This window comes from Ambystoma mexicanum, chromosome 14 (genome assembly GCF_040938575.1).
Source record: "Ambystoma mexicanum isolate Mex_15411 chromosome 14, UKY_AmexF1_1, whole genome shotgun sequence".
NCBI classification, from domain to species: Eukaryota; Metazoa; Chordata; class Amphibia; order Caudata; family Ambystomatidae; genus Ambystoma; species Ambystoma mexicanum.
The window spans coordinates 293172209-293748924 of NC_090940.1; positions in this window are offsets into that span (position 1 = coordinate 293172209).

A 576716-nucleotide genomic window follows, 5' to 3' on the forward strand; every position below is an offset into this window, starting at 1 on the left:
GTGTTCCTTTCTGCAAAGTTGCTTTTTGGTAAGGCATTCTTTAGTGTCTGTTGAAAAAAAGAAGGCATGCTTTGGTCTGTTGTTCAATGTATGTGTACTGTGTGCATGCGTAAATGAGTCTCATGGGGAAGCTCTTTGTCATGGTGTGTAAATGTGCATTGGCCTCTTACAATTATTTGGGAAGGCTATTTTACTGTTTGTATACTATTACAATGTGCTTCAGATGAGAGTACAAAGTGGCCCAGTGGTGACGAGAAGCGTTATTAGTAAACGAAATGCCATAAACTTTAAACAGCAACTTCTTTTCTAGAACTAACATTCTAATGATTCTGTATGTTATTTGAGTTCCAAACACAGGGATTTGTGCGCCATTCTGCCTGTTATTCTCTGTTTAATAAATGGGTATTTGTAGGTAGAATGGTTCAGAAATCAATGTTTGCTTTGGTGTACAAATTAAATAAATAACCCATGCAGCCTCTTTGATGAATAGTTACAATATAAAGTTAGTACTGTGCTTACTTTTTTTGCGAAATGACCAGGTTTCTTCGGATATGTCGTTTGCAGTGTAGATGCTGTTGATTCTCAGGAGAGTAGTCTTCACTGCGATTGAAAAAAAAAACATTAATTACTTTGTGTGTTTACAGCAGTGATGATACTGCACACATTAATTGTGCATCTTTCGTCAGAGCATTCTCCTTTCATATTTCAACCCAGTGCACGTGTGCACTTCACTCTGTGCAGCTTTTGTATGTTACTTGCAATATGTTACTTGCAAGTCCTTCTGAATTGAGAACAATTTTAAGGTTATGGTAATGCCTTGTTTTTTAAAAGGTATACTATCTATAGGAGAGAGGTTTGTATGTGATAGGACATAATAGTAGATGTGAAAAAATGTTCTATTTCCAAATTATAAGCATGATGCTGGCACATCGGAAGACACTCAGATGGAGATGTCACCACAGCAATCGAGAGCGCTTATTTTTCTCATACCATCACATTGCAAGTACCATTACTGTAGGCCGTACACAGTACACAACTCCGACATTTTCGAATGCAAAATCCAGTTTCGCCCTAAATAGGCATGCTTGTAACGTATGGATCGGTTATGCGGAAGACAGTAAGAAGTTGTGCGGTTTGTCAATGATAAATCGGACATCATGTACTGAAAAGGGGGAGCGTTGGTATGTATTGCATAAGAACATTTAGCGGCATTAATTATTTAAATTACATCATAAGGGTTCCACATGTTCTCTGATTAAAATATATGTACCTGTACTCTATACTCATGCATGTGGGCATGCATGGAGCTGCACGTAGAAATTTGCAACACTTGTACAGTAGTTTGTGAAGTAGGTGCTTTGCAATGATATGCGACTTCCAGTCAGAGTCATCGACAGTACATTTGAAGTGCGCAATGTTGATGACGGAGTTAGATTTTGCGATGTTGAATGTGATTGGTGGATGGTTGTGTAACTGCTTAGTTGTGTCCAATGAGGGACTCTATTTGCTACCGATGTGGAAAGGGTAGAAGGACTGGGTAAGAGCTACGTGCCACACGTAGGCAACGCTTGACCGCGGGTAGGGCATGTCACATGCGGGTTTCTACAGCAAATCCTGCATGTAAAGGGGACTGTAGGCATCAGCCAATCAGATGTTCACATAACTCTTTTGTGTCGAAAGACGGTGCATATACTGAAGATGGCAGAGGTGGAGAGGGTCAGGTTTTTGGTGCTTGGAGACATTTTTGTCCATGGCTTACAACACTATGCCGAGAGTAGGCATGTGGCACACCATTTCCATGTGAGAGGAGTGGAGGTGGTGTGGAGCGCTGACACTGATGCAAATGCTGCGGCAATTCTGCAAGTTTGCAGAGGCATGCGTACGATGACCACTCCTCATGTGGTGATTTTGCACTACGGTGCTTGCCATTTGGGCTACGTGAGTTCATGTACTTTGTTGGCAGATTTGGGGCAGTTGGTTGAAGCACTCATGAACATCTTCCCAACAACAAAATTATTTTTTTCTGGCTTACTCCCTCGAGTAAAGTGGGACAACAATTCTGTTTTCTGTCCAGATCAAAGTATTTGGTGGTGTATCATCAATCGCAGCATGAGTGCTTTCATGTTACGAGCTGGTATGTTTTTCTGCAGCCTTGATAACATTGTTCCAAGTAATGCAGATTATTTTGAGGCAGATGGTGTTGCGCCATCTTCTTTGGGAAATGCCATGTTCTTTTGGAATGTAAGGCTTGCTTTAGAGAAGGTTCTGTAATATGATATGATATGGTATTTGTAACGCGCCTATACACAGGTGTTTCAAGGCGCGACAAGGTTGTCGGAGTGCAGTAAGCACAAAAAATACAAAAAAATAAACAAAATAACAGATGTCTGTAAGGCATCTGCCCAAAAACAAAAAAGAAACGGCTCTTTTCAGAGCCCGCCTTAAAGGGGAAAAAGGGGAATAATACTTTAATGTACCGTCATCACGCTCTGATCCCATACATGTCCGCAGATATGGAGGTAGTTTGCAGGCTGCGCATATCACCAATGGGGATTCTGGGGTGGAGACGCATGCAAATGAGAATGAGCGGAGCTAGGGATTGGTCAATGAAGTTCAGTAGGTGTGTTCTGAACGGCGAGATTCAGTAAGACTGTCTTCTCCCTGACAGGAGACCACACAGCCATGGCTCTGCATACTCGAAAACAAATTATCTGGATTTTGGGAGACTCATGGATACATTGGTTGAAGGTGCATGCAGAAAGCTGCCGTCTATCTGCAGATCTCGGATTTCCTCATGTGGAAGTTCACTGACATGGCGTGCGTGGAATGAGGTGGCTGGACTTGGTACCTCTGTGTTACTTTACTGACAGAGCGTCCTCCAGATATACTTATCATTCTTTGCGGAGGCAACAGTTTAGGCCATGTCTCTGGAATTTCTTTGCAATTTGCAATGAAGGAAGGACTTGCGAAGGTCATGGACATGTTTCCAAATTGTCAAATACTTTTTTCTTGTATTGCACAAAGACAAATATGGCTGCGTTCTTCTGCATTTGATCCAGAAATGGAGAAAGCGAGACGCAATGTGAATAAGGCTGTTTGTGCCTGTCTAAGAGATGTTGGCATGTCCTCATTCCACAATGAAAACATTTTGTTTCGCAGCTCTTTCATTTTCCGCAGAGATGGAGTCCATCTCACATATGCTGGCAATCAGATTTTTCTTCGCAATGTACAAAATGCATTGCGACCTCTTTTGCATTCACAATAACCTATGTGACAATCCGTCTTCTCCAATCCACAATTTTTGACCCACACAACACACCACCGAAAGGCTCTTTTCAGAGCCACCACTTACTCCCAGCGTCCACTTCATTGGGTTTGCTTTGCTTGCACCCTCCTTTTGTGTGTGTCCTACGACTGTGCGCAAATTTTTTCACGAATGCACGGAGGCCTACATCGGTCACTTGATAGTTCTATTGTTAAACTGAGAAAGGCGGCTCTGAAAAGAGCAATTTTTTTATTTTTGTTGTTTTCCACTTTCCTGCTTTTGGCCACACGACACACTAGAAGAGGAGGACAAAGGAGGGTAAGGAAGGGACAACCACGGGGATAAGAAATTGCAAGTGCACAGAGAAAGATATAGAGTGAGCTTCACTTAGGTAAGGAGCAGATCTTCTGGTGCTCCGTGACCGTAGCCTCAAAAGCACTTCGAAAACTCTCCCCCCTGCAGAGTACTGCATCACAATACATACACATTATTGTCACCTTTGAAAGGTAAGGGTCAACAACATTGCGAATGGCTTGTGAGGCAGCTGGAGGGAGCCGCTCCCCCACAGGAGTGTCTCTTGTGGTGAGAGGATCAGACACGAAGGATGCTGTGGAGGAATTCAATCAACTACGCTCTTCACATGGCACCACCTTGCGAATGTCCGCACTGTGGAACAAAGTGAGGTGTCGCTTCATGGTTGTTGTACCAAAGCTGTACGCACCAGGTCTCCCCCGACTCAGCACCACCTGGCACTGGTTACAGCTCACCAGGTTCGCTCTTGCTTTTGGTGCGTTCCCATAAACGGAAAACAACCGCCACACCCACGACTCCCGGGGAGTGCTTGTAGTGCGGAGTTCCTCCACCTCATTCTCTTCCTCCTCTTCTTCCTCGATCTCTACATCCTCACCCGTATATCTCTCTGCGGGCCCTTGGGGAGGTGGTGGTGGTGGCAGGTTTGGGGGTGGTGCAGAGGCTAATGAAGCAACGGCAGCCATGTATGCCATACCGATTACTTTCCTTTTGGTCACTACAGCAGTAAAGGCAGTACACCTCAATCTGCTATAGCTAGAAGGACAATAAAGATGCGCTCGGGGTGTGGCCACTTATAGGGGTGGAGGGGTGCGCCTCATGACCTTCTTCATCATTGAAAAGCGTTCCGAAAATTTTGCACAGCATGTCCACAGGTAAGCTATTGTCTCGGATATGTGAAATGTTATTTTTAGACTGTACAATAATTTGCCTTGTGTGCATAAGTTCCTTTTGTACTGTTGCGGGAGCACACAAACTGTGCAAATTAGTCCTCACGCTCAGCGTGGGTGCGGTCACATGATGACGTCCTGAACACATCCACGCCAGAAATGGGTGTCCGCTGGACATCAAATGCAGACTAACAAACTTGCGCATGCGGGCAAGTGTCCTAAGGACAGTGTTCGGGTTCTCAAACTAATTCAAAGTACGACAGTGAGACGGACACTTAAGGTCAGGTACGATGTTCGCTGTACTTATGGTTGCACTGCGCATGTGCGTACATGATATGCTCACTGTACAGACAGGTCCATTGTCCTTAGGACACCTCCATTTTGTTTGACTACGAACTTGCCGGCCAACGCACCTGTCCTACAGACGCCACCATCTTGCCTGCAGAGCATACGGACAGGTATACTGTCATTAACACACTCCCATTTTGCTCATTCACTTCCATCCCGGACACCTGGTGTGTTCTACGAACATGTTTTATCTCGTTTGTCAGCAGTACAGCGAGGTATAACGTCCTTAGGACACCCCTTTCTGTTTATGTATGCACAACTTGCACAGATTGTGCCGTCAAACATCAACTCCATCGCACTTGACATTAGTAAGGGTAGGTGTACTGCCTTCACAACATCCACATTCCATTCCTTACGGATAGGTCGAACAGGCGTGCTGTTCACGAACATTTTAAGTCTTTTTTTAAAAAAAATGTATTACTCACCCTCTTTAACTACTACTACTATACAAAAACATTCCAAACACACACACACCTTTCATTCCAAAGAAATACCGGGGGAAGCAGATACTGACACAAATATAGGTGAATGAGGATTCAACACGGGCTAGTTATGAGGGGGAGATTTGTGAGGGGAAGAAGGGATGGATGTTTCGTCGAAACGTCTATTTTCTTCTTGAAGGTTTGGCGATGGTTCATTAGGGAATGGAGAAGGGGGGGCAGGTACAGGTGGGACAGTGGTAACATACTTTCCCTCTCACACAGTCCTCCACAAACTCCCTTAAACTTTTAAAATTCTCATTCAGCGTGTCCATTTTCCACTAAATCCTTTTCATCCTGTCTTCTTCTGTCTCGTTTGTTGGCCTTTCTTCTTTTCTTTCCTGGTCTGTAAAAAATAAATATATATCTCTTAAATGCCCATAAAATACTGCCCCTTACTTTGCATACGCAGAGTGCTTTGTACCATTGCTATCGCTCTCTTCTGACATTTCCCCATGCGGAAAGTACTGTTCCAAACACTCAAAAGTACTCGTCATTTCTGTGTCAAAACAGCAGAAAGGCATTATTATTTCTGCACCACATACCAAAAGAAATACACACACATATCAAAATAGTAATTTTTGATGTTATTTCCCTTCGTCCTACTGCGTCCATCCACTGTCGGTCCAGGCTGCAGAGTTTCTGTGAAGTAATTACGATGGAGGCATCCTTTTTTTTATTGTACCAGCCATTTCATTCTACATGGCTATTAAATGCATCTTTTTCATTTCACACGTTCAGGTTTCCTTATTTATTTACTTATACTTATAATGTCTTCCAGTCCTTTTTTTAAGTTCAACATTTTTTGTGTAGGAAAATAGTACATTTTCAGATACTCCCGCCTGTTTGGGTATTGTTGACCTCGTCCGCCCCTGTCCGCAAACAGGCGCTCAGTCCGTCCCTTTCTAATATCAATAGGGAGGGGGTTCTGTATGTTCTATGATACATGTACATCAGGTACGTGCATTATACTACATTTCTCCGTAAATCACATGACAACAGTGTATATTCAGCACACCAACTTCATCATCACAATCTTACCATTAAGTTCCCTTCCAAAAACCTGTAAAATTCACTATCTAATATGAATATATATATGAATATATAATATTGGAAAGTTAATTATTGGGGGTTAGTGTTTTTCAGGTGGCCTCTGAGATTGTTGATGGTCCTCAATGCAGAACAAAAGAGGTGATGGCTGGAAGGTTTAGAATAAATCTTAACCTCTGGCATTGCTCTAGGCAACCCTCCAGACCATCGTTCCTCGCCTGCCAAGCCATTACAAAAGGGAAAAGACCATATGCAAATCAGGCTTGGTCCCACCCCCAAAGGGGTAGTCCAGCCTGAACTGCTAGGTCACATCCCTTCTGCACGAGACCACAAGCATCCCCAGACATGTTTCAGCCTTGTTGGGCATCATCAGTGAGGAGTAGCTTGGGTCTCTAGGCCCAGCAAGCATGGGACCCACGTCTGGGCATACCCGTCCCACTCGGGGTGACAAAAGCAAAACAAAAGAGGTGATGGCTGGAAGGTTTGGAATAAATCTTGACCTCTGGCATTGCTCTGGGCAACCCTCCAGACCATCGTTCTTCGCCTGCCAAGCCATTACAAAAGGGAAAAGACCATATGCAAATCAGGCTTGGTCCCACCCCCAAAGGGGTAATCCAGCCCGAACTGCTAGGTCAGATCCCTTCTGCACGAGACCACAAGCATCCCCAGACATGTTTCAGCCTTGTTGGGCATCATCAGTGAGGAGTAGCTTGGGTCTCTAGGCCCAGCAGGCACGGGACCCACGTCTGGGCATACCCGTCCCACTCGGGGTGACAAAAGCAAAACAAAAGAGGTGATGGCTGGAAGGTTTAGAATAAATCTTAACCTCTGGCATTGCTCTGGGCAACCCTCCTGGGCGCCACAGGGAACCAGGCTGCACCTCACTGAGGAGGTCCAACAAGGCCGAAACATGTCTGGGGTTGCTTGGTTATCACCTTGCCTAGCAGTTCGGGCTGGGCTGCTACCTTCGGTGGCGGCAGCTGCTGACTGATTTGCACATGGCTGGTCCCCTTTTGCAAAGGCGCAGACGGGCTAAAAAATGGTGGTGTGGAAGGTTGCCCAGAGCAATTGCCAGTGGTTCAGATTCATTTGAAACCTTCCACCCATCACTTTTGTGGTCAGTTTGTTTCTCCTTGTGTGTCAAGAATGGCACTCTGTCAAGAGTGGCACAGGGTACCCAGGTAGGTTTTGGGTGGCTCTGCTGAAGTAAGGTAGCAGATAAGCACACACAGCAGGGAGTTCAACAAGAAAGAAGAGTATGAAACTGTAGCTGTGAGCCAAAAGGGGCAAAAGATACAAAGGTACAAACAAACTGGATTCCCTCTTGGGGTGTATGCTGAAATGGGAAAGAGTGTTCCACGAACCTTAGGAAACTCCAGCCTTCTGCACAGATTGCTATCACAGAGGCCCACGCTGTATGCTTATGGCTGGGAACAACAGCAGTGGGTGTCTGTAACACTGAAACGGGATAAGGGAAGGGGCAGAGGTTGCCTGCCAGAAACCAACAGGCAAGCTCTGTACAAAGGGATTACATAAGACACATGAGAAGACAAGAACAGATATATCCAGCGACAAGGAAGTCAATGAGCAATCTAGCAGAAGGAAATGAAGGAAAGGCAGTTAGACTGAAGTAGATAACCTAAGGTGGAGTACAGAGGACTCTAGGAAGAGAACAAGGGAGCAGCAGTCAGGAAAACAGAAGGGCTACAAAGTAGGAAGCAGGTCTGCAGTCAAGAGTGGCACTAGGTGCAGGCAAACTGTAGTGGACTGCGGAGGTCTGTAGTAGGCTGCAAGGCAGGGAGTCCAGAAGAACAGGACAGAGAGAGATTAGTAGTAGGCGACAGACAGAGAGCCCAAAAGAATAGGGCAGCGAGGTAGGGAGCCCAGAGGAGCAGGGCTGTAGGCAGCGGAGGGAGACAGGCTGCCAGGAAGGAGCCCAGAGGACACGGGCTGTAGGCAGCAGAGGGAGCTGGCAGCAAGAAAGGGCTGCCAGGAAGGAGCCCAGAGGACACGGGCTGTAGGCAGCAGAGGGAGCTGGCAGCAAGAAAGGAGCCCAGAGGACAAGGGCTGTAGGCAGCGAAGAGGTGCAGGCTGCAAGGTAGGGAGCCCAGAGGACAAGGGCTTGGAGACAGCAGAAGGTTGCAAGGTAGGGAGCCCAGTGGACAAGGGCTGTAGGCATCCAGAGTAAGGCAGGCTGTAGGCAGGGAGCCCAGAGGACAAGGACTGTAGGCAGCCGGAGTGAGGCAGGCTGCAGGGCAGGGAGCCCAGAGGACAAGGACCGTAGGCAGCCGGAGTGAGGCAGGCTGCAGGGCAGAGAGCCCGGAAAGGGCACTGGATCAAAACAGGATAATGCAGCAACAGGAACAGCATACAAAGAAGCGAGTCTAGGCAAACAGGAGCGGGGAGATCTCAAGATGCAAGACACTGTGCTCCTGCAGGCAGCTGCTTATATACAGCCCTGCCCTGTTCTGAGGCAGGCTAATTGACAGCACCTGTAGCATCACACCTGAAGACAATCTGCCTCCTGCCTCTCTGGTCCTGAGCAGGTGGAAGCAGCACTGGCCGCTAGGGCTTCTGGGGATTGTGGTCCCAATAACGATGAATGAGAATAGCCAGGAATTGAGGACTGCAGCCAGATGCATTATGGTAAATGTAGTTAATAGAATAAAATAAGAAAGAACCAAAGTTGAGCAAATGGAAATAAAAGACCAAGGCGTAAAAAGGAGTTGTGCAAGGAGTATTAGGAGGATAAATGAGTACCAAGTAGTCCATGATGGTTGCCAATGCGTGCGCCAGCGGCGCGGGCATGACAGTATGCCCCTCTCCATGCCCCTCTCCAGGCCCCCTGAAGACTGACCAACAAGAAGAGCACGTCCAAGGCCTGTCACACCGCGAGAGAGTCTTATACCAAAAAGGCACATCATGAAGCACCAAAAACTGTTTAATGCTGCAAGGTGAGAGTCTTGAAGGGAGGAAACATTACCAATGTTTCGAACCTTTGAGGTATAATTCAGAAAAGACAACTTCTTAGGGACCAAAAACCCAACAGTGCGTTCATGAACTGAGGAACTGTGGAGATGTGCTGCAGACTCCATGGCATATATTGCTTTGAAAGAAGTGGTCTTCCTTAGGACTGGCAATGGTACAGTGCTGAAAGGTGGAACCAGAGATTCAGCTGAATTGGTTGCTCTAGGACGTTCGTCCAAATAGTCAGAAGCAGCAATGGCAACATGAAGATTTGCAACAGAGACTTCAGGAATAACAAATGTTGCAGGAACACCATGAGTTGCAGGAAGATCAGGAATGGCAGTAGGAAGTTCAGATGCTGTAACAGCTGGAAGTATAGGTGTCACAGGAGCACCAGCCGACAGGGACGCAACTGAGACTAATGACGTTGTGACTGGTAGTTTAGGTGCTGCAGAGGCACCAACAGGATCTACCGGAGCTGTAGCCTTAATAGGAGAACTTTTAACTGGCTTTGCAACAGGTACTGTCCTTTCAGGAAGAGAGGAAGGGGGTGCTTCGAATGCAGTAGGAGTGATCTGAGATGAGGCATCAGTAGCAGATTCAGGAGTACTAGCAGGGGGAGCAGCAGAGATAGGGCTAGCAGATCTTGTAACAAGTAGCATGGTGGATGTAGGACCAGGAAAGGGTAAGCCTTCCGAAGGCTGGCCTGCAAAGTCTTGTGTGCCCAAGTTGATACATGGATCTGGGGTATTGACAGTAGGCAAAGTTGGATTCCAGACAGGTACTGGGTATGTTTCAGAATCTGACTCCTGGTCAGGCGTGCCAATGTTCATAGAAGCAGAATACATCTCAGATCTGGTCACTTCAGTAGAGGCTGTAAGTGGGAGTAAAGGACTGACATCAAGGGCAAGAATGGAACAATCCTTTGACTCAGCAGAATGTCCAGTCAGATGATTACACTTGATATTTGGTGTAATGGCCGTGTGAGCAATCTGGCCCACTGGAGGAGTCCATTCTTCACTATCTGAACGACAGCCTGTGTTACTGTGGCTAGTAAGTGAATGAGCGGTGTCAAGCTTTAACTGGTATGTATATGCCAAGTTCAGGTCTTCCAACTGCTCTGTATAAGTCTGTATCCTCTTCTGTGTTACCAGTACAGGACTTAATCTGTTAAACTCTAAAGACAGAATGTCGGGTGTTGGACATAGTGTCAGATGGTCTGGTAAATTGAGTCCCTTAGCTAGATTCTTATAATGCAGATAGACAAATTCATCATAGAGGTCTTCGGTTTGTCTTTTAAGGCTTAAGAGTTGTTCTTGTAACAGGTATGTTCCATTAGCCTGTTCTACAGCTTCAGAATCTGGTGCAGCAGAAAATTTGGGTGTTGCAATAGGAAGACTGACCTTAGAGTTATCATGGTTAGTAGTTACTGGGGAAGCATTAAGACAACCGATGGTCAGTATTGGTCTTTTGTACCCAGGACCAGCTGCACTAACCTCAGGATACTGAATGCCTTGTCCGGTTAAATCAGTGTTTGCAGCAGTCAGGGGAGGTTGTGTAGCTTGCCAAGCTGATCTTGAGCATGTCACTTTGGCAACAGCGTACTCTGGTTGAGAGTCTGCCACAATGAGTGCAATATCCTTGGCTGTAGCAGTGTTCCGACATTGGTCCTGAGACAGGGTAGCCTGGGATAAAGGAATACAAGGTTCGTGTACCGGCTGAATGTCGAATGTAGTGTCAGAAGAAATGCCAGAAACCGCATGAGTGTTTTCCACTGGTTGGGCTAACAAAATCTGCAGGAATTCATTTTCTTGCTGTAGCTCTTCTATAGATAGAGACTGCGGATCATAGTTGCAAATGCCATAGTAGTTACACATGGAATGGTCAGCGAGCCAGTGGGTGTAGTACTGTGCTTGTAAACCTTTGTTTACTAGGGCGAGTCTGTCTTTTAAACTATGGTTTTTGTTTGCAGTCCTTAAGAAAACTTTAGATTTTTGCAGAGGTTTCTTGAACCGAAAAGAAAGCATCTTTGGTCTGTGTGCGCCCTTCCTGCCTATGGAACAAGAATCTTTTTGGTCTTGCATTCTGTCAAGAATGGCACTCTGTCAAGAGTGGCACAGGGTACCCAGGTAGGTTTTGGGTGGCTCTGCTGAAGTAAGGTGGCAGATAAGCACACACAGCAGGAAGTTCAACAAGAAAGAAGAGTAGGAAACGGTAGCTGTGAGCCAAAAGGGGCAAAAGATACAAAGGTACAAACAAACTGGATTCCCTCTTGGGGTGTATGCTGAAATGGGAAAGAGTGTTCCACGAACCTTAGGAAACTCCAGCCTTCTGCACAGATTGCTATTACAGAGGCCCACGCTGTATGCTCATGGCTGGGAACAACAGCAGTGGGTGTATGTAACACTGAAAACTCGACAAGGGAAGGGGCAGAGGTTGCCTGCCGGAAACCAACAGGCAAGCTCTGTACAAAGGGATTACATAAGACACATGAGAAGACAAGAACAGATATATCCAGCGAAAAGGAAGTCAATGAGCAATCTAGCAGAAGGAAATGAAGGAAAGGCAGTTAGACTGAAGTAGATAACCTAAGGTGGAGTACAGAGGACTCTAGGAAGAGAACAAGGGAGCAGCAGTCAAGAAAACAGAAGGGCTACAAAGTAGGAAGCAGGTCTGCAGTCAAGAGTGGCACTAGGTGCAGGCAAACTGTAGTGGACTGCGGAGGTCTGTAGTAGGCTGCAAGGCAGGGAGTCCAGAAGAACAGGACAGAGAGAGATTAGTAGTAGGCGACAGACAGAGAGCCCAAAAGAATAGGGCCGCGAGGTAGGGAGCCCAGAGGAGCAGGGCTGTAGGCAGCGGAGGGAGACAGGCTGCCAGGAAGGAGCCCAGAGGACACGGGCTGTAGGCAGCAGAGGGAGCTGGCAGCAAGAAAGGGCTGCCAGGAAGGAGCCCAGAGGACACGGGCTGTAGGCAGCAGAGGGAGCTGGCAGCAAGAAAGGAGCCCAGAGGACAAGGGCTGTAGGCAGCGAAGAGGTGCAGGCTGCAAGGTAGGAAGCCCAGTGGACAAGGGTTGTAGGCAGCCAGAGTAAGGCAGGCTGTAGGCAGGGAGCCCAGATGACAAGGAATGTAGGCAGCCGGAGTGAGGCAGGCTGCAGGGCAGGGAACCCAGAGGACAAGGACCGTAGGCAGCCGGAGTGAGGCAGGCAGCAGGGCAGAGAGCCCAGAGGACAAGGACTGTAGGCAGCTGGAGTGAGGCAGGCTGCAGGGCAGGGAGCCCAGAGGACAAGGACCGTAGGCAGCCGGAGTGAGGCAGCCTGCAGGGCAGAGAGCCCGGAAAGGGCACTGGATCAAAACAGGATAATGCAGCAACAGGAACAGCATACAAAGAAGCGGGTCTAGGCAAACAGGAGCGGGGAGATCTCAAGATGCAAGACACTGTGCTCCTGCAGGCAGCTGCTTATATACAGCCCTGCCCTGTTCTGAGGCAGGCTAATTGACAGCACCTGTAGCAGCACACCTGAAGACAATCTGCCTCCTGCCTCTCTGGTCCTGAGCAGGTGGAAGCAGCACTGGCCGCTAGGGCTTCTGGGGATTGTGGTCCCAATAACGATGAATGAGAATAGCCAGGAATTGAGGACTGCAGCCAGGTGCATTATGGTAAATGTAGTTAATAGAATAAAATAAGAAAGAACCAAAGTTGAGCAAATGGAAATAAAAGACCAAGGCGTGAAAAGGAGTTGTGCAAGGAGTATTAGGAGGATAAATGAGTACCAAGTAGTCCATGATGGTTGGCAATGCGTATGTGGAGGGTATGCCCAGATGTGGGTCCCTTGCTCGCTGCGCCACAGGGAACCAGGCTGCACCTCACTGAGGAGGTCCAACAAGGCCGAAACATGTCTGGGGTTGCTTGGTTTTCTGTGCAGAGGGGACCTGGCCTAGCAGTTCGGGCTGGGCTGCTACCTTCGGTGGCGGCAGCTGCTGACTGATTTGCACATGGCTGGTCCCCTTTTGCAACGGCGCAGACGGGCTAAAAACGGTGGTGTGGAAGGTTGCCCAGAGCAATTGCCAGTGGTTTAGATTCATTCGAAAACTTCCACCCATCACTTTTGTGGTCAGTTTGTTTCTCCTTGTGAGAGAGGGTATGCCCAGACGTGGGTCCCTTGCTCGCTGCACCACAGGGAACCAGGCTGCACCTCACTGAGGAGGTCCAACAAGGCCGAAACATGTCTGGGGTTGCTTGGTTTTCTATGTAGGGGACCTGGCCTAGCAGTTTGGGCTGGGCTGCTACCTTCGGTGGTGGCAGCTGTTGACTGATTTGCACATGGCTGGTCCCCTTTTGCAACGGCGCAGACGGGCTAAAAAACGGTGGTGTGGAAGGTTACCCAGAGCAATTGCCAGTGGTTTAGATTCATTCGAAACCTTCCACCCATTACTTTTGTGGTCAGTTTGTTTCTCCTTGTGAGAGAGGGTATGCCCAGACGTGGGTCCCTTGCTCGCTGCGCCACAGGGAACCAGGCTGCACCTCACTGAGGAGGTCCAACAAGGCCGAAACATGTCTGGGGTTGCTTGGTTTTCTATGTAGGGGGGACCTGGCCTAGCAGTTTGGGCTGGGCTGCTACCTTCGGTGGTGGCAGCTGTTGACTGATTTGCACATGGCTGGTCCCCTTTTGCAACGGCGCAGACGGGCTAAAAAACGGTGGTGTGGAAGGTTGCTCAGAGCAATTGCCAGTGGTTTAGATTCATTCGAAACCTTCCACCCATCACTTTTGTGGTCAAGTCCTCAATGCAGGCCATCATTGGGGAATGTATATATAATATTGGAAAGTTACTTATTGGGGATCAGTGTTTTTTCAGGTGGCCTCTGAGATTGTTGATGGTCCTCAATGCAGGCCATCACTGGGGAATGTATATATAATATTGAAAAGTTACTTATTGGGGATCAGTGTTTTTCAGATGGCCTTTAAGATTGTTGATGGTCCTCAATGCAGGCCATCATTGGGGAATGTATATATACGATTGGAAAGTTACTTATTAGGGTCAGTGTTTTTCAGGTGGCCTCTGCGATTGTTTTGTTATCAAGGAAGAGATAGGCATGTTTGTAACATCTCTCGCTAGGAGACTTTCAGATATTGGGCAGTCTTGATGGATGCTTTAGAAGAGCACTCTGGCTGGTTGTTTGCACTGTGGATCTCTTGGTGAATGCAGTTTTCTTTTGCCATTTTCTATTTTCATTTTGTATACTTTTTTTCTCTTGTTGTACTTCCAGGTAGTGTCTCTGTGATGTCTGTGTTACCGTTTGGTATCCATTTGTATGCATACATTTTCAGGATGTGCTCCAGAATTGCCAGTGGTAGTGCAGAAATTAGTAGTTCTAAAAGGGATCATAAGTCATTTGGAGGGCCCCGTTGTTGTGCTATGTTAACAGTTTTTATACTACACCAGGCAACACCGTAGTGGCCTAACAGTGCCAAAGCCTATCGGGGAGTGCTGTATGGCAACAGACGAGAAGAAGGAAAAGGGCGGAGAAAGGTTAAATGCACAGGAAGGTACAAAGTTGTTATATCGCCCTTTTTTTTCGCAGAGTGTTTACCCAACCATTTTTTACTGAAAACAGTCGTCGAAAAAATGGGGGTGGGTGGGTAAGGTGATATAAGGCATAGGGGGTGGGGTATATGTAGTAAATAGTAGGGTAGGGCGGCTGAGGGGCAACCACCCCAAAAATTTAACAAATACATTTTCAATTTATTTTTTCAGCAAAAAACTGCCGGAAACAAACATATCGGAAAATAATTTGCTGTTGTAAGAACATAGAACTGCACAAGAAAGATTTGTATGGGTAAGAAAGCAGTAGGGTTGGAGTTTGTGTTTGTTTGCATGCCTGAAGAGTCTATATACCAGCAACGAAAGCATACCGCTGATTGGAAAATGGCATATGCGTAATACTCGGGGGACCAGACGTTCTGGTTTTGCCAGGACTGTCCCAGTATTTTGCCCTTGGTCCCGGCGTCCCAAAAGTTTTTCGGGTTTTAAAACCCTGTCCCTGGATTGTAGGGACGGCTGGCTAGGGTCCCAGTTTTTGCCGGGAACTGATTAAGAAATTCCAATCTCTGGACCCGGAACTGCTTTTCCTGCTTGTTTAGATCCTTCAACCTTTTTTTGGCTTATAGTCCTTTCAAGGGCGATTCTAATGTGCCAATGATGTTCTTTTGTGCTCGGATCTGCACTCCAAATGACTCTACTGTGGCTGAAACAATAATGACTAGATATTTTTCTTCATATGTTGTCACTTGTAATTTGTGCGACTCCTGCACCAGATATGATACGATAGACTCTTAGTTATTTAAATTATGAATGATTTTATTTTTCATGTATTATTTTCATACATTCCAGTCATCTAAGTTTACATGAAAAACACTTGTATTCTCCCAACACATGTTTCTCCACAGCTTTTAGCTGTGGTTCCTCAGGAGAGATTCTGTACACAGAAGAATAATAGTTATTTAGAATACTTTTAACAAAATTATTGAAAATTGAGCTCAACATAACATTGGTTAATGATAATTTCACCTTTAACACTTTATAAATGCACTCTCTTGGACTTTTGTGTCATCTCTGTATAGAAAACAATACTAAAGAAGAGGAACACTATTGTATTGAATTAAATATTCTGGTTAACTCACCCTTTCTTTTTTTACTTTTTTCCGAAATATAATTGTAGTTTTTTTGATTTCAAGACTTGAAAAGTGGGTTTCTTTTATGCCAAAATTGATAAATCTGAAAAGAATTTCAGAAGGACCAGTTATTTTACTTATAAAGGTGTTGTATTACTCCTTTCTACAAACGTGGCTGAGTTTGGGTGATCCAAAATAATTTTTAAAGAATGAAAGAGGAAAAGCTTTACCTTATTCTTATTGTTATTTGCCAGGACCGATTGCCTTAAGCATACTCGCCAGGATCCGCGGTTGTTGTGAAACTAATTTTGTTCCATTTTTATAAATGAATTTGGCGCGTGATGATGTCATTGCGTGCGCTTGCCGCGATGACGTCAAGACGCTCCAAAAGCCTGCCGCGGCCATCTTGGTGTATATATTGTTTACTGCGAGACCTACTTTTACTGATACTTTATGATGCTTTTGACAGAGCGCTGTAAGAACATGTCGCCGCCATCTTGGTGGATATTTTACTTGATTAAGTGGCTTACTTTACTAGTGATTTCGTTCATGATTTATGGATACATGGTTACATTCAGATTAAAAATTATACAATTCAATATTTGCACAGACTGAACAATATTATAAGCAATTTGGACATAATAGTTTTTGATGACATATAGTGTTGACAACATCTTCTTATTACAGCCAATATGCCATCTCATGATCGGTGTTCAAACCTGTGGAACATGTGTCCAAAATGTAGATCCATTTTGATTCTCTTTTTCGTAGTAGAAGTTCTCTATCACCACCTCTTTCGGGTAGGGCAATTTTTTCTGCTTGTGTGAATGCTTTTCTTTCATGCCCCTATTTCTTCCCCTTCCCCTCCAATTAGCGGAGTGTGCCTGTGAACACACCCCAGTAACAGGCCAGTGACATAGAAGTAGGAGTGCAGTTTCATCAGAGTCCTGTTTTATCAGAGTCCTGTTTGCGTTTACTGTAGTCCTACTTCTATGTCTATTTCCTGTCCCGTTTTTGTTTTGTTTAATCTGGTCACCCTAGTAATACTAATGTGAAACTTGCATACAAATGTGGGAAGTTTTTAATTACTTAGAGGGAAGTGCTGAAATTAGATAATGGGAAAATTGAGCACAAAATGAGAAGGATGTGTTCTTTTCCAGAATAGCTTTTTAGTGCCAACAATCCTGCGAGATAAGGCTGCCCTGTAGTGTGTCTTGTGGGCAGGCATGGATGCTGCTGTGACTGTTAAATCGTATGCTGGTGAGAGTATGAATGTGCAGTGTGTGTTTGTATGTCTGTATGTGACTTCTAATTTTGCGCATGCCTTTAACTAAGAAGATTAAAGAAGATTCCTTCTGTACTTCGTGATCATGGAGTCTTCCTGAAAGTGAAACTGGGCAACTTGGACTACCGAGGTGGCTAATTTGGTCAAGTGAGTGTCTTTGGTTGTGAGTGGAGCTGGTGAAATGCTGTCGGTGGAGTGAAGGGGCCGGTCGGCAAGCTCAGGGGACAGTTTACTTGGTGTGTTACAAGTGGATGCTGAAATGGATAAACGGTATGTTAGAATGTCCATGCACATAAAACACAAAATAGGTGGTGGGTGGAAACGTTTGAATTAACCATAACCACCCACGGTGCTTATGACTCATAATCGCTTAGGATAAAAACGCAAAGCTTTTGGTCATCACCTGTTAGTGTTACAGAAGCGCCCTTAATGTCACAGATATGACTAGATATGGCTAGGCGGTGTCCCTGGGGCCCCGACTTAAGCCCCAGTGATGCCACCCAATGAGGTTAAAATACGTGTGATCTGTAAGATCGGGGTGGGATTCCGTGGGGCCAAGTTTGATAGCGTATATTTTTTTTGTCCCTTCTGTAATGCCACAACGAAATAAAAAACATTGAAATGGAAACCTTCCCAGAGCAAGTGCCAGTGCTAATGATAAATTCAAAGCGTGCCATCCATCCCTTTCTAGGGTTACAAGGTAGGCCAGATTTTGTAAAATGTTTGAGTTTGGTGTGGATACCCTTTAAACTTGGTCAACAAATATGCATATGGCTATAAAAGGAGAAAAAGGCAATTGTTCACAATAATGTCAGATAGAAGACTTTGAATGTGAGTTCCCATGTCTCCTCTAACAACAACCTTTTTTCCGACTAGATTTCCCCAGCCTCAAATTCTCCACAGGAAAGACCTCGCGCCCCCACGTCCTGTTGTAGAGCTCAGGTGTCAGCCCTGGTAATATGTTTTTAATAGATGTCAGCACTTGTGTGAGTTGTGCAGGTCCTTTGCGCAGTTTCAGATCCAGAGTGAAAGTTTCACTGCAGGTTAGTCGATTCATCCACCAGAACCTTTTTTCTGCCATCCATTTCCCTGACGTTTTGTGCAAGCCGTTGCCAGCTCCAGAGCATGTGGCTGTGTTCAGAACCCTTGGCCCCGGGGTCTGCCTCGGACGCTGCGCCTTTGATCAGGGTGATTGTAAGGAAGCCACGGCCCTTCATCACGGCAGCCTGTCTGAAAAGGCCCGGGGGCGGTGGCCGGCAACCTGTGCCTAAGATGCTGTTCAGAAATTCTACTGAGTAATAAATGAAGTGTTCTTAGTCTATGGAGGAGTCCAAATACAGGCTATTTTCTCGCGTTGCATGAAGTAACACACTTGCAATTTTAAAATGGATAACCTCGTTTTTCAGAGCACCTGAACATTTTAGGAATACAGTCCTGGAGGCGTTGCAGGATGCGGTGCTTTATATGTCGGAACTAATTAGATACATGCAATTATTTGTCTACATAATGTTTGTTTTTAACAATACACCTTAATAAAGATCATAATGAAAAATACACATGTATGCAGTCAAGTCTATAATTCTCACCTTAGTAAAAAATGTGCATTGCAAAACCCGACTGAAAAAAAGCTCTATAACTTAAACGGGATCCGTTTAATAGAACATCAAAAAAGACATCTTTTTGCCGGAAATGGTGTATAAACTCCTAAATTGCAACACGGCTTCACGTTTCAGCATAGTTTTAAATGCCATCTTTCATCCCAGAAGAGCACATGGCCATGCTCCTGCCATATGGGATGGGTCTGCGATTTGTGGAATCTGAGTCGTTTCTCCAGGGCCACAGGTTCAAATCCCTCATCCGCCTCATCGTGACCTCTCTTAACCTCCCTGTGCGCCTTTAGCTCGAGCTTGCTTTCTTTCAGTCGCATCGGCACACTCTCTCGTTCACTTCAATTCATTTCAATCATTTTTGACTGACAAAGACAGAATAGTGCGCACGCCTTACACGTTTACGTTTGAGGAAAAACATGTGAGCTGGGGCTCCCCCGTACGCTCAGACCGTGTCACTGTTTCACTACTGGAAGTGTGCTATTTCGCGGGTTTATTTTCGGTGCCTTTTTGGACGCATCTACATTTCCCACCAAAATCATTCTCTAGTTTTTCTTCCACATCTGACTAAGAGATGTCGTTGACCCTTCTGGAAGAGTCTGAAGTACAGCGATGCCATCTTTGTTTATATAGTGTCTCGAGCAGTGCATGAGGGAACAAGCAAGGGACCTCTTACAATTGCTTCCAGACCCTCATTCGCTTTCCAGCACTTTCCGGGATCATCTTGTTCCGATCTCCCTCCTTTGGTCGCTGACCCCTTGCTTTATAAATTGTTTGGTTATATTTGGGGTTATTGACTGCTGCCAACACAGTGTCAAGAAGTGATGGGGGGGGGGGGGAGGGGAATGGCAGTTTTTGTACAGACGGTTCCAAGAGAAAATTAAGGTGTGTGAGTTACTTAGTGACTGCATTTGTATAGCGCACAGTACCCAAAAGATCTCTTGGCATGGGTGACCGACCCCAGAAGAGGGCTGATTTCAGCTGCCTTATCAAGACCACAGATGGGGAAAATGACTTAATACCTCTCAGACGGCGAGCATTGAGGTTACAGCCACTGGATAGACAAAACGTCCTCTTTTAGTGGAGAGCCTGACTTTGGCACAAGCTAGCAGTAAATAGTTGCTTCTCTTCAGGTCATGGGGGGGTGGTATTCCCTGAGAACACGGGAGCAGGTATACTCTGTGTTTCTGAAGGAGAGAAAGTCTGGGGTTAGAAAGGTTGCATTTGCAGCGCAGCCAGGCAATCTTGCCCAAATGTTTGTGTTTTTTTTACTGGTAGCCAAAGAAAGAAGTGTCTGGCCTCAGAGCTATAAGTGTTGAACACTGGGACACAGCACATTAAATCGTTACTGTTCCCAGGTAGGTAAAGATGGATGAGGCTGTGTCATGTGTGCTTGGGGACAGAGCCAGTGCAGAGGAAAAAAGCCTGGCAGCAGAAAAAACTCTGATGACTTATGCGGATAGCAGGAGATGGCATCCTAGTGGAGAGATGATTCAGAATACAGCAGCTGGACGTCAGGACCAAGGCAAGCAGCATACCAACAGAGGCGCAGCAGTCCCACAGTGACGCAGGAAGAGGACAAGATATAAAAACAGGAAGGGGGGATTCCCAGGAAGACAGGTGATCCGAGGTAATCTCCGAGAAAGGGAAGAGGAACAGACTCGAGACAAAGATACGAAAGACACATAGAACTCACAGCAGGAAGAAGGAAACGGTCCATCAGAGTAGACAGAGTGTTGTGACACGTTGAGCCTTGGTGAAAGTACCTTGAAAGCCATAGAGCACCGTGGGTGCATGCCGGAAGTGGTTATGACAGGACTGCCACAACCTCCGTTAGAAACAATGCAAGTTGGTGGGTGAACACTTCCTAAAATGGCCGCCCCTGTGAAACACACTGCTGTGTCCTAAATCTGGACACACATGGGAGGTGCATAACAATCCTGTCCTTTCAGCACAAAACATATGAGATACTTGGTGCTATATCACGGATATTGCTGACCCTCTGACCCTCACTTTTCCACTCTCCGATATACTTTACTTGTATATGATGACGCTTTTATTCTTCTTTGTACATATCTCTTGTATTTAGATAATTTTATCTGCTTGTGAACTTCTTATATTATCATGCCTGCACTTTTTAGTGCAACCTTTTGTATATCTTTTCTCGCCTGTACTTGCTTTATTGCACATTATATTGTACCTAAACATGTCATACTGTAGCTCTACCCGCAGGATGTCTGTGAACTGGTAGAGCCACTTATTTTTCCTGTATGTAATTTGCAACTTTGTTTCCCAAGATATGCGCCCAGATGCCTTTGGGCCCGGCACGCTTTATAAATAAATAAAATAAATAATAAAAGCCGAAGAATCAACTTGAAAATAACACCTTGCAAATTCTGGATCAACTGTTTTCTTGACAAGGTAAGTGAGGAGAAAGACCACAGGCTATGCACAACCGGGACATAGCATATGGGGCCCAATTCATATAAAGTTTTGCGTAGTGCAATGGGAAAAAGTACACTTTGCTCCGCGTAAAACGCATGTTGCCGATTCATGGGTCAGACTTTTCACTGGTCTTTACCTACTTTGCGCTGTGCTGAGCACTTTGCGGGACACACAGAGCAAAGTGTGGGAATGGCCAGCTCAAAGAAATAAATAGGGGCGGAACATGCATATTGCCCTTTCTTTGCGCACAATGAAGACAAACTAGGAGTAACGTTGGCGTGATAAGGGAGGCACCGCGCAAGTACCAAACCCGCCTTATCAAGCGCAATGAAAACCCATCGCTGGCGATTGGACCGGCTCTTGCTGGATCTGCGATCTGGCACCAGATGTGTAGCTGGATCTCGGCATCCGGCTAGAGAAAGGAGCTGCCGGGAGCAAACTGTACCTTCCTCTGTTGACCCCGTACAAGGGGTCACAAGAGGAAGTTACAGGCCTCAGCCACAACCCGGTTTATTTATATATTTATGCAATGTTTGTAGGATACATGGACCCAGATTATTTATTCATTCATGCAATGTTTGTCGGATACCTGTATCCGACAAACATTGCATAAATAAATAAATATACAGGTATCCGACAAACATTGCATGAATAAATAAATACCCCTGTTGACATTGAAACTATCACACATGATGCAGCCACCCAACCCAACTGCTTTCAGAGTGGAGCTGCAGGAGCTGTGCCAGGTGTGGTTCAAGTAAAAGAAAACGTTGCTTATGGCGAACAGAAATCACCCTGTTTGAACAGTGCCCAAGGGGGAGTTTTTTTAAAATAAAAAGGGATGCAAGAATATTTACTCAGCAACACTGGTCAAAACTATTATCCGCATAGTGAAGTGACTCATCACCAATGCCATGGAAGTGGTTTAAAGTGGAATTGATATATAGTTTGGAAAAGAAGCAGCGTGAAAGAAATAGCTCTGTTTTAAACTATTATTTTGGACATTTCCTTTGATCAGAGGTGAACTGCCAGCTCTGCCCCCAAACCCCAACTCCTCGGGCACAGCCCCCCAACTGCGCCCCAGCCCTTGTGGGAACCCCACCAATTCTTTTCCATTTCCACCACCGCAAAAACCCTAGTGATGGATTTCATGCTCAGTTGCCCGAGGTCCAAAGGAGAACGTACATCTTGCGATATTACCATCACATAATACGTGTCACATAATACAAAGCACAAAGTAATCTTTAGTATAAAAGCATCCAATGCAACCCCATTCAAAATAGGAATACCACTCATGTCACACCCTGCGTTAGTGTCACTGATCACACATCATGGAAGTAGGAGAAAGATGAGGGCCCACATCTTTCACCGTAGAACATCATTATTTAGAATGCCAGACGAGGAGGTGTGTGCAAGATACAGATTTCCTCCCCATGTCATACTTAACCTGGTCAGGGAGTGGGTGTATGATCTTGATTCAACCACCATCTTCTCTCATGCACTTACCCCCCCTGGAGAAAGTGCTTAGATCCCTACTGTTTCTGGCAGCAGGCTCATTTCAGCACACCACTGACGTTGTTGCTGGCATATGACAGCCCACGCAAACCTGGGTGCCTACACCAGGTATTGCGCTGCATAATAGGGTCTACACAGATAAAACCACATCATCCTGGCCCTCATTGACCTTCACTGGCTCCCACTGTATGAATGAATCACCTTCAAGTCTTGCTGCATCATCTATAAGGCAGTCACCCATCTACCTCACAGAGAAACCCAACCTCTCCGGCGGACAGCGTACAACCAGAAGCCAGGACACGTGCATACTTGAAATCCACCGCTGCAATAAGGAAAGGACCAGAAGACAAGCCTTCTCTGACTTAAGCCCAAGACTATGGAACCTTCTCCCAATTAGTTTCAAACTCACCCCCACGCTCCTTCAATTCAGAAAAGAACTAACAAAAAACAAAAGTATACTCGATTCTTTATTTTGTTGTCAGATTCTATAATAATAATAAAGTTTAGCATTTATATAGCGCTACGAACCCTCGGGTATTGGAGCGCTGCTTATTATTACCAATGGTGCGTGGTGCTCATTTATCGACCTCGGAAGGATAAAAGGCTGAGTCTTGCTGGGATTCGAACCTGCATCAGCAGGCTCTGTACAGATGTCAAAGCGAGCACTCTCCTCGCTGTGCTATCAGACCAGCTAAGGTCTATAGATCCTCTTCTTAACCACTCTTCTCAGTGTGTCACGCTCATCTCTTGTGTGACGTCCCCTTTCTCTCATCTTCATATTCCTTCAGGGATCTCTTCCAGGAGATTATCATCTCTCTGGGGATACATCGGATAAGGTTATCTCAGAGGATACCTTTTCTCAAAGTATCTCCTCGGAATGGTCACAGTCACTCGTCTCAAACATGGCAAGGTCTGTGGCCTCCAGTATATAGGTGCGAAGGGGGCGAGACTGCCTGCAGGGGAAATCGGCTGCTCCTCTACACTCTCCCCTCTAATTATTCATCAACCACTCCTTCACCAGTCTCCACATCTTGAATTCTTCTCTTGAAGAAATGCTTCTTCGGGGTCCATAACTTTACTATTCCCTTCAGGGATCCTGCTGACTTTACATGTTCATCTACACTCCAGGTCATGTGTCTGCACTGTCCACTCAGATTACAGTAGATCCACCGTCCTACATATTTCTTGTGATCTCTTTGATGCAAGAACTTTGTTCCCTCAGGTGCTAAGATGCTGTGCTGGCCTCTATATATTTTCTGATATCTTCATCTGTCAACTCCTTGGTTAAAAACCCTGATTCGACATCGATCATGATCTTCGTTTCTACTGCCTTCTTTGCTGTCTTCTTGTACCATGTAATTATTATCCTGATTACACAGAATCCAAACATTATTGTTTGTTTGTTTATTTTATTTATATAGTGCTCCAGAACCGGAGGTAGAAGGGTGCTTAAGGAAGCAGTTACAAAGTAGGATATATTCATTTCCATAGTACAACAATTTATACATCACTAACACTGCTCCAAGAAACTTGAAGATGTTCGCCATTCATTGTGGAACCCATGAAAAGATAGATACAAACCAACTGTCATCTGCAATGTCCTCTGTGTCGTCTTCCGTCTGATCATGCAGTTTCATCAGCAACATTATGGCTTCTGTCAAGGTTCCATTTTCGTCATCATGAGAAGGTATGAACATGCAACATGATGGTCCGATTTTGGTGCAAACTCCTCCATCAATCGCCGTGATCATATCAAGGACATACCTATTCTGTAGGGTCATCAGTCGTATGGCCTTCAATTCTTCCTTGATAGCATTGTATCCCTTTATGGTAGTATTGATTGTCTGCAGGAGCTCCCAGAGAGTGATGTGCAACACTTTGCATTTGCCATCGTCTGGATCCCTGGTATAAAGATAGTAGTGAATGTTGTTGAAGTCTGGCTAAACAATCTGTGCTCATATGGAATACCATCAACAGCTTCTATTGATTTTGCTGAGAAATAGTTATTTCTCCTTGTTCGATTGAGAAATTCAAGTGATCTTCTCCTTCTCAAATGTGCATCAGCTTTCTGAAATTCAACAATGTTCAGGTCACTCTGTGGAATTACTAACACTGGAACATGGATAAGCACTAAGCAACACATCCCTCCCCAGTCCTTGGGCAGCTTCATGTAGGCTCTGGACCCACAAGCCCAATAATGATCCATCAGGATTGATGTTCCTTTCTTCATGCATGGTACATCAAAAATTCGGCCACACTGGTGATTCTCTCCAACTTTCCCCATGCCATTATTTCTGAAACATAAGGATGCACTCTTTAGATGTATTATTTGTAATGGTCCTCCTTTATCGCTGACCCATGTCAAAATTTTGCAATCTTTGTCCATTTATCTGTGCATTGTCTTTCTGCATTTTCCACAATCACTTCAAATCATCTGATTAATGCTGCTGCTTTGCACACAACTAATCCATCAGCCCATCCTCCATTAGTGAGCACTGTTCCTTTGATTTGTAGTTGATCTCTCTCCCAACCATCACATATTTCCTTCCTATCTTTATCTTTGCACTGCAGAATCTTGTTTTCTTCCATCTTGATTCCTGCTCTATTAATTCCGGGCTGTTTGTATCTTCTTACTAGATGCCTTGTTTCTGGCTTCTCTCTTGTCAGTAAGTCTTGCACATCATTATCTTCTCTCTGATTTGTTGCTTTATTCATCCACACTATGGATGCTGTTCGGCCCTGGAACTGTCCTGTTGTCAGACAAAGAACGAGATGCATCAGGCAATGGACTTTTTTCACTGGTACTTCTGTAGCTATGAATATTTTAGAGGTACCCATGGCATATGGTATGAGAATGCAGACATTGCAACTCTCCTTCGATGTTCTCTCTCCCACCTTTTTCTTGTGCTGGTACCACATGTAATTACCCAGGTATGCTGTACTATCTAGATAAGTGTTTATCCCGTCATTATCTTCCTCTGAATTTCTGTTGTGTCTCCCTAACAGAATGCTTGCAGCCCATGGAAACAACTCTAAAACAGCTTTACTATGGGAACACAACACAAGGGGTTTTGGCTCATCAGTAATGGGCAAATCTACAATAGTGCCTGTAGTAGGGAGGATCAAAGGGACATCCGTTTTATCTGGACCTATGAAATAGACAGTGTGAACCAGGAGAAACAGGAAGACAAAGATAGAAACTGAGCATGCATTTATTATACACAAGAATATCAACCCACGCCACTTGTGGCATTCTGGAATTGGTTGGGCTTGCTCATTCCCCAAAATCGTGCCAGATTCAACATTCCTCATCTTTCTTGCAATTTGTTTTAGGAGAAAAAACACTTTTAATCAGTCAACTGCAATAAATCTGGTAACTGCAGTATTTCTTCTGATTAGAGGGCCATTCTTAGGAGCCTGTAAAAAAAATGCTAACATCAGCCTGTCTTCTGACAAGATCAGGATAAGCTCGAAGGATAAATACTAAAACAACATGTAAAAGTCTATGGGCATCTCCGTCTATCAGGATCATAGATTTGAAGATTCAACCAAATAAAAACTCAGTGAGAAACAAGTCTGGAAATTGTTTGTGTTTCCAGTCGTCAAATTCGGACTCCAGATTAGGCCTATTTGCGATACATCACCATTTTCCAAAGTTCAATTTCAAAAGATTCCTGCGACTCTCGGCACGGGTTGCATGCCTGCTATCATATCTATAGGGAGTGTCCAAGGTGAGTCACAGTCCAAATGCAAATTTGCATTTATCAGCTATTATCCTTATCGTCCTTCTTCTTTGTCATCGATCGAGTCTGCACACGCTGACATTCTTCTTCTTGTCTTGCTTCTGAATCGACAGCTCGGTTACTGCAGTCTCGTCGGCGTATATCTTGACGTCATTTAGGTGGATCCAAGCTTGTCTGCCTTGGACCTTTACTGCTGAGGGAGTGACATTTTCAACACAAAAGGGACAGTTAAATCTTGGATCGTGCCACTTCCTAGTGAAGTTTCTAATTATTACGGTGTCACCAACAAATAGTTTAGGTGCTGATAATAGTTCAATAGATCCAGTTGCTGAATGGTCTTCATCTGTGTTCTGAGACTGACCCCCCTTGGCGCTTGAGTTGATCGGAAGCGAGAGAGATGCTAGAGGTCATACGTGCCAAATAAGTTTGCATTTCATTACCTAGCAATTTTGCAGTGCTCTGGGCATCACTTCTACTCCTGGATGGAGGTGTAAGAGGCATTCTCATTCACCTCCCTGTTACTAGTTCATGGGGTGTGAGGTGGTGGTCCGACCCTGGCTGATTCCGAAGGGCATATAAAGCTAAGGCCAAGCAATATAGGCACCCCTTTTTCAATGTTAACTTGAGTTTGGCTATACTTTCTTTAAAGAGGCCGTTGAATCTCTCGCATATTCCGTTCACTTGCAGGTGATAATCAGAGGAAAACTTGCGCTTAATGCTCAGTAGCAGTCCTATCTGTTAAAATATTTCATTGGCAAAATGTGGCCCATTATCGGATTTCAGCACTTCACATGCACCCCATTGTGGAAATACTTCACATATTAAAAATGTCACTGTGCAAGTGGCTTCAGAGTTTGTACACATAGCTGTTTCGATCCACCTGGAGAAGGGACACACCACCACTATCAAATATCTGTATTCATTACACACCTGCAGCATATCAACATAGTCAATATGTAAATGCTGAAAGGGACCATTCGGTCTAGGAATAACTCCTCTAATGGTTCACAGTGCATGCCGATCAGTAAACCTCTGACATACGATGCAATTTACTACATAGAATGCAACGTGATTGAACAGATTTGGAACAAACCAGTCTTCTGCAATCGTTGCAGCAAGACTCTCCCTAGTCACTTGCGCGGGGTAATGCAGCTGTTCTAGCGCGATATTTAATTTATTTATTTATTTTTATTTTGTACATTTATAAAGCACACAAAGCAGCCTGAGGGCATTGTGGCACGGTTACAGCAAGCTTAGTTAGTTACATGAGAACAACAGTATCACCTGTCTGTGGTTATTTTTTACAGTGATCCAAATAAGAGACAGATGGTGGTTACATTGACATTGAAATAGCGGTGAAAGTAAGAGGCAAAGATAGACACAAGTGTCTACACTGTTCCGTAGTTACGGGAGAACACAGTGATCACACCAAGTTCCTAGAACCGCTGTATGCGTAGGACTTGTGATGTAGTGTGAGCTAGTTGAAGTGCTTTGCAGAAAGAAAAATGAGATATCTCATTCCTGATGGTCATAGGGAGGGCATTCCATTGTTTGGGAGCTAAGAATAGGAGGCTTGCCCCTGCGGCTTTGACCCTTTTGAAGGTAGGGATGTTAAGCTGATTAGAGTGGAGGGAGCGTTCTGGTCTGAAAGAGGTGGCTCAGACTATCTTTTCTGAAAGATATGAGGGGGTTGAGAGTGAGTGGCACTTATGTGTTATCTCTAGGGTCTTGAATATAATACGTTCTTTGACCGGGAGCCAGTGCGCCTCGCGCCTTGAGTGGGAAATGTGCTCCCTTTTGGGAATGTTCAACGCTGCACTGAGAGAACTATTTGGAATGAACTGCAGTCTGTAGAGATGTTTGACTGAGGTAACAGCAAAGAGGATGTTACAGTAGTCCGGTTTTGTCCCAATGGTGGCTCTGGCTATGGAGAGGCAGTTTTGCTTAGATAGGTATGTTTGACTGCATTGATCAATTTGTTTGTGAAAGCAGCTGAGCATGCAATGGCGCTAACTTTGCTTTTCATGGAGAGGGTAGAATCAATGTATACACCCAAGGTTTTTACTGCTGATGAGACAGCGATTTGGGTGTTATCGATGCCAAAGGTGCTGTATTGTTTGTCCAGTTTGTTGAGTGCTTCCTTGGGGCCTACAATGGGGATTTCGGTCTTGTCCCCGTTGAGGAAACAAAAACAAAGATGTGATGACTGGAAGATTTAGACTGAATCTTAACCACTGGCGTTGCTCTGGGCAACCCTCCAGACCATCGTTCTTCGCCTGCCAAGCCATTAAAGAAGGGGAAACGCCATATTCAAAACAGGCTTGGTCCCACCCCAAAAGGGGCAGTCCAGCCCGAACTGCTAGGTCACATCCCTTCTGCACGAGACCACAAGCATCCCCAAACATGTTTTGGCCTTGTTGGGCCTCATCAGTGAGGAGTAGCTTGGGTCTCTAGGCCCAGCAGGCACGGGACCCACATCTGGGCATACCCGTCCCACTCGGGGTGACAAAGCAAAAACAAAGATGTGATGACTGGAAGATTTAGACTGAATCTTAACCATGGGCGTTACTCTGGGCAACCCTCCAGACCATCATTCTTTGCCTGCCAAGCCATTACAGAAGGGGAATAACCATATGCAAATCAGGCTTGGTCCCACCCCAAAGGGGGCAGTCCAGCCCGAACTGCTAGGTCACATCCCTTCTGCACGAGACCACAAGCATCCCCAAACATGTTTCGGCTTTGTTGGGCCTCATCAGTGAAGAGTAGCTTGGGTCTCTAGCCCCAGCAGGCACGGGACCCACGTCTGGGCATACCCGTCCCACTCAGGGTGACAAAGCAAAAATAAAGATGTGATGGCTGGAAGATTTAGACTGAATCTTAACCACTGGCGTTGCTCTGGGCAACCCTACAGACCATCGTTCTTCGCCTGCCAAGCCATTACATAAGGGGAAAAACCATATGCAAATCAGGCTTGGTCCCACTCCAAAAGGGGCAGTCCAGCCCGAACTGCTAGGTCACACCCCTTCTGCATGAGACCACAAGCATCCCCAAACATGTTTTGCCTTGTTGGGCCTCATCAGTGAGGAGTAGCTTGGGTCTCTAGGCCCAGCAGGCACGGGACCCACGTCTGGGCATACCCGTCCCACTCGGGGTGACAAAGCAAAAACAAAGATGTGATGGCTGGAAGATTTAGACTGACCTAGCAGTTCAGGTTGGACTGCCCCTTTTGGGGTGGGGCCAAGCCTGATTTGCATATGGTCTTTCTCCTTCTGTAATGGCTTGGCAGGCAAGAAACGGTGGTCTGAAGGGTTGCCCAGAGCAATGCCAGTGGTTAAGATTCATTCTAAACCTTCCAGCATCACCTCTTTGTTTTTGCTTTGTCACCCTGAGTGGGACGGCTTCAGGAGTGAATTGGGCAGAGTTTATACGTTGTCTGCAGAGTGTCTTGCGGTCCACAAGACCAAAAGATGCAGATAAGTCGAGGAGGAGTAGCAAAGCTGGCTTGCCCTGGTCCATTATTCCCCTAGTTGGTTTTTTAGATCTAATAGGGCAGATTACGTCCCGTGACCGGGGAGAAAGCCCAATTGCGTCTTACCTAGGATACTGTTATCTTCCAGGAATTGTTGGATTTGGATGTATGCCGCTTTGTCTAGAATGTTTAGCATGAATGGTACGGTGGTGATGGGTCTGTAGTTGTTAGGTGAGGCAGTGTCCAAGGATGTTTCTTTAGGAGTGTTATGTTATTTGGCATTTACATAGTGCTCTATATATCATTGGTATGATCTCAAACCGCTGGTAGGTTGAATGCCCTCAGGAACCGCAGTCCAGGTCAGTAGAGAGAAAAAGTGTTGTAGGGTGTGTGGGAGCACCAGTTATGTGTGCAGCTGATGTAATTGCCTGATGGTAGCTGCATCCTAGCATTAGGTGTGGTGGTGGAGATATTAGTTGAATGTGTGCAGTCTGGTGGGTGGACACCCACACTGCGTTTTGGCTGCATTAGGCCTGTAGAACGCTTATGTGAGCAGCTAGGCTGGTTTGTCATGGGATATAGCTGCGTTTTATCAGAGTGATAAGGTGTTCATGGGGTAGTGTTCGTATGTGAACAGCTAGGCCGAATTTATCGAGGGGTATAGCTGTACTCTAGTTGAGTGATGGTGTATAGTAGAGAGTAAGCGTAGTGATATGATATGATGGCTCATGCTTAAAGCGCCTGAGACCAGGCAGGTTAACAGGAGGGCAGGGGTACACAACACACAGGGGATACAGTGACAGAGGGCTGGGCTTACAGTGACAGGACGGGGTGGCAGAGGGATAAATAGCAACATCAATTGGGAACAAGAAGGCAGGGTACATAGTGACACACGGGCACGGTGGGCACACAGCGACATCACAGGGATTAAAGGGTAGGGCAGTACAGAGGGATACATAGCGACATCACGGGAACACATGGGCACACAGCGACATCACAGGGACTAGAGGGTAGGGCAGCATAGAGGGATACATAGCGACCTCACAGGAACAGGAGGGCAGGGTACACAGCGACAAACGGGCACACAGGGGCACACAGCGACAGAGGGCTGGGCTTACAGCGACAAGGCGGGGGCGGCAGTGGGATACATAGCTGCATCATGGGGAACAAAAGGCAGGGTACACAACACACGAGCACAGTGGGGCATGCAGCAACATCACAGGGGCTATAAGGGAGGGCATTATAGAGGGATACATAGCAACATCGCAGGAATAGGAGGGCAGATGTACACAGTGACACACGGGGCAATAATGGGCCAGAGCGTCTTTACAGGGCCGCTATATGGGCTAAGGGCACAGCGGCCTCATGGGAATTGGCGATTGCCACAGAGTTATGATCCAAGGAGATCATTATTCAGTGTTCGGTATACAAGTGTCTATAGTCAGATCAATGGGCGTATTCATTGATGACATGGTTGGGAGTTCCATTGTGGATTTAGTCGTTGGGTTGTTGGAAGTTCAGTCACATCATTAAGGTTGCGGTTGGTGTTATGGAAAGAGCCACGCTTTTAGTACTTTGCGGAATGACATATAGTCTTGGGTGTGTCGAATGTGTCGTGGAAGCGAGTGGGCGAACCCAAGCCTCTGAGACATGTTGGGACAGGGCCGGATGAGAATGACACATTTATAGATGCTGTCAAGAATGGTCCTAGGGTGCCTGCGCAGTCCTGGATGAGGCTGGCCGGGAAGATATCACCCTTGCAGTGGAAGGCTTTATGTGAAGGCTTTATGTGTTTAAGGAGGGCTAATACTTCAGCTTATGAAACATCTTTGAAGGAGAAGAAAGTATTTTCCTTAGTGTGGCAGTGTTTCGTTGGTGAGATGCGCAGGTCAGATTTGGGCAGAGCATTATAGTGAGCCTTAAGTTTTTTCTGTAGCAGGTCTATTTTGTTGGCTGTTTGGATACTCTGGCACCATGATTCATCTTTCAGTCATAGGTGCAGGGGCCTGGGGTAGCCAATTCCTTGACTATGTCGAACATTTCTTTAGGCTCAGATTTAGCATTAGTGAGTCTTGTGTTATAAGATGTGGATTTGGCTAGAGTAATGGCTTTTTTTATTGGTTGGCAAGTTTTTTGTAGGCTTCTAATGTGGAATTCTGTGGATCCGATTGTTAAGCGTGCCGCGCTTTAGAGTGTATAATTCTTTGAGTTCTTCAGTGTACCAAGAATTGGCATGTTTCTTTCCTTTTGTTTTCTTCCTCTCTAGGGTCGCAATGGTATTGACTGCTTTTTTAAGTGTTAGATTGTATAGCTTTTACTAGAACCAAGGGGTCATTGGAGAATGGCGGCTTGAGGGCCCAAACCTCTAGAAATGGTAGGAGCTTCTTTTTAGTTAGGTTACGTGCGCTCCTGGCTAATGCTGGCGGAGATGGAGTTTTATGTTGAACAGTTTTGGTGGCGTTGGGGTTGGAGAAGTGAATGAGACGGTGGTCAGTCCAGGGGCAGGGGGTGTTAGTGCTGATGTCGGCTGTGCAGTTGTGGTCGGCTACCCAGTCTAGGATTCGTCCTTTGGAGTGAGTGGGGTTAGTGACTTGTTGCAGGAATCCCAGATCCTGAAGTGCTTTGGCAAGGGATTTGGCTTGTTTGTCTTTTGGATTATTGAGAGCAAGGTTTAGGTTACCTAGTAGGATGAATTTTGTGTTGGTTTTGAGGTTTTCACATAGGAGATGGAGGAAATTTTCCTAAAAGTCAAGCAATGGACCGGCCGGCCGGTAGATAATATAGATGGCAATTGTGCATTTGGGCGAGAAGGAGAGTTTGACAGTCAGGGAGTATGCATTCTCTCTAGAGTCATTTGGGTTGTTGTAGATTGAGGTAGAGGAGGATGCCATTGTAACCCAGCCCACAGGGTGAGGTGGGGATATCGGAGAGGGTGTTCAGGCTGCACCCCATGGACCAGAAACATGAGGATGTCCAGTCTACTGTGGACGGTTCTGCACAACCTCCTGTCCCTGGACCTTCTGCGGCAGTAGTGACCACTTTCTGCGAAGCCTCTACCAAGACCACTGCCCCACTTCCAGCCAATGTGGCCATCCAAGATGTGGTGCAGCCCCTGCTGGTGGGTATCGTGAGGCAGAAGGCATCTATTAGTGATGCCATACATGCATCTCACAAGCACCTTGTACAGCATCACGAGCAGATGCGTGTCTTCCTGGCACATTTGGCAACTTCACTACCTTCGGGTAGTCTCTGGACTGGCCAATGCAATGGCCCCCTCCTCCACTTCCTCCTCTGTGCCCCAGTCATCCTCCAGTAAGGGTTCCATGCCACCTTGCCACCACGGCCCCTTGCGCACCAGTCCACGACCACCGCCCACAGTCTGTTCATGCCTTTGTCACTGCCTGAGGTGGAAGTTCCTACGACAGCACATGAGGTGGTCACTGAGCCTGCCCAGGCACTAACACACGAAGAGGCAGTGGAGGACAACAGGCACTTCTGCACAGTGCAGGTACCATTCACCCCCAACAACTGCCATCCAAGTGGAGGGGGTTCCTACGCAGCTTGCACAATACCCAGCAGCAGCGGTTGGTGATAGTGAGTAGGCAGTTGCTGCAGGGCATTACCACCCAGAGGAGGCAAACAGGCACCCACTTGGCCAATGTGAGGCAGCAGGCCCGCAGACACCTACAGGCCATGGTGTCCGTCTATGTTTGGTACACAAAGCAGCAGGTGGTGGAGAGGCAGTGGGCTAGGGAGGCAGCCATTGTGAGGGCCAGGGCCAACGTGCCGTAGAGGTGGGCAAGGAGGTGGGCTGCCATCTTGGAGGAATCTTGCAGGGCAACGGAGGAGGCAGTGAGGCGGATATTGGACAACCTGCAAGCCCTGCAAGCAACAACAGAGGCCTGCCTGCAGGCAGAGGATGTGGTGAATGAGTCGGCACTGGTTGAAGCCTTGTCAGACATTGGTACAGAGTAGCCCGCTGCCACTGTAAATAATTTTATAGTATTAGGTTTTATTTGAAAGTTTTAGTTGTTTTTCTCCATGGACATTTTTACCTTTCCCCTCATTTTTGTATAGAGAGTTATTTTAAATACAAGTTTTCATACTGTTCATACCACACTTCTTGCGGTGTCTTTGTCCATGTCCACATTTACATTTTCCATGTTCACCCTGTGCATATGTTCTATGGCAGGCATGTGGGTAGGGGTCTCAGTTTGTGTGTATCATGTTGTTACTGTGATGTTTGCCGGGGGGACGTGTGTGCATGATCTATGTGTGTGATAGTTATTGCATCCATGCTCGATAACAAATGGGTGGTCTCTTGTAGATGTGAGGAGGTGACGTGCTTTGGGATTCATGTTATTGACAGATTTGTCGTGTACATTTGTTGCTTGCCTACATGCGTGCTTTGCAATACAGGCATGTTGTTGAATTGTGTAGATGGTGTGGATGTGTGTGTGACAGTTGTAGGCTGTGGTTGAGTTTGTACTCCATTGGTGAATGTGTTCATGTATGTTTGGTGATTTTGTGTGTTGTTAGTGCTTGACATGGTGGCTTTATTTTGATTGCCTTGGACATGTGCACATGTTTTTCACATGTAGGAGTGAGACCATCAGAGGGCTGGAGGTGGCAATGACTGTTTATCTAATTCCATTCCTTGTTCAAGGGCACTGCATGTTTTGTGTCATTGTGTTAGTATTGTTTGTCCTTTTTGGTGGGTGTGTAATGGTGTGCATACAGGGATGGTTGTGGTGATGTGTGAGATGTATCATGATGGTGTTTGGGGTCTCTCATTGTTCATGTGTATTTTCACATGAGCCACATGTTTTAATTGTTTGTTGTATCTGGTGACAGCTCATTCACCTCTGCTCATTCGCTACTGGGGGTTGAATTTATTGTATGTTGAGTTCCTTTCTGGTCCAGTGATGTTTCGGTTTTCCTTTGACACTTGCTTGCTAATGTGGATGTGACCATACTTGAGTCCCTGGTATGGGTATTTAGCCTTGTCGGTGTTGAGGTGAGATGTAGCCTCACTGTGGATGAGTGGGCTACACTCATCACTTGGTCATTCTATGGTACATTGCTGTATCCCTCTCAGGTTACTGCTACCCACCAGCACACATCTGCACCTCTGCCACTGGAATGCAGCTGAGTGCCATGACTGATTGCTCAGTCTAGATAGACATATTGTCAGTCTCCTTGAGTCCCACACTAGATTGCAATAAAGGGACCTAGACACCCTTACCTACCTATGTACAGGCTAAAATGCACACCTGCATTTTACATCACTTGGACCATTCTCTGATTCCTCGGTCGTAGGTCCTCCAAGAGCATTCAACTACAGCACTTTGAGGCCATTGCAATGGCACAAAGTCACTCTAGAAATGCCAAATTGCATTACATTGCATTACTATGTCGCATGTACATGGAGTGGTCAAAGCGTCACTGGTGCAACAGTATACTGTGCTGTTAATGTGCAGCTGTGTGCGGTCTACCAGGGAGTCATGAAAGAAGCTACAATACCGGATTCAACGATAGTGCTCCCAGTTAACCATGTTGGAGGAGGATATGTGCAGGTGTACTTTATGGTAGAGGCAGGCCAGAGGAGTCGAGTTAGGTGGTTGCTCCACATTTGACTGGTAGGGGTGCAGACTAGCGTGGGGTTGGGGGCACAAGTCAGTGGGGGTAGTGGGAGGAGGGCATACTAGCAGGGGGCTTGAGGGGGTTCAGACAGAATTCAGTTGGGGTAGTGGGAGGAGGGCGGACTAGCAGGGGAGTTGAGGGGGTTTGGACAGAGGTCAGTTGGGGTAGTGGGAGGAGGGCAGTCTAGCAGGGGGGCTATCGGGGGGTGGGGCAGAGGTCAATGGGTGAGGTGGAAGGACTTGAAGGGGCTGCCTGGGGTTGGGGCGGAGGTCATTGGGGGTGGTGGAATGAGGCAGGACTTCAGGGGGCCACCTGTGTTTGGGGCAGGGGTCAGTGGGGGTAGTGAGTTGAGCGTGTACTTGAGGGTGCTGCTTTTAGTTATGGGGGAAGGCTCGCAGTTTCACTGTAGTGCTGCTTTGACATGGGGGACACGATGCACAGTTTCGCCAGGATGCTCCTTTGAGTTAGGGGGTATATGCTGCAGTTTCACTAGGAGTTCTGGGTGATATGCAGATTCATGGGGGTGTTGCTTTGAGCTATGGGGGACAGGCCACAGGTTTGCCGGGGTGCTGCTTTGAGTTGTGGGGGATGATACACAGTTTGGCCAGGTGCTGCTTTGAGTTAAGGGGTATGGGCCTCAGTTTCCCAGGGGTGCTGCTTTGGTTTAGGGGGGACGATGCGAAGTTTAGCCGGGGTGCTGCTTTGAAATAGGGGGTATGGGCTGCAGTGTCGCCAGGGTGCTGCTTGGAGTTAGGGGTGGGGGGCGGGTTGCAGTTTCGCCAGGGGGCTGTATGGTGGTGCAGTGGTGTAATGTTGATAACTTCCTTGATTTCTTTTTGACATTTACTTGGCACAAAGGCTGTTTGATAGCGCTAGTTTTTGTTTGCATGGTGGCGTGCTGTGGGCGTTCCTGGCGCAACAGGTTATTCTTTGCGCCGCACGTTACATTGCACTTTAGAATCCATGAATCAGCACCCAGTGGTAAACATGTTGTATGCGCAATGTTATTTATAGTGCAAACATATCAGTCATGGGATTACAAGTGGGGCGGTTCCTATCATAAGAATCGGGTAGAGTGCCGACTAGGGCTCGAAGGTACTAGTTTGTTGTGCGGTCACCCTCTCTACACAATCGAACCTTGTAATATGGGCGGATTAATTCTGATTCCAATTTGCAATCCTTCCGGAGGAAGCGGACAGTCTTAAAGCTATTGAAACAAAATGAAACCAATTCACACCCATTTACGTTGGTAATTGTTCTAATGTTGGAAAGACACCACAATTCACTTATAGCATGGACATGCAAACTGTTGGACCCAACTCAGACCGACATGACATGTTTTAATCCCATACAAAGGGTGGGGATCTTCCTCAGGGGCATGTGTAAAGATGGTGGTAAGATACCTAAAAAAACAATAAAAAGGAATGTTTGACATATTATAATATCAGAAAACCCACAAAATGGTTGTTAAATGTGTAGCAGAGACAACTATTGTCACAAACCAACCTCCATGTTAGAGGGGATTCGATGAAATAGTACAGGTTAGGTTCTATCCAAAAATTAAGATTGTTATTCCAATTCATCAGAAAATGAAGGATGCCATGTTTAAATGCAGATAACACAAGAAGTACCAACCGGCATAAATAGGGTACCCCTCCAAGGATGAGGTCCTGCCACCTCTTTATCATGGCAGAGGTATGTCTTGTGAGGCCACAGAGCATGTGTGTTACAGTGGTGTAAGCAAAGTAAAAAGGTAAGCAGAAGCTAGCTGGCCATCTAATGTTGTGCAGTAGGAGCACTTGATCCAACACAAGTGAGAAAACATGAATTTATAAGAAATAAGGAAGATCTTAAAATGTTTTGTAGAGTTTGGATGGATAATGGTTTTTTGTTCCAGCCATGGGGCCAGACCTGACAACATCTAGTACCATTAAGGAAGAATTACTGCTTGCCACGGTTGCTGGTGAGTTTTCTCACCGGGGAGGTAAAGCCTTGGCGGATGTGATTGCATAAAGTAATGAAATCTACCTGAGCAGTCAGGAAAAAGGGCAGAGTGTCTAGTTTTAGTGCCCCACCCCCAGCCTTGGTGAAGCACCGGTCATTGGGATCACCTCGGCAGAGATACCTCTGCCGGTAGATGGAAGTGAGTTGTACCTTCTCCTTAAGGGTGGGGGCCTTCGTGGCTGTGGCCTCAGGGGCGGTAGGGGTCCCTTGGACCAACCCTGTCACACTCTATGGGTCTCAGCAAAATATGTGCGCGCCCCTGCAAAGTCTTCAACTAATTTAGAGCCGGTCTACAGTTGTGCACCTTATCTCCATGAACTGTAACTCCATAGCATTCATTTGGAATTTGGAGCTGGTGCACTTTAGTATGTGAGATGCCTCATGATAATGCAGATACACCTGCTTGCTTCTGCCCACAGTACCAATCGGAGGCTCCCTTCAGCAGGATTTTCCCCACCAGCTGAAGACTTTATCAAGTTCCACTGAGCATCTGTATTGGGGAGCCCCTTTACCACCAGGCAGACCATGTCTGTCCCTTATGTGTTTAGGTCCCCAATAACTGCACCCCAAACATTTAGAGTTTGTTTCTGCCAATAGGGCTTGATCTTCTCGTAGCTCTATAAAAAGAATCCTACCAATCACAAACCCACAATCCTAGTTTCCAATGCCCTTGAAATTCGAGTGCATGGTTTTTAATGTTATCCTTACCTTACTGGAGACAAACGAAGGCTCCTTGTGCATCTCATGGCATTCTTGACTCTATGCACACTCCATAGCTGGTTCTCTGGCAAATGGGCATTCAGATCAAAGACCGATTTGGTTGACCGTGCACCATTAAGAATGGTGATGATGAACTCGATAGGGCTTAAGGCCATGCGATAATTACCATTCTGATATTTATCCATTTTACCTCAGCCCAAACGTGTAATTCATTCTCAGATCACTGTTCAGTAGAAAACACAAATTACTATCAAGTGACAGCAAGGGGTGCTCTGAGGCACAGCATCTCCATCTCACTACCCTCTAACTAGGCACCCCAGCTGCGCCAACAAAGACTCCAGTGTGGAATCTTTATGAACCAATGAGCCATAAGAGCTACCAATAATTCCACATTAGGGTGGGCTGAGCCCTTCTCCACCAGCCCCAATATTCAGCCACATGCATCACCACAAGTGTAGTAGACATAGAGGAAATACTTCCTTCTCCTGTCTATGCAATAGACATAGAAAAAGGAAGTTATAGAATTTCTACTCCATGTTCTAATTTGGGCAGAAGTTTAAAAAAATATATTTTAGAAAGGCAGCACAAGCTTGCAGGGAAATGCCCTCCCTGTATAGGGATTTAAATAAAAACAAATATACCTCCTTTCAAAGTGGAATCCTGTATTTCGGTGCAGGACTTTAAAACATTATTTGTAAAAGTAGTTAAAAAGCCTGCCCAGCCTGACCATCCTGCCATATTCCTAAAACAATACATTGCCATGGCCCATGGGCAAACTTGCTGAACAAAATGATTAGGAGGTTTGGCAAATTCCTACTATCAGTAACATATGGGGGATCCAATATTTGGCCAAACTAAAGGTCCTGCACCTATCCCAAAACTATAACTATTATAATCAAACCTGTTCCCATCTGAATCATAAACCAGAGGAAATCCTCAAGTCTGTCCTCTCAAAAACACACTCAGAGTCAGAACCCTTTAATAGAAGATTTATAGAACAAAAATCCTTATTCTTTAGCTTCTTCTTCTGAAAAAAACAAGATGATTGAAGAATAAAAAGCAGTAAAGGCATCGAAAAGAGACATTCAGAATATATGCACAAATCCTGGAAATACATATACACAAGCATGTGGCTCTTAGCCCATTCCTTCTCGCTGAGTTCTACGCCCAGTGGTCAAAGGGTATGAAAAAAAGTAGTGGAATTATTGTCCCTGCTGGCCTGCCCCACTCCCCACAAATCCGCACTGAAGTGCAAGTTTCAACGGCGTCCTGCACTTTTATTTTGTTTTATTTATTAGTGTATTTGGTTATATTATATTGCAAAGCCTTTTACACAAAAACAATAATTGCATTATAAAATATCAATATGAAACGTAAATACAAATACAGTAAATTTAAAATATATTTTTGACAATAAAATCAGAGAATCTAGCATAAAAAGGATCATGAATCCATCTCTAAAAACTCTAGAAATCTCAATGTGTCCAATATTAAACTTGTATGGGCTCCTCTACAAATCATCGGCCAGACTGTGTGCATTGAGGGGTTAGCAAAGTCTTTAAAATGTTTTCTTACAAAAGTATTTCTCACTGTGATTAAATTAATGCATCCTTTTACCAAGCATCTTAGGGATTCACTTTCCGCATTACAGAAGTGGTAAAGGTTAGAGGAAGAATTTGTGTTGTTCCTCCTGCTGTAACTTCTCTAGTTTTCCATCGGTTCATGCAACATCTCAAAAAGTTCATTTGTCTGTAACAACATGGGAAATACTGTGAATAACGTGGTACCACTTTCAGGACTTTTGCTTCGAAGCGGAAACTTTTGAAGGTTTTATACCTATCGCATTCCTTGATTGTTTTACACCAATCCAGTCTCCACTCTTTTAACTTCACTGAGTCAGGGCTGTTAAGTAGAGTTTCCCAAGATGCTCCAATTTTATTCAACCAGGTTTCACATCATAGGCATGATATGTGTATTAATTGTAAGGTTATTATTTTGGCAATAGTTGTGTAGTGCATTCAATTGTCTCTGTAAACCAATTGGTGTTTGGTCCATAAGGACGGGATCATCTGCATAAAGTAACCATTGGATGGGAAAAAGTGCTACTTTTGGAGGGAATGCTTGTGCTTTCGCTAAGTGAAAGCCAATATCTCTTATAAATAAATTAAGAAGGGTTTGCCGACAGTATCCAGCTTTGCTTCAGTCCTCGGATGGTTTTGATGGATCGCGTTAAAAGGCCTTGTTGATTCAGCCGGATTCGCATTGTTGTTTCTGAATACAGGCCTTTTATTATTTCCAATAAGAACTCTGGATAGCCCCATGCAGTCATTTTTGCCCACAACATGCCATGATCAACTGCATCAAATGCTAATATAAAATTGATGAAGGCTAAAAAAATTGGTTCAGCAGAAGACATTGCAGTTTCTTTAATTACAGATAATGTTACTAGGTTAGGAATAGTTCCTAAATCTTTTCTAAAACCAGATTGGAGAACATCATAAAGCTTATTAATCTTGCAAACACTTTCCCCATGACATTAAGTAAAGCTATAGGTTGGTAATTCATGGGGTCTTGACAATCTCTTTTTTTGAAAATTGCAACAATTATTGATTCTTTCTACGATTTAGGAAATCTTTTAACTGCTAAGGAGTGATTAAATATTGTAGACAAAATGTTACTCCATTCCGTCACATGAGTCTTTAGCATTTTATTAGTTATACAGTCTGGTCCAAGGGCCGCTGAGTTTGAAAGCCAGCAGATTATTCTTTTAAGGTCTTGTAAGTCAAATTGTAGGTTCCAAATAAAATGGGAAATGTTGTGGACACAATGTTGCTCTATGTTAGAGATGGAGAATACGGTTTCAAAATGAGAAATCCATAATTCTTCTGAAAAAGGCTTGGCCTGATATTCTGTTTGTGAGAAATTATTGGAGTTTCTTTTAATTATTTTTTTTATCCTTATTTAACTTAGCAGCAGACATGTTACCTTGATGACAAACCATGTGGACAGAGAGATTACAACATAATAAAGTGCAAACATTGAATTACTACTATTTATCAGAGTGTTAGATGACATAGTATTGGTTGGAGTATGTTTTACCATACTTATAGACACAAGAGGGCCGGTCCAGCCGTTCCCTCTTCTTCATTTATTTGTAACAAGTACTCTTGAAATGGTCCTCTAATGTCCTCTGGTCTACATCTGAACACAGACAGTACAATGTAGCCCTCTTTCCTTTCGTTAGCATTAGTTAGCTCCTTGAGCCATTAATCTGCAAAATATTTCAGAATACATTTTTTAGCAATCCTACAACTCAAATTGAAGAGCATGCACATTTTTACAGTGACCTTCCCGATGTCTCCCAGCGCGTATTTAGGGGGACAGTACCAGAGATAGTTTGGTAATATCAAATAGGATGTCTGCAACCTCCCACCAGAATTGAGAAATCAGCGGGCAGTTCCAATACATATGGAGAGAATCTGCAGCAGCCATGCCACATTTCACACTCTCATTACTAACATTTGGTGCAAATTCCAAAATGCGTGCAGGAGTGGAGTGCAATTGGTTCAGTATTTTAAACTGTATTAACCTGATCTTTACGTTAAGGGAAACCTCTTTTGTCAGGCAACACTGGTGCAACCATTGTTGGCCAATGTATTGCACATAAATCTTTCTCCCATTTCCCCTTGGACTTATTGACAGATATCTGACTGGCCAGGCATGCCTTGTACAGTCTATACACAAGCCTCCTGAGGTTTCCGCTGAGCGATATCATTTCTACAGATTCACAAATATTCGGTTCTTGAGGAAATGAGGGCCATCAGCGACGAGCTGACGTGCTCATTCTGAAGTATTGAAATGACCTAATCGGATTGTCACCCAGCTTAGTCACAAATTCCTCGAGTGTAACAAACATCCAGTCAGGGAACAAGTCATATAAGGTCATCACTTCCCCCACATCCCACGTATTCTTAATGTCTTTGTCATATGTTGGAGGGAGTCCTGTGCAATTCCACATAGGGGCAGATGCACAGTATGGGGCAGTCACACCTAGCCTCCTAAACAATCTTGACCAAATGTTTACTGTTGCGCGCACTGGGTCAAAAGAGCACAAATCCTTGTGTTGGTCAGCCAAAATAATCGACTTCAAATGTGTTGGGATAGCGCTATATGACTCCAGGGCCTGGTGTATTGGGTTATTATCGATGGAATACCAATGGCCAGCATACTGGGCTTGTAGGCTTGTGAAACAATATAATAAAGCTCAAAGTCGGGCGCTGCTAGGCCACCTTGTTCAAATGGTTTGGCCAGTCCTTCCCATTTCAATTTTGGCACTCCCACCCCACATACATATTCAGTTGTCAATGCTCAAATGCTCAGCCAGCCGGATATATAACAGTGTATCATCAGCATGCAAGGATATAACCTGCAGCGGCCCTGCTATGCAAATCCCCCTATGTCCGTGTTTATGATGCATCATTCGTGCAAGAGGCTCTATTGTTAATGCAAAAAGTAGTGGGGACAGTGGACAGCCCTGCCTCGTCCCACATTCCATATAAAAGGTGGATTATAGCATGCCGTTAGTGTGGACTTTAGCAGACGATTTAACATATAATAGCCGTGCAAACTCTATAAAGTGACCCGCCAACCGTATTTGGTGTAGGACTGCAAAAAGGAACTTTCACAAAAGCCTTTTCTGCGTCTAGTGAGGTAGCAACTGCCTTGGCATTGGGATTTATTTGAAAGATAATACAGAAAAGTCTACGTAGATTGAGCGCTGTGGATCGTTCCGGGATAAATCCAGATTGATCCAGATGAACCAATGCTGACATATACGGTAGGAGGTGGGTAGACAACATTTTTACAAAGATTTTGGTATCAGTATTAATCAGCGATAATGGTCTATACTAGGCCATTTCAGACGCCGGTCTATTTGTTTTTAGTAGCACTGTAATCACGGCCTCAGAGAGCATAGGTGGTAAATGGCAAACCCGTAGGGATTCTTCCCAGACTTTCAACAGTTTGGGTGCCAACAATTGTCGAAGTTCCTTGTATAGTTCAATTCCTATCCTATCTGCACCCAGAGCCATCCCAGATGAAAGAGCCATAATTGCAGCCGTGATTTCTTCTAGTCTAAGTGGTTGATTGAGTATTGTTTGTGCCTCATCAGAGAGACACAGAAGAGAAACACCATCCAAATATTGGACTAAATCAGCATCAGTACACTCATCCGTATTAGCGAATAAGACTTTGTAATATTGGTGGAATTCACCGTTAATCTCCTCATGTGTAGTTGACATGGTACATGTCTGCCTCTTACACCCGGTAATATATTGTGTCCCTTTTTCCACCCGGATTACACTTGCCAACAAACGGCTTGGCCTATCTGCTTCCCCATATCGCTGTGTCTGGGTAAACTGGCTCATCAGATGAACCTCTCTATCAGCCAGTTCTCTGCATTTCAATACATTCCCTTTGATGAGTCCCAGTGATGCTCTGTCATGTAAAGTGCCGTAATCATTTTCAAGTTGCCTCAAATCTGTTCCTACCATCTTCAACTCTCTTGTAATCTCTTTCCAGCTACTGGCTGTCATAGAGATCATTTCTCCCCTCAACCACACCTTGAAGGTCTCCCAGACAATAGAGTAATGGGTACAGATACCTCGTTTCTCTGGAAAAAATCCTCAATCATATCCCACAGTAGCTCTAACAGATTTGCATCAAGTAAACATGAAGGTGGCATTCTAGTTTGCCTAGAGCGCGACTCTAGGGCATCGCACTTATTGCAAATTTTGTTCACCTCCAGCTTCAGATTTGTTATGTCGCTGTCATGTCTGTTGAACCTATCCTCTGTCTCCCCAATTCTGGTCTTTCTCCAGCTTGGATTTTAATGTGCAAGTGAACACGATATCATCTAGCTTCATGTTCACTGCCATGAAGCCATTTTCCATTGCTGCCAGTAGATGATCCTCGTGGGCATCTCCGGAGTTCGGGCCATGGTCGTCATTGGCAACAGGATTTGCAGATCTAGAGGCCTTTGGCAGAGTGTTAATGAATCAGTTAATGGGCCCCTTCTTTTTCCACCTGACCCCTTTTGTCATGATTTCTCTCTTATAGCAGGTGTTGATGATGCCCTAGAGTCTTACACGCCAAGCAATTCAAGTATCTGAGCTTCAGGACCTCCCAGTGCAGGCAAGGTCGATTGCAAGGAGTCTGTCACTGGGGCAATCCCTCAATTAACTAGTAAAGCACTTCCACTCTAGGTTGTGGTCACAGATAAGAATGATGGAGGTTCGGCCTAATGCCGGCCATGGTCAAAAGGGTCAAACACGGCAGAGTATAGGGTCTGCGCCCACAGCCAGAGAGTCAATCACTACACCACAGACTCTATACGAGTGCGCTGAGCAGTTTCTGGTTATTGGTTTAATTTGAAAGGTAACTGGCTGCTGAAGGATGTTTAAATCATGCATTTACTTTCAAGAGACATTGAGAGCGGGGTCGTTGAATTGGCTATGACATCAGTATCAATACAGTCCAAGCTATGTGCAGTCCAGCGGGTCCATATATAGGTAGCACTGAGGTATTAAATTGCAGAAAAAATGTATTAAGTGATCTACAGGTATCAGGATATAATCTGGTCCTCCCCTCAAAGCAGTTGGTCAGGCCACAGGGTGTCAGCGTAGCAATGGATCAGCAGTGGTAACTGCGTACACCCTGGAAGAGCTCAAGACAATGGCCATTAGGGGCAAGCAGGGTGTCGCAAGTCAAATGCAGTAAAGTAGGCCCACCCTACACCCACAGATGGCAATGTGATTCAGCTCTATGCTCAATGATGCATTTTAATGCCGTACAGCACCGGCCCATGTATCACACGAGCCTGCTAGACCCCAGCCGGTGTATCGTTGGAGGAGCAAGCGTTCCCGTAGTGTCGACAGCACAGGCTCTCAAAGCGGGCAATCACAGGCAGGAGGTGTCATGAGAGGGCTCCTTGATTGCATCACACTGCACAAAGCCAATTTTGTGCAGCCAGCAGCACGTATCAAAGTGGGCTGTGATGGGCTATTAGTGACATGCAGGGGCTCTTCAAGTGTGGTACACCACGTGTAGGTGATGTCGCACAGTTGATAGTGTGGGTCCTGCCCCATGCCCAACTCACCGTCAGTTCCGCTGGGTATTGCTGGTCAAATCCCCTCTGCGAACGTGTTACAATGCCCAGCACACCAACACACCCCCACTTCGTCTCGCTCAACCACGGCTCCCGGCTCAGCCCTCCGTGCAAATCTTGGACCGCAGATTCGCCAATCCGGTTGCTGCACTTTAGGACCAGCGGCAATCGTATCAGTGGTGTGTGTCAGGATCTATGGTGAATCAGGATTTTAATGGGACATGAGCTCCGACTCATGCCCCCAAATTTCTAGCTGCTCAGCAGCACCCCCATTTATGGTGTTTTTTTTAAGATAACCTAGATATCAGCGCTGTTTTTTTTATATCCGCACAGATAGCATCTGTTCTGCCTGTTTTTGTAGCATAAGAGTCTTGACTCTTTAACCAATTCTTCCTACACTTTTATTTGAAAACGAAACCATTCCAGAATGGTTTATTTTAAAAATAAAAGTATAGGAACAGTAAAACTTAAAGATAAAACAATAGGAGCGCCGCTCCCAACCGTTCCCGACCGTTCCCGCCCACTATGACCACTGCCTACACCAGGAAACTGATTTGTGACAACCGTGCGCTGAAAAAATGGCAATAAATAGAAAATAGAACACAAATGTGCAAGCAACCTTGATCAGTGGTAAACTGACATGAATAATTGAAGAAAGTCACTTCAGTGCAATAATTTTCATGGGAACCTGGGACGCGCGCTCTCATCGGGTTATGACCCTTCCTTATAACTTTCCATCAATACTAACAATACATTAATCAACAATTCAAACCATTCTTTGCTTTCGACTATCATCTTAGTTGGAAAAAAAGAATGCTGTGAATTATTGAATTATTTGTTTTTAGTATTGATAAACGTATAAGGTAGGAAAGGTCATAACTCGAGGGGAGCGCGTCCCAGGTTCCCGTAAAGGTCATGGGACTGATGTGATAGTATTAGTTCTTGAGTCCGCCTCAGCCAGCGGTATATACTGTGACACACCAGAAATGTAAGTTAAAGGAAGGAATTGTGATTGTAATAAGAGAAATTATATTGAACTGTGTGTTGAATGAAGAGTGCACCCTAAACCGACATTGTATTTCATGAATAATTGCATACACAAAAACTAGGTGGGAAAAACAATTGACAGGTCCTTGATACGATCCACCTGTAAAATGGGAAAACAAATTCACAAGGAGGAAAACATTATGGTGAAAAACCCCACAAAGGGCGGTCAAGCTAGCATGTTATCCAAATGGAAGCCATCTAATAACTGTCAGATCCTCACACATCAAAATCCAAGTTATAAAGGCCACACTTGCTCCAAAACCACTTGAAGTATTAAAATATGCATCACACCAAATTTTCCCAAAAATAAGGAAAATCTCGCTCTTTAAATTATTGCACCAGTTAAATAAAGACCTTAGCCGTGTGGACTGACTTCACATAATCCAACAGCAAGAACCTGACCCAGAACACATTGGAGTCCCTTTCAATATACACATAAACAGCAGGAAGGAGGCCGGTGCGATTGCTTTGAAGTGCCAGCCACCCCAACCATGCATGATATGTGTGTAATTCTAATATTAAACTCCTGGAGTGCCCGGGTTTCCCTGCTAGTTTATATCTAGTAGCAACATGGGTCGCTAATGTCTCATGCCATGCCTGGGCATGGACAATGCCATTTTCATGAACGCCTACCTGCTCTGCCATCACTCTGCAGGTGCCAAGACCATGCAGATTCCACAGAAATCCTCATCATCTCTGCCCGCATCAAAATCAAATGTGGGGGGTGACGCTCTTTTTTGAGCTAAAGCAGATGAGGGTGGCCGATTCGGTAATTATGATCCTTGCCCGTCACCCCTTCTCAAAAATAGATAAATAATTACAAAAAATGCACGAAACATTTCACTCATGATTCTTACTCAGCATGTCAGATTTTGGACTCACCAGTATCGCACAGGAGCTGATGTCAGCTTACATCTCCCTTAACACCTATCAAGCGCTCCCCAAGACATAACGAGGTGCATCATCAGAAAGGTGATTGTGGGCTGAGACCATTTGGGCCAGACAGGAGGGGGGTCTTTGATCAAGCACACAGCATAGAGATAGGAAGGGATGGGACTGAGATCTCTAAAGTGGGACACAACTGGGGCTGAAAGAGAGGTAACAAGTAATCAGTGCCCAGATTTACCCAGATCCCTCCCCACTGGGAGGTGCTCAGGAACTCTGGCAGACCGCAACCTTACCAAGGTGGATGGTCCAAAGAGTGGCCAACCTAAGCAAAGTAAATCTGACAACAACCATGGAGTAGTAGATGGGTGATGTGCGGGCTTGGTTATAGATAATGATAATGATGTGTTATTTATATAGCGCCTTAATCCAAAGCGCTTTACAGAGCACATATTTACATAAAATATCACCCAACCGAAATTGGTACTCATAGATATCAGCAGGAACGAGATACAAAGTCCAGCATGGTGGACTAGGTCTTTCCCACAAATTACTGAAGCCGATGAGGCATCAGTGATGGCTGAGGGCATGAAGACAGCTTTTGCAAAGAGTGGCTTTCACAGGTGGGCTGCGTCTTGTGATAAGATCCCGACATGTGCAGAGAGGCTTAAGACAAGGTTAACTCTTGCGGGGCCTCTAATGCGCAGCAAAGCCCCTGGAGCTGTGATAAGATCCTGAGGTGTTTCCTGACACTTTGTGCACACCCAACACCACCATGAAAATGATCCACATTGTCTTTTCCAAACCATCAAATTACTTTGCTGATCGCCTCTTAGCTTTGCAAGTGAGCCTTCAGTATTATTAGACTATTCTGCTCTGCCTCAACATATTATTGTGTCCTTTGCACATGGTGAATTCCCTTTGAGCCCCAGGTTTTGACATGTAGCATGTGTCTAGGGCTTGTTCTAAATCTAGATGCAGTGCATTTCAGACTTTGAGAGCACAAGATGATCAAATCTGATTCAGGGTCTATGAAGCACTCCTTTTTCTTATGACCTTGTGAGAGCTCCACAACATAGGGCAGAGCAGTATCCTCTTCTAAAACTCTATCCACCCTTCTAGGGCATAGCTCTTTTGTTCAATTTGTTTCAGAAGTAATAGGTTTTGCAAAACACTAAGGGGTTATTCTGACAATATATAAACAACCAAAATAGTTACAGCTAGAAAGAAGTGTCAAGGGTTGGCCAACATAGACTATGGATCTTAGAGTGGTACACTTCCAGTGGTGTAATCCAAATTAATTTTTATTGCATAGAGTCCGGTCAGAAACCTGAGGGTATCCTCACTCCTACTCCCCATGGATCCTCTTCTCAGGTGGCCTGGGAAAGGCCATCACTTTTGGATACAGACCCTCGGGGTGGATACGTGAGGGAGAATCACCTGGGGGGAGGCTTCTTGGGATTTGGAAGAGGGTACCCACAGGTGAGACATGGTATCCCCCTTTCCCATATGAGAACCAACCTAACCCTCCCCTGCCCTTTATGGGCTATTGTAAAACAACTCCCATCATTTCCCCTCATTCAACCTACTACAGTACTGAGACAAGGAAGAGGCGACTAGGAGTAGTGAACACCGGTAAGTTGTTTCACCACACTAGTACTGAGATGAGGAAGATGCCTGCAGAGTACTGTAAAGTTCAGGCATGTCTCAGGTTCTACTCTAATAGCAGTCAGCTAATACCAATTGGGAACTCACACCTGCAATCTGTCAAGTGGTTGCAGGTGTATAAGAAAGGAGCAAACCAGCAACACTCAGATCAGCAGGGAGTCCTGTTTGAGAGGAGGCAGTTGTGGTGGGTCCTGCAGGGAGGCCAGGACAACAGCAGACAATCCCAAGGAACTGTGGAGCCCAGGAGTAGGCGGGTCGTAAGACAACCACAAGTCTGGGAACCTCCTTGGTCAGAGAAACACAGCTTGAGCTGCAGATGAAGAAAAGAAAATGAAGCAGCCACCAGCATCTATGGAAGCGAAGCAGAGATGCTGGCAAGGACAGAAAAGCATCAGAGGTGCTTGCACGGCTCATGGTTACAGGAAAGGCAGCGAGCGGAGCCGAAACTGAAGAGCACAGCTGTCAGGGGGGAACGCAAGGGACCGGTGAATGAAGGGAGAAATTCACTCGAACCGGGGCACTCCTGGGGGTTGTGGGAAAGCTAGGCGTATGCCGAACAAACGAAACAGCTTGTTGATAATGAAATGAACCCGAGGCCGTGGGTTGGGTGAAAATTAAGCGGCAAAGCAAATGATTAGAAATATTGAATACCAAAGTGAATAAAACCTTTATCGGCAATATTACGACCAGATGACAAATGAATATAAAGTGCAAGTATTGCCTGTTTGAAAGCAAAGTAAGATGCAAGAATGCAAGAGTGGAAGATTGCGAGAGAGCATGGCCGCAAGGTGGTGAAGGAGTAAAATTACCACAAAGTGAATGTTTTGCATGATTACAGTGTGGCAAGACCAAAGACTGGTCAAGGATTTGTAATACATTGTGGAAAAGCCAAGGGGCTGATAAGAAGAAACCAAGTGAGGGTGGAACCTTCCCATAAAGCCAAGGGGCTGATAAGAAGAAACCAAGTGAGGGTGGAACCTTCCCATAAAGCCAAGGGGCTGATAAGAAGAAACCAAGTGAGGGTGGAACCTTCACACAAAGCCAAGAGGCTCACATGGAGAAGCCAAGTGAGTGTGAACCTCCACACAGGGGCAGATACAGAAGGACCTGTGTGGGCCAAAGAGCCCAGGGTTCCTGGTTGCCTGACCTGTAATGGGTGGACTGTGTTCTCTGAAAACTGCACCTAGAAAAGGGAACCCTCAAGTGTGAAAGCCAAAGACTTTGTTTGAAGAAACCAAGAAGGAGTAAGCTGATTGAGTTGTTAAGGCTATCCAAAAGGATTGGTAAGTTGATTTGGAGTTGTTTTGAACATTGAAAGACTGAAACCAAGTATAATTTGATAAGTTGAAGTCTTGGGGAAGGGAACCCTGAGACTTGATAAACGTTATCGCTGTCTTGAGGACGGAGCCCTCAAGACCATTTTCTTTGGAACATTGTTGCCTTGAACTTGGGGAAGGGAACTCTGGGGATTTGTGGAACTGTTTTGAACTTGAGGACAGTAATTCCGAGACTTTTCTGGAACTTTCTTGAACTTGACGAAGGGAAGCTGAAAAGGAAGCTACGAGCTGGAAAAAGCTCAGAACTTTGTTTTGATCACCATTTCTTTTATTGTTAATATCCCTACACATTGTTTAGCTTTAGTTGTGATGGCAAGGATAGGTTTTGGACACAGACAGACTTTTAAATTTAACTTTATGGCTCAGGCTTGCCTTAGTTTCTGTCAGGTAGGGAAATCCTACCTTAGCATACGGCAAGTTAGGCCTTCAAACATCCTGTCATTTCAGTTAATAAACATTTTATTTTGAACTTTGAATCTGGTGTCTGCATCTTACTTCATGGTGCCCTCACAGTCCACAGCTACTTATTTATTAAAAATCCTTTTAATGTGCTTACTTTTGTATCACACATGTGCATTCAAGCTTTTTCTATTCCCGCAGGCACGTCCTGTTTCATTGTACTCATCATGGCTCATAATACAAACACTGCTTATCTCTAGGCAAGCATTGTCCTCTATAGCAATAGGAGTGTCACCGAGTATGTTGTCCTTCCATGCGTGTGCTGCATTTGTCACTGTCTCTCCGTGTATCATCCAGCTTGTATGCATGATTCTTATTCAGGAACCAACTAGACTAATTTAACATGGGACAGCACACATTAAACCACACACTTTTAAATGTAGCACTTATATTTACTTTAATTCCCCAGTCAATATAGCTTGTTAAAATAGGATCAAGATACTTTTACACACACCTAGTCACTGGAGATTTCCCTAAAATCTGGAAGAGGCTCCTAACAACTAATCTCCTCACAATATTGTAAAGCATATGTCTGCAACCTGTTGCTCCCCAGACGTGTTGGGCTATGACTCCCATGCCCCCTCACCACTGACTATGATGGTTAGGAAAGATGGGAGTTGAAGTGCAAAGCATCTGGGGAGCTAAAGATGCAGGTAACACACCTGCTCTGATAGAATAACATGTATATTTCCGAGAATGATCTCCTCAGAGGTGTGCAAGCTTTAATGCCTTCAAGGCTAGACTATGGAAACTCAATGAAGAAGCTCCTCCCAAAAAGCAGAGAGAAGCCTGTCAAAGTGATACAATGCACACAACGGCCTGACTAACAATGAGCAACTGACCGTACAATTACATATCCCCTCTCCAGATCCCCCATCATCTACGCCACCTATATATTCTAGAAAGCTGCCCACTCCAACAATCTGACATATTTCTCAAAAAGTGAATCATTTCAGATTGTTCCCATGATAAGCACAGCACAAAATTGTTCTCCCTAGAAATCCCAAGGCATTCTAAAGCTGACAACAGGGCTGCACTAGATCTTCAAAGCAAAGGAGGAAGAGTGATTTTGTACATTGGTCCTAAATTGTGGAATGCACTCCCTGTGAATTTAAGACATAAAAGGAACCTCTGACAATTCCAAGTCGATAGTGGCATTCCTGTTGCAGCAAGCCTTCTCCCTGTGAATCAGAAGCACAAGCAAAGCTTGAATTGACCGTGGATCACCAGAATCACACACCACACAACTTCTTTTTGTGAGAGAGGTTTTTCCAGAGATGCCTCTCCTCGCTTTCAGACAACCAGCCAATCTGAAGGGAATGAGCGTCAGAAGCAAACTACTCACAAATAGCACAGAGTATAGAACTGTACCTTGCAGAAACAAAAGATGCCTAATCTGCCCGCATATCAATATTTCAGACACAATGAAGATACCCCACACGGGGCAAGACTACAAAATTCTGGGACGGTTTACATGTGCATCCAGCAATATTGTTTACTTGATTATGTGCATGAAATGTCTGGGATGTGGCTACTATTTGGTGGAAACTCGTCAAGCCCTACATAAATACATTAACCTCCATCGTTAAAGCGTGAAGCAATGTACTAACGAGAGTCCAGTGGGTGAGCATTTTTCAGAAGCTAATCATACCCTTGATGATCTCAAGATTGCGGTACTCCAGGGTAATTTCAGGACTGACAAAGCCAGACAGACCTAGGAATTCAAATGCGTGCACATTTTCAATACACAGGCAGGGGGCTTGAACAGACATCGCGGTTTCATGAGTCAATATTCCAACAAACAGACTTTTACCTTTTTCACTCATAGAGATACAGGGATCACAACATCCAGACCTGACACTTTCCATCATTTATTAACAAAGCCACTCACAGAGATTCCACTGGCACTGCACCAACCCCACCAGCCTCTTTAGGGCAATGCATTGTTGTCAAAACCCCTCCAAGCCAGCCGCATCTGTTTGTTAATATATATTTTGTCCTTGCTTTCAACAAAGAGATGCTGGCAGTCTCAGCACGTACGACTGACACAAGCTGGATTGCAGACAGGGCGGGTCCTAGGATTTGTGGGGTTAGATAAAAAGGAAGAGTTGAAGCTCTCCTACAATCTTTACAATTTGGGCAGGTGTGAAGGCATAAGTCTTATGCCTGTTTGTTTACCAGAATGTACAGAAGAGTGCATATTATGAAATAAAAGGTGCATGTCTTTTATTCCCTGCACATTAAGTCTTTACAAATGCCCCCTCAGGAAATGTGAGGTTTCAGGGATTCAGGTGAGGGAGGAAAGCAAATTATCTTCAGCGGCTTCACTGGAGGTTATTTGTAAGTAGCGCCTCAGAGGTAGCGGGTCAGTTGGGAAATGAAGTGAGCGGAGATATGTGCAGGGACTTGTGTGAGGTTTATCTGTAGGCATGGCCTTTGCAGAGGGGTGTAAGAGGATTTGTATGCAGGGCCATGCAAGTGGGACCTGCAGCAGGTTGTGTTTGACGAGAGGAGGCAAGGTTTTGACTGAAGATGTTTAAGTAAGGCTGGTGGGAGTTTCAGGAGCTTCATGGAGGTGGCTAGGGACCTGCTGGGGTTGGTGGGAGATGGAAGGTCCTCCTCGTGGAGTACAAACTGCCTCATGTCAGAAATAGTCGCTACAGAAGCCTCTCTCTTGGGTCAGCTGCTGCCTGTTTAGCCCCACTTATCTTGGGAGACCTCACTGACTGCTCATGGGTAGGGCTGGCTCTTTGCACCAATGTTCTAATCTAAGGGCCTGATTCATGGAAATATGTGCACAGGAAATAGGGAACTTGCCTGCCAAACTGCGTGCAAAATCCTGTTTATCAATTCACAGAATCGAATGCGCTGGAATTTTCCAGGACTTGCATGGAGTACACGCAGACTCAGCACATCTCTGCGAGCCGTCGAGCGCCTTGCGCGACACACCACACAGAGCGTGGGCGTGGCTTGCGCATACGGCTGGGAAGGGGGCGAAACACAGAAAATGGGGAAGAACATGTGAAAAAGTGAGCATTATGCGGGACGGCCCGCAGGCAGTCCCTCGCACGCCCACAATTGCGCCAAACAACATGTATTCATGGAACCACACATGCAGCCTCTCGGTAGAGAAATGGCCACACAAATCCCTCGATCTCTATGCCACCCGAAGGCAGGCATTCAGACACTTGTGCATAGAAATTGCAGCGTGGAGGTGGTTTGCATGTCAGATTTAGGAGTGCGTGTGCTCAACCGGAGTTCTGATCTAACTTAGGGGTGGGCGTACGCAGTGAAGCCGGGTATAGGAATGGTTTCTGTGAGTTCGAAAGTAGATTTTACGAGTTTCCCCTGAGTTACGAAGTATCATATGCATGTTGTCGGGGTGCCGGTAACAGTTACGGCGGACCTTGCGCAGGGTCCCTGAGATGCAGGCCTGTTTGCGGCAGACCCCACACGCTATTTGAATGGTGCATGTATTTGCGCCCGGGGAGCACACAAAGGTAGCTGTTCTGGCTGTTTGTGTTTGCGTGGGAGCGTTTAGGGGGCGTTCCGGGAGCGACATGCGAATACGGTTACTTTGCGCAGTGAATTCCATGAATACGTGCAGTGTTCATTATTTATTCTGCACGCAAGCTTGCACAGTGTCCTTATCGTGTGAAGCAATTGCAGGAGAAATGCACACTTTTCCATGAATCGGCCCCAGAGTATTTGAATGTTAGATTGTTTGGGCAAGCATTATTTTGCCACATAAGAAGGCTACCTCTTTTTCCTTTCCTCTTGTGTCCCTTATACCGCCTGTACGTTCCCATGCCCTCTGGTGCTTAGAAGAGGTACGCTCTGCAAGCATGCGTGATACAAAACACCAATGAAGGAATAAATAGTTTGTTCTCTTTCTGACACAATGTTTAGATAACGTTTCTGAATATTGCACATTCTACTGTCCTCACTTACCCACCCACATTTGGGACTCATAACAAGTTGGCCGGTGGGGTAATAGCATACCAGTATTAACGTATAGTGGCAGATTACTGCACCGGCCAACTACGAGTTTGCCGGTAAGGTGGCGGAGTGACCTCCAGCTAAGAGCTGGAGAGCATTCCACCAATTTACCTGCAACAATCGCCGGTATTACCAGCACCTGTAATACTGGCAACATCCCCAATGGAGTCCAATGGGGGTCCATGAAATGGGGACTTAAACTGTCTACCACCAGTCGTAATCCAATGGAAATGCTACCAGACCGAGTGGCGATATCGGTAAATCATTTTGGCGGTATTCTGGCAGATTTACTGCCAGAATTCCGTCAAACGTCTTGTCCTGTTCCAATAACTTCACTCGCCTTTCATCATTCTGTATTCATTAGACTTGCAAACTTTAACACTTTAACCTTCCTTGCTTTTCTCTTCTCTTTTGATGTATGGTAACCACCAGAGGGGAAAGCTGATTGCTGTGCTTTGATAGGAACAACATTTTTTATTTGTTATTTGTTTTAATGAAGCAGCCCCAGAAATCTTGTACTTCAGGAACGAGTACACAATATTCCTCTTCAGGAAATGTCTCACCAATGAAGGTTGACCCTCTGATGACCCATCCAGGAATTATGCTCGAACATTCTAAACTGTTGCCTGGGGTTACCAAAACATTGCACGTAATGGTTTGCCTCGTTTGTGGAGTGAGACAGACATATTTCATACTCGGCGACTCTGGCCTCTCGAAACACAAGTGTGCATCTAATTTAGCACCATTGCAAGCACATGTGCACTTAATGGTCTCCTGGGATTTGCTGCTCGCATTCTATGAACATAATTGATGAATCTTAATGGATGCTTAGTTGACAAGGGCCGTAGAATGACGCCAGGAGGAATTCTCTTTCCCATACTAACTGGGATATTAGCCCAATTTCCATTTTCTTTTTTGTATAATCAAGATTTCAAAGAATGTCCTGCGAGGACTATGACAGATGTAGTGTCCACGAATTCAATTACATTCGATACCTTATAATGTCGTCATCTTTGCATCTTTATTTTCTAACATTTTATGCAAAATATTTCGACTAATTAATTTAAATAATATTTTTTGGTCGAAAAAGAAGATTGATACAAACCAATAGCAATGCCTTTTAATGAGGGATTGGTACTGGATGATATGTAGCTACAGTATGTTTTTTTTATCAGACATATAGATTTGGGCTAGTTTCTGCGTCCATTTTCAACATCATGACGCAAACACCCCAGGCCCAGCCAACGGACCCACCGGGCTGAGGCCGCCAACAGCACATCACTGCTCTCTTGCACTTTTCCTGCCTCCTCCCACTAACTCAACCTCCCCTCCTCTTTCAGAGCCGCCAGAGCACCAGGGGACCACTCCGGTGGTGATAGTGCGCGGTACAAATGTCCTTTAACATTAACATCATATATAATATGGCACTCCATAGTTAAGGAGGCAATGGTGGTAGATTACGAAATCTTCAAACTAAAGATCTACTTTCTGAATTGATAAACAGACACCGGGCCTCATTACGACTATGGAGGTAGCCATGCCACTATTTTCGGCATGGCTACCCCCATACCGGGTACCGGGTACGGGTTCCCTGAATGGGAAAATACCAGGCCATTTTGACTTTGGAGGGCCTGGTATTTCCCCAATCAGGGAACCCGGACCCGGTACATCCCCATTCCCATTTGAGCCCCCATACGGCTCAATGGAAACGGGGAGGATGCAAACAACGGGCCTGTTGTTTGCATCCTGGTCTGCTCGCGAGAACCGCTAAGGACGCTTCGTAATGAGGCGGTAGGGGATTAAGTGGGCTGGCAGCTCTACCGGCCCCGTTAACTCCCTACCGCCCGGGTCGTAATGACCCCCACAGTCTTGATCCTTCTCTTGATTTCTGTGCCTGTGTAATCTCACATGGCCAGCATGTTCCTGGGACACATTCCGCAGTCTTCCCCTGTCCTCTTGCATAATGCTGTCCTTGCCAACATAATGAAATTTGGTCCAATGGCAAAGTTTCCACTACTCATGGTCTGGGATTGACTATGTAGGGTAGCGTATGGCCTATCATGGCCATTGATATACTACATGAATTGATACAGACTTGTGTCTGATACATAAACAAAGATCTGTATGTTTGTACTGGGGTATATTTGCACTATTATGCTGTATGCATTTTGCAGAAAAAATTATGTTTACATAGGAGATTGTTTAATTTTTGCATATGAATTGGGATTTCTATGTATAGCCTGCCTGTTTTCCTGTATTACCATACTGCCATTTGCACAAAAGCACGGTTTACTAAGGCGAGGTGCTATGATTATTCCTAATATGTCACTAGTATTAGAATATTGTTGTTCCCATAGTGACCTGTTATTTCATGTTTCGTATGATGTGCTGTTTAATGAAATACATTTAGGAAATGTGATTTGAGGATTTGTTGTAAACCTGCTGTGCCATAATCCTCCTTGTTCGTTTTTCAATATGGTTTAATAAGCCCCATTTTGTTTCACTTAATTGTGAAGCTTTTGTATCTCTGTGAGACACCCTCTTTCTTTTGTTTTCTACAATGGCAAAGCCAGGGGATGGAAGATGGTGTGGCTGCTTCCCTTGTCATCCCTCACCTCCTCTGCCCCCCCCCCTCACACACTGTCCCCCACTGCTGAAATATAAATATACACTTCTATTGGTCCGGGCGTCCCGTCCATGAGCTAAGAGGCACCACCCAGTCTCCTCTCTCCGCAACTCACTGGTTGCTAAGCGAACGTTCACATCCTATCGGGACCCATACATATGTTATTATTTCCACTACCAGGGTGCCTGTGACAGCCTTCCTGAATCCTGCTGCCCCTGGCAGGAGGGAAGACCAATTACCTTATGGGAGGGTATGCTTTTTTAACGGGTTTGTATGCATGTGTGAGTGACTGTTTTACATTTTATGCAAAACGTGTGTGTGTGTGCAATATTTGAAATGAGTGTGCGTGTGTGTAGGAGTGTGGGGGGCACATTACCTATATACTATGAGGACCATTTTGGTACTGAAATTGTTGGTTTCTATTACAGGACCAGGCAAACGCTATCTTTGTGAGGAGAGAGATGCTATTAGGACTAGTCTACATAGTGCTTAAACATATTTTTTAAACAAATGAGTGAGTGCATTCAAAATGGAAAAGTCCAGAAATATTTAGTTTGATCTGAATCAACAACTTTCCATACTATCCAAATATGTGTGCCATTAGATACCTATGTCTGGGTGTGTGTGTGTGTGTGTGTGTGTGTGTGTGTGGGTGTGCGCACGCGCGCACACATTTTATAATAGGAATGCTAGCATGTATTTTGTGAGTGCTACCTCAAGAAGGTATTTGTATATATTTGAAGAACAGGGATGTAATTTCAGAAATGACTTACACAGAACATTTACAGTTGGTGTACACATTCGCCAGAAGGGTGCCTGTACAACAGCACAAAGATGAGAACAAGTAGTGAGCCCCTTTATGACGGTGTGAATAAATAGGGACATTGACAAGGGACAAAACAAGACAACAGTTGACTTTCCAGGGTAACATTACCCTAAGTGACAGGGTTAGGGGGGCAGGGGCAGCAAACATACGAGGAGTACTGTACAAATGCACATAATTACATTATTATGCAGTACTGTGCGGTTAAGTAGGGAGCCTTGAAGAGATTCACAGTTGGGCTGGCTTCAATTGTGATTGTGTAGAGAGTCAGGGACCTGACCTGGACAAGAGTGGATGGGGACTCCTCTAAACCTGGGGGCGGAGTCCTACTGGGGTGTTTTCCAGAGTCAGTCCTGCCCCAGAGACATGGTGTGGGAGTTGTGGGGGCAGTCTCTTCCCTTCTACCTGTGCCTGGCTTTACAACTTCTTCTTGCTCATACCTGTTGTGCACAATGCTTGCCTGTGCTTGTCTCTTTCTTCTATAGGATTGCAACCGCCAGAAGACCCTGCAGTGGTTACCAGGCATCTGTGCTGATGAGGGAGAAAGGAGTAGTGAGCAGAGAAACAGAGGAAAGCTACACAAGTCAAACTGGCAATTCGAAAACTCAGTGTAACTGAGCTATAAACTCGAACATGGACTTTGCCCATAGTGGGCGGCCATTACAAAAAGCCATGGGACCAGCACATAAAAAGCGGGTGGGGCTTAAAGCTTGTTTTATGCTTGCTGACATTTGTAACCTAGTCCTATGGGGATAAGAAGGCAGCGGTTGGTCGATGGAACCTGTTGATGTGGAGTGCCAATGAGGACTGATGCAGGAAGATAAAGGAGCGTAGATGGGACCGGTCAATGTGGATTATACAACTCAGGTCAAGGATGGAGAAGGCAGACCAAGAGACCAGGTGGAGGAATAGACGGTTCAGCGGAGCATGGAGGAGAAATAGAAAAAGCGCCCGTTAAATCAAGGTCGTTCTTTTTTATAATCGTCTTTGTGTTAAAAGCACTTAAACCCAGCTCGACCTGCTTTATATTCATTGCTGGTAGATTCTCAGTTGCTTCAGCCAGTCTGCCGCAAGGTGTATTAGGCGTTGTTGGGGATTTTTTCCCTTTCAAGGCTTTGACTAGACCCGTGCATTCCAGTCCCACCGTTGAATCTTTAGTCCAGGTTTTTGCATCTTTCAGACTTGGTTGAAAAGTGTCTTTTCGGGAAGCACACTTTAACGGCAAAGGTGCCATTGATGACACCCTAAGCAGTTTTGGGGGTTTAATAGTTGTCCCGCTCACCTGACATCTTGACTGTTGATGAGTCTGTGGGTGGGAAGGCTCAGCTTCAATAGTTCAATAGTAGAATTCAGCATGATCGTTTCAAGTCCTCAGAGGCTTTTGCCCCTGTCTCTCCCGGGAACACAAGAAACACTCTGCCCTACACAGTGACACTCTGCATCCAGAGTAAGGCTTTTCACTGTAAAGCAAATCTCCAGCAGCAATGACAAGGAAAGCAGACATAGCTCATAGCTTCTCTCCCACACAGGAAACACTCTGCCGCTCTGTGCGACGCTCGGCATCCGGAATAAGGCTTTTCACTGTAAGGCAAACCTGCAGCAGAAATGACAAGGAAAGCAGTCTGCACATAGCTCGTAGCTTCTCCCCCATACAGTAAACACTCCACTGCACTCCCTCCTGTCAGTATTGTGAGGGGTCAGCAATGTGAGCTGGACAACTTTTTGATGATTGTTAAGAATATGCCTTTTTATTTTATTATAAATGTTATTAAACACCTCACTATCCCTACTCTAACAAGGATTTCCCTGTCTATCAAACCTAAAGGGAAACACTTTAACACAGGATGTCTGACATTAACATTTAAAAATCAAATACACATAGGAACATTTATGGCAATTAACATAACGTCAACAAAGATATTCAGAGACTCTTGATGAGAACCTCTTAGTTACATATGTGAGCTCCCCTTGAAAGGATTCAGGGTAAACTCAGCTCCAATGTTCAACGAAAATAAACCAGGAAATCCATATATGTAATACAGTCTCGATTCATTTCTTGATGTCGCCAATGCCAAAGTAAAGTTTTGTTAACCAAAGTTCCAATAACATAAAAGCGTCTCCTCGTGGTGATAAGCTTTTCCATTTCACCAAAATAGCATCAGTCATTTCCAGCCCAGATGCTTTCCACAACTTCCAGTTGTCCAAGAAGAATTACCACAGTTCAAAGGAAATACAACTTTTGTAAAGGTTAATGAAACACAGTTCTTGGTTAAGGCTTAGTATGTTTCACTTTACAAGATAAGGAGTCACAGAAGGTATCTTTGTCAGGATGACTTCACAGCACTTCCACAACTTCAACTTCTACAAGAGTTTACCAGAAGGGCCTATTCCCTTTGCCTCCTAGTATTCCACGTTCATTTGTGCTACCGAAGACTCAAATCTTCTGACAACCAAATACACAACCCCAACACCAGTACTTTGTGACTTCAAACAGGTTTTGGTTATGACAAGATTCACTTTTGGGTACTTCAACACCTTCATGCAGACAAGGCACTTTTACTTTGAACAGAGGGGCAGCCTGTTCGTCTTTTCTTATCTGCCTGCAACAATGCGCCACCACTTTGGCTACATCATTTTGTAAGATAGTTTTCAGATAGAACAAGATTCACTTTCGGGTACTTCAACACATTCAAGTAAATAAGACACTCTTCTTCTGAACCTTCCTTTTCAGAGGGGCAGCCTCTTTGCCTTTCTTGTCTGTCTGCAAACAACAACCTATAATTGCCTTTGGGACACACTTCTCTCTTTCTCCTGCGGTCTTTGGCAATGTAGGTAGCATCAACTTTAAAGAATGTTTATAAGTAGCAAGTTTCCCTTCCCCAGCTTTGCCTTTATCCCTCTGCCAACTGTTAGCCAGAATAATTACCCAGAAGCTTTGTTTCCACACTCTTGGCTTCAGGTAATGCTTGCACACTTGTATCTTAGGCAATGCTGAGATTCTATTTGGCCCACAGTACTGTTTAGACTGTTCTCCACCTTTGGGAAAGGCTAGTTTCTGTCTCAATTGGGAAATACCTTGTTCACTTTTAGCTTGGGCAATGCTTGCTCTCTCCAACTGCAAATAACAATGGTTAAACACTTGACATTCTCTTGCTTAGCAATTGTTGACTGCGTTAATAAAGTATCAGAGGTCATTCTCCCTATAATCATAATTAGGCACACGCACCACTTCTTCATGCATTTGACAAGGTTTTAAGTTTAACAATTGCTTTTCATAGCATTTGCTTCTCACAACAATGAAAGAGAATATCTCACCACACGCGAGTGCTACAATTCAAGTGTTTCTTTGTTAAAGATTCAATTATCAACTGTGCATCACTTGTACTCATATGCAAGTGATTATTTAGCTGGATATTCCGTTCCCGGCAGTGATCGCGTAAGGAATCAGAACGCCTAGTTCAACTCACCGGCTTCTGTGTTCCTTTATCCACGTGCTGCACAACGTCTACAACTTCTGGCTTCACTTGGGTCCATCACCCTGAAGGTGTCTCTGGTCCAGCCACTCAATTAAGGAGCCCCTCTCGCTCCTGAGGCCCAGGGCTTCACAGCAGCTTCTTGCCACTGTCTCTGACACGCTTCCTGCTGTGCAATTTCTGCAATTAGGCTCACATGGGGACAGGCAGTCTTCCTGCATGCCTTCGCTGGGCAGCTTCTGCACCTCAGAGCTTGGGGGAACAAGACCCTCACAGGACAAGCAGGTGAAATCTGCTGCATCAGTGTCCAGGCGTCCCTTTGGTTCTCCCTCTTCTGCCTATATTGCCAACACTGTGCTTTCTTCCTTCTGCTTCTGCTACTGTTGCATCAACTCCAGCCACAGTTCCAGCTCCTTCTAATGTCCTGCAAGTGAGGGAGCCTTGAAAGCCTCTCAGCTTCCCTCAGGTGTGGGCTATCAGGCTTAATTGTCTGTCTGACTACTACTACTACATGACTCTTCAGCCTTCTTCCTCGTTGCAGTACTTATGGGATTATAGGACTTGTAGTCCCCAACAACAAAATCAGTTCTTTTTAGTAACTTCTTGGTTTTAAGAGTAGATTCATTTCCCTTAGGGTTATTTAAGGATGAACCATTAGAATGTGTTGTTACAGAGGAAGACAATTTACTTGAGGCAATATTTCTAAATTCTTTTCCATTATACCTTTGGGAGTAAGGAGGATTTCTTTCCTGAAGTACCTTGAATGGTCTTTCTGTTGTTAAGTCTTGTTTTGGTTTCATGGCATTTGTGCCCAGAGTCATGGATCGTATATGTGGTTCAGGTATACCATAATGACAATAAGCCATTACCTGTCGTGGCAACTCTAAAAGGTTCTCCCTTTTAAAGGGGAACTATTGTGTCTCATCCCATGGAATCTCCTCAACACCCTGGGCCCTGTTTCCTCCTAGGTGGTCCTCCCGCAGTACACAACCTGCAAGGTCTGGATCAGGAAGTGTCTGCTGTTCCGTCCATATTAGAAAAATTGGACATGAAGGTTTATAATTTGCTTGTTATTCCAATCTGTTCAGATCCCTTCTGGTGTACTAGAGGTGTGGAGCTGATTGATGGTTTAGAAACCGATATTCATCCCTGGACCACTGGTGCTACATAAGTTGAATCATCACAATAGCACATGAGCATCAGACGCTGCGGTGAGCCCAGGCCACTACATGCAGCAGCAGGGTGACCTTTCTGTACCCTACAATGCTCCCCTCTATGTCTTACCGGGATGCCAAGGTGGAAAGAGTGATACACTTTTTGATTTCCTCACCTGAACTGTGTAATTCATGGGGCGCAAGGGACCGCTAGGCTCGGCTGCTTGCTGATGGTGCTCCCCTTGGCTCATGGGGACAGGCCACCAATAACAGGTGGCATGTTCAACTTTTCTCCTTCTGTTGGGTCCCTGAAGGTCATCCAGCTTGTTACGCGGAGTTAAGGTCCTCCGCACCTCTACGCCAGGCCAGCCTACATCTCCTCTAAGGAGGCTGCCAGTGCTCCAACCCCTAGAGGGCTCCAACTCGCAGCAGACCTCGCTATTCAAATTGGCCCTCCTTCTATATAGGTACGCTGCAGGGCAGCTCCAAGAGTCCACTTTTGCCAGGGATGTCACACTTGGCCTAAGGTCCAAGGGACCCCTTGCCTTGGACTCTACCAAAGGTAGACATTTCAGGATCCTTGGCCTGGTGAGTGTCAATTTCAGAAGATACCTTTTCTTTACAACATTTCTTCCCACAGAGTTGCCTTACATTACATAATAACAGGATACGTATGAACAATAAAATACAATTGACCTTTAATCACATAACAGTAAAGCATACAAAACATTTTACCCATTTCCTCCACTTCAATAAAATATTTTGACGACATATTTTTGTGCTTGTGTCTTTATTTCCTGTTATAATTGCATAATCCTTGAAGAATACTATTGACTCCTGAAACACCTATATGTGATGTTAGCCATTGTGCAATTTTTGCACCTTCACAATCTTCATACAAAGGGAAAGAAAATCTGTAACAAGACTGATTTTTGATTCTCCAAAAAAAAAACAGTGTCAAGTTCCCCACAGAAAGTGACCATTGAATGCCTTGCCAAGGTTATTGAACTGAAAGTGATGTCCAAAGCCAATAAGGTCACAGCATTCCCGAAATGTTCTCCACTTGGAGCCATTCCAAATCCAGTGAATGTCCCTCATTACAAGTGTGCCGGTCGGGGGAAAATGCTGGTAAAATGGCCGGTTATACCAGATACGGCCTTTTTCCTGGACATGCACACTCTGAATATGCCGGTAGGGGCAGTGAACTACCAGCAGGTCAGACCTGCCAGGAGTTCAGGCCCCTACCGGCAAAGAAATGCCCCTATCACTAGCACCATTGCTACCGGTGTCGGTGAGAGGGGCAAGCCCATTCCATGAGACTCCATGGAATGGGAATTTACCTCCATTTGCCGGCACTCGTAATTTCCCAGTAACACCAGGAAATCGTGCACCAGTAACGTTAAGGCGAGTTTGCCGGTAACCCGCCGCAGCTACCGGCGGGTTACCGGCAAACTCGTAATGTGGGCCAATGTGTGTGACACATATGCCAACAAAGTTACAAGAGTGACATATTCTGCAATGGGGAAACAGTAGGACGTTGATCCACAAAGCCATATAGGGCACATAAGTAATGGGTACAGTGACCTCCCAGCCTATTAATTGCTCCAAGCATGAAAAGTTGTGAATGAAAGTGAAGGGAAGATGCCTCCATTGCGCCATTTTCATAATGAATGGGCTATTGTGATCCTTTGATTGGCATTATCGAAATAGTGATGTGAAAACCTGACAACGTCACATATGCTGACATCTCAGACGGGGCCTCACCTGAATTGCTTTAATGAGATAGCCTAAAACTCATAGGTATTGTGAGGGTGAAAAAGAAGCATTTACACGTCTGCCCATTCATTTTCTACACAAAGCACATTTCACCACAGACTTAAGATTGCATCTTTTTAAAGATGGCAGGGCACTCGAAATTTCCACTGACTGGTGAAATTAACAACATATTGTAGAAACCACTTATTTGTTTCAGAGACTATCCTGAAACATTTGGAAAATCAGATCTAACCAAGTTGTTAGACGCTGTTTACCTCACACGGTAAATAGCTGGCATGCACCACATCAGTGGTAGCTGCCAGAAAACAGTGCAGTGAAAAAACAGGCGGCCCACATGAAAAGTGTCTAAAAACAGAAGCACCTGCAGGATCAAAAGCAGAAAAGAAACACAGAAGCAATGAGAATGAAAGTCTCTCTATCAAAGACAGAACTGGGGCCAGATTACAGAAACGTTGCACCAGTGCAAGTGCAAAGTGTGTACGATATTAGCACTAGGGCAAAGTTTGCCCTATTTTTAAAAAACACTAGGACACATTAAAAAACCATTGCACGCCGACAAGTGCAGTTTGGCATATTAAAAGCACCAGGGCTAAAATTGTCGTACTGCTAAAAGGATACATTTTTGATGCATTTTTGCATCAGGGCAAAGATTGCCCTAGTGCAAACTTTTCCATGGTGCACAAATGCAGTGACAATGCATCTTTTTTGCACTATGGCAATTTTAGCCTTGGTGCTTTTAATATGCCAAACTGCACTTGTCGAGGTGCAATGTTTTTTAATGTGTCCCAGTGTTTTTAAAAATAGGGCAAACATTGCCCTCCTGCTAATACCGTGCAAACTTTGCACTTGACCTAGTGGAACATTTCTGTAATATGGCCCCTGAAGACAATTAATAGAAGGACCAACTGTTTGAGTTGCTGTCCTTGAGGAAGAGGGGCTTGCTAGAATTAAGAGGAACAGACCTCTCAGCCAACCACAGAAGAGAGAGAGTGGCTGTGTCCTTGAACTCTTGACCTTGAAGGCTGCTCACCCTGCCAGTAATCCGCTTGTGGATTAAGTTGCAGAATCAAGACTCCTCCTTTACAGGGTTACTTCGGCATGCAAGAAGCAGTCATGAAAAAAGAAACTCTACAGAAAGAGAATGCACAGGGGTCGGTTACACCGGGCCAAGGAAAGTGAAATCCCACTCAGACACACACTGCCAAACAACTGTGAATGTCCTGAGAAGACTAAGAGACCAGGCCTAAGGCAAAGCCCCAAAGGGACCAAGATCGGCTGAACATGGAATACCAACATCTGAGGACATGCAAAAGCTGTAGAGCCTGAATTAGTAAAACAGTAACTAAGAGACAGAGAGTCGCAGCAAGTAGGACCCAGTAACATGGTCTGGAATCTGATCGAATTATCAAGTGGTTCCAGGATCTCCCATTGAGTAAGAGAGTGACTGCCAAAGTAGCAAGTAAAGTGTTTCAAGTTCTAAGGGCACCAACATTTTTATTGTTGATCCAACAACCATCACTACCATTCGTACGTTTCACTATTCTGACTCTTAGTCCCATTTTTTCTTCAAGACTTAAGACCCCTTTATCACAGACTGCCGCTGTGTGCGACGATCTTGTTCTTACCGCATTCAGTCCATTCAATACACTTTATCAACCCTTTGCCCACATCTCTTGGTTCCGAGTCATAATCTATCTGTATTTGAGAAAACCGTGTGAGTGATGTGAGGTGCAGCTTTTCCAGAGTGTTTGGGAAGTGGCAGGGAGAAGCAAGCAGTGTGTATTTCTACAGTTCAGGATTGCATTTGATTTTCATTCATTTAGCCACATTAAATTCATTTAAAGTGACTCCTTCATTTGCTTATTTCATGTCTCATCAAATACTTTTGGCTAAACATTATAGACAACGTGAAGGGTCATTATCATGGGATAATGCCCCGCTTCCAAGTTACTGCCCGAGGCAAGGCCAAGGGCTCCAAGTTGGGGAAGTGTCATTATCTCAAGTGGCAATTAACCCTCCCGAGGTCCATAAGGATTTTAGAAAATTAGTTTTACTAGTAAAAAGAAAAACGTATATATTTTTGGGGAAACAACACCCCAAACAAGTAACTTGTAAAGTTACTTTAATTAACACAGACTTAGTAATAATAAAATGTACGTGTTTTGTGTTTCAGTGCTGTTTGTTATTTTGTGCATTTGAAGTGTACGTGCACTTCTCTGCCCTTACAGAGGTGACACATTTGTTTTCTGTGCTCTTTTTGCTGGCTGCTGCTCAAGTCAGAATTTTTGGAATGTGTTTGATAATTAACCAATAGAACCCGAGGAAGGGAGCATTACCAGTCTGGCCATCAGTTACAAGACTGAGTGAAGCGAGGGCTTTAACATAAGCCCCGGGGTATTACCGGACCTGTAATGTCCCCCCTCTGAGTTTTAGTTGCTATTAGCACCCCAAGGCCTTGTACCGGGATAATAAGAGTATTTTTCTCGAGTTCAGAAGCGGTGTATAAAGCATTTCAGAACTTGAGAAAAGAAAAAAAAGAAAATGGCTGCCATGAACCGGGTAGACGGCACTACTCATAGTCCCTTCTCCCTTTCCATGATGGCTATTAAAAAGTGTTAAAAAAAGTTAAGAAAGAAATTGGGCACCAGTGAACGGGGAGAAGGAACTACATGTAGTCCCTTCTCCCTTTCCATGGCATCTATGCACAAGGCAGCTATGCACGAGGCAGAGATGTGCCGGGAGCACTACTGTTCCCGGTGCCAGCAAGTGACAATGCAGCACAAGGTAACTGGGGAGGGAGCCTGAATATGAGGAGAAATGGGGTGGAGGTTGAGGGAAGGGAGGGAATGCAGGGGGCGTGCACTTACCTGATTCCCGGGTGAGGGAAGATGGCGGCTTCCCACTCTGAGGACGCTCAGAGCTGGGTCTTTCACACTGTGGTAAAGACCCTGTTCGAAGCCTCCGTGTTGGCTGGGAGGCCGCCACCCCCCCCTCATCGGGTACTGACAGATATTATGGACTGCATTTCGAGCATTCTGATTGGCTAAGAGGAGGTCTATAATGGAATCCAAATGCTAATTGTATTTATTGCATTCAGTAATATATAGCAATTATGTTAATTTAGGAGTTTTTCCTGTTCATGGGATAAGCTGGGGGCACATCACTAAACTCAATTTTCTTAGTACACAAGAACTGAGGTGCTTTAACATTTGTGGATTATTGCTGCCTGTCTCTTGTCCCACTACTGAGTAATCGCCATACATTATGTTATGTTATGTTATGATGATTTATACTGTGCACTGCTGCCATTTGCATGGTCTCCATGTGCTCACGCGGCTTTGAAAGAAAAGTGAGTGGGGTTGGTTAGTGAGAGAAGAGGGATCTTCTGTTGATGCTTGCAGAACTAGGAGAAACTGGCGTCTGTGTGTGTCAGGTTTCTGGGTGTGCTTTGTTGTGTGCACTGTGCTTGTTTCCGGAGGGGTCGCGACCAGGGGTTGGGTTATTGGTTGTTTGAAACTGTTTGGTCTTGTGGCATGTTTAGCGGTCGGTGTCTGGTTTTTGTGTTATTGTGTGTAGTTTTGCTGGCACTTTTGGCTGTGTGTAGTAGGTGAGAGGTATGCAGGTGTGGAAAAGAGGAGGGGTCGATTAGTTGGTTTCTATTTGGCTCTGGGTGTGTGTTTTTTTTATTGTTGGTTATTCGATCCATATTGTCCCATGTTTGCTTTGGTCCCAGAGTATGGTTTGTGGGGGTGCACGTTTTTATGCTTGGCTCAGTGAGTTGAATAGCCAGTTTTTCAGTCGTTTTCTGAAAGTTTTTTTTTTTTTTTTTAAATCTGTTTTATTATTTTCATTGTGTCATCAACGTGAACATACACAAAAAACAAAGTGCAATCACACCCAACCCACCCTCCCCCCTCCCTATCCCAACTTGTCCGGGCCCAAACGTGTTACACCACCAGTTCATCCACGTGATTGTTGTGAGTCATCTGTGTCATCGCCAGAGGAGCTTCCCATGTTGGGGCTGAACAGCGTAACCGTTAGCTCCACCCATTGTAGTAGGTCGTCTGAGGTGTCCTGCCTTTGTTGGCACTGCGCCATCTCCCAGACCGCTGTCTCTGCGTTCGTCCATTTGCGGAGGTCTTGCCACCAAGTCAACAAGCAGGGGGCCCGCGGGCGCTTCCAATTCATTGCAATGCGTCTCTTCGCCAGTATATACATTAGGTCTTTTAGTTTATTGAGTGGTCTGTTCTTCTTGCTTCTGGGGTATATGCCGAGGATGCATGCTTTTGGCGTATGAACTTCGTTTTCTGAAAGTTAGGCGGTATTCTGTTGTTCTTATTTCTTTTGATACCGTGTTCCATAGTTTGGCTATCAGATAGGAGAATGCGGTTCTTCCGAATTTCCTTTTCTCGTAGTGTTTCGTTTCTATTTGGACATTGTTGCTCAATCTTAGGTTTGTTCCTGGTTAGACATTAGACCCTTCCCTTACACCATGTGGTGGAGGACAATGGGACATGGCACTTAAGTACCGGGGACAGAGGCCCATTCTTACATAGGCTAACAGAGTGAGGTGCTATAACATCAACATGCTCATAAGGATAGATTTCCTCTGCCACAGGGGGAAACCCTTAGATCATTTTGTGTACACCCCTCTTTGTAATACGCTTCTCCATTCACTGCCTAGCTAGTTTCTTATTTGGTCATATTGTTTTCCCTCCCCTGTGCCTGCAGGGCTTTACTTTTCTCGGTTTCTTGCTTGCTGTGTTCTCTCTGCCTTTGAAGTCGCTCCTTCTTGAGCCTTGCCTGTGTCTTGTGGCAGCCCAGCAGACATAGCAGTTGAATTCAGTTAAGTTGATTATTGAGGAGTCGATGTAATCACATTCTTGCTCTAAAGTGCTGCTCGTATATAATAACAATAATATCTTCATGCGATACATTCATAATATATTCAATTACAACATGATTTAAATATAGAATTGATCAAAATATACAATGCGACACAGAGAGCATACATGCAAAACAATTAACAATATTCCCATATATGTTTATTACAATATTAATATATCAGGCAACGGACCTGATTCATGGAATTATTTGTGTGTAAAATGGGGATTTGAGTGCCATTCTGCCCGCAAATTCCCATTCGTCAAACAGGGATTTGCGGGCAGAATGGCACGCAAATCCCCGGTTTACATGCAAATAATTCCATGAATCGGGGCCAACAAGTTCAAATAACACAGCAATACTTAAGGTTCACTCATAACAAAGTGCTTGTTGGTTGACATGCAAAATCATAGAGCAGTGCAAATGTTCAACAATAAAAACAAATATATATTATGGACGGCTGTCATACACATGAAATGTGTCATAGCCTGGCACGCGTGGAATGTTGTTCTACTTCGTAGATCAACATTCCAGGCATGCCGGTTGAATACTTGTTGCGGTCCTGCTGGCTGTTTCTGCTTGGGGTCCAGAATAAAACGTTTTAAACTTACCGTGCCTCAGATTACTTCACTGGCGACGCAGTAATCTGGACCCCATCCCACGCGTGTGTGCAGAGAGCTTCACCCGTTCATCCGCAGCTTTTGGCTTGCACTGCGGGGAGCAAAGCGGGTGATGAGAGTGGCCGCTGGATGGAGGAGGAGCCCGAGGTACCATCAGGGTAAGTGTCGCTGTTGCTGTGCGGCGGATTTGGGCTGTCAGAGCTGCAGAGGAGTGGCAGGAGTTGCGGAGACATTTCGAATCATAGATGCGACGTGAGAAGACGCGTCCAGCAGTTGGCAAAGGCACCGTGGTGGGCAACCAGATGTGGCGATGAGCTCACCTAGTGGGCGTACTACACTCCATTGCCGGCCCCCCCGAGTGCCGCTGTGGGTCCTCAGAGGAGCTTGTAGTGTGGGCATTGTAGGGTATTTTGTGGAGATTTGGGGCCTGACGGTATTTTATTACCGCCGAAAAATAACTTAGCAATAATTATTCCTTGTATTCAGATTTGGCCATGTGCAACAATAATACAGTGGACATGCATTATTTCAGCACCTAAACATGCATATTTGGTATACGTGGTTGGTATGCGTGGTTGGTATGCGTGGTTGGTGAGCATTATTCCCTTGTTTTATTGGTGGCCCCAATGTCCAGAATCCCTTATCTTTGCTTAGATTTTTCGTGTAATCACTAGAGAGACCTCAGGCCTACATTTCAGGAATACCACATTTTCAGTGTTAGTGTTAGTGTTAGTGTGCCACCATGGGCAATCTCACTGACTTATTTACGACAGAGAGCTATATGCGGTAATTTTGTGGTAATTTCCACTACCTTATATACGGTAGGGAACTATGTCCAGAGAGTCTCTCCTCCCGTTGGCTCATGTACCTCCAACGAGCTATGCTACAGTCACTCACAACTGTTCATACTGAATCTGACATGCACACATCTGTCTTAAAATGACCATTGCATTGTTTAAAAATCTCCCCACATCATCAGCATTGTAATGGTAAATAGTAAACACACCACCCGTCTGCTTTCAAATATCTTTCTGTATTATAAAAGTTGCATTTAAACACAATCTCATTCTTTACAGAAATAAATACAATAGCACAGTAACAGCTTTGTCTATGACACACTGCAAAGAGAGTGGCGGAGAACAGAACTCAAATTGCAACATTAGCATTTGATTAAGGCACGCACAGGAATCCTACACTGACTGCATATTCTCGTACACACTCAGCTCCCACACTTCTGTAATTACCTTATCTCTTTAGTTGTTCTCTTTCTGAATGTGGCTCCCTTGAAGATTAACCCCAGTAAAAAGGAACGCCTGCCTTCTCAAACCGGGGTCATTGCCTCGAATTCTCAGCTTTTGCAGATAGGAATGCTCCAACCAGGAAAAGGTCTTTCTCCCAGCTCTGCCAAATCTTGACTCCTCTTCCCTCTTCTCAAACTCCCCCCAGCAAAACTCTGATCACTCCCTCTAGCATGATACTTGCTATGATGCTGCTCCAATCAGAATCAATCATGCCATCTCCTCCTTCTCTACACAATGGCTCATTTTTATAGTAATACTTTGTAACCGACTGATTTCCTGTTCTTTCAAGCTCTTTTGCTTTCTGTAATTATGTGGACAGGGCAGCAGAGAGGAGAAAAAAAAATGGATGTGCGTTTAAAAGTTCACTTTCAGAATAGGCCTAATTCTGCAGTGGAGACACATTTTTATTAGTGGATTATGTTTCATTAGTCAGGTTAGTTATCAGTAAGGTTAGTTATTATTTTCAAATGTGTCTCTCGCATCATAGGCATTTCAGGTGAAAAATAGTGTGCATTTTTGAATGTGCACGTGTGCTTTTAACTGTAAAAATAGATTTGCATCTTATATGTTAAAATCGTTTTTGACTGAATGGCCTGTCTTTCCTTGTTAATCTGGTAACACATATAGCAATGCACCGCACCCTTGTGGTGGTGCTGCAAAGACAAATTGCTACCTGTGCAGTAGTGCTGTACTCTGTGCTGTTTGCTACCGGTGCAGTAGTGCTGTACTCTGTGCTGTAACACGCCAAATATCCTTACAGCATGCCTGTCGCTTCATTGCCCGCACTCGTGAGTGCCGTTGTGGGCTCTCGAAGGAGCGTGCAGTGTGGCCGTTCCTGTGCTCCATTTCCGCCCACACAAGGCCATGTGGGCTCGGGCTCTCAGTGGAGCTTGTAGAGTGAGCGTTTCCTCGTTGTCCTGATTGCTGCCCCCTCAAGGCCCTCACAGGCTCATGGAAGTGTCGTCATAGGCGTGTTCACGCTGAACTCATAGTGATGTTCCTGCTACCCCCGAGTGATTATGAGAATCAGCTGTTTTGGCTGTAAAGCTGTTCGTATCCCTGGGATACAAACTGTGTTACGTGGCGTGTTCTGCTGGCAGCAGCACTTAAATAAGTGTGAGTTTTCCTATTATTAAGAACAAACTGGCAGTCTCCAAGGTCATATACACAGGTACATATTTTCACGTTAATGACATCTCCTTGGCAGTTGCTAAGTATATAGACAGAGTGTGGGGCAGCTTTGCACAAATACTTTAAACGTTGTGTGAAGGGGTTGCAGGAAAGGTCGTGTTGGTGCCTCAGACAATTTGCTTCAGACAATTTGCCATTTACTTTGGGTGTTATATATATCATGCTTCACACAGCTGCCAGACCTCCCCCCTGCATTTCTGCCATCACCAGGGGAAACGACATCTCCATGGGATCAATGGATTGATGCATTTCAGGTGTACTTGAAGTCAGCTGGGGGCGCAAATTTCAGTGATGATGAGAGAGAGGCTTCATTATAAAATTATATTGGCAGGGAGGGTCTGCACATATTTCGCCATTTACCAGGTGAAGATGTATACATTCCTGGTCGTGGAGAAGGCGAAAGAGTTGTAAGTGCTTATGAGACTGCTTTAAAAAAGCTGGATGGGTGATTTGGCAGGAGGATCAATGTGGTTTTGGAACGCTCTCAGTTCTTTTCCAGAGCACAAGGTGTGGGGGAGTCCATTGATTCATAGTTACAGCTTTACAAACATTGATGGCCACATGCAACTTTTCTGGGATTTTGGAGGAATACATAAGGGACCAAATAATGATGAAAACCAGCAGTCAGAAAATTAGGGAGAGGCTATGGATTGAGTGTGACCCGTCTTTGGAGAAGGTGGTGGAGATTGCCAGGGCCATCGAGGCATCCAGGGCCAGTATGCAAATTGTTGCTGAGAAGGAAAGTCCCAAGGACACCGAACAAGCTATTCTACCTCAGTATAAGAGGAGTGGTTTGGATAATAAAAAGAGATTGGAGAAAGTGGACAACCAGAATTGGAGGGTGTCCTAGGGGAGGGAGCCATGCAAGAGATGTGGTTGGTGAAGTCATCAAACCGGCTCAAAAGAATGCCCGGCTATTAGCATTGAGTGCAGACGATGTAAATGCAAGGGACACTATGCATGCATGTGCAAGGTCAATGGTGAAATGCTATCTAAAAGTGTGATTGGTATGGTGGCGCCAGAATGTGGTGGAGTAAGTCAGGATGTTGGCATAAATGATAAAACCAATCAAGGTGTCATACTCCATGTGGGAGATGCAGTGCGGAAGGGTCCGTGGGTGACTGTCTTGGTCAATGATTAGCCTTTGGAGATGCTGGTGGATTCAGGTTCACCGTATACTATTGTGTCACCTGAAACATATAAGGTGAAATTAGGGAAGGAGGTATCAAGCTTATGTGTTTCTGACATAAGTCACAGTGCCTATGGTCAAAATCCCATCAGTGTGTTAGGTTATGAGCAAGCTCACATTGAATTCAATGGTCGGCACACTAAGGTAAACTCTATATTGCACTCAAGACTACCAGTGTGTTGGGTTGGGATGAGCAGGTTGCTTTAAATATTGAAATTCACCCAGGAAAGGAGGTACCGGTGTTGAGTATTCAGAACGGTTCTAGCTGAGATGAGAGCGAGTTGACATCTGAGTTATTGAGAGATAAATACCCAGAAGTGTTTGCTGATAAATTGGGGAAACTTAAAGGTTTTTCTCACCGCATTGTTCTCAAGAAGGGAGCTGTACCCAAGGTATATAAGTTGAGGAGTGTACCGGTGGTGGCGAAAGAAGGTTTGAGGTGTGAGTTAGACAAGCTAAAGTCTGAGGGTGTCATTGAAGAAAAAGAGTTTTCCGAGTGGTTGTTCCCAGTGGTACTTGTTAAAAAGAGTGATGGGGGTTTGAGGAGGTGTGTGGAACTTCGAGAGTTAAATGCCAGTATTTGGGTGGATCGCCATCCGTTACCTAATATTAATGAGTTATTGTTGACCCTGGGCAAAGCAACATGTTTTTCAACCTTTGACCTGGCAGCATACCACCAGATCGACTTACATACGGATTCTAGACCTCTTACTGCTTTTAAAACTCCGTTTGGCGCTTACCGATTTTGCCACAACCCATTTGGGTTAGCATCGGCATCTGCGGTATTTCAATGACTCATGCAAGAATTGTTTGGTGGTATGGCTGGCGTGAATTATTTCCAGGATGATATATTGGTCTGGGGTAGTTGCCGTTCTGAAAATGATGACAGGGTGCATGCGGTCATGAAAGTGCTAAGTCATAAGGGTTTGACCGTGAAGTTGTCAAAATGTCAAGTGGTTGTGTCCAGAGTAACATATTTAGGGCATACTCTCAGTGCCAGTGGTGTTAGTCTGAAATTGGATTTGGTTCAGGTTATGAAGTAGATGCCTGCGCCCATAAATAAGGATCAGTTGAGGTCATTTTTAGTATTAACAGAGTATTATGTGAAGTTCATTCCTAACTATGTTGAAAAGACAGTGTCCATGAGAGCCTTACTTAAAAAGTGTGTTAGGTTTGAGTGGTCTGATAAATGTCAGGAGGAGTTTGATGTGGTAAAAGATGAGGTGGACCATGCCCCGTGTTTGAGATCATTTGTCCCTAAATGCAAGACAATTCTTACGGTGGATGCTAGCGAGGTGGGGCTCAGAGCCGTCTTAGAGCAGTGGCGTGATGGTGAATGTGGTCCGGTGGCATTTGCTTCCAGGGCTTTGAGGGATGCTGCAAGTAGATATTCAGTGATTCAGCAGGAGGCTCTAACGGTGACATGGGCATCCAAGCATTTTAGAATATTTGTATGGGGCATTCCTTACGTGGTCAGGACTGATCATAAGCCACTGGTGCATGTGTTTTCCACTCGGGGCATCGGTTTCTCTAAGAATAACCAGGTGGGTATTGGAATTACAAGAGTACAATTTTACCATGGAATATTTGCCTGGAAAAACATTTTTTGTAGCTGTTTGCTTATCCCGATTGCCGGTGTTTGGTCCAGAGAATGCACAAGGTGAAGTGGAAGGGGAGGGAGATACGCAAGTTGCCATTATTCTTCCCACTGTTGACAAGGACGATTGGGTGGTGGAGAGTGATAAGGATGTTGGGTTACGTTGGATCAAGGAAGGTTTGCTCAATGGTTGGGATGCTGTTAGAGGCAGATCAGAGGGCAAAGGTTAAGCTCAGGTGTTGGATGAGTTGACTGTGGGGCCGTGGGGTGTGTCAAGAGGGGAGAGATTGGTTCCTCCTGTCAGTGTGAGAAGTAGGTTGGTGGCATTGGCGCAAGAGGGTCATTTAGGTCGATCTTTAACCAAGAGGAGGTTGTGTGATGAGTATTGGTGGCCATCTATGGATTGAGAGGTGGAAATTGTGGTGAAAAATTGTAATGCGTGTGCACTCAGCGACAAGAGCAAGGTGGTTCATCCCCAGCCTTTTCATTGTGTGGAGATCCCGAAGGAAGTTTGGTCGAAGGTGGCATTGGACATTATGGGCCCGTTTGAATGTTTACAACCGGAGTGTAGATTCCTGCTGGTGTTAGTGGATTATACCTCCAAGTGGGTGGAAGTGGCGGCTTTTGGCAGTGTGACGACAGAGTGTGTCATTGCTTTTCTAAAAAGAAATAGTTGACAGAGAGGGCGTTCCGGCCATTTTGGTGACAGACAATAACAATGGCGTTCAATTTGTATTCAATTTGATGAAGGCAGTTTGGCATTGAGCATCATCACACCGCCTTGTACAACCCGAGTGCCAATGGATTGGTGGAAAGGGTGAATGGTGTAATCAAGAGTGCCATACAACTTGCTCTTGCTAATGGTCTGGATTGGGAAGATGTGGTTACGCGGTATTTGTCTGCGTATCGTAGGACCCCGTTGGTGATCACTGGAAAGACACCTTTTGAATTGATGAGCGGGAGGAAGCCGGGTTCTAGACTAAGGACCATGGCATTGGGTGGTGGTGGTTCAGATAACATAGATTTAAGGGGTGTGCAACAGAGAGTGTTGGCGCGTCAGGAGGTGGTACGGATGAGTCAATGTGGAAGGAAGGAGTTACAAGTGAAGGTAGGGGATGTGGTGTGTGTTAAAAATCCCACATTTGTGCAAAAAGGAAGGAGTGTATTTTTACCTTCCATGAGAGTTGTGAAATGTGGAGTGGGATATGTACAGTTGGAGGATGGTTCAAAGTGGAGTAAAAACGCATTGTGGGTCTGGATGGTAGTAAAGGTGCAGTACCTAGGATTAACAAGTCCATTCCTACTGAGGATGGCGAGATTTTGGATTATTATCCAATATATCAAGAAGGTCGTGGGAAGGCATTCGGGGAGAATGTGGTCTGGCCAAGAGAGGTGACTGCCCATGGAGTTGTAGGTGGGGGCGAGAGTTGTGAGTCGGGTAGTGATGAAATGCAGCGGAAAAAGGATAATGGTGATGGTTTGTCTGAGGAGGCGTTGTCACACTGCTGAGACCGTGGAAGTTATGGGCAAGATGGAGGCGCTACTAGGTCCCAACAGTCTGTCTGTGAGCGGTCCAGTCTTTTTGTTGCTGCTGCATTTAAGGAAGCCACGCCCCCTGCGAGTCGCGTTGCAACTCGCTATGCTGACTTTCGATTTTGTGCCTACTACCGTTCCTGACATACCGAGCTCCTCTTTTGTTTTCTCGGTTAATCTCCGCGGCCCTTCACCTTCTCGTTAGGCGACGGCCGTTCTCTCTTGCCTTTCCTTTCCTTTCCCCTTATCTGGTCATCGGTTCCAGCCTAGCTTCGCCCCCCGTAGTACCCTCTACCTCGCTCGGCTGGTACCTGTCTTCTCCGTCGGCGAGGTTCCGGTTTTCCGGTTCCCTGTTGTTCGGGGTCTTTTCCGGCTTCCCTCGGTCTTGCCATCCCTCTCTTTCACCCCCTCTTTCTTTCGCACTCTCACATTCACTCGCTCTCTCATTCATACTCTCTTGCATTCACTCTCTCTCTCATTCGCGCACTCCAGCATTCACTCGCACTCTCATTCATACTCTCTCGCATTCACTCTCTCTTACTCTCACGGACTCACTACTGCTCTCTATTGCTCACGAGTTTTCTCTCTCTCTCTCCCCATAACTTTACCTGTCTATCGAAACAACTTACCTCCATTTGCAGTCTTCTGTGCCTATGTTTGATCCTTCGGAAGCATAGAAGTTCTCCTTTGTGGCTCCACACTCCATCGCCTCTCCCAGGGCTCCTTCATCCAAGCCAAGGAATCACAGCCCGGTAGCTGTCATCCATTGGAGTATCAACTGGACATTGACCTCAAGACTTTTGAAGCCTCTGGATCCGCAATCCCTCCAATCTATCCTCGCCTGCAGCCTCACAGGGTTTTTTCTGCCTTACTGGCTTTTTCCCTGTTTTGGGAGGGGCGGACTCCCCAGGGTTCACCTGACGGTTTATTCCAATAACGGTCGAGGTGGCCTCCGGAGGAGACCGTCCCTATCTCTTCGAACACAAGAAGGGGAAAGGACTCCTTAAGAAGGATACTGAAGAGGAGAGAACCCCGAAAGACCGGAGGAGAAGACAGAAAGTCGCCAGTCACAGTGAAGACCAAGGTGAGGAGACTCCTGGGGAAGGAACTGTGGGAAGTGGCTTTGACAGGCGTCTGGAGGGGGTGCAGGGCGCCAAGTAAGAAAGTGTGGGTCCCCCATCAAGTTTAGAGATTATGTACGATGAATATTTAGTTTGGTGCCCTTCTTTTAAGGGCTTTTGTGATTATATGTGCAAATTGCAAATGTTTAATTCACTGTTATTTTGTATATTTTCAATATAGAAATGCACTGCTGTGTCATTTATAGGGTTATGTTGGATTTGTAGCATTTTTTGTTGGGTGTTACGGGGGGCAGATATAGCCTGGCACGCATGAATGTTGTTTTACTTCATAGATCAACATTCCAGGTTTGTCGGTTGAATACTTGTTGCGGTCCTCCTGGCTGTTTCTGCTTGGGGTCCAGAATAAAACATATTAAACTTACCGTGCCTCAGATGACTTCAAAATGCTCCAGTATAATTAATTAGTTAATCTTTTAAACACTCTTAATACCGGAGACCAGTCTCTAAGAGCGGGACAAGTATTTGAACCTGTGTTGCTCTGCATCGACTTGCTTCCAAGACAAACGCGTTGCCCCTGAGATATCCTCCCTGGGAGTTGATTATCAGTCTCTACGAAGAAACAATCGGTGTCTTCTTTTCTACATCACCCAACTGTTAACGTCATGATGCGGACTAGTAAACACTACTTTTGATAAATAGCCATATTATAAGCAAAATGCCTCATCTTCTTTGGGACTATATTGCAGATCGATCACTCATTCTCAGACAAAAGAAGCAAGTCCAGCAATACTTGTGTATGTTCTTTGGATACAAATAATTCAAGCTCCCTGGAAAGGAGGTGGGATTGCTTCTAATTGCGGGTATTAACAGTGATTGTTTGCACAGGACTTTGGTTCCTTGCCTTTAAAGATGTAGTGTAGTGGACAACCAATGCAGAAGTTACTTCATTGGCATTTACTACACTCAAAGGTTTCTACCACCGTTTTTTGAATTCCAACTGAATCCGTTGAACTTGCACTAGCTTCTCACCTAGAAATGTTCCATGTGCACAGAGGGAAGAGGGCGCATTTGTTTAAACTTCCGACTGGTCAGAGAGACAGTGCCCCTTTTAAACAGACTTCAATTAAGTGAGCAGATAAAGCATGATGGTCCGACTACTAGAAATCTCAGACCAAGAAAGAAGTCTGCCCTCGTTACTACACCCTCAAGAAATAGTCCAGACTCTCTCATTACAGTCTGTGGTCATCCGTTCCCACCCTTTCAGCGGGTGGAGCCCACGCCGCTTACAAGGATTTCATGTGGATATGGCACACAGCTGGATCTTCATATCACCCATGAGGAGGCCATTTAGATTTAGTGGTAAAATCATTTAGAAATTGTTGAAGCAAGGTGTCTTCCAACTTAATAAAAGAAAAGAGGGGGATAATTCTCTTTTGAAAGAAAATAACAACCGTTTCTGCTTTCTGGACCCTCCTGGACAGGGATAGCCTACTTTTGGCTCACAAAGATAAACAACTCCAGTCCTTCAGCAAAGCCAAAATGACATTAGAGTAAGTGTCCCCACTATTAAACATAGAGTAGGCGAGGCAGGTGCCAAATCCCAATTATAATACCACAAGTAATTCCTGCTCATCTATAAGCTAGACGGATAGCCCCGCCAAATGACCTGAGACATTTAAACAGCTTAATGACATTTTGAGCTAGGCTCCAAATCGTCTTGTTCCAGCACTCCATGAAATAGGGAATCAAGCTGCACCCAAAATCACTACAGAAGTGCCTAGAAGCAATTGAGTTTGGAACTTGTGTTATGCAAATCAAACATACTACTACAATAGGACGATTAGAAACAGCACAGCACTTCAGTAAAACATGTCAGTAAACTGAAGAAATAGATATAATCTGTCATGCCAGAAGAGTTCTGCATTGACTGTGGAGGGTGGTTAGAGCCACTTTAAAATGACTTGTGTAACATATACCTACACCTGAGGGTCTATGATGTTAATGTAAACAGCCTAATACTCGAAGTGAGTGTTAAGTTTGTATATGTCGTGCTATGGAGTGTGTGTTTATACCTCGAGTTTCATGGTTGAATTTGAAATAGTATACAATGACTGTTTGTACCTCAATGTTGTTATTCATTCTCTTTGTTAGATTAACTTAAACTCTTTAAAGAGGTTTCTTTACTTTTAATGTCATATTGTTTTTGTGGATAGTGCGGCATATAGCATATGAGTGAGTGTCATATTAGTGTATGCAATATGAGTGTACCAGCATATGAGCGTTCAGCATGTAAGCCATACGGTTCACATGTCATGCATATATGCTATTTACATCTCATAAATGTCTTATATGCATATGAAAATTGACATTAGTAAGTCCTGATTTTGATGTGAGTTTAAATACAACTATTGATGTACATGTATAATATATAGTGATGATCTAAAAGTAATCATATATTAAAAAAAACACGCTGATCAGGGCGATTTTAGATAGACATCAAACCTTTGAAAGTGAAAACGTATTTTATTTTTTTATTTTGTAAACTTCTCAATTCATATATTCGAGAGACATTCATAAATATTCACATAACACTATGCAATACAATATTTTGGTATTCACATAAACTCAGGAATAAAGTGCAAAACATTACATTTCTTGTTGAACATATTTCATTGTTCCTCATCTAACATTGAAACCCTTCTTATTCTATTACGGGCTATCTTGTTTATTTATGCCTACTCACTCAATTTAGTGAACAGGGTGCCTATATCACACTATTATGTTCAAATTATGTCACCACAGATGTGTTTCGGCCTCATGAACTAATGTGAGTTGCTCTTGCTCTCATGGCCTTAATCAGGACAAAACTCATTATTTTCATCTGCCCTGTGTGGATTCCTGTTCTCCAACAATCTATTACACAAATAACACACATTTTAAAAACTAGGTTTATCCAAATTTATTTTATTTGTATTTAATATACCCAATTTCTTTGAGTGTTCTTAATGGCAGAAAACGTGGATTCTCAGCTATTCTGTTGCACGACTTCCTATGAGTCTCATAGGGCATTATTAAACGCTGCACTGCGTTGTATCTAGAAAGGAAATGGTACATAGACTCAATGTTCCTATCCCATAGAGCATTGCATGGGTCTCTTAGTGTACCCAATGAAATAGAGTCTTACTGGGTACCAGGCTGTTTCTTGATCAGTCACCCTTGCACTGCCTCATGCCTACCACACACTTAGGGGTTAAATGTAACCCTACAGTCCCTTGTTCTCCTTGCACTACCCGGAGTCGCTCTGCCCTGGCTGCACTTATTCAGAGCATTGCTGCCCTGTTTTCCCCTCCCTTTTCCCTTGCACTTCCCCCCTCCCTTTCCCCTTCCACCTCTTGTTCTTGCACTTGCGCAATTTGAATGACACAACGCCTAGTAAGATTGTTTCTCTTGTCCTCCCTCTGTCTTCCTTCTCTCCCTTGTCTTGTCACACCTAGAAATACCTGTGTACAGGCACGTTATAAATGACTTATCATATCATATCATATAATATAACATTGTATTGGATTACTGAGAAAGAGTATCTCTTCTTTCCCTGTTTTCAGGGCCCTTTAATCTGTTAAGCCTCAGGTCTGCATTTCCAGGGTGGATTCTAGCTGAGTAATGACTTCAGCAAAAGTGTCTTTTTAACTATCTTTTCGTATATTTAAATATATACTAGATGGGACATTTAAGGTTTTAGTACTTGTAAATATTGCTTACCATGTTAGTACAGGGTCAGAGTTTGTTGAATAGAAAATGAAAAATGTGTGAATACATTGCTTCTAATGTTCAATACACGATAATCAATTATGTCAACAAATAACAGACCATTGGTAACAACGAAGTAGATCAAATAGTGCAGTATTGTTAAATAAACACATAGCCAATCAGACGCAGAATGACTTGAAAATCGATTATTGCTTATGTATTATTAATGAGATGTTGAACTGTCCCTGAAAAAGCTGTTAGAAAAATGTAAGACAACTCTGTGGCTACATTCACCCATGTTGTGATATTGGTTACATCTCCATGGTTTATCCTGAGACATATTGTACAACAAGAATCATGTAAAACGTTGTCTAAAATGGAGAGGAAGAATGAGATGGACCTTTATTGCTGTCAGGTTCTCTGTAAGTGAAAACTATATTGTGCCGTGATCAATATCAGGGCTGAAGGTTTGTGACACTTTGACGTATTGGGAAACGTTTAGTACTGGACGATTAACTGTGTTCAGTTAGAGTACACCCACATCATCTAAGCAACTGAATATGTTATATAATCCTTGAGGTGGGCCTATATAATGTGATGTACGGTGATTGTCGCTTGATGACTAAACATGTTGGGACGTTTATAATACTGAATAGCTAGTATTTGCACACGGCCAGTATTATCTACTATAATTGTTGGCTATAGTAAATAGACATTAAACTGTATGTTACAACAGCACCCCAGGCACGTCTGCAAATGAGCAACCAGAAACTCATAAAGCCGTGAGCAGCAATAGATGAACAGCTCAAGGATGGCTGCCACCGCATTGTATTGATTGATTTATTTATATTGATTAATTTATATAGCGCCAACAGCCCGCAGGCATCGTGGCGCTGGACGGTGGAAACATTAAGACAATATGATGAACAAGAAGACAGGACAGGTCAGCAAGAAATACCAAAGGAAGAGGCAAGTTACTCAAATACATACATTTTCAGTTTCTAATGGAAGTTGGCCAAGTTAGTTTCGAGTCTCAGGGTCAAAGTTAGTGAATTTAAAAAGTTTGGCTGAGGTAACTGGGAAGAATTTCCCAAAGCCATTTACTCACTTGAAAATTGGTTGAGTCACTAAGGCCTGGTTAGAAGAGCAAAGAGCTTTTAGAGGAAGGTGAGGAACCACCATGTCTTTAAGGTATACCTGGGCGTTAGATACATCAGAGCCTGATTGAATGGACGGGCGCCCATGAATATCAAGAGGTTAAATTTAGCAGTAGCAAGCACAGTGTGTGTATGTTTAATCCTCGGTCCCCAGCCCGGTATGTTTGAAAGTGAACCATAATAGGGTACGATTGAGTTATGTAGAAAAGCAATTTAGTGGGAGAGCTATATGGCGCTCATTTGTTCCAATTGCAGTTTTGAGGCCTCTGGGTCTTGCCATCACGTTCGGGTTGAATTATTCAATTCTGTATGAGTCCCCGTTTTGTGTGAGCCCAAACAACATTTAACAGCAAAATACTGGTGGGAGGGGCATACTGTGGTTCTCGAGATGACTAGTGAATATTGACATATTGGGAAATAACAGCATTAAACATGCATGGTGGACACTAATACATGCTTCCATGTTTGCAGAAAACGAGAGGTCCAGTACCGGTAGACCAACCATTAAGTGGCTTACACCCGGAAGCTCAGCTCAGTGGTAAGCAATATTCAAAAGCACTTTATCATTATATATGCCATCTAGTATATATTTATATATACGAAAAGATAGTTAAAAATACACTTTTGCTGGAATCGTTACACAAAAAGAAGCTGCCCTGGAAAGGCAGAGCTGAGGCCTAACACATGAAATGGCTGTGAAAACAGGGAAAGAAGAGGTACTCTTTCTCAATAATCCAATAAGATGCTATTGTCAGAATGCACCAAAGTATCGACCGAAAAGGATACAATATTCAAAAGGATACAGGAGGTAGGGTCTTCCGGATCCCTGTTCACCCGACTTGATAGTCGTGAAGTCAACAAAGACCTTCCAAATGATACAACCCTCTGGCTGATAAAACAGGCAGAGCGATGGATCACTGGAAAGGGCGTGGGTAAGGTATAGTAATCCAGCCTAGGACAAATTAAAGTATCATGAATAACTGCTCCAACCTGAGTATGATGAGTTAGATAATGGCAGGAATGATCACACTGACCTGTATCTCTGGGTAGAACAATCCAGAAGTCTCTTGATGGATTTGAAATGAAGAACAAAACGACAGGGAAGGGAAAATTAGTAAGGGAGACTTATCCCGGACGGAACGAGGCTCACGCTAGATACGGGTTGAATTCACCACAGGATAGCGTCCAAAGTTCAGTTCAAAGTCACTTCCAATAATCCTTGAAAGGCTTCCTTCCCACTTAGGGATCAATCCTTCTGTTAGTTCCACAGATGCAGGAGTTAGAAGAAAATAGTGTTTGAAGACAACGTGAGCGTGTGGATTTACACGCGGGCAGGAATCGCGCAGCCTGGGCCAGCCGCGTGTGAAGACAACGTGCGCGTGTGGATTTACACGCGGGCAGGGTTCGCGCAGCCTTGGCCAGCCGCACTTGAAGACGAAGAGCGCGTGTGGATTTTACACGCGGGCAGGATTCACGCAGCCTGGGCCAGCCGCACTTGAAGACGAAGAGCGCGTGTGGATGTTACACGCGGGCAGGATTTACGCAGCCTTGGCCAGCCGCGTATGAAGACAAAGAGCGCGTGTGGACTTTACACGCGGGCAGGATTCACGCAGCCTGGGCCGGCCGCACTTGAAGACGAAGAGCGCGTGTGGATGTTACACGCGGCCAGGATTTACGCAGCCTTGGCCAGCCGCGTATGAAGACAAAGAGCGCGTGTGGATTTTACACGCGGGCAGGATTCACGCAGCCTGGGCCGGCCGCACTTGAAGACGAAGAGCGCGTGTGGATTTTACACGCGGGCAGGATTCACACAGCCTTGGCCAGCCGCGTATGAAGACAAAGAGCGCGTGTGGATTTTACACGCGGGCAGGATTCACGCAGCCTTGGCCAGCCGCGTATGAAGACAAAGAGCGCGTGTGGATTATCACGCGAAGGGATAGCTCCAGGAATCAGCGTGTGGCGGAACACACGCTATCGAAGGCCCAAAAGTAGCTGTAGGAATATACCAGGATGTAGATCAGAGGTTCAGCTACACGACGCCAATAGAGACGATCAGAAGCAGCGAGTGAAGTTTCTACGCTGCTTAAATACGTGATACCGTAGTTCACGTGACGAAGCAAAAGTCACGTGAAGTTAGCGACGTGAAAAGTGTAAACGTCGTTTTCCCGGTAACGTATCGAATAGCCTCCATTTGGAGTAGAACGGTCTAGCTGTTCTACGAGCGTAGCGTCCAGCATGCATGACAGTGCCATCCCCCAAAGGGACAACCTCTCCCCTTCTTGTGTGGAAGCGCTTCAATAAAGCAGGAGCATGAATGTTGGAAAGAGGTTCCCAGGACCTATCTTCGGGTCCATAGCCCTTCCAGTCCACCAGATAATACGGTCTACCAGAACGGAGTTTCATATCCAGTATGTCTTGTACCTCGTATTCATCAGACCCCCGCACAGAAATAGCAACAGGCCGTACCGGCAGTCTAGTAGTGTCAGAGAAAGGCTTGATGAGCGAGACGTGGAATACAGGATGCACCCGCCATCGTTGTGGCAAAGCCAGACGTACAGCAGCAGGATTAAGAACATGGAGCACAACATACGGACCGATGAATCTAGGCAACAATTTCTTTTTGCCCGGAATTCTTAAGTTCTTAGTGGATAGCCAGACTTTCATCCCAGCCTTATAGACAGGTGCGGACACCCTATGAGCGTCGGCATAGAACTTGTCACGTCGTTTGGCCTGCTCCAATTGCTGCTTCACCTTTCTTTGTAATCTCTTCAGATCACGAAGCGTACGGCCTGCGGCAGGCGTGTCCAGGGATAGACCGGAATCTAGAGGTATTGATCGGGGGTGTTGTCCATAGAGAGCATAGAACGGCGAAGTGCCTATGGCACTATGATAAGAGTTGTTATAGGCGAATTCAGCCGCCGGCAGTACCGTGAGCCAATCCGATTGGTATTGCAAACACAGACACCGCAGATATTGTTCCATAGTACAATTGACCCTTTCAGTCTGTCCGTCGGTTTGAGGATGATAAGCGCTGGACATTCTATCATCAATTAGTAATGCAGATGTTAAGGCTCTCCAGAAGCGTGATGCAAACTGCGAGCCCCTGTCAGTAATGATTACTGATGGTAGACCAAAGAAACGGAATATATGTTGGATGAATAGATCAGCCAGAACAGTAGCAGTTGGTAAACCAATACAAGGAATAAATAGGGCCAATTTAGTGAAATAATCCACTACGACCCATAGGGTATCGTATCCTTGATTTGGGGGGAGTTCCACCACAAAGTCCATAGATATCATGTCCCATGGTTTGGTAGGGACAGGCAGGGATTGGAGTAAGCCCACTGGTTTACCAGGAGTATTTTTACATTGGATACATACGGAACAAGAAGATACGTAGTTTATAACGTCTTTTGCCATGGATGGCCACCAGCACCACCTTTTGAGCAGGTCCAGTGTTTTCTTCTGTCCAGGATGGGCTGCAATCAAGGAATCATGATTCCATTTGAGGGCTTTATCCCGCATTGAAGGAGTTGATAGATAAAGCACCCCCTGTGTGAATGGTAAACCGTTATGCACGTCTAGATTCATATCCTGGACTACTTGTGGATTATTTTTTACCCACTCTTGTATTTCGGTTTTTAAGGATGGTTGAACCGAACAACCACAAATCACATGATCTGCCAACAGCTGGATCTGTACTTGTTTTTCTTCCTGCGCCTCTTTACTCATACGGGACAAAGCGTCCGACTTAACATGTTCTCGGGCAGGACGATAGGTGACCTGGAAATCGTATTGGGCAAAAAAGACATGCCATCTGGCCTGACGGGCCGTAAGGCATTTCATGGATTTGAATGCTTGGAGATTTCTATGGTCAGAGTACACCAACACCTGTTGTTTGGCCCCAAGAAGATGATGACGCCATTCTCGGAAGGCATCTTTGATAGCCAGTAGTTCCCGCTCAGTAACGGTGTAGTTCCGTTCATATGAGGTGAGTTTACGAGAGAAGAAAGCCACTGGGTGTTCCTCCTTGGTTTCTGTGCAGACTTGTGAGAGCACTGCGCCAATAGCGACACTGGATGCATCCGCTTCAACGACAAACTGGCGATCAGGATCCGGATGTTGAAGCACGGGTGCAGTGGTAAATGCTTCCTTCAGTTTTTCGAATGCTGCTTGGGCATGTTGGTTCCAACAGAAAGGTACTTTGGAACTAGTTAAAGCCGTCAAAGGAGCTACTGTTTTGGAAAAGGAATGGATGAATCTGCGATAGAAATTCGCAAAGCCCAAGAAAGACTGTAGCGACTTGACGTTATGTGGAATTGGCCAATTCAAGACTGCCTTTACCTTGGAACGACTCATTCGAGCACCTAGATTGGTAATGTCGTAACCAAGGAACTCCACTTCCTGCGAATGAAAGACACATTTTTCGGCTTTCACATAAAGGTGGTTCTCCCTAAGTCTTTGTAGGACTGTAGAAACATGTCTGACGTGTTCCGATAGAGATGAGGAGTAAATCAAAATGTCGTCCAGATAGACAACCACAAATCGGTCCATGATGTCTCTGAATATATCATTCATGAAGAATTGAAATGTGGCGGGAGCATTGCACAGACCAAAAGGCATCACCAAATATTCGTAAAGACCATACCGTGTCTTAAAAGCGGTCTTCCATTCGTCGCCTTCACGAATGCGAACCAAATTGTATGCACCTCGCAAGTCCAGTTTGGTGAAGTAGCTGGAAGTGCCTAACTGATCCAACAGCACGTTTATTAGCGGTAAGGGGTATTGGTTTTTGATGGTGATATCATTAAGTGCCCTGTAATCAATGCAGGGTCTGAGGTCTCCCTCTTTCTTAGGAACAAAGAATAGAGGAGATGCAGCAGGAGATTGCGAGGTTCGTATAAAGCCCATGGCTAGCGCCTTGTCAATGTATTCCTTTAACACGACATCTTCTTTAGGTGTTAAAGAATAAACACGGCCTGTAGGAATTTTGGCACCCGGAATCAGTTCAATAGGACAGTCGTACTGTCGATGAGGAGGTAATTGTTCTGCCTGGCCTTTATCAAAGACATCAGCATAATCAGCGTATTCGCATGGTATGATATTGTCGCATTGATGTACAACGCTGATAGCAGAATCCTCCACCACAGAGGCCAATAAGTGTTGTTTATTTGACACCTCCTGACTGGTAAAGCAATGTTCGTTGCAATGAGTCGAAGGATATTGGAGCGATCCCGAAACCCAGTCAACAGTAGGATTGTGAAGGGTTAACCATGCAAGACCAAGTATGATCTCGTACTGCGGAGCAGCAATAACATCGAAGACGATTTCTTCTGAATGGTTATTTGATAGCGTCATCCGAACAGGTACCGTCTCCTGGGTTACCATACCAGAAGTTAACACAGATCCGTCCACGGTATTCACCGTTTCGGGTTTTTTTTTGTTTACTAGGGGTAAGGAGCGGTTCTTAGCATAGGTGATGTCTATATAATTGCTGGTGGCGCCAGAATCAACCATGGCCTTGGAAACCACTTCTCGCTCATCACAATGTAACGTCACCTGAACTATTACAGGTGCATGTTTAGGAATGGTACTGGAGTCCGATGAAACACTCGACATAGGGACTCCTGCTAATGTCGAGTTTTGGCGTTTCCCGCACGCTTGACGGGTTTTTTAGGGCATGTTGCCAATAAATGCTCGGAAGAACCACAATACATACATAAGTGGTTTTTTCTTCGGTTCTCCCGTTCTGTATTGGACAATCGGCCTCTCACGGCGCCTATTTGCATGGGTTCAGGGTCGTTAGAGATGACTGCTGGTGTCTCTGACCGCCCCGAGACTGGCATGAAGGGCTTTTTCTCTCCCTTTCGAGCATTCCTTCGGGCGTCGATTTGTAGAACCAAATCAAGCAGCTCTGGGAAACCCGTAGGAACCACAGGAACAGTAGATAAGGCGTCTTTCAGTTCTTCAGAAAGACCCTTGTAAAAAACAGCCGTTTTCTTGCTGTCAGGCCATTGGGTTTCCGCCGTCAGTTGATTGAACCGGGCGACGTAAGACATAAGGGGTTGGCTGCCTTGTTGTAGGTTAAGCAACTCCAAATCTGTGGCTTGAGTAGAGTAACGCATGTCAAAGACTTTACTCATAGCAGTCAAGAGATCGTCACAATCGTACAACAAAGGGCTATTAGTTTCCAACAAAGGGTTAGCCCAAGCAGCAGCCGTGCCCCCTAAATGGGAAAGCACGAAGGCTGCTTTTGTGGTTAGGTCAGGAAAAGATGTAGGACGGCAAAGGAAATGGAGTCGGCACTGGTTTACAAAGGTTCTGTAGGTTTTGGGATCACCCGTGAACTTTCTGGAGGGGCCAAGGGAAACTGAGTGGGCATAACCACGTTAATAGTCTCCTGTGGGGGTGCCGTAGTCCCAGATCCGGATGCGGTAGCCATCGGCGCTTGTGTTCCCTGAGGACTACCATGTAGGGCGTCTTGCATAACGTCCATACGGTGCCGTAACATGTCCTGTGCAGTAACCATTTCGTTTCTCAAATCGTGGATCAACTGTGTCAAAACAGTTAAAGGATCCGTACCCTCCATGGCTTCTGATTCTGTCAGAATGCACCAAAGTATCGACCGAAAAGGATACAATATTCAAAAGGATACAGGAGGTAGGGTCTTCCGGATCCCTGTTCACCCGACTTGATAGTCGTGAAGTCAACAAAGACCTTCCAAATGATACAACCCTCTGGCTGATAAAACAGGCAGAGCGATGGATCACTGGAAAGGGCGTGGGTAAGGTATAGTAATCCAGCCTAGGACAAATTAAAGTATCATGAATAACTGCTCCAACCTGAGTATGATGAGTTAGATAATGGCAGGAATGATCACACTGACCTGTATCTCTGGGTAGAACAATCCAGAAGTCTCTTGATGGATTTGAAATGAAGAACAAAACGACAGGGAAGGGAAAATTAGTAAGGGAGACTTATCCCGGACGGAACGAGGCTCACGCTAGATACGGGTTGAATTCACCACAGGATAGCGTCCAAAGTTCAGTTCAAAGTCACTTCCAATAATCCTTGAAAGGCTTCCTTCCCACTTAGGGATCAATCCTTCTGTTAGTTCCACAGATGCAGGAGTTAGAAGAAAATAGTGTTTGAAGACAACGTGAGCGTGTGGATTTACACGCGGGCAGGAATCGCGCAGCCTGGGCCAGCCGCGTGTGAAGACAACGTGCGCGTGTGGATTTACACGCGGGCAGGGTTCGCGCAGCCTTGGCCAGCCGCACTTGAAGACGAAGAGCGCGTGTGGATTTTACACGCGGGCAGGATTCACGCAGCCTGGGCCAGCCGCACTTGAAGACGAAGAGCGCGTGTGGATGTTACACGCGGGCAGGATTTACGCAGCCTTGGCCAGCCGCGTATGAAGACAAAGAGCGCGTGTGGACTTTACACGCGGGCAGGATTCACGCAGCCTGGGCCGGCCGCACTTGAAGACGAAGAGCGCGTGTGGATGTTACACGCGGCCAGGATTTACGCAGCCTTGGCCAGCCGCGTATGAAGACAAAGAGCGCGTGTGGATTTTACACGCGGGCAGGATTCACGCAGCCTGGGCCGGCCGCACTTGAAGACGAAGAGCGCGTGTGGATTTTACACGCGGGCAGGATTCACACAGCCTTGGCCAGCCGCGTATGAAGACAAAGAGCGCGTGTGGATTTTACACGCGGGCAGGATTCACGCAGCCTTGGCCAGCCGCGTATGAAGACAAAGAGCGCGTGTGGATTATCACGCGAAGGGATAGCTCCAGGAATCAGCGTGTGGCGGAACACACGCTATCGAAGGCCCAAAAGTAGCTGTAGGAATATACCAGGATGTAGATCAGAGGTTCAGCTACACGACGCCAATAGAGACGATCAGAAGCAGCGAGTGAAGTTTCTACGCTGCTTAAATACGTGATACCGTAGTTCACGTGACGAAGCAAAAGTCACGTGAAGTTAGCGACGTGAAAAGTGTAAACGTCGTTTTCCCGGTAACGTATCGAATAGCCTCCATTTGGAGTAGAACGGTCTAGCTGTTCTACGAGCGTAGCGTCCAGCATGCATGACAGCTATATATTAAGAGATATATGCATTGCTCTATGGGACAGTCACATTGAGTTTATGTACTATTTCCTTTCTAGATGCGATGCAGTGCAGCGTTTAATAATGCCCTATGAGACTCATAGGAAGTTGTGCAACAGAATAGGTGAGAATGAAAATTTTCGGCCATTAAGAGCACTCAAAGAAATTGGTTATATTAAATAAAAGGAAATAAGTTTGGATAGACCTTATTTTGCAATTTGTTTGTTCATTTGAGTTATAGATTGTTGGAGCACAGGAATCCTCATGGGGAGACAAAAATAATTAGATGTGTCCTGATGAAGGCTGTGAGAACCAAAGCTACTCACATTTGCCCATGAGGCCGAAACACATCTGTGTTGACATAATTTGACTGTAACAGTGTGATATATACACCCTATTCACTAAGTTGAGTGAGAAAGCATACACGAACAAGATAACCCCTAATAGAATAGGAAAGGTTTCAATGTTAGATGAAGAACGATGGGAATTGTTCAACAGGAAAGACATGTCATGTTTGACACTTTAGTCTAGCGTTTATGGGAATTCCAAAATATAGTTTTGGATAGTGTCTTATGTGAATTGTTTTGATTGTCTCTCAAATATATGAATTGAGAAGTTTGTAAAATAAAAAATAACATTATTTTAAAGTTCAATGGTTGAGTTCTAGCTAAAATCGACCTGGTCAACGTGTTTTTTGATAAATGTTGGTACCTGGGAAGATCTGGGAAGAAGCCCAGTGTCCCTGAATTATAACTCCAAAAGAAAGCAGCAGGTTGATAACTAGAAGGTCATTTATTTGGTTATTTGCGAGCCTTCATGATATTTCACCACTTCCTAAAGCAGGGGTTTAAAGAAGCCTTTCGAAAACATTGCTCTCAGGCAAGCAGTAGGGGATCAGATAGTGTCAGTCATGGTAGGTGCAGTCCAATTGAAACTCAGTAAGGCCTGTCCCTTTGCGAGATCAGTATTGGCATAATCATCTGCATACAGGTCTGTGCCTCTAGAAGGACAAAAAAGAGGCACAACAGGTAATGCGTTAGACCATTAAATCATGGATCCCAGTGTGGTAAGTGTATGTCAAATACCATATTGGGATTGTGTAACATCACAATCATGAGGAACGGGTGGGGTTTGACTTCAGACAGGGGTCCTCGCAAGTCTCTGGGAAGCTTTTGGTCTGGGACACTTTGATTTTCAGAGTCTGGTAAGACATCATTGCTTTAGAGAGGCTGGTGGGGCTGGTGCAGTGGCAGTAGACTGTCTGTGAACCCCTTTGGAAAAAATGACCCAAAGTGTCAGGTCTAAATGTTGTGATCCCTGCATCATGTCTGTTCAAGCCCCGTGTTTGGTTATTGTAAATGTGCATTCATTTGAATTCTTTCTGGCTTTCTCAGTCTTGAAATTACTTTAGAGTATTGATATTTATTGTTCATCAAGGGGATGATTAGCGTTGGAAAAATGCTCACCAACTTGGTTCTCCTTTGTGCATCACTTGACGGTGGGAGTTCATGTGTTTAGAAAGAGATTGACCATTTTCCCTGTAAGAGGATTCAATTCAACACTACAGCTAAGTCAATGCCTAGTCTGGGATACTGAATGGAAACCCTTATTGATGTATCTTTATGTCCAGTTCATGAGTTCTGGATGACTACCCCTATATAACACCACTCTCTTAGAATCCCCCTGACCCCACTGAGCCAAGAAGTAGTTCTGTTTTGCAAGTTTAAAAGGTTTATTTGAGAAATAAAACAAAATATAGATACCACGCTTTTATAATAAATTAATAATCGATATCACCCGTATAAATATAATGTTAATCAACAATGGGTAATCTGACACTAGCACACTTCTTTATAATCAAGGAGGAGTTGGTGTAGGATGGATAAGGCAGCGCAAATACTTTTATGGTTTCAAATGGATGCAATGTTGAATGAAAATGCAGTACAGAAACTAACTAATATGGTTTCAAAAGATATCATATGTTCACTTTTCCCCTGGTGGCAATTCACCCCCCCCTATATGCAATGCAAGGAGATGGAAGTAACACACACAGTTCTCAGGAATGCAATCAAATACAATATGAAATTAAATTCCCACCCAAGCAAGCTTAGAGAAAACAGGTATGAGTTTTAAAACACAGGCCCAAGTGCTTTGAATGTGGTGGCAATGAAGTGAGAAATATGCTGAAAATGCTTTTAATTCCCTTTAGGAGGTTCAGGGTGAGTGAGAGATACTTGGGATGAGCTCAGGCTCACTTTAGCAATGATTCAGGGATGGTTATTAAGAGGCAAACGAATTTTTAGCAAAGGAAAGCAAAAAGCTGCTATCTTTTTACAGGTAAAGAAATCAGGCCAATCGCAAATCGCGGCAAAATTCGCGAGTGCGTGAATCGCGATTACAGCAAAAGTATAAAGAGTAGCAAGTCGGTTCTAGGTTCGTTGGAAAGCTTTCAGAGGAAAGTTAAACCAAGTTCCTAGGACAAACGGTTCCAGAGATATGAACGATTTTGTAAAGGTCGTTTTTCGGATTTAAAGTAACTCAAATTGACAGGTGACAGCTTTGAAAATGACAGGTGACACGATTTCTAGGAGACAGTTCTAATCAGATTAAAATAGTTGGATTAAATTAGTTTAACTAAGAGCTTATTTCTGTCACAATCTGATCTAAGTACTCACTCCTAGCTTTGAAAGGACTGGACCTCGCCATGGATCGGGTCAGGATTGGCTGCGGTTCCCTCGCCACGGACATTCTCTGCGCGCAGCGCCTGGGTCAGCTCCGCTCTGCTGGGTCTGTCATGCACCGGTTCTGCTCACAGCGTCTGGGTCAGCTCCCCGGATACAGCAGCCTGTGGTTCTTTGGATCTCTGGTCTGCTTTCTGGGTGTCTCTGCTTTCTCTGGTACAGCACTGCTTCTGGATCTTTCTGGCGCAGGGTTTCAGGCCAGAATCAACAGCTCAGCCCGGCTGTGAATAGTCTGCAAATGATTTTGAGGCCTGCTGAAGAGAACTCAGCTTGTGGGTTAGGCCTGTTCTTTACAAATTCCGAAGTAAAGTCTTGGTCTCTGAAGATTGATGGATTGAAGTCTGAAGTCTCCCGGCAGAGTGTCCCGTGGAAAGTGAAAAAGGGCTCTCCACTTGTCCTGCACGTCCGCTTTTATGTGTTTAGAAAGTGGGTGTGTGCGCAGCATCACTAAGCCAGCCCCTCTCTCAATTTATCATTGGCCAAGCTTTCCTTTCTCCCTTGATTGGGGGAACTGAGTTGTGAGTCAGAGTGAGGAGGTAGATTTTATGGCCAGAGAGCCCTCCCCTGTCATCTTTACACACAAATCTATATTTGATCCAAATACATCTTTCCCAACTACACAGTTGCTTTTACATCACTTACACACATCATATATCACATGAGGTAGGCACTGTTCTGGGAGCTTGGGTAAAGAAATGGCAACTTATTTTCGATTTTAGTGGGTTATGCAACATTGGTTTTTCATTAAAAATTATACACATATACACGGCCTGTCCATACATACTCCAGTAAATTCCCATGTCTCTAGCTTAAACACAGAGTCTGTAGTATCAATAAATAGCGGGGTTTTGCCCCAGAACATACACAAATTGGAGTTTGGGCTTGAATTGTGGGCAAAGTTTTCATTTTAAGGATCCCCAAATTTCACATTTCTGTCATTTGGTTACCAAGAGTTATCAGTATTTCTGTAAAATATATATTTGCTTTCAATTCAAAGTACTGCAGTGTTTGAGTCCGCCCCCAAAGTTTGGGGATGACAGTGATCACATGTCTCTCCTGGCTGGCAGATCTTTGTTGACAGGAAACAGTCAAAATCACCATATCCTATTCAAGGGAAAAGGTCTTTTGTGTGGGCTCCAGCAAGCTGAGGTCAACAGACAGGGGTCCACTTTGCATTTGGTTAGCATGACCATGTGATATCCTGGGCTTTCTGAGATGAGAAGGTTTCCCAGCCTTTTGGCCTGTTAATCAAATCAGATTGTCTCTGGGAACAGCAAGTGGTTAGATCTTCCATTACCTAACAAGCTTTGAAGTCCCAATTGTCACAGAAGGCTGATTAGCTTCTTAAGTAGCAGTTCTCCTGTCAGAGTTTAAACCGCTAGCGCCGCCTTTATTCCAAAGCGGGTACTGCATGCATTTTTTTTTGATCAGTCTTGAATTAATGCATTTCAAACAAGAGATTTTACATGGAAGTATATTATCCAGGTTCAGCACATGGCACTGGTGTGGTTCTGCAGTAAAATAATTTTGTGCCCATAATTCAGCCATATTTGACCTGAAGAAAATGAATTCCCAATAGTTATGGGTTGCTTTTGGCAATCAGCATTGCCCCTTTTGCAATGGTTTCAGGCTACTGTGTGTAGCCCAATGGTGGTTTTAGGCAGTGCCCTTCTGTTCCCACAACATAGGCAAAAATGGGTGGCAGCCTATTCTTCATGTTTTCCCTGTGCACTCTCTGGGAAGTTCTGGCCATCATGATGTTTTCCATGCCAGTAAGGCACAGTTTTTGTGGTAGGGCTCGGATGCATGGGTAAAAACATGCCACAAGCCCCCCATTCTTGCGATGGCCATTCTGATCCTTCACAGATGGAACTCGCAAGATCTGGGATGTTTTCCTCATCTTCTTCCGGTAGATGGCACAGTTCAGCATCTTTTCCCCCATCCGGTTAGATCGATCGGTTCTCCTCGCCGGTCCTGATGGGAATATTGGGCGGTACCCTGGGCCCCTCGGATCTTTGCTCCCGGTCCTTGGATCGTTCTCCTTGGCCAGTCTCCAGGTTTTCTTTCTCCTAGGACGACAAATTCGTAGACATTTTTCCATCACTACTAATGGTATGGCAGACATATACATTTTATACTTTAACATACCTAACATTTTACTTTTGAGATACAAGTTATCATTCAAAGACAGTGGCTTACAAGAGTATAATATTTTAGAGACTATATTTGGGATATTTTAGGGTTGGAACTGAATTAATCTGGAGCGGTCCCCTCTGGTATTGCAGAGGACTCCTCCAGTTGCTGCAAAGTGTGCCTGGGATGGCAACACTTTAGCTGGTTAATATGGACCCACTTGTCTTCCCCTTCCGCCAGACTGCCTTTGGGGATGCAGATCTTATAGGCAACAGGGGAGATCTTGTCTATAATTTCAAACAGTCCCTTCCATGTAGGCAAGAATTTTCGCTGTTTGGCCTGGTTCCTTTGGAAATTGTATAGATAGACCCGATCACCCACCTTATATTCCTTTCGGGTAGTTTTTAAATCATAGTGGGTCTTCATGCTCTCGGCTGATCTTTCTAGGTTCCGCTGAGCATAGGCAAAGCATGCTGAAGGTCTTTCCTTAAATTCTCCACATACTCATGAGTTGTGGAGGCATTTATCAACGTTTGCTCTTGGGTTCTCTAGAGCAAATGCTGGGGAAGCACCATCTTGCGTCCAGTCATCAACTCAAATGGTGACATTTTGGTTGCAGATGAAGGGGTAGATCTGATGGCCATTAGGACCAGAGGTAATCGGATATCCCAACTTGGCCCAGAATCTGCCACAAACTTTTTTAAGATGCTCACAATGGTTCGGTTATATCTCTCCACTGCTCCAGAAGAAGCTGGCCGGTAAGCAATATGTAGCTTTCTTTTGACCCCCAGTATCTCCCACATCTTTGTCATTACTTCACTGGTGAAGTGGCTACCTCTGTCTGACTCAATCCTTTGAGGTAGACCAAAACGGGAAAAGATGTGGTTAATCATCAGGGCAGCTGCTGTTTCTGCCTTGCAATTTGGGGCCGGGAGACATTCCACCCACTTGGTAAACAAGCATGTAACAGTCAACATGTACTTGTTTCCTCTAGACGAGCGGATTACAGGGCCTGCAAAGTCGATTTGCAAATCTGACCATGGCAGTGTCATCCCCCTCTTTTGGAGAGGCGCACGGTGTGTGAGGGATGATGGCTGAAATTGTGCACACACAAGACACCCCTTCAAGTATTGGTCGAGGTCCTGCCCCATGTGTGGCCAGTATGCAACCTCTCTTAAGATTTCCAGTGTTGTGTGAAACCCCCTATGACCGGCGGTGGCCGCATCATGGGCGTGACTTAACATCAGGCTTCGGAATGAGGTAGGAACCACCCACTGATCATGGCCAGCTTGAGATTTCCTTACCAACAAACCGTCTTGGATTCGGAACATTTTTGGACATTTCATCAACACTCTTAGGTCCTCTTTCCCAATGTAATCTGTGTCCGTCAGGGGAAAGTTCTCAGGGTCCTCAAGGTGTTGGTAAAACTTACTAATGATTGGATCCCCCTTCTGAGCTGTAATCAAATCAGCATGAGGGGTCTCCTTGCTCCATTGGGCAGTTGAAAGATCATTGTGAGCATTTGTCTGGGACCTAGTGATAGCAGTGACCTGGATTTCCCCCAACAGGGACTCTATTTCTATTAGATCCCCTTGGATGGCCCCGGTTTTGGCCAGCTGATCAGCTAAGTCATTTCCAGTTTTGTCTGGTCCCTCTACTTTGGAATGACCCTTGATCTTTTTCCAGTAGATGGTCATCCCATTCGATGTGACCAGATCATCAATATTTTGGATTAACTTCCCATGTTTCAGGGGTTTGTTATTAGCGCATAACATGCCTCTGGTTTTCCAGTTGACCAGGTGCTCCACGAACCCGTTCCGTACATAATCCGAATCGGTGATTATGACCAGTTCGTGGAGTTGAAGTTGGGCAGCAGTGAGGATGGCCTGATGCACAGCCATCAACTCTGCCACCTGACTACTTCGGGGACCAATTTTGTATCCAGCAGAGGGTTCTGGAAACTCCTTCACCCAGGCATTCCCTACGCCGGCCACCAGTTCTTTCTCCCCGTTGTTGTCAACATGGTACGAGCATCCATCCACATAGACAGTGGGCATTCCCTCACACTTGTCTTCTTCAAAGACTTTGTGTGGGGAATGAAGGTATGCCTCCATGTTGTCCTTGATTTTTAGACTTTCGTCCTCGAGACACTTTTCTCTGGCACAATCATGCAAGTCAGCCAGACCTTGCGCGAGGGGACTCTTCTTGTTTTGGCCATATCTGACCTCCACAGGAAAGCCTTGCATTGACAGAATCCAGGAAGTAATTTGGGAATTACTCACATTTCCGGCCCGGATTCTGTCCCTTTGGAGATATTGCAGAGGCTGGTGTGGAGTCTCCACTATGATGTGTTCCCCCTGGATAAACGGGCGGTAATTCTTCAATGCCCACACCATTGCCAGGAGTGCCTTCTCACAATCGTTGAATTTTTCCTCCAAAGAGGATAAAGTTTTGCTCGCATAGGAGATTACTTTATTGACCTTGTCATGCTTTTGGTATAATACCGCCGTCAAGCACGTATTAGAGAACCCTGTCTCCAGGAAGAACTCCTTGTTTCTGACAGGGTAAGCTAGGCAAGGTGCTTGTGAGAGGCTTCTTTTGAGTTGTCTTACTGCCTCGGATTGTTCTGGACCCCATTCCCACTTGACCCCCCCTTCAAGAGATGAATCAGGGGTCTAGTGATCTCTGCGTAGCCTTCAATGAACTTTCTGCTGTAATTAGTCAGTCCAAGGAGGCTCCTTAGCTCCCGCAGAGTTGTGGGGTCTTTCAGTTTCTGAAGTGCTTCCACTTTCTTTTCCTGGGGACAGAGACCCTGAGGAGTAATCTCATGCCCTAAGAAATTAACACGGGTTCTACAGCACTGTGCTTTCTGAAAGGAAAGTTTTGCTCCGGCGGCCGTCAACTGTGTCAGAACATAACGGATCTCCGCTATGTGTTCCTCCACAGATGAACTTTTGATGAGGACATGATCTACATAAGCCAGGTTACCCCTCGCACCCAGGTCGGGCATGGCCTTATGTAAGAAAATGTTGAATTCATTGCCGGAGTTGAGGTATCCGAAGGGAGTCCGGGTCCATGTGTACTGCTGGCCCCCAAAGGTAAAAGCCAGTTTGTATTGGTCCTCCCTACTGACAGGCACGGTCCAGTATCCATTGGTCAGGTCTATTGCTGTGAATACCTGTGACCCCTGAATCTGGGCCAGCCCTTGTTCAATGTAGGGCAGAGGCCATCGGGAAGTATGGACCCGTTTGTTGAGCTCCCTAAGGTCGGCGCAGAGTCTCCACTGGCCGTTTGGCTTCAATATTCCCAGCACCAGATTATTGAAGTTGCTGTGTACTGGACAAATTATTCCCCGGGACTCAAGGTTCTTAATTATTTCAGTAAGGGATTCCATGGATGCGAGAGGCAAGCGATATTGCTTCACAAACACTGGAGTCATGCCAGGGTCCGTGGGAATTGTTGTGGTGTGGATGTCGGTGCGACCACAGTCATATGTGTCTACCGCAAAGAGATCTTGGAAATCCAAGAAAACTTGTTTCAACTGTTGCTTCTGTTCCAGAGTCACACAGGCATCAGCTAAGTTGACTCTCTCTTCCACCATCTGCCTGAAGCCTGGAAAGATTTCTGGTTTGGCTATCTCAGCGGCCTCCTCCAGCTGGGTGGAGAAGTCCCTGGTCAGAGTGCTGATTTGGACTGGAGGCTTCAGGTGGGAAAGGCAGCCCTCATGGACCTGGAAAATCACCTCATCCCTCCTGAAGTCACAAGCACATCTTCCTTACCATAAGGGCAAGAAGTGTACACCAGGAAGTTCCCCCCATGCCGGGTGAAAATCCTGTCTGGTGTTGTATTGTCCTCACTGTCACTGTCAAAACAGTCCTCGGGGATTGGTCCTAACAGTTCATTTCCTAAATCAATGGAGAAATGTCGGTCATCAATCGCCATTCCAATAATGGTGCCTGCGGCTAGAGTAATACTCTTTAAGTCGCTGTTATCCACCTCTACTGGAATGGTGTCATGTTCTATGTTGACTAATGGTGTTGGGTTTACCCCTAACCCTTGCTGTTGGAGAGAAGCATTTAGATCTATATAAGCATCAGGGTTTTTCAATTTTTGTCCTCTTTTAACTTTCACTTCCAGGGAGAATTGTCGGGTCCTTTCTGGGATGGTGACTTCCTCTTTAATCTGAATTTCAACTGCATAAGGTAGCAATTGAGCTGACCTAAATGCTTTTTCTGGATCATCAAAGCCCATGGAATTATCCGCCAATTGGGACCAAGCTTTGAAGTTTATTAGGTCCAAACTAATGGCAAAGCGATTGAGAATGTCACTGCCTAAGTAAAAGGCGGCAGTGACGTCTCGCACGACCCAACAATTATAGACTATGCTCTTGTTGCCAATGGAGATTTTGTGCATACACCTGCTTGGCAGGAGATGTTTGGAATTAGGTGCTTCCAGGTCCATTTCCCATTTGTCTATCAGTTTGAATGTGGGAATGGCTGGATCTTTTGGGAGTTGGCGGAACATGGCTTCGCTGATGAAGCTCTTACCGTTGTTCCCACACACTCGAGCGAGAACAGAGTCCTTCCCATCATTTAACTGAACAGGGATGAACAACTGCTCTCCAATTTGCTGAATATCAGCCAGGGTCAGAGCTGACTTCACATCTTTCTGGACTATAGGAGTGAGAGTTTCTGATTGTGGATTAGTAAAGAATTCAAGGGTGTTTCCTTCCAGTGTGGAATACCACCTTAAACTGGAAGGAAGGTTGATTTTCAGAAATAGAGAGGACCCCTAATCACAAGTCTGTTGTCCTACTACTATTACTGTCACGTCTGGAGTTTGGTTGTTCTGGAAGTGAAATTCTACTTGGCCAGATTTTTGTTCAACCATGTGGCAGGTGCCGTTTAAACTAACATGGTTGACACTCTGTTTTAATTTTATTGGTCGGCTAGTCTGGGTCCAGAGGACCTTGTTTACACAATTTATTAGGGGTGACAACCTTCTCAGGAGGTCATTCCCTAGTAATCAAGGGGTGCCCTCTGGAGTCACTACTATGACCGGGTGTTTCACCTTGTGTCGCCCAATTTTAATGTCCAAGTCTGCAGTCCCCTCAACGGGAATTTCCTTCCCGTCAAAGTTCTGCAGTTGTCCAGGAAGAGAGGTGAGAGGAATTCAGTAATTCTCCCCCCTTCCTGCATTTAGTTTCTCAAAGGCCCTTTTGGACAGAAGGGTAGCTTGGGATCCAGTGTCCACCAGTGCCAAAATTGTACCCTGCCCCTGTACTTGTACCGGGGCATAGTATCTTCCCTCCTTCTCCTCAAGTGGGCACAGATAATGCACATTTTTGGACAACTGGTGGGCTAACTTTCTGGTTTTGGACATTGCTAGCGAAGACATTTGGGCAGAATTCTGTGGAAAGCCTTGGGAATCTGAAAGAAAAAGTTGGCAACTGGAGATCAGAGCCATTGTGGGCTCCACTGGTTCTGGTTCTGGGCCACCCCCCCCCTTTTTGGAGGCAGTCACCAGGATGGGTTTGAACCAGGGGATTTCGGTATTGTCTGTTCTGGGATGAGATGATGGGCGGCGGTAGCTCAGTCTCCACATCTCCCCAGTCTGAATTGACATCCCTTGGGACCCATTTTTCCTTGGGAGGAGTTCCCCCATCTCTGAAGGAGAAGATCCTTTTCCCAGGATATTCTGAGGATCCCTCTCCCTCAAATTGGAAGACCTGTACCTCCTCCACAAAGTGGGTCTGTTTGGGTCCTTTGTTTCTCTTACCCCCCCTCTGCTCCTTGGGAGGCAGGATTTCAGTGGCAGGAGATTTTGTTTCCGGTTCCTGGTTTTCCAGGGGCTGTTTACAAGTTGGGAAGGAAGCTTCCTCCAAGGCTTTACACCCCCCTTCCCCTTGTGCCTCCTCCCTGGGAACCGGTGGGTTATCGGGGTGCTGCCCCCGTCATTGTTCTGGAGCACCAGGTCCAAAGTTTGGGGCATTCTGCGGTGGCATGCTCATCTGAGGGTTCTGTTGAGCCCTCAGTATGTGACCCAGATCTCGTGCCATATTTTGGACCTGGCGCTCAAGTTGGTAAACCCGCTCAGGCTGATACGGGGCTCTATTTTCTCCCCTGGGCTGATCCCGGGAAGGGTAGCTATCCCTTCTCTGGTAATACCCCGGATTGGGAAGATTTGGGTACCCCTCCACCCTTGACCTCCCCTCTCCCGGATTAGGTTGTCTGGGCTCAGGGAATTGGGGAAAGAAGGATGGATGGTTTTGGGGTTGGAAATTGGGTGGATACCTGGGAAAAAAGTTCTGCCCAGGATTTGGAGAATTTCTGCCCTCCTGTGGGAAGTTGGGAGGGAAGTTCCCTGGGCTAGGTTCTTGGCTGGATCCCCCCCTTGGGCTGGAGGAGTCCACACATAACCCAGGATTGGTCGGTTTCCCTTGTAGCGGGGACTTACATAGTCAGGGGGGCGGGGGACCCCATTTGTGGGACTACCTCCTCGACTCCCTGTCTGTGACTGGCCCGAGGGCCTTCTGGGCTGTGAATTATTTGGTGCAGGCAGGTTTTTAGGCCCCCCCATCTCCAAATCTAAAACGGGGGCAACCTTTACCTCTGCCACCTTGGCAGCAGCAGGTATGCTGTTGGTTTTGGGGTTTTTCGGCACATTATTTTTATTTTCGATGGGCTTCTGCACCTCATAGAACCGGGTAGCCTGTTCAATGACCCAGTCTAAAGATCTTTTCTCATGAAAATCGCTCACGAGCTGGGTCATTATGTATTTGGGTAAGGCATGGAAAAACGTATTGATAAATTCTCTGCTATCCGTGGGCACCCTTCTGGTGGTCTGCGCAAAAGCACGCTTTAATTCTTGCACAAACTCTTGTGGGGCCTGATCCTCCCCACATTGCAAATCATAGGCTGCCTTGCGAGCCTCTTGAGGATTTCTGTGCACAGAAAAATGTTTCAAGATGGCCGCCCTGTAGGTGGACCATCTTAAATGATTTTGGTCCTCCAGCCCCGCAAAGAAACTGGAGTATTCTGGGGAGAATGTCCATTTGACGTACTGGATGCAGCTACTGCTGTCCTTCAAATGGAAAGTCTCCATTATTTGCTCATAGAGCTCCAAGTGTTCCCAAACGGAATACTTGGCGTTCTTATGATAAGGAGTGATGACACTCCTGATTGCCTTTATTTGTTTCAATGGGTCCTTAAGCAAGGCCCTTTTTGCCTTATTGGCCTTTTTGGTTCGGGTAACCCTGGTCCATTCATCCTCTGACTCAGAAGCACTGCTCCCAGAGGTGCCCGTCTGATCTTCCAGGTTTTCCCGGATTCTGCGAGCCTGGGAATGACTGGCAGAATGTGGGGACCTGGTCTCCTGTGTCCTGTAATGCTCAGAGGAGTCTTCAGATCCCTCCTTGCTGCCAGGATTTGATGGGTACCCCCCCCACTGACCTAACTGGGCAGAGGTTTTCAGGATGCCCTTAATGGGCCTACTCTCCTGGGGTTCCCCACTAAATTGCACTGTGCTTGGGTGCCCATACTCGGATGCCCGCCCCTCCATTCCTGGGTGGTACTGGCCTATGAGCCCCATACTTTTAGCTGGATAGTAATCTGCCATCCCTGTGGCCCCGTGCTCATGTGCGCCAGGGAACATGGGGGTGGCAGAGTCCAGGGACTGGTAGAGGTGAAGGCCTCTGGCATTAGGGCTCCTGAGGTTATGCTCAGGAGTTTCTCTTTCCAAGCGAACCTCATCTCTATCCGCCCCTGTTCCCTGTTGCAATGCAAGAGCCTGCGCTTTCAGTTCCTCAGTTAAGGCCTTACTAGACTCTATCAGTCTCTCCTGCATCGCTACCTGTTTCTGGAGCCTATCATTGTGCTGACAGAGAGCCTCATTTTCTCTCTGTGCCTCCTGGTTGGTCCTGGAGTACTGGGCCAGTCTTTGCTGCAGGAGGGTTACCTCCTGAGTCCCTTCCCTACTGGCCTGCTCCATTCTTGCCAGAGCCTCCTCCACCCTCCTGGTGTGCTCTAACAAGTTCTGGTTTTCTTTTTGGAGGTCACCCAGTCCCTGGAGGGCCAGGTGATTTTCTTCCATTTTTCTTTTTAAATGGCAGACTTCCTGGCCTAAGGTGTCCCTTTCCTGACCAAGAGCCTGAATTTGTGACGCCAGGTCGTCCCTCTGCCTTTGAAAGGCACCAGCTTTCTGGCGCTCATCAAACTCTGCCTGGGTATCCAGGTCTTTCAGAATCAGTTTGTTGCTCTCTGCCTTCACTCTATCTAGATGACTTTGCAGGGTGGCTACCTGCTCTGTGCATGCCCTGTTAAAGTCTAGTTGTTGCTCCAGCTTTTTCTGGCTCTGCAGGAGGGAGTCCAAACCTTCTTGGTGCTCCTTCTGCAAGGCCAGAAATCTGGTATCCTGGTCAGACTTTTCCTGTTGCAGGATACACATGTCCTCTTTGATTTTAATGAGATACTGTCTGCTCTCATTTTCTGATTCCTGGCTCCTCTGCTCAGAAGAGACCAGGTCAGATTGGGCCTTCTCTAACGCCATCTGTTGCCTATTTGCCAGATCATGGCCTTCAGCACATTTATTCTGTATGACTCCCATATACAGGTACAGGTATGCAGCTATCCTGGCAATCTTGTTATGTTCCTCTTTGGCTTTAGGGGCCATATATAGTTCACTCAGGGCCACATGTAGGGGACCCTGATCTCTCCATATAGCTGACCCTGTTTCAGTGGCCTGTTGCGCGATTGCCTGCAACCAGACCGTTTGGTCCTGATGAGTCCACTCACCTCTCACAAATAGCTTATGTAAGAGGTGCTCCCTCGCTATTTTCATGTCTACCAAGGTCGTCATTCTAGAAATTGATTTCCGTCCTGACCTACAGAAATTAGTATTTTATTTTTGCAAAACAGACCTTTCCCTTAGAGCGTCCTTTTGAGGAGTGCTTTACAGCGTAACACAGCGTGGTGATCCGACCGGATGTATGTATCTTGTCAGTTAGCACACTGTATTAATCTGCACAAGTGATAGATCTAATCCAGAATCCCCGGCTACGAGCCCCCAATTTGCAAGAGGATTCAATTCAACACTACAGCTAAGTCAATGCCTAGTCTGGGATACTGAATGGAAACCCTTATTGATATACCTTTATGTCCAGTTCATGAGTTCTGGATGACTACCCCTATATAACACCCCTCTCTTAGAATCCCCCTGACCCCACTGAGCCAAGAAGTAGTTCTGTTTTGCAAGTTTAAAAGGTTTATTTGAGAAATAAAACAAAATATAGATACCACGCTTTTATAATAAATTAATAATCGATATCGCCCTTATAAATATAATGTTAATCAAAAATGGGTAATCTGACACTAGCACACTTCTTTATAATCAAGGAGGAGTTGGTGTAGGATGGATAAGGCAGCACAAATACTTTTATGGTTTCAAATGGATGCAATGTTGAATGAAAATGCAGTACAGAAACTAACTAATATGGTTTCAAAAGATATCATATGTTCACTTTCCCCCTGGTGGCAATTCACCCCCCCACCCCATTATGCAATGCAAGGAGATGGAAGTAACACACACAGTTCTCAGGAATGCAATCAAATACAATACGAAATTAAATTCCCACCCCAGCAAGCTTAGAGAAAACAGGTATGACTTTTAAAACACAGGCCCAAGTGCTTTGAATGTGGTGGCAATGAAGTGAGAAATATGCTGAAAATGCTTTTAATTCCCTTTAGGAGGTTCAGGGTGAGTGAGAGATACTTGGGATGAGCTCAGGCTCACTTTAGGAATGATTCAGGGATGGCTATTAAGAGGCAAACAAATTTTTAGCAAAGGAAAGCAAAAAGCTGCTATCTTTTTACAGGTAAAGAAATCAGGCCAATCGCAAATCGTGGCAAAATTCGCAAGTGCGTGAATCGCGATTACGGCAAATGTATAAGGTCGGTTCTAGGTTCTTTGGAAAGCTGAGATTCTAAGCTTTCAGAGGAAAGTTAAACCAAGTTCCTAGGACAAACGGTTCCAGAGATATGAACGATTTTGTAAAGGTCGTTTTTCGGATTTAAATTAACTCAAATTGACAGGTGACAGCTTTGAAAATGACAGGTGACACGATTTCCAGGAGACAGTTCTAATCAGATTAAAATAGTTGGATTAAATTAGTTTAACTAAGAGCTTATTTCTGACACAATCTGATCTAAGTACTCACTCCTAGCTTTGAAAGGACTGGACCTCGCCACGGATCGGGTCAGGATTGGCTGCGGTTCCCTCGCCACGGACGGTCTCTGCGCGCAGCGCCTGGGTCAGCTCCGCTCTGCTGGGTCTGTCATGCACCGGTTCTGCTCACAGCGTCTGGGTCAGCTCCCCGGATACAGCGGCCTGTGGTTCTCTGGATCTCTGGTCTGCTTTCTGGGTGTCTCTGCTTTCTCTGGGTACAGCACTGCTTCTGGATCTTTCTGGCGCAGGGTTTCAGGCCAGAATCAACAGCTAAGCCCAGCTGTGAATAGTCTGCAAATGATTTTGAGGCCTGCTGAAGAGAACTCAGCTTGTGGGTTAGGCCTGTTCTTTACAAATTCTGAAGTAAAGTCTTGGTCTCTGAAGATTGATGGATTGAAGTCTGAAGTCTCCCGGCAGAGCGTCCCGTGGAAAGTGAAAAAGGGCTCTCCACTTGTCCTGCACCGTCTGCTTTTATGTGTTTAGAAAGTGGGTGTGTGCGCAGCATCACTAAGCCAGCCCCTTTCTCAATTTATCATTGGCCAAGCTTTCCTTTCTCCCTTGATTGGGGGAACTGAGTTGTGAGTCAGAGTGATGAGGTAGATTTTATGGCCAGATGGCCCTCCCCTGTCATCTTTACACACAAATCTATATTTGATCCAAATACATCTTTCCCAAATACACAGTTGCTTTTACATCACCTGCACACATCATATATCACATGAGGTAGGCACTGTTCCGACTCTGGTGTTTTTAGGAGCTTGGGTAAAGAAATGGCAACTTATTTTCGATTTTAGTGGGTTATGCAACATTGGTTTTTCATTAAAAATTATACACATATACACGGCCTGTCCATACATACTCCAGTAAATTCCCATGTCTCTAGCTTAAACACAGAGTCTGTAGTATCAATAAATAGTGGGGTTTTGCCCGAGAACATCACACAAATTGGAGTTTGGGCTTGAATTGTGGGCAAAGTTTTCATTTTAAGGATCCCCAAATTTCACATTTCTGTCATCTGGTTACCAAGAGTTATCAGTATTTCTGTAAAATATATATTTGCTTTCAATTCAAAGTACTGCAGTGTTTGAGTCCGCCCCCAAAGTTTGGGGATGACAGTGATCACATGTCTCTCCTGGCTGGTAGATCTTTGTTGACAGGAAACAGTCAAAGGGCCTCATCACGACCCAGGCGGTAAGTTACCGCCTGGGCCGTGACTTTACCACCATGGCGTAAACTACGTTTACGCCATGGTGGTTGGCGGACTTACCGCCCCATTCGGACCTTGGCGGGGCAGTAAGTCCCCAATCCCCATTTACCCTTCCCCATTCCCATTTTTGCCCCATAGGGCATAATGGGAGTGGGGAAGGCGTTAATTACGCCACCGTAAATTACGGTGGCGTAATTAACTCAATGGTCCCTTAGCGCCATGGATTTTAACACCTGCTAAAAGCAGGTGTTAAAGTCGCCATGGCGCTAAGGGACCTCGTACTAAGGCGGTAAGGGTCGGCGCTGTTTACGGCGCCGTAAACCCCTTACCGCCTGGGTCGTAATGAGGCCCAAAATCACCATATCCTATTCAATGGAAAAGGTCTTTTGTGTGGGCTCCAGCAAGCTGAGGTCAACAGACCAGGGGGCCACTTTGCATTTGGTTAGCATGACCATGTGATATCCTGGGCTTTCTGAGGTGAGAAGGTTTCCCAGCCTTTTGGCCTGTTAATCAAATCAGATTGTCTCTGGGAACAGCAGGTGGTTAGATCTTCCATTACCTAACAAGCTTTGAAGTCCCAATTGTCACAGAAGGCTGATTAGCTTCTGAAGTAGCAGTTCTCCTGTCAGAGTTTAAACCGCAAGTGCCGCCTTGAGTCCAAAGCGGGTACTGCATGCATTTTTTTTTGGATCAGTCTTGAATTAATGCATTTCAAACAAGAGATTTTACATGGAAGTATATTATCCAGGTTCAGCACATGGCACTGGTGTGGTTCTGCAGTAAAATAATTTTGTGCCCATAATTCAGCCATATTTGACCTGAAGAAAATGAATTCCCAATAGTTATGGGTTGCTTTTGGCAATCAGCATTGCCCCTTTTGCAATGGTTTCAGGCTACTGTGTGTAGACCAATGGTGGTTTTAGGCAGTGCCCTTCTGTGCCCACAACATAGGCAAAAATGGGTGGCAGCCTATTCTTCATGTTTTCCCTGTGCACTCTCTGGGGAGTTCTGGCCATCATGATGTTTTCCATGCAAGTAAGGCACAGTTTTTGTGGTAGGGCTCGGATGCATGGGTAAAAACATCCCACATCCCCTACATAGTAGCCCTGCCATGGCCATTATATGCATATAATCAAGTAAACAATATTGCTGGATATACATATAATACGCCATATCCGTTTGTAGTCCTGCCCTATGTGGGGCATCTTGATTGTGTCTGAAATTATATGTGGGCAGGTTAAACATCCTTTGTTTCTGCAAGGCACGGTTCCATAATCTGTGCTATTTGTGATAGTTTGCTTCTTACCATCATTCTCATTAGATTGGCTGGTTGTGTGAAAGCAAGGTAGGGCATCTCTGGTAAAAAAGTCTCTCAGATGTTCATCTTGTTGTAGAATGGGTTGTAGTTCCTTAGCAATCAGCGGAGGGCTTCCAACTCTGGATTGTATGTGACCACCAGTAGCACCCGGGATTGTGCCTCTTTTGTTCTGTATTCTAAGAGGTTTCTCTGGGTGATCTGTGATGCTCTTTGAAGGAGACTCTCCACAGTTCTGTGGTTGTATCCACGGTTTATGAAGTATGATGTCAAAGTTTGAGACTCAGCACCGACCGAGTTGCGAGAACAAGAAAAAACATTCTCCGAAACCTGACAAGGAACCCAGTGGAAAAGTTACATAAGTGACTCTATGCTAACTGGGTGGCCAGGACGAGAGAGTTGAAACCTGGGAGGCCAACGAGGAGCTGGGCAGAAGAGATACATAAGCAGCTCCCCGACGACTGGAGAACTGGCAAGGCTCAACAGCACTCCCAAAGAACACCGTTAGAGACATTCAGGTAAACACTTGTCTCCAGTGGAACGAGAGGCCGCGTAAAGGAGGGACACAAAGAGAAAAAATACCAGATTCAGAAAAGACGAAGAACACCCCAGAGGAGGGGAGTGAGAAGAAGAGCATCAGAGTGGAGAGGGAGAAGAAATCCCCTACCGCCTCCAGAGTGGGGAGAGCCTGAAAGAACCCCAAAGTGGAGAGAGAGAAGGAAGAGAGCCCCAGAGCGGCGAGTGAGACAGAGAAAAGCCCCAGAGCGGGGAGTGATAGAGACCGTCCAAGAGTGGGGCGTGAGAAGGAGATGAATCCCAGACTTTGGCAAGATTGAAGAAACCCCAGAGTGGAGAGTGAGAAGGAGAAGAACTCTAGAGTGGGGAAGGACTGAGAAAACCCCATAGTGGGGAGTAGAGACTAAGAGAACCCCAGAGTGGGGGAGGGTGAAAGATTTAAAGACTAAGAGTGGAGAAAGACTGAAAGCATCCCAGAGTGGGAAGAGACATAGATAGATCTCGACAGGGACACCTGGATAATCTTCCAGCATGCTAAGAAATTGCAATTTGTATCTTGAACTCTGGGCAAAGGCCTTTAGTAAAAATGTCAACCTAAAGCACATAGAAGAACAGTTACCCCAAATCTCAAGACCACAACTTGTAGTAGGTCAATGTAACTTTAAAGCCTCACATAAAGCCTCAATCAAATTTTAGGCATAGAATAATTATCTCAAGTAACCATACCACATCAAAACATAACATATTTGAAATACATATTTTATTACGAAATCTTATTTAAAAAAGGACTCCTCTAAGGGAGAATCCAAATTACTGACATCACACATAAAAAAGACACTTATTGTGAAAGTTGGGTAAGTAAGTGCAAGGAAAATATTTTTGGTCTTAGTTTCTACAAAATGTATACTGTTGGACAAACCATTCCTTAGGGGTTTCTATGCATGAAACTGCTATATAATCACAAAATGGGTAATGACAGAGATATCATGTTTCAGAAAAGCTCTGTTGTGCAGGTCAAGATGTTTATGGCCTTTTTAGTTGGTCGACATATGTTTCGGCGTGTTGCATTAGATGAGACACTATCTCTAGCGACTCTCTTTGCTGTTATAGCCGTCTTCAGGACAATGATAATAATTTTACGATGTTATAGTGGATAACCAATTCCCCTCCTTTCATGCATATCGTTGTTCAGGCCCATTGTAAGACACAATATCAAACAAACTTGTCAAAACACTATAACTAATACTATTATACATAAACATTCTGTGGTAGAGAAACATCTTAATGTGATGGCAATGGTGGACACTGACCTTTCTGTTAATAACAAGTCAGGTTGGAAAGAATATATATCCGGATGGTATTCAATGTTTGACAATTTTTTTATTTTCTTTAGAAGAACACTTCCAGGCAGTCTATTATGTCTACAAGAGTAAATGATAACTTTTGAAATAATAGTCATTTGCGTATTATCGCTTTGCAATTTATACATTCTTGTCAAACATAACTTTAAAAAGACTGACCTGTTTCTTGAATCAGTTGTTTAAAATATCTTTTATTTTTATTTCATTTTTGTTTTTAATTCATAGAAGGATCCCCACTCTACATCATTTGTAGGTAGGACAAACCATAAAGGAACCTATACAAAAGAAGACCAGAAAAAGTCTGTGTGTAAATTTCAAATTGATAGGTTCGCTTACTCAAAATTCCGAAACTATTGTGTTGTTTGTACCTGCTTTGGTATCTTTCAAATGAAAGCAGGAGGTTCAATTCACTCGAGTTAAGGTAAGCGCTTCGTCTTTCAGATGAAGCGCCTAGAGCCTATATCAGCAGCCAGGAGGAGTCTCCACTGGTTGCCAGTCTCAGCAAAAATAGAGTTCAAGCTTCTGACAATTTGTCGCAAATGTGTCTATGGTGACGCACCTATATACCTCAAGAACAGGCTGAGACTATATACGCCTAGTAGATCTCTTCGACTAAGGCCTGCTTCCTACAAGTAGACCGAGTTAAAAGAGCTTGTGGAAATGGTCGCGCTTTTCATGTGCAGGCCGCACAGGCCTGGAATCCCCTGCCGGTTCTCTTACGCAACACAGCCAATCTTCTGATCTTCTGGAAACAGTCTAAGACCTTTTTATTCTCATAATTTCCTGATCCAGCTACCTGGTTCTATTAGTAAGGGCTCTATATTCCTTCTTCATGGCACCTGGACGCCCTCAGGCTTTGGCGCCTTATAAATAAAATAACATAACATAACGAAGCTCCAATTATCTTGACATATATTTGTGTTTCACATGTATGTCTGGTTTTTATTTCCTGATGCTGAATTAATTATTTGTTTGGGTTTACACTCTGTATAAAAAGAATAGTAGAGTATTAGATACCGTCAGGTATCAGTGTTTGGTCAGAATCATGTAAGTATTTTAAATAACGGCATTGATGGCATTATAATATGTGTTTATCGATCTATTCACTGCATATTAAATAGCTTTTACCTGTTTCGTATTTTTAATGGGGCAGACGGTTCCTTTCGTTCAAGTACAGCCAATGTTATTAAGTTTTCTCAATATGTAGTCGAATTTCTAATCTTGTCAACTCTTCATTCACTTGCATCCAGTTTGTTCATTCGAGTTAATGCGCTGTATGAAAGAGATGGTTTATTATTAAAATAGTGCTATGGGGAACTATCTGCTATGTTGATATTTCGAAAGCATTCATATAGCTCTCTTCTCTGAGATAGAAAGGAGAATAAATGCGATATATAACCGTGCTTACCGATGCTGTTCAGAGACGATTTCTTGAATTCCATCGGTGAACGCGACCGGTCCTGTCTTTTGACTTCCACTTCGTTTAAATTCCGTGATGCATCACAGTGTTTAGAGCCACGTGATCCGTACTGCTAATAGGACGTTCGAAACAAACGTGCACAGTGTACTGATAAAGGCGCCATTTTAGGAGAGTGGCCAGAGTGTAATATTTATGAAGAAAGATACGGCTCAAACAGCAATAAATGGTTTTTGAAACTAGATTACCTAATCTTAGTTACTCAGATTTACATAATTGTGCAATTCATCAAGATGACATTCACCGGATATTTAGTATGACACCTCGTCGTCGGGGTTTTTCATTTCGATGACTATACATTGAATGAGATCTTTTATATTAATATAGATAATAATAAACGCCACACATTATTCTGTCTAAAAATGCCCAACGATTGTCATTATTTTTTGAGATTACTTTTTTGAATTTACTTTTTTGAAAAAATATATTTCTAATGATGTTTCACAGGAAAGTTTTGATGTTATCTTGCATTTTAGGTAATCATTGTTGACATTTTCCATACTGTGTAATATATTTTGATTTTGGGCTTATGTGAACAGACTCCATTCAACTGCTGAATTCAGTCAATTTTTTACTGTGTTCAGATTAAAAATCTATTTCTGTACAGTTTTTTTAAGAGCGAGATCACGATCACCACATCTTGGGGTCTGCTGGATAGTCTGAATAACGAACCAAAAAATGTTGCAGGGTAAATGTTGTTTTTTCAAGAAGTGAGCTACCAAGGGTTTATTTTCGACTATATTTTTTATACAAGACCTGCCCTCGCATATTCTTTGTTTGATCTAACGTTTTGTTTTACCTATATATAAGAGGTTGCAAGGGCATTTAATGCCATATATGGCCCATTGTGTATTACAGTTGGTGAATGTTTTAAGTTTCCACTCACAGCCTTGCAGATCAATTGTTTTTATATTTTTAGTCAATGAGCAGACTGAGCACTTACAACATTTAAAGTGTCCATCTATAGGTGGAAGATCCCAGAGAGTGCTTTGTTTAGTCTTCCTCTGCGTTGTAAGTGGATAAGTATGTACTCATTTATCCTTTAAATTAGGTTGTTTCTTAAAGGCAAATATAGGGCATTCTGGTTCAAAGTCCATAGTTTTGACAATATGCTAGTTTTTCAGTACAATTCTTCTCAGATTGTTACTGATTGGTGTAAAGCTCGATACACATGTGATTTTATGAATGTGCGTCTTTTATGTGGATTGAGGCAAATGTCTCTGTTTGTATTTTTTGCTCTTTGGTATGTTCGTTGTACAACTTTTGTTGGATAAACTCGATCTTTCAAGCAAGCCTTAAGGATCTTTCCATGGTGTTTATATTCATTAATTTCAGTGCAATTGTGTCTAATCCTCAGTAATTGGCCCACTGGAGGACTTTCTTTTAGGTTCAAAGGATGGAAACTCTGATACTGCAGTAACATATTTTTATCTGTCTCTTTTCTGAATAAAGTAGTTTCAAGTTACCGTCAGTTGTTTTTCTAATTTCAAGGTCTAGGAAGGGCATTTTCAGCAGATCGTGGTTGCTTGCAAATTGTGTGTGAACATTTTGTTGGTTTAGCCATATAATGAACAAATTAAGTTCAGTTGTTGAGCCCCTCCAGACCATAAGGATGTCATCAATATAACAATGCCAGCTAACAATCTTGGTTTTATACGGGTTAGCTGGATCGTAGATTGATTGAATTTCTAGGCTATCCATAAAGAGATTAGCCAAGTCTGGGGCAAACGTTGCACCCATACTTGTTCCGTGCCTTTGATTGAAAAACGAGCCATCATAAAGAAAAAAGTTTTCAGTTAGAGCTATTCTTGTGCACTCTAAACTTAATGCTGTTGGTACTGTATGTAAAGTCATGGTACATTTATTCAAATATTTCTCAATCACAAGTATACATTCTTGTGGTATACTTGTGTATAACGAGGTTACATGAAGGGTGACTAAGAAGCCGCTCGTTTCAATCTGTAAGTCTGCCAGAGCTAGAATCATACTAGTGGTATCTTTTATGTAAGATTGCATCTCTTTTACAAAAGGACACGAGAAATGGTCCACATATATTGATAACGGCTCTAGGATGGAATTTATTTTATGGCTGAAACTATTGGTCTCCCTAGTGGTACAGTGGGGTGTTTATGTATTTTGGGGAGAATATAGAAGGCGGGTATAGTTGGATTTTTCACTATAAGAAATCACTGTTCGACCTCATCAATCCAGCCTTCTAACGCTGAGTGATGCATTAAGCTTTGAATCTCTTCCGTGAGTCTTTTAGTTGGATCATGGTTTAGAATACGATAAATGGATTTGTTACCTAACTGTTTATGAACTTCAATGTCGTATGCTAATTTGTCCCATAGAACAATCCCCCCACCTTTGTCAACCGGTTTAATTACTAACATGTTGTTATTTTGTAGCCCCTTAAGGGCTTCTCTTTCTTGCCATGACAGATTATCGGTGTGATCGTTTTTCTGTTGCAGTAATTGTTCAACTTCATGGGTGGTCTTATTCTCAAAAGCTAGAATTGCTGCACTTATAATACTATGGGCCTCATTACGACCCAGGCGCTAATGGGTTAACGGCGCCGTAAAAGGCTGCGGCGCCGTTAACCTATTAGCACCTAATTACGAGGTCCCTTTGCGGGACACGACCTTAACGGCTGGTTTTACCAGCCGTTAAAGTAGGGTGCCGCAAAGGGACCTTGGCAATAATTACGGTACCGCTAATAGCGGTACCGTAATTAGCGCCTTCCCCATTCCCATTGAGCTCTATGGGGCAAAAATGGGAATGGGGAAGGGCCATGGCAGTATGGGGAATTACCGCCCCGCCAACCTCGGAATGGGGTGGTAATTCCCCATTCCGCCATGGCGGACACCGGCATGGACCATGGTGCTAATAGCACCATGGTCCTCCGCCTGGGTCGTAATGAGGCCCTATCTGTTGGGCAGAGGGTAGATTGAGGTTTTAAGCATATAACATTATCTGTTCTGATCTCAGAGGTAGAATTACAAAAGAAGTACTTAAGCCGGACTAGTCTAAACAATTTTTGTAGTTCTAGAGCCTTTTGAAAATTATTGGCTTTCATAGTTGGAACAAAACTTAAGCCTCTATTAGTACATTCTTTTCTGATTCTGACAGATTATGGGTGGTGAGGTTGAAAGTTGGGACTACCAATTGGGAGGAGGTCCTTGCCAGTTGCGAGTTTGCATCCCTTGTGGGCCCTGTTGTCGGTTGCGTCCTTCTTTTCCCCGCCCTTGAAAAAACTGTTGTTTCTGAGGGCCACCTCCTGTAGCTGTTCCTGAGGTTGTGGCACTATCAGAGCCACTACTAGTAGTGCTATTACTTGTGTTAGAAAAGGTAACAAAATGTTTTCTAGGGTAACCAATGTTTCTTTGTCGACTTTGGTTTAATTTGTTTTGGTCTTCATAGTATGATTCCACTAGGTAGGGATATGTTCTTGTCTCTTTTTATGATTCTATACCTTTTTCAGCTTCCAGATTTTTTATCCAGAGTACATTTTTTGAATTTTATAATCTCTTCTTCTATTTTCTCGGGTTTAGTTTTTATCTCTGCATAGATTATTTTTATTTTACTTTCCAAAGCTTTTATTTCAGGTTTTTGTTGTGCTGCTTCTTCTTCTGCTCTTTGGATAACCAAAATCAACCAATCTCTTGAGCACTTATTGCCTACACCACTGAAGTTACCTTTAAATTTAGCATTATCAGTAAAAACTCTTGGAACATATTTTATCTGGAGACCTTCTGGGATGATTCCAGCTTTCAAATAGGCCAACATAAGTTGGCCGTGTGATTCTGTCCTTACTAGTTTTTTCCTCTTCTGTGTTAGAATGTCTAAATCTATTTCAATTTTGGTATTTGGGAGGTTTTCTTCAGTGGTGAGCTCAGACACTTGGCTGATGAGTTTTTTAAAAATGTCATCCGAAAACAAACCTGTATTTACATTTTCCATTTTTTGGGAAATGCACCGGGGAACTTTCCACGAGGGATGAGTCCCACTGGTTATTATTACTTCTTGATAGAAACACAGTTTTTTGTGTATGTACCCAACAACCAAAGGGTTGTCCTACGTTAGTAGAAAAGATGGGTGACCCCTTTTGTTACCGAGGTACTGTCTTCTGTCAGGGATATCAGATCAACATAAAGCACATAGAAGAACATTTACCCCAAATATCAAGACCACAACCTCTAGTAGGTCAATGTGCCTTTAAAGCCTCACATAAAGCCTCAATCAAATTTTAGGCATAGAATAATTATTTCAAGTAACCATACCACATCAAAACATAACATATTTGAAATACACATTTTATTACAGATTCTTATTTATAAAGGACTCCTCTGAAGGAGAATCCAAATGACTGATGTCACACATAAAAGAGACACTTATTGTGAAAGTGGGGTTAGTAAGTGCAAGGAAAAATGTTTTGGTCTTAGTTTCTACAAAATGTATACTGTTGGACAAATCATATCTTAGAAGTTTCTATCCATGAAACTGCTACATAATCACGAAATGGGTAATGACAGAGATATCATGTTTCAAAAAAGTTCTGTTTTGCAGGTCAAGATGTTTATGTCCTTTTTAGATGCTCGACATATGTTTCGGCATGTTGCATTAGATGAGACACTGGGCATCATTCCGAGTATGGCGGTAGGGGGTTAACGGCACCAGTAAGGATGCCGGTGCCGTTAACCCCCTACCGCCACATTCCGTGGTCCCTTAGCGGGTCCCACCAGGAACGGCTAGTCTGACCAGCCGTTCTTAGCGGGATCCGTTAAGGGACCTTGGAGCTAATAACGGGCCCGCAACTTGCAGGCCCGTTAATAGCTCCTTCCCCATTCCCATTGAGCCCTATGGGGGCTCAAATGGGAATGGGGAATGGTTTTCTGAATGGGGACTTACCGGGTCCTCCAAGGTTGGAATGACCCGGTAAGTCCCCATTCAGAGACACCAGACCCGGACCCAGGTTTGGAGGCAGCCATGGTGCTAATAGCACCATGGCTACCTCCAAACTCAGAATGACCCCCACTATCTCTAGCGACTGTCTTTGCTGTTAGAGCCGTCTTCAGGACAATGATAATAATTTTACGATGTTATAGTGGATAACCAATTCCCCTCCTTTCGTGCATATCGTTGTTCAGGCCCACTGTAAGACACAATGGGGATAATTCATAGAATCCAGCGCAGAAGTAGCACATGCGGCTGGCACAGAGAGAGAGCATGCGCCAGCCGCTTGCGCTAAATACCATTTCCATGCACCACGTATTCATGGATTTCCCAAGCCATTTGCAGCCGAGGCGCAGCGAACTTCCAACAGCGCCAGTTGCACCCCCAAGAACGCCCCTTGCGCCAGGAAAAGCCATAGAAATCCCCAATACGGCGCAAAGGGCCGCGCTAACCCTGGACCAGTTTACAGGCCACCTACACTGTTATCACGTGAAAAACTATGCGTACCCCGCTTGCGGCAGCCAAAACGCATGAAAATCCACTCGCGCATTCCCCTGGAATACGCGTACCCCGCTTGCGGCAGCCAAAACGCATGCAAATCTCCCAGCGCACCACCTTCAATACGCGTACCCCACTCGCGGCAGGCTAAACGCGTGATAATCTACTTGCGCACCCCCTTGAATACGCATACCCTGCTTGCGCTTACAAAATGATGTGGAAAAGGGCCCCGTGAATACGCGTACCATGCACGGGCAGCCAAATCGTGTGAAAATCGCCTCACGCACCCCCTGCAATATGCGTACCCCACCTGCGCCAGGCAAATCATGTGGAAAAAGTCCCCCCTGTGGTGTGGGCTGCCTGCAGGGCATGGTGTGGGTTGTAGGCGATCCCGTGTGGTGTGGGCTCCCTGCAGGGCATGGCCCGGGCTGATGGGCTGCCTGAAGGGCAGGGTCAGGGTTGTAGAGGGGTCCCCTGTGGTGTGGTCTGCTGGTGGGGCAGGGTCAGTTTTGTAGGGGGGTCCCCTGTGATGTAGGCTGCCTGTGGGATATGGTCATGGTTGTAGGGGGGTCCCCTGTGGTGTCTGCTGCCTGCAGGGCATGGACAGGGTTGATGGGCTGCCTGCGGGCAGGGTCAGGGTTGTAGGTAGGTCCCCTGTGGTTTGGGCTGCCTGCGAGGCATGGGCAGGGGTGATGGGCTGCCTGCGGGGCAGGGTCAGGGTCGTAGGGGGTCCCCTGTGGTGTGGGCTGCCTGCGGATTAAGGTCAGGGTTGTAAGGGGTCCCCTGTGGTGTGGGCTGCCTGCGGGGTATGGTCCAGGTTGTAGGGAGATCCCCTGAGGTGTGGGCTGCCTGCGGGGCAGGGTCAGGGATGTAGGGGGTCCCCTGTGGTGTGGGCTGACTGCGGGGCATGGCCAAGGGTGATGGGCTGCCTGCAGGGCAGGGTCAGGGTTGTAGAGGGGTCCCCTGTGGTGTGGGCTGCCTGTGGGGCATGTGCAGGGGTGATGGGCTGCCTGCTGGGCAGGGTCAGGGTTGTAGGGGGGTCCTCTGTGGTGTGGGCTGCCAGCGGGGCATGATCAGGGTTGTAGGGGGTCCCCTGTGGTGTGGGCTGCCTGCGGGGCATGGGCTGGGGTGATGGGCTGCCTGCGGGCAGGGGCTGTGTTGTAGGGGGGTCCCCTGTGGTGTGGGCTGCCTGTGGGGCATGGTCAGGGTGGATGGGCTGCCTGCGGGGCATACCCAGGGGTATGCACCCACTCCCTAGTAAATTACCCATGCAATGAGAGTCTGAAAAGAACCAGCATGCCCATGAATAAATGTCCTACAGAGCCACACAGTGGCAACACATGACTGAGCCAATGCTCATAGAGACATGCACGAAACCAATGAGAGAAGACCACACAAATAATATAGATCCAATAAATGTATTAAATGTAACATGTAAACTCAAAATCAAAAGCCCACATGAAAATGGAAATTATTCAGTCAGTATGATAAACTAAATCAAATCCAAGAAAAAAGTGAGATCCATGAAAAGCCAAATGAAAAGTGCTCCATCGCCAATGTCCAAGAAACGAAATCCAAAGGTCAAAATAAAAAAAACATTACTCCATGGGTCGAAAAAAAGAAAGAATGTACATGTCTGCAACTATTGACAAAGAAAGTCACAAGGGTCCATGATCCCCAGAAAAAAGAAAACCTATACAAAAACCAATAAAACATTACTATGTACAAAAAGGTGGAGCAAAGTCCAGGCAGTCCAAATAATACAAAAATAAAAGGAAACCTATGTCTAAAGAACTATGTACAAAGGCGGCTGGCCAATCCCACGGCTCACTTGGTGATGTTCCGGGCCAGGGCATCATCGAACTCCACGTCGATCATCCGGAGGCGGGCCTGTTCCCTGGCCTCAAGGTCTTGCAGGGATGCAGCTATGGTATCCACAAACTCCCTGTGAGTTTCCTCGAGGCACTCAGCCTGCCTCAAAGCCCGGTTCCTGTAGTTCTCCGCCATGGCCATCCTGAGCCTTGCCCTCTCCGCCCACCGCTGCTCCGCATCTATCTGCTGGCCCAACCGCTGCCACACATAAGACACTCCCAGTCCTGGGTCCTCCTGCCCCTCGGCCGATGCCTGCCCCCGGGATGTTGATGGCCCCGAGCCATGATGCCTCCCACACTGAGCCTGCTGCTGCCTCCAGTGCAACTGCCTCTGCCACCACGACGGCCTCCGGACTGATGGAATCCCTCGGCGTCGTCGTGCACGTGCCCTGCTTGTTGATGCCTGCACGTCCTCCATTTGCTGGGGTCCAGTTGGACCTCCAACTCCCGACTGCGGCAGGGATGTGTTCTCTACCAGCCTGGCCGCTTGCTCAGGGGCAGCTCCACAGGGGGCCCAGGTGATACTTGGGCGGGAAGACGGCACAGTGGATGACTGGCGCATAGGGGGTTCAGTTGAGGAGGGGGTCGCAAGACCCTCCAGCACACGCAGGAACCCAGTGCCGACGAACTGTCCTAGTAGGTCAACGCACCCAAACAGGTATTCAAAATGACGTGCATTGTCCTGACGAGAACCCTACACGTCATTCCGAATACCACGTGCGCGCAACTCCAACCCAGCTCAGACAGGCTCAACCCGGTCACAGATTCCCACGTCCGCAGGGAGAGGAAAGCCAGTTGTTGTTCGCCCATCCCCTCCCTGTAAACTGGTCTGGACGAAGGCATCCCTGCTGGTGACGGATGATGCAGTCACAGGATCGGGGACAGGATTACACACAGGCACCTCTCCGGTGGCCTGTGCTGCCTACTGTCCCTGCCCCTGGACTGCACCACTAGCACCAGTGGAATCCCCCCTTCCAGGCCCCGTGCGTGGGTCTGTCACGGCCTCCTCCTCAACGAAACCCCCCACCAACCTGGATGACTCTGTGCCGTCTTCCTCAATAGGCCTCTGTGGGGGCTCAGCTGCCCCTTCTGCTGCCAAGGAGTCCACCTCCAACCGCCGCCTCTTGGACCTTCCCTCGGCCAAGAAAAAAGTGAGATCCATGAAAAGCCAAATGAAAAGTGCTCCATCGCCAATGCTCCAAAAGTGCTCCATCGGCAGCTGCGGCCATGGAGGCGGCACCAGACTCCTCACTCCCGGAAGATATGATTAGCTGGGAGGGTAGCTGGGCCTTGCGTCTCCGGCTGGCGGTGGCATCCCTGCCGCTGTGCTCCACAGCACCGTCCCCGTCCTCTTCATCAGTCGACGCTGCAGACAGGGAGAGATAGAACACAGGCATCAGGGCACTGTACAATGGTCTGATACACATATGACAGTTGCACATGAGTGGCAGTGTCAGACATCACAGACGGCATCACACTCCCCAACACTCATATGATTTGAACCCACACACATGCACAAATAAACTGGTATCATGCAACAGGCATCAACATCCATACACACGTAACTGCATGAACAACCAAAGGTTGGCATGACGTCACAAGCAACATGGGGAGTGCCGATCACATGCACACACGCCAAAAGACAGACATGCATCTGTACATCTCCACCACCTGTCACGGTGCAATCATCGGCAAGTAAGTCACATCTGCCAATCAGGTACCCACATGTCCGGGTCACATGGATCCATGGCGCCTCACAGTCACACACATACCAAACACACACACGCACATGTACACCGTGCGCGTACATGAAGGGGGGACCAACATCCATGTGTCACACCCCAACCATGGCATAGTACATACACAGAAATCCAAACATGTGTGCATCTCCACATGCAATTGGGCATCATGCATTGGAACACATACACCATTGATGTGCATCACACATGACTGGACTCACATGCAGCATGGGCATGTCCTTGCACACACACATCCATGCATGGGCCATGTCAGACATATGTCCAAGCTGCACACTCCTGCCACACCTCAACATGCACTGTGTGGAATGGGATAGCCCAGACACTCACTGCTCGACTCCAGACGGGTCTGCTTCCCAAGGACCTGGTGGTGAAGCACTGGGTTGATGCGTTCCAGGACCCTCATCTGGTCGATGGTAAGTTGGACCTGGTGCCCCCCTGCATCCACTGCACGCAAGAGGCGCCAGGCCTTTATGAGGGGCCTGGACCTGAAGTCTTCCCAGCGGTTCTGAATGTGTTTCAAGTCGTGGGTTGCCACCCCCTTCGCGTTGATGGCAACCATGTCTAATCAGGTCCTCTTCCGTCTATCCTTGTCGGCGCACGGTCGTCTGAAGAGGGCATCATAATGCCCCAAGACTTGCTCCACCAGGATGCCAACTTCTGTGGCTGAGAAGCTGACAGCCCTCTGCCTCTCTGGCTGGGGGTTGCCAGTGGTCTCAGATGGTGTTTGCCCCAACATGGCAACCCCTGAGGCAGGTGTGGGTGGGCAACTGGGTGCTGGGGCTGGGCTGTGGAGCGATGGAACAGCAGTCAGGAGTCTTCTGTTCCAGCAGGGGTAGTCGCAGCAACTGGACCCCTGCAGATGGATGATGTGCACCAAATAGCAGGGCATGTGGGCAGCAGGCAGGCAGGCAGCAGCAGATGACTCGTGGGAGACTGCTAGGGGCTCTGGGGGGCAGGAAAATGGCCTTCTGGGCAGGAGCATGGTCTTCCGTGTGTTGTTGCATGGCCAGCTTGATGCAGAGTGAATCCGCATGTGAAAATCAGTACGTTTGTGTGAAAAGGCCCTTAGCGCATAAGCGCGTAAGTGACATGGCATGTGTAGGTGTTGCTGTGCGTAGGGGTTAAATGTCCATGTTGGACGCCATTTTCTTGTACGTTCTTTTTGTGGAGAGCGAGCGTGTGATTCTTGTACTTCTTGTGGGTTGACACACGATTACTTCAGAACGGTTGCAGTGCGTACTCCTTGTTTACTGCGGCAGAGCTCAATTCTTCAATTCCCGACAGGGGTGTTGACAACGAAAACATGCGCATCTTTTTTCCGTTCATTTTCCAGGCAGACGGTGAATCGCGCACGTATTTTTCCACTGTGGTTGCCCTCGTGTGTCGCGTACCCATTCAGAGGTCATTGTAGCCTGCATGTACCACACATACACATTGTTTGTGTTTCTGGGTGCCGCAGCGTACTGCAGGTCCTTCATTCCACGCACGTGAGCTACCGAGGGGTCACATGCACGTTTATTTTTGTTTTTGGGGTGCCTGAGCATTGCGTGATGCGTCATTTCTCCCCAGGGGTCGCAGACAGCCTTGCAAGAGCACAGTGGTACCTATTCCATCTAGTACCCTGCCCCCTTCACCCCAATTGCCCAGGACAATTGTTTTCTGCACCTCCCATTTGCACAAGTACATCAGTGCCATGGTTGGGAGGTGACCGAGTGGTAAGGGAGGCAACGGTGGCCGACCTCCAAGAGGTGTCCACGGTAGAGTACGTTGCCAGGATGAGCAGGGTGAGCAGGGTGGCCAAGGTGGCAGTGGTGCACAACGTGGGCAGGGTGGCCCAAAAGGCAGTGTGTCCAGGACCATTCAGGGACACCTATGCCCCCCCCCCCCATTTGGTCAGGGAGATGCAGCTGACACCATCCCAGCTCAGGCCCTGCTAGCCCAGCCCGGAATGGTCACCGAATAGGCATGGGATGACTCACAGACCGACTTCCGTATCACGAAGTCCAAGCCACGTGTGGCGGTGAAAGTTGTTGTCACCAGGCCACGTGGATCTGGGGCAGCAATGTCATCTGCTGCCCGAGTAGCCAGGTTGAGGAGGCTGCAGGGGCAGCTCCAGCTCACTCCACCCCGGCTCCGAGTCACCCAGCCGGGACAGTGTTTGTCCCGGACCCTCACACCAAGGCAGTTGTGCCGCCTGGTCCTAGCAACAGCACCCAACAGCCAATGCCTGCAGTGAGACATTTGGTTATCGTGCCATTGCCTGCTTCCAGTGGCCAGTTCACCTGCGCTTCAGCCCCTACAGACCGGAGCGGCTTAAGCCACTCAGGGTCCGCACCACCTCTCAAGAGGAAGAAGCGTGCTCTTGCAGAACAGGCTGGGACTCCAGACACGGCTCGCCCCTCTGGCACATCAAGGAAGCAGAGTTTCAATAATGTGGAACTAGATGCACTTGTGGGCTACGTGTCGGAACATGGCCGCGACATGCTGGTGACGGCAGGTTGCAGGACTACATCTGATCAGCGTAGGGCCCACTGGCAGTGCATCGTGGACCACATTAGTTCCTTTGGATTTGTGACCTACCAGATCTTGAGACAATGTCCGGGGAGTGCCCATGCGTGTGTGTCCAGACCATGTGTATGTTACTTGGCTGATGTGTTGTGATTGAGGGCTAGGTCAGGCTGTGTAGTCATAACTGCTATATGTGACCCATGTAGTGCCTCCAGGCCATCCCCCACCCTTGGGTTTGGGGGTCACTGTATCCCTACTGACCACTGCAAACACTTTGCACATGATGACTGCACTTGCCCTTCAACTGCCATCATGCCACGACTTTGTTATTACAGTTTTTTCTCTTTATTCTGCCTGATTGATGGAATCATTTGCATGAAAAACACAGATTTGTGTGCCTTTCTGCCCCAAAATCACCATACTTCATACATGGATGTTCACCCAGAAAGGCCCATAAATGTGCACTTTTTACACAAATGATTACCTCAATCAAGCTGATTGACTGCTGCGCACCAACACATGCACTGCACCCACTCACTTCTGAGACCTGTTTGGACCTTCAACATGACAATTGACTTGTGTCATGTCCAAGTGACCTATCATCGATGTATCCATGTGCCTCCCATCACTGCATTTGAACACACTGGCGTTGTTGCACGTGTGACACATTTGTGCTTTGTCCCACCCTTTTACATGTTCTGTTTGATTATATGCTTTTTACATGGATGGGGAACAGTAGTGATTAACTCCCATCTGGGTGTCCTTGTCAGGTCTGCCATGGCTATGCTATGTGCCATCTGTGTGCTGGCATGTGTCATGTTTGTGGATGGTCCATGCCACTCACAGGTTTATGTGTGGTGCAGGTGCTATGCACCATGCAGTACATGTGTTGCTTTTCCATTTTGGAGACATCAGTGTCTGCTTTCAGGGTCTCCTTCCACTTCATTGCCACTGCATGCATGGCTGAGTTTGTGTCATGTGTGACATGTCTGATTAATGTAGTGAATGTGTACATTGTGATGGCTATGTGTGTCGGCTATGCTGTTCATGCATATCTTCATGACTTCTCTTTTAATTGTGTGCAGGTGATCAGGCACTAGATGCTGTGGAGGAGGAGGAGATGGCACTCAGAGCCCCAACCAAGCACAAGTGGAGGACGTGGGGTTGTGCCGCACGGGAACCCATTGCTGCTACAGGACAATGTGTCCACAGGTGTCTCTGGGTACACCTCCGAGGATCTCTATGGCTCAGGTGCTGAATCAGACATTGACACAAATGTGCCATCGTAGGTGAGTGTTTCTGGCAGGGATGCTGTTCTGTCCAACGCACCTGCACTGGGGGTAGACCCCTCAATGGCCCATTCAGTGTTGGAATGTCTGCCTGTGGCGGTTACGGATGCAGGGTCACACTCCCCAATATTTGCTCCTGTTGCTGTGGCAGAAGATCAAAGGAAGAATGCAGTCATGCATCCTCAGGCAGAGCCAGCACAGCAAGGTGCACATCATCTTGGGGCCGACATGTGTTGTATCCAGCAACGCAGTGGCCGTGCACCACCGGCAATACTGTGTGGGAGAACTCCATGTATGCAATTGCACTACAACAGGGGGCATCATGTGAGATGATGGCTCAGGCCATGGATAAGGTGGCCACTTCCATTCTCCCCCCGAAAGACAGGTGGAGCTCCAGCAGCAGGCAATGTGGTCCATGTGCCGCTCACACAGGCAGGACATGTTGGCCACCAACAGGGACCGACGGGCTGAACTGGGGGCTCTGCGCACAGCCCTATCGGCAGAGGCACAGGCCCACAGGGATGCCCTGAGGGAAGATGACACCTCCCTTAGAGCTACTCTGGATGCACTTGAGGTGTCCCGGAGTACACAGTCAGAACAGCAGCTGGACCAGCTAACACGCACAATCTCAGCTGAGCTCCAGGCAACCCGTTAGGAGATCTGTGCATCATGTGAGGCCTTGCAGGCAGAACTCCGTGCTAACCGTGACATGCTGCATGGGGACCTCCGGACCATCATCCTGCAGAACCAAACCTTTCCAACCCGCATGCTTGCTGCCATGGAGGAGCATGCCAGAGCTTTGCATATTCTGCCTCCCATACCATGCACATCTTCTCATGTAACACCAGAGGGTGATGACAGCGATGGCAGTTCTCCCACTATCGGGTAGCCGTGCAGGCCATGAGCCCATGGAGGGTATTCTTTTTTTCTCAACATCCACGCATGTGGGTGTTGGGGTGCATCCTGCACCTCATCCCTCAGGGGTGCCCCCCGGTCGACCCATGGCCATTTTTGATATTTGTTTTAATACTTTTTGTTTTTCCTCTTTTTTTTGTCTATTGTGCATTCATGTTACAGTGTGTTGCTTTGTGTGGCACCCGTAGGCATCACTGTGTGTTCCAGCTGGGCCCATGCAGGCTTGTCTTGTGTTTGTGATTGAGGCTTGGGGTCCAGACACATATACCACTCCTGCTTCCCCTTTCCATGGGCTTGCAAGGGTGGCACTGTGTGACAGTAACTTACACAGAGGCATTGGGCTTCCATCTGTTGTGTGGCCAGTCTGTAGTCCAAACTGTGTATACACCCCTAGTGGGGATTACTGATGAATTCTCCACTGCATGGTTGATTTGTATATTGTAGTCAATATTGCTCATTATGCATATTTGCATGTAGCTTCTTCATGTCTTACCTTGCCTGTCTCCATTGCAGATGCAGTTCATGTTGTATGCAGTACCCTGCCACATTTACCTACCAGCAACACACTGGAGATGGGAGGGGTCGATGTGCTGACTTTGTCAGGTTGTCACACTTGGACTATTGTGATTGGTCACTGTCAGACGTTGCCACTGTTGGGTCCTGTGTTCATGTTTTGGCATGCTGGTAAGTACATGTTCATGTGTGCAGTTTCTTTTTCATAGGTGAGAGGGAATTGTCTGTGGCCGGTTTCCATTTGTGACGGTGCACTTTGTGACAGTTGTGTCATGTGTTGTGCATTTATTTGGTTTCTTTCACATTGCATGCCATGCCATGGTGTCTTGGGTGGGTGACATGGGGTTAGGGAGGGGTTGGGTGACATACCAGTATTTGGGTGTGCGGTTTTGCAATGGAGTAATCCTTTATGCAGCATGAATGTGTGCCTTTTACTGACAGAGCATTGGGTCTGTTTAAGTAGCTTGTGATGCACACAATGTAGCACTTCCAGGGAAACAATCTCAGGGTGGTATGGTTGTGACAGTTGGCTGTCCCTTTGTCATCATCGATTGTCACCTGGTATGTGCCAGGCCTGTGTGCACTCCACAGGGGTGGGAATTTAGGTGAAAAATGTTGCCACAAGCTGGGTAAGGACTGCCTCGCCACTTGCCCTTTCCCCTCCCAAGCAGGGCGGCCATGCATGTGGTTGGGGATGTGGGGGCACCACCATGTTCACCGGCATGCTCCGCCGGGTTGCAACATTGTGTAGGACACATGCTGCCACAATGATCCTTCACACTACTGGGGGTGCATATAGCAGCTGGCCGCCAGAGCGATCAAGAGAGCGGAAACGTGACTTCAGCACTCCTAACGTGTGCTCCACTATGCCCCGGGTTTCAATACGGCTGCGTTGTATCTTACCTCGGGTGGTGTGGTGGGGTTCCGTATTGACGTCATCATGTAGGTGCTCAGAGGGTAGGCACTGTCCCCTGGGGAGGTGATAATGGTTGTGATTAGTTGGGTTTTGCCATTTCTCTGTGTGTGACATGCATGCATGTGCAGAGGCATTTGTACTCACAAATGAGCCATGTGTCCCCATGCCTCCCAGCTTCCAGGTCCTGGTTTAGGGGTGACATTCTGAATATGACATTATCATGGGTGGACCCCGGATAGTTGTCATATAAAGAGGTGATGATTCCCTTGGAATCACATACAACCTGCACGTTGATGGAATGCCAGTGCTTGAGGTTGCGATAGATGTGCTCAGTGGCCCTAGGAGGACATAGAGCCACATGGGTGCAGCCAATGGCACCTAGCACTTTGGGGAAGTGTGCCACCCTGTAAACGTTCTGGACCATGGCCTGCATTTCTGTGGGTGTTCTGGGCATGTATATGTGCCTGCCGACTGAGGGGCGTGCAGTCATGATTGCCAACACCTGGTGTAGGCAGCGTGACTGCGTGGGCTGTGAGACGCCCCCAACTATGGCACTTGCCCGCTGAAATGACCCAGTGGCCAAGAAATGCAGTACATTGAGCACCTTTTCCAAGGGGCTCAGTGCTTGGGAGCACAGGGTGGGTGATGTGAGATCATCCTCCCACTCAGCGACCAGGTCTAGGATGATATTGGGTGGAAACCTGTAACTGCCATAGACCTGGTCATCAGGCATCCCAAAAAGGCTGGTCCTGGGTAAAAGAATGTGGGGCCTGGCTATCCTCCTCCTCCTGCGGTGTCCCACGACCACTGCTGCGAGGAACGGTATATTAATCGTAGCGGTATGAGCTTGTTTGTTGTTTGCGCGCACTTTTATGCTGCGCGGGGGCGCTTACGCCAGCTTCCGCGAGCTTCCGCCTGGCGTACGTGTTTATGGATTAACGCGTCTTTTGTGGCACGCAGGTTTCGCCTGTTCAATTCCATGAATATGTGTTGTTAACACGCGTGTGGCCGTTGTGAGGATTTGGCAGCGGTACTTCCCCCGTAACGCCCACATTTTCACATGTTGTTCCCCATTCCGCGTGTTCCACCCCCTTTTTAGGTGTGTGCGCTGGCCTGTGTGCGCCTTCACTGGCCGTCTCGCACACAACCTTCGGGATGTCGCAATGACGTGTGCGCCACATGGGGATTCAGCGCAGATCATAGGTAAGCCACAGACAGTGCCTTCCATGAATAGACAAACGGGTGTTTGCGTGCCTTTCGCACACGTGCACTGCGATTTTCACGCTAGCGCCCCCATTTTCATCGTACATTAATTCCATGAATTACCCTGAATATCGAACAAACTTGTCAAAACATTATAACTAATACTATTATACATAAACATTCTGTTGTAGAGAAACATCTCAATGTGATGGCAATGGTGGACACTGACCTTTCTGTTAATAAGAAGTCGAGATGGAAAGAATATATATCCGGATGGTATTGTATGGTTGACAATTTTTTTATTTTCTTTAGAAGAACACTTCCTGGCAAAAAAAATGTCCTTGCACTTATTGACCCCACTGTTACAATAAATGTATTTTTTTATGTGTGACATCAGTAATTTGGATTCTCCCTTAGAGGAGTCCTTTTTAAATAAGATTTTGTAATAAAATATGTATTTCAAATATGTTATGTTTTGATGTGGTATGGTTACTTGAAATAATTATTTTATGCCTAAAATTTGATTGAGGCTTTATGTGAGGCTTTAAAGGCACATTGACCTACTAGAAGTTGTGGTCTTGAGATTTGGGGTAACTTCTTCTATGTGCTTTAAGTTGATCTGATATCCCTGACAGAAGGCAGTCGCTTGGCAACAAAAAATAGGGGTCACCCATCTATTCTATTGACTTTAGTAAAAAGGGACAGGGTTGGGGTTAGAAACCAGCAGCCATCCCTTCCAGTCAGTGGTTCTACAAAGTAATGATTTGTTTATTTTGTTGTTTTGTTTGTCAGATAGGGTAAGTGGTTAGGTTAGGGTACGATTCTCAACAGAGGACATTCATTTACAGACATCCTGACAAGCACCCTTTGGACTGTTTTTTACTAGAATAGGGATGCAGTTTGTAGATTTAAGGAAAGATTGGGGGAACTGGATAAAAATAAAAACCTTAAAACAAAGCCTCTGTGGCTGAGTTCTGATTATGATTTAACACATCAATCCTACTTTACGATTTCAGGTCGAAGGATTATTTAAAGTCTTTTAAAACCTCTGTAACTTTAATGGTGTTTGTTCAAAATGCTATAAAAGTTACAACTGAAAGGGTGTCAGATTTGATTGTACTGATGATATTTATTAAGGGTCAACCCTGTACACCATTGTATGCATCATTGAGAGCTATCTGTCTTGGATTGAAAACTGCTATGTATAAAATAGCACTGCCCTATAAGGCATTGCCCAGCAGGCTCTGAACTGTAGGCGAACTTCCAGTGATGGCTACTGAATGACACTGTGCTGTGTGTGATTTGGCTAAAATTGCTAGGTCCACTTTCATATCACAAGTTGAAGGGTTTATTCAAGACTTTTAAACCAACCACAACATTTCTGTTGTTTGCTCAACATGCTGCATTGCTCCATTAACAAGGTTGCCAGTTGATAGTGGTCTGATGATTCTCTGGATGACCCAAAGCCACCTCCTGTTAAACCCCTCCAAAACGGAAATCATGGTATGTGGAACTCCGAACTTCTTCCGCACCCACTACCCTGGTCACCCGCCATGGGCAACTCACCGACCCCCTGCAACTCAGTGAAAAATCTTGGATGCACCCTTCACTCTGACCTAACACTCTCACACCAAGTCAACAACGTCTCAAAGTCCTGCCACTACCACCTTAAGACCCTTAAGCGCATCTTTCCATATCTCTCCTTTCCCAACAGACTCTCTGTGGTCCAATCAATCGTTATATCAAGACTGGACTACGCAAACCCCCTATACCTCGGAGTCCACGCATACCAACTGAATAAACTCTAAGGGCACAAAACGCAGCAGCCAAAATGCTACTTTCGCTCGGCCCGAGAGACCACATCTCCTCAGCACTTAAGACTCTGCACTGGCTTCCAGTAGCCCGAAGGGTGACTTTCAAAACCTTATGCATTGCCCATCGAGCACTGCATAAAACCGGACCCCAATATCTTCAAGACAAGCTAAAACCCTATCACCCTCCACGCACCCTAAGATCAAGCTCAGCCGGCCTCCTAGTCATACCTAAGACAAACTCAGTCAGGTTGGGCGGATCATCATTCTCAGCCTTGGCCCCCACCCTGTGGAACTCGCTCCCACCCCACATCCGCCTAACTGAGGATTTAACGTCTTTCCGCAAACTGCTGAAAACCTGGCTCTTCCCCTAAAACCAACTGGTACCAAACTAACCCAAACAGGCTATCAGCATCTCATTGACACCAATCCAACAAACTACCTGATGCGAGAAATTGACAGCTAATAACCCTGAATATAAAATAGAAGGACAAACAGAATTAAAAGAGTAAAGAATAAATCATAGGGAAACAGTAAAGAGATTTAAACTGCCGAAATGGGTATAATGCATGAGGAGCGAACAAAGTGAATGGCGTGGATGAAATAGTTAGAATGGATGAAGCGTGTGGAACAAATGAATGCGATGAGTGGAAGAATGCATGAGTGGAAGAACGGATGACTATATAGATCGAATGAGTATGTAATTCGAATGAGTATGTAGATCGAATGAAGGTTTAAAATAGATGAACATGTTAAGCGGATGAGTGTGCAGAGCGGACGAGTGTGTAGAGTGGATGAGTGTGTAAATACAGAGAAGCGAGTAGATCGCATGAGTACGTAGAACAGATGAATGTACAGAACGGATGAGCACAAACCTGATTAGTGTGTAGAGCGGACGAGTATGTGAAGCGGATGATTATGTAGAGCGGATGAGTATGTAGAGCGGATGAGTACGTAAAGCGGATGAGTATGCAGAGCGGATGAGTATGTAGAGTGGATGAGTATGTAGAGCAGATGAGTGTCGATAGCAGATGAGTATGGAAGTGCGGAGAGTGTGTAGATCGCTGGAGCAGATGAATGTGCAGACCTGGCGAATGTATAGAACGGATGAGTGTATAAAGCGGATGAGTGTATACAACGGATGAGTGTACTGAGCGGATGAGTGTGCAGAGCAGATGAGTGTACAGAGCGGATGAGTGTAGAGAGCAGATGAATATATAGAACAGGATTACTGCGTATTAGCGAATGACTTTATAGGGCTGACGAGCGCATATTGCTGTTGAATTTGTGGAAAACACGAGTGCTAAGAGCAGATGAGTGCATAGAGCGGATGAGTGCATAGAGCGGATGAGTGCATAGAGCAGATGAGTGCCAGGACCAGATGAGTGCGGGAAGCAGATGAGTTGAATGCGTGGAAAGCAGGAGCGCATAGAGCGGATGCGTACATAGAGCAGATGAGTGAGGGGAGCGGATGAGTGCGGGGAGAAGATGAATACGGGGAGTGGATGAGTGAGGCGAGCTGATGAGTGAGGCAAGCGGATGAGTGAGGAGAGCGGATGAGTGCTGGCAGCGGATGAGTGCAGGGAGCGGACGAGCACGGGGAACGGAAGAGTGCGGGGAGTGGATGAGTGCAGGGAGCGGACGAGTGCGGGGAGCGGACGAGTGCGGGAAGCGGACGGGTGCGGGAGCGGATGAGTGCATAGAGCAAATGTGTGCAGGGAGCGGATAAGCGCAGGGAGCGGATGAGCGTGGGGAGCGGACGAGGGTGGGAAGCGGACGAGCGTGGGGAGCGGACGAGTGCGGGGAGCGGAACAGTGCGTAGAGGGGACGAGTGCGTAAAGGGGATGAGTGCGTAGAGGGGATGAGTGCGTGGAGGGGATGAGAGCATAGAGGGGATGAGTGCGTACAGGGGATGAGTGCGTAGAGGGGATGAGTGCGTAGAGGAGATGAGTGCGTAGAGGGGATGAGTGCCTAGAGGGGAAGAGTGCGTATAAGGGATGAGTGCATAGAGGGGATGAGTGCGTAGAGGGGATGAGTGTATAAAGGGGATGAGTGCGTGGAGGGGATGAGTGCATAGAGGGGATGAGTGCGTAGAGGGGAAGAGGCCGACAGGAATACATGCATGAGGCCAACAGGAATACATGCATGAGGCCGACAGGAGTGCATGCATGAAGCAGACAGGAGTGCATGCGCGGGACAGACACGAGTGCATGCATGGGGCAGACTGGAAAATGTGGGATGGACTGGAGCACGCGGGGCAGACTGGAGTGCATGAGTGCGTCAAGCAGACCAGAGTGTGTGGAGCAGACTGGGGTGCATGGAATGAATAAGAGTGCATGGAATGGACTAGAGCGCATAGAATTGCGTGACGTACATAGTATGGTTGGAATGCAGGGAACGTTTGAAAGAGCATATAACCCATCATATCACACCACCACGCTTACTCTCCTCTTTACACCACCACTCAACTAGAACACAGAGATACTGTGACACCATTCGGTATAACTGTTCTCATACCAACATCCGCCTCTCACTCCCCATCATTCTAAGTAAGCACTGCTGGTTACACACCCACCAGCCAGGCGTTCTCCTCAGGCCTAACGCAGCCACATTCGGTCTGGATAAATCCTGCCAGAACGAACACATACTCCTGATCTCTCAACCACCACACCTACCACTCAGAAGCAGCTATTACACGAATACCGCACCAGCTGCACACATACCCGGTGCTCACAAGCACCTTTGGCTCTCTCTACTCTCTCTACTGACCTTAACTTCAGTTCCCAAGGGCGTTCAACCTACCAGCGCCTTCAGACCATACCAATGGTATATAAGGCGCTATATAAATGCAAAATAACATAACATAACATAATAAGGGTGACATATGTTTGCAGTTGTCTGTACATAGCTCTTTTATCGAAAGCCCTTTACATAGAACATATTTACATATATTATTACCCAATCAAGATTGGTAAAAGTGGCAGGGGCTTCACGTTTTAAGATGACACTATAGAAAATGCTCTTTTGTAAGATATATGGAAAGTAATTAGACATTTCTGTGTTTACTAACACCAGTTTCTTTCACTAATGAATACTAACAGATGTTTAAATAGTTTTATTTAAAATACATCATGAAATATAGTTGTCAAGCTATATATATATATATATATATATATATATATGTTCAACAATAAACTGTTATTCAATATATTGGTCAGAGTAAATCATAATTCTTTTAAGATTTGAAAAGTACACTGGCAAAACCAATCATCAGTTTTCGATAGAAAAGTTGTAAGACATACTGGTTTGTGAAAGATCTTTCCTGACTTGTCATCATCCATCGCTAGTCTGCCAACACATGCTTTGACTCACCGATCTTTTTCAAGGCTTGAATTATAATAATGTGTTATATATAAAATCGTCTTGATTTATTACAAGAACCAAGCATTTGTTGTCTCTTTAAAATCCAGTATTTGCTGTGACGTAAAATCAACCCAATTATAAAAACAAATTTTGTTTAAATGCAACCGATAGAAGAAAAGAGAGAGGGGAGAGAGAAAGAAATGTATTAGTCTAAATATAATTCCTTCAACATTAGTAATCAGAAGTCATCATAAGTATTTATGTCTGCTGTACCTTAGCTGAAAAACGCTCTTGCTCATGAAACAATCATCTCATAGATTTCACTGCTGATAGTATTAGTGAAAACCTGTCTGTGTGGAAAATAAAACATATAGCTTTAAAGATTTGTTTTCTACTTCTTATATCAATATTTCAATTGTATAGTAAGAATAACTTCCTTATCACTCCTCCATCATTTGCTCTTGTTATTAGTTGTAGTAATTTAGGATCATCACCATTCATTCTCTATATTCCTTAGTTTCTGTTGAAGACAAAAGAATCTTTTTTTTCAAAAATAGTCCAAATTGTGTTGTTCCAATTATATTACGTATGATATTGGACTCATGTTCATGATTTGGCATATTGCTGACCGCCGCCTCATATAACATCCGCTCAAGTTAACATTCTCATGTGGTTAAGTTCCCGAATTATTGTTTTTGCTGTAATGCTCTATAGTGTTTTTAGTTCACTTTAAAATAAAAATTGAAAAATAGAGTAGTGTCTGTAATATTTCAGATCTAGCAACAGCCGAGTATCTAACATTTCCAAAGGATACTACTTAATTTTTAAATTGTGATGATTTTCATCCACGCTGTGTTAGGCTATGCATTGATCGGTGTACTGTGTGTTTTGCAGTCGCAAGCTGATGGGGTGTTAGCCAAGAAGAGAGCAGAAATGAAGAAGGTAATAGGCATCACGCATGGTGGCAGATCGCCAAACATTATGCAAATGAAACTTACTGGTCGGCGGGTGAGGGTCAGGCCGAGCAAGAGGAGCAGTGGCAGAACACCCAGGTTAAACAGAAGTATATTGTCTGGGAAGCATTGTACCAGTCGGCCGAGAGTGGGCCCTATGGAGGGACAGAGTTTGGGTCATGGTGGCATGACCTGTAGTGGGTGGACCGGGTGGTCCAACAACTGCACTGAACCCGCTAGCCCTACCCATTATCACAGCCACCTACACAGACCTGGACTGTATCCAGAGAGGAGAGGTGGCGGCTGGATGATATATACAGGGAAGGAAGGTCGAGTCCCTGGTCCACTTTGGACAGCCAGCTGTGCAGGGCCCAAGAAGCAAACCGCAACAAGAGTGGAAAAGGGTGATTGACCATCAAGACAACCCAGGCAGAATTGGTGAAGACTCCCGACCCCAAGTACCAGGTAGTTGGAATAATTAAAGGTCCAGGAAAGGGACAATGGAAATTTAAGAAAGCCTCAGATAACATCAATAATATCAGGAAGGTGCAAAGAACTGTTAGATGATCACACACAAAGATTAAGGGCAGTAAAGCAACCAAGCTAACCCTCACCTTGGACGTTGGGAACAAAGTCTGTCAGTGTGGCCCTGGAAACCATACACCCCTTGAAACGTACTCAAGGGGTTACCTTCTCAAGTAAAATCCAAAGAAACCGAAACCCAATCAACAGGTCTACCGGAGAATCATCAACGAGAACAGAGTTCTCAGGAGGGCAATCTTTGATAGAGACGTAGTGGTCCTCCTGGGCAAACCCCAGAACCATAATGCTGGTCCATCAAGCCAAACCCCAATCATCTTCTATCATCAGTCTGTTACACATTGCTGATTGGTCAACACCAGACCATGCCAAAAGTCTCATCTTTTCAGTTTATGATCTTAACTTTGCCTTCCTCAAGAAAAGAAGAAGAATCCTTGTTGTTATGATTTCTTTCACCTGAAAAACCAAGAGAATCGAGAATCCTTTGAGACTGTAAAGCCTTAAAGAAATAGAGAAAGCAATAAACAATTTTTGTGATACAACTTGCAGTCCAGTTCCACAAAAGGGTGGTGCTGGAAAGTCGAGAGGGACTCCAGGAACAGCTTCATCATCCACGTGCGGAGGAGCAAGAGATGTGCAAAACCCAAGATTTTGAAAACCTCCATAAGGGAAATAAAAACCTTATAAAGAACTGTGAAAGACATTGGGGCACTAGCTAGGAGAAGGAAAGTCTTCTCCTAGCCCCACAAGAACTTAATATGATTATTTGATTTTCTGTTGGGTTACGAAGAATCCAGAACATTTATGGAAGCTTTGCTTTGAACAACCTGAGAGGCATCAGGACACTTTGCATCCACGAGAAGTGAATCATTCTCCTGGATTACAAACAGTAGCTGCACTTTACAGTGTTTTAGATAGAATATAAGCTTTTGTGACCAGGAGGGTGCCTTTTTGTTTTGACTCACACAGACTTTCTGACGAGCCCTGAGTTTCTTTAGTTTAGGTAGGAAAATTCCTTAGAATTAGGGATAGATGGGTTTGGTTTTTCATTTAATAAAAGTATATAGCAACCACTGTTGCACAACTTGGTCAATCTCTTCATTCCTTGTCGCCACAGTTATGGCATCATACATTGACGTATTGCATCATATTTTGTTGCCTGCATTTGTTTTAGTTATAGACTAAATAGAAAGGAAGATTTAAAATCATTATTTGCTCCAATAGGCAGCACAGGTAAGGCATTCAGGAGTACATTTAATGTACCAGAAATATTAGGACAAAAATGTGTTATATTAAAAAGATATCAAATAGAAATGGTGGGAGAATCTAAATAACAGTTCTAAAAAAATGTAGAGCTGCATATAGAGCATGTGGATCGAGAACATGCCAGAAAAGAGGGACAACTAAACCTATTCAATAAAGTAATTGAATGAATGAATTTGTCAGATGCAACTAAGGAACATCATTTAAATCATTTGGATGTAATCCTCAAACAGCTTTAGATGAAGTCAACTTAGAAAATCAAGAACATTCGTCAGAGATGACAAAGACTACAGGGAGGATAGCGTTCACACTTTCCAAATCACATTTAATGAGACCAAAAAGATAGAATCACAGGTTAGAACCTCTGCTTTGAGGCCAACTAGCTTTCATTTGGACAGTGACCGTGATTAATCCAGTGAGACCTCACACTCAGTCACCTCAATTAAAGATGGAAGTACAAGCAAGAGAACTAGGAAACACAATTATGTAGATCAGATAAAAATATGATTTCAAGAACTAAAAAAAAAGATATGACCATATATTTCCCAGAGCAAGAGGTAAGAGATGAGGTAGAGTTAGACATAGAAGAAATAGAAGAAGTAACAAGAATAAGAACAAGAACAACACAATCTGGGGGAACCACAAACCTAGTGTTTAATCCTTCCACTATATCTCTCCAATAAAGTACTCAGTACAACAGAAATTGTAAAAGATTACCCTTTGCACTTCATTAAGGAACAACTATATGTATATACAAATAGCCATTTTTAAATTTGTAAGAAAACTTACATTAAAATATTTCCATCATAAAGCTGAACTACCAAAAACGGATTTGTAGCACGTTCCTATGACTAACTTGAATTTTAAGTATAAAAGAATACACAGCTTCTGGCATCGGAAATTTCAGATTACCAAATGCTACAAGGTTTTAACATCTCTTCAGATATATTTACCATGTGAGAAGTGAAGAATGGGCCCAAATGCATCCTTGTTTTAGCACAAGATAAATTGATTAACACATTTCACAAAACATCAGTTACTACACACATAAAAAAGGCAAGAAATTGAGGATTGGATAACAAAGATTTATAATCTTACTAAATGTGAAAGAGATGCACTACTTGGCCTAACCTACGACCGAGAGAGTAATCATTAAAGAGGCAGACAAGGGTGGCAATATAGTCATCCTAAACAGTATAAACAGTGGTGACTATATAAAAATGGTTACAACTCACAAACACCAAGGTGTTGTCCTAAACAGATATATCTGCCAATGATCTCATCTGTCGCAAAATCATTGATGATTATGCGCAAGGATGCAGTTCTTTTAGGAAGCACCTTGCGCAAGATGCACAAACACTCACAACAAGACATTTGGTGTCATGGCCAAGTAAAAAGAGATCCAGGCACATGGAAGCCATTTTGAATGCAACCTGTGGTCTGACAATCTGATGCTTCACCTCACAAACTACCGATGCCCACACCTGGAGGATCTTAGCGTCTGACACAAGAAAAACCAGCGGGTAGCAAAGAGGTTGGTCAGTGACCCATGCAGGAGGTTAGGTCTGGTCGGTATATGATACGATATGTCATTTATAACGCGCCTGTACACAATTGTTTCTTGGCGCAACACAGTTGTGAATGCTGCACTTATAGGTCAACTCAGGACATTTCTGCTACCCTTGGCTCTGTAATCAGCATAACCATACTGGAAGTGTTAATTGACTCAATTTACTAACTGCCTGATTGCCACAAAACAAACAGGTCCAGCAGCTAATCAACCCAATGGGCCTGAGATTCACGTGTTGTTCCTGACATTGCCTAACTCATGAACGAAAATTAAAATGGCACTGCTGTAACAGTATTTCATAAACTCTTAAAGGATAGTTCCGGGACTTTTTTTTTATTGTCCCTACGGTTCGGCCATGTGTTTTTAAGCATAAATCGGTAGATCGTAGAAAACTTTCCTATGGACCTTACCCGACTTTTCGTCCAATAACGCACTCTAAATCAGCCGCCATTTTCTGATAATCCTATCATTTCCCCCCATCGCCCTGGCTCACCTGCTTTTGCGGCACTAAATCAAATCCCCCGCCCCTGAGCCTGACATCAGCAGACGCGTACCGCCCATTTCCCAACGCCAAAGCACGTTTCGTGTCAACAATCGCTGCGCCTCAGCTAATGAAGTGTCGCCATGGAAATGGCAGGACACCTCTTTCCTCAATAAGTATAAACACACCGTATCCCAACACACAGCAGCAGATTTTCGATTCCATTATTCTCTCTGTGTTACTTTGAGTATTCTGTGACTCGTTTCTGTGCTCTGGTCAGCTACCTTCGCCGCTTCTAGGCCTTGTGAACACCTGTACCATCTCTGTAAATTATTTTACTTTCTTTACCACACAATGGCTACAATAATGGCGAATATGTACGAGCCCGAGTACACTGAGGAAGAACTACTGGAAAGGCAAGCACGCGAAAACGATGGGGATTCGGACGGCAGTTGGGAGGACCAGTCAACGGATGAAGAGCCTGGACCATGTCGCATGGACGGCGTCTCCACCTGGTGCACATGCAATCGGTGCGAGCTAATGCCAACTGAGGAGGAGAACTGCTGCTGCCGTGAAAATTCCGGGTGCTTGGCCTACATTTCGGAAGGCGAGCCAAGTCCGCAATGCATCACCGAGCTGCCACAGTTCAGGGAAGCCTGCCTCTCACGGACCGTGTTGAGGATGATGATGGTGCTTATGCACGAACTTCGCGGCACTGTTCGTCCGCGTAATCCGAGTAACGAGTAAGTATACTCTGGTTGTGATGTCAGTGATGCCACTACTATTTCATGGTCGTCTCCCACATATAAAATTACATCTACATATCATTCGAATGCATGTAAATTGGTTCCATATTGTGCATTTTCTAGATAGAATTTTTTTCAAAGCAGAATGACATTTTTTACCTGAATCGACAGTGATAAGAAAGTTTTGTCATTTTAATACAGTTTGCATCTTTCATTTTCACAGGTGGTACAGGCTGGTGGCCTATCGTTGCTTCACTTGGTGGCTTCACGGGAGGCTCGGACACCGCGTTCGGAGAGTAATACCTGCCTGTGCAGTACTTGCCATTAGACAACATTTCCCCAGCGATAGAGGACAATACCGCGGATTTTCCCTGGATGTGCTGCAACCGGAACTTTACAATGTGTAATGTTTATTATTTATGTTCAATTGAAATTAAGATCTAAAATAAAACCCAACATATATTTTAACAATGGTTGTTTTGATTTTTTAAATGAATCTAGTGTGTCTCCATTGAATAGTCTTCCTGTGCCTTGTCTTGTCACACCACATGTCTCCGGCCAGCATCCTCCCTCACGCTGGCCACCCACCTTCAATCCACATAACCGTTGAACCCATATGCAGCAGACATACATATGTTATTTTGCGGGTTGGCATCAAGCCTCCCGGCCTTGCCTCCTCCCCCAAAAATACTTACCACACCACTTTGTTCAAGCGTTGGCAATAAAAGGCCGTTGGATTTTATTGATACAAAACATGGTTATAGGTAAATAATCAATATGGTTGATCATAATAAATCATCCTTTTGGGCACCGGGTACAGAGATGACCCCCTCTGGCCCGTGCCGCCTTGCCACCACAGGCCAGCCTGCTGCTGACTAACTGCCTAGGCATCCAGGGTCTCCAGGGTGAACTGCACCCATATATTCTCCTGGGAGGGTGAGGTATTTATAAACTCACCCCCCTGCCTTCCATGTACTAGATCCTGCAGCCTGCCTCTTACATGCAGTTAGATGGCCTCTCCTTGGTGAGGCCCTGCGGCAAACGAGTCTTGTCTGCACGACCACCGCCCCAATCCACCCCCCCGCCCTATCAAAGGCAGTTCGCACCGGGGTACTTGTGCTGGCAAGTGGAGCTGTCAGGGAGCGATAAAGGCCAAGAGGTGCCAAAGACCATGTACACTTCAAAGTGGTCTATAGAGCATGGGTTGTTGTTCCCATGTCTACCTCCAGACCCCGTGTCTCCTGCCAAGCATCCCCCCTCACGCTGGACGCCCCCCTGCAATCCACATAAGTGTGTCTCCATTCACGAGTCTTCCTGTGTCTTGTCTGCACGACCACCGCCCCAATCCACCCCCCGCCCTATCAAAGGCAGTTCGCACCGGGGTACTTGTGCTGGCAAGTGGAGCTGTCAGGGAGCGATAAAGGCCAAGAGGTGCCAAAGACCATGTACACTTCAAAGTGGTCTATAGAGCATGGGTTGTTGTTCCCATGTCTACCTCCAGACCCCGTGTCTCCTGCCAAGCATCCCGCCTCACGCTGGACGCCCCCCTGCAATCCACATAAGTGTGTCTCCATTCATGAGTCTTCCTGTGTCTTGTCTGCACGACCACCGCCCCAATCCACCCCCCGCCCTATCAAAGGCAGTTTGCACCGGGGTACTTGTGCTGGCAAGTGGAGCTGTCAGGGAGCGATAAAGGCCAAGAGGTGCCAAAGACCATGTACACTTCAAAGTGGTCTATAGAGCATGGGTTGTTGTTCCCATGTCTACCTCCAGACCCCGTGTCTCCTGCCAAGCATCCCCCCTCACGCTGGAGGCCCCCCTGCAAACCGCATAATGCCACGACATATACACGTCATTCATTCACAAACACACCCCTGTTTCGAATTCTTTATAACCCACTTCATATTTCTAATGAGAACTTCTTTGCGCTTTGCTAGTCAACCCGTGAAGGTGCTGGTTATCTGCTCTTCGTCTCTGTGAACTTCCGTGACCACTTCGAGGAAACTCGTCAGTTTGCAACCTGTGAACTGCTCCCTGTTCTACGACAAGAAACTACTCTGATCCCTGCATCTAACTGTTTGTTTGTCAAGGTAAGGCCATGTACCATAATCATTTTGCGTCCAATTTCTTTTCGTTCAAGGCAGTACATGCAAGGAACTAGTCACATGTTCTGAGTTTAGTGAAATTATTTTTCTATTTTTTTAATGTTATTCAAATACTTATCCGCATGTGAATAACGTGTATAGTTCCAAGAACCAAAACGAACCTTGCATTGAACCTTTTATGTGTAATTTTATTTTTTAACACATTGGTATTCATAGAGAATTGTTGATCTTTACTTTTCAGAACTTTCCACAATGCCTGCCTGTTCCATTGGCGGTTGCCCTTCGAAGACTCATAGTAAATCTGAAGGTACTATAATGCATGTTTTCCCTAAGACAATAGATCAGATAAGAGAATGGGTCCGATATTGCGGATATACACCGTCTGAGCTTGAAAGTAGAGTCCTAGAAGTCTTTGCGGACAAGAGGGGTGATCGATACCGCATCTGCAGCAGGCACTTTACCTCTGACATGTACTCCACATCATTGCTAATAAAGAAGAACACACCGCGAGCGAAGCGAAAATTGCTCTCAACCGCTATTCCCACTCTATTCGTCCACATCCCTCCACTGGTGAGTCAAGTTTACGTATTTATCTCTCGGCCTTGCGGTAGTGTGTAGCATTAGCTAACAATAATTTCCCCATTTATGTATCCACTCAATATGAAGGCGGAAGATTCTCCATCCGTGTCGTTATTGCAGTCATCAGCCACTTCAAGCGCCTATCGGGTAATCTTACTTAGCTATTCTGCCACTGACTTGTTTTAGGCATGTAAATCAATAGTTTTAATTTATCGTGTGATTATTTTACCTAATGGTACACCCTTGTACTCGTCCTCTAGTCTTTGTTTTCAGTTATAATTATTGTTATCCAAAATAATGCAAGTACTGTCTTTCAGGGAGATGCTGAGGAGTCCAACGCATTGACGACAACCGTTGATGTCACTCAGATGCTCGAGGTACGTTTCCGGACAGTACCATCGAAGGAGATCATCAGATCTTGCATTCTTGTAGCGTGATTGTTACACACAATGTTTCTTTCGTTTTTAGCCATTGATATGTCCTTCTGTCGTCACCCTCCTATGTGTCTTCTTTTTTCAATATTGTGTTCATTACTAATGAAAGTCCTATGTTTCAGGGAGTCGATGGAGCATTAGTCCAAGAAGAAGGGGGAGCATGCAGTTACGGGTCGGCGCAACAGCTTGCAGAAGTGTGCACCGCAGTTACATCGTCCCTTGATGTTCTTATGCATTTCGAGGTATGGATACTGACAGTTCGATCAAGCGAAATCATATGACGTGATTACATCCGCTATACTTCCTTCTTTATTAACGCAAGTACTATGTTTCAGGGAGATGACGGAGCTTCTTCTACAAGAACATCACCCCTAGTAGTTGATGCAGATCTCTGGGTGGTGACACTTCCAACGATCGAGCAAATCGAATCATATTTAGATATCCATTATTTATTTTAGACAACTGATCATTTGTGCAGGTTTATTTAGATGAGCCGTTGACGCCTGCACAAAGTGTATGTTCTTTTTAACAAAATAGAAAACCATACTAATGCAATTACTGTGTTTCAGGGAGTTACTGAAGCATCATCTTCAATAATATCATCAATGGAAGTCTATGAGGAGCCCGAGGTATGGATCTTGACAGTTCCATCTAACTAGATCAACAATGCGTGAATAATTGTCGTTTGAATGTTCTACACAAAGCGTTCATTCGTGTTTTGCTATTGAGATGTACGTGGGTATTGGTCCCCAAGTACATTTTGTGTTTTCAATATTATTATACATACTAATGAAAGTTCTATGTTTCAGGGAGTCGATGGAGCGTCAGTGCGTGATGGATGTGCTTATCATGAAAATATAGTCGTTGCAGCGCAAGAGGAAGTGGAGACATGCACACACGAGTCGGAGCAACAGCGTCCCGATGTTGAAGTTCGAGGCAAGAAAGTTTCAAAGAAAAGAAAGCAAAAGAAGGTTAGTGTCCTGGTCACTATATTATGTTGTTTTTCACTGTTAATAGTTCAATACTGTAAGTTGTGTTTAAACTGAACATCCCTTTTCCAATCTGTCCTCTAGTTGCGAGTGGGTGTACGAACTAGATCTACACAGACAGTGAAGCGAACGAGAGATGTTGCTTGTCAAACCTTTTGGCAGGGACTTGAGACTGGAGATGCATCGTGCCAATGGGAAGAATATGAAGTGATTGACAACGGAGCTAAACCACATCCAGCCATTGATAGTGAATGTCCTTCTGGTAGTTCGGATGCAGTCGGAGATCAATTCACAGAATCCACACCCGCAAAAACTAAGACCGCGAGAAAGTTGAAGAAATTGTTTTATTCACCCATCGCCGGAGAAGGAACAGATGTTGCAATGGAAGAGAATGAAGTGGACGACAATGAAACACCATCAATATCACTGAACATAGCGGAAGACGATATCAGAGATTCTACCTTTCATGTGAGTGACATGTCCTCAACGTTACAGGCCGAACCAGCTGGGATGCAGAGTGACAGTATAAGGAAAGAGGCCAAATTCATTGTATTCGATAGTTGTTTGATTGATATTATTATTCGGATGAAATGTGGGCATTCGGTTGGTGGGGAAGTATGTGGGGAGCCATTGATTAATGTGACTCGTGCAATTCGAGGCACTAACCTTAAAATACATGCCACCTGTACAAAATATCATCCTTTCTCATGGTCTGCACAACCCATGCTGGGGCAACTGCCAGCAGGCAATCTACTTTGTGCAGCGGCTGCACTTTTTAGTGGTTCAAGTTTTAAAAAGTTAGAGTCTTTCTTTCAGTTTGTGGGAATCCATTTCATTGCGAAAACTCAGTTCTACAAATACCAAACCGATTATCTATTTCCAGCCATTAGCGAAGCTTGGAGAATGGATAAAATGTCTATTGATAGTACATTTGCGGGCAAACGGTTCAGGCTAGCCGGTGATGGACAGTGCGACAGCCCAGGATTTTCAGCCAAGTACTGCACCTACCACTTTCAGGACATGGAAAGTAAGAAAATTGTGAGTTCGGTGGTCGTGCAGGTGTCACAAAGTACATCCTCAGTGGCCATGGAGAAAGTTGGCTTTGTAGCATCATTGCAAGAACTACAATCGCGGGGAATGGTGATCGACCTGATAGCCACGGACAGACACGTTTCAATTGCCAAGACAATGAGAGAAGAGTACAAAAATATAAATCACCAATTTGACGTTTGGCATCTTGCAAAAACAATCAATAAAAAAATGTCGGCTGCATGTAAAAAAAAAGATATGCAAGGTATTTCACAGTGGTCCAAGTCAATCAGCAACCATCTTTGGTGGAGCTCAAAAACATGTGGAGGGTCGTTGGAAATTCTACTGGAAAAATGGCGGTCAGTAATGCTACACTGTAGCAACGTTCACCGCTGGACCACAAACCAACATTTCCACAATTGTGAACATGGCCATTTGTCCACAGAGGAGGCACGGAAGAAGAAGTGGTTGATTCCTTCATCACCCACTCACAAAGCCATTGAAAAGATTGTATTTGATAAAACTATAACAAGAGATTTGAGGGGACTCACGGAATTCTGCCACACAGGAGATTTGGAGGTGTTCCACAATATGTGCCTACAGGCCAAAACGATTGCATTTTGGCATGGAGGGCATGATAAATCGGACTCTTCTAGCGGTCTTGGCACATAACCATAATTTTGGCCGTCAACAAAGTAGGACGACCGGAACTTTAGGGACGCTTCGCTACAATAAGGCCTTCACTAAAAGAAGTAAACAATGGGTTATCAAACCAGTGTTTGAGGATATGCAATATGACTTTATTGAGAGACTTATTGTTGATGTCCTAGATAGGCACATACATGGAGTTGTGAACGAACCTGTGCAGGGGACAACTGCATTGCCACCCAACATTGCCTCTGTTCCATGTCCACCTAAAGAAGAGCTCATTGAGAAATACACATCACGGTTTAAATGATTGTAATTTGATTGTCTGTTCTCTCGAGTCTCCTCATGTCACAGGCCCATTGAATATGTGTAGATATGTATTGTGTAAATAAAAGTGATTGCTCTGTGAGTCCTCTGAGATGGCCTTACACTGAATGTAGCTAACTAGGAATGTGTGCTCGTTCAAAGTGAAGGTCAGCTGCTTTGATTTTTTTCTCGGGTGCCGGAATGGCCCACGACTCAGTATAAGGTTCTATTGTTATTTGACCTTGACAGGCCGGGACCATCCCGAAAGACTTCTTTTTGGGGGTGTGGGGCAATAACGTAAGAAACGATAATGAATATAATTTCAGAAACGAAAGCCATTTAATGTTCGTTCATTAGAAGAAATAACGTCGGCATAGAAGGAAAATGCAAATATAATGTAAGTAACTCTTTAGATGAGTTTATACCGCAATTTAATTACTATACAGTAGCTTTAAAGACGGGTTAAGTTGTACTTGTTCGTTCTATGTGGCATATTGTTTTGTACCGCGCACTATCTTGAGGAGAACCATCTCCTTTTACGGAAGCACCTCAAAACCTTCCTCTTTGCTTCTGCTTTCTCTCTCCCTCTCCCCTGCTACAACTGGTCCACTGTCTGCGACCTCGGTCCTGGGCCCTTCCACTCTCCACCTGCACTGCCTCCCTGTCAACCCCTGCACTGGGGGACTGTCTCAGTATCCTACAGCCCCCCCTTGACGTATAATACCCAGTTGCACTGTCCTAGCTATGAAATAATTTCCCGACCTAATATATAAAATGAATAATTTTAATAAAGATCTGATGGTGAGACTAATTTCATTTTTTATGTTTTTAAAACAGGTACATCCTTCATTATTGTATGTGTCACGAGTACCAGACACCGGCGGATGGCTTTTATAACCGCCAGTTGCTTCTCCGCGTGAACAACGTTACCACCCTGACCATTTTATGGGACGATCGCCAAGTACAAGTATGCCCTTACGCGGTACTAACGGCTAGATGCAACATACAGACCGTTGTGGTGGCCTAGTGCCTCGTTGTTAGAACAGCCATGCGATTATCAGTGCGACCAAAGAGCCTATTTTATCGTAAACCAACACCCTGTGTACTGCACACGAACATCGCTTGCCTCAAGACGAACTATTTTGGATCGAGAGCAAAGAAAAATGCAAATCGCAGAATATTCTCTAAACATTTGATGTCTAATAAATGTACTTTGCCAAATGGACAATCTTGCCGTTTGCTTTTAAACCACAGTTTCATATTCCGAATTGTGGCGCTGTATTGTGAGATGATCTAAGACCCTGTGTACAGCAAAGGAACATCGCGTGCCTCAAAACGAACTTTTTGGAACGTGAGCAAATAAAAATGCAAATCGCTGAATATTCTCTAAACATTTGATGTCAAATAAATGTACTTTACCAAATTTACAATCTTGCGGTTTGATTTAAAAGTACAGTTTCATATTCCGAATTGTGGCGCGCTGTGTTGTGAGCTAATCTGTGTTGGTTTCCGGGTTCTGTGTGTAGTCGCGTAGAAGACGCCTGGGCGCGTTTGCCTACGCAGCACAGTCACGTCACGGATAGAGGCGGGGAATATAAATGTTTTGATAAAGTCTGTTTCAGGGGCGGGGGATTTGATTTAGTGCCGCAAAAGCAGGTGAGCCAGGGCGATGGGGGGAAATGATAGGATTATCAGAAAATGGCGGCTGATTTCGAGTGCGTTAATGGACGAAAAGTCGGGTAAGGTCCATAGGAAAGTTTTCTACGATCTACCGATTTATGCTTAAAAACACATGGCCGAACCGTAGGGACAATAAAAAAAAGTCCCGGAACTATCCTTTAAGCCTACAGGTGAAAGCAGACAACAAGCAGTTTGTGATATGCCCGGGAAGGCAGGATTAGAGTAAATCCAGAGGTGCATTTCATTCACATCTGGTCAAGCTGGGAAGCAAATGCACCCCCACAAATCCCAATGAGGAGATCTAAGTGCAGCTCATAAGGAGTGGCAAGTCTGCAAACAGGTGGCACTTGATCCTGAGGGAACCTGGCATACTCCCAGCCAGCATATTAATGTTGGGTTGATCCCAGGAACTATCCCATCTGTGGGTGGCTCACATGGAAGCCGTGTTACAGTGTCTTTTTCAAGCATGAGAGGACACGCAAGCCAAATCCGAACACATAACTTACTTCCGAGGCAGAGAGCAAAGGAAGGTCTAAGAAAGAAGGAAGACTGGATAACATGATGGTACATATTCGATTGAAATGCTGCATATCTCCAAACACTTTCCAAAGCAGCTGATGCACACTTGCGAAGCCATCCTTAGTGCGGGATGCACTTTCCCAGCAGGATCGCAATGGCTGAGCCCTGCCAGCTGGACCCTGAAGACACCACCACAATCATTCTGGAACAGTGGTTCCCTTCCCAGATGGCATCCACCGCTTCATTAATTGCGGGTAAGGGGTTCTGCATGGCCCCGATCACGCCCTTGACACCGGCTGATTAGCCTTCTCCTGCACAAGTGGAGCCTATCCAGGGGAGTCGGCAGGCAAAGACGGCCCTTTGCAAAGGCCCACGTTTAAGGCCCAGGACTCCTGTGTGGGCTTGTCCAGGCCAGGAAGGCCACTGGCATGATTGCCCACTAAGGTAGGTGTCTAATGCCGCAGCCGATCGTTCTGTGAACTTAATCATCCCCAACCGACCACCTGGACATGCTCACTGCTACTTAAGCAATCACCTGGCTTTCCGTCATAGCATTTGCATTATGATATCTTGTTGAGCCTATACCCTTTTTGGCTCACACTACCGAAGAAGGTCCTAGCTTTCCGGGAGCGGCTTTCCCGGTGTGTGCTTAGCAATCTACTGCATCTTTATTCCCTTTTAGCCTGCTGTGTCGGTTTTCCCACCACACTTGAACTTGGACATAGTAGGCAAGGCATGTCGTATACTCTGTCCTACAGACTCAAACTCACAATGGGCCTCATTACGAGTATGGCGGTAAGGGAACAGCGGTGCCTGTATCGCTACCGGCACCGTTGTTACCATACCACCATACTACGAGTTCTGCTCGAGGGTGCCCTTGCAGCCACCTGGTCTGACCAGGTGGCCGTACTGGCACCCGCGAGCAGAACTTGATGATAATACCGGTACCTTTATTAATGGTACCGGTGCTACCACCCTGCCCATTCCCATTGAGCCCCATGGGGCCGAATGGGGATGGGGAGTCCCTTATTACCGGCACCCGCGAATGGGCAATTACCGGGTCCACCAAACTCGGCATGAACCGGTAATCGCCCATTCGCAGGAGCCGTATTTTTTTGCAAGTTCAGAGGTAGCCTGCCTGTATTACAGGCATGGCTACCTCCAAACTTGTAATGAGGCCTAATGTCATTTAATTCATTTTCTTATGGTTTTGTGTGACTCTGATTTACCAACCTCTTTCCGATGTGTAACTATGTACCTTGAAACTACTTGTATGCACAAGGCAAGGCATGTTGTATACTCTGGCCTACAGACTCAAACTCACTATGTCATTTAATTCATTGGGCCTCATTACGACCCTGGCGGTACGGAGTGAACGGCGCCGTAAAAGGTGCCGGCGACGTTCACTCCGTACCGCCCCATTACGAGTTCCCCTCGCGGGACACGGTAAGCACGCCTGGGAAAACCAGGCATGCTTACCGGGTCCCGCGAGGGGAAGAGGGAGCAAACAACGGGCCATCTCGTAATAGCCTGTTGTTTGCTCCCTCTCCCATTCCCATTCAGCCCTATGGGGGCTGAAATGGGAATGGGGAAGGACCGTGTCCGGGTCCTCGGAGGGAGGAATTACCGGGCCTTCCGAACTCAGAATGGCCCGGTAAGTTCTCATTCCGAGGACCCGGACCCCGATGCGATTTCGGCGGCAGCCATGCCGCCAACAGCGGCATGGTTACCGCCGAACTCGTAATGAGGGCCATTGTTTCTTTGATTTTGTGTGATTCTAAATTATCCTCTGCATTTGGCAAACTAAGCCATACAAGATATGCTGAGTGCTGAGATTCTCTAAGAAAAATATATTGGATCGAGGCAAGGGTACAATGTAACAATTAGACGAAGGCTCCGTCACCAGACACAGAAGAGTGCAACGAAGGTTAAGTCTATGGGCCTCATTACATGGTAGGCGGTGGACCAAGGTGCTATTAGCACCTTGGTCCATGCTGGTAAAATACCGGCACCGCCTTGGAGGAAAGGGGAATTACCGCCCTATTCCAAGGTTGGCGGGGCGGTGATTCCCCCTTCCCCCATTGCCCTTTCCCATTCCCATTTTTGCCCCATAGGGCATAATGGAAATGGGGAAGGTGATAATTACGGTACCGCAAATTGCGGTACCGTAATTAGCACCCTGGTCCCTTTGCGGGTTGGTTTTTAATGCCTGCTAAAAAGCAGGCGTTAAAGTACCAACCCGCAAAGGGACCTCGTAGTAAGGCGGTAAGGGTTAACGGTCACCGGTACCATTACCGGTGACCGTTAACCCTTACCGCCTTCCGTGTAATGAGGCCCTATGTCATGCCTCCATTTGAAAGAGGTCCAAGATCAAGCCAATTACAGCACAGGTTCAGAGTCACAATCCAAGGTCTGGATAATAAGGCACTAAATAATAATGGAGCATTAGTCCTTGCAGACTGTGTACCGAGACCAAGCATAGACAAAACCTCACCCATAACGGAAGTAGTGGATGCCTTTTGGAGGTACATCTCCCACCTTGATAAGAGGCCTGTTTACTGCCAGAATGAGTATGGCTAAAGTGAAGTAACACAAATATGATTGAGCTAAAGCTGCAGCACTGCTGGATCCTTGCAGATCATTCTCTCCACAATAAAATAACCCAAGTGCAATATGGATGGCATCTTGAACGGGTTCCAATCCACTCACATGATGCCTCACTAATAAGCGGCTATGTCTACACATCAACAACAGCAGCATACCGATTGGAAATCACTCTATTCCATTCCGCGTACCACACATATAAAAGTGGGGAAGGAGCTGGACAAGCCACAGGTCTAACTCCCCAGGCTGCCACCATTGTCATAAGAATAAAGCAGCCAGAGGAAGTATGGATATGTGTGGACATGAGGGTCGTCATAAGGCTGGATCAACACCTTACCCAGACTATTGGTGATATCATGCCAGACATAAATTCTGGCAAATGGTTCTGAGTGCTGCATGACCTGTATACCTGCTACCAGGAGCTCAAATTGAACATGGACTCCTGGTGTATCACAAAGTTCTGAAAAGACGTTGGGCTGAGATTATACAAGTGCCTGTGCTTCTCAGCATCACGTGGCAGAGGTCTTCAGAAAGCCATCTGAAAAATGATAGCTGATTTCCTTGGTGCCACATATAATACTGTAATAGAATGTTCCAAGTGGATAAATATTACTGCAATACTCATTATCATAACGTTTATTTTGTATGATAGTGAATGATTGCATTATGTAGTAAGAAATGTTGTTAATTTATTTTTTTAGTTTTAAGTTAATTTTCAACATCGTCTAATAATGTTGGGACTTAGGGAGTCTATTGATTAATAACAGAGTGTTTGATGCATCGTGAAAGGTTTACATTTTAAAACCACAATACAAATGAAAACAATTACAAAATAATCACAATTGAAGGGTTAAGTTGACATCTGTTGAACACTGTCGGTTTCATATAAAACTACAGGCAACATCAATTGAATACTATATTTCCCAGCTGTCCTGTGCATTGCATCCTCCGCTTTTGTTGTTTGCTGCATTATATTACACATCTGGGGCCAGATTACAGAAATGTTGCACCAGTGCAGGTGCAAAGTTTGCACGGTTTAGCACTAGGGCAAACTTTGCCCTATTTTCAAAAATACTGGAACACATTAACAAACCATTGCACCTCGACAAGTACAGTTTGTCACATTAAAAGCTCCAGGGCTAAAATTGCGCTAGTGCTAAAAAGATAAATTGTTGATGCATTTTTGCATCAAGGCAAAGTTTCCCTAGTGCTAATATCATTCCGTATTAACACTAGGGCAAACCTTGCCCTGGTGCATAAATGTAGTACAAATTCATCTTTTTAGCACTAGGGCAATTTTAGCCCTGTTTTTTATATGCCAAACTGCACTTGTCGAGGATCAATAATGTTTTATTAATGTGTCCCAGTGTTTTTAGAAATAGGGCAAACTTTGCCCTAGTGCTAATACCGTGCTAACTTTGCACATTTTCTGTAATCTGGCTCCTGGTATATTGCCCTCTGTTGCCAAGCTGCGATATATGTTTAGCCAGTTTCTGTAATTTGCTGAATTAAAAATACTCTGTGTTGCAGGTAATGGTTGCTTGGTCCTTTGTAATGAAAGTTGTGTAATGCAAGATGGTCTTTTTTGGAGCCACGCCTGCCATTTTGGCGGCCTTTTGGCTCATAAATGGCTGTTTGTCTTCCTCTGACATCCTGGCACAATATATGTGTTTGCCTTGCTCGCATTTTTTCGGCATTGCTAAAGACGTTGCCTGTGACACGGGATTCGCCTATTTTTCACGTGGCTGTCCCTCAGGCTCCCTTTGGCAAGCGTGCCCACCAAGAGGGCAGGAGTAATCTGCTGTATTTTAGGAAGTCGGTCTCACATCAGGTGGCGTAATGGCATTCTGTGACCTCTTTTAGGATTTGACCTTTACTGGGGAGAGGGTGAGTGGAGGAGCTTTGCCCCTGGTGTGAAACTGACAGATGACCCCTTTGTGGCCTGATAACGTTGTGCCTTCCCGCAGGCCTTAGGCTCTTATATCCACGTGTGGCAACCGATTTCTGCCTTCAGGTAAATGGATTCTGTGGATATGTTGTTACCTTACAAGCCTTTGTTGTCGAAGAGCTGTTTGACAGCTCAGCAGGTTCAAGCGCCAGTTGTGGGATGCGTGTGATCTCGCAGGGTCGACTCCAGCATTCACTATTCTCTTCTTGATACTGGAGTGGCGAATGCTGGTAAAATACCGTGGCCTATTGTAATGCACGTAGAGGCCCTTCAGGAGTTAAGAACTATGTATTGAGGAGGGCATTATTAGCGTGGAATGCTCTGTTTGCGCTGTTAAAATGGGGATGGTGTCAGGACAATCTACAGTTAGTCGCTATTGGGTCCTTCTTTTCAAGTAATTGGCCTGCAGCATTGGGTGGGCAAAAGAGAAGTACGTTACCGTTTGCTTCTTTTCAATAGGAAAGGACATTATAAAATTAAAAGCTTTTAGATTATTCCAACAACTATAGGCAAATCAATGAATACACAAACATTACTGGCCGGAAAGAGGTACATTAATGGGTGCAACAATGAAGAGGCTGGGAAGGTGTGCCACGGGCGTTATTAGAAGCAAGGGTGATACAAATTAACCAACAACATGAGTGTTGGTCCATAGAATGCACAATCGCATACACTACAGCCAGGGCACTGACATTTATTTTTAAATTGACCATAAAGGACTTCCAAATAGCATACCACCAGAGAAGGCTTCTTTTTGGGCAAACATTCTGCATATTGGTTTTGGAAGAGCTTTTTCCCAGCATTTTTTTTCCGAGGCGTCATTGGAAACAAATTGTATGATTTGCAGTTTCACAGAGTGAAAACCTATGAGTTTCCTACAACTATGTCATCGGAATTTAAATTTCACATCCCCTATTCCGTGTGCTGTCAGTAGCAGCACAAAGATGCACATAGCATATATTTGGATTCTCCAAACAAAGAGAGCATCACAAATACATCAGGCAAACTCAAAAACACGTTTGTATTTTTTTTGTTTGTATCTGTCATTCATAGAGCGCTTTACTCCAAAGTGCTGTACAGAAAATAAGTCACAGTAGAATAAAATGCAGATTGATTCACTTTACAAGATTTTCAGAGGAGAGATTTTAAGACTGAAGGAGATCAGTTCCTTAGGGAGGTATGGAAGGAAGAATAGGAAGTAATCGAATGGAGAGGGTATGGTAGGGTGACCAGACGTCCCGGCCTTTCCGGGACTGTCCCGGTTTTTGCTGCTCTGTCCCGCTTTCTCAAGATTATGCTTCCATTGGAAACTGCAGTGGTCCCGCTTTTTGGTAGTCGGTTTTCATAGTTAACAGGCATGAATGCACAATTTCACACAGAAGAAATGCTGCATTTTACAATTTAAGATAGAGTTAGTTTGTGATAAAGTAATTATAATATGTGTTTATTTGAACAGTAACACATAAACCCCCTTCTCCTCCAACTGCTACTGAAGTGTAGTGCCTTGACAGCCACTTTCATGATTTAGTCCTACTTTTATGTTAGTTGCTCTGTCCCGTTTTTTTACTTTTAAAATCTGGTCATCCTAGGGCATGGGTGGAGAATTCCAGTGCAGTAGGGCAAGACGAGAGATCAAACAGAATCGCAAATGGGCACAGGTAGGACAAGGGATGGATAATAGGAATTGAGATTGAGAACGAAGGGAGCGAGTAGGAGCATAAAAAGATACCAAAGATTACAAATAACTGGGAGCAAAACCATAGAGGGATTTGAACACAATACAATGAAAATTAAATTTGAGCTGAGAGGAAAAGGAAAGCCAACCATGCAAGGAAAGAGATTGAGAAATGGAATCATGAGGGGATAGCTGATACAGAAGGACGAATGGAAACGTTGAAGACAGACTTAAGTGGGATCAGATGAGAGCGAGGAAGACCAAAGACAATAGTGGAACAGTAAAAGAGGTGAGAAAAAATAAAAGGTTAGATAAGGAATTCGGCAGCACCAAAAGTCAGAAAGGAACGAGCTTTGCGAATATTAAAAAGATGAAAATGACAAGAGTGGGAGGTAATGGAAATGTGATGAGAAAAGCATAGATCAGTGTCAAGGTAAAGACTGAGATTAAAAGCACTGCTAGAAAGACATAAGGAAGAAGGAGGGGAAAAGACAGAAGAGGAAGGGGAAGCTGGGGGGATAGTGGTGGCAGGGAAGAATAGAACTTTGATTTTGGATGAGTTCAGGACAACGAAATGATCAGACATCCAGGACTTGATTGCAAGCAGACAGGAAGTTAAATTATCGCGAATAGCCGATGTGAACGAAGAAAAGGAGAGAAAATGTTATGTGTCATCAGCATATAAGTGGTGCGAAATCCCAGAGGACGAGATCATCTCAGCAAGAGGAGAAGTGTAAAGAGAAAAGAGAAAGGGGCCAAGAACAGAACCTAGAGGAACACCATGAAGAAGAGGTACAGGATCGGAGGAGGAACCAGCCCAGGAAACAGAGTAAGTGCGGTTAGAGCGATAAGAGCAAAACCATGCAAGGATAGAGTCAGCAAAACCAAATGAAGAAAGACAAGATAAAAGTAAAGTATGATCGACAGTATCAAATGCAGGAGACAGATCCAAAAGTATAAGAAGAGAAGAATGTTTAATGTAGCGGGCGGAGAGCAAGGACCACATACAGATAGAAGAGCAGTTTCAGTTGAGTTGGAAGGAGGAAAGCCAGACTGCAGAGAAGGAAGAATGGAATTATCTGGAAAAAAAGGTAGAAACCTGATTTGCACCCGTTGAAAGACGTTCAGCCACTCAGGTGGCTGGAACAGCAGCCAAGAATAGACAATCCCCACCCGCTGTTCCAGCCACTCGAGGCCCTTCCCCGGGTGGTGCTTTTTTCATTTATTTATTTTTTTGTAACGTGGGGAGTCAACAGGGAGCTTCTCTGCAAGAACGCCCACATCCACTGCACCGCCAAAGTCATCACTCCTGCCACTGACTTCCCAGGAGGAACACCTCTGCTGGACTTTCCCCCCCACCGACCTGTTGCTGCGCCACCCAGCCACACAAAAGTCCTCACACGGAGATGACAATGGCCCCCTTGGCCATGACATCAATAGCCCTCCAATCATCTTTCCTTCGCATGCACCGCCCTGACCAGGCGAATAATCCGACTTGGAAACCGTCAGTAGACACTGCAGCAACTTTGCTCTCCTCCACGCCGCCCTGCAATAATTTGACTCTCCTCAGCGCTCTCCCAATCACCTCCAGCCTGGATATGTCCTCCACTGACCTGCGGTCCCACACGGACCAGGACACTACTCAGGCTACCACCTCCCAGCCGACATTGACCATTTGCTGTGCCTACCGCCCCATAACTGCTCCACCAAGGCTACTACCTCTGCCAGGACTCCACACTCTGAGGCTACCTCCGCCTCCCTGACTACCTCTGCCAGGACTCCACACTCCGAGGCTACCTCCGCCTCCCTGCAGGCTGCTCCGGCGCCACTAGCTGCTCCGGCACCACTCGACCACCAGCACTCCCCGGACTCGGACTCTTCTGAGGCTACATCTGCCAGGACTCCTTGCTCCGAGGCTACCTCCGAAACCCCTGCAGTCTGCTCCGGAACCACTCGCTGCTCCAGTACCACTCGGCCACCAGCACTCCCCGGATCTGGACTGCTCCAGCACCAGCCCGTGCCCCCAAGCACTGGACTCCTCAGGACTCACCATCCAGGCATTAGGTCCGCTGTGATGTCTGTCTGATGACACCCCGGAGACTGTGCCAAACACTGTTACCATTCCAGCAAAGGACTGCCGTGCCCCCTGAACCACTGACACTCTCCACGTGTGTTCTCCTCTACCCAATTGTCCACATGAAAACACCTCCCTGCACCGCCCGGCCTGCGAGGTACCCCGAGCTGGTGAATTAGAACCTTTGGGAGACAGTGCCTGTCTTCCGCCTGCTGCTCCCTCAAAACAGCTCCTGGTGTTGACAAAAGATCCTTGTCGCCAGTAATATAAGGTAATGGGGTCCTTCCAACACACAACACGCAGGAGCCAGGTAAGGTATTTGTAGTTTATTGTACATGTAGTTCCTCAGTACAATTAGGACAGACACCGGCCATCCACCCAGCTTGCTCTCCATCTCCAACTGACACTTCGGAACCTCCTCACTCAAGACTCCACACACACATTCTATCCATTAGACATTCCACAGCGCCAGCACATTGTGACGCATGCTTAAAGCAAGAAGGAAAAGTTGAGGCAAGAAGAGAGATATTAAGAAGTGTGGTAAGGTAAGCGACAAGAGAAGGGTTAATTTTAGGTATTAATGAAGAGTGAATAGTATCGAAGGGGAACCAGTGGGATGGGAGCAAGTTAGGACAGAAGAGGTCTCCAAATTAGTAATGGTGGAAAAGGAAGCGATAACCAAAGTGGGGGAAGAAAGAGTTGAGGAAAAGAAAGACGGAACAATAATAGCATCAAGTGAAGCAACTTTAGAAGCAAAATAGATTGCAAAATCAGCAGCAGTAAGAGTAGAGTGAAGTGAAGGATCAAGAGTGGGAGGTGTTAGTAAACGAGAAAGAGATTGGAGCAAATGCCTGGGATGGGCAGACTGAGCAAGCAGAAGGTCGGAGTAAAAAGCATGTTTGACTGAAACAAGAACCTCATCATAAAGAGACTGGTAGGATGAGAAAGACAAAGAATCAGACTCAGAGAGGGATTTGCACCAAGGATGCTCGAGACGACAAAGAACATTTATCCGGTTCTGAAGCATTTAATGTCCTTGCCCTGACTGCTGTCCCCATGCCCCCTGAATGATCATCTTTGGAAAAAGCCCTGCCAAAGGGAAATGAAGTGCAATGCAAGTAAGTGCCAGAACATTCAAAACTTCAGAAACCACCTTTCGACCTGAGAAGGCCATGGACCTCATTACAAATTGGACGGTATTCTGGTGGTAAATCTGCTGAAATACCACCAAACAGATTTACTGTTACCACCACCTGGTCCCATGGGTTTACCAGAGTATTACAAGTGGCACTAATGCAGTGTTAGTCCCCCTTTATGGCGTTCCTAGGACTCCATTCGTAAATTTTGGCAGGATTACCAAGTGGAGCAGTACGCGCGTTCTAGTGTTCCTAGAACTAACGTGTACTGCGACGCAACCTTTTCAAATGGCAAAAGAAATGCTGCTTGAAAAGATTTTGCCCGCCATTAGTGTTCTGGGGCTGCAAACTCGGGAAAACTAGTTTCCCGAGCCTGCAGACCCCGCAATACTAACGGCAATAAGCCCCTCGACGGCAGGCCAATACCACCCACGGTAATGCCCTCGCTACTCTCGGCCCTGTAGCTACGGGCCCTGGGGGCATTACCTGGGGCGGTATTGGCCCTCTGTCTCGGGGCTTATTGCCACAATATATTCTGGACTTCTCAAAACTCAATTTCATAGGCTTCACATTTTGTAGAACAACAGGACCAGAATTGTCATGAACCTTCCCTATCATGCGCACATTACTCCGTCCCTGAGACATCTTTACTAGCTGATGGTTTCAGCTAGAATCTTATATAAAATGTTGCCTCTACGGTAAAGCTACAGGATATCTTGTAAATAGAGGCAAAGATGGCGTACTACCACTCGACCCTGGGGATATGCCATGCCTAATTTTCTATCGTGCTCCAGGTTTCGGCTTAACTTGGCTTGTGGGAGAACTTTCGTTGTGCTCGATCATAAAATCTGGAACAAACGTCCTTCTTCCCTAAGGTCCGAACATCATTTAGGTCAAATTTAGCAAAACCCTGAGGACCCACTTGTTTTGGATGCATCTGTCCTGCTAAACCGGGTAAATACGGATTATTTTTCCATCCTGCAGTGCTCTCCTGCCCATGGGTGTGTGCACTTTAAAAATAAACATCAAAATAAACACGAATCTTAGTTGAAAATGCACATCCCTGCTAACCGGTCACCACAATGCCCAGGAGCTGGTAAGTGGCCACTGACTACCTTGGGTCCTGTTATTTTTCCACTTTACACTTCCAGCACTTTATGGCCTTAGTCACTTAGAGATATTTTGCCATGGCTCGGGAAGCCTTATAGTTGGGTAAAAATCTCATATGAGCAAGATCTGCTCTATAACCGGTGTATACATCCTCAACGGTACATATTGTGGGGAGATCATGCTGATTGCAATAAGAAGTTAAATTGGTCACCACAAATAACATGTTCATAGGCACTTTTTTTCGTGGTAGAAGGGGAAGTAACAATTGGATAACATAGATTAGGTCCCCAAGCTTCCACAAATGCCCTAGAAAGGAATCATCCTTCCACCTGCCAGGGGGCAAAAAATGACGCGGCTGCATCTATAGACAATATAAGGCACGAGATGCATTAATAAAGAGCCCGATTCTTGTTTGTCCCTGCCCAACATTCTGCAATGCAAACACTGCAACACCAGACACCATCCTGCATAACCCTCTGGTTGTTTCCATGCTTGCCAAATATCACACCAAACAGTGGCACTCTTCTGTACCAGCTCATCCTTTTACACGTGCAATATGAAAATAATAGGAAACAGCTCAAATAAATGTATATTCCTGACTACATTGTGAACAAACCATTCCTTTCGCCTTCGCTCTAATCAACCATGATTGTGGAAAATGGCCCCACTCCCAGTCGCACCTGGCCAAACTAACACTCCCAGTCGCACCTGGCTGCGAGCCCATTTCCTGACTCGAAACTCATGGGATGACCAAATTATAGTGTCATCGAAGGTGTGCAAAACATTTCCCTGACCACCCCATTCCTCCCTAACTTCGGGAGGCAAGTGTGCATGGTGGTGTTTCACTACCTTGATAGGTATTGGGAGCAGGAAAACATTGAGTTGGCCCACCAAAAACTTGCAACTGTTTCAATGTGACTTTTTCCTTCCCAAGTAAGATCAAAGGCAAATATATTAGACATTGGTTAACATTTCCTCCCCTGGACTGTGTTGCATTCAACCTTAGGAATTCTTAACAAGCAGTAGAGCATAATGTCTTGTATGGCAAAACAGTGGACGTCTATGTCAACCATGGATACAATTACTGCATCTATCGACACTTGAAGCTCCCCACACCCGTAAGGAGTCACAAGCATTGCAGATCATCCAGGAGATGTATTAACAATAGAGATTTCAAATTTGAGCGGAAGATGCAATAAACACTGTACAAAACCGGTGACCATAAGGATGTTGCCATCTTTCATATTAGCTGCAGGTGCATTACCACTGAGCAGAAAATGCTACCCTGAATAGGGCTGCTCATGAGAGCTAGGGTGCTCACATCAGTTATATTAGCTGCATGTAATTATTGGGTGCAATAACACTGAGAAGAAAATGCTTACCTGAATAAAATGCTAACCTGAATAAAATGCTACCCTGAATAGGGCTGCTCATGAGAGCTAGGGTGCTCACATCAGTTATATTAGCTGCATGTAATTATTAGGTGCATTAACACTGAGAACAAAATGCTAACCTGAATAAAATGCTAACCTGAATAGGGCTGCTCATGACAGCTAGGGTGCTAACATCAGTTATATTAGCTGCATGTACTTATTAGGTGCATTAACACTGAGCAGAAAATGCTAACCTGAATAGGGCTGCTCATGAGAGCTAGGGTGCTAACATCAGTTATATTAGCTGCATGTAATTATTGGGTGCATTAACACTGAGAAGAAAATGCTACCCTGAATAGGGCTGCTCATGACAGCTAGGGTGCTCACATCAGTTATATTAGCTGCATGTAATTATTGGGTGCATTAACACTGAGAAGAAAATGCTACCCTGAATAGGGCTGCTCATGACAGCTAGGGTGCTCACATCAGTTATATTAGCTGCATGTAATTATTGGGTGCAATAACACTGAGAAGAAAATGCTTACCTGAATAAAATGCTAACCTGAATAAAATGCTACCCTGAATAGGGCTGCTCATGAGAGCTAGGGTGCTCACATCATATTAGCCGCAGGTTCATTAACATTGAGCAAAACATGCTAACCTGAACAGAGCTGCTCATGACAGCTAGGGTGCTAACAACAGTTATATTGACTGCAGGTGCATTAACACTGAAAAGAACATGCTAACCTGAATAAAATGCTACCCTGAATAGGGCTGCTCATGAGAGCTAGGGTGCTCACATCATATTAGCCGCAGGTTCATTAACATTGAGCAAAACATGCTAACCTGAACAGAGCTGCTCATGACAGCTAGGGTGCTAACATCAGTTATATTAGCTGCATGTAATTATTGGGTGCAATAACACTGAGAAGAAAATGCTTACCTGAATAAAATGCTAACCTGAATAAAATGCTACCCTGAATAAAATGCTACCCTGAATAGGGCTGCTCATGAGAGCTAGGGTGCTCACATCATATTAGCCGCAGGTTCATTAACATTGAGCAAAACATGCTAACCTGAACAGAGCTGCTCATGACAGCTAGGGTGCTAACAACAGTTATATTGACTGCAGGTGCATTAACACTGAAAAGAACATGCTAACCTGAATAAAATGCTACCCTGAATAGGGCTGCTCATGAGAGCTAGGGTGCTCACATCATATTAGCCGCAGGTTCATTAACATTGAGCAAAACATGCTAACCTGAACAGAGCTGCTCATGACAGCTAGGGTGCTAACAACAGTTATATTGACTGCAGGTGCATTAACACTGAAAAGAACATGCTAACCTGAATTGCTGCCCGTGACAGTTAGGGTGCCAACATCATTCATATTAGCTGCAGGTGTGTTAACCCTGATCTGAAGGTGCTCAGCTGAATGGAATTACACATGAGCGTTAGGGTACCAATACAGTTCGTGGTTTATGAGATCACAGGTCTATGCGAATGCTTCAGGAATATTAACAAAGCCTCAAACATTGGAAAATTGCGGCTGCATGCACGAGGATTATAAATTAGCCCAGGCACATGCAGGGTTAAATCTTTGGGAGAGAAAAAGCTCTGGAATGGAGGTATTTTCATGTCATTTAAACGGCTGCCCTGCACTACATAACACATAACAGAAGCACCACGGATGCATTAAGTTAATTAAATGTAACTTGGCTTTTCTGTGCTCACCAAGGGCAGGGAGCATTGGCAACGTGTCTATGTATTTCCATTCACTGCTCTGAACAAATGTGAGTGAGTGTCAAACTAAAACACTGAAAAGTCACTTGAGTAGGGGAGGGGAGGTGATTTGATGCGGAGAACAGGTGACTAAGGGGGCTTGTCACTGTATGCTCCAAGGGGAATGTTTTCCATGTAACTGCATGCAGGAAACGGGGCTGTTTGGCCTAGGGAGCTAATGGACAATGGCCTACCTCCCTGGGGATGGTGACTTGGCGAGAGGCTGCTGCTGGGAACCCGCTTCTTGATGAGGCAAGTCCTATATGTGTATATATATATATATATATATATATATATATATAAAAGACGCCCAGATTCTTTTGCATCTGGATGGTCATGCCAGTGTTTTCTGTGGGTACGTCGTCTTTAATGGCTGGACGGAGAGTAACTGATTGAAATGTAGTGCTAGAAAAACCAAGATCCTACCCTGAGGACCCACTGGAATTACACAGAAGCAGAGGGAATATTCCCCAAAATTAAGTACATTATTCCTTCGCACAAATGTGGGAGCCCCTCTACTGGGAACGAGCTTAGCTCGTCTAATCTGTTCTATGGGATGTTTTCCGTTCAGGAGGATCTGCAACAACAACAATATCTATTTTCAAGTCAGTCTGGTCCCACCCACAAGGGCGGGCGCTCTAAAATGCAAGGCAATGCTCTTCAGAAGTACCATCAGCAACCCCAGACACACGTTTCAGCCTCGCTAGGCCTCATCAGGGAGGTGAAGCTGAATCCTTCTCCACACACTGAGCAAGGGGTCCAGGTCTGGATTACCCTTAGTAAGCTCAAGTTTCACCACAAGCTTCAGAAAATGTACAAGAATGTGAGAGCCACTCTACTAAGAACAAAGATGGGTCAACACCTATACTATAAGATGTGTTCCCAATCAAGGGGGTCTACAACCACCTTTGAGCTCGCTATACGTTTCACAGAGGAGAAATATCCATTTGCATATCCGTCTGATCCCATCCACATGGGCAGTCCAGCACTAAAATGCTAGGCAATTCTTTTCTGAACGTGTGTACCATCGGTAACCCATAGCCCCGTGTTTCAGCATTGTTGTGCATCATTGGTGAAGTGAAACTGAGCCTTTCTAAGCACGGTAAGCACCGGGTCGGGGTTTGGATTATCCTTTGTAATTTGGGGCAAAGTCCACATTTGACAAAAATGTTGTATACCCTCTACTGAGAACAAATATGACTTAAATAACCTGTCATATGGGATGTTTCCCATTCAGGATGATCTACAACCACTCCTTAGCTCACTGTATCTTTGAGTGATGAGAAATATTCATTTGCATGTCAGTCTGGTCCCACCCTCCTGGGCAGTACAGCACCCAAATGCTACGCAATTTTCTTCTGGCACAAATACCATCAGCAACCCCAGACACATGTTTCAGCCTTGTTGAGCGTCATCAGTCAGGTGATGTGGAGGCTCTCTAAGCACAGTTAGCAACGGGGCCTCATTACGAGTGTGGCGGCCAGGAAATAAGGGTGCCGGTAAACTATTTCTAGGTCACCACACTACAAGTCTGACTGCAGGGGTCGTCGTGCCTGGCAGGTCTGACCCTGCCGGGCGCAACGGCTCAGTAGGCAACGTTGTCATGGAAGCACCGTGCTTCCGAGTCTCAATTCCCATCGAGTCGGGAATGGGGACTTACCAAATCCGACGTCTGACTTCCCGCGCCACCGGGACTTGTAATTTCCCAGTGGCACCGAGAAGTCAAGCACCAGAAACAGTGTTTCGGGGTCGGCGGCAGGTTACCGCCAACCTCGTAATGAGGCCCAACGTCTGGGTTAAACCCGAGGTTTTACAAAATGTACAAACATTTGGGAGCCCCACGACTAAGAGAAACATGGCTGAAATAACCTTGTCTAGGGCTGTTTCCGACTCAGAAGGGTGTACAACCATGTTTTAGCTCTCTGTATCTTTGCATCCAGAGCACAGACTAGGTGATCTCATGGAACAATACACCAATTGCCTTTGTGATACCTGCTGATTCCATAGCATAAGCTCATCCGTTGCTATTGTTACCTGTTGATCCATAGTATACCTGCATCACTTACACCGAGATTTCAATTTAAATGATTGCAATTTAAGACCGGCTCAATCAACGAGATAGAGCATCCATTGTGAAAGCTGCTGAACCCATAGCAATTGCTCTGTGATACAAATGGAATCCATAGCATAGCTGAATCAACTATTTTGGTTGCCTGTTGATCCACTACATCATCACATGAACTATGTTTTATACTACACCTATTGTTTCCATAGCACATCTACATCAATTGTGGCGTGAGACCAGGTAATCTCACAGCATAATACAACAATTGCTTTTGTGATACACAAGGATTCCGTTCATCCATCGCCACTGTTTTTTGTGGAATCCATAGCATAGCTATATCAACTGCACTGTGATACCATTTTAATCCACGATATAGCATATCTTTTATTTTGCATTATCTATTTAATCCATAGAACAACTACATCAATGCATTGGGTAACCAGTTAATCTCATAGCATAATACACCACTTGCCTTTGTGATACCCGCTGACCACATAGCTCTTGCTTCATCAGTTGCTAGTGCCAAAATGCATAGCATAGCTACATCAAATGCAGTGTGATGCCAATTCAATCCGTAGCCTAGCTGCGCCTATTATTTTGTGCTACCTGTTCAATCCATAGCAGTGGAGTAACTTTGTTGAAAATGTCGAGGGGGATATGACATTTAAAGGAAAGGGTCCCCTACCAAATGATGGGGACACAATGGTGTGCCATGAAAGTTGGTGGGCAACAAACACCTTGTACCCCCATAAAATGTTGTCCATGATCCATAGCATAGCTACATCTTTTTCTGCTGTACCTGCTGAATCTAAAGGATAGCTACACAAATTGCACTGAATCCATAGCATCTGCCATTTATTGTTACCTGCTGAAGCCATCGCATTCCTTTGTCTATATGTACTCTACCGGTTTGAATCCATATCATAACTATATACATTGTTTTCTGTTACCAGCTGAGCCCATAGCATAGCTAAAGCAATTGGACTCTGATACCACTTGAATTCATAGCTTACCTACATTAATTATTGTTTGTGCTACTGCTTCCATCCACTGTGATACCTTTGGATTCCAGAGCATAGGCTTGTACACAATGGGGGGAACCTGGCTATTCCCTGATCCTCCAGGTAATGTACACTTCAATTAACAAATAATCAGGGTGAACCCGTAACCACAATGACCTTCGAAAATGGTTTCATAAGGATTTCCCAATGACAAAACTATACATGATTTAGACAATTTGGTCAGAGCCAACACATTCCCAACATTTAACATACACTGTACTGAATAGTAATCGTGACACTTGGTACATAAACAAGTTTATCATAGACAGTTCATCTACCCCGAAAGGTAAATACGGGAAAAGATTTCATACAGGTTTAACACCAAAACAGTGAGTGCCCACTCTAGATAATGGGCACTGTGCAGTTTAAAAGTCGACACATAAGTGTTTCGGCCTAGAGTCTATTCTGTGTGCTACGTATTCAGTAGGCCTTCATCAAGACGGGGAATTGATGTCTTGTCTCAGGTTGGCTGTCCGTGCCTTTATGCGTAAGCACATAGGTTCAATGATTGAGATATGCCATGGGCATAACGTTCCCTCTATGGTCAATATGGGAGTTCCAACTGGTAAGCGATCTAAGGCTTGCGAGGTTCTGTGTCGGTACCATCTGGTAAGCCATGATGGGGTCCGTGCATGATCACAGTGTCACACCGTGGGTTGTCTCAATACTGGAGATTTTAGTCCTCCATGCTCGTCCGCCTCAGATCACTTACCAGTTGGAACTCCCATACACAGAGTTTTACTTGAATGATAATAGCAGAACAAAATTGTGTTGGTCTATAAAAGTAATATTCAACATGGACCTTTTTAAATGTGCACCTTGCCTAGTCTGGCGGTCAATATAGTTGCTGTAAGGAGGACCTGGGACAAAGAGTAGCACATTATGGACACAGCTACCGTGCAATGTAGCGCAGCTGCCCCCACACAATGTATGCCATAAAAAGCCATTAGCATGGGACCTTCATAATCAAGCTCAACTCACCATGCACACTGGGTAGATCAAAATTGCCCATTGAGAAAGAGCAAATCCATACCTTTGCAAGAGACAATAGGCCAGGGACAACCAGACCTCCAGAACTAGGCACTTTTCAGGAGGTTAACACATGACACATGACTCCATATCAGCCGGGCCGACAAAGTCAATATTAATATACAGTTGAATGAGAGAAGGGCATCACAGGCTGCGACAACACACTGTTAGGGTAAATTCTGGGGTCGGCAGAGCCGTACCTAGGGTCCGCGGACCTCCAGCTCACAGAAAGCCCTAACTCCTTCCAATATCCCAAAGAAGTCGAGGTACACACAAGGAGCAAAGGGTAACTGCCGTTTTATAATGTCAAACGAGCAGGGACAACATACGAGGCGCCAAATTCAGTCCAAGTACATCTCATCGATTTCGGAGTCACAGGCCTTTTATGTACACTCGTGACATCACAATCAGTGTCACTTACCAAAATCCTTCCCTGAACCTAGTGCCACTCTGGGTTGGCTCCCAGAGTGGTAGGTCCAGTATGGGGATATTGGTGGTCATGATATCAAGTGGTGCACTTGGTTCATCCCTAAAAATTGCTACCTGAGAAATGTTACATTAGAACCCCTGATGATTGGCTGGAGATTCTGGCCGGCAAGCCCCTCTACCCCAGTGTCTTGATTGGTCAGGCTGTGGGCCCCCAAGCTTGGGACCACCGCTGTGCCCAGCCCGCAAGACACCTGCTCTCGTACAATGTGTATCAACAAGGTGTGACTGTTGACAGTGTGTAACAATGAGGTCTTTGCTAATGCCATGAGAACAGTTCAATCCCAGCGCATATTGTAGATGAATTGTTGCAATTATGTTGCTAGGTTCAGTCCCAGACATGAGACGGCTGCATCTTCCCAGCTTCCAGGCCTTGGCATCATGTCAGGTCGGCCGGATCACGTGTGAGGAGACCGCTGGTGAAGCCGAATTATTTCGATTTGATTTGTATTTTAGCTTGTGGTGTTCTGCTTTGGTAGTTGTGCTCATCTTGGCGCAGTGAATGAGGAAACATTGTGGCCTTGGCGGTGGCAGTCCCTGCCAGGGCGATTCTGCTCACTCAGCAGCTTGCAGCTTCGAGATCTCTGTGAAATGATTTTAGTGTGCTGGATTGGTCTGAGGCCTACTTAAGTTCTGGTTATTCTTTCAATATGATTGTTCAAAGGTTAGAAGCGTGCAATGAGTCGTCAGGTCCCTTGAGTGCCCCTGTCCATCTATAGGGTTAATAGCGAGTAGCATATATAAGCATATACACAAGCTCTTCTGGCATCTTGTGTTTCTGTGGTGCGGTAGAGAGCCTACATTGAAAATAACAAACGTGCAGACGGAATGTGTGTCACTGTCCCCTAGCTCATACAACTGTATGCGTATGTTCTTCATGTGGATTGGTGTGTGAGTGTCCCGATTGTGCCGACTGCATGTGTGCTTCCTGTCTAATGCTGCTATGTCGTCATGAAGTCTCTAACAACCTGCAGCATGGCTTGCGAGGACGTCAATCGATTTGGTCCATGTAGTCGTCTCCAGCTCGGTCTTTGTTGTCGTTGGTTGTGTTGGCTAAGGCTCGTGCCATCGCTGGATTGAGTGGACGGATGGCTGGATATCTGTCGTGATGTGAGCTTGTGTTGGGAGTGGTGGGACTGGGTGCAATCTCGGATGGTCGATAGTTGTTCTGTCGGGATCCTTCTTCCTGTTAGAGGCCCCGTTAGGAGGGACGGGACATTGAGATTTTCCCTCTTCAGTTCCCCCACTGGTCGACTTGTCGACCACAAAATTATTGCTTCTCTTGTCATCTCTCAGGCCCCATACTTTCGTAATCCCTGCTAGATGTCTGTAATGGTTCACATGGTCTTGGAACGACCAGTACATATGCACGCTTCCTCCTCCGGGCTTGCAGTAGACCCATTTTCTGACATACGTTTTGGGATTCCTTGGGTTTTCTAATTTCATTGATGGCGGGTACATGTCTGATTCCATTAGCTGTTGTCGTAGTCTTTCTCATTCCATATGTATTATGTCTCTGTGTTGGTCGTCCTCGGGAGGTAGAAGTAGCTTCATCCCAATCATGTCTTCTGCAGTCATCTTGGATTTTGCCATGCACGCTTTTATCTCAGGTAGAGAAGCCTATCCCAGGATCAGGCCTTCTGCTAGTATTTTTGCCATCAGCTAGCCAGGACGGCATCCATGACCAGACATAGGAGAAGTATCTTCCATCCTTTTTCATGCCTTTTGATTCTTCTTCCATTTTAGCATGCTTTTTTGCCAATTGCGACACTGCTTCTGATAATATTCTGTTGTCTTCATCATTTGCTGGTATGAATGTGCAACAGGAGCTCTCTATTTTCACGCATACTCCTCCTTCCATAGCTGTGAGTAGGTCCAGAACGTACCTGTTCTGTATGGCCACTAATCGTACAGCTCAGAGCTCTTCTTTTATTGCGTTGAATCCGTTGACTGTTGAGTTTATTGTCATCATTAGCTCCCACCGCGTTATCTGGTGCCACTTTGCATTTGCGTATGTCTGGAACCCTGGGTGTATTATTGCCAAGAAGAACACGGCAGTCTTGCTGAACAGCCGATGTGATGGTGGTACTTCGTCTAGTGCAGTTTCTGACTTGCCCCATAAGTAATTTCCCTGTCGCTTTTCTCTCCGTAATGGGGCATCTTTGGTGATGTCATGGCCAGATGGTAGTGGGGTAGGTAATAGCGATCGTTTCCTCCGCTTATTGCCTTCATCCATTTTTGGGAAGTCGTCCATTTTGACATGTTTTCGAGGCACTACTAGCGAGGGTACAGTGACATATGCCAGGGGGCAGATTCCTCCCAAGTTAGGTGGTAGTTTATCGTATGCTTTTGTCCCACATGCCCAATAATGGTCCATCAGTACCGCTGTGCCTGATTCCATGTCTTCTATCTTCTCTATCCTCCTGCATCCCTCGTTTGTCCCCACTTCGATATCCCTGCCATGCTGGTAACATAGAGTTGGTGTTGTAAGATGAATGATTGTCAGTGGTCCATCTTCCTTATCCAGCCATGTCAGCAAGCTTGCACTCTTAGCCCATTCCTTGAGACACTTGTGGTTTTCTTCCTGGACCTTGTTCACTGCAGCCTTTGTTAATGTTAATGGCTTACTTCCCACCACTCCATCCACCCATCCTTCCTTGGTGTATACTTTCCAAACACCAACATCTGGGGGCGTTCACAGCAACCGGGTTCTGCGCCTGTTTCTCTGGTGCTCCATTTGCATGGCAGATAGCCTAACATCACCTCCTTCATTTCTCCTTTCTCTGGCCCGTCAGTTATATAACTGTAACGCTCACCTGATTCTCGCAGAGGCACCGGTCTTGACTGGGCGACTACCGTATCTTCAAAGGTGATGTGTAGCACCCGGTTGGCTCTTTGGGCTGGACCTCTGTGCACTGTATGCCTGACGTGTAGAGTAAGATGTCTGCAGATAGAAAATATGGGGTTAATGAACTGGGGTTATTGGGGTGTCCCTATCTCTTTCCTCTTCTCCTCTCCTGTAGACCCCCAAAGGTTAACGCTCTCACCTTAGGTAAGTGAATGCCGAGCTCTCCATCTGCCTCGGGGCAGGGTGCTGTAACCAGTTTCTTCACTGGATAGGTAGCGCAGGCCTCTTGACTTCAGAGGACTGCTGTCCGTCGTTTACTGCACGAACGGTAAGTTTCGAGTCATTCAAATGTCTTTAAAGTCTTTAGTAATGATGTCTCTTGTTTTGCAGGGTTCCGGCGATGGCGGATGACGGGCTGAAGTGAGTTGAAGATGGAGCCCGTGTGATGAATAGAAGCGCCTGGAAGCACGTAAGTAAGCGCTTGTTGCCTGCTTCACTATGCGCTCTAACTGTCTTTTTATTTTGCAGGTACGAGTTCGGAGCGGCTGCAGGGTGCCGAAATACCCACTGGATTAGATGTGGAAAGGAGTGATGGCACGTGAGTATTAAAGTTCCCCAATGTCTTTAAACGCACCTTGTTTTGTCTTTCAGATGCGGGATGCAGCGCCGAAGAGTTGGTAAACTTTTGTCTTTCAGATGCCGGAATGCTAACCTGTTCTTTCTTGTCTTTATAGGTGTTGCTGAAGACTGGATTCAGGATGGTAAGCCTTTTTCCTTAGGCCCAGGACCGGATGCAGAAGACACGATGAGCGTTCTGCTGCAGAGGTTGCAGAATAACGCAAAGCAAGATTCATCCACCGGGTGTGGTTTAAATAGCCTCCTGTAGTGCTTAGGTGTCTCCTTCCACAGCCACGCCTAAGTAAGAAAAGAGTTCCTGGTAAGAAAAGAGTTCCTGCCTTCCAGAAGAGTTCCAGTGTTCTGAATCTAGGGAGTGGCTCCAGCCCCACCCAACAGGAAAAGTAGTTCCAAACAGAAGAGGATCAGAGGCTCAACTGGCAGGCAAGTAAGCAGCATGGTCTGCTGAAGGTAAGTCCACCCAAGCATTATGAGCCCGGCGCTTCCAGCGCTGGGACTGGGCATATTTATGAGCCTGGTGCCACTGGCGCCAGGACTGGGTCCAAAAGGTCCCAATTGGGACTGGTTGGCACTCGGAACCTGGGTTATGGATCTGCTTCCAAGGGAGTTGGGAAAACCCTGACCTTTTGGAAGCAGAGATCATGACAGTACCCCCCCTCAAGGCCCCTCCCAAACCGGGCTTCTCCGGGGGTTTTGGCTTGTCAGGAAATGTTCGGTGAAATCTTTTGATTAGGCGAGGAGCGTGGACATATTCAGCAGGTTCCCAAGATCTCTCTTGGGGGCCGTAGCCTTTCCAGTCAATTAGGTAGAATAGTTTAGATTTGGAGATCTTGGAGTCCAGAATGCTTTTGACTTCAAACTCGAGTTCTCCATCCACTAGGATAGGTTTTGGAAATTTGGTTAGTCGGGTTTGAGGTTGCACGGGTTTTAATAGAGAGACGTGGAAGACCGGATGTATCTTCATGTGCGGGGGCAAGTCCAACTTGACCGCTACTGGGTTTACTATGGTAGTGATGGAATAGGGACCAAGGTATCTTGGGTTGAATGTGCGTGGCCCCTTTAGAGATAGATATTTGGTGGATAACCAGACTTGATCCCCTACTTGATAGTGAGGGGCTTCCTTCCGATGTTGATCTGCTCCTTTCTTGCATTGTTCTTTAGCCCTTTGAAGGTGAGAAACAGCTTCCTTAAAGGCTTGGGTGATTGTAGAATGCAGGTAGTCTACTGCTGGTGTTTCAAGATCTTGGAGGGGATCCAACTCCGAGGTTCGAGGGTGACTGCCGTACAAAAGAAAAAACGGGGTTTTCCCAGTTCCCGAATGGACAGAGTTATTGTAGGCATACTCGGCTATCCAAAGGATATCTTTCCAAGTTTTTTCAGTTTGTTGCAGCATGCAGCGTAAATACTGTTCCAGAGTTTGATTGGTCCTCTCGGTTTGTCCGTCGGTCTGAGGGTGGTGACTGGTCGATAGTCTCACATCAATTTGAGCCGACCGACAGCAACTTCGCCAAAAATGAGAAATAAATTGACTACCTCGATCCGAAATTAGAACCGAAGGAAAACCGTGCAGTCGGACGATGTTTTCGAGAAATTCTCGGGCCAGAGTTGCTGCTGTTGGCAAGCCTTTGAGCGGAATGAAATGCTCCATCTTGGAGAATAAGTCCACGATTACTAGAATCGTATTGTATGCGGAGCATGGAGGTAGATCGGTGATGAAGTCCATAGAAAGCGTATGCCAAGGGCGAGGTGGGATGTCAATAGGGCGTAGGAGGCCTGCTGGTCTTTCCTTTTGACTCTTGTTTTGGGTGCATACTCCACAGGACATTATAAAGTCTCTGATATCTTTTTTCCAAGACGGCCACCAGAAGTAGCGCTTGATCTTTTCTGAGGTCTTGGCTATACCGGGATGACCTTCCATTAAAGAGTCGTGATAACAAGAGATTACTTTTTTCTGTAAATCTGTGCTGGGTAGGTATAATCGTTCTTGGAAATACAATAAGTTGTCCTTTACTGCAAAGTCCTTTCCCTGCAGATGCCAATTCTGTATGTCTGCTGGAGTTACAAGTTGCCTGGCTTTATCCTTAACTTCCTCTATGGATTCTGTGGCGATTACACCCAGAATTCTTTGTTCGGGAATGATTGGTACAGGTTTAGGGTTGACCAAGTGTTCTTCCACTCCCATCCGAGAAAGGGCATCGGCTTTACCGTTCTTTGTACCAGGTCGATAGGTAATTATGAAGTCAAACTCGGCAAAGAATAATGCCCAACGGAGTTGTCTAGAGGATTGGGCTTTTGCGGTCTTCAAATGTTGCAGGTTTCGGTGATCCGTAATCACAGTAACGGTGTGTCGGGCCCCCAGCAGATAATGCCGCCAAGCCTTAAAGGCAGACTTGATAGCCAGAAGTTCCTTGTCAGTAATCGTGTAATTGATTTCAGGAGGCGAGAATTTGCGGGACCAAAATGCCACGGGATGCAACTGATTGGTTACCGGGTCCTTTTGTGATAGAACTGCCCCCATGGCAAGGCTTGAAGCATCAGTTTCCACGATGTAGGGGAGTTCGGGGCGAGGGTGTTTTAAGATTGGTGCAGAGATAAATTTAGTCTTCAAATCCTGGAAAGCTTGTTCCGCCTCGGTAGACCATTCAAAACGTTTGTTTTTCTTTAACAAGGCAGTGATGGGCTGGACTATTCGAGAGAATTCGGGGATAAACCTGCGGTAAAAGTTAGCGAAGCCTAACATGCTTTGCACACCTTTTACGGAGGATGGTGATGGCCATTTGAGAACTGCATCGACCTTCTTTGAATCCATACGCACTCCGCCAGGTGATAATATGAATCCCAAGAATTCAACTTCAGTCACGTTGAAAACACATTTTTCCAACTTAGCGAAAAGTTTGTGTTGACGCAATCTTTCGAGGACCATTTTCACGTGTTTCCGATGTTCAGATTCCGATGAAGAATAAACGAGGATGTCGTCAATGTAAACAACAACACATACATCTATGAGCTCTCTGAGGACATCGTTCATAAAATATTGAAAGGCGGCCGGGGCATTGCAAAGTCCGAAGGGCATGACCTGATATTCAAATAGCCCATACTTGGTGCGGAAGGCCGTCTTCCATTCATCGCCCTCTTTTACTCGTACCAAGTGGTAAGCTCCTCTAAGATCCAGCTTTGTATATATGCATGCTTTTCTGACTTGGTCCAGGAGTTCAGGGATCAAAGGTAACGGATATCTATTCTTAACGGTGATCTGGTTCAGGGAGCGATAATCGATACAAGTTCTAAGGTCTCCTTCCTTTTTTGGAACGAAGAACAAAGCTGAAGAAGCAGGGGACTTGGAAGGACGAATAAACCCATTTGCCAGGTATTGATCCAGGTATTGTCGAAGGTGAAGATTCTCAGGCTCGGTGAGGGCATAAATTCTACTACAAGGAGGAGTAGATCCAGGTATCAGGTCTATCTGGCAGTCATAAGACCTATGAGGAGGTAGAGAGTTAGCCTGATCTTTCCGGAAAACATCTTGGTATTCTAGGTATTCGGGAGGTAACTGGGGAGTCTCTGAAGAAATTGCGGCCAGTGCAACACCAGGTGGAGGGTGGCAAGTAGAGACACATTCTGGAAACTGGACCGTTCTTGCTCGCCAATCGATCAGAGGATTGTGTTTCTCTAACCAAGGTATTCCTAGAATAATCTGAAACTGAGGGGCCTTGATCACATCGAACACGATCTTCTCATGGTGTCCATCTTGACTTACTAGCGTCACCTCTTGAGTGGTATGCGTTACTGGCCCGGAGGCTATCTCCGTACCATCCACCGTAGTAATGACGTCCTTTACAGCCTTGGGACAAAGAGTTAGATTCATCCTCAAAACCATTTCATGATCCACATAATTGCCGATGGCACCGCTGTCGACGTAAGCTTCAATTGCATGTAATCGATCCGGATTATCAGGGCTAATGAGGACCATAGGTATCACGAAATGCGAGGTCACGGAACTGGTTTTCACGCTCGGCAAGAGGACCTCTATTCTTGTCGGGCGAGGTCGTTTCCCTGCTCAGAGTTTGTAACTTTGGTAACTGCAGCTCCTACTGCCTTCTTGGCAGGTTTCACCGGACAGTCTCGAAGAAAGTGCCCTGAGTTTCCGCAATATAGGCATAATTGCAACTGTTTCCTCCTTTCCCGCTCCCTTTGTGTTAGAGGACCTTTCAGAGCCCCTATTTGCATGGGTTCCCCGGAGTCTACTCCTTTGGAAGGAGTTGGCGGTTTGGAAAATACTCGAGCATCAAACTTGGAACGATCGGCCTTCCTGTTCTGCAGCCTGTGATCTATTTGAACGACCAAGTCTATATAATCCGAACAGTCTTGTGGGGGATTCACTACTTGGGCTAAAACGTCTTTGAGCTCTCCACGTAGACCTCTATAAAACAGCGTAATCCTTTTGTCCTCAGGCCATTGAGTTTCCACTATTAGTCTATTGAAAGATGCAATATAAGCCAAAAGGTCTTGATTACCCTGTCGCAACGAAAGAAGCTCATTGTCCAAGGCCTGCCCCTGTGAATGTCTTGCGAACAGTTTTTCCATACTAAGCTGAAAGGCTTGAAAATCATGGAGAACCGGATCATCTTGATTAACTAGAGGGATCGACCAGTCTGCCGCATTGCCACTAAGGTACGAAAGTACAAAAGCTACTTTTGCTTGATCAGTTGGAAAGGCTGCTGGCCGGCATAAGAAGTGCAACCGGCACTGATTGATAAATACTGCAAACCTCTTTGGGTCACCAGAAAATCGTTCGGGCGGAGCCAGAGGTACATTCCCAGGTAGGTTGATCTGCACTGGATTCATAGAGGATGTTGAAGGAAGATTTGCCCCTGATGCGGGTAACGGGGTCTGTCCGGCTTGTGACTGTAGCACTTGTCTAGCAAGATTGTCTGTTCTCTCCTTGGAAATAATTAGTTCCCTTCTTAGAGCATTCGTTTCCTGACGAGCTGCATGCACTTCTGCCCTTAGTTCCCCAAGTAACCGGGCTAGGGGGTCAGTATCCGAGGTTTCCATAGCGCCTGGGCGAGAGTTTTGCGGTAGGCTTTGCGTTCTGTAACGCTCACCTGATTCTCGCAGAGGCACCGGTCTTGACTGGGCGACTACCGTATCTTCAAAGGTGATGTGTAGCACCCGGTTGGCTCTTTGGGCTGGACCTCTGTGCACTGTATGCCTGACGTGTAGAGTAAGATGTCTGCAGATAGAAAATATGGGGTTAATGAACTGGGGTTATTGGGGTGTCCCTATCTCTTTCCTCTTCTCCTCTCCTGTAGACCCCCAAAGGTTAACGCTCTCACCTTAGGTAAGTGAATGCCGAGCTCTCCATCTGCCTCGGGGCAGGGTGCTGTAACCAGTTTCTTCACTGGATAGGTAGCGCAGGCCTCTTGACTTCAGAGGACTGCTGTCCGTCGTTTACTGCACGAACGGTAAGTTTCGAGTCATTCAAATGTCTTTAAAGTCTTTAGTAATGATGTCTCTTGTTTTGCAGGGTTCCGGCGATGGCGGATGACGGGCTGAAGTGAGTTGAAGATGGAGCCCGTGTGATGAATAGAAGCGCCTGGAAGCACGTAAGTAAGCGCTTGTTGCCTGCTTCACTATGCGCTCTAACTGTCTTTTTATTTTGCAGGTACGAGTTCGGAGCGGCTGCAGGGTGCCGGAATACCCACTGGATTAGATGTGGAAAGGAGTAATGGCACGTGAGTATTAAAGTTCCCCAATGTCTTTAAACGCACCTTGTTTTGTCTTTCAGATGCGGGATGCAGCGCCGAAGAGTTGGTAAACTTTTGTCTTTCAGATGCCGGAATGCTAACCTGTTCTTTCTTGTCTTTATAGGTGTTGCTGAAGACTGGATTCAGGATGGTAAGCCTTTTTCCTTAGGCCCAGGACCGGATGCAGAAGACACGATGAGCGTTCTGCTGCAGAGGTTGCAGAATAACGCAAAGCAAGATTCATCCACCGGGTGTGGTTTAAATAGCCTCCTGTAGTGCTTAGGTGTCTCCTTCCACAGCCACGCCTAAGTAAGAAAAGAGTTCCTGGTAAGAAAAGAGTTCCTGCCTTCCAGAAGAGTTCCAGTGTTCTGAATCTAGGGAGTGGCTCCAGCCCCACCCAACAGGAAAAGTAGTTCCAAACAGAAGAGGATCAGAGGCTCAACTGGCAGGCAAGTAAGCAGCATGGTCTGCTGAAGGTAAGTCCACCCAAGCATTATGAGCCCGGCGCTTCCAGCGCTGGGACTGGGCATATTTATGAGCCTGGTGCCACTGGCGCCAGGACTGGGTCCAAAAGGTCCCAATTGGGACTGGTTGGCACTCGGAACCTGGGTTATGGATCTGCTTCCAAGGGAGTTGGGAAAACCCTGACCTTTTGGAAGCAGAGATCATGACAGTACCCCCCTCAAGGCCCCTCCCAAACCGGGCTTCTCCGGGGGTTTTGGCTTGTCAGGAAATGTTCGGTGAAATCTTTTGATTAGGCGAGGAGCGTGGACATATTCAGCAGGTTCCCAAGATCTCTCTTGGGGGCCGTAGCCTTTCCAGTCAATTAGGTAGAATAGTTTAGATTTGGAGATCTTGGAGTCCAGAATGCTTTTGACTTCAAACTCGAGTTCTCCATCCACTAGGATAGGTTTTGGAAATTTGGTTAGTCGGGTTTGAGGTTGCACGGGTTTTAATAGAGAGATGTGGAAGACCGGATGTATCTTCATGTGCGGGGGCAAGTCCAACTTGACCGCTACTGGGTTTACTATGGTAGTGATGGAATAGGGACCAAGGTATCTTGGGTTGAATGTGCGTGGCCCCTTTAGAGATAGATATTTGGTGGATAACCAGACTTGATCCCCTACTTGATAGTGAGGGGCTTCCTTCCGATGTTGATCTGCTCCTTTCTTGCATTGTTCTTTAGCCCTTTGAAGGTGAGAAACAGCTTCCTTAAAGGCTTGGGTGATTGTAGAATGCAGGTAGTCTACTGCTGGTGTTTCAAGATCTTGGAGGGGATCCAACTCCGAGGTTCGAGGGTGACTGCCGTACAAAAGAAAAAACGGGGTTTTCCCAGTTCCCGAATGGACAGAGTTATTGTAGGCATACTCGGCTATCCAAAGGATATCTTTCCAAGTTTTTTCAGTTTGTTGCAGCATGCAGCGTAAATACTGTTCCAGAGTTTGATTGGTCCTCTCGGTTTGTCCGTCGGTCTGAGGGTGGTGACTGGTCGATAGTCTCGCATCAATTTGAGCCGACCGACAGCAACTTCGCCAAAAATGAGAAATAAATTGACTACCTCGATCCGAAATTAGAACCGAAGGAAAACCGTGCAGTCGGACGATGTTTTCGAGAAATTCTCGGGCCAGAGTTGCTGCTGTTGGCAAGCCTTTGAGCGGAATGAAATGCGCCATCTTGGAGAATAAGTCCACGATTACTAGAATCGTATTGTATGCGGAGCATGGAGGTAGATCGGTGATGAAGTCCATAGAAAGCGTATGCCAAGGGCGAGGTGGGATGTCAATAGGGCATAGGAGGCCTGCTGGTCTTTCCTTTTGACTCTTGTTTTGGGTGCATACTCCACAGGACATTATAAAGTCTCTGATATCTTTTTTCCAAGACGGCCACCAGAAGTAGCGCTTCATCTTTTCTGAGGTCTTGGCTATACCGGGATGACCTTCCATTAAAGAGTCGTGATAACAAGAGATTACTTTTTTCTGTAAATCTGTGCTGGGTAGGTATAATCGTTCTTGGAAATACAATAAGTTGTCCTTTACTGCAAAGTCCTTTCCCTGCAGATGCCAATTCTGTATGTCTGCTGGAGTTACAAGTTGCCTGGCTTTATCCTTAACTTCCTCTATGGATTCTGTGGCGATTACACCCAGAATTCTTTGTTCGGGAATGATTGGTACAGGTTTAGGGTTGACCAAGTGTTCTTCCACTCCCATCCGAGAAAGGGCATCGGCTTTACCGTTCTTTGTACCAGGTCGATAGGTAATTATGAAGTCAAACTCGGCAAAGAATAATGCCCAACGGAGTTGTCTAGAGGATTGGGCTTTTGCGGTCTTCAAATGTTGCAGGTTTCGGTGATCCGTAATCACAGTAACGGTGTGTCGGGCCCCCAGCAGATAATGCCGCCAAGCCTTAAAGGCAGACTTGATAGCCAGAAGTTCCTTGTCAGTAATCGTGTAATTGATTTCAGGAGGCGAGAATTTGCGGGACCAAAATGCCACGGGATGCAACTGATTGGTTACCGGGTCCTTTTGTGATAGAACTGCCCCCATGGCAAGGCTTGAAGCATCAGTTTCCACGATGTAGGGGAGTTCGGGGCGAGGGTGTTTTAAGATTGGTGCAGAGATAAATTTAGTCTTCAAATCCTGGAAAGCTTGTTCCGCCTCGGTAGACCATTCAAAACGTTTGTTTTTCTTTAACAAGGCAGTGATGGGCTGGACTATTCGAGAGAATTCGGGGATAAACCTGCGGTAAAAGTTAGCGAAGCCTAACATGCTTTGCACACCTTTTACGGAGGATGGTGATGGCCATTTGAGAACTGCATCGACCTTCTTTGAATCCATACGCACTCCGCCAGGTGATAATATGAATCCCAAGAATTCAACTTCAGTCACGTTGAAAACACATTTTTCCAACTTAGCGAAAAGTTTGTGTTGACGCAATCTTTCGAGGACCATTTTCACGTGTTTCCGATGTTCAGATTCCGATGAAGAATAAACGAGGATGTCGTCAATGTAAACAACAACACATACATCTATGAGCTCTCTGAGGACATCGTTCATAAAATATTGAAAGGCGGCCGGGGCATTGCAAAGTCCGAAGGGCATGACCTGATATTCAAATAGCCCATACTTGGTGCGGAAGGCCGTCTTCCATTCATCGCCCTCTTTTACTCGTACCAAGTGATAAGCTCCTCTAAGATCCAGCTTTGTATATATGCATGCTTTTCTGACTTGGTCCAGGAGTTCAGGGATCAAAGGTAACGGATATCTATTCTTACCGGTGATCTGGTTCAGGGAGCGATAATCGATACAAGTTCTAAGGTCTCCTTCCTTTTTTGGAACGAAGAACAAAGCTGAAGAAGCAGGGGACTTGGAAGGACGAGTAAACCCATTTGCCAGGTATTGATCCAGGTATTGTCGAAGGTGAAGATTCTCAGGCTCGGTGAGGGCATAAATTCTACTACAAGGAGGAGTAGATCCAGGTATCAGGTCTATCTGGCAGTCATAAGACCTATGAGGAGGTAGAGAGTTAGCCTGATCCTTCCGGAAAACATCTTGGTATTCTAGGTATTCGGGAGGTAACTGGGGAGTCTCTGAAGAAATTGCGGCCAGTGCAACACCAGGTGGAGGGTGGCAAGTAGAGACACATTCTGGAAACTGGACCGTTCTTGCTCGCCAATCGATCAGAGGATTGTGTTTCTCTAACCAAGGTATTCCTAGAATAATCTGAAACTGAGGGGCCTTGATCACATCGAACACGATCTTCTCATGGTGTCCATCTTGACTTACTAGCGTCACCTCTTGAGTGGTATGCGTTACTGGCCCGGAGGCTATCTCCGTACCATCCACCGTAGTAATGACGTCCTTTACAGCCTTGGGACAAAGAGTTAGATTCATCCTCAAAACCATTTCATGATCCACATAATTGCCGATGGCACCGCTGTCGACGTAAGCTTCAATTGCATGTAATCGATCCGGATTATCAGGGCTAATGAGGACCATAGGTATCACGAAATGCGAGGTCACGGAACTGGTTTTCACGCTCGGCAAGAGGACCTCTATTCTTGTCGGGCGAGGTCGTTTCCCTGCTCAGAGTTTGTAACTTTGGTAACTGCAGCTCCTACTGCCTTCTTGGCAGGTTTCACCGGACAGTCTCGAAGAAAGTGCCCTGAGTTTCCGCAATATAGGCATAATTGCAACTGTTTCCTCCTTTCCCGCTCCCTTTGTGTTAGAGGACCTTTCAGACCCCCTATTTGCATGGGTTCCCCGGAGTCTACTCCTTTGGAAGGAGTTGGCGGTTTGGAAAATACTCGAGCATCAAACTTGGAACGATCGGCCTTCCTGTTCTGCAGCCTGTGATCTATTTGAACGACCAAGTCTATATAATCCGAACAGTCTTGTGGGGGATTCACTACTTGGGCTAAAACGTCTTTGAGCTCTCCACGTAGACCTCTATAAAACAGCGTAATCCTTTTGTCCTCAGGCCATTGAGTTTCCACTATTAGTCTATTGAAAGATGCAATATAAGCCAAAAGGTCTTGATTACCCTGTCGCAACGAAAGAAGCTCATTGTCCAAGGCCTGCCCCTGTGAATGTCTTGCGAACAGTTTTTCCATACTAAGCTGAAAGGCTTGAAAATCATGGAGAACCGGATCATCTTGATTAACTAGAGGGATCGACCAGTCTGCCGCATTGCCACTAAGGTACGAAAGTACAAAAGCTACTTTTGCTTGATCAGTTGGAAAGGCTGCTGGCCGGCATAAGAAGTGCAACCGGCACTGATTGATAAATACTGCAAACCTCTTTGGGTCACCAGAAAATCGTTCGGGCGGAGCCAGAGGTACATTCCCAGGTAGGTTGATCTGCACTGGATTCATAGAGGATGTTGAAGGAAGATTTGCCCCTGATGCGGGTAACGGGGTCTGTCCGGCTTGTGACTGTAGCACTTGTCTAGCAAGATTGTCTGTTCTCTCCTTGGAAATAATTAGTTCCCTTCTTAGAGCATTCGTTTCCTGACGAGCTGCATGCACTTCTGCCCTTAGTTCCCCAAGTAACCGGGCTAGGGGGTCAGTATCCGAGGTTTCCATAGCGCCTGGGCGAGAGTTTTGCGGTAGGCTTTGCGTTCTGTAACGCTCACCTGATTCTCGCAGAGGCACCGGTCTTGACTGGGCGACTACCGTATCTTCAAAGGTGATGTGTAGCACCCGGTTGGCTCTTTGGGCTGGACCTCTGTGCACTGTATGCCTGACGTGTAGAGTAAGATGTCTGCAGATAGAAAATATGGGGTTAATGAACTGGGGTTATTGGGGTGTCCCTATCTCTTTCCTCTTCTCCTCTCCTGTAGACCCCCAAAGGTTAACGCTCTCACCTTAGGTAAGTGAATGCCGAGCTCTCCATCTGCCTCGGGGCAGGGTGCTGTAACCAGTTTCTTCACTGGATAGGTAGCGCAGGCCTCTTGACTTCAGAGGACTGCTGTCCGTCGTTTACTGCACGAACGGTAAGTTTCGAGTCATTCAAATGTCTTTAAAGTCTTTAGTAATGATGTCTCTTGTTTTGCAGGGTTCCGGCGATGGCGGATGACGGGCTGAAGTGAGTTGAAGATGGAGCCCGTGTGATGAATAGAAGCGCCTGGAAGCACGTAAGTAAGCGCTTGTTGCCTGCTTCACTATGCGCTCTAACTGTCTTTTTATTTTGCAGGTACGAGTTCGGAGCGGCTGCAGGGTGCCGGAATACCCACTGGATTAGATGTGGAAAGGAGTAATGGCACGTGAGTATTAAAGTTCCCCAATGTCTTTAAACGCACCTTGTTTTGTCTTTCAGATGCGGGATGCAGCGCCGAAGAGTTGGTAAACTTTTGTCTTTCAGATGCCGGAATGCTAACCTGTTCTTTCTTGTCTTTATAGGTGTTGCTGAAGACTGGATTCAGGATGGTAAGCCTTTTTCCTTAGGCCCAGGACCGGATGCAGAAGACACGATGAGCGTTCTGCTGCAGAGGTTGCAGAATAACGCAAAGCAAGATTCATCCACCGGGTGTGGTTTAAATAGCCTCCTGTAGTGCTTAGGTGTCTCCTTCCACAGCCACGCCTAAGTAAGAAAAGAGTTCCTGGTAAGAAAAGAGTTCCTGCCTTCCAGAAGAGTTCCAGTGTTCTGAATCTAGGGAGTGGCTCCAGCCCCACCCAACAGGAAAAGTAGTTCCAAACAGAAGAGGATCAGAGGCTCAACTGGCAGGCAAGTAAGCAGCATGGTCTGCTGAAGGTAAGTCCACCCAAGCATTATGAGCCCGGCGCTTCCAGCGCTGGGACTGGGCATATTTATGAGCCTGGTGCCACTGGCGCCAGGACTGGGTCCAAAAGGTCCCAATTGGGACTGGTTGGCACTCGGAACCTGGGTTATGGATCTGCTTCCAAGGGAGTTGGGAAAACCCTGACCTTTTGGAAGCAGAGATCATGACAATAACGGAGTGCTTGTGTGTGTTGCCAGTACTTGTCAAACATAGGTAATGTCTTTATGAAGCTATCCTCGTACGGGTATGTTGCTTTTGATCTCCATCGGAGGGTTCTGTTTTCCCTTGGTATCTCCCCCATGTTTGGAACAATGCGAGGTATAGGAGGCATTGTGCCGTTGTTGCTGGTACTTCTGTAGCTACAGAGGTTCTGGAAGCGCTCATGGCATATGGGATCAATGAGCAGACATAGCAGCTGTCCCGTGTTGTGTCTTTACCAATTTTTGACATGTGCTTGTACCACATGTTGTTTGTGACGTGTGCCGTACCAGTGAGATATGTGTCAACGCCATTAACATCAGTACCAATGCTACGCTTAACTCTCCTTACCTTCTCGTTCATGCTGGTCGCACCATCTGACACTGTGCTCCTTGCAGCTTGGGTGGGAGGAATGTTAGTATGGGGTGTTGCAAATACATGCAAAGTTGCATACATTTGCCAAACAACAGCAGCTACCAATCCGGTAGACACAGTTACCCACATTAGTTTAATTACGATCTTTATTAAGGTAGGCATTATTAGTACTTACACTGCAGTCCGGCAGTCATTGAGATTATAAAGTTGCCCGCCTGAAAATCGCAGTGAACCAGCGTTAATGTGTTAGTGCTCGTAAGGATTTTAATCCCAATGAACTAAGTAGTCATTTAATGCCCAGGCAAAAAGCTCCTCCCAGATCCTCCTTATTGCTCTGTTTCTAGTTATGGGTAGGGTGTGGCGGAGTTGTGGGTCTGATTGTACTATATATTCGATAAACGTGTTGTAAAATAAGCGTGGTGGTCTGGAATGGGTGGGTCTTCGTAGAGCGTGAATATATTGGTGGGAGAGTGCTAAAGGGTGTTCAATGGGAGGCAACATCTAAACCAAATTCATTTTTCAATCTATCTTCAACATTCATTCACATACATTTGTCAGACGCAGAACTCTGCATGTGTGAGACAAAAAGGAAATGAGAGCCTGCAAAGACAGTGTAACACAGGGTATTCCTAATGGGTGGGTGTATGCTGAATAGCCCTATCTATATTGTAACATTCTTTATTTGTACAACCAACACTTTATAATTCTGTGTATTTCAGTGGTGATGCCCAGTTCATTCTAAAGCTCTCCAAGCATTGCTGTGGGGACGTCAGATGTCTGTGAGTGCCTGATCATTGAGTGACCTGTGCGCTCTTGTTCACTTGTGTCCTTGGAAGTATCTACACTGGTAGTTAATGGTTGTGGGATGATGCTGTTGTCTGATGTATCCGCTGCTGAAGCGTTGGCCCTGTAGATGCTGAGATGGGGCGAGGTTGATGCTTTGTAGGGCTTGATTTCTTGTAGGTGCAACCAGACAGTTTTGTCTTGTAACTTAACTGCCCTATCTGCAACTGCACTATTTGAGGTGCCATAAATCTGGGCGAGTTCCACTTCCGGCTGAAGTTTCATAGGAGAACCTGGTCTCCTTCTTTGATTGTTGAGTATTTTTCTTGTTCTTGGGGGTCGCTGGCTTCTTGTAGATCATTCTGTGAACTCCCCTGTGTCCATTGGATCTGTTGAGAAATAAATGAGGCACTAGTAACCAGTGAAGTAACATATTCACGCATTTCACTTCCAAGTATTTCAGCAACCCCTTTTCAATCATTGATGACCCTTGTAGGTGGGGCTAATGGGAGGTGCTTTTGGTGACCGGTCACCACCTTGTGGGGTGTAAGGTGGTGGGCCGACCCGGGTTTATTCCGCAGCTCAAACAGAGCAGCGGCAGGCAATAGAGCCAGTTCTTTTTAGTTGTCTGTTGTGTTTTCGCAATTGTTTCTTTCAGGAGGCTGTTGAGGCTTTCGCAAACACCATTGGCCTGTGGGTGATATGCACAAGCAAACTTGTGCTTGATACCTAACATTGTGGTTATATGCTGGAACAGTTAATTGGCAAAGTGGGGTCTGTCTGATCGTAGGACTTCACAGACACCCCACCGTGGGAATACCTTTCTGACCACGAACTTGGCGGCCCATAATGCATTGGAATGGGAGCATGGGCCTGCTCCTATCCACCTTGAAAAGGGACATACTACCAATATCATGTAGCGGTAGCCTTGGCATACATTTATCATATCGACATAGTCGATGTGAAGGTGTAGAAAAGGGCCTTTGGGTCAGGGTATCACTCCTTTGATCACTTTGAGCGTATGGCCTGCTATAAACTGTTGACATGTGAGGCAATTTCTGATATAATTTGAGACATGAGCATTTAGTTAGGGGCAAAACCATGATTCCTTTATGCGTTCCGTAATTACCTCTTTCGCTGTGTGTGCAGGATAGTGTAGTTGTGTTAATGCTATTTCTAATAATGCAAGAGGCATGACTACTTTCCCCATATTGTTTTGTTTCCACAGGGCATCCATGGGGGACATTGAGCACCCTATATTTACCCACAGTTCCTAATTCACTCATCGGGGCTGCTGCCTGTAGCTCCATTACCTGTGTCTGTGGTAAATGACTGTACCCTTCTTTCATTAGCATCTGTCTTGCCCCTCCCCTATCTTTTTGTTTTTCTTGGAGGTACCATAATTCCCTAAAATATGAGATATTCTTTGCATAGAAGTCTGCTGCTTCATTTCCTTTTGATATCGGGTCTTCCCCCTTTCTATGCACTTGGCATTTTACTAATGCAAGTTCTGTTGGGTCTGTTACAGCCTCTATTAGTTCCCCTAGGAGGAGAGTGTGCTGTACCGGTGTGCCATCTGCACGTCTAAACCCTCTTCTCAATGATCTTGCTAGACCAGAATGTACTGCTGATGTCATGTAGGCGCTATCTGAATAGATAGTGACCCGTTTTCCTGCACGCTCTCTAAGGGCTAGTATCAGGGCCACTAATTCTGCTGCTTGGGCCGAATATTGGGAGGCAGTTTAGCGCATTTTGCTGCCTCGCTTGTCCAGTCCTCTCTTAACCTTACCACTGCTGCCCCCGTTCTTCTTACCCTATTACTTTGGTCAATTGCGGATGACTCTCAATGTATAGTACGTCTCCCCCCTCAAGTGCATCTTCCTCTATTTTACGCATTTCTGAGTAATATTCGATAGCTTTTGTACAATCATGGACATATTCCCCTTCCTCAACTTTTTCTGCCAGGAATTGTGCTGGGTTAACATTTTTGCACCTCACCATTTTTAGCTCTGGTCGGGAGAGGATAATTTCATAGCCTGTTGCTCTTTGTGTAATCAGGGTGCTTTTTGGTTTGTGCAAAATCGTGAAAAAGGGCATGCTCCACATAAAGCGTTGTGGAACATCCCATTGTTATTGATGATGCTTTTTCCACAGCGAAAGCTGCAGCAGCCAAGTGTTGTTTGTACGGGAAATGCCCTGTCATCACTGGGTCTAACTGGCCACTGTAATATGCAATTGGTTTGTGGCCCATGCTTGTCTGATGTGTTAGTACCGCTTTCATTACCACCCCATCAGAGTGTGAGAATATAAAAAACTCCTTCTTATAATTGGGGGTACCCAGGACCGGTGCTGCTGATATCGCCCCCTTTAATTCATGAAACGCATCTGTCATTTCCCGTGTCCACCTCAGCATCTTCTCTCCCCTTTGTGCTTCCCTGAGGGCTGTAAGTAAGGGACCTATGTATGTACTGTAATCAAATACCCATACCCTGCAATAGTTGCATAGACCGAGGAATTGTAACTCTCTTACTGTCTGTGGTTGTGCAGTGTTTAGTATTGTTTGTGCCCTCTGTGGAGCTATATGTCTGCCTTTTTGAGATATCATCTGCCCTATATATATAACCTGTTCCTGACAATATTGCAATTTTGCCTTGTCTACCTTGTATCCTTTTTCTGCTAATACAGTGAGCATTTTAACCGAGTCCTTCCTGAATTAATCTTCTGTTGTACTGCAGATGAGGATGTCATCCACATATTGTAAGATCGTACTCTCTGTCTCTATATTCCCTAGATTCATCTGGATCACCCTGTTGAAAATTGATGGCAACTCGCAGTATCCTTGGGGCAGTCTTGTTTGCTTCCACTTCGTATTGCGATACATGAAGCTCCTTAGGTCTTGGGAATCTGGGTGTAGTGGTATCGAGAAAAAGGTGTTTTTGAGGTCAATCACAGTGAACCGTGTAGCCTCTGCTGGAATGCCACAAAGCATTGTAGCTGGGTTAGCTGCTATGGGGTATTCTGCTTCCACAATGTGGTTTAGGGGTCTCAAATCTTTTATGAAATGCCATGAACCCCTGTTTGCCTTGTGGACGGGGTACACAGCAGTGTTGCAAGGTGATTCTGATGGGACAGGATGCCTCATTCAATGAGGGCACTTATCATCTCATAAATGCCCTCATCTGCTTCTTTTGACAGTGGGTATTGTCTAACTCTGGGCAGAATTGTTCCTTTCTTCAGTTTTAGTTTTATTCCCCCTATGCTTTTGATGCACCCCACATCGTAGGGCCTCGTTGTCCCTAATGAGGCTGGTACTTTTGCTAAGTCCTCCTCGCAGAATGGGGGTGGTGCTGGGAGTGGTGCTTCTAGTGCCATTGTAATTTTCTGGGCCACCTCTCTGTGTGTTAACCGTATCCAAACATAGACACTCATTCCCTGCATCATATCACTCGTTCCCTTTTCTTTTGAGAAGAGTTCTTCATCAGAAACTTGAGTCAATCTACACCCTTCAGGCCTTCCCTTCATCATCTAGGGCATGTACTGCAACCCAATCTTCCCATGCCACTATCCCTTCAATGTCTATTGACACAAACATTCCTTATCTCTCATCTGTGGGCGTTTCTAGCCTGAAAAGACACTCACCTGGTCAACTCCATACTTTCCTGGTAGCCATGCCAGTGCCATGTCTGTCCCGTATTGAAAATACTTCCGGGTCTACCGACTCCCCCCTCTGCACGCTCTTACCACAATATGCCTGAAGTATTTGCCTTGCTGTGAGCTTGTGTATGCCTTGTGTGGAGCACACTATACCCTTGACTGTGAAAGAGATAGTCATGTTCAGTGGATTCATTATGTCACGTCCCAAAATATTTACGGGCTCATGTTTAGAGAGGGGTAGTGATAAGTCATGATCCCCAATAGATGTTATCAGTAAAAGGAACCACTTCTCAAGCCCCAGAAAATCCTTGAGTGTTCATGGCATTGCCTGACAATGTGTATTTCCCCTTCTGTACAGATGACCTTGTGGCCCCCATATCAACCAGAAAGGAGAAGGTCTTGTCACCTATCACCACCTTTATGCAAGGTTCCTCCGCAGGGTTAGGTTTTACTGATAGGATGGGACACATTAAGGTAGTTTGTGGGCTGTCCTATTGTCGGTACAGGGATTATCCGTTGCCAGTGTAAGAGTTGTGCCCCATCATAGTCACCTCTCCCATCTGTGTTACCGGCACTACCGCCGTTGTGTCCATTGGCTGTTGTATATCATCCTGTAATTGTGTCAGTTATTGTACTGTCTGTATGTGTTGTTGTTGTTGCAATGTCCCTTGTACTGGTTGATGTTGTGCCTGTGGCTGGGGTATGCCTTGCTGTTGCACCGTGAGTGGTTGTCCTGCCTGCTGATAATACCCATTCTGACCCCCTTGGTAGCTTTGTTGCCCTTGCTTACCCCACCCTTGTAGTGCTGCTCTGTATCTGCACATGCGGGAGATGTGACCTACTCATCCGCATGTCCAACATTGGGACGGTTCTCGCGCCTGCCATGCAAATACTCCTCCTCCCTCTCCTTGGCCTTGCCATCCCTGTAGTGTGTAACCCTGGAACCCTCCTCCTGGGTAGTGTGCCTGTGGCCCAAAGCCCCGCCCCCCTTTGTCCCCCTCCCCTTCCTCTAAGGTTCTGTTGGTAACCGCCCAAACCCATGTATCCCCCCATTGGTGGTTGGTACTGCTGGGCTGTGTTGTATTGTGGCAGCTGCTGTGGCAGTTGTTTTTGTTGTAGTTGTGGTTGGGACACTGCTGTCTGAGTTGGTGGTGCAGGGCTTGTTATTAATGCTCCCTCTAGGGCACATTTTGACAATTTCTTTGCACTAATATTGGCCTTGTCTGCTTTTCTGTCCCCCGCCTTCTGTTTCATCTTTTCCTGCCATAACCTACAATGGTGTACTATCGTTAGTTGTATTTCTGACCATGGCTTGGCCTCCATTCCCACTAATTTCTTCAGTTGTCTCTGCACAGATACTGGCAACCCTTGTATCAAGATGTGATAGAAGATAGCCAGTGTTTTGTCCCTTCGGCTCTCGAGTTTCAAGGTGCCAAAGCACTTGAATCTCTTGAATGTAACTGATGGGATCTTCATCGTAACGCATCTTGCGTGAAGTAATTGCCCCTATGTCTGATGTATCAGGGTATTATATCTTCAGTGCTTGCCATACTGCGTGCCTGCAATTCTCAAATGGGGACCCGTCATGTGTGGTGTTTTGTGTTGTTACCCATGGGTACCCTGCCCTCTTCGAGATGTCATCTGCTGCATCACCCAATATGGATATTAGCAGCCCTTTCACGTCCCCCACTGCTAGCCTGTGCACCACTGTCTGTTTTTCCATTTTGTATATCCATTTCCCTGCCCCTCTACTAATTGATGGTAATCTATTCTTAACGTTCTCCCTGTCTGCATGCTTCCAGGGTATATGTTGCAGCCTACTTCCCGCCCTCTCTAATAATGGCATCTGTGAATATTCAGTCCTTTCCTCCGGTGTTCGTCTATACTGTCGTATCTAGATTGGACCTCTCACATCTTCCATTTCTGCCGCGATGTCTGTGATGTCTATATTGGGTGTCTGTCAAGGAGTTTCCCCCTTCTCACCTGAGTTCGATCTTTGCTGGATTTCTTGATCGATGCCTTCTTGCGTACTGCTTGAGTCTTGAATAAGGCTGCACAAGTCTCTTCCGACTCCAGCGTGCGTTCAAGTACCGGGAAGCAAGGGTCCAGGAATCTAGGAAAGAACCGGGTGCACAACTAGCACACAAGTCCAGGAATCAAGATAGGGAGGAAGGGACTAGAATTGGGTTAGGGTGGAAGAAGCAAGGGAATAATACCGCGAGCTATGGAGCACTCGTCTTGGCGCTACTTCACAATAGCATTGAGACGCACGGGCCCGTGGGGGCGTGGCATATTTATGGAACGTACTACATGTGCCGTGAAGGCTGGTGCGAGGCGTGTCACGTGATACGGCCATGTTGAGAGAAACAATGAATGCAAACCCCGCCATGACAAGTACCAGGAAGTCCAGAAGGGGCACGTTCTGTGGGTCATGACAGTGTCCTGCGTGACGCTTCCCGGGGTCCTGTGTGCCCACCTCGCTGACACGTGTGTCCCCTGTTGTGTGTTACCGCTGCCCCATCTCTTCTGTGCCCGGGGAGGTCTTGGAGCCTATTCGTGTAGGGTGTGTGTGGTGCTCCCGTTGCCGCTGCGTCCTCTGTAGTCGTGCCAGTGTGCTGTCCCCCATTCTTTTCATCTTGAGTCCTACATTCCCATGGCATTCCTGTGCCTGTTTGTGTAATGTACAACTTACTTAGCCCTTCTTTTCCTACACCATTGCTATCTTTGTCTTCCTCACTACAGAATCCATCTGAAAATGTCAATTTACGTGGTATTGGGTACCGCACTGTTACGCTTTCGAGATCAATGTTTGTAGAATATGCCACATCCGCGTCTTCTCTTCCTGTTGTGCTCTGTTGTACGGACTCTGTCTGATGCACGCCGGCCGCTCCCACGCTACTCCCTGTGTGTCCCGCCGGTATCCGTTGGGGCTGGGGCTCTTCTCGTTCTGCTTCGTCTGCCTCTGTCCTATCTATTTCTTCCATTACTTCTTCGTGTACCTTCCGTAGCGCTTCTTCATCCTCGTCTCTCTGACTCCGCGCTCCCCCTGTTAATGGTAACCTTAACTCCTTCAGCCTGCTTTCCTCGTACTTTCGTGTGCTTTCCAGCAATATCTTCGGTCTCCAAAATCCCATTTCTTGTTCAGCTTCAACCCTTTCCTTCTCTTGTGTTCTATGCCCCTTCGCTTCCGCACTCACCTTGCTTGTACCTCCCATTGTTATCCTCCCCATCACCTCTCTCTGTTCCTTCTCCAGCAATTCCTCCCGTTCCCTGCATTCCTGTGTTGCCTTTTCCTGCCTTTCTAATTCTAGCTGCATCTCCCTTTCTCGTTTCTTCTGTTCTAATTGTTTCACTAAAGCGTTCCTCCTCTCCTTCAGCTCTGCGATCCTCGCTTCTAGCTTTGCCTCTTCCTCCTCCCGTAACTGCTCCCCTTTTTGTGCCGTGCCTAGGCTTGCCCCTGCATCCTTTCCCCAACTCTAATTCCTCTATTGCTTTTGCTGCCCCTTCTGTTTCTCCCGTGGTGGTCAATAGCACTTGCGCCGCTATCTACTCATCTGGGCCTAGCCCTGTAAATTCGTTCTTTGCCTGTCTCAGCCCTCCTTCTCCAGCATCTGGGCTACCTACTTCGGCCCGTGTTGTGTACACCTTCGGGGCGTACGGGGGTGGTTTGTACATGGGGTTTGAGTAGCCCTCGGCTGCAGTTAATTCCCGGGGCTCCACAGTTTCTTTTAGTTTCTAATCGGGTATAATCCCTGTTCCTTCTCCTCATCCGCATCATCCGAGGCAATGCTGGGAGGTGCAGGGGGTGGAGCGGATGGGTCCCCTCCTTCTTCCTTTACCTCCCATAGGCTCTAACAACCTACGGTAATACCCCTGAAACATTCGCCACAGCTCAAATATTTCAATTCGGTTTGCTAATTTCTTTCCCTTGTATGTATTGTGCAAGTAAGTGAGTAGTGACTGTAATGTATCCTTCGAGAAACTGCTGTTAGGCGGCCATGGTACTGTTATTTTCCCATCCGTACCCTTAGTCCATTCTACACTGTATTTCACTATTTTGTCTCGATAAGTAGGCAGTGTTTTACAGATGTGTTGGTTTGGGGTCAGTACCGTCCGGTGTACCCCGTATGATGCTCCTCCACCACCCCGTGGTACATCATTGTTTTCACTCATAGATTTTACCTGACCTCAAATTGAGGGTTCGACTTTCCGCTGTTAGGACACGGGTAGAACATTGTTTGTTATGCAGTTCAATGTTCACTTAGTGCTATGTGCGGCCTTTAAAAACCACACCTCTTGCGAGGCCTACTCTCATACCGCCCACCTTTGAGGAGCTGCCATAGTCCGGCACACTCCCCCAAAGTCTATGGCCCCCTGCACCCTTATACCTTATGCGGTATATCCCGCTTCCGTGGGCGTTGCCGCCTCCCGGCAAGCCCCTTCAGTGTGTCCGTCCCCCTGCGACTTTACACCAGTGCGGCGTACTCTGGTACCGCCCCGCCTTTACCTTAATCAGTCAACTACCTTCTGCAATTTTAAGATAGCCACAGGTAACTTATACGGGAATCCGACATCTATTTACTGCGCTAAAACACTCAATTAATAGGAAAACCACATAGATTCACCGAACTACAACGTCGATTCAAATGAAAGCCATGCCCCTCACACATGTGTTCACTGTCCAGATCTCTCGGTGCAACAACCTATCCGTCACCTGGGGACCCACTGTCCTGCCCCCAAAACACTAACCAGCATAAGAAGGTACTACCTCTGCTTCGTTCCTTCTACTGATACAGGTGCCGACCACCACCTTTGTACCGAACATTATGACAATGTGATACCACCCTCCCCCTACGTACACATCCTCCCCCCACCTACACAATATATTGTTGCTCGTTGTGCGGACCACACTTACTTTAAGGTGCACATCTGCAGGCGCCGCTCGGCTGCTGGCTCCCCTCTCACTTGGCTTGCCTTGCCTCTCCTGGACCGCGTGTGGACACTCGCCAACCGCGGGCGGGATAGATTTTTTAAGTCAGCTCCTGACGGCCAATCTCCGTTTGCGCTGTCCGGTGGTGTTGCAATTTGACAAGGGTCCTGCAGTCCTCTGAGGTTCGACGGCAGATGGGGGCCGCACCTTGCCAAGCTGACGTCGCAAGCGGTCTTGCTGGGTCTGAGGAGCTCATCTCAGCAGTGCCTCCAACTTGTTAGGGTACATTCTGGGGTCGGCAGAGCCGTACCTAAGGTCCGCGGACCTCCAGCTCACGGAAGGCCCTAACTCCTTTCAATGTCTCAAAAAAGTCGAGGTACACTCGTGACATCACAATCAGTGTCACTTACCAAAATCCTTCCCCGAACCTAGTGCCATTCTGGGTTGGCTCCCAGAGTGGTAGGTCCAGTATGGGGACATATATGGTTCTTGGTTATTGGTGGTCACGATGTCAGGTGGTGCATTGGCTGGAGATTCCGGCCACCAGCCCTATCCCTCAGTGTCCTGGTTGGTCAGGTTGCGGGCCCCCACGCCTGGGACCACTGTTGTTCCCAGCACGCAAGACACCTGCTCTCGTACAATGTGTATCAACAAGGTGTGACTATGTGACAGTGTGTAACAATGAGGTCTTTGCTAATGTCATGAGAGCAGTCCAATCGCTTCCTCGTGATTGCATCGAATGCAAAAGTTTTGAATGCAAAAGTATCGAAAAAAAATGCATTGAAAAAAATCATTTTTTTGTTTAATGGGGGGTCCCCCCCAAACCCTGTTTTTTTACCCCTTAAAACCCATTATAATAAAAAAGAATTACCTACAAAAAATATGCATTTGCTCGATGCTTTTTTTTTCCGATACTTTTGCATTCGAAACTATGTATTCGAAGCAATGCCTGGATACCGTCCAATCCCAGCACATATTGTAGATGAATTGTTGCAATTATGTTGCAAGGTTCAGTCCCAGACATGAGACAGCTGCATCTTCTCAGCTTCCAGGCCTTGGCATCATGTCAGGTCGGCCGGATCACGTGTGAGCAGACCGCTGGTGAAGCCGAATTACTTAGATTTCATTTGTATTTTAGCTTGGGGTGTGAATGGGGAATGTCACTTGCAACATCGTGGCCTTGATGGTGGCAGTCCCTGCGATTCTGCTCGCTCAGCTTTGAGATCTCTGGGAAATGAGTTCAGTGTGCTGGATTGGTCTGAGGCCTACTTAAGTTCTGGTTATTCTTCCAATATGATTGTTCAAAGGTTAAACGCGTGCAATGAGTGGTCAGGTCCCTTGAGTGCTCCTGTACATCCATAGGCTTAATAGCGAATTGCATCTGCAAGCATATACACAAGCTTTTCTGGCATCTTACGTTTCTGCGGTGCGGTAGCAAGCCTATATGGAAAATAACAAACGTGCAGACGGAATGTTTGTCACTCCCCCCTAGCTCATAGGACTGTACGCGTATGTTCTTCATGTGGATTGGTGTGTAGTGTCCCGATTTTGCCGACTGCACGTGTGCTTCCTATCTAACGCGGCTATGATGTCAGGACGTCTCTAACGACCTGCTGCATTGCTTGCAGGGACATCAATCGATTTGGTCAATATAGTCGTCTCCAGCTCATTCTCGGATGTCGTTGGTTGTGTTGGCTAAAGCTTGTGCCATCGCGGGATTGAGTGGACGGATGGCTGATGTCTATTGTGATGTTGGGAGCGGTGGGACCGGGTGCAATCTCGGATAGTCGATAGTTGTTCTGTCTGGAGTGCTTCTTCCGGTTAAGGGCTCCGTCAGGAGGGAAGGGATATGCGGATTTTCCCTCTTCAACACACTTACCCATCAGACACGACTGGGTGCCTGCAGGACGCAGGCTAAAAGAGTTGAGTACAGGCCACATAGTTAGTCTTGTATACTGTTAGTGGTCCCTGGATTGGTCATGCCCCATTTCCCTCTGCTAAAGGCATTGGATGTGTAGCCTCAAAAGGGTCAAATACATTTTTTTTTAACTTTCAGCACTCTTGGCGCAATTGCTTCCAAGGAAAAGTGCTCTGAACTGCGACTGATGTGATTTGGTGAAGTATAAAAGCCTATTTACAAAATAGAACCTAAAAAACAATCACATATGCAATACTGTTAACTATCAGCATTTTGTTTGTTTAAAAAAAGCACCATTGGTTGTGAAGGAGTTCCGAACCCGCGCTCTCTGACCCTTGGACGGACTACCTCATATTATACAGGGTTGTTGTACTGGAGGTCACACATCTATTTGGCTACCAAGCTGTGAGCTAAAGGCTGCCTCGAGCGCACATAAGATTGAACCAAATATTGTCTACGTTTTTGCAATATTTGTCTATGAAAAAACAAAAGCAACAAATTAAACTGCAAAAAATAAAAGCCAATTAAAAAAGAAGACATTCAAGGTGAGTATTGAATTTAGTGCCCTTGGCAGCTCCCTTTTTCGAAAGCAGCAGAGGTATAAATAAGCTTAAACATAGCACATTATGCCCCCAGGTCCAACGCTTGCGCGTGAGCGCTGTGGTTTGTGTAAAGCGCCACAGCACTGTAGAGTCGTGAAGTGCCATTCGTTTATCTTTAGGCCTATCGGCAATGAGATACAAATGAATAAATTCCCCAGAGGCTGCTGGCCTAGGAAAAGTGTCTTGTATCTGGGCAAAGGGTGTGAGTGTCAGTCTCTATGAAAAATGTCGGTGACAAGTACTGTACGAGAGGGGAAAAGACCAAAATCAGAAAGGGTCAAAGGTACTCCGAGATCCATGGTTTTCTTTTCAAATTAAGAGTTGAAATTGCATTTCTGCTAGATCACCTATCAAAATTCCCCACAACTCTGGGGTAATGATGCTGAACATTGCATATGTAAGCACTGAATCTTGTCAGGGATCACACTCCTTCCTGGTGTCCCTGGAAATTGCATACCTGCTCTCCGTCGTGGTTCATGTGGCATGTCCATGTAATGAAAGAAGCAGCCCAGACTCTAACATAGCCATCCGACCATTTTCATGAATTATATTGTATTCGGAAATAATACCGCCTCTTCAATAAATATTTGATATCATCATCGTGTGAACTCTTAATACATCACAGTAATGCCCTTGCTGTTTTGAAATTGCTTTTTAACATTCAAAGGCATTGGGCCTCATTACACGGTAGGCGGTAACCATGGCGCTAATAGCGCCATGGTTGCCGCCGGTATTTTACCGTGTCCGCATTGGTGGATGGCGGAATTTCCGCCCTACTCCAAGGTGAGCGGGGGCGGTAATTCCCCATTCACCAAGGCTCTTCCCCATTCCCATTTTTGCCCCATAGGGCATAATGGGAATGGGGAAGGTGCAAATTACGGTACCGCAAATTGCGGTACCGTAATTAGCTCCGAGGTCCCTTTGCGGCACCCTACTTTAACGGCCTGTAAAACCAGCCGTTAAAGTCGAGTCCCGCAAAGGGAACTCGTAGTAAGGCGGTCGGGGTTTACCGGTACCGGTGCCCTTACCGGTACCGGTAAACCCCTACCGCCTACCGTGTAATGAGGCCCATTGTAATTTCTGAAGTAACCCACATCCTTAACGTTTTGACACTGCCTAATGGCCACAATGTGATTTGCAAAGATTAAGGGGGTAATTCATAGAATCCAGCGCACAAGTGGTGCACGCGGCTGGCGCACAGTGTATTCATGGATTTAAACATCCAAAACCAGCCGTGGCGCAGAGTGGCGCAGCGACCCTGCAGCAGCGCCAGTTACGCCCCCAACCCCTCCGTGTGCGCCATGCACAGCGCACAAATCCCATACATGGTGCACAGGCCCCCAACCACAAAAACGCCTGTCAAACTCCCTGTGCACCCCTCCGAATACATGTACACCCCGGTGCGGGGAGTTACACACGCAATTGGCTCTGTGCGAGCGGGGTACGTGTATTACTGGGGTTCGCAGGAAGTTTTACACGCGATTGGCCCTGTGCAAGCAGGTTACATGTATTACTGGGGTTCGCGGGAAGTGTCACACGCGATTGGCCCTGTGTGAGCGGGGTACGTGTATTACTGGGGTGCGCGGGAAGTTTCACACGCGATTGGCCCTGTGCGAGCAGGGTACGTGTATTACTGGGGTTCGCGGGGAGTTTCACATGCGATTGGCCCTGTGCGAGCGGGGTACGTGTATTTCTGGGGTGCGTGTGAAGTTTTACACGCGATTTTGCTGTCTGAGCGGATTACGTGTATTTCGGGGGTGCGCGTGAAGTTTCACATGCGATTTCGCTGTCAGAGTGGGGTACGTGTATTTCGGGGATGGGCGTGAAGTTTCACATATGATTTCGCTGTCAGAGTGGGGTACGTGTATCCAGTGGGGTGCGTGGGGAGTCCCACACGTGAATTGGCAGTGTGGGTCCTCCCAGGTGTCCTCTCAACCCCCTCCATGGCCCCTGCAGGCAGCCCACACCACAGGGGACTACCCTGCATCCCTGGTCATGTCCCGCAGGCAGCCCATCCACCATGGGCATGCCCCCCAGCCAAGCCACATGTCACGTTGCAATATGATCACCAACTCATGTCCCCCAGCACCCCCACCCCCCAGCAGTGAGGGGCACCTGCCGGCAGGCCCCCACTCATGTCCCCTAGCTACCCCACCCCCCAGCAGTGAGGGGCACCTGCCAGCAGGCCCCCACTCATGTCCCACTCATGTCCCCCTGCACCTCCAACCCCCAGAAGTGAGGGGCACCTGCTAGCAGGCCCCCACTCATGTCCCCCAGCACCCCCACCACCCAGCAGTGAGGCACACCTGCCAGCAGGCCCCCACTCATGTCCCACTCATGTCCCCCAGGACCCCCACCCCCCAGCAGTGAGGGGCACCTGCCCGCAGGCCCCCACTCATGTCCCCCAGCATCCCCACCCCCCCAGCAGTGAGGGGCACCTGCCAGCAGGCCCCCACTCATTTCCCACTCATGTCCCCCTGCACCCCTACCCCACAGCAGTGAGGGGTACCTGCCAGCAGGCCCCCACTCATGTCCCCCTGCACCCCCACCCCCAGCAGTGAGAGGCACCTGCCAGCAGGCCCCCACTCATGTCCCCCTGCACTGCCACCCCCCAGCAGTGAGGGGCACACGCCAGCAGGCCCCCACTCATGTCCCACTCATGTCCCCCAGCACCCCCACCCCCCAGCAGTGAGGGGCACCTGCCAGCAGCCCCCACTCATGTCCCACTTATGTCCCCCTGTACCCCCATTCCCCAGCAGTGAGGGGCACCTGCCAGCAGGCCCCCACTCATGTCCCCCAGCACCCCCACCCCCCAGCAGTGAGGGGCACCTGCCAGCAGGCCCCCACTCATGTCCCACTCATGTCCTCCTGCACCCCCAACCCCCAGAAGTGAGGGGCACCTGCCAGCAGGCCCCCACTCATGTCCCCCAGCACCCCCACCCCCAGCAGTGATGGGCACCTGCCAGCAGCCCCCACTCATGTCCCACTTATGTCCCCCTGTACCCCCATCCCCCAGCAGTGAGGGGCACCTGCCAGCAGGCCCCCACTCATGTCCCCCAGCATCCCCAGCCCCCCAGCAGTGAGGGGCACCTGCCAGCAGGCCCCCACTCATGTCCCACTCATGTCCCCCTGCACCCCCACCCCACAGCAGTGAGGGGTACCTGCCAGCAGGCCCCCACTCATGTCCCCCTGCACCCCCACCCCCCAGCAGTGAGGGGCACCTGCCAGCAGGCCCCCACTCATGTCTCCCTGCACCGCCACCCCCCAGCAGTGAGGGGTACACGCCAGCAGGCCCCCACTCATGTCCCACTCATGTCCCCCAGCACCCCCACCCCCCAGCAGTGAGGGGCACCTGCCAGCAGCCCCCACTCATGTCCCACTTATGTCCCCCTGTACCCCCATCCCCCAGCAGTGAGGGGCACCTGCCAGCAGGCCCCCACTCATGTCCCCCAGCACCCCCACCCCCCAGCAGTGAGGGGCACCTGCCAGCAGGCCACCACTCATGTCCCACTCATGTCCCCCGGCACCCCCACCCCCCAGCAGTGAGGGGCACCTGCCAGCAGCCCCCACTCATGTCCCACTTATGTCCCCCTGTACCCCCACCCCCCAGCAGTGAGGGGCACCTGCCAGCAGGCCCCCACTCATGTCTCCCTGCATCACCACCCCCCAGCAGTGAGGGGCACACGCCAGCAGGCCCCCACTCATGTCCCACTCATGTCCCCCAGCACCCCCACCCCCCAGCAGTGATGGGCACCGGCCAGCAGCCCCCACTCATGTCCCACTTATGTCCCCCTGTACCCCCATCCCCCAGCAGTGAGGGGCACCTGCCAGCAGGCCCCCACTCATGTCCCCCAGCACCCCCACCCCCCAGCAGTGAGGGGCACCTGCCAGCAGGCCACCACTCATGTCCCACTCATGTCCCCCAGCACCCCCACCCCCCAGCAGTGAGGGGCACCTGCCAGCAGGCCCCCACTCATGTCCCACTCATGTCCCCCAGCACCCCCACCCCCCCGCAGTGAGGGGCACCTGCCAGCAGGCCCCCACTCATGTCCCCCTGTACCCCCAACCCCCAGCAGTGAGGGGCACCTGCCAGCAGGCCCCCACTCATGTCCCACTCATGTCCCCCAGCACCCCCACCCCCTAGCAGTGAGGGGCACCTGCTGGCAGGCCCCCACTCATGTCCCACTCATGTCCCCCTGCACCCCCACCCCCCAGCAGTGAGGGGCACCTGCCAGCAGGCCGCCACTCATGTCCCACTCATGTCCCCCAGCATCCCTACCCTCCAGCAGTGAGGGGCAGCTGCCAGCAGGCCCCCACTCATGTCCCACTCATGTCCCCCTGCACCCCCACCCCCAGCAGTGAGGGGAACCTGCCAGCAGGCCCCCACTCATGTCCCCCAGCACCCCCACCCCCCAGCAGTGAGGGGCACCTGCCAGCAGGCCCCCACTCATGTCCCACTCATGTCGCCCAGCACCCCCACCCCCCAGCAGTGAGGGGCACCTGCCAGCAGGCCCCCACTCATGTCCCACTCATGTCTCCCCCCAACATGTCAACATGACCCACAATCATGGCCCTCATGGCCACCAAAATCCCACGGCATGCCACCCCTGCCCAAATAACCAACCAAGCATAACATACACCCCACATTGAAATGCCCATTACATGAAACACTCCAAATGGCATATATGTACATCAACACATGTTCATCACACACACAAACACAATGGGTGCCAGTGAATGTGAAAACCCACATCGTGACATGCATTAAACCAATGAGAGAATACCACACATTGAAGTACGGGAACAAATGTATTGAACAAAAAATGTGGTGAAAGAAATTCAAATACCAAACAATGGACATAAGGAAAACAATGCAGAATGTCACATAATGATAAAAAAAGGAAATCAGAATCCAAAATATATTAAATCAAAAATGTCTTCAAAGACTCCTTCCAACAAAGCAAATCCAAACAGAAATGAAAAGTAAAATCCATTGCTCCATGGAAAAATCAAAAAAGAAAATGCCGACAAATCCACACTCCAACTATTTACAAGGATGAAATCCTGGGTCCATGAGCCCAACTGTCCAAATGAAACCTACAAAAATACACTAACTAATGAAGAACTATATACATAAATGTGGGGTATTGTCCAAGCGCCCCAAAAAAAATGAAAACCAAAATGAAACCTAACACTAACTAACTAACTATTTTCAATGGCAGCGGGCTAGTCCGACGGCTCACTTTTGGATGTCCCGGGCCAGGGCATCATCGAACTCCCGCTCAATGTCCTGGAGGCGGTCCTCTTCCATGGCCCCGAGGGTTCGCAGGGACGATGACATGTTGGCCTCCAACTCCCTGCAAATTGCCTCGAAGCACTTCGCCCGCCTCAGTGCCCTCCGCATGGAGTTCTCCGCCCTGACCATTGTGAGCCGTGCCTCTTCCGCCCGCTGCCGCTCCGCATCTATGGCGTGGCCCAACCGCTGTCACACGGAAGACACTTGCAATCCTGGGTCCTCCTGCCCTCTGGCCGATGCCTGCCCCTCCGATGTTGAAGGCCCCGAGCCATCATTGCTCCCACCATGTTGCTGCTGCTGCTGTGCCTGCGCCCTGGCTCTTGCTGCCTGCACATCCGTCTCCGGCTGGGGTGTAGTTGTCGTGGTGGCCACCCCTGCTGGACGTCCGACTCCCGACTGTGGCAGGGATGTGTCCTCCACCAGCCTAGCCGCTGGGTCAGAGGCAGCTCCACAGGGTACCCAGGTGATACATGGGTGGGAAGATGGCATGGAGGACGACTGGCGTGTAGGGGGTTCAGGTGAGGAGGGGGTCACAAGAAGGTCCAGCACACGGAGGAATCCAGCACTGGTGACCTGTCCCAGTAGGTCAATGCGGTCAAAGAGGCATCCGAGATGACGTGCAGTGTCTTCACGAAAACACTGCAGGTCACATCGCATGCCCCGTTGACGCAACGCTATTCCAGCCAGGACAGGCTCAACACGGTCCCGGATAGCCACGTCCGCCCGGAGAGGAAGGCCAGTTGTTGTGCGCCCATCCCCTCCCTGAAAACGGGTCTGGACGTAGGCATCCCTGCTGGTGCCGGATGATGCAGTCACAGGATCAGGGACAGGATTACACACAGGAACCTCCGCGGCAGCCTGTGCTGCCTCCTGTCCCTGCCCCTGCACTGCACCACTGGCACCAGTGGAATCCCCACCTCCAGACCCCATGTGTGTCCCTTCCATGGCCTTCTCCTCCTCCAAACCCCCCACCAACCTGTGACTCCATGCGTTCTTCCTCCGTCGGACCCTGTGGGGTCTCAGCTGCCCCTTCTGCTGCTGAGGAGTCCATCTCCAACCTCCGCCTCTTGGACCTACCTTCGGTAGCTGCGGCCTAGTACGCGGCACCAGACTCCTCACTCCCCGAAGAGATGACAATCTGGGAGGGGAGCCGGGCCTTGCGTCTCCGGCTGGTGGTGCGATCCCTGCCGCTTTGCTCCACAGCACCCTCTCCGCCCTCTTCATCAGTTGATGCTGCAGACAGGGAGAGATAGAACACAGGCATCAGGGCACTGTACAATGGACTGATACACAAATGACAGTTGTACATGAGTGGCAGTGTCAAACTTCAGACATGGCATCACACTCCCTAACACACATGTCATTTCTACTCACACACATGAGCAATTCCACAGCAATATAGCACCAGGCAGCACCATCCATACACATACAACAGCATCAGCATCCGAAGGTGAGCCTGACGTCACATGAAACACGGGGAGTACACAACACATGCACACACACCAACACACTTACATGCATGTGTGCATGTCCACCAACTGTCAGAGTGATGAGATCGCCATCCATGTCATATCTGGCATTCAGCCTTTTACATGTCAGTGCCACATGCATCCAAGTTGCTTCACAGTTGCACACTTGTCAAATACACACACATGTACATGTACACAGTGCAGATACATGCACCACAACCATGCCAATGTACATACACAGTAATTCAAACATGTGTGCTCCCACATCTGCATTTGGCCTGCATGCTTATCCACACATACACCATCCATGTGTCTCACACATGAGTGGACTCGCATGTGTCAGCCTCATGCCCCTGTACATACACATCCATACATGGCCCTACAGAAACACATGACTCCAGACCGGTCTACCTCTCAAGGACCTGGACATGGAGCGCTGGGCTTATGCATTCCAGGACCCTCATTTGGTGGTCGGACAGGTGGCCCCGGCACCCCTTGGCATCTGCTGACTTCAAGAGGTGCCGGGCCTTGTCGAGGGTTCTGGACCTGAAGTCCTCCCAGCGCTTCTTGACATGTTTGATGTCGCGGACTGCCACCCCCTCCTCATTGATGGGAGTCACAATGTCCATCCAGATCCTGGTCCGTCCTTCATAGTCGGCGCGCGAACTTCCAAAGAGGGCATCATACTGCCCCAGGACTTGCTCCACCAGGACACCAACTCCCCTGGCACTGAAGCTGGTGGCCCTCTGCCTCTCTGGCTGGGAGTTGCCAGTGGTGACAGATGGTGTTGTGCCTGACATGGCAACCCCAGAGGCAGGTGTGGGTGGGCAACTGGGTCCTGGGGATGGGCTGTGGAGCGATGGTATCCAGTCGGGAGACTTCAGTTCCAGCAGGGGTGGTCACAGCAACTTCACCCCTGGCTGACATGCAGGCAGCAAATAGCAGGGCACGTGTGCAGCAGGCAGGCAGGCAGGCAGGCAGCAGCAGATGACAGGTGGGAGCGTGCTTGGGCTCTTGGGGGCAGTAATTCGGCCTTCTGGGCAGGAGCGTGGTCTTCCGTGTGTTGTTGCATGGCCAGCTTGATACGGAGTGATTTGGCATGTGAAAAAATGCACGTCAGCGTGTAATTCGAGGAAAGGGCCTTAGCGCGTAAGCGCGTCTGTGACGTTACGCGCGCGGGTGTTTCCCTCGTGACGGGTGCATAGTGAATCAGCACATGAATACGCCGCATGTACGCGAATTCATTGGACCAAAGGCCCTTTAGCGCGTAAGCGCATCTGTGACATGACGCGCAAGAGAGTTTCCCTCAACATGGGTGCATGTTCATCGTACACATGTAAAAACGGCACGTCCGAGTGTCAGCTCGTGTAATTGGAGGAAATGGCCTTAGCGCATACACGTGTAAGTGACGTTGTACATGTGGGCCGGTTTAAAAGGTACGTGTAGGACACCATTTACTTGTACGTGCTTTTCGTGGAGAGCACGTCTTTTTCACGTTCTTTTTCCAGGTATATGGTGAGTCGCGCACTTATTTACCAACTGTGCTTGCCCCGTGTGTCGCGTACCCCTTCATAGGTCATTGTAGGCTGCATGTATTATGCATACGCTTATTTTTGTGTTTCTGGGTGCCACAGCGTAGTGCGGGTTCATTTTTTCACGCACGTGGTCTACAAGGGGTTGCGTGCACGTTCATTTTTGTTTTCGGGGTGCCTGCGCGTTGCGTGACCCGTCATCTTCCCCCAGGGGTCACAGACAGCCTTGCTAGAGCACTAGGGTACGAATTCCATCTAGTACCCTACCACTTTCACCCCAAATTGCCCAGGACAATAGTTTACTGCTACTCCCATACGCACAACAACATCAGTGCCATGGTTGGGAGGAGACCAAGTGGTAAGGGAGGCAAAGGTGGCCGACCTTCAAAAGGTGGGCGTGGTGGGCCCGGTAGGGGACATGGCCAGGATTTGCAGGGTGCCCCTAGACCCCCATGTGTGGAGGACCAATCAGGGACACCCATGCCCCACACCCCCATGGTTGTGGGAAACGTAGCTGACACCATCCCAGCTCAGCCCTTGTTGGACCGGCCCATTGTGGCACCTGAACCGGCACAGGAAGACTCCCAGGCTGACTTCCAGGTCAGCAAGTCTAAGCCACGTGTGGCGGTGCAAGTTGTAGTCACCAGGCCACGTGGATCTGGGGCAGCAATGTCATCTGCTGCCCCAGGTAGGCATGGTGGGGAGGCTGCAGGGGCAGCTGCAGCTCTATCCACCCCAGCTCTGAGTCTTCCAGCCGGGACAGTGTCGGTCCAGGTCCATCAGACCGACGTGGCCCCTGCCAACATCACCCTGCAGCCAATGCCTGCACCAAGACCTATGGTCAATGTTCCTTCGCACACTCCTAGAACACAGTCCACCGGCACTTCTGCCCCTACTGACAGAGCGGCGTAAGCCACTCAGGATCCGCACCACCTTTGAAAAAGAAGAAGAAGGGTGCTCTGGCACTACAGGCTGAGACCCCAGACACGGCTACACACTCTGGCACGTCAAGGAAGCCTAGCTTTAATGACGCCGAACTTGATGCACTTGTGGCCTATGTGTCGGAACATAGCCGCGAAATGGTGGTGACTGCAGGGTGCAAGACCACACCTAGTCAACGTAGGGCACACTGGCAGACCATCGCGGACCACATTAGTGCCCTTGGATTTGTGAGGCGCACAGCTGATGATTGCTACAAGCAGTGGAATGACCTGAAAGGCAGAGCAAAGAACAAGCTGGCCTCAAATAATGCGTCTACTCTGGTGACTGGCGGTGGGTCTCCACCAGAGAACAACCATCTCACTGAACATGAGTCTGTTGCTGGAACCTTCGTCATAGAGGAACAGATCCAAGGCATGGGAGACCTACCTGATTACGACGCATTGTCCGGTGAGTGCCCATGCATGTGTGTGTAATCCATGTGTATGTTGTTTGGGTGACGGGTTCTGATTGAGTGCCAGGTGAGGGTGTGTACTCCAGAGTGGTATGGGTCGCCCATGTGCTTCCTCCAATACATTCACGTGCCTTGGATTTGGGTATGACAGTATCCCTTCTGCCCACAGTAGCCAATTAGCGCCACATTACTGCAGTTGCCCTTGACCTGTCATCTTGCAACAACATTGTTCAGATTTTTTCAGTGTTCATTCTGGCTGATTGTTTCAATTCTCCCATTTTTGCTACGCATTGTTCAGCCCTAATGCCACATATGAACATGCTTCTTTCATTGATTACACCCCACAATGGCCCATATTTGTTGCATTGTTATGTGAATGATTAGACCATTCAGGCTGATTGAATATTGGCCTGCTCACATTAATTATTGGGGCCTGTTTGAATGTGGAACATGATAGTTGTTTGCTGTCATGTTAAAGTGACCAACCATTGATGTGTATATCTGCCTACAATCGCTGTATTATTGTACACTGGATGTGTTGCAGTGTGTGGCACATGCATCTTTTGCCACACTATTTAGCATTTTTCATCTCATCATGTCCATCTCACTTGGATGGGTGACAGTACTCATTCACTGACATATCGCTGTAGTTGTCTAATGTACCATGGCTATGCTACATGCCATCTGTGTGCTGGCATGTGTCATGTGTGTGTATTGGACATGCCACTCACAGTCTAATGTGTGATGCCAGTTCTACCCACCATGCAGCAAGTGTGTTGCTTTTCCATCTTGGTGTCCTCAGTGTCTGCTTTTTGCCTCCCCTTGCAACTCATTGACAGTGCATGCATGCCAGGGTTATAGTAAAGTGGGACATGTGTAAATCATGTACAGGATCTCTGTCTTGTCAGGCCTATGTGTGTACTATAGTGCTCATGCCTGGTTGCATTTGTTGTATTTCATGTTTTTGCAGGCCATGACGCACTTGATGCTGGTGAGGTTGAGGAGATGGTGCAGTCCCAGGAGGGATCTCAGCCACGACCGGGCACCAGTGGAGGACGTGGTGTGGTGGTGGGTGAAAACCCTTTGTTACTGCAGACCATACTGTCCAGGGGTGCCTCTGGGTGCACCTCCCCAGACCTCTATTCAGGTGCTGAATCGGATGATGAGACTTATGTGCTGTCGCAAGTGAGTGCTTCTGGCAGGGATTCTGTTCTGTCCAACCCACCTGCACCAGGGGTAGAACCCTCTATGGGGATGTCAGTGTTGGTAGGTCTGCCTTTGGCGGTTACGGATGCAGGGTCACACTCCACAACATCTGATCCTGTTCCTGGGCCAGCAGGTCAGAGGGGGAATGCAGTCCTGCAGCCTCAGGCAGTGCCAGCACAGCAAGATGCAGATCGCCTTGCCCCAAACAGGTGTGGTGCACGCCGACGCGGTGGGCGTGCGCCACCAGGCAATACTGTATGGGAAAACTCCATGTACGGTATGGCAACCCAACAGGCAGCATCAGTTGAAATGATGGCTCAGGCAATGGAGAGGGTGGCCACTTCCATTATCCCCCGTGAAAGGCAGATGGAGCAACAACAGCAGGCAACAGACTCCATTTGCCAATCACACAGGGAAGACATGTTGGCGTCCAACAGGGACCGACGGGCGGCACTGGAGACTCTGCGCGACGCCATTCAATAGAGTCACAGGGCCACAGGGAAGCCCTGAGGGTAGAACCCCATAACATCAGGGAGACTCTGCTTGAACTTGAGGCTTCCCGAAATTTTAGGGCAGAACAGCAGCTGGAGCAGCTCACACGTTCGCTCTCAGCTGCGCTGCAGGCAACCCATGAGGAGATCCGGGCATCACGCGAAGCCATGCGTGCAGAAATGCAGGCAACCCATGAGGTACTGCATGGGGATCTCCGCACTATCATCCTCCAGAATCAGACCTTCCAGACCTGCATGCTTGCTGCCAGGGAGGACCATACCAGGGCTTTGCGTGGGCTGCCTCCCATTGCACCACCACCTCCTGATGCAGCAGCAGAGGGTTAAGAGACCGACAGCAGTTCTCCCACAATGGCATAGCCGTGCAGGCCATGAGCCCCTGGAGGTATTTTTTTTTCCCAACATCCATGCAGGTGGGTGTTGGTGTGCACCCTGTCCTCGAACCTCCTGGTTGGGATCCCCCCCTAACCCCCACATGGCCATTTATTTAAAAAAAAATGTTTACAGTGTGTTGCCTTGTGTGGCTCCCGTGGGCATCCACTGTGTATTCCGGCTGAGCACATGCAGGCTTGTCCTGAGTTTGGGTTAGATGCTTGGGTTCGTGACACACACACAACCCTCCTGCTTCCCGTTTCCATGGGCTTGCAAAGGGTGTGACCAAGTGACAGTGACTTACACGGTGACATTGGGCTCCCATGAGCTGTGTGGGCAGTCTGTAGTCAATACTGTGTGGACATCCCTAGTGGGTATTGTTGTTGTATTTAACACTGCATGGTGTATTGATATGTGCTTGTGCATCCATGTCTTCCTCAAAATTTGCAGGTACCTTCTTCATGTCTTCACAAGGCCGTCTCCTTTGCAGATGGAGTTCATGTTGTATGCAGTACACTGACACATTTGCGTGGCAGCAACACTCTGCAGTTGGAAGGGGTCGATATTCTGGCTTATTCAGGTTGTAAGACTACCACTACTTTGACTTTGTACTGTCATGTTTTTGCAATGTTTCATGCTGTGTTGCTGTATTTTGTTGGTGGTAAGTATTTGGTCATGTGTGCTGTTTGTTATTGACTACTGGGAGCATATTGTTTGTGGGCTGTTTCCATTTGGGACACTGCACTTTGTGACACTTGTGTCAGGTTTTGTGCATTGCTTTGTTTGCTTTCACATTGCATGACATGCCATGGTGTGTTGGGTGGCGGAGATGGGGAGGGGTTGGGTGACATGGCGCTATTTTCATGTTGTATTTTGCTAGGGGGTAGTCATTCATGCAGCATGAATGTATGTTTTTAATGACACAGCATTGATTGTCTTTGGGTAGGTAGGGATGCACACAATGTGACACTTCCAGGTGACCAATCTCAGGCTGGTATGGTTGTGACAGTTGACTGTCTCTTATGTCATCATCATTGATTGTCAGCTGGTATGTGCCAGGGCTGTGTGCACTCCACAGGGGTGTGATTTTAGGTGAAGTAATTAGCCAACAGCTGCGTACGGGCTGCCTCACCACGTGCCCTTTCACCTCCCATGCGCAGCGGCCGTGGATGTGGTTGGGGATGTGGGGGCACCACCATGTCCACCGGCAGGCCCCGGCGTGTTGCAACGTTGTGCAGGACACATGCTGCCACTATGATCCTGCACACTACTGGGGGAGCGTATAGCAGCTGCCCACCAGAACGGCCAAGGGAGCGAAAGCGTGACTTGAGCACTCCGAATGTGCGCTCCACTATGCCACAGGTTGCAATATGGGCTGTGTTGTATCTTACCTCGGGTGGTGTGGTGGGGTTCCGAATTGGCATCATCATGTGGGTGCTCAGATGGTAGGCACTGTCCCCTGGGGAGGTGATGATGGGTATCATTAGTGGGGTTGTGACATTACTCAGTATCTGACATACATGCATGTGCAGTGGCATTTATACTCACCAAGCAGCCATGTATCGCCATGCCGCCCAGCTTCTAGGTCCCGGTTTAGGTTTGACATTCTGTATATGAAACTGTCATGGGTGGACTCTGGATAGTTGGCATATACTAAGGTGATGATTCCCTTGGCATACTACCTGCACGTTGATGGAATGCCAGTGCTTGCAGTTTCTATAGATGTGCTCTGATGCCCTGGGAGGACGTAGAGCCACATGGGTGCAATCAATGGCACCTAGCACTTTGGGGAAGTGTGCCACCCCATAAAAATCCTGGGCAACAGCCTGCCTTTCTGCAGGTGTTCTGGGCATGTATATGTGCCTGTGGACTGAGGGGCGTGCAGTCATGATGGCCAATACCTGGTGTAGCCATCGTGACTGCATGGCCTGTGACACCCCCCACCACTATGGCACTTGTCCGCTGAAATGACCCAGTAGCCAAGAAGTGCAGTACATTGAGCACCTTTTCCAAGGGGCTCAGTGCTTGGGAGCACAGGGTGGGTGATGTGAGGTCATCCTCCCACTCACTCACCAGGTCGAGTATTATGTGAGGTGGAAACCTGTATCTCCCATACCCCTGGTTATCAGGCATCCCAAAAAGGCTGGTTCTGGGTGTAACAATTTTGGCCCTGACTATCCTCCTTCTCCTCCTGCGGTATCCCACGACCACTGCTGCGAGGAACGGTATATTCATCGTAGCTTCTGAGCTTGTTAGTTGTTTGCGCCCACTTTTATGCTGCGCGGGTCCACGTACGCCTGCTTCCTGCTGGCGTACGTGTTTCCGGATTAGCGCATCTTTTTTGGCAAACGCGTTAGCACTGTTCGATTCCATGAATACGTGTTGTAGGCGTGCGTGTGGGCATTCCGCGCATTTGCCTCCTGTACTTCCCCCGTAACGCCCACATGTTCACGCGTTGTTCCCCATTCCGTGTGTTAAGCCCCGTGTTACGCCTACTTTTGTTGTGTGCGCTGCGCTGTGCGCTTTCGCTGTGCGCGTAGCGCACACTGTTTGATGACATGTGCGCCGCGCGTGCGCTACGCAGGACTTTAGGGCACATCCATGGATTTACAAGCGCATGGACTTTCATGAATCGCTGTGCGTGGGTTTCGCTGCGATTTTCGCACTTGCGTTGCGATTCGCACGCTTGCGCGGAAATCTTCAGCGCACATTAATTCCATCAATCAGCCTGTAGATTTTGATGAGTAGTAAGAAGGCAGTTCTATTCTCTTTTTAAGAGCAATATGAGAGCTTGAGGGGAGGACAGCTTTATCAATCAGACTACTTCATATTTTTGGTTGCTAGCTTTCAAGACCAGACCACATGATAGGTCCCTCCTCTGCGGGCTTAGTAAAACTGAAATGGAACCCTCCTGTGTAATGATTCGCAGACTAATTCTATGGTGAGCCTAGGGTTTTTTACAAGTGTTTTAGTTGAGGATGGTAGTTCCTCTAAAGGGGGTGTCCCTATTAGGCAAGTAGAGTTTGGTGCCGGGCTAGAGGAGGCTAGTAGGGATATATGTAGAGTGGTCCAAGGGGTCTGTAGACGGGGCACTTTGGGATCTTAATACCACTTTGGCTTTGGCTTTTGACCGCCTTACTGCAGGTTTTGCAGATTACCGTGCAGGTAATACTGCTGTGCCAGAAGGCACCTCAGCGGTTAAGGCTATTCCTCAGGGGAAGTGCGTGGCTAAGACCAAGCACTTGGATAAGGTGGTTGGTGCAGATGTGCCTAAAGATGACCCTGGTTCCCACTCCCAGAAAAGGTGCAGGGCTAAAGACAGAGGTACCCCTTCTTCCTCCTCCTCCTCTATGTCCACAGATGAGTCCAGTCCCAAAAGGAAGAGGGCTAAACAGAGGGAGATTAAGGAAGAGCGGGGGTGCTCAAGGACCCTGGCAGTATTCAACATCCGCGCTCGGTAGAGTTGCATCCGTCTGAGTCAGGAGGGTCTTACAGGAAGCATTGGGCTAGAAAGCCTTTGTAGAAGGAGGCACACAATAAGCCCAAGTCAGAGTGTCTGCTGCACTGTCTCCCGGACAAAGTGGCTGCTGCCCAAAGGTGGACCAGCCTATGGTGGTTTTTCTTACCAAAAAGGGAAGTATCCTCGTAAGGGCATATATAAGGCCCGGCGTGTATGTTAGGATAGGTTGTTGGATGTCCTGGGACCGCTTAAACACATTTTTGATATGTTGGAAGAGAGCATAGCATTAGAAACTCCCCTTGATGTGACAGTCCTCAGGGGCTGGATTCAGAGATGTGTCTGCCTCCTTGCTAATGCTAATACCGCCTTGTCCACTGAGCGTCTCGAACCTAAATGAGCAGATATGGCTCTTTCTGAAGCAGGTCCTAGAGTGCAGGGGTTGTTGTTTGGGGACAGGTTTGTTAAGGAGTTGTCCTCCTTTGTCCACACATTTACAGCCTTGGATAAGGCTCAGTGTAATATCAAAAAGTCTTTGTCAACTGGTGCTTTTCCAAGGGCTGGAAGAGGTAGAGCTGGCTCATCTAGCCATCCCTTTCAGAGCTCTGGTGCCCCACGGAGTTTTACAACAAAGGATTACAAGCAGGGTCAGACGTGTTTTTCCCCAGTGAGGACCCAGTGGAGAGGCTGCTTTCCCAGAGGGGCAGGTCGAGCCAGATCTGGAGCAGGTGAGCATTGTATGTTTAGGTGTTTCTTTTCAAGGAGAGCTTGTGGGTGGGCGGGCTGTTTTTCTTCCCAATTGGTCTGCTCTAACTACAGACGCGTGGATTCTGCAGACAATGTCCCGGTTCTCCTCCCTGTCACACCGTTCTTCTTCTCCTGTCTGCTAGTTTTCATTCGGCAGCAACAGGACCTGGTGGACAAGGAAGCGCAGGATCTCATTTACTAGGGGGCTGTAGTTCCCACCTGTCATCTTCACTTTCCCTTTCTCAGCTCGATTTTCCTTGTGCCGAAACCGGACGGGGGTTTATGCCCGGTGATAAACCTCAAAGCCCTAAATGTGTTTGTAGTGTATCGTGATTACAAAATGGATGGGATTCATCTTCTCAGGGATTCTCTCCTTCTTGGGGATTGGTTTGCAAAATCAATCTCAAGGACGCCTATCTTGTCATTCCATGTTATCCTCCCTATCAGGAGCACCTGCAGTTTCAGTGGCAAGGTTGTAGTTAACTATTTGCCTCTCTCCCATTCAGTCTCGCCTCGGCTCTTTGGTGCTTCATAAAGCTTGTGAGCCTAGTGATGGCTGTCTTGCAGGGAAGAGGGGTGAGAATAATAATTTACTTGGACCACATGCTCACGCTAGCTCAACAAAAGGAGTTGCTGCTAGCTCATCTGCGGTTGGCGATTTCTCTATTGCAGGTTTCATCATCAACCTAGAGAAATCTATTCATGTAAATTGTCTCTAGCTTCTGGCGGGTTCATTTGTGGTGAAGAGTTTGGCCAAGGGCAAAGGGAATTGTTGTATTCTCCTGAGAATGGACAACATCTCAGCAGTTCGTTACATCAACAAGCTGAGGGGAACGGGGTCCAAAGGTTTGGCGGATTTCCCCTGGGAATTTTGGCATTTCTGTCTCAACGAGGGAATAATGCTGCAGGCAGTGTATCTCCTGGGTGTAGTCAACACAGTAGTGGATTGGAATTCTAGTTTTCTCCGGGATGGAAGTGATTGGACACTAAGCACAGCGATATTTCATCTTCTGTTGGGGCTTGGGGTCCATTCCTCACCGATCTCTTTGCCTCTTGGCTCAGTTGCCAAATGCCTCTGATCTTCAGTTGATGTTCGGATCCAGATGCGTTGGCAGTAGATGCTTTTCTCCAGGACTGGAGGCACCTCAAAGTTTAAGCATTTGCCCCGTTCTTGCTCATTCCTGGAGTTCTCCTTCAGTTGCGCCGACAGGAGGTGTCAGAGGTTCTTCGCACGCCGTTCTGGCCGACCCAGGTGTGGTTTCCAGCCCTATTGGAGCTGGCGGTGAATGTTCCCTGCCAGCTTCTGTAGTTTCCCCTTCTACTCAGAGATCCCGTGGGCGGCCCACACAAGCAAGTTTTGCAGGGGCAACTGTCCATCAGCGCTTGGACATTTTCTGTGATTCATGGACATTGCCCGGTCTTTCGGGAGATGCTTACCAAGTTCTCAGAGACTCATTGTCTAGATCCACTCAGGTTACCTATGCTTCTGCGTGGATGCGCTGGGTAGGCTGGTGCATGGGCAGGGGTGTCAATCCCGTTTTTTGCCGCTTCTGTAGAGCTGGTCAATTTCTTGGTGATGTTGTTCAAGGAGGGAAAGGCTTAAAGAACAGTTAATCATTTCCGGTCCACGATCTCGGCGAGGCATGTGCTAGTTAAAGCAGAAGCAGTGGAAAAGCATTCGCTTGTCAAGAAGGCTTTTTGGTTTGAGGTCCCGCCTAAGTCTAAGTATTCGGCTTTTTGGGAGGTTAATTTGGTTTTCCACTTAGCTCAGTCTTGTCCCAGTAATGAGGCTTTGTCACACCAGCAATTGTCTGCTAATTTGACGATGTTGTTGTGTCTAATTTCCATCAAGAGAGTTTCAGATGTGAAAGCATTGGATGTGGACAATAAGGTGTGTTCTGCAGAGGGTGTAACATTTTTTGTCACTTTTTGTCATTTTTTCACCACCTCGGTTTCTTCTTTCCAGGAGGATCAGACTTTATGTGTGGTTAACTGTTTGCAATGCTTTGAGCGTATGACTTCTGTTTACTGACCCCCTTCTACCTCTCATCTGTTCATTTCCATCAAGAAGCCTTTTGGGGCAGTTTCTTCTGCCACTTAAGGGCACTTAGTGTGTTGGGTGATGAAAGAAGCAGGGGTGGATTTCTCCGTCTTCGGAGCCCATTTGGCAAGGGGGGCTATGGCATCTAAGCCGGTTTTCCTGTGAGGTAATCTGCAAGATATCCTTAAAGCAGCTGATTAGTCCAGGAGTCTACTTTTAAGGCCTTTTGCCATAAAAAGGTTCACCATGTGGCTAATGTGGTATTGCAAGAGCTTTGAACTTGCATAATATGAAGCCTCCAGTCTCGCCATAGAAAGGCAACGCCCCCACACCAACCTGAGTGGGGGTTTAGATTCTATTAAGAGACACTGAGACGAGTATTATCCCTCTCACCCATCCTCATCATATGTTTTCTCTTTTACAATTCCCCTCTGAGGACGTCTTCCGTAAGGCCAGCTCACAGGATGTTCCAAAGAAGGACCAAGGTGGTTGGGCTCCGCTGACTGAATGGTTGTCAGTGCTGGTCTGCACTGTTCTTGTTCCTGCTATCTTTGCCTCACAGCTACAGAAGAGGACAAGGGACTCCCTGCATAAGGCTGGTCAGATAGCACAGCGAGTAGAGAGCGCTCTCTTTAACATCTGTGCAGAGCATGCTGACGCAGGTTCAAATACCAGCAGGGCCAAACTCAGACTTTCATCCTTCCGAGGTTGATAAATAAGCACCACACACCGTGGGAAATAAGCAGCGCTCAGATGCCTGAGTGTTCATAGCGCTATATAAAATGCACAACAAAAAAAGGAGCTTGGACCCTCCTTGGTGGATGAAGGCATGGTTGCCATCTTCGACTGGCGTCCTCTCTTACCATGTCACACTTTGTTCAAGTTTTTAAAAATGTTCAATGTTTAAAACATGTTTATTTCTTTGCTGCTGTTTGAGGAGTAAAGAAGATTGAAGCATAATATGAAGCCTAGTGTGGGGGTTAGCCATTACAAACAGCATTACAGTGAGTTAAAGGTACTTACAGGTTTGATAAAAACAGGAAAGCAGGACACATTCCTCTATGTTTGTTGCATTATTTCTGACTGCGTTGTAGTGTGTGTGAAAGGGAAATATGAGTTTGGTTATAGTACAGATGCAGCATTTATCTTTTATTACTCCAGGCCTATGTCTGGGTAGAGGAAGACTCTCACCTTCGCCCAGCAGTTTTGTCAGTAAATGTTTTCGATACTTCCACTAGCTGGAACAACACCCATTAATCACATATTTGAGAGAACCTGCGTGATTTATGTGATGCTCAGAGACACTTCGTTGAGGATCATCAGCAAGAGGTGTGTGGAAGCGTGATTTACGAGAACCCTGTCGCACACCTTCTGGAAAGAAGCGCGACGTGTTCGCGCAAAATGGCTGCCACCAGCTCGGAAAGTGTTGTTACGAATGTTGTGCTTCTAAACCAGGTACGAAAATGAATAGACCGGCCTACATTGATGCGGCTAGTATGGAGATGTTTAATTTCGGTGTCCTGGCATTTTTTACTGAACACGAAGGGTAAAGCCAATATTATTTATTTATTTATTTGTTTAGATTTGTAGAGCGCGCTACAGCCCGCAGGCATCGAGGCGCTATATTATGAATTTTATTACGTGGCCATACTGGTTTACAGAAGTGAAGCCTTTCGGGCATCTTTTTTTTATTTTGGGATGGCTTTGTTTCTGGCAAAGACAGCAGGAGTATGTTCGTACTTGGAGATACTGGAATATAATGGCATAGCCAGCATGAACTTGTTTTCTTATAGTATCATTACTGGAAATAAGCTCAGAGTAAACATGAGTATGTTCTGATATGGGAATGCTGGCAATTATTGGTGCAGTTAGCATGGAGATGTATAAGAACAGCCAGCGTGAAGATGTTTTTTATACTGGCATGTAGTGTGGTAAACGGCATCATGAAAATGCATTGGAAAATGCTCCTGTGCACTGCTGATGACTTGTATCTACTGTGTGGATTTTTTCCCAGTTTTTCACTGAAGATTTGCTGTAAAATACATCATTTTAACCCATTATTTTAACATTTTTCTCAGGGCAAGATCCTCCCCCCCAAACACAATTCGTTGGTTCGGGCTCTCGCTATGGTTGGTAATCCTGCATATTTTTGGGCAACATTTACGCCCCTCAAATTAAAAAAATAACCTCAATGATTCTTAGACTTAGACAACCCTGAACTTAACATGCTCACGATGAACAACTTCAATGACTCATCGATTTACTTAGACATGCGCACACTTCAGAGCTCCAGTGAGCAGTGACACTGAACTTCAATGTTTCCTTTACTTAGAAACGTGTGCACTTCCTGTGCTTCGTATTAAACCATTTCAGTGAAACCTGAACTGTTTGGAAGGAGTGGATTGTGGGCCCTGCCTCAGGTATTTCTTATTGGTTACAGCTTGAATCTGATTTTGCCTCCATTTTCTAAGCATTTAAAAAAGCTGTTTTGTGTTTTAGAAGGATTGGTGTTCTTTTTCCTCATTTGTTATCCTTTGAAACAACAGAATTCACTCTTCAAGGAGACATTTTTCACCTATCTTTCACCCAGGCCTCCTATTGATCCACCAGTCCTGGTAATTAGGGGCAGGAAGGGCAGAGCACTGTCTTTAGTGTGGGGAGGTTTTCAATGTTTGGAAGCAGCTGTTTGTGTGCCCCGCTTAAGGTACTTTTGATTTGTTTTAGCTTTCCTCTCCCTTTTTTTGGCCTATAACAAAGCCCTGTTTGTGATTTTGGCTGGATTCGTTTTCCTTCACTCTGTTTTTCAGCCTGTGAAACAGCAGAGTTCACTTTTCCACCCCTTTCCCTCACAATTCCTTTGAGAAAACCATCCTTAGGACGTCATGTGAGCCATCCACCATTCCTATTTCTAAAGTCAACCTATGGGCGGGCAGCCCGCGAAGGACATAGGCTAAGGGGGCCGCCTGTTGGCATGGCACCCCAGTCCTTCAGCGACTCCTGATACTGGGGGTCATTACAACCCGGGCGCAAAGGGATACCGGGCACCGGTAATGACACCGGTGCCGGTAATCCCTTTGCGCCCTATTCCGAGGTCCCTTTGCGGGTCCTTCCTTAACACCTGGTTTACGGTACCGTTATTGCCACCTTCCCATTGAGCCCTATGGGGGCTCGAATGGGAATGGGGAATGGCATTTCAAATGGGGATTTACCGATCCCGCAAAGGGCGGAATGGACCGGTAAGTCCCCATACCACCTCGTCGGTGGCGGTACCGGTATTGGTGCTAGTCATGGAGCTAATAGCGCCATGACTAGCACCAACCTCGGAATGAGGGCCTCTGACTTCGGCTACAAGCAGGTTACGGACAGCAACCATTTACCCCCAGCTACCCCTCTTCAGACCCCAGAGTACTCTACATCGTTGGCCTCCATCTGGGTTTCCCGGCAAAGCACACTGCATCTGTTCTATATTGCGCTCTGCTATTATTTTTGCCATCTAGGAATCCCTAGGAAAGTGGATTGCACTATCTCTATATTGTGCACAAAATTCTGTATCACATCTAGATGCCCCGTCAAAGCACATTACATTGTTCTCAACAGTGTTTCTGATGTACCTCTAAACTAGGTATCCCCAAGATACCTAGTTTAAATCATCCATTTTGTTTTCTGTGTTTTCATAACTAGCTACCCCGTTGAACGTGCTTTTATCTGTATTGCACTCTATCAGTTTCACTTCCAGATTTCCATAACAAAATTGTTTTACAATGTTTTTTGTCAGTTCTGCGCTTACGTTCACATAGACTCAACCCGAAAACAAATCACATTACTTTCATGTTTTATCATACCCTGTTGCGATTCACATCTGGTTGGCCCCTGGGTGTGCACTGGGTTCATCTCACTCCTAGTACGGCCTAGGAAAGCTCACTGAATTTCTGTGCTCTACATACTGACATCCTACCTATGCATCCAAACTTCAATGCTATACCGCCCTCTCTCATCTCTGATCCCGACACTGGTAGGAAAAGGGATCTATGTGATCACTGCGACCCTCACAATTTCGACAGCCGAAAATGCTTTTTTTTTTAAACCCCTTTACACCACATGTATATGTGGGGGAGACCCCCACAACTCCCCATAATATTATATCATATACCCCCCCCACATATATATGTGGTGAAAGGGGGGTCTAAAGTCGGCATTTCTGGCCGTCGTAATTGTTAGGGCGACATTTTTGGCAATTACCATAGGAAAATGCATTAGATTGCACTGCGATTTGGGACCACCTATGACTAAGATCTTGTCGTCCTTAAACGCAAGTGCAGGGTGGCAGAGAGGAAATGGCGTGCTTCATGTTCATCCCCTGACAAACTGGCCTGCCGCCTGCTCCAAAGGCAATACCGGCTCTCCGTTCTCACTAAGAAGAGAGCCCTTATCCAAGCACGCATCTCTGCGGCATCTAACAATTCAGCCGAACTCTTTAAAATCTGCAAGGACCTGGCCAACCCTGCCTGCAGTATCCACCTCTCCTGTCCCCTCCCAGGCCCTCTGCACAGCACTGGCCTCTCACTTTATTTCAAAAACTCAAGACATCCTGTCCTCACTCTCCTCCTATCACCTCCCCTATTCCCTGCTCTCCCTCTGGCCTCTCGGCAGCCACCCCTCCTCCCTCCTTCTCTGCCTTTCCCCTTTTTTCTGCTGACGAGGTTTCGAGACAAGTCCGACCTATGAAAGTCTCGTCAAAACAGGTCCACCCCCGTTCCTCCAAAACTATCAAGGACCACATCGACTCCCTGGCGCCTGCCTTGGCTGACTTCTGCAATCACTCCTTTGCCTCTGGAGTCTTCCCATCCCCCCTCAAGCACTCCCTTGTGCACCCCCTTCTTAAGAAACCCTCCTCCGACCCCTCCTGCCCTGCTAACTATCGCCCAATCTCTATCACTCCCTTCCTGGGCAAGCTCATGGAGAAACTGGCCATCTCCCAGCTTAATCTTCATGCTGAATCTATTGGTAGTCTTCATGACCATCAGTCTGGCTTCAGAGCTGCCAGAAGCACGGAAACTGCTCTTCTGAACATCTGTGAGGACCTGCTCTCAAACCTTGTCTCTAATACCCCTTGTGTTCTCATCTTGCTCGACCTCTCCTCTGCCTTTGACACTGTTAACCACACCATCCTGCTCAACCGTCTCCGTGATAACCTGGGTATCACTGGTCAAGCTCTGGCGTTGCTGTCCTCCTTCCTCTCCAATCGACCCTCCCAGGTCCAACTGGGTTCCTTCCTCTCAGACATCTTTTTCTCTACCTGTGGTGTCCCCCAGGGATCTAACCTCTCCCCTGGCTGTTCAATCAGTATCTTGCCCTTCTTGGTCACCGCATAGCCGCTCTCTGTCCCAACTTTCAGTGCTACGCGGATGATACCCAGCTCATTTTCAGGCTACCCTCGGCCTTCTCTTCCACTTCCCTCATCTCTGACTGTCTTTCTGCTATCCAGGAATGGTGTGCCGCCAACAACCTCTGCCTTAATGCCAGTAAGACTAAGATTCTACTTATCGGCACACCCACTCCCTCCTTCCCTGCAGCTCTCTGGCCGGCCTCCCTTGGCCCTCTTCCTGCTCCTACCTGCACGGGAAAAAACCTCGGGGTCATCTTCGACTCCACACTCTCCTTCTCTCCTCACATCTCTGACGTCTCTAAGAAGTCACACTACCAGCTACACCTCCTCAGAGGTATCCTTCCTTTTCTCTCCTTCCCCCAGAAGCTCACTGTCTCCAGAGCTCTGGTTCTCTCTAGGCTGGACTACTGTAACAGCCTCTATCTAAATCTTCCTGCCTCTACTCTCCGCCCTTTGCAACTCATCCAGAACAGGACTGCGAGACTTGTCCTTGGCCTCAAGACCAGGGACCGTATCTCTCCAGGACTGAAATCACTACACTGGCTCCCAGTGGCTGCAAGGATTAAGTTCAAATCCCTCTGCATTGTCCACAAGGCCTTCTGGGGCCATGGGCCGAAATACCTTCAACTCTCTCTTCCTAAATATCTTCCTTCTCGAGCCCTTCGCTCATCCACCTCCAACTACCTCAGGGTCAGCCGCTTCTCCAAGCCACAAGCTGGTGGTAGATCTCTCGCCGCAGCAGGGGCCTCCCTCTGGAACAGCCTTCCTGCCTCCCTGAAACTTGAGGAGAACCATCTCCGGTTCCGGAAGCACCTCAAAACCTTCCTCTTTGCCTCTGCTTTCTCTCCCTCTCTCCCATGCTAAAATCACTGAACCTGCACTAAATCTGCAACTGGGCCACTCACCAATCTCATGTCCTGGCCCAGCCACTCTTCCTTGCACTGCCTACATGCACTACGGGACTGTCTCTGTATCCTACAGCCCCTTCTCCTGGCACTTACCTTGCACTTGCCACCAGCTGGCTCTATTATTTATCTCGTATTCTATTAACCATGAACCGCACTTTCCTTGCACTTGCCACCAGCTGGCCCTTTTATTTATCTTGTATTTTACTAACCATGTACTGCACTTCCCCTCTCCCCTGCACTTTTTTGCCAGTCCCCCTACCCTTGCACTTGCGCGATCTGAATGACACCTGGCCTAGTAGGATCGTTGTCTGTCTCCCTCTGTCCCCCCCGCCTCGTCGCGCCTTGAAACACTTGTGTATAGGCGCGTTACAAATGCCATATCATATCATAGCACACTGAGTTGTTTTCATTCGATTTTTCGGCTTAGCTTGGTGCTGCCATGAAGTTGCCCAGCCACATTTCATACCCCTTGCTGTTCACTCCGAGCTAGCCCAAACAAACGCCCTGCACTGTTTTACACACATCCTTACATCTAACTATCCCTAAGAAAGCGTGCTGCATTGTCTCCAAATTGAAATGTGTTGCGTTTACAAATAGGCATCCCTAAAATGCACGTATTTATTCCGGGTACCTCTGGAAAACAGATTGCATTGTATTCACACTGAAGCCTCGCTAAAATGGAGCACTGAGTTGTTCCACATTGTAAAAGAGCTAGTTTCATTCTAGGTGTCCTTGAGAAAGGGAATTGCACACACATCAAGAACTCCCTAAAATAATGCTTCAAATTGCTTCCTTCTGTATACGTTTGCATTTGCTATCTAGGTGTCCCATGAAGGGCCATTGCATTGACCTGTTTCATATATGAGTGTCTCTGTGAAGGTGCCTTGTTACACCTCAAGTTCGATGTCGCTCACACCTAGCTATTCCTAAATAAAGCCTTGCATACGTTTGTCCTGTTTGTGTTCCACATCCGGGCATTCCTGGAGATAGAGCATACATTTGTTCCTTTTATAGACCATTCTGTTTCATAGTCAGGCGTCACTAGGGTGGCGCGTTGGGTTCTTGATTACCTTTGTGCTTTATTTCTAGGGGCCCCTGGGAAAGGACACTGAACTGTATTTACACCCAGGAGTCCCTACGATAATGCACTGAGTTCCTTCATTTCATATAAGGCTCTGGTGTGCTCTCAAGCCTGGTCTGCATTCCAGCCACCCCTGAGGGCTGTGGTTGCCACTGAACAATGACTTTGCATGGTTGATTAATCAACTTGCCCTTTGCTTGCCACTCCTCTTCACTGATCTGAATTAGCATTCTGGGGCCTGGCCAGTTGCTGACGGTCCTGCCAGCGTTTCACAGTGTCGGGTGGTAAAATTCAGTGCCAAATTAGCCTGAAGATCCAACTATACACCGTCTCTGTACCCTGACACTGCTTCCTCCATAATTCTACCAATGTAAAGATCTGCATTTCCACGAGCTGGGTCACAGAAAGATTGTCAGTGATATCAAGCTTATAATGCCATCTTCTGCTTCTGGTAATCCTGGTCCACTATATACTCATGTTATCGCCCTCTGAAGGATGATGAGCTGAAACAGCCTTGGGTTCGCCTGATGTACTTCTACTTTGTGCAACCACCCTGGGCTGGGGCTATGTAGCGATGGCAAGGAGGCGCTTCCAGCTGTCCTTATGGAGAGAGGATGATTCACAGATGGCCATGCTCCTCAAGCTTCCATTCCTAGGCCAACAACTGCTTGACTCAAAGCTGGGGGACATCATTCAGCAGGCTTATGCTGATGCTAAACCCGTATTACCGGCTTATGCTGACAGGCACAGACCTATATTACTATCCCATTCCTAGCCCTACTGATGCACAGATTCCTTGTAATCTAACAAGCAGGGAGGGACGATTCAGGACGGCTTTGCTGATGGTTCTTCCGAAGGTCGAGGAAATAGCACAGATGAAAACACCATTTCTGTTCATAGGACTTCCCATGTCTTGGTCTATGGTACATTCTTCCAGTCAATGGGAAACCACAGAGCTTCAGTTCCATCTAAGATGCTCAGGTGTCAGATGCCTTGGTACAAAAGGCAGTCAGAAGTGGCTTCTCCTTTGACTTCACTTCCTTCCTCAAGATTCAAGACTAAGTTCCATCCCATAACCCGGGCGTCCAGAGAAGATATTGGCCCTTAGGTTCAGTCTTCAAGACCTTCTTAGAAAGAAGGCAGTTATCCCAGTGTTGACAGAAGAACCAGGGATGGGGTCTTCTCGATACATTTACTAGTACACCAGCCCTCAGGACTGTTCAAGACCATCATCGGCCTGAAGAGGGTGAACCTTTTGGTCCGGGTTGTGACCTTAATGATGGAAAAGGTTCTGGAGGTTGTACCTATGAAATACACAACAGATTCCTGTCCTCCCTAGACACAGCTGATGCCTTCCTCCACATCCCAGTCCTGTTTTGACACCAGAGGTTTCTCTGATTTACCACACAGAAGGGGCAATATATGCACTGTGCTGTCCCATTTGGGTTTAGATCCCATTGCTGAGTTTTTATGAATCTCATGACCCTCCTGGTGGTTCTTTTTCTGGGGGAGGAGGGTCTTGATATGATATGGCATTTATAACGCGCCTATTCACTAGTGTTTCAAGGCGCGTCTTGCCCGCGCATACTTTGATGACTGACTCATTCAGGAAAGCTCCATTCTCAGGGTGAGCTTGAATTCACAGTGGGATACTCCCTCCCAGAGGAATTTGGACAGTGAATAAATTACAGGGAATCCTGCTTCTGACCCAGCAGAGCAGCTGCAGTACATTAGCATGATTTCAGTGCACAGGTGGGGAAGGTGTCATTTTAAAATCAGAGGATGGAGAAGCTGCAGGGCCACCTCAATTCCCGTCTCAGTTAGACTGAGGCTCCAGTGTTAGGAATCAGTCCTTCAGGGATGCTGGGCAAGATTTGTGGGGCATTCGAGCCACGCTTGGAAAGCCTGGAATTGAACTACCTTACCCATGATGCCTGGGCAGTGTGTGTACAAAGGCAATGTGTGTGACATACAATATGTTCTCCTGGTGTTCACCACCAACTGAATGATTTCACAGCCTTAAATGCATTGTGAATCTGTGGCAGCATACCCAACAACAATGGCCAGTCCCGTATTGGCCAGCGTACATTTCTCCTCTTGTCTCATAATGTATTCATATCCCTGACTCTCATTTCTCGCTTGGGCTTTATTCCTGCCTGTCCATATTTTGCTCTGTGGCCACCCTCTCAAGTTGTGACCTTGAACGTTGGTTCTGGATTTTGTTTGCCTAAAATTACTCCGGGTACTGCTGCATTCATTGCAACATGTGTACCGATTTAATGTTTAGTTCCTGGACTAACTGGGTTAACCCTTGGAATCTAGTTAGTTTTCTGAGACCCCCTCCAGGTATTTCTGAGTCCCATCCACCTGATTCTAGTTCTTCCACTCTGTCACCCATGTAACCTACTTGTTACCTGTAGATCATTCTTCTCCGTTGTGCATGTTCCTTTGTGTGTTGCCTGGGTAGGCCCAGTTTCAAACTGTTCTTATGTTTTGCAGCCTCATGCCATTCAGCTTGATCGTCCTGGATCATGGACCTAAACTGCCTCCTGACCACCCTCTTCTTGTACCCGCCTTCTCTTCCAGGGTGCTATCACATCTACTCCCAAGCACCGTGGAAATGTGTGTGTGCAGGGTGGGTAGGGATTTGCAAGAGATTTCTGGTTAGCACTTTGGACCATTGTACAATCCTCTTTCCTCTTTCTTTGTGTCCTGGGTATACCCATGGCAGCAGTTATCCCACAAGCCTGTTACGGCTGCCCTTCTCCAGAGTTCACTTCAGTCCCTGGTAAGGGTTATAGGTTTGTGAGGTCTGGAGGGGCTATCCACTCAGACATAACAATCCAAAATTCTGACTGTCTGTCGTGCCCATTATGTGGGCTTGGTTAGCCAAGGATGCCGCCGTGGAACTTGTCGCAGCATTAATATAAGGCCTTCAAGGCTTTGCGGGCAGACATTGACACAGCCTACGCAAACATCCACAATCGCTTTATCAATCTGCAGATGAATGTGAACCATGTGCACCTAATGAAGAAGATAATTCTGCAGTGGCCATGGCTGCCACCTCAGCCTCAGGCACTGCTATGCCCTCTACACCACCCATGGTTCTCCATTGGCTGATGAGTGTCCCATTTCCCCTAGGTCCTGCAGAACGGTTAATCAGAGATCCCCATTCTTATCACACATTTATCAACCAGTAAAGACTACACTTCTTATGCAGCCCTCCTGTTTTCCTTTATGCTGCCTCCAAAGTTGCTTTTGTTCTTTCCTATCTAAATGGGGAGGCAGCAATCTGGTCTAATTATCTGTTGGAAACGAATACTCTGGTACTTTAAGATTGTAATGCCTTGACAGCTGAGTAGGCCCATGGGGACACCCATTTTAAGGGGCAAGCAACAGAGCTAGAAATGCTGGGATCCTCACTGGGGAAGCAGCACCTCATGATTCATGTAGCTTGCTTCAAGCAATTGGCAGCTTAGTCCATCTGGCTCGAAGGAAAGCAAGCCACAATGTTTTATATGGGCCTGAGCAATGAATTGAAAGATGCTGTGTCAGTGGTTCCATCCATGCTACTTACCCTGCCTTACAAGATTTGGTTCTGCAAGTGGATACCCGTTTCGCAGAAAAGCCCAGGCAAGAAGACACCCACTCTTCTGCTCCTGTCCTATAACTCAGGTGGAAGAACTTGTGGCTTTCATGTCCTGGTAGCCCCGTCGGATTCGATGAAAATAGGTAGTACAGGGAATCTGCTAACCATCGAAGAGAGGGAGAGATATCATAAATGAAATGAATACCTTCATAGCAACAGACCAGGTCACTGACCAACGAAGTTCCCCAGGATTCCCCTCCAAATCCTCAGGAAACCAACGACTCATCCATGCAGGAAACCAATTGGACAAGCCTAGATTCTTCCAAATACCTTCATGATTTTCAAACCCATCTCTACACTTGTTGGCACAAATATGGCGTGAAGATGGCACTCTTATGGACATTAAGCCTTTGTTGACTCATATCGATACCAGGATACAAGCCGCTTAGGTTGGAGGGGCAGTCTGTGGTCACTGACCCATAAGGGTAAATGGCCTGCCACATAGGTGGCAACGTCTTCCAAGTGAAGGGAGATTTTGGTCATCCTAAGGAATCTTCTTTTCTTCACTCCTCCGCTTTCAGTCCTCAGCAGCCTTCTCAGGCAACATGGTGGTAGTCTCCTGCATCAATATTCGGGGGGGGGGGGTGGGTTCAAGGTCTAATTTTCTGGCTATGATTGCTCGCCAAATCTTCAAGCTAGTAGAACATAGGGCCTCACTACGGGTCCGGTGGTTACCCTGCCAGTGCAACCTGCTCATTACAAGTCCAGCAGCCCGGGAAGGCAGGCGCCAGAAAATTGTATGTCCCCATTCCCATAGAGTCATATGGGACTCTATGGGAGTGGGGCCACAGAAGCACTGGCACGGTTGGTAACAGTGCCAGTGCTTTCGTGGAGGGTCTGCCTACCATGGCCGCTGCACCCATTAGCACCTGTTGGGCACAGCGGCCACGTCAGGCAGACTCAGAGTTTGCCGATCTGGAAAAAAGGGTGCCAGTGAGCTTACCGTCACCCTTGTTTCCGGACTCGCAAATTCGTAATGAAGACCATAATCGTCGCACCAGTGGTCGAAGTGTACGAAAAGAAGTAATGGAACTATGTTCCCTGCTAGCCTGCCCCACTCCCCACAAACCCCATTGCCACGCCCCCCTCCCACGCTCAATACAGACCCTCAAACAAATGTGCGTGCTGTTTAAGGGAACGTTCGTGCAGCACACTAAAAGTGCAACTTTCAACAGCTTCCTATACTTTTATTTTAAAACTAAGCCATTCCGGAACAGTTTCCTTTTAGAATAAAATAATAGGAACAGTAAAAAATGTATTAAAAAAAGTAGATGAGCACCGCTCCCAACCATTCCGGCCTAATTCGACCACTGCGTCTCTCCCCCTCTCTGAAGGCCACATCCCTGTGTTGGTGAATGTCTGGGCTGGACTGCCCCTTTTGAGGTGGGACGAAGCCTGATTTGCATATGGTTTTTCACCTTGGGTAATGGTGTGGCAGGCTGAAAAGAGGTTGTCTTGAGGGTTGCCAAGAGCAATGTCAGGGGTTTAGATTAATTCAAAACCTTCCTGTCATTCTCTTTCGATTTCGAAATGTCAACCTGAGTGGGACGGGTGTGCCTAGATGTGGTCCCAATCCTGCTGTGCATAGCGACTCAGGCTACATTTCACTGATAATGCCCAATGAGGCCAAAAAATGTCTGGGGTAGCTTGCGGGCTCGTGCAGAAGGGATGAAACCTAGCAGTTTGGGCTGGACTGTCACTTTTTACAGTGGTACCACACCTGATTTAATTGGAGATAGTCTTTCCACTACTGTAATGCGCATGGCAGGCTAAAAAACAGTGGTCTCCAGGGTTTCCTACAGCAGTGCCCATGGTTTCCATGAATTCAAACCTTCCAGACATCACCTTTCTATTTAGCAAATGGGCAGACAGACAGATCAGGGTCTTCCATACCTCAGTGAACTCATCTCTAACCTCATGTCTCATTCATGCAGATCTGTCTCAGATGCGGATGTCTAGTCAAGGACAGATTGGGTTCAACTCAGAGCATCTTCTTCCTTAGATCGCTTTGAGGTAGGGGGCCCAGGGTCCTGACACTATTTTCCATCCTTGCCTTCCTCTGCCCCTGTACAGCTTTACTCCTGTTCTCCTTTTTACACCGGTCACCCCCAAGGTCAGATGCGAGACCGCTCTGTCCATCCTTATTCCTCTAAGATGCTCTAGGAAGCAATGGTTTCCCCTACCCAACAGAGGTATCTGGTAATGTTACTCCCACACAAATGGTCGCCGGGAAAAGGCAGTGGCGACGTTATGTATGGTGACCATTTGTGAGGGGAGCGGGGCTATCCTCTGCTCGTCTTGGGGAAAGGAAATAAAAATTAAAAACACAGGTTGCGAGGGGGTCCCTTGCAGGTTCACAGTGATAATGTCACTGCAAACCTTTGCCTTTCTGCAACAACTTTTTTGCCACATTGCCTTTTTGTAGGGACATTATCACATGGAACCTCCACAGACTGTCGCAATCAGCACGGATGGCAGTTCCCTTTTCTCTGCTCGCTCTCAAGTGGCTGCTCCTTCCCTTCCAGGGTCTTCCCATCTCCAGTCAACTGGCTGGAATCTGTACAGCGGTATTTTCTGGGATGGGGGCAATCTAGTCAGGGAGCATTTTCATTTTAGAAAATAAGGTGTTCCATGCTGCAAACATAGTTACTGCAGTGGGCATTCTTTCCTGGATGATGTTCCAGGAAGGCTCTAATTTTTCATGTGACCCACTTGTAATTCTGAAATTTCTGTTGATAAGCTTTGAGTTTGGTCTTTTTCTTCTCTGCACTAGAGTGCAACTTGCATCACTTCGAGTCTGTGGGAAACCTTGGTCCAGTATTTCCCCAACAGACCTTCACACGCCTCATCTGCTTAAGATTTTTACATGGCTGGGCCTAGGTGCAGATTGTCTAGTCCATCCTGGGAACCTGCGCTTAGGCCTTGTGCTTAACACACTGCAAAAGGCTCCCTTTTTTACATTAATGTTATGTCCACTTGAAGTCATGTCAGCTATCGTTCTCTTCCAAGAAGCAATAACATCTTAGAGAATGTTGAAAGAGCTTTTGGCTCAATGGAGTCGCGACGTTCAAGGTTTCTCCATGAGGATTTGGTTCTTCAACCCTTCACTTCGTTCAAACCCAAGTTTCTTTCACATTTCCATGTCAATCAATAGCCCAATAGTGGTGTGTGACGAGCCACTATCTGGATCTCCGCTAACACATTGGTTTCACGTCACATGGTGGATGTGCAGGAACAATGCATCATTTAGGACTGCTGTGCTTAGATCTGTCTCCTTGAAGGCCTAGATCAATATATTAAAGTCTCCCCTGGCATTTGCCTCAGTTTTCAAGCACAACAAGAAAGGAGGTTCCTGTCGGGAAATGATAACTAGTGTAAATGACTCTTCCTATTCATAAAACAGACAAATGTATAATATGACTAGCAAAACAAAATCACCATGTATTTACTTACACGGATATTAGAGAAATAAATTCCTCAATTTTTTTTCACATAGCCTAGTAATTATAACATGTTTAGCGATATACTTTTTAATATAAAGACAAAGAATAGTAAATCATGAAAACAGATAACATGACAAACACCAATTACCAATCATCATAAAAACATATACAATATACAGTGATGAAATGACAAATTACAAATTCAAACATGGTCACATTAGAATCAAACGCTTTTATAATACAATATGCACAACAAAGGAAGAGTAGCTATCACATAGATCATGACAAATCGAATGGTTCCAAAATAGGTTTTTGCTAGCAAAGTCTAGTTATCGAAGCTTCAAATTAATTGAAACATCTGGGTCAATGTGTTAAGAAAGGAAGAAGGCAATGAATATGGCAAAGGAAATGTGCACGGAATCGCACAGTGAACAACTTTGAATCTAACAACCTGCATACAATACCCAAGACTCGTGTATACTAAAACCCAGGAGTGCAAATAGAGTGAAACAATAATACCAATATATGAAAAGGGATGTGGGGTAGGCACTTAGGACCTCCTTATGACTGAAAGGAAAGTCGGCAAACTCCTTACCCACTATGCTATTACAGATGCTGACAGCGCTAAGCCCACGTAGAGGACAAGCAAGGACAGGATCTGTGAGCTGACATTCTGGATGATACTGAATAAGGAACTTAGAAACAGTACTCACGAGGACCGGAAAGACCACTTGAATGTCAATAAACCCACAAACCCAGTTGATCAAACAGGGACCCAGAAGGCTACAACAGCAATGGGTGGAGGATAACTAAATACATAAGACCCAAGTCAAGGGGCAAGTAGGAATTGTGATTATAGAATGGTGAGGAAAACAAAAGGCATTCACACAGGGACTAGTTACAACAGCACCCCACACCTAATAATCAATGGGAAATAAATACAGAAGTGCAATGGAAAACATGGAATGGATCCCAATAGAAAGTAAGGATCAGGAGCAGGGAAAATGATATCACAAAAGGAAACCTTTCCCACCCATCCAAGGAGAAAAGGCAGGAAGCTAAATCTATAAAGGGAAAGACTAATGCATCAAGTTTTTCAGTAGCAAAGGACAGCATCAAAGAAACAGAGAACACAGGCAAATTGGGCTGCATCAAAGGGTAAAGCACAGAGAAAGACTGCCTGCAGACAGAGGAAGACAGAAAGGGAAATCCAGAAAGCAGAAATCAATTAAGCACATAAATCCGAAATCCAGGGCAGAGGAACAAGAAACAGGAACTAGGAACTAGGCACAAAAGCTAGGAACAAGGAACAAAGGACCGGACAAAACGGGAACACTGCAACAATGACCAGCGCTGGACTGAAGCAAACTGAGGCTTTTAAAGCTGCTTAACGAGCACACCCATCAGGTGTGCCGCCTGCTGCACCTGCAGCCACAGTTGTTGCCTATCCTCCACCCAACCTTGTCCTGCAAGGGAGGAGGTGAAGCAGTGAGCCAGGCATTCTGGGAAGCATAGTCATTAGATTAAAGTAGCATGCTGGCTGCCAAAAACCTGGAATGGATCCGGAAGGGAAGTAACTTGGGAAATAAGGTTTTAGCGCTCCCAATTCATCACAGCACTGTAGCATAAGGTTCGGAGGAAATGTCCAGTAGGGAATAAACCCCAAAACGTGCCCCCAAGTGGCGGGAACGGGAGCGAAGGGAGCGAGCCGTGACACAATGTAGCCTTGATGTAGACGTAACACTACGTTTAGTCGACCAACAACTGTATCGCCTTCTTCAGGACCAAAGGACCCTGGATGAAACAAAATAAAAGGAATGTGTTTGAATGGGATTCCTTGGAATACTCATAGCTACAATACAAAATACCAGGAAAAATAAGGGGGGAAAAGCTCACCAGCAATTTCGGCCAGGAAAAGATGGTGTAGACAGTCCATTGACCTAGATTTCTTCCATTGTTAGAGACTCAAAACAGCCCAAGACTGCATAGAATAGGCAGCAGGATCTATCTAAAGATATAAAACTATAAGAAACTAATACCAGATGTTACAAAGCTTAACTAAGTCTGATTAGTTATAGAAATGACTCATACCTCAAAGATCATAGTCCTTGCACAATGTTCAAATCTCCGGCAGTATATCTGTTTAGATAGCAAAACAACAAAAATAAATAAGATTTGTTTATGTTTTAGTTCATACAGAACTTTTCATAACATTAACATTCAATAATGCCACATACATTAAATCACAGCGTTAGTAAGCACAATCCATAATTATGACAAATAACGTTGTTACAAAATCCGGACAAACAATTAAGATCAGCAGACTTCATGTGCAAGAATGCAATACTGCACCTAATTACAGTTCAGCATGCAGTACATAGTGAATTTCATAGTAGCCGTCATTGTACTTACAAAATCGTAAAATCAATACAATTCCCAACTGTTCCTCAATTTGTGTCCATACCTGATAGAGTGCCACATGCGCAGATGTCAATTCTGTGTTTAAACAGTCATTCCAGAAGTCCATGGTTTTTATACTCTCATAGTCATGGACTCATTTCCCAACAGAGGTCCTATGCAGGGGGCCCAATTTGGGGCAGCCTGTAAAGACATGTCTAGCAGTCTCCATTTTAGTTGTAGATAGGCATATCCGACAAACCTCTCACCTTCCTCCAGGCCCCTTTTGGCTCCCCAGGTGGCTCATAAAGGTGGTAAGTTACAGCGCATCTAAATGCGCATTTGACAAATTCCTGGGCGGGGGCACTGCACACAGTACCCTTGGGGCTTTCCAAAATTGTGAGTCACAGTCTTCACAGCTATGTAGCCTTTTCGTTTTGCTAGGTGGGTGTAGTTACAACACCAATCCTATTTGCCGAGTTTCCTGCAAAAGACCCCTTTTACTGTTTTAAAATCGGTGCAGTGTTTTAGGTCAGGGTGCCACTGCATTAGGTCGAATTGCTCATTGTTCAATTTCATGTAATTGGAGCCTCGCAGTAAAGGTTCTTGAAGCAGGCTACTACCCAGTACTTCTAAGAAGGGACACTGTGGAGATAACAGAGACCTTATGTATAATATGCCTCTTCTTTTTAACGCCATGCCTGACAGCGAAATCAAGCCTAATTTGAGGCGTATATATATTCCAGCCCCAGTACACTACGCCAGAAATGCCCTCTAATCTATTTAACCAACTTAAGTCATGCATTGCTAGAGCTTCCAGTCCATATAGGACAGAAGGACAAAACCATTGTTTATACAGAGTGACTATCCCAGCCAGCAGCCAGGGAATATCCCCCATGCTGGTGGACAAATCTATAGCAGAGCGCATATAGTTGCTTGGCTTTCCCGGTTTTCAGATCTATGTTAGCATAATTTGTCTGGTTAGATATGGTAATGCCCAGATATTTATAAGAGTCGATGTATTGTATCTCTCCCAAAGTCGTCATCATCATAGGACAATTGATCTTTCTTGGGAGAATAGCATGTTCTTTGTCTTGCTTAAATTCATGCCCAACCCAATGGCATTAGCATATCTCCCCAGCTTATTCCGCATGGCCTTAAGCCCTGACAAAGGCTGGTCGAATATAACCAAATCGTCCGCATAAAGCATTGCAGAGACAGGTGTGATTCCAATTTTAGGAGAGCATTTAGCTCGACATTCTAGACAGGCTGGTGGGTCCGCCAGGTGCAAGTTGAATACCAAGGGGGCCAGCACGCACCCTTGCTTGACTCACTTGTTAATACTCACTTGCCTGGTCAGACTAACATTATTTCTCAAGCAGATGCATGCCGTATAATTACTGTGAAAATCAATAAAGATTTCCACTAGCAACCTGGGGCAGTTCTTTTCCCTTAATTTGCCCCACAGATGGGCATGGTCGACCTGGTCAAATGCTCCTCGGACGTCTACAAACGCCACATATAGTGGCGCACTCTGTTTTACACTGCCTCTCATCACCAAAGCGTCTAAAGGTCTAAGGTTGTGAAGTGTGCTAGAGCCCGGACGAAAGCCTGCCTGAAAGGGACCCAAAATGCTATCCGTCTCTACCCAGGATTGTTATTGGGACAGAACACAGGAGGCAAACAGTTTCCCGGTCACATCCAACATAGACAATAATCTATAGTTCTCTGGTCTCAGTCTGTCATCTGCTTTATATACTGGCAGTAGAATAGCCTTTGTCCACGATAGTGGAATTGCTTTTTCTCTGCAAACTTTCTCGAATAACTGCAATAAGAGTGTTGCCCATACGCTAGGATCTTTCTTCAGAACTGTGGCCACCTAATTAATACACCTAATAAATGAATAAGCGCTGTCTCTGGCAGCTAAAATATTCTATAGGAATTAGTTCAAAGTTTGATCAAAGAATCAATCATTTGGAATGATATACCTGATAATTGCAGGATTAAAACCTCCTAGTGCAGATGAGTGTCTCTGTATTATGAATAGGGTTTCTGTGTTTTTGTAAATTCCCAAAAAAGCCCCCCGGGATAGTTTTTTTCTTCCTCCGGGGACTCCAACCGGTGTTGCCCTGCGTTAACTTGAATTCAAGACAGAGGTATTGCTGATGAGCTATCCTCTCAGCCCTGCAATCCTACATAACTGGGGGCTGTGTGTGCCTGCCAAGTTGCTTTATGGCTCCCCAGGTACTGGTGCCTCAGAGCGAGCACAGAGCCAGTTCGTTACTTTGGTTTCATTGCTGCTTTGAGAGGCTGAACTTTGGAAATTACAGTCGTCCATTGGGAGGAAAGCGAAGGAGTATTTGAAATGGCGACTGACCGGCAAAGTTATTAACTATGCGCTGTTAGGTTTTAATTTGGTTGTACTTTGCACGTTTGCATTCACTACTGTGAGCGCTATGTTCGTGAGTGTTGAGGTGGCGGAGGTAATGTTTTCTCAGGGATGGTGGCAGTTGTCCACTGGTCGTGGTTTGAGAACAAAAGAATGAAAGAATCTAAATGCATTGGGCCTCATTACACGGTAGGCGGTAACCATGGCGCTATTAGCGCCATGGTTGCTGCCGGTATTTTACCATGTCCGCCTTGGTGGATAACGAAATTACCGCCCTACTCCAAGGTGAGCGGGGGCAGTAATTCCCCATTCACCAAGGCACTTCCCCATTCCCATTTTAGCCCCCATAGGGCAAAATGGGAATGGGGAAGGCGCTAATTACGGTACCGCAAATTGCGGTTCCGTAATTAGCACCAAGGTCCCTTTGCGGCAGCCTACTTTAACGGCTGGTAAAACCAGCCATTAAGGTCGGGTCCCGCAAAGGGAACTTGTAGTAAGGCGGTAAGGGTTTACCGGTAACGGTGCCCTTACCGGTACCGGTAAACCCTTACCGCCTACCGTGTAATGAGGCCCATTGTGTGGCAATGTGCTTTCTTTTGGATGGATTGTCATCACAACATAGTACGTTCGCACTACGGTTTACAACAACGGCATCGACCTAGGTAATTTGTTATAAACTTCAAGAAAAACCTCAACTTCTGAAAATGTTGCACACTCCCAGGGGAGGGAAGGAAAGAAGGTATGAACAAACGAGTGAATCAATGAACGAACAAACAAACGAACAAACAAACGAACGAACGAACGAACGAACATGGGGACTGATTGCCCATTGGCAAACAGGCACGTGTCAGGGCCTTTCAATTTTTTCAAATATAATGGGCCTCCAGCCTTGGGGAGAGGAGGGCCAGCAACTGCTCCCATATTGCTGGTCAGCAGCATAAAAACACTGCAATATATACATTTCTATTCCATCCAGCCCAATGGTGTGGTCCAATGGTGTGTCTCTGTGTGGTACTGTAGTCACAAAATGTACAGCGTGCATCGGTCAGGGTGGTATGTGTCTAATCCGAGATGTGTACGACTTTTTTCCCTTTTCATTTAATGGCAGCACAGTCATGAGATGCTGAGATGCACCCTTTTCTGATTGGATTACTCTCGTTGGGCAGGCGGGGGGAATTAAGCGCTTGCCACTGTGCCAGATTGGCAGAATTATTCCCAGTGGCTGGCCCCCTGCCTTCCTTCTAGACTTGTCTGTTTACACACTTTCTTTGACTGTGCAACGCTTGCTTCAACATGTGAATGCTTCCTGCCAGCAGAACAGTCAGCGCCTTGTCCTCTTCTATTCGTGGGCCAGGTACTAGCTTGTGCTTGAGCTGCGCTTGCTGCTCGTGGGCACTGCGGCTGTGGGGAGCCAGGGGGATGCCTGCCTTGCCGTCGCTGCTGCCCGTGGCCATGCCTTGGCAGCGGCGGTGCATTCAGGCACAGGCTGCATCCACCTGAACCCGGCACTGTCATCCTTCATCTCCCACAACAGGGTGGATTTCGAAGTTAACCTCGAAAACCTAGGCATATGTTATTCTTGCAGCCGGTCATGAGAGATATTACCCTACTTATGCACTGTCGGGGTGATATGCCCGGGGGCCGGCAGAGCCGTCCGCGGACCACCGGGGCTGGGGAGGCCCCAACTCCTCCTGCATCCCAAAAGGAGTATGAGGCACACACAAGAGCAAAGTAATTACTGCTGTTTATTAGGATAACGGCAGGGATTGTTCTCAGCCTGTATGCATCCGGGGAGACGCTCTTGTCGTTAGTGAGCTCGCAGGCCCTTTTTACCGTAGTATGACGCGCTACTCACGTCACCTGGGAAAAATCGTCACAAAACCTATCGCCACTTCGGGTTGGCTCCCCGAGTGGTATGGTTAGTATGGCTATCTATATGAAAGAATATTAGTGGATAAGGACAGGTCAGGTGGTACACTTGGGTTGTCCCTAAAAGTTGCTACAACAAATTGGTTACAAGGGGACCCTTGGTGATTGGCTAGCTGAAATGGCATCAGTGAGGTGCCCCTTGTATTCTGATTGGTTCCCTCGCGAGCCCCCAAGCCTGGGACCATCGCTGTTCCCAGCTCACGATGTACCTGATGGTGGCAACAATGTGTAACTATGTGTTAGTGGTGGACAATGGACAGGTCTTGCTAGTGGCGATGATCACGCCTTTCCCATCGGTGTAGGTGTCCAATTTGTCGCTTCGTTGTTGCAACCTGTGTCCCAGACGTGGGACCCCAGCGACTTTCTGTCTCTTGAGCTTGGCATTTTGTCAGTTCGGCTTGGTCACTTGTGGAGGGACCATAGCTGGAGCAGAATTATGAGCATTTGATTTGTATTTTGGCTCTGAGGGGCGCTTGGCGGTGGCAGGTGTAACCTTGGCACTGAGAGGGTGACATGTGGGTTGCAACATCGCGGCCTTGGCAGTGAGCTCTCGTTAGGGCTCGTTCTGCATGATCAGCACTTTGCTTTTCGCCTTGGAAGGATTTTGTCTGAGAGGCTCCTGCCTGGGGACTCTTGCTTGCGGCCTACTCGGGCCTAGCTTCTGGGTGGTGGTACATGATCCATAATGTGGGTGTCGCAGGATGACAGAGTGTGACAAGCAGCAGCAGACATATATGATGGCGTCTCTATGGGGATGGGGTGGCAAAGCATCGGCAAGCATATACATGAGCTCTTCAGGCATCTTGCGTTTCTGCGGTGCGGTAGAAGACCTATGTGAAAAATAACAATGATGCACATCCGTGGGTGTGCCAGTCCGCTACGTCATAGCACTGAGTATGTTCTTCGTGTAGGTTGGTGTGTGAGTGACCAGCGTGCTTGGTGGCACGTGTGTTCTTGTCAGTTGGCTATGTCATCATGGCATCTCTAACAATGTTGGGTTTTTTCGTGGTTGTTGCGTTAGTCGAGTTGGTCCATGTCGCAGATGTCGGCTTGACCAGGGCCTGCTATTGGGCATGCTCCTCATTTGTGGGGACCGTGGACACATGGTACTATGTTGTCAGGTAATGAAGTGAATGGGTCAAACTCATCTCGCGGGGGTGCTTGGGCCGTGATCCTCTAGGCCATGGTCTGGATGAGAATGGGGGAAGGGTGTTGTCCCATTTTCCCACTTCAGTCCCCCCTCTGGTCGACTTGTTGACCACAAAATTATCTCCTCTCTTTTCTCTGCGTGGTCTCCAAACCTTTGTTATTCCAGCTAGGTGTCCATACTGGTTCACATGGTCTTCAAATGACCAGTACATACACACACACATCCACCAACAGGTTTGCAGTAGATCCACTTTCCAACATAATTCTTCTGGTTCCTCGTGTTCTCCACCTTCACTGATGGCGGCTTTGAGTCTGCTTCCAATATCTGCTTGTGCAATCTCTCCCTTTCTTTCAAGATTATATCTGCGTTTTTGTCATCTTCTGCTGGCATTAGGGCGTGCATACCAATAATTTCCTGTCAAACAAAAAAGAGACTAGATCGGGCTATTTTATAGACCGCTTGGTTCAGCCCTCTTTCTGCCTAGGGCAATCAAAAACTAAAGAAACACACAGTCTTACTTTCTCATTCTCTTCAGTCCATTGTATACCTAACTAGGGCCATGTACCAAATAGGTCCTAAGTCATTACATTTCTTTAAATCATGTTTTCTTTATTTAGTCAAAAAGGACACACATATACTGTGAAAATTGATCTATACAAATATTACAAACCCTAGTACATACCACTCTACAAGACACAATTCTACAATATTAGCATGTTACATATTCTACAATTCATCCTAAAATGAGTCAAAGTGTAAAACCATACATACAATATTCATAAAACCAATACAAAACTAAAACCAATAGTGCAGTGTTATCACCAATTAATTCACAGTACAATAATCATGTGAAAATGTGCTAATAAAATGCAATTCAATGTTGGTTAGGCAGCATCAGACACTACCTCTCATTTGAGGATGCCTTCCCAGAATAATCTGTTCTTTACAGTCTCCCTTGATCTGCCTGTAGGAGACACCGATCTCAGTCTAATGACAATTCTCGACACTGTTTGTTTTCCAGTGTACATAACCCAACATGTTTCGTCTATCTCACCAAAACAAATTATTTCTATTGTCTGTAGACTTCTTCAGGGGAAGCAACAACAAACACTGTGTAAAACTCAACACAGCCACTATCACTAACTGTAGCCTGTTCACAGACTAGGCTATTAATGTTGTTCTTCACTCTGTGTGAAGTATGGCGACTTGGAGTCCGCGTGTCAAACCTTGGAAGGGGAAAACCCGAAGTAATGGACCAGAAGAGAAAGGAAAGAAGAAGAGAAAAACAAAAAACAGGCGATTAATATTGAGTTTTGATTCAATACTACCTGCTACCTATGGAGTATGCTGCTTTCCTCACAATAGGCTTAATGTGTCAACAAAAGGTATACATTGTTTCCCTTTAAGCACAGGAATCTGTTTTGGTATTGCGTCTTCTTAATAGACAGCACCAACTCTACTAAGAGAGAAAGGAAGTAGAAAGAGCGAGAGAGAGAGAGAGATAAAAAGACATACATACATCAGTCAGGTGTGTTAAACAGTCCTGTGCCGTCTCTATAGTATAAGGACACCTGTCACTTATAATCTAGTACTCGATATTAAACCAAAAGTACCATTGTTTGGCTTGGACTTAATCAAGAGTCCATTATCTATTTTGCCCCGTCCTGCTACTCATATATTTAAAAAAAAAAAAAAAAAATATATATATATATATATATATATATATATATATATATATATATATATATATATATATATTGTGGCTGTATGGAAATGTGCACGTGCTCCAGGTACATGATATATTAGTCGCCATGCCTAACAACCAAAATGCACGTGTGGCTGTTCTTTCCCCCTTTTTTTATATATTATTTCATAGGACTGGAAAAATGTTCATAATATGTCAAGTACCTGTGCGACACCGAGGTTCAAATGTCCATATGGTGTGGAAAGCCTTTGCACGAGCCGTTAGCACCTTCTGCCTTCAAAAGCTCTGAGCATCTTCCCCTGTCGACAGAAAAAGTGCTGTAAGAGTCTAATCACAACATTCACTTTCGACCAGCGTCTCTCTAAACCTAGGACTCTGTATGTTCAAAGGTTCGCTCACCGTAATAGGTGCTCCAAGTCTGTAATCAGGAGTGTTGTTTCTTTATGCTTGCAGCATCTCAGCTCCAATTGATGCGACGCCGACCAAAACGCTCCGTCTGACTCGCTGTGTGTTTTCTTCGGTTTATTCAGCCTATACTGAAATACGGAATATGGCTGTTCACGTGATGCTCATTACACGTAATGACTGGTGCCACGCAATACGTCCTCTGTTGTAGATAGACGTGGATCCGTCTTCACTGGGTGTGTAATCTCTACATCACCCTTGGTTACCGGCACTTTTTTCACAAGATGATGTGTCCCGCAAATCTCGTCCTAAGTTGTCAATGGATGTAAATCCGTCTGGACTGGGTATGTAAACACTCAAACACCCTTGGTTACCAGCACAGGGTTGCCTACTGCGGGGGACTGTTTACAATCCTCGTACTTGTATATTCACCGCTGTGGCAGTTCTCATCTGACTTGCTGTGAGTTATCGACATATTTCAATAGGGCATTATTAACCTTAGTGTTGTATGTCCACGTCTCTAATATACATAAAAGCTGATTCTTCTCTTAGTGTCGTAAGGGAGAACAAGAAAGTCTTGTGTTGTTAAACTTCTATAAGCTACTTAGTGTTGGTGCTACATATATCGTGAAGGGCATTTAAATTGGCTACAATTCAAAAGATGGTCCTTTGTATGTCAAGCATATTTTTTTTGTGTGTGTGTGTACTCTAAATGGAAACTCTATGTCCTAGGTGTGGAATGCTATATGGGAGACGCTAAGAGTCTGCTAGCTAACGTTTGATTCAATGTACTATTGCGTTTAAGATGCAAAAACTGCCCAAAGGGTAGGTACCAATAATTTCCATCATTTCGTCAGTTGTGCGTGCTGTCCTTGCCCTCCAAAACCTCAGACCTAACAGGGCTGCCATTCCCAATATTATGCACCCAGCTATTATCTTCAGCCCATCTGACAGCCAAGATGGAATCCATGACCATAGGTATGAAAACCAGCTACCATCTCTCTTCACACTCTTTTCTTCTTCTTCCATCTTGGTGTGCATCTTGGCCAGTTGTGATACTGCCTCAGAAAGTGTACCATTATCTTCGTCGTTGGCAGGGACAAATGTGCAACATGATCTTCCAATTTTTGCACATAACCTCCTTCCATTGCTGTAAGGAGATCCAGCACATATCTATTCTGGAGTGCCACCATTCGCACTGCCCTCAGTTCTTCTTTGATCGCATTGAACCCATTGACGGTTGAGTTTATTGTCATCATTAGCTCCCATCTTGTTATCTGGAGCCACTTCGCATTTGCGTACGCCTGCAGTCCTGGATGTATTATAGATGAAAAGAACATTGCTGCTCTGCTGAATAGTCTGTGTCCCGGTGGAATGTCACTAAGTGCAGTTTCCGATCTTCTCCACAGATAGTTATCCGTCAGTGGTTCTCCTTGTCTTTTTACTCTTGGCAATATTATTGTGTCGTTTTTCACCTGTCCTCCAATTTTCACTGATCTTTTCTTCCTCTTATTCCCTTTGTCCATCTTAGGGAAGCTCCCCATGTCAACATGTTTCTGTGGTACTAGTATGGATGGTACATTTATGTGTACCATGGTGCATATTCCATCCCACAATGGCGGCAAGCTGTGGTATGCTTTTTCTCTGCAAGCCCAATAGTGATCCATTAATACCGCTGTACCCTCCTCATCTATCATTACTATTCTTTTGCAGTTGCTGTTCCTTCCAACATGAACCTCTCCATTGTGTTGATAACAAAGTGTAGGTGCAGTTAGTGGGAGTATTGTTACTGGATCCTCTTCCTTCTCTAACCATGTCACCAGTCCTGCGCTCTTAATCCATCCGTTGTAGCACTTGTTATTTATTCCATCCATCTTCTCCATCATTGCCTTTGTAAATGCTACCATATTACTCCCCACTACTCCATCCGTCCACCCTTCCTTCGTGTACACCTTTCCATATATCACTAGCAGTGGTCTCTCCCAGAACCCAAGTACTCCAGAAACTTCTTTTGCACGCCATTCACATGGTAGGTAAGTCAATGTTACTTCCTTTGTTTCCCCTTTTTATGGTCCATCCGTCACATACTTGAGCCCCTGTGTTAGTTGCCAATAATGATTGTACATGGGCAGTGTTTTGATGAAGTTATTTTCATACGGGTATGTATCCCTCGTCTTCCACTGTATTATTGCCATTCTTCCTTGAAATCGTCCTCTTGTTTGGAACAGGGCCAGGTATATCAGGCACTCTACTGATGTTGCAGGTACTTCAGTGGCCACGAATGTTCTGGATGCGCTCATAGCGTATGGGATCAGCGAGCACACATAGCAGTTGTCCTTAGTTTTCCCTCTACCAATTCTGGACATGTGCTGGTACCACTTGTTGTTTGAGATGTGTGCGGACTCTGTAAGATATGTGGCTACCCCATTATTATCAATATCTGTGCTACGTTTAACCCTCTTCCCTTTTACTCTTGCGTTACTTGTACCACCTGATACCATACCTGTCGCAGCTGTGGTAGGGGGGTTTATTAGTAGGTGGTGCAGCCATGACATCGGAAGCATAGTGTGCTTGCCAGACAGTGGCAGCAAGTAGGCCAGTGATAAACAATAGACCTATACATTTTATTACGATAGCTAATATCACTGGCATGTTTCTCTTACCTCTGCTGCAGTCCTGCAGCTTTATACCTTTGATGATATAGATGCCCGCCTGAAAATGTCTAGAAAATGCACATTAATATGTTAGTCTTTATTATTCAAGCTCTCCCTATCAAGTAATCGTTTAATGCCCAGGCGAAAAGCTGTTCTCACGCGTACCTTAATGTCCTATATCTCAGGGCTGGTAAGTGCTCGTGGAGATGTGGAAATGATTGCTCTATGGCCAAAATGAACGTTTTATAATACACACATATTTTCCTTTTCTTTAAATATTTTGGTCTCTTTATGGCGTACACAAATTGGTGTGACAGGGCTTCAGGGGTATCGTCATCTGTGGGCAGCATTTACCCCCGGGCAAAACGTAAGCTTTTAATTATGGCACTTATCTTTACACTAAAACAGTACTTTTACGGTACCTGCATGTGCGAGACAAAAAAGAAAAGAGAACATGCACGTGTCTACAAGTGTGGTGTAATTCTTCAATTTGTTAGGCAATGTCCTTCATTTAGGTTGCAGTAGGGGCAGGGCTTGTTTGGACATGGCTTATCTTATTTTGTGATCTCGTGACCATGGGGTGAGCTAGGGGCAATTGTCCACTTAAGTCCTTGGAGGTGTCTAGGGTTTGGGAGGGGTCAGGGGCTGTGCTGCCGTTGTCGCTTGTTGCTGTTGCTGCTGCATTGGCCCTGTTGGCCAATGCAAGGGCGGGTCTGATCTTTGTAGGGCTTGATGTCATGCAGATGCGTCCATACGTACTTGTCTTGGAGCTTGTCTTGGAGCTTGACCGCTCTAAGAGCTGCTTTTTCCACCAGGTGGGGCCCCGTGAATCAGGGGCTATTCCACCGAGGGGGCTATTCCACCGGCGGTTATAGTTCCTCAGCAGCACCCTATATCCTTCACTTACTGTTCACTTTGTCGCTTGTTCCTGTTGTTCATTTTCTCCTTCTTCTTGCTGGATGTTCTTTGACCCGCCCCGCGTCCGCTCGAGCTGTTGAGAGATAACAGCTACACTAGTAATGAAGGAAGATACATATTCGTACATTTCATCACCAAAAACATTTTTAGACGAATCACTGTCTGTTATAGCCCTTGATGGAGGTGTCAATGGGAGGTGCATTTGGCGTCCGGTCACAACCTCATTGGGTGTGAGGTGGTGATCCGACCCTGGCCTGTTTGTTAACTCAAATAGGGCCAAGGCAGCCAGCTTTTCTTGGTAGATTGCTGAATTTTTGCTATTTCTTCTTTTAGGAGGCCATTGAGGCGTTCGCAAATGCCATTCGCCTGTGGGTGATATGCACATGCAAACGTGTGCTTTATGCCAAGGAGGGCAGTGATGTGTTGGAACATTTCATTGACAAAGTGTGGACCATTCTCAGACTGCAACACTTCGCATACCCCCCCACCTCGGGAAAACTTCCCTCACTAAAAACTTTGCAGCTCTGAATGCGTCAGCACGAGAGCATGGGCCAGCCTCAATCCACCTTGAGAATGGGCATACTACCACAATCATGTACCTGTATCCTTGACATACATTGATCATGTCAACGTAGTCAAAGTGGAGGTGTAGGAAGGGACCTTCCGGCCGGGGTATAACACCTTTGATCACTTGCAGCGTGTGACCAGCCGTAAATTGTTGACAAGTAAGACAATTACTGATGAAGTTTGCAACATGTGAGTTTATCTCGGGACAGAACCACCCTTCCTTTCTCCTTGCTGCAATCACTTCTTTTCCTGTGTGTGTGGGATGGTGTAGTTGGGCCAGGGCTGTTTCCAATAGGGCCAGGGGCATCACTATTTTGCCTGTATTGTTTTGTCGCCATAATGCATCTGTGGGGACATTGTGCATCCCCTTTTTGCCCGTAGCTCCAAATCTTTTGTCCAAATCTCACAGAAATATGAAGCATGTTTAGCAGGTGCGTCTGCTTTTTTGTTACCTTTGGAAATAGGGTCATCCCCGTTTGTATGGGCCTGACACTTCACCAAGGCTATCTCCTTGGGATCTTCAATTACTTCAATTAATTCAGCAAGTAGTAGGGCATGTTGCACTGGTGTGCCATCTGTTCTTCTGAACCCTTGTCGCTGCCATTTTATTAACCCAGAATGTACAGTTGATGTGACGGATATATGGTTACTCTCTTGTCAATGCTTTCCTTTAGTGCTAAAATTAGGGCCACTAATTCTGCTGCTTGGGCAGAGTAATGGTCGGGTAACTTAACACATTTCACTGGAACATATATTAAATCCTCTGTCAGTCTCACCACTGCTGCTTCTGTTCTGCGTATCCCATCACCTTGGTCAATTGTTGAAGACCCATCAATGTACAGTATCTCTCCCACCTCTAGGGTGTTTTCCTCAACCTTTCTTATGCTGCAGTAAGTGTCAATGGCCTGTGTGCAATCATGAGAGTATTTGTCATCTTCCACTACTTCTGCTATGAACCTCGCTGGGTTGACGTTGTTGCACCTTACAATTGTTAACTCTGGCCTAGACAAGATAACTACATACCCTGACGCTCTCTGAGTGGTCAAGGTTGATTTTGGTTTGTTCAGTATTGCAAAAAAGGCATGCTTTATATACAGTGTTATCGGACAGCCCATTGTTATCGATGATGATTTTTCTACTGCAAAGGCAGTGGCAGCCAGGCTCTGTTCGCATCGGGAAGTGACCTAACATTACAGGGTCCAGGTGTCCACTGTAGAAGACTATTGGTTTGTGTCCCATACTAGTTTTTTGTGTCAGCACTGCCCTCATTACTGCTGAGCTACTATGTGAGAAGATGAAAAATTGTGCTTCATAATTTGGGGTAGCAAGTACTTGTGCTGTTGATATGGCATGTTCCTGGAATGCCTCTGTCATTTCTGTGGTCCACCTCAACTTCTTCTCGCCCCTCTGTGCTTCTTTGAGTGCCTCAATCAGTGGTCTTGTGTATGAGCTGCAGTCAAAAACCCAAGCCCTGCAGTAGTTGCATAGGCCCAAGAACTGTTGTAGTTCTCTCACTGTCTGTGGCTGGGGTGTGTTGGTTATGGCCTGTGCCCTTTGTGGTGCAATGTTCCTTCCATTTTGTGAAATGAGCTGGTCTATGTACAGCACGTGTTCTTGGCAGTACTGCAGCTTCTCCTTGTCTACATTGTACCCCGTTTCTGCTAGTACTATGAGCATTTTGATGGAGTCTCTCCTGCACCTCTCTTCTGTGGTGCTGCAGATGATTATGTCATCTACATATTGCAGCACCGTACTTTCCATATCAATGTTACCCAAGTCCATTTGTATCACCCTGATGAAGATGGATGGTGACTTGCAGTACCCCTGGGGCAACCTGGCGTGTTTCCATTTTGTATTGTGGTATGTGAATCTTGTCAAGTCTTGTGAGTCAGGGTGTAAAGGTATTGAGAAAAATGTGTTTTTGAGGTCAATCACGGTAAACCGTAACGCCTCTGCTGGTATCCCACATAGTATAGTGGCCGGGTTAGCCGCCATAGGGTATTCTGCTTCCACTATGTGTTTGAGGGGTCTTAAATACTGCATAAAATGCCAAGACACTCCCTTAGCCTTGCGCACAGGGTACACAGCAGTGTTGCATGGAGACTCTGATGGTACTAATATGCCTCTGTTTATTAGTGCTGTTATTGTTTCATATATCCCCTCATCTGCCTCTTTTGATAGGGGGTATTGCTTTACCCTTGGCAGTATAGCTCCTTTTTTTCAACTTTATTTTCACCCCTCCAATGCTCTTCATGCAGCCCACGTCATATGAACTAGTGGTCCATAGAGATGCAGGAACTGGTGCCAAATCCTCCTCGAAAAATGGTACGGTGGTAGTGGCTGGTGCCTCTAGCACCAATGCCATTTCTGTGCTACGTCTCTGTATGTCATTGTTGCCCAGATGCCAACGCTCATCTCGAACACCATCACCCCTTCACCTTTATCATCCGAGAAGAGCTCCTCATCAGATACCTGGGTTAGTCGGCACCCCTCTGCCAGTGCTATTACCGCTCTCCATGCTCTCCCTTCCCTGTCTTGGGCGTGTACTGCAATGTAGTCTTGTGTTGCTACAATACTCTCAATGCTCAGTGACATCCTTGTCCCTTCCTTTCACTGGCTGGTGTCTCGGGCCTGAAAAGGTAAGTTGCTGGCCTCCTCCATATTTTCCCCTCAATCCCTGGTAACCATTCTATTGCCATGTCTGTCCCGTATTGGAAAAATTCTCCATCTTCTGGCTCTGCTCTGGCTACTGTTGTGCCACAGTAAGCCTGTAGTATTTGTCGTGCTGTGAGCTTGTTTATTCCTGGTGTGGAACATATTATCCCTTTGTCAGTAAATGAGATAGTCATATTCAATCTGCTCATAATGTCCCTACCTAGTATGTTTAATGGTGACTGTTTTGAGTATAGCAACTGGAGGGATATATCATGATCGCCTACAGATAAGGCGATGTTATCAGTGAAGGGAACCAACCCTCGAGCCCCAGAGAATCCTTGAGTGTTCATGGCCTCGCCTGGCAGTTGAAACTTTCCCTCCCTTAGGCATGACCTAGTGGCCCTGGTGTCAACTAAGAAGGAAAACATGTTGTCACCTATCATCACTTGTATGTGTGGTTCCCCCGCAGGATTAGGTGTTACTGATAGGATTGGACACATCAAAGACATCTGTGGGCTGTCCTATTGTGGGTACAGTGACTGGCCATTTCCTATGTATGGGTTGTGACCCAATATTGTCACCTTCCCTAGCTGTGTCTGTGCTACAGGCGTGTCAGTGGATATTATTTCATTGTCCTGTATTTGTGTGAGCTGCTGCACTGTTTGGACCTGCTGTTGTTGGTTTGCAATTGGCTGCTGGTGCATTTGTGTGTACGTTTGCAAGTGTGGTTGTTTTTGCTGTTGTGGTTGCAGTGTCTGTTGTTGTTTGTGCATCAGTGCTTGTTGTGGTGGCAGTTGTTGCTTTGTCCCCTGGTGTTGGTAAACTTGCTGTTCCCCCATTGATCCTTGCTCCCCCCAAGCTGTCTGTGCCGGTCTCAGTCTGCATGTGCGTAACATGTGTCCCACCAACCCACATATCCAGCATGTCGGTGGTTCCCGTGCTTGCCATTTAAGTCCCCCCATATTGTCTTGGTACCCCTGTTGTCCTGGTTGACCATAACCCTGTAATACCACCCCTTGTTGTTGAATGGGTGGGCCATATCCTTTCCCTCTCATTTGTCTGCCCCTCCCTCTGAAGTTATTCCCGTACCCATTTCCCATTTTCATATATCCCCCTCCTGTATATGGTGGGGGTGGAGGCATTTGCTGTGTCATTACTTGTGCTTGCTGCATCGGCGATACCTGTTGTTGTGTTGTGTTTTGCGTCACTGTGGCCTGTGTGGGGGAGGGTGCTGTTATCATTGCACCCTCCATGGCATATTTTGATAACTTCTTTTGGACCAATTTCGCTTCTTCTACCTTCCTATATTCTTCCTTTTGTTTCATCTTTTCCTGCCACATCCTACAGTAGTGCACTATTGTCAGTTGTATTTCTGGCCATGCTTTTGCTTCTATTCCCACCAACTTCTTCAATTGTCGCTGTACTTGCTCTGGTAGCCCCTGTACTAGTATGTGGTAGAAAATTGCCAGTGTTTTAGCCCACTGTTCCCGCGTTTCCAAGCGCCACTTCTCCTGAATCTCCTGGATGTAATCAACAGGATCTTCGCTCTCACGCATCTTGCGTGATGTTATTGCTCCTATGTCTGATGTGTCTGGATATTGGACCCTCAATGCCTGCCAGAGTGCATGCCTGCAGTTGGTGAATGGGGCCACGTCATGTGCCGTGTCGTGTATTGTCACCCCTGGGAATCACGCCCTTTTCCAAATGTCATCAGCAGCATCCCCCAGTATGGAAATCAGGAGACCCTTCACGTCACCCACTGCTAACGTTTGCCCCGCAGTTTGTTTTTCCATCTCATATATCCACTTCCCAGCTCCAGCGCTCAATGACGGAAGCCTACATTTTATATTTTCTTTATCGGCATGTTTCCAGGGGATATATTGTGGTCTCGCTACTCCCCTCTCTAATAGTGGCATTAAATTGTACTCCCTCTCTTCTCCCCCTACCCTCCTACGTGTGGTTATGTTAGTATATTCATCATCTTCCTCCACATCTGGTAATTCTTCAATACTGTCTATGTTACTGAGGGTTGTCCTTGCACCTCCTACATCCTTCCTGCCCTTCTTATTACCTTCTTGTCCTATCGTTGGTGTGTTCGCTCGTTCTTCCTGCCTGCGCCCTGGGAGGTCCTTAAGTCTGCCAACGTATGGGGTGTGCACGGGGGTTGGTGTCAGCGGGCGCGGTGTTGGTGTTAGTGGGCGCAGCGTTTTCCTGGTTGCCTCCCTCACCTTTGTTTCTCCTGTGCTTTGTTGTCCCCGCCTCTCGCATTCCCATGGTGACTCGCAGTTAGTGCGCGTTATGTACAATTTGTCTAAACTTTCCCTATTGCCATCTCTCCCGCTGGTGTTCGAACCGTCCTCTTCCTCGCTGCAAAATCCGTCAGAAAAGTCCCCACTCTGTGCTTTCCCCCCCAACGGTCACTGTTCTTAAATCTATTAAATTCTCATCTGCGTACTCACCTTCTTCAACCTCAGCCCCCTCGTTGAGGTTGATGCCACCTCCTTGTCCTTGTGCGTGTGCTTCCTTTCTCCACTCTCCATCCTCCTGTCTTCTCTCTCCTCTTTCTTCTTCTCCACTACTTCACCACCTATCTCCACTCGTTTCCGGTGGAGCTCTTCCAATACCTCCTCACTCACCCTTGCTATTATCTGTTCCTCTTCTTCCTTTCTCCCCCAGGTTCTCCCTTCCCTTTTTAATGTGCTTTCTATAACCTTACCTTCTTCATATTTTCGTGCGCTTTCAGATATTATCTTTTTTTCCACATTCCCATTTCCCTATCATTCTCTTCCCTCTCCTCCTCCTTCTCATCTCCCTATTTTCTGCACGTGCCATTCTTCCTGCTATTGCTCATATGCGCTTTTCTTCCTTCTTCCTTCCCTTCCGCCTGTTCCTTCGTTCTCGCAACCTCTTGTTTATTTTCCTTCTTTTCTCCCTGTCTCTTCCATGTTTCCTTCTCGAACTGTCTGATCAGTGCGCTTCGTACGCTCCTCAATTCCGCCAACTTTTCCTCTAATATTTCTTCCTCTTCATGCAAGAGCCGCCCTTCTCCTTTTTTACTTACCTTGTGGTCTTTTTGTGTGTCGTCCTTCTCTTCCTTATTTGCCTTCCTCACTGTATCCTCCTCTTCCTTTGTTAGTGTTCCCTGTAGCTTCACGAGTACCTGTGCCGCTATCCACTCATCTTGCCCTATGTTTGCAAAGCTTCCCAGGGTGTTCTTATCGGCCCCGTTCCTACCGGTGTGGTGGTGGAATCTACAATACCAGCCATCCCCATTAGTTTTTGACACTCGTCTGGGGGTGCGTATGGTGGGGGGCTGTACACGGGGTTGGAGTATCCCTCAGCAGCCGTTAGTTACTGCCGCGCCGCTTCTCTTAGTTCTGTTAGTGGATACAACCCCCCTTCCTCCTTCTTCACTACCTTAACCATTGACACGTGCTCTGCCCCTTCTTTTTTAACTTTTGCCTCTGCCACCGCAAATTATCCTTCTGCTTCCTCCTCACTGTCTACAGTGCTGAGCTGTTTCTGTGTTGCCTTTCCCGCATCCCCTCCTTCCATCTTCTCTTCTTTCACCTCCTTTACTGCGTACACTCCTGGGGCCCCCGGTGTGCCTCCCTGAAACATCTTCCAGAGATCGAAAACTGCTAGATGATTTGCTAACTTTTTCCCTTTGTAAGTGTTATGTAAATATGTCAGCAAATAGTGTTGTGTGTATGTATCGAAGCTGCCGTTGGGCGGTCATGGTACCCTTATTTTGTTGTCAGTTCCTTGGGTCCATTATATGCTATACTTTATGATCTTTTCTCTGTGCGGTGACAATGTCGCGTAAATGTGTTGGAGTGGTGTGGTTAAAGCGCTTGCTCTGAACCCTAATCCTGCTCCTGGCCCTGATCCATAATATGTTGCCATTTTACACTCCTATTTTTTCAATCATTAACCTTTACCTGGCCCCGTAAACTGGGGACTTCCGACTGTCCGCTGTAAGGAAAGGCAATTCTAATGTTACACTGATATAGTTTTGTTATTTCTTTCTTTCCAATTTTCACTACTATGGCCTCCTTCGGCCGTGGCGCACAGAGCCCCCTGCGGCTCAGTGTCCTGTGCGGCGTGCCTCTAGGCTACCCCACCTTCCTTCTCCTCCTTTACTCAACACACCTCCAGCCCAGCTCCTCCTTCTCCCATCCCCGCTGTCTGTTCAGGCCGCTCCCCTTCCCATGCAACCCCTTGTCGAGCTCAGCCAGCGTTCCCCGTGCGCGGCCGCCTCCCCCCCTTTTTCCTTTTTTTTTTTCATGTCAGTGCAGCCGGCATTCTCCGTGCACAGCTGCCTTTCCCCCGTACCCCTTTTTGCCCCCTAATGGACGCGAGATAGTCGCGGTGCTCTATACAAGCCTTACGGGTGATGTCACCAACCTCTACAATATCCCATAAGTATCTACAATTTCCAAACCCTTACTAATACGCGCCATTTCTCACACTTTTATCCCCCATTAACCCCACAGCTGTCTTCTCGCCTCATCTGGAGCAAGGTAATCAACAATAAACTTTTATAATCGGACTGCGCACACTGCGTCGCCTCACGTGTGATACGCCCCCTCTCCAGAGGAGCTTAACCAGCCAATTATCTTCCGCACTCGGTAAACAAACTTGCTACTCCCTGCGGGAAAACGTCATCTACTCAACGAGCTTCAATACTCAATTAGTAGGGATCCTCATCTATTCATTGGTCTGCAACGTCAACTCATAGGAAAGCCACACCCCCTTTTACACAGCTGTCCGCGATCTCAACTAATCCATGCCCTCTAACAGTCATACGTGGGTGCCTAGGGCCCCACCCAACTCGCTCCGTCACGCTGTAGGGAACGGCCCTCGTGCCTGTCCCGCTACTCCTCACACCTCAGTCGCCGCTTATTAGTCAAAATCAAATTCCACACACTGCTACAACCACCCGCCTCCCTCTTTACAAATCCTCCCGCACAACATTATGTTGCTGGTTGGGTGTGCCATACTCACCAAGTCCTCGTGAGTCGGGGCCGCTCGACTGTGGGCACCTCTCCAAAGTGGCTCGCCACCTCCCCTCAGCTGGACCACGTCTGGACACTCGCCAACCGCGGGCAGGATACTTTTCAAGTCGGCTCCCGATGGCCAATGTCCGGATTGCGCTGTCCGGTCTTCTCGCAGTTCCGCGATGGTCCTGCAGTCCTCAAAAGGGGGCAACCACAGAGGGGGGGCGCGCTGCCGGGCTGCCTTGTTGCAAGAGGCCTGGTAGTGATGCCCTCAGGTGAGGTAGACCTCAAACAGATCTCAGCAGTGCCTCCAACTTGTCAGGGTGATTTGCCCGGGGGCCGGCAGACCCGTCCGCGGACCTCCGGAGCTGGGGAGACCCCAACTCCTCCCGCGTCCCAAAAGGAGTATGAGGCACACACAAGAGCAAAGTAATTACTGCTGTTTATTAGGATAACGGCTGGGATTGTTCTCAGCCAGTATGCATCCGGGGAGACGCTCTCGACGTTAGTGGACTCGCAGGCCCTTTTTACCGTAGTATGACACGCTACTTACGTCACTTGGGAAAAATTTTCACACAACCTATTGCCACTTCGGGTTGGCTCCCCGAGTGGTAGGGTTAGTATGGCTACCTATATGAAAGAATATTAGTGGATAAGGACGGGTCAGGTGGTACACTTGGGTTGTCCCTAAAAGTTGCTACAACAAATTGGTTACAAGGGGACCCTTGGTGATTGGCTAGCTGAAATGGCATCAGTGAGGTGCCCTTTGTGTTCTGATTGGTTCCCTCGCGAGCCCCCAAGCCTGGGACCATTGCCGTTCCCAGCTCGCGATGTACCTGATGGTGGCAACAATGTGTAACTATGTGTTAGTGGTGGACAATGGACAGGTCTTGCTAGTGGCTGATGATCACGCCTTTCCCATCGGTGTAGGTGTCCAATTTGTCGCTTCGTTGTTGCAACCTTTATCCCAGACGTGGGACCCCAGCAACTTTCTGTCTCTTGAGCTTGGCATTTTGTCAGTTCGGCTTGATCACATGTGGAGGGACCGTAGCTGGAGCAGAATTATGAGCATTTGATTTGTATTTCGGCTCTGAGGGGCGCTTGCCGGTGGCAGGTGTAACCTTGAATATGAGAGTGCAACATGTGGGTTGCAACATCACGGCCTTGGCGGTGAGCTCTCGTTAGGGCTCGTTCTGCATGATCAGCGCTTTGCTTTTCGCCTTGGGAGGATTTTGTCTGAGAGGCTCCTGCCTGGGGACTCTTGCTTGCGGCCTACTCGGGCCTAGCTTCTGGCTGGTGGTACATGATCCATAATGTGGGTGTCGCAGGATGACAGAGTGTCACAAGCAGCAGCAGACATATATGATGGCGTCTCTATGGGGATGTGGTGGCAAAGCATCGGCAAGCGTATACACGAGCTCTTCAGGCATCTTGCGTTTCTGCGGTGCGGTAGGAGACCTATGTGAAAAATAACAATGATGCACGTCCGTGGGTGTGCCAGTCCGCTACGTCATAGCACTGAGTGTGTTCTTCGTGTAGGTTGGTGTGTGAGTGACCAGTGTGCTTGGTTGCACGTGTGTTCTTGTCAGTTGGATATGTCGTCATGGCATCTCTAACGATGTTGGGTTTTTTCGTGGTTGTTGCGTTAGTCAAGCTGGTCCATGTCGCAGACGTCGGCTTGACCAGGGCCTGCTATTGGGCATGCTCCTCATTTGTGGGGACCGTGGACACATGGTACCATGTTGTCAGGTAATGAAGTGAATGGGTCAAACTCATCTCGCGGGGGGTGCTTGGGCCGTGATCCTCTAGGCCAGGGTCTGGATGAGAATGGGGGAAGGGTGCTGTCCCATTTTCCCACTTCAGCACGCAATGAAACAATAAAAGAATATGTGTGTGTTTACACTGAAAAAAACTGTTATCCACGATTTTTTGAAGGAGCACACAGGAAAACATTGATAAACACAGATTCTGAAAATGCTTGGAAACACTGGACAAACACCCCCGGAAGTAAAAAAAAAAAGGAAACTCTAATTATGAGTGAGTCATTTACACTAGCAATAGTTTCCGACAGGAACCCCCTTTCTTGTTGTACTTGAGTATGCTTCCCCAGTTCCCGGTCATGTAGGGGATCCCTCCCTCCCTTGTCCTGTTTGCCTCAGGTATGTCTGGCTTGTTAAACCTCATATCATCCACTGTACATGGTATGTCATCATGTCTTAAGATGTGGACAAGGAAGAGGGATGAAGTGGCAATGCCAGGATTACCTGCCAGTAGTTAGTACTCACTATGCAGAGTTTTACCCTTATTTACCACCCATTCCCCAAGTAGATGAAAGATGTCTGTGCCCTGTTTGTCCTTTATAGATGTACTGGGGTGCAAGGATTATACACCCCACTAAAGGGGCAAAAGAAGTGTACAGTTAGTTGCTCTTTAGAAGGCTGGTGCTTCTCCCTGGAGGGCGACACCCCTCATGTTTAGAACTGTGACAAAGGAGTAGTGGGGCTCAGTCTAACAAAGATTGTAAAACAAGCAGGTAGAGCCATCATTGCATGAGTGGAGCTCCGGTGCACTTTTAATTTGCTCAGTAACTATGTAGGAGTGTCATAAGAACCACCACTCCCGCACTTCAACCGCAAGATTGAGTTTGCCCTCAGATTTTGAGGCGGACGTTTGCTCTGTTTATGCAAGTTGTATTCCTACTGTGCCTGCAACGAAAGAGATGGCATAGATAATGTTGGGTGGTGCACATGGCGCGACGCGTTTTGAAAGGCTATGGCCATCCTGAATAGTGAGCAAATTCGAAGTGCACCTGAACTCCATTCATGCAATGACTTACAATCTCTGAGAAGGCACACTTTACTCTCTCACTATATGCACTGCTGCCAATGCATAGACAGACTACAATAAATCAGGCCGTCTCTCACATTTTGTCTCTACTGCTCATCCTCATTCTTGTACCTTGTCACTTTGCATGCTATTTTTAATTTGGCTATTAGGTGGTGCTTTCGCCACATCGAAGCCAAAACCATCGCATTAGAGTGCAGATAGGGAGAAATAGCATATAATGAGGGACACGCAGCTTGTAGGTGTTATTTGGTTATTTGCCCACCCACTGACTGCCCATGGCCATGCTAATCCCTATAGTCATCCCCACCCAGTTCCTGCCCCTGTCCGCCCAAAATACCTCCTCTTTAAACTCGCTTCAAACAACCCTTCACATCAAACTTTGCACTCAAAGTGCCTGCCAATGTTTTCTCAAAGCAGTCTTCTGAGTTAATTACTTAATTGGAGCTATAAACCCACTACTGGGGTAATAAAAAAAAAGTCTTAACCAGGTCTGCCGTCAGAGCCACTCCATTTATAAGCACCATGCGTGTCCTTCCCAGAAGACCTGTTATAAACAAGCATTGGTAAGCCAACCTTTTTGGCTTTTGTAAATGTATTAGGCATTTGCCAGGCATGGCTATTAGATGCCCAGGTACTCACACCAATTTGCACCTGCTACTATCAATGGCCACTTAACACCAGTGCTGCAGTGCCTGGCAAGTGCCTTTCCCATGCCTGCACAAAAGCCCAAACTGTTGGCATTGCCAATGCATGTTTCTTTTCCAGTCTCTCTCCCTCGTATTATCCGTTCTCTTTCTCCCTCACTCCATCTTTCTTGCCCTTCCTTTTTATCATACAGTGTCCCTTCATAGGGCCCAGCACCAGAGGCCTTGGACCATTTCAACTGAAATGGGGCACCACACCTTGGATTGTGCCACAGATTGAAGCCTTAAGGTGTGACTGATGGTATGCACCTATTCCCTAAGGAAACAGTTTTCAGAAAGTAAAGACTATGGGCCTCATTAGGACGCTGGCAGTCCCGTAATGAACGGTGCCGGTACGGTACCGACACCGTTCATTACAGGGTGCCATATTACGAGGACTGCTGTGGGGCCCGCTAAGGAACACCTGGTCAGATCAGGCGTCCTTAGCGGGTCCCGCTTCCAGTCCAGGATGCTGACAACGGGCCTGTCATTAACGGCCCGTTGTCAGCATCCTCTCCACTCCCATTGAGCCCTATGGGGCTCCAATGGGAATGGGGAATGGTTTTTACCGGAGCCCAGAAAAGGACAATAACCGGGTCCGCCAAGGTCGGCATGACCCGGTTCTTGCCCTTTTCTAGGGCCCGGTAAAAAATCATTACCGGCGGCAGCCGAGCCCTTAATAAGGGCACAGCTACCGCCAGGGTCCTAATGAGGCCCTGTGTCACTTTAAATGTGTACCTGCTGGCCAAGGACAAACCGCTTTAACCAGGGTCGGATTGGTCCCTCTGCCTTTCGGCCTGTGGCCAGGTCAAAATTGTCCCTGGTTTGTGGGGGCCGGTTTGGAAGAAAAAATATTGAACCAAATTTGTTTTTGTAAACTTTTTTTTTTTTAAAGCCTTTCATCCTTCTTATGTCGATAAATGAGTACCAACACAGGTTGGGTGATATTGTATGCATGTTTGTTCTATAAAAAAGAGCTTAAGCGTAAGTGCTATATAATAACATATTATCAATTGGCCTTGGACGTCTGCTAGTGTACTTAGGAACAATGCTATTTGATACCACTTCCTGTTTTGTCAAGGGGTGAAAGGTCGTGTTTCATTGCTTCCTGGGATGTCACTTTGGGGTGGGGTCAAATGACATCATTTCCGGTAATGTCATCAGAGGTCAAGGGTCATGTGGCGAGGGTTGGGCCACTTTTTTGAGGCGAGGTGTGTGGGCCACCTTTTCTTTGTATGTGGCCAGGCCTATTTCGTGTCCCAGTCCGGCCCTGACTTTAACAGATGTTAAATTCTAACAGGCCTGTTTTACCGTGTGCTTAGCTCTTTGTGGTGGGGTGGTGAATATGCTTGGAGATTAACGAAGATCACTCAGGGCTCATTTTATGCTCCCTCTGTGATAAAACCAGGGAAATCCCCCATTGGAGTTTACACTAGGAAACATCTCCATTATAATATCTGCACCACACACTTACCTCTGACTGTTTTTCCCAGCTGTTGACAAGGGACCCCCTCCCCAAACTGTTTGAAATGGGCCCCCACCAGTCCCCATGCAATTTCAGCTGACTCTGCCCTTGAGTTTTGTTCACAAGACTAAAGGTGTGAAGCAAACATGTATCAGGAGACGTATTCTAGGTGCAGTCATGCAGATTGTGCTTAAGAGCCAATAGCAGGCATTTAGCTACAGCAGCACAGCCTTTTGAAAGTATTTGATCTGCCTTCCTCTTAATGACGGTTTCCTCTTTTCTCCGACATGGAAGGGAGCATAAAAGTAAGAACTTTCACCCAGGTACTGTGAGTTGAGCGTGTGTGTGTTTGTGTGTGTGTTTAGTACACAAAACAGTGTGAAAATAATGTGGACCCGTTGAACGAAGGAAAAGACTTTTCCAAGATGGCTGCCACAGAAAGGGAAGGCGGCGCTCCGTACGGAGACCCTCATCCCTTTCCATGGTGGCCTGCTGGAGCTGAGAAGAAGCAGCGGCTTTGGCGGTGAGTGCCGTCACCGCAGAATTAAGGTAAGTGGGAGGTTGGAAGGGGGGAAGGTGGAAAAACAACAAAAAAGGGGGACGGAGGGTAAGGGGAAGACAGCGGCGGCGGAAGCGGCACTCAGGCTGCATGGAATGCAGGCTGAGATTGCTGGTTTCAGCCCGTGTTCCTAGCCACCTGATTGGCTGGCTCTCTCCACCAGGGTAATAAATACTGTTATTGAATCCATTCCGAACTTTCTGATTCCAGAAGCAGACATGGAAAATGCAAAAAGTCTTCTTTACATTCAAGAAATAGCCGGGCACTTTCCCAACAAGATTGCTTCCAAGGTGGCCTTATGAGTACCCTTTTTGCTGTGCCTTAAACGTGACACATTACATGCAATTTAACAGCACATTGAAAGCTTAAACTGTGCCTCTCCTATAGAAGAGCCATTTACTTAACGCCCAATGCATGCTCAGGGTAAAACCAATCCAAATCAAACAAGTGCACAAATAAAATGAGGCCCTACGAAGATGATCTTGTTATTGCGATAGAGCACCACATTCAATGTACTAGCACGTTCTGTCTACATACTTGCCAACCCTACAGGTTTAGGCAGTAGGCTACTGCTTTTTAGTCAGTCCTACCGCCTACAGATTTGGATGACAGATCCTACTGCTTTTTACTTTGGCAGGTAATTTATGTGACTCTAAGTCAGGCTGCAGGACAAAGCATGCAACACAGTCATTAGTCTGTCTGTACAGTGGGCTGGTAGGTCATTACTTTGATTGGGCTCAGACCAATCCACTGACCTGACAGCTACGTGACTGTCCTGCACTCTGGCCGGGACAAGCCTTAGGTGAACCAACAGTGAAGGCAAGTGGCAGAGCGTACCACCATAACACCTCATCTGCCTATCAGACTGACAGGGGTATCAGTCGCCATGTCATTCAATGTTCAACTTGCACTGCAGGAATACATATGTATTGCAGTGGCAAACGTTGCCTACAAGCTCTGTGTGTTTGCCTACTGTGAAGTTAGGTAATTGAATTTGGTTTTAATTTACCATTCAAAATTATACATGTTTAACATTTGAACATCTTTCCATGTTATGCTGTTTGATGGGTTTTGTATTTTAGAATGCTTCAATGGTGCCAACAATGTATGTTTTGTATTTTCGGATGTTGTCATTTTTATGCAAATTATTATTTTTGAAACTTGAAAAACCCTACATCTTTTTGGTCACAGAACGTTGGCAAGTATGTGTATATGTCCTTTATTCACTATTAAACTAGCATTGTTTACTTCACAAAACACCTCCAAAGCCTATGATGCCTATATAATGACCATTCCCCCAAATTGCGGCTCTCAACTTTGCCTCGGGCAAGTCCATTATCCTGCAAAAATGAACATTCCCTCGGTGTTTAAGGCTATATTTACCGATATCATACTGTCACTGCCCACTGCCCCCACCTCCAAGGGTTTTCTTCCGCTAGTTCCGGTGTTTCAGCCAATCATTCTCTGGATTCCAGATAGAAGGGGTGGGGCCAGACAGGACTCGGCCCAGTGACAGGCTCGAGCATAACTCACATTTGAGGCCACTGCTCAGAAAACAGAAGCTCAACCCTGTCTACTCACACCACTGAAAACAAGAATCTTGTTTGCCCGGGAGACAGGACTCGGCCCAGTGACAGGCTCGAGCATAACTCACATTTGATGCCACTGCTCAGAAAACAGAAGCTCAACCCTGTCTACTCACACCACTGAAACCAAGAATCTTGTTTGGCCGGGAGCAGGCAGTGGCTGCTGGCATCCGGTCTCATTCCCAGCACAGAGCATTGCTCAAGGGGGCTGTCATCTTTCTTCGTTGCCTGGAGAGCCACTGTGCTAGTGAAAATTCATACAGACTGGACATGCAAATCCTGTTCACGTGCATTGGAATGGAAAGCTCTGTGCAGGTGTCTGGTTGAGCCAGGAACTGATTGTTGCCACTGTCACGCCAAGAGGGAACATTAACTGATAAAAAAACCTACAGATGTATGTATGCCTGTAACCCCCTACCCAGTACAATAACACTGTGCCGCCTTCCAAGACAAGGGACTGAGTCAGAAACTAAACCCACAATTTTAAACCAACTACTTTATTTCCAAGATGTTTATTGGTTTGACAGAAATTTTTAAAAGTTTTGCTTTTTCTGTGGAATCTCAGATTTTCATCACTTCATACACAGTAACAAGCTGCTTGCATGTGGAAATAATGACTATAAGCAGGTGACATTGACACACAGTTTTGTGTTCTGTTGTTTTGAATATTAAGTCTCGAAAGTACATTTGCAAAATTCGGAGATTTGTTCAGGCTCACAATGTTTTGGATTATCTATGAAAGTGAGTATTATTTTAGCTCGTTCACGCTGTAGATTAACACATATTAGAAGAGAAGATAGTTTCACCTCGTAAATAAAGTATTCAACCCTGAGCAAATCATTATATTTTAATGTGTCATATCTGCCTAAAATTCCCTCTCGTGTATGGTTTTCATGTCATAGGGGTGGGTATACAGGAGGCCAAGTATGGGTTGTGTTAAGTGTTGAGGCAGAATACCAGGGACGGGTTTTGTGTTCTAGGGGTGGGGAGTCACAATACCAGGTATTTGTTTTTGGTTTCGGGGATTGGGAGTCAGAAGGACAGGTGTCGATTTGTTTTTCCATCTAGGCTCCTGTTTCACATTTACAGCCAAGGCAAAACCCCTGGTTTGGATCTTCCCCACCTCTAATTCTGGGGCTTACAGTTTTGTATTTTTGATTACAAATGTAATCCTGTAAAGCTAGGGTGACCAGATGTCCCGGAATTTGGAGCGCAGTCCTCCTTTGTCAAGATTAGGTTTGCATTGCATAATGCAGTGGTTCCAGTTTTTGGTAGTAGGTCTTCATAGCTGGCAGGCAGGAATGCACAATCTCGCACAGAAGAAATGCTGCATTTTATAACTTAAGATGGTGTTAGTTTGTGGTAAATTAGTGATAAATTAATTATAATATGTTTATTTGAACAGTAACACTTAAACCCCCTTCTCCTCCAACCGCTACTGAAGTGTAGTGCCTTGACGGCCACTTTCAAGAGTTAGTCCTGCTTTTATGTTACTTGCACTGTCCCGGCTTTTTACTTTTTTAATGTGGTCACCCTATCAGTAAAGCCCAGCCAAGCAGATTACTGTTGGATGGAAGAAAAGAAACAGGACTAACTGAATGTGATGGTTATAGTAAGGGAGGGTACAAGTTTGTAACCAGATCAATAGAGCACTGATAAACTGGAACTGTACAGCAGCAGGCACACTTTGCACTATTACAACATCACCAGCAAAGATCCCATCCTGTCCGATGTTTTGTGTGATTAGCTGATGTAAAACTGCTCTGGCCATCAGAATGCAAGCAACAACACAGAAATGGATGACCGTCTCACACGTGACATGGAGCCACTTGAGGTAAAATAATAGTATTATAATATATTCATATGGCACTTCTTGTTGATTCTTCCCACTTCAACCTCCGATATTAAAGTTTACCCAGCTTTTCAACTCACTGAGCAAAACACTGACCAACCATTTGGCAATCACCCATGAGCAGACCACCCAACCCTTACACTCCTGGCTTCTACAAACCATACATCGGGAATAAGGAAAACAAGGGATACATTTATAATGGAAAACAATAACACTACTACAAATAACCGGAGATCACCCAAAACCCAGTAACCACCTCTTCTTTCCCACACAACCCTCACCTACAATACACGCCCAGAGGGCTAGTGAATGAACACACCAAAACACACAAACTGAGCATCACTCAGTCAAACACTGGATGCCGCCCTTCCCAACACAACAAGTCCAGTTTACAAAACAAAGCACAGCCAGAAAGCTCCCACGCACAGATGCCAGTTGCTCTTGGCTCTGCGCGCATCAACTGATGAGCACAACCAATACCGTACAAGTGACCGAATCCAGTGTTTTCGAGGAAGAAGTAACGGAATTGTTTTTTTTTTCTTTCTCTACCCTTTTTAATAAAATATATATGGGGGTGGGGTAAGGGATATTAATAAAGGAAGGGGGAATAAAGGGGGGTTGTGGGGGTTCTCCCCCGCAATAAAAGAAATTAAGAACTTTGTTCACTTCACTGTTTCGAAAACATGGATTCGGTCAAATCAACTACATCCGAGCACATCACCCCTATCCCTCTCTCCCTCCCTAACCAACCCTACCCACCTTACCTTACAGAGCTACGCGAGCGCCTGGAGACCATGCAAATGGCAGTGGTGCGCGGAATAAATCAACTTAACATAACATATATGTATAGGTGTTAATAGGTGTTACTACCCAATTGATGAGACTCGTGTTATCGACCTGGGAAAGATGAAGGGTTAAGTCAGACCTGATGGATTCAAAGCGAGGTCAGCCATAGATATATGTGGGGGAGCTTAACTTGGGGAGTTTTCTTATCTCTGCATCATTTCTGGGAAAGTGCAATCTTAGCTGCAATATAGATCCACATCATGTGTAATAACTAAGCCAGTCCTGGCTTTTCAGGGGAAAAGCGCATTGCATGCTGGTACAAGGAGGCTCATATTTCTAGTAGGAAACATTATTCCGCAAGTCACAGAATGCAAAATGCTGCTTGCTGAAAAGCCAGGACTGGCTAAATAGCTCACACGTAGCATGGCGTCATATTGTTTTTTTAACGTGCTGAGTCTCCAAGGAGGGTGAAGTCAAACATGTTCTATAGTGATCCCATTAAAGTCAATGGGTGAACATTATTTGGGATAGATATGATGATGTGTGGTGACTGCAGTCTTATTGAAGTCTTTAGAAGGCCCTGAGCTTGTTCGGAGTGTAAAATGAGGCAGCGACACCCTCCAAATGAGAGTGAGTTGGCCGGAATGTGCCCCACTTTGCAGGCAGAGCAAAATAACCACACATCAATGGTGCGCCATGGCAGACACATGCAACATGTTGCTAACTGTGGCCCCCATTTCTAGTCCATAGCAACACAATGAACTGCGCTATTGAATGTGTCACAGTTTTTTAACCTTGGGCGGCGCCTGCGCTCTCACACAGCGCAGTTTCTCTCCCAGGCCTTGGCGCGTTCCCGATCAATCTTCCCAAATCCTCGCCTGACAGCAAGGAACAAATTCACAAATTGAGAGTCCATGCTCTCGTCCGCCCCCTCTCCCTGATTGCAAAGGAGAACTTTTGACCTCCCTGCCCCATACATCACCCCCTGGCAGAGGTTTCCTGCGGCTGCTAAGGGCCGAGGCCTAACCTACCACCACCCCGACCTGTGCCAGAGGCGGCTTTCATGTGTTAAGTGACCCACTCAAACTAATAACAATGTAGGCACGACAATGTGTGAATCTACACAGCAAAGGCCGTGTCATTGCTGGGGAGCGCAAAGATGAAAGTCCGCCGGGGTCATTTAGGTTTCCCCATTAGTTTACATAGGGCCTTTAATGAAAGGGACAGGCCCATTGTAGCCCTGTTCTCGGGCGGGCGAGGAACTGGTCCAGCCAGTTGGGGACCAAAGTTCATTATCATCGCTGATCAGAAGGTTTTAAGCTGCCCCTTCCCCGCCCCCACTCTCATAGGCACTAGTTTTAGGGGGACATATGGCCTGCAGAGAGTTCAGAGGGGACAACAAGCGGCTGTTCAATGTGGGGGGCTTTGAAGGGATTGCAGGCCCGCTTTAAAATACTTAATCCCACCCCTCGCTTTTATGGTTGGTGATTTCATCCATGTGCAAACAGACAATTCTAAACCCACCACAATACACACTTAAGGCGCACAATGGGGCTCTAATCCCTTTATAAGGGCCGCGGGATTAGAGGTGTTTGCGACACACTTTGTGCAAACGAGTGCTCACGCATTCGAGTGTCTTTGATACATTATCTACAAAGTCATCCCTGCGTGCTTACGCACCAACGCAAAAGGGCGATTATATTAAAGAAACAAGGACATTTTTACTTAACACATGGTCCTACGGCGGGGTTTTAAAATGGCGGAGTGATACCAGTTATATGGTAGTAAAACCTGTTTTAAGCCACCTCCGGCCATTAGATATATAATATATGACAGGTTGCATGATGTTCTTATTAGAAGCTAGTTGTGACGTTACCAATGGCCTGTAATGAGAACATGGCATCACAGCTGCTCCCCAATCAGTTATTCTGCTTCAGGTGTGACGTCACAGGGCCTGCTGATTGAGCCAGCAGAGAGAATTCCAGCTGTCACTGCAGCACTTAATTAAAGCAGAGAAAGGCTTTTCAAATTCCTCGCCTGCAGAGTCGTTTTCTGTGTCACTTTACAGCCGTTCATTGACAAGTAACAGTTTATGGAAGCATGTTGAATGTGCGCCCTACTGGATTTTAACGCGCGGGCGAGAATCAGCACGTTATTACTTATTTTAAACTGATTCATTTTCTGAAACTGCTTAAACTATTTTTCTGCAACACGTTAGGAGCTGCATTTTTGCTTGTTTAAATCCAAACAGATTCTGTATTGATTATATGGCTCAGCAAATGGAAGATTGCTTACATTTTATATTATGCAATGGACCAGGTTTTAAAGGAGGCGACAGTGTGTGGCCATGTATTATAAGAAATAAAATACCCCCTACCATAGATAAAAAGAATATTAGAAGTCATGTTGGAGTTCTGTGACCTGGCCTCGTAACGCTATTTAGTCGCAAAACTCCTCGGTAACTTGCAGTGCCCTTATAACCTACTTTATCCCATATATTATTCTGAATAATAAAACTAATGGTAATATATGCCCACTCATCACACTCTTTAGCACTTATGACCTCATTAAAGGTATGGTGGTACCGATAAAAAGAAGCAGTATTGCAAATGCCTCCTATTTGTAAAATGTCACCTAATTTAAGGCTGAGACGTTATGAGTATTCCATGGGAAACATAAAATGAAACCAAATTATTGGTTCAGTACTGTTTATGTGCCTCGTGGCATAGATATCCCATCCTATACCCACATACAATTGGGTGGTATTTAAAAAATGGGCAGTATTCAAAATGCAACCTAGTTTTTACCACTACCCCCATACCTGTAGTGAGGCCCTTAGCCTCTTGCTGAAGCAAGATGCCTTCCATTTGTGCATATGAAGGGGCTGCACAGTAATTCTTAACAGACTAAAATGCAGCCCCAAAACTTTATACAAAATGTAACATTAATCACGTTAATAATAGATTTTAAAAAGTGCTAGCTCTCGGTTGCACAAGTAGCAATAAAACAGGACTTATATGTTACATGCAGACCCTCGTGGAAGCAGAAACAGAGCCTGTCACCCTAGGTACCAAGCGACAGAGAACACTGATCCACATCACGTGTTTGACAGTAATTTAATTGGACCTACCGGCAAACTCGTTTACTTTTACTGCTGCCCAGTCCCATGGGTTTACCGCAGGATTACATGTGAGGTAACAGTGGTTTTGGTCCCCATTTTCTCAGTCCGCAGAACTCCTTTGGGATTTTGGAGGATTTATTGCGAGTGGTAATTCTAGCACAGAAAATCCTCAATTTTTTTAAGGTAAGGTTCAGGAGTTCTTTACAGTATGCTTCTGAATGTAAATCCTCCAATTCACATTCAAAGTGAGATTTTGCAGGGGTGTGGGAGAGGGGCAAAACTAACAGAATTTCTATGACTGCACAAAAATGGCAGTAAAGGAATAACTGCCATAAATTTACTGCACTGTTGAACTTGTAATGAGGCCCAGCTGACCTCTGACCAAACAGCTCCAGCGAAAAATGGCAGTGAAATCCAAGACTGTATGAAGGTTTTCTATCTCCCCTTGCTAGTCCAGAAACAGAGACTGTAAGGCGTGAGGAGAAGCCAGAAGCCAGTGGACCAATGATATAGGAACTACTAGTTATCTGGAAGAGTACCTGTGAGGAATTTGACCATCCGCACAGTGTGCACGCTTGGGTTTTTTAAATTCTTTAAAGAAATTGAATGATGGTAGATGAACCTATGGAAAATGTGTGGGGCTAATCAGCACACATATTCGTATGCTCACCGCACAACATACATATGGTCTCACATGCCCACCCAGAGCACCCGTGTGCTCTGGGTGGACACAGACTACAGTCGCCGCCCCCCCTGTGATATTTAGTTGGGCTATGACAGCCATGAGTACATCAATGCATCTCAGAAGAGAAGGGGGAGGGCAGAACCTTTCTCCTGCCATGGCCAGCCTAATTAACTATCAAAGGATCCATGGATCCGCCGTGTCCTTTTGTGTATGCACTGCAGATGGTGGCAGCAATTAACATAATTAACATACTAATAGAGTATACTTCAAACAGGCCTACATGGGGCTTAGTTGCAGAGTTTAACAAAAGAGACAGGAAACCCCAACAACCTTTGATATGCACTTTGTCAACCTGAAGTCAGCTCCCGTCTCTCAGTATCAAGGGCATGTCTGGGACTATGTGCTTACAGTGGGCACCCCCGCAGGGGGACCCCAGTCAGACGGTACGAGTATGTGGATTGGTGGAGGCAGAAAGTCTGCTCTTGCCGCAGTTGCAAGGGAGAACTGCCGCTTTAATCAGGAACCACAGAGAGCTCAATTAACCAGAGAGGCACTTTGATCCACAACAGACAGGAAGAAGGGTGGGACTTAGTATTACATATTTTCAACCGTTTACCTTTTCTGTTGCAAATCACTCTGGTTATGACCTCATGCATACAGGAGGTTGTTGGTGTGGACCCAGGAGTGGTTAATTAAGGTATGCTTAGCCTACACCAATCGTTGTCGCCCATTTGGGATTAAAAGAGGGCTGAGCCCCTCTTTTGGGAAGATCATCTGAAGACTATGCAAGGAGTAACAAGAATAACTCATTTCGACCCTGGCTGAAGGCACAGTCTGCCTTACATCTTCCCCAGTGAAGGAAGGCCAGGTTTTCCAAAGAGGAAAGCAGGATCCCTTCCCTAAACATCTCACAGGGAACAGAGGGAGATACTGAATCCAGAGGACCCTCCAGCATCTCCAGAACCGGTACCCAGCTAGCAAACATCATTCGCTGCCAGGCTCTGCAAGTAAGCTTCCTCGGTGGGAAGGGCCCGGGAGTCTCTGAACCAAACCAAGGACAAGGCCATTGCCTGCAAAACTTTGCTCAGCTATGGGCCGTCCGCCCCAATGAAGAAGCTAGGAGGAGTGCATCGACAAGCATCAACCAGCGTCCACCTTAAAGGCCATTTTTGAGCCCGTCAAGCCCCTCAAGCTGCAACCGACTGCACTGCTGACTGGTGTCATGCCGCAGTCGTTAAAATCACCAGAGAAGCCTCAACCAGTGCTTCAGACCTGCCAAATAGCACCGAGACAGCGATTCCTGACCCCAACTTGCCGTGTAGGCCAGCCTGCAGCCGTCCGTCCAGCCTCGCTCACCGAACTGACTGCCACCTGATACCTGCATCTGTCTCCCATCTTGAACTCTGTTGCAGGAGCTGCAAAGCACCCTGCAACCGACTCAACCCTGTCGAGCACCAACAACTTCTACAAGCACAAGGTACGTTGTGGTTCTGTCCCTCTGGGCCTTCTCCGAAGGCCCCTAGTGAAATTGTACGACCCATTGCTCCCTTTGTGTTCAAACCAAGTATCCTGGAACTATTGCAATTAATTACTTTACCGACTACCCTCATGTCAGTATCCAGAGTGCACCCCCTTTCTTTATTGAAACTGTCTGTCCTCTGCATTCCTTTACAGGGTGGGTTGTATTTTGCAGTGTGCTAGAACTGTCTGTTGACTAATTATAAAGTAGATATGTTTAGCAACCTTGACTGGACAGTCTCTTTTATCATTGGGTGATAATTGTATTTTTGATGTGTTGCAACTAACCAACTATCCGCGAGCTTGCAGAGATAAGCCTGCCGTTCCATCCACGTTACCAAAATTGGACAAGGAGGTTTACCATTTGCTTGTGTTTCCAATCTGTTCGATCCCTTCTGGTGTACTAAAGGTGTGGGACTGATTGATGGTTTAGAAACCAATAATCGTCCCTGGACCACTGGTTCCCCGGAAGTTGATTTGTCACAGTACCCTCAGGGAACTTGGACTATATACTGTCAGACTCAATTGCAATGATTTCAACATATAACCTACGTTTACAGCAAACTCCCAGGTGATCCCTTTCCTAGTAGCGGTGTGCAGTATAAGTCAAAATAACCTCAATATATAGCTTGAGAATAATACACTGCAAACTAATTGCTTTCATAAACCTAGTGAAGTCTACTTGGAGTAACATGCTAGCCACAGTGACAGGGCAAGTACCGTAGACAATATTCTGGTGGGAGAATGTGTTATGACAAAAATCAATTGCAGGACTCAAAAACATTAGAGTGGTAGAGGAAATTATTACAAACCATTTTCTAAAAAGAGGCTGCAGACCTAAACATTTTTGAATGCAAGAAGAAAAACGACTGATATTCCTAGAAGAGCTCTCTTGACCCCCAAAAGCAAAAATAATAATTTACATTTATGACGCACTACTAAGGTCAAAGTGCTAGGATCTGCAAAATCCTTATGAAAACATGGCACGTACCAACACTTGACTCAGGCATACAATCCTTCATTGAAAAGAAACCGCGAATGATATTTCGGAAAGTGATTGACTTAATTGCGAATTTGGTGGTAATTATGTGGTTAACCTGCCAAATTGCCGCCAAACTCAATTACTGTTACCATCAATTGGTCCTCTGGATTTACTACAGGATTACAAGTGGTGGTAATTACTCATTTCTGGAGTCCTTGGGACTCCATGGCGATTTTTGGCAGATTTGACTGCCAGTGGGATGCCCGTGCGGTCAATCCGATTTTAGAAAATAAAGTGGCAGATTTACCTCTACCTTGTTGCTGGAGGTGAAACCTCCACGTCATGTCCACATTTATAATTCAATGGTGCAGGAAAAACAGTGGCAATTCCCTTCCGGGCCAAAATATGGACATTAACAGAATTAGCACCACTTTTTCCCACACTGCTGAACGTGTAGGCCCTAAAATCCCTTATGCCCTATTTATATGGCACCAATAAAAATATGCCTAACCTGGTTTAATGAAAAGTGGACCGTTTTTTTTCAAACGTGGTACTTAATCAATTTGCCCATACACTTCGTTCCAGATTTCCCCTTTTAAACATGATTGCTTGTTTATCTTACGATACAGTGAATGAAACTCGTTGATATATATTACTTCAATTAACTTAATCAAGAAGTACATTCAATGTTAATGTTATGTAAAAACCTTATAGCATCTGAAACCAATGGTACATAATTACCAGAACAAATTAGTGACCACACTTTATCTTTGGAAATATTTCTAAAATCCTTGAAATGTTTTATCAACATTAGTTCTCTCACCTCAGACCATTTCACGCATGACAGAATTAAATGCTTTAGAGTCGACATGTTTTGGCTTCTTTGCCTAGTTTTAATCTCGTGGCTATAGTTTCTTTAGTTTGCCAAAGATTTAGTTGCATCTTTAAAGATGCATGACGTTTTATGCAACACGGAAATCTGGACAAATACTTGGGTAATTCATTTAATGCTCTTATTTCGTATAGACGATTTTTTAAACACTTATATTTGTGACAGTCAGCAATTGTGTTGCACCAATCTGATTTCCATAACATGTTTTTTGCTTTTTCTGGTCTGTATAATAGTGTTTTGACTGATGTACCTGGTCATTTAACCAGGTCAGGCCCACCTCCCACTTTCAAGATTGACCTGGTTTAGGATGTTTAATTACTGTTGCATAGTGGCTTGAACAAGATTTGACTGGTCTAAAATTATCTTTCTAAAAAAACTCAGAATGTTCCACCTTGATCTCACTCCTAAGGAAAGTTGACCTGATTCATGTCATTTGAGTTGAATTGGTGCCCCCCTCAGAATTCCCAGGACCTTTTCCAGAATGGGCTCTCGAGCCTGTTCCAGTCCCACTTCTTCAAAAACAACATTGCTTCCACTCCATACAATATGGTTGGTACTACCTTTTGATTATAGCATGACAACATTGGTTCACATGAAAATCTCCCAAATTGTGTATGCAGTAGCAGTCTCTGTGAGGCTGCTGTTGCCATTTTCAATTTATATTCTCTCGATACTGAACTTCTGTTTCAGAATTATTTATTAGTACCCCTAAGTAACTACGCTCTGACACTTGATCTAAAGGGAGGTCATAAACTCTTATGGTGAAGGTTTTAGTTGTTTTCTGGTTATGTGATTTTAACATCAAAACATTCAATTTCTCTGTTTTAATGCTGAGACCATTGGCGTGACAGACACTTTTTTCAATTGTTCCAAAAAATAATTCCCTAGCTTTAATTACTTTGGTTGTTTTCTTACGAATTCGTACTATGTACAATCAATTGATTTCTTTTCTGAAGCAAAATAAAAATAGACCATTCTAGAAGACACCTTTCAACTAAAGTATATTTCATACCAATGAATTCGAAATTGACGAAATTGAAGCTTTCATAGTCTGAAATTGAGAAAATAAAACATTCCATGCCTGCCTTGAGGATGAACGGGAATCTGCGGCTTCTTTGTTATGCAACTAGTACTTTATACATTATAGGAGTGAACAATCTCTTCCTGCTTTACTAAATGGATTGCTTTTCAGATGAAATATTATAAAGTAGCCAGAAAAGGTGGCCTTTGGTATTTCAGGTTTCTACTACTTTACATTTCTGCCCCACCCTCAAATGAATAATGTTTCCATTTTCTACTTGCCCCTCAAGTAAATCCAATTTTAATTCTTTACATTTTGCTCACCTAAATCCTATTAATTGTTTAACCCTCTTTCAGCTAAATCACATTCCCTCAACTGGTCTGCCTCCTCCTGACCCCACCTGCTCAATCCTCATTCTGAAATCAAACTGCGCATGCCCTGTTCATACTATTTTAGCCCAAACCACCTGAAACTCTGCTCACATTTCTGCTAAACACCAGAAACTACCAATATTAAGCGGATTCAGATTTGTGTCTGAATAGGTTTCCCAGGCTTAGTAACAGTAACACCTCCTAATGCATTGCTTTGAACCCGAAACACTGTAGAAAAACACCACCCAGTTAACATCATTATAAAGGGCATTTAAACCAATGTGTATCTGATCAGACCTTGGCATGCGGGAGTGAGGCATTGAATCGTTTTCTCAAGGGAAACCTGTTTTCCTGGATATGCTAAACCATTTCTTCAAACAAAGAGTATGAGAAGGAATTAGCCTTAGTCGTGAAGTTACTTGAGTTCTTTTGTTTACCTAAATATGTACAGCTCTACTAGAGCATGAAACACAGTGGTGAGTCACAATGAGAACAAAATGACATCATCATTTGAAAGGTCCAGCCATGTTTACATGTACAGCAAAAAAATATACTAATCCGCTTCAAGGTACATGCAGAGAAAGCACTGCGCTATGCGTACAACCAACTTTTTACATTAATACCAGAATGAATACTTAACCCCCATAATTGCCAGATTTGGACTGTGACCGAGTCCCATTGGTTTGGCTGGGAAATAGGGTGAGGGGAACCCTGGGTGCTAGGGGAAGCAACCCGTTATGTGGTTCTGATCCCAGAGAAGGTCCACAGGGCTCCCTAGGGTTTTGTACCAATTCCCAGACTTGTTTTCAGGGTAACTAACCACCGCCTTGATTTGAACAGGGAGACAGACTTGAACACTTCCGAATAGCTTTAGTGCCAGAAATCTGTGGTAGAGATCGTGATTGAAGCACATCGCCTTCCAGAAGGGGCAAGGACGCAAGTGCAGATCACAAGATGCATCACAACTGCAAGCTCACCTGTTTACCTTGGGAAACAAACTCACAAACTCTGATTGTGAGGCATGAAAGGTCTTCAGGGCCCACGCCAATACCCGAGAGCCATGACATGACCACCTGATTTCACGATGTTCTTCAACTCGTGGCCCGCTGAGATGCAGACCAGCCATTTCAAGTACAAACACTATTCACAACACATGGGAAGGAAGTGTGACATGCAACTCCCTACCAATCCCATTGCAAGGATATCATCTGACCCCCAGATGTTTCTACTACGCCCGTTAGAGCCCATACAGCAGTAGGTGAGAGAGGTTTTCGAAGGGGCCTGGAATAAGCGAGGCTGGAAGAGTTTAGAGTTGAGGAAAGAGGTTGGGGACATGTGGAGAGAGTGAGGAGGATTGGAGAGGAAGAAGGTGAATGAAGGGAAAGGAGGGTTTGGAGGAGAGGGAATCTAAGAGCAGAGGAAAGGGAAGGTGTGGGATGAGGGACAGAGAAGCTTGAGGGGGAGGGTAGAGGAGAACAGGAGATGGTGGAAGGACAGTTGAAGAAAGGAGAAATTGGTGGGGGAGGATTGGGAGGTCTAGTAAAATCACACCTATTGGCCAAGCCAAGAAGGCCAATGATTAGGAGAGGACCTAGGAAGCATAAGGGTAGACCAGTTAGCTGCAGAGTTACTGGGAGATGGTGCAGCAGTCTGTTGTCTGTGCCTTTGCTGAAGGAGGAGCTATTCTACGAAATATGTTCACCAGTGCAGAGCGCCACGGAGGTAGCTGCAGAGTCAGCTGCAGTTAATGGGACACGGTGTGGAGACAGTGCAGCAGTCTGTTTTTTGTGCCTTTCCTGAAGGAGGAGCTATTCTACAAAATCTGGAGTTAGCTGCAGAATCAGTTGCCGTTACTGGGAGACGTGCGTAGATGGTGCAGCAGTCTGTTTTCTGTGCCTTTGCTGAAGGAGGAGATATTATACAAAATCTGTTCACCAGTGTGGAGTGCCGTGGAGTTAGCTGCAGAGTTAGCTGCTCTTACTGGGAGACAGTGTGGAGACAGTGCAGGAGTCTGTTTTCTGTGTCTTTGCTGAAGGAGGAGCTATTCAACATAATCTGTTCGCCAGCATGACGCGCCATAGAGTTAGCTGTTGCGTTAGCTACAGTTACTGGCAGTTTGTGGCAGGTGTGGATGGCATGGCTGTGACGACTAACACTTCCTGGAACAGTCTGTGAGGGCTCTTGTGCGGTGGGTGATACTTCTGGTGAGCACCGTTGTGAGCTGCTGTTTTGTACCTCCACCGTACCAGTCCCTATTAGTTACATTTATACATGTTTTACAGTCCTGGACTTGGCGAGAACGGTCCTTTCTTAGTCCAGGTGAGCAGGGGGGGCTGGCCCCAATACCCACACTTGAATTTCTGCCTGGTAACCTATATGTATGCTTTCGTTTAGCCTGGAGCCCTAGTGGGAGTGTGTGCAGGAGGGTTCTGTCCTTCAGGGCTTGTCTCCCGGTGTTGCATAACCTGCCATAGCCACCCGTTCTACAGTTTCTGCAGACCTTCTTTTTGTCTCCTTGTGACTCTATGAGCGCTGACTTCCTTGAGCGCACAATGCCTGTGGGGCTTGCCCTTTGAGCTGTGCGTGTTTAGGTCTGCAGTACTTGGGAACAACCACTGCTGAGTGTGGAGCTTATACCCTGAAATCAGATTTCAGGTGTTCTTTTATCTATTTTAAAACTATGGTGGCAATTCTGAGAAGCATGGGTGGGGGGCGGAACTTGGCAAATCTGCCCACTTCTCTACCGCCCACCCCACTCCTGTGAATGAAGTTGCATCTACTTAGGCGAATTCCAAGGGTTTGCCTTGGGTAATGGCTAAAGCAGCGAAACCTGGCCCAGCTGGTCTGCCTGCAAGCTCAATACCAAAGCATAGTCCCGAGGCTGAATCACTATGAATCTCTGCCATGGCCCCCAAGGATGGGAAATCCCCACTTGGGGATCTAGGCTTGGAGGTTGCGTAAAAAGAGGGAGCGTCCCTCAATCCCTCCACCCCCTGATGATATTCTGGAGCCCCAGGAGTTGCCAGGTGAAACAATCAAGAGTTATACTGGCAAGCGTGATCAAGTACTCATTAGATTGGAGGAGAATATCCAGGACATAGTGACAGGAGGCATATGTGTTGGAGATGACTTGGTGTCAGACGTTTCTATGTTGGCCCCGGTGCTTTCTCATGAACTGGGTAAGCGATTTAGACTCTCATTGGACTTCATATCTAATCAATGGAAAATCCCTGAATCCCCGGTGAACTCCCATGTTTTTACCAAAATCATGTTACATCAGCCAGAAGCTCAATGCATTGGGTTTGCCGAGGCGGCCTTTTCTCCTATGCAAAAGTAATTCAGTTGTGGTAAGCTTCGGGGTCTCTGGATGCCTCATCACCTTAAAAGGTTTGTGCTGCACATGTAGTGCAGGAAGTGGCAGATGGTGCCCCTGCGGTGCCCCTATGGACGAAATTGGGGGAGAGGTCCTTTCAAACCAGGCCAGGCACCACACTAATAGATTAATTATCCTTCACGGTGCTGGCCCAGTTATTGGACTCTATGGATAGGAGCTGAGTCCTTACAGTTTTCACTGCGTGCGGTAAGACAGTTGCTGACAGATCTCACGCGGAAGGTACACTTCCTCGAGGGATTTATAATAGCATCATCAAGGCCTCAGTGCCAACACGTCTGATGTGGGAAAGATAAGGTGGAGACTCTCTTCGGTAGCATAGGTGAGCCTACTCCACATGTATCTTAAGGGACCTAAATGTTGTAACACTGAAGGGAAGTAAGTCGCACTCAATTCCATCTACGAGTGGGAGTAAAGAAGTAGGGCGAGTGCCCCAAAATAATCTGACTCTCTACCCAATATTGTCCAAAGCTCAGGGTGCTATAGATCCCAACAACATTCCCGACTCACCACAGATAGTGCCGAAGAAGGCTTTTCCCTTTTTCTGCACTATCAATGAAAATAGATGAGTCCCAGCTAAAAGCACATCACTTCCAGACAAATCATATGCAAAAATACCCTTTAAAGGGAGGGAAAAAAAGTTGCTAAATGCTAGCAAGTCAAAAGGGCAGGTACGATAGAGTTGACAACAGGTAAACTGTCAAATTATACAAATTGTGTATCCCTGAGTCAGCTGTTTGAAAGATCCAACAAGATCCCTCTAGATAGGCAATATATCCTTCCTCTGCTATTTGAAATTCCAAGCCTCTGATTGGTTACTTTGGAGGACATTATAATAGTGGAATGTCTGTATTGTGATTGCTTTGATATTGAGAAAATCCACCTGCACTCCCAAATTATCAAAAGCGCAATCCTGGAATAGGAGGACGGTTTCTCTCAACAGGATTTGAGGTGGCTGATTGGGGGCGTTTGGTTACTCCTAATTTATCAACGCAGAGGGAAGGTTTTGTGCAAGCGGTAGGGCTGAAAAGGTCATTCATGGGACTCCTTGTATAATAAGCATGAATAGGGTGGGATGAGACATTATGCACTGGGGGCTCGGGATTGGAGTCAAACCACAAACGCCCATCCCCTAGACAGAGGAAGATATGTCTGGGATGAGCGATGGATGGTGGGTAAGATTCCATTTTGGAATTCCAGAGGGTTTGCTAACATTATGGGGAACCAGGCTAGGCTTGAACATTTTGCCAGGGTACTCCTGAAAGAACTGCAAGTCTGGGCTGCTGGATCGAAGAACTTGGATCTATGTCAATCAGGCTTTAAGAAGGGGGTGGGGACTTCGCTAAATAATTTTGTTCTATCCCTCCTGGCTGCCCACGTAAAAGCACAAGGAAGACCGGTTTTTATGGCTTTCCTGGATACAAGCAAAGCCTTTGACCATGTTAACAGGGCAATTATCTAGGGAAAGCTAAATGCAAATGGGTGTTCTTGTCCTTTGATTAGTATTCTAGAAGCCCTCCACTTGGGGATGAAAATCAACATTAGAATTTGATGCTGATGGGTCCTCCTCGGTCTGGATTGAAACCAACCAAGGGTTACGATAAGGGGGCATCCTGGCCCCATTCCTCTTTAATTTTTACATCAAGGATATGGCGGTTTGTTGGGAAACGGCGTGAACTGACCTTCCCGGTGCTGACATCAGTAAAGTTACAATACCTAAATTATGCAGATAATATAGTCATTGTGACTTGACCCCCAATTGGCATGCGACGGGCCCTGCAAAGCATTGCTGTTTTCTTGGGGAACCTGGAACTCACAGTTAACGCTATTAAATCAAACTTTCTGGTCCTGAATGTTGGCTGTTTTAATTGGAAACAATTCAAATGTTTTTTGAATGGGCAGAATATAGAAACAGTAAACTCCTTCAAATATCTTTGTTCTAGAATGTACTCTAAAGTAGGGAAAACAGGCATAGTGAGGGACCTTAAAAATAATGCCTATCAGTCTCTTCTCAGTTGACGCAATTTGATTATAAATTAGGGAGATGGGGGTGACGCCAGAGAGCCCGACCGTGATGGCAGCTCTTCCTTAAGCTTCGTGAAGGGCTCCAAGTAATCCTGTAAAGAACAGCTATGGAGGTGACCATATTCGGGGTTTCAAGGTGTTAGAAGATCCTGAGCAGCCCCCCATGACATTGTGTGAGCTGAAGCCAACAACGTAATGCAGTGGCATTGTGCTGACCCGTGGGCCTGCAGCGTAGCCTGAGAGAGGGACGTGGCCCCCATGATGGAGTAGAGAGCGGATGGCCATGAACCTTTGGTTTAAACCATAAGGGCAGCGGAGGCATCGGATGTCAGAAGCTGGCAAGACATTGACAGTGAGGTAGGTGGCGAGGCTCCATCAGAGGGTCCCCTCTGGAGAAGCGGTCGGAGAATGGTACACTTGTTAGCTGCCTGGCATTCCGGTGAGTGAGCCCTTCCATCAAGGCGGACCGGGCAGGAGGTGAGGGGTGCATGGACCGCTCCTGTGGGCCGGAGGCTCGCGACTGCCTCCCCCACCAACGGCCGGAGAAGCGGGAGAGCGTCCTCAAAGAACAGACGAGAGCAGGAGCCAACGCTCTTCCGCTGCAGTGCAATGCCATCACCCCTGAATAACAGCATTAATCCTGAGACGGGAGACGACACAACAGGGGCCGCGAGCGGAGGCTTTGTGGAGACCACTCCTGGCTCCTGACCATTGACCCTCATTGAGAGAAACTAGCAAAGAGGGCTGGCTCCCTGTATCCCATAGGCTAATTACGAAGAGACCAAGCTGGCAGAGGCAGCAGGACAGCACAACCACTTACAGATCAAACACATAGCTGGGGGTCGGAGGCAGTTTGGATCCCGCCCCCTAGTGAGCATCAAGGTGTCAGCCACCCAAGAGACAATGCTACTGCCAAGTAAGGGACTCGTGAGAAGACTTGGTCGCAACGTATTGCCCCCAATACACTGCAAGACAGTGAGTGAGGGGAGAGGCAGTTTGAACAGGAAGAACGTGCAGCGGGACGCCACTTGCTAAGCGCCCTCATAAACAGTGCGACCCAGAGAAGGGGAGAACCCTGTATGACCCACACAGAGGGACGGAAGGAGAGATCCAAGACTAGGACATAATACGACAATCAGTGCTGGTCTGAGGCAGCCCCCAGGCACATCACCATACCGGAAGACACTCCCAGAACCCCACTTCCTCTGGAGCAGGGTGTAACACTGTGGCAGCTTGCCCCAGCCGGGGGCGAACACATTGCAAACGCTGAGCCCGACGACCTCACTTACGGTTGCACACACCTGCCTAATTCTGGGGCCACACTCAACCGAAACTCTGTATCAATACTGCAGAAGTGGGCGCATGCCCCTGACCCTCGCAACTACTCCTGGACAGTCTGTGTCGGCGCCGGGGGAGGCGATCATGGAATATGAGGAAATCTGACAAAATGCAATGGAAACTCAATTTCGAAAGCAGACACTCCGCCAGAACACCAAGACCACAGCACCAAGCAGAAACATCTGAATGAACAGGGGAAGCGGCAGAGAGTGCCGCCCAATCTTCAGGGGTGGACATTAGAAAGATCCTGCTAGATCTAAAGGCTGGCATTGGCGATCTTGATTCCAAGCTAGACTCATTGTCCTCCAAGGTTGACCTATTACAACATCGACTGGACAAACATGGCGACCGCCTGGATGAGGTTGAGCAGAGAGTATCTGGGCTGGAGGACGGAAATACCTCTCTTATCGCCAGAGTGTCATCGCTTGAGGTCCAGGTCAAATCAGTAACAGCTAATAATGAAGATTTGCAGAGAAGAGCACGCTGCAACAATATTCGCCTGGTCAGTGTAAGAGAACGGCAGACTCTGCCCAAAATGGAGGAATTTGTGGAGGCCCTGTGCAAAGAACTGTTCGGAGAACACTCACTGACCCCTTTGTTAATGGTGGAGAGAGCTAACCGCATACCTGCGGCGTGTCCGATACCAGGAGCAGACCCCTTCCTATCATTGCGTGCCTCCTAAACTATAGAGACCGTTACACGATCCTTCAGCTGGCCAGGGAGAAGGGGGAGCTCCAGTACGATGGAGATGAAATCCAAATATATCCAGATTCCTCAGCAGCAGTAAAAGCGTCACAGCGATCCTTTGCAGGGGTAAAGAGGCACCTGAGGGACTGCAACATCCCTTACTCCATGCTCTTTCAAGCGAAACTCTGGATTCAACACACAGGAAGGACACAATTCTTCACCTCACCGGAGGCAGCAAGCTCCTTTCTTGATGAGATTGGTGGGTGCCCCCCCCCCCGAAACAACCCAAGATCCTACAGAGATGATCAAGACCTGAGAGACCCCGGCTGATGTCATATGACTTGTACTGTGGGGGGAAGTAATGCTGCAGATGCTGAATGGACTGTTCACACCTCAATTATTTGATTAAAATTGCCTCGACTATATATACACCTTGGTTGGAAGGGGAGCCCGCAGACCGGGCCGGGCAATAGCGCCCCAAGCTCCACACTGTACAAGGGATATGGGTTAAAGGGGAAGGGAGTGACAACGGGTGGGTTGGGGGTTGCCCGTGGGGGAGGGGGTTTAGAGGAGACACAGGGACAGGGAGTGGTGAAGGGGTTCTAAGGGTGGCAGGGGAGGGGGCTAGGCAAAGTTTTGGTTGTTCGGAGTCCGGTCCTCATCGGTTCACCTCGCCATTGTAGCCTATGATAAAGGCAGTGCCTGCTTATGTAAAGAATGAAATAGATGTGAAGATCCGGCCCTCTCTGCTTCGGTATCCCGAGGGCTGATGGGGTTTAACGTGGCAACATGGAATATAAGAGGGGGGAATAATCCATACGGAGGATCACACAATACCTTAAAAGACATCACATTGATGTGGCTCTCCTCCAGGAAACCCACCTCACTCCCTCCTCCGAATATAAATGGGGCGCTGGTTCGGGATGCCATAGGTACTTCTCCTCCTACTCCTCTTATGCCAGAAGAGTAACAATCTTGATAAGCAATGGGGAATGTTCTGTCTGATGTCAGTTGCCAGGGCTGACATTGGGAGGACACTACTAGTACACAGAATGCTTGAGGGGATACAAGTGGCCCTGGAAAACTCTTATGTTCCAAACGTAGATAGCCCAAACACATTTGACTGGGTTATGACACAATTAGCTGGCTACCGGACAGCCATGATTGTGTGAGGGGGGGATCTGAATGCCGCACTAGACCCTCTGTGGGATAAATCAGGAGCGGTTCAGAGTGGGATAACTAGGGCAAGCCTACAAGTGCGAGAAATCTGCACGACGTATAATCTCATCGATGCATAGAGGCAATAGCATATACAGGTCTGAGATTATAAATACCAACCCTGGTTTCACGGCTCAAACTCCAGATTAGATTATTTGTTAGTGTTCTGAGAGGGGGAATTTCACTAAGGGAGCAGTGTTAGGAAAGATTTCAAAGTTTTATGTAATTTTCCCTCCCTGTGTACACCCCAAACTTTTTGCTGCTGTTTAGACACCATTGACTGACTTTGCCAGAGAAGCCCAGCCTTCAGCTGCACTCCTCTGGGCTTACACTCACTTTTTATGGGGAAACTGACATGCCCTTAAGACAGCCAGTACTGGGAGACTATGTTTCCCTTAGTCCTTTTCTCATGTTGCAACTTTTGTGCAACATGTAACAAGTGTTCAATGCATTTTACCATACAGCACACTTGGGTCTATAGTCATTTTCCAAAGGCCCTAGATACTCTCGCTGGACTTATTATGAACTGTGCAGATGTGTCATGGACAGGACTGGTGGCAGCTATCTTTTCACATTCTTTTTAACCCTTTCCTTTCATGTTAACCGCGTTAACCGTGTTTGGCATGAATAGGTGGCCTGGCTCCAAAATGGCCATGCCACAAAGTACTTTGTCCTGTCCTTTGGCCATCCTGCCCCTTCACCTTCCCCAGGTCGAGGTGATCTGGGTCAGTCCTTATTGGGTCATGCACTTTCCTGCGAAACCTGATGCTTTTGCAGACTTCTGCATGCCTTGTGTGTGTGCCTCCAGGATGTGGGTTGGAACGTCTGGTTCCAATACACATCTTGGGTGCCAGAGAGTCTGGAGTGCCATGAATGACTGGGACCACCATGGCCCGTGATTGGTCGACGTATGGAGTGTGTGTTTGTGAGCAGATCTCCCATTGGGTCCTCTTCGTTTTGGCGCGAAGGGAACTTTGGATCAAAGGAGGCCAAAAACATCCATACCATGTCGTTCTCCTGAGTTCTCACTGAACAAAGGATAGGATCCAAGTATGCTGGAACTACGAAGCCGAGTCGACGAACCGCTGGTGACCCGCTGGAAGATTTGGCACCCTGAGCTCGCTGTCATCCCGTGGGACCCCTCTGCATCTGGTCGTCCTAGAAGGTCTGCAAAGATGGTTTGACCCATTGGAATAGTGGGACCAACTATTATCGGCACCTTCATCAAACCCTGCAAGCAAGCTTTCTCGGAAGTGTCCCTGGGCCAACCAGTGGGCTGACCGGCTTACCCAGTTGCTTTACTCTATGATCGCTGCTGTTTCGAGGAGGCCCTCGAAACTCGGTATACTGCTAGCTCTGTGTCCCCGGCACCGCCACGCTGAATTTTGTATACTTGGCATTCCCAGGTCTGAAGTGAGACGAGTGCGCCAGGGCCGGAGTAAACGCGGTTACAGTGTTGCCCTGCCACGGCAACGTCATTTGAAAGTATGCTGTATTTGTGACCCTCTTGCCCCTGAAGTCTGCTGCAGTGAAACTGGGTCGATTCATCCACCCAGAGCAGAGAAATCGCCACTGTCCCGTTTGGGAATCATCGCTGTATCTCAGGAACTGAAAGCCTCAGAGACGTCCTTTTTGTTGCGTTCGAACCTGCAACCCGAGTGGACTGAACGGGCGAAGTTTGGGTCCAAGTGTGCCTGGGACCGGTGAGTACTTACAACACTTACTGGTGGCCCCTGGTGCCAAGGGCCCCTTTTACGCACAAGTGGCCCCTGGGGGCCCTTCTCCTTTCCACTGCTAGTGCGAATTAGTGACTCCATCCTGCACTCTGGAACTGCCTCTGCCTTCAAGTGGAGGTCCTCCCTGAATAGTGGGAACTTGTTCTTCATCGCCTCATCCACCTTCCCGAGCTGCTAGAGACCACTAAAGAGACCCTATTTTGCCCATTGGAACAACGGCGTGCGCTGGCATTGCATGTACTATTTAGCACAAGGCTCCTCTCTTCTTAGGGCTTGGACTGCCTCTTAGTTAGGTGTTTTGTCGATGTCAAAGGGGCCTAAAGACTATCTGCACTGCCTGTTTCCTTCCCATCTAGGTTGTCGACATATTTCGTGCATTTAACCCCTTTAGACCCCAATGGTCTTGTATATACATTATATTGATAGTGTTGTGTTGGTTTACTTAGTGTTACTGTGATTCTTTTGCTATGGTCTATGTTACAAAGGCCTTGTAATAAATGTGTCTATATGTTTGATATAACACCTGTCTGGAGAAATTTGTAAGTGTCCTTGCTTTGTGTGCTCATTGAGGTCCTTCAGTCACCCTCATCCCTCCTGAGACCTAGTCTTGACCGCCTGCCATAGCTACCCTGATTGGTCTGGCTTGTCCAGAGGTTACCCTGTTCCAAGAAACTAGGCTGGCCTTCTGAACCTCTGCCCCCCCCCCAGGTCAGAGTTCAGAAATCCATTTTAACAAGCGGCCACAATCTCCCTAGAACACTGTCCGATCACTCCCCCGTACTACTATAGTGCGCGCCAGAGACAGGTGCGAGGGGAGGGTACTCTTGATGGTTCAAATCAGGTGCGCTCCAGGACCCGGTATTTGCCGCACTAGACCCTCTGTGGGATAGATTGGGAGCGGGCCAGAGTGGGATAACTAGGGCAAGCCTACAAGTACGAGAAATCTGCACGACGTATAATCTCATTGATGCATGAAGGCAACAGCATTTAAAGGTCTGAGATTACAAATACCACCCCTGGGTTAAGGGCTCAAGCTCCAGATTAGATTATTTGTTAGTGTCCTGAGAGGGGGAATTTCACTGGGGGAGCGGTCACATTCTCCCTAGAACACTGTCCGATCACTCCCCTGTACTACTAGTCTGCGCCAAAGACAGGTGGGAGGGGAGGGTACTTTTGGTGGTTCAGATCAGGTGCGCTCCAGGACCCGGTATTTGCTGCACTAGACCCTCTGTGGGATAAATTGGGAGCGGGCCAGAGTGGGATAACTAGGGCAAGCCTACAAGTGCGAGAAATCTGCACGATGTATAATCTCATCGATGCATGGAGGCAACAGCATTTAAAGGTCAGAGATTACAAATACCACCCATGGGTTCACGGCTCAAGCTCCAAATTAGATTATTTGTTAGTATCCTGAGAGGGGGAATTTCACTCGGGGAGTGGTCACATTCTCCCTAGAAAACTGTCCGATCACTCTCCTGTACTACTAGAGTGCGCGCCAGAGACAGGTGGGAGGGGAGGGTACTCTTGGTGGTTCAAATCAGGTGCGCTCCAGGACCCGGTATTTGCCCAGGAAATGCAGGGAGAAATTCAGTCCTTCCTCCAAGATAATGAGGGATCAGTCCCTTCTAAAGGAGTTCTATGGGAGACCCTCAAAAGTTATATCAGAGGGGTCTGCATGTCCAAAGAAAATGAAATTATATGGGTCATCAGAAGGGAACTTACTAATGGGGAAAACCGGATTAAGGCATTAGAGGGGGAATATGCAGAAAAACCAACACCTCAGACCTTGGCCCAAATCTGTGAGGAACTCGATGGATTTAGGTCGAACGCTGACCAGGAAATCCAGTTTCTAGCATGTGGGGATCAGGTGCGGCAATATGATAATGGACAGAAACCGGGTGCGCTCCTGGCATGTTTTTTAGCTGTAGATAGACGTCCGCCCCTAGCAGAATGTGTGAAGAATGCCCAAGGGGAATTGGTTCACTCTGAAGAGGACATTGCAGAGGTGTTTCGAGCCTTTCATCAAGATTTGTATAGTTCTAAATAACGAAGAGACCTGGGGCCCTGCGTGGCTACCTCGAAGAGACTGAGCTTTATTGGGTGGAAGCGCACTTATGGGAATCTTTCAATAAATCGGTCACCCTAGACAAACTTTTGGCAACGATTAAAGAACTTTTTACAAGGGTTTTGCCCCTACTCTGGCACCGCTCCTTCTCCGAAGCTATGAAGAAGGGGCCGCAAGAGGGACTTTCCACCCCACGATGCATGAAGCAAATGTGGTGTTACTACATAAACCTGAGAAGCCTCCAGCGGATTGTGCCTTGTATAGGCCAATCTCCCTAATAAATGTTGACAATAGGATCTTCCCCAAAATCCTGGCGAGGAGGCTACTTCCACTGATGCCTGGTCTGGTGCTAGCGGATCAGGCGGGTTGTGTCCCCAGACGAAATACCACGTTTGGACTCTGCCGTTTCTTCGGGATCATCGAGGCATTGGCCCCTTCGTCCCAGGCAGTCGCGGTCCTTCTGGACACCAAAACAGCGTTCGACTCTGTCGAATGGCCCTACCTTTTTGCAGTACTACAAAAATTAGGCCTAGGGTCCCACTTCATCAAACTGGTCTAGCTCCTATATACAACCCCTTCAGCAAACATTGTAATAGGGCGAGTAAGATCAGAACACTTGGGCATGAGAAGAGGGACTCAGCAGGAATGTCCTCTGTCTGCGCTACTGATTGCCCTCGCCATGGAATCGCTTGCAGTAGGCCTAAGAGAAAGACAAATCGGGAGGGGACTTAGTCTGGGACCGCACAAACTGATTATATCGTTATACGCAGACGACACGGCACTCTTCATTAGCGACTCAGAAACTAACTGAAACCCAGTGATGCAAGAGGTCCTCAGATTCTGTTTTTTTCTGGCCTTAAGATTAATCGCAGTAAGTCTGGGTCTTGGCAAAGCATCATGGCAGACTCGCACAGACAGAAGCGGCTTAACCCGCTATTTATAAATGTTTCTGTTTTTAACACCACCTGGGAGCAGTGGTCAAATTTGGCGGGAGCGGCGCTCCACTACTTTTATCTTTATGTTTTACTCTTCGTATCCTTTTATTTAAAGTGTAGGACACAGCTGAAACTTGCCTTTCAGTGCAGTGCACTGAACATTCCCTGAAATAACAGGTGTGTTTGTTTGGGGGTTGGGTTGCGCGTGTGAAGGGGTGCCGTGACGGGATTTGTGGGGAGCACGGCAGGCCAGCAGGGAACATAGTTTCTATCTATCTATCTATCTATCTATCTATCTATCTATCTATCTATCTATCTATCTATCTATCTATCTATCTATCTATCCATCCATCTATCTGCATTTCTATCAGCATTTTTCTATAGCATCACTAACCCGCGGGCCTCAGGGCGCTCACAAAGAGAAACACAGTAACACAAGAAAAGAAGGGAAACCAGAACAAAACAGGCTGAGAGTCGAGGAGGGAGGGCGTGGGGGGTGGTTAAGGTAATAGCTTAACATTCAGCCGAGTTCAGCATCGGAGAGGAAAGTTTTCAAGTGTTTCTTGAAAAGCATAGTTGAGCCACTACTTCTTTTCATACACTTTGACCACTGCCTGGGAGGGGAAAGCAGTATTAGTGAACAGAGCAAGACACCCAATGGAAACAAGAGGGAGTATAAAGAGGGCAGCAGGAAGAAGGAAGTTGTGGGTTGTTTGGGTGAGTGAGGTTAGAGGAGTTGAAGGAGGCATACCAAGAGACCAGCAGGAGGATGGATGGAGGGAGGACAGTGGAGGCGATTTTTAAATCAGTAAGGCACTGGTAGTAAGAGCAGGTGGCACTGTGGTGTGAGTGAGCGTACTAGAGTAATAAGTGTTGTTAGGTGAGCAAGGGTAGGGTGCGAATGTGAATCATGTGTGTGAGTGATGGTGTGAGTAGAAGGTGGGGTGAATTAGTACTTTGGAGGAATGAGTAGTAGTGGGGCGAGACGAGTGGTAGTGTGCAGGTGGGAGTAGTAAGACAAGAGAGAAGATAGGAAAGCAAGGCACGGAAAGAATTAGAGAGATCAGAGGGACAGAGAAGGGGAGAGAAGAGAGCAAAGGGGTGGAGATGGAGGAGAGTAGTGAAAGATAGGGAGGGGGAAAGGAGAATGTCAGTGCTACGAATTGGCTTCTACTCTGCAGGAGTACAAGGATGAATAGAGGCTAAAGTGCCCACTCAGCCCTCACACTTCTACAAGCCAAGAGCCAACACAATCATAAACGTAAAACAGGAACTTCCCCTTTTGTGATAACTTGGGCAGAGGGAAGGCTGTACTCTCAGGGAGGGGTATGACTCTGGTTCAGTAGCAATACAAACAGCGAAGTATAATAGTCCAAAATGAAGGAATGTCCAATCAAGGTTGTATCCAAATATATACTTTAATCAAACACACCATGAACAATAATAACTAACTAGAAAATACTGTAAAAATCTGCCCCTGTACAAAGAGCATAGAATATACAAAGATAGAATAGATGCAGCACTCTGGGTAATGAAACATGGAGAATAGGCAATAAAGGACCACAATGTTCAAAGGATATGTTGTTAATGTTGTACAAGTAATTAAAAGGACATGGGAGGCAGATATTAGTCAATAATACCTTTGCAAAAGTCTTGGTGGTTTGACGCATCAAATAAGGCTTCTCAGCATTGATCACAGGTTCTCCTCCGCCGAAGATGCATCAGCCATGGTGGCTCAGCGGCAAACTGGGACCAAGTCGGAGTCAATCATCAATTTGAGCTGTGCAGATCGGGCGGTCACCAGGTTTGTGTCGGCAGTCAACATCTGGCACCGGGATGTGCAAGCTAGTCGATTCTATGCAGAGCTTGGAGGTCACATTCATAAGAAACCAGGGTCGGGTCAAACGACTTACAGGAGTGGCGATGAAGAGGCTGATGCTTGTTCTAGGACACAAGCAATGCAAGGCAGCAGTTCTTAGTTGGTTCCATCCGAGACAATGACACGTTCTAGCTGGCACATTGCAGCGGCGAACTAAGTCGAACAGGCAAATTGCTGATTAAAGAACAATGAACGCCAAGGGTACCATCAAATTGTCCTGATAGTTCGATCAGAGTCAAACACCCTTGAATCACAAGTTGCAGTGGGTCAAAGTCAAAGGCTGGGGTGGCTGGCAGAGAAAAGGTTTTGTTCCAGCAGCAGAAGTCGCCCCCAATGGACTCTGTGGATAGTTTGGGGACAGAGCTTGCCTCTGCCTTGGAACACCTGCCTTCACCTCACAACTGGAGGAATCTAGAAAGGACTGCTCTCCCAAAAGGGACCAATGAAATGTTCTTTCAGGATTGGAGTCCAAAGGATGATCCAAAGCAGCGGTGTGAGACCCCTTCTTTTAAAGGTGAAAGCCCCAATGTGATTGGACTAAAGCTAGCCTGGTACAATCACTGCTCTTGAAATTAGTGGACGTTGCCCTTCTGGCATCACACTGAAAGTGCTTTGTGCTACAGAAAGTGGAGAGAACAGGAAAGAGAAAGAGAGGCAGAGAGAACCAAGATGGCTGAATTCTCCCCAAACTGCACAGATCTCTTCCTAGTTACACTAACCCAGCCCCTTCCCTTCTCAATAGAATCAAAGATCACCCCTGGTGTGAGGCCTAGCCATTTGCGAAAGGTTGCACCCTTTGATTCTTGTTCCCAGGCCAGCTTCCTGTGGAGTGGCTGTCTCTGAGTAAAGGGTGTTACCTGCCCTTACAAAGGGACAACGAGAATCAATCCCCCAAGTCTACAGTCTTGCCAGTGGGCAGGGGTGAGCTTTGTCTGGGAGGAATACACATAACCTTTCCACAGCTGAATTGGGACCACAGTGCAGACACATGCAGGATATCAGTTTAATGTGGCTGAGTTAACTATGAAAAATGCTGGCCACTCAGGCATGGTTTATATTTACGGTTTACCGTGCCACCAGGACAGGATCTTCGGTATTATGCAGTTTTTGGAGCAGGGGTGCAGCCCCTACACTGCAGACAGTTGGATGTCTCTAGATCGCTCAATAGGGCAACTGTGACCTCTGAACTTGCTCTGTGCCATTGGTAGAGCAGGCACTGCAATTCAGGATACTGGTGCAGCAGGGCATAGGTACATACTATGCTTGTGGCATGGAGGTGATAAAGGGGGAATCTGATCAGCAGATTTCCCTTTTTTTGAGATAAAATGACCTGCATCATTGTATTATTTAATACAAATAAAAAAAGCCAGGGCTTTCACACCCTTGCCACATGGCAAGTCATCACAGTGAGCATGATAGAAAGAAGTCCAAGTGGGGCAGAGTATCAGTAAGGCACAATTCCCTAACATTTCGAACACTAATAATTGGATATAGTAGGGACAATCTAAGAAAGTCCCTGAGAGAGGTTAGACAGAGAAGACGTTCTGCTTCTAGGTCATCACGACCAGCCTAACACATAAATGAGATAATATGGATCAATAAGAGCCATCTACTAACCTGGGGTCAGGGACGCCTGGGTTAGGGAGGTTGTGCTTTACAAGGCCAGGGAGAGAGGGACAGCCACAGTGCCCAATGAAAAAAGAATAAAAACCCTTGAACCGTCTGGGAGGCTTGGAGTGATTCTTGTGCCATCTGTGACAAATATGTCTTCCCGGTTACGGTTACACCATACCTTGGTTGCATTACAGCAAAGAAGAATAGCAGATGTGCTCTTGTTATGCTGCAATCAAAGTGTACCGAGGAATCAGCTCTTCGCCACCACCCACCCAGCCCCATATCACATTATGCCCAGCCCGCTGCCTTTGCAGACCATATCACATTAAACCGTGGCTCCTGGGTGAAGCTGGAGTTCTTATATCATTCTTGATTTTGGGTTGAATTTCTTTGTTAAAGACGTACACTCTAAAATCCAAAAATTATGTAATTTTCAAATAAGCCACCATTTATAATATGGGGAAAATTCAAGAAAGAGCATAGCGCTGTAGATGTGTTTATTTACTGAATAACACAATGCAATAAAAACTGGCGATATTAAAAAAATAACAGGCAACATAATATCCTTGACATTGTTTATCTCTATTGATTTCCTTGTCTCCTGTTTACATTAGTTTTCCATCTTTCATTGTATACAAGATAGACAAGAAAAGGCCTGCAGCATAACATGCTCTTTAATGAGCGCACAGCTCACAATCAGCCAGGAAGCATTTTATTGGAAGCATTTGTAGTCCACATCTGGAACCAGTTAAGGCTCCCCATATTTACCATGAAACTACAAACCGTCGTAAATGCATTTTGTTTGTGTGTTTCAATGTCATGTTGCCTAATCCTTCTATTAAGTGCTCAGTCTGACACACCCTGCAGCAGTGTCCTTTATTGCTAAAGCCGTCTTCTCATTCATTCTTCGTGTCCACCCTTCTATGCCATTAATGCAAGGCCCAGTTCCATGGCAACGATAAGCTTGGTAGCCGCACAGGGCACCGCCAGCAGTGTGGCACCTGATTGCCCTTCTAAATGTACAGAAATTCAGGAAGTTTGCAGTTTTTAAGTTACTATTATTAAAATCAGTGTTATTATTATATTTATTATAATTATTATTATTATTTTTATTTTTATTAATATGGATAATATTTTTTATATGAAAACGTGCATCCAAGATAGGATCTTGTAGCAAATTGGAAAACAGAAGAAATTCATCAGGAAACAAAATTAAAAACATGCGAAAGCAGCAGTAAAAACAAAAGAAGAAAAACTGCATTCATGGCCAAACACCGGAGTATTGATGAGTTGTTTTTCATTCAATTTCACCGAAAGAATTTAGAGGTGCTGAAAGTGCCCAATTATCCCGGTGATTATTTTACCGCAGCACGTGTGAAAATAACTGATCCTAAAGTGTCAAAATTCAGGAATCACCGAATGATCCATGTGTACAGGACACTAGGGAATAGAAGGTGACATGCACAGTTGTTTGTGTGAACCAACACGTGTTTGAGGAATTCAACTCTTTCCAGCAATCAAAGTAATAATAAACTCTGCGCACACCCAGAGCCTGCGACCTGCTACTCTCATGAGCCCTTACCGTTGACTGTGGTGGTGAGGTTTGATGGGACTTGCTGTCCAATACCTCTGAGAAGCCGAAGGCTCCACAACAATGTTCTAGATTGGCTTAGGCATGGTTAAATCCAGCCATCCAGTGAAACAGTTCTGGACAGATATTAACCAAGAGACTTAGAGAGAATCAAAGAGGAACTTTGGTAGATAATCAACAAACAGCGGATCCTTCTAGATGGGTCTTATCAAAGCTTTCTGGTTTGCAGAATCGTTTGGGATACAGACCAGTGCAGAGTGTGTTACCGCAACTCGGTCCAGCGCTATTAGTGCTGTAACATGAGCTGCGGTGGGGCGGTAAGTCACCATTCATATTTGGGCCATTGGGCTCAATGGGGAATTTTTGCTGCTAATAGCGCCAAAAATTAGCAGGATGTGGCCAGATTTACCTCCAGCTAAAAGCTGGAGGTAAAACTCTAACTTTACGCCCAACTCGTAGTTGGGTGGAGCGGTAATGCGGCAGTGACAGCGTTCCCGCCGCATTTTTACTACTCTGCCCAACTTGTGATGTGGCCCAAAGACTGGTAAAGTTCTGACAATGCTCTGTATTGACATCTGTAGTATTGATGTCAGTATTTCCTGTTTTATGTTTGTTTATCTACTTCTGGGGCAGCCTTTACTTCACAGTGCTTCCTGGAAGCTATTCCTGTTTACAAACTGGCCATTGTTTGTTTTCCCCCTCCTGTGCACACCACTGGACTGGAAATGGTGATGGCAACTGGCCTTCCTCATCATGCATCAGTGTCCAGCCACTGCCGAGTGTTGGTGTTCACATCTAACCCCATTTATTTTTGTCAATGTCTTCAAAACAAATAAATAAACAAACAAACAATGAGAGATTGAGGACAGTACATTGTGCACCATGATCTTTGGATTGTGGCTCTCGGAATGTCTGTTTGAGTTGTGGATGATCTTTTGTCTTCTAGAGTTGCCTCTTTCTCTTTAATGTCGTTTTATTCCTTGTATGCTCCATCTGAGGGGGTCATTTGAGTTATTATGCCATTGCTATTGATGGAGTGATCCTGACACCTTGTTTGCTTGTTACCTACATCGGGATGCTGTGATATGGGATATGATATGATAGGTAATTTATAACGCGCTTAATACCCAGAGGTTTCTAAGCGCGGACCCGGAGATCGAACCTGTGGTGCTCCGTGTCGTCTTGCTTCCAAGGCGAGCATGTTGCTCCTGAGCTATCCTCCTGAGACTATCTGATTCATTTTGTTGTTGTTGACATACTAGAAACTAATCATTAGTTTTGGTGGCACTAAAGCACAACCTAAAGGCCAAGACTATTTTGTTGGAGAACAGCTAGGAGGGAGATGACACACAGCTTCATGGTGTTGTTTGGTTATTAACCCACACATTGCCTGCCCATAGCTATGCTAAATCCTACCCCCTTGCCCCCCCTGCCCAAAACACATCCTTCTGGGTTCTTCCTGAGCTGGCTCTAGCAAGCAGTCACATTAGACTTTGGCCTGCCAGTTTTATTTCTAAGCAGCCTCTTGAGAGTTAATAGATGAATTACATCTGTAGATTATCTGCTGGTGTAATAAAACATCTTTAACCAAGTGTGCCTTTGGCCACCTCATTTATACATTTCCCTTGCACTGAAAACCTGTTAAAAACAAGCATTGACAAAGCCAACAATTGTGGCTTCTATATAGATATTATATCGCCATTTGCCAGGCACTGCTATCACGTGTCCAGGTAATCACACCATTTCCAGCTGTGGCCATTGTATGGCCAGATATTACCATAATGGTAGTGCCTGGTAAATGCCTATCCCATGCCTACACAAAAGCCCAAACTGTTAGATATGCCAACGCTTGTTTTGCAATGCAAGACTCTTGGGCTTCTCCTTTAAATTCTCTGTAATTATAATTTTTTTTTATTTGCTTAATCCTTGTCTCTGAGATCAAAATCTGCTGTGTGCGACCATTCCAGGGGCCCTCTGTTAAGTCGCCCACCAAATATTAAGGTTGTGGGGCATTCCCCTGTGGTGCTTTGATGTCAGTTTCGGTATGTTCTTAGAACCTGACAAGGCATTTCTTTAAGTGGCATTTATTGTGCATCTGCTCTTTGCACCACCTTAGCCAAAGTCCCCCTGAATCTGTCTGCCACCCCATTGACTTATGGCCATAGCACTAATTTTGCGTTGATGAATGTTCATGTGGGCAGGGAACTGTCCTCTGTAATGCTTGGTCAGCTACTACTGGGCGAGCTTGCCTCTTGCTTTTTGCCCTGTGTGTATTTTCCCTGCCTTTCCCTTACCCTGGACCAGAAGTCGGGTCCGGTCACTAAACCTTGTGTGGGCAGGGTTCAGTGTTGGATCTCAACCCTTTGGCGTCACTCAGCACTGCAGGACTCACTTGGGTCTTTTCTGTCCCTGCTTGTGCATCAGAGTAGCCGTCTGCAGTGTGAGCTGACCCCACGCCTGTTTGTGATGTACCAGGCCGGCCAAGGTGAAGGATCGCTTTACCGGCCCTCGGCTCGCTTTCGCAGCCCACTGATGGTAATTGACCTGCTAAAGTCATTGCCGGGCAGCCCTGGATTCCATGAGACCCTTCACTGTGCTGCACATATGTCAGTACAAGGCCTGGAATAATGTGCGCTGCCAGGCCCCACCCATCCACAGCATCCAGCGTAGTGTCAGGGGGATCTGCGTGAAATTACTGAGTTGAAAAGTCCGACCACCAAAAGTCCTTTTTTTCCCTCCATTTTTTGCATATATATATATATATATATATATATATATATATATATATATATATATATATATATATATATATATATATATATGTGTGTGTGTGTGTGTGGGGGGGACCCCCCACACCTCCCCACCTTACACCTATACAATTTTATTAACTTTAACCCCCCCCTCCCACATATACATATGTGAATAAATGGGGGTCAGACTTTTGGTGGTAGGACTTTTCTACTTAGGTAATTTCGTCCTAACCCGTGTCAGGGCACCGTGAGTCGTTGCAGTTGTGAAGAATCAACATGCATGTGAATCTTTCATAAATGCAAAAATAGCTCAATGCAACTTGGGTTCCGATGCCTGGCACGGAAAAAGATCCCGACCATTTTAAAGTGGGGGCAGAGCACTTCTGCCCTGAATGGTGGGCTGGCATCCCCCCTCCTACATCACTCACAGTGTGTTAGTTTAGTAAATGAAAGGTCAGGACAGGAAACGTTATGCCCGGTCATTGCTGACTTTAAACTATGGGGGCACCCATTGTATTTGAAGTTTTGTTACTGCGGTTTATGCCACGCTTCGCTGCTATTTGCATGGACGCAAGACACTAACGCGATAATGTTAAGTGATCTTGCATAGTACGACTTCCGCCATTTTCTCATCTCTTGTCCCTCGCAGTGGTTTTGCTACTCGTCTGGCCTTATCCATCCACTGGAATTCTTCCACAGGCGGTTAAGAACACCTGTAAAGTGCTAGTCTTCTGAGGTCACCCCCACGTCACCCCAATTATCCCGGTGATTATTTTCCCGCAGCACGTGTGGCCATGATGCCGGCCAAAGGCCGTGGGAAAGAAACCTGAAGCGGCAAAGTGGAAACGAAGAGCGCCCTTGCGCCCATTGCGAAGATGGATGGCAGGAAGAGAAGGGACTTGGGAGTGTGAACCTCTAAGTGTGAAGGGGGAGGAGTCTCGAACATTCTTCGCTTTACTGTAGGCCTGCGCGCGCCCGCCGGATGGAGCTTGAAAGCGGAAGAGGCCTCGCGAGCACAGGCGGGAGCAGTCAGTTAGGTGACGGTGGTGACTGATGGCACAATAAATCACGCGCCTTTTCGGTTGCACTATGATTGAACTGAGTTCTTGGAAGCTAACTGTCAAAATAGGTGTCGGTCGCATAAAAAGAATCATTTTTGTTTATAAAAAAAACTCACCAAAAATGTATGCTTTTTCGAGGGCTGTGAGGTTTAAATAATAACGGGAGCTCGCTGTGAAGTTCAGATTGCTTGTTTAAATGCAAAGGTAAGGGGGCAGATTCTCCAGAGCTGTTTGTGCCTAGGAGGAGGTGCAGCACAAAAAATGATGTTCCCTATTCACAAAGGGCACCACGATGCACCCATGCAGATGCCCTGTTCTGCCCCTTTCATGTATTTGCGCAAAGAATGGGGGCTTTCTGCACATTCGTTGTCCTAAATCTGTTGTCTCTTCTTTTGGTACTTAACTATTGGTGCTCTGACCTCCCACACCCCCTCGAGATTTTGGTTTGTACACAGTGGTCGAAGTGTAAAAATAAAGATAGTGGAAATATGTTTCCGTTGCCCAATTTTCTGCCCACTCTGCCCCCATAATCACTGTCTCCCCCAGGCCTCTCCCCAAAATCAATCCCTGTACAGGGTCCTTCCTTTTCTCCACTCCACCCTGCAATGCTGAGTTTTGCAACAGTTCAAGCAAGACTGAAGAAAACACAGTGCAAGAAAACACATTTAAACCACCACCGTTGGTGTCTCATTGTTCCCCACAGCTTGCGGCTTTATGTGGGCTCCCCTTCCAATCACCTCTTAAGGTGTCTATAGCCACACACACCCCTCCCATTACCTACAAACACTGCTGCACCTACTGCAATTCCTACACAGATCACTGCAGAGCTGGGCTTTTTGGGGATGTGTTTTATGTCCCAAGCAAGGTATTGAAATAAGCAACACCAAGGCAGGCATATAAGATAGTGCAGTGCCGTTTTACACTGGCTTGGTATCAGCAGGGCTCAGTTTCACCCACCCCACCCAGGCCCACCCCCCCCCCCCGTCGATGAGATGTTTTTTTAAAGTTACCGTCCTGTCACATTTAAAGGTTTGGTTTTTCTGCTGTGTGAATAAATAAATGGGGCCATCAAATTCAAAAGAATGGTGTTAAGTGATTTGTGCATTGCCACCTGCTGAGCCCATAACAGGAGGTGCTGTTAGGTAAGTTATGGATGCAACTTATCCACCTAGGGAGGAGGAAAAGGCTGGCAGAAATTGCTAAGTGAAACTAAAGGGGACTGAGCTTAACTGGGGAGAGTTTGAAGAAGGGGGCTTGGCTTTCTCCTCTTTCTACCACATCAATAAAATACCAAAAATGCATTCTAGGTACAAATAGGGATATTTGGACAACGTGTCATTTTTGTTGAAGAAACAGTTACAAAATAACATGTACTTATTTTTACTTTAATATAAAAAGTTTTTATTTTTACAATTTGCTTCGCTTTCTTTTTTACATAAATTTGTTTCTTGTTTGCCACATTAAACAACGAAGCAGTGAGGCAAAACCAGATACAAAAAAGCTCAAATTCAATATTTTACATGTTTGTTTTTTCAAACTTTATAATTCATCATTCTTTATAGAACATTTTAGACTTAAGCTATGTTACTAATAGAAATAAGTAAGGGGGGTTCTGGGAGTGTCTTTCTATTGGCCTATATCCCGGGGTAGAGTCTCAACCAGATTCTTTAGTTCACCATCCCTTTCACAGAAGAGACATTTCCACTATATATCAGTCTTTGTCCTGCCCAAGGGCAGTCCAGCACTGAAATGCCAGGCAATTCTCCTCCAAACAAGAGTACCAACAGTAACCCCAGACATGTGTTTCGGCCTGGTTGGGCCTCGTCAGTGAGGTAGAGCTGTGCCTCTCTAAGAACAGTGAGCAAGGGTTCCATGTCTGGATCACCCTAGTAACTTACAGGGAAAACCCAAAGGTACTTAATATGCATAAGTAAGGGGGGTTCTGGGAGTGTCTCTCTACCGGCCTATATCCTGGGTTAGAGTCTCAACCAGATTCTTTAGCTCACCATCCTTTCTCAGAATAGAAATGTCCACTACATATCAGTCTTTGTCCTGCCCAAGGGCAGTCCAGCACCAAAATGCCAGGCAATTCTCTTCTGAACAAGAGTAGCCGCAGCAACCCCAGACATGTGCTTCTGCGTGTTTAGTCCTCGTCAGTGAGGTGGAGCTGTGCCTTTCTAAGAACAGTGAGCAAGGGTTCCACGTCTGGATTACCATAATAATTTAGGGGGAAAACCCAAAGGTACTTAATATGCATAAGTAAGGGGGGTTCTGTGAGTGTCTCGTGTATGTTTTAGATATGTTGCCAGTTTACTGGCACAGTGATTAATGTGTGGCCCAAGTTGGTAAAGTAAATTGTGTTGGTGTCTGTGTTATACATCAGATTGTTGTTTAAGCAGAGTTCAGAAAGATGTGATGGTGTTTCTATGATGGGTTAGTGTGGTGTTTAGGGCAATTTAGTATACATAAGTTTGTCTTGGGCTGGTGTACATTACATTGTGTTAACCCAGGTGTCTGCAAACTGTGGCTCTTCAGATGTTTTGAACTACAACTCCCATGAGTTTTCCTCATCGATGACACTGACCTAGGCTGATGGTAATTGTAGTCCAAAAAAACTGTTGTGCCACACGTTGCAGACCCCTGTGTTAACCAGTGTTGTTTTGGTGCTAGAAATATGTGGTGTGATGTGTTGTCAGTTACAGGAGGATGTAGAATTATTTAGAGCAAGTTGTTGTTGACATTTGTTTCCAGCAGAACAACACATCCAATAACAACTGCGGATTCGCTTTTAGACTTTGGCAATATCAAAAATGTTGCCTCTGTTAATATCTAAACAAAACATTATTTCTGCAGCTCCTTTGATTTGTAATTATTACAAAAGGGTCATCCTGCCTCCAAACATTTGGGATTGCAATGATTTAGATGAAATAAAAGTTTCGGATCCTCCAGGATTAGGTCAGTAAGACATTATAAATTATGCATTTACTGAAGGCAAGAGGAATTATCCAGACCCTGGACTAATATCATATTGGCCTTTTTTTAATTTGGCTACACAAATGGCTTTGCAATCAAAAGTTGTGAAAACAAAAATAAAATAGAGAGCATTTTCAATCAAGTGAGTCACAGTGTTTTCAAGTGTTTTATCAAAGAATCAAAAACAGCAATGTGAAAACAGATGTACAAACAGTAGAGAAAATCACTTTTAAATTCAATGAATTCTTCAACTGGGGTAAGTGTTACATATCCACACACTATTCAGCCCATATAAAGTCCATATTAGCAAAATAATGTCCAAAGGGCTTATGGATTTGTCCACTTTCAAGTGGACAGTTGGCCTAAAGAGTTTTAGGGTCTGTGCAGCCTGGCTTTGATAGGGATAACCAGATGGCAGCCCCATGATTTGTAATGGCAAATCGTCTGATGTGAGGCCATTCTTGCTTTGTCAGATTACCCCCATGCCAAGGCACACATTTAGAGTCCGCCATTTGTAGTAAGTTTCCTGGGGCCTCCATCCTGACTGCCCACTGACATGTTATCTTGAATTTGTAGAGCGATATCGTCTCCTGTCATAGGGTATGGCACTGAAACACTTTGCCTGTCAGAAAGGCAAAGGAGGAGTATGATGGAACATTCAGTATTGGTAGGGAGGGGCAAAGTCGGATAGAGAATTGGGATGAGGGAGGAGGATAGATAAGATGCTCAGGAAGGCCTGAGAAGGAAAAGGTGGAAGGGCGGTGTGCAGAATTACACCACATTTATCGCGGGACTCAACTGTATTCTATTGGGTGCAGCACCAAGAGGAAACAGGTTTCGCCCTCTCCAGGCTGCGTGTCTGGAATGTACTCACTGGATGCTGAGCCAGGGCGTGTTGAAGCCATGCCCAAGAAAACCCATATGGCAAATGCCTTCTACTTTCTTCCATAGGCCCCCAACAACATTTGGGTGAGCCAGGGCGGGGTGGGGGGGCGGTTCAGAAATCTGAATTTGCCAAGTTATCAAAGATACTACAACACTGGCATCATTCAGGCTTTTGTGCAATGCAGTTGACAAGAACCATGAACAAGCAAGTGACAAAGCCAGCCATACACCACACTCTGGCATGCTTTGGGCAATGTCCCCTGGCCCGATGTTCTTTAAAATGCACTATTTGCTGCCAATTTGAGACAAATTCCCCCAGACATTGCTTGGGGGTGAGAGGAAACAGCGCCCCATGAAAGTATGTTTGCCCCACCCAATGTGGCAGTCTAGTGGCTCCCCTGATCTGGATGTAGATGAATTGGTGTATGTTAGGTTGAGTGAACCTAGGGCCAATCTAGGATGTGGTGCTATATTTTGCATGCTTTCCATTTCCCGAGGCTCCTTTTAATGCTGGCTGAGGAAAAGCGAGACACTGAGAGGAAACACGTGTGGGCGCTTTGTTCGGTCAGGCCCTGTGTATTCTACCGCCTCTGAGGAGGGAAACAGCCATAACATCCTCCTCAGGCGAGCCGTGAAGACTTCACGCTTTTGGTGGTTTTTCCCGGGGTGCAAGCCTTTGCTGAAAGCCTCCTGAAAGCCAGTTTATTCCTTTTTTCACACTTCCCAGACGGCCTCTCCGCGTAGAAGCCCCGCCATCTGCTATCGATGCTGCTCCCTGTCACATGGTCTGCACTAAGTGCCCCCCAGAACAGGCACAGCGAGGGGGCATCCTCTTCTCACAGGGAGGAAGCCCAGTTGCCCAGCTGGGAGTGCCCAACTCTCACGGCCACAGGGGAGTGGCCAGGGGATTAAAGCCCACTCTGTTTTCCCAGGTGAGCCTCCCGCTGACCGAAAGCTCGACTTTTCTCACCAGTAGTCAGGCAAAAAACAAACAAACCCTCAGCCTACTAGAATATTCTTAGAAGACTCTAATTGCGTTTTCGTGTTTGTGTGTTGGCCTAAATAACCGTCTCATTAAGTGTGTGTGTGTCTGTTGGCCCAAATAACAATTGAACGGCATGTAAACACAGTTCCCATAAGTCCAAGGAAAAGACCCCTTTAAGTGCCTCAAGTCATCAGTTTCTTGAACTCTCCACCCTCGTTTCAGCAGGACCACACGACTACTTTTAAAGAATGGATTTTCATTCTTTTTAAAATCTTGAGATTTCAAAGAACACACTCAGCAGAGGTCCCAGAGGACATTAGCGCTGCCTGGAGGGTGGGGGCCAGTGGGGTGCCCCCCGTCTATAGCACGGAGATTTACAATGGCTACTTTGTAATGGTGCCTTTGCAGTTCTCCGAGTACAGAGGGGGCACTGAGGAGTGATGCGGTGCAGTGCGCCTGTTTCAGGTCCAGCAGCCATTTTGCAGCACGTGTCACCGGGAAAGGACGTGCTTGGTCCCACAGGTGCATATATATGGAAAGTATACGTATCCAGCGGTCAATGAGTCGGCTCTTTTGCCGGTCCGAGATCCAGCCTCAGATATCTCCCCGAATCTCGGACCTGGCATGCCTCAGCCTTGACAAGGCTTTCCCGAGCCCCCAGCTTTGCCGAGTGAAGCTGGGGGCCGGGGATCTAATCTGAGCCGTCCTCCTTTCCCCAGCCATCATTCGCATGTTTGTAGGTCCTATTTGCCTAGCCTGCTTTTTTCTTCTGGCCTGCAAGGGACACCACTGGAATAAATGGGCCATGAGTATCACTGGGGTGGGGGTCATCACTGTTAAAAGTAGGCTTTATACATGCATTTCCATTCAGTGGAGTTCAACTGGCAGCTCCGCCCCCTGGGAACTGCAGCCCCTCCTCCAAACTCCACCCCCGCCCGGACCATGTGGGATCCCCCTTTCCATTTTTTCTATTTCCACCACTGTGTAACCTATCATCACAATTCTCTTGTACATGGGGCGTTAAGAAGCGACTGCGTTCATAGCTGCCAGCCAGCCACTCTGTAACACAATTATATATATATATATATATATATATATGAAATGAAGCTTTTCAAAGGAAAGGCAGCGAGTGGAATGCACTCCAGAGAGCAGCTCTGTGGTGGAAATGGAAAAAATGTGGTGGGGGATCCCACAACACAAGGGCCGGTTGGGGGAGGAGTTTGGTGCGAGGCGGTTCCCGAGGGGGCGTGGTCTAGAGGGGGCAGGGCTCGTAGTGGACACCCAGCAATGCTGGAATACTTTAAAAATGTTTTTTTTTTTAAAAAACACCCGCGACGGCAGCATTGCCTTTTACCGCGCCGTTGGCACTGGTGTGTAATGCACAATGGTTGCTACATGTACAATCAGTTGTACATGTAGTGAGCATTGTGCATTACTCACCAGTGCCAAAGCCGTGGTAAAAGGCAATGCTGCCGTCCAGGGCCGGCCTTAGCAGCAGCAATGCTGCCGTCCAGGGCCGGCCTTAGCAGCAGCAGCGCCCTGGCCGAATTGGTGCCCCTCCCCTTGCCGAGCGCCTCTTTAGGAGCCTCACATGGTCTTTATATAGAGCAGTCTTCTATGCGCATTAACACATGCCATGTAGGCATGTTTTTTTTTACCAGCCAGAGCGAGCTATTTGACTGGGTTCAAATCCCAGCTTCACATCCTCTTAAAAAATCTTGTGACATTGGGCACAACATTTTCTTTGACTGGGCCCCATCTGCCAAAAAGCATTCAAAATGGTACACGTCAAACCTCTAATTAAAAAACCCTCACTCAACCCTCTCGAGCCCAAAACCTACAGCCCAATCTCAAACACCAGATTCCTTGTTGCCAAACTCATTGACCGAACCGCCTACTCCCAACTAAACGCCTTTGTCGAAGCCAACAATCTCCTTGACCCCACCCAATCAGGTTTCAGAACTCGGCACGGAACCGAAACAACCATAACCTCGATCTGGGACGACCTTAAAATGACAGCAGACTCCGCAGGATGTGCCGCTCTAATCCTTCTCGACCTATCCGCTGCCTTTGACACGATCAATCACTCAATCCTCCTAGACCGCCTCCACTCCCTAGGAATTCGTGGAACCGCTCTTAAATGGATAGCTTCATTCCTCAAAGACAGGCACCAAATAACAACACTCTCCAGCTTTACCTCCCAAGCTTGACCAGTCGACACGGGAGTCCCTCAAGGAGCATGTCTATCCGCCCTCCTGTTCAACCTCTACCTGACCACCCTCTCACCAATAATTCGTTCACACAACATCCTATGCTACAACTATGCCGACGACACTCAACTAATTCTAAAATTCCTGAACTCGAAACCCGACTCCCAACCCGACCTTGCATCCTGCCTTGTAAACATAGAGCGCTGGATGACCCAAAGCCACCTCTTGTTAAACCCCGCCAAAACAGAAATCATGGTTTGCGGAAACTCCGACCTTCTTCTGCACCCACTACCCTGGCCACCCGCCATGGGCAGCTCACCTACACCCTCCAAAACAGTAAAAAATCTCGGATGCACCCTACACTCCGACCTAACACTCTCGCACCAAGTCAACAATGTCTCAAAGTACTGCCACTACCACCTTAAAAACCTTAGGCGCGTCTTTCCATACCTCTCATTTCCCAACAGAGTCTCCGCTGTCCAATCAATCGTTATATCCAGACTGGACTACGGAAACCCCCTATACCTCGAAATCCATGCCTACCAACTGAATAAACTCCAAAGAGCACAAAACGCGGCGGCCAAAATGCTACTTGCGCTCAATCCAAGAGACCACATATCCCCAGCCCTTAAAACACTCCACTGGCTTCCAGTAGCCCGTAGGGTAGCTTTCAAAACCTTATGCCTCTCCCATCGAGCACTGCATAAAACTGGACCGCAATATCTTCAAGACAAACTAATACCTTATCATCCCACTCGCACACTAAGATCTTGCTCAGCCGGCCTCCTAGTAATTCCCAAGACAAACTCAGTCAGGCTAGGCGTATCATCATTCTCTGCCCTGGCTCCAACCCTGTGGAACTCACTCCCACCCCACATCCGCCTAACTGAGGACATAACGTCCTTCCGCAAACTACTGAAAACCTGGCTCTTCCCATAAAACCAATCTAGCATCATCACAATAATACCGACCCATCAAACTACATGAAGCGAGAAATAACAGCTAAATAAACTCGAATGTAAACTAGAAACACAAAACAGGCCTAAACAAGTAAAGTAGATCAAAACAGTGAAACAGAAAATAGGAATAAATCATTGAGAAACTTGGAGATCTGAATCGATGAAAGGGACATAATGAATGAGAAGGGAATTCAGTGATTGACATAAATGAAACAGTTAGAATGGATGAAGCGTACAGAACAGACAAATACACTAAATGGAAGCGTGCGGTTAATACTGGAGAGCAGATGAGTTGTGGAAAGCGGATGAGTTGTGGAAAGCGGATGAGGGTGGAGAGCGGATGAGGGTGGAGAGCGGATGAGTGTGGAGAGCGGATGAGTGTGGAAAGCGGATGAGTGTGGAGAGCGGATGAGTGTGGAGTGCAGATGAGTGTGGAGTGCGGATGTGTGTGGAGCGAGGATGAGTGTGGAGCGCGGATGAGTGTGGAGTGCGGATGAGTGTGGAGTGCGGATGAGTTGTGGAGAGCGGATGAGTTGTGGAGAGCGGATGAGTGTGATGATCGGTAAGAGTGGAGAGCGGATGAGTGCAGCGAGCGGGTGAATGTAGAGACCGGATGAGTGTAGAGAGCGGATGAGAGTGGAGAGCGGATGAGGGTGGAGAGCAGATGAGAGTGGAGAGCAGATGAGAGTGGAGAGCGGATGAGTGCAGAGAGCGGCTGAGTGCGGAAAGCAGCCGAGTGCGGGGAGCAGCCGAGTGTGGAGAGCGGCCGAGGGCGGAGGGCGGACGAGTGTGGAGAGCGGATGAGTGCAGAGGGCGGACGAGTGTGGAGAGCGGATGAGTGTGGAGAGCGGATGGCGGTTGAGAATGGAGAGCGGATGAGTGTGGGGAGCGGATGAGTGTGAAGAGCGGGTGAGTGTGGAGAGCGGATGGCGGATGAGAAAAGAGAGCGGATGGCGGATGAGAAAAGAGAGCGGATGGCGGATGAGAAAAGAGGGTGGATGGCGGATGAGAGTGGAGAGCGGATGGCCGATGAGAGTGGAGAGCGGATGGCCGATGAGTGTGGAGAGCGGATGAGTGTGGAGAGCGGATGAGTGTGGAGAGCGGATGAGTGTGGTGAGCGGATGAGTGTGGAGAGCGGATGAGTGTGGAGAGCGGATGACTGTGGAGAGCGGATGGCAGACGACTGTGGAGAGCGGATGGCGGATGAGTGGTTGAGTGCGGAGAGCGGTTGAGTGCAGAGAGCAGTCGAGCGTGGGGACCAGAAGAGAGCTGAGGAGCATGGAGAAGGGACGAGTGTGGAGAGCAGATTAGTGCGAAGCGGATGATTGTGGAGAGCGGATGAATAAGGAGAGCGAAAAAGTAAATGTGTAGCGTGGATGGGCGTATGGAACGGATGTGTATATGGAACGAACGAGTGTCGGATGCAAATGTATATATGGAGCGGACGATTGGGTGAAGCGAGTAAATGTGTGGTGCGGACGAGTGTGCCTAACAGATGAATCCATGGAGCGGACAAAAAACATAGAGCATATGAGTGTATGGAATGGATGAACAGACAGAGCAGACGAGTAGTTGGCTTTTCCGATGAGTGGATGGACCGGACGACCATTGTGGACTGAACGAGTGCCCTATCTGGAGCCGGTATCCAGACTAGACGAGTATAAACTACAAGAGTGTGCGGACCGGACGAGTGTGCGGACCGGACGAGTGTGCAGACTGGACGAGTGTGCGGACTGGACGAGTGTGCGAACTGGACGAGGGTGTGAACTAGACGATGATAATGACTGATGAATCTGTGAAGCGGACGGGTATGAGGAACGGACGAATATATGCAACGGACGATACCTAATATGCTTTGGAATGATGGAAACACTTGAAAACATACATCATACCACACCCCACGCTTACTCTCCCCCTTACACCACCACTCATCTAGAAGACAGAGATACTATGACACCATTCGGTATAACTGTTCTCATATCTACATCTCCCGCTTACTCCACATCACTCTAAGTAATCATTGCTGGTTGCACACCCCTCAGCCAGGCGTTCTCCTCAGGCCTAACGCAGCCACACTCGTTCTGGGTAAAACCGACCAGAGCGAACACATACTCCTGACCTCTCAACCACCACACCTACAGCTAAGAAGCAGCTACCACTCGATTTCCGCACCAGCTGCACACATACCTGGTGCGCACACGCACTTTTGGACTCCCTCTACTCTCTCTACTGACCTGGACTTCGGTTCCCAAGGGCGTTCAACCTACCAGCACCTTCAGACCATACCAATGGTATATAAGGCGCTATATAAATGCAAAATAACATAACACCACTTCAGCCCGTCTTGCTACTTCAGTCAACATCAATTTGCATTCTGGGATTTTGTTGCAGGGTGAAATGAAAGGTCTGATGCTGTGGAAAGGAAGTGAACTTCTTAATTAAGTTCCAGTGACAAGGTATATACATCAGGTAAATCCAAGGTTAAGTAAGTAGGAAGGTACACAGGAGACATCCACCGGCCTGCTCTCTCACAGGCTGCTTCGCTCCAACTAACATTCATGGAGCTTACAGGGGCACTTGCACCACAACATTCCATAGGCATAACATTCCATCCGGCATTCTCTCATGCAAGCATTCATGCAGGACCGAGGCAGGGAACACAAGACACAACCGATTTGTAGTATCATTATTCCTGGCCAGGCCTATACATCATGTGACTCTAAAGTAAGAAAGGATGAAGGTTTCACACTGGCCATGGAGCAATGCCAGAGCCGTGATTTACTCGGCTCACACATAGAGACATTCGACTGCAAATAAGAGGAGCTGTGTACGTCACGATATGTTAAATTCAATGGACCCATAGTTACAGGTCCGAAGTAAGAACACGTTGTAATATGGCTGCGTGTCCCCTTTAGTAGACTGCCGCTCTGTTCGCGGTGCATGGACCCTGGTAAGCCATATGCTGTGCTCCCAAATGAAAAGCTGGCGATCCATTAAGAACCCGGAAGAGGGGAGCACATCTCAGCCTGATGCGTGTCAGCATGGCGGCCATGTCTGTTTATCAGTAACCTGCCACCACAGCTGTGGCCTCGGCCTGCTGCCAATCGCTTATCTTACAGTAATGATCAAAGCACGGAGGTAGTGTTGATGTGGCAAAGCCAAACTTTAAGGGTGGGGAAGGGGTTAAGTGCCCCGACACCTGTGGTAATGAGCCATGCCAGAAGGGTGTGAACTCGCATCTGCGCACGTTTCCTTCGAGCAGCTGTGCTGCGAGGCTGAACACAGAGCTTGCGATTGCCGGGGAAGGCTCCCGTTTTCTATGTATCTGTGGTAATAGGTTGCGTATTTGTTTTGCCACGGAAACGGAAATGCTCACGAGCGACGTGCTGGCCACGCTCTCATGCGGCATAAGGTCACTGGGAGATATGTATATTTATTTTATCAGCGCCTCAAAGAGAAATACTTGTTTATTGCTATTATTAAAAAAAAAAAAGCAAACCAATACCACAGGACAGGCGTCTAAATGCGCTGTGCGGAGGTGACATCGAGATGGGAAATTCACAAACCTTAGGGGCTACATTCTCTAAAATATATGTGGCGCAAGCACCAGTGTACCTCATAATTTGAGCCCCACAAGATGTGCGCTGTTCTGAAACGCCATTCAAATGTGCACATCAATACATTTGCAGATTCTGTGTGCATTTGTGCAAAACAAGGGCGTTTCTGCACATTTTAAAAAAAATCCCGAGCCCCTCCCGGCCCGATTCTCAAAAGCGGATGAAAATAAAAATAGTGCAAAGGACGCGCTAGTTTATTTGCATTCGTTTTAGAAATGCACAGGCCACCTTATTCTCAGAGGTGACCTGTGCATTTCCAGTGGGTTGTTCAGCAGCACAATGTGCTTGCCAGTGCCTTTGCATATTTTTTTGGGAGCAGCACGATCCCGGCACTAATGTCTTACTGGCTCCCTGCACTTGCATGGCTGCTTGTAGGGCATTACAAAGTGACAGGCCCTCAAAGGTCACTTTACCCTGTCACCAGCCTGGAAGAGGGGAATGCACGTTTGGTCATGTCTTGCGTGCACACCTTTCATGCATTCTTGGAGGACTGTGGCTCGTCGAGGCACTTCTCCCAGCTTCTTCAATGGGCTTGTGTCATCCTGTAAGGCAGACGGCCCACAGCTGTGGAGTGTGTTGCCGGAAGAAACCTTGTCTTTTGTTGTAGGTTCAGAGACCTTCTGGTGTTTCCTACCTAGGAAGCTTTCGGCAGAGCCTAGCAGGGCATTCTCTGTGCTGGCTGGGTACTGGTTCTGGAGTGGCCGGAGGGTCCTCTGAGGTCTTTATCTCCCTCTGTTCCCTTGTTTAGGGGAGGGATCTTGCTTCCCTCTTTGGAATCCTGGCAGAAGATGTAAGGCAGACTGTAACTTCTGCCACGGTCCAAGGTTGAGTTCTTCTTTGTTACTTCAAGTGAAGTCGTAAAATGATCGGGCAAAAGAGGTACTCAGCCCTCTTTTAAAGCCAGGTGGGCCACAGTGATTGCTGTAGGCTAAGTCTATCTTAATGAACCAATCCTCGGGTCTGTAGCAACAATCTTCTCTATGCGTGAGGTCATAACCAGAGTGCTTTGCAACAGGAAGGGTAAAGGGGTGAAAACCTGTGCTACTAAGTCCCGCCCATCTTCCTGTCTGTTGTTGATCAGAGTCTCACTGGTTAATGGATCTCTCTCTGGCTCCTGATGAAAGTGGCAGGCCTCCCTTGAAGCTGCAGTGGGACCAGACTGCCTGGCTCCTGCAAACCACATTCTCGTGCCTGATGAATGGGGGCCCCCTACCCGGGAGGTCTATTGTAAACATGCCGTCCCAGACATGACTGCACACTGCCAATGATGCTGAGGGCAGGAGCTGGCTTCAGGTTGATACAATTGAACATGAATGGTTGTTGGGGTTTCCTGCCTCCTTTGTTAACCTCTGCAGTCAGGCCCCAGGTGGGCCAGTTTGAAGTACACTCCACTAGTATGTTAATCGCTGCTACCAACTGCAGGGCCCAACAAAAGAGCAGGACAGATCTATGAAGCCTTTGTTAGTTAATCAGGCAGGCCATAGCAGGGGGAAGGTTGGTGCTCCCCCTTTGTGAAGATGATATGATGTACTCCTAGCTGTCATATCCCAACTAAATATGACAGGGCAGACTGTGTCTGTAAGCTGTGTCCATCCAGAGTATACAGTTATTCGCCTTTTGTTGTGGTGTGAGCATAGGGAAATGTGCATGGATTTACCCCACACCTTTACCTGAGTTTGGTACCATCATTCCATTTAATTAAACATTTAAAAAAGCACAGGCAAGTGCACACCAACCATGCAGATGGTCGAATTCCTCACAAGGACATTATTTTCTCCTTCACCCGTGAACATCTAAGGGAGTTCACATGTATAACCCACATTGATTGACTGACCATGATGGCTTGGATGGCAAGGGTGTCTCTCTCTCTCTCATCACCCCAAAGGGGCTGATTCTTTTTCTGGGGTGGAGTGTAGTTCTGTACATGAAAAGCATGCCCGGATGCCTGCACCTTGAAGGGCTGTCATTATGGTGCCCCTATTAAACCACTCAGCCATTCCCTTCGCTGTGGTACAGGACAGTGATGCAATGTTAGTTCCCTCTCTTTCTGAGGCTGGGAGAGAGAAATTGTTCTTCATTATCAGAAATGATTGTCTCCAGACAGTGTTCTCTCCCTGAGAAACGCAATGACAGTGACTGTGTTGATGGCATTTACATATTTTGTCTCTGTGCACTTGTAGAAATGGCCAATCAGATCAATGGCGTATTGTTTACCTGGCAATAGCTTGTAAAAGGAGCCCAGCAGATCGATGGTTAACTTGCTACAAGCACTCTCTGGAACACTAAAGAGTGTGAGGGACACCTGCTCAGTGGTAAGGACTTTGTTAGCTTTGGAACAAACTGGGCATAGGTTCTCAAACCACTCAGTGTCAAGATCTGTCGAAAGACACCTGATGGTAAATATGCAGCACCCTCCTTCAAACATGGTCGCTACTTGATCGGCTGTGCACAGTATCCCTCCTTGCACGCAGAGCTGCTCCTTCACCACATGGATGGGCTGAAGAACTTCCAGGTCCTTGGAGGATGACCACGCAGCACAGATAAAATACATGGCTGCTTTGAGTAGTGTGTCTTCTGCGCAGCTTCTATCCTCTCATCCTTCATGGTGCAACCAGGAGACAGGATCGTGATGCCGTCAATCGCTGCTATCATGTCTGTCTCCACGGTGGCTAAGAGATCCCCAGCAGCATCCAGAGGAGGTTTTGACTAACAGTCGACCAGAGCATTGCATTGTCCAGGTTTGAATTGAATGTTGGATTCGTAGGTTCTAGATGGCACTTCTGCTTGGGCAAGCCGATTGAACAACCTGCCTTTCCCTGATGTTCTCATTTATTTATTTAATTGTTTTTTATAACGCTGCTTAATACCCGGGTTGGGCTTCTAAGTGCGGATCCGGATTCGAACCCCTGTCGCTCTGCCTGGCCTTGCTTCCAAGACCAGCGCTTTGCCCCTGTGCTATTCTCCGCTCACAGATCACAGGTGATCAGCGACGTCTCAACTAGACTGCAATAAGAACTTTATTTAAATGGTTTTCTACAGATATTATAGATATTGCAGGGTCCCGTATCTGATACATATATGAAAAGTCACCTATAAAGTATGATGCCCCCTTGTGAGAAGCTCACGACTTCCCATCACATCTGATTTCTTATCTAGTGTATGTTCTTTTGTGATCAAAAGAGCATCGTTCCTCCTGTATATACACAAACACAGAAACAAATAAATAATACAATAAATACATGCCACAGACTGAGTGCTTTACACAGAAACAGAACGCTGTGTTGACTTTTATTGAGTTTATAATAATCTGTTGGAGTATGTTATTTTTTTCAAATAGAACAAATAAAGTCAACAAATGTTATTTTGTGATTATTTAAAATAGTAGGAATTAATTTCATTCTTACATTTTAAGATGAGCCAGGTAGTTCCAAAGCTTTCTAGTTCCGACCCTAATGAGGTGAAGGTTGGCCTCAGGACAGGGGTGGATGTCAGGGCAAGTATGGAGCACGACGGGCCTGAAAATGGACATTGGGCTTCCGGCGGGATGGGTCTCGAGTGGGGATGGGCCCCAGGGCAGAAATGGGCCAAATGAAGGAATGGGCCTTGTGAGAGGAACCAGGGTGGTCATTGGACGAGGTGCATCGGCTGGCTTCGGAAGAATGCTTGGAACAGTTCATTTTGATAGGATGGAGCAGTGAGACAATGTGAATAATGTACCATGTGATGACGTCAGAGCTAGCTAAGAATAATATCAAGGACTAGCTGTGCTGTCATTATTGACTGAGTATAGAATTCATTCTGAACTGTAAATGGTGTGTCTATTGCGTTGCACTTGATGTTATACAGCAAATGTTGACTGTTTCCTTAAAAGACATGTTGGCATCATTAACAGTCCCCAGCAGCTGGGGTTCCTGGATGGCTCTTTGTTTATATGGTGTCTGTTTTGGTTTTCACATCTATTGTGACGTCACTCACTAGAAAGCCCCTTTAAAGTAGCCATGCTATGAAAATAAATAATTCCAGATATTCGTACCCATACCTGCACGACCAACCAATCAAAACAGCCTTAATGGCCCCTGTTCGATGACGTGGTTGCCTTTTCAGACACAGTGTGAGGGCATTCACTAGATAGGCCTTTGTATGCTGCCTGCTGTTGTATAGAAATAATGCACGCCCAATTTGCCTCTATGTATGCCATCAACTACTGCACCGTGTGAATGCCCTCTCTTGGTGCCAGTTGGGCTCTGTCAAAGCATTAACTAGATGGGCCCATGGTAGAAGGGCCCTTGAAAGCCATGTCTCCATTGCAGAATGATGGTCTTGTCCTGGACTCCATGGACATGATGGCAGAATGATGGCCTTGTACTGAACTCCATAGACAACCTTCCATTTACTGCAGAATGATGGCCTTGTACTGAACTCCATAGAGAACCTTCCATTTACTGCAGAATGATGGCCTTGTACTGAACTCCATAGAGAACCTTCCATTTACTGCAGAATGATGGCCTTGTACTGAACTCCATAGGCAACCTTCCATTTACTGCAGAATGATGGCCTTGTACTGAATCCATAGAGAACCTTCCATTTACTGCAGAATGATGGCCTTGTACTGAACTCCATAGAGAACCTTCCATTTACTGCAGAATGATGGCCTTGTACTCAACACCATAGACAACCTGCACTGCCTCCCTGGCAACCCCTGCACTGCGGGACTGTCTCTGTATCCCCACAGCCCCCCCTTCCCAGCACTTGTCTGCACTTACCTTGCACTTGCCACCAGCTGGCCCTATTTATTTATTTTATTCTGCTTACTTTGTACTGCACTTCCCCCCCCTCCCTCTCCCCTTCATTTTTGCCTTCCCCTACCCCTGCACTTGCGCGGTCTGAATGTCACCTGGCCTAGTAGGATCGTTGTCTGTCTTCCCCTTGCTCCCCCCTCTCTGCCTCGTCGCGCCTTGAAACACTTGTGTATAGGCGCGTTACAAATGCCATATCATATCATATCATAACCTTACATTTACTGCAGAATGATGGCCTTGTACTTAACTCCATAGAGAACCTTCCATTTACTGCAGAATGATGGCCTTGTACTGAACACCATAGACAACCTTCCATTTACTGCAGAATGATGGCCTTGTACTGAACTCCATAGGCAACCTTCCATTTACTGCAGAATGATGGCCTTGTACTGAACTCCATAGAGAACCTTCCATGTACTGCAGAATGATGGCCTTGTACTGAACTCCATAGGCAACCTTCCATTTACTGCAGAATGATGGCCTTGTACTGAACTCCATAGAGAACCTTCCATTTACTGCAGAATGATGGCCTTGTACTGAATCCATAGAGAACCTTCCATTTACTGCAGAATGATGGCCTTGTACTGAACTCCATAGGCAACCTTCCATTTACTGCAGAATGATGGCCTTGTACTGAATCCATAGAGAACCTTCCATTTACTGCAGAATGATGGCCTTGTACTGAACTCCATAGAGAACCTTCCATTTACTGCAGAATGATGGCCTTGTACTGAACTCCATAGAGAACCTTCCATTTACTGCAGAATGATGGCCTTGTACTGAACTCCATAGAGAACCTTCCATTTACTGCAGAATGATGGCCTTGTACTGAACTCCATAGGCAACCTTCCATTTACTGCAGAATGATGGCCTTGTACTGAATCCATAGAGAACCTTCCATTTACTGCAGAATGATGGCCTTGTACTGAACTCCATAGAGAACCTTCCATTTACTGCAGAATGATGGCCTTGTACTCAACACCATAGACAACCTGCACTGCCTCCCTGGCAACCCCTGCACTGCGGGACTGTCTCTGTATCCCCACAGCCCCCCCTTCCCAGCACTTGTCTGCACTTACCTTGCACTTGCCACCAGCTGGCCCTATTTATTTATTTTATTTTACTTACTTTGTACTGCACTTCCCCCCCTCCCCTTCATTTTTGCCTTCCCCTACCCCTGCACTTGCGCGGTCTGAATGTCACCTGGCCTAGTAGGATTGTTGTCTGTCTTCCCCTTGCTCCCCCCTCCCTGCCTCGTCGCGCCTTGAAACACTTGTGTATAGGCGCGTTACAAATGCCATATCATATCATATCATAACCTTACATTTACTGCAGAATGATGGCCTTGTACTGAACTCCATAGAGAACCTTCCATTTACTGCAGAATGATGGCCTTGTACTGAACTCCATAGAGAACCTTCCATTTACTGCAGAATGATGGCCTTGTACTGAACTCCATAGAGAACGTTCCATTTACTGCAGAATGATGGCCTTGTACTCAACACCATAGACAACCTTCCATTTACTGCAGAATGATGGCCTTGTACTGAACACCATAGACAACCTTACATTTACTGCACAATGACGGCCTTGTACTGAACTCCATAGGCAACCTTCCATTTACAGCAGAATGATGGCCTTGTACTGAACACCATAGGCAACCTTACATTTACTGCAGAATGATGGTCTTGTACTGGACTCCATAGGCAACCTTACATTTACTGCAGAATGATGGTCTTGTACTGGACTCCATAGGCAACCTTCCATTTACTGCAGAATGATGGTCTTGAAATATCACTTTCAAACTAAATTGATTGTAGTATTTGAGTCCCTGCTCTTGGAGCACTATGCATGGCTCGCATTATAGTTCTGCTTACCTTAGTCGCTGCATCTCTGGGCTACGTGGGGTGTTGGGAGGAGTGAGTGCACAACAGGGGCTATGGAAGAATAGAGGCAGATTAACCGATAAGGGAACATACACTGGTAATCGCCCAGAGCGTTTAATAGTGATGGCTTCCTCTTGCCACTGCATGTTGCTGTTAAACTGATGCTGACTTCATTTGAACGTTCTGTCATATTGCACGAGTGTAGGGTTGAAACGTGTGATATCTGCAAAGATCTGACGGGTAATTTATGGTAAACGGCCGGGGCACTTCATTAGAATATCCAATTATCTGCTCGTGGCGTGCGAATTGGTTCTCAACACTTCGATACTGCCAGGTAACCACACTAAGGGACTTAGCAACCGCCGCAGCCGCCTGTCCGGCACTTTTTCTGAAATGGCTGAAATCACCGAAGAGGAGACATGTTCGCGAGCGGCGTTATTCAAATGTTGAATAGCATACCTATATTTTGGGAAGGTAAGGCATGTCCACTCCATGGAGACACGGAAGTGCAGGCACTCGCTCTCCTGGACTACCAGCTTCGTTTTGAGAAGTGCCGTCGTTACTTCTGCATTAAACGTATTGGCGTCAAGCTGAAAACTGCTGGTATACCGGTACTGTGTTTTTCAATGAAAAGAAGTGCAGATACGCAGGACCGGAAAGTACCTGCCCATTTAAAGCACTGCAGTATGTTTTAAAGTTGCTGAAGTGTGTTGAGGTATGTATCTGTTTATTCAAGGGTTGGAAGAGTATTGCGAGGCGCAGTGCTCGGAAAGTTTCACACCAACTAAAACACCCAGTACATCGGTCCAAACCAAATACAATACCAATGGTAAACATTTTTTGGGGAAAACTGGTACTCAGACGAAACGTACAGCTTGATCTTTAAAAACAAATATATAATTAATTCAATCTTGCACAGGCGATGCATTTACTATAGTAATCATGTTTCTGGCTGTAAGCTTTCAAGAGCACACAGGTCTCTTCCTCAGGCCACTATCAGAACAGCCTGAGGAAGGGTTGTAACTTGTAAGTGATCTTGAAAGTGAGCGATGACAATATCAATTAGCTGGTTTAATGTATCACATTTGCATGATCTCGTTTTGGTTTTTGCTCTTTAAAAACGAAAACGTGCTGTACTCTTTGGAGAGTTTTGCCATTTGTGGGACTTTGCGAATATTTTAGGTATCTGTAACCTTTGGCTCTCCAGATATTTTGGACTACAACTCCCATGAACCCTCACCACTGACTATGCTGTCTTATAATGATGAAAGTTGTAGTCTAAAGTTGCAGACCACTTTTTACTGTACCACAAGGCAATGATACCCAGGCTGGCGTGTGGGAAAATGCTGGTACGCAAGAGGGCACAGGAGAGAAAATGCCTCTGGGAGCAGTTGCTGGCAGCGGAAAAGACACCTGGGGATGCATTAAGCAGGATACAGGACATAAGGTGGGTGGGTGAGGAGTGATAAGGTGCCTAGGGGGGGCAGAGTGACCGGAGGAAGGGAACTGGTGTAGGTTGACCATCTGGCCAAACCTCAAATTCTGGACAGTCACTACAAAAATTCTGCACAAAACATCACATTTACAAACATAAATTCTGTAAAAAGGGTCAAATTTAAGGGCACATATTAGGGATGAATCGCACAGGCTGAAAATACATCTAATAGTAACACGCGAATATGCATCTGATGTTACTTTATTTTAAATATAAAGCTCATTAACATTTTTACACTCTAAAACAGGACAATTTATGGTACAAACAATCCACTACACTGGTGGAGACTGATGAATTTACCTGGATGGGCGTTAATATTTGCCAGTAGTGTGAGCGACAGAGCATAGTGAGGGAGCCTTTAAGAAACAAAAAGGTGGGGGATGAGCAGGGGCTGGGGGGGGTTCTCCTTCCCCTAGACATTTTTAAATATAATGGGGGTGAAATGATGTCTTTAACAGCACTTTTTGATAACTGGGTCAAAAAGCATATAATTTACAATTGGCTCCATAGGATTACCACATAAAAGCATCTAATAGATGCTAAGTCAGCAATAATACACAGGAGCATTTTCCAACATTTTCACAAGGCTGTATCCACTCTGCATGCCAGCATTCCCACTGTAAAATGCTTCATGCAGTTGTGCCCACAATAGTGCCCAGCAGTGCCACAGTGGAACTGTAAAGAGGGCCAATGCAATGCCTGGGTGACCTGTGCGGCGGCCCAGAGCCTGCCTCTCAATGGGGTTCTTCTTACCTTCAGGACCTAGATTAGGAGGATGATATGTCCGAAAACCGCTCCCCTAGCACCTGGCATTCGGGCCGCGCAAGTGTGCCTTAACACGTTTCAACACATTTGAAAAGGCAGCTCTTAATCCACAGTGAATGGTAGCAAGTCACCCTGAATTAGCGTCAATGCTTGCTTGATAAGAGGGGATGAGGGCTTTTGCATCTAAAAGCCATGACACAGCTCTGGGTTGGCTACCAAGCTCTGTAGGGCAGATTCTCAAAACACTTTTTTTTTAGTCGCAAATCTAGGATGCGCTACAAATGCACAGCTAATATATTCACATGATTCTCGTGAGTGGGATTCTCAGTGATGTGCTAGTGCAAATTTAGATGTGTAAAACGAGGGCAAAAGATGCTCAAACTGTGTGGAAAGCGTGTACATTAGCCTAATAAGGCCTGCGAACCAGAAGTGACCAGCAAAAATGGGCAACGATTTATCAAAAACACTATTTACAGAAGTTGAACCAATTATTTGTCCCAAAAATGCCCTGGAGCACATAGTCCAGAAAGTGAACAAGTGATATTGCACCAAAATAAGTGACACATCACACGGCAGTCAGAGCACACAATGTACTATACAAGGCAATCGCATATACACTTTTCCAAAAAGGGGGGCTCCATTGGGATCGGGGTTGAAAGCCCGAAAAGGAAGATTTCCAAGGGAGAAAAGGCCAAAGATCATTTTTCCGAAATAACCTTCAGTATTTTATCCCCTGAATATTTCTGACTTGGCCCCCACCCCACCCACACCCCCACCCACACCCCCATCCCCCTACTTACCTTGCTGCCGACTCGCTGTGTCCCTGCAACGCCTGTTCCCTTTCACTTCCATGATCGGGAACCAGCGCTGCAGCATCCTTTCCTTTTTTTTTTTTCAGGACCAGCTGTGTGGGACCCCCCCCCCCGCAACCCCACTCACAATATAGAGAGCAAGGGTGAAGGGGACACGCCCGCAGCCCCAGCCACCCAATTTGGGATTTTGTCGAACATTTCGGCCAAATCTCCCATTCAGACTTTTGAACTCTGTCTTTTTGGCCGATTCCGCTCCATTGGCATCATGCTGCTGTATGGACTCTTGAGGAAGGGGGAGGGTTGCCTTTTCTAGATGAAGAGGTCATCTTCAGGTACCATTTACCTTCCCAGGTAATCCGAGACATGCTCAGACAGTGGGTGGGGAGCCGGACCTCACCTCCAATGCACAGACATACCATAGTGAATAATGCTCGTGAATCTAGCACCAGCCTGGAACTGCCTCCTACCCGAGTACAGGGGCGTAGAAAGGATTGTTTAACAAGTCAGGACTGAAGCTAATGTAGCTCAGCCCACTGCAGTGACATTGACATCTGTAAATGCCCACACAGCGTGGCTGAGTGGGCATTTACAGATGTTGGGTGGGCCTTGCCTGCTCAGGCCCTACCCTGTCTACGCCTCTGCCTGAGTACCAGTCACATCACAGTAGGGATCTCCCAATTCTCATAGTCCTGAGCCTACACCAGGCCCTCAATGTGCTCCTTGCATCCTCATTGTAGGGCATAGCTGAGTTCCCTGGATGTGTGGTGACAATGATGGACCCCATCAGGGTAGGGTGACCAGATTAAAAAAAAAGAAAACCGGGACAGGCCATAGAAATAGAAGTAAAACTAAAGTAAATACAAATATTACTTTAGTCGACTTCTATGTCGCTGGGCTGTTGCGGTGGGTGGGGAGGGGATGTGCTCACAGGCATACTCCTCTCATTGGAGGAGAGCCCCGGGGAGGGGAAGGGGGAGGAAGTGGAGGTGTGAAAAGCATTCCACGCCCCCATTCGAAACAGAAAGAGTTGCGCCGGGACCCAATTTCGGGATTTTGAAATCGGATCCAGGTAAAAACCGGGACCGTAGCCACCCACCCTTGGAAACCCCAGACAGGGTTTATAAAATCAAAAAACTCCCAAAAAACCGGGACGTCTGGTCACCCTACATCAGGGCCTCACCGACCCCACTGCGTCCTCAGTCCGCTTGTACAGAAACAGTCGACACCAGCATTCCATGCATGTTAAGATGGTGTGCAAGTCACACACCATCATCGTGGAGATGCATGCTAACTACCCTGGAGCTAAACGTGTTGGCTACTTCTCCCGGCACTCTGCTACAGCACAACAGTGTGAGGCAGGCTAGCACGCCGGTCATGGCTACCACACGATGATCAGGACACTGGCCCGTGAATGCACCTGACATACCATTGTCACCAAAAGGTGTTAGGCAACGCATGATGCCAAGGCGCAGCCTGACCCCTCTAAAGGCTCAATACCTTGCAGGGTGGAAGCAAGGAATAACGAGAGGACACAAGGAAGCAGAGCACTTTGCATGTGGCTGGCTAGTGATCACACACACTGAAAGGTTTCACAACAGCACAATGCGAATCAAATACACAATCCCGCCCTACATCAACACAGACATAGGCATTGCTGATGCCATTTCTGAAAGCCATGGTCAAGCGGCCACCTGTGACATTTAAATGGTATCTTTCTATCCCCAGGGCAAGAGATCCGCTTTAGAAAAGAGACTAGCTGCACAGCTGAAGGTCAGTGTATTTTTAATAACGAAATGTATTATTTACATAATACACAAAACACTACGAAGCATAACGGAGTTGCCTGAATTACTTTGTGATTTTGCGATTACATACACTCGTTTTTGGTGCATCTGTTGAGATGCACATGTTTTTGCCGCAACATAATGCTTGCGCCTACATGTGCGCATTAACAAGTGAACATCTAACAAACGTGCCAGAAATGTGTGCAGGGTGCCAGATGCTGCAGTTGTGTGCTCACTTATTTGCCCATGTTTTGCACAATGACTTTTGCTGTCTTGCACACAAGGCATTCTTTTTGGGGGTTCTTTTGAGGATTCTGGCTTCGCAATGAGATGCGCAATGGTGCAAGCTCTTCCTTGTGCTGTTCCACATCTCACGGAAATGCGCAGGTTTCTGAGAGTCTGCGCCTATATCTGTTCTCAGGACAATGTAACAGAGTCACAAAATAACCCCTTGTTCTATGTGTAAACTGTATTTCTTTGCATCCTGTTACTTCTGTCCTTCCTTTCAGAATGGGGAACATAAAGCAACAGCCATCCTCTTTTTTGCTAAACGTATTTCTGTAAGGATTTCTATATGTTATTCAGGTTGCTTTATTATATATTTATTACCAACTAGAGCTGAAACGATCTGGTCACTCAAGGGCCCATATTGCAGATTGGGCACTAATCCCGGCTTCACCACGTCACTAAAAGTGTGTGGCTTTGCACAAAACATTTTCTCTTCCTGTGTCTTATCTGTCAACAGACTGTAGTGATGCTCCATTTATAATAATATTACTAGTGTCCATATATAGGCTCATCAGAGAGATGTGTGCCTTGGTATAACATTGTTATTATGTAACTTCTCATGATGCAGTAGGCTATCGAAGACTGATGCCATTGTGTGTGATGCCATTTCCGGTATAGACACGCCCATTGGTGTCAATGAAAATGCAAATTAGGGGGCTCTGCGTGTCTTTTGCTACACACAGCTTCACCAATCCTAGAGCCGACCCTGACTTTAAATGACTCTCGTGAAACGTCATCAATATATGCCAGCATTGCCATTGTGCATTATATTCATGGTGCTGCACTACAGTATATGCCAGCATTGCCATTGTGCATTATATTCATGGTGCTACACTACAGTATATGCCAGCATTGCCATTGTGCATTATATTCATGGTGCTGCACTACAGTATATGCCAGCATTGCCATTGTGCATTATATTCATGGTGCTGCACTACAGTATATGACAGCATTCATACCGGAAATCCCTTTCATGTTATGCCATGCACACATGCCTCTGTAAATAACTTTAATGAAGGTTTGCACACCATCTATTCCAGCATTATTGCACATCACATGTATGATGGGCACCCTTCTCCCCACCACCAAACATGCAAGCATGTACTTGCACACAGACAACACCCGCAGAAACGAGCACAAACACACACACTAATGGCCCGATTCATGGAATTCTTTGCACGGTTCAAAGTGACTTTGCACTGCTCAAAAGTGACTTTGCACTGCTGACAAAAACCCTGATTTATGGAACTGTGCAAGCTGTATTTTTGCAGTGCAAAGTAATTTTTGCGGTACAAAATGAACTTTGCACTGCTAATATACACTGTGCACAGTTCCATGAATCAGGGTTTGTGTCGGCAGTCCAAAGTCACTTTTCAGCAGTGCAAAGTCACTTTCACCCGTTCAAAAAAATCCATGAATGGGGCCCTATGTCTCAAACTGATAAACATGCCCCTAGGCACATATACGTGCCACTCATACACGTGTGCCACGCAGAGTCGACTTCTTCTATGTGCGTGCACACACACACATGCATGCATTGCGTTACGTTGAAACACTTATATATCTAAACATACTTTTAAATGAAGGCTCGGATTCTTCAGGCATTTCTACGTGCACCGTGCAGCAGAAATAGATTAAGCACCTGGCTGCACCGCCATGAGTTAATTTTAACCGCAGGGGGATTCACCCCCAGCACCCTGGCACGGGATGATCAGGAAGCATAGACGCAGAGAGAATATTTTGAGTGGGAGTATCACTTCCCAGCAAGAGCTTGTGAGGGGACTGGCCCAAGCACCTCGGTGGTACAGGCCCGGTGCCCACTTCCCTCGATCTGCTGTTCCTGCATAGGATAAGCGCTGCGGGCAGCCATAGAAGTCCACCCCAGCTCTGCCATCCTACTGTACTGCTGATTGGACAGCTTTGCTCCCTATCACCACCCACACGTCCAGTTTCCCCGCAATAGAATGCAGCCTAACAGCGCATGCACAGTAACAGGCTGGCATTTCCTTTCAGCTAGTCAATCAGAGAGCAGCTGCCTAGGAAAATGTGAAATTATGGTCAAATGGCAACTGATAAGGACATTTGCCCAGCCAATGGACAAACGCCCCAAATTATAGACTGTCTGTGGTGGATATGGGCAGGTGATCACTGTAAACTGGTGGGGTGAAGGGAGTGTTTATGGGCCAGGGGCTAGAGGGAGCAATGGTGAGTCACGGGATCGGGAAGAGAACGTAGGTGAAGCCACCAAAAGGAAAGAGGGGACTGTTGTGGGGGGAAAATAGACAGTCCTCCTTAAAACCAAGGACTACCTAAAGAAGAAGAGGAAGGGCATGGGCACAGGCAGGGATGAAGGAGGAAGAGGAGGGGCTACTAGAGCCCAGGAAGGCAGGTCTGTAAAGGGAAATAAAGGAAGAAGGTTACAGCCTCCATGTCTCCGTGATTGCAATTTATGAGAGTGGTCAAAAGATAGCTTTCCCCGGTGGAACACCGGACATAACAGGGTTTGGAAAAGGCAGGCAAGCACCAAAAGGCTTCAGGGGTGATTCCCCCGCAAAGAAGGAGCACAACACAGTGGGTAACCTTAGGCCTCACCTACAGAGCACTCTTATGAAAGTAGAGGCATGGCGGAGGATGACGTGTTAGGGAGGGTGACACATGGGTGTGGCCTGATGAGATAATGCTAATGATCATGGAACGCCGACATTAGGCAAAACCCGCATTGGCCAGAGCCAGCATGTGGTCAGGGGCTTGCGGCCACAGATCCGTGGCACAGCCCTGCAGAATTGATTTTTTTTGTATGTACACTTCCCAACTCCAAACCCGATTCGAGTATCCGACCTTTGTTGCAACTAACTGGCTTTGGGGGAGGGGACAACCTATCTCATTTGCTCAGACTGGGGCCATACCTGGATACATGGATACTAAGATCAATACTTCGGCCAAGTGAAGGCGTTATTAATTAAAACATGAAGAACCAATGCATTCATTAAGCGGAAGTCGGCTGCAAATATTGGAGAGAGCCACCCTAGCTACAGGACATCCGTGGAATTAAAGGGTGGTTTAGTTTAGAGGTGACAAGGACATGGGTGATAATGTTAGAGGGGTGTGACACAGGGCCCTGCTCCTGAACACAAGCTCTAAGAAGCAGCAAAGGACGGCGGGCAATGAGAATGCACGAGCCTGCCTTCCAGTGACGTAATGTAGTACTTATAATGCACAGGTCGTGACAAGTGTCTCTACCATGTTCATTGCGTTAATAGTACACACACTGAATTTGAATTAAGTACAAGATCACCACCTGGAGAACTAGAGCATCTCTGTAAGGAAAAAGAATTGGCATTTAAAGTGTAATGCTAAATTCTAAGTTATGTAAAGACTCTACTCATCAAAGAACATGGTGCCAATTTCAGATTCTTCCACCCAATTCTACTGCCCCCCAATACCTCCTCTTGCTCCCTCTACCCATTCCAGTTACCTCTGCTACCCTCGGCCCTACCTGTACCACCTCTTGCTCCCTCTACCCTTTCCAGTTACCTCTGCTACCCTCGGCCCTACCTGTACCACCTCTTGCTCCCTCTACCCTTTCCAGTTACCTCTGCTACCCTCGGCCCTACCCGTACCCCCTCTTGCTCCCTCTGCCCATTCCAGTTACCTCTGCTACCCTCGGCCCTACCTGTACCTCCTCTTGCTTCCTCTACCCATTCCAGTTACCTCTGCTACCCTCGGCCCTAACCGTACTCCCTCTTGCTTCCTCTACCCATTCCAGTTACCTCTGCTACCCTCGGCCCTACCCGTACCCCTGTTTGCTCCCTCTACCCATTCCAGTTACCTCTGCTAACCTCAGCCCTACCTGTAACCCCTCTTTATCCCTCTACCCATTGCATTTACCTCTGCTACCATTCGGCCCTAGCAATACCGCCGGGTTGGGTCCCCTGTGTCCAGCACTCCATTGCTTTCCAGCTAGGTTTTCCACGTTACATCATCAGTGTGAGCATATAGTAATGGCATGAGAAATGGATGTATATGTAATGCTTGTCTATGTTATGGTATGTTGTCATATGATATGTTCCTTTGCATTCATACTGTACCGAAACATCCCTGTAGTAGTTTCAAAGTGCAGATCCTTGCCTGTCGAGCCCTGTGCCTCTATCTTGAGAAACCACAACTTAGTCTGCTGGGTTGGAGAGCTGACTAAGGTGACATAAGAGGGAGGGAAAGTGGGAAAGGAGGTTACAGACATAGAGAGGGAGTCAGGCGGGGGAAAATGCTTTGTGTTAGTCCACTACATGTGGACCACCGTCTAGAGTGCTGCTACACAGAAAAGTATATATTGGTTTAATATGCGCATTGGGATTCCAAAGCAGTTTTGAGAATAATCATAGGTCATCAGTTTATTGTATTTTATAGCTTATAGTGCAAACCAAGCTCAATAGCAGCAGAGCGCTTTGCAACAGGAATGTGCCAGAATGGGGCATGGCATTTTATACAGTAACGCTGTGCTCTTGGTGACATTATGCAGGTTGCTTGAGGGGCTCAAGAGCGTGTTGAGCAATCCTGGCAGCTATGTAGACTTTCAGTGCCTCCAGTGTGTCTTTACAGTGCTGCAGGTACGTTCCTGTATAGTAATTCCGGGACTGCCAAGTCGACCCCAGAAGAGCAGCCAGTGCACAATTGGGATATGTGAGCTGGTGAATGCTGTTGGGAATTGTTAAGGATTTCAATCGGGCAACACACCGGACCAGGTAATTGGAATGCTTTCTCTTTATGTTCTGCAAATTCAAATTGACCTCACAACTTGTCTCACACCCCCTTTTACAAAGACCCCGGGTCACACTGGACCATGAACCAGGCCGGTTGGTGGGAATGCAATATTTATTTATTTTTAAAATTCAAAGAAATCATGCACATTTTAATATTGGGCCGTATCACCAATGGGATTAGTAAACCACTTAAATGCACTTGGTTAACCTTCTACAAGAACATATCCAAAGCACAAATGACTAGGAGCACTTTTTCGATTAGGATATAATTCAAAACCCTTTGCAATTGCTAAAAATGACACTCTGATTTTGACAGATAATTCATTAAATGTGTGGTTAAATAAGGAGGTACATATGTTTGATCACAGTAACCGGGATGTCATACCACTAGCAACTATAAGGCAAGGTATCACAAAAGGCATACAGTTCAAAAGGAATTTTAAAGTAAGAACACGATGTAGCCGAATCACACGTTGGAAAGTTGCATTTTTCTACTTTGAAGTTTTAAATGTCAAAAACGGTTCTTCCGAAAAACGGGTGAAATACTCGGAATTGGAATGCGGTTTTTGGGATAGGGAATAGAGGCACATCCCAGGGACAATATAGTAGTGAAAGGATGGCTATAGTTGAAGAACTGGATGAGATTTTCAAGATAAAAGGAGATTTGGTTTTGGCAAAATAAAGCCGTTAAAGAGAAGAAATCGGTGTGGAAAGAGAAAGGACAAGTTTTACTTAAACTAGTTTATTAAGAATAGATTGTTAAAGAAAGACACAGTACGATCCAAGGTTAATTTGCAACTTAACCCTCTGAACCCGCATTCAGATCTATGTGGGAAATAATTTAAATTATTCCAAATATTACTAAGGAGTTACAAGATGGGGTGAATGAAAGAATTGCGCTAACACTAGAAAAACAAGGACAGGGTGCACAGAGAATTCTAACAGTTTTTAAAAAGTTATCAGGGTATGGATAGGATTACTTAGAGACTAGAACAAAGACAAAGGGCCTCATCACGAGTTTGGCGGTAACCCTTAAATATGGCGGCAGGGCTGTTACCGCTGAATTTAAGGGTCAGCCAAATCATGGCTTCAGCGGATTTCTCCCCAGCTCTGAGCTGGTGTGAAATCCACCGAAAATACACGCTCATACCGCCGGCAGGAAATCCGCCGGCGGTATGAGCGTGAAATTTCCCCATTGAGCCCAATAAGAAATGGGGCATTCCCGCATGGGCTCAATGGGGAATGGAGATTTCCAAATCCGCCAAACCCATGATCCGGCGCTAATAGCGCCGGTGGGTTTGGCGGTAGGGCAGATAGTGCCAGCGCTATTAGCGCCGGCGTTACCGCCCAACTCATGATGAGGCCCAAAGTATCAAGATGGGGTAGGCTATGTGTTGTTATTGGAGGGGGAAATACTCACAATCAGCTCTTTGATTTGGGATTAGTAAGAGTCATCCGGGTTCTGGACTTAAAGGCTCAGGTCACCAGGTAGCGACCGACTCTTATAGCAGAAAAACAGCTGGGAATGTCTGGTCACTGGATAGCAAGTACAGCTGGATGGCATGGGTCAGCAGGCATGCAGTTGGTGGGCAAAAAGCCAGTCTGGGCACAGAATGCTCCCCAAAAGGGTACCACAGCTTTTTCCCTTTTGTTATTGGGGTTTTTAGTGGGATCTTGGGATCAAGGTAAGGGTAAGGGTACGCTATGATTTGGCCTTGCAGTGTAATCTGGAATCTGGCAAGATGGATGTAGAATATCAGGATATGCATGCGCTGGAAATTCAAGAGAGAGTATCGAGAGTTCTGTCAGCCTCCCTTATTTATAAGGCAATGTGACATCATATGATTATATGGTGGGGCAGGCTTAGCTGGGCATGCCTCTAAACAACTGGATTGGTCAGGGGTGATTGTTACCGCCTTGCTGTCAGCTGGTTGGATTTTTAGGGACATGACATCAGCTTTATGAGGTGAGATTTACAATGCAAAGGATCATTCCACAGTTACTTTAGCTAAAATCATTCTTCACATAGATCACACATTTACGCAATTGTGGCATTTTTACAAATTATCTAGGCAGATTACATATTTCACGCAGAGCATGACAGTCCAACTCTCTAGTTTGTAAGACTTTGTTTTGTCTGTCTAATAATTTGTCGTTATTTTCAGTGATAAATATTCTGCCCAAAATTCTAACACATTATACATGGGTATAGATTATCATAAGGCATGTAAGTATTGAATTTCAAAGTGGCATCATGTACACTTTCCTCAGAATATCCAATTCTCTGCCATTTCTGTTCCCAATATGGCAGTGAAGGCCACCACGTCTTGTTTAAAAATCACAAAAATTACATTTAAACTGTTAACTTTTTATATTCCTGTGAAGTCCTGTTGCAGAGATAAAGGTCTTAAAAGTTTATTAATAAAATAGTCTTTTGAAACAAATGGCCAGCATTGTCTCCCAAATAAGGGCATAGTTTACAAGGCTGCTCTTGAGTTGGCTTTGAAGCTCCCAGTAAAAGTTGCAAGGACGTGTGATTTCCTATTTCACACACATGTGTCCCAGAATCTCTATTATAAGAGGCCTCTGCCCAGACAAAAGTCTGATGGGCATGGGATGTTTAGTGCTTTTGGTCCATTCAAAGTTTTCAAAGGTAACAATTAGCACGCATGTGTCCTAAAATCTATTTTTGCTCCTTCTTTCGGGGGTTAGGCCACTCCTGTTGTCAGCCAAATGTCCCTTGAGCCATGACAGAAAACCTGTTTGGGCTGATTTCTCCAGTGTAGCCACTGCCATTATTTCTTTATTTTATTTTGTTCGGAATCAGAAGCAAGCCTGTTGAATACTACATCCCATATATGTTTCCAAGCAAAAAACCCCTTACATTACTAGGCAAGAACAAGTTTTTATTCAACATTGTACCTTTAAAACAGGCATTTTATTTTTGGTTTGCAAAAGCCCATTTTGACACATGGTGAAGGCTGCTGGGATGTCTCTTTTAAACAATATTGTTTTGTAGCCCTAGTCAGTGGCCCTCATTACGACCCATGGTCCATGCCGGTAACTTACTGACTCTGCCATGGCGGAATGGGGAATTACCGCCCCATTTCGAGGTTGGCAGGGCGGTAATTCCCCATGCCACCATGGCCCTTCCCCATTCCCATTTTTGCCCCATAGGGCTCAATGGGAATGGGGAAGGCGCTAAGTACGGTAGCGCCAAGGTCCCTTCGCGAGTTGGTTTTTTAATGCCTGCTAAAAGCAGGTGTTAAAGTGCCACCCGCAAAGGGACCTCGTAATCAGGCGCTAAGGGATTACCGGCATGGGTACCCTTACCGGTACCGGTAATCACTTAGCGCCAGGATCATAATGAGGCACAGTTTCTTTTATACAGCAACTTGTTTAAGACACAGGTTCACTGAAATTGACATATGCCCATAGAGCTAGGGTTTCTTTGAAGCATTGATTTTTGACATTTTGTAACTCAAAAGTCAAGTGTTTTCACGTGCGGCTGAAAGTAAAGCTTCCGTGTCTTCCCCAAGTCTGGCCTGACATGGCCTGTCATTCAAGGATAATGCTGTTTTCTGCTGGAGCACAGTCTGGATATGGGTGGGCATGGCAGGGCCTCAATGATAAAAGCAGTGTGATGTTGAACAGATGAAAATAGCATCAAAGTGGCATCATTTTAAATGTAAAATATTTACCTTTTTCAAGGGGAAATGTGCTAGCAGCAAAGCAGTGCTGCTTTTCCATTGTCTTCCTGGGTGCATGTAAGAAACACACTGGCAGGCTTTCTCAATGTGCCCCCTTGTTCCATCCTGCCCAAGAGGTGCTTGGAAAACAGTGCAGCCATCCTTTTGTAGCTGCAAAATGCAGTTTTGATATGAGGCAGTGGTGCTCAAAGGATCCAGCACAGCTATTTTGCTGTTAACTGCTGAAGTGCAGCTTGGTTATGGATGGGAATTCTGCTGAGTGGGTAAATGTATCCCACAAATCCGCCCCTCAACTCTTCTGAAACTTCTTGTCGAGGGAGAGTAGGGCACAGTGGGATTCATCAGTAGGGCAAAGTGGGGTTCATCAAGTGGAGTCCTTCTTCCATCAGGGAGTGGTACGCCATGATCCTCCCATTGTCTCTCATTGGAGTGTGGAGCGACATCCACAGCTTCCCCTTAGGTCTTTCTTTGTGTTGTGGAGTGACACCCCCAGATTTTTCTTCGATCTCTCCTTTCCAGGTCCCCGGGGAGGTCCTCCTTGGTCTATGAAGGGCGCAACCAGTTCGAATATATTGAATAAATCAGAACCGGTTACTACATTTTCCCACTGACTGCCTTCCGGGAAGGTTGACAGCAGTGAGACACACTTGCATTCAATTATTACAGTGCTTAGATGATAAAGACAAATGATCACTAACAAGACACAGAGAACCATTGATTTGAATAGAATGTTTGGGAATCCCTTTTGTCCTGACAATGAAGAAAAATACTCACTGTTAAATAATTATACCTATAAACCTACCTGCTCCCTTCTGGTTCTTCTTTTTCTGGTTCTCATTCTCCAGATGTCTCCTCTATTTGATTTTCCAATAATGGGATCCCCTTTTTGTGCCGTGATTAAATCAGCATCTAGGGTCTCCTTACTCCACTGGGCAGTTGAGAGTTCATAGTGAGCATTTGTCTGCAACCTACGGACAGCAGTAACCTGGATTTACCCCAACAGGGACTCGATCTCAAGGAGATCCCCCTGGATGGCTCTGGTTTTGGCAAGCTGATCGGCTAGGTCGTTTCCAGTTTTGTCTGGCCCCTCTATTCTGAAATGACCATTGATCTTCTTCCAATAGATGGCCATGCCACTAGAGGTGACCAGATCATCAATAGTTTGTATTAGCTTGCCATGTTTGAGTGGTTTGTTATTAGAACATAGCATGCCTCTGGTTTTCCAATTAACCAGGTGCTCCACAAACTTGTTCTGGACATAATCTGAGTCAGTGATTATGACCAGTTTGTGGAGTTGGTGTTGGACAGCAGTGAGGATGGCCTGATGAACTGCCATCAACTCCGCCACCTGACTACTACGGGGAATGATTTTGTACCCAGGGGAGGGTTCCGGGGCATCATTCACAACATTCCCAGGCCTTCCCAACGCCGGCCACCAGTTCCTTTTCCCCATTGTTGTCAACAAGGTAGGAGCAGCCGTCCACATAAACTGTGGGCATTCCCTGGCACTTGTCTTCTTCATAGACTTTGTGCAGGGAATTCAGGTACATCTACATGTTGTCCTGGGTTTTAAGACTTTCGTCCTCGAGATAGTTCTCACTGGCACAATCATGCAAGTCAGCCACACAGGAAAACCTTGCAGTGACAGAATCCAGGAAGTAATTCTGGAATTACTCACACTTCCGGCCCGGATTCTGTCACTTTGGAGGTATTGCAATGGCTGGTGTGGAGTCTCCACTATGATGTGTTCCTCCTGGATAAACAGGCAGTAATTTTTCAATGCCCACACCATCGCCTTCTCACAATCGTTGAATTTTTCCTCCATAGAGGATAAAGTCTTGCTTGCATAGGAGATGACTTTATTGACCTTGTCATGCTTTCGATATAATACTGCTGTCAGGCATGTATTCGAGAACCCTGTCTCCAAGAAGAACTCCTTGTTTTTGACAAGGTAAGCTAGACAAGGTGCTTGTGAGAGACTTCTTTTCAGTGCTTTATTGCCTCGGCTTGTTCGGGACCCCACTCCCACTTCACCCCCTCTTCAACAGATGGATCAGGGGTCTTGTGATCTCTGTGTAATCCTCAATTAACTTGCTACTGTAATTAGTCAGTCCAAGGAGGCTTCTAAGCTCACGCAGAGTTGTGGGGTCTTTAAGTTTTAGGAGGGCTTCCACTTTCTTCTCCTGGGGACAAAGACCCTCAGGAGTTATTTCATGTCCCAAGAAATTGACACGGGTCCTGCACCACTGTGCCTTTTGGAAGGACAGTTTTGCCCCGGCAACCCTCAACAAGGTCAGGACATAACGGATTTTCGCTATGCGTTCCTCCACAGTTGAGCTTTTTATCAGGACATCATCCACATAGGACAGATTACCCCATTTTACCCAAGTCGGGCATGGCCTTATGCAGGAAGATGTTGAATTTGTTGCCAGAGTTTATTTATCTGAAGGGAGTCCGGGTCCACGTGTACTGTTGCCCCCCAAAGGTAAAGGCCAGCTTGTATTGGTGCTCCATACTGACGGGCACGGTCCAGTACCCATTTGTCAGTTCAATGGCAGTGAATACCTTTGACCCCTGGATCTGGGCCAGTCCTTGGTCAATGTATGGGAGAGGCCATCGGGACATGTGGACCCGTTTATTTCGCTCCCCAAGTTCTGCACAGAGTCTCCATTGGCCATTTGGTTTTAAAATCCCCAGCACTGGATTATTAAAGGTGCTGTGGACTTGAAAAATTATCCCATGGGACTCAAGGTTTTTGTTGATTTCCGTCAGGGACTCCATGGATGCGAGAGCAAGCAATATTGCTTCACAAACACAGGAGTCATTTCCAGGGTCCATGGGAATTGTTGTAGTATGGATCTCGGTGCAACCACAATAGCACGAGCCCACAGCAAAGAGATCTTGAAAATCTAAGAACACCTGTTTCAACTTTTGCTTTTGCTCCAGAGTCTCACAGGCATCAGCGAGGTTGACCCGCTCTTCAACCATTTGACTGAAGCCTGGAAAGACTTCCGGTTTTACTATCTCAGCGGCCTCCTCCAATTGGGTGGAGAGGTCTCTGGTTAGAGTATTGAGCTGGACAGAGGGTTTCAGGTAGGAGAGGCAGTCATTGTGGACCTGAAATATCACCTCATCCTGCCTGATGTCACAGGTCACTTCTTCCTCACAGTAAGGGCAGAAGAGTACACCAGGAAATTCCCCTCTTACTGGGTGAAGATCCTGTCTGGTGGTAAGTCATTGTCATTGTCAAAACAGTCATTGGGGATTGCTCCTATCAGTTAATTTCCTAGATCCATGGAAAAATGTTGGTCATCAACCGCCATTCCAATAATGGTGCCTGCGCCCAGAGTGATACTCCTGAGGTCGCTGTTATCCACCACTATTGGAATGGTGTTGTGTTCTACATTGACTAATGGTGTTGGGTTTAGCCCCAACCCCTGCTGTTGGAGATGGGCATTGAGGTATACATATGCGTCAGGATTTTGCATTTTCTGTCCTCTTTTAATTTGTTATCCAAGTGGGAATTGTCAGGTTTGTCCTGGGATGGTGACCTCCTCTCCAATTTGAACTTCAAACGCATACAGCAGCAATTGAGCTGACTGAAATGCTTTTTCAGAATCATCAAAGCCCATGGGATTGCCCCCTAGTCGGGACCAGGCTTTGTAATTATTAAGGTCCAAATTAATGGCAAACCGATTAGGAATGTCACTGCCTAAATAGAATGCAGCAGGGACATCTCGCACGACCCAACAATTATGTTCTATGCTCTTGTTACCTATAGAAACTTTGAGCATACACCTGCTAGGCAGGAGATGGATGGAATTGGGAGTTTCCAGGCCCAATATTTCAATTATCGATCGATTTAAATGTGGGAATGCTTGGATCTTTTGGGAGCTTTCTAAACAGGGCTTCTCTGACAAAGCTCTTTCCGTTGTTCACGCACACTTGGGCGAGAACAGACTCCTTTGCCTCATTTAACTGAATAGGGATGAACAACTGTTCTCTAATTTTCTGAATATCAGCTAAACTTTGAGCTGGTTTCTCATCACTTTTGACTATAGAATTGGGATTTTCAGATTGTGCATCAGTATAAAATTTCAAAGTATTTCCTTCCAGTGTGGAATGCCACTTAAAACCAGAAGGAAGGTTGATTTTCAGTAATGGAGAGGAGTTCCCATCACCAGTTTGTTGTCCTACAGCAATTACTGTAACGTCAGGTATTTGATTATTTGGAAATGAAACTCATTATGTTCAGATTTTTGTTCAAACATGTGACATGTGACATTTAAACTAACATGGTTGACACTCTGTTTTAATTGTATTGGCCTGCTAGTCTGAGTCCAGAGGACTTTGTTCACACAGTCTATTATGGGGGACAACTTGCGCAGGATGTCATTCCCCAGTAGACAGGGTGTTCCCTCTGGAGTCACAACTATGACTGGGTGTTTCACTTTGTGTCACCCGATTTTTATTTCCAAATCCGCAGTCCACTCGACAGGAATTTCATTCCCATCAAAGTTCTGGAGTTGTCCAGGAAGAAGAGTGAGAGGGATCTGGTGTCTATCCCCTCTTCCTGAATTTAGCTGTTCAAAGGCCCTTTTTGACACAAGAGTGGCTTGGGATCCAGTGTCCACCAGTGCTGAAATTGGACATTGCCCTTGCACTTGAACGGGGGTATGAAATCTTCCCTCTTTCTCCTCAAGTGGGCAAAGGTAATGTGCATTTTGGGCAAGCTGGGTGGTCAATTTCTTTATTTTGGACTCCAACACAGTGGAGTTTTGGACAATTTCTGTGCCAAAGTCTGGGAATCTGTAATTACAATTTGGCATCCTGAAATAGTGGAGATTTAGGAATCCCCTGTTTCCGTAGCTCTGTGCTGCCCCCGCTTACCTGGTGGCAGTCACTAGAACCAACTTGTGGGGCGGATCCCTCCATCACTATTTATTTCTCAGGATGACCATTCTGGGGTTCAGGGATGGGTGACTCTGAATCAGTCGCCACACCCATCCAGTCTTCATTTAGATCTCTTGGGGCCCATTTTTCTTTGAGAGGAGTTCCCCCATCCCGGAAGGAGAAGATTTATTTCCCAGAATCCTCCAAGGATTCTTCCCCTTCAAACTGGAGGACACTCACTTCCCCCACAAAATGTGCCTTTTCACTGTCTTTTTATTGTCTTTATTTCTGCTACCCACCCTTTGTTCCCTGGGTTGCAGATTTTCAGGGGCAAGAGATTTTTATTCCGGTTCCTGGGTGTCCAGGGGCTTTTCACAGGTGAGGAAGGAAGCTTCCTCCAGGGCTTTACATCCCCCTTGCTCCTGACTCAGAGGCGCTGCTGTTTGAGGTCCCCTCATGATCATCTAGGCCAGGGGTGCACAACTGATTTTAACAGAGGGCTGAAAGTACCTTACATGATGGCTATAGTGGGCCGAAAAATAAATGCGGGTGGGGCGGTAGACGCGGCAGGGTGTGGCGTGGCAGGAGCCTTTTTCAACCCCCAATTTTTATTAAACACATGGAAAAAGAATATGCTTTTGAGGTGCAATGATTTTTATTTGTACTTACATTTTGTACTACACATTTCCCATTGTTATCATTTATTTCTATTTAGTTATTGCATATTGTCTGTTTAATTAAATTATATATATTTTATTGACCCTAGATTGGACATTACATTATTTTGGACTGCTATACTTTGCTGTTTGGGTTGCCCAAGAGGAGTATGCCCTTTGTTGAGTCAGTTTTCCACAAAAAGCAAAGGATGTACATCTCCTAACTGTCCCTGTTCTAGCTTTATTATTGGGTTCACTCTTGGAGTGCAACACTATGCCCCATGGCCACCACGCCCCAACCAAACACTATGCCCCATGGCCCCCAACCAAACACTATGCCCCATGGTCCCCAACCCCAACCAAACACTATGCCCCATGCCACCAAGCATGCACCATGCATACATACCCATACAGACGCCAACTCCCCACCCCTGCATACAGACTAACAAGCATACACCATGCACCCATAAAGACCCAACCCCCCCACCCCCAACTCAGCATAGAAACTCACAAGCATACACCGTGCACCCATTCAAACCTGTGCTCCCCAACCCCCAACTCAGCATACAAACTCACAAGCGTACACCAATGCACTGTGCACCCATACAGACCCGAACCCCTCCACACCCCCAACCCAGCACACAAACTCACAAGCATACACCATGCACCCATACAGACCCGAACCTCCAACTCAGCATAGAAACTCACAAGCATACACCATGCACCCATACAAACCTGAGCCCCCAACACCCAACTCAGTATACAAACTCACAAGCATACACCAATACATTATGCACCAATACAGACCAAACTCCCCCATGCCCAACTCAGCACACAAACTCACAAGCCTACACCAAACACTATGCACCCATGCAGACCTGAACCCCCCACCCCCCAACTCAGCACACAAACTCACAAGCATACACCATGCACCCATACAGATCTGCACCCCCCACCCCAGCACACACGCTTACAAGCATACACCAATACACCATGTACCCATACAAACCCCAGCCCCCAACCCCCAACTCAGCATACAAACTCACAAGCATACACCAATACACTATGCACCCATATAGACCCGAACCCCCCAACTCAGCACACAAACTCACAAGCATACACCATGCACCCATACAAACCCGAGCCCCCAACTCAGCATACAAACTCACAAGCATACACCAATACGCTATGCACCCATACAGACCCGAACCCCCAACCCAGCACACAAACTCACAAGCACACAACAATACACTATGCACCCATACAGACCCAAACCCCCACCGCCAATTCAGCATACAAACTCACAAGCACACACCATGCACCCATACAAACCCGAGCCCCTAACCCCCAACTCAGCATACAAACTCACAAGCATACACCAATACACCATGCACCCATACAGACCCGAACCCCCACCCTGCATCTCAACATACACTGCACTTTCACACAAAAAAACACTTAGTCAGACCCTATACCCCCACCCCCGCATCTCAACATACACTGCACTTTCACACAAAAACAAACACTCAGGCAGACCCGACACCCCCCCCCACCCCTGCATCTCGACATACACTGCACTTTCACACAAAAACGAACACTCAGGCAGACCCGACACCCCCCCCCACCCCTGCATCTCGACATACACTGCACTTTCACACAAAAACAAACACTCAGGAAGACCCGAAACTGCCCCACCCCGACATCACAACATACACTGCACTTTCACACAAAAATAAACACTCAGGCAGACCCGACACCCCCCTCACCCCTGCATCTCAACATACACTGCACTTTCACACAAAAACAAACACTCAGGCAGACTCAACACTAACCCCACCCCCGCATCACAACATACACTGCACTTTCACACAAAAACAAACACTCAGGCAGACCCGACAATCCCCCACCCCTCATCACAACATACACTGCACTTTCACACAAAAACAAACACTCAGGCAGACCCGACACTCCCCCTACCCCGCATCACAACATACACTGCACTTTCACACAAAAACAAACACTCAGGCAGGCCTAACACCCCCGCATCTCAACATACACTGCACTTTCACACAAAAACAACCACTCAGGCATACCCGACACCCCCCACCCCTGCATCACAACATACATTGCACTATCACACAAAAACAAACACTCAGGCAGACCTGACACCCTCCCCCAACAATGCATCACAACATAGACACACAAACATACATGCAGGACAGACCCCACACACAAACATACTGACAAGCATACACCATGCACCCATACAGACCCGAACCCCCAACCCAGCACACAAACTCACAAGCACACAACAATACACAATGCACCCATACAGACCCAAACCCCCACCCCAATTCAGCATACAAACTCACAAGCACACACCATGCACCCATACAAACCCGAGCCCCTAACCCCCAACTCAGCATACAAACTCACAAGCATACACCAATACACCATGCACCCATACAGACCCGAACCCCCACCCTGCATCTCAACATACACTGCACTTTCACACAAAAAAAACACTTAGTCAGACCCTACACCCCCCACCCCCGCATCTCAACATACACTGCACTTTCACACAAAAACAAACACTCAGGCAGACCCGACACCCCCCCCACACCCCTGCATCTCGACATACACTGCACTTTCACACAAAAACAAACACTCAGGAAGACCCGAAACTGCCCCACCCCGACATCACAACATACACTGCACTTTCACACAAAAATAAACACTCAGGCAGACCCGACACCCCCCTCACCCCTGCATCTCGACATACACTGCACTTTCACACAAAAACAAACACTCAGGCAGACTCAACACTCCCCCCACCCCCGCATCACAACATACACTGCACTTTCACACAAAAACAAACACTCAGGCAGACCTGACAATCCCCCCACCCCTCATCACAACATACACTGCACTTTCACACAAAAACAAACACTCAGGCAGACCCGACACTCCCCCTACCCCGCATCACAACATACACTGCACTTTCACACAAAAACAGACACTCAGGCAGACCTAACACCCCCGCATCTCAACATACACTGCACTTTCACACAAAAACAACCACTCAGGCATACCCGACACCCCCACCCCTGCATCACAACATACATTGCACTATCACACAAAAACAAACACTCAGGCAGACCTGACACCCTCCCCCAACCACGCATCACAACATAGACACACAAACATACATGCAGGACAGACCCCACACACAAACATACAGGCAGGTCAAAGACCTGACACACAAGCAAACAAACAAACAGCTCCCCCCCCAAATATGTAATTACCGGACATGCTGGAAGGCAGGCTAGCTGGAACGCTGGTGAGATCTCTGGTACTACGGCTGAAATGCTATCCGGCATCAAGCCTTACTGACCACGCCAGCCGTAGTGCTGGCCCTCCATTGGTGCAGCGCACACGCACTACGTGACTCGTAGGAGCTACGTGGTGCGTGTGCCCTGAGCCAATGAGGGCCAGTGTTTTGTCTGGACAAAACAGCATAACGGGCCGCAACTGGCCCGTGGGCCGTAGGTTGTGCACCCGTGATCTAGGTGCTCCCTGATTCTGTGAGCTTGGGAGGGGCTCGCAGAATGGTGGGGCCTAGTTTCTTCTCCCCTGTGGCGCACAGGAGAGTAGTCTTCTGACTCCTCCCTGCTTCCAGGATTGGCAGAGTATCCCCCCCCCACTGCCCTGATTGGGTGGAGGTCTTCAGGATGCTCTTTTGGGGCCTCTTTTCCTGTTGTTCTTGTGCAAATCTAACCAACTGGTCCCTTTGGAGGTAGTGATTCTGCAGATAGAATTCCCTGACTTTCTCCTCATAAGAGGTTTCCTGGTCAGAGACATCAGCCATTATATTTTTGTGTCTATACAGGGACGCCCTTCTATCAATTTCTGGGGGGTGCTGACCTGTCAGCTCCATCATGCTAGCCCTATTTAATTCTCATGGCCTCATGGTTTCTGGCTCATGTGAACCGGTAGCCATGAAGTTAGCAGTGCACAAAGTATTAAATGGGTTGGAGTCCCTTAGTACAGAGGTCATCAGGGGTTGCCCTGTCCCTCTCTACCTGTATGGGGTCCCTCCAGTTTGGATTAGATCTAGGATACTGTCAGCAATCTCGATGTCAATATCCCCGCTTCCCTCCTCCACCTCCTCACCTGTTGAATCAGAGTCTTCTTCAATAGATCTGAGAGTTCGATGCGCTCTGTAGTCCTTTTCGTTTTTCTTTGTTGCAGATATCTCCCACGAGAAGAAGCCACAGTGAGAGCAATAGAAACGCCCTGGCCGTGACCCCCTCCCGGGAAAAACGGAAAAAGACTAGACCGTTAAGTGGACGTGACATGAAAGACATGACAGGAATTAGGAAAGGCGTAATCGGAATCGGGGCCACAGACGCCAAGTAGGAATGCGTCGCATGACAGTATGCCCCCTTCCAAGACACAGACCCCCCGGTTTACCGGGATGTAATCGATGAAACTTTCTGAGAAGTATTGGGGCATGGATATGTGAACGAGGTTCCCAAGAATCCTCAGTATGAGAAAAACCCTTCCAATGCACCAGATATTCCAGGTGCCCTTTGCGATATCTAGAACCCAACAACTGGGAAACCTGGTATTCAGATGAATCAGGGGAGTGAGAAAGAATAGGTAAAGATCGAGCCTTGTGAGACTGATCGGCACTCTTAAGAAGTGAAGCATGAAACACCGGGTGGATCCGCCTCAATGCATGTGGCAATTTTAGGCGGAATGCCACTGGATTGATTTTCTCAGTGACAGGATAAGGTCCAATGAACAGAGGGGAGAGTTTAGACGGACAAGACCATCTTGGGAGGTATTTAGTGGATAGCCACACTTTAGAGCCCACTTTCCAATCAGGAACCACCTGCCAGTGTCGATTGGCCTGTCTCTTATAGACTTGTAAACTGTCATTCAGGTTACCTTTGCTTTTTCTTGAGTATCTTTTATCCTGGACAGTGTTTCAGCAACAGCCGGAAGGGTAGGTTGAAAGGGAGAGAGAGGAATAATGGCTCGGGGATGAAAATCATATGAACAGTAGAAAGGAGACATCCCACTTGCTGAATGGCTGGCATTGTTATAGGTGAATTCTGCAGTTGGCAACAGTTCCACCCAGTTGTCTTGTTCCAAGTTCGTGTAGCTGCGTAAGTACTGTTCCAAGGTGGTATTCAAGCGTTCCGTCTGGCCATTTGTGTGGGGACGAAATCCAGACGATAAAGCACCCTGAATGTTAAGAGCAGCACAAAGCGATTTCCAAAATTTGGAGACATATTGACTCCCCCGGTCAGATATGATTTTGTCTGGGAGACCATGGAGTCTAAAAATGTCTTTTATGAAAACCAATGCCATGCTGTCAGCAGTTGGGAGACCTGGGAGCGGAGAAAAATGGGCCATCTTGGTGAGAGAATCGATAGTCACCATTATACATGTGTGTCCCTCTGAGGGTGGTAAGTCCACAATGAAATCTGTGGATATATGACTCCACGGGCGATCAGGAATGGTGTCTTGTTGCAACAATCCAAGGGGCCTCTTGGTACTGTTTTTGCACTGACATTCAGACTTTGCAGGTCCTGACATACTGTTTAACATCCTCAGGCAAAACCTGCCAAAAGAAGGCTCTTCTTATCAAGTCCAAGGTACTGGCTTGCCCTCTATGGCCTGCTGTCTTGTAATCATGGCACCAAGACAAGATGTCTTTTTGGAGGGTCTTGGATGGTACCCATATCTTTTTATCTTTGAAGAACAGGCCATCTCGTTCAGTCATGCCATGGGGCTCCGGTTCAGAGGAAGCAACTTCTCTAATCTGTTGAAAAAATGAGGTGATGGTAGCCACTATTCGATTCCTTGGGAACAGTTTTTCAGGGTAGGAAGAGGCTGTCTGGGAGGTAAGTGTCTTTCTGGATAGAGCATCAGCCAAGGTATTCTGACTTCCGGGGATGTAAGTAATCTGGAAATTGTATTGTGAAAAGAAATGTGCCCATCTTGCTTGTCTGGAGTTTATGCAATCCATTGACTATAACACCTGTACATTTTTGTGATCAGTTCAAATTGTGAAGGGGTGGCAACTCCTCTGTAGAAGATGCCTCTAAACTTCGCAAGCCTTTTTCATGGCTAAGAGTTCTCTTTCAATGACAGAATAATTCCGTTGGCTTGTTGTAAGAGTTTTTGACAGATAGGCTATTGGATGTTCCGTGTTGTCGTGTTCCTGTAATAAAACCGCTCCTATGGCTGCAGCTGAAGCATCGGTCTCAAGGATAAAAGGTTTCCTTTGATCTGGCTGGCGTAGGATGGGAGCACTACAGAAACTTTTCTTCAAGAGTTGAAAGCTGTCTTCAGCCTGAGTGTTCCAGAAAAAAAGGCGTGGATGACTTCTTTAGTAAACTGGTGATGGGTAGAACGATGTTTGAGAACCCTGGTATAAATCACCTGTAAAAATTTGCCAAGCCCAGGAATTGCTGTATTTCCTTAACAGATGAAGGAGCTGGCCATTGTAGAATGGCATCGACCTTCTTTTGGTCCATTTGAATCCCTTGAGATGAAAGAATAAATCCCAAGTAGGGTACAGAAGAAGCTCCAAAAACACACTTTTCCCTTTTGACTAATAGTTTATGCCTTTTGAGTCACACCAGTACTTCTTTGAGATGTAGTAGATGTTCTGGCATGGTCTGAGAGAAAACCAGTATGTTGTCAAGGTAAACAACAACAGACACAAATAACAAATCTGAGAAGATACGGTCGATAAACCTTTGGAAAATGGCGGGAGCATTAACTAGTCCGAAGGGCATCACGTAGTATTCATAGAGGCCAAATGGTGTTCTGAACGCAGTTTTCCATTCATCACCGGAACATACTCTGAGTAAATGATAAGCGTTACGCAGATCCAACTTTGAGAAAACCGTTGCTCCTTGTACGGATTCCAAGATGTCTGGGATCAGCGGCATGGGGTATCTGTCCTTGAGAGTTACTTTGTTAAGTCCCCTATAATCAATGCATGGCCTGAGGTCTTTGGAATCCCATTTGGGGATAAAGAACAAAGAGCACCTGCCGGGGACTTTGAAGGTCTAATGAGACCATTACACAGGTTATCGTCCAAATATTTCCGTAGTACTTCCTTTTCAGTTTTTGATAATGCAAACATCCTGCCAAAGGGTCCGAGAGCGTTGGGAGCCAAATCAATGGTGCAGTCCTCAGGTTTATGAGGAGGTAACGACATGGGAGCAGCTTCTGCAAATACTGATTGATAGTCCTCCAAGACTTTGTCCAGAGAGTGTACTCCAATTGTCGTGTGAAGAGTGGTGGGATTGATCTTTACCTTCTGATAAGGTGTGTGCTTGAAACAATGTGTTTGGCAATAATTGGAATTGAAATGCAAACTGTTTGATTTCCAGTCGATGTTGGGATTATGTTGACGCAACCAGGAGATCCCTAAGATCAGAGGAAAATGAGCTGCCCTGATAATGTTGAAGTGATGAGTTCTGAATGTTGAAAATGGTGAAAGGCAGAGGTTCAGTTGTCTGTACAATGAGTCCAGAACTCAAAGGTGTACCATCCACCCCCTCAACCTTTTGCCCGTGTCTGTGATCAACTCGCTTTGCTCCAACTTTGTCCACCCAGAGTGTATCAGCAAAATGTCCTGCCGCACCACAATCTAAAAGTGTCAGAGTCTCCAGTTGATTGCCATGAATGGTAAATTGTTCTGTTAATACCATAAGATGTGAATCTTCTGAGGGATCTGAAGAATCAATTGACATAGTCACATTGGGACTGGAAGATTGCCCTCGATAACCCAACCCTTTTAGGTACGAGGGTTCGCGTTTTCCGCCGGTTTATGACGCAGTTCTGTACATGTTCTGAATGACGATCCAAAGCACAATAAGCACATAGGCCAAGTTCCCTTCTCCTTTTCCTTTCTTCAGGGGTCAGGGGCCGACGAGTAGCTCCGATTTGCATAGGTTCGTCATTAAGTTTGAGTGAAGCTGAAGGAGGTGAGGAGGTTCTTGTAAAAGAGGGGCGTGTCTTGTGTCCCTCCTGCCGTCTTTCTTGCATCCTGAATTCCATCTGAAGCGGGGCAGTCATCAGATCCTGTAATGAGGCAGGACGAGGAAAATGAGCCAATTCATCTTTAAATTCCTCTCTGAGGCCTCGGCGAAATGATATAAATTGAGATTGCTCCGACCAACCAATCTCCAATGCCAGTCACTTGAAAGAGAAAATGTAAGACAACACATTGGCTTGGCCCTGGCGAATGTCTAGCAGGTCTTCCCCTGCTGCCATTGATACTTCTGGTCTCTCGAATGTGCGTTTTACTAGATCCACAAAGGTATCGAAATTTTGGAGAACTGGGTCGGTTCCTGTAACTAGAGGGGTAGCCCAAGCAGGAGCATTCCCTGTCATGTTTGATATTAGAAACCCGACTTTGGCATGATCTGAAGCATAGGTGCGAGTTCTAAATGAAAAATACACCCTGCAAGCATCAAAGAATTCTTTTAGGGTCTTAGGAGACCCATCATACTTCCCAGAGGACAAAGACATAGGAGGTAGATCTGTTGTGGGTGGTTTGCGTGCCGTCACCATTTCTTTCAAAAGGTTATTTTCAGCTTTCATGTTTTGCATTTCGAGAGAAAGATTTTGAACCGCAGCTATTAACTCTTGCACTTGCTCAGGAGTCGCCATTCTTGACGTTTGGTGGCGTTGCAAGCTGTCAGCAATCTCGATGTCAATATCCCCGCTTCCCTCCTCCACCTCCTCACCTGTTGAATCAGAGTCTTCTTCAATAGATCTGAGACTTCGATGCGCTCTGTAGTCCTTTTCTTTTTTTCTTTGTTGGGGATATTTCCCACGAGAAGAAGCCACAGTGAGAGCGATAGAAACGCCCTGACCGTGACCCCCTCCCAGGAGGGACCGGAAAGGGGAAAAAAGCCAGGTGTAGGCAAAAACCCCGGGGAATCACAATGGCAGGTGGGTATCCTGATGGAGGTAGTATCAGTTGAACTGAGCGGAAATCAGCAAATCTCAAAAATAGAAAGCGAGGAAAGAATAAACAAGAAACAGGAAGTGTAGGAAATTCAATAGCTCCTACTACAGAAAAACTGAAAAACTGTAAGCAAACAAGATGGTTCATATTCCAAAGAATCAGAAGAAAAATAAAGAAAGGACGAGGAGGAGTAGAGAGAGGAAACCTCAGCGGAGCCAGAATACAGCGTATAGCAAACCGCTGCAGCAAAAGAAAGCACAGCTGACCGGAAAGGGTTGCAACGCACAGAAAGAAGATAGGGTGTGGCTTATATAACGCCATGTTCGCTTAAACTGAAAAAGAGTAGACCGTTAAGTGGACGTGACGTGAAAGACGTTACAGGAATTAGGAAGGGCGTAATCGAAATCGGGGCCACAGACGCCAGGTAGGAATGCGTCGCATGACAGATACTCTTTCTCCAACCTCGCTAGTTCTTCCTTCTCAGCCCCTACCTCTTGATAATAGGCAAAGATCTGAGCCTGCTGCTCGGCGATCAGGGCTTTACTGGCCTCTATGACCAGCTCTTGAGCTGCCACTTTCTTGTGGAGCCCTTCTTTCTCCTCACAGAGGGCCTCATTATCTCTTTGTGCTGCCTATATAGTTTGGGAACACTGAACCAAATTTTGTTGCAAGAGACTCACCTCCTGAGTTTGTGTATTTTTAGTTTGGGTGTTCTCTTCCAGAGTGCCTTCTACCCCTCTGGTGTGCTCCAGTAACTTTCCATATTCTGTTTTGAGTTCATTTCGTTTCTGGAGGCTCAACTCACTTTCCTGTAACTCTGTTTTTAAATTGCCCACTTCCTGACATAGGGCATTTTTGTCCTGATTTAGGGTGCCCCTCTGTTCAGCCAGGTCATCCACCCCTTTGTTGCTTGATGGTATTTAATTTCTGGCGCTCTTGGGAGTGGAGTTAATAATGAATTTATTATTCTCCTCTTCCAACTTTTTGACCTGGTCTTGCAGCATTGTTATTTGTCCTGACCAGCCCCTGTTATATGTTAATTGTTGAGTCAGCTTCTGTTGACTCTCTTCCAGCGAGTCAACCTTTTCCTGACACTCTACTTTTAATCCATCTAATTGGGCTTCTTGGTCTACATTATTCTGCTGTTGGAGAGCCAAGTCCTCTTTTATTTTTTTTAATGTAATTTCAAGATTCTGCCTCAGAATCTTGGCTCTTTTGCAATTTTCGTTCTGCTAATTTTAGTTCAGTCTGGATTGTAGTTAAGAGTTCAGATTGTTTTTGCGAAAGAGTTATATTTTCCTCATGCTTTTCCTGCATCACTCCCATATGGAGATACATGTAGGCCATGATTCTGACAATTTTAATCTGCTCCTCTTGAAGTTTTGGAGTCATATAGAACTCGCTCAAAGCTTGATGTAATCGGCCACCGTCCTTCCACGTGTCCATGTCCATGGCGGTGACCTGCTGCATCATTTCTTCTAGCTAGACATTTTCATCTTGCTCTGCCCATTCCCCTCTGACAAATAACTTGTGCAGAAGGTGATCCCTGGCCATATTGATCTACTCTGGTCATTTTGGGTGTGTTCTCTCTTTATTAATTCATTTATGTAAGGGTAATTTTGTCTATTTTGGGGTTCATTTAGTTTTAATTTTATGCACAGGCCTGGTACTTAGGATATTTGTTTTGGGGAGGCGCTTCTACAGTGTAACCCAGTATTTAAACCACACAAAGTATCACTACCTTGAAGGTTACTCCGCTGTGTTAAACTGCCACGGGTGGCAACACAAACCCAATCTCTGGCTACGAGCCCCCAATTCTGTTAAGGATTTCAATCAGGTGACACACACCGGACCAGGACCCTTGCCCTTAGCCTTGGAGGTAGCGCGCAACTGAAATGCTTTCTCTTTATTTTCTGCTAATTCAAATTGAGCTGGCACACAACTCATCTCACACTCCCTTTTTCAAATACCCTGGGTCACAATGGACCATGAACCAGGCTGGTTGGTGGGAATGCAATATTTATTTATTTTTAAAATTCAAAGAATTCACACACATTTTAATATTAGGCCACAATCACCAATGGGGTGATAATTACAATGTAAACCACTGAAATAGAACTGGTTAACCTTCTACAAGAACATATCCAAAGCACATATGAATAGGAGCACTTTTTCAATTAGGATAGATAGCACCCGAGTTAAGGTGTCCCCCTCCAATGTTCCCTCAACCCACAGAAGCAGCAGGGAGTCGGGAATAATAGGCAGCACACAGAATCAAAATCCAACCATCCCTTACAAAATAGGGGGCAAAACCCTTTGCAATTGCTAAAACTGACACTCAGATTTTGACAGATAACTCAATAAATGTGTGGTTAAATAATGAGGTTTGATCACAGTATCAGGGATGTCATATCACTAGCAACTATAAGGCAAGGTATCACAAAAGGCATACAGTTCAAAAGCAATTTGAAAGTAAGAACATGATGCAGCCGAATCACACGTTGGAAATTTGCATTTTGCTACTTTGCAATTTTAAATGTCAAAAACGGTTCTTCAGAAAAACGGGTGGAATACTCGGAATTGGAATGCGGTTTTTGGGCTGGGGAATAGAGGCACTTCACAGGGATAATATAGACGTGAAAGGATGGCTATAGTTGAAGAACTGGGTGAGATTTGCAAGAGAAAAGGAGATTTGGTTTTGATAAAATAAAGCTGTTAAAGAGAGGAAATCAGTTTGGAAAGAGAAAGGGCACGTTTTACTTAAACTAGATAATTAAGACTAGATTGTTAAAGAAAGACACGGTACGATCCAAGGTTAATTTGAAACTTAACCCTTTCACCCTGGATTCAGATCTATGTGGGAATCAATTTAAATTATTCCAAATATTGCTAAGGAGTTACAAGATGGGGTGAATGAAAGAATTGCGCTAACACTAGAAAATCAAGGACAGGGTGCACAGAGAATTCTAACAGTTTTAAACAAGTTATCAAGGTATAGATAGGGTTACTTAGAGAGTAGAACAAAGACAAAGTATCAAGATGGGGTAGGCTATGTGTTGTTATGGGAGGGGGAAATACTCACAATCCGCTCTTGGAGTTCGGGGTTAGGAACAGTTATCTGGGCTCTGGACTCAAAGGCTCGGGTCACCAGGTAGCGGAGGACTCTCCTAGCAGAAAAAAAGCTGGGACTGTCAGGTCCCTGGATAGCAAGTACAGCTGGATGGCAGGGGTCAGCGGGCATGCAGTTATTGGGCAAAAATCCGGATAAAAGAGCACAGGATGCTCCCCAAAATGGTACCACATTTTTTCCCTTTTGTTATTGGGGTTTTTAGTGGGATCTCGGGATCAAGGCCTTGCTGGATAGGGTCAGCTATGCTTTGGCCTTGCAGTGGAATCAGGAATCTGGCAAGATGGATGTAGAATATCAGGATATGCAGGCACTGGTAATTCAGGAGAGAGTCTCCTGTGTGCCTCCCTTATTTATAAGGCATGGTGACATCATACGATTATATGGTGGGGCAGGTTTAGATGGGCACGCCTCTAAACAACTGGATTGGTCAGGGGTGATTGTTACCACCTTGCTGTCAGCTGGTTGGATTTTTAGGGACATGACATCAGCTTTATGAGGTGGGCTTTACAATGCAAAGGATCATCCCACAGTTAATTTAGCTAAAATCATTCTTCACATAGATCACACATTTACGCAATTGTCGCATTTTTACAAATTATCTAGGCAGATTACATATTTAACACAGAGCATGACAGTCCAACTCTCCAGTTTGTAAGACATTGTTGCGTCCGTCTAATAATTTTTCGTCATTTTCAGTAATAAATATTCGACCTAAAATTCTATAACTTTATACATGGGTATAGATTATCATAAGGCATGAAAGTATTGAATTTCAAAGTGGCATCATGCACACTTTCCTCAGAAAATCCAATTCTCTGCCATTTCTGTTCCCAATATGGCAGTGAAGGCTACCATGTCTTGTTTAAAAATCACAAAAATTACATTTAAACTGTTAGGTTTTTACATTCCTGCAAAGTCCTGTTGCAGCGATAAAAGTCTTAAAAGTGTATCAATAAAATAGTCTTTTGAAACAAATGGTCAGCATTGTCTTCCAAATAAGAGCATAGCTTACAAGGCTGCTGTTGAGTTGGCTTTGAAGCTCCCAGTGAAAGTTGTGAGGACGTGTGATTTCCTATTTCACATGCATGTGTCCCAGAATCTCTATTATAAGAGGCCTCTGCCCAGACAAAAGTCTGATGGGCATGGGATGTTTAGTGCTTTTGGTCCATTCAAAGTTTTCAAAGGTAGCAATTAGCACACATGTGTCCTAGAATCTATTGTAGCTCCTTCTTTCAGGGGTTAGGCCACTCCTGTTGTCAGCCAAATGTCCCTTGAGCCATGGCAGAAAACCTGCTTGGGCTGATTTCCCCAGTGTAGCCAGTGCCATTATTTCTGCATTTTATTTTATTTTGTTCTGAATCAGAAGCAAGCCTGGTAAATAAAACATCCCATATATGTTTTCCAGCAAAACCCCCTTTACATTACTAGGCAAGGACAAGTTTTTTTTCAACATTGTACTTTTAAAACTAGCTGTCACGGAATTCCCCCTTTCTCACCTGAGAGCGATCCTTGCAGGATTTCTTGGGCGGTGTCTTCTTACGCATTTACCTGGTCTTGTATAAGCCCGCGCGAGCCTCTTCTGGTTCCAGCATGCGTTCAGAGTTCCGGGATTCAGATACTCCGGGGATCCAGGAAACGAAGAAGGTGCGCAAGCATGGCACACAGGTCCAGGAAGCAAGGAAGAAGGAAGAGGGGAAAGGGAATAGAATTTAGAAATTCCAGGAACCAGGATAACAGTTCAGCGAACTATGGAGCACACGTCTAGTCGCTACTTGCAATAGCATTGAGACGCGCGGGGCTGCGGGGGCGCGGTCTATTTGTAGATTACACTACAACCGACGGAAAGACCGAGGAGGGCGTTTCACGTTAGACGGCCATGTTGGAAGTACCAATGAGGGCAAGCCCCGTTGTGATAAGGACCATGAAGTCCAAAAGGGGCGCGTTCTGTGGGTCATGACAGCATGCCTCCTCCGAAAACCTGTTCCACCAGGTTTGCCTGGGTGTATGAGATGGTATCTTCTGAGCAATCGAGGGGTATTCAGATTAGAAATTGGTTCCCAGGTTCTTTCACTAGGAGGATATCCTTTCCATTCAACCATGTACTGAAGCTGACCCCGTTTATACCTGGAGTCGCATATTCGGGACACTTCATATTCCAGTTGGTCGTCTACCACCACAGGAGTGGGTCTGCAGGATTTCCGGGAGGATCGGATGTAGGGTTTTAATAAAGAAGTGTGAAAAACTGGGTGAATTTTCTTCCAGGAGTCTGGTAGCTTGAGCCGGTATGAGACTGGATTTATGATTTCTTTGATTGAAAATGGACCATAGTACTGGGGGGCCAATTTGTTTGGCCGTAAATGTCGGGGTAGCAGTTTCGAGGACAACCAGACTTGATCACCAACTGCATAAGAAGGCCCTGGTCTTCTTTTAGTATCCCCATATTGCTACTATGTATTCTGGCCTTCTCTAAGTGTTCTTTGGCTTCCTTGTGTATGTTGATGAGTGTTTCAATCCAGGAGTCAATGGTAGGTACTGGTGTGGGATATGGAAGAACAGAGGGTAAAACTGATGGATGGAATCCTTGACTGCAATAAAAGGGGCTGGTCTTAACTGCTGAGTGATCGGAATTGTTGTAGGCAAATTCAGCCACGGGTATTAGGAGCGACCAGTCATCCTGCAGCTTGGTGGCGAAACAACGAAGGTATTGTTCAAGGGTCTGGTTTACACGTTCTGTAGCTCCGTTGGTTTGTGGATGATACCCTGATGAGAGAGCGCGTTGGATTCCTGGATTGCGACAGAGATGTTTCCAGAATTGTGAGACGTATTAGGGTCCTTGGTCTGATATGATCTTGGAAGGAAGTCCATGAAGGCGGAAAATGTGTTCCAGGAAGATTCCAGCGAGTTCTGATGAGGATGGTAGTTTATACAGGGGTGTAAAATGAGCCATATGAGTGAACAAGTTAATGGTGACCATGAGAGTCGTGTATCCCCTGGAAGGTGACAATTCCACAATGAAGTCTGTAGCAATGAATTCCCATGGCCTTGGTGGTAGTGTAGGTTGCAGTAGGAGACTCACCGTTCTCTTGTTATCGTGTTTGTTTTGACTACAGATAGAACAGGCTCGGATGTACAGTTGTACGTCAGTCTTCATTCTAGGCCACCAAAATTGTCTTTGTGTAAGACGGAGGGTGTTGGTGATGCCACGATGTCCGGAGTGAAGGGTATCGTGGCAGAGGTTTATTATCCTTTGTTGTAATTTCTGTGTGGGGATGACTAGAGCATTATCCTTGAACAAATATCCATCCTTGGTTCTCAGATTCCATTGATTCTTCCTTGAAATATTCTTCCAGAGCTCAGAGGATTGGGTTTGCATCCGAACTTCTTCCAGAAGACTGACTGCTTGAGCTACAAAAATCGTGTGGGGAAACATTTTAGGATAGGCCCGATCTTCAATAGTTTCGTAGTCAGGACGTCGAGATAAGGCGTCAGCAATTATGTTTTGTGATCCAGGGACATGACTGATGTGGAACTGGTACTGGGCAAAGAAGAAGGCCCAACAGGCCTGACGACTATTCCTACACTCCAAGGATTGTAGAACTTGAAGATTTCAATGGTCCGTTCGGACCTGGACTGCATGTCTAGCTCCCAGGAGTAGATGTGGCCATTCTGTGAAGGCTTGGCGGATGTCTAACAGTTCCTTTTCCAAGACAGAATAATGTGTCTCACTGGGAGTCAGAGTTCGTGAAAGGTAAGCAATGGGGTGTTCCAATTTGTCCTCAAATTCTTGCTTCAACACTGCTCCTATTGCGTAGTTAGAGGCATCCGTCTCCACTAGGAATGGCCGATTAATGTCGGGTTGGGCCAGGATGGGGGCTTCAGTAAACTCTGTCTTTAAACATTGGAATGCCTTGTCTTGAGGTGCAGACCAGAGAAAGGGAGTGTCTTTCTTCAATAGAGCAATGATCGGTTGAACAATCTAAGAAAAGGTGGGTATGAACTTCCGGTAGAAATTGGCAAGCCCCAGGAAGGATTGAACTTGTTTCACAGAAGCCAGCCAAGATAGTATGGCCTTTACCTTTGAATGATCCATACCAATTCCTTCTGGGCTAAGGACAAATCCTAGGTAATGAACAGACGTAACGTGAAACAAGCATTTCTCGGGTTTGGCTAGGAGTCTGTGTTCACGTAGTCGTTGTAAGACTGCCTTTACATGCTCTTCATGCTTTAGAAGGTCCTTGGAGTAGATCAAGATATCGTCAAGGTAGACGATGACGAAGAGGAACAGCATGTCAGAGAACACCCTATCCATGAAACTTTGAAAGACTGCGGGGGCATTAGCAAGTCCAAAGGGCATGACCAGATATTCAAAGTGTCCAAAGGGTGTTCTAAAGGCTGTTTTCCATTTGTCTCCTTCCCTGATATGAATCAGATGATAGGCACCCCTGAGATCCAGTTTTGTGAAGATTACAGCTCCTCTCACCGCTTCCAGGATATCCGAGATCAAGGGTAAGGTGTAACGGTCCTTGAGGGTGCATTGATTTAATCCACGATAATCGAGGCAAGGTCTAAGTTCCTTAGTGTCCTTCTTGGGAACAAAGAACAACAAGGCTCCAGCTGGGGATTTTTATGGTCTTATGGTGCGATTTTCAAGGTTGGTATCCAAATATTCTCGGAGGGCCTTTTTTTCAGGTTCGGATAGGATGAACATCCTCCCAAAGGGAATCACTGCTGAAGGCTCTGTGTCTATGGCGCAGTCTTCAGGTCTGTGAGGGTGTAGAGCCTGAACTATGGCAGTTGAAAACACATCAGCATAACCCTGATAGGCCTTTGGGACCTGTATGGTATTGGAAACCATGAGTGGTACTTGCTGAACTATTGATGGTTCTTTGGAAGGTGTCATGGAGGAATCCAGGAATAGACAGTGAGACGTACAAAACTCGGAGCCGAGAAACAAGGGTCCTGCTGCCCAGTTGATATAAGGATTATGTTTCTGTAACCAGGGCATTTCCAGTACCATGGGGTAATAAGCCAACTTAATGATGTCAAATCTGATCACCTCTTGGTTATGGTTTATTGAAAGTTGGATCTCTTTAATCTGCAGGCTTATGGATCCTGAAGTGAGGGTTCTTCCATTGATCATCGATCGCTTCCACTGGTTGCATGGTACTTCGTGTCTCGTATGGAATGTGGTGACTAAAACCCAATCTTGATCAATGAATACTCCCATAGCTCCGCAGTCTACCAGGGCCAAAATGGAGTAGGTCTTATTCTTGGATGGCGATAGGAAGGCCTGTAGAATCACTAGGCTGTTTTGTCCAGGAGAGTTCAAGGATGGAATAGACGTGGAGCAAACATCTCTCTCCCGGAGCCTTGCTCCATCTAGGATCGGGAGCTGGCATTTCCCAAACTCTGAGGAGGGGCTAGAGGACATTCTCTAACCAGGTGTTTATCCGAGGCACAATACATGCACAACCCTGTATGATTCCTTCTCATCCTCTCTTGCGGGGATATGGGTCCACGGAAGGCTCCTATCTGCAGAGGTTCTGGTTCAGTAGCTGACCCTGGGTTTGTGTCCGTTTTGGAGGTCATCTCAAAGGACATCTTCGGGGGGGTTACTTTGGATCTTTTCTTATCTGCCTTCCTTTTCTGGATACGAAAATCTATTTGCATGGCAAGGTCCATAAGAGCCTGGATGAGCTTGGGCGAGCCACTCTGGCTAACTCATCTTTGATCTCCTCATTCAGTCCTCTTCTGAAAAGAGTAAAACTTGCTTCAGGAGACCAGTCAGCTTCCTTGGCCAATTGCTTGAATCGGGTTACAAACGTAAGCATATCCTGGGATCCCTGCTGAAAGTCTAGCAGGCGTTCCTGGGCACTATAGACCTGCTGTGGGCGGTCAAAAATGGTTTTAAGGGCCTGTATGAAACCGTCGTAGTCATCCAGGAGGGCATCTCCAGAATTGACTAAGGGTATAGCCCAGGTTAGAGCATTTCCGGAAAGGTGTGAAATTATGAAGCCCACCTTAGCCTTGAGATTTGAAAAGTAGTAGGGCTTAAAAGTAAAGTGAACCAAACAAGAATCAAGGAATCCACAAAGGGTTTTTGCCAACCCATCGTATTTGTCAACAATGCCGCCCAGCAATACACTTTCCTTTGTGGCAGAATCACGGGATAGAACTAATTGTTTGAGAGCAGCGTTTTCCGCTTTTAAATTCGGTACCTCGGTTGTTAGTTCTTGCATGCCATGTATGAGATCCTGAACGGCCGCTTCCATGTCGACTTCGACTTCGGTCGTTTGGCGTCTCAAACTGTCACAGAATTCCCCTTTTCTCACCTGAGAGCGATTGTTGCAGGATTTCTTGGGCGGTGTCCTCTCACGCACGGACCTGGTCTTGTATAAGCCCGCGCGAGCCTCTTCTAGCTCCAGCGTGCGTTCAGAGTTCCGGGATTCAGATACTCTGGGGATCCAGGAAACGAAGAAGGTGCGCAAGCATGGCACACGGGTCCAGGAAGCAAGGAAGAAGGAAGAGGGGAAAGGGAATAGAATTTAGAAGGTCCAGGAACCAGGATAACAGTTCAGCGAACTACAGAGCACATGTCTAGTCGCTACTTGCAATAGCATTGAGACGCGCGGGGGCGCGGGGGCGCGGTCTATTTGTAGATTACGCTACGTCCGACGTGAAGACTGAGGAGGGTGTTTCACGCTAGACGGCCATGTTGGAAGTACCAAGGAGTGCAAGGCCCGTTGGGATAAGGACCATGAAGTCCAAAAGGGGCGCATTCTCTGGGTCATGACACAGGCATTTCCTTTTGGTTTGCAAAAGCCCATTTTGACACATGGTAAAGGCTGCTGGGATGTCTCTTTTAAACAATATTGTTTTGCAGCCCTAGTCAGTTTCTTTTATTCACAATTTCTTCAAGGCACAGTTTCACTGAAATTGACACATTCCTATAGAGCTAGGATTTCTTTGAAGCATTGATTTTTGGCATTTTGTAACTCAAAAGTCAAGCGTTTTCACGTGTGGCTAAAAGTAAAGCTTCCGCTGCTTCCCCAGTTCTGGCCTGACATGGCCCGTCATTTAGGGATAATGCTGTTTTCTGCTGGAGCACAATCTGGATATGGGTGGGCATGGCAGGGCCTCATTGCGAAAAGCATTGTGATGTTGAACAGATGGAAATAGCATCAAAGCGGCATCATTTCAATGTAAAGTATTTCCCCGTTTCCAGGGGAAATGTTGTGCTATCAGCAAAGCAGTGCTGCTTTTCCATTCTTTTCTTGGGTGCATGTAAGAAACACACTGGTAGGCTTTCTCAGTGTGCCCCATTGTTCCATCCTGCCCAAGAGGTGCTTGGCAAACAGTGCAGACATCCTTTTGTAGCTGCAAAACACAGTTTTGAGGAGAGGCAGTGGTGCTCAAAGGAGCCAGTGCAGCCATTTTGCTATTAAGTGCTGAAGTGCAGCTTGGTCATGGATGGGAATTCTGCTGAGTGGGTCAATGTATCCCACATAATAAATGACAGGACCACGGGAGGGACAGAAATAACAAAGTAAATTATAACTGTTCCTGGCTCCTTGACATAAAGGAAAATGGTGTTTGGCTGTTGCTTGCCCTTCTCAGTTAACTTATGAGGTGGCAACTTAAAGCCGAAGGCCAAATGTAGTGGGATTTGGAAAAAGGTGTGAGGGCTCCAGCTTGCTCTGTGCTTATGATGCCGTAACATAGATATATAATAGTGAAGCTTCAAGCAACCATCTGTGAGAGTATCTATTGATAACCATGTCCCTTATTTGTGTATTTGGTTTACTCCTACGTCGAGGCAAAGGATGTCCCTTCAGATCTAGGGGGCAAACGGAGAGTTTGTTTTCACAAAATATACTTTGCTTACTTTCTTAACAATTTTATAAAATGGGAAGACAATGCCTCTCAGTCCTGTCCAGATTTGCCAGCTGATGTGTTGGTAAATGTGAGAATCAGACACGAGGCGAGTGTGCAGAATGCCGCGCAGTCCTGTCCAGATTTGCCAGAAGTTGTGTTGATAGATGTGAGAATCAGACACCAGGCGAGTGTGCAGAATGCTGCGCAGTCATGTCCTGATTTGCCGTGTATCACAACGGATGGGTAACCCCTAAACCATGGAACTGGGAAACAACAAAATAGCACGAGAAAACCCCGGAAGGGGAAAGGAGTTCACATGGAAAAGTACTATATTAGTCAGAGTACTCAATTGTAAAAACTAGAGGCAAAGAAGAGGAGGAAGCTCAGACATAAATATTCACATTTTAATTTTTAATTTATTATCATAGTAAAATCGCATGATATATAAACATCTAAACATCAATGAAAAGGAAGAATTAATTTATGTATAAAATTGTTGTCAAATCTCATGCCTCGAGGCATGAGATTTGACAACAATTTTATACATAAATTAATTCTTCCTTTTCATTGATGTTTAGATGTTTATATATCATGCGATTTTACTATGATAATAAATTAAAAATTAAAATGTGAATATTTATGTCTGAGCTTCCTCCTCTTCTTTGCCTCTAGTTTTTACAATTGAGTACTCTGACTAATATAGTACTTTTCCATGTGAACTCCTTTCCCCTTCCGGGGTTTTCTCGTGCTATTATGTCCTGATTTGCCAGCTGATGTGTTGGTAGATGTCAGAATCAGACACCAGGTGAGTGTAGGACACCGGGCGAGTGTGCAGAATGCATCGCAGTCCTGTCCTGATTTGCCAGCTGTTGTAGTGTGGACACTGGAAGGAAGGACTTCATTCAGGAAGTTTCTTCTTGGCAATATATCAATGAGCTACAGAGACTAGAGCTGCAATGAGGTGACCATCTGTGTGAAACATTTTAGAGGGGGAATAGCAGGTAATGTTGAGCTGCGTGATGGACTTGAGATGTGCCCAGGATTACCTCATCAATTATCCTACTAGGTAAAGTACCGAATAGTAATTCAGGACTACCAATTCTGGAGGCCAGATGTGGATAGATTGTGTGAAGGGGTTGTTTATTTGTAGAATATAACCTTTGGACGGGCTGCTATGGATCCGAGGGCACATTCTATGATATGTTGCAAGACTGGCACTCAGAAAGAGCCGGGAATCATGTCATATTCTGATAATGTTGTTGTTACATAGCTTAATTCGGCGTGAGAGCCATATAATCATAAATACATTACCAATGAGGTTAAAAGTGATCATGCAATAAAATCAAATTACAACAAATACATGGATAAAACATTGGCAGCCATATAACAGATTTGGCCAAAAGACGTTCCACGGAACTGTGATAAGCTCAAACATGAGTTTCCCAGCATGCAACAGGCTCGGTGTTAAAACACAATGATAATGCATATAGGCTACCTTCAGTGTCCCTATGGTGTAATCCTGACCCTCTAGTTTGCTCATATCTCACCTTCGTATACCCAACATGAAGTACCCTGTCGGCAAATCAACAAATACATTCAAGCACGAACAACACACGTATGGAGTAAACAAATTGTCCCATTGACCGCTGGTCAAATCGCCACTCAAAAAAACGGTGCAATGCTTGGACAGGGTGTAGTTCCCGAAATGTACAGCATACCACAGAGAGCATCATGCTATTCCAAGTGCTCTAATAGGGTACCCACTGGGATATTACCCCTCATGCCACACATGCAAGGTTAGAAAGGTTTACCCACAATTGGGCAGGACAATCGAATCAAAATAGGCACCGTGCTGGATCAATTTCACCCTCCTAATCCATGCACGGTGTAAGAAAGAGGGGGGAATCGTGATATTCTGATAATATGTTGTCTTGGAGCACGGTCTTTGCAGAGAACGGGGTGTCTGTGCAGGGAGCTGTGTTATGCTATGTTTGTCACATGATTGTTATCCAGCTGTGAGATGCTTTGTTGGTTGTACTTTATGCCACAGCAAAGCCACCACACAGGACTGAGGAGGAGGGAGTCTTTCAGCCTTCAAGCCAATGACAAGAGCACGAGTTCACCCAAAAATCAGCAGTGAGGAGCCCCTCAACCAGCCAGCCAGATAAAGTTGAGGTAATAGGCTTGAAACAGCGGTGAATGTGCTCCAAACTCGACCCACATGCAAGGTAAGTGATGGATCGTGGGCACATGGAAACCTTTTTAATAACAACTGCTGGGCGTGGTTGTGTGTCAGAAAGGTGAATTTGACCATTTCAAACTCACTGGAAAATTAACACAATTTTCAATTTTAATTTTGGAAAAGTGTTCTGTTTTTTCTTTGTATTAAAAGATTGTTATATTGCTCCAATTTCATTACTGTATTAATCTCAGAGTGCCTAAGATTTCCAAAAAGTGGCGTATTGGGTCCTGCCTGGGATTTCCAGACGCTTTCTGTGAGGAAAGAACGGACAGGGAGTGGAAGACGAGAAATGGGTGTAAGAAATAAGAACGAACAGGGGAAGAGATAAACTAGTGGACACCATAGGAAGCGGTGATGTTTGGAAACGTTTGGGTGCATGATAGATACTCCAGGAAGCCTGCAATGTTAAATAATCGTGCTTACTGTTAAGTGCAATGTCAAAGGCGGCTGTAAATAAGGGTGAATAAACTAGAGAGAAGGTTCAACACAGAATATTTCAAACTCTAGCACATGGCTACATGATGGTTTCGAGGTGTGCTCAAATGACCCTTTGACGGATTTAGGCTTTCCGGGCCAGCTTGCGCTGGATTTCTCCTCCAAAAGTAGGGTGACCAGATAAAAAAAAGAAAAATATGGGACAGGCAATAGACATAGAAGTAGGACTAAAGCAAACACAAATAAAGCATTAGTCCTACTTCTATGTCACAGGTCTGTTGGGGGGCGGAGGGGAGCACACTCCTCTCATTGGATACGAGTGGCCGGGGAGGGTAAGGGGGCGGTAATGGGGGCATAAAAAGCATTCACACCCCCATTCACGCGCACGAAGAGTCGCACCAGGCCCGATTTTGGGATTTTGAAATTGGGTGCCGGCCCACCCTTCCAATACCAGGATGGGGTTTATACAATTTAAAAACTGCTACGACCCCTGGATGGAGGACAAATTCCTGGGACTGTCCCAGGGAAAACAGGGACGTCTGGTCACCCTATCCAAAACAAACTCCACAATAGTAATTCTGCGACTACCAACCCTGCTGGCTATTGTAAAATTGCACACTCAGTGCAGTAATATAAGGAAAGAAACAAAATACGATTTAAACCAACACGAAATCTGAGTCACAAGCAGGGGAGCAAGATTAAGAGGGTGCAAAGGTGGCATGCCCGTGGCTGCTGCAGTGGGCCACAGGAAAGAGAGATAGAGGGCCACCGGAAGAGATGTCACGCTCACCCGTTCTGGATTAGACAGCTGTGCATGTAGTTGACTGCACTCTGCATTCGAGATGAAGCACGCCTGACTCGACGTCACGACAGTCACCACATTTAATCTCAGCGTCATTTCTAGCGTTCAATTGAAGTATCGGGGATAGCCCACAAATAAGTGCATGGCAGATTTGATCACGCCCTATAATGAGAAGTAGGGATTGCTTAGAATTATTGGTAGATGGCTGGTGTGTGACATCTGTCTGGCGCCTAAGCGTCCCTGTTAAAGCCTTGAAGCGCGTCTTCTTCCTGATTCTTGTAGTCAAGTACCTCTGATAAACAGGTTTATCTTTTATAGCTTAATATTTTCTCATACATTGACTGCACTGGAACAGCACTTTTCCTGGCATTGTAGTTCATCCAACTATTTAACTACACAACGTATTCCCAGTGTCTTTGAGCCGCATGGGTGAGATGATGCCCGCTAGCAAAGGCCAAAGAGGATGAGCCCCGGCCATGGCAAATGACGTTATGCCACCAAGTGGGCAACCCCGGCGACATGGGGGCATAGGAAAAAAGCAGATCTGCTTGAATAAACAGAAGCCCCTCAACTGATGAATGAAGAGTGAACTGAGGCCCCCCTAAAGCATCCTCGTGAGGTGCTACTCTCTAGGAAGCAGGACTAGCAGGAGGGCTGATGGAATGGCTGCTTAGGGGAGCGTGCAAAGCTCAAGCAGCCTAGTATATCCCCTCCTCAGGGCAGGGCCGTCACGAGGGGGGTGCAGGGGGGGCAAACTGCCCCGGGCCTCGCACTTGCAGGGGGCCTCGCGTCCCCCTCTCCTAAGTGGAAGGCAGCACAGTCTCCCGTGCCCATTATTCACATGGGGGACTGTGCTGTCTGCTCTCTGCCCCTGCAATGATTTTGCTTTTTGTTGCGAAGCCGTTTGGCTCCGCAACAAACAGCAAAATAATGGGAGACAGCAGGGCTCAGAAGTGGGCTCTGCTGCCTCCGTCATGACAACGTGGACATGCTGAATGACAAGAGAGGACTCCTCTCCTGTCAGTCAGTGTGTTCACGTTGCTCAGCATGAACACGCTGACTGATAGGAGAGTTCTCTCTTGTCAGTCAGTGTGTTCATGTTGTCAGCGTAATCACGCTGACTGATGGGAGAGGAGTTCTCTCTTCTCAGTCAGTGTGTTCACGTTGCTCAGCATGACCACGCTGAGTGATAGGAGAGGACTCCTCTCCTGTCAGTCAGTGTGTTCATGTTGTCAGCGTAATCACGCTGACTGATGGGAGAGGAGTTCTCTCTTGTCAATCAGTATGTTCACGTTGCTCAGCGTGACCACGCTGACTGATAGGAGAGGACTCCTCTCCTGTCAGTCAGTGTGTTCATGTTGTCAGTGTGATCACGCTAACTGATGGGAGAGGAGTTCTCTCTTGTCAGTCAGTGTGTTCATGTTGTCAGCGTTATCACGCTGACTGATGGGAGAGGAGTTCTCTCTTGTCAGTCAGTGTGTTCATGTTGCTCAGCGTGACCACGCTGATTGATGGGAGAGGAGTTCTCTCTTGTCAGTCAGTGTGTTCACGTTGCTCAGCATGACCACACTGACTGACAGGAGAGGAGTTCTCTCTTGTCAATCAGTGTGTTCTTTTCAGCGTGATCACGCTGACTGATGGGAGAGGAGTTCTCTCTTGTCAATCAGTGTGTTCACATTGCTCAGCGTGACCACGCTGACTGATGGGAGAGGAGTTCTCTCCTGTCAGTCAGTGTGTTCACGTTGTCAGCGTGATCACGCTGAAGGATGGGAGAGGAGTTCTCTCTTGTCAATCAGTGTGTTCATGTTGTCAGCGTGGTCACGCTGACTGATGGGAGAGGAGTTCTCTCATGTCAGTCAGTGTGTTCATGTTGCTCAGCATGACCACGCTGACTGACAGGAGAGGAGTTCTCTCTTGTCAGTCATTGTGTACATGTTGTCAGCGTGATCACGCTGACTGATGGGAGAGTTCTCTCGTCAGTCAGTGTGGTCACGTTGCTCAGTGTGACCACGCTGACAGATGGGAGAGGAGTTCTCTCTTGTCAGTCAGTGTGTTCACGTTGCTCAGCAGGACCATGCTGATTGGCAGGAGAGGAGTTCTCTCTTGTCAGTCAGTGTGTTCATGTTGTCAGTGTGATCACTCTAACTGATGGGAGAGGAGTTCTCTCTTGTCAGTGTGTTAACGTTGCTCAGCGTGACCATGCTGACTGATGGGAGAGGAGTTCTCTCTTGTCAGTCAGTGTGTTCACGTTGCTCAGCGTGACCACGCTAACTGATGGGAGAGGAGTTCTCTCTTGTCAGTCAGTGTGTTCACGTTTCTCAGCATGATCACGCTGACTGACAGGAGAGGACTCCTCTCCTGTCAGTCAGTGTGTTCACGTTGCTCAGCATGAACACGCTGACTGATAGGAGAGTTCTCTCTTGTCAGTCAGTGTGTTCATGTTGTCAGCGTAATCACGCTGACTGATGGGAGAGGAGTTCTCTCTTCTCAGTCAGTGTGTTCACGTTGCTCAGCATGACCACGCTGAGTGATAGGAGAGGACTCCTCTCCTGTCAGTCAGTGTGTTCATGTTGTCAGCGTAATCACGCTGACTGATGGGAGAGGAGTTCTCTCTTGTCAATCAGTATGTTCACGTTGCTCAGCGTGACCACGCTGACTGATAGGAGAGGACTCCTCTCCTGTCAGTCAGTGTGTTCATGTTGTCAGTGTGATCACGCTAACTGATGGGAGAGGAGTTCTCTCTTGTCAGTCAGTGTGTTCATGTTGTCAGCGTTATCACGCTGACTGATGGGAGAGGAGTTCTCTCTTGTCAGTCAGTGTGTTCATGTTGCTCAGCGTGACCACGCTGATTGATGGGAGAGGAGTTCTCTCTTGTCAGTCAGTGTGTTCACGTTGCTCAGCATGACCACACTGACTGACAGGAGAGGAGTTCTCTCTTGTCAATCAGTGTGTTCTTTTCAGCGTGATCACGCTGACTGATGGGAGAGGAGTTCTCTCTTGTCAATCAGTGTGTTCACATTGCTCAGCGTGACCACGCTGACTGATGGGAGAGGAGTTCTCTCCTGTCAGTCAGTGTGTTCATGTTGTCAGCGTGATCACGCTGAAGGATGGGAGAGGAGTTCTCTCTTGTCAATCAGTGTGTTCATGTTGTCAGCGTGGTCACGCTGACTGATGGGAGAGGAGTTCTCTCATGTCAGTCAGTGTGTTCATGTTGCTCAGCATGACCACGCTGACTGACAGGAGAGGAGTTCTCTCTTGTCAGTCATTGTGTACATGTTGTCAGCGTGATCACGCTGACTGATGGGTCAGTCAGTGTGGTCACGTTGCTCAGTGTGACCACGCTGACAGATGGGAGAGGAGTTCTCTCTTGTCAGTCAGTGTGTTCACGTTGCTCAGCAGGACCATGCTGATTGGCAGGAGAGGAGTTCTCTCTTGTCAGTCAGTGTGTTCATGTTGTCAGTGTGATCACTCTAACTGATGGGAGAGGAGTTCTCTCTTGTCAGTGTGTTAACGTTGCTCAGCGTGACCATGCTGACTGATGGGAGAGGAGTTCTCTCTTGTCAGTCATTGTGTTCACGTTGCTCAGCATGACCATGCTGACTGACAGGAGAGGAGTTCTCTCTTGTCAGTCAGTGTGTTCATGTTGTCAGCGTGATCACGCTGACTGATGGGAGAGGAGTCCTCTCTTGTCAGTGTGTTCACGTTGCTCAGTGTTACCACGCTAACTGATGGGAGAGGAGTTCTCTCTTGTCAGTCAGTGTGTTCACGTTGCTCAACATGACCACACTGACTGACAGGAGAGGAGTTCTCTCTTGTCAATCAGTGTGTTCATGTTGTCAGCGTGATCACGCTGACTGATGGGAGAGGAGTTCTCTCTTGTCAGTCAGTGTGTTCATGTTGCTCAGCGTGACCACGCTGACTTACAGGAGAGGAGTTCTCTCTTGTCAATCAGTGTGTTCTTTTCAGCGTGATCACGCTGACTGATGGGAGAGGAGTTCTCTCTTGTCAATCAGTGTGTTCACGTTGCTCAGCGTGACCACGCTGACTGATGGGAGAGGAGTTCTCTCTTGTCAGTCAGTGTGTTCACATTGCTCAACATGACCACACTGACTGACAGGAGAGGAGTTCTCTCTTGCAAATCAGTGTGTTCATGTTGTCAGCGTGGTCACGCTGACTGATGGGAGAGGAGTTTTCTCTTGTCAGTCAGTGTGTTCACGTTGCTCAGCGTGACCACGCTAACTGATGGGAGAGGAGTTCTCTCTTGTCAGTCAGTGTGTTCACGTTTCTCAGCATGATCACGCTGACTGACAGGAGAGGAGTTCTCTCTTGTCTGTCAGTGTGTTCATGTTGTCAGCGTAATCACGCTTACTGATGGGAGAGGAGTCCTCTCTTGTCAGTCAGTGTGTTCACGTTGCTCAGCGTGACCACACTAACTGACGGGAGAGGAGTTCTCGCTTGCCAGTCAGTGTGTTCACGTTGCTCAGCGTGACCACGCTGACTGATGGGAGAGGAGTTCTCTCTTGTCAGGCAGTGTGTTCACGCTGCTCAGCATGACCACGCTGACTGATAGGAGAGGACTCCTCTCCTGTCAACCAGTGCGTTCATGTTGTCAGCCTGATCACGCTGAAGGATGGGAGAGGAGTTCTCTCTTGTCAATCAGTGTGTTCATGTTGTCAGCGTGGTCACGCTGACTGACAGGAGAGGAGTTCTCTCTTGTCATTCATTGTGTACATGTTGTCAGCGTGATCACGCTGACTGATGGGAGAGTTCTCTCGTCAGTCAGTGTGGTCACGTTGCTCAGTGTGACCATGCTGACAGATGGGAGAGGAGTTCTCTCTTGTCAGTCAGTGTGTTCACGTTGCTCAGCAGGACCATGCTGATTGGCAGGAGAGGAGTTCTCTCTTGTCAGTCAGTGTGTTCATGTTGTCAGTGTGATCACTCTAACTGATGGGAGAGGAGTTCTCTCTTGTCAGTGTGTTAACGTTGCTCAGCGTGACCATGCTGACTGATGGGAGAGGAGTTCTCTCTTGTCAGTCATTGTGTTCACGTTGCTCAGCATGACCACGCTGACTGACAGGAGAGGAGTTCTCTTTTGTCAGTCAGTGTGTTCATGTTGTCAGCGTGATCACGCTGACTGATGGGAGAGGAGTCCTCTCTTGTCAGTGTGTTCACGTTGCTCAGTGTTACCACGCTAACTGATGGGAGAGGAGTTCTCTCTTGTCAGTCAGTGTGTTCACGTTGCTCAACATGACCACACTGACTGACAGGAGAGGAGTTCTCTCTTGTCAGTCAGTGTGTTCATGTTGCTTAGCGTGACCACGCTGACTTACAGGAGAGGAGTTCTCTCTTGTCAATCAGTGTGTTCTTTTCAGCGTGATCACGCTGACTGATGGGAGAGGAGTTCTCTCTTGTCAATCAGTGTGTTCACGTTGCTCAGCGTGACCACGCTGACTGATGGGAGAGGAGTTCTCTCTTGTCAGTCAGTGTGTTCACATTGCTCAACATGACCACACTGACTGACAGGAGAGGAGTTCTCTCTTGCAAATCAGTGTGTTCATGTTGTCAGCGTGGTCACGCTGACTGATGGGAGAGGAGTTCTCTCTTGTCAGTCAGTGTGTTCACGTTGCTCAGCGTGACCACGCTAACTGATGGGAGAGGAGTTCTCTCTTGTCAGTCAGTGTGTTCACGTTTCTCAGCATGATCACGCTGACTGACAGGAGAGGAGTTCTCTCTTGTCTGTCAGTGTGTTCATGTTGTCAGCGTAATCACGCTGACTGATGGGAGAGGAGTCCTCTCTTGTCAGTCAGTGTGTTCACGTTGCTCAGCGTGACCACGCTTACTGACGGGAGAGGAGTTCTCGCTTGCCAGTCAGTGTGTTCACGTTGCTCAGCGTGACCACGCTGACTGATGGGAGAGGAGTTCTCTCTTGTCAGGCAGTGTGTTCACGCTGCTCAGCATGACCACGCTGACTGATAGGAGAGGACTCCTCTCCTGTCAACCAGTGCGTTCATGTTGTCAGCCTGATCACGCTGAACGATGGGAGAGGAGTTCTCTCTTGTCTGTCAGTGTGTTCATGTTGTCAGCGTAATCACGCTGACTGACAGGAGAGGAGTTCTCTCTTGTCAATCAGTGTGTTCACATTGCTCAGCGTGACCACGCTGACTGATGGGAGAGGAGTTCTCTCTTCAGGCAGTGTGTTCGCGTTGCTCAGCATGACCACGCTGACTGATAGGAGAGGACTCCTCTCCTGTCAGCCAGTGTGTTGTTCATGTTGTCAGCGTGATCACACTGAACGATGGGAGAGGAGTTCTCTCTTGTCAGGCAGCATGTCTATGTGTCGGCTCTGTGAATGCTTTGTACGGGTGCATGGAGGTAAGGTAAGTGTTTTTATTTTAAATTAAAAGTGTATATGTGTATTTAAATTAAATTAGTATGTATGTGTGTATGTAAGAATGCATGCGTGCATGTTGGTGTTTGTGTCAATGCTGTGTTTGGTTTTTTGTATACATGCATGTATGGAGTTGTGTAAGTGGTGGATGAATGCATGGGTCAAAGTGTTTTTTGTGAGTGTGTGTTCAGCACCATGCCTAAATGTAGCCGCCCTGGGGGCAACCTCATTAAGGGGTGGGTCCATGGTATCAGAGGTACACCTAGGCTAAAATGTCAGGGGGGAAAGCGGACTAACACTTCAAATGTTGGGAGAGGCGCTGACGTCAGAGGCTGTGAGGAAGGGGCAACCTTCCTTGTGTGGGGGCGCCTAACATTTTTCCACATTTCGAATGAGACTATTCTGGTGAAGCTTCAATGTTACAAGCAGCTACCTCTTGCCTTCATTTCTGAAACGTCACACTTAGGGACTGCTGTGAGAATGAGATGTCTCATGTCACCACTTCCCTTCTAATTACTCCCCTAGCATGCAAGTGCTAACCCCACATCACGATTTCAATTACCTAAAAATGTATGTATATGAATGCAGGTGCTAACAGTGAAATGACTTCTCATGGCCGTGCAATTCCCTATGGCAATTCTCACCCAGTTCCTGCCCTCCCCACTCAAAACACCTCCTCACTGGAACTCTTTGAGCTAGCTTTAAACATGCCTTGCCATCAAACTTTGCCCTCAATGTGCCTGCAAGTGTTCCTCAAAGGAGTCTTCTGAGAGTTCATGACTTCATTGGAGTTGTAAACACGCAACTGGTGTAATAAAAATGTCTTAATCAGGTCTGCCTTTGGCCACTCAATTTAAAAACACCCTGCGTGTCTTTCGCTGAAGTTCTTTAAAAAAAAAAGCATTGGCAAAGCCAACAGTTTTGGCTTGTGTATAAGTATTAGGCATTTACCAGGCACTGCTTTTAGATGCTCAGGTACTCAAACCATTTTGCACTGGCACTATCAATGGCCAGCTAATACCAATACAGGAGTGCCTTTCCCATGCCTACACGAATGCCCAAACTGTTAGCATTACCAGTGCTCTTTTTGCTTTACCCTTGATGCACAGGACTATGCATCAAGGTTAAAGCAAACATACTACTTGGCTAAATTGGCCCACATTGAATGAAGGCCAATCTAGCCAGTAATAAAACTTATGGTGCACAGTCAGCCTGGATATACTTTCTGTGGCATGGCATTTTTACTGGCTGGTATTCCATACATGGTAATAATGGCATGATGCAGCCTGCATCGACATAATTAGAACAACCAGCATGAATATATTTTTATACTAGCATATCTCGCGTGGAAAGGCGGCATGAAATGTATTGGAAAATGTTCCTATGCACAATGTGTGATTTGCAAATATTGGGGTTTTCCATGTGCTTCCATACAAAACCAATTGCAAATTGTATGAATTTCTACCCGATTTTGCAAAGAAAGTGCTCTAAAATGCATACTTTTAACCCAATGTTTCAAACATTTTCTTGGGAATGAGAACCCCCCTCAAGCAACCCTTGTTTGGTTTGGGCTCCCTCACTGTGCTCTGTTGATCCTGCCTAATTGGCACAAACATTTAAGCCTCTTAAGTTCAGAAATGTAGCAGCCTCCACTCTACATCATTTGTCACTGTGTATGATGTGTGTTTTAATGCACACACGGGGCGGGGTGCTCATTAATGATATGATATGGCATTTATAACGTGGCCGTACACAAGTGTTTGAAGGCGCAACAAGGCAAGGAGGGAGAAACAAAAGAGTAGGACAAAACACAGATCTTACTAGGCCTTGTGTCATTCAGATCGCGCAAGAACAGTGAAGGGGGAGGGGAGAAGTGCCGACGGTGGGGCAGGATGCAGAAGTGCAGTAACAAAGGAGAAATAAGAGTGCGGCCAACGGGTGGCAAGTGTGGGTACTCATAAGTGCAGTCAACGGGTGGAGAATAAGAGCAAGAGCGGGGACTGTAGGGTTACAGATACAGACCACAAGTGCAGGGGAGCCAAGAGACAGTGTGGGATTGCAACAGGACAGGCAGGGACCTGGGCCCGAATTCAGAGCTTGACCAGATGACCAGTGCATGGATCAGGCAGGTGATCAGCAAGGGAGAGGAAGAGAGAAGGCAGAAGCAAAGAGACAGGTCTTGAGGTGCTTCCGGAACCAGAGATGGCTCTCCTCAAGTTTCAGCGAGGCTGGGAGGCTATTTGCAGGGGGAGGCCCCAGCCAAAGAAAGAGATCTGCCCTAAACTCTTTGCTTGGAAAAGTGACTGACCCTCAGAGAATTGGAGGTGGCGCAGTGGAGAGCTCATGCCTTCTTATATATATTTATTCATATGATAAAAAAGTTAGTCTGGCAAGAACCTTCCTTCAGTAGAGAAATCTAACTTTGCTGTAGTTGATTTGGAGTTGTAGTAATAAACCATATTTGGGATCCTGCACACAAACTCAAGAGTAGATTTCTCGAGTCTCCTGTTTGCGGATGTGTCGCCGCTGCCGAGTGCAAAAAAATTCTAAGGGGGCCTCACCAAATGTTTTGCCCCGGGCCTCACCACATCTTCTGACAGCCCTGCCTCAGGGCTCCTAGAGAGAAGCAAGGTGAGGATTCAGGTCACATTGGATACATTAGAAGAGCCCAGAGCATTGATAAGATAGCCCAGCGAGTTCAGCGCTCGCTCCGAGATCTGCATATGACCTGCAAGGACAGGGCGCACTCAGCCCTTCATGCGCCCGAGGTGATAAATTGAATAACGCTTATTTTGGGAATAATATTGAGTAGCACAGCGCTTAGATGGAAGAAGAATCTTAGTTATAGAAAAGATATGATACTGTGTGATTATTTAAATGACCGCTCTCAAAGTTATAGAGGGGGATTTCAGAGGCCCGTGCAAGGGGCAAGACCCTGGCCCATCGAGATGGGGTGGCGCCTGATGGTCAATGCAGCTTTAGGGATCCGAATGGAGGTGAGGGCACCTTCGATGACTTTAAAAATTAAATCAAATAGGAGAGTGAGCCGTCACCATAAGAGAATGCATGCAAAGAAAGGAACATTCTGCTGAGATCCCTCATCAGAACAGCCTGTTGCAAAAAGAGAAGTTGGTTAGCAATAAAGGAATTGAATGTGGCCAAAGCGAAATTCACAACTGTTTTTTTTTAACAAAAGGGTGAAATAGCTACTTAAGACAATCTTTAAAAAGAAATAGTAATTTGCTAATGTCTTATTTCAGATATATGGATGGGTGTGGACACCGGATGGCCAGAATCTAGGTTCCGCCGAGATGTCGTTAGAAGAGCCGAGTCTTCAGTTCTCTCCGAAACTGAAGGAGACTTGAGCAGTCCATATTGCCATCGGGAGGAAGTTCCAGAGGACCTGAGTGTAGCATGAGAAGGGCTGTTGGCTATTTTTTTCCTTGCGAGCACGTACCGATGGCTTAGTGTAGCATGTAAAACAACAAAGAAGACAACACATATGTAGAGGAGAGGGCATAAGAGGTGGCCCGACCTGAGGAAGCATGGACAATCAAACATTGCTACATTACAGGGATTTGCACCACACACCACTTCCATTGGTATGGTCTCCAGGTGCTCTGCTCGATCTGGAAGAGGGTGGGGCAGGATAGACTAGGGAAGAGAAGGAAAATTCAAGGTAGCGTTTGTGTGCTGTTGATGAATGCATTTCAGCAGTACCCAGGTACTCTGCGCAGATCTGTTTGTAGGGTGTGTCAAGGGCATAGAGGCTTTTGTGGCCACATGAGGGCCTTGTGCGTCCATGTTGATTGGGTGCATTGGCCGGGGTGGTGGTATGCAAGCTGGTTGCAAAGTTATGTTGGTTGATATCTGTAGGGAGTCATTCTAAATGGCTGTGTGTCTGTGGCATAGCTGGTCTGTCTAGAGTGTGTTTGGGTGTGAGCCGCATTCAGCGGTGCAACAATTAAAATCCTTCGCAGTAAAAAGATCGTTTTCGAAAGATTTTTTCACTGAAAGGTCGCTTTAGAAAGACCGCTCCCTGACCGCACAGAGCGGTCTTTCTAAAGCGGACTGTCATGCCCCTGCCGCACACGAGTCCGTGCAGGGGTTGACATGCTCTGCGGGACCTGGAAGTGAAGTACCAGGGGAACGGGTGCATGTGTGGGTGCGTGTGTTTTGGTATGGGTGTGTGGTGAGTATGTATGTGTTTTGGTTTAAGGGCTGGGGGGCTAGGACGGAACAATGGGGGTTCCTGTGTGTTGGTGTGTGTGTATGTGTTTTGGTTTATGGGTGGTAGGGGGAGGGGGCTGGGGCTGAAATCCCATGGGAGAGGGTGGGGTGTTGGGTGGGTGAGGAGAATAATGGAAGTTTTGGGGTGGTGAAACACCCTGAATATAAAAAAGGGGGGAAACTGCATTTTAAAGGTCTCGGGAGAAAAGGGCCTTTACAAAGACCTTTTTTCCGATCAAAAGAAAAATCGGTCAAAGTGAATCAGTCTTTTTCTCTTGAGCTTTAAAAAAAGTTATATTCACATAGAACTGTTTGCCCTAGTTCAATTGTTGCCTCAATGCATGGATTCTTCGCTCTAGTGTAATCATTGCCTCACTGTATGAATTGTTTGACACAGTTGAATTGTTTCCCAAATAATTGTTGCTCCAATCTATTTTGCTCCTTAGCATCCTAGCTTGTTTGCACACTCTATGAATTGTTTGCCCTACTTCCTCTGTTGCTCCATTGTATTTGCACCATAACACTGTATGAACGTATTTTTTTGTGCACCTCTTTTAATGGTTCAATGATTACACTAGAGCGAAAATTGCATCCATTGAGGCAACAATTGAACTAGGGCGAACAATTCAGAGTGGGGGCAGCATTGAATCTAGGATGCTAATTTGAGAGTGTTTGATGTGTCTCACAGTTCAGCCTTTCACGTTTCTCTTGTCAACAAGAGCACACACGGGGCTTGGCATACACAGGCTTATTTGTGGGGCCAGCTCCCCCTCACAGTAAGTACATCTCCTGGAGGGAGGGAACTAATGCAAGGAATGCATGACTGCAGTGTACATGATGTCTGCAGGGAAGTCTCTGAGGCCTGTTAGTCATGGCTTCTTGTTACTGGTTCACCAATAGCCGAGAGGCAGCCTCAAGGCTCCCTTTGTGGTCTGTGCCAGGCCCATACTGCGATGGTAATTAAGGGGTCACAGCTCTGGAGGTGTTAGTCCAGTCACCTCGCTAAGGGGCCGTGTATGCAACTTCCCCAAGAACGCCACCCCCCTCGCCCCCCCGCCCCCCCCCGCCTGCCCTCTTTTGACTCCACTTTGCAATCATTTGTATTTGCACACCACCTACTTAAATAACTAATTTTGAATGTTTCATTTGCTGTCCTTGAAAATAATAATGTTCTAAGACTTTATATGACGTTTTTTCCCAAAGCACTGGTTTTGGAAGCGCTTTAGTAGAACTGGAGTACTTGCAAAGAACTACTTATTTCAACTAATCCGACAGGAAATGACTTCACTTGACTCTCGCGTTGCCTGTGTCAAAAGCACAATGTATATAGGCGCGATTAGCGCAAAATGAAAGGTCCTTCTTTCTAGTGCAGTATCAGGTCACGTGCTCGAGAGATCCCAATGTGTTTACGATATGTTTACAAAGGAGAGATACGGGCGTTTTCTAGCGTGAACAGACATACCTGGGTTTGAAATTCCCAAAATAAACGAGGCTGTCTGCGTTAACATCACAAAACAAATTGTACAGTTCTAGGGTATACATTAAAATGACTTTAAAACAGAGCTTGAAATGCGAATAGAGAAGAGTATGTGCTCACTATTCCAGAGTAGCTGCTTACGGTTGAGATGTGCCAGTACTCCTTCATTAAATATATTGCGCCTCATCACGAGCTGGGCAGTCGCTATTAAAAGGAGCGGTAACGGTATTACAACCGCATTTAAGGGCTGGCCCGATCACGAATTTGGCGCTAAGTGGGCTGTTTTAACTCCAGCTTTTTGCTGGAGGTGAAACTCCCATTTAGCGCCCTGTTTTTGGTGCAATTACCGCCGGCTATATTAGCGTATGGTATTTGCACCGAAAATGCCCCATTGGGTCCAATGGAGCCAATGGGGAATGAGGATGTACTGTTAACTCCCAACCTGTGCTCCGATGCTAATAACGCCGGACCGGGTGGCGCTAACGCAATTGCAGTTGGGCGGTATTACCACCAGGATACAGCCCAACTCGTGATGAGGCCCAATGTTGGTGCCAGTAATATAGGGCTCATTACGAGTTTGGTGGTATCTCGGTAGCAACACCACCGAGATACCACCAAATGGTATTTCCGCTACTGTCACTTGGACTGGCAAACAAACAGATTACAACTGGCGGTTTGGCCATGTAAATCCCCATTTATGGGGGATTCTTGGCAGTATTACCTCTGTGGAATTACCGTATGGTAACAGTGCCAATTTTGGGAGGTAATTACCATCCAGTAATTCCGCCGGAGATAATACCGCCAAACATGCGGGGAAATTGAGGTAAACAGAATGACCTCCACTTTTTTCCCACACCACCAAACTTGTAATGAGGCCCATGAAAGAAGTGAATGTGCTCAGCAACAGCAAGTATATGCCCATTTGAAGCAAAGGTTTAAAACTGGGTTGAATTGTAAGGGCCGCCAAACTACAGGGTTAATTAGTCAAAGAAGGATGAAGGCAGAAAAGGGCTGATGGGGGGGAAAGTGGAAGAACAGCGAGAGATGGAGGGTGGTGGTGAATGATGGAGATGACACAGGTTGGAGGGGGGGGGGAAGCAACAGTGAAACAACTCCTGCCCTCGAGGGCAGGGGTGAAGAAGGAGACAGTGGGCAGTAAATAGTACTGGGGTAAATATCTGCACAGGCAGTCAGTGAAACTATTGGTGTTGGTGAGTAGGGAAGGAGACCCTAGGCCGGCCGCGAAAGCATTGGTGCTTGAGGGTACAGTGAAGGAATGCACTGGTACTCATTGGAGGATAAAAATAGAAGAGGTCGGCAGGGGGGATGCCAGCAGGTTGGCTGTTAGAATTCAGTAAGGGTTAACGGATGGTGGAAGAGGGCTATGTTTTGGACCGATATCAATGACCACTCTGGGCCTCATTAGGACCCTGGCGGTAAGGGGTTTGCGCCAGCGTTAGCTGCGCCGACCCCTTACCGCCAACTACGAGTTCCCATAGCGCCATGGTCATTTTTCCGCCCGCTTTTTGCGGGCGTAAAAATCCATGGCGCTATGGGACCTTGGTGTTAATTACGCCACCGTAATTTACGGTGGCGTAATTAACTCCTTCCCCACTCCCATTATACCCTATGGGGCCGAAATGGGAATGGGGAAGGGTAAATGGGTCAATGGGGACTTACCGCCCCGCCGACCTCGGAATGGGGCGGTAAGTCCACCATCCGCCATGGCGTAAACGGACTTTACGCCATGGCCGGAAAGTCCGTCGATGGCGGAAAAAATCCGCCAGGGTCGTAATGAGGGCCTCTGTGTAGCCACTAAAGGAGTTCGGTCAAAATGACATTTTTAAGAAATGACATTTGAGCCACTTCTTGGGGAGTCAAAGACACCAACGATAATAACAGAGAGGCACTGCTGCAACGGATGCCACCGACAATGAGATTATCTTGCTCCGACATGGAGTAACGAAATATCCATTTAATCTCCCCATTATCTCCGGAGCGCTGCACCGAAGTGCGCTTTTGCAAATTCAGCCGTTTTACAATGCTATCCGGGCTCATTGCTACCGCTGTGTCTACATAGCCCACTGGGATCCCTTGCCAGCAACGTGGTCAATGGCCGCGCACCGCTTCGCCCATACATTGAAGGCATTTTGAAAAAAGGAAAAATCGGACCTCCAGCCTTGGATTGGCTAGAGCTCTCTACTTCCGCCCACCATCCTCACCGGTAGGCGGCAGCCGGCCGTTTTGCAAGGGCCTGTCCAAGCCTGTCACTCTGCCTGTGAGCCCCCCCCCCCTTCTACCCTCTTCGAGAACTGCGCCCAAACTTTGAACTTACAGTCTCCTGATTTTATCGCGCCATCCCAATCACCCCAATAGCACCGCTTTGTGGCCTCAACCAATGCACCACGAGCACGTAAGTCTCACCTGCACCCATACCGTACTCTGGCTATCGCCAAGTACCGTCCTGGTGACCTCGCTCTTACTTGCACATCCTTGTTGTTTTACTGTGGCATGCCGTGTCTATTGGTGAACTCACTGCTGCCATGTGCATTCATGCTATTACACCCATTTGCTTCTCAGGTGAATACCTGGGCGCCAAAGCCTAATAGTAAGCACATGAAAGTACCTTCTGGGGCATATTAGCATCTATTATCTGTACCACTTTGCTGGGCACTGTTGGCAGTGGCGTAACACAAAATGTGGGGGCCCCCCTGCGAGCCATGCTGAGGGGGCCCCCCAACTCAGCAACAAATCACGGGTTGCGCCACACTCTGGGCCGGCCTAGACTGTCACGCTTGCACAATACGCATGAACGTGCTGCTGAAGGGGTATGCCGCACACTGCACTAGGAAAAAGATATAAATATGTGTTTTAATGCAATATACAGCACACTTTCTGAGATAAATTGGCTATAAAGCCAGAGTGTTTGCAATTGTTTTGTAGGGTAACACAATCCAATACATGCAAGTCACCAACAGTGCACAGGAACATTAATGCTTCCAACTGGCTGCACAATGTAGACCAGTGTAAACACGTAATAACATTATAGTACAGAATGCCAGGCCACATTTAGACATACCTAGACTGTTTTCAGCAAAATGCCAGTCAAAGCAATAACACTCATCAAGAAGAGAGCACACAATAAAGCATGTGTCTCCATGGCCTCGAACAACATGGCCAAACTCTTTAAAATCTGGAAGGAACTGGTCAATCCTGTTGTGGTCTATACCTCTTCTGTTCCCTCCCATGCCCTCTGTACAGCTCTGGCCTCTCATTTCTCTGCTAAATCTCAGGACATCCTGTCCTCTATGTCCCCTTCCTCTCTCGGCCCATTTTGGCCATCTCTTCTCTCGTCCTCCTTTTTCCTCTTTCTCTCTGACAACACCTGACAAGGTTTCTAGACAAGTCCGATCTATGAAAGTGTCGTCCAAACAGGTGCTCCGCTGCTCCTCCAGAACCATCAAAGCCCATATTGACACCCTCGCTCCAGCCTTGGCCGATTTCTGTAATCACTCTTTCGCCACTGCAATGTTCCCCTCTCCCTTTGAGCACTCCCTTGTGCACCCACTCCTCAAGAAGCAGTCTGCTGATCCTACCTGCTGGAAAACTATCGCTCAATCTCCACCTTTCCTGAGCAAACTCTTGGAAAAGCTTGCCATCTCCCAGCTTACTCTCCACACTGAATCTGTTGGTTGTCTCCATGACCATCAGTCTGGCTTCAGAGCTGCCAGAGGCATGGAAACTGCTCTCCTTAACACCTGTGCTGCTCTCTAACCTTGATTCCAGCATTCCTTCTATTCTCATCCTTCATCTTTCCTCTGCTTTCAACAGGGTCAACATCGCCATCCTGATCAATCGACTCTGTGAGAACCTGGGCATCACAGATCAGACCCTAGAGTGACTGACCTACTTCCACTTGGACCGCCACTCCGCTCCCAAGTCGATCAGGTTCCCATTCTCTCCGCCACCTCTCTCTACCTGTGGCATTCCCCAGGGCTCTATCCTCTCACGCTGGTTTTTCAACCTCTACTTGGCCACTTTGGCCTCCCTGATCTCTACCTTATCCTCTAACTTTCAGTGTTGTGCGGATGACTCCGCTTTCCTTCAGGCTCCCCTCATCCTCCTCTCCTCTTTTGCTCATTCCTGACTGTCTATCCACGATTCAGGATTGGTGCGCCTCCAACAATCTCTGCCTTAATGCCAGTAAGACAGAGATCCTTCTCATTGGGACCCTTGCCACTGTGTTTCCTCTCTCACTATAGCAGACCACCTTGGGCCCTCTTCCTTTGCCTTCCTGCGAGGCAAAAAACCTTGGTGTCATCTTCAAGGCCACACTCTCTTTCTCTCCTAACATCTCGGACATCACCAAGAAGTCCCACTACCAGCTGCTCCTCCTCAAAGGGACTCTTCCCTTTCTCACTCTCTACCAGAAGCTCACTGTCTCTAAGCTGGACTACTGCAACAGCCACGTTCTCAATCTGTCTTCCTCTAGTCTCCTTCATCTGCAAATAATCCAGAACAGGACTGCAAGACTTAGCCTTGGCCTCAAGCCCTGGGATTGTATTTCTCCAGCCCTGAAATCTCTCCACTGGCTGCAAGGATCAAGTTCAAGAACCTTTGCTTTGCCCACAAGGCTTTCTGGGGCCAGTGCCAACACTAAATCCAATGCTCTCTTCCAAGATACCTTCTTTCTCTAACCCTTCACTCAGCTACCTCCAACTCTCTAAGGCTTAGACATTTCTCCAGGCAGAGAGTGGGGGTAGACCTCTCTCCTCTGCTGGTGCCTCCAACTGGAATGGCCTCCCTGCCCCTCTCAAACTTGAGGCGGACAACCTGAAGTTTCGGAAGCAGCTAAAAGCTTTCCTCTTCTCTGCTGCTTTCGCTCTCTTTTCCCCCCTGCTGACCTACCTGACCTACATGTCTGCTGTACTGACTGGCTGCTTGGCTACCCTCAGAGTCTCTCTGACTCCAGGCTCTTTCTTGATTGGTCACCCTTGCACTGCCTCCGGGCCTACCATGCACTTAGGGGCTGTAACTGTAACCCTGCAGTCCATTGTTCTCCTTGCACAACCAATAGCTGCTCTGCCCTGGCTGCACTTACTGAGAGCATTGCTGCCCTGTTTTCCCCTCCCCTCTCACTTGCACTTCCCTGCTCCCTTTTCCCTTGCACTTCTCGTTCTCACAATGACACAAGGCCTAGTGAGATTGTTTGTCTTGTCCTCCCTCTATCATCCCTCTCTTGTGTACACTTGTGTACAGGCGCATTATAAATGACTTGAATCACATCATATCATTTTATCACAGATGCCCAGAAAAATATACAATGCCGCAGTAAGAAATGGCTAGACTGGCAGCACCCAAATGCCAATCTAGCCAGGTAATTTAAGTTAGCAGGACCACTTTATCAGAAATGTCCAGTTAAAAGAAAGTCATACCAAACTGAGGAATGACTAGACTGGCTAAATCAAAATGCCTCTCTAGCCACTAATACCACATATCATGCCTGCTTAGCCTGGACATGGACAACCATTATGATTTATCACACAATCCTGCCCCCCCACACATCCACTCTCCCTAAAACCCACCACCCCAACCTCCACAATCAGCTCCTTGGCCCAGAATTACCTCTGCGTCCCTCTTCCTTGTCCCAGAGCTTTCGTATGAGGCTCCTTGCCTCATAGGTAAGTACTGGGATGAGGAACAGTGGGACTAGGAGTGATGAAGATTACAGGTAGCTAAATCAGGCATTACCTCCATGTACCTCTACCTCTTCCCAGTACTTTTGTATGAGGCAGAGTGCCTCAAACACACGTACTGCCTCGTATATAAGTACTGGGACGAGGAAGAATAGGGCTAGGAGTAAGCAAGGCATTAAACACAAGTAGTAGCGCAACACCATTGAGTTGACTGGGCTTCAGCACTACCCCCCCTGACATTTTGGGCTATATTGACTCAACTTGGCTAACCTTTAGAGCAGTTGCCAGACCGAACAAGACACAGATTTTAAATGGCACCTGGTTTTTGCTGTTAACAAGAACCCAGCAATTACCAACGTAAAGCATTTCACTGTTAGTACCTGCATTCAAATTCCACATTGTTTAGGCGATTGAAATCGTGATGTGGGTTTAGTACTTGCATGCCAGGGGAGTGATTGGAAGGGTAGAGAGGGAACAGGAGACTTATAGGAGAGAGTTAACTGCTTGTAACATTGAATCTGCACTAGAATAGTCTCATTAAAATGCGTAAATAATTTGGATGCGCCCACACAAATAAGTTTCCCCCTCCCCACCGCATGTGAAGTTAGCGCCTCTCCCAACATTTGAAGGGTTAGCCCCCCCGAAATTAAGGTTTTCTTGTGCCCCTGTACACAAGCACACACACCATTCACCTTATACACACCCAGTCATCCACACATTTAAGTGTGCACCCTTTCACCATACACTCACACAGGTAGCCACCTATACATTTATGTGTGCACCCTTTCACCATGCAGGCACACCCCCACAGCCACCCATACATTTAAGTGTGCACCCTTTCACCATACACACACAGGCAGCCGGCTATACATTTGAGTGTGCACCCTTTCACCATAGACTCATACACGCACACCTCATGGAGTTGAAGGGGGGGCCCTATTACTTAAAAAAGAAATTGGGGCTCACTACGGGTCCAGCGGTAACCGTGCCAGTGCTACCGGCGGGTTGCCGCCAGACCCATAAAAAATTACTATGGCCTGACTTCCCGGTGCCACCGTGCTATTTCAAGTCCGGCGGCTGGGAAATCAGGTGCCGGTAATTTCGTTAAACCCCAGACTCCACGGGAATGGGGACACAGAAGCACCTGCACCATTGTTAACGGTGCCGGTGCTTCCGTGACAGGTCTGCCTACCGTGGCTGCTGTGCCTGGCAGGGTCAGACCTGTCGGGCACGGCAGCCCCACCAGGCAGACCTGTAATATGCCGGTCCGGAAACAACAGTGCCTGTAAGCTTACCAGTACCGTTGTTTCCGGACCGGCATGGTCAGAATGAGCCCAATTGTTTCTTTTTTAAGTCACTATAACTTCATTAAGAAATTATTTCAGTTAAGGACCGAACCATAATCAAAATAATTTCTTTATGATGGCTGAGTGGCTTCAAAAACAAACAATTTCTTTTTGAAGGCATAGGGTCCCCCCCCCCCCCACCCCATGACATGGAGGCCTCCAGCCTAGGGTCTTCCATGTCATGGGGTACGGGGGCCCTCAGACTTCAAAAAGAAAGTTTCTTTTTGTAGTCACTCTGCCTTCATAAAGAAATTATTTCTGTTACAGAAATGTTCTTTATGAATGCAGAGTGAATTTCAAAAGAAACTTTTTTTTTTTTTAGAAAAAAATATATATTTTTTTTTTTTTACTGGGGCCCCCTCCCAGCCATGTGCTGGTGGGGCCCCCCACACCGCGGGCCCCCCCGCACCGCGGGGGCTGCGGGGGCCCCTGTTACACCAGTGACTGTTGGTAATCAATGTGTCACGTCGCTAGACTTTCTACAGATTTATGCTAACTTTAATCCTTTATGCCCATCAAGCTTTTGAGACACCACGCTACCCTAAGCACTACTTGCTCCAAGTACCTTATGACGACATATATCTACAGCCGCACCAATGCATTCCACTCTCACGTACATGACAAGAGTAAAGTGCAATTGCCTGGCGCGCTCCCATTGACTCAACCTATGGTTCCCCTCGCTACTCTTCCACTGCCCTATTCTGCACCTGCCAGCCCAATGCGTAAATATTCTTGCACATTACAAAGCTAATCTTAGCCACTCACAATGTCTGTGAACCAATCAGCTGTGAATCCAGCCCACTGCTTTACAAGCCACTTAACTGTATCAAGTGTACTCGCCCTCTATATCTCTAGCCAACTGCAGTTCATCTGAACTAGACTACTGCATCTCAGCTAGCCACCTACAGTATTAAGTGTACCTGCCTATTGCATCCTTAGCCAATCAGTACTCTACAACTGCTGAACTGTTTTTTGAATTAGCCTGTTTCTGAATTAGCCCACTGTGTAGCTCACTGTGCCTGTTTTTGAATTAGCCTGTTTCTGAATTAGCCCATTCTGTATCTCACTGTGCCTGTTCTTGAATTAGCCTGTTTCTGAATTAGCCCACTCTGTAGATCACAGTGCCTGGTTTAAATTAGCCGACTATGCAGCTTACTGTGCCTGTTTCTGAATCAGCCCATTCTATTGCTCACTGTGCCTGGTTTGAATTAGCCAACTATGCAGCTCACTGTGCCTGTTTCTGAATTAGTCCACTTTGTAGCTCACTATGCCTGTTATTTAATTAGCCTGTTGCTGATTTAGCCCATTCTGTAGCTCACTGTGCCTGCTTTTGAATTAGCTCACTCTGCAGCCTACCGTGCCTGTCTCGTACTAGAATACTGGCAGCCCACTCTGCCAGGACTGTACCGACCTGCTCTTTGTCAACCAACACGCTCTCTCCCCTGCTCTAGCCTACCGCCCAAGTCAACGGCGCCTGACTGCACTCTTAGTCCCAATCCGTCTGTTCATGGCAATCCTTTACCTAACCACTCTCACCTTGACGGCAACTCTCTCCCTGCTCCACTTCAACAACAACTACCTCCCTCAACCACAACCACTCCTATATTACCATTCCACGCATACCGCAATTATGAAGTATTCCATCACTAAACAAACGGGCAAGCCAAATTGTACCCTTAGCCCCTAGAATGGATCTGCCAATTTGCTGCTCCGCCCACACCATGGGTCCCATGCCCACTGAAGGACAGAAACCAGAGACTAGGCTCTCGGTTCCTAACCCCCAAACCACCCATCAAAAAACACCTTCATCCAACCCACAACCACGCTCAAGTTATCACCACGCAAATCCTGGACAATGCCCAAACAGCCCCCGCTAGCATCACTGAACACCCCCCCCCATCAAGGGTGCTCTTATCAATGCCCGCTCTCTGGTTGCACATGCACTAGACATTGCAGACCTCATCTCCACTAACAACCTCGACTTCCTGGCTATCACTGAAACCTGGCTGCACCAGGCAGCAGGCCCTGCCCTATCCCTCGCCATCCCAGAAGGCTACTCAATACTTAGGAATGACAGGGACTCATGTAAAGGTGGCGGGGTAGCCTTTATCACAAAAACATCCCTTGGCCTTAGACCAACACCACATCCCAGCGTCCGGTCAGCAGAACTTCTGTCAACCAAGTTTCAACTCTCGGCCGCACAAACTGTACTCCTGCACCTTATATATAGACCCCCAGGCCCCATTGCTTCATTTGAGGAAGAGATTTCAGACCTCCTAACCACTAACACCAAAACAGGATCTCAAATCATCCTACTAGGAGATCTTAACCTTGGCCTTGGTGATCCAAATTACATCAATGCACTCTCCTTGGAAAACACTATATCCCAATTAGGGTTCAAACACAGAATCACAGCCCCAACGCATAACAAAGATAGAAACCTGGACTGGTTAGCAGATCTCAACTGTCCCACAGCCATCCTAAAAAACAAGCCAACTGCATGGTCAGACCATCACGTCATTTCCTTTTCCTTCCAAGGAAAGCCACAACCAACCACCCCCCCAGCCATCATCCCGGAAACCCTCACCAGGAACAACTGCAACATCACCCTGCTGTAAGTGACTTCAATCCAGCAATCCAACTAAGTAAATTCCTAGTCTGGGATGTCCATTGGAAGCCCTTATTAATATATTTTTAAGTCAAATTCTTTGAATCTGGATGGTAAACCCTTATATAACGCCCTCTCTTTGAATCCCCCTGATCTCACTGAGCCAAGAAGTAAGTTTGTTTTGCAAATTAAACGATTTATTTGAGGAATAAAACTATATATATATATATATATATATATCTCACACTTTTATGAATAAATTAATATTTGATAGCACACTTATGAATATAATAGTGATCAACAATGGATAATATTACAATGGCACAATTCTTTAATCACTTGGGAGTTGGTGTAGAAAGAATAAGGTAGCAGAGAATGCTTTGTATGGTTTTCAAGGAAATGCAAGATGGGAAAGAATGCAACACAGAAATAAACTTGATATGAATTCAATCAGAAGATAATATAATCACTGTTTCCCCTGTGACTACTCACTCCCCCCTATGCAATATGGAGGGATGGAAAGCAGGGCACACAGGTTTCCAGAATACAATCAAATGCAGTTCAGTTCCAGTTCCCCCCAGCAAGCTTAGAGAAAACTGGGATGATTTTAAAACACAGGCCAAATGCTTTGAAATGTGGTTGCAATGGATGAGAAAATATGCTAAAAATGATTTTAATTCACTGAAGGAGATTCAGGATAAGTGATAGCTACTTTGGATTAGTTCAGGTCAACACTAGCAATGATTCATGAATGATTATCAGGTTGAAAACGAAATTCAGCAGTTGCAAGCAAAAGACAGCAATTTTTAACATGTGGTGAAATGGAGCTAATTTTCAATTCGCGGGACTTTTTCCACGTGCGTGTTTTAAGTTTGTTGGAAAGCTGAGGATCTTAGCTTTAAAATGACAGTTAAGTCTCGCTTCTAGGATGTGCGGTTCAAAAGATACAGACATTTTTGTGGAGGTAGATTTTCAAAAATAAAGCCAAGATTTCAGAATGACAGACAACGCTTTTACAGGTTTGAAATCACAGGATGGACACAAAATTCTGAATGCAGTTCTGGACAGGTTGAAATGGTTTAAATAAGATTATTTTAGACTAAGACATTGGTTCTGTACAGTTCTTAGACTGGATACTCACTCCTAGTTTTGGACTGGAATGGACCTCGTCACAGATCTGGTCAGGTTTGGACTGCACTCTCGCCAACGTATGGTCAGGCACTGGTTCTGTTCACAGCGTGGCCTCTGGTCTGCTATCGGCACTGCACAGCGGTCTGGTCTAGGTCTGACGGGTTCTGGATACAGCTCTGCTTTCTGGGTCTGGTTCTGGCACAGGGCTCAAGCCAGAAGCAAAACAGCTTGCCTGGCTGTTGAATAGTTTAGTTAGGTTGCTGGATCCTGAGGCCTGCTGAGAAGAGTTCAGCTTGTGGATTAGGCCTCAGCTTCTCCAAGGTTTTAGAGTTTGGGTTCTAGAGTTTTGGTTCTGGAGTCTGTCTGAAATCAGGAGTCTCAGGAGTCTGGAGTCTTTGTCTGGATATGGTCGGACAGCGTGCTGCGCAGGAATCAATGAGTAGTGGAAAAATTAGTGTGTCTATCTGGGTCTCAGCAGTCTCTTTTTATGTGTTCTCAAAGGGGGTGTGGAAGCTGACTTTCTATGCCCAACCCTCTGAGGATCCTGATAGGTTAAAGGATTTACTGTCCTCTGACTGGAGAAGGGAGTAGTGAGTCAGAATGAGTCATCAGGTATCATCTTTATGGCTGAAGGAAAGAACACTCCCCTTTGGTTTCTCAAGAAAATCAATTTTTCATAATCAAACATGCTTCCCAGATGTACAAGTTGTTGAGAATCCATGTACATATCACATATTAATTAAGACAGGTCTCTGTTTAACCCTGATCTTTCTAAGAGCTTGGGTTCAGAAATGACAACTTATCCGTGATTTTAGTGGGTTTCTCAATATTGGTTTTGCACCAAATCTTACACAGAGGTACACCCCTCTCTGGGCATATTACAGTAAGTTTTCAATTTTCTAGTATAAACACAGTGTCTACAATATTAATAATTACAGGGCTTGGCCTCAGAACATCCCACGGCGTCCAACTTAGTCTTGAGCTGTGAGTGAAGGTGTCCTTTTAAGAATCTCAAAATTGTACATTTCTATCAGCTGGTTACAATTAGTTATCAGTATTCCTGTAAAACATATATTTGCCTTCTCTTCAGTACCCCCATTGGTTTGTCCCCACCCCTAGAAGCTTGGCTTGACTCAGAGATCACATGTCTTGTTTTTCCTAGAGCAGTGTTGACAGTTACACCTCAAATTAGCATATTCTATTCATCCTAAAGCCCCCATTGTTCCTTCCTCCAGGCAGCAGGGAAAATCGCCTCCCTCTTAATCAACAGGACCATGTGATATCCTGCCTTCTGGTGTGGAGTCCCCAGGTGTGAAGGATTTCCGGGGACAGCAAGCCTTTTGAAGTCTTAGCTACATCAGGTTACTGTTCTGATCAATTGCAATAGAGTTCCTTATGGAAAAATATAACATTATAAACTGAAAATAAGTAACATATCTTTAATCAAGTCTCTTTCCACATTAAATCAGTGTGTGGCACTCTATATGGCATTCTGATGGAACTCTCTTGCTTGGCATATCTAGCCTCTGAAACACAGGTCTCCTGTCAGAATTTAGATCGCCAGCGCCGGTCGGTGGCTAGCACCGGTACTGCACCTATTTTTGACAGCTGTTTTACCAGTAAGCAATCCTCAAAATATACTTTGTTCAAATATAGATACACTTCTGTGGACCTCAGATTCATGTAGATTCTTGCGGGAGAATGATGTTGACCCCCCAACAAGGAGGTGGGACCTTTTTAGTGGTTTTGGTGAGCCATGATTTTAGCAATTTTTAACATCAAACAAAACGGATTTTGAACAGCTCTATATTCCTTTGCACTGATTTTGCTCTGTGTGAAGCCGAAGGATGGGGTCTGGCAATGGTCTCCTGTATTAACACTGACAGAGGCAAAAGAAGATGGCAACCATTCTTTCAGATTTTTACTGCACATTTTGGGATGATTTCTGGCAAGCAGCATGCTTTCCGGTGGCCATTATGATGTTTCCGCTGCCAGTAATGCACAGTGATGTTGCAGGGCTTGGATGCGTGGGTTGAAACATCCCACAAGCCCCACTCTTGCGATGGCCATTCTGATCTTTCATCGATGGAACTTCTCAAGACTGGGATGTCCTCATCTTGTTCTGCTTCCGCAGATGGCAAAGTTCAGCATCTTTTCCTCCATCAGGGTGGACCGATCGGTTCTCTTCGCCGGTCCTAATGGGAGTATTGGGCGGTACTCCGGGCCCCTTGGATCTTTGCTCCCTGTCCCCGGGTCGTCCTCCTTGGTCAGTCTCCATGGTTTATCCCTCCTAGGATGACAAAGCAAAGCAGCAGAAACATATTCGTAGACATTTCCCCACCACTATTAATGTAGTGGGGTGAACATATACATTTTATAAATCAGGAGACATTTGCATTCTTATCATAATATTTTATGGATTATGTGTGGGATATTTTAGCATTGGAATTTTTATTGTTCTGGAGCGGCCCCCTCTGGGGTTCCCGAGGACTGCTCCAGTTGCTGCAGAGTGTGCCTGGGATGGCAACACTTTAGCTGATTAATATGGACCCACTCGTCTTCCCCTCCGCCAAACTGTCTTTGGGGATGCGGATCTTGTAGGCAACTGGTGAGATCTTGTCTACAATTTCAAAAGGTCCCTTCCAGGTAGGCAGAAACTTCCGCTGTTTGGCCTGGTTCCTTTGGAAATTGTACAGATAAACCCGGTCTCCTACATTGTGTTCATTTCTGGTGGTCTTCAGGTCTTCATGCTTCATGCTATCGGCTGATCTTTCGAGATTTCGCTGAGCATAGGCAAAAGCATATTGAAGGTGTTTCCTTAAATTCTCAACATACTCATGAGTTGTGGAGGCATTGATCAATGTCTGCTCTTGGGTCCTGTATAACAGATGCTGGGGAAGCACCATCCTGGTCCAGTCATCAACTCAAATGGTGACATTTTAGTTGCAGATGAAGCGGTAGATCTGATGGCCATTAGGACGAGAGGTAATCGAATATCCCAACTTGGCCCAGAATCTGCCACAAACTTTTTTAAGATGCTCACAATGGTTTTGTTGTAACATTCTACTGCACCAGAAGAGGCTGGCCGGTAAGCAATTTGTAGCTTCCTTTTAACAGTATCTCCCACATCTTTGTCATTACTTCGCTGGTGAAATGGCTACCTCTGTCTGACTCAATCCTTTGGGGTAGTCCAAAACGTGAAAAGATGTGATTGATCATCAGGGCAGCTGCTGTTTCTGCCTTGCAGTTTGGGGCCGGGAGACATTCCACCCATTTAGTAAATAAGCATGTCACCGTCAACATGTACTTATTCCCCCTAGAGGAGCGAATCACGGGCCCGATAAAGTCAACTTGCAAATCTGACCATGGCAGTGTCATCCCCCTCTTTTGGAGAGGCGCACGGTGTGTGAAGGATGTTGGCTAAAATTGTGCACACACAAGACACCCCTTCAAGTATTGGTCGAGGACCTGCCCCATGTGTGGACAGTATGCAACCTCTCTTAAGACTTCAAGTGTTGTCTGAAACCCCTATGCCCGGCTGTGTCCGCATCATGGCCGTGACTTAACATCAGGCTTCGGTATGAGGTAGGAACCACCCACTGATCATGACCAGCTTGGGATTTCCTTACCAACACACCGTCTTGGATTCGGAACATTTTTGGACATTTCATCAACACTCTGAGGTCCTCTTTCCCAATGTAATCGGTATCCATCAGAGGAAAGTTCTCAGGGTCCTCAATGTGTTGGTAAAACTTACCAATTATTGGATCCCCCTTCTGAGCCGTAATCAAATCAGCATCTGGGGTCTCCTTACTCCATTGTGCAGTTGAAAGATCATTGTGAGCATTTGTCTGGGACCTAGTGATAGCAGTGACCTGGATTTCCCCCAACAGGGACTCAATTTCTATTAGATCCCCTTGGATGGCCCCGGTTTTGGCCAGCTGATCAGCTAAGTCATTTCCAGTTTTGCCTGGTCCCTCTACTTTAGAATGACCCTTGATCTTTTTCCAGTAGATGGTCATCCCATTCGAGGTGACCAGATCATCAATATTTTGGATTAACTTCCCATGTTTCAAGGGTTTGTTATTAGCACATAGCATGCCTCTGGTTTTCCAATTAACCAGGTGCTCCACGAACCCGTTCCGTACATAATCCAAATCTGTGATTATGACCAGTTCGTGGAGTTGATGTTGGACAGCAGTGAGGATGGCTTGATGCACAGCCATCAACTCTGCCACCTGACTACTTCGGGGACCAATCTTGTACCCAAAGGGGGGTTCTGGGGACTCATTCACCCATGCATTCCCTACACCGGCCACAAGTTCTTTCTACCCGTTGTTGTCAACATGGTAAGTGCATCCATCAACATAGACATTGGGCATTCCCTCACACTTATCTTCTTCAAAGGCTTTGTGTGGGGATTTAAGGTATGCCTCCATGTTGTCCTTGATTTTTAGACTTTCGTCCTCGAGACAGTTTTCTCTGGCACAATCATGCAAGTCAGCCAGACCTTGCGTGAGGGGACTCTTCTTGTTTTAGCCATATCTGACCTCCACAGGAAAGCCTTGCATTGACAGGATCCAGGAAGTAATTCTGGAATTACTCACATTTTCTGCCCAGATTCTGTCACTTTGCAGATATTGCAGAGGCTGGTGTGGAGTCTCCACTATGATGTGTTCCCCTGGATAAATGTGCGGTAGTTCTTCAATGCCCACATCGTTGCCAGGAGTGCCTTCTCACAATCGTTGAATTTTTCCTCCACAGAGGATAAAGTTTTACTCGCACAGGAGATTACTTTATTGACCTTGTCATGCTTTTGATATAGTACTGCAGTCAAGCATGTATTAGAGAACCCTGTCTCCAAGAAAAACTCCTTCTTTCTGACAGGGTAAGCTAGGCAGGGCGCTTGTGAGAGGCTTCTTTTGAGTTGTCTTACTGCCTCAGCTTGTTCTGGACCCCATTCCCACTTGACCCCCCCTTCAAAAGATGAATCAGGGGTCTAGTGATCTCTGCGTAGCCCTCAATGAACTTTCTGCTGTAATTAGTCAGTCCAAGGAGGCTCCTTAGTTCCCGCAGAGTTGTGGGATCTTTCAGTTTCTGAAGTGCTTCCACTTTCTTTTCCTGGTGACAGATACCCTGAGGAGTAATCTCATGCCCCAAGAAATTAACACAGGTTCTACACCACTGTGCTTTCTGAAATGAAAGTTTTGCTCCGGCGGCCCTCAACTGTGTCAGAACATAACAGATCTCCGCTATGTGTTCCTCCACAGATGAACTTTGGATGAGGACATCATCTACATAAGCCAGGTTACCCCTCGCACCCAGGTCGGGCATGGCCTTGTGTAGGAAAATGTTGAATTCATTGCCAGAGTTGAGGTACCCGAAGGGAGTCCGGGTCCATGTGTACTGCTGGCCCCCAAAGGTAAAAGCCAGTTTGTATTGGTCCTCCCTACTGACAGGCACAGTCCAGTATCCATTGGTCAGGTCTATTGCAGTGAATACCTGTGACCCCTGGATCTGGGCCAGCCATTGGTCAATGTAGGGAAGAGGCCATCGGGAAGTATGGACCCGTTTGTTGAGCTCCCTAAGGTCGGCACAGAGTCTCCACTGGCCGTTTGGCTTCAATATTCCCATCACTGGATTATTGAAGGTGCTGTGTACTGGACGGGACTCAAGGTTCTTAATTATTTCAGTAAGGGACTACATGGATGCGAGAGGCAAGCAATATTGCTTCACAAACACTGGAGTCATGCCAGGGTCCGTGGGAATTGTTGTTGTGTGGATGTCGGTGCGACCACAGTCATATGAGTCCACCGCAAAGAGATCTTGAAAATCCAAGAAAACTTGTTTCAACTTTTGCTCCTGCTCCAGAGTCACACAGGCATCAGCTAGGTTGACTCTCTCTTCAACCATCTGCCTGAAGCCTGGAAAGACTTCTGGTTCCACTATCTCAGCGGCCTCCTCCAGGTGGGTGGAGAAGTCCCTGGTCAGAGTGCTGATTTGGACTGGTGGCTTCAGGTGGGAAAGGCAGCCCTCATGGACCTGGAAAATCACCTCATCACAAGTCACATCTTCCTTACCCTAAGGGCAGGAAGTGTACACCAGGAAGTTCCCCCCATGCCGGGTAAATATCCTGTCTGGTGTTGTATGGTCATCACTGTCACTGTCAAAACAGTCCTTGGGGATTGGTCCTAACAGTCCATTTCCTAAATCAATGGAAAAATGGCGGTCATCAACCGCCATTCCAATAATGGTGCCTGCGGCTAGAGTGATACTCTTTAAGTCACTGTTATCCACCTCTATTGGAATGGTGTCATGTTCTATATCGACTAATGGTGTTGGGTTTACCCCCAACCCTTGCTGTTGGAGAGAAGCATTTAGATGAATATAAGCATCAGGGCTTTTCAATTTTTGTCCTCTTTTAACTTTCACTTCCAAGGAGAATTGTTGGGTCCTTTCTGGGATGGTGACTTCCTCTTTAATCTGAATTTCAACTGCATAAGGTAGCAATTGAGCTGACCTAAATGCTTTCTCTGGATCATCAAAGCCCATGGGATTATCCGCTAATCCGGACCAAGCTTTGAAGTTTATTAGGTCCAAACTAATGGCAAAGCGATTGAGAATGTCACTGCTCAAGAAAAAGGCGGCAGTGACGTCTCGCACGACCCAACAATTATGGACTATGCTCTTGTTGCCAATGGAGATTTCGAGCATACACCTGCTTGGCAGGAGATGTTTGGAATTGGGTGTTTCCAGATCCATTTCATATTTGTCTATCAGTTGGAATGTGGGAATGGCTGGATCTTTTGGGAGTTGGCGGAACATGGCTTCGCTGATGAAGCTCTTACCGTTATTGATCACACACACTTGGGCGAGAACAGAGTCCTTCCCTTCATTTAACTGAACAGGGATGAACAACTGCTCCCCAATTTGCTGAATATCAGCCAGGCTCTGAGCTGATTTCACTTCTTTCTGGACTATTGGAGTGGGAATGTCGCATTGTGGATTGGTAAAGAATTTCAGAGTGTTTCCTTCCAGTGTGGAATACCACCTTAAACTGGAAGGAAGGTTGATTTCCAGAAAAAGCGAGGACCCCCCATCACCAGTCTGTTGTCCTACTGCTATTACTATCACGTCTGGAGTTTGGTTGTTCTGGAAGCTAAATTCTACTTGGTCAGATTTTTGTTCAACCATGTGGCATGTGCCGTCTAAACTAACATGGTTAACACTCTGTTTTAATTTTATTGGTCGGTTAGTCTGGGTCCAGAGGACCTTGTTTACGCAATCTATTAGGAGTGACAACCTTCTCAGGAGGTCATTCCCTAGTAAACAAGGGGTGCCCTCTGGAGTTACTACTATGACCGGGTGTTTCACCTTGTGTCGCCCAATTTTAATGTCCAAATCCGCAGTCCCCTCGATGGGAATGTCCTTCCCGTTAAAGTTCTGAAGTTGTCCAGGAAGAGAGGTGAGAGGAATTTGGTAGTTCTCCCCCCTTCCTGAATTTAGCTAATCGAAAGCCTTTTTGGACAGAAGGGTAGCTTGGGATCCAGTGTCCACCAGTGCCATAATTGTACCCTGCCCCTGTACTTGTACCGGGGCATAGTATCTTCCCTCCTTCTCCTCAAGGGGGCACAGATAATGCATATTTTTGGACAACTGGTGAGCCAATTTTCTGGTTTTGGACATGCAAAGAGAAGAGATTTGGGCAGAATTCTGTAGAGAGTCTTGGGAATCTGAAAGAAAAAGTTGACAACTAGATATAGGAGAAATTTTGGGTTCCCGTTCTGGGCCCCCCCCTTTTTGGAGGCAGTCACCAGAATGGGTTTGAACCAGGGGATTTTGATGCTGTTGGTTCTGGGATGAGATGGATGATGGGCGGCGCTAGCTCAGTCCCCACATCTACCCAGTCTGGATGTGAATCCCTTGGGACCCATTTTTCTTTGGGAGGAGTTCCCCCATCTCTGAAGGAGAAGATCCTTTTCCCAGGATCCTCTGAGGATCCCTCTCCCTCAAATTGGAAGATCTGTACCTCCTCCTCAAAGTGGGTCTGTTTGGGTCCTTTGTTTCTCCTACCTCCTCTCTGCTCCTTGGGTGGCAGACTTTCAGGGGTAGGAGATTTTGTTTCCAGTTTCTGGGTTTCCAGGGGCTGTTTACAAGTGGGGAAGTAAGCTTCCTCCCAGGCGTTACACCCCCCTTCTCCTTGTGCCTCCTCCTTGGGAACCGGTGGGTTGTCGTGGTGCTGCCCCCGTCATTGTTCTGGAGCACCAGGCCCAGAGTTTGGGGCATTCTGCGCCGGCATGCCCATCTGAGGGTTCTGCTGAGCCCTCAGCACGCGACCGAGCTCCTGTGCCATATTTTGGACCTGGCACCATAACTGTGAAACCCGCTCAGGCTGATACGGGGTTCTGTTTTCTCCCCTGGGCTGATCCCGGGAAGGGTAGCTATCCCTTCTCTGGTAGTACCCCGGGTTGGGAAGATTTGGGTACCCCTCCACCCTTGGCCTCCCCTCTGCCGGATTAGGTGGTCTGGGCTCCGGGAAGTGGGGAAAGAAGGATGGATGATTTTGGGGTTGGAAATTGGGTGGATACCTGGGGAAAAAGCTCTGCCCAGGATTTGGTGAATTTCTGCCCTCCTGTGGGAAGTTAGGAGGGAAGTTCCCTGGGTTAGGTGCTTGGCCGGATCCCCCCACTTGGGCTGGAGGAGTCCACACATAACCCAGGATGGGTCAGTTTCCTACATAGTAAGGGGAGTGAGGGACCCCATCTGTGGGACTACCTCCTTGGCTCCCTGCCTGTGACTTGCCCGAGGGCCTTCTGGGCTTGGAATTATTCTGTACAGGCAAGTTTTTAGGCCCCCCCATCTTCAAATCCAAAATGGGGGCAACCTTTACCTCTGCCACCTTAGCAGCAGCAGGGGTGCTGGTCGGTTTGGGGTTTTTCTGAGCATTACATTTATTTTCTATGGGCTTCTGCACCTCATAGATTCGGGTGGCCGGTTCAATGACCCAGTCTAGTGACCTTTTCTCATTAAAATCTCTCACTAGCTGGGTCATGATGTATTTGGGCAAGGCATGGAAAAAAGTGTTAACAACTTTTTTGCTATCCGTGCACACCCTTTTGGTAGTCTGCGCAAAAGCACGCTTCAACTCCTGCACAAATTCTTGTGGGGCCTGATCCTCCCCACATTGCAAATTGTAGGCTGCCTTGTGAGTCTCTTGGGGATTCCTATGAACAGAAAAGTGCTTTAAGATGGCCGCCCTATATGTGGACCATCTTGAATGGTTTTGGTCCTCCAGCCCCACAAAGAAACCGGAGTATTCTGGGGAGAATGTCCATTTTACATACTGAATGCAGCTACTGCTGTCTTTCAAATGGAAAGTCTCCATCATTTGCTCAAAGAGCTCCAAGTGTTCCTAAACAGAATACTTGGCGTTCTTGTGATAAGGGGAGATGACACTCCTTATTGCCTTAATCTGTTTTAAGGGGTCCTTAAGCAGGGCCCTTTTTGCCTTATTGGCCTTTTTGGTTCGGGGAACCCTGGTCCATTCATCCTCTGACTCAGAAGCACTGCTCCCAGAGGTGCCCGTCTGCTCTTCCACGTTTTCCCGGATTCTGCGAGCCTGGGAATGGCTGGCAGAATGTGGTGACCTGGTCTCCTGTGCCCTGTGACGCTCAGGGGAGTCTTTAGATTCCTCCTTGCTGCCTAATTCGAGGGCACCCCCTCACTGACCTAACTGGACAGAGGTTTTCAGAATGCCCTTACAGGGCCTACTCTCCCGGGGTTCCCCACTAAATTGCGCTGTACTTGGGTGCCCATACCCGGATGCCCGCCCATCCATTCCTGGGGGGTACTGGCCTATGAGCCCCATATTTCTGACTGGATAGTAATCTGCCATCCCCGTGGCACTGGGCTCATGTGCGCCAGCGGACCTGGGGGTGGCAGAGTCCAGGGACTCAGAAAGATGGAGGCCTCTGGTACTAGGGCTCCTGAGGCTATGCTCAGATGTTTCCCTTTCCCAGCGAACCTCATCTCTATCAGCCCCTGCTCCCTGTTGCCCTGCCAGAGCCTGTGCTTTCAGTTTCTGAATCAAGGCCTTACTAGACTCTATCAGGCTCTCCTGCATGGCTACCTGTTGCTGGAGCCTATCATTGTGCTGGCAGAGAGCTTCATTCTCTCTCTGTGTTTTCTGGTTAGTCTTGGAGTACTGGGTCAGTCTTTGCTGCAGGAGGGTTTCCTCCTGAGTCCCATCCCTACTGGCCTGCTCCTTTCTTGCCAGAGCATCTTCCACCCTCCTGGTGTGCTCTAACAAGTTCTGATGCTCTTTTTGGAGGTCACCCAGTCCCTGGAGGGCCAGGTGATTTTCTTCCATTTTCCTTTTTAAGTGGCAGACTTTCTGGCCTAAGGTATCCCTTTCCTGAGTAAGAGCCTGCATCTGTGCCGCCAGGTTGTCCCTCTGCCTTTGAAGGGCACCAGCTTTCTGGCGCTCTTCATTAGACTCTGCCTGGGTATTCAGGTCTTTCAAAATCAATGTATTGCTCTCCTCTTTTTCTCTATCCAGTTGGCTTTGCAGGGTGGCTACCTGCTTTGTGCATGCCCTGTTGAAATCTATCTGTTGCTCCAGCTTTCTCTGGCTCTGCAGTAGGGAGTCCAAACCTTCTTGATGCTCCTTCTGCAAGGCCAGAATTCTGGTATCCTGGTCTGCCCTTTCCTGTTGCAGGATACCCATGTCCTCTTTTATTTTAATGATATACTGTATACTATCATTTTATGACTCCTGGCTCAGGTGCAGCCTTTGCTCAGTAGAGTCCAGGTCAGATTGGGCCTTCTCTAATGCCACCAGCTGCCTACTTGCCAGATCTTGGCCTTCAGCACATTTGTCCTGTATGGCTCCCATATATAAATATAAATATGCAGTTATCCTAACAATCTTTTTATTCTGGTCTTGCTCCGTCCATTCGCCTCTCACAAATAGCTTATGTAAGAGGTGCTCTCTGGCTATTTTGATATCTACCAATGTCGTCATTCTGGAAATTGATTTCCTTCCTGATTTACAGAAGTTTGTATTTTATCTTGCAAAACAGACCGTTTCCTGAGAGTGTTCCTTTTTTTTGAGGGGTGCTTTTACAGCGTAACACAGCATGGTGATCCAACAGGATTTATGTATCCTATCAGTTAGCACACTGTATTAAGCTGCACAAGTGGTAGATCTAATCCAGACGTCCCGTTACGAGCCCCCACTCTGTAAGTGACTTCAATCCAGCAATCCAACTAAGTCAATGCCTGGTCTGGGATGCCCGATGGAAGCCCTTATTAATATATTTTTATGTCAAATTCTTTGAATCTGGATGATAAACCCTTATATAACGCCCCTCTCTTTGAATCCCCCTGACATCACTGAGCCAAGAAGTAAGTTTGTTTTGCAAATTAAAAGATTTATTTGAGGAATAAAACAATCTATATATATCACACTTTTGTGAATAAATTAATATTTGATAGCACACTTATGAATATAATAGTGATCAACAATGGATAATATTACAATGGCACAATTCTTTAATCACTTAGGAGTTGGTGTAGAAAGATTAAGGTAGCAGAGAATGCTTTGTATGATTTCATGGGAATGCAAGATGGGAAAGAATGCAACACAGAAATAAACTTGATATGAATTCAATCAGAAGATAATATAATCACTTTTTCCCCTGTGACTACTCACTCCCCCCCCCTATGCAATATGGAGAGATGGAAAGGAGGGCACACAGGTTTCCAGAATACAATCAAATGCAGTTCAGTTCCAGTTCCCCCCAGCAAGCTTAGAGAAAACCGGGATGATTTTAAAACACAGGCCAAATGCTTTGAAATGTGGTTGCAGTGGATGAGAAAATATGCGAAAAATGATTTTAATTCACTAAAGGAGATTCAGGATAAGTGATAGCTACTTTGGATTAGTTCAGGTCAACACTAGCAATGATTCATGAATGATTATCAGGTTGAAAACGAAATTCAGCAGTTGCAAGCAAAAGACAGCAATTTTTAACATGTGGTGAAATGGAGCTAATTTTCAATTCGTGGCACTTTTTCCACGTGCGTATATCACGATTACAGAAAAACTATAATGTCGTTTTATGTTTGTTGGAAAGCTGAGGATCTTAGCTTTAAAATGACAGTTAAATCTCGCTTCTAGGACATGGGTCTGGGTCTGGTTCTGGCACAGGGTTCAAGCCAGAAGCAAAACAGCTCGCCTGGCTGTTGAATAGTTTAGTTAGGTTGCTGGATTCTGAGGCCTGCTGAGAAGAGTTAAACTTGTGGATTAGGCCTCAGCTTCTCCAAGGTTCTAGAGTTTGGGTTCTAGAGTTTTGGTTCTGGAGTCTGTCTGGAATCAGGAGTCTCAGGAGTCTGGAGTCTTTGTCTGGATATGGTCGGGCAGCGTGCTGTGCAGGAATCGATGAGTAGTGGAAAAATGAGTGTGTCTATCTGGGTCTCAGCAGTCTCTTTTTATGTATTCTCAAAGGGGGTGTGGAGGCTGACTTTCTATGCCCAACCCTCTGAGGATCCTGATAGGTTAAAGGATTTACTGTCCTCTGACTGGAGAAGGGAGTAGTGAGTCAGAATGAGTCAACAGGTATCATCTTTATGGCTGAAGAAAAGAACACTCCCCTTTGGTTTCTCAAGAAAATCAATTTTTCATAATCAAACATGCTTCCCAGATACACAAGTTGTTGAGAATCCATGTACATATCACATATTAATTAAGACAGGTCTCTGTTTAACCCTGATCTTTCTAAGAGCTTGGGTTCAGAAATGACAACTTATCCGCGATTTTAGTGGGTTTCGCAATATTGGATTTGCACCAAATCTTACACAGAGGTACACCCCCTCTCTGGGCATATTACAGTAAGTTTTAAATTTTCTAGTACAAACAGTGTCTACAATATTAATAATTACGGGGCTTGGCCTCAGAACATCCCACGGTGTCCAACTTAGTCTTGAGCTGTGAGTGAAGGTGTCATTTTAAGAATCTCAAAATTGTACATTTCTATCAGCTGGTTAACATTAGTTATCAGTATTCTTATAAAAACATATATTTGCCTTCACTTCAGTACCCCCATTGGTTTGTCCCCGCCCCTAGAAGCTTGGCTTGACTCAGAGGTCACATGTCTTGTTTTTCCTAGAACAGTGTTGACAGTTACACCACCAATCAGCATATTCTATTCATCCCAAAGCTCCCGTTGTTCCTTCCTCCAGGCTGCAGGGAAAATCTCCTCCCTCTTAATCAACAGGACCATGTGATATCCTGCCTTCTGGTGTGCAGTCCCCAGGTGTGAAGGATTCCCGGGGACAGCAAGCCTTTTGAAGTCTTAGCTACATCAGGTTACTGTTCTGATCAATTGCAATAGAGTTCCTTATGGAAAAATATAACATCATAAACTGAAAATAAGCAACATATCTTTAATCAAGTCTCTTTCCACATTAAATCAATGTGTGGCACTCTATATGGCATTCTGATGGAATTCTCTTGCTTGGCATATCTAGCCTCTGAAACACAGGTCTCCTGTCAGAATATAGATCGCCAGTGCCGGTCGGTGGCGAGCACTGGTACTGCACCTATTTTTGACAGCTGTTTTACCAGTTTTACCAGTAAGGAATCCTCAAAATATACTTTGTTCAAATATAGATACACTTCCGTGGACCTCAGATTCATGTAGATTTTTGCGGGAGAATGATGTTGACCCCCCAACAAGGAGGTGGGACCTTTTTAGTGGTTTTGGTGAGCCATGATTTTAGCAATTTTTGACATCAAATAAAATGGTTTTTGAACAGCTCTATATTCCTTTGCACTGATTTTGCTCTGTGCACAGCCGAAGGATGGGGTCTGGCAATGGTCTCCTGTATTAACACTGACAGATGCAAAAGAAGATGGCAACCTATCTTTTCAGATTTTTACTGCGCATTTTGGGATGATTTCTGGTGAGCAGCATGCTTTCCGGCGGCCATTATGATGTTTCCTATGCCAGTAATGCACAGTGATGTTGCAGGGCTTGGATGCGTGGGTTGAAACATCCCACACTGCAGAACCTTCACCCTCTCATCTACAACATCCTCACCCCCGCAAACTATGCCAACCTAGATGCGGATAAACTTGCTGACCTCTATAACAAAACTCTTGACTCAGCAGTAGATACCCTCGCCCCCCTCAAACTCACCAAAGCCAAACCAGCAGCCCACCTGAACAAATGGTTCACCCCAGAGCTAAAAGTCCTCCAGAATGCCAAACGTGCGGCAGAAGCCACATGGAGAAAAACACCTAACCAAGCCAACAAAACACACTTCACGATTGCCGCCGCCGCCACCTTCAAATTGTCCATCCACAGGGCAAAAAAAGAGACTTACGACAACAGAATTAAGAGCGCCAAATCTAAAACAAAGGAGCTCTTCACCATCCTCAGGGAACTCAAGTCCACGTCCACACCCTCAGAAACCTGCGTGAAAGATGCAGACTGGTGCGAGAGGATCCAGAAAGCCCAGGAGGACAAAATAACCATGCTACAATCCAAAATAGCACAGAAAAAGCTTAGCCTAGCAAAATAAACAGTCTCCCACACCTCCGCCCTCCTCCAAAACCCCAACCTGCCACCACTTCTCCTTCTCCCCGGTATCTACGCAAGAAGTGGAATGCATCATCAAAGGCCTCATGCCTTCCAGATGCCAATGTGACTCATGCCCAGCACCCATCATCCAGGAAGGTGCCAACTATCTGGCCCCCTTCATAACCGCCCTAATCAATGAATCCTTCAAATCAAGCTCAGTCCCTAGCAGCCTCAAGGAGGCATGGGCCATGCCTCTTCTAAAAAAAAAAACCTAGACCCTAATAACCCAACCAACTATAGGCCAATCACCACCGTTCCCTACATCCTAAAAATCCTAGACAGAGTGGCCTACTTGCAAATTCAGAAGCACCTGGAAGAGAACAACCTCCTGGGCCTTAGACAATCAGGCTTCAGAAAAAGGCACGGAACAGAGACAGCTCTCCTGGACTTAAAAATCCAGATGGACGAGGCTAAAGACCAGGGCAATCTAGCTGTTCTCTTACTGCTAGATCTTTCTGCAGTCTTTGACCTTGTCAACCATCAGATCCTCACGGAACATCTGACAGCATCTGTGGCTTTCTCTAACCAGGCGACGGCCTGGATCCAGTCTTTCCTAGCCAACCGAACCACCCGGGTCTTCTCCCCGGGGGCCTCAGCCCACCCCATCCCCATCCTCTGCGGCGTTCCTCAAGGTTCGTGCATCTCGCCGACCCTATACAATATCTTCACTAAGCTATTGTTCGACTGCCTTGACAACCTGGGCGTCACATATATAAACTATGCGGATGACACCCAGGTTCTCATCACCTTAACAATCTTTACCTGGAGATCCAAGCCTGGATGGCAGAGCACGTCTTATGCCTCAACGACGAGAAAACGGAGCTCCTTCTCGTTGGCTCCCAACCACGGCTAAACAAACTGGACCCTCATTATGCGTCCATCAACATAGACGGTAACCTTATCACTGTGGCCAAAGAAATAAAAACTCTTGGGGTCTATCTAGACTTGACGCTCTCGCTCAAAAGGCAGGTGAATGCCACAGCCTCAGCCACAGCTTATACTAATGAGCTCATCAACACCTGCAAACCCTTCCTCTCCCCGTCCAGCTGCATCACACTTGCCAGATCACTAGTGCTCTCAAAAATTGACTACTGTAACATTCTCTTTCTCGGCACTTCAGAACACAATCTGAACAAACTGCAAGTGCTTCAGAACAATGCACTAAGAGCCGCCCTGAGTATCCCACGTCACGCACACATCTCTAGCTTCAAACAAGATGCTCATTGGCTCCCTGTTCGAGACAGAATTACTCTGAGGTGCCTGATTATCGTCCACAAATGCCTCTCCAACGATGCCCCCAAATACCTGGCAGACAAGTTCTCTAAACATACTTCATCCAGACCAACCATAACACATTACGCACACTGCCTTTCCATCCTCAAATTCTTCCTAAAGAAAGCAGGCGGTTCCAGCTACCCGGTCCTAGCCGCCAAAACGTGAAATGGCATACCATTGAACCTTAGAGCTGAACCATCCTTCTGGACTTTTAGAGCCAAAACTAAATCATGGTTCAATAACAAGAACTCCACCGCCATCTGACTTCTTTTCGCACTGCACCTGTCTACTGTCGACCACATTGTAATTCGGTCAACTGCACTTATTGTCAATCTACTGTATGTCCATATCATGTTGTAACCTCCTCTAAGTCTCTGGCACCCAGTTACCCCAGGGTTCGGCGTGCGGTATAAATAAAGAAACCAAACCAAACAGCACATGTTTTTTTCGGTCTTTATTTTGTATTTATTTGCCTGGTCAGTCACTTGTACCAGAAGTGTCACACAAAGAGAAAAAGCCTGACGGCAGAGACTGCCCCTTTCAGCATGTCTCTATTTCAGTGATTATATCGGTGGAGGCCAGCTGGGTAGTGCAGGGGTAATGCCATGGTTCATAAAAAGGGTCAGTTGGTCAGCTACACCCCCACAACCTACGGACCTTTTGGTGCAGCCGACTCTCCTGTCTCCCTGCAAAGCCAGTTCCCTTCACTTACAGGGATGGGAACTGGCGCCGCAGGGTCCTTTTTTTGGGGTGGGCATCTTTATTTTCCCTGCTTTTCATTTAATGAAAGCGGTGGGACACCCCCACGACCCCCGATCCCATTATAGTGAACAAGAGAAAGGGGGAATACCCCATCCTCAAGCACCTCAAGACCTTCCTCTTTGCTCTCCCCTGCTGATCTGTTCTCTCTTGGCACCATGCACCTGGCCACCCTCTGTCATTTGGGCCAGGTAACTGCTCACCCTGCCACCCTCCCGCACTGCCTCCGGGCCACCCCTTGCACTGGGGTCTGCATATGTACCCATATGGCCCCCCCTTTTTCTTCCTGCACTTATCAGACCTACCCTGTCTGCTGCCTTAAGCCCAGCACTTGCCAATTGCTGGCTGCACTACCACAGTTTGTTGCCTTTGTTATTTATTTATTTATTATTATTTATCTGTTTCTCCTTTGCTGCGCCCTCACCACTTCTCCCCCTTCCATGCACTTTTCCCCTCCCTCTATCCCATGCACTTGCGCGTTCTCAATGTCACTGGGCCTAGTATGATCATTGTTCTGTTCTCCCCTGTTCCCCTCCCTTGCCCTGTCGTGCTCTGAAACACTTGTGTACGAGCGCAATAGAAATAAAATATCAATATCAGTATCAACCCATGCTCCCCGTGTTCGCTATATTGGGATTCGAGACTGTATGGTATAATTATTTGACAATTTGGGATGTACGAAATTTTAGTACAGCCGAAAATCGAACAGTTATACCATATGTGCATTTATGTTTTGACATTTTCGAATGAAACGGAAGAACATATACACAGTGTCCCTTTAAGCATGGGGCCAGTAGTTATAGGAATACATGTTAATGTATACACAGTTTTTCATTGTCAGAGTAGATCTGCAAGGTATTGCATGGGGAGGCTAGGTGAGTAGAAGATGCTCCTTCACTGGGTAGAGGGTGGAGCTTGATCCTTATTTAATTTCTTGTCATTTTGTAATTTGTATAGTGCCTTTCACCATGGGTATGGTCCCAACACACTCTCGGTTGAAAGCCCTTAGAGGGACCTAAGTTCGAAGTAAGGGAACGTTAGAAGGTGCTGGTATCCATGTGTGCATATTGGCCATTAAAGGTTATGAGGGTTTGGCCGAGTCCCTGCTAGCCTATCTTAAATCGTTCCACCAATTGTATTACGTTGAGGCTAGGAGTAGATCATTCCAGTGTTGAGGTGCGCAGTATAGAAAACATGCGGAAGCAGGAAGTGGTTGAGATTTGTAGAGTAGGGAGGAGTAGCAGAAATGACGTAGGTGCAATCAGCTAGGTAGTGGTTGACATGGATAGATTTGAAGACAAGGAGCAGAAACATAAAGGGGGTGCAATTCTGCATTCAAGAGCCTGTCCAGCGTGGTGACAGTATGCCAAGGAGGGAAAGGTTCTAGGTAGGTTGAGGGGTGTGCTTGTGTCAAAGTTGATTACTTCAGTAAGGGTAAAACAGTAGAGGGTGCGGTGCAGGAGCAGGATGCAACAGTAGCCACATTTGCTGGGCGCAGATTAGATGTGTAGCAGAGGGATAGGATGGATACGGGCAGATATTCCTGATAATTAGGTTGATTCGGGCCTCAGTGGCAGTGGTGAGGTGATGAAGTGATTTTGTTTAAGTTCTCATTCAAAGTTGACCCCATGGATGCAAACCGAGGGTGAGGGAGTAAGGAGATCTGAAGGAAAGGAAATAGGGGATGGAAGAGTATGGTTGGCATTGGAGGCTTGGATTAAGATGGCTACTGTCTTAGAAGAGATTTAATATCAGGCAGTACATTGACATCCCATAACGGATGGCAAAAGCTAGAATGGGGAAGGAAAATAAGTTCTGGCCATCATCAGCAAAGAGGCAGTAAAAGAAGCCAAATAATTAGATACTTTTATCCAAGGAGGAAGCGTACAAAGTGAAGAGGAGTGTTCCCAGAATAGATCCTTTTTGAATGCCCACTTCAAGAGTTGCAAAAAAAAGAAGCTGCAGTCTGAGAAATAAGGCCCCCCCCCTTAGAATATAGCATCCTGGAAGCCTCGTAGCTAGGGTGCTTTGAGATGGAAGAGATGATCTACAGTGTAGAAGGTGACCTAGAGATTGAGTGGAATGAGGATAGATTAGAATTGTGAGTAGGGAACAGTAGTGAAAAAGTTAGCAACATAGGTGAGAGCTGTTTTGTGGGATATCTGCTGCAAAACCCTGATTGTAGGTGGTCACATAGCTAATTTACCATAAGGTATTTGAGGATGCAGTTAAAGAAAGACAACTTTATCAAGTATCTGGAAGTGGTAGGACAGTAGAGAGACATGTCTGTAGAAATATGGATTTCTACTTATAGTACTAATATCAAATGATGTTATAAAGTTTCAGAAATATTTGAGGAGACTGAGCCTTTCTTACCCTAGTTCATCATCAGGTGATGAGCCCTCTGGCACCGTGCAGCTAAAAGGGACATAATAAGAGAAAAGAAAGTGTGGGGAGTGCATTTCCCTAACAGAATTAAAGAACCGACAATGTGGATAAACCGTGAGAGCGTTGATAACAGTTACTCGTTGTTAATTTTATTTGCATAAGCGTGAACAGCGGCTCCAGTGTGGCTTCCTGGTTCTAAATGGATAGTTGGTATAAGGTATAATGAGTCTATGAATTAGGAATTGAGTGAAGTCTGAAGAGGGGCTGACCAGAGAAAATATATTAGAGTCAACAAATTCTTCAGTAGTTCATAGAACCTGGAGAAGAAAAGTCATGAAAGTCATCCAAGCCATTCCGAAGCTTAGATTGCCCTTCACCTGATGAGGAAATGGGTATAGTGAATTCCAGTTTGGCCACAAGAGCTGAAAGGCGATGATCTCCCATCATGGATCTTCAAATAGAGGGGAGACACAGGAGATTCTTCTATGTTATGTTATGTTAAGTTGACCCATACTGCGCACCGTTAACATTAGCATTGTCTCCAGGCACTCACATGGTTCTGTACGAAAGTGGGTTGGGTAGGTTAGTGAGGGCGTAGGAAAGAGGTTGTGCTTTTCTGTTGGTGCATGTAGAACCAGGAGAAACTGGAGTTTGTGCGAGTCAACTTTCTAGGTAGATTTGGATTGTGTTCACTGGGGTTATTGTGTCTGGTAGGGCAACATCCAGTGACTGGGATGTTTGTTTGTGGCAGCACAGTTTTATGGTGGATGTGTGGGTAGTGTGTTTGTGTGGGGTGAGACTGATTTGTTAGGTCATGTGAGGTATGTGTGCGATATGCTGGAGAGGAGTGATGAGCAAGGAAGGTTAATGGTTGATACAGTGTGTTTGTTTTATAGTTGGTTCCAGAATCCGTACTGTCATTGGGTTATCTCAGGTCCCTGGTGATATTCCTGGCAGCGGCCGTTTTATGCTAGTGACTGTGAGTTGGATAGTCAGGTTTTCAGTCATTTTCTGAATGTGATGTGGTCTTCTGTCGTTCTTATCTCCTTTGGATTGAGTTCCATAGATTGGCAACTAGACATGAGAAAGTGTTCCCTCTGGATTTCCTCTTTTCGTATTGTTTTGCTTTGATTTGGAGGTCATTGATTGATCTTAGGTTTCTTCCCGGTTGGTAGCAGTTGAACTTGGCTTGGAAGAATTTGGCTCCTTGTCCATGTAGTGATTTGTGGGTGATGCAGAGAGCTTTGCAGTTAATGCTTTTTCTTACTGCCAGCCAGTGTAGGCTTCTCAGGGCTAGTGTGATGTGGTCTCTTCTGTTTAGTCTAGGGAGTAGGCTTGCTGCAGTATTTTGGATGCGTTGGTTTTTTTAGTGAGCCTTCCAAAGGCAGAGGTTGTTCAATTAGTCGATTCTTGATAATACTTGGCAGATGATTGCAAGGGTTTTGTGTGGGAAGCAGAGTTAGGGGAAGATCCCTTTAAGTAGTCGCAGGAGGTAGAAGCATTTCTTTGCTTTAGCGTTGCCTTGCAGTTCTAGTGAGAGTCTGTTGTCCATGAACATTCCTAGGTTTTTAATCACGGGTGATGCTTCTGGTTGGGTTCCCATGCTAGGTGGCCAGTTCAGTTGTGTGACTGTTGAGTTATCCTCTACAGGTGTGATCATTATTTCTGTTTTGGTCGTGTTTAGCATGAGGTTGTTGGTTGTCATCCAGCTGTATATGTCAGTGAGGCAATTATTGAGGGTGTTGTTTCTTGGTTTGTGGCTAACTTGACGATGAGTTCGGTATATTCTGTGTAGTTGTAGGCAGTGGGTCTGTGGTTTCAAATGATTTTCATTAAGGGGGACATGTAGATGTTGAAAAGGAGTGGGGAGAGGCTAAAGCCTTGTGGTATGCCACCGGAGATGTTTTTGGTGTTAGAGGTAAATGGCGGTAGGTACGTTTTTCAGTTCGGTAAGCAAGGAAAGATTGTAGCCATTGTAGAGTGGAGTATTTTACACCGCATTTGTCTAGTTTCTCAATTAGTGTTGTGTGTCTGATTGTGTCGAACACGGCTGATATGTCCAGTAGGGTGAGGGCAGACCATGTGCTGTTGTCTGCATTTATTTTTGGGTTGTCCCATATGGATAGAAGTGCTGATTCTGTTGCCTCATTGAGCTGAAGCCGACTTGCGAGTGGCCGAGTATTCCATTCGTTTCTATGTGGTTGATTAGGATTTTATATGCGTGGTTCTGCAGTAGCTTTGCCCTGTATGGTAGATTAGATATAGGCCTGTAGTTGGTGGAGTCCTCTGCGCTACCTGTTTTGTTTTTAGGAGTGGCTTGATGTAAGATGATTTTCGGTACTATTCCTATGTTTAGGGATAGGTTAAACAGTAGCCGGAAGTAAGATGCAGGGGTACTGTAGTTGAGGATTTCTTTGTAGATGCCTATGGGTCATAGGTCACTGGGGAATCCGGTGATCCGGCGAAGTTGGTGTAATTTATTAATGTGGAGAAACCATCTTTGTCCACAGGTTCAAAACGGGCAATTGTAGCTGAGGTTGTTGGCTCACCTCTTATTGGTGGTTCCATGATTATACTTGGGTTTATTGTTGTGTTGCTTGCTTCAATGGTCTCTTGGATTGTTTCCATTTTTCTTCTTAGTTGATTGGTAATGTTGTCACATAGTGATTGTGATACTATGTCTCCTCTGTTGCAGGATGTAGGGTTGATTTCTGTGATGATTTTGAAAAGCACTTTTTGTGGGTTTGTTGCCGATTGGATTCTTTGCTTTAAAGGCTGCCGATTTGTATACTCTGAGTTGTCATTGGTATTTTATTTTGTCTGATTGATTGCAATGGTTTATCCATAGTTTTCAAGTTTGCGGTTTGTTTTTCTGAGTTCCCTCAGTTCTTCTGTGAACCATCTTGCTGCCATTTTATTGCAGTGTCTTTGAGAGGTTTTGCTGGTGCTAATTGGTCTATGGCCTCTGGGATCCATGTGTCGAGTTTTATTACTGCTGAGTCAGGGGACAATCTGTTTAGCTCAGAGATGTTTGGTTTAGTTGATTCCAGCAGTTCTGTTAAGGATTCCAGGTAGAGACTCTTCCAGTTTCTTTTGTTAGTAGCGTGCAGTATTGTGTTTCCAGGCAGTATGCGGGTAGGGAGTTTTACAGTGAATGGGATCAGGTGGTGATCTCCATATCATCAGTACCAGTGGAGCAGTGGTTGAGAGTCTGTCTATGCAGAATATTGCATTCAAGGTGTGTCCAGCATTATGGGTGGATCCATTCACTATTTGCTTGAAGTGGAGTGTTTCCAGAAAAGCGCTGAGTTTGCTGTGATTTTGTTCTTTCTTTCGAACCAGATGTTGAAATCCCTCAGGACGATTAAGTTATCATGATAGGTGGAAAGGTTGGCGATGGAGTCAGTTAGCTTTGTTGCAAAGTTCGGGTTGTGGGATAGCGGTCTGTAGATCAGGAGGAACAATACATTGGCTTGGCCATTGAGCTTGATGAGGAGGGATTTGCAGTGTTCTATGTCCATTGATGGGAGTTATGTGGTGCAGATGTGGTCTTTGTGCGTCATAGCGATTCTGCTTCCTCTTTGGTTTTCTCTGTTGGCGTGTATTAGTTTGAAATTGTCTGGTTTGGCTTTGTGGGTGATTGTCTTGTAGTTGTCTGATAGTCATGTATCTGTGAAGAAGAGTGCATCGGTTCAACCCTCACTTGGGAGGTCATACATTTCTATTTTGTGATTAGCCATGGATCTTATATTGAATAAGCTGCAGCGCAATGTGTATGTTTTTCCTTGTGAGTTGTTGCCTGTCCTTTCATGAGCCCCAGTCGGGGCAGATGTTTGTTGGGTTTTCATTTCATGGGCTTCTCTCTTTGGAGAGGCTGTTTTCTGAGGTTGTGGTTGGGGGGGTCTGTCGCTTTGTTGAGGAGTACAATTAAGTGGACAGAAGGGTTTCTTAGTTTTGATTCGCAGTGGTTGGTTGTTTGCACATGTGTTTTCTTCCCAGTCACTGTTTATCTAAGGATGTAGATGGTTATGGATTCAAGTTTTCCTCTGATTCTTATTGGGGTCTTAATGAAGGTGTTTTACGAGTTGCTGTGTCTTGTGTTTTGAGGTGTTTGATTTTGCATCCTGTTGGGATCCGGGTTTGTTTGGGTTCTTGCTTGTGTGTTGTTTGTTGGTTGTTTGTTTTCCGTTGTGTTGGGATCGTAGGTTGAGAGGTAGCGTGAGATGTATTCTGTGCTCGCTCTTTTATTGGTCCATATCCTTAGTCTTTTTAGTAGCGTCCCCACAGGGTTTCTGGATGTTGTGAATTTGGCATGTGGTTTCTGTTCCATGGGGTTGCAGTTTCATTCCTGTTTCTGTTTTCCTCTATTGTTTCTTTATCTTTCTTGGATAGAGGCATGTTGGTGGTCTGTGTTTATTGGCTTTGGGTTGGGTTTGCAAAGTATCCCGGGCGTGTGCCCTCCTGGGTGTCTTTCTGTATTTGAAATAAGGGATGGGGACTTCTGCTGTGGTGTAAAGTGGTGTCTGCCTCGCTATCGCTGTTGGCGATAGCCTGCGTTTTGGTATTGGGTTGAGAATATGTTGTGGTGTATTTACAGGGGATGGTGGTTATTTCCTGGTCTCAAGTTAGATAGGTGTATTTTGGCACTTTCCTGATTTCTTTTTAAATTGGTGTGATCCCACATGCAGTGTTGTCTGCCTTGCTCTGATTGTTGTGTCGTGCCTCTGTTTAAGGATTGGGCTAGAGGTTATTGTATGTATTTGTATGCAGTGAATGAGTCCCAGTCTCAGAGGTTTGTAGGGCCTGGGCTTTCCTGTCACTGGGGTTTAGTCACAGTATGGGTTTGAAGTTGTGACTGCCTATGTCTGGTGGTTGTGTTTCCTTTGTGGGGTTTCTTTAGTTATGGTTTTTGAGCCATCTGTGTAGATGAGTGACGTGGACAAGACCTGTTCTGCTGACTAGGTTTTTCCTTGTGTTGGAGAGTGGTTTGGATTGGGATTGTTCTACCGTTGGTTTGATCTTTCCTTGTGGGGTCCTGTATGGTAATTCTTCTGCAGTGGCAATGTTCACTCTGAGGTGGTTGTGTCTTGTAGACTCATGGTGTTTGGCCTCCTTGGGATGCTGCAGTTGTAATATCAAAACCTCTTCTGTGGTGGTTATATTTCCATCTCAGATTCTCTTTATTCAGAGTTTTCGTCCCTCTTGTGCTGATTAGTGCCTTGGTTTAGGTTTTATTATCCAGGTGTTTTTGCTCTACCTTGTAGGGCTATTGTGTAGTTTTCTGCTTCACAGTGGCAAAGGCCTCTCTGTGGTGGTTGGATTTTTGTGGTTGTATCGGGTTCACAGTGGTGAAGGCCTCCATGTGGTGACATAGTACTGTTTAACAGTGGCAAAGGCCCCTCTGTAGAGGTTGTGTTTTGTGCTAGTATTGGGTTCAAAGTGGTGAAGACATCTCTGTGGTGGCCCAGTACTAGGGTTGTAAGATGTAGACAACCTTATGTCAGAGCTGTGCTGTGGCGGAACGTACAATGCAGTGAGTCTCGGCGCAACAAAGACAGGAAGAAGCCAGGTCCAATATTGTGGTTGGTGTGGACAGAGAGTGTGCTGAGGGAGAAACGCAGTATTATGTAGACTCAGAATGCAACATTACCTCTATGGCGGAAGAGCCTTCCTGTGTCACTGCAGGCGGTTACCTCTGTGCTTTGTCGGGATGGGGGTGTGTGGAAAGCTCCCGAGTGGTGGATACCATCAGACGTTCTCTGGGTTCAGCGCAGGTCTAGGTTAACTGAGCAGTCACGATTTGGGTGAGTGTCACACTGTCTAGTTTCTGATTGCAGCAATGTTTAAGGAAACCGTCATTCGCAGTGTCTGACTTCGGAGTGCAGAGAGATTTTAAGTGGGGGTCGCGATAATGTGTACCTGGGTTCTACTAAGTGTCTGACTTTGAGGTGCGGCTAGGCCTGAAACAGTGGCAATCGCAAATCTCCATGTTCCGAGCGCCATGGGATTTGGGCCGATGCGATCACTGTGAGTTGTTTTGACAGAGTAACAAACATCTGAGTGCAGCAGGATTTAAACAGTGGCAGAAATCCACATGGTGGCACAGGGACGTTATTTGGGGGCTACCAGGGGTAGCAACTGCTATCCCTGATTCCCCCTCTCCTATCTCTAGACCTGTCTGTGCGATCCCTGGACCACTGGACAAAGAGGCAACGCCAAGAGCAGATATCTGTGTTAAATCTGAAAAAGGCATTTGTAAATGCAGCTAAACGTGCCACTGCTTTTTTCGCCTGGAATCTAGATTTTGTTATCTGTAGAAATAACAGGGATGCAAGAAACAACATGAAGCCGCCATCACTACCAGGTTGCCAGTCTGAATGGTTGGTTTCAAAGGTGTGGCTCTCTGTACTGTATCAACAGGAAGAGTATGGGGGCTATGCCTAGCTAGCTGGGAATGGGCAAGAGCAGCCTGTAGTACTCAGGGACAGCACAGCATGAGAGCAAATTTCATCAGTGTTTCTCGTTGTCTGCGTGCACATCCATTGGGCCACTGGGCATGTGATGATAGGGGTGTGCCCCAATGGCTTCTGCCACCAATCCTGCTTGGGCACTGTGTGACCTGACCCAGATCTGCCAGGCCTGCATCACTGGCACACTGTACATACACGCAGGGGTAGATAATGAATTTACATGAAGTTGACCTCCGCCTTTGAAGTAAACCATGTGTCGCTTCCTCAAGCAGAACAAATATATATTTGGAAGGATAGCTCAGGGGCAATGCACTTTCTTTGGGAACAAGAGGATGCAGTGCAACATGGGTTCAGATTATGTTCCGGTGCTTAGAAGCTGGAGGAGGCTGGCATTAAGCAAGATATAAAGGACCAAAGAAAATAATAAAATGGGCCTTTTCTAGGGGTGAGGTCATGGAGCTGCAGCTGCTGCTGCTGCTGCTGTTTACATTGCAAAATAAAAAAAAACTGCAACTACTGTGACCTCCCCTCTATCTCCCATCTAACAAAAAAGCAGTGGGTTACTTACCAAAGAAGAAAAACAGAAAGGTCATGGCAAGAAGGTTTAAAATCATTCATTGCCACTGGCACAGCTCCAGGCACCCTTCCAAACCATAGTTTTTCTGCCTGCCAAGCACTACAGAAAGCAAAAGACCATATGCAAATCATGCTTGATCCCACCACAAAAGGGGCAGTGCAGCCCAAACTGCTAGGTCACCTCCCTTCTGCACGAGGCCACAAGCATCCCCAGACATGTACCAGCCTCATTGGGCATCATGAGTGAGGCGTAGCCTAGGTCCCCATGCCCAACAGGCTTTTCTAGGGGTGATGTTGTCGAGCTGCTGCTTACATTTTAAGATTAAAAAAAAACATGCAATTACTGTGCCCTTCTCCCATCTAACAAAAAGAAATGTGGGGCACTTACCAATAAAGCAAAACAGAAAGGTGATGGCTGGAAGGTTTCAAATCATTCGCAACCACTGGCACAGCTCTGGGCAACCCTCCGGAGCATCGTTTTCCAGCCTGCCAAGCCACTACAGAAGGGGAAGACAATATGCAAATCAGGGTTGGTCCCACCCCCGAAAAATGGAAGTCCATTCCGAACTGCTAAGTCACATCCCTTCTGCATGAGACCACAAGCATCCATAGAGATGTTTCAGCCTCATTTGGCGTCAACAGTGGGGAGTAGCCTAGGTCTGTAGGCCCAGCAGACTTTCCTAGGGGTGATGTTGTCGGGATGCTGCTCCTGTTTAAAATCCCTGCAATTGCTGGGACCTGCAACCATAGAAGTATTTACAACAAGGCCGACAAGGCCCAGGCCTAGCGTAGCAGATTGCCAGAGGAGCGGCATTTTATTGCAGTTTATTTTCAATTTGGTGGTTATACATTTTTAAATATAAAGCAAGCATGGCTGATCCACAACACTGCGAGCAAATATGAGCTGTCAGCAGTCATTCCACTCTGACATGTTCAGTTTTTTATTGCCAACTTGTATATATGCTATATATTTACATAAGCTTTATTGTTAAGGTGACATTTGTCTATAAAAAAACGCAAAAATCGCGTACCAAACCCAGCGTGCTTAAGGTGTTTAGTGATTCAGTTATACAGCTCTCATAGACATATATGACAGATATAAAGCTCTTTGTCCATTTGCATCTTCCCAAATGCTATTTAATATGCAAAAAACCGAAAACCTCATTGGTTTTATTGGTGCAACTTCACATTATCTTTGGAGTTCTTTCTAATCAATACATACATAGATACACTGTGTTAAGCAATCACTTTTATATTCAACATGCATTTTTTTAACTGTTGCAAATAGGGATTTCTCTTCAGAAAAGTGAAGATTAAAAAGTATGCATCATTTTACATTAGTTAAAGCATGCCTATGCTTAAGCACAGAGTTCCCACACGTGGCACTAAAATGATGTTCAGAAGCAAGCACTCTTTTCTCTCCAGGGCCCCACATTTCAGACGTCTGTGGCCATCAAAAAGGTGCAAGCATGAAATAGATCATCGAGAAGTTAAAATGTTGACAAGTAAATCTGAATGCATAAGTGCATCAAGAAACTTGTGAAAGGATATCCAAAGCCATAGAAGGGTGAGACCAGAAACGGTGTGCTTAAGGTGCACGCTGTTTCACAGCTATAAAGGTGTCCCGTAAAGATATCCATTCAGCCATCTGTACAGGAGCTGCTCAGTGCTAAGCAGGCAAACGGCATCCCTGCTGGGTGTATCATGTGTCTTTGATGATATTCTGCTGCACGCTCAGTACTACCAGGGGAACCAACTGCAAAATATGTCGCCCAATGCATCACTGTGATGTTTATAAATCATCTTTACATTAATTATATTTTAAATACAGGGTAGGGCTTTTAATGTTAAACAGTACTTCAAACTATAGCAGGCATCTATAGCCATACCCACCCATCTCAGAATGTTCCTATGTATGGGACAGTCCAACCAAATCTATGGATTTAATCAACATTTTAAGTGACCTTAAACGCAAGCTGGCAAGACCCGTAGCTTAAACCAGACCCACAAAGGTAATATTGTGCTGGAACTCTGGCTTCATTGCTTAATTTTACTCTTGCAGTGTTGGGTATTTTGAACAATTGCACAAACAGTAATGATGTAAACAGTATGTACCACTTCATTTGTTATAAAAGGTGGCTGCATTGTAGAGCTACTAGGAATGCTGTTGCTTCTCACACATGAATTTTCAGGGTCACCTTAAACCATTACTCCACCGTGAGTATGCACAGCCAAATACTATAAGAACCTTCTCCAACTATCTTTACTCTACTGCGGTGAGTATGCCCAGGCAGAGTTTACAAATTTCACTAGGCATTGTGCCATATTTCAATGGTGTTTCAGCCAAAGGGATTGGAGGTACATCGGATGCAGCAGGTAACTTGTCTTATTTTCATTTTGCCCGCTGCCAACACCAGAGTTGTAATCATGAGAAGTAGGTTGAGTTCATTTTATTCAACATTTTTATAAGTTGTGCCTGTACCACTTGCATATATTTCATATGTAAACTTTACCATTTGACAAGACCGGATGTAGAAAAGTAGTTATGTTGCATTGATATTACAGACCAGTCTAGGTACTTCTCATAGAGTGACAGCAGGCAATTTGTGAGAGAAACCAGATATTAGCATTGAAACCAAAATTCCTTGTTCCAACCTTGTTTTCGGGCCTAACTGAAAGTAGACAATTAGCCGTAAGAATTACCTTTAGTGCACGTACCTGTAGAACACACAGCCTTCTCCAAATCTTGGGCCACAGAGATCTGAAAACATTCTTTCAATTAACATAACATAGAAGCTGACAGGTTTGAATTAATGGAGAGGAAGCAATAACTTTCTAATCTCTGCAACCTTCAAAACGTCCTCGTAATCTTATGGAGCCAAAATGAAGGACAAAATGGGGGTGAAGGGGTGTAGCTTTCACTACATGGACAGAGTTCATTAAAGGGGCAGAATCTGGTGAAGGTGCAGAGTCTGGCAGAGGTGGAGTAAAGTTGGGCAGAGCATGCACTTATTTGGTCCTGGGCAGCAAAAAGCCTAAATACACCACTGCATGCTACACATACTTCCCCTCTATCTCTCATCTAACAAATAAAGCTTTGTGTTACTTACCAAATAAGCAAAACAGAAAGGTGATGGCTGAAAGGTTTCAAATCATTCATAAATGCTGACACAGCTCTAGGTAACCCAACGGACTATTGTTTTTCTGGTTGGACTTGTGTGGGTCAGTTGCTGTTTCCAGTCTGTGAGCATACACTTGCTAGGAACTGGATGTCTGTGCTCTGGGGTTTGGGCCTCTTCGAGATGCTCAGTCTGTTTACGGGTTAGCCCCAGTGATGTACAATAGTCCAGGTTGTTGCACTAGACGTCTGCTTACATTCACAGTAATTTGGCAATATGGGCCTCTACACACTGATATTAACGCTACATACGTTGATCCATTCTTGTATGAAATGTATATCATATTACAGTGATATCATAACCATATTTTTCTTGGTGCACAGATGGACAATGCTATGTGATGCCACTTCTTGTTGTATCAAGGGATGAAAGGTTATGTGCCATCACTTCCTGTGATGTCACTTGGGGGAGGATTAAATGACATCACTTCCTGTGATGCCATCAGAGGTCAAAGGTTGTGTGATGTCACTTCTGTACTCCTGGCCTTTTGATGAAATGACGTCCCAGCAGTGACAAAACCTCGGAGGGCGGCAGGATTTTAAGACACCAGCAGGAATTAACAGTAGCAAAGCTTGAGGGCCCGATTCTAAACGAAGCGCAGTGAGTGTGCTAAAGAGCACGATTCACTGCGCCAAATCAGGACGCCCAGGCTCCACCACTATTCTCAAGTGGGCCTGGGCATCCTCGTAGTGCACTACACTGCACCTTCAGGATTGCGCCTGTTTTTGGCTTAACGGGCACAACCCTGAAATCTCGGCAGGATTTTTGGAAAATAATGACATATTCGTTATTTTACAAAAATGCTGCAGAGAACAGTGGTTGGGCTTGCAAAAAATGTTTAATTTGGTGCCACTTTGAAAATAATTTCCAGGGCTCAGTCCTCCCATGCAAACCTATGGTATCGCATTGCATTGGGTCAGATTCTCATAATATTAAGCCAAAAAGAGCTCAAGCGTGCAGACATATCTCTATTAGGATACAAAACATATCCTAATAAGGGACATATCTGCACCCAATGCTTAATCCAATGCTATTCCTTAACATAGGGTTTGCATAGGTGGACTGCAGTAAACATTTTCTGCCATCGTGGAAGCAGATTACCTGCACTGCAACTGGCTTCTTGTGGCACTCCTCCAGAATAACAGCACCAAAATGGTACCTTATATGTGCGCCACTTTAGCGCACATATAAAACTGGACGAGTGCCACAAGAATACCACTCTAAAGAGGCAGGTAACAATTGTGGCGGTTGCTATGATAGTTTCCGACCCATCCTAGCAACCGCCACATGTATTTTGAAAGTGGTGCATTCCTACTGACTTCGAAAGAATGTGCAACCTTCAGTATAGGTCTAAGTACCGAAAAGGTTGTTAACACTTAACCGTTTCGGTACTGATCACCAGTTGAGAATCGGGCCTTCAGAGTTAGAGTAATCACAATGTGTAACCTCTGAGAATGCCCAGGTTTAAACAGTGTCACCCTTCCTATGTGGCAGGAGTCAACAATTGCTAGAACTCTGAGTGCATAGGATTGAAAACAGCATCAGGAATCAACAGCAGCTAAGCTGCTGGGTGCAGCAAGATCCAAGACGATGACAGGAATCATTAGCTGCTAAATTGCTGAACGCAGAAGGTTTGAACAGTGACAGGAATCAGCAGCATCTAAAACTCTTAATGCAGCAAGATTTAAACAGTGGCACACATCCTATGTGGCGGGAATCAAACAGTAGCTAAACCTCTTAGCGCCGCAAGATTTAAAGCAGTCACAATGTGTAACTTCTGGATGCAGTAAGATTTAGAACAATGGCAGGAATCAACACAGTAGCAAAACCACTGAGCGCAGCAAGATTTAAACAGTGGCAGCCCTCCTATGTGCCAGGAATCAGACAGGAGCTAACAGTCTGATCATGGCAGGATGTTAAGCGGGTTCAGTGTGTAACTTCTGAATGCAGCAAGCTTTAAAACAATGGCAGGAATTAACACAGTAGCAAAACCTCTGAGCGAAGCAAGATTTAAACAGTGGCAGGAATGGGGAGGACGGATGCACTGGCACCATTAATGAATGGTGGCGGTGCATCCGTCAAGGGCTGCAAGCGGGTGCCTTCCCGCCAGGTCAGACCTGGAAGGCGGAAAGGCACCCGCTCGCAGAATTCGTAGTTTGCCGGTCTGGAAACGACACTACCAGCACGCTTACCGGCACCGTTGTTTCCGGACAAGCAACCTTGTAATGAGGCCCAATAGCAGGAATCGCCACAGTAGCAAAACCTCTGAGCGCAGCAAGGTTCAAACAATGGCAGGAATCAACAGCAGCTAAACTGCTGAGCATAGCAAGATGCAATGCCATCACAATGTGTAACTTCTGAACGCAGTAAGGTTTAAGGCAAATGCAGAAATCAACACAGTACTAAAAAAACCCGAGCACAGCAAGCTTTAAACAGTGGCTGTCCTCCTATGTGGTGGAATCAGACAGTAGCTAAACCTCTGGGCGCAGCAAGTTTTAACCAATGGCAAGAATCAACAGTAACAGATTTTAAGGCTGTAGAAGCTCTCCTATGTGGCAGGAATCAACAGTAGGATTGCAGTGTGCATGTGAGTTTACATAGTCTTTGTTTCTCCTCTAAAATGGTAGGTCTGCTCACATCCATGCCATACATATGTAAGTAGATTGGACCCTCTGTTGAACAGTCAACCAGTGCAGGTGTCTGAGGGCATGGGTCATGTGCTCGTGCGGTGTGTCAGATGCAGTGGCAAACGAGAAGCAATATTATGTGGTGGTTGCAATTTCCTAAGAAGATATTTGGGGATCCAGAGTTAGACAATGCCAGCATAATCTACCTTAATTAATTACAAAATTAATCTTTTATTACATGCTTAATACTGAAGACCAGTCTCTAAGCACGGGACTGGGATTCAAACCTGTGTTGCTCTGTGTTGTCTTACTTCCAAGACAAACACATTGCCCCTGAGCTATCCTTCCAGCCTGACATGTGAAGGGCTAAGGCTGCCTGTACCCAGTGGAAATGTTACACCTCGCCCTCGGCCGCGCCACGTTTCCAGGGTTCTGCCTCGTTGCTCTCGTATGAGCAAGAACAATTGGGGAATTCCGGTTAAAACTAAAATAAGGGACAGGAAAGTGATCCCCCTTCATAAAGGGTTACGGCGCCGGCACGCGCCCTTCTTATCGCGCTGGCAGCTGCCATGGCAAATTTCTACACGAACTACAGCATCCAGAAAACCTGCTACGTTGTAGTTCTCGGCGTTGAGAGAGGAGCCTCATTTTCAAACGATACGCCTCTTGTTGTTATTTATTCCACAGCGGCATACAGAACGCTGCTTCTGTTTAAAGTTACAACCGGCATACTTTCCGAAGTGCTCTCCCTGTATCTTGAATTGTGAAGTCCTTGTTTTTCCCGTGTACCGACCCTGCTTGCACACGGACTCCTTCTTCTGAATCCCCGATTGAACTGTTTTCTGACCACCCGTGTACCAGACCCCTTGCCTGCTTTCGGGAACTCTTGGGCACTGATTCTGCTGTGTTTCGTGACCGCCCGTGTACCAGACCCCTTGCCTGCTTTCCGGAACTCTTGGACACTGATTCTGCTGTGTTTCGTGACCGCCTGTGTACCAGACCCCTGCCTGCTTCCTGGACTCTGAGATAGTAACAACTCCGGTAAGAAAGACTCTTATTGGAATCCCTTATTCTGTGGAATTCGACTTCATTCCTAAGTGCATCTTTTGAACGCTTTGCTGTGGTGCACCATCCCGAAACCAGTGCGACCCTCGTTCCGTTCGGGGATAGCTACCTTACTAACCTCCCTATTTTTTATTTTATACTTTCGTTGTTTCCCAGGACTCTTTACGTCAATCCTATTTCCATCAGGGGTAAAGTATAGTTTCTCTTGGTTTTTCCATATTGCAGAATTGTACATTAGCCATATACTAAGACCTCTCTACTTTATAGGTTACTCCGGTTCCTTTGGCTTAAGGGGAGATTAAAACAGATACCACTAAAGGGGAATAGTCTTGGGAATAAACCAGTTTCATTATTGGCAGATTAATAACTTGTTATCCTTTCCTTTACAGCCTGGGTTTGAGACGGTCTGTTCTCCCCGCTTTTTTGATCGATCGGTCCCCTTGTCTGTACAGTTCAGCAGGTGGTCATATCGGTTTATAGAGCTCATTCCCTCACAGAGAGGAGGCTTGGGTAGGAGGCTCCAACCCTAGCTCCTTCAAGCAACTTCCCAGCAATAGAGGTCCGGCCTGTTTACATACTCTCCATTCCGGTGAGTAACAGAAACAGAAGCCATGGAAGATGTTGATCCTTTAACCACCTTGGTTCGCTTGGTATCTGAACTTCGTTCTGATATGACAGCCGCACATAGTGCTCTCCATCAAAGGATCGACAATATGCAGTTTTTCCCAAACCCCCACACCCTGGGGGTGGATACGTCTGCTGCTACGGCATCAGGTTCAACCGGTCCCATACCCTCCGCCTCTGGCTTTACGACTACCCCAGTGCTTATGGCTACTCAAATCCCACTGGCCCCCCCAGAACGATTCTCTGGGGATCCTAAACATTATCGCACGTTTATCAACCAGTGCAAATTACATTTTCTCTGTCGGCCTACTGCTTTCCCTAATTCTACAACGAAGGCAGCCTTTGTTCTCTCTCATCTTGGGGGTACCGCAGCCGCTTGGGCTAATCCGTTACTGGAATCTAATAGTTACGTCCTTTATGACTGTGATGCTCTCATCACGGCCATGAACAGAGTATTTGACACCCGCTATAAATCCCAGGCTACTGACCTGGAGTTCCTCAATCTGCGTCAAGGCACATCCTCTTTGTTTACATACCTTACTAAATTCAATCAGTTGGCAGCTGAAACTGATTGGCCGGAGGAGAAAAAATCAGCCGTGTTTTACAAAGGGTTGTCAGATGAGTTAAAGGACGTTTTGGCCACAGTACCAGTGGTTCCAACCACTTTTGGTGAACTATTAGACCTGGTATTACAAATAGATGCTAGAAGAACCGAAAGAAGGGGTGAACGTAAGTCACCAACCCCTGTTACTCTGCAGGTGGAACAGTCTTCTCCTTCTACTTCGCTTCCAGAACCTATGCAGATCGGGGCAGTAAGAGGACCTTTGACTTCTGCACAACGGGATTATCGCAGAACGCATAATTTATGCATGTATTGCGGATCTGCTGAACACCTCTTGAAGGATTGCCCTAAGAGACCTGTCAAAAAGGCGGGAAACGCCAGAACCCGGCGATAGACAGGGTCCCTACGCCGGGGGTGCTTTCCTTGGACTCTCATGGTGCTGTTTCTGTTCCTGTTAGCCTTCCTGTGGTATTTACCACTGAAGATAGTACCTTTTCTTCATTGGCAATCATTGATTCCGGGGCCACCGGGAATTATATGGATTACGATTACGCCACAAGTAAGAACGTTTCGGTTGTCTCTAAAGCCCAACCCGAGGCTGTTCACGCTGTGGACGGTACATCCTTGGTCTCTGGCCTAGTCACACAAAATACCTCCTTAATTCATATGCAAACCAGGGAAGGACATGCTGAGTCGATCTCCTTCGATCTCATTAAAGCCCCTCAATTCCAGGTCATCTTGGGCATCCCTTGGTTACAACAGCATAATCCAGCCATCGACTGGACAAGAAAAACGGTGCAGTTTCCTTCCACTGAGTGTAACGAAAAGTGTTTCCTAGATACTAGTGTGTCCTCTGAGTCTTCTTGTCAAGCCTTGGTAGCATCTATGTCCATGATTGGAGCCATCACTAAATCTCCCGAAATCGAAATCCCTCCTGAATACAAGTCTTTCTGTGATGTGTTTGACAAGGGAGGGGCAGACCAGTTGCCACCTCATAGGCCTTACGACTGCCCGATCGATTTACTGCCAGGTGCTAAGGTCCCGGCGGGTAGGGTCTATTCCCTTACGGTTCCAGAAGATAAAGTATTAAAGGAGTATATTGACAAGGCATTGGCCACTGGGTTCATTAGACCTTCCAGGTCCCCTGCGGCTTCTCCGCTCTTTTTCGTTCCAAAAAAGGAGGGCGACCTCTGCCCCTGTATTGATTATCGGGCATTAAACGCGGTGACGGTAAAAAATCAATATCCCCTCCCGCTCATTTCAGTGCTCTTAGATCAGCTTGGTTCTTCTGTAGTCTTTACCAAGCTGGATCTTAGGGGTGCATATAATCTCGTTCGAATGCGAAAAGGGGACGAGTGGAAGACTGCATTCAAAACACGCTACGGACTGTATGAATATCTGGTGATGCCGTTTGGTCTCTGTAATGCCCCGGCCACCTTCCAGGCATTCATGAATGATATTTTCCATGACTGTTTGGATCAGTTTGTTGTAGTATATTTGGACGATATCCTCATATATTCACCCTCCAGTGAGGAGCACACGAGGCACGTGCAAATTGTCTTGCAACGGTTGAGGGAAAACCACCTATATGTCAAAGCTGAAAAATGTGTCTTCAACTCCACTGAAGTGGAGTTTCTTGGTTACGACCTGACTAGTAGGGGTATAAGAAAGAGTCGCTCTAAAGTCAGGGCTGTCTTGGATTGGCCTGTTCCTACGTCGATTAAAGCCTTGCAATCCTTTCTGGGGTTCTCGAACTTCTATAGGCGCTTCATCCGTTCTTTTTCTTCTATATCAGCGCCGTTGACGGCTTTGACCAGCTCTAAGAAATCCTATCAATGGAACCAGGAGGCACAAAGAGCCTTTGACACCCTTAAGGCAGCTTTCACTTCCGCCCCAGTGTTACAGCACCCTAATCCGTTACTCCCATTTTTGGTGGAGACCGACGCCTCTGGCTCGGCTATTGGGGCGGTTCTATCTCAAAAGTGTCCAGATTCAGGGGAAGCCCATCCGATTGCATTCTTCTCAAGAAAATTGATGCCCTATGAGCGCAATTATCCAATCACAGAAAGGGAACTCCTAGCCATAAAAGACGCCTTTTCCGAATGGCGGCACCATCTGTTGGGGGCTCGACATCAGGTCACAGTTTTTTCGGTTCATCGGAGCCTTTTGGCGTTTAAATCAATGAAATGTCTTACTGCACGACAGGCTCGCTGGCATCTTTTCTTTTCCCAGTTTTATTTCACCATCACATATCGACCGGCACGATTGAATACTTGTGCAGATGCTTTGTCACGCATTGCCTTCCATTCTGACAACAAAACCTCTGACAAACCGCTCTTGTTACCTGGTAACGTTGTTTGTGCCTGCACTCCTCAACCTAGCCTGCGGACTTTGATTTCGGATTGGGTCTCCGCGCATAAAGAAGAATGTGAGAGACTCAATCTTGATGTGGTTCAAGGCCTACCCTACATCCAAGGACGCTTGTTTGTGCCTCCAGGACAGGCACGATTACGTGCTCTAGCCTGGTCTCATGATTCCCTATGTGCGGCTCATCCGGGTCAGCAAAAGACGCTGGAGGGATTACGCCGTTGGTCCTGGTGGCCTACCATGTCAAGGGATGTGATTGACTATCTGGCATCCTGTTCTGTATGTTCCCAATGCAAGGTCTCCCGTTCTAAACCTGTGGGTTTGTTACGCCCTCTCCCTGTGCCTCACAAACCATGGTACATGGTTTCCATGGACTTTATTGTGGATCTACCTCCTGTGAAAGGTCTTGACACTATCTGGGTAGTAATTGATTATTTCACCAAGATGGCGTTGTTCATTCCCTGTACAGGTCTGCCTTCTGCCCCTGTGTTGGCTTCCCTTTTTCTCCAGAACGTTTTTCGGTTCTTTGGATTGCCTGCCATCCTGGTTTCGGATCGTGGCTCTCAATTTACATCACGTTTCTGGAGGGCTTTGACTGCTTCATTGGGTATTGACGATCCTCAGACGGACAGGCAAACCGAAAGGGTAAATGCCACCCTTGAACAATTTCTCCGGTGTCTCTGCCTTCGTTTCCAAGCATCCTGGTTGACGATGCTTCCCTCTGCTGAATTCGCTTACAATAATTCCATGCATACCGCCTCAGGGGTCTCCCCGTTTTTTGCCCTATATGGTTGCCATCCACGATCGTTACCGTTTGATCCTACGCTTCCCATTGATAACCCGGCGGCTCGGGACTATGTAAGGGAATTGGTGACGACCCGTAGTACGGTTCGCTCTCATCTGCTTCTAGCTCAGGCCAGGGCAAAGAAAAATGCTGATCGTCACAGAAAACCGGCACCTACTTACAAGGTGGGCATGAAAGTTTGGTTGTCCACCCGTAATTTGCGGATCCCTGGCAAACACTTGTTGTTACCTAGATTCGTGGGTCCTTTTCCCATTATTGAGATCATTAATCCGGTGGCTGTACGCCTTTCTTTACCTTCCTCGTGGAATCAACATCCGGTATTTCACGTATGTCTCCTGAAGCCGTGTCCACCCTCTGTTCGGCTGCCCGATCGCCCTCCTCCGATTCAGGTGGATGGGGATAATGAATACGAAGTGGCGGACATCCTGGATTTTCGTCTCCGTAGGGGGCGCCCCTTTTATTTGGTGGATTGGAGGGGTTACGGTCCCGAAGACAGGTCCTGGGAGCCCTTGTGCAATATACATTCTCCGGCTCTCTTGCGCCGTTTCCATGCACGGAGGGGGTCTGCGCCGCCTTTGGGGGTGGATGCTGTTACACCTCGCCCTCGGCCGCGCCACGTTTCCAGGGTTCTGCCTCGTTGCTCTCGTATGAGCAAGAACAATTGGGGAATTCCGGTTAAAACTAAAATAAGGGACAGGAAAGTGATCGCCCTTCATAAAGGGTTACGGCGCCGGCACGCGCCCTTCTTATCGCGCTGGCAGCTGCCATGGCAAATTTCTACACGAACTACAGCATCCAGAAAACCTGCTACGTTGTAGTTCTCGGCGTTGAGAGAGGAGCCTCATTTTCAAACGATATGCCTCTTGTTGTTATTTATTCCACAGCGGCATACAGAACGCTGCTTCTGTTTAAAGTTACAACCGGCATACTTTCCGAAGTGCTCTCCCTGTATCTTGAATTGTGAAGTCCTTGTTTTTCCCGTGTACCGACCCTGCTTGCACACGGACTCCTTCTTCTGAATCCCCGATTGAACTGTTTTCTGACCACCCGTGTACCAGACCCCTTGCCTGCTTTCGGGAACTCTTGGGCACTGATTCTGCTGTGTTTCGTGACCGCCCGTGTACCAGACCCCTTGCCTGCTTTCCGGAACTCTTGGACACTGATTCTGCTGTGTTTCGTGACCGCCTGTGTACCAGACCCCTGCCTGCTTCCTGGACTCTGAGATAGTAACAACTCCGGTAAGAAAGACTCTTATTGGAATCCCTTATTCTGTGGAATTCGACTTCATTCCTAAGTGCATCTTTTGAACGCTTTGCTGTGGTGCACCATCCCGAAACCAGTGCGACCCTCGTTCCGTTCGGGGATAGCTACCTTACTAACCTCCCTATTTTTTATTTTATACTTTCGTTGTTTCCCAGGACTCTTTACGTCAATCCTATTTCCATCAGGGGTAAAGTATAGTTTCTCTTGGTTTTTCCATATTGCAGAATTGTACATTAGCCATATACTAAGACCTCTCTACTTTATAGGTTACTCCGGTTCCTTTGGCTTAAGGGGAGATTAAAACAGATACCACTAAAGGGGAATAGTCTTGGGAATAAACCAGTTTCATTATTGGCAGATTAATAACTTGTTATCCTTTCCTTTACAGCCTGGGTTTGAGACGGTCTGTTCTCCCCGCTTTTTTGATCGATCGGTCCCCTTGTCTGTACAGTTCAGCAGGTGGTCATATCGGTTTATAGAGCTCATTCCCTCACAGAGAGGAGGCTTGGGTAGGAGGCTCCAACCCTAGCTCCTTCAAGCAACTTCCCAGCAATAGAGGTCCGGCCTGTTTACATACTCTCCATTCCGGTGAGTAACAGAAACAGAAGCCATGGAAGATGTTGATCCTTTAACCACCTTGGTTCGCTTGGTATCTGAACTTCGTTCTGATATGACAGCCGCACATAGTGCTCTCCATCAAAGGATCGACAATATGCAGTTTTTCCCAAACCCCCACACCCTGGGGGTGGATACGTCTGCTGCTACGGCATCAGGTTCAACCGGTCCCATACCCTCCGCCTCTGGCTTTATGACTACCCCAGTGCTTATGGCTACTCAAATCCCACTGGCCCCCCCAGAACGATTCTCTGGGGATCCTAAACATTATCGCACGTTTATCAACCAGTGCAAATTACATTTTCTCTGTCGGCCTACTGCTTTCCCTAATTCTACAACGAAGGCAGCCTTTGTTCTCTCTCATCTTGGGGGTACCGCAGCCGCTTGGGCTAATCCGTTACTGGAATCTAATAGTTACGTCCTTTATGACTGTGATGCTCTCATCACGGCCATGAACAGAGTATTTGACACCCGCTATAAATCCCAGGCTACTGACCTGGAGTTCCTCAATCTGCGTCAAGGCACATCCTCTTTGTTTACATACCTTACTAAATTCAATCAGTTGGCAGCTGAAACTGATTGGCCGGAGGAGAAAAAATCAGCCGTGTTTTACAAAGGGTTGTCAGATGAGTTAAAGGACGTTTTGGCCACAGTACCAGTGGTTCCAACCACTTTTGGTGAACTATTAGACCTGGTATTACAAATAGATGCTAGAAGAACCGAAAGAAGGGGTGAACGTAAGTCACCAACCCCTGTTACTCTGCAGGTGGAACAGTCTTCTCCTTCTACTTCGCTTCCAGAACCTATGCAGATCGGGGCAGTAAGAGGACCTTTGACTTCTGCACAACGGGATTATCGCAGAACGCATAATTTATGCATGTATTGCGGATCTGCTGAACACCTCTTGAAGGATTGCCCTAAGAGACCTGTCAAAAAGGCGGGAAACGCCAGAACCCGGCGATAGACAGGGTCCCTACGCCGGGGGTGCTTTCCTTGGACTCTCATGGTGCTGTTTCTGTTCCTGTTAGCCTTCCTGTGGTATTTACCACTGAAGATAGTACCTTTTCTTCATTGGCAATCATTGATTCCGGGGCCACCGGGAATTATATGGATTACGATTACGCCACAAGTAAGAACGTTTCGGTTGTCTCTAAAGCCCAACCCGAGGCTGTTCACGCTGTGGACGGTACATCCTTGGTCTCTGGCCTAGTCACACAAAATACCTCCTTAATTCATATGCAAACCAGGGAAGGACATGCTGAGTCGATCTCCTTCGATCTCATTAAAGCCCCTCAATTCCAGGTCATCTTGGGCATCCCTTGGTTACAACAGCATAATCCAGCCATCGACTGGACAAGAAAAACGGTGCAGTTTCCTTCCACTGAGTGTAACGAAAAGTGTTTCCTAGATACTAGTGTGTCCTCTGAGTCTTCTTGTCAAGCCTTGGTAGCATCTATGTCCATGATTGGAGCCATCACTAAATCTCCCGAAATCGAAATCCCTCCTGAATACAAGTCTTTCTGTGATGTGTTTGACAAGGGAGGGGCAGACCAGTTGCCACCTCATAGGCCTTACGACTGCCCGATCGATTTACTGCCAGGTGCTAAGGTCCCGGCGGGTAGGGTCTATTCCCTTACGGTTCCAGAAGATAAAGTATTAAAGGAGTATATTGACAAGGCATTGGCCACTGGGTTCATTAGACCTTCCAGGTCCCCTGCGGCTTCTCCGCTCTTTTTCGTTCCAAAAAAGGAGGGCGACCTCTGCCCCTGTATTGATTATCGGGCATTAAACGCGGTGACGGTAAAAAATCAATATCCCCTCCCGCTCATTTCAGTGCTCTTAGATCAGCTTGGTTCTTCTGTAGTCTTTACCAAGCTGGATCTTAGGGGTGCATATAATCTCGTTCGAATGCGAAAAGGGGACGAGTGGAAGACTGCATTCAAAACACGCTACGGACTGTATGAATATCTGGTGATGCCGTTTGGTCTCTGTAATGCCCCGGCCACCTTCCAGGCATTCATGAATGATATTTTCCATGACTGTTTGGATCAGTTTGTTGTAGTATATTTGGACGATATCCTCATATATTCACCCTCCAGTGAGGAGCACACGAGGCACGTGCAAATTGTCTTGCAACGGTTGAGGGAAAACCACCTATATGTCAAAGCTGAAAAATGTGTCTTCAACTCCACTGAAGTGGAGTTTCTTGGTTACGACCTGACTAGTAGGGGTATAAGAATGAGTCGCTCTAAAGTCAGGGCTGTCTTGGATTGGCCTGTTCCTACGTCGATTGAAGCCTTGCAATCCTTTCTGGGGTTCTCGAACTTCTATAGGCGCTTCATCCGTTCTTTTTCTTCTATATCAGCGCCGTTGACGGCTTTGACCAGCTCTAAGAAATCCTATCAATGGAACCAGGAGGCACAAAGAGCCTTTGACACCCTTAAGGCAGCTTTCACTTCCGCCCCAGTGTTACAGCACCCTAATCCGTTACTCCCATTTTTGGTGGAGACCGACGCCTCTGGCTCGGCTATTGGGGCGGTTCTATCTCAAAAGTGTCCAGATTCAGGGGAAGCCCATCCGATTGCATTCTTCTCAAGAAAATTGATGCCCTATGAGCGCAATTATCCAATCACAGAAAGGGAACTCCTAGCCATAAAAGACGCCTTTTCCGAATGGCGGCACCATCTGTTGGGGGCTCGACATCAGGTCACAGTTTTTTCGGTTCATCGGAGCCTTTTGGCGTTTAAATCAATGAAATGTCTTACTGCACGACAGGCTCGCTGGCATCTTTTCTTTTCCCAGTTTTATTTCACCATCACATATCGACCGGCACGATTGAATACTTGTGCAGATGCTTTGTCACGCATTGCCTTCCATTCTGACAACAAAACCTCTGACAAACCGCTCTTGTTACCTGGTAACGTTGTTTGTGCCTGCACTCCTCAACCTAGCCTGCGGACTTTGATTTCGGATTGGGTCTCCGCGCATAAAGAAGAATGTGAGAGACTCAATCTTGATGTGGTTCAAGGCCTACCCTACATCCAAGGACGCTTGTTTGTGCCTCCAGGACAGGCACGATTACGTGCTCTAGCCTGGTCTCATGATTCCCTATGTGCGGCTCATCCGGGTCAGCAAAAGACGCTGGAGGGATTACGCCGTTGGTCCTGGTGGCCTACCATGTCAAGGGATGTGATTGACTATCTGGCATCCTGTTCTGTATGTTCCCAATGCAAGGTCTCCCGTTCTAAACCTGTGGGTTTGTTACGCCCTCTCCCTGTGCCTCACAAACCATGGTACATGGTTTCCATGGACTTTATTGTGGATCTACCTCCTGTGAAAGGTCTTGACACTATCTGGGTAGTAATTGATTATTTCACCAAGATGGCGTTGTTCATTCCCTGTACAGGTCTGCCTTCTGCCCCTGTGTTGGCTTCCCTTTTTCTCCAGAACGTTTTTCGGTTCTTTGGATTGCCTGCCATCCTGGTTTCGGATCGTGGCTCTCAATTTACATCACGTTTCTGGAGGGCTTTGACTGCTTCATTGGGTATTGACGATCCTCAGACGGACAGGCAAACCGAAAGGGTAAATGCCACCCTTGAACAATTTCTCCGGTGTCTCTGCCTTCGTTTCCAAGCATCCTGGTTGACGATGCTTCCCTCTGCTGAATTCGCTTACAATAATTCCATGCATACCGCCTCAGGGGTCTCCCCGTTTTTTGCCCTATATGGTTGCCATCCACGATCGTTACCGTTTGATCCTACGCTTCCCATTGATAACCCGGCGGCTCGGGACTATGTAAGGGAATTGGTGACGACCCGTAGTACGGTTCGCTCTCATCTGCTTCTAGCTCAGGCCAGGGCAAAGAAAAATGCTGATCGTCACAGAAAACCGGCACCTACTTACAAGGTGGGCATGAAAGTTTGGTTGTCCACCCGTAATTTGCGGATCCCTGGCAAACACTTGTTGTTACCTAGATTCGTGGGTCCTTTTCCCATTATTGAGATCATTAATCCGGTGGCTGTACGCCTTTCTTTACCTTCCTCGTGGAATCAACATCCGGTATTTCACGTATGTCTCCTGAAGCCGTGTCCACCCTCTGTTCGGCTGCCCGATCGCCCTCCTCCGATTCAGGTGGATGGGGATAATGAATACGAAGTGGCGGACATCCTGGATTTTCGTCTCCGTAGGGGGCGCCCCTTTTATTTGGTGGATTGGAGGGGTTACGGTCCCGAAGACAGGTCCTGGGAGCCCTTGTGCAATATACATTCTCCGGCTCTCTTGCGCCGTTTCCATGCACGGAGGGGGTCTGCGCCGCCTTTGGGGGTGGATGCTGTTACACCTCGCCCTCGGCCGCGCCACGTTTCCAGGGTTCTGCCTCGTTGCTCTCGTATGAGCAAGAACAATTGGGGAATTCCGGTTAAAACTAAAATAAGGGACAGGAAAGTGATCGCCCTTCATAAAGGGTTACGGCGCCGGCACGCGCCCTTCTTATCGCGCTGGCAGCTGCCATGGCAAATTTCTACACGAACTACAGCATCCAGAAAACCTGCTACGTTGTAGTTCTCGGCGTTGAGAGAGGAGCCTCATTTTCAAACGATATGCCTCTTGTTGTTATTTATTCCACAGCGGCATACAGAACGCTGCTTCTGTTTAAAGTTACAACCGGCATACTTTCCGAAGTGCTCTCCCTGTATCTTGAATTGTGAAGTCCTTGTTTTTCCCGTGTACCGACCCTGCTTGCACACGGACTCCTTCTTCTGAATCCCCGATTGAACTGTTTTCTGACCACCCGTGTACCAGACCCCTTGCCTGCTTTCCGGAACTCTTGGGCACTGATTCTGCTGTGTTTCGTGACCGCCCGTGTACCAGACCCCTTGCCTGCTTTCCGGAACTCTTGGACACTGATTCTGCTGTGTTTCGTGACCGCCTGTGTACCAGACCCCTGCCTGCTTCCTGGACTCTGAGATAGTAACAACTCCGGTAAGGAAGACTCTTATTGGAATCCCTTATTCTGTGGAATTCGACTTCATTCCTAAGTGCATCTTTTGAACGCTTTGCTGTGGTGCACCATCCCGAAACCAGTGCGACCCTCGTTCCGTTCGGGGATAGCTACCCTACTAACCTCGCTATTTTTTATTTTATACTTTCGTTGTTTCCCAGGACTCTTTACGTCAATCCTATTTCCATCAGGGGTAAAGTATAGTTTCTCTTGGTTTTTCCATACTGCAGAATTGTACATTAGCCATATACTAAGACCTCTCTACTTTATAGGTTACTCCGGTTCCTTTGGCTTAAGGGGAAATTAAACCAGGTACCACTAAAGGGGAATAGTCTTGGGAATAAACCAGTTTCATTATTGGCAGATTAATAACTTGTTATCCTTTCCTTTACAGCCTGGGTTTGAGACGGTCTGTTCTCCCCGCTTTTTTGATCGATCGGTCCCCTTGTCTGTACAGTTCAGCAGGTGGTCATATCGGTTTAAAGAGCTCATTCCCTCACAGAGAGGAGGCTTGGGTAGGAGGCTCCAACCCTAGCTCCTTCAAGCAACTTCCCAGCAATAGAGGTCCGGCCTGTTTACATACTCTCCATTCCGGTGAGTAACAGGAAAAAAGATAGAAAGAGAAATATCCTTCTTAAAATGTGCAAGGTGAAGAATCCTGAATTAGTAACTGGTGCCACCTGCGGTGACAGAGAGAGACGGGCACCCAGTATGATCACTGGTTTCTTCATGTTTGGCACTGACCGAGGGAGGAATCAGTCCTGCCAGACACAGACCAGCCCACCATAGTGTGGTAACCATTGTGCCACCAATAATTATTATTTCTATTTAACTTGCAACCACTTAAAACTTGGTAGACATACAATTGTCTGCCAGAGTGAATCAAAATTGACATTTGACAGAAGACTCTTTATTGGTTGGATTGATGCTAAGCATTAATTGATTATTATTGGTACAATTGGAAAACAACATGGTGAAAGTTTTCAGTAGCTACATCAAGTTTGAATATATATCTTAAACAGAATTGATGACAATAAGCATCCGTGGAGGACTTCACATGGATTTTATTTCTAAAGGCAGCTCCATAGTAGGCAATTGATATTGACTGTTCTTCATCTTTAAGGAAAGAGTTGGAGGGCCAGGCCCGGGAAGCAATGAGTATGAGAGTGGTCCATGGCGCGTGCCTCAGGATGAGGATGTGTGTAGAAGCACATAAGCAGAGGAGGGAGGAGGCGGAAAAGCAAGAAGAAACAGAATGAGAGACAAGAAGCAGAGTCTGTGAGGGCTGGAGTGGAGACACCAGGGTCCATATTACAGAAACGTTGCACCGGTGCAAGTGGAAAGTTGCATGGTATTAGCAGTAGGGCAAAGTTTGCCCTATTTTTAAAAACACTGTGACATATTGGAAAACTATTTCACCATGAAGGCATGGAATAAGCAGCAGGGTAAAAATTGCCCATGGCCAATAAAGATACATTCTCACTGCATTATTGCAACAGGGCAACGTTTGCCCTAATGCTAATACGAAACAGTAGTAGCACTAGGGCAAACTTTGCCCTGGTGAAAAAACGCATCAAAAATGTTTATTTTTTGCACTATTGCAATTTTTGCATTTCTGCTTATACCATGCCAAACTGTGCTTGTCATGGTGCTAGAGTTTTGTAATATGTTCCAGTGTTTTAAAAAATAGGGTAAAATGTGCCCTAGTGCTAATACTGTGCAACTTTCAACTTGCGATGCTGCAGAGTTTCTGTAATCTGGACCCTGATTCAGAAGCTGAGTGAGATCACAAATAGGACTAAAAGAAGAGAGACTGTCGCACAAAGTGGAGCGAGGAAGAAGAAGGGGAGAACCCTGAAGTCCCCCTCATCACTACAGGGAAAATGAAAGCACTGTACTCTGGTTTATGGAGTGGAAGCATAGCTCGTGAGCACCAGACACAAGTGAAGCAGAGGAGAGAACAGAAGAGAGACTGTCACACAATGTGGGGCAAGGAAGAAGAAGGGGAGAACCCTGAAGTCCCCCTCATCACTACAGGAAAAATGAAAGCACTGTACTCTGGTTTATGGAGGAGAAGCATAGCTCATGAGCAGCAGACACAAGTGAGGTCGAGGAGACTGCAAGAACTGGAACTGGAGAAAACTGTTGCAAGTTAAAATTCCAAATTAACCAGAGGTAAGAAATGATTATTTGTTGCACTCGAGAAACTATTGCAAGCTGTAATGCCATCTTAACAAAACTGATGGTGCACAACGATTTCACTGCAGAGCAAAGAAGCAAGCATTTGAAACACTTGAGGGGTTGCTGCATGTTGAAACACTGTATTAAGAAGAACAGGGGTTTGGTAATCCTTTGGAGGGGAAACAAATGAATATGGGTTACACTTGCTAAAAAATGGTTGCATGTTGAAATGACATGTTAATCAGGAAGACCTGGTGGTGGCCCTTTGTTATTGAAAGAAAGAAACCTTGCACCCTGGATACTGGTTGCGAGTTGAAATGTTGTGTTAAATCTGTAGATTGTGATACAGAAGCTAGAGTATGCTCGACTTGTAGTGAACACGATGAAACATTATAATACTGAAACCAAGGCATGCTGGGACTTGTATTGACCACCTTGAACCAGTGAATTGTGATATGGATACTAAGGCATGCTGGGACTTGTACACGATGATCTGGGAAAATGAAAGGCAGACAGAATTACCTCATTGGGATAATGGGCCTCATTATGAGTGTGGCGGTCTGCAAATATGGGTGCCGGTGGCAACGTATCGGCACCTTTTACGAACCACCACACTCCGACTCTGCAGGCGGGGCCCATTACGTCCGGCAGGTTTGACCTGCTGGGCGCAACGGCCCCGGACGTCAGAGTTTTGACAGAAGCACTGGCACTGTTAAAACAGTGCTGGTGCTTCCGTGAACCCATTCCCGTGGACGGCATGAGGACTTCCCGAATCTGCCGCCTGATATCCCGGGGCACCAAGACTTGGAATGTCCCGGTGGCACTGGGATAACAGGTGGCAGATTCAGTGTTACAGGGACGGCGGCAACCCACCGGTACCACCGGCGAGTTACCGCTTTCCTCGTAATGAGGCCCAATGTTTCACAAGTTATTAAGCTAGAGGAATCAAGAGGGAACGTTCTCAAATGTATATATTACTGTTATTGAAGTGCTCATAGTAAGCACCAGTAGAAAAACTTCTGAAGCAAATGAAACAGCTCAAGTAAGCACATGACTAAAACTATCTTTGAACAATTCTGGAAGAACAATGACCTACAAGATCAATATCATCATGAAACCTTAACACATGGTGTCAGATGCTTTTCTTTTATATTTGTGATCACTCCAATGAAATAACATCAACATCTGGAGGATGAAAATAGGGATCATCTCTGAAAGTTAAATCCTGTAAGTGCTCATATGGGCCATACATGGAATGCCTGAAGAGGGGATACTAAAGGGCCATCACCATACACTAGACGGGGGAGATGCCAATGCATTCATAGGAGAGTAGAACTGGGTGGGGAACCGCTAACAGAATTTGGTGTTTGGGGGCTAGGAGCAGAGAGAGAGAGAGAGCGAGGGAGGGCATGAAAGGGGCGGTGGGTGTGGATGACCAGAAGGCCAGACATTTGGGTGTTGAAAATGTCATATTTTGGTTTCCATCTGAATGGTGAGATGAAATCCCATGGGATTTCATATGTACATACCTGACACATTATTCATTGCATCTTATCTTGCATACTGCCCCGATCAGATCAATTTGCGCTTTGGATGATATGGCTACTGCAATGGTTGTGATCGATCTTGCTAGTTAGTGGTTCCCCGGTGTGTTTGTTTGTTTGTCAGGTCTATGCTTTCATCTATGTGAGGGACTAGGTGAATGGTGAAGAGGTCTGTGCATGTAATCTCTGAGCGATGGGGACCCAGTGACATTTGTGTAGTACGGCCGAGATCTGATGCAAGCACTTGAGGGCTTCTGGGACTCTTGTGGCCACATTTTGGCTTTGCTATAGGAAGGGAATGTTGATATCACAAATGCTTAAGAACAGCTGTGGAAGGCAACAGCTTGTGTGCTGATGTCTTGAGGTGGCTCCGTCATGCACTTTAAGGAGCCCGTAACACATTACTTTGCTTTCTTAAAAAAATGTTTTTTAGCTAAAGATTACTCTGCCAGACTTTGCCTCGTGTGTTTGAGGTTCATGTTTGAGTATTTCACTCTTATGGGGATAATTCCCTTTCCTTATTTTTTTGACAAAACCATTTGTCATCTAGCCTAACAGTTGTTGGAGGCATTTGCAGAGATATTGGCCATTCTCTGCACAATTGAGATGAGGTTTGAGCTGCATAGTATCTAAGTACTGGAGGATGTAGAGAGCACAATCTCTCATAAATTTCAACATGGGGACATGCAAATTAAATCAAGCATTGGACAACTCAGCAATTTAGCTGAACTTGTTTGATGCGTCTGCTCCAAGGACCACTGATTGAGTCCTATTTTATGACCAAGGTTATAAGCTGGATTTGGCCCAGCTTCAGGCAGGCCCTGGTACATCCATTCCCATATTTGAAATTTGACGTTCTGACTGTTGAAGGTTGACTTGTGGTGTTATATGTGACAAAATGTTTAAGAAGCGCGAGAGTCACTGTCTTGCCTCTATCGGATATGGTTAGGAGAGCATTCAGGATAGCTGAGTACACCGCTTGGGTTGAGTGATGGGGCCGTGGCTGGGTTGACAATCATCTAAGAGGAGGTTGATGAAGGAGGTACTGAAGCCTTTTGGTTGTCTGTATGATTTCTCCTAAGAAGGGAACAGTCTAAATCTGGGTTCTGCAAATCGAGGCTCTCCCGCTGTTTATAACTATGACTCCCATGATCCCTCACCATTGATTATGCTGTCAAGGGCTAATGAGAGATGCAGTACAAAACAGCTGGAGTGACAAAGGTTGCAGTCCACTCGGCTAAATACTTGTTATTGGCTATCTAGGATTTGGACAGAGAAAAGCCAAGGAAGATAATTTGTTTCCTATGGACCGATTGTCACTGCTTTTTGCCAGATTAGTTTGGCAGAGGACCGGCAGGGGCAGGATACAAAGGCAACATCAGAACTGCAACCTGAGGAGAGAGTAGGGACATACCAGAGGAGACTGGCTGTGGTAAGGTGGCGACGACTCAACCTGGGCAGATCAGTGTGTGGTTTGTCATCTCGTGACTCCTGTGACAATGATGAGCTTAAGGACATATTTGGGGAGTCTTATAAATCTTGGTGAATGCAAACAGTGGCTATACTTATACATTTCTGGTCCAGGTCCCAGTCATACAGGGGCACATTGATTAACCCAAGGATGTTTTTCAAATCCATGTGTCATAGCAATTATGCAAATGGGACTTGACTTCTTTTTTTTTTAAATTTATTTTAAATGCAAAACCATGAGACATCAACATGTAAAACAAGAACATATGAATAAAATATATATACAAAGCCTCAGAAACTCACCCCCCCTTGTTCACATCTCACCACCCACAAAATCAAAGTCAATAAATCTCCACAAATGTTCCCCATCTCTTTGTAAACAAACCCTCCTTGCCCTGCTTTCTATACAAACGTTCCTCCATAGCTGCCAAGTCTCGCATCTCACTCAGCCACATCTCTTTATTTATCGCAGTAACAGATTTCCAATTTCGAAGGATAACTTTCTTACCCATTGCAGCCCCTCCAAATAACCATTTTTTTGGCATTGAGAGAGATCATCCAAGAGGGAATCATTCCCCAGAATTATTGTCTCAAAATTAAAATCAATTGTCACATCAAGGATCTCCGTACAAACTTCACCTACATCACTCCAAAACCCCCGGACCTTCACACAATCCCAGATCATATGTTCCATCGTACCTTCCTCCTGTACACACGCCCAGCATTCTGGTCCATCCTTCAAACCTCTCCTCCATAATTTTACCAGGGCCCAATAGACCCTATTTAGGATCTTAATTTGTCTTGTCCGTTCTGTCAAGCCCAGGGAACACAATCGGACATTCTCGCACATCCTAGTCTAAGTCTCAACAGTAATGTCTGCCCCAATTCTCCCACCCCATTCAATCCTCAGTGAATCATTGCCTTTATATAACTATCATTGCTTATAGGTAACCCTAGAGGAGATGGCTTACCTATAAGCAGGGCGATAATCCATGAGGAAGTACAAGACCCTATTAAATGTTTAAAACTTGCAAAAACTCCAGGTGAGGACTACATTGAAGGCCAAGGCTGCATCCAGGCTGCACCCATTCTTGACTTCTGCTATGCCCTGTTTCCAGTTTCCCTAGGTTATGCTTTCAGACATATCTCTAGGCACCTCATTGCATCCCATTATGCCTAATGTGCATGGCCTTCGGCCAGTAGACACTATTCATGGGAGCCTTCAGCCATGCCCCCAGCACCTAGAGAGCAGCCCATGTGCCCATAAAATGCTTTAACATTCCCCCTCACCTGATGTCACCCTTTCCATAGTTGCAAAAACCTGTTGAGGCTTTTAGTTGGCATATTAAATCCCTCTGTGACCCCTGGCCATGCCTAGGGTAAGGGTAGCACCGAGGGGCTGCAATATGGCCCTTTTAAAAAGTCGTGCAGGACTCTGCAAAAATCTGAGTGCCACAACGGCGGCTGTTTGGAAAATATACCCCCTTTGCGATAACGGATGGTTTTCCTACCTCGCATCTATGGAAAGGGTGATTTATCAGGTGAGGGGAAACGTTAATGCATTTTATGAGCTACTGCTTAAATATCTGGACCTTTATGATTAATGAACCCAGAGATTGGGCTGGATCTTTAAAAAAGCCTCTTCTTTATGCTTATGCCTATTTTCCCATTGGCTACTTAGCTAAGCATCCAATAACAAACATCTAAGTGGCTTGAGTTTAACAATTCAATAAAGCCATATTTACTAAATATTTACTAAATAAATGAATACATAAAATGATAAAGTGTGATTATCCTTTATCTCTGGAAGTCTTTCACAGAAAAGCTTTTTGAATGAACACATCAGGCATTTTTGCACTAGGAGTGCTCAGTGACGGGAATGGGGTATCATGACTAGAGCAAGCTCTTGCCTTTAACCAGGAACTCTAAATCCTCATCAGAATTCAATATCTTGATTCTATCCACATCCTCCTCTGTCATATGGCACTGCCTTTTGCAGAGGAATTACATTCTCAAACCTTGAAAGGGCCTAATAGACACCTTTGAGATTCTGTCCATTACCCCTTACCAAAGTAGCATGCTGCATTACTACATTTAGTAATTAACTTGTCTCTTTATAGTGATCAGAGACTGTAGTCAGTACTTTAAAAGTATTTCTTAGTATTCTTTTTCTGAAGACTAGTAGTGTTGGAAGACTATTCAACTCACTGTATACTGAATGATTACTAATATAATACTACACAAACACTTAAGTTCTATTATTTTCGTCTTTATTGATGATTAGAACATTTTTAAGCTATGCACCATTTCAGAAACAGGGCAATTCCAAAACTGATAACACAGATAGCTTGTTGTAGTGTACTGTTGTGAATATTACACAGCTATCTTGTTGTAGTGTACTGCCAGGAACTGAACACGGATAGCTTTTTTGTAGTGTGCTGTGGTGAACTGAACATGGATAGCTTGGTGTAGTGTACTGTTGTGAACTTAACATGGATAGCATTGTGAGGAATTCGACCATCAGCATGGTGGGTGTGCACCCGCCTGGGATTTTTAGAAATATTTCATGAAATGGAATGATGGTAGACCGACCTCAGGAAAATGGGTGGGGCACCCTGTTTTCTCAGGGTCTTTCCTCCTTGACTCTTATGCCATACTTGGAACGTGTGAGTGGATTCCAAAAGTGCGGTCGTGAGAAGCAGGCCTTCTAGGATGAATTTCAGCTAGAGCATAACAGGAGACTGCCCTGACGCTGGGACAGGGTTGTCACAGGTTCCTCCCATCCTTCCTCTCTGTTACAGTTCTGCTCCTACAACCATCTGCTCCAATACCTCTCTCTGCCCTCTGCATCTCGCCTCAAGATTATCCCCACAAATCCTCTCCATTTGTTTTTATCTTTGGGTCTGCCACCTCTGTCTGAACAATTCTCTGCTCACCACTTTGCTGTAATACCCCCTCTTCTAGTCTTTTAACAGTTCCCCCCTTCAACTCCTGTCTGCCCTTTCACTTCTGGAGGATACCCAACGATCCCCCTTCTCTTCTTTCTGTCACTTCCTTTTCCCCTTCCCAAAGGTTTCTTCATTCCTTCACTTCCTACAGTGCTTCCTTCGCTGCCTTTGTTTCACTTTCTTCTATCTCCTGTTCTTTCCTTATCCACCCCTCATTAATAGTTTCCTTCAATATGTGTTTATTCACTTCTCCTTCTTCTCCACTTTGGGTCACTCTCTTAGAACACTTAAGATACTCCAAGTCTCTTTCAACTCTCCCAAATTGTTCACCTCGTTCAGCACTTTCTTCACCCAGTAGGGCACTTCTATTATTATAATTATGGTTTCCTAATTCCCTCCTTACTCTCCCATCCCACCTTCTTCACCCCTTTGGGCACTTTCCTCATAACCACAGCTGTTCTCCCTTCTCTTCGACACTTTCTGGACCTTTCTTTCTCAGCCTCCTGGGTCCTATTTCTCCTGACACACTTGGTCTCTCGACATCCCACCTTTTGGGTCTGCATTTAGCCAGCCTCCTATGTCCTCCCTTCTGTTGCCTGTCTCTGGCATATCCTAGCCTTCTATGTGTCTCTTGTAGCATGTGACCTCCTGCTCTCTCTGGGCTCCAGGGTCTCTGTTCCAGTCTCCTGCCTTCAACTTCTCCCCCAGCTTAATCGCTTCCTCTCTGCAGCCAGCACTGAACAAGCTCTTCCTCCTACCGGCATCACCTACTAGCTGTGCCCTTTAAGTTTTATATGGCTTTGGCCCTCCTTCCAGCTTCCCTCTGTTTGAAACAGAATTGGAATCAAGTATGGTTTAGAGAGAGTGGTTGAGGGGGAATGCCAGAAGTTCCACCCATACAAAGGCCGTGGAAAACCTACTGGCTGGAAGGTCAGCACAGTTGATTGCAGCAGAAGAAGTCAAGGCAGAGGTGAAGGAAACACATGCTGCAGAGTGGTTTGTGGATGCCCATTATTTGAGAAGAGTAGAACCAAGGAAATGGCTTAGGCATAGTGAGGAGGGGCCCACAGAAGATACTGGTGATGTGGTTGAAGCAAGTGATTGAGAAGAGAGGGACTGCTGGCAGAAACAAAGAGAAAGTTCCTCACGCCAGAGGAGTAATTATATGAGGAAGGAGCCATGTGGCTGAAACCAGGAGGGAATGTTCATAGATTCATCAAAAAGCATATTGGCATGATAATCATTGCAAGCTGGACCTTGAAGTCCAAGTTATTAGAGCCATTGAGAAACAAAGTGTCAAGATGTCCAATGCATGCTGGAACTTGGCATCCAAGATCCTGGAGCAGAAACAGTGAGAATGATAGTCATTATATAGTGGGACTTGAAGTTCAAAGGCCTTGAACAAATGAAATAAATGTTGCACACAGAGACTTGAAGGGAAAGACCCTAGAGACTTTGAAAATATGACAATCAAGAGAAACCTTACATGTTGGGGCTTTATGGCAAAGTTCCTAGAGACACTAAAATTGGTCAACCAAGAGAACCCTTACTGGTGGGGACTTTAAGTCAAAGTCAATAAAGATGCAGCACAAATGATAACCAAGAGAAACTGGTAGGGACTTGTAGGCAAATTCCATAGAGACACTGAGAAACCAATAACCAAGAGAATCCTTAATAGTAGGGACTTTAAGCCGAAGTACCTGGAGACACTGAGAAACTGATAACCAAGAGAAACCTTAATGGTAGGTACTTGAAGTCAAAGTATCTAGAGACACTGAGAAACTGATAGCCAACAGAAACCTTACTGCTAGGGACTTGAAGGCAAAATCCCTGGAGACACTGCAAAACTGATAACCAAGAGAAACCTTAATGGTAGGTACTTGAAGTCAATGTCCATAGAGACACTGAAAAACTGACAACCAAGAGAAGCCTTACTGGTAGGGACTTTTTCTCAGACAGGCACAACACATAAAAATCACATGAAAATGTATGCAAAACCCTGCATACACACACATACTGTCCCATCAGACACACAACACATGGAAACCCCACATGTACACGTGGCAAGGAAAGAGAAAACATATGAAAATGAAAGAACTAACAAATACAATATGTGGATAGGAACCTCCCGCTGATTGGACATGTGTAGACCATGCAGTAAACACACAGGCATGTATGAAACATTACAAAAATAGAACATTTACACAGTGCTTCCAACTGGTGTCACCAGATGGACAACACACACAAAATGTGTGTTCACAAAAGAGGTAATAAAAAGCAAAAATAAATACAAAACCCGAACAAGCTCTTTATGCAATAATTCTCAACACTCACTTTAAATGTTAAGTTGCTTATATGCAATGTACATCTGGAGGCTGCCGGGAGACGCGCGTGATGCAAAAAATTGCTGGCAGGATGCTCCGATGTCAGACGTTGCTCTTGCTAGAAGATGATGTGTTGTTATGTTATATGTAAATGGGTGATAGGGGAAAGGAAACGGGAGAGTGGTGAGCTCAGTGGAGGGTTGTGACCTTATGGAGGGGCAGTGTGGACAGGTGGCAGTGGACCCAGATCCCTTACATCACTGCTATAGGTAAAATGAATGGTGTAAAGTAGAAGTAGCGGAGTAGAGTGAATTAAGATTTAATGTGTAGCCTTATAGACTTTTTAAATATTTGTATAGACTTTACTTTTATAGGTAGTAACCTGTAACCGACTCAATGAGAATGATAAAGACCCCCAAAGGTGATGTTCAAGAATGACTTCATTTGGAATCTTTTTTGGTGGTCAGGGATTTACTCTTATCTTCCGCCTCGCATTTTCAAAGTTCTGTGATATTGGAACTCTTCTATCGAGGACACAATAGGATTGCCAACATTTCTGCCTCTAACCACGTGTCGCAAATCTAGGTGTTACTTATAGTCTGTTGTGCCCCCATTGCAGGCATTTCTCCCTCTACTGAGTTATCTCAAATCTAGGTGTTACTGCATTTAGTGTTGTGCCCCCATTGCAAGCATTATTCCCTCTACCGAGCTATCTCCAATCTAGGTGTTACTGCATTTACTGTTGTGTCTCCATTGTAGGCATTTCTCCCTCTATCCAAGTGTCCCAGATCTAGGTGTTACTGTATTTACTGTTGTGCCCCCATTTCAGGCATTTCTGCCTCTATCCAGGTGTCCCGAATCTAGGTGTTACTGTATTTATTGTTGTGCTCCCATTTCAGGCATTTTTGCCTCTATCCAGGTGTCCCAAATCTAGGTGTTACTGCATTTACTGTTGTGCCCCCATTGCAAGCATTATTCCCTCTACCGAGCTATCTCCAATCTAGGTGTTACTGCATTTACTGTTGTGTCTCCATTGTAGGCATTTCTCCCTCTATCCAAGTGTCCCAGATCTAGGTGTTACTGTATTTACTGTTGTGCCCCCATTTCAGGCATTTTTGCCTCTATCCAGGTGTCCCGAATCTAGGTGTTACTGTATTTATTGTTGTGCTCCCATTTCAGGCATTTTTGCCTCTATCCAGGTGTCCCAAATCTAGGTGTTACTGCATTTACTGTTGTGCCCCCATTGCAAGCATTATTCCCTCTACCGAGCTATCTCCAATCTAGGTGTTACTGCATTTACTGTTGTGTCTCCATTGTAGGCATTTCTCCCTCTATCCAAGTGTCCCAGATCTAGGTGTTACTGTATTTACTGTTGTGCCCCCATTTCAGGCATTTTTGCCTCTATCCAGGTGTCCCGAATCTAGGTGTTACTGTATTTATTGTTGTGCTCCCATTTCAGGCATTTTTGCCTCTATCCAGGTGTCCCAAATCTAGGTGTTACTGCATTTACTGTTGTGCTCCCAATGTAGCCATTTCTCACATGCAGGCAATGTGTACTGCTTAGCCATTTCTCACATCTATGCAAACTGTGTTGCTTAGCCATTTCTCACATTTAGGCGATTTGTACTGCTTGGCCTTTTCACACATCTGGGCAAACTGTGTTGCTTAACCATTTCTTACAACTGGTTAAACTAATACTAACACTCATCCCTCATCATACACCTCTCACATACTGCACTAAAGACAAACAGAACAGCAAACCGCACATACGTCACAACACCGTAACCACAAGACATAGCACACACAACCTTGCACAACACCACATGACGGCTGCCTCCGAATCTCATACCCAGGCTCAGTGAACGGTGCATCCGAACTGAAGCTGCCAATATCACATCACAACACCTCTGCTCTTTTCCCACTCCTCCCACTAACCTTACCTCCCCCTTCTTAATAATTATTTTCACAGAACCGCCAGAGCGCCGAAAGACCACGCAAGTGGCACCTGTGCGCGGCATTAAAAAACCTTTAACATTAACATTACCATTAACATTAAAGCTACGTCTGCTACAGTAAAATCTCTCACTGGCGCCACAATCTTTTTAGCCAATGTAAGAGAAGCAGAGGCACAGTGCAGAATGACGGTGAATGGAGAACTGCAAAGGGGTTGAGACATTTGATAGAAAAGCTGATGCGGGTCACTGTCGGTGGTACAGCCAACAATACATCAACTGCTAACACACAGCAGTTAAAGCAGGCGTTCTTAGCCATCTGATTGGCTAGGATGCACAGCAGATTCTGTCCTGGGTGCTAATATGAAATGTGTATGAAAGAAAGCAGTGACAGGGGACATCACTGGGGCGATGCAACATGTACTTCAAGCCAACTTAAAACTGCGGTGTCTTATGTCAACTCTGGTGACTGTCGACTCGCTGCTCATGTTTTTAAATGCACGATTAAATCATGCAAGGGGAACAATTACTTTGGAAATGGCTCACTGTGAAATGAGCAGTGTAGGTTCAAGCTTCTTATTCAGAGCCATTGATAATTCATTCCACTGTCACAAGGGATGAATAATTCTCTGTATGCAATGAATAAGGGAGCACTTCCAATTTGGCGCAGATAGGGGCCGGATCCGACTTTCATAGCCATCCTCGAGGGCTGCAGGTGACACTGGCACCATTCTCACAAAAGGCATGCTTCGTGACATGGACTACTTGGATCGTCCTAATTTTAACATTTTCAATAAACAGAAAACCACAGTAGCAGCAGATTTTTGTAATCCCTCCTTTCGGCATGTAATTACCTGTTTAAGGACTAGAATTCCATCTGGCTAAGCCATTCAAACGACTGGAGATCAAGATATTATTACTTTAATTATTTTTGGTTGTTATTTGATGAGGTTCGAAGACGCAGCTCTACAGGGAACATTGTAGTGAGAGTTCCTGGAATAATGTGCTCTACTAGAACATATTTAAGCAATAATGCTGTATTCCCTGGGCCATACCACATGGTAATGACCTGCTTAACAAGATAATAGGCCTGGGCATAGCACGGAACGTTAACAATGACAAATCATGCCACCTTTATAAATCAGCTCTGTGATACACTTAGCATCACAGACCTGGCTCTGGACTGGTTGACCTCCTTCCTCTTTGACTGACCTTCCCAGATTCAACTGGTCCGTTTTCTCTCCTCCATTACACTCTCCAACTGTGGTGTCCCCCAGGGCTCTATCCTCTTGCCGCGGCTCTTCAACATCTACCTTGCCCCTCTAGCCCATTTAATCTCTGCCTTCTCTCCTAACTTCCAGTGTTATGCAGACAACACACAGCTCTACTTCAAGCTTCCCTCCACTGCCTCCTCTTCTTCCTCTCTGATTCGTGACTGTCTGTCTGCTATTCAGGAATGATGCACTACTAACGATCTCTGCCTTTATGCAAGTAAGACTGATATCCTTCTCATTGGGACCCCAGCTCCCTCCTTCCCTCCTACTTTCTGGCCACCCTCTATGGGCCCCCTACCCTCACCCTCCTGTGAGGCAAAACACCTTGGTGTCATCTTCAACTCTTCTAGCTCCTTCTCTCCTCACATCACAGACCTTGCCAAGAAGGCCCACGTTCAGCTGCAACTCCTCAGAGGCATTCTCCCTTTCCTCACCTTCCCCCAGAAACTCAATTTCTCCAGAGCTCTGGTCCTCTCCAGGCTGGACAACTCCAACATCCTCTTCCTCAATCTGCCTAATTCCTCCCTTCACCCCTTCAACTAATGCAGAATAGGACAGCAAGACTTATCCTTGGCCTCAAGCCCAGGGACCGCATCTCTTCAGCCCTAAAATCTCTCCACTAGCTCCCTGCTGATGCAAGGATCAAGTTGAAAACCCTTTGCATCAGCCACAAGGCTTTCCATGGCCTGGGACCCCTCTACATCCAACTCCCTCTCCCTAAATACCTCCCTGCTACAGCCCTTCGGTATTCTAGCTCCAATTCTCTGCAGATCAGAGGCTTTTCCAAGCAGAGAGTGGCTGAACATCTGCATTCCCCTGGCACTTGTCCACCTGGCCTCCCCTTAGCATTCCTCTAACCTGAAGCACCGGCACCGTTGTTAACAGTGACAGTGCTTCTGTGAAAAATATGTCGTTAGGGGCCTGAACTCCCAGCAGGTAAGGCCTGCTGGTAGTTCAGTGCCCCTACCGGTATACTTATAGTTTGGGACCCAGCAAGGGTGCCGGTACGTTGCTACCGGCACTTTTATTTCCGGATCGCCAAACTCGTAATGAGGGTCTCTAGAGAGAAACGTTTTGTGCTGAAACATTCTGTGGATGCAAAGAGGTACAAATGAGTATTCCAGAAAACTGGATAAATCATGTTGAAATTAATAACATTTTGAACTTTGTTACATTGTTGAAATTCATCATTTTAAGAAATAGTCACTGAAGGAAAATCCCAAATGGCAGTCCACAAGTGTAAATATGTGTTATGTAAATTGATGAAAAAAAAACACCTGCACAGAAGTCTGCATTGTTGAGCAAGTTGAGGAGGGGGTGGAGGGGCAGGAGGCTCTGGTGACCAAGTGAAGCCACCTGCTGCCTGAAGCGCGACCTCTGGAGGTATAGGGTGGACCCCCAGAGCGTCTCTACTCTACCCAGCCTGCTGTTTAAGGGGATCCCAGTGGAGGAGGACTGATCATGGCTGAAGACAAAGTGAGGGTATTTGTAGGGACAGCGGGAGTCCCATGGTCAGCAGCAACACAATTATACTTGGTCATAACTTTATAACAGGAAACAAGCAGAAGCAGGAGGCTTCTGATCTGGCTGCCACTGACGGCGCAGTGTCCAGCAGAGCAGATGAGTAGCTTCTTGGGCCACCATGACATTCCTGCCTGACCTCAAGATAGGGGAAGAGAAATGCCTGCACTTACCCAGCCCTGCCCATTGTAATTCTGCTGGGGGCTGCTGCCCAGATCCTGGCAACAGCTGCAGAATCCTGAAGGAATTAAGTTGTGCCTGAAACCCCACAGGTCTTGTTGGAGTATAACCAACCCATGCCTCTGAAACCTAAGCCAGTAGGAGTAACCCACAGGCTCAGTGCATGAGTCCTGGCGATGGCGGCCCTCATTTGGACCACAGGCTTTGGCAATCAATACTCACAGAGATGTATTTCTGCCCACATCCTGTTCACTGGTTTCATAGAAATGACAAATTGGCCATCTCATTCTGTTATCCTTACCCGGGTTTCCCAGAGGCCTTTATCCATCCACTGCAAGAAGGAAAGGTGTTAGACTGCATGCTTGTGAGCCCTTCAATTTGGCCCCAGACCTGATTACGTTAACTCGTTGTAACACAGCCATATTTCGTTACTAGCAGGCAGCCGGGAATGTTCCCTGGACCATCAGCTTCCAAGGAAAACATCTGCCAGCCAGGTCAGGGACCTCAGCTCTCCCTCGCTCCTGCCTTCAAATGCTTATGCTGCTCTGGCTTCTCCCAACCCAGTACCACGCCAGCACCTTCCACAACAGGCCATGAAAATGGAAGAGGGGCTCCGCTCGGACTGTGCTTTAAAAAAAATGTCACTGGCCCTTACCACCTCACGAGTTTGCCCCAAGGCGCTAATAGCAAAACATCCTCCTTCATTGGGCTGTTCCAGGTATTGATGTCCTGTGGCCCGTCTTTCATTTATTGGGTATTTATAATGCGCCTATACAGCAAATGGTGTTTCAAGACATAAGACAGATGTGGGGGAAGGGGCAGATGACAAAAAACATAAACGGTCCTAATAGGCCTTGTGACATTCGGATCGTGCAAGTGCAGAACAGGAAGTGCAGGTGATTGGGGAGATGGGGGGAAGAGCCAGTCAGAGCGCAAAGCGCTAGTGCAAGTAGGGAAAGGAAGTGCAGGTCGGAGTGCACACAGTGTGCAAGAGCTGGAGGGGAGAGGAGGAAGGGGGAAGAGGGTCGTCCCTTACTGCTGTCACCTGTGATATCCCCATAGCAACAGAACGTCAGGCAGCGGTAACAGTGTCATGGGGTTGCTGGTAACCCGCCGCATACCGGCGGGTTTTACCAGCAACCTCGTAATGAGGCCCAAGTCCCTACAATTAACCCCAGAATGTAATGGTGGAACGTTACCCCATGAAGCCAAGATTCTTTTCACACACTGGTAATTTAGGGCAAATGGCAACCTCACTACAGTAAGCCTCTAATGTCATGGGTTTCCATTTATAGCTGTTCATGAACAATAAGGTGGACTTTGTACGTGTGGGTCTTTGATGGAAATAATGACGTGAGTGTTCCTGGGCACAGCTGGGAAGAATTGACAGTCTATGAACAGCTCAGGACAGCCATAAGAACCCCACTGTGGCAGGAAAGCAGCTGTGAGCACAAGAGGTTCTTGTGAATGAATTGGGGGTTTATGCTGGGGAGGCAGTGCTTTCTTTCCCTTCTGCTTTCTTCTACAGAAGCTTCGTTGAGAATGCCAATTTTTCACAGACTCGCAGTGATTAGCATCTATCACCCCTTTACGAAGACAATCACAGGGGGCATGGCCTTAGATGTCTGAAAATATCCGCTGTGTTTACACATGTCAGTTTCACATGTATTCTAATATTACTTTTACTACTGTAAATGTAATCAGGTTTCTTCGTCACTCGTATGTGCTGGTTTAGTTATTTTGAATGGATTTCTAACACAACCATGCCACCAAGTTGGTCTATTCGGACTGCTGTAGAGTACAGTTTAGCCTCAAAACCACAGGGGGAGGGAGTGGATGGGGAGAGTGCGCTACCTTAATAGGGTTATGTTCTGGTACATTGTGAGAGGTAGTCCCTGTTGCGTGTGTGTGGGAGTTACTGTCAAAGGTGGAGTGTGAATGTGGGAGTTACTGTCAAAGGTGGAGTGTGAATGTGGATTGTACGGTTGGGAGAGGTAGCCTCTCTTGCTTTTGCATGGGAGTTACTATCAGAGGTGGAGTGTGGATGTGGATTGTACGGTTGGGAGAGGTAGCCTCGCTTGCTTTTGCGTAGGAGTTACTGTCAGATGTGGAGTGTGGATGTGGATTGTACAGTTGGGAGAGATAGCCTCTTTTGCTTTTGAGAAGCAGTTACTGTCAGAGGTGGAGTGTGAATGTGGATTGTATGGTTGGTAAAGATAACCTTCCTTGCTTTTGCGTAGGAGTTACTGTCAGAGGAGGATGGTGAATGTGGATTGGACGGTTGGGAGAGGTAGCCTCTCTTGCTTTTGCACAGGAGTTACTATCAGAGGTGGAGTGTGGATGTGGATTGTACGGTTGGGAGAGGTAGTCTCTCTTGCTTTTGAGAAGGAGTTACTGTCAGAGGTGGAATGTGAATGTGGATTGCATGGTTGGGAAAGGTAGCCTCTCTTGCTTTTGCGTAGGAGTTACCATCAGAGGTGGAGTGTGGATGTGGATTGTACGGTTGGGAGAGGTAGCATATCTTGCTTTTGCATAGGAGTTACTGTCAGAGGCAGAGTGTGGATGTGGATTGTACGGTTGGGATAGGGAGCCTCTCTTGCTTTTGCATGGGAGTTACTATCAGAGGTGGAGTGTGGATGTGGATTGTACGGTTGGGAGAGGTAGCCTCTCTTGCTTTTGCGTAGGAGTTACAGTCAGAGGTGGAGTGTGGATGTGGATTGTACGGTTGGGAGTGGTAGTCTCTGTTGCTCTTGAGAAGGAGTCACTGTCGGAGGTGAAGTATGGATGTCGATTGTATGGTTGGCATAGGTGGCAGCGTGGAGAGAGGGCTAGCTTCTGTTTGGATTCAGTGTATTGAACAAGGGTTAGGCTACAGCAATTGCTGGCTCCTATACGGTCAGGTGTGCTTCTTTAAGGCTGATAGAAGAAATAGTTTGAGTGATTTTTAAAGCTAATGTACTTACCAGCTCTGTCTAACTCCTAACCTTACTTGATAGAAGCAATAATAGAACTAACGCAGAAAGGTATACAAAAGTCTGGGATACTCCCATCCCCTGAACACCTTAATACTGAAAAGTCAGCCAAAACATGTAGACGGTTGTGGTTATACAGATTTGTATATAGGGTCCATTATTCCGCCAAATATATAAGAATGAAGATCACAGAAAATGTTAGGTTCTACAGCAATTCAATTGGTACATTTTCCTTTATATGCGGTATAATTGGCACAACGCGTTTCGGGATCCAGGGTCCCTTGACCTGGTGCAATTCAAAGTCCACAATGTAATAAAACAGTGGGCCTCATTACGTCCCTGGTGGACAGCCGTGCCTGTAATACTCTACCGAGACTGTTGTTGCCTTACCGCCACAATCGTAATGAGGCCCAGTGTCTTCAAAGCAAATTATACATCATGTATTATACTTGAAATGTTAAATATCCATGTTATGGAAACCCATGAATAAAACAGAGATCATTACAATTGTAACAGTGAGCTGTGGTGAAATGTCTCTGAGCCCCGTGGTTAGGAAGGCACCCATATGCAAAGAAAGCATATGTGACTCAGAATCTCATACTACAGAAGGCAACCCTGTGCAAAGGTAACATTTATAGGTAGTGTCTAGTGTTGATATCTATGCAACTCCAGGAAACTGGAAATTGATCAAAGCGCTATAGAGATAAATACTTGAAACCACAATGTTATGTATTATATGCACAGCAAATCAACAACTGCTGTTGCTGAAACCGCTAAGCAAACTGCTAGAAAGCTACATGCATTGGCTGCCTTATCAGCATTAAGGTGTGCAGGGGACTGGAGTATCCGATGCATTTGGATACTCTTCTGCGTTAGTTGTATTTCCATCCTCGTGTTAGGGTTGAGTTACCTCTCCTGCACCCAAGCTATTTTGAGTTGTCCTAAAATCTATGTTGTATACAAGGTGTACAATGACACTAATTTTTGTACATTGTAGAATCAATAATAGACCAAGCAAACTATTTTGCCAAAACTATTATGACTTTTAAAATGCAAGATCTCCAACTGTTGGGGGATATTGAGGTCAGTTAATTATATTTACACTAATTGGGAAAATGTTTCTTATGATCGTCTTTAATTTAACAATAAATATGTATCTAAAAGAATAAGAAAGCCAAACGGCATGCATGATTATCATTAATGTTGCTTCACAAAAATCACTGGAACCGCAAAAAGCCCCCAAATGCATGTTGCACAAGACATACCTTTCCAAAGTGTCTGTCTATCCTCCAACCAACTTCTGAAAATGTAGACCTAAACTCTGCATTCCTTTTATATGGAATAATCAACAAATTATTGCTTTTCATGCCTTGAAGGATTCTTTCAGCTCAGTTCCGATATGATGCCAACATGATGTCTGTAAGCCTTTTACTTTTGAGGTAGGCGTATCTGAAGAAGCTTTGTGTGCTGTTATATTACACAAACAACCAGATCAACTTGAACATCCCATCGCTTGTCATTCACGCACTCTTTCTGACAGCGAAAGGAGCTATACTGTTCTTGAAAAAGAGCTGTTGGCTATCAAAACAGCATTCAAAGAATAGAGACATCTGCTACTCGACTCACGCCATCTGGTGTAAGTAAGGACAGAACACAAACCCCTAAAGGTCCTACAGAATATGGAATGCAAGAATAGTCGGCAAGCACAATGGGCATATTTATTTGCACAGTATCAGTTTTTCATTACATACATTCCTGGATTCGAAAATATACTAGCTGATGCCCTGTCTTGCAGGAATGCGGGTCACCTTCTTACATGTTGCAAGGGCCCATGTTTGTTCCTCAGACCATAATACTTCATGTGAATACTTTCCTCCAAGATCTCAAGGAAATGACCGCATTACACCTTCACACCAACCAAAAAGATGAATCATTTCACCTGTCCAATGGACTACTCATGAGAGGAAAGCAAGTATTTGTGCCCATTACAAAGTTGAAACAAGAAATTATGAGTCCTCTGTCACAACAGTAAAAGTGCTGGACATAGGGGAGTGAGAACCACCCAAGATTTGGTTCTGCGGTACTTCTGGTGGCTCAACTTACAATCTGATATCCTTCAATACATAACCACATGCCCTACGTCATCAAAAAAAATAAAAAAGGCTTACTAAGGCCTTAGTTGGTAAACTTCAACAACCACCTCTTCCTACAAGACCATAGGTGGTCATCTCCACTGTCTTTTTTACTGATGTTCCAGAATCCCAAGGACACACCACCATCATGGTAACAGTGGACACATTTACTAAACAAGTGCATTTCACTCCACTTCCTAAATTTCTGAATGCATGCAAGATGGCATGCGTCTTTCTCAGAGAGATATTCTGTCTGCATGGGTGACCATCCATTATAATATCAGACACAGGAACACAATACACTTGTATGCTTCATTCTGGAAAGACGATGAGCCCTGTCATCAGGATATCATCCCCAAAGCAACAGTCTTACCGAGAGGACTAACCAAACCATGGAACAATATCTTCAATGTTTTTCATCCTCTGTTCAAGATGATTGGGTTTCCTTTTTGCCTACGGCAGAATTTGCATACAACAACTTTGTACACTCCTCTTTACAAACTTCACTCTTCTTCTGTGCTTATGGATTCCATCCATCAGCTTTTCCCTTTCCTAAAATTGCAGTAACTCGTCTACCCACTGTAGACTAACACGTTTCTGCCATCGAGCAAGGACAAAAGACCGCTCTTGAACAGCTACAAAGGACACAGGAACAAGTCAAATGTTATGTTGGGCAACATCGATCTCAAGAACTATCCTATGTTGTTGGCAGTGGTGGCTGCTTACACTGGGTGGGGGAGAGAAGAAGAGAAGAGAGTCTTTCTCTTCCTTCTCGAGACTAAATGCAAATGAAATTTGTGCAGAGCAGCAGATTAATAATTTATTTATTAATCTGCCGCTCTGCAATGCTGGGCTGCTGGCCTGGGCTGCTGCTGCGGAGGCTGGACAGGGCGCGTCCCAATTTAGAAAAATGTCTGTAATGTAGAGTGCGTGGAGCGCTGGCGGGGCGCTGGAGGGGTGGCCCTGCACTCTTAGTATTGTGCGCAAACAGTGCACCACCAGAGTGACTCCTGTAAACTCCTCCCTACCTAGGCATGCACCATAGCAACAGATTGTGGGTTTGCCAGCCAATGACAATCCGTGTGTGCTGTGGGTGGAATCGGGTCATGGGCACATGGTGCCTCACCTTCTCTTTCTCGTTTCTCCTTCTTTCTAATCATAGCCCGGGCCTTGCTGGTGTGGTGGTTGTGCACGTGCCAGGCCCAGCTTCCCTGTGTAGGCCCATCCACGTTTGTTGTGGCTGCTGCCTGCCCTACGCCGACAGAGTCCAGACTCCAGCGTGTTAATTGGCCTGTTGGGCTGCATGCTGGTAACACTCCCCCGGGCTGCGTAGCCCACCCCATGGAGGGCCCGGTGTGGGATATGCAGCGCCACTTCCAGGACTGGTGCCTGCGCACTTACGGCGACTCATGCAAGACGAAGACCGTGACCTGGTGCAAGTGCGAGCGCATTGCGCAGCTGCTGCTTGGCGTTGACGCTGGATCGGTGGACAACCCAAGTTTAGGTTCTGGGTGAAATCCAAGGGTTTCCAGCTGCCAGGGCCCGGGGAGGCTCCGGCCGGTAGAAAGCAGGTGCTGTACGTGCCAGTCAAGACCACAGTGAGTGTGCAATTCACGTATCCTTATGTTATTTGGTCTAGTCTCTTATTTGTACACCAATTTGTGCAGTGTTTCCCTCCCAGCGTAGCCATGACAATTGTCAGTATTTCACACTTTACAGTCCCTGCTTTCTCCTCACATGGGGGCCCCGATGATGAAGGAAAGGCAAACCCATGCTAGGCACTAATAATGTCTTAACATGTGTACGGTAGGCGACTCGCCACAGTCTCAGGGCTTTGTTGTGGGGCATTTTCCAAAGCTGTTTCTGAAGTATTACCTGAAAGGAATCCATAAAGACATGCACATGGGCCTGTATTTGCATATCCACCCATCCGTGTTTGCTGTATGTTTCTGGGGCTGCTCACAGGTCTTCACCTTTTTGAGTTTGAGGAGCGATTTATTGTGCGTGCTGCCCTCCTGATCTGTTCATCTGCAAAGCGAGTAGGTGCGATCTGCGGACAGGGCCCCATCTGTCTCTTGGTGGGAATCGGGGTCTGTGAAGAGGGGAGGGTTGCGGCAGAAGGGGGCTTTGTAAAGGGAGCAGTGTCCCAGCTTCGACCTGCATGTGGAAGTACAGACTTCTTGTATCGTGCTTGGCAATATCCTGTGGTATCCAAGAATCCACATTCTAAAAGCGGTAAAGGGCCATCCTGGCAGACATTGTAGAACTGGACACTTTGCGGGGAATGCAAGGGGGGGGGCTAGGTGAAGTATTTGCAGCGTAATGGGCAGGCTGAAGCAGAAGTGGAGGGGTGGAAAAAAATCCCTCATTAAGCAAGAGGTCTGGCTCACGGGAGTTCCCCACGTCCAAGAAACGGGGAGATCCTGGAATGTGACAAAAGTACTGTTTATCTGGAGCTCTCATAACAGGGATATGGCTCACTGCTGGCCTATGCATCTGCTCGGGGGAAGGCAATGTTCAGTGAGTGGGCTGAGGTTAGGCTTCAGGAGCACCCCTCGCAAGGACCATGCTTATATTAAACATTTGGTTAAGATTCGGCACTTACTCTATAGACCGTGTTGTGTTGGTTGCTTGTCTAGCACGTTGCATTATTATCAGCATGCTTCAAAGCACCTCTTGGCCTCCATTGCTCATTGGGGCCAGCCGCAGGGACCTGATGTGTCCATCGCCTTTAAGCTGTCATCATGTACCTCTCCCTTCCAGTTCTCCTCCGTGACCCCCTCCCTCCCCTCCATTCAGTGGCAAGTGATCTCTGATGTGACCCCACTGACACAGGTTGCCCCCTCCCCCCTTGGTCGTGGGGGGTCTTTCTGGTGCTGCACCTTTGGAATCTTGTGTGGCCCTTGCCAGGAAAGAAGTCTGGACCGTGTTCAATTGAAGGCAAGGTATAGTCCACCAATAATTGTAAATTTAAGACAGTGACATTTTTATTTGTTACATTGATCAAAACAACATCACATCTCGTTTGAGGTAGGCACGAAATTACATCAGTGGTTGTAAATAAGTGCACTTTCTTTTAGCGGCTTTAGAACATGTGTGCTGCTTGTATAGAATAGGTTGTAAATACTTTGGAGGTAGACAAGTGCCTTCAGTGGCTATAACCGAGTGCAATATCTTTTTGTGGCCTCCTAAAATAATAATTACGGTATCAGGTAATATTATCCCCATATATATGGTCTCCGTAAATAATATCGCCGGGAAAAGGTTGCAGTGATATTTTATGGGTGACCATATATATGGGGACAGGGACAAAAAAAAAATTTAAAAAAAGAAAAAAAAAAAGTTTGGGGGTTGCGGGGGTGTCCCCCGCATGTTCCATGCAATAATGTCGCCACAAAAAACAGCCATTTTTCTGTGATATTTTTGCATGGCGAGATTTTTGTGGTGACATTATTACATGGAACCATATTTGCAGCAAATGAGCCTCATAATTTTCAGTAGGCAGGAAGAGATAGTCCTAAATAGTGGATGCAAGGTAGTAAGCCAACATTTTATGCCCAAGAAAATACTTGTTGATAACATAGGAAAATGCACTAAATTCTTGGTCGGCAGACGTTGATTATTTTCAGTGACCAGACCAAGCTCTTGTTGCTTGCAAAGATGCAAATAGATGCGAAAGATGCAAATAGCAAACCTTATACTTCTTTAAGGCAGACTTCTTTAAGGCACGAGTGCATGTCTTGTTTATTCCAGAGAGAATATGAGTTGCAAAGAAAATGTGTCATAATTGTTGGTAAAGGTGAATATATTCATTGGCTGTGTGTGCACCATTTTAGTATCAGGGATAAGAGAATTTCATTGTCTGAACACCTTGAATGCATGGGAGTAATTTACACCATCATCACACATGCACACGTAAAAATAACGTACCACCATTAGTATGTAAAACCTGATGCTTTTGTCCTATTTCGGTGGCTTTTTTGGACAGTAAATTGCACATTTTGGAGGCCATTTTTCAAAATATTTCATGGGGGGAAAACCCCCCGCACCTCCCTTGGGTGGTGTACGATCTCACGCTGCGCGTGCTCGCTCCACAATTGCCCCGAGGAAATTTACGCCCCACCAGGTTTCAAACTCACCAGCCACCACTGGTTGTCGGTGAAAAGGTTTGTCTCTCAACCAAAACCCTTTCTCGGAGATTGAAACCTACAACCTTTCTCCATTCTTTATGGGAGCTTTCTGCATTGTCAAAATTATCAATCCTGTCATTTTTCCACACCTCAGTCCTGAAGCCTTATCACTCACCTAAAAAATAACAGGCTGAAGTGATACCAGCTCCAATTATGGTTGACTGTGTCCCTGAATATGTGGTTTGTAGAATCTGCAATTCCTGATATTTCAGGAGAAACCTTCAGTATCTAGTTGATTGGGAAGATACGATTCATCAAAACGCTCCTGGGAGCCTGCAACCCATGTACATGCCTCTGGTTTAGTGAGAAGATTCCATCAGACTCACTCCTGGAAGCCCAGACCTACAAGACCTGGGAGAGGGCATAATGTCAGATTGCGGCATTGGTCACTATGGCAACAATGGCGTTTACCTCTGCCCGTTGCTCCATCATGCTGTTTATTCAGCAGTCTACTGTTTACTCACGATGGCGCCCATCATTGTTCGCGCCAACTACACTTCAGGCATCAGAAAGTTGTGTTTCAACACTTGTGAGCATCAACGCTAATCCCCGCCTTGCATGTATCCTGCCTACTCTTCCCGATCGCCTTCTGAGAATTCTGGCTCCCTAATTCCTTCCCCTCTATTAATGGTTGCTTTCTACTGCGTACCATCCCTCTCCCACTCCGCACGTACCTTCCTCTCTGCTGCCACCTCTTACTTTGCTTCCAGTATTTCCATTGATTGAGCTTCTATAGAGTCTGCCAAACTCACCTACCACCTACCTGGATTACCGGCCATTGGCTAGTTCATTATTCGATCCTCCACTGAACCTACACTCTTCAACTCCTGAGTTTTTTTTAGGCAGTGATTTTTCCCTCTGGTTTCAGCGCCAACCTTCCTAGAGTGTGGCTTGTTGATTCCTCGATACGATTTAGGTGTGAGGTGCTGAATTCCATCTCATTTCCGGTTCGACAGACTACCTGAGACTAGGCAGTAAGGGAGATTCCTATCAAAATCTGACACCTCTCCTTCCCCTCTCCTTTTAGTCACCACCTCCTTCTCAACCTCTTTGCCTCGGTCATCTACAACCTCTCCATTCTGTGTCTTCTCCACCTGCTCCTCTTCCTTTTTACTTTTCTTCACTCCAAACGTTCCTTTTTCTCTCTTCCACTTTCTATTTTTCTCTCCAATCTACTTGTCTACGTTCGCCAATCAATAACTTTCCCATTCTTGGACATCCCCCTTTTCATATTCTACTGGGAATGAGGCTTGTGATTAGGGGCGTTCTTCGGCGGCGCACTATCTAGGAATGGCCTTCTGATTTGCGAGGGCAACACGTAACTACATTTGCCCCAGATGCTGTTATTTGTCTGATGGACAGAGCGGAAGCTCTGTTGGAGCAGGTGATGAAAAGCCGGGCCACCATCTTGGATTCAGGCGACCATGCTATCATGGCTGCCTGAGTGCCCCATGGCAGTGGTGTTATCTGTGCTAGCTGAACCTCCATGTTGGTCTGATTGTCATCCTCCAGTGAATGACTGCAGTGCACCTTTTGTAGATAAGATATTATATTCACTGTGTTTTATATGTAAACCTTTTTGATAAATTGCTGTTTTAAATTGAAAAAAGTTGATTAAATTCAACTAAATTCATTAAATAAAAAAATAAAAAAAGATAAGATATTATCCCACGGGGCATCCAGCCCAGCATGTCTGGCAAGCTCCCCTCTGCTGATACTCGGCATGTATTAATGCTAATCCGCAGCATGCAAAATGCTCTACTCACAGGCTCACATAAGCTACTTCCCAAGTTCCACTTGTTTCCCTTATGTACTTGCATTTCATAAGTTATTCTCCAGGAAGGAGTTCTCTCCGTGCTATGGGGTATCTTAGTTATGTGGCTAGGGATGAGTCAAAACAATTCGACAGTCACCCATATACCAATACCACCTCTGCGGTCCTCACAGCAGAGTGGGTGGCAGTTCCGGCACCTAAGTTTTCCCAGTGCCCATCCCCAGCTGTGACTTGGTCACACAGGCTCAGTGTACTCTCAGTGATAACAAAGAATACTCCAGTTTGACACTCGCAATTTATCACCAATTTGCACAGCTCAATACATTTGTAGATTGACAATCCAAGTATTTGTGAGTTTGGCCAATCCAGTATAATCTCAGTTCAACAACTTTATTTTATGCCTGTTCAACAACCCCAATTCACTCACAGTTTCCCCATGTCAGATGTATTCCCATTTTTAGAGTATCAGTTTATTCACAGTTTGACAATTCCAATTTGTACAATACCAACATGTCCCAAACTTGCCTAGCTGAGTATATTCACAGTTTACCCAACACTTTTATATATAGTGTCCCTCTCCAGTGTGATTTACCACATCCCCATAAGAAAGAAAAAGAAACCAACCAACCAGTGCGACTGTGTGGTAGAAATGTGGTGATAATTCCATTACCATTAGTTTTTTTAACCGTAACAGAATTGTGTTCTTACCACCCAACCGAGTTTGGAGGAAAAGCAGAGGATTTACCTCCGCAATCATGTTGGAGGCAAATCCTCCATTTTACCTCCAAAAATTGGCAGAATTACTGCTCGTGGTAATTCAGCCAAAATTCCCATGGAGTCCTATGGAGTCCAACAATGGGGAATAACACCACCCTACCGCCACTTGTAATCCTGTGGTAAACCACAATACCAATTTGCGGTAACAGTAAATGATTTTGGCAGTAATTTGGCAGAATTACCACTGAATAACTGCTAAACTCCTAATGGGGCCCAATTTTCCCACAGACAACTGTTTTGTTCAACAAGTTGTTATGATTCCAATGCTCAGCGTATGAGGCCTTGTTCACTGGCAGGGCAAAAACATGCTTGGTGGTGGGGTTATCTTCAACTATATCCATGAAGCGATGGTCTGTTCTCCTTCAGCACATCCACTGCTGCCAGCCAGCATAAGATCCCTGAAAAGGAGATGACAGCAATGTGAATCTTCTTTGCTGGGTTCTGTCATGACCGAGGGGATCAACAAAGGACTCAAAATCAGGTCAAAGTTCACAGTAGGTTTATTCCTTTCACCAACACAAAACTGGAAATTGGGCAACATCAGAATCCGGGGCTTGACAGGATGCAAATTAGCATATTTAAGAGGGGTAGCAGCTACTCTGGTAGAAAATATGTCGGGTCATATGCAACTATGTGGGGTTCTGTTCGGCAGTCATATAAGTTAGGTTCTTCTTTGGTTATGAGAATGAAAAAGAAATCCTACCAGTGTGTAACTGATGAAACAAGGTATCATTAACTGAGATTACAGGCCGCTGAGGCAGAGCATCATGGCCACTCTGAGGAAGTAGCTTAACAGTGGACACCTGGCAGCCACAGTGGCAGAGCCACGTTTTAATGCCAGGGGGAGCAAAGTGCTCCTCAAGGGCCCCGCGCCGGTCAGATCAGAGAGGGGTCGGGGTCTGACCTTAAGTTTGCACATATAGGGAGGTATAGCATTTGTTATGGAGGGAACAGTGATAAATGAGTACCAACTGCGGTTGGGATAATAATTGTAGGTATATATGTTCTATGTACAGCACTTTGGCGAAAGCGCTATATAAATACATTTTTATCATTAACATGGCAAGTAGCACATTCAAGTAAAACACTGGAGATCAAACTAAGGGGGTAATTCATAGAATTCGGTGCACAAGTGGCGCACGCGGCTGGCGCACAGAGTGCGTGTGCAGCAGTCTGCTCCAGCTGCGTGCGCCAAAACCCATTTCGGCGCACAGCGTATTCATGGATTTATACATCCATAAGCAGCCATGGCACAGGGTGGTGCAGCGACCCTGCAGCAGCGCCAGTTAAGCCCCCAACCCCGCCCCGTATGCCAAAAACATCGCACAAATCCAGTACATGGCGCAAAGGCCAGTCCACCAGCATACAGCCCCCCAACCACGAAAACACACGTAAAACTCCCCACGCACCCCTCGGAATACACTTACCCCTCTTGCGCCAGCAAAATCGTGTGTAAAACTCCATGCGCACCCCCGGAATACACGTACCCCACTCGTGCCAGGCCAATATTGTGTAAAACTCCACGCGTACCACTCTGAATACATGTGCCCGGCTCGTGTCAGGTAAAATGTGTGGGAAAAGTCCCCCCTGTGGTGTGGGCTGCCTACGGGGCATGGTCATGGTGGATGGGCTGTCTGTGTGGCATGGTGGATGGGCTGCCTGCGCGTATTCCGGGGTTGCACGTGCAATTCCACACGCGATAGGCCTGGCGCGAGCGGGGTACATGTATTCCGGAGGTGCGCGTGGAGATTTACACGCGATTTCACTGGCGCGAGCGGTGTATGTGTATTCCAGGGGTGCGCAGGAGTTTTACACGCGATTTTGCAGTGTCGGCCCTCCCGGGTGTGCCCTTCCCCCCTCCCCATGCCTTGCAGGCATCCCATCCACCTTCCCCATGCCCCGCAGGCAGCCCATCCACCCTCCCCATGCCCTGCAGACAGCCCATCCACCCTCCCCATGCCCACAGGCAGCCCATCATCCCTGAACATGACCCGCAGGTAGGCCAAATGGCACCATGCACTTGGGAGCCCCGACTTATGTCCCCACCCCACCCCCAGTGACGGGCACCTGCCAGCAGGCCCCGACTTATGCCCCCCACCCAACACGTCATCACAATCCAGATCCATGGCCCTTATGGCCACCCAAATAACACCATACAACACCCCAGTCCAAACACCCAACCAAACATTCCATCCACTCCACACTGAAATCCCCATGTCATGATAGATCCCAAATAACCAGTATGCGCATGAGTACAAGTCCGTCAGACCCACACAATGGCGACACATGAATGAGAAAACCCACATTGTGACATGCACAAAACCAATGAGAGAAGACCACACAAATGAAGTAAAACATATAAATGTATTATATACAAAAATGAATGAATGAAACTAAATTACACAAGAAAAAAATTATAAATAAAAGGATGTCTGAAATGAAGGAAAAAATATTAATGGTGAAATCAATAAAATGCAAAAAAAAATGCCTCCACAGTGTCCGTCCATAACACCAAATCCAAAGTCAAAATAAAAACAAAACCATTCCTCCATGGTAAAAATAAATATGTAAAATCAGGTCCATAACTCTATACAATGTAAAAATCAAGGGTCCATGTGCCCAACAATCCAAGAAAAAACCTACCTAATAAATAACTATTTACAAAAAGGCGGGGCATAATCCATGCGCCCCAAAGGAAAAAATAAATAAAGGAAACCTACAACTACATAACTATTTACAAAGGCGGTGGGCTAGTCCCACGGCTCACTGTTTGATGTTCCGGCTCAGGGCATCATCGAACTCCACGTCGATGTTCCGGAGATGGGCCTGTTCCCTGCCCTCGAGGTCTCACAGGGATGCAGCCATGTAATCCCTCAACTCCCTGTGAGTTTCCTCAAGGCCCTCCACCCGCCTCAAAGCCCGCTGCATGGAGTTCACCGCCCTGACCATCCTGAGCTGTGCCCTCTCCGCCCGCCGCCTTTCCGCATCTATTTGCCGGCCCAACCGCTGCCACACGGAAGACACTCCCAGTCCAGGGTCCTCCTGCCCCTCGGCCGATGCCTGCCCCCGGGGTGTTGATGGTCCCGAGCCATGATGCCTCCCCCACTGAGTCTGCTGCTGCCTCTGACGCAACTGCCTCGGACACCACGACGGCCTCCTGGCCAGCGCTGTTGTGCACGTGCCCTGCCCGATGATGCCGGCACATCCTCCATCCGCTGGGGTCCAGTTGGTGAGGTGGCCACCCCTGCTGGACCTCTGACTCCCCACTGCGGCAGGGATGGGATCTCCACCTGGCTGGCTGCGTTGGTTGGAGCAGATCCACAGGGGGCCCTGGTGGCATCTGGGCCGGAAGACGGCACGGAGAACGACTGGCGTATAGTGTGCACAGAGGAGGAGAGAGCCACAAGACTGGCCGACACATGTAGGAAAACCCCGACCATGGACCCTCCCAACTGGGTCACGTTGGCACACAGCTCTTTGCGATGACGTGCGTGGTCCCCCCAGGAAGCCCGCACGTCATCACGAATGCCATGTGTGCGCAATGCGACACCAATCAGGACGGACTCCATCCGGTGACGGGTCCCCTCGTCCACAGGTAGAGGAGTGCCAGATGACGTGGACCTCCCCCCTACCTGCGGACGGGCCTGGGACGGGGCATCCATGCTGGTGCATGGTGATGCAGTCACAGTGTCAGGGACAGAGACATGCACAGACACCTCCGCGGCGACCTGTGCTGCCTCCTGCCCCTGCCCCTGGACTGCACCACTTGCACCAGTGGTACCACCCCCACCAGGCCCCATGTGCGGTTCTGTAGTGGCCTCCTACTCCTCTATACACACCACCAACCTGGATGGCTCTGCACCGTCTTCCGCCGTTGCAAGCCCCTGTGGGGGCTCATCCACCCCTTCTGCTGCAGCCGTAGTGGCAGACGCGGCACCTGTCCCCTCACTCCCAGATGATGGAATTTCCTAGGAGGGTGACTGGGCCTTGCGTCGCCGGCCAGTGGAGGCATCACTGCCGCTTTCCTCCACAGCGCCGTATCCGCCCTCTTCTTCACTCGCCGCTGTATAAGGAGACATTGAGCACAAGCATCAGGGTACTGTGCAATAGTCCCCTAGACAGAAAGCAATAGCACATGAGTGGCACTGTCAAACGTCACTTCCATCATGTCTCCCAACAACACATGGGTCAGTGCAGGCAACACACATGCAGGAACTGGCATGGCACATGCAACAAACATTTGCATCCATGTCCACCACACCGAAGAAACATCCAATTGTGGGCTGAAACTGACATGCATCATGGGACATGCTGATCACATGCACACGCATCACCGGACGGTCATGCATCTGGCCCCGTATACCCACAGACACAGTGGATACAAGGATGAGTAGGCTGTATCAGTGAATCAACACATCGTCACGGACATGTGTCATGCATCCATGGCGCGCACACTACTCAGACACACGGACATGTACATCATGCATGTCCATGACAGCAGCATACACATCTCTCACACCCCAAACATGTCAAAGTACAGACACAGGCATGCATACATGTGTGCATTCCCCATGCTGCTCCGTATGATGCATTGTAACACATACACCATCCATGTGGGCCATACCTGACTGGACTCACATGCAGCACCATCATGTCCCTGCACACACACATACAAACATGAACCATGTCACACATGCAGCCAAGTAGCTAACTAGCGGAATACTGCAACATGCACTGTTTTAAACGTGAATGTATAGCCACTTACCGCTCGACTCCAGACGGGCCTGCATCCTGAGGATCTGGTGGTGAAGCACTGGGCGAATGTGCTCCAGGACCCTCATCAGCTGGGTGGTAAGCGGGGCCCGGCGCCCCACTGCATCTGCTGCCTCCAAGAGGCACCGGGCCTTCTTGAGGGTCCTGGACTTGTAGTCCTCCCAGCGCTTCTGGACGTGTTTGATGTTGCAGGGTACCACCCCCTCCGTGTTGATGACACCCACTATGTCCTTCCAGATCCTCTTCCGTCCTTCCTTGTCTGCGCGCGATGGTGTGAAGAGGGCATCATAATGCCCCAGAACTTGCTCCACCAGGATACCAACTTCCTTTTCACTGAAGCTGGTAGCCCTCTGCCTCTGTGGTGGGGGGTTGCCACTGGTGCCGGAAGGTGTTGTGTTGGACATGGCAACCCCCGAGGCAGGTGTGGGTGGGCAACTGGGTCCTGGGGCTGGGCTGTGGAGTGATGGAACACCAGTCGGGAGTCTTCTGTTCCAGCACGGGTGGTCACAGCAACTGGACCCCTGCAGATGGCAGATGTGCAGGCACCAAATAGCAGGGCACGGTGGCAGCAGGCAGGCAGGCAGCAGCAGATGGGTCATGGGAGGCTGCTTGGGGCTGTGGGGGGAAGTAATTCAGCTTTCTGGGCAGGAGCCTGGTATTCCGTGTATTGTCGCGTGGCCAGCTTGATATGGAGTGTTTTGGCATGTGAAAAAACAGCAGGTCAGCATGTTATTCGAGGAAAGGCCCTTTGCGCGTAGGTGACATAACGTGCACGCGGGCGTTTCCCTGGCACAGCTTGAAGGTCCAACGTGGGTTTCCATTGCTCTGTACGTCCTTTCGTGGAAAGCGGTGCGTGTGTTTTCCAGACATTGGGGTTCACACGCGATTACTTCACAGTGGCTACAGTGCGTACTTCTTCTTTTGGCATGGGTGTTGGCTACACATTCTTCTTCTACACGCAAGGCAGACGGTGAGTCGCACATGCTATTTTTCCTACTGCGGGTGTCCCTGTTAGTCGCGTACCCCTTTTATTCGGGCATACTAGCTCGCGTGTTGATCACGTACACATTTTTTGTGTTCCTGGCTGCCACAGCGTACTGCGTGTGGTTTCTTTACATGCACGTGGGCTACAGGGGTAGCGTATCTCTTTTTCTTGCTTTTTTTGGGATGCCTGAGCATTGCGTGACACGTCATTTCTCCTAGGGGGCCACAGAATGGAACATTCATCGTAGCTGTATATACGTGTTTGTGGTTTGCGTGCACTTTTGTAATGCGCAGGGATGCTACCGCCTGCCTTCGTGTGGCAGACGTGTTTAGGCCTGTGCGTGTCTTTGGCCATGTGTGGGTTTCCCCTATTCAATTCCATGAATACGTGTAGTTCGTGTGCGTGTGGGCGTTCCGTGTATTTCCCTGCAGTACTTCCCCAGTTACGCCTTCTTTTTCACGCGTTGTTCCCCATTCCCCGTGTTCCGCCCCGTGTTCCGCCCCCTTTTTGGTGTGTGCACTGACTTTGTGTGCTTTCGCTTTGCACGTCGCACCCGGCGTTCTGGATGTTGCAATGACGTGTGCGCCCGTGTGCGCCACGCAAGGATTTGGCGCAAATCCCGGGGAAAACACGCACAGGGCCTTCCATGAATCGCACGCGTGCACGTGAGCTTGCTTGTTCACACTTGCGCCAGCTTGCGCCACGATTTTTGGCGCACATTTGTTCCATGAATCGGCCCCTAAATGTTGTTTGCCATGAATCACAAGTCTGCGCTACAATTCAATATTCTAGGCTGAGAAGCTAATGCATAGGTCCGCGTGTGGTGAGAGATGAACAGTTAGCTGTGCAGAACAGTGTGGGGGGTCGCCAAATGAGCTTATAGGGTAAGTGAGTAGTGCTGCAGCTGTGAGGCATGGTCACAAAGCTAGTGGAGAATAGGCAAGTGCAGCCAAATCAGGAGCTACCCCCCCTCCCTAAATGTTGAGAGGTTCTATATGAAGTGTTGCAAAAATGTGTAAAAACATTGATGATGAATATGTACTGTACTCTTTCAGGGTCACCATATCACTTCACTTCCATACAAAAGTAAGAGGGAGAAAAATCGTCTCCTGCCTGATGCGTAGGATTTGAGTTCCACCGAGAAAATTGACTGCTGTGTGTGAGACCATGCAGTAATGTACCCAGAGGGAACATTTAACTGCATTTACACTCCCTCATCTACAATGCATTGCACTCCCACCCTTTCTCCACAGTACCACTCACCCCTTTCTTCAAATCTTCCCAACCTGGATTGCCAATTTGCCAGACACTAAAGCCCAGCCCTTAACTGCTTCGCTATTGAGGCATGGTCATTGAACACATCTTACGGTTTCGCACTTCACTGCATATAAAGATGCATCCAGGGGGCGTGGCCTGACAGCACACCATGCGGCTGTGCTTTCCGTGAGCTCCACTCTACGGGGCCCAAGCAACATGATCTTTTGCATGGAAATTCCGAAATCTTAGCCTGATTTCACTCAGCAAACGTCCGCAACAAGATCCTGATGCGGGTGCTACAACCTGGAGTCTAACCGCTCCCCGCGAAGCCCGTTGCTCGAGCTCGGATCTGCCGGCACTGGCGGTTACAGGGAAGAAAATGGCGACGCGTGCCATCCGAGCCGATAACTGAGCGGGGGACATGCAGAGTTTTTTCCCGCTGAGGAGCTGGGGTGGTCCCCTCCCTCTCCTGGGACTACCCGCTGCCTCCACCGAAGGCTCTGGAACTTCGCCCTACAATAGGCAGCAGCTCGGGGAGTCCGAGAAGATCCCCGGCGTTGTGGTCGGTGGTGGAGGAGGGGCTGTACCGCGACTCACCCGTGGACGGAGCGACTCTCATGCCGAAGGGCAGGAGATCGGAGGGCCGGGGCTTTGGAGCCTTGGAAGGACTGAAGCGGACTAAGGCTCCGACCCGCCCTGGGCCTGTAATGCAGTGGCACCCCTGAAGAGTCGATCGGGGTGGCACACAACGGAAGCCCGGACTCCGGCTGGGAGAAGAACAGTGCGGCTGACTTGTGGGCTGGAGGCGAGGATCTCGGAGCGCCGGAGCTGCGGTACCGGCTCTTCCAGGAAGTGCAACGCGGCTCTGCCCCTGGAGAATCGCTCGGGGCGGCGCACAAAGGTAACACAAGCCGGGGAGGGGAGACCCAGGTGGCGGAGCGGAGGAACCCACTGGGAGCCTGATCCCGCTGCACCTCGCAGCCCGACTTCACCCTGGGGGGGCCACCCTGAGCTGTATTCATATCAAGGCATCGGCAGCATATAAATATATACTACGGCCTGGTCCCTGACGCCGGGGAGGGGGGCTGGTGGGGAGAAGAGAACCTCTCTTTCTGAGGCCGCTGCGAAGAGGAGATGCCCATGATTATACGCAACCATCCATTGAAGGCAATGAGTGAGTTTAGCAACTGAAGGGACTGAATGCCTCCGGGTGCCTAGGGGTGGTGGAGTGTATGCACTGCATTCTCGCACCCTGGTTATCCTCTCCCCTCATCACTGTTGCGAATGTGCAGGGTTTTCATGGGGACATGCCTAATTCCCCCGCCTTACAGCGAGATCAAGAGCAACACTACTGTTGGCTGATGAGCGCAGATCGATCTACCCTGCGCCCAGGGGAGCTCTCAAACCTTTGAAACTCCCCACATCACGCCGCTGCAAGCGGGGAACAAAGCCCTTTACCCCACTAACTGATGCAGCGTTAAAGCGCCAAACACGGCTCGCAAACATCGGGTGTCCTACGCCCCTACGTCAAAATTGGATTTGGAAAGGGCTCGGAACCTCAATCATCTCTCTGGGGGATGCCCAAAGCAGGTACAAAAAAAGAAAGGACAAGGCATACAAGCCTATCTGTTGCCACAACCTGTGAGCTCACCCTCCACGCGATTGGTGACGGCTGAGATCCACCCAATTCCGCCTTCAGTCCTGCCTCAAAACATGGCGATGTCCAAGAAAGACCTTGAGCACATTCTCAGATCCTTCAAAAAAGACATTGCCCAAGAGATCAAGGAAGAGATCAAGACATCCAAAGAAGCGCTGGCACAGTCCCTTGCAGATTTGACTTCCCACCTGGGAGGGATTGAGTCCGGGGTCAGTGACCTGGAAAACTCAGCATGTGAACAGGCCCATAATAACGAGGCCCTAACAGAAAGGGTAAAGATCATCGAGGAACAACTAGAGGACATATGGGCTAAGCAGGCTGACCTAGGAAACAGGTAGAGGCGGTACAATGTGCGCCTCCGAGGAGTCCCTCGACAGATCTCTGATCAGGATCTAACTGAATATGTAAAGACTCTGTTCAACTCCCTCCTTGACCTTCCACCAAACGAGGAGCTGCAACTAGACAGAACCCACCGAGTATACTCATCTCCCCAGCTCAAGCGGAACCTAGTGCCAGACATGCTCACTCAAGTTCATTTCTTCCGCCAGAAAGAAGCAATTATGGCAGCTGCCAGGAACTCGGACTCAATACAGTTCCAAGGCACGAAGATCCAGCTCTTCCAGGACCTGGCACCTTACACTCTAGCATGCCGACGGCGCTTACAGAAAGTGACCTCCTGGTTATGAACCCAAAAAGTTAGGTATCGATGGGGGTTCCCCTGCAAATTGATCTTTGACTTTCGAAACCAGCACTATACAATCACCTCTGAAGAGGAAGTGAGATCCCTGATGTCAGAGGATCCAGATAATGAGGCGCTGAATCCACAGGCTCAGAACACGGAGAACTCTGCCACACACCCCTTGCCGAAAGCTGGAAGACGAAAGGTTCGGCGGCGACACCAGTCCGCAATGGGCTCTTCCCAGGGATCAGAAGCGGGAAAAGACCCCCTCACTCCGGGGAGTGTGACCACCCTGGAATCAAGAGAACAGAAAGATTGGGCTGCTACCTGATTCCACCGCGGGAAACTCTGAATCCCGCTCTGAGAGGGCAGGATGCTACTGGTGTCCTCCTCTGTGGCCAGCTCTCTCCTTGATTGAAATGCATCTCAAGTGCCTAATTGAGGCTCTTGGACCGATATATTTGTCTTCCCCTCCCTTGGGGGACTCATCCAGGAGCTTCATACCCCCAACTTTGGGCAAGAGGCTGAGGACGACTTGGACAGTCTGATTGCAACCCTGTAAACTACCCAGCTATCTACCGCCACCCGAAGCCCTGGTCGAATACACATAAGATTACTGGAATTTCCATATGTTAATCAACTTGAGCTTCTGAGTGGATGGCGCCTTGACCTAGTTTAAATTAGGTTGAAGTCTATTCGGGGGATGAAACTAGTACATTCCGAGATGGAAACAAATTGGTTATCTTGTTTTGTTTGCTTTTACTTTCACTGCAGCGACTTCCCTGGCCGGATGCCTAGCGTTTGGTCTCCTTAGAGGAGGAGAAGTGAGACGAGGGCTCATGCGAGTACAAAATGGCAACCCTGAGTTATAGATGTATTTCCCTTAATGTGCACGGTCTGAACTCCCCCTTAAAACGAAAAGCACTCCTGCACAGATTAGGATCCCTAGATGCAGCATTTTTATTCCTTCAGGAAACCCACCTGCACCCTACAGATGAATTCCGCCTTAATGATAAGCTCTATCCCACTAGGTTCTTTGCCTCAAGTGGCCTTAAGAAACGAGGGGTTGCCATTTTGGTGCGCAGGGGAATTTCCTTCAAAACCGTGGGGGTGGTGCGAGATGAAGGGGGGAGGTTCTTGCTGGTTAATGCCAGGCTGGATGGTCGTAAAGTCACATTGGTCTCCATATATGGCCCTAACGCCAATCAGAACCTCTTTTTTACAAAACTGTCGAAGGCTCTATTTGACCATGCTGAAGGAGAAGTGATCATGGGTGGTGACTTTAATGCAGTGATTAATCCCCTAGCTGACAAGACCCTCCCACCCACGCTGAACGACAGGAATAGCTTTAGAGCCCTGACCTCCCTGCTCAAGGATCATTCCCTGATTGAAGCTTGGAGGTACTATCACCAGGAAGAGAGGGACTATACTTATTTTTCAGTGGTTCACAGGGGATTCTCCAGACTGGATATGTTCTTTATAGCGGATTCACTCATCCATGAGGTTAATGAAATAGAGATTCTCCCCGAGGCGCTCGCAGACCATGCCCCAGTTCTATTAACTATAGTTTCCCCACAAGCTAATCCCCGTTCACCTCCCACATGGAAGCTAAACGACTTCCTCCTGGAGGATCCTGTGGCCCGTGCCCACATTCGGAAATCCTTAGATCTCTACTTTAAAGAGAATGACACCGTTGATATGAGTTGGGGCATGGTTTGGGATGCAAGCAAGGCGGTAATTAGGGGGCATTTCATTGACCAAGCAGCCCAACGAAGAAAAGCTAGGAGATCGCTTCAGGAACAATTAGAGGGGGAGGTCCGTAGATTGGAGCACATACATAAAGAGAAGCCTTCGCGGCGCGCACTACGAGATCTACTTATGGCAAAAAAAGCCCTTGAAGCACATCATATGGGGAGGGCAGCCTATTCCATGATGCGCACCAAACAATTTTTCTATACCAGGGGTAACAAGGCCAACAAACTATTAGCGGCTAAGTTAGGGAAACTGACACGACAGAACAGGATCGACCACCTAAGGGATAAACAGGGTAAGAGCATCAACTCTGAGGAAGGGAAATGCCTCATTGTTGAGGAATTTTTCAGGGAACACGCAGGCCCCCATAAAGGAGATTCACAAACCATCAAGAGCTTCATAAATGCAGCAATCTTACTAGAACTCCCGCACGCCCTCCAGGAATTCTTGGATGACCCAATTTCCCCTGAAGAAGTAGAATCAGCCATAAAATCTCTCCCTATTGGCAAGGCTCAGGGCCCAGATGGCTTCACAAACAAGTATTATATAACGTTCTGTAAGGATCTTACGCCACATCTCACAAGATTATTTAACGAATGCTGGGAAACCGGAACTGTCACACAATCTATGGCAGAATCTAACATAACTCTAGTTCTGAAGCCAGAGAAAGACCCAGCAGAATGCTCATCCTATCGGCCCATAGCCTTGCTCAATACGGATGCTAAGATATATATAGTAAAATCATAGCATGGTGGCTGGGAGAGATCTTGCCCGCACTAATAGGCCGAGACCAAACTGGTTTTATCCAAGGGCGCTCTGCCCATGACAACATTCGTAGAGCGATTGATCTGATAGCTCTGTCTCCATCAATTCCGGGCCCTCTATCCCTGCTTTCCTTAGATGCTCATAGAGCATTTGACAGCATGTCATGGGAATACTTGCAGGTAGTCCTGGAAGGGTTCGGATTCGGCTCTCACTTTATTAAATTGATCTTATCAAACTTCCGAATCCCCTCTACCCGAGTACGAATCAACTCTCGGTGGACACCTCAGATACCCCTTAATAGGGGAACCAGACAAGGGTGTCCCCTATCGCCATTAGTATTTGCATTGGCTATGGAACCCCTGGCACAACACATCCGTACCCGCCCTGATATTCAGGGATTTGAGGTGAAAGACCAATGTCACAAAGTAGCACTTTATGCAGATGACGCCCGAACCTCAGTCCCTCCGCTTATGGATCTCCTTGGTCAATTTGCAGCAATATCGGGATTCAGAATAAACACGACCAAATCGATAGGCCTGAACCTAACTGAACCGCAACATGTGCTAAATGCCCTTTGTAGTACCTATTCCCTCAGATAGGAAACCTCTAAAATACCCTTCCTGGGCGTGCACCTGACACCAACCTACTCAGGATTATATAAAGCTAACATTCCCTTCCTGCTAATAGAAGCCAGGGAATCTTTGCAGAAATGGGCCCTGCAGGAGATTTCTTGGTTAGGACGCATAACCGCAGTCCAAATGACTTTGCTCCCGAAACTTCTCTACACGCTACAGGCCCTCCCACTGATCATCCCAGAGCCTGACTTCACAAGCCTACAGACAGAATTAGGTTGCTTCATTTGGCAGCGGAAAACGCCCAGAATTCAGTGCAAGATCCTCACTCGAACTAAACCGATGGGCGGTCTTGGTCGCCCTTCTATATTAAGATGTTATTGAGCAACCCAGATTGCCCCTATCCTGAGCTATACCAACCCACCTGACCTGCCTAAGTGGCAGGATATTGAGCAACTGTTTTCAGAAGGCCCTCTCACTTATCTTCCTTTCCTCCCGCGGGAAAACGAAAACCTCCCAAAAACCTCTCCTTCCCACTACGAAAGCAACGCTCCAATGTTGGGAAAGACAGTATAAATTGAGAGGAGTCTCCCCAGGATTGGGACCTCTCTCCCCAATCACGCAAAACCCGGCCTTTACACCTGGGCTCCAGGCTAACTCTTACCGACATTGGTCGAAGGAGGGACCCTTGAGACTGCACAAACTATATAGTGACCAAATCCCACTGACATTCGCCCAATGCAAGGAAAAGTTTAATCTCCCCGAGACCGAGAGGTTTCGATACGTACAATTACGGCATTGGGTCACTAACCCGATTATTAAAAAAGCCGCCACTAGGCCACCATCAGGCCTGGAACTGACAGCTGTGGAAGGTCAATGGTCACAAAGAGTGGCAAGTTGTTACCGCCTGCTAGAACAGGTCCCAGGAGAGGAAAAACTCCTGTATATGGCGGCCTGGGAGAGAGAACTAGGGATTGAAATACCCACAGAATCTTGGCAAAGAATTTGGGACAGGGCACAGAAGTCTTCCAGATGCACTTCAGTGAAGGAATGTGCACTTAAGATCTGTTACTGCTGGTATTTCTCACCCCAGAGACTGCATGCAATAAACTCGGAATACCCAGATTCATGCTGGCATGGCTGCGGGGCGAAGGGGGAACTAGGACACCTATGGTGGCACTGCCCGATTATTCAAACCTATTGGCTAGAGATTAAGTCCAAAATTAAAGACATAAGTGGAATCCTTCTCCCCATGGATCCATTTGTGTAGTTGTTAGGGGACTCGCCTAATGGCGGGTCCTACCCCCCACTCTGGTCCTACTGCCCGCTTCATTACCCAGTTGCTAATGGCGGCCCGCCTCACCCGAGCGCGTTTTTGGAAGGAAAAGGGTGGTCCGCACATAACATTTTGGTGGGTTAAAGTATGGGAACTTCTGAGCATGGACAAATTATCTGCTGCAATAGAAGGACAAACTTCCAAATTCACGAACATATGGGGCCCATTCTTGGATCACGTCGCAGAAAAAGAGCATATGTTCTTTCAGCCAAGAATGATTAAATATCTCTGTCAACCCTGTCAGGCTTATGGAACAAAGGAAGGGCCCTCTAAATGAACATCTGGTAATGGAAGACGTAGCCGCCTTTGGGACCTGCTGAAGAACTGGTTGAAAACCTGGTGAGATTTAACACCTTCCTTTTTTTTTTTTTTCTCTTCTTTTAAAAAAAAAAGGTTTTGCGCCTCATTGCGTTTTTTATTTGGACAATCTATAATGACTCAGCAATCCATCCTATCCTAGAAAGATACCTGCAACCCCATAAATGCGGTGAATTACAAAGTTACTAAAATGAAACGTTGATGTTGGATATGACTTTAGCTGTTGATGCACCTGCGAAGAAGCTATGAAGTTGATCTCTGGGCATACTATGAATTGTAATAGGCAAGGGATTGCCTTGTTGTTCTGTAATCTTGCGATTGACTGCACTGTCACTCGTATTGTTTTCTGATGAATTCAATGTTCAATCAATATTTCAATAAAAAGACCATGATAAAAAAGAAAAGATGCATCCAATGTGCAAAATCTTACCAACTGTATAGTTGGCCTTCTAATTTCCGATCTAGACCCCTCTATATCTATTTATCCTTGATTTCAATATAATATCAAGGCATGTAGCCTTTGCCAGGCCAGAGCATCTCTCATAAAAACAATGTTTTCTGCTTCTCCAATTATAGTTCCATTTCCGAAGGTGGCTTGAACCCACGCCCCATCAATGGCAACCCCCTGCTTTACCCATTTAGCTAGGGGGTCCTCGGTACACGTTTGCATAATAAATGAAACGCAGCGATAGCGTGATCCTTATTCGAATACAAGTGCAAATGCCCGGCGGAGTGGCAGCAATGTTGTCTGAAATAGAACTTTAGGGCGGCTGAAAATGCAAAATACGGAGCATATGTGAGAGATTACACATGGCAGCCATTTCGTTAAACCGTACATCGTTTTGTTCCCACAAAAGTGAACACTGGAGGTCGGAGGTCTGCCCTGTCCTCTCTCCACCGCTAAGGCCGCCATATCAACTGGAGACTGATGTGCTAAGAGGTGACGAAAATGTTCTCCCTCATGCTGCTGTTGGGTCCCGAAACCACTTGGCAGAATGCCATCTTCTCATAACATCTTTGCAGGACTAAAGCCTACCCCCAGCCCCTCAGTCATAAACCGTAACAAAATATTTGCATAACTAACAGTCCTTTGTGGCCTTCACCATGGACGTACACGTTTACCCACTGAGCTAGCATGTACATCCATAAACATTTGGAGAGATACTTTGAGTCAGGCAGCACATTCAGACTCTGCAGAACCCACACTCCCTGCAAACACAAAACAAAGTGGTGGGCTGTCAACGACGACTATGGTATGCAACATGGTGTGAGTTCATCAAAGCAGTTGAGTCAGAAAAAACGGGTGTCCCGTTCACAATAATATTTCTCAATGAGGTCTCTGTCGACCGGCGCTCAAATCACTTGAATCAAACCAAGAAAAGTGAGTGCCCAACTGCACTGAAACCATAGTGAAACAAGAAACAGTCATACCGCTTAGTAAAACAAAACTTGATTAGTGATTTAAGGTCCCTCACTGGGGAATACTGTGATGATGGAAATGCATCAGAGGGACAGGGACTCTGAATCCTTGTCTTTTATTGCCTTATCATGTATGTTCTCACTTGTCTTCCATGCAGGAGTTCATGTGGGACTCCTGGTGGTGGGGCTCTTCCTGTATTTGGTTTGGTGACCAGACCCTTTGGATACCCTTATGGCACCCATGGGTGGGAGTGCGACCCTGTACTCCTAGTGTATGTTTCTGGGCACCAGTGTGTGGCCCACAGAGCAGGGTACTGGCTGGTGGCAGCTCTGTACTGAATTGACAGGTACCCTTCGCATCCTCCATTTTGGGATGCACAGGCCCTGTCATTGGAATCAGTGAATTCCTGATAGGAAACAAGATGGCTTCTCTGGCCTCTTGCTTTATATCGCCTGTTACCTTACTTTTCACGAAGTCCCGGGAAGCCCTGACTCTGTCCCTTCCCCCTGACTGGCTGTTGCGTGGAAGTTCCATATATGGTGTTGTGGGGAAGTCCAGGCCAGTCTGGCTGGAGCCTTCCCAATGACTGTATGTTGTGGGTATGCCCGTGGGATGGGACCTGGGTGAATGGAGTGTGTGACGAATACGCATTCTGTGTTATGGGAGTCTAGTATCTGGTGTTTGACACAATGACTGAGACAGCCCTGCCCGGAACTGGCATGGCTGCAATGTGTAGTGCTGAATGGCCGGGTACTTGTCTGAATCCACATTCTGTGTTGTGAGTGTCTGGATGGGGAATAATGGCCCGAATAGGGGTGTAACGGTATAACGGTATACCATTATAGATACCGTGAACAGCTTAATTGAACTATAATAACCGTCACGTATACCGTTTTAGGGCCTGCAGGTATTAAGTGAGCTTTTCAGTCTGATTTGGAAAGGCTACAGTAAGCAAGTGCTGTGCATTCTGGATCTTGCACTGTGGAATGTGGCGTTTGGCAGACAAGAGCATAGGGAAAGTGAGGCCACATTACTAAATGCAGCTTTGATGCTGTGACCGCTCTTTTTCTGTGATCAGTAGAGTCGGCTGATATGTAGTTTTCCCACCAATTTGAAAGATGGGGAACTACACATCCCAGAATTCAAAGGGGGAATGAACTGGATGCCCTTCTGATGCATGTCCACAAAAAACATTAGCTCTGTAGACTTTATGAACACTGGGCCTATCAGTGCTTTGTGGTAGTATATAAACTGCCCCCACACTGTCCTCCGTGCAGATTTAGACGGTATCCGGTCATTATGCCGAAAACATTTTTTTGACATACAAATATGGTAAATCAAAGGTGCCGAAATGTTTTTTCTTCGAATTTCTTGTTTTTTATTTTTAAGGGTTTTGTTTTCTTTAGTTGGCCAAAAAAAGATGTTTTTTTTAAAAAAAACAGGGGGTTGGAGGGGGATCCCGCCCCCCCCAAAGAAAAGGCATTTGAAAAAACTAAATTCAGCAATTTTTATTTGACATATTTGTATTTCGAAATAGTAACTGTCGAAAAAGTCACTATAAACCGATTTACACATTGGCACTAGAGTTCCTGCTTCGCTTGATCCTTCACCTGCCTTCTGCATATGGCACTGGACTCAAGCAGGCAGGACAGATTCTACATTCAATTTGAAGTATCCAGAGCAATGGGGGTGAAATATTTCTCAGGTCTATCCTCGATTTGTGACACCATCCATGAAAGCATTCCTCCATCTCAACTCACATGACAAGGGTCCTTATGCGCTCATACCTGGGGAAAATGGTAATGATAGGGCTGTGGTGATGGGGTGGACTAGGCCATATTTGTGCTGATATGTATTTCAAGGTTGTCATTTTCAAAAAGTTTTTGTGCCACTATGTTTAAGAAGGTAAATGAACATGTATTGCAAGAATCAATAAAGAAATCAACAGCGCCCACTGAACGCTGTCCTGTTAGGATTACATGGTCAGTGGTGACTCCACCATCAGACCTTTATAATACACCAGGCAGATGGTAAACAAGCTATAGTGATTTGATCAATATGCAACCTTTCGGTGAGTGTGTGTTGGCTATGACATTTTGACAAAATAAACACAATGACATGGGCTTTCAGACCTCACGAGTGACTTTCTCCCTTTAATGGAATAAAGCGTTATCAAAACAAACTTTTATGACTGATCGCAGTGAGGGGTCATGATGCCCGTGCCATGTGGTTCCAAAATAATGCAGGTCGAGGCCGATTTTCAAAGCGATGACCTGTGACTGAGCAGCAAGCTCATTGCTCAAAATGTGTATTTTAACACTTCCACTAGTCGCTCTTTCATTCAAGGATATTAACGAGTGAGCGCCATAAAAGACCAAATCTGCAGCGGCCTTAGATTCCTAGAGGATCAACTAAAAATGTGCAAAGACAAGTTTAAAAATGCTGTCAATTTATGTATGACCTTTAAGAAAATATTTGTTAAGATTAGTTATCTCCACCTGCTATACTGTGAATGTTATCATACCGCCATAAAACCAATACTGTGACAGCCCTAGGCCTGAATGCATGGTGCACCTGATTGGCTGCCTGACTGCCTGAATGCCTTTCTGAGTGATTGGTTGCCTGAGTGTGACCCGGCAGAGTGAATGGGAGATCAACAGTATATCTGGGGCCTCTCACTGCTAGAAATCCTTCAGAAGCTGAAGTAGAAACTGACCTTGAAACTGATGCTTAACTTTGAAGCCCACTGGAAGAAGAACTGCTGCTGCTGTCCTTCGCTAATCTGAAAGCTGCTGTGCCTTCAAGGAACTGATCCAAGAGAGGACCTGGCTAGGAGGCCTTCCCAGAGCTACGAGGGACCATTGTGCACCAGCTGATCTTTGCCAAGCTCCCTGGTAGAGAGACCTACGAAAGGCTGCCGACCGGAGATGGGGACCACTGCAGAATCAGGTAGAGAAGCACCGGACAGCCGTCCGCCATCGCCGACCGCCATCGCCGACCACAGCCGCCGTGCTCCCTTTGCCTAAGAACATTTGATCCAAGGACTCTCTTGCCCATCCTCGTCGACCACTTTCGTCCTGCGGGAGAAAGTCAAGGCCGCCGACGACCGAAGAGAATCCGCCGGTGGGTTTACTGCCACCTGAAGACCTCAGAGATGCTGGCGAAGCTACGGAAGCCAGCCATGGTCACGTCCTGTTCACCAACGCCAGATGCCGACGACTCAACGCCCTTCACTCTTTGCGGCAACAAACACTCGTCATGGAGGTACACCGCACACCTTCTTAACAGGACGTTCACAAGCTTTCGTCAATGAGCACCGCGAAGATCGAAGCTGTTCCCTCGACGACCACCGTTCCCTTTTTCTTCATCTCGGAGGTTCGACAACCCATGGCTCCTGCCTGAAAGGGAGCTCATTCAAGAAGTGCCTGTCGATTCCCCAACGAAGAACTCTACAACACAAGGTACATTTGTATTGCAGAACTATAGAAGAAGAAACGATTCCAATAGACAATATACGGACTGGGCTTGTAGTGCATCTTCATTTATTAGTTGCCCGGGGCGGGGGCATCCTCATACAGAACTGTGTCTAGGTATCGGGGCCAATATTCTGCCAATTGTCTTAACCAACTTGTATTCCTCCTAAGTCTATGGTTGATAACGTTTTGCTGGGTTGATTCGTATGCTATTTGAACTGAGTACAGTTGATGCATTTTAATGGAATTGGAGTCAGAGTGGTACCACCTAGAGCATGAGTGCACAACATACGGCCCGCGGGCCAAGTTCGGCCCGTGATGCTGCTGGATGTGGCCTGCCAGGGTTGAAGACTTTCCTAATGGAAGGCGGCCCGTAAGCAGCAACGGTCGCCCTCCATTAAGAAAGTCTTTGTTTTCTCCCTTGCCGGGCCATGAAAAAGACTGCCCCTCATTGGCTCAGTCAGCACACACTACGTGACTCCTGTGAGTCACGCAGTGTGTGTGTATGCTGCACCAATGCAGGGCCAGCAGTGCGGCTGACGTGGCCAATAAGGCTTGATGCCGGAAGGCATTTCAGCCTCGCCACGCCAGCCGCACAAGTAGTCATCTCCCCTGCCTGCCTGTCTGCACGCATGTCTTCTCTCTGCCCTGTAGCTCACCCGCCCACCTCGTGAGTTCATAAAGAAATGTTGTGTAAACGACAGCCGGGTGGGCGAGCAGCAGCATGGCAGGCTTTACCGAGCCAAAGAACTAACAAAGGAATGGGTTTATTTGTTTGGAGAGGCCTAGGACAGTGACCAATGGAACTTGTACTGCCAACAGAAAAAGAGTCCTAGCTCCTCTCGTGACCTCACCCTTAGGGATCCAAAAAGAACTGTTCGGATACCTGACGACCTGCACTCCTTAGTTGCAACAAATTACACTTACAACCATCATTGAAAAAATATATATATATATTGTTATGCTTTATTACAAAATTCATTACATATTAAAAGATTTTTAAAAACAGCATATCAACCACAATAATTCTAATGTGTGGAGCAACGGAGAAACACTTAAATGTAAATGAAAAATAGAAAATGAGTAAAGAAAACAGAAACCCTAAGGTAGAACTAAAGGAGTTCTGTGTCAACGTGAAAAAAGTACCTGCACCTTTAGTAAGCAAGAAACCAGAAGCACAATTAATATAACAAATGTTACTCTTTTGTGGTTGTTATTAACACTCCAATCAAAGACATCCAATTGTATACTAAACAACACATAAAACATAAAAAATATGAAACATTAGCATCTTAGGTCAAACCACAAATCTGATGTCTAATTATGAATCTCTTAAATTGATGATGAGATCCTATTATTAATTCTGAGTATGCAGCAGCTCTTAATGCCTTGTTGAAACCATGACATCTTTCTCACAGCCAAAGAAACCCGCTAGCAGCAACGGTCGCCCTCCATTAAGAAAGTCTTTGTTTTCTTCCTTGCCGGGCCGTGAAAAAGACTGCCCCTCATTGGCTCAGTCAGCACACACTACGTGACTCCTGTGAGTCACGCAGTGTGTGTGTATGCTGCACCAATGCAGGGCCAGCAGTGCGGCTGACGTGGCCAATAAGGCTTGATGCCGGAAGGCATTTCAGCCTCGCCACGCCAGCCGCACAAGAAGTCATTTCCCCTGCCTGCCTGTCTGCACGCATGTCTTCTCTCTGCCCTGCAGCTCGCCCGCCCGGTGAGTTCATTAAAAAAATGCTTTGTGAAGGACAGCCGGGTGGGCGAGCAGCAGCATGGCAGGCTTTACCGAGCCCCCAGCTTCACCGAGGGAAGCTGGGACTCGGTGACCTAATCTGCCCTGGCAGGGGCGCCGAGTACAAGGGGTCTGGGGGGCCCGCCCCCCCCCCGCAGAATGATGTTGTGGCTGAGCCCCCCCACCCCCACGGCCAGAGAGAAGAGATGCAGTATCGATGGCCCTTTGTTCCATCCATACTGTGTCTCTCTCTGGCGGCCCGGGTAAAAGCAGGGGAAAAACAATGTTTAGTAATTGTGGGACAGATGCAAAGCAAGAGGCTCTAAAAATAATTACTAAAATCAAAGCCTCACCCAAAGCTAGTAATTTGAATGCAAGACAGTGACATTTCCAGAACAGTTCTGTGATTTGGGAAGGCTCACTACTTCCTTTACATGAGGGTCAGCGTTAGCAGCACTAGGTCAACCTGTTTAAGTGCCCCCAATGTAATCTGGTACCTACAGCAGCTCACTGAGGCGGCAGAAAAACGCACGGCCCTGCATCCGAGCCGAGCCAAACATCAGTGATCCTGACCTCCCTCATCTTTCCTCCCCCAGCCCAAGCCGACTGGCAGGCCAACAAATAAAACACATATTTGGAGGACTTTCTGGCAGTTCCCCAGAGACTGCCATTTGGCGGGTCTGTTGCATTTCATTGTAGCTCTCTCAGACACAAGTTATCACCCCTGCACACACATTGAATGAATATGGTATGGATCTATAGATCGAGAAAACTGGAGTGACAATTCAGAGTGTTTTAACAGAAATATAATTGTCTTCCCAGATGGGAGACTGACTCCATTAATCGACATGGGGTCACTGAGATGACCAAGAGTGAAACTGTACATTCAGTTGTGAGATTACCAGCAACGGTTGATACTATGCTCGAAGGAGTGAGGTGCCCACTCAATATAGCACACTGTTTAAAGGTGTGAGACCCATCCTGAATGCTTGCCAAAGAGCCTTGGCCAGAGTTGCTCACTGAAGAAGTGAGCATGTGATCCGGGGATTTGCGATCCTATAACTGCCAGCGATGTCACTTCCTGTATTTGGGCCGCCCCGGGAAATTCATAAATCGGCTCCCCTGTGCCCTGGGCTCCTTGCTCCTTTCCCCAAACAGCCACGTGTTTCATTCTTCTGTCCTTAAGGGGCGGGGGGCCATCCTTGCTGAAAGCAGTCATTCTGCAATGCTGGGCACACTAAGACTGGGCTATAAATAACAATAAACGCTTGGTTGTCATTGGATTCCTTCAGTCAGTATGATAGCTCAGTGAGTTAAGCGCCTGTCTCTGGCATCGGTGTGCAGCCTTCCGTTTGGCTCGCTTAGTGAGATGAGCCCTTGCCTCTGATGGCTGTGTGAACATTTGATTTTCACTACAGGGGCAGAGATACCCCCCACCTCTGCCTGATTATAAGCAAGCAAGCAGCCCAACCCATGCCCTGGCCAAATATATTTTATAGCACTATTCATAAGGAATTGCAAAAAGTCATACGATTAACAGGAACTTCATCTTAGCAACAGTGTGTCAACCTGCTAAGCTACCCTGATAGCCTTCTACTTTAGAGCCTTCTACTTGGGGCATAGTGTTTGCTTGAGGGGTGGGTGTCTTGGGGCATAGTGTTTGCTTGAGGGGTGGGTACCTTGGGGCATAGTGTTTAGTTGAGGGGTGGGTGTATTGGGGCATAGTGTTTGCTTGATGGGTGGGTGTCTTGGGGCATAGTGTTTGCTTGAGGGGTAAGTGTCTTGGGGCATAGTGTTTGCTTGAGGGGTGGATGCCTTGGGGCATAGTGTTTGCTTGAGGGGTGGGTGTCTTGGGGCATAGTGTTTGCTTGAGGGGTGGGTGTCTTGGGGCATAGTGTTTGCTTGAGGGGTTGGTGTCTTGGGGCATAGTGTTTGCTTGAGGGGTGGGTGTCTTGGGGCATAGTGTTTGCTTGAGGGGTGGGTGTCTTGGGGCATAGTGTTTGCTTGAGGGGTGAGTGCCTTGGGGCATAGTGTTTGCTTGAGGGGTGGGTGTCTTGGGGCATAGTGTTTGCTTGAGGGGTGGGTGTCTTGGGGCATAGTGTTTGCTTGAGGGGTGGGTGCCTTGGGGCATAGTGTTTGGTTGAGGGGTGGGTGTCTTGGGGCATAGTGTTTGCTTGAGTGGTGGGTGTCTTGGGGTATAGTGTTTGCTTGAGGGGTGGGTGTCTTGGGGCATAGTGTTTGCTTGAGGGGTGGGTGTCTTGGGGTATAGTGTTTGCGGCATAGTGTTTGCTTGAGGGGTGGGAGCCATGGGGCTTAGTGTTTGGTTGAGGGGTGGGGGCTATGGGGCATAGTGTCGCACTCCAAGAGTGAACCCAAAAGTAAAGCTAAAACAGACACAGTTAGGAGATGTACATCCTTTGCTTTTTGTGGAAACCTGACTCAACGAAGGCCATACTCCTCTTGGGCAATCCAAACAGCAAAGTATAGCAGTCCAAAATAATGGAATGTCCAATCAAGTTTCAATAAAATATATATAATTTAATTAAACAGACGATATGCAATAACTAAATAGAAATAAAATAACAATGGAAAATGTGGAGTACAAAATATAAGTTTGAAATACAAATAAAAATCATTACACCTCAAAAACATTCTTTTTCCATGGGCCTCATTACACGGTAGGCGGTGAACCATGGCGCAATTAGCGCCATGGTTCATGCCGGTAAAATACCGGCACCGCCTTGGTGTAAAGGAGAATTACCGCCCCATTCCAAGGTTGGAGGGGCGGTAATTCCCCCTTCCACCATTACCCTTCCCCATTCCCATTTTTGCCCCATAGGGCATAATGGGAATGGGGAAGGCGCTAATTACGGCACCGCAAATTGCGGTACCGTAATTAGCTCCCTGGGTCCCTTTGCGGGTTGGTTTTTAACGCCTGCAAAAAGCAGGCGTTAAAATCCCCAACCCGCAAAGGGACCTCGTAGTAAGGCGGTAAGGATTTACCGGTACTGGTAAAATACCGCCTACCGTGTAATGAGGCCCATGTGTTTTAATAAGAATTGGGGGTTGGAAAAGCCTCCTGCGACGCCACGCCCCACCGTGCCTACCGCCCTACCCACATTTACTTTTCGGCCCACTACAGCCATCATGTAAGGTACTTTCGGCCCTCTGTCAAAATCAGTTGTGCACCCCTGACCTAGACTGTATATATTTACCATTTTAGAATTGTCGGAGCACAAAGTGTATTATCGTGATTTTGTATATAACCTTGAACCTTATTTATATAAAGACTGTGTTGTAACTAATACAGTGTGTGGACATTCCTTTGTGGGTGCTTAGGGACTACACTGTACTTAAGAACGAGCCTGCATCACCTACTGAGAAGCTAGGCATTGATTGCGCGTCCATTGCTGCCAACAATAGAGAATTTTGGCTGGGCTCCTCTGTGCCTCTCCTCTATTATATAGAGAGCAGGAGTACAGACACCCCCCTCCGGTCTTTACAAATACCACCAGAACTTTTTCCATAAGTGCATTTTGTAAAATGTTTGATCAATTATTTTATTGATTTGTTTCTGGACAAACAGGGTTGGGGAACAGGCAGGCTTACTGTTGTGGTGCTGAGTTACTACTGAATATGGCTCACCTGCTCTGCTCTCTCCCCGTGCAGCACTAACTACGGGTTTGTTGTAGGCAGTCAGGGAGCCTGAAGCCAAGGGTCTGGGGGACAGGGCATCGTAGACCACCACAGCATGCAGGCAGGCCTGCAGGTCAGGGAAGGCTCTCTGACAGTGTCAGGGCAGCAGCAGCACAGCAGTGGGCAGGAAATGTTTTGGGGGTCCGGTCCATCCATACTAGAATATTACCTCTCTCTCTCTTGTCTCTCTCTGCAGCACATGAAGCTAAGGGGATGACGCTGTAATATTTATTATGTTGTCCCAATCCCTTTTACCACACCAGGAGTGTTCACAGAGCAGGAGAGTATCACTGTTCCATAGATAAACTATGGGACAATTAGCTTCTGAGAAAACCTGTAAACATCTGTAACTGATAGATTTCCCCCAGCTTTCTTAGGATAATAGTCCCTGGTCCTCATCTATCCAGCTCCTCCAATTTCTTCTCCCCCTCCTCTAGCAGACACTCTTTCTTCTCTTCTCCTTCTTTGACCTTGCCTCTTCATACTTCACCTCTACTCTCCCCCTCATCATAACTCTACCATGTCTCTACTGCTCTGCTATTGTGGGTCCACCTTCAACACTTCCCTTCTCTCTCCCACTTCTGCTCCCCTAACTCTCGCTCCTCCACCCCTACTTCACTCTCTCTCCTACTTTCTCCTCACCGCACTGGCATGCTCTAACCTTGCTCTTCATACTCCTGATTCCCAAACTCACTTCTGGTTGCAGTCCATCCCTTCTAACATGCCATTCTGTAAAGTCTGCTTGTCTCCCTACCACTTGGTCTCTCCCTCGTGTTTGGTCTCTCTGTCCTGTTCTCTCCCTTTCCTCTCGCCCATGCATTCTGCCTCTTACTCCATTACTGATTCTCACCCTTTAGTCCCCTTTCCATGTTCTCAAACCTTTTCATTTCCCAGTATACTCTGAATTGTCACCATCTCAGCAGTGGTGAAAGTGGGCGGGAGCAGTACTCCTCTACTTTCTTAATTAAGTTTCATCGTTCCTATATTTTTATTTTAAAAAGAAGCCGTTCCGGAATGGTTTCATTTTAAAATAAAAGTGTAGGAAGCAGTTGAAATTTGCCATTTCAGGTCACTGCACTGAACATTCCCTTAAACAGCAGGCGCATGTGGTTGGGGGTTTGTTTTGTGCGTGGGAGGGGGCGTGGAGATGGGGTGTGTGAGGAGTGGGGGCAGGTCAGAAGGGAACATAGTTCCAGTACTTCTTTTCATACACTTTGACCACTGAATCTCAGTACACTCACAGTGTGGCACACACACAACACACCCAGTTTTCAAAATCCCAGTTTAACAATATCATTATTACCCTCTTTTGCAATCCAAGTATACTCCCAGTTTGGGAACTGCAGTAGTCTAAGTCTGATGCACTGGCATATTCCCAGGGAACAGAATGCATGTATGGTCCACATTTGCAAAATATCAGTATATTCCAAGGTTGCCAATCTCAGTGGTTACAAACATTGTACATTACTTGTTTGGCAAACCCCAGTGTATAGTTTAAACAGTCTCCTATTTTGCACAGTCCCAGTATCTTTCACATTTGCCACTTCCAGTTGTAAAATCCTGGTGTATATACAGAGTTTGACAACCCTACTACACTCCCTTTTACACAACTTAAGTATCAGTATTATCCCAATTTTCACAACCTTAGCATGTTCCCAGTTTACTCCACACAGACAGACACTGTCGATTTTACAGATTACTGTATCCCATGATGGGTCCAGTACATTTCCAGTCTGCACAATCCCAAAGTACTCAAAAATGTGTCAATCTCAGTATACATCCAGTTTGACCAATGTTGGGGTGGTTAGGAAAGGTCCTCAGAATGAAGAGTTTTTGTTGTATGCAGAATCCAGACTACTCCACCTTGGACCGAAATACAGTGCTATGAAGCCATACCATTGACAGCTGTCCGCTGTACAAAATGCCTTTGACACTGACATTGAAATAAACAAGAACACGAACAGCTAGAGGACTCTATAGAGCCAAACTAACCCAAGTCTTAACAAACCACATACGTTGATACCTTATATACATTTTTGCAATAGTTAAAACACTGCAGGATACTTTATTACAATCCACCCCCCCAACATGTGATTGGACAAAACTTCTTTAAAGAAATCACATCTTTCTCCAATTCTTACATTTAACTACCATCTTCAAATTGTATTCATAGCACACCCCTTCTTGGGATTCGTCCATGGTAAGTCATGACAGCATCAACCGGTTAAACATTTGTCTGAAAACATATTTCATTACTAGCAATAACTGGCCTTCGCCCTTTTAACCATAACTTTTAATTGCACATGGTTCGCATAAATACTTCAAGTGTTATGAAAAAGTCTGAGTAAACAAGTTCTCTTTGAATTAGCAATAACTATCTCATCACCCAGTTCACTGTCTTCCATAGGAACATTCTAATCTAAATAACTGCCATATCATTGCTCACAGCACATCTAAAAATACAATTACAACTCTTGAGTTTCAATCACTTTAGCCTCCAGCATTGATTCACTGCATGGTTTATTGCTGGTCAGAACAAATAGCGAAAACCCTCTGTCAGACTCCCACCATGCATTCAACAGATTACATCTGCTTCTGAGATACCTATCAGACCATATACCCCATGGCTGGCTCCTTTAACTCAGCTGAGGGAGTTTCAGGGAGCTGGGGTCTCGGGTTCACAGATAACGTATCTTCTCAATTGCTGAGATAGGTGTTCTCAGTTCATACTATTCACTGTTCTCCTTTGTTTCCTTAAGTTTCATGGCATGTCTAAAGAGTTTCTTAAACAGCTCCTCTGCTCTCTCCTGGTCCTGTATTGGTGTCGGGATGCTTCACCAGCACTTCATAGTTTTCCCCGGCTCGTTCTCTTTTTTCTGTAGCAAGCCTGGGGTAGTGGTCTTGGTGTAGTTGTCGGACCCGACGGTCCACCCACTACAGGCCATGCCACCACCGTACACTCTGTCTTTTTGTTGGGCACTCTGCTGGCCCTCTGAGGAGACGTTTTCCGCTCGTATGGTGAATTTGCCTTGCCGATGCAAAAGGCCTTTTAATTTTAATTGTTATCCTATTTTCGCTTGCCAGACACCAAGTATAATTCTGATAATGTGTGGCATTCTGTAAGAAGACAGAACGCATGCTCCAGTCTCTACTTCTCCTTCTCCTCCTAACACTGAAGCGGCCTGCTGGGTGTCCTTGTGCGTTCCCCTGGACCGCACCCTCCACACCCCACTCTTGGGCCAATCTGTTCTTCCTTCTGTGATAGGTGTAACTTCAATTGTCAAGCCCTTCTCATTCTTTCACACTCTCTCAACCTCCGGCTCCTCCTTGGTCTCCATTCTCATCCCTGAGTCGGTCTCTTTAGCTTCGACTCGCCCTCATTCTTCCTCTTCACCCTTCTCCTTCCCGTTCTCTTTCTCCGGTTCTCTCTCTGGTATCCTTACTAGTACCGTTCTGTCTTCATTTGTTTTTGACACCCTGCTATAGTAGGATCCGGCCTGATGTAACGTCATTCCATTGACTACAGCTGTTCTGGGTTTTTTCCCACTCACTTGTAGCATTCTCAGGAGCTTCTTCGTCTCAGTACTTAAACCATCAGGGTAGTTTGATGTTTCACAGTAACACATGGTTTTAGACATGAGATTAGACCCATAAAATTCTAATCCTATTGTCAGCCTAACGTGTTGGGGTTTAATGGGACTGTGCCTCCCAATTGCGTCCTTATCCCTAGGAGAGGAGTCCCTCCCCATGAGATCCTCCTGCATGCTACCACCCCTAGGGGAACTGTTGATTAGCTGCCTGACCTCCCTAGCCTCATGGGAAGGGATTCTCCCCTGGGGAGAAGTGACGACATCTGAAAGATCATCACACATCAAACAACTGCTCTCTCCTTTACGAAGCACAACAAATACTTTTTAGCAAAATGGTTTCATTTTGTATTGAACGTGGATGTGGAATATTATCTGTTCTTTTTTTGTGCAATAGTTAATTACAAACTTTCAGCACACAAAAGAACAACAAATAAGATAAAAAGAAAAAGGCAACAGAAATTCATGGCTTAAAATAGATTATACTAAAAAGATTAATATCAAAATAATAGTGATGCACCTACTATCTTTGCTTATTCTGTGTTCTTTCCTCAGAGTGGGTTTTGTGTTGTGTTTTTCTAGTTAGTTTTGTACATGGTGTGTCTGATTAAAGTATATATATTTATAGAACCTAGATTAGACATTCCTTTATTTTGGACTGTTATACTTCGCTGTGTCCATTTCTACTGAACCACATTACCCCACTGTTAATAGTATAGCCTTCCCTCGGCCCACGTTATCACAAAAGCGAAAGAGGTATATCTCTTGACTTTTACATTTAGGATTGTGTTGGCTCTTGGTTTGTAGACGTGTGAAGGCTGCGTGGGTGTTTTAGCCTCTACTCATCCTTGTCTCCGGCAGGGCAGATGTCAATTTGTCACAACTCCCTCTTATACTATGATTTCTCCCTCTGTTTTCTTCTACACTCCTATATTCTGTCTTTCCCTCTGCCTTTTTTGGCCTTTCCCGCTACTCCCCTTCCTCTCTCTTGGTGCTCCTCTTCCTCCTCTCTCCTTTTATTGATCATTCTCCTCTTTCGATGGTTTTCTGTCTCCCTCTCCATCCCTCTGTAACTCACCCTCTCCTTCTTCCAGGGTTCAAGTCAGGGGTACACAGAGATGTACAGCGTCCGCTCACTTTTTTCAGAGGACAGACACTGTCCCTCCGTTTATTTTAGAGGCAGTGTGTACAATCAAAAACATTGTCTGTCTTTTCTGAATTTATGCCGAGCTCGCGACGTGATCGCCACGTTCGTAGTATGGACACTTCACCACTGCACCATATAACCTGTTGAGAAATAGTAGACAACTAAAGTTGAAATGTCATATTTCAGGAGTACATCTTCCAGGGAAGGCATTGGTATTAATTCTTGGAGTTCAAAACATACACACCTTTTATTGTTCTCAAAACACTATTACAAGAAAATATCCTCTCTTGGTTTTTTGTGTGTTCTGCTTTTATGAACGTCAAATGCCATTCGCCGTGTGCAATTTTTATGGTTATGCAAAGCCAAATGAATGCAATTTGCATATTTCACCTTCAAATCCATCTGTTAATGAGTGCCCTCACTTTTTTTTAGGACTTGACCCTTGCCTTCCTCAATCTTTCTCCCTTCACTCTCATTGCCTCTCTCTGCATATGCTATCTGAGCCAAACCCCAACACCTCCAGTCTGGCCGAGCTCTCCTTTATACCCATCCCCTTTCTATGACTGTGACAATAAGGTGTGAGTGAGTGCAGCTGGGCCCAGTTATTTCATAAAGCATGTGATTGGTTTTAGGTAGTCAGTCCCACTGCCTCTCTGTGTGTTCTGAATGATGTATCAATTCCTCTGGTGTATCCCCTGCGTCACGGGTCCAGGGCTCGAAAGGATTATCCGCCATCTTAGAGTCGTGTGGCCCGGTCTTTATGACTACCCGTCCCGATCCTGGGAATGCCTGTGGGCCTTTCAGTTGTGTCCTTCCGTGTATGCACCCCTCTGACACGTGGTGGCTCCACAAATAGTGACCTGCCAAAGTGGAGAAGCTTTGCAAGTTCTGCCACCGTCTGATGTAGAAGTTAAGTCACCTGAATTCGCTTGCAAACAGGTGCTAGTCAGATGTTGGCCCTGTGTCATGTTTTTCATTTGCCACTTAAAGTTCATACTAGTGTTTATGGTTGTGAGTCCTGTGGTTGGGTGCAGGTCGCTATGTGGGTAACTCCCCACGAGGCTTGGGATGAAGTGGGGTACCTGGAGGATACCCCATATTCTGCCTTCAGGGCTAGCATTGTGGTGTGGGTGGCATCAGTAGGACACCTGGCGCTCCTAGGGCCTATCCCCTCGCATATCTATAGCCACTCCGTCACACTGCACACACTCCCTGACATCTGTGGATGAGGGCTTGTCAGACCATAGCTTTTTTTTTTGTTTTTTTAATTTGAAATGTTCATCAACAAGAAAAATAAGAATTTCAATATACAAAAAAGAGCACTCAACACAGAACTAAATTCATTTCCAAAGAAAAGTCAAATATGGATACTGTCCAGATCCAATACTTTTTCCCATATTACAAATCAAGGGGAAGAAATAGTCAAGTCTAAAAATATATACTTCAACATAGTGTTCTGTGGCTTATATGGATAGTCTAGAACGTTTGTTTTCATCACAAATCTAACGAGTAAAAATAACAAAAACAATGTCAACAGTTCGCATATTTCATATCCTCCTAAATTATTGTGTGTGCTTGAACTAGAATGAGTAGTGGTAGTTATTTCTGAGCTGTACATATTGATAGAAATTAGGACGTTTTAGATATCCACAAGTGAATTATAGCATTTAGAAGAAATGATTGTTGAATAGTTTAGACAAAGATAAAGACATCAAGCATTGTAATCACAGCTCGAACAGAGTATATCATGATAAGTTGCTTTTCATTGTGTCTTTTTTTCATGTGCAAGGCGAGATCTGGCACAGCTCATGGGTGGCCCATTCCCGAATATTTTGCTGCATTTTTATGGGGGAAACCCCCCATACTCCACATCTACACCCCCACCCTTTCTCTATTACCGACATTTAAAAATATATATATCCTAACACCACAGCCCCCTCAAAAAGGCTGAAAAATACAGCAAAGTGGTTGCAATGGGTTGGCCGCTACGAGTTGGGTGGAAACCAAGAAGCAACCCTTCTTTGGTATATCCTGGTTGGCCGGCTTCTTCTCACCCGGCATGTGTCACTTTCTACAACCTCCACTGATTGCTCACTCTTTTTATGCTATGCTCGATCCATACGCTTTATTGCATCTGTCTTGTAGGATTATTTAGCGTGTTTTGGGAGCATAGCACCAATACACAGAAACAATGTATAGTGTGTTTTTGGAGTGCAGCGCCACTGCATGAGATCAATGTATAGTGTGTTTTTGGAGTGCAGCGCCACTGCATGGGATCAAGGTATTGCTATGATGCAATTGTTTCAAGCCATGTGTTGCCAGTGTAACATATGGACATGTAAATGAAGACAGGCTACACAGGTCAAAAACAAACCATTTTCTCAAATGTTTTCCTTCTCCTCTGTTGCAGGAGACATATTAGATAATTAATGAACTAATACAACTAACAAATACTAATCACTAGTAATAATCAAATAACACCATAATGTGTTCTCTAGTGTAAAATGAGGCAGAAAAGACAGGCTCATTTTAAACGTGCATCCTGATTATTTTTTCTTTTTGCTTCTCTCTGTGCTCTGTCCACAGTATTTGCAGGAAGCAAAAACTCGAATAAGCAGGAAATCAGTTTTGTTACAGTTGCTTGCTGTAAAAGTAAGCCATTGTTTTAAAAAGGAGGGTAGGACATGATAGAATTTTATTGGTTGAATGTCATCATGTAGGCGGTAACAGAGGCCTCTTGAAGAATCTCAGAGAGAAAGAAAGGGAGAAGACATTTTGCACAGCTCGGAGAAAGACTTGGCTGGTGTGGCTGAGGAGTTTCCTGATTGAGAAGAAGGTCCCAGTGCACTGCTGCACAGGCTGGGAAATTCCAGTCAATAAGCCCTGGCTTGAGTGACGGCAGATGCACGTCCTCGCTGGGGTGATTTAAGAGGGAGCACTGAGCCATTTCCAGAAGGCGACCAGCCTGAGGAATTTGCATGCAGAACAAGCTCGGTAAATATCTTGCAGAGTGCGGGGGCGGTGTGTGTGTAAAACCTATTCAGGCAGAGTAGAAGAGGAAATTCCTGGATTTAATCAACATGTCTAATGTTGCAAATTGAATATTCTCTTGCCGCATCTCTTCTCATTTTTTTTACAGATAATGCTGTTGCTGTGCAAATTCCATTTATTTCTGTAAAAAAGGGTAAGATGGTGTTGAAATGCAATTGTTTATAATACACAAAAATATATGAAATCAGATGTGTAGTGTATTTTTGTTTTTCTCTTTTCTTAGTGCATCTACCATTATAGCACTGGTAATGTGGGAAGAGTTTTAAGCAGTGTATAAGTGTGTGTGTGGCTTCCGAATGGAACATAACAACATAGTCTGCTGGAGGTAAATGAGTCAGCAGAAAGAGAGACTTCTGGATATAGTTCACTAATGTAAATAAATTAATGATATACCGCCACATGTTTAACTCGCTGGTGTAGATAAATCAGTGAGAACAGCCCAAGGTAGCACTCCATATGAAAATCTGGTGTTTCTGAAATGTAGGCCTGAGGTCTCTCTAGTGATCACATGAACAAACTAAACAAAAATAAGGGGTTCTGGATATTGGGGCCATATATAAAACAAAGGAATTATGCTCACCAGAAATACCACCAACAACGCATACCACCAACAAAAGGTATACTAACTAAATATATCTGTGTACTGAAATAATGCATATCCACTATATTTCTATAATACCAAACACAATCTGAATGCAATGAGTGATTATTACTGAATTATTTTATTTTTGGCCGTAAGAAAATACCGCTATGCCCCAAATCTACACAAAATACCCAACATATTTATGGTGCGTTGCAGGCAGGGAAACTGATCACAGAGCACCTACTGGGCGTGGCAAGTTTGCCTCACACTGCCATCTGTACATAAAAGGGAATCCATTTCATAATAGCAGTGTGTCACTAAAAACGAATTTCAGAATGTCACAAAGGGAAACCACATTCTCAGACCTAGTGCAATATTTAGAGGCAAAGTTATTTGCACATGGGACGTGGTCATCGAATAGTACCTCAGAATGGCATGACCGCATTCAGGGTGAGGTGCAGAAAGAAAAACTACACAATATTTTTGCAGAAGGCAGCATAATTCAGGTCTGCCTTACAAGGTTATTGAATGCAGCCGTTAAAAATGCAGAGAAGATCTGGTTTATTTTGAATAGGTCCCTGCGAATGCAGGAAAATAATACCCAGCTAATTAACAGGTTAAAGACTGACTTAGATGGGGCAAGTAAGAAAGAGGAAATGTTAAGAACAGAGTTGGATGTATGCCAAAAAGACATGCAGTTAAAATGCAGAGATTTTGATGCTCAATTGTCCAAAAGCAAGAAACAGTTTGAGGACAGTGAGCAAGAATTGGTACTCTTAAAAGCATTAGTGGACCACATTAGACAAGATAAAGATAAGGTGGTTTCAGAGATGCAAGTTTTACAAAAAGAAAATTTTGAAAAAGAAAGTGACCTCCAAAATGTAGAACAACAGGTGATTAAAATGCTTCAAGAAAGAGACAAGCGGAATACGGAATTTAATGAATGCCAAATGCAAATGTGCGACATGCAGGAGGTAATTAATAAAATGAATGATGAAAACAACTATTTGCAAAACGAAGCAGACGGGCTCCTTAAAAAGTGTAAGGACTTAGAACAGCAAATGTGAATTCCCAGATCCCAGGAGAGGTGGCAGGGTACTACATTCAATGGAGTGGAGGTGAATTCTATTTCTACCCAAAGAGCTAGTGCTCCAGTGACTGGGCAGGTGACTGAAATTGGTCGCAGCGCCCTTGGGGGATTTGATACTCCCATTGGGGGCCGCCACCAATCCCATACACCTGGAATCAGGGTTGAGTCACCAGGTAGTGCAATTCCGTGCATTGCAACAAGTAGCCCCATAAAGATAATGAAATCCATTAGAGCCCTGATCAAACCATTTAAAAAGGGACGGGAATGCTGCATTGAGGATCACTTAGAAGTGGTTCATGACATTTCTAAAGCCCTCCAGATCCCTAAGGAACAGTACAGGCAGTATTTTCATTTAACTTTAGATGCTCTGACGGCCAGCATCATAAGGGGATTAAATGAACAGCAGAATATGACATGGGCTGAGTTTGAAAAAGAAATTAGGCGTCATTTTTCTCCTTTCCAGTCATTACAGGAGGCAAAGAAAGTTGCTCACACAATCACTGCTGGGCCTAATACATCCCCTCGCCAGTTTTTACAAGATTTAAAAAGAGCATTTTCTCACTCTGATTTATCTTTTGACCCCAATTCTAATGAATTTAAAACTGCCTACTTCTATGGGCTACAGAAAGACATCATATCTCAATTGGTCCGTGAATTTGATTGTGACAAGTCCCTTGAGTGGATTGTGCATCAAAGCACAAAACTATATGAGGTACTCTATTGTCACGGTAGAGAAAGTGATAAAATGAAAGATAATAGACCTAAATCTAAAGAACCCTCAGCAACAGTGTTGGAAATCAGGTCAGCCAAAATGTCCCTTGAGTTTGCTCAAAATCTAGGTAAAAATAATTCGGCACCTGAACAAAGGTTTCATCAACAAAGGTCATCACACTCTGCACCAATGTTTCAATCACATGATCCTAGTAATAGGGAGATCTACATCAGCCCTAGGTATTTAGGAGATAGGCCCCGGGCAGGCTATCGGCCTGATATGTCCAATATGAACAATAACCAGAGACAAAATCAAGATCAAAGAAATGATGGTCCCTACCAGACATTGGGGACACAGAGCAAATTTGATCCCAACACCATGATATATGGTAATCAGGATAGACCCCGATATGTAGATCGATTTGCTGATAATGGGAATCAACATAGGAGCCAGTACCCACAACATGAGAGACAGGACATGAGACAGAACATGAATTACACCCCACGGCAGTACAATGATTCCCCACCAGGGGACTATAATCAAAGGATGGGCGCACCCCACTTCCCTCCAAAAATGAATGAAGAGTTCAGAAACCATCCCAATAGAAATCACTCACCTGAGAGGTATCAGAATAGATCCAATCAGGGAGAAAACAACCAATATCGATCTAGGCCACAGAGAGAGGATTCTAGAGAGATGGAAAGATTCCAGTGTCTCGAGGCCCAAGTGAAGATGTTGGCTGAACAAATAGGAAGGCTCTGTACAGTACAAAAACAGCCATCAAAGGAGGGGGCAGATGGCCACAGCAATGACCGGGGAGCTTCTGAAAAGTGACTAAGTACTCAGGATACATACAGCGCCGAAAAGACAGATTGCTCTGATGTAATTTCGCATAATGACTCTGAGATGTCTAATGATTTAAAAATGAAAATGCCAGTAAGTGAACATGTAACAGAAAGTGAAAATACTTCTGAAAGAGAGGTACCGTTTAACCTAGAGCTAAATCAAACATTGAAGATTTGTACAAATGAAATAAGAAAACCTGAAACTCCAAAAGAACAAAGAGACAGATTTAAGAAAAATGACTCATGCATGGGGAATACCAGTAAACAGGGAGTAAGTGGGGATGCTATAATTTCTTCCCTGGACACTCAGAACAATGACCAAACACAGGCAGAAAAAAGGAAATACTCAAAAGGAGGGTACAGGTCAATCACCTGAAGAATTCTTCGAGCCACATATTTTTGAAGAGGATGAAAGGGCTGGTACCACACTAAATGATCACAAATGCACAGAATTAAATAATGACAGATTGCTGAATGATGTTGTTACACATGTTCAGTTGGAAGGTTGTAATGTGGCCCCTGATGATACCTGGATGGATAGGCGAACAGTGCCACACTCAAAAAAACCTCTGAACATGGAGAAATGAATAAAGTCTATCGCGCAGAAATGGACAAAAAGGAGGGAAAAATATCTTTCCATTTACCAATGTGTTTAGCCAAAAGTGAAAAAGGCCTGAGAAAGGTGAGCCCCGAAATCAGTAAGAATTCACACTTCTTATGTGTGTTAGAGGAAGTTGAAGACGGGTATTATGCTCCCATCACTGTAGAAGAAAAATGCCAAACATTTGCAATGATTGATACTGGCGTACAGGACACAATTATGTCTAAGGAGCTGGTAAAGAGTATCAATGAAGGGAGATCCCCACAGAATCAGATTACGGTGAAGGAAAATCAAGGTCCAGTGCATAACTTTAACGTGGAGGAGGTGCCCATTATAGGTATAACTGAGGTTGACATAAAAATAGGAAAACACAGAATGAAACAAGAGGTATTGATCACATCTCTTTGTGAAATTCCATTTCTGATGGGGACAGATTGCTTGAAAAGATTGTCTCCTCTCATAGATGGGGTAAATGGAGTGCTGTGGTCCTTAACCAAATAACCATTGAGACCTAAGAAACTAAAATCACAAAACAGCAACATAAATGAATGTCACACCGTTGCCAAAACAAATGATGCAGTGGAGGTTTATCTCCAGAATAGTTGCATACCTAGTGTCACTGTTATATTAATGTGTCAAGACAAAATGCAGAGCGACAATGAAAAATTACCTGTACAAATATACTTGGACCCAAGGAAAAAATGGCAGACTGCCATAGAAGAGCACACCTTATGTTTTTATTTAAAGGAAAAGACATGCAAACAGGATACTGCTCCTAAAACAGGTTCAGAAAAACACATTACCACTCTTGCTGAACTACACATGGAAGATGAGCAACCATGGGTTCATGTTGGTATAAGTGACTGTTTTAAAACAATAAAAGACACCTTAGCGCTTGAACAGGAAAGGAGCTTCATTAATGAGAAATTGTTGCAAAAAATAATGGAGAGGGAGGAGATCCGAAAATTTAGGATTAAAAACCAGTATGTTTCTGGGTTGGACAGTCCAGACTTTGAAAAACGAATTGCAGGAAGATGCATGCTGAAAATTAGTATTGGGTAGAAAACAATTTACCATAATGTATGGATAGTGAGTGGAGCACAAAATGACTTTTACATGGGCAATGACATCATGCACAGAATGTGTATGGTGTTAGATTTTCTCAATCAAAAAATATGGTCACGGCTAGGTGGGCCGGTACCTGAATTTGAAGACAAAAGAAGGGCTTATCACTGTGCACAACTGGTCCCTTATGCAATTGAATTACAAATTAGGAAAGATACTATTATCCCTGAATTTACCAAACAGTTTTCAATAACGCTGAAATGCAAAAATGGACAGCAGATGAAAGATTCTGATGCATTTGTGTGCCTTAATGAATCCATAAAACAGCAAGGCCTGGATTATGAATACATTCCATTGGTAGATATTGGTGAAGGGTCTGTAAAAATTGTGATTAATAATAAAAGTTGCCAAGATATTCATTTAGAGGAAAATTCCCCATTAGGAATGGCCATACAAAAATCACATTATACTGCAGATCTAAATAACATGGTAATTGGAAATATCCATGAAAGGTATATAGATGCCAAGGGTGAGTTGCCAGAATACCTAGACTCTCAGCCCAAAGGAATATTGAAAATTCATTCTGTGTACCCTTATGATTCAAGTGAGACAGTGTGCTGTTATCAAGAGAATTGTATAACATTTGACTTAAGTGAAAATTAAATGAAAAATCAGCCCATTGAAATGGAAGCTGACATGCCAAAACATGTAAAAGTGGCAGCTTTACAAAGAGACACAGCCACACAGCTAGAGGAAAGCGCTGAGATTCCCCTACCAGAACATTTTCCAGAATTTTCCAAAATGATAGAGGAGCAGATCCTATTAGCGGATGCGTGTGACAACGATGAGGATAGAAATGAATTGAGGAAGATATTTATGGAATTTAAAGATGCATTTGCAAAAGACGCTTATGATTGCGGGCTAACTAATTTACATGTGGCCACACTTCCAGAAGGGTGTAGAGGAAGTCCAGTATTTTTACGCCAGTATAGACTACCGCTGGCATGTTTAGAATCATTGGCAGAGATTATTAAAAATTTAGAATCGCGGGGAATCATCAGGCTATCTATAGCACATCCAACACGCCCATTTTAGGTATGTTGAAGCCAAATGGTCAATGGCGGCTATGTGCAGATTTGAGGGAGTTAAATAAAAGAGTACCAGTGTCCAGATGGCCACTGCCATTCATTGATCAGGGCCTAGCTCAGGTACATGGTTCAAAAGTGTTTACCACATTAGATCACACCTCTGGATATTGGTGCGTGCCATTGGCAGAGGAGATACAGAATTTATTTTCCTTTACATTTGACAGGACTCAATATGCATGGGTTAGAACTCCGTTCGGGTACGTTAATAGTGGGAGTGAATTTGGAATATTTTTGAGGATGCAGCGGAAAGAGGAACCATAATTTATGTAGATGATGTCCTGATAAAAAATGAAAGCTTGAAAAACCATTTTGATGAAATAAGACATGTTCTTGGCCAATTGCAGAAAGCAGGCGCCAAAGTATCTTTACAAAAAGCACAATGGTGCAAGAAAAAAGTGAATTTTCTAGGCCATGAAGTAACTGAACATGGACTAAATCCACAAAAGAAGAAAATAGAGGCCATACAAAAACTAAAAGACCCTAAAAATGTGAAAGGGGTAAAACGTTTATTAGGAATGACAGGCTATAACAGAAAGTTCATTGAAAATTATGCTGAAATCACTCAACCATTAACTAAACTGCTAAAACTGAATACACCCTGGAAATGGGAAAAAGAGCAGTCGGAGGCAGTAGCCAAACTGAAGGAATGTCTTGTAAAGGCACCATGTTTAGCATACCCCATGAAGGATAGGGATTTCTTTATAGAAATAGGTTTCTCTAAACATTGTATGTCAGCAGTATTGTCGCAAAAATATGATTTGAATCATAAAACCATTGCCTATGCAAGTAAGGCTTTTTCCCAAGTTGAAATGAAATTCAATGAATGTGAAAAGGCCCTATTAATCACAGTGTGGGCGCTACAGCATTTCCACCCCATTGTTCAGGGAGAAAAGGTGATTATTGAAACAAATCATCAACCTTTGCAATTGTTAGAGAGTAAAAGGATTAGGTCAGGTAATCTAGCGCAGTCCAGAATCACTTTATGGACGCTGGCATTACAGGGTTTTCCTGTAGAAGTGAGATATGGACAAAATAAAAAGAGCCCAATCGCTCAAGGTTTAGCAGATTTACATGACTGTGCAGCTGAACAAGTATCAAACGAACTGGAAGTGGAACCTAATTTACAGGAATTTGAACAATCATCACACAAAGATTTTGATGAAAAGACATGCAAGGAGTTGCCAACTGTATATGTTGATGGTTGTGCTTTTCACATTGAAAATGGCAGTAATAAACAATTAGTGTCAGGAATAGGAAATGTCTGGTTGAAATGTGAAGGCATCCCCAGCATGGGATGAGAATTGGAGCTAGGAGCAGTCAAGTAGCGGAATTGGCAGCCATTTATAAAGCAATTGCTACTGCAGTTGATAACAAATTCAGTGAAATTGTCCTAGTGACTGATTCTGACTATGCACAAAATAGTTTTGTGGAATATTTACCTGGCTGGAATGAGAGAGGCATGATTACATACAACAAAAAGCCACTTAAACATGGGAAAATGATACAAGCCATAGATAAATTGGTGTCAGAAAATGATTTGACAATATACTGGAGAAAAATTCATGGGCATTTAAAAACTCCAGGAGAGGATAAGGAGGGAAATGATGAGGCAGATCACCTGGCTAAAATTGGGGCTGTGATGGGAGAATTACTACCTATTGAACATTTACTGGGTGAAATACAGATTGATGCAGTAACACGTTCTAAAGCACCAAAGGAGACGGAGCAACCAGTGGTACAATGGAGTTACAATACACCAGACCAAGATTTGATTGAGGCACAAAAGAATGATCGATTTTTGGGAATCTTATTATAATCATTTGCTTGATCCTTAACAAAATCCTTTAACAGAAAATGATTGTGTGGGAAAAGAAGAATTGAGGGTGCTATTAAAAAATAAAAAACGAATTAGATTATAGGATGGACTCATGGTTAGAGAGTCCATAGCAGGACAGATACAATGGGTGGTACCCCTTTCATTCAGAGGGTTAATGCTACACCATGCACATGATGCTATAACTGCAGGCCACAGAGGTTCACAGAAAACATTGGAAATACTAAAGGATTATGCTTATTGGCCACATATGTCCCAAGATGTAGAATTATATACTAGAGGATGTCTAGTATGCGCCCAATTTAAACCTGCTTCACCAATGCATAGAGCCCCATTAATGAAAAGAGGCCTAACTCTTCCATGGTCAGATTTGCAAATAGACTATGTAGGGCCTGTGAGGAGGTCGAGCAGAGGGAACCGTTACATTTTAAGTGTGGTGTGTTTGATGTCGAAATGGATTGAGTGTATTCCTGCACCAGATTGTAGTGTGCAAACAGCAGCCACATTGTTAGTGAATCATGTGTTTTCAAGTTTCGGGTTGCCACAAAGAATTGAAACAGACAGAGGAAGTAATTTCACTAGTGCTCTAATGAGTAAGGTATGGCAAATACTTGGTGTGAAAAGAAAACTATATATTGCATATCGGGCGGCTTCTTCAGGTGGAGTTGAACGGAGCAATAGGTCTGTTATGGATTTATAAAAGACATTTTTGGCAGAAGCAGGTTCCAGCTGGGATTTACGTTTACCTTTGGTTTTGATGGCAATCAGATCAACTCCTGCCAAAGCAACAGGTATTAGCCCCCATGAGGTCTTGACAGGTAGGAAAATGGTGTTGTCACAACACCTGCTATACAGAACACATGAGCAGACACTTGTGAGTGCATCCACAGTTCATGAATACATTGATGAACTGAGGAAGCATTTACAACATGCATTTGCTTTTGTACAGAGAAATCTAGAAAGAGCTGCTGACGGTGCCAAATCATATTATGATAAAAAGTCAACAGTAAAGGAATATTGTGTAGAGGATCAGGTGTATAAATTTCATTTTGGAAAAAGTCAACAAAAAAATTCCAAATTCCTAGCACCCTGGCAGGGGCCATTCCGAATTATAGATAAAATCTCTCCTGTAGTTTATAAACTTTTAAAGACTGAAGGTGAAACAGCAACTGAACAGTTTGTGCATGTGAATCAGATTAAGCCATGCCATCCCAGACATGGAGTTAAACGCCTTAAGCGTGTAGAAACAGATAAAGTCCCTTGAACATAAAAAGTGAAATAAGTGGGTCCAGACAGAAGGTAGCGACAGAGAAGTTAAATAAAGATGGTTGATTATTATAATGACACATAAACACTGTAATATATGTAAATATATACACATTAAAAAAATGGAAGCTGAAATGTGTGGAGTTGATGTGCGGAATGAAAATGTATTAAATGTTGAATGCTGTTTTATGTATGATTGTTTTCTTTTTAACCTGTGCTTAATTTCAGAAGGCGAAAGAAAAAGGGTGAAATGTTTTACAAAGCATGTTTTATTTTTTGCAAAAAGGGTGAAATTAGTATTGTGCTATATACTTAATTTGTTTCTTTTCTATTTGATTTAGAATATTAACATAATTTAGTCGGAGGTTCTGGGACCGGAGGCCACGGGAGACGATGGAGTCCTGGAGTCCCCTGGATGAAGATCAAATGATGCCTGCCTCCGGGTGGAGGTGAAGACAAAATAACCGGAATGCCAAAAGAGATGACTCCTATGGAAAAAGGATCCAAGAATGCCAAGATGAAAGAGTACCTGAACGAACCAAATGATGTGACATCGCTGGTCGGGACATATCAGAGGCAGACAAGTGTCCTGGCGTATGGAGTTCCACGTATTTATTATTTTAATTAATTTTAATCTGTTATGTTAATTCTTTGTTTTAGTTATTTGTTTTATCGTATTGTTTTTGATTGACTTCAAGTGTAAAATTGAAGCACTGGACTATGGACACTTCCATTGGGAAGGAACTGATGGACCCAAAGATGAATTTTGATATTATGTTGATTGGACAGTGGTTTTTCAACTTTTTCGTTTTTGCACGTGAATATTCATTTTGTTGGATTGCTACATTTTAAAAGAAGGAAGGGAGCAAGTTGATTTTCCTCTAATTATGGCTTGGACTGCCAAATTCTCAAAAAAAGGAGGGGGTATGCAGGATTATTTAGCGTGTTTTGGGAGCATAGCACCAATACACAGAATCAATGTATAGTGTGTTTTTGGAGTGCAGCGCCACTGCATGAGATCAATGTATAGTGTGTTTTTGGAGTGCAGCGCCACTGCATGGGATCAAGGTATTGCTATGATGCAATTGTTTCAAGCCATGTGTTGCCAGTGTAACATATGGACATGTAAATGAAGACAGGCTACACAGGTCAAAAACAAACCATTTTCTCATTTTAAAAGCACATTTTATCCTTCTCCTCTGTTGCAGGAGACACATTAGATAATTAATGAACTAATACAACTAACAAATACTAATCACTAATAATAATCAAATAACATCATAATGGGCCTCATTCCGAGTACGGCGCTAACCAATGGCGCTATTAACGCCTTGGTTGACGCCGTACCCGGACCGGCAGCGCCTTGGTGGATGGCGGAATCACCGCCCCATTCCAAGGTTGGCGGGGGGGTAATTCCCCATTCACCAAGGCTCTTCCCCATTCCCATATGAGCCCCCATTACGGTCACCGTTATTGGCTTGCAGGCCCCTTTGCGCCCTCGACTTTAACACCTGCTCAAAGCAGGCGTTAAGGGCGAGGGCGCAGACGGAACTCGGAGTATGGCGGTAAGGGAATACCGCCACCGGTCTCGTTACCGGTGGCCGCTATCCCTTACCGCCATACTCGGAATGAGGCCCAATGTGTTCTCCAGTGTAAAATGAGGCAGAAAAGACAGGCTCATTTTAAACGTGCATCCCGATTTTTTTTTTCTTTTTGCTTCTCTCTGTGCTCTGTCCACAGTATTTGCAGGAAGCAAAAACTCGAATAAGCAGGAAATCAGTTTTGTTACAGTTGCTTGCTGTAAAAGTAAGCCATTGTTTTAAAAAGGAGGGTAGGACATGATAGAATTTTATTGGTTGAATGTCATCATGTAGGCGGTAGCAGAGGTCTCTTGAAGAATCTCGGAGAGAAAGAAAGGGAGAAGACATTTTGCACAGCTCGGAGAAAGACTTGGCTGGTGTGGCTGGGGAGTTTCCTGATTGAGAAGAAGGTCCCAGTGCACTGCTGCACAGGCTGGGAAATTCCAGTCAATAAGCCCTGGCTTGAGTGACAGCAGATGCACGTCCTCGCTGGGGTGATTTAAGAGGGAGCACAGAACCATTTCCAGAAGGCGACCAGCCTGAGGAATTCGCATGCAGAACAAGCTCGGTAAATATCTTGCAGAGTGCGGGGGCGGTGTGTGTGTGTGTGCGAAACCTATTCAGACAGAGTAGAAGAGGAAATTCCTGGATTTAATCAACATGTCTAATGTTGCAAATTGAATATTCTCTTGCCACATCTCTTCTCATTTTTTTACAGATAATGCTGTTGCTGTGCAATTTCCATTTATTTCTGTAAAAAGGGTAAGATGGTGTTGAAATGCAATTGTTTATAATACACAAAAATATATGAAGTCAGGTGTGTAGCGTATTTTTGTTTTCTCTTTTCTTAGTGCACCTACCATTATAGCACTGGTAATATGGGGAAGAGTTTTAAGCAGTGTATAAGTGTGTGTGTGGCTTCCGAATGGAACATAACAACATAGTCTGCTGGAGGTAAATGAGTCAGCAGAAAGACTCTCCCTCAGGGTCAGCCGCTTCTCGAAGCAACGAGCTGGGGGTATATCTCTCTCTGTGGCAGGGGCCTCCCTCTGGAACAGCCTTCCTGCCTTCCTGAAACTTGAGGAGAACCATCTACGGTTCCGGAAGCACCTCAAAACCTTCCTCTTTGCTTCTGCTTTCTCTCTCCCTCTCCCCTGCTAATTCTTCGCTGAATCTGCACCGAATCTGCAACTGGGCCACTCTCGCCGACCTCGGTCCTGGGCCCAGCCACTCTCCACTTGCACTGCCTCCCTGGCAACCCCTGCAATGCGGGACTGTCTCTGTATCCCTACAGCCCCCGCTCCCAGCACTTGTCTGCACTTACCTTGCACTTGCCACCAGCGGGCCCTATTTATTTTATTCTACTTACCTTGAACTGCACTTCCCCCCTCCCCTCCCCTTGCACTTTCTCCCTTCCCCTACCCCTGCACTTGCTCAATCTGAATGACACCTGGCCTAGTAGGATCGTTGTCTGTTTTCCCCTGTTCCCCCCTCCCTGCCTCGTCGCGCCTTGAAACCCTTGTGTATAGGCGCGTTACAAATGCCACATCATATCATAAAGAGAAACTTCTGGATATAGTTCACTAATGTAAATAAATTAATGATATTCCACATGTTTAACTCGCTGGTGTAGATAAATCAGTGAGAACAGCCCAAGGTGGCACTCCATATGAAAATGTGGTGTTTCTGAAATGTAGGCCTGAGATCTCGCTAGTGATCACACGAACAATCTAAACAAAAATAAGAGGTTCTGGATATTGGGACAACATATAAAACAAAGGAATTATGCTCACCAGAAATACCACAAACAACGCATACCACCAACAAAAGGTATACTAACTAAATATATCTGTGTACTGAAATAATGCATATCCACTATATTTCTATAATACCAAACACAATCTGAATGCAATGAGTGATTATTACTGAATTATTTTATTTTTGGCGGTAAGAAAATACTGCTAGGCCCCAAATCTACACAAAATACCCAACAGTCTCCTTCCCCTATTCCTGATATTTCATTTTATATCTCTTGATGTCTTCACTGATTTCTTGGGTCGGTCTGGTCAGTTGCTGAGCTGTCAGGCTTGACAACGACTTCCTGGAGTGGATTTTACTGCCATTTTCGACATTTTACCAAAAAACATTACTTAAAGGCTCCTGACACATATATATATATATATATATATATATATATATATATGCTCAGTCACTAGATTGAACACATCACTCTAGTAGCCAAAGAATTGCTGCAGAAAAGCAAGGCGATGGTGGATGCATTATTTTTATTATCAGTAGCAAATTCTAAAGGTGTTGGTCCTCAACATGCAATGGTCCTCAACATGCAATTAAAAACATTGACATACATTCATCAAATACAATAATGCAATCAATTGAACAACACAATGTTCTCAATTTAATTCCGACCCAAGTGGTCTCGGATAGGATATCATTTGTCTACCCCATCCCTAACTCCGCCCCTGAGTGAAAGAGCTGTGCCAGGTAGATGCATGGTTTTCCATCACCATCCCTATAACGTGTTAAATGCAGAAAGTGCGTGCTAGTGCTCCGACTAGTCTGAAGGCTATGCAAACTACCGCGATATCTGCACAGACAGAAACAATGAAAAGTCACTTATCAGACGAATAGAGCATATAAACATGTAACAAATTCGTTTTTCACAAGAATAATAATTCTTTTCTGCAAATGTCACCCCAAAAGGTACCACTCATTAGTTATGCAGTGCATCTCATTAGGGGTGTACTGGGAACCAAAAGAGGCCCTGGAAATAATGTTCAAAGTGGCCCCATATTACACATTTTCAGCAAGCCCAGCACTTTTCCTATGAGAACATTAGGAAATGCGACGCAAAAGAGGCCCCAGCTGCAGAAGCCTACCGGGAAATCTCCAGAGTTCCATTCTGGGTGCAGAAGACTACTGGGAAATCTCCAGAGTTCCCTATAGGCCAGTCCACCCCTGTGCCCAGGGTGCAGAGGCCTACCAGGACATCTCCAGAGTTCCACACAGGCCAGTCCACCCCTGGGCCCAGGACGCAGAGGCCTACCTAGAAATCACAAGAGTTCCCTATAGGCCAGTCCACCCCTGGGCCCAGGGTGCAGAGGCCTACCAGGACATCTCCAGAGTTCCACACAGGCCAGTCCACCCCTGGGCCCAGGACGTAGAGGCCTACCTGGAAATCACAAGAGTTCTCTATAGGCCAGTCCACCCCTGGGCCCAGGGTGAGGCCTACCAACACATCTCCAGAGTTCCATACAGGCCATTCCGCCCCTACATCTCATCCTGCTGGGGCTATGCTTTAACACCAGGGTCTACGTCCAGCATGTAGTTTGCCTAAGCCACGGCTTCATGAACATAGGTATGAAGCTCTACACCAAGGGCAGTAGAGGCATTCTTGGCGTTGGTAGATATCTCATGCCCAACCGCTTTCTTCCGGACAGGACATCATTGCAAACCCTTATCGGTGAAAAATCCAGATTATCCAGACGCTAGGGCTCTGTTGCACATGCTCCTAGCCTTTAACGAAGGCATCATTTGCTCAATCAGTCTGAACTTTATTAGTGCCCCATTACGGATGTAGCGAAACAACCAAGAGTTTTTTTCAATTCCCGGCACCAACCTGTGCCGTCCGTCTCACGCCAGGCTCTGCATCCCTTGTTACACGCTCCGGCAACCATTTCCTTTCAGCGTTTTGACCTTTTCCTAAGATGGAGCCTTTCCCTTCTATCACCTTGATTTTGGTTGTCACCTTCCAGCACGCAAGTCTCGGGAGGATAGCTCAGCGGCAACGTGCTCGCCTTGGAAGCAAAACGACACAGAGCAACACAGGTTCGATCCCCGGGTCTGCGCTTAGAAACCTCTGGGTATTAAGCACGTTATAAATAACATATCATATCATATCACACAGAGTGGCAGAGTTAATGGACCAAGCATGTTCTCTGTCCTTGTAGAAGGTCTGGCTAAGGTCTGAAATACAACCTTCAATTGACAGACTACAGGAACGTGGAAGGCATACATTGCACTATTCTTGAAATGAGAGAGGTACACGCCGCTGTTGAGGAAGACCCACTATTTGCATGTGTGACTTTCCATTCAGGGGCCAAAGTTTGCCAAAGATTTGAAAAAAATAACACAGGTTGGCAGATGGGACCCAAATCCCCCTGCGGCCTTTGCCCCAGTTCTTATCATGGCAAGACTGGTAAACAGGGAGAAGGTATGGGCAGAGATGAAAGTATGAGGCGTAAGGGACCTGAAGCTAGTCGCAGGGAGATGCGCCATGACTGGTTCATTTACTAGAAGCTGTCCCTAGTGGGTATTTGGGATGGTCCAGCCAAAACAGGCAAAAAAGAGCTTTACGGGTACACTTGATCTCTTGGGCTGAGCCCAGTATCCCATTCGTTGGGAAGCAATCACCCGGGCAATGAGAGATGTTTCTTTTCTAACTGCATATCTATAATGTATTTTAGTCAAAGTGTTATCACTAGATGCAGGTGCTCAACCAATTTAAGGTTTCAAAATACTCTCAAATCCCTCTCAGATTGTGTTTGAAGTACTGTTGAACCAATTGTTAATATGTGGTGTGGGGCCTCTACGCCCCCTTTCCTAGTCAAATGGCGAGTAGTCATGAATCCCTTACTATGGTCAGCTGGACCCCCCCTCCCCGGGTTTCCTCCCTGTGTTTAGGCAGCCATCCATGATGCTGTGTGGCATGCCAGGGGAAACACGCTTAGCTAAATGCACATGCATGTGATTAGCTAAACACGTGAAGGCTGCCCGGACCCGTCCTTTCATGCTACAGATGCAGGTGGGGTGTGAGATTGGGATAAGATGATACATCTGCTGGAATAAGCAGAAGCACTGCTAGAAAGGCTGTTTGCATAGGCTGAGCTTAGCCACCCACCCTCAGGGGTGGACATGGAAATGTTTTTTCAAAGTGACCAACCCCTTTCCCATAAGAACATTTGGAAATAAAATAGGTAACCGGGCAGAAGAGGCCCATGATGCAGAGGCCCACCGGGAAATCTCCAGAGTTCTCTCAAGGCCAGTCTACCCCTGCATCAGTCTGGAAGAACTCTGGAGCATCTGCATTGTAGGCTTGGCAGCTATAAAAGTAACCTTTTGCCAGATAAATGGATGTCACACCAAAGCTGTGGCTAATGTATTCTCCCAAAACACACCTTCTATCCGCTCATTTGAAGTAAAAGGTTATGCAATGATAGACTAAGGGGCTGGGGTGAAAATAGGGGAAGTGAGTGTAAAGGAATTTGGAGGAATTAATTGGCTAACTGAGTCTTTGCTTCTTGATCCGGTTGATGTCCTTGCATCTGAAGGTCGATTAGAGGTGATGAAAAAAAAATATTTCCAATCAAAGAACATTTGGATGATTCAGACATAGTGGCAATCAAATGTATCCCCTTCTTGACCATCTGAGTTCTTGAGTGAGAATGCATCCCAAAGTTCTGTATAATTCTATCATAAGAGGAATTGGACGGCTGGCACAAACAGTGCTTATTTTGCTTCAATTGTGGATGCTTTGGAAGACAACATGCCTTCAAATAGAAGATATATAGTATTCAGATGTCATTGATAGTTATTTATTTGTTTGAAACACTCATTTATAGTCATTGCAATTGTGTAAAGTACGTTTCATGCCATGGGTACTTCCTCAGCAAGAAATGGAGGGTGCTGTTTGATCCTGGGCACACATGTTAAGGCAGGTCCTAGTTTCTTAAACTCAAGGGGTTTGTACTTCCCCCAACTCCCAATGCTCCCACCCATTGAATTGTTTGAATGAATGCTGTCTTCTATCTCTTCTTACATACCTTCTGCATTTTCTTACAGACCACTTACTTGACCCCTGCAGAGAAGGGATCTGCCTCTTCTTACAGACCACTTACTTGACCCCTGCAGAGATGGAATCTGCCTCTTCTTACAGACCACTTCCTTGACCCCTGCAGAGATGGCATCTGTCTCTTCTTACAGACCACTTCCTCGGCCCCTGTAGAGATGGGATCTGCCTCTTCTTACAGACCACTTACTTGACACCCGCAGAGATGGTATCTTCCTCTTCCTACATACCACTTACTTGACCCCTGCAGAGATGGGATCTGCCTTTTCTTACAGACCACTTACTTGACCCCTGAGGAGATGGGATCTGCCTCTTCTTACATACCACTTACTTGACCCCTGCAGAGATGGTATCTGTCTCTTCTTACAGACCACTTACTTGACACCTACAGAGATGGGATCTGACTCGTTTTACAGACCACTTACTGACCCCTGCAGGGATAGGATCTGCCTCTTCTTACAGACCACTTTCTTGACCCCTGCAGGGATAGGATCTGCCTCTTCTTACAGAGCACTTACTTGACCCCTGCAGAGAAGGGACCTGCCACTTCTTACAGACCACTTACTTGACCCCTGCAGAGATGGGTTCTGCCCTTGGACAGAGCGTGCAGCTCCAAAGAAACTTTCCAAAACATTTAAAACCCAATACCTTGGAGACTCGCTCTCTCGGACTGTCAGGATAGCAGGCGCTATATAATCCCCTTTTTTGAGGATCACACGCAAGCCAGAGGCAGGGAGGATAACGTATTTGTTGGTACTTCAATTTGGTATGGTAATGTTTATTTGTAAAGCGCCTATACACATGGCGAGTGTTTCAAAGCACTCAAGGAGGGTGGGAACATAGGGAAAAACAACAGTGGTTCAGAATCCTTGAAATTCTGAAACGATAATACTTGCACAGGCAGAGTAAATGCATATAAAAAGAATTAACAGTTGAGACAGCAGCAAATAGGTCTGATGACGATCCTGCAGTTTTCCAAGTGCAATTAAGGAGTGAAGACAGGGGTGATCAGACTGATGATCTTCAGGCAGGTGCATTTGGATCGCGCAAGTGCACAGACGGTTACAGGGGAGGGAGAGCTGGAGGGGGGGACAGGTCCTGAGGGTGGGAGCGGGTCCAAGTGCACCCAGATGGTGGAGACTGGGGTAAGTGCAGAGATAAACACTCTCTTGGATCGGTGCTAAATGCTCAAGCGCAGTGATGGTGGGGCGAGTGGGTGTTTGTATAACATTTTTACAGCATTTCAGATGCTTCTGAGTGCTGCAGGTCAGAGAGCAAACGGAAAATGTCACTGGATCTGCTTTAATGTCTGAGATATTTGGGGGCCGGTCTTCATCCCATCCTGCATCCAAAGTTTAAGGTGAATCTTTGTTAATTCATCAAAGTTGGACTTTACCCCAGCAAGCATATGGGAGATTCATCTCAATTTTGATGTTTTTCTGTCAAATAATTAATTTCCTGATGCAAGGTGATATTCTCCTTCCATTTGAAAAGCACATTAAATTCTACAAATATTTTAAACATTTTATTTACACTTCTAACTTTTTGTAAACTCCTAAATACCTTAACAACTTTTAAAAAACATGGTTTAATTATTAAAAATAATGAAATAAATGGTTCCCAATGATACATCATAATGATTGTTTGCTGCATACGCCTGCATGAATGTTCAGACGAATTCCATTGTTATGAAGATTTGTCAACAAACTTAAATGTTAATTTCAGAGATTTCACATAGAAAGTAAGTAGCAAGAATGTGGAAAACCATGCAACTGTGTAAAAGAAAATGGCATAGTTTTCAGTTTTGCAATATTGTGCCTAATATTTCTGCATATATTATATGATATGATAATTGATTTATATCGCGCTCATACATAAATGTTTCAGAGCACGACAAGGCAAGGGAGGGGAACAGGGGAGACAAAACAACGATCTTACTATGCCCAGTGACATTGAGAACGTACAAGTATATGGGGGTAGGGGACTGTATGGGTACAGATATAGTCCTCAGTGCAAGGGGTGGCCCGGAGGGAGTGCAGGAGGGTGGCAGGGGAGCAGGTACCTGGGCCCAGGGGACAGAGGGTGGCCAGGTGCACAGTGCCAAGAGAGAAACATATCAGCAGGGGAGAGGGGAGGGGGCGAAGGCAGAAGAAAAGAGGAGGGTCTTGAGGTGCTTCCGAAACCAGAGATGGTTTTTCCTCAAGTTTCAGGGTGGCCGGGAGACTGTGCCAAAGGGAGGCACCAGCCGAAGAGAGTGATCTACCCCCAGCTAATTTTATTGAGGAGCGACTGACCCTGAGGGAGTTAGAAGTAGAGGAGCAAAGAGCTCGAGAGGGGAGGTATTTGCGGAGGGATAATAGAAGGTATTTTAGACCCAGGCCCCAGAAAACCTTGTGGACAATGCAGAGGGTTTTGAATGTAATCCTTGCATCCACTGGGAGCCAATGAAGGGATTTCAGAGCTGGAGAGATATGATCCCAGGGCTTGAGGCCAAGAACAAGTCTGGCAGTGCTGTTCTGGATTAGCTGCAGAGGGCAGAGAGTAGAGGCAGGTAGATTTAGAAAGACGATCTTACGATAGTCCAACCTGGAAATAACCAGTGCTTGGGAGACCATGAGCTTCTGGGAGAAGGAGAGGAAAGGCAGAGTACCTCGGAGGAGGTGCAGTAGGAAGTTTAACTTTTAAGAGACATCTGAGATGTGGGCGGAGAAGGAAAGTGTGGAGTCAAAGATGACCCCAAGGTTCTTAGCCTCACATGTAGGGGCAGGAGTAGGGCCAAGGGAGGCCGGCAAGAGAGTGAGGGGAAAGGATGGTGAAGGTGTACCGATGAGGAGGATCTCAGTATTGTTGGCGTTTAGACAAAGATCATTGGCGGCACACCAATTTTGAGTGGCAGTTAGGCAATCAGAGATTAGAGAAGGAGAGGAGGTGGCCGAGGGTAGCCTGAAAATGAGTTGAGTGTCATCAGCGTAGCACTGGACGTTTGAGCAGAAGATGGCAATGCAGTGGGTGAGAGTTGCCAGGAATTGGTTGAAAAGCCAGGGCGAGAGGTTATACCCCTGGGGAACACCACAGGTGGAGAGGGAGATAGATGATAGGAAGGACCCAAGTTGGACCTGGGAGGGTCGGTCAGAGAGGAAAAAGGGCAGCCAGGCCAGAGCCTGATCAGTAAAACCCAGGCTATCACAGAGACGGTTGAGCAGGGTGATATGGTTGACCGTGTTGAAGGCAGAAGAGAGATCGAGTAGGATGAGGACAGAAGGGATGTTAGAGTCAAGGTTGGAGAGCAGATCTTTGCGGATGTTCAGGAGAGCAGTTTCCGTGCTTCTGGCAGATCTGAAGCCAGGCTGGTGGTCATAGAGAGAGCCAACAGAATCAGAGTGAAGGTTAAGCTGAGAGTTGGCCAATTTTTCCAGGGGTTTGCCCAGAAAGGGGGTAATGGAAATTGGGTGATAGTTAGCTGGGCAAAAAGGGTCGCTGTGGTTTCTTGAGAAGAGGATGCACAAGGGAGTGCTTCAGAGGGGAGGGGAAGGATCCTGAGGCAAAGGAGAGGTTACAAAAATCGGCATGGGCTGGAGCCAGGTATCAATGTGGTCCTTGATGGTTTTAAAGGCACAGGGATGAACCTGTTTTGATGAGGCTTTTATAGATTTCGACTTGTCTTGCGACCACATCAGGGGACAAAAGGGGAAAAGAGGAGAAAGAGGGTGGCGGTTGTGGTTGAAGGAGGGTCAGCAAGCACAGACTGAGAGGGGATAGGAGGGGGAGGGGAGGAGAGGGTGGACAGGATGTCCTGGGTTTTTGAGAGAAAGTGAGACGCAAGGGCATTGCAGAGAGCCTGGTCTAAGAGACTCTGGTCTAAGTTGCCCGCAGAGCTTTGTATTAAGAAAGTCAGAGAGGTGCATATGTTCCATTTAATGTGTACTCCGTATGCAGATTGTCCATTGATGGTGCAAGGCTGTCCAGTGCCACTCTTCCACTGACTTATTACAGCCGCACTACAAAAGTATAACGTTGCGCTAATCCCAGACCAGCAGTCTTACCTGTGCATAAGTCGACCATCACAGTTATCTAAGTCTCAATCCTACTACAATCATGTCTACAACCTCTACCCTTATGTAGCCCTTAATGCACCCTCTAAACGTGTCCACAGTTGCTCTGTGGTAATTACTGTAAATGCTCAATGCACTACGTTACGCCGCCCTACTGTTATACGTATGTTGAAATGCTCACTGGCGAGTCAGATTACTGATGAGGCCCATCTTCTGTGGACATCTAACAAATATCTGATCTTGCCTACTCTGCTGCCCATTTGCAACCCCTAGCCCAGTCGAACCTGCCTATTACTATGTGTATTTAGCAAATTTGATTCTGCCTATTTTGCCAACTCCTAGCCCAGTGGAACCTGCCTATTCTAGTAAACAATTAGTTAAGCTTTACACTTAATTTACAAATGCTCAACTAATGCAGCACCCTACTCAGGCGAATCCATGTGCTGACACATACTCTGACACCGCTACTGCAAAAGTGTTAACCTTATCATTACTACTCTGCATAATAACTGCTACCAGGTATGTCGACCTTAGAAGCCAGGCATACTTTGCTCAGCTCCCGCCTGCACTTACTTTAGACTCCAGAGTGCCCACCTCTACTATCACAGCAACGAACATAGGCACTATGAGCCAATCTTCACATAACTGGGCCCCCGTGACAACCACCTTCACTTCCCTACCCTGTGCCACGTCTACTATAAATGCCAGACTCCGCGCCAGACTTTCTAAACTACATGAACCCCTGAGAAGAGCCCTCCCGACTACCAACCCTAAAACTAACATCAAGATTAATCTGACATCCTGTCATTCGAATCCATCTCCGCACAGGTCTACTTCGAATACAAATATCTTCAAGACCAATAACCACAAAAGTAAATAATGTGTTAAGAACCCCGACAAGTCTACACTAGCCAACACAGCAGCTGAGGCCCCCCCTCAAAGGAGTGCTGCTCAATGTAAGATTGCTCGTTGCCCACGCCACTGACATTGCAGACATAATCACAGAAGGTAATCTAGATTTCCTGGCAATTACAGAAACCTGGCTCCATAATGCAGCAGGGCCCTCACTCATGCTAGCTATCCCTGATGGCTATACTATAGCAAGACAAGACCGCGACAGCGCCCGAGGAGGCGGTATCGCCATCATCTCTAGAACATGTCTTTGCCTAAGTTTAAAAATTGGTGACAAGATCTTTGCCTAAGACTAGCGCCTATCCATTTGTCACAATCATGTGAAGTTCTCTCGGCCAAATTCCAGATAAACAACTCACAAACACTCACCATTCACCTAATATACAGACCACCTGGTCCTCGTGGCACCTTCGAGGAGGACTTGCAGAATATACTTACTAGCAACCTCAAACCCTCCTTGTAAATACTCATTTTTGGGGACTTCAACCTACGCTTCAATGACCAAACGGACAAAAACGGTACAGAGATAGTCAACATAATAAATGCACTAGGTCTCTCCCAAAAAGTCAACAAACCTACCCACCAAAAAGGGAGAATACTGGACTGGATAGCGGATTACAACTGCACAGTGACCATCTCCTCCATCCTGCCGCTTATATGGACAGACCACTCTCTGGTGTCCTTCCACCTGTCCACCACAAGACCCACACCATTGGCTCCTCAACCAGTGCTTCCATGCCTAACTAGAAATAAAAAAAGTATTACAGTAGAGAAAATTATCCCTGCTATCCTGCCCACCCTTAATGCACTGCCAGACAATCTTGACCCCAGCATCCTAGTTCACTAATTCAATAAAATCATTCTCACCTCCCTGAACAGAATTTCCCCTCTTAAACTCAGACCCAGCAAACCTATGGCCCACTTAAACAAATGGTTTACACCACAACTCAAAGACCTTCGCACCCTAAAAAGAAAAAGTGAATCTAATTGGAGACTCTGCCCTTCCAGTGAGAACAAAGCCAAAGTAACCTCACTTTCATCACTTTACAAGAAGGAAATTTGCCTGGCAAAACGCAACTCTTATGATGAGCGTATTACCAAGTCCAACTCTAGTATGAAAGAACTCTTCTCTATACTTAAAGAACTAGAGACCCCAACAGTCACACCGGACATCTGCACTAAAGATAAATCTTAGTGTACAGACATCCAACATGCGCTAGCTAATAAAATTGATATGCTCCAAAACAAATTTCAGTAATGCCTCACTACCTGCGCACAATAATACCTTCACCTTCTCTAAATTGACCACCTTGGAGGTAGAAAAAATCATCCTGTCACTGTAATCCACTAACTGTAAAGGTGATATCTGCCCAGCACAACTAATAAAAGATGCCTCTAGAGTCTTATCCCCATTCATCACCAAATTGATTAATGCCTCCTTCGCCACAGGCACTATCCTAGCCAACCTTAAACAGTCCTGGTTGCTCCCCCTCCTTGAAAAACAGACTCTAGACCCCCTCATCCCTACCAATTACCGGCCTATCACCACGGTCCCATTCTTACTCAAAATACTGGATAAAGCAGCTTACAACCAAATTCAAAAACACCTTGAACTACATAAACTTCTGGGTAACAGACAATCTGGCTTCCGCCCTCTATACGGAATGAAACAGCCTTAATTGACTTAAAGTCCCAAATAGACGAGCTGAGAGACGAATGGGAAGTCAGTACTTCTGCTCCTACTTGATCTCTCAACTTCATTCAATTTGGTTGATCATAGGGTACTCTGTCGACACCTTGACTCCGCTGCCCACTTCTCCCCGGAACCTATCAAATGGATTGAATCCTTCCTGAGCGAGAGAACAATGAGAGTCTTCTCTCCCTCAGCAGCTGCAGACCCAACACCTATCCTGTGCGGTGTTCCCCAAGGTTCCTGTGTTTCACCAACCCTATACAATATCTTCACCAAACCCTTGTTCGATGATCTTGACCATCTGGGTATTAGCTATACTAACTACGCAGATGATTCCCAGATTCTCTTCCTGCTTTCTGGGGATCATAGTAAGGACTCGGTTTGGTGAACAAAATATATCTCATCATCCAAGCATGTATGGCCACCCATGGCTTATGTTTAAGCGATAATAAGACCGAGTTGTTAATCTTGGGCTCTCAGGCCAACATCAAAAAATTAGGCCAGGAATTTTCCTCATTCAATATTGACGGAAATTCCATCAAAGTCTCCAAGGAGGTAAAAACCCTTGGCTTTTATTTGGATTCTAAACTGTCCTTTGATAAACAGATCAAATCTCTGAACTCCTCCACAGCCTACACGTGCAAGCTTTTCAGAGCCAACAAGCCCTTCCTGTCGGACGAAAGCCGCCTGATCCTAGCTAGAGCCTTAATCCTCTCTATAATCGATTATTGTAACGCCCTACACAGTGGTGCTAATGAAACGACCATCCTAAAGCTCCAAACACTACAAAATAATACTTTAAGAGCAGCCATAGGTATAAACAAAAAATGAAATCAATAAATCCTCTACATTTCCATTCATGAAAAAACAGATGGTTGATTATCTGGAAAAGATCGGTTGGATTAGTAGGCCTAATGGGAATCAAGCCATTAAATTGTGTGCCTTGTCTAAAAAGTCTGAATTAGACGACTGGATTGATAATTTTGCACACTTGGAAGATCTAAAACGCTATAAATGTGTTCAACAAATGAGATACACCTTCAAGAAGCCACTACCTTATTTGTCTCTGTGCCCTTCACCTCGATTGAGACGCTTTATCCTTCTGCTGAGGATTGATCAACTACCGGTACTGGCTATCAGCGGGATTACGAGCAATCTTACCAAATCGGAACGTTCTTGCCGGCTCTGCATGAATAGATCTGTCACTGAAACCGGTAAACATGTCCTAACTAAATGCCCTTCCATGCTAAAAACCTATTCAACATGTTATGGGGACTTTGTCCACAGAATGGACCATATCAGCAGCGATGACCTTTGGCTGAGGGTGCTCAATTCAAATGGGATGAAACTTTATATTGCATTGTACAACATGTGGTTGAAGTAGAGAAACTATTGGACATAACTATATAGATGCTTTCTTCCTCCAAACTATTGTTGGGACTAAAACCTTATTCTGGAACGACAAAGCGTCTGTACCTGCAATTTGTCCCTGTATTGTATACAGGTGAACAAAGCATAATGTTAAGGTATTTAAACATCATTAGGATGGAATTTTTAAAAAGCTATTTCTTATCCCTGATTTATTCCTCATGCCTGATATTTTTGGTTTAATGTGATTTAATTTACTTATTATTGTTATTTTCTCTTTTTTGGTTAATTATCATACTTAATATTGTTCTTTATCATGAATATGCTTAATGAAAGTAGAATAGTATTTATGTTTTGTAACTTTTATTGATTTATGATATGTGAAAAGCTTATGTTAAGCTATAACACATTAATAAATAAATTAAATAAACAAAAGAACTCACATTTTCCCCTTTAGACGCCAACACAAATGGTTATCCACGGCCAACAAAATACAATTAAAGACATTATCCCTGACTCACAAAGCTCTTAATAACGCCGCTCCCAGCTACCTCACAGACAAACTTCAGAGAAGAATTTCTCATAGACCTACTAGAGCTGGCAACACTAACTGGCTGACCATTCCCAAATACAGGCTTACCACTATCGGTGGTAATAGCTTCCCTGTAAAGGCTGCAAAATACTGGAACTCTCTGCCACAAGACCTGAGAGCTGACCAACCTTACCTCCATTTCAGAAAAAATGTCATAAAACACATCATCGCTACTGACCCCTAGGCTCCCACCCGTTAGAATATACCCAAGTGGTATATGTAGAGTACTATCCTGTAATTTGTACGATCTACACCCTACCCACGGCCTATTACTGGCTCTACGTAGGCCACCGTACCTTTGTATATATCTGCACATTCTATATATTCTGCATTTTTGTAAGCATTGTACCTGTTGTATATTATCTGTTGTATATTCTGTAACTATGTAAGCTTTGCATCTTCATTCTGATGTGCCCTTTTACCTACGGGTCTGGTGCGCATAAACAAACAAACAAACAAGCATGCTGGTATATTTCTGGAGGCCCCCATGGGCACTGCATATTAGAGTAAGGCATGCTGGTATATTTCTGGAGGCCACCATGGGCAAATCATATTGGAGTATGGCATGCTGGTATATTTCTGGAGGTCCCCATGGGCACAGCATATTAGGGTAAGGCATGCTGGTATATTTCTGGAGGCCCCCATGGGCACTGCATATTAGAGTAAGGCATGCTGGTGTATTTCTGGAGGCCCCCATGGGCACTTCATAGTAGAGTAAGGCATGCTGATGTATTTCTGGAGGCCGCCATGGGCACAGCATATTGGAGTAAAGCATACTGGTATATTTCTGGAGGCCCCCATGGGCACAGCATATTGGAGTAAGGCTTGCTGGTATATTTTTGGAGGCCCCCATGGGCACAGCATATTGGAGTATGGCATGCTGGTATATTTCTGGAGGCCTCCATGGGCACATCATATTGGAGTAAGGCATGCTGGTATATTTCTGGAGGCCCCCATGGGCACAGCATATTACAGTAAGGCATGCTGGTATATTTCTGGAGGCCTCCATGGGCACAGCATATTGGAGTAAGGCATGCTGGTATATTTCTGGAGGCCGCCATGGGCACAGCATATTGGAGTAAGGCATGCTGGTATATTTCTGGAGGCCCCCATGGGCACAGCATATTGGAGTAAGGCATGCTGGTATATTTCTGGAGGCCCCCATGAGCACAGCAAATTGGGGTAAAGTATGCTGGTATGTTTCTGGAGGCCCCCATGGGCACAGCATATTGGGGTAAAGTATGCTGGTATATTTCTGGAGGCCCCCATGGGCACAGCATATTGGGGTAAAGTATGCTGATATATTTCTGGAGGCCCCCATGGGCACTGCATATTAGAGTCAGGGTGCAGGGGCTCAGGACACCTGCTGCTACTGGCACAGCCTCTCCTCTGTAAATGCATGCTGAGCTATTTTGAAGCTGTCAGCTGCCGCAGTTTGGTAAATTAGTTGTGTGAGAATATCGCCATGACAAATATATATGTGTTAAAAAAAATGGTATGTATTCTTTTAGTATTTTTTACAGAGTGCCTTTCACTTTGCTTTGCAAGTCTTTGATCTGCGAGTCTCTGTTTTCATTTTCATTGTTATGTTTGCGTGCAGGTCCCACTGACACCCCACTTACAGTGCCCTCCTCTTACCTCTCGCCATGTGAATTAGACGAGAAATGATCCATGACACGTCTCGGTAATTTTTGTCGAGCTACAGAATACATCAATAACATTATATTTGCATTGCAGTATGTTCTACGTGGTTAAAGTACCCATGATACTTATACTGGAGACGGAATACATTGCAGAAATATTGTGTGGAAGCTGTATGTTTACAACATATATGTGCCCACTGTACGGGCGTGCATTTCCGCCGCGCAGTAATTGATGTGGGCATATGCCGTCCATGCAGTTGCTGCCCTCTGTCTCACCAGGGAAGGCCCCCACCTCCGCCAAATAACCGCTTACACTGATACACCAAATTTACATTAGCCCTTTGGTGTGAGGAGGCGGCCGCGGTTCAAAGGGAGACAATAGAATGGACTGTGTGTCGCTGCCTCCGCGGCCCGGCTCCGTGGGGCCCATCTGTTCAGGACTCTGACAGGCCCAGCATGGGCCCGCCATGTCCTGCCCCTCCCACCAGGCGTTTTCACATTGACTCTGAAACAGGAGACAGATGAAGCCAACGAGGTCTGAGTGCCCGGCTTTGTCTGCTGGTGCCCTGGGCAGGGTGGCCTGGGCCCGCCGTCACGTCCCACTGTTACACGCTGGGGACTTAACTGCCCCTCTCTGCCGGGAAGGGAGCCGCCATATTCATTACACGCAATCGTTATAAATAGCTGCCCAAGCAATCAATGGATAGACCCACGGCACGCAACCAGCAGTACCCCTTGCACAGGTTTCAGAAGTAATGTACTCGAGAGATCGATAGGCCCGGTAATCAGTGCCGCAGAGCACACGGATCAATACACGCGCTGAAATTGAGCCACTGATGGGGTCAACCAGGAGCCATCTTTTGCGTCTTTCTTCCTGGAGCTTCACTCACGTTCAACTAGGACCAATAGACAGGAGAATATATCTTTTGAATATCATTTACAAACTGCGGCCTAAAATGTCAAATCCGCTCGGCTTTTCAGGATGTCCACACAACATAGATTTAACTACAGAGACTCTAAATGGGAGTTAATTCTCTTGTCAGTGGATACCTGGACTTTGAGGCCTCTGATTTACACGCAAACCGGGTCCCAGGTTTGAGAAAGTGTACATGGCATGTTAAACAATACGGTTTTATGGATCAAGTGTTTGGTGGAATGTTTGCTGCTGATATCTGCATTCAGCCCACAGGCCCCTGGATCAAGCCTGGCAAGCATACATCCCAACTGACACGCTTTTGAAGGGTGCCACCCGCCTTGTACGCAGCTCTCTCACCCACACATCCATATCCATCAATGGGCTTTCTCACGCCCAAAACAAAATCAGGTGCTTTCTCCCGCCCAGGGAACACAAAACCTTGAGAGCTATGCTGGCATTGACTACTCAGCATTTCCCCATTTTAAGGTAAATATAGTTAAATGTGATAATGGTAACGTGTTGCTAGAAACACCAGTTATTGTTGTTACTATTATATGTTAGGGCGCTGGGGTAGAAATGCTAAACAGGTAGGATACCAAGCATTATAAATAGTTATCCAGTCAATATATCTAAAACATAAGAGTTGTACATTTCAGAGTGGACCATAATACCGAAAAAAAACTGCAAACATTAGTTAAAATGGGTCGGGATGGGGTTGGGGTGGCGTTATAAGGGTAAAAAATGGGGGGAATGTATTTTGACCACAATTAAATTTACCACTAATTTTGGTCGGTAAGATCACATATAACCTGAAATCATGCATGATAATAATAATTTCATATTGTTTATAAAGCGCTTCATGTTGCTTTCAAAGACTCCAATAGGAGTGCGCAATCTACTACAAGCCCTATCGATCTATCTAGAAGAAAACCAGCTAAAGGTCAACACCCAAAAATCGAAGATAATGATTTGCAATGCCAAACACGTGAAGCGTAACAAATTGAAATGGACTCTGCAAAATTCAGAGCTTGAAATTGTGGAGACATATACGTATTTGTGTATGCAAATTGATAGTCGGGACCTAGACAGAGTGCACGTACAGTCAATGGAAGCTAAATTGGTGGCAGCCATCCCTCAAACAAAGCTATTGTTAGGAAAATATGGAAAATTCTCAGTAAAATCAGCCATTTCGTACTATGAAGCCAAGACAGTCCCTGTTTTATTATATGGATTGGAAACCTGGCTTAAAACTAAACATCTAAATTTACAAAGGCTGGAAGGTAAATACTGGACATCGATCTTAAGTTTACCTCAATGTGTTCCAATAGCCCGCATACTTTATGAAATTGGCCTTACCTCTTTAAATGCCATCTTCCAGTGGCGACAGTGTGCCTTGTTTCGAAAGTTCATACTGGCTAAAAACTCTAAAACTTTACTTTGGTCGATTGCACAATATCTTTTAATATCTAGACAGAGGCTAGCCGTGCAATGGCGTGATCAGGTATTTAATATCATGACCTTGGCTGACCTCTCGTTGACCACTCTTTTGGATGATCCAGAGAAAGCTAAGAAAAAAGTGTATTTGCAGGACTGGATCCATACTTTGGAGCAGTGTCGGGCATACAAAAGCTATGGGAATAATCAATGCATTCATAAAAAACTTGGAATATGTGAGCCATATTTGCTAGACTTATGGCCAACCAAAGAAGTGTTAGGAAAACGAAAACTTATCAGTGAAATATGTAATGCTTGTAGATTTTGTGAGAATGCCAATCAGAAAGAGACCTTATGGCATTTAATATTAGAATGCCCAGCGGTGGCAAGCAGTCGAAAACTACATTTATGTAAATATTTCAAGAATTTGACCACATTCAATGACAATGAAATATGGGATGTTTTCCTTCAGGCACACACAATGGGCCTCATTACGACCCAGGCGGTAAGTTACCGCCTGGGCCGTGACTTTACCACCATGGCGTAAACTACGTTTACGCCATGGTGGTTGGCGGACTTACCGCCCCATTCCGAGGTCGGCGGGGCGGTAAGTCCCCAATCCCCATTTACCCTTCCCCATTCCCATTTTTGCCCCATAGGGCATAATGGGAGTGGGGAAGGCGTTAATTACGCCACCGTAAATTACGGTGGCGTAATTAACTCCATGGTCCCTTAGCGCCATGGATTTTAACACCCACGAAAAGCGGGTGTTAAAACCTCCATGGCGCTAAGGGACCTCGTAATTGGCGGTAAGGGGTCGGCGCAGCTAACGCTGGCGTAAACCCCTTACCGCCAGGGTCGTAATGAGGCCCAATGTCTATCTGTATTGCGTGTATTGCGGTGGTTAATTTTTTAAAAGAATTACTTGGATTTTCATGTCCCAAACAAATTGATTTGTTTCATGATTTTGTGTAAAGCAGTGTGTAGACATAGTCCAGATCCAAAAGTGAAATGTAAATGGAGTATTTTTTTTAAACAGGGTTGAACAAGTTAGTTTTAATAAGAACATTTTGTTTTGATTTGTGTAATTTTACAGCGAATTGAATTTTCAATTTGTTTTTAAAGTTAAAGTAAAGTAATTGTAAAGTTGTTTGATCAGCTAAAACAATAAAAAAAAAAAAAAAGAAAAAAGCGCTTCATGCTGGCTTCCTCCTGCCTCCAAGCCCTGTTGCCATTGCTGTTTTTATCACTTGGTGTAATGGTAATCGTCCTATCGACCTGAGAAGGATGAATGTTATTGCCTCTGCAGCATTCGAACTACGGCAAACACTTAACTTGCTGGGCTACCCCACAACGTATATATTATGACTGGAAAGCAAATGAATTGGTAGGAAATTCAAGACTTCACAAAGAAATCCATGATGTATGCCCGAATGCATACCTCTCAACTTGCGCGCTTTTGGCAGGAGCCACCCGCTTTGAAATCAGTTCTCTCACCCACAAAGCTCCTTAAAGGTCCATTCACTTCAATGGGCTCTCACCCATCCACAATGAAATAGTCTGATTTCATGCGCTAAGGGGCTAAACATTTTGAGAGGTATGCCAAGGTAACAAATTAAACTGAGATACTGTGGTTGACACATCAACTGATCCTACATACACTATCTCTGAAACGGGGCCCTTGGGCACTAAACATCTGATGCTCCGAGTTATGTGTCATTTCAACTCCTCACACACTCAACACAACCAACTCACATATGCAAAATCAAAGCACACCTCAAGCCCACACACATTAAAATATATTGGACTTAATGATCCTGCCAGTGGCCACGGCCGAATATGTTACATCGTTTCTTGAGGTGTCACTAACTATGGCCTTCAGGCTGTAGCCTCTGTACGTGTTGCACCAATAGCTTTCCTTTGGGCCCACTAGCCATGACCACTGGCCATGGCACACCAATAATTTGTTACCAAACACCCATTTCCCCATGCCTACTAGATGTAGGCACTGTAGATGTTAACCTTTTTTTATTCGAACTCCTTATTTCTGTGATCATTTCTCTGTAATCATTTCCAATAACAGAAATTCCTGCGGTAGAGTGGTGGTTTGCTGATTCCTCTGATAACAGGAACAATTGCTCAGAATTCAAGTCTCCCACATCCTCACAGGCACTCAACATGTGTCCCCTTTCTTTATTCCGGGTCCCCTCACTCCACTCAATTTCTCCCCCCCCCTAGCCCTCTCCCATTACCCCATCACTATTCGCTTCGTGTGACACACATTTTTTCTGATCCTATTTGGCATTGCTGCTGTAATCTTGTGATATTCACGTGGTCTTCCCCTGATAAACCAGACATTTTCTACCCGTAACTGGCTCCTCAACCCACCCCCAAATCCTCAACTTCACATGGTGTCTTTTTTCCCAATCCTGACCTCTAGTCTGATGTGATTGCTATTTATATATCACCTACGGCCACAGCATCTAAGCGCTATGGTTCAAAAAATCAGTGTTTCCCGAGAAGGGACTACATAAACAGAAGAGTTTTGATTCTCTTTCTGATATCCAGAACATTATTCGACTCTGTAAGGTCATGGGGGGAGTTCATCCAAAGTTTGGTCCAAATCTGCGTAGCGGTTTTCACAGCTGCAGTTGTTCAAAAACAGAACTTTTTCTCTATGGGAAAAAGAATGCGAGTAGGCTGAAAACTCTTTTTTTAAAATAACTTTTTCATTTTTAAATTAATTGTTCCCAAAATGTCAATTTCGGGGGGAGGGGGTGGGTCATTTATACACTTTTTGTTTAAGACATGTTATCCAAATCCATCTACCAAGTCAAAAGCCTTAATGCCAGTAAGACCGAGATTCTCCTCATCGGCACACCTGCTCCCTACTTTCCTGTCACTCTCTGGCTGGCCTCTCTTGGCCCTCTTCCTGCTCCCACCTGTGAGGCTAAAAACCTCGGTGTCATCTTCGACTCTACACTTTCCTTCTCTCCTCTCCTCTCCGACGTCTCTAAGAAGTCGCACTACCCTCTGCACCTATTCAGAGGTATTCTTCCTTTCCTCTCCTTCCTCCAGAAGCTCACTGTCTCCAGAGCTCTGGTTCTCTCTAGGCTGGACTACTGCAACAGCCTCTTTCTAAATCTGCCTGCCTCTACTCTCCGCCCCCTGCAACTGATCCAAAAGAGGACTGCGAGACTTGTCCTTGGCCTCAAGCCCAGGGATCGTATCTCTCCAGGACTGAAATCTTTGCCCTGGCTCCCAGTGCTGGCGAGGATTACGTTTAAAACCCTCTGCATTGTCCACAAGGCCTTCTGGGGCCTGGGACCTCAATACCTTCAACTCTCTCTTCCTAAATATCTTCCTTCCCGAGCTCTTTGCTCATCCACCTCCAACTCCCTCAGGGTTAGTCGCTTCTCCAAGCAGCAAATTGGTGGTAGATCTCTCTCTTCGGCAGGGGCCTCCCTCTGGAACAGCCTTCCTGCCTCTCTGAAACTTGAGGAGAACCATCTCCGGTTCCGTAAGCACCTCAAGACCTTCCACTTTGCTTCTGCTTTCTCTCCTCCTCTCCCTTGCTGATCTCCTGGCTGAATCTGAAACTGCACTGGTTACCTGGCCACCCTCTGATCTCGGGCCCAGGTCCCTCCCCGCCAGTTGCACACCTGCACTGCCCCCCTGGCAACCCTGCACCCGGGGACTGTTTCTGTATCCCTACACCCTCTACTAGCACTTGACACATGATGTCTCTGCACTTAACCTTGCACTTTCCACCTTCTGGCTTCACTTTTTATTTATTGCCTTTATTTATTTTACTGTCATCCTATGTACTGCACTGCCCCCTCCCCTTTCCCCTGCACTTTCCCCTCCCTCCCCTTCACTTGGGCGATCTCAATGTCACCTGGCCTGGTAAAATCGCTGTCTGTCTTCCCTCTGTTTCCCCTCCCTTGCCTCGTCGCGCCTTGAAACACTTGTGTATAGGCACGTTATAAATGCCATATCATATCATATTAAAAGCGATTAGCCTCTCTCAGCCTTTCTACTGCAAAGCACCAAGACCATTATAAAGGTTTTCAGGCGCAGGGCACACCCCGTTCTCTGTCAAATATTTTCAAAACTACTTGATGAATTTACTCCAAACCAGTCAAGAAAAGTAAGTCAATGCATTGTTGTCAAATTGTTTCTTATTTGGTCCAAATTTGCCAAGAAGTCTTCATGCTATGGCTGTTCTAATCTGCACATTTTCTCAATAGGAAAATTTATTACAATAAGCTAAAAACTGTGTTTTTCTGATTAATTGTTCCCAACATTTCCCGTTTAGTGGGGCTCTTGACAAACAGGAAAATGTCATTCATATCCATCTAGCAAGTCAAAAGTTATTAGCCTTGCTCAGCCTCTCTGCTGTAAAAAGCACTAAGGCCGATAGAAAGGTTTTAAAGAGCTGTGGGGACCCCTTTCTCTGTCAAATATGTTATAAACTACTGGATGGATTTACCCCAAACCAGTCAAGAAATTTGAGTCAACGCTTTGTGCCAAGGTTGTTTCTTATTTGGTCCCAATCTTCCCAGCGGTTTCCGTGCTACGGCTGTTCAAAACCCATACTTTTTCTCTCTGGGAAAATGAATGGGCTCAAACTTGTGAAACTGTTGTGTTGGTTGTATACGAGTTGTTCGTTTTACAACTGTTCGAATTACAATTGACCTTTTCACAATTGACCGAATTGTGAAGGTCAATTGTAACATATATGTGGGGGGAAACCCCCACCCAACGCCAAACCCCCCAAAATCCCTATATATATATATATATATATACATATATATATATATATATACGGTCAATTGTGAAAAGGTCAATTGTGACCCTTTAAATTTGGTCAATTGTTCATTCGAACAATTGTAAACGAACAATTTCGGTAATATCGTTGTGTTAAGTTTTCTCAATAATGTTTTCTTTTTATAACGTATTGCTTCCCAAAATGTGCAATTTGGAGGGGGGGAGGAGCTTGTTGCATACCTGTTCCAATTAAGTCTAGTGGTTTTTGCTGTATGCTGTGCAGAAATGTTGACTTTTTCTCTATGGGGAAATGAATGGGAATAGGCCGAAAACAACATTTTTTTGCTTTCTTAATAGGTTTTTCATTTTTAAATGAATATTTCCCAAAATGTCCAGTCTTGAGGGTGCGAGTGGTGGAGGGGACAGACTTTTTGTTTGCAAAATATCAGCCAAATCTGTCAAGGAAGTCAAACGTTATTAGCAATTCAATTTTCGGGTTTCCTATGGAACTTGATACTTACCGTAACTATATAATCAACGACTGCCACACTAATATATATTTATATTTATTTCAATGATCTTTGATGGTGAAAATTAAATCAATGAGCACACTCAGAACTTTATGCTAATCGCATATTGTATTTCCAGGACCAATCTAATCGAGCAGTGAGTGTAAGTAGTCTCACACCTGGTGCACACTATTCCAACGCCTGAAAGGACCTTTCTTGTCCTTAACAAAATCGATAGATAATAAAAGATATATATGTGAACAGGATATATGCAAGTTTATTAGTGACTCGTTTTGTGCTTAGTGATAATAAATCATAACAAATATTAAACAGATATAGTTTTATATCTTTCTTAAATTCACTTTATGCGCGAGGATAGGAATCTTATTGAGCAGGGCCCCGCACTGTGGGCCTGATTCGCTAAAATGTTTTCTTCGCTCATTGTGACTGTAATTGGTTATTAACACCCAGAGGTTTCTAACCATGAACCCAGGGATCGAACCCGTGTTACTCCATGTCGTCTTGCTTCCAAGGCAAGCGTGTTGCCCCTGAGCTATCCCTCCGGGACACTCATGTGTACCAGGCCGCATCAAAGGGGAGAAAACTCCAGTATTCTGAGGTGTGCAGGTTCTCAGTAGGGAATCTGGGCGCGCACAGGGTTGTGTGCTTGCAGAATCTCTGATTGTATGAAGTGGACATGTAGAATGCGGGCAGGGGCATGACGCAGTAGGGACTGACAACCTTGGAAGAGCATGCATGACTGATTCACAGAAACATATTGCACCCCAATAGATTGCACTTAAAGAACGGTGTAGAGTATCCAGTGTATTGTACATGGAGGAACTGTGTAGGTTGTCCAGTCTGTAACACTTGGAAGAATGTTGTGGGTTGGCCCATGTAGTGCTCTTAGAAGTACTGAGTAGAAGATAGCCAGTGCATTACATCAAGGTGAATGTCAAAAGTAGCCTGTGCACTGATTCCAGGTTAATTCAGAATGTAGCGGTATTCCTACAAAATATCCCCACCAAAAATATCGCCGTACATATGGCCGTTTGTCTCGCCAATATTTTTGGGGACGATATTTTGTGGGAGCGAGGGATGCAGGGGTGTCGCCCGCACATTTTAAAATAATGCAGGGGTTGCGGGGGTGTCCCCCGCAGGGTCCATGGGTGAATATCGTCACAAAAATATGGCGATATTTTTGTATCACAATATTTTTGCAGGGATATTAACACATGGAAGCAATGTAGCCAGTGCATTGAAAATTGAGTTTAGCCTGTGCATTACATCTATGGAAAGGTAGAATGTAGCCATGGCATTGAATCTAGGTGAAGGTAGAATATATCCAGTGCAGTATTTCTGGGTGGATATTGAATTTAGCTAGTGCACTGAGGCATTCGTAAAAGCATAGCCTATGCATTTAAACCCGTATCACTCCATGCTTCTAGAACTTGAGCCGCAGGCACGGCCGTGCTGCCGCACGCTGGTGATGGTGCACGGTACAAATACCTTTAACATATAATATAACTTCAACCTCCATGCACCAGACTAAACACAAAGCACAACATCTCTTCCATCAGAATGCAGCTACGATCTATGACAAAAAATTCCATCTGGCTGAACACATAAGTCTCTCGAGCATGCATACTCGTCTGACCACCTCCCAGCACCCATCCACATGCCTGACCATCATGGGTATCTTACTGCAGCACAGCCAGCCCACCTAACTCCTTATCTTGGCCAAATGCACACACGCATTCTAGTTCTCCTGTTAAATTTCCCTTATCTTGGACTTCGGTCCCCCGAGGGCGTTCCCACAATAAGCGCGTTGAGCCCATACTGATGGGATAAAGGCGCTATATAAATGACAAACTACCACTAGTACAGAGGGATGCACTTGCAAGTGTGCCAATGCCTGCACTCATTCCTGTGTACTTGATATTCCAGGGGAGTCAGCAATGTTGTAGTCCCGGGAGGATAGCACAGCGGCAGCGTGCGCGTCTTGGAAGCAAGACGACACAAAGCAACAACAGGTTCGATCCCCGGGTCCGCGCTTAGAAACCTCTGAGTGTTTAAGCGCGTTATAAATACGTAACTAAGTCAAAGAAAAAACACAATTACACAACTAAGAAAAACTAACAATTCCTGTAACAGCGCCTCGATGCCTGCGGGCTGTGTGAGCGCTTTATAAATGTAAAAATAAATAAATGTTGCTGTGGGTCTCCTCCATCCCCTGCCGCATTGCCCTGGGTCTCTTCCACCCCCTTGCAGCAGTTTCCTAATCAAATTAGAAATGCTCATGCTTGGCATGCACGTTTCTATTTGCATTCAAACTCTACCTCCCACACGAAGGTGGAAATGTAAAAACCGCATTTGTAGTGATGGGCCTTGGGCTCACTGGTAGGGAAATGACTCCAGCAGGCCTCCACCTATGTGGTATTCGTGATCTACCAGGGTCGGATTTGCCCCTCGGCCTTTCGGCCTGTGGCCGGGCCCAAATCGTCCCTGGGGAGTGGGGGCCGGTTTCCGGCCATGCCTGGGCCGGTTTGGAAGTAGAAAAAAATATATATATATATTTTTTTCCAAATTTTTGTTTCTTTTTTTCTAAAAGCCTTTCATCCTTCTTAGGTTTATAAATGAGTACCAACACAGGTTGGGTGATATTGTATGCATATTTGTTCTATAAAAAAGAGCTTAAGCGTAAGTGCTATACAATAACATATCATTTGGCCTTGGACGTCTGCTTGGATTCACAGTAACTTAGTGTACTTAGGAACAATGCTATTTGATGCCACTTCCTGTTTTGTCAAGGGGTGAAAGGTTGTGTTTCATCGCTTCCCGGGATGTCACTTTGGGGTGGGGTCAAATGACATCACTTTCGGTGATGTCATCAGAGGTCAAGGGTCGTGAGGCGAGGGGTGGGCCACTTTTTTGAGGCAAGAGATGGGCCACTTTTTTTTGCGAGACCGGGCCTATTTCTTGTCCCAGTCTGACCCTGTGATCTACCACGTGTCCCATTGTCAGAAACATGCCTAGAGTTTGAACATCCACCCAGGAATTGGCCGACCACCTCGCTCCTTCACCTAACTCTCTTTCGTGAACGGGGGGGCTTTCAAGTGGACATCTGTGGGTGCACAGGCGAGAGAGCAAATTGCCATTCCTGCAGCCAGAGATATATAAAAACCCTACACTACATATTTATGTTGTTAACGGGAAATTGTAGGTCCGTAAAACTAGAAATTGAATTGAGTGTTTTTCATGAGATGGTTAATGGCACAGGCCAGGGTTCCTTTTACATTATTGAATAAATGCATATTTTTACTGATGTTTTAAAACACGTTTCATTGCAAAATCAATGGGCCATGAATAATGCAGCTAGATGGCCAGACTAATCCTTGCGAGTGCTACAGCGCATGCGTGTCACCCGTGGCAACCTGCCTATTGTATCACCTGCACGTCGCTTGACCTCGGCGGCCCCTACGGACACCGCGTCAATTTCAATGTTTCTGTAGGCGGCATCTGCGTAACTGAGCCGACAGAGATGACTTGTACATCAAATATTCAACATTTCCCTGGTGTGCAGACGAGCGAGTGCTAAAGCGCTGACTGCTTGCAAACCTGCATGAAAGCATGCTGACAGCGCGTTTATCCACACTGCCACCGTGCCTCTGGCCAGAAATAGCCTGAGCGCACGTGTACACTGCCACCTTGCCCCCCTGCGGTGGTTGCATCTGCAATGCTACCGCTCCAAAAGACTATTCGCTGAAGGACAGCTCACTGCGCATGGGCAAAAGCCACAACTGACAGTAAAGAGCCCCCTGCGCAGTATCCGCACATCATGTCCCCATCGTGCCTTTCTCCCAAGATCCAGCGGCTCGTGCTTCTGGGTCTAGAATACTAATGCGCGCGGCTCATCAGTATGCGCAGGAAATCCGTCCTCCGTGTTCCCGATAATATTCATTAGCAAGCCTCGCGCGGTCCGATTCTGGCATTGTTATAAGCGGACGGTCCCGGATGCCCTCCGCGGGCGGCCGTGCCCTCAGCGAGGCGACGTGCTGCGCGCCACGGAGATAACGTTCAGGCGGCCTCTTATTCCCAATGGTTGTTTATTTCTAGGGCATCCCGTAACGCAGTCAGAGTGCGCGTCCAGGAATCGGGTTCCTTCTTGCTCCAGTACCCAGTCAATACATCCAGCCCAAGACAATATCGTTTTGCATTCCAATGGGCATAGACGGCAATGCAACGCATTGATCCGCCGTGCTGCGTGACGTCTGACAGAAGAGACTACAGGGTACCCTGCCATTATTCCTCGCAATATATTGATTGCGCGCGATACACTTGTGTAAACGGCCTTTATCAGCGGCAGCTAATTCCCCTATTGTCCTTAATCCCGTATTAATCCGCAGTTAGGTAAAAGCTTCCCGCCTCCCCGACCCACCGTGCGCCCAATTCAATTATTTAATTCCCGTATGGCTAGGGATGCGAGACGCAGACTCCATCTTGTGCTGAAAAGGCCGGCCTGTATTTGCTCGTCACTATAGTGTGCACCGCAGGCTTTTTAACCTGTGACCCTTTTATATGAGACAGGGTTATGAGGCGGCTACAGGAACGTTTCCATTCCTACAATGTGAACTGTGATGACATCAAACCGTATTATTATTAAAGAAAGGGCAGATCAGGAATGCAAAGCTAAGGCATATTTCCGATAGCACAGCGATTAGAGCGCAGGTTCGAGTCCCGGCAGGGCCAAACTCAGCCTTTCATCCTTCCGAGCTCGATAAATGAGCACCACACACAGTGGGTGATAATAAGCAGTCCTCAGATACCTGAGGGGTCGTAGCGCTATATAAATGCTAAATTGTAATTATTACATTTGCTGATTCATTAAAAAAGAAGCTTTCTCCATCATTCCCAGATGTTATACAGTGGTCCCCCTTTTTCAGTTCACCACTATCACTCATACCTCTCAACTCACACGCTGTTTGGTCACCCGCCCGGAAAGCATCTCTCTCACCCACCAAGCTCCCTACCCTTCCATGTAAATGAATGGGCTTTCACCCGCCAAAAGCTAAATCGGGTGTTTTCACCCGCCGTGGGGTGACAAAACGTTGAGCGCTATGACCACTGCTCAACACCATCAACAGATCCTTCCTCTAAGGCTCCTTCCCAGAGGCCCTGAAAGTGTGGCAGATCTCACACCTGATGAAGAAACCCACACTCGACCTAGGCTCCTATCACCCCATCTCTTTGTCAGGGTTCAGGACTCACGGATAGGTCTCGGGTGATTTGGTACAGGGTTGGGGTTTCCCCACTAAGGAACCCTAGAATGGAGGGGAGCTCCCGTGGCCTTCTTGCTAGCCATGTTTCCAGTTTGACCTCAAATTCCTGCATCCCATCCAGGGAACAGAGCAGTGTGTCTGCCGTAGCATGAAGGAAAATTCCAGTATCGCTCCTCCTCCACTGAGTAGCGTTACAGTGAATATTCCACCGTTGTCGCTGACAGTGAATGGTTCACCGTTGTCGCTGGTCTGCTCAAGCTCCACCTTTTGAGTTCCTCTGTCTGGAGTTTGCCTGCTCGTCTCCTGCATTTTGTCTCCCCATCCCTTGCTTCCATCTTCTGCCACCACTTATGTTTATTCCTCCTCGTTTGGATCTTCTCCCTATCTGAACCCTTTTTTATGCTTCCTGTATTCTGCTTTTGAGTGGTCTTTGTCAGAGCTGTCTCTGTCGGATTTGGTACATGCTTGACTAGTACCAAACGTGTCCAGGCCCTGGAGTAGTCTTTTGGTTTGAGTCTCGGTACTTTGCCCCATGACTTCCCCTGGAATACTCCTGGTATGTCTTACATGTCTCTAAGCAGATTCTTTCACTTATCCTCATCCGTGTGCAGGCGAGAATCTCCTCCATTGTTCTCTACTCATTCCTTAAAACCCATTGTCTTCTATGGGCTATGACTGATATGCTCACAGGTAAGCCTCTGGTTTTTGAAAGCATAATATACTTTGTATTTACTTGAATTAACCAGTTGTTCCATTTTTGGCAGCCTCTACTTGGTTTGGGGCCCATTTGCCTCATGTGAAGGCATCATGAAGCAAGACACAGATAACAGACTTAAACTTCAAAATAAAATACTTTATTAACTCAAACGTCAGGATGGTAGAAGGCCTAACTTGCCCCATACTAACTAAAGTTGAACACAGTGACCAGATGTGCTATACCCTATAATTCTCAGTCACATATTTGACTGAGAATTATAGGGTATAACACATCTGGTCACTGTGTTCAACTTCAGTTATACTTCTATGATTTGGGGCTAGTGTCAGATCGGTTGACCAGTGCAGGATGTTTCCTTACCGCTAGAATTGTATAACATTTTTGAAAAATGTTTAGGGTTAGTTCAACTTTTTATAATTTGGTAGTAGCTCTATGAGGTAGTAGCCCAGTTAAATCTTTTCTTTTGCCTTATACTAATGTGGGATTTCCCTACCTGAATGAAACTACGGACTGTCTGAGTCAAAGAGTTCAACTTAAAAGTTTGTCTGTGTCCAAAACCTATAGTTGCCCTCACAATGAAAGCAAACCAATGTATAGGGATGTCAAAACCAAAAGGAATAGTGTTCAACTCAAATTTTGAGCTTCTTCCAGCTTGCAGCTTTCTCTCAACTCCCCTTCCCCAAGTATAAGAAAGTTCCATGAAATAGTCTCAAGATTACCTTTCTCCAATTCACGGTAATACAGTTCAATATTGTCCAAAACCAATCCTCTGGGATCCATTCCTCAAGTTCCAAGCAACACAGTCCATAGAAGACAAAAGGTCTTGAGGCTTCGTTCTCAAGACCACACAATTTAGCTCCTCAAGTCTCAGGGTTCCCTTCCCAAGACTTTCACTTCATCATCACAATAGTATTGTGATTTCAACATTTAGGGCTCACTGGTCTAGGCACAGTTGTCAGACCGTAGTGTCCACCCATCACAGGTCACGCAACCAGAATCCCTGACTTTTGGCCTCTTTACTTTGATGTGTAGTTATACAATCTTCTGGCTTTTCCTTATCAGCCTCTTGGCTCTGCCATCACTTGTCACACATCCATTTAGTTTGGTATTCAATAAACATGGTTTTCCCTCAATTGTAAAGTTTCATTCATTTGGCATTCAATAAACATTGTAGGAGTGCCCCAGTGTTCAAGCTTCTTCCTGTGACACACACCAGCTTGTGGCATCTCTATCCGGTGGTTCCCTCTGCTTCTTCTCCACCGTTGAAGCTGGGAAACATCCCCTTTTGTGCTCCATTCGCGTGCCGCGTGTCTTCCTCTGCACGCCAGTACCTTCGGAATGCTGCTATCTGGATGCAGATGGAGTCCTCTCTCTTTGGTGCTCTCTCACAGCTCCTGCTGCTGAGTATGGTTCACGGGCTGTGTAAGTCTTCTGGGAAGTTTGTCGGTGTCCTTGCTCCTCGTCTGGTCCCACCACAACTGCCTCCTCTGAAGCACAGTCCCCTGTGTTTTTCTCTACACAGGCCACCTTCCTGCTCTGCTCCACTGGTGCCTTTTTATACAAATGCAGCCCCTTGAGAGGCTGCAGGTTTGGATCTCTAATGAGACTTTCCTGACCATAGTTAAAGGGACATGCATGACCCTCATATCTCCCAGTTGTCATCTTCCTCATTCCAGTACCAAATTAGTAAAAGGTTGTAGTGTTCATTACTCTTAGTTGTTTCTTCTTCGTCCCAGTACTGTCAAGTGTCATATGTGGGGAAATGAGGGGAATGGTTTTACAATTTGATTTTGATTTCTTCTCATATTTAGATAGAACTTGCACATCTAAAATCCAATCCTTTACTGTTGGTTTCTTTCTTGTCTTCCAGACCTTTAATATCTGCTTAGTAGCAACTAACAGAACTTTGGCAATCCAACATGATATTACCCAATCATATTTACAACCATTCCTTGGTAATTGCAAAATGATTGCTAATGGATTCCATGGATAGGTGATGCCCCAAACCTGGTCAATCCTATCAACCACATCTCTCCAGAAATGTGTTACTCTTTCACAACTCCACAACATATGAAGCAAACTACCCCTACAACTGTTACCATCCACCATTCCTAAAGTATACATACGGGCCGGGGTCCAATAGGTTCTACTCAATATTCTCTGATGAGTGTAATGCAGTTGTAAATCCACTTTAGCTTTAACCGAAACTCTCCAGACCCTTTCCCATTCATCTTGTGTCAGTTCTCTACCCAGCTCATCCGTCCATGACAACCCCAATTTTCCCATGAGTACAACCACTGTACATCTGTTTGCATAATTTTCAAAATATTTGACACCTTTTGTGATCCACAGGCCAATATTTTGAGGACTTCAGGTTCCCGTGAGAGTGATGCATCCATCGTCCGACTCCTTTCAGATATTAAATCCACCAATTAATTGTACCTTCATAACTCTCTATTATGCAGTCCAAATTTCTCCACTAGTCCCTCAAAGGAAACCACCCCTTCATTGCTCCAAAACATCACTAACCTTTAAAATACCTCTACTAACCCAACTTCTCCAATTTAACGTTCTATTATTAATCTGTAGACAAGGATTATGCCAAAGTGAGGCCTCTTCATAAATAATCCCTGCCCACTTCCCACTATCAGCGACGGCAATGCGTCTTTTGTAGCCAAAACTGTTTTTAAACTTTGCACCTTCCCAGGTAATGTTCCAAATGAACACAGACACTTAATGTCATACGGCAAAAACATATGCACGTTATGATGAACAATGGGGGAATTTCAATTATTTTTATGGGTAAACCATCTGAATCGGAATTGTGTAATAGAATGGGTTTGCATCACGTCTAATGGATACGTTTTGGGGGGGAGGGTGCTTGTGTTGTTATGTTCTCTTGTTTTGTGTTGTCTGTTATGTTTGGGAATGTCAGGCCACTGCTCATGGCTACGTTTTTAAATGTGTTGGGGTTAATATGTATTTGGAGGTTATTGTTTATTGTATTCTTTGATTCAGGTTTATGTTGTTACCTGGATGATAGCCTGCTGGCCTAGTAACATTTGCTTTGTACTTGATATGTTTCTTTCTTGTTGAAAATAAGAAATAAAGTTTGAAAAAAGAAAAAAGAATTTCTGATTTGTTAGGATTGATACACAAATCATTGGCTGCCACATACTGTTCCAGGCTATACAACTTTCGTTGTAGCCCAATTGGTGTCACATCAAGCAAGACTAAATCGTCCACATAGAATATCCAGCTCAAATGCGTTCCATGACATTTTGGTGGAAATGTTGAAATGCTTTCAAGAGAGACCCCAATATTGGACAAGAACAGGTTGAAAAGGATTGACGCTAATGGCCAGCTTTGTTTCACTCCACAGAACGTTTTTATTGTGGCAGACAGGTTGCCAGCATGATCAAGTCTGATTTCTACTTCTGTGTTAGTGTGTAGGTCTTTTATTGCCATTAACAGACTGCTCATCACTTCAATTTTTCAAGCTTTGACCAAAGGATTTCACGGTCCATGCTATCAAATGCATGTGCTAAATCTATGAAAGTGTTATAGATTTTTGTGCCTTGTTTTATGGCTTCCATTTTCATCAAATTGATGAGCAGCAGGTTTAATCCACATCCCACTCCTTTGACGAATCCTCATTGTCGAGGGTCAAAGTGACAGCTAGTTGTGATAAAAGCTGACAGAAGCTGTTGTAGATGTGTGGCGTAAATCTCCCCTAACACATCTAGAAGAGTGATTGGGCGATAACCCTTTGGATCTGCTCTATTACCTTTTTTTAAAAACAGCACCACAATCGCCTGCTTCCAAGAGGCCGTAGTACAACACTCTCAAGCTATTTCTGCAAACACGAGAAAACAAAATTCAGCCCATTCCTCTGGGTTTCTTTTCAAGATGTAATTCGTCAGACCATTGGGACCCGGGCTCAGGATGTCATCTTTCTCATAGATGATCTCCCAATGATCTAATTTTGGTAATAGACGGTCCTTTGTCTCTCCTTTCTTTGACTTATTTTCTCTGACCGATCCAAACAAGCGGAGAATAATCTGTTATTAAGTGAAACCTATGGCCCAGGAGATAATACTTTAGATGGAGTATGGCCCATTTAATTGCCAATGCCTTTAACTCAATGACTGAATCATTTTTCTCTCTGGGTTAGAGCTTTCTGCTAATGTACAGAATTGGATGTGAAAAACCATCATAGTTTTGCGACGGTACAGCTCCTAATCCACTTATGGAAGCATCAGTCTGGAGGATGAATTCTTTTGACAAATCTGCAACTCTCAAAATGGGGCTCTGGCATAGGCTATGTTTCAAAGTCTTATAACAGATTTCATCTTCTTCCCATCTGATCTTTTGCGGTTCGGCATTTTACAATTTGTCTGTCAGTCTGGATGTTTTGCTATAAAAACTAAGAATAAATTGGCGGCAATATCTGATTAGTCCCAAAAAGGCCCTTAAAACATTCTTTGTTTTTGGAGGGCCGGTATTAAGGACTGCTCTTACGTTCTCTTGCTGTGGTTGGACAGTGCCATTGCCCATGAAAATCCCCAAATCCTTTACTGCATTTTGGGCCAGTTTACAATGTTTTGGGATTAGCGGTTAGCCCCGCCTTTCTTAACACTCTCATGAGCAGAGAGGGGGTACAAATGATATTCCCATGTCCTACTGTGTATTACGATGTCATCTAAATAGGCTCTGCAAAATTCAGACTAGGTTCGTAAAAATGTATCCATAAGTCTCTGGAATGTTGCCAGATCCCCATGAAATCCAAAAGGTAGAACTTTAAAATGAAACAACCCCATGGGAGTGGCTAACATTGTTTTATCTTTGTCAGCCCCATACAAAGGAAATTGCCAATATCCTTTTGTAAGATAGAGAGTTGTAAGGTAGACAGTATTACCCAGCCGATCTATCAGTTTGTTGATACGAGGCATTGGGTAAGCGTCAACGGCAGAGATGGAATTCACTTTATGAAAATCTATACAGAATTTCCAGCTTCCAATGGGTTTTGCCACCAATACGATGGGGAAGGACCAAGGGCTATTTCGAGGGTTCAATTATGTTGGCTTCTGACATGGTTTTAACTTCTTTAATGATGTTTTCTTTCCTAGCCTCAGGTTCGCGGTATGGTTTCAGGTGTACGACTTTACGCACAGAAGTGTGGATATGATGATAAATTCCTTTTACTTTCTCAGGCTCCTCTCTGAAACACATCAGTGAATCACCTTATAAGCTTGTATAAATCTTGTTTCTGATTGTTATTATTGTGCAGTGACATACAGGCTTTGTTTTCTGTATCTTCTGTTAGAAGACAAGATAATATTACCAGGCCTTTGAAGGATTTTCCTTCCATTCCTTCAATAGATTTATATAGTAGACTTGTGTTTTGAGATAGCGGTCTGGTTGTGAGATTTTATAATTTCATGGTCCTATTTGTTCTAGTACTTCCTAGGGTTCATGCCATTTGGACACACGTTTATTTTCTGAAGTAGGTAATAAGATGAATACTTTTTGACCAAAAGAAAAAAATCTTAGAGACACTTTTTTTTTATCATGAGGGGCCTTTTGTTGTTCTTGTGTCTTATTAAATCTTTTTACCAAGCCATCTGTCTGGAGGTTATATACCGATGTTCTAAAAGTGGTAATGTGTAAACATTCTTTAACTTCCCCCATAAGCTTGCTCATAAAAGTAGAGCCCTGCTCCATCAATATCTCCTTTGGAAACCCTACTCTGGAAAAAAGAGATTAGATATTTCAAGGTTTGATGTGTTGTGTTGGCTCTTAAGGGGAAAGCCTCAGGATAACGAGTGGCATAATCTACAATAACTAAAATGTATGTATTCCCTAGTTTGGAGGTTTCTAGGGGTCCCACAATATCCATACCAATCTGGTAAAATGGAACCTCAATTATTGATAACGGATTTAAAGGAACAGGTGTGAACTAGTTTTCTGGCAGATTACGCATGCTTGAACAAAGTTTTGAATATCAGCCTGAATTCCTGGGCATTAGAATATATTTGTTATGTGTGCTTGGGGTTTGGCATGTCCCAAACCACCTCCCATCAGAAGTCAATGGGCTATCTCTAGGACTACCCGTTTGTGACTTTTAGGGACCACCAACTGGGTTTCTACCAGGCCTTCTGAAGTGGTATCTCCCCTATAAAGAAGCCCATGTTTCAAAAAGAAAAACGGTACACCTTTTCCACGACCCTCGGGTTCTGATACCACTTGTAAGAATGCTTCTGCTAACAAAGGGTAATTTCTTTGGGCAAAGGCTAAGTCGGGCAGTGTCTCAGGTTCTTCTTCCTTAGCTTTTCTGGGTTCAGAGTGGGGAGGCCTATCAGATGTCTCATCAGCTTTCCTAAAGCCTTGAGTCCCTCGGTTGGTGCTTTCCTTCCCAGATTTATCCTTAAGTCTAGGGAGCATTGCTTCCTCAAGCACTCTTTGAGCAATCTTATCCCCTTGGTGAATTTGGAATGGGTCTTTTCCATGGTTCTGTAGCAATACTTTAACATAACCTATAAAAGTTGGGTTTATTACTCCTCCAAATCTCCATGCTAGTCCTGAATTGGGTGCCAGTATAATGTATGTATCAGGGGGTGGAATCAGTATTTGATCAGTGGGTATTAATCGTCTCTCACCTAGAGGAATTGTCTCATCCCTACTTCTACAGATATCAAACCTGCTAGAGCCCTTAGTGGCTACTGAGGGATCTGATACCGTGTCACTTAGCTTTTCAAATGTTAGGGTCCCCCAACTTGTATCGGTTGAGCCGCACCAGTTCTGACACCATTTGTGAAGGCATCATGAAGCAAGACACAGGGCCTCATTACAAATGTGGCAGTCTGGAAATAAGGGTTCCGGTTGCACCATACCGGCACCCTTTCTGGACGGTCACACTACATCTCTGCGGGCGAGGGCCATTAGCAACGGTGCAAAGGGACTCTATGGGCATGGGGACTTACACTTTCGCCGCCTAATATCCTTGGCGCGGAGACATGTAATGTCCCGGTGGCACCGGAATCTTAGGCGGCGGAAACAGTGTTTTACGAATCCAGTGGCAACCCACCAGTAGCACCAGCGGGTTACCACCGGACATGTAATGAGGCCCACAGAAAACAGACATAAAGTTCAAAATAAAATACTTCATTAACTCAAATGTCAGGTTGGTAGGAGGCCTAACTTGCCCTGTACTAAGGTTGGATTCCCCTACCTGAATGAAACTAAGGAAACTCTTAGTCAAAGAGTTCAACTTAAAAGTCTGTGTGTGTCCAACACATATACTTTCCCTCACAACTAAAGCAAACCAATGTGTAGGGATGTCAAAACCAAAAGTAATAGTGTTCAACTCAAAGTTCTGAGCTTCTTCCAGCTCATAGCTTTCTCTCAGCTCACCTTCCCCAAGTATAATAAAGTTCCACAAAATCGTCTCAAGATGACCTTATCCCAGTTCACGTTAATGCAGTTCAATATTGTTCAAAACCAATCCTCAGGGTTCTTTTCCCCAAGTTCCAAGCAACACAGTTCATAGAAGACAAAATGTCTTGAGACTTTGTTCTTAAAACCACATGATGTAGCTCCTCAAATCTCAAGGTTCCCTTCCCCAAGACTTTCAGTTCATCATCACAATGGTTTTGAGTTTTCAACATTTAGGGCTCACGTGTCTAGGCGCAGTTGTCAGACCGAACAGTCCACCGATCACAGGTCACGCATTTCAATGTGCGCTAAGTTTCATTCATTCGGCATTCAATAAACATTGTAGGAGCACCCTGTTGTTCGAAGGTCTTCCCCTGACACTCACCTGCTTGTGGCGTCTCTGTACAGTGGTTCCCTCTGCTTCTTCTCCATCATTGAAGCCGGGAAACTCACCCTTTCGCGCTCCACTCGCCAGCCACTTGTCTTCCTCTGCACGCCGGTACCCAGAATGCTGCATTCTGGACGCAAACAGCATCCTCTCTCCTTGGTGCTCTCTCGCGGCTCCTGCTGCTGAACATGGTTCACAGAGGCTCCCAGACTGCCAATACTTACATGGCCCATTGGCTGCAGGCTGTGTAAGCCTTCTGGGAAGTTTGCCGGCGTCCTGGCTCCTCGCCCGGTACCACTATGGCTGCCTCCTCTGAAGCACAGCCCCCTGCTGGTTTTCTCCACACAGACCACCTTCTTGCTCCCTGACCTGCTCCACTGGTCCCTTTTGATACACCTGCAGCCCCTTGACAGGCTGCAGGTGTGGACTCTAATGAGACTTGCCTGACCATCAGTAAAGGGACATGCCTGACCCTCATAGCTCCCAGTCGTCATCTTCCTCGTCCCAGTACCAAAGTCGTAAAAAGGTTGCAGTGTTCATTACTCTTAGTTGTTTCTTCTTCTTCCCAGTACTGTCAAGTGTCATATATTGGGGAATGAGGGGAACAGCTTTACAATAACCTATAAAGATCGATGGAGGGTTTAGTTGTGTTTCAACAGGATAAGGCAGATACATGTCTCTCCTAAGGGTACCCCACTCCCAGTTCCCAAGCACCCTCCACCCAGGTGATCCTCCATCGCTTCTCCACCCCCACAGTCGGTATTCAAGAGCTATGGCCTTTCCCTGGCCATCTGAGAAGAGTATCCAGGGGTTTTAGGAGTGAGAATACCCTCAGGTCTATTACACTCCCTATCTTTTTTTTTATTGTTTTCGGGTTGTGTTTATTTGTGCTAGCCACCTGGGTAGGTAAAGAGAGAGGTCTGTGAGAATTAGTTTGAGCATACATTTGTCTCCTGTCCAAGTGAGGATATTCCATGCCTTACTGACCTTCATGTATAAGTTTGCGGACCCTGTGGCCATGATCACCCAGGGCTTTGCACTGAAATAAGCGCAGCACACAGCCATAAATGCGAGGCTTGATCAAACCAAGCAAATCAAGATTACTTGCCTGATGAATCTGCTGATTTGGGTGCTGCTGCGACCCTAAATCTTTCAGTTACCCCCCATAATACCTAATTTCAGCATAAAATGTTTTGGAAAGAATGCCATCTAGTGAAGGTGGGATAGCCCAAGCTTTTGTGATTTGTATTAAATAAAATAATGCAGTTAATTCTGTTTCTGAACTGGGAGTCTGATAATTAGACCCTTCCTTCATAAAGTTCCATACCAAAAGCATAGTGCATTCATGTGATTTTGCTGTGCCAGTCCTCTGAAATCCACAGGTAAAGCTCTGCACTAACAACAGGGTAGGAGCAAACATCACATGTCTATTCCTAAAGCTGCTAGTACACAAAGTTCCAGCAGGAAGAGGTGTCTTTTTATTCTTCTGCACCTCTGATTAAAACATGATAATTATATAGACTAGTCAACCTGGAGGCATGTTAAACCGTAAACATAATGGCTGGTTACGACATCGTGGCTAATGGTGTCACACAAGTATACATCAATAGCAATTTGATATACTAGTGTCATCTTGGTGAGCGGTGCTCACCTATGACATGGCTGTGTGTTACCTGTCTGGCCTGGGTGTCTCCACAATTGCCATTTGGGACATCTGCATCATCCACAAGGCTTTCTGGGGCCTGGGACCCCAGTACATCCAACTCTCTCTCCCTAAATACCTCCCTGCTAGAGCCCTTCGGTCTTCTAGCTCCAACTCTCTGCAGACCAAACTCTTCTCTAAGCAGAGAGTGGGGGTAGATCGCTTTCCTCCACAAGAGCTTTCCTCTGTATTGGACTCCCTGCCCCTCTCAGGCTTGAGCCGGATCTCCTTAATTTCCAGAAGCTCCTTGAGACCTTCCTTTACTCTTCTTCCTTCCCTCTCCCCATCCATACTAACACCCCTGTCTGCCACAGTGACGGGCTGCCTGGTTTCCTCCGAGTTCTACAGGACACCACCCCCCACCAACTCCACCACCTCCTCGCAACTCAAGATGTGGACCCTCACCCCCTGCACCACATGCAATCCCCGGCACTTGTCCTCCTGCCCTCCCCTTAGCACTCTCCTAGCCCCTGTGGCCCTTCCCCCCCTTCTTGATCCCCTCTTTCACTTGCACTCTCTCCTCTTTATCCTGCAATTTCCATCCCACCTAGCACTTTGCATTTCTTGCAGACCAGCACTCCCCCCTCGCACTTCTTGTTACTGCACTTGCACAATCCCAATGTCACAAGGCCTAGAAGGACCGTTACTGTTACCCCCCCCCTTTTTCTCTTGTGGTGCCTTAAAATACTATTTGTTTTTTAGGTGCCTTACAAATGTCCAATAAATAAAATAAAATAATGCTGGCTCGACTGAGCTTGACACACTTTGAGTCGTTACAGGACCTGTGGTTCTGCTTTTGGCACTCTATGCATCTTCCAACCACTTACCTGCTTTTTGAGCCATGCAGACGCTGGCTTGAAGCATTGAAGCAGACAGCATCATCTCGGCCTGATCATCGGCTTGACTCTGTGGAAGCATCTGATTCGAATGTTGTCTTGACCTTCCCGTGTGAAAACATAAAAATAATATGAGGCCGGGAAGCCCAGAAAGAAACACACCAACACAGGTTACAAAGTACATACAAGTGCTTTATTTAAAAGCTACAACAGTTACCAAAGTCAATTGACAAACGGATAGCTATTCGGCTCTCAGAGTAACATAACAAACTTCAACGAGAGTTCAATGCGTTAGTGAGAGAGACATTGGAATACTTGGGTCTTTTATACTCTTTATCCAGCCCTTGGCCAACCCTCTCGCGGGTTAACCATTCTAGGAGTCGGGCCTATGGGTTCCTTGCCAGGTCAATCTTATAATATATGCATTTTGATTAGTTTCGCTGATATAGTTGTACATTTACACATAGGTCAACAGTAGGACAAGGTCTCAGTTCACGACCCCGACAAGTGGCCTGCAGGCATATTAATTATTTGTGCGTACGGAGGTCACAACGGCCAGAATCTTACCCAGAATGTCATTCGGCCTCCATTTTGATGTTCAGGGTGACTTCCATATAACAAGAGAACCTAAAATGGCGGCTTAATCCAAGATGGTGACTTACATTACTTTCTCTAAGGTCAAGACCTTGCCGTGGAGTTTGTTCACATATGATGTTTAGACAACTTGGCGTAGGCCAATACACATACAATTGTTGCGATAGGAGGCATAATATTGTTTCAATTCCGACAAACCCTCCTTTTGGCCTATGCCAAGTGCTAATATCATTTCTAATACTTCTGTAAATAACTCCATGCATTGTCGTCCATACATCCTGAATCATAATCTGTAATGTCTATGGCCATTAGGTCATTCATCAGAACCTCTTGTAACACAAACTCTTTAAATGCTGTGTCTGGGGCATACATTTTGTGCCCTACTGTGCTCACCGCTTCAGCACAACATCCCCCTAGCATTGCACATATACTAGGTAGACATTGGAAACAGCAACAAAGGAATAGCAGGATTCCCAAAATAACCAGGATAACAGAAAGCACCTTCCAACCCCATGATCGTAGAGAATCCCAGAACCAGGCGCTAATATTCCAATCTCCCACCGGAACATGCACCTCAGAACTAAGGATGTACAAGTTCTGTATTGCTTTAAAAATTGTCGGTGAGGAATCTGGTACAAAAACACAGCAAGCGGACCCCACTAATTTGCATACTCCACCACGTTCTGCCAGGATGACATCTAATGCCATCCGATTTTGGAGCGCTACCAATCTTATTGCCTTTTGTTCTAATGTCATATTGTAGAGTATATCCGTGGTCCGGTTGATGGTTCTCTCCAGTACTCTGGCTAGCCCCCTAATGTTTTCAGAGTTTGCTATCTGTCCCCAAAATGGCACAACTGATTTCGCTATATCTCCCAATACTTGCCCAGGAGTATCTCTGTTCTCGTCCCGCTGTGGGCGAGCCTTAGAAACCTCCAATGTACTAGCTACAAATACCCCAGGTAACAGGATTCCTAAATAACAGGTTCCCTGCCAATCCTTGGGCAACCAGGGAAATGCTGAACTACCACAAACGAAATAGACAGGCCGCCCTACATACAGAGGCCTGTTCTCTCCGGTCAAATTTACAATGTTCATACAACCTTCAAAATCTCCCATTGGCCGAGTGGCATTTCTTTGTACACAGAAGGGGACTGAATCAGGGCTATGATTAATAGAGTAGGAAGGAGGCACGGCGTCCTTATTGCCTATCAGAGCCATTTTAAAGGAAATTAGAGTTTGAAAAGGAAGAGATAGTTTATCAGCTGGCCTAATAGAAGCAACATTAGGTTTACTTCTATTTGCAAAAAGCGAGCATCCCAGGGGAGTCGATTCACGTTTTTCAAAATCATTTAAATTAGTTAAATCAAAGTTCCCTGAGATGCTATCATTCCAACGGCCAAAGAATAGTGCTCTAAGAGAGGCATAGCAAGCAGTCGTTAAAGGTAAAGGGTGAATATACCATCCTAGCCCCTTGTTCCTATGTTGCGGTAAATGTGTACAAATCCAGCAATTACTCTTATTAAAAATGGCATGCGTTGAATTCATTATTATCATTAAAGTGTTATTGTGGTACTTTCGTCTATGCTGGGAGTCTCTAGGTGACAGAGTGTGAAGGTGTACAGAGGGAGTCAAAACAGTAGGTACAATTTCAATTGGCAGTAGAGGTTTTAGAGGGTAAATTTCTTCGAAGTAGCAAAGTCCCACAGCAGTAACTATACAAATTCCAATTATTATTAACACAACACAGCAATACGTTTTCGGGGCCCAGGCACATTGTTCGTTGTCCGAGTTGGTCACCCCCTTATTTACAAGTCCAATGCGAACAGCAGCGGTGGAGGTGGCAGGCATCGTAGTTTCTCAATCGACGACCCCAATGTTCGTTGCTGGCGACACTACAGTCGCGCGACTTCTTAGTCCTTCCCCAACCCTAGCCAGCAGAATCCCTTTTTTCAACAAAAACTTCCTTTTACAAGAGAAAAAACTCTCAATTACTTTTTCTTTCCAGATGCACAGGCAAAACCCGTGCCGTAGTTCTATTTTCTTCGTCGAAGGTCGTACCTGGTGGTACCCAATGCTGTTTGATCCGGAAATAAGGTAACGTCACTTCCTGAGGGAAGCAACGTATCGGAGGCGACGGAAGTCGCAGAACTTGAAGCAGTGTTTTCCGGAAGTGACTTTTTCAAAGAGTGCGGAGATGAAATGGACTGTTCCCCAAGCTCCACGGGCTCAGAGAAATTCTCTGACGCACTCACAGCGCTGTTTGCTACTCCAGGATCAGAGATTGAAGCATCAGCGAGGGGTTCTGCTTCTTCTGTAACGTGTGGCGTCGGGTGAGGAAGTTGCTTGACATGCGTCGCGTGGATCCAAAGCTTCTTTCCAGCCACCCGCACTGCTGTTTGGGTGACCAACAGTACCTGGTGGGGCCCCCGCCAGCAAGGCGCGAGACAGGAAGACCTTTCGTAGGCCTTCACTAGGACCCAACTTCCAGGCTGAATATCGTGTCCTGGGCCGGTAAACCGTACAGGTAAAGCTGATTGGACCTGATGATAAATGAGATAGATTTTTTTGTCAACTGGTTACAGTAGTCTACAAGCAATACATTTTCTACCTCCCTCAATGCTTTAGGCTTCAGAAGACCCCAAATGTTAGCAGGTCTCCCCATCACTACCTCAAATGGAGAAAGCCCAGTCTTAGTTTGAGGTGTGGTACGCATGGCTAACAAAACAATAGGTAAGGCATCTGGCCATTTCAATTTGGTGCCGGTACATGTTTTTGCAAGCTTTTTCTTTAAGATACCGTTATGTCTCTCTACCAACCCAGCACTTTGAGGGTGTCTAGCCGAGTGAAATCGCTTTTCAATGTGTAACGCTGTGCATATCTGCAAAATTACTGCTGCAACAAAATGGGGACCATTGTCCGACCAAATTACCCTTGGAAGCCCAAATCGTGGAAAGAATTCTTTTACCATAGTCTTTGCAGTGGTCATGGCAGTAGCATCCTTAACGGGGAAAGCCCCGACCCATTTACTAAAAGCACAAAAAATCACAAGAACATAGTTTAGATTGTTACACCGTTCCATCTCAATAAAATCAAAGTGGATGACCTCAAAGGGGACAGAAGGGGGCCCAAAACTACCCCTTGGAATTACTGTCCCCTTCCTCACATTGTGCTGTAAGCAAATCATACAATTCTGAACATGTCGCTGTGCAATCTTCAAAATTTTATCATTCACCCAGACTTGTTCTAACATTTTCGTGATCTGCTGAGCACACACATGCGTATGACCGTGTGCCATCGTAACCATTGCCAGCACATATGAATCAGGGAGCAACCATTTTCCTTCAGATGTATCCACCCAACACCCATCGTCATCCAGTTTCCCCATTCCTTCAGCCCACTTTTTAGACTCTTCTATTGTGGCGTCAGTTTGGATATCTCGCACAGACCCGATACCCTCATCCATTACATAGGCATCTTTTGTTTCCCTTAGAGCATACATGTCTGCGCTAAGATCTGTGGCCGTTTGCCTGGCTATCTGGTCAGCAAAAGCATTCCCTTTTCCCACATCATCTATGACCTTACGATGTGCTGCACATTTCATGATCGCTAACTGCCTAGGGAGTGAGAGTGCCGAGAGCAATTGCACTAACAGGGGACCATGCTGAATCTTGGTCCCATGTGAGGTTAGGAACCCTCTTTCCGACCACAGCCTCCCGAAGTTGTGAGCCACCCCAAAGGCGTACTGGCTATCATTATATATGTTTACTGTATGCCCTTCGGAGAGTTCACAAGCTCGGGTCAACGCTATAATCTCTGCGGCTTGCGCGGAGTTATGCGGAATTCTCTTAGTTTCAACAACCGTACTCAACGAAGTAACTGCGTAGGCAGCTGTAGATGTACCATCTGGGAGTTTGAAGCAGGAGCCATCACAAAACAACTCCCCTTCTGCATTGCCCAAAGGAGTTTCTATAAGATCTATCCTGCCCTTCGTTTCCTGTTCAGTGCTATACAGTCAGACATGCAATTCTTCGTCACCGCAAACAGTATTTTGCGGGAAAGGTAGAAGTTCAGCCGGATTAAGAACACAACACCTCTTAATTTGAATGTGAGGGGCAAACAGAATTAATTCATACCTTGTCAGCCGGGCAGAGGTGAGGTGTTGCGTTTGAGTCTTATTCAATAGGACATCTACAGAGTGAGGTACCATCAAAATTAAATCATGGCCTAGGACCATTCCCTCACTCTGTTTTACAGACGCGGCAGCAGCAGACACAGCTCGCAAACATCTTGGCAAAGCGCATGCGACAGGATCAAGGGCGGAGGAGTAGTAGCCGCACGGCCTATTCTTCCCTCCGTGTTCCTGTGTTAACACAGCCAAAGCACATCCATCACATTCATGCACAAACAACACAAAGGCCTTGTCATAATTTGGAGTACCCAGAACCGGTGCAGAGCATAACGCGGTTTTGAGAAGCTCAGATGATCGTTGATGTTCCGATTTCCATGGCAGCGGCAAAGAAATGCCCTTCTTCGTCAAAGCCAACATCGGTTTTATCACTAGTGAAAAGGTCGGGATCCACAACCTACAGTAAGAAGCCATACCTATTAAGGCTCTGACTTCCTTCTGTGTATTTGGAACAGACATGCCAGAAATGTGTTTTATTCTTTCAGGTGTCAATCTTCTCCGCTCCTTTGACAGGAGGTAGCCTAAATAGGCGACCTCCTGACAACAATATTGAAATTTTTTGAGCAAAGCTTTATGACCGTTTTTAGTCCGAAGATACAAGCAACGATACAGTGCCTTCTTTACAAGCACTTTCAGAATCTGCAGCTAAAAGCAAGTCATCGACATACTGAAGCAGTGTACAAGTAGGCGGCAATTCAAGGGTATCAAGCTGCTCTTTCAAAGCTCTACTATAAATGCTTGGACTTTCAGTATACCCTTGAGGTGCACGAGTAAATGTGAATGAACGTCCCCCCAAGGTGAATGCGAACAAATATCTACTCTCCTTGTGTATCGGAATACTAAAGAAAGCATTCTTTAGATCCACAACACTAAAGTGCGTAGCTGGGATCATGGTTAGTATCGTTGTTACATCAGGCACAATTGGAAATTGTGGGGCGACAACTTTGTTAATAGCATGAAGATCAATTATGAAACGGTATGGGATTGCATTGTCGCCTTTCTTGTATAGAGGCAAAATCGGGCCGTTACATAAACTACCTGCAATCTCTTCAATCACCCCTCGATGCACAAAATCGCAGACAATGCACTTCAAAGCACGCTCGCCCTCAACTGATATTTTATATTGCGGAATGCGTGGTAGTTTAACTCCATGCTTCAAAACTATTTTAACGGGCTCAATCTGTAGCACCCCAACATCATTGTCATCAACCGCCCATAAACATTCTGGAACAACCCTAAACTCAGGAGGCAGTGGTTGAATCAAAAACAGAGAATTGGGAAGTTGCTGTGGTGAAACCGTCAGTCGTACTCCATCAGAGGAACAATGAATTACTGCATTTAGTTTCTTCAACAAATTTAACCCCAGCACATTTTCTCCACAGTTCAAAGTCAGAAGGAAGGGACAATGGTCCGTAAAGGGACCCAAAGAAACAGACACCGGCGAAGAAACCGGACAGGCAATTGGTATACCAGAAAACCCTACAGAAACATTTGTTTGCCCTGACAGTGGAATGTTTGGAACCCCGGAATGATCAATGGAGCACTTCTGTGCTCCAGTATCTATCAAAAACTGATGTTTCCTATTCCCCACTAACAATTCAACGTAGGGACCTTTCTGATTAACGGGAATAGGTGAAGGTTCCAAACCCTGCTTTGGGCAGTCCTAACGAAATAAAATGTCATCGGAAGGAAGCTCTTCAGAAAGGTAGGCAGCAGAAGGGTGATCAAATATGTTTCTGGTGTCCTCACTCGAAGTCTGATTTTCCTGTGAAAAAGGTTGCTGAGGATCTTGCGAGAACTGACCTCTATCAGGGCCCCCCACTCCGGGGCGACCTCTAGGTCGTCTACTCATACTCCCAAATGCATTGTTTGACCTTTGTCGAAGGACGGGGCACTGTGCTCGCCAATGACCTTCCTGGCGGCAATAGGCACATTGATTAACATTCACAGGACCCAAAGCAGCATTTCCTTTTGGGACATACTGACCTCTGATCTGTGAAGTACCTCCTCTGGGATTTCTAACAATTTGTTGTAACAATACTTTAGTCTTCAAATCCCCTTTCCTCTTCTCTATTTTCTCTTTTTCATTATTAGCACGGTTCTCATAATACTGAGCCATGTGCAAAACTTCAGATTGGGATTTTGCCTGCCAAGCGCTCTCAGAGGACATAATCTGTGACTGGATGTTTGGCAACAATCCACATACAAATTTGTCCACAAACAACCTTTTCCCAGACTCTGTGCCCAAGTCCTGTCCACTGAAGTCAGAGAATACCTGTTCGAATCTATTAAAGAATTCGGTGGCACCTTCAGTTTTTCCTTGAACAAAGGCCGTAAGCTTGTCCCAAATAATTCTTTTCCCTGGAATTATGGTTTTCAATTTTGCGACAATTCTATCAGGCAAAGTAAGTATTACCTGAGGTGGTTTCTCACCAGCTGGTCTTTCCCCATCAAACCTAGTCATGTTAGCCCACGTATCTCCCAACCCTGGCACATTGTCTATTGTCCGAACCTGCTTCCATAAATCTACAGGCAGGAGTACAGGGAATAGCAAGTCAATATCACTCAAGGTGAACACAGAGGACTGCAAAACAGACTCTATCTCTTTGTAAAACCCTGTCGGGTTTTTCCTGATATCGGAAATTGATTGTCTAATAGTGTTCACTTCCTGTCGTGAAAACGGGACGTGAACAAATTGTGATACATATTGTGCAGGGATATCCACAGCGGGTGCACCAGTCCCAGCGTTAGCGGGAATCTCAACCTTTGGGACAAATGTTGGAGGAACCTCTCTCATAGGCAACTGAGATATAGGTAACTCCGACCGCTTACCAAGCAACAGAGCCAGGTCGAGCGCTAAGGCAGTCAAAGAAGTGTCGGGCGAAAAAGCCCTTTTACATATTCCCAATAACTCTATAGGACAACTAACCTTCTTCCTTACACATTCTTCCTGCAGGTACTGTACCATTACCTGAATCACCTTCCTCTGCATTTCTACTGTATACTGACTATACGTGTCATATACTTCATCTGGCGGTATCGATGAATCCGAGATCCATCGAATTGCATCTTTGGTACAAATTCGTACTTCCTCAGGTGCCGATCTACGACACGGAAGGAACCGTTTCTGCACATACATACTGTCGTCTTCATCATCCTCATCCCGCAATTTCTCAAAGTCCCTCCTATACTCAAACAATCTCTCAACATTACCATGTACTTTCTCCTCTGTATCCCTCGAAAGTGCTAAAGTATTTAGATCCCTCACCCCTTGTGGGAGATCCGAATTATGTAATCTACCCCACATTACACATAAATGAGTCCCCAAACCTTCGATAAAAACATTTTTCTCAGGAAAATTGTCCATATTTGATAATGTGGAAAAAACATTGACTTGATCACCTTTCTCCATACAGTGCTTAGCCCATGCAAATAATTCCTGTTTCTTGTCTGCAGAAACAGTATTTCGAGTGACAATCTTTGACCCCGCACCCCGTTCAACTTCAGTCAATACAGAACCACTCGGGAGCAGAGGTGTGGGCAAATTCAATGAGGGTGCAACTATCGACGCAAGAGGAAGGGGTGGCGGGATAGGTGGAGGAACAACAACTAGAGGAATAGGAACATTAGGTTGTACAGGGGGAACAGGAATAACAGCAGGAACAACAGCAGGAATGGGCAGAGCACCCGGGAGAGGATCATACGGAGGTGGCGCAGAGGCACCAGGCCTGCGTTTGTTTAACAATTTTTCAATAAATTCTTCAGAAACGTGGAAATCCTTAGAGGGATACATTTTCTGGATACTGAGTGAGAAAGCCCTTTCCATATTTTTAACTGACTCCAAATGTTTTTCCTTATCATATAACGACGCCTTTTCGGCATTTGTTTTATGACGGCGTGCACGTTTATCCCTACTTTTAAGCTGCTGCAACGCTTCTTTTTTCCAATTCTGCAAAACATCAAATGCTGCAGGTCTGGCCTCCTTTTTTAGCAAGACCAATTCTTGGTATTCAATACGGGGGATCTCAAAACTACCATTGATTGGCCACTGAAATTCGGAGGCATGTCTGGTTTGTCTGTGCCAAATATCATTAAATACTATACTTCCAATGCCATACTTACAGTACATAGTACATGCTGGCGACCCCTCCTGTGGTGCCGGGCGGCTAAATTCCAAAGATTGCCGATTGCTGCGGAACAGATCCCTAAAGCAGCTAGACAATTTCCCAGGCATTTCACAAAAAATTGGTGGTCAGTAATTGTGTCTGCAGATACAATACGCCAAATTCAAATTGTCAGGGTTAAATTAAGAGCCGGGTCACGACTGCACCTGACCAAACCTAAGGAGGACCGTACGGTTTACCAAAGAACTTACCTAACAAATTTTACCTTGTGTTTGGTGGTTTCGACAAATCTGCCCGCCTTGAAAAAATGGACCCTCGTCAAGATGCCGTGTCAGACCACACGACTATCGTCCAAGGATGGGATCGTGCAGCACTGCCGAGGTATCGCGTCTCGTTCGGTCGGGCCCGCAGTATAACACCGCCCGATCCCGGTTCGATAGTCTGCATCAACCTTCAATGATCCGGCATCAATCTCGAGGGTCCCTATTCGGGCGCCAACTGTGAAAACATAAAAATAATATGAGGCCGGGAAGCCCAGAAAGAAACACACCAACACAGGTTACAAAGTACATACAAGTGCTTTATTTAAAAGCTACAACAGTTAACAAAGTCAATTGACAAACGGATAGCTATTCGGCTCTCAGAGTAACATAACGAACTTCAACGAGAGTTCAATGCGTTAGTGAGAGAGAGCGTACGTTGGAATACTTGGGTCTTTTATACTCTTTATCCAGCCCTTGGCCAACCCTCTCGCGGGTTAACCATTCTAGGAGTCGGGCCTATGGGTTCCTTGCCAGGTCAATCCTATAATATATGCATTTTGATTAGTTTCGCTGATATAATTGTACATTTACACATAGGTCAACAGTAGGACAAGGTCTCGGTTCGTGACCCCGACAAGTGGCCTGCAGGCATATTAATTATTCGTGTGTACGGAGGTCACAACGGCCAGAATCTTACTCAGAATGTCATTCGGCCTCCATTTTGATGTTCAGGGTGACTTCCATATAACAAGAGAACCTAAAATGGCGGCTTAATCCAAGATGGCGACTTACATTACTTTCTCTAAGGTCAAGACCTTGCCGTGGAGTTTGTTCACATATGATGTTTAGACAACTTGGCGTAGGCCAATACACATACAATTGTTGCGATAGGAGGCATAATATTGTTTCAATTCCGACACCCGGAAGCCATTAATGTGTCTGTCTCGAACAGTGATTTGCCCCAGCAGAAGCATTGTTTGCCACTGATTCGGCTGCCATTTCAAACCATTGGAAGCCATCTACGCGACTGCCTCAAATGCTGACTCGACCTAACATCATATATTTAGCTTGCATTAACTTTTGCTGCATTTTTAAATGTGCAATTTTTATGGACTGTTAGTGTGTTTTAATTCATATTAGTCAGTATGCTGTTATAGTTAGTTGATTCTGCTGAACCTAATAGTAAAATAGTAAAAGCAAACATTGACTGATACCTGTTTAATATCTTTTTAAATTGTTTCTCTTTTTAACCAAACAACATATTTTAGTCGTGTGTTTTACGTTTCAGAAGGCTTGGCAGCCTTTCTATTTTACCAGGGTGCAACTTAGTTACACGTGGTGCTCAGAAACTACACTTCCTTTGGATTTGTAGTTCTTTTCCCATTCTTATAGATACGTCAGGCACGGTTTGTGGAGGTCATTAGCTGTACCTGCTACTACTTATTCTATTTATTTCTCTTCTTTAATCTCTTTCATCCACCCATTTTGTCTTTTTTTTGCCCAAACCATGGTCTTTTGTTGTGATCTTGTCTCTGCCATTCTACAAAATCGTAGAATCAGGCTAAAAACTGTTATCTGATGAAGACACTGAAAACTCTATAATTGATTCCAATCATATGACTGCCCCACATATCCCTGAAAATTCTATTCCCTCTCCAACTGAGCAGGTTATGTTACCGGAGCCAGCACCTCAGCTTCCTATGGTATCTATACCTACTTCAGGTAATATTACATTTAATGACAAAACATTGAAATGCCTTCTATTGAACACACGCTCGCTAGTCAAGCATTGTCATGAGGTTGCTGATCTTACTATGCAAACTCCGGATATCTGTGCTCTCACGGAGACGTGGGTCCATGATGCTGCAAATCACTCGCTCCAAATGGCAACTCCGACCAGTTACTCCTTTAATTATTTAAAAAGGTCAGATAAATGGGACGGTGGATTGGCTCTAATTTATAAATCGACCCTCAAAATTCACGTATCAAGCCGTTCGATGCTGGTTCATTGCAAGACTCTCTTTGTTAAACTTAGTTTGGACCCTACATCCTCCCTTAATGTACTGCTTCTTTATAGACCTCCGGTAAATACACCCTGCTTTGAAGAACAGTTGTTGGCCTTCATTGGTAATTTTTGTAAGATACATTCTCCCACCATTATATTGGGAGATATTAACCTCTGTGCCAACAACTCCACAGATGGAATAGCCATATCTCTTGCAGAGTCCTTACACTCCATACATTTTGATGAATATATTGAGGTTCCCACCCATGCAGGTGGTAACATTTTAGACTTTCCAATTACAAATATACAGGTAGATAATTGTATATGGTCGGATCATCATCTTGTTTTCTTTTAGATTAACCATCATAACATAGTTTCTGCTGAACAGCAGCCTCCTGTTCTTTGTATGACCAGAAATGTGTGTGCGGTCACTCAAGAAACCTTCCGTGCAACGGTTTGTCCGTTACTACCTTCACTTGAAGAACCAATGCTTCTTGGAGACTTTGATCTACTGCTGATCTTATATCGGCTACAAGCATTTGAGATACTTGCTCCTCTTAAATCCTCAAAAGAAAAAGGAGTAACCATATCTTAAGCTCCTTTTACTCCTGAGGTGGTTGAGGCCAGCGCCCAAAAATGCCAATTGGATTGTCTATGGCGTGAAAACCCGTCAGAGTTAAATCTCACTACTATAAGCTTGCGGTTAGGTGTTTTAAAACCCTTATCCATCAGGCTAAAAAGACACATTTAAACTCTCGGATTTCAGAGGCTAAATCTAGGCCCAAAGAGTTTTTTTTTTATCCAACAAGAATTGAAAGGTTGTGCCCCATCTGCTTCCTCATCTGCAGATAACTTCTGGTGCCAATATATTCATAATAGTGTTATCAACAAAACTCTTACTCATCAAAATAACATCAATGCTCAGGTCAAACTACTACCTACTCTCATGACCCCTGTCACAAATGAGGCAGAATGGGTCAAAGATTCTCCTGATTTCTCATTTACTACGGTCTCTATAGATGAGGTCATTGAAGTGGTATCCAAGCTTAAGCCTACCTCTTGCAAAGGGGACATTTATTCTGCAGGTTTGTTCCAAGAATTTATTCCGACTCTAGCCCGAGGGGGTCACTAGATTTATTAATCGATCTTTTCAAGAGTCGTATGTCCCAGAAAGCATTAAGGCGGCATGGGTAACACCTCTGCTGAAGAAGAATAACTTAGATCCAGCAGAAGCTGGGAACTATCGACCGATTACAAATGTCTGCTTCATCCTAACAATATTAGATGAAATTGCCTAACTTCAATATCAGACTTTCGTTGAAGAACACGATATTCTAGCTGCCCAGCGGTCAGATTTCACCCGAATTACGGGACTGAGTCTGCACTGCTGGACTTAAAGTCACACGTTGCTGGTATTGTGATGAAGGACACACAGCACTATTGTTACTTTTGGATCTGTCCGCCGCCTTTGATCTTGTTGATCATCATCTTTTGGCGAACAGATTGACTTCAGTTGGTAAATGCACCAAAGAGGCAACTGCCTGATTTAAATCTTTTTTGGGCACAGAAATATGAGAGTCACTAAGGACAATGCTTTTACTATCCTCTCCATACTAACATGTGGTCTCCGACACACATTAAACACCAACCCTTCAGTTATGAATAGGAACAGACGAGGGCTGACTACAATATAGTAAAAATTACAGTAGCAGACGCTACAGGCCCGGTGTCAATTTATCCACGGATGATCCCCACAACTACACCAGTAGGCACGACAAAGGACACAACTGGGTCCTGGTAATAACTGATTCCATTAGTGAATGCCCCCACAGAGCCATTGCAGACCAAGACGAATTATGAAAAACACAGTTTGTGATCTACCACATACTTCACAGCAAACCAATTTTTGTAATTCTCTGGGTGATTATACTCCTGAAGAATGTTCAACATTAATGAGCATATGAACTGAAACATGTTCAGACTACAACCTGTGAAATATTACACAGTGACATTATACCAAATAGCGCAATGAGCTTGTGTGCCACTTCCTGTTCTCATGCCTATTGAACTTAGAGACAATGTTTAAAATCTGATGTACATTTATGTATATATTGTTAAGCACTCAATTATCGCTGCAATTGTAAATGAAAGGACTACTTACAAGTGCCTTATATGCTTTAAAGATATTATGTATTGATTTTCTTATGTTGTGTTAATGATTAAATGTATTTTAACAGTACTTACCTGTCCTGTCAGAATAATCTCTATCACTCTATTTAAAGTATCTAAACGTTCCCGGAAATAGATAGAGACAAAACTCGGTTATTTGCTTGAAGAGTGCACCCCGGGGTTCCTCCATTATCTTTTGAAACCAGCAATCTGTGCAAGTATTTCAATCTTTATTATATCCCTACAAATGTGCATGCCTTTGTAACACATTTAATACTCTGAGTTTTGTCACACACTAAATCATTACCACGTGAAAATGCATTGGTATAAATAAATACATTATCATATCATATCATTGCATAGTTTAACTTTTTATATTTAAGAGTCGCCAGCTACTGTGACAGACGGCCATCCTTCAGAGCAAACTAGCTTGAACATTTTGAATATTTTGGATTTAACATGACTGTTACAATTAACATGTGCATTTTTCCACAACCAGCCAGATGGAACCCTAAGGTTCCACAGTCAAGGACTACCTTCAACCGTGGGCTGCTCTGATTCAAATTGTGCTACCAAGGCCACATGCCAGATTAATACATAATTACAGGCCATGTTTCGTTATGACATGGTGGCCTCTGGGAATCTTCAATTATCCTGGGCAAAACCCTTGGGTGTCATTTTATTGACAGCTTGATTTCTACTGACTCATTCACTGTCAGAATGTGTGTATTCAACTGTCTATAATGGAGTTTCACCCAAAACAGATCTTTTGGATTCAGCCCCAACAAGATCTTTCAACTTCTATTAAAATAGGATCTGTCCACAGGGGGGCAGGGAGACGACCTGTGCTTCAAAGGACAGGCTCTGCCAGCAAGAGGAAAGTCACACCGGGTGGTAATTACTAGACAGGCTTTGAAGTAGGTAGACTGGGGAGAGAGTGGATATAGTGTAGACCAGGAAAGTAGTCACAGTTCTGAGAAGGGTCCACCATCTGGGCATAACCCCGAGCTCCCACACCTCCTGTGCCACTTGCCCACTTTGTGCACACAAAGCACTCTGGGACTGGCATCACCAGGAAAAAACACCAATCAAAGCAGCCAGCATTGGGCCCTTACAGAAGGCTTGAAATAAACCAATCCACTGTGACATATTGACTTTAAAAAGGGGTGGAACCACCCTTTTAATGGAATCATCTTTGGACATCAGAAGGAGAAGGATTTTGTTGGAGATTTGCCCAAAGTCTTCTCTCATAAAAGTCAAAATAGAGACCTCTAAGGACAGAAAGAACCATTCCCTCATCCATCCCAGTGGAACACTTAGGGTGAATAGCTGTGTGGACAATACCTATCTGCTGTCTGAACAATGGAATCAGGATCATGCAATCAGGAATCTAAGCAGACTATTCAGGTGCTCTCTGGCAACCTTTGTGGCTGTGAAGGACAGAATTAGGACTCCCCTTATTTATGGGAACCCTGGATGGTGTCTCCCACCAGCAACCAAGAAGCAAAGCAACAGTTCTGGGCTCTCCCTCTCATCTTGATCTTCTCTTCAAGCTGATTCAAGCATATTTGAGGCATTTCAAGACGCCACAGGACCCCAGAGGTGCCTTTGTGACACTACATATTTTGAGCTACTGCAAACCTCTCTTTGATACCTCTCGACGCCAATCCTCTGAAAGCAATCATGTCACTCGTCTTGAACACAGACTCAACCTAGTGGTAGCTGTCGTCTCACCTGTCCTAGCTGCTGGTTCGAGCTAGTGACAGCTATCAACTGGCCCTGTCTCGAACAATGACTCTACCCGCTGGAAACAATCATCTTGATCCATCTAAATTCCAACTCAACTCTGTGCAAGCAGTCGTCTTGCCTTTCTCGCAAGCCGACTCGACCCATTGGGAAGCTCGACTCAACAATGTTTTGAACTGCATAAAAGCATCTAGAAGCCTGTCACGATGCTGTAGCTACCCAAGAACAAGTCCAGAAGCTATATGTAGTGATTCCGATCCACGGCCTGCCTTAAAGGGCCATAGTGATATTTAAGACCCCACTCTCTACCTTTATAAAGCCATCTTCATGGAACCTGAGCATTGCTGCTAAAAAAAATGTGCCTGTCTCCCCTGTCTTCAGACCCAGAGTTCCCCTTTTGTCTTAAAGTCTGCATATTCTGTATCCTCTCATACAGGTGTGGGTAATAGATGTTAATTAATATGTTTTTATTTTTAGTTTAAATAAAGTGTGTTATGTTCAAGAGAACCTTGGTTGTTCATTCTTTTATTTTGGTACCCACTAGTATTTTTGTTTGGATGCTTCTTTGCTAGCTCACATCCCTCCTGAGGATTATAGCCTGCCCTCAGCCCTTGTTCCCACAAGAGGCGAAAAAGGTATACCTGTCGAGCTGCGCAGTTTCATCCTTATGACTGGAACCGCTGCTGGGTTAGTGTGAGGCTGTGGTATGAATCAACTTCCGGGGTACCAGTGGTCCAGGGATGAATATCGGTTTCTAAACAATCAATCTGCCCCACACCTCTAGTACACCAGAAGGGATCCGAACAGATTGGAAACACAAGCAAATTATAAACCTCCTTGTCCAATTCTGGTAACATGGAGGGAATGGCAAGCTTATCCCCGCAAGGTCGTGGATCGCTGGTTAGTTGCAACACAGCGAAATACAATAATTACCCAATGATAAAAGGGACTGTCCAGTCAAGGTTGCATCAAAAATATCTACTTTATTATTATCACAACAGACAGTTCTAGCACACTACAAAATACAACCCACTCTGTAAAGGAATGCAGAGGACAGACAGTTTCAAGAAGAAAAGGGGATGCATTCTGGATACTGACAGGGGCTAGTCGGTAAAGTAATTAATTACAATAGTTCAAGGATACTTGGTTTCAGCACAAAGGGGGCAATGGGTTGTAATGATGTCACTAGGGGCCTTCAGAGAAGGACCAGGGGGACAGAACCAGAATGTACTTTGTGCTTGTAGAAGTTCTTGGTGCTCGACACCGTCAAGTCGGTTTCAAGGCTCTTTGCAGCTTCTGCAACAGAGTTCAAGATGGGAGATAGCTCAGGGTATCAGGCAGCAGGCAGTTTGGTGAGCAAGGCTGGATGGACGACTGCAGGCTGGCCTACATGGTGGCCCGGGGTCAGGTATCGTTGTCTCAGTGCTGGTTTGCGGCTCTGAAGCACTGGTCGAGGTGTCTAGGACGACGTAAGCGACTGCAGCATGACAACAGGCAGTGGTGCAGTCAGTTGCAGCTCGAGGGGCTCAACTGGCTTGAAAATGTCCCATAAGGCAGACGCTATTTGATGCACTCTTCCAAGCTTCTTCACTGGGGTTGTGTCGTCCTTTAAAACAGATGGCCCAAAGCTGAGGAGTGTGTTGCAGGCAACAGCCTGTCCTTGGTTTGATTCAGAGACTCTCTGGCACTTCCCACCTAGGACGCTTGCTTACAGAGCCTAGCAGGGCACGCTGTGTGCTGGCTGGGTACTGGTTCTGGAGCTGCTGCAGGGTCCTCTGGATTCAGTATCTCCTCTGTGCCCGTGGAGTTGTTTAGGGGTGGAGTACTGCTTCCCTCTTTGGAAATCCTGGCCTTCCGTCACTGGTACCTGGCAGAATGTACCTTCAGCCAGGGTCCAAATACATTCTTCTGGTTACTCCCTGTGAAGTCTTCAGATGATCTGCCCAAAAGAGGGTCTCAGCCCTCTCTTAAAGCCAAATGGGCCACAGTGATTGGTGTAGGTTTAGCCTACCTTAATGAACCAATCCTGGGTCCCCACCAACAATCTGCTGTATGCATGAGGTCATAGCCAGAGTGCTTTGCAACAGAATAGGCAAAGGGGTGAAAATATGTAATACTAAGTCCCACCCATCTCGCTGTCTGTTGGGGTCTCCCTAGTTAATGGAGCTCTCTGTGGTTCCTGATTAAATCAGCAGGTCTCCCTTGAACCTGCGATGAGACCAGACTTTCAGTCGCCGCCAAACCACGTACTCGTACCTTCTGAATGGGGCCCCCCTACAGGGATGACAACTGTAAATACATAGTCCCATACAGGACAGGTCACTGCCCTTGATACTGAGAGGCAGAAGCTGGCTTCAGGTTGGCACAGTGCATATCAAAGGTTGTTGGGGTTTCCTGTATCCTTTTTTTAACCTCTGCAGGCAGGCCCCATGTGGGCCTGTTTGAAATTTACTCCATTAGTATGTTAATAATGTTAATAGCTGCCACCATCTGCAGAGGGTAAACAGACAGGGCGGATCCATGGAGCCTCTGATAGTTAACTAGGCTCGCCATGGCAGTGGGAAGTTCTTGACCCTCCCCCTTCTGAGATGCATCATGTACTCCATATGTCAGATCCCAACTAAATATGACAGGGAGGACTGCGTCTGTATGTTGTGTCCCCCCAGAGTACACAGGTCTATGTGTATGTCATGCAGTGTGTTATGCTGTAAATGCATTGGAGGGAGAGGACCTCCCTGTCCTTATCCTCTACTTCCTTATCATCAGTGTTCTGTGTTATTTTCTGCAGAAGGGGTCCAGTTGGGACCCACGGCAGTGCAGCTCCTCCTCTTTGTTTGTGCTGAACAGAGAAACTTGGGAAACCCTTATGGCACCCATGGATGGGGGTACAACCCTGTACCCCTAGTGTATGTTTTTGGGCAACTGTATGTTTCTCACAGAGCAGGGTATGGGCTTGTGGCAGCTTCATGCTGATGTGACAGCAGCTCAGAATATCCTCCATTTTGGGAAACCCAGGCCCTGCCATAGGAATCAGTGGATTCTTGATAGAAACTTGCTGGATGACCTTGGTGTCCAGAATACTATTTATGATGATGACACCCAGGTTGTCATGAAACTCTCCAGACAATATGCCACAGATCTAGCTAACCTCAATAAGATCTACACTGCCATTCATGATTGGATGGCCATCAACTCGTTGGCACTAAACACAACAAAAACTGAGCTCCTTATTGTGGACACTGCACCAAAATTCAAAACCTTATCTCTAGAGTATGCAAGTTTTACAATTTCTTATGCTGTCATCTCTGTGGCAAATAAAGTGAAAACCCTTGACGTTACCTTTGACACTGAGCTAACCATGAAGCAATATGTGGTGCAGATCCGAAGCTTGTGCAGTCTTGTTAACAAGCTGCTTGGTAACATTCAATCTTTTGTGTCCCATGACAACGCCCCCATCCTTGTCACTGCCCTCATAAACTCATGCTTGGACTACTGTAACAGCCTCTTGAGCGGCTGCTCGCAGACTATTCTGTCCTCCCTCCATGTAACCCAGAATAATGCAGTGCAAGCTATTACTGATGTTTCCAAACGTGCACATGTTACACGGGCAAGACAGGACTTACATTGGATTCCTGTCAAGCACAGAGTGACTCATAAGATTCTCACCCTGACACACAAGTGTATTCTCGACACAGCTCCTAAATACCTCTCTGCTCGACTCAAGCATTATGCTCCATTGCATACCTTATGATCTAAGAACCAACGTAGACTTGTACAGCCTTGTTTCAGACTGGCCACAGCAAGTGGATTCAGCTTTGATGTGCGTCGCCCGACTTCCTGGAACTCTCTGCCACTGACTCTTCGAACCGTCACTACAACAGGCGAGTTTAAAAAAGGACTGAAGACAATGCTATTCTATCACCCACTGGACTAAACTCACCACTTTTCTTGCTCTACCCCACTGATTCACTGGACTCTGGTCTGCCACCACTGTCTTTCTCTCCATCTGTTTTGTCTTGTATTGTTTTGTGAGCGCCCTGAGGCCTGTGGGCGTTTGGCGCGACATATAAGAATTCAAATAAATAAATAAATAAGGAAGCAATATGGCCCCTGGTGCATCTGGGTTTCTATTGCCTGTTTCCTTGTTTTCCTAAAGTCCTGAGAAGCACAGACTCTGTTCCTTCCCCTGATTAGCTGTGGGTGGAAGAAATAACCACATATGGTATTGTGGGGAAGTCCAGGGCAGACTCTCTGGAGCCTTCCCAGTGACTGTATGTTGTGGGCACACCCTCGGGGTGGGATCTGTGTGAATAGAGTGTGTGACCAATATGCATTCTATGTTATGGGTGTCTAGTTTTTGTGTGTGTGACACAATAAATGAGACAGCCCTGCCTGAAACTGACTGAATGCAGTGTAGTGTGCTGAAAGGCTGGGTGCTTGCCCCAATTCACATTCCATTTTATGGGTGTCTCGGTGGAAGTGAATGGCCTGAATGCCTGTGAGCCTGGTTGGCTGCCTGCCTGCATGAATGCCATTCTGTGTCATTGGCTGACTAAGCCTGGGTCAGCCAGAGTGAATGAGGGACAGATGTGTATATCTGGGGACCTCTCACTTCCCAATTTGTTCAGAAGCTGAAGTTGAAACTTGAAGTTGATCCTTGAAGCCCAGCTGGAGGAGAAGATTGTTGCTGCATTTCCTTCGACGTAATCCAAGAGCTGTCGAGGACTGATCCAAGAGAGGACCTGGCTAGAAGACCTCTGCCCAAGCTACGAAGGACCATTGTGCACAAACTGCTTCTCTTTATCAAAGCACCCTGGAAGCCAGTTCTGTAAGTCTGACATCCGGAGAAGGGGTCCGCCGTGAATCCTGAAGAGAGCGCCTGGACATCGAGGGTCATCCAAGTCCAGATTTCTGGGACCGCTGGAAGCCAAGTCAAATCATGTCACCCAGAAGCAGGGACAACTTGACGGCGTGCTGCTTGATGCCCGGAGCCGAGAAAGCTCCCTCTTGCCTAAGAACATTTTGAAAGAGGGCTCTGTTGCCATCACCGCCGACCACTTTATCCCACCAGAGAAAGAGAATGTCGTCAGCCGCCGAGGAAAGTCCACCGGTGGGTTTCCCACCACCAGAAGCTGACAAAGACGTCCCGAGGACACTGACGGAATGAAGATCTAAGGTCCAGCCATGGTCAAGTCCCGATCGCCGAAGCTATTCTGAGGTATGTGCTGCGGCTGCAGCACTAACAGGCCGAAACCACACGCCTCATCTTCCCAGGACTTCCACCATTGATGAAACGATCGATCGTCGAAGAGCACTGCAAAGGTCAAAGGCGCTGGATGCCTGCAATTGTCCTACTTTTCAAAGGGGGTCCATCCTCAAAGGATACCGTGGAAGAACCGTCGAAGAAACTTTTCCACTTCAGGTACATTGGGGTAGTTGAACTTTTTAATCAAGAAGCAAGGCTTATTGAGCATTTATGGACTGGGCTTGTTAATTCCTGTATTACAGGCTGCCCAGAAGGGTGGGGGGGGGGGGGATTCTCATTCAGAACTGTGCATCTACCTCCAAAGAAAGTGTTCTGCCATTGCTAACCTTAACCTGCCTTCCTTCCTTATTGTCGATGCTGATACACCTTACTGAATGATTTGTATGCTCTATTATTGCTGCCATCAGTTGATGCATTTTAAAGGAATCTAATGTCTAAGTGTGGTACCACATACAATTGCATAGATTTGTCATTATAAGTATTACCAGAGTTCAAAGTGTGTCATTGAATGTATATATATATTTGAATCTTAATTGTATATAAAGAATTGTATTAGCACATGAAATAGTGTGTGGACATTCCTTTGTGGGGGCTTCGGGGCTCAATGTACTTAAGAATCAGCCTGCATCACCGCCTGAGAGCTTAAGCCTTGGTTGCTCGTCCATAGCTACCATATAGATAACCTTGGCTTGGGTGCTCTGTGCCTCTACCCTATCATATAGAGGGCAGAAGTACAGGTACCCCCCTCCAGTCTTTACACGGTGTGCATACGAACATGTGTGAAGATTAGCCCAACACATTTTCCAGAGGTTGATCTACCATCATACAATTTCATTTAAAATTTCAAAAAAAGTCTAGCTGATTGCAAATCCACCATGCGGATGGTGGAATACTGAGTTGTATCCACTTCTCAACCCTGTAGTATTGCAGAGCAGTTGCCATTTCATCCCAACTGAGGTGGCAGGTCCATCCTTTATGTAGCCTATCTAAGCACAGATGAAATTGGTCTTGTAGTCGGATTGCGTAACGTTGGATTGGCTACATAAACAGTTAACTGTAGAAACTAAACTCATGTGTGGTCCTGAAGGCCACTGGAGCAGCAGCCCTTTGTTGAAGTCCATGGTTTCAAGAATATATACCCACTGTGTCAGGTGTTTTATGGATGAAGATGATAAAGATTGTAAGAATGTATTACTACTTACTTAAGCTTTATAGATGTGGTCTAAAAAGCTATTATGTCCCTAAAAAAAGACACTCTGCCAGGAGTGCTTGCTGGGAACTAGCAAACGTGAGGAGTATTGAGGGGCACGTCTTAGAAAAAGCTGGGCCGCGTCTGCCAGGTGCAGGCCGGAGAAAACTGCAGGCAGCAAGGGGGAGGAAGGGTGGATGGCCACCCCCACCCTAAAAGGTAAGAAGCAGGGGGGGTATTTACTTTGGCCGAGCCACATCTGTCAGGTGTATCCGGGCGAGGAGGAGAGTGCTGCTGGCAAAGGGACCCCTGGGCCTCACCCCATGAATGTAAGGAGTGGAGGGGAGGCAGGCTGGTTATTTTCGTTGTCTGGGCCGCATCTGTCAGATGTGGGCCGGGCGAGGAGGAGATCTGCGCTGAGAGCATGGAGGTCTGCGCAGCGCTCCTGCGATAAGAGGTAGTGCCATGCTGAGAGCCATGCAGCACTGCAACATGGCTTTCACTGCAGTGCTCCCTCATCATTGGAGCGCCGTGCTGAGAGCCATACAGTGCTGGCAGCATGACTGTCAGTGCAGTGCTTCCTATCATCTGGGAGCACCACGCTGGGAGCATGGTGAGAGGGGGTGCCATGCTGAGAGGTGTGCCGCTCAGCGCAGCAACCCAGGAGAATGGCAAGGATTCCATCACTGGCCAGTTTCTGGGCTATAGTGATATTCCAAGCCACACCGATTCATGTAGCCCAGACACTGGCCAATGAGGGAGTGCCATGTCACTCTCCCGGGACATATCACTTATCACCTCCTCAGAAAATTGCAATGCAAAAGGAGTCCACCCTTTACCATGGAGTAATATATAGATGTTATGGGGCCTGAGTTGGGAGCCTTTAATTTGCTCTCCTTCCCACCATTGAGTTCCCTATGGTAATGGGCCAAAGCACCGGATGCAGGTTAGCGTCTGCCCTGGGTTGATCTAACGAGACCTGTTCTTACAGCCATCATTCAGCTTGAGGTTTCCTTAAAGATATTCTGAAGATGAGCTTTCTATGTACCAAGATGAAAGCTGCAGACGTTCATAGTTAGTGAGCTATGATGAAAATATCCACTATAAATAATTTTCTGCCCAAATATGCATAATTGTGATCGTTTATTCAGATATTAAAATCAATAAATGCAGTCCACATTCAAATTCTAAATGAGAAGGAAGAGAATTAGGTGCAAAAAACTACAATACATTTGCAACTATTATCCATGCCAGAGAATTCGAACTACCACTTGTTACTACTTTGCGGTCAATAATTTTAACCCGTTTATTTGAAGTTTGACAAAATGAAATAAAACATTAAAACCATAATCAAACAAGCTTATATACGGTGGACATAGTGAAAAAGTGATCCAACCAGACTTCAATATTTGGAAAAATTGTGGCTTTCCATCTTAACACCAGGTAATTTTCATTGCTCAGATTTGTATAAATCCAGGCATTTTTGTGAGGCTCTAGGAATTCCCTGGCAGTGTTATTTCTGTTGAGTAACCCCTCAACGCTCACAACAGAAAAAATACATTCCACTAGGGAAAAGGGCCCAGCACACCTCTTGCAAGGAGAACAAGGTTTAATCTCACAAATATATAAGTATGTGCCAACAAAGAACTCTGCTGCTACGGAGCACTCTGACAAGAACATCATAAGCAATAGCTTTTAAAGGTACACAATTTCACAAGTGACACACATCACATAGCTTACAAATCCAGGTAGCTGGTTTGTGCTACCCTATACACTGCTCCATATGGGATGCCAGGCGATTGGTCCCAGCATCTCCTGTCCATCTTCTTCCATGTGGGGATCGTCTTCTTTCGTCAGCGAAACAGAAAGCATTAATTGGCAATTGAGTTACACACACAACTCATTATTTCACAGTTCGACAGTGCACCTGGTACCAAGTACATGAGCCAGGTGGATTATTTGTAGGTTGCAATTACTTTCTCAGAACTACCTGTTGCTCTGCTTCTTTCCCAGACACATTTGCGTCTCCACCTCATCCCACCCGTGGCCTACCTTTGTTCCCTTCTCCTCTGGCACCTTGCAGCACATATCACATTGACTAAAAGTGGGGGCGGTCCGTCCCTGCTTTCAGATCTTCCTGATCGATCATTGTACAGTTTAATGGCTAGAGGTATTGGGCTGGTCAGTGTGCACAAATGCTTACATCCTGGGATTTGTGGGTCTCAGGGTGCTATAACTTATAGATTTGGACAGTGAAGGCCTAGAGCCCTCAAACCCCTTTCACGTGGGATAACTCTTCAAAAAGCCATTCCAGCCCCCTCTTGGCCTTGCAGGGCACATTCCTTCTGGGTTACATGCAGAGCTGATAAGACACAATGAAGGGTGTGTGTGTGTATCTGTGTGTGTTTTTTTTCAAGAAATTAACCTTCTGCAAAGCTGCCAGGGCTACAAGCAAAAAGCGCACACACACCTTTCTTACTCTTGGGACCGAATGTGAATGAACTAGCATAGCTGTGGCACTAGGCCTCAATTTCAATATGGTGTCTAATTTCTAAAATGGTGGTTCATTGCACACAGGATCCGAATGTTACCATTCACTACATTTCCATTCTGATCCGGCTTCTGAGTGGGTCCCCTTCCCCCCTTCGATCTCCTAACTTTCCTGCAACACTTGCTTTTACAATCGCCTTGTTCTGAATTGCCAAGGGGCTTGGGACTTTTGCCCCTGCTCCCCAACATTCCCCAAAATAAAAAGTGAAAAATTCTCTGGAATGGCTTCATTTGAAGACTAGTTCGATTTGTTTGCAACATGATCCCAGAAAGAGTCCATTTTACCCGCACTATAGGTCCACAGCATATGTTCAAGACTACTTGGAAAAGACGTACATGCCAAGCAAACAGAAGAATCAGACATCACTCTCAAATATTTTCTAGAGAGTCCAACACACTCTATTCAGTATTTTTATTTAAAAGGCCCCATGTGCCCAAGTCTAGAAAGGTCATTGAATTGTTTTGTCTGCATTTTGACCAGCGACCAGTGTCAAATTCAGACCACATTACATGTGAACCAGTGGCAATTAAGTACACATGGGTACACATGGTTTACCCTGTTTTTATTTAAAAGCACATTTGCTGGGATGAGAATGCTTTTTCATTCAGCCATGTTATTAGAATCTTTGAAAGTTTTTCTTTTTGAATTTTGATCACTAGACCTATAGCAGAAAGATTCGACCCTCTGTGATTGCTACCTAACACTCTGCTCCCCATGGCCATCCCTTGTTATCCATCTCAAAAAATCAGATTCAGTCAACTACAAGCAGTCTAAGGTGCCTGAAAGCACTTGCATGTGCAGATCAGGGGTCTGCAGCCTTTGGCTTGGCAGGTGATTTGGCCTACAACTCCAGTAGCCCGTAGACAGCATAGTCAACGGTGATGGATAATGGGAGTTGTAGTCAATACATCTGCAAAGCCACAGGTTGCGGACACATGGTTTAGAGATAAGAAATATTTCCTTCATTTAGAATGCTGAAAGGAGACATTAGTCTCTTAAAGGAACACTGGGCATTTACTTTGGCCCAAGGAATAGAGCCTCACCACATGGCCCAACGGATTGAATTGAGCAGGGCTAAGAATGTGTGCGTTCAGCGTGAACAAAAACACTCAAGGTATGGTCTTGCAGATACATTGCTCCGGGTGCAAGTGCAAGTTGCAGTAATTTCCCCTAGTGCACAAAATGCATTCTTTCAATGTATGTGTGGACCATGGCAAATGACTAGCACCAGGACAAACATGGCCAGGGTGCAAACATACATTGAAAGAATACGTTTTTGCACTAGGGCAATTTTGCTAATTGCACTTGCACCCATGCAAAACTTTGCAATGCCAGTCATGAGGTGCTTACCGCATGCCTGATCTTTGTTACAGCCCACTGCCCCACAAAGAATAATGAGACGATTCCCTTACCCTAGGAGACTGACAGGGTGACCTGAAGTACAGCTGAGGGAACATGGGCATCAAGAGCAGATACACCCCTGGCACGCCTAGCTAGACCAGGTTCTTTGCAAGTTCATTTGTTAATAAATAAAATGACTTTGCACAGACTTTGCACTGCAAAAATACACTTTGCACAGTTCCGTGAAGCAGGGTTTGTGTCGGCAGTGCAGAGTCACTTTTCAGCAGCGCAACGTCACTTTGAACCGTGCAAAGAATTCCATGAATCGGGCCCTGTATTGCTACATGAAAGAGCAGTTCATTATGAGTATGGAATAGTGGCAAAAACATGCCACTTACTTTCCAAATACTGCCTAACTGTGAGAGGCGAGCAAATGGGATATTTACGGCATTGGGTATATAGAAAATATTGCACGGATCAAGTATGGATTATTTACCAATGGAGTATATACTATATGCTTCTTGGTACACAGCCTATGCAAGTCCAACTCATAACGTCATTTAGATAATAGAAGGTATTTAAAAAAGGTATTTTGGTATGTTACACGTTTTGGTAAAATTCTTGTAAAGCACAGCATGGCAGAGACTGGTATTTAAGTGCTGAAACCATCAACTGTTTAACTATTCCCCAATACTCATAATTAGTCCCATGGAGTGGCTCAACTCCTATCCTTCTTCTAAGCACAAATGAATATGCGATTAATGAAGGACAAATTATACCTCTGGGGAAAAGCAGAACAGCCGTCACTTGTTCTTAATGCGGCACTTACCGCGATTTATTGCGCTGCTCTTTACGCCCAGCTAGGCCCACAGAGCTTGCCTGTTAGCCAAATGGCAGCTCGGGGACTGTTCGCCTGGGTATGTGCAAGGAGGGGCCCAGCAGAGCCTCGTGTTAATGTATGAGCTTAAGTGCCAAACAGGAACCCACGTCAGACTCGAATGCGGCGAACAGCTTTGAAAGATTGGCTTGTAGCTTTTTGCACGAAGAGAAGCCTCCATGCCAGATGCACGCGCGAGACTGGCAAGCCGGCGGTAGTCTGGAAGAGAAGCAACGGTATGGGGCGCAGTGACAGGAAAGGACCGGGCACGTCACGCTGCTCAGTAGATGAATATGCATGCGCCATCATCGACATTTAATGAACTTGCGTGTTGTACCCTATGCGACTGGCACTTACTTGGCAGAGAGATGGCCGCCACCGGCGCTGCTATTAACAGCAGTAGTAGCAACTCCTTGTAGCTGCCAGCTGGGATTCACGTTTGAAAGAAGTTACAGGCCTAGCAGATCCTATATGGGGTCCATTTCAAACTGATATTTGCACCCCCCTCTTTTACCTGAAGGGGGAAAAACTGGCATCATATGTTATCAAAGAAAAATGCATTGATCTGGTTTTGAATGCAAAATGTCAGGGAGTAAATGTTTTGGGGCCACAAGCATTTCAGTTGGCACCATTCTGTAAAGTCATTCCAGGGCTCAAGTCGAGGGTACACGCGGGTGGACGGAGTGCACCCACTTTTTTTTAGAGGTTGCACTCAGACCCATAGCCGACCTCAGGGATCGAATCACAGTCATCAGGTCTGCAAGCCAGACACTTGACCGCTGCACTATATAACCTGATGAAACAGTACAAAAAACTGAAGGTAAAATGTTCCATTTCAGTTACTACAAGTTCCAGGGAAAACATTTGTACTGGTTCTTGGAGTTTAACACATGCGCGCACCTTTTAACGTTTTCAAAAACACTATCAGAAGAAAACATCCTCCCTTAGTTTTGTTTCTGTGTGATTCTATGAAAGGCAAATGCCTTTGTCCTGTGTAATTTGGGTGGTTATGCAAAGACAATTTAATGAAATGTGCATATTTCACCTGATATGCTCATTTCTGGCGACAGTCACATCCCATTGCTCTTGATGAGTCCTCCCACTTTAACTTTTAGGACTTGACTTTACCTGTTTGCAACGTGTGAAGGACTCTGATTGGGAGAGGTAGATGTGTGGTGTGTACATTATGATGGAGAAATGCGATTCTGAATGCTCCTCCCAATGGGTGATTAACCTGATTGTATCATTAAGGTCATGTAACTTGAGCCCTACATTGATCTACATTGATCTCCAACGCTATTCGCTGCCTCATACCAAAGAACTGAAAGCAGGGCACATTTCTGTGATCACTGAATGGCGTTTGGAGAGGTCTGTTTTTGTCCAGCAAATGCATATTTAAGGTGACACATCCTTTAGTTCAGGGTCCAACTCCTGGCCTGGAGGGCTGGACACATGTCGGATTTTCAGGAGACTCCTCATTAATATCCATGAGCTACATTTGCATACAATGATTCTAAAAGTATGCACATTTCTTCTCATGAATATTAATGAGGGTGATCCTGAAAACCCATCAGGATTCCGGGTCCCTCCAGGCCTGGAGTTGGACAACCCTGCTTTAGTTTGAGAACACGAATGCCTCCTTAAGGAATGTGGGCATACCATCAGCCCCACCTTGAATCTTCATTCTTTGGGAAAGTCCTAGATAAAATAATGGAGGGAGGGGCTGAATTGCTGCAGATTGTTACAGTACAGGGAATATAGAAAAGCAGCTAGCAGGGAACTACATTTTTAAAAAATGTTAGCATTTATTACGCACATACCCAATAAGTAGGGTCCTAGAAGAAACTGCATCTAGGCACTGATGGTAATTCGAGGCAATAGTTGCATCAATGCGCTAATCTAAAAACTAGAAGATGACTCTGATGATTACACAAAGACGTCGCAGGTCCTTAGGTAAAGCAATCCAGGAACTGATGGCCAAAGGATGAAAAACACCTGTTGCCCCAAGTTGTTGTTTTTGTGAAAGGGATGACCAACAGATTTTCTCCGACTGATCGAAGTAATCGAGTGGGCCAGCAATTGGACGATAGTTGGAAAACAGTTTATGATCCAGTGTTGTCTTTTTTAGCAACGGTGTGAGATAGGATTTTTTAAAAATCCGATGGAACACAGTGCTATGCCAGTGAAGAGTTCATCAAAATCTGTATGTTCTCACCAAGAGCACATGCGTGTTTCTTGGCCAAGCAGGCAGGAATTGGATCATATGCAAAGTTGGTCGGTTTCAATTTAGCTAGTAAGTTAACAATTTCCGCAGTACCAACTGCTTTGAATGTAAATTTGGGACACAAAATCTCTGAATGCAGTTGAGTGTTGTTACACATTAAACCAGGTGCGGAGATTATGGGCAGCGCATCAATGCTATTTCTGATATTTTTTATTTTATCTCGAAAGAACACATTAAGCTCATTTGCCATGCGAATGGAGGCTGGCAATCCAACATTAATGCACTTTCATGATGAACCTTAAACCGTAAATGACCATGTTAGAACGGTTACTAGGCTGTCTATGTCTGAATCAGAGGGGGCTCCTCAAAGTGTGGCAGCCTATTTCATTTGCAAAGATTGAAAGGCTCTAACTCTTGGCATGAGGAGAACACTCTGTGGCTGCCTTTTGTTAGGGTAACTACACCAACACAGCTTAATCCACTACCACATACCTTATATCAATATCACAGAGCTTAATCCACTTTCTCCCACCATTAGTTATGATCAGTGTAAAGTGCGCCCAGAAGCAGGAATGTCCACATATATATGTGTGGGTCAGTGTCATTTATCAAGAGTCCATTTGAAGGAGATCAGATTGATAGTATGGATGTGAGTCTGGGCTTTGACACCTGAGTGTGACACACCAGGCCCTCACAATCGTAACCATAATAGACTGACATTACATTACAATATCCTTTGAGCAATGATAAAAGGGACAGCGGACACGCTGCAAGCAAGAGCATCTTTATGCAAACCACGTAGGAAACGGAAACCCCAAAAAAAGAAAATGTTACGTACCAAATCTTTGGACATGGAAAATGTAGTAGTACATGGTGTACATTCTAGTGACATGACATAACTTATCTGGAAGGCATTAGGATGAGAGCCAATGATGGAGGCTCATTTTGGTGCCGGTGTAAGGAGCCTAAGAGGGCAATGGCATTCTAAATGATATAAGGTCCATCGTGAGCACTTTTAGTGGAGGGGCATTAATATTTTCCCCAGCTTAGCATGAGTGAGCGAGCATAGAGAGGGAGCCCCAAGTGATGTAGAGGAATTCAGGGTGCCCATTCCTGTGAATTGTTTTAATATAGTGGGTTGAAATTGTGCATTTTAGAGAACAATTTTGAAAAATAGGCCATATGATTTACAATTGGCTCTTTAGGGTCTTACATGAAGATATTAAGTAGATGCCTTGCCATCTACGATATAACATTTAAAACATTGTATGTGGCTACAAAATAAGCCAGCAGACCCATTTTAAAATATTTCATATTGCTGAATCCACACTATAAACCATGAGCTGTGCTATTTTAGCACACTTTGTAATGCTGTACCTACAATATGTGCCAGCACTCCCACTGTAAAGCATATTCATGATGCTGGGCCCACAATGTATGTCAACATTTTCACTGTAAAACATTCATGGTGTTCCGGCCGCAATATGCCAGCCACCAGTCCTAATGTAACACACTTCAATAATGTAGCACCCACAATGCATGTCAGTATTGTCACTGTAAAATATTTTCATGTTGCCCACAATATATGCCATCTCTCACACTGTAAAACATTTTCATGATGGAGCGTCCATGATATATGCCAGCATACCTACTGGAAATTACTTTCAAGATACTGCACAAACAATATATATCAGCATTGTCAGGGTAAATCACTTTCATGAACCTCTGCTCATAATATGTCTGTATTGCACATGTAAATCATTTGCATGAAGTGGTGTCCAGAATATATGTCAGCATTATCTGGATAAAACACATTCATGAAGCTACACCCACACCACAACATATGTCAGCAGTCCCATTTTAAAGTTTTTCAATGATGCGCTGCATACACCCCATTTCCCACTGAACATATGCAGTCTCACACACATAATTACAGTCAGCCACACAGGCATACATTGAAACATACATACATACATACCTACAAACGTAAATGTGTGAATGCTCACTCAAAGTTGCATGCACCTACTTTGTGTCACATTGAAGCGAAACATTTACACACACACAGATACACTAACATGTTCTTAAAATGAGGCAGCCATACCTTTCTGAACGCCTTGAGTCTTCTTGCGGGATCGCTCTCTATGGGGTAGGATGATTCAGGAAGCCTGGCCGTCTGGTGGTATGGAGGCTGAATCAGTAATATGCAGGCTTCCCAGGTCTGAATTTGGTTGTCCAGCCACCTGGGGTGGCAAATATGAATCCTGTTTTTAGTAGTAGCTGTGGCACTAAAGGCGCTAATGATGGTTTAATGTGCTCTTTTAAGCAAACCAAAAAGGACAGCATTAAGTGGCTTAGCTCACTGATCCCTGTGTCCTACTTCCCGGCGCTGTCCCTGGGGACAACAGCTTTAATTAATGCCACATGTACCTTTCCAATAGAGGAAGCTGAAATTGTTTGTGATTGACACGTATAAAGCTCTGAGATGTTGGGGTTTGGAGGCAGGTGTGTATCTGAGCACCATACATCATTGAAATGCAAATACAAACAGATTCAGTAAAAAACAGAAATACAAGCATGCCGTTATACATTAAAACAGTAAAAGAGAACAGAAACAATAGGAAACCCCACCACAATAACCTGTCTCAAAATACAAAGCCAAGCTTTATAGCAAAGGAGTGCAGAACCTAGTTAAATGTTATGTTATATAAAGTGGTCCTGTATAGCAATTATTTTGCTATTTTGGTGGCCCCATGACAAGGACTTTAGTTTTATCCTAAGGTGGGGTGACCTTTGCATAGTTCTTACATCAATGGAAAGAGAGTTCCAGAGGAAAGGGAAGGAGAACGTATTCTGTCAAGCAGTGGTTTTACGGAGTATCACACTTGGTTCCCATGGTACCTAAACCCCACTAGGGGGTGGACTGCCCGGCCTTTCCCTAAAGAATGGCAGGCACTAGAGATGGAGGAATACAACTTTATAGGGGGACCGTCTTCCTGAGAGCAGAGAGGGGGGACTCAGCATAAAGGGGTACTCCACTCTGACCTCTTTCTCCCAGCAACACCTAATTGTACAGGAAACAGGGTGGTAGGCTGCCCCAATCGGCATGGTGCTCAGCTAATATACACACAGTAATAACCGGAGCCCTTTGCAAAGTCAAACATGGCTGTGCTTTGTCCATCAGCTAAAGAATAGGTTCCAATCCCAAAGATACGAGCTGAAGTGCTCCACCATGGAAGGAAGGAAAAATAAGACATGAGTGTTCTGTGAAAACTTCTGAGTTGGGGTCGTATTAAGTTAGAACGTTTCTATTATGGTCACCCTTTTCCTAGAAGATGAATTGAACGAGATTTAGATATACTCAGGAGCGATGTGTGTTTGGTTTGTTCTATTCTACAATTAGTTCATGTAAAGAAGGCAATTCATCTCCTTTTTTAATGTATATTATATATTGGTGACAAATTTAAATGCAGGTAATATTTTTCTGTATTTTATCGACTAATGAGTGTGTACTTTGTTATTTTTCTTGTTCTTATTTAATTGTTTTGTGTATGTTTATTTCTCGTGAAAAGTTTTTTTGAACTAAAACACAATAAAAGAAAAAATTATGACTTTCTCCTGCATTTTGAATCTCTGAGAGCTCTGACTGAAAGTGGAGCAACACATCTCATGATTGTTGTCTACCTATTCCTTAACAAGCACATTGAACTAGGTGTTTTGAGGGTGAATGTGATTCTTTAAAAATAATGTCCTAGCATCCCAAAAGCAACAGAAATCCTAATCCAGCAGGGATCTGAGTTTAAAGTAAGCATCATTCTCTGATGTAGATAGTTTGAATTCATTTTTTACGAAACCATCAATTTCAAGTTGTGTGCTGGCATATGAGGCGAGGAGACAGACTGGAAATTCCACTCATTACCCTAAGTGAAATTCTAAGGGTTATGGAAAGCATGAACATTTTGTTTTGGAGAAAGAGCTGACTGAGATATGAACATCTCAGTCTCCCACTGCACATCCTTAGTTCACTGTTGGCAGGCTGAGAGCCATCTCAGACCTTATTCTAACTTGCTCTGGTGCTACACTCAATGGCCTTTCATGGGACTTTTGCCTGTCAGGGCACTGCCCTGTGTGCAGTGAATGAAGACTGGAAGGTGATCAGGGCAGGGCCATAATCTGTGTTATTTCTCCCAGAAGTCTGCCAGTGTGCCTACAAAAGCCCTCAAACCGCTCTCCTATAGGGCACACCGATCCAGGCCAAATATTGATCTCTTCCCTTGCAGTTACCTAGTGTTGTGGCAGCTTGATAATTAAGGGTTGAGAACAATGCTAAAACCCCCAATGGGTTCTTCATGGGAAGGTCAATGAGATGAGGACCTGGCAAATAAGAAGTGTAGCATTGATGTCTAAAAGTGCCACACAAAGCTGGGTTCACATTCCCTCTCCCTAAATGGGGTTGGCTGCTGCAGCAAGGTGAAGGGAAGCCTACTGACAGTGAAGAAAGGAAGCTGGAGTGTGGATGGGTCCTTACAGGGTGGATGGCAATCCTACATCTCTACAATCTCAGATTTGCTGCATGTATCACCAGCTCCTTAGAAGGTACTAATATCTGTCACATCTCATTGGAAGCTCTGCACAGAAGCTGCTTATTGAACCATGGCAAAAGGTATTAGGATAGGAGGTTGAATTGAAGACAAAAATGATGATTGTTACTCCAGAGGCAAGGAATGTGAATGCAAAATCTGAATCTTTTATCACTTTAGGATTGTGTTTTAACAACCGAGAAAAGAAAACAACCTTTCAGCCATCACCTTTTGATTTTGCTTATGCCACTCTGAGTGGGACGGTATACCCAGAAATGGATCCTGAGCCTGCTGGGCCGAGAGACCCAAGCATCTCCTAACTGATGATGCCGAATGAGGCTGAAACCGGTCTGGGAATGATTTTGGTCCCATGCAGAAGGTATGTGACCTAGCAGTTTGGGCTGGACTGCCCCTTTTGGGGTGGGACCAAGACTGATTCGCACATGACCTTTCCCCTTCTGTAGTGGTTTGGCAGCCTGAAAAACTATGGTCTGGAGGGTTGCCCAGAAGTGTGCACATGGTTAACATTAATTCTAAACCTTACAGCCATCACCTTTTGGTTTTTCATATGCAACAGTAAGAAAACATAACCAGACTGGCTGCACCGCTGTAGGCCAGTTCAGCAACTTAACAACATTTATCATGTTTGCTTTACGCTTGATGCTCCGTAAAACATGCTATATCACAGTAAGAACACATAAGCAGACTTGTTACACAAATGTAGGTCAGTCTAGAATGGAATAACGCTTATCATGTTTCCTTTACAATTGATGCCCATTAAAAACTGCTTTGCTACAGTAGGAAACACAAAGAGGGATCCTACGTATATTATTGGGAGTAATGATTGGCCAAAAGCACTTGGTAAACATGTAGGAATTTTGTTTTGATTCAAATATATGTATAAATAACTCTATTCAAAGGTACACCTATCATAAACAAATGAAATGCCACGACACATTGGATAAATGAATAAACATCAATTGACAAATGTTAAAACCAATTCATATTAACATTCCCTAACCACACATAATCCACGCATCAAATACACCTAAACATGAACATGCATATTACATGGAATAAAGCCAAAGTGCAAATAAGCAGTAAATTGCAAATACACCATCATCAACAGTATTTAATCCTGTCTGATAAAGGCTATGAGCCAGGCTGCTGTTTGGAACCCTGCAGTGGTGAAGACTACATCAATCGGGAAAGAACATTCAAATAATAAGATAACAACACAAAGATCATCAACATCAAAATCCAACGGCCAACTCGAGTTTCGGCTTAATTGTGCCATCATTTTGATCGCCTCCACCTTCTTCAGGGCCGAATGAACATCATTCCCAGGTAGGGAATGAAGGACAAATCTGTTGGAGACAAACACATAGCAAATACCAACAATTACGCTATATTCAATGTACTGGCATTCATGCATGTTGAATAATACAACCAACAACCTTGTGTGACAACACGTGTCCAGTCAAAGGATCGAAAAAAAGGATCGAATGCCCTTTTATTCGAATCTAAAAGGGCCGAAAAAAAAAGAATCGAATGCTTTAATATTTATTTATTTATATGTTTTTTAGTTTATTGTGCGTAAAAAAGTGTTTTTATAAAGGAAAACAGGGGATTGGGGGGGAACCCCTCCATAAGAAAAAAAAGCATTCAAAACTTTTTTTTCCGGCACTTTTGGTGTCGAAAAAAAGGCATTCGATCCTTTTGTTTTCGATGCTTTCACCTATAACCGTGAAAACACCGTTTCACTCATGACACTCCAAAGCACATTATTTAAACCAAGTGTGGAAACTTCAAAGCCTACCACTGCAGCGTTAGCCCGTCAAGAGACCAACACCCCATGCATCCCGGGGACAGTTGCCCTATAGTGTAGGCATGTTGTTTCCAAAACAGAGGAGACACTGTTGGTCCTTACAAGCTGCTGTCGAATTTGCTCAAATTGTAATGTTCTTGTCCTATGCCATAATCAAACGATTCTGTTCCTATGGGATGCCTAAAATGGGGATGCAGGGTTACCTCATGCTTTTGTTGTGCTACAGTAAGAAGTCATGACCAGACTGGATGCATTAACTCAGGCCGGTCTAGCAACATAATTACCCTCATCATGCTGGATTTACCTTAAAGAGCAATAGGAATTTTCTAGCTGTCGTGCCTTGCAGCACAAAGGTAAACCCCTCCCCCACAAATAAGAGGCCCGCTCCCTGGCACACACGCATGTAAACAAGCCTATGCATTATTTCAGCATTCATGCACATTCACTTGTGCACCCCTGCAACATGTATACACTCTTTTACTGGGGCACACATACAACATACACTTTCTCATTCAAACGCACATCCATACAGCATAAATATTTTAATTCATGCACGCACCCAAACAACATAAAACTCATTCATTCACATGCATCCATGAATGCATACACACAAACATACATTTATTTGTCTTAGCTGCAGCCCATGCCCAGAACCCGCTTGGTCTCAGGCTCCCACAACAGCTCTCTGGCACTCTCACAGCACAACCAGAAAGCAAGAAGATCTACCTGGCTCCTGTACATGCACAGAGGAACCAGAGTGCCCCTAGCTTAACGTCCCCGGCCCTCTGACTGACTGTGCAGGGAGCCAGAGGAGTGCCTTCTATGAACATTTAGATCTGAAATACCAATGGGGCATCCAAGGGTAAGAAAGCAACACAACCCTACCTGGCATGTCACAATGGACATGGATGTCAACGGGAAACCATATTTCCCTTGAAATGTTAAACCAGCTGTAGCGAAACAGAAGAAGGAGTCGGATGCAAGGTGGATGTTTGCATGTTCTTTATTTGACCAAAAGTAAATAAAAGGCCTATCTTGTTCTATTTCTGTGGGGTTTTCTCTGCCTAACCATACTAATTGATGGTGCTCGTCAGTCCGTTAGAAGTCCAACACAAAACATCCTCTTCCAGCAAACAAGCCTATCTGGCCCTACAACTTAGAACTAACAACTAAATAAGGTAGCTTCCCTTGTCCCAGGCCTCTCCGCTTTCTCTCGGGTTTCAATAAGGTAGCTTCCCTTGTCCCAGGCCTCTCCGCTTTCTCTCGGGTTTCAATAAGGTAGCTTCCCTTGTCCCAGGCCTCTCTGCTTTCTCTCGGGGTTTCAATAAGGTAGCTTCCCTTGTCCCAGGCCTCTCCACTTTCTCTCGGGGTTTCAATAAGGTAGCTTCCCTTGTCCCAAGCTGCAACAGTTCCAAAATGATGGTTATTCCTCCGATTTCAACATCTCTCACTGATGAGCTTCTGCAGCTCTTGGTATAGATTAAGTCTTCGGTCTCTGGGAACTTGTGAGACCCCTTACTCTCTTTCATGCACACCTTATGACAACAGTCTCTTCTGGTTTTTTTTATCAGTTCACCCTTTTTATTCTTGAGGTTTTACCTTCTTCCTAGTTGGGGTATTTTATGCCCCATTCCTTCCCTTCTGGAGTCTTTCCTCTAATTCTTGCTTCAAGTGTCTTTGACTATTATAACTGATACTTGTACTTAATTCAGTGGTTTTTATCAAAGTCTTTCCTCATAGAATGACAGTATTCAGCCCAAGTTACGTTAAATAACGTTCTTGTTGTCACTCTGTTCACAGCTTCCCGCTCTCTTAGGGTTCTTGCCACAATATTGCAGTTTCTCCTGTAAAATTCATGCAGTTTCCGGTGCCTCCCCCCTTTTTTAGAATCACCCGGGTACTTGTGTGGGTTAATTCAGCGAGCTCAGCATTGGGAAGTATCTGCCTCGGCTCGTCTCTGCCTCTGGTTTATCACCTCTCTCCCAGGCATATCCTTCTCGCTCCGTTCGCTCACGGTGCTCGGCACAGCAGCACCGAAGGAGGATTCATTCCTCCCCCTTGTTTGGGTCTCGGAGCTGTTAGTCAGGCCCAAAATCCACCATGCCTCGCATTGTCACACCACTCTTCGGGACGGTCGCCTGACTCTGTCCATAAAGCGGTAGCTCCACTGTGTGCGAGGCCGGGCTGCTGCTGGCTACGCAGCTCCAATCTGCTCTGCTTTTCCACTACATGAATACGTCAGAGGGCTTCCCTTGCGTATGTTCCTCTCTCTGTGTCCATGATTCGCTCTTTCAATTAAAAGTCTGTTTTGCGTTCCAAATGGTGTTACATTTCTCTTCAGGTGTCGTGTTCTGTCCAGCATGACCTGAAGCCAATAGAAGGGAATCTGTGTTATTGGTGTTTAAAGGTGATCCCACATATGCAGATAGACTTGCTTGTGTAGGGAGTTCCTCCTGGGAAAGGGAGTCCTTGTGCCCTAGAGGGGCGACACTCCCAGTGAGGTCCCACTTGCCCATACCCTCACAGAGGACTTTGCTAAGTGGGTTTACCACCCTAGCCTCAAAGGGGGTGGCTCCATGGGGAGAAGGGACAAATAGCCTAGATTCGTCACATAGCCCAGGAGTGCGCCCTCAGCTGCTTGCTGCAGCTGAGACAGTGCTAAATGTTTTCAGTGGGCTGGCTTGGCTCATCCTTATTGGGCAGTGGATTGGCACCCTGTCACCCATTATGAACGAGCAACACCTGTCCAGTCTTGTCCTAGAAATGGTGGAGCATTGACTCTCAAATAGAGGCCTACCACCATTATGTGGGGAGTCATGTTTCATCTTATCCACTTTAACTGCCTAAAGCCAGGCGTAATCACTCCAGTCTTGCATCAGACATGCACTGAGCCTGCAGCGACTCAACACAAAGTTTTGTTACCATCTACATCAGAGGTGTCTGGTCAATATTAAAGTGCTGGTGTGCAAACGGTAGCTTTGAAATGGCCAGAATGAGCATAAACCTTCTCTACATCCCAAGATATTTGTAACGCCGGTTTGAGATCATCACAGATCTCATGGATTGTATCTATTACAAAAAAAATGACATTCTCTGGCCACATCACAAATACTGAAATATAGACTCGGTTTGGGAATGCTTACCCTTTTTAATTCCATTACTAACTCATCCAAGACGGGAGTGGGAAGGCACTGTTTTAAGATCTATGAACATTTAACGATTTATTCTTTTTCCAAATAGCAATTTCTCAAATTGTTTTGGCCGATGTTGCTGCTTTTCTAACTACGTGCAGTGGGGGTAGACTCCTCTGCTTCCACCCCCCTACTGTGTGCACTTTCTGCTCCTGGCCCTCCCCCCACCGTCTTCTGTGATGCTGACTCCCCCAACCCCTGAGGTTGTTGATTGAGCCTGCAGCCTGTAGTGTATGCAACGTGGGTCTGTCTTCTCCTTCCTGCCTCAGAGTCTTTTTTAGCTCCCGGCACAAGTCAGAGGTAAATTCTGGGCTTCCCTAGCTCCCCATGGTCTGCCGTTGTATTGGCATCCTTCTTATATGTTTAAAAAGTTGGAAAGCCTTTGCGCTACTGCATGCGCTTTCTCCTGCTGTTCCTCACCCACTGTCTTTCATGTTGCCGACTCCCTCCACCCCCTGAGGTCAGTAATTGGACCTACAGCCCTACTTCAGGTTCAGCATCAGGGCATCCCTCCTGCCTGGCAGGCCCCTCGGCTAAGAACCCTGAGGCAAAAGACAGCTCCAGCAGGAGCAGCTCCTGATGGTGTCTCCAGGTGTCCACAGGGGAAGAGGGAAACCGACAGCCATCAGCCATCAGGTACTAAAAGATAAGTGTGGTGCGGTCGGGGAGTGACAGCAATGACTGCATCCCACTAAACTGACCTACCTCTCACATTTCTTATTTACAGGGTAGCCCACAGTGGTATTGTGATAATCTAGATAGAATTGTGAAGTTCATCATGTACCACATTGAGACAGATTTGTGTAGTTTACCATGTACCACATCTAGAAAGATTTGTGTAGTTTGCCATGTACCATATCTAGACAGATTTGTGTAGTTTGGCATGTACCATATCTAGACAGAATTGTGAAGTTTAGCATGAATTACATCTAGACAGATTTGTATAGTTTGTCATGTGCCACATCTAGACAGAGTTGTGAAGTTTGGCATGAGTCACACCTAGGTAGTGATGCCACTAACCAACCCTGCTAAAAAATCTTCTCCTTCTGCATACACCTCTCAAACTCTAACTAAACACAACCATACCTCTAAAGCACTACAAACCGCACCCACTTCACTACACCACAACAACTAAAAATAACACGCATAGCCTCACACAATAGTACATGACGGCTACGAACCACATTGTACACTTAAGATCAGCGAACGGTGCAAACCGAAGTGAAGCTGCCAACAGCAAATCACAGCTCTCTTGTGGTTTTTCCCGCTTAGCCCTACTAACCTACCATACCCTCCTTCCTTTTCAGATCTACCAGACTGCAAAGGGACCACCCTGGTGGTGATAGTGCGTGGTATAAATATACTTTAAGATTAACATTAACATTAAAACGTTTTGGACCAAGCGTTTGGCAGCTTTGTATGTCTGGATGTTCAAATGATGGTTGCAGATATTATTCTCATTAAGAAAAGGACAATTATTGTTATTATTAGTATTATTTATATTATTGTTTTATTTTATTATATTATTTACTTAGGGGAAATATTTAAGGCATTGATTTTTAATAACTAGGAGACATATTTAAATAAAACACCTTTACAAAATAAACTAGATCATGATTATATTTGAATTTTCAAACATTTGCATTTAGATGTCAGCTATTATCAATAGGCCTATAGCTTTCCTTTCATAGCAGCACTCGGGAGGATAGCTTAGGGCAACGTGCTTGCCTTGGAAGCAAGACAACACGGATAAACACAGGTTGATCCCCCAGACCGTGCTTAGAAAGCAAGACAACCGGGAGCAAAACAGCTTTGATCCCTGGGTCCACGCTTAGAAACTTCTGGGTATTAAGCGCTTTATAAATAACCAATCATATCACTACTAGCTTCTGCTACAAGTTGAAGCCCCTATATCCTTGCCCACTGGGTTAAGGATGGATATGTTTTGTTTTCATTGTAAGTAGACATAAGTAAATGGTGTTGACACATGCCATGCTTTTGCAGCAGGTAGGTATTTACTGGACATTTCTTAAAAAACACCAGCCATTGCACCTTTCTCGTTGCTATCTACCGTCACGTGCAATATGGCTCTTATTAGAAAAAAGTCCCATGCAAAGTTCTGGGAAATTGTAATAGATGTAGTTGGAAAATGTATCCCACCAATTGGTCTTACAGTGGAGTAGATATGCTCCAATCTACTTAAAATGATCCAAGAGACAGCCCTTGAGTAAATTGGAATCTTGAATGTCTTTCCAGCAGAGCACTTAGCCATTTCCTTTCTCCCATTTTGAACTGATGTTCTGGTCCACTATGATATAACAGCCCCTATGAGGCCTAAATAGGCTTCTTTATGTAGTTGCTCGACATTAAAGAAAGGGTATCTAACTGTTCATAAGCTTCGAAGTGATACCTCTTATCTGTGCCCTGAAAAATCAGTTTATCCCCATGAATCTTTCAAACTCAATGTGTGCCAAAACGATATATGAAGACCTAACAAGGTACTACAGAGTCTCTGGGCAACCCACAACTAGGCCTGCCAGAACGAGGACCACCAGATGCATGCACAAGCGTAACCAATAGTATACTGGCCACCAAGTAGCACCTCACTAGTCCTAAACTGGAGTGGAGTAACAACAAATGACTTGCCAGGAAGAGAAAACCGCCCGAATGGAGCAAGGACGAATACATATACAAATAAATCCACCACAGGGACCTTTTTGGGCTGCGCAATGGCAAAGCTAAGGGACAAGGGCAAAGACAGCAAAACTGTTCAATGGTGCTTGTCCAAAGTTTCAAATAGGGAGGAACACCCGTTCTGAAACTCAGTCCAAGGAATGCTCATCTGATTACAGGCACACCAGTTTCAAGTTCAGAATCAACATCATCGGAAAGGAAATTCAATGGCAGCCTGTGTCAGAGTCCATACACACATCATAAAACCATAATCCACAATCCTGATGACTATAGAGTTGCTCCACATATAATAAAAGTGCAATTTCGGTATTTTGCACCACAAAGTTATTTGTCACTTGGCTTATTTATGGCAACTTATTCTAAAGTCACTTCCACAGTGCCTCCAAATATCAAGGACTGATGATGCGCCTTGCTATGTCCTTTTCTGTGAAGTCACTTCTGTGGTGCAATCCATATAATAATTAGGAAGTCTGTATGTATTTTGCCTCAGAGGGCTTGGACAGAGCTCTAATAGATGAGTTTCCTGCATCTGGAATGATCCTGCAGTGCTATTGTTGTTGTTGTATGCCATCTTCCTCTAATGTTACCAAAAAGGTAGATTGGGGCAGGTGTGGGTGGTTTGGGGGTGCCAACAAGACCATGTGGAATTCCACACACTGCATTTCGTTGCTCACCCTCCCACCCCCCCACTCTTACAATGCTGGATACTCCCCTTCTTAGTTTGGTAAGTGAAGCAGTTTTTGGTGGCCTGTAACCGGAACCATGACACCCATTTATTAATCTGCACCAAACCGTCCTGAAAAAGTGTCTGCACAACTCGAATTACTTTTTGCCCGTTTGGTGAAGATAATTTTTGGCGGCAGGGGGAAAAGTTATACAGTGCTCCTAAAAGTGTGATTTTAACACAAAATCCCATATGATTCCTTCTGCGCACCTGGAGCAAAAACTGCTTAACAAAGTTCACCATATTTGGAAGGTGTATAGCACTCCAATTCATTTCACAGAATTTGCAGAGTATGACAGTTTTCAGTCACAGGTTTTCTCAGCTTGACTCTTTCCACTGTACTTGGCGAAAGCGCACTTTACGCCAACTTCATTTTGAAATTAGGATGGTGGCGCTTTAGTAGCATCTGAAAAGTGGCAAGACAAATTGTAGAGGTGTTGCAGAGCTGTGGCTTGCCACAGAGAATTCACCATTTGTTATTGTTAATGTGTCTTCATACCTGGGGCCTTAATGTGTACTGTGAGCTCTGCTCACATTGTCCAAATGTGACACGCGCCCTCACTAGGGTCAGCCATCATACCAGCCTTGAACAAACATACACATACACAAACACAATTAAAAAGTATTTTTAAAATACCTCTGCTTTTAAAAGACGCCCGAGCCACGTCTCATGTTAAACCGACCTAATCTCTTCGCACTCTCGCACCTTCAGACAGAAACCAGCAAGCTGAATGAGCTTCCTAGTTCCTGTCTGTGTGTCGCATAAACACAAACCCAGAAAGCGATTCTCTGCGCTGCGGCCCCTGGAAGTGCTGCTGCTAGCCTGGCAGCACAGGCGCCAGTCCCTCAAACACCAAGTTCAGCACCCTGGCTTCTGACTTTGAGTCAGGCCAGCCAGGGTGAGGGACTGAGCCATGCAGGGCATCCTGGGCTTGAATGTGTTGCAACGCGGCTGCCAGGCATCTCAGCATTATGTAATGACAGTGCAAGCCTTGCTGGGCACCCCAGCCGGGCTTGAATTGTCCAATTACATAATTGATGATTGCAGCCCCCCTGCCCTCGCTCCAAATGTTGGGGAGGACAAAAAGCATGCCACAGAAGTTGGGGGGACAAAACCCCCTGCCCCCCCTATAATTATGCCCATGTCCATCAATGAGATGTGTTGGGCGGGCATTAGAGCGACATTGTGATGGTGCACACATGTATTATAAGGAGTAAAATACCCCCTATTAAACGGGGACAGAGCAACTAACATAAAAGTAGGACTAACTCTTTAACGGGACAGTCCCGGCAAAACCGGGATGTCTGGTAACCCTAGACAAGGGAGACGAGGGAAAGGATCACAGGGTGGTTGAGAGATGGGTTAATAAGAAAAAGGGCTGTAAGGCGGGAAACCTGGGGAGCAACAGAGACATGCAGGGTAAATAGGGCAGGTTGGGCTATGGAGGTTCCCTCTATTAATCATCAGGTATTGCAAGAAAGTCAGGAATAGGTCAAACGGATATTAATGAACACAATGGTGACCAGTCTTACTAAAAACCCTGTTTTCATTTTTTTTAATGGGGCAAATATCCAATTGAAGTTAACAATGATGATATTTTGTAAAGTGGAAATATCAAATGCAGCCTAGGGCAAAACTGGTTTGAAGACTTTCTGGGTTGAATGAGGGGGGAAATAAAACAAGGCATCTGGCACTTCTGACAACAGAGGCTAAGGTAACCAGATGACTCTGCCTCGTCAGGAACACCGTAGCCCAGTCCTGTGATATCGCTGCTGTAGTAGTTGCATTCTGTGAGTTGTAGTCTTGGTTCAGAATTGAGAAAAGTAAATGGGAAGCCAAGGACCAGAATAAGGTGTTACAGGCACCAGGGAGTCATTTGGTAACTGGGGAGGCAGACGCTAGATCTGTGGAACAAAGGACCATGCTATTTCCAAAATCATCACACCAGTCTTGGTCGCGTCTAACTGTCAAAGGTTGCTTGCCATCTATTTTCCTGACTCGCACTTTAAATTGATCAAAGCTTTTTCAAACAGCTACAAGTAAAGAACTGGGTGGCAGAACCTCTTAAGTATAGAGAAAACTAGTCCAGCATTACACTCCTCAGGGTTAAACGCTTCATTGGTTTTAAATCGATTATCAATGCATGAGTCATTTTAATGGGTCCCACAGAGGTTGAAAGTCTTCTATCACAGGCCTCCAGACCCCACATTGTCGCATGATTCATGGATTTTTACTGAAATAATTCAAACCCAGTAAGAGGGCAAGCTACATGTTCTTAAACTTAGAGGGAACCACTTTGAAAGGGAGCGCATCGGTAATAGGCGACACACACTTTGAAATAGCAAACCTCCCCCCTTAAACCAGGCAGATTATTCATTTAGCCGCCAAAAAGCAAATGAGAATTCCTGGCTTTCTTGCGAGGCATTAAATCATGCCTGCGCTTCCCGGTCTGTTAATATCATTAATGCACACTGGGAAGCGATGGGAGAGATGAATTTTTCTGCTCTCTCTCTCTGAGACATATCTCACAAACCCTGCATCATGCTGCTTGACATGTTTACTCTGGGGGGTAAGGGATTAGCTTGATTTGAACTATTATTCTTGCTGATATCATGATCACGTTCAGCGCCTAGATGCTTTGCTGAAATATACATTGCACCTTTTCAACGCCCTCCCATATCATCTGAATAAACGGTGCAGTGTCCACTATGTGGACGTGCATTGCACACAGAACCTGGCTAAAAAGCAAACACTTTGAGTGCTAATAACATAATCTCAATTTCTCAGAGTCCTCATTTTTTCTTTTCAAAGCCTTTCAACTTCTAGAAGAAATGCATCCATGCTTTATGAAAAATATGTTTGCCCCACATCATTCACACCAAATGTTATTACCATAACTCACGCTCGGTATCTCCTTAGTGCACACAAGTTGAAGAAGTAGGAGTGCCTAGGTTGACCTCCACACCCCCAGATTCAGGGGATTAATGTCCGGTTCAGTATAGGGAAGACTCAGTGCAAAGAAGATCGCCAGCAATTCATTTGCCCTTTGATGTGTCACTAGACTTGCTAGACTTCCTCATCCAACTGCTTACTGGCTCATGATGGATCCAGCAGGCCTTCGGCTTTGACCAAGTTGCTGTCATGAAGCAATAGGGTGAACTTGAAACTTGCCTTGAGGCCCATGCTTTAAGGATTCTTCCTCATCCAGCTCCTTACCGGCTCATGATGGATCCAGCAGGCCTTCCGCTTTGACCGAGTTGCTGTCATGATGCAACGGGATCAACCGGCAATTTGCCCTCAGGCTCATGCTTCAATGATTCTAGACACTTTGATGCTCTACCGATTCTACTACACTGTTTCCAAACATCTCAATATGCATTCCCCAATCAAAAGATTGTAATGGTGAAGAAGCACATGACGAGTTGGTCAAGTTGCACAATTGCACATTTCCTTCAAGACAGTGTTTTGAGTTACAATAGGTTCCAGCATGCAACCTGAAGCATCTCATTGAATTATAAGAAGAGGCAGCCTTGCTACTTGCCGAACACCCCTAAACTGGGAAGGGCAGCTCCACACTATCAGGCGTGCCGGCCTATCAGGGCTATCAGAGAGCTAGCTAAATTCAATGGCTGAGGGTTTCACACCCTTACGGCCTCTCCAAGTGTCACAAACAAGGATCCACAACAGGCGCACATCTGAAAAAGAGATGAAAATCCTGGCGCCTATTAAGTGGGTGAAAGAGAATCTCCTCGGGGGACACTGGATGGGGGAAGGAAAGACTGGGGCCAATATCTTGATTTTTATAATGGGATAAAACGAATATCAGAGCGAAAACTGGATGAGGTCAAATCACCATCTTAACCGGAAAGACCTGAAGTTAATGTTCCTGGTGGAGAAAGTCTCCCAACTCCCTGATAACACAAACTATCATCAGGGCTGCCACAAATAATACTTTTGTGAAAAGCATCCTGAATTTCCCACACACGGATGGAGTATACAGGAGCCCAGTATTATACAAAGGTCATGGCTGAGCTCTCTGAGAATCACATCCTACCTGTTAATGACGTCACCACAGGCTGTACTTAGGTATAGGTATGGGGAGCAAGTTGCCGCACACCCCAATATAAACCTTCTCCAAAACAATCACAAAATATACTGAGTGTGAAGGTGTGCAAGGAGTCTGTCATTGATGGGGAAACACACAGGTGGACTTTGCAGGGAGTGACCTCAGTGATACACACAGTAGTAGGTAGGGGTTTTATTTATTTATTTTTGTAAAGAATGTATCAACACATGCACAAGATTATGAAGTCATGCATGAATGCTAATTAGAGCAACGTCTTCCACAGAACTTCAGTGCACGCAGTCCCCTCCATGCAATTGTACAGCATGGCATGGAGGCTTTCTATTATGCAATTAAACTCTTTTGCTTTTACTAATGCAGTGAGGAGTACATTCTGACATACAATAAAATATTACTGATCCCATAATGCCTATAGTGTAGACACAGCGCCCTGCCCCAAACCCGTTTCTTCATTGTCTTTACATAGTCCATTTTGTAGCCCCTCATCCTCTTTTCATACTGCTCCCAGAGTGCAAAAGTTAAGTATGTTAATGCATATGCAGTCCTAGGCATTGATTTTTATATTTGCGTTTGTGTTTTGTCTTGTGTTCTGGAGTGGTTTTTGCTTTGTCTATTGAGTACGCTTCTTGGGATTATTTTGGCTTTTCTGGCATAAGGAGAGGCTAGAGGAAAGGACTTCACGCTGCATGTCAAAAAGGCTTTTTGAAGAGCAAGCACTTATTTTAAAATATGGAGAGTTGGCGAAGAGCTGCATAAGTGGGTGGGTGTTGGGGGAGGGTAGCATTGGTTTGCCAAATCTCCACAAATATATTGCTATGCTGGGCACTAGAAATGGAGACAGACCTAGAGTGTCAGGGGAACCCCCACACACCCATTTGCCGGGAGGACTCTAATGTGCAGAGTCAAAAGGTTCCCAGGGCCATGGAGAGGACTTGTTAGTGGCTAAAAGAGACCGCAGTAGTTTGCACATGACAGAGGACGTTGAGGGGATGAGCTCCCCTTCTGTCTTCCCATTTGAGGATGGTGACAATGATTTTAGGGACAACGATGATTTGACACCGAATATGGTGAATGAAAGGGATAGTATTGACCCACAGGGGGACCCTCGGAATTGCAGAAGCCCATTGGGAATATGCTCTTTAATCCTACCACGCTGACCCATCTTAACTTGAAGAAGTGGTTACCCATGCCATAACATACAGAGAACATCTTCTGCAACACACCAGATGCCTCAGCAAGGAGTAGAATGAAGGCTGAATGCCCTGGCCCGCCGCTCCCAAGTTATCTTCATTGGCTCAGATGGTGGATGCTCAAATTACCATATTTAATTATATTTATGGGAAAGTCTTCTACAAAGGAGGGAACAGGGCATGGTTCACCTGCCAAAATAGACTCCTTAACATCTCAGGTCTCTTGATCCAAGCAATGCTTCTAGTAGTGCAGGAAAAATTACAAAAGCAGACCCTGGATGCAGAAAAGATTATTAAAGGGGTGTGAAGAGCAATCTGCTTTTATGGGACCCCGATGTATCCATCGCTGATGGGTATTTTTCTCAAAATTAATACAAAAGTTAATGGCCTGGCAGAGAGAAAGGCTTCAGATTCTGTGGGCAAGCAGCTCATTGAGGAAAAGTTTGACAAAACTTGTACAAACTTGTAAACACTTTTATTGCTATTAATAGATCCCAAAATTCCTTGCATAAACTTTTGTACCCACGGGATTCTGGCAGGGCCAACCGAGGTAGTGGCTGCTCAAACGGGCATGACCTTAGATCTTCAGGTTTCCAATCCCATCAAAGTAGTTATCAGCAAGAGTAAGAGACCCCTAGACCCAGCTTCCCCTTCAATGGGGGCACTTTGTCAGAGGTAGGAGCAAACAAGGCCTCAACAGAAGAACATTTTTACAAGGCCCTTTGGAGATCTTAGCCAATTTTCCTTTACAGGGAAAAATAAGAAATTTCTGTAAGCAATGGTCTATTGTTTTGTAAGATCCATGCGCACTATAGCCCAACCTGCTCTCTTTCAAAAATGTAATCAGAGCAATTTAAATGTTGATGAACTTTGGTAGAGAATTCAAATGCAACATGGAAATTGTGGTGTTGGGTTTAGCGCTCTAGTCGTGTAAGGGACCCTAGGGTTGGGGAGGAAGGGAAGTAACTAAACGGGCACAGGGTAGTATGGGTGAGAAGCCGAAGATGAAAGGTGTGTTTACACAATGTTCTTGGAACCGCGTCCTTCTTAGTACGGAAGGCACTGTGCAGGTAAGGGGGATAATTGCGTGCCGCGTGGAGGTTCAACGGTGCAAGAGCTATCATTGGTGTAGAGGCAGTCGGCCCGTACCCAGCCCGGGACTGCCCGAAGAGCAGAGGAACTCCATTGGGAACCTGCAGGGGCTCAGCTTAGCGTGCAAGCCAACAGAGCATCGGCAAAGAGCGGAAGACGGCCCAGAGTTACCAGGAAGCGACAGAGGGGTGCTGAAAATGCACAAGACATACTCAGAGCCGAGAGTGTGGTGGTGACTAAAAGATCAAAAGGACATAGAGCGGAGAGACAGGGACAGCGTACCGAATATTCACAACCATGTGTGGCCTGGCCAGAGTGAACAATGGTGAGGATGAAGAGCGTGAGGAACTCAAAAGGTCCACAGATCCCCACAAAAAGCAAGAGGGGCAAAGCCAGTAGAAAGAAGCAAAGGAGACACCACCAGTATCAGCACCATCTCTGATGATGACTTTTCAGTCTTGGTGGCTGCAACCCCACTCAGCCCATTACCACCTAGACTGCAAGAAACACTATCCCTACAATTGCCTGGAGTCTTTGACCTGGCAGACACCAACAGCATAGGCCATATGGGGGGCGAGATGTGTGAGGGCTTTTGAAATGTATGTGGGTTGAAGAGATGGTCCCTGCAATGCCCTTCCTCGCCTCAATGAACATGACGGCATGAAGAGTTAAAAACACACAAAGTCACGGTTTGATCAGGCCCCAGGAGGACCAGTGACTGACACGTATGCAGAGAAATATTCTCTCAGACAGCCATTTAAACCTTATCCAGAGAATGTCCTTCTGGATATAGGTGCTTCAACAGTGGTCATGGACCCAAATGCCTCAATAGATGACATTCACTAATGCCGAGGAACCACTGCGCTGACTTCATTAGGAACACCACAACATAGCTACATTAGTCATGAAGTACACTCGCAACCATGCACAATGTTACACAAACACACACTCCTAAACATGAAGAACATGCTTACACAGTTCTGTAGATAGAGGACAGATACATATACATACTGTCAAAACCTTTTAATATATTTTGCTCATTAGCCGAGTGCATAAAACACTGAAAGAAAGGCAGCAAAGAGATGCAGAGCAAGCTTACAGATGCTTATGGCAACTTACCCCATGGAACTACAGCATCACATAAGGAGCCTGACAGGACCAAATACGACTAACCTATAGGAAACATAGCATGATATAGGTGTACAGAAATCATAGTATAATGATGATCACATAAGGCCACAAGCCGTAGGATGAGAGACGAGGGAAAGCAGACCCAGGCTGAAAAGAACAGGAAGACCAGGGTTCACAGCCAAGGTCAGAGACAAGCAGCACATTCCAAACCTAAAACAACAAGGGGCCATCTGCAGAAAAACAGAATAATTCCTCATAAATTGTAGACCAGAAGAGCTTGATTTTATGGTCCTTAACCACGTGATGCGGCCGAGCTAGACAATGGTTATTCACTTGCGGTGGGAAGGCGAACCGTTCTCAGCAACACAGACATGAAGTGAAACATGAACAAGTTAACAACGTTGCCATGTGGAGAGCACTCTCACAGGCAACAGTGGTGTTGCTAGCAGAGACAT